The sequence below is a fragment of the Streptopelia decaocto genome (assembly GCF_964273445.1).
Source record: "Streptopelia decaocto genome assembly, chromosome: 4".
In the NCBI taxonomy this organism is placed as follows: Eukaryota; Metazoa; Chordata; class Aves; order Columbiformes; family Columbidae; genus Streptopelia; species Streptopelia decaocto.
Genome location: NC_138658.1, coordinates 12,218,406 through 12,705,992, shown reverse-complemented (window position 1 = coordinate 12,705,992; position 487,587 = coordinate 12,218,406). Strand labels below are relative to the sequence as shown.

The 487,587-nt window shown below is 39.7% G+C and overlaps 9 protein-coding genes and 1 long non-coding RNA gene across 27 annotated transcripts in view; 6 read left to right on the top strand and 4 right to left on the bottom strand.

The window, feature by feature from the left end:
• Positions 1-21,490: 21,490 nt before the first annotated feature.
• Positions 21,491-86,892, bottom strand: LOC309438817. The gene is made up of 6 exons (XR_014183870.1): positions 86,871-86,892; positions 57,803-57,900; positions 31,368-31,439; positions 29,887-29,937; positions 29,623-29,765; positions 21,491-22,566 (listed from the first exon to the last, which is right to left on the bottom strand). It is a non-coding gene; the product is annotated as an uncharacterized lncRNA (long non-coding RNA).
• LOC309438757 (uncharacterized protein) lies at positions 82,964-85,680 on the top strand (the record flags this gene model as incomplete). Its single annotated transcript, XM_082050575.1, has 4 exons — positions 82,964-83,101; positions 83,211-83,249; positions 84,727-84,846; positions 85,570-85,680. 4 exons carry the CDS (start codon positions 82,964-82,966, stop codon positions 85,678-85,680), a joined length of 408 nt encoding a protein of 135 aa, XP_081906701.1.
• Positions 86,893-93,408: 6,516 nt separating the features above from the next.
• Positions 93,409-104,136, bottom strand: ADAD1 (adenosine deaminase domain containing 1; the record flags this gene model as incomplete). Its single annotated transcript, XM_082051205.1, has 10 exons — positions 93,409-93,522; positions 94,580-94,712; positions 95,236-95,473; positions 96,869-97,095; positions 98,790-98,960; positions 99,162-99,285; positions 100,089-100,214; positions 101,322-101,489; positions 101,957-102,133; positions 103,953-104,136. The coding sequence occupies 10 exons, from the start codon at positions 104,134-104,136 to the stop codon at positions 93,409-93,411; spliced, it is 1,662 nt and encodes a 553-aa protein (XP_081907331.1).
• A 1,037-nt stretch (positions 104,137-105,173) lies between these two features.
• BLTP1 (bridge-like lipid transfer protein family member 1) lies at positions 105,174-232,368 on the bottom strand. Of its 12 annotated transcripts, XM_082050684.1 has the most exons (87): positions 232,281-232,368; positions 223,228-223,357; positions 219,444-219,560; positions 217,553-217,631; positions 216,809-216,873; positions 210,800-210,986; positions 209,530-209,611; positions 208,677-208,870; positions 204,113-204,192; positions 203,227-203,377; positions 200,679-200,835; positions 199,775-199,853; positions 198,512-198,603; positions 197,527-197,644; positions 195,488-195,643; positions 194,422-194,519; positions 193,213-193,391; positions 192,954-193,060; positions 190,674-190,882; positions 186,673-186,900; positions 185,958-186,095; positions 183,582-183,758; positions 181,069-181,197; positions 179,919-180,038; positions 177,556-177,833; positions 176,555-176,805; positions 175,773-176,031; positions 174,501-175,344; positions 173,570-173,640; positions 172,614-172,787; positions 172,180-172,300; positions 171,178-171,324; positions 170,668-170,795; positions 170,020-170,222; positions 167,730-167,927; positions 166,849-167,060; positions 166,385-166,536; positions 165,891-166,041; positions 164,288-164,440; positions 162,814-163,054; positions 161,289-161,437; positions 159,206-159,425; positions 158,142-158,300; positions 156,455-156,630; positions 155,758-155,933; positions 154,467-155,173; positions 153,014-153,253; positions 152,482-152,575; positions 150,698-150,748; positions 147,011-147,217; positions 146,643-146,881; positions 145,807-146,051; positions 144,259-144,364; positions 141,180-141,277; positions 140,627-140,812; positions 139,500-139,668; positions 138,772-138,983; positions 136,706-136,904; positions 136,078-136,137; positions 134,640-134,866; positions 133,933-134,133; positions 133,600-133,730; positions 132,038-132,161; positions 131,011-131,120; positions 129,418-129,505; positions 128,812-128,874; positions 126,912-127,156; positions 126,061-126,276; positions 124,580-124,760; positions 123,242-123,434; positions 120,808-120,969; positions 120,552-120,691; positions 119,299-119,500; positions 118,691-118,894; positions 118,403-118,582; positions 116,960-117,097; positions 116,336-116,593; positions 114,992-115,142; positions 114,567-114,724; positions 113,866-114,058; positions 113,467-113,684; positions 112,578-112,829; positions 111,821-112,024; positions 110,204-110,398; positions 109,125-109,259; positions 106,844-107,009; positions 105,174-105,930 (listed from the first exon to the last, which is right to left on the bottom strand). In XM_082050684.1, exons 2-87 carry the CDS (start codon positions 223,322-223,324, stop codon positions 105,714-105,716), a joined length of 15,267 nt encoding a protein of 5,088 aa, XP_081906810.1. In that variant the 5' UTR covers positions 223,325-223,357; positions 232,281-232,368; the 3' UTR covers positions 105,174-105,713. The 12 variants fall into 12 exon arrangements, with proteins under 12 accessions (XP_081906810.1, XP_081906807.1, XP_081906811.1 ...); XM_082050681.1 differs by lacking the exon at positions 133,933-134,133 and having other exon boundaries at positions 116,336-116,596; XM_082050685.1 differs by lacking the exon at positions 133,933-134,133.
• A 35,686-nt stretch (positions 232,369-268,054) lies between these two features.
• On the top strand, positions 268,055-310,131 carry TRPC3 (transient receptor potential cation channel subfamily C member 3). Of its 3 annotated transcripts, XM_082050670.1 has the most exons (13): positions 268,055-268,611; positions 278,181-278,952; positions 288,913-289,098; positions 295,637-295,801; positions 298,536-298,752; positions 300,335-300,568; positions 301,931-302,195; positions 302,364-302,559; positions 304,351-304,560; positions 305,390-305,473; positions 306,493-306,568; positions 308,715-308,750; positions 309,183-309,319. In XM_082050670.1, exons 1-12 carry the CDS (start codon positions 268,385-268,387, stop codon positions 308,723-308,725), a joined length of 2,643 nt encoding a protein of 880 aa, XP_081906796.1. In that variant the 5' UTR covers positions 268,055-268,384; the 3' UTR covers positions 308,726-308,750; positions 309,183-309,319. The 3 variants fall into 3 exon arrangements, with proteins under 3 accessions (XP_081906796.1, XP_081906795.1, XP_081906797.1); XM_082050669.1 differs by lacking the exon at positions 308,715-308,750 and having other exon boundaries at positions 268,056-268,611; positions 309,183-310,131; XM_082050671.1 differs by lacking the exons at positions 295,637-295,801; positions 308,715-308,750 and having other exon boundaries at positions 268,056-268,611; positions 309,183-310,131.
• Positions 310,132-310,426: 295 nt separating this feature from the next.
• Positions 310,427-331,400, top strand: BBS7 (Bardet-Biedl syndrome 7). Its single transcript, XM_082050801.1, has 19 exons — positions 310,427-310,515; positions 310,943-311,008; positions 312,708-312,770; positions 313,555-313,730; positions 314,317-314,503; positions 315,190-315,262; positions 316,215-316,331; positions 317,625-317,755; positions 318,644-318,728; positions 320,418-320,520; positions 321,084-321,276; positions 322,745-322,819; positions 323,852-323,917; positions 326,147-326,286; positions 327,225-327,389; positions 327,665-327,774; positions 327,887-327,990; positions 329,459-329,582; positions 330,544-331,400. Exons 1-19 carry the CDS (start codon positions 310,480-310,482, stop codon positions 330,678-330,680), a joined length of 2,151 nt encoding a protein of 716 aa, XP_081906927.1. The 5' UTR covers positions 310,427-310,479; the 3' UTR covers positions 330,681-331,400.
• A 393-nt stretch (positions 331,401-331,793) lies between these two features.
• Positions 331,794-339,419, top strand: CCNA2 (cyclin A2). 2 transcript variants are annotated; one of them, XM_082051090.1, is made up of 8 exons: positions 331,794-332,084; positions 332,205-332,421; positions 333,714-333,829; positions 334,185-334,408; positions 334,966-335,170; positions 336,992-337,105; positions 337,627-337,760; positions 338,202-339,419. In XM_082051090.1, the coding sequence occupies exons 1-8, from the start codon at positions 331,959-331,961 to the stop codon at positions 338,251-338,253; spliced, it is 1,188 nt and encodes a 395-aa protein (XP_081907216.1). In that variant the 5' UTR covers positions 331,794-331,958; the 3' UTR covers positions 338,254-339,419. The 2 variants fall into 2 exon arrangements, with proteins under 2 accessions (XP_081907216.1, XP_081907217.1); XM_082051091.1 differs by having other exon boundaries at positions 331,794-332,421.
• Positions 339,420-340,850: 1,431 nt separating this feature from the next.
• Positions 340,851-347,948, bottom strand: EXOSC9 (exosome component 9). The gene is made up of 12 exons (XM_082051089.1): positions 347,789-347,948; positions 347,528-347,622; positions 346,112-346,231; positions 345,898-346,000; positions 345,361-345,498; positions 344,805-344,887; positions 344,345-344,477; positions 343,826-343,914; positions 343,492-343,638; positions 342,906-343,123; positions 342,463-342,541; positions 340,851-341,966 (listed from the first exon to the last, which is right to left on the bottom strand). Exons 1-12 carry the CDS (start codon positions 347,852-347,854, stop codon positions 341,885-341,887), a joined length of 1,353 nt encoding a protein of 450 aa, XP_081907215.1. The 5' UTR covers positions 347,855-347,948; the 3' UTR covers positions 340,851-341,884.
• A 25,216-nt stretch (positions 347,949-373,164) lies between these two features.
• ANXA5 (annexin A5) lies at positions 373,165-401,478 on the top strand. Of its 4 annotated transcripts, XM_082051088.1 has the most exons (14): positions 373,165-373,180; positions 375,253-375,333; positions 379,278-379,321; positions 385,801-385,885; positions 387,044-387,138; positions 387,958-388,071; positions 390,472-390,562; positions 391,522-391,601; positions 392,057-392,113; positions 395,057-395,150; positions 396,894-396,989; positions 397,521-397,579; positions 399,683-399,805; positions 400,927-401,478. In XM_082051088.1, the coding sequence occupies exons 3-14, from the start codon at positions 379,313-379,315 to the stop codon at positions 400,987-400,989; spliced, it is 966 nt and encodes a 321-aa protein (XP_081907214.1). In that variant the 5' UTR covers positions 373,165-373,180; positions 375,253-375,333; positions 379,278-379,312; the 3' UTR covers positions 400,990-401,478. The 4 variants fall into 4 exon arrangements, with proteins under 4 accessions (XP_081907214.1, XP_081907211.1, XP_081907212.1 ...); XM_082051085.1 differs by lacking the exon at positions 373,165-373,180 and having other exon boundaries at positions 375,247-375,333; positions 379,253-379,321; XM_082051086.1 differs by lacking the exons at positions 373,165-373,180; positions 375,253-375,333 and adding an exon at positions 378,965-379,168.
• A 75,278-nt stretch (positions 401,479-476,756) lies between these two features.
• QRFPR (pyroglutamylated RFamide peptide receptor) overlaps positions 476,757-487,587 on the top strand; it is a 16,249-nt gene continuing 5,418 nt past the window's right edge. Inside the window, exons 1-4 of the mRNA XM_082050594.1 lie at positions 476,757-477,322; positions 485,215-485,373; positions 485,913-485,974; positions 486,779-487,014. Of these exons, the coding sequence (XP_081906720.1) occupies positions 476,983-477,322; positions 485,215-485,373; positions 485,913-485,974; positions 486,779-487,014 (797 nt within the window). The 5' untranslated portion in view covers positions 476,757-476,982. The remainder of the gene's footprint in view (positions 477,323-485,214; positions 485,374-485,912; positions 485,975-486,778; positions 487,015-487,587) is intronic.

Sequence of the window (487,587 nt, the reverse complement as noted above, 5' to 3'; positions counted from 1 at the left end):
CTTTGTCGGTTAAAAACTAAATTCTGAAGGAGACATGAATTAATTTTTACCTTTAGCTGAAGAACAGCACAACAGAGGCTTGTTTCAAGTCGCAAACGAGAGGCATACACCACAGAGAGAAGGAACCAGTTCCTCCAAGTCTTAGAGTAAAAACTGGGACACAGGGAAGTGCTGGAGGAAGAAAGGAGGGAACCACCATGGTCACTTGAGCAAGTCCTGAATCCAAATCCCTTCCTACACTCAAAACTGCCTGGCACAAAGGTATACATCATCTTTACAGGATGTGTTGCACAACTTGGTCGCAGGTTGCTGTTTGTTTTATGTGGCTGTGGAAATGCATCTGAGAGTTTATTTTTGGCAGGTACACAGATAAAAGGTATCAAGTGAGTCTTACATAAGTAAAAAAAGAAATTCTGCTCTCCCCCACCTGCTCCGCCTCACTTGAGGGAGTTTGACTCACGATTTTCCAACTTTTGGAGACTTGTAAAGGCTTTTCTCACAGTGCAAGCCACAGCCACAGCCTTAAAAAGGTGAGTAGAAGGGACATAAACACAGCAGCAGTGTGCAGAAAGGAGTTGTAAAGCTGTCAGGGAATTTCTTAACTTTGAACACAGCACTTTGAACTCAGAACAAGCTTTTACCAGCATTTGTTTCGGACCAAGGTAGAAGTTGATTTATTTATTTGATTTCTAGCATTTAAAACCTTCAAAAGTCATCTGGTCTAACCACCCTGCAATGAGCAGGGACATCTTCAACTAGACCACATTGCTGAGAGCCCTGTCCAGCCTGGCTTTGAATGTGTAATCTACCAGCCTTATGTGCAGCCTGTTCCAGTGTTTCACCACCCTTGTCGTAAAGAGTTCCTCCCTAATATCTAGCCATAATCTCCCCTCTTGTAGTTTAAAACCATTACCCCTTATCCTATCACTCCAGGCCCCCACCCCAAAGCAACACACCCCCCAAAAAATATGCCTCTTCTTCCCCCCAAAAACAAACCCCTTACTTTTTTCTTTAGAACAATTCACTCCAAAGCAAGCATATGGCTTCCAGGAAAAATATTCCCTAAAAATGATACCAGGTTTTCTCAGCAAGTCTTTGACTATTAACCCCTCTTCATTGCATGTGATATGAGCCCTCAGCAGCACATCTTTCATTTCATGCAAGTTTCAGGAATTTTGAAGGGAAACATTGCCAATTTGAATTTAGAGGAATTTAAGTCTACTTTACCAAGTAGGTAAGTTAGGTCAGTAGCTGGCGTCTTCTCAGTTTCTATCTTGTTGTACCAAACTCCTTTATTTTCTTTTTATGTCGTCTTTTCCAGTGCTATACCATGCATTTCTTTTAGCAATCTTTGCCTTGATAAAGCAACTGTCTTCTGGTTTCTGCAAAACTTCATTCCAGTAATGTGTGCTTATGACCTGTGTATGTTTTTAATCTTAAACCATCCTTAAAACTTACGTTACTATCCTGATGAATGCATTGCTCTTTTCTTTCTGATCTGGCTTCTTCGGCAAAGGTTATATATGGTTGGTCAGATACGTAGTAAACAAATGTTACCGTCAGTTTCAGATCACTTCTGAGAAAGAGAAGCCCCCACAAGCCAACAGATGTTCTAATACACAGGCAGAACTGGCAGGCTAATTTTTTTGTTTGTTTGTTTGAATTTTAAGAAGCCTCTTTGCAGATCTGCTTGCTTCCTATACTGAAGAAATGCAGAACCGCAGATATGGACTGCTGTCTTCAGACCAGTGACAGAAGCAAATGGTTTATTTATTTTTTTTCCCTTGCACAGTTTTCATTTCAGTAGTGACATTTGCATTTTTATGGATGAGTAATTTGGAGGGAGAATGCACACTAAAAAGGTAAGACTACAGAATGGTGTCTGTTTAGCTTTGGGAAGACTCTAGCTCTTGTTTAACCTGATGTTACTGCTATGCATTTCTAAGGGTAGAATCTGGATCTGCTGAAGGGCAGATCTTTCTGCATAACTCCATGTGCAGAGAAGTGTATTGTGGATTAAGAGTGATGAGTCTCCATATAGTTTATCCATTTTTATTCTTAATTTTCTAGGTTGCCAAAAGAGGGGAAAGAAGATCTTATGCTGGGGAAAGATCTTACGCGTCGGGGAAAGGGACCTGGGGGTCCTGGGGGACAGCAGGATGACCATGAGCCAGCACTGTGCCCTTGTGGCCAGGAAGGCCAATGGTATCCTGGGGTGTATGAGAAGGGGGGTGGTTAGTAGGTCAAGAGAGGTTCTCCTTCCCCTCTACTCTGCCCTGGTGAGACCACATCTGGAATATTGTGTCCAGTTCTAGGCGCCTCAGTTCCAGAAGGACAGGGAACTGCTGGAGAGAGTCCAGCGCAGGGCAACAAAGATGGTTAAGGGTTAGTTTGCTCCCTTATGAGGAAAGGCTGAGGGAGCTGGGTCTCTTTAGCTTGGAGAAGAGGAGACTGAGGGGTGACCTCATTAATGTTTACAGATATATAAAGGGTGAGTGTCATGAGGATGGAGCCAGGCTCTTCTCGGTGACAACCAATGATAAGACAAGGGGCAATGGGTTCAAACTGGAACACAAGAGGTTCCACTTAAATTTGAGAAGAAACTTCTTCTCAGTGAGGGTGACAGACACTGGAACAGGCTGCCCAGGGGGGTTGTGGAGTCTCCTACTCTGGAGATATTAAAAACTCGCCTGGACACCTTCCTGTGCAACCTCATCTGGGTGTTCCTGCTCCGGCAGGGGGATTGGACTGGATGATCTTTTGAGGTCCCTCCAATCCCTGACATTCTGTGATTCTGTGATTACTTCTTCTAACTATTGAACTGCTAGGATATATAGGCAGACTTTGCCTAGCATGGCAATTCTTTCTGCTTATTTCTGATAGGAAAAACAGTATATAGACTCCTGCAAGTCTTTCTTTTTCTACTGTAACTTTGTCCAGATGAAATATTAGACAATGCTCTGACTCTCACGTGCCCTTTCAGTAAAGCATTTTCCCCTTCATTATTCACCAGAAAAGGATTCTATTTGGGAAACTGCAAGGTTGTACCTAAAGATGCATATCAAAATTAAGGACCCCTTCCTTAGTCAACCGTGACCAAGCATTCAGTGCGTGCACTGAGTCTTCTAGCACACCTCCACAGCCACTCATTTCACAGATGCTACTCCTTCTGGGGAGAGCTACACCTTCTGCTCTTGGTTTGCCTTGGTTTACCTCTGAAAAAAATAAGCGTTGTTAGCTGGAGCTGACTAACTCAAAGTGAAATCCTAGCACAGATAAGGCATGGTTTAGTTTTCCTATAAGCTAACACCCAGAATTAGGGTATTTGGGGTGGTGTATTTATAATAACCATGATAGAACCAAATGATTCTATGGTATTTTCATGCTTCATGACTCCTGATTGATATAAATACGCAGCCAGACTCTGTGCACCATCAAACAGTAGAAATACTCAGCCAAAACCCATCTGACATCCTGAGCTGCCCACACAATTCCCCTGAGTGTGCAAAGCACCCGGGACCCGTATGCCAGACATTAAGCACGAACCCTCTCTCAAATCTTAGCACCCCACTGCAGCTGACACGAGGAAATCTGCTTTGGCTCATCTGAAGTAACGCTAAAATAAAACCAGACAGCTGATTCTTTGGCTGCAGACACGCTAACATAAATCACTGAAAAATCTGAGGGCAACCTCAATGCACACAGTGGCTGTGGCCGGCAGCTGTCTCTCCAAACACTGTGGTGTGCCACGAATCCCCCCTTCTCCGCTGCCCTGCTGCAGACCTGCACTGCCGCGTATTTATCCTCCCCAGCCCTGCTTGCCCCGGGACAAAACCACCCTGACTCATCTCCAGCTGCTTTTGCAGCTCATCGATTGCCACTGGGCAATTCCGCTACTGCTTAGAAAGAGCATCCTATGATACGATAGTCGAAGCAAAGGCAAACGGCCGCCCTGTACGTGCCTGAATATTTCTGCGTGATGCAGTACTCCCTAAAGGGCAAATTTTTCCATTTCTAAGAACAAGAATTCTGCTCTTGTTCTAGGTCACTTGTGGAACCACACAGATAAGAGATCTTACCAAAATGTCACTAATGATAAAGTCTGGAGTTTTCAAAACTGTGTTTCTGAAGGTGGGCACTTTATCTAGGTGTCTAAATGAAGAGGGCAATATTCATACCCAATTTCCATGACTTACTTTTGAAAGCACTGGCCCAATTATACGTGGATATTCAAAAGCTAAGCAGGGTGCTCTGGGTGTTGCACCAGGGCAAGGAAAAGCACAGTGGTCAGTTTAAACACCAGTTTGCTGAACAGGATGGGACCAGCCACACCACGCCGTGCACCACAAACATGACTGTTTTCTGACTGACTGTGACTGCACAGCACTGAGCCACCTAATTCACATCTGCCAGTGCAAAGTAGCCAGCTCACAGGCTGGAAACCTCACTTTGGCTTCTATCCCACAACATGCCTCTTTGCTCCCTGCTCCACTGCCTTTTTTGTGGCAGCTGAACTGCTTGCAAATAAGAAGGCCTAACATGCACAATGTACCACATTCAACAGAAGCTTTTGCAAAATGTAGGGCTGGTCGTTGGCTGCCCCGTAGCTTGTGAGCTTGGCACCTGAATGGTGCTTTCCCACAATCTCCTCTGAAGCCATATCTGGGGGAAAATTCAACAGTCTCTATTTTCAGTAGCCGGTTGGTAAAATAATTGCTTTTGGCTGAAAAAAATAAATATCACTGACCCATAATCAAAATATAGTTTGGTTTTTAAACAACACTTTAGCTTCAAGGCCATTGAGTCCATCTCAGACCACGCTGAGATGGTAGTCGTGCTGTGTCTTGACATGCAGGGGGGGAAGAACACAGACTTGTTTCCGCTTTTCTCTGTTCTCACCTGAATGACGGGATCAAGGTTAAACAACCACAGACAGAAGGAAAAAAGATCACTGAGCAGAAGTGGAAATGTGAAATACGTCAAATAATTTTTTCTTTTTTGCTGTCAGAGGTGCTCAGAAGTTGTGGCCAATGAGGCAAGAACAGACAGGCAGTCTGCAGAACGGGAGATTTCTGACGGTGAAGTCCTGTTGGGGTTTTTTGGGACAGTTACATACAAAACACCAAAGGAATGCCTCCGAACTACTATCCCCACCTACAGTGTTTCTTTTCCTTTACATTTACGGTAACAAAGTTTAGGCAATAGTTTGTTTTTTTCAGTTCCCACTTACTATTCATTGTGAAACTTGGTAAGATTGGCCATGTTATAATGGTTCTCCACAAGTATGTGGATAAAGACATTTTTCTTCAACAGTTTTTTGCTGTATTTATGAACCTACCCCATTGTTTGGGTCATTCCTTAGGACATATAACACGACCGGCATTGGTCTGGCATAAACCTTCCTCAATCCTGCTAATTTTTATTACTGTGTATATAAACCATATGCAAGTGTTTTCTGATACTTTGCCCAACTGCTTAAACACAGAGTACCAAAACTAACTGCAGAAATTTTAATCACTGCTACAGCAAGTGACTCCAGGCATGATTTGGAGCAATGGGCAGATCTCTAAGAACAAATACTGGAGTAAAACTCCACGTAATACAAACAGCAGCGGCACGGCAAACCACAAAGATCAAGTTACAAATTTGAGTACTCCAAAGTTCTTAGTTAAAGTAATTAGTCCGAAATCAAAGGTTCTACCCTAAGCGTGGATTATGTGTGCAAAGGAAAGGGATTCACTTGGTTATACAATCATAAAATAATTTTGGATGGAAGAGCCCTGTTATGCTACAGAACAAGGAGCCTTTCTAATCTGCACGGTCAGTGCTGCTACTCCTTCTACTTGGTAAGTATAAAATTCTTTATTTTAGGTTATCTAGGCCTTAAATTCACAGAAACACAAATTTAAATTAACTTCACATTCGTTGACATTAAGTAGCTTTGTTTAATTCAATTGAGAAGTCCATGAAATATCTGAGCCCTAGTCTGCTTAGTGAAACTTGACCTTCTACTATGCAAACCCAGGAAAAAACCCTCTTCTGCCATTTCCAGTTGCAGAAATAACACCCAAGAAAACACTTCAGGAAGAAAAAAGTTGCAGTAGATAGATAAATACCATTTTAAAGGCAATCATGAATAAGAACCTTTGATGTCTGTCAACTTTTTCACTACCTGAGAACTACCTGCTGCTGGAAAACTCTCAGGTGGCTGAACACTGCTTTCATAGGCAAGTTTGTCTTTGCCCATAATTAAGGCCAAATTTTAAAATCACCTGTCTATATACTGAGGAGCAAATTTTATCCTCAGAAATTCAAACTTGTGAGCAAATCAGGGTTAGAATAAAAATACACCGCTATTCATGTATGGGATTGCAAAATGTAAGCCAAAACAGTAGAAGTGATAGAAGGTCAGCCTAAATGTTTATATTTCACTTCATTAAAACAAGGTATCTTTAAATCCCTCATTGTGCTGCCTTGTTCATAACATTTGTTTTTAAACACTGCTTTATTGCCATTCACATGCTTAATATTCTTGATGGTAGTCACAGCACTCGGGTCCAGTCATATCTTATTCATAATTTGATGTTAAAGGGGTACATTTCTAAAAAGACACCACCTGGGCACCCATAAAAGGATGTGCAAATGTCCCCATGTTCCCTTTTGCCACAAAGCAGCACAAGTTTGCACAATGACGTCTGCATTTTTCAAACACTGACAGTGAACAAATGGACACGAGCATGTGCCCAGGCTTGAGCATCTGTGACCACAAACCCCAGCGGGGTTTCTGAAAGTGCAGGGTTTGACATTGGTAAACAGAGAGTCGTTTACTAGCAGTCTCTGGATATTCCCAGGTTTCCTGTCACTGAGGAAAGGGGCACCAACATGCACATGAGGAACTGCTAGCACCCTGGCAGAAACTGCAGTACTCGTCTTGCTGTAGCTGTGATGATTCATGGGTACAAGTGAATCCAGGTTTGTAAAGGGAAACTGTACCTTGTCAGCCTGACCAAGGCTGGGTGGGAGCCTCAATCAAATCTGCCCCAATTTCTTTTCAGGCTGAATAATTACTGCTGCTCTTGCCAGTTTTGAACTCACTGCAACTCCCTTCTGGCAGTAAATTCCCCAGAACAAAGCACAACAGTTCTCTCTTGTGTCTGACAAATCTCATACACCACTTTTGCTGCCCTACGGTGTAGTAAATAAATCTCAAGTTTGCTGTCTGAGCTCATCTTAGCATCTTTTTGCTGGGCTCTGTTGCCCGCCGTTGAGAAGGCATGCTATCAACTAGCAGTGCTTTGAAAAAATCAGTCCACCAGTAGCAGAAACATTTGGCTCAGACCACCACTAAGTACCGGCACAGCAGACAAGACGTACAAAATTGCTTGGAAAATTCAAGTTTGAAAATGTGGCTGCAGTATTTTGAGAATGGTCATAGCTGATACTAAGATTCAATATCAGCAACTACCCAAACAGTTTCCACTTTATCTGGAAGCAATTTATGTCCTTTGCAAGCTGACCATGCTCTAAGCAATGCTCACAACTAAAATTCACTGTCTTCCACATAAGCCTTGCAAAAGCATTTGGCCAACCATTACATTCTGAAATGGAACTGAGACTCCTATTTCTGCACTGGAGATACAGTCATTTACTGGTGTGACAATTCACAGATTTAGAATACAGCAAAGGCATGAAAAATACATTTCTTATTTTCTCCCTGTGATATTTTCAGCTTGAAATTCAGTAATGGATGATGGATTTTCATTTTTCCACCCATGGAGATGACTACCCTTAGTACACTAGGAAGAATGCCTTTGAAAAGCATATTCCTCAGAACAAAGCATACTACTTATCTCATATGAAATAATTTCTAAATAAATCATAAACTAATAATTTATACCGCTCTTGCTGCCTTACAGTAAATTTCGTTGATAGGTACATCAAAAATAGCTCTAATAAAGTGTGTAGATTGTGAACATTAGGTTAAGAGGCAGTCTGGTTGGCAATCCTAACCAAGTCTAGCTGGGGAAACTGCCAACATGTACAGTTGACGTGCGCCTGCAGATCTCTTTGTACATGGCCACTGCTGTTGTGCCTCTGCCAACAGGGAAAGTGTCCTGCCAGCAGTGCTTCTGGCCACACTCAGCACTGATTCCTCTTCATATTTTCCCCTCCCACCACCTTCACAAGCATTAATCAAACGTCATTCATGAAAAGCTTTCACCACGCGGCAGTTTGATTTCTGCTCCAGACAGCCCTCAGCAAGGAAGAGTCAAAGAGCTGGGCCATCTGACCTCATGTGCCCTCTTCAATTCACAGCACGTATGCCAGCACTGCCATAAATATCACACCTCCTACATGTGGCAGTCTTCACTTTGCTAACTTTTGTCACCCTCTCTCTCACGCGTCCTCCCGCAGCCACCCGGCGCGCCACTGACCTGCAGGAGCCAGGGGCTCGGAGCCCAGCCTGCAGGACCCGTGCCACCGGGGTGCCGAGGGGGTCGGGAGGGACCGTGCCGCTTCTCACGTCTTTCACTCTCATCTGTGTAGCAATGGTTGGTAACTTCACAATCTTTTTTTGGAATAATTGTGAAAAAATCCTGTTAGGGAAATGCAAAACAATGAGGGTGTAAATACTTCACATAAAATTTTCATTTCTATCCAGTGCTATTTGTTGTGAGTTTAAGGAATTTCCCTTACCCTCCCTGACCACTCCCCAAAATGCACCCAGTCCCCCAAACAGCTGCTGAGTCTCCAGGGTGCCCCTGCAAGTAATGCACACAGCTTCACTTCCATCCAAGCTGTTTTGTGGTCCTCCTCTTTGGGGATGGTGCGATAACACTGAAGTAGACAGAAAGCTCATGTGAACAACATACATTTTCACATAGATTACAAAATACTCATCCCGCTCACCATATGGAGATGCAAACACAAACTTCATACTGAGCCAGACTTTTGGTCTGATTTGACAAACAGGGTCAGGAATTTTGGTGTAGGTAGGGGGATCGCTGTCCATCAAAGCCCCACGGCCCACCACATCCAGGCGTGCTCACCGAGGAACCGTATTACAGAGGCAGCCGAGGCAGCCGCAGCGTTTGCCCAGCCCAAGGGAACTGCCAGGCTGGATCCAGCCTGATGGGGCTGAAAAGCAGCCCAGCGCCCAGCCGAGGGGGCACTGCTGGCTCTCCGTGTGGGGCACAGCCTCTGCGCCCCAAGGAATGCCCTGCAGGCATCACCGTCCCCCAGTACACAGGTTTTCTTTTTCTCCATTTAGTTTAACTATAGATGATATTATCGGTGTGTCTAATTGTTCTGAATCTCATGAATGTCTTGCCCTTGGTGATACCAAGGCAAAAACTTCAACAGCTTGATTATCTGCTGCATTAAAAAGCACTAGTTTTAATTTAAGTGTGCAGTATTTTTCTTACCTTTCCTGTTATGTTTTACTATATTTTTACTTAAATATTCCAAAATACTCTATAGTCTGAAATTAAGATATGATCCACATTCTTCATTACATAAAGCAAAAATAGCCTTCAAATGTACCAACAAAATAAAATCATCTCCCGGAATGAATCAATAAAACCACCAGACCATTTTCAAGTAAAATGACACCACATTGCCAGAATGACAAGCACAGAATTGCCTCATAGATAATAAACCAGACTGAATTTGAGAAACCTCATATAGACTTTCTACAGTGAATCATCTTTTATCATCTTTTTTTTTCTTTTTTTTTTTTTTTTTTCTAGCTGGATGTTGAAGAAAGAGTGATTCACCCCATTCTGAAATTGTTTTTTGTTTCAATACAATACAACTTTGTTCTCTTCTTTGTTCTTTTGAGCAATGTTGGAAGCACAGAATAATAACCAGTTAAACCAGTCCCAACAGAAGAGAAAAACAAGTCTGGGGACAGGAAGAGGCATTTTCCACCTGAGAAAGGAAGGAGCGGAGAACCAATAAGGCAGAGTTGTATGAAAAAGTCTTTCTCAAGGCAAAGAAAATTCATGTTCTTAAACCAGAAACAAATATTTCGAAGGGAGAGAAGGAAATGGTGAGTGTTAGGTGAAAAGAAGAAACTGAGATCCATGGGCTTTAAAGCCAGTGAGGCAATGGGGAGCTGTTCCTTAGCCAGCAGGGGAGTGCAGGGCTTGTGACCTGGACATGCCAGTTTTGTCACAGCCACTGGCTGGTGACATGTCAGACGCGCCGAGGTGGCAGGAGCTGGGGCGAGTGGGAGGAAGGGGAGGATGAGGACGCAGCAATACCATGCTGCAGGAACACCAAGTGCTGACGTGCTCACAGGGACAAAGTGAATGTGAATGTAAAGTCAAAGCCAAGGAGGAAACAGATGCTAAAATTACAAGTAATAAGAGGGATGTCAGGTTTGGGAGTGTATCTCTTGCCCCAAACAGGGAAGCCTGGCTTTGAGACTCCTAGCAAGGAAGCGGAAATAAAACCACAAGTTTTCTTGTTCAGCCAGACAGAGTGACTGCGGGTAGTCGCTAGCTGTGACTAGTGCCATAGAGTCTTACCAGTGCTGAGAAGGTGCAGGTCCTGTGCCTTGCAGCAGGAGGTACATGCTAGGCACTGAAGTCACTTACTTATGTACCTCTTGCCTATAAATTTAGGAGAAAAATATTGCTTGTACATATAGTCCTCAGAGTCTTGGGCAAACTAACTTACTTGATGAAGTCATCCCAGGAAAACTGTTTGCCAGGAAGGATTGGAAGGAGGATAAGAGGATGGCTTGGCAGTCCCATTGCAGCAGCTGTTCCCAGAGGTGCAGATACCCAGTGGTGGCTCCCAGAGGTGCAGCTCCATGGAGAAGGCAGGACCAGCAGGCAGGGAGGTGGGCTGGTGCAGATGCCCAGTGTGCCCAGCCAGGAGCAAGCAGGTGGTCCTGGCCAGAAGCAGCCTGTGGGAACAGCATGGGGGGAGCTGGCTAGCAGTGGTGGTGCAGCTCCCTGCTGCTGGGCCCTTGACTGCATCCTGTGCTCTGCAGCTGCCTGGGACCTGGGCCCACCTTTGGCTGCTGGCCTGCAAGTCTGACCAAGGAGCTGAAATCCTGAAGGACCTCTTTGGTCATTTAACACGGGGCTCAGCTCCTATGGGCAGCTGTCTCCTACAAGTGTGCTCCTGAGTCATGATGCTGTTCTATCCACAAAGGATACTGGACTCTGCTTCACCCCTCTGGTGCCACCCTTTCTTCTCCAAGACACCTACTGTAACCGCATCTTCAGCCCTTTGAACTGCAGTTTGAGGTTACTTGAGCATTAGAGATCCTTTATCAATCTCAAACCATTGGGTGGTGTTCTTCTCTCAGCTGGTGAGACCCATGTTCATGACCACGAGAGACATGATCTCAATTACATGGCTCCCCAGCAAACAATTGCCACGTCACATAACCCAGAGAAGCACGTTTACTGCTCGGTGCAGCAGGTAAAGATGACAGAGTGCCCCAGTGTTGCTAGGGTAATGGTAAGAGAGCAAAGAGCAAGACGGAGAGAAGTCTTCATCATATAACTGAGAGCAGAAAGAAACGGAGGAAATCCAGGGGAATGGGGGCAAGAAGAAAATTATGGGAAGAGATGAGCAGAGACACATCCCAAAAAAGAGATCACAATATCTCTTCTTTCTACCAGAAAAGTCCCTTTAAATCTAACATATAGCTCATTTCTTTCTCTATAGCCATTTATAAGGTGATCACTTTAATACCTGAGTACCTTGCAGGCCTTGGGGAGTGGGGGCAGAGGAGAGGTGTACAGGAGCCTTCATTTAATCTGTTAGTACTAACACACGGTAGTATGTTCCTGCACCTCCTGGATGGCTGAACGCTCTGCTTCCCACTTTAGATTGTCTGCTCTTGCCACTTATTACAAATAAACACATGAAAAATATAGAAAGTATGGATGTGGGGAAAACAAAGCGACCTCTCTGGTCCTGTCATGTCATGTCCCAAGTATTTCCAGTGATGTATCCTTTTCCTAAACAGGCATAGCAGCATGAAAACTACTTATGTGGGACTTAGTATTTCGTTTTTTTGCCTCACATGTAAGCAACAAACTTAACAATAGGAGGAGCCTGGAGAATGGCTCTGATGTCATACAGAGCTTTCTATGCTCCTCATCAAACCTCTCAATCTACAAACTCCTGCCAAAATTGTCCAGCAAACCATTAATATATACTGCATTCAGGCATCATTTGTACAGTGATTGTTCAGCTTTCCAACGAGGTACCAGAGGATTATTTAACCAGCAGAGGGTCATCCTTTGTAGTACAGTACTGCCCAAAGGATTACTGTAGCTCATATACTTTCAGCCCTGCTTATTCTACAGTACAGCACAGTGGAAAGTTAGGGTTATAATTTCATCAGTACCAGAGTAAAGGGCTGGAAAGGAGGCTGAAGGCTCCTTTCCATGTCCTAAACTCGGAGCACTACATTTAGGTCTGGTCTACAGTCACGTAAAAGACTGCCTCTATTAGCAGTAATGCTGGGGATCTTCTGTAATTTTTTTCACTTAAAGCTCTTCACAGAGGAAGAGAAGTTCCTTCCCCTCTGACAGCTCAGGGAAGAGAGGAATGGCACAAAAGGCTTGCCCTATGTGACTGAGTGGCCTCATGAGACGCTCAGGCATAAACCACCAATTACTGTAAGCAGCCTGCACAAGATTTACCTGCTACTGATTCTCCATTATTTTTAAACTTCTTGCTGCTCATTTATTTCTCTGTGTGTGACCTACTAGGATTGCCTATTGACCTGCTCAGTATTGCACTATATGTGGAATATATGGAGAAAGCAGTTTGGGTGAAGGATGATATTTGATGCTGCTGTCCTCCACACTGAGTCACATCAAATAGAACATCTGAAACCTTTAGCGTAAACAACTCTCCTTAGCTCCCCACTGCCCTCACAGGCAGTTGTGCAGCACATAAGCAATAACATCAGTGAGGAACAAACCACTATTCAGATCACAGGCACTTGAAAGGTAAAGGTTTCAAGTTATTTGCTTCCCTCTTAGATAATGGTCTATCAAAATATAAACCACCCCACCCTGGTTTCAAAACATAAACATGCAGTGCTAAGGTGGGGTTAACCAAGGGCATTCTGTCCCTGCTGTTTTTTAAGAAACATTAATATTGAACTTTATTCAAGCAACAGCAGTTAAGCAAAACAACATATATCAGACACACCTCAAAGAAAATCTTCTTGCTGTCCACGTACAATATCAACTATTTTGCGTATGACACAAAGGGCATATCCCTACTATCCATATGTGTTTTAGAAGCATCAAGTTGCACGATGATGAATGTGACTACTGAAATGGTCCTGCTGCTGGTATTCCAGTCTGCCTTTACTGTGGGCAGACACTCAAGTGTCTCTCATGGCTTACCTGGAGGGAAGCAGGTGAGATTGCACAAGGGTTCGGATTCAGCCTGGTGTGGGTCCCTGTGGGGAAGCCCTGCTGCACCCTTGTGTGTAGCTAGCATGCGCGCTGGAGCTCTCAAGTATGTGGGGTTGAGGGCAGCTTCCCTGTGCACCAAGTCTTTTTATTTCTAAAAGGCATCTGAGCTTACCCTGCATTGCTGTACACACTCTGAAGAAGCAAAGAAACAAAAAGGAGAGATATTTTTTAAAGTTTGATGTGAAATATCCTCAATTTACTCAGATTTCTAAAGCAAGTAAAGTATTTTTCCATGTAAGACACTGCTTGCCATAGAAACAGTCTCCAGAATGAAACTCACTCATTAGCTTGTGCAAGCTAAGTTAGAGAATGGCAGCCTCCTGGCAACTTATCTTAATTCCTAAATAAATCCATTGAATGCTTCCCCTGAGCCTCACATCTCTCTAAATCTCAGCCTTTGCAGGAAGGACTATGCATATATTTTATATTTTGTAAAAAGACTGCACAGATCTTGAATTGAAAGACTTCAAGGCATTTAATTATTTAGAAATAAGAAGTAACACGATAGCTTGTGTTTTAGGTTACTTCCTACTGTATCCTCTTGATAAAATGAAGGCTATACACCTTCACAATTTTCCATTTACACGGAATTGCACCAGTTTAATCAAATTGAAACATAAGGTACTGTTATGGTCCCTGTACCTTCAGATTTCCTTACTGATAACCCACATACTATCCGTTAACCCATTGCATCATTCAGAAGAATAAACAACCTGGGCTCAGCATACAGGAAGCTGAACAAAAAGGAAATAGAAAATATTAGTTTTCATATATATATATATCTATTTTGACCTCTGCGCAGTTGAGACTGACATATTTTCACAGATTGATGTTATCCTTCAGAAGAGCCTGTTATGTTCACTATGGAGGCTAAAAGCATTTCTTGTTTTCCAAGTCTGAGCTTTTTTCATTTAAACCACTGTTACCTTACTCCCACTGAACTAAAGGTTGGATCTGGTGGTTAATAAGGATAGCAAAAGTCAGACTTCCCATTCTCTTGTAACGAGCCACCCAGAATCATTCAGGCTACAAGCACCATGAACACGCATTTTTTCCAAGCATCTTTCTTTAGGTTCAGCAAGATTCATATGCTTCCCTATTCAGCAAGTCCTCTTTTCACAGGGGAAGTTGGGAAGTTACTTGCTTTAACAGTGGTGCGATGATTGTGAACAAAGCTTACAAGGCTGAAATCAGTGCAATACAAATTGCCTTTTTATTAATTGGGAAAGCATGGTGTCATCATAAGGTACTCAAAATGCTTCTGACAGCAGAGAGCTGGCATGATCTGGGTGTTTGCTGACCCCACATAACCATACCTCGTACTTCTGCCCTGCTGCTGTGAGAAGGGAACGTAGTGACGTTTTCGTTTTAAAGCCAATAACAAACCCCCCCATGATACTAGAAGCCAAAATAAGCCATTTGCCAACTCTGTTCTTTATAATATTTTTCCCCTCAGCTAACTTGGAAAATATGATTTTTTCCTTTTTTCCTCTTTTTTTTTTTTTTTTTTTAATGATTTTCTGGGGCCTAAGGCAGGTATTGTTAATTTGAAATTTAATTAGGCAATACAACTCCAAATACATTGTCTTTACCATTGTACCACAATAGCTCGTTATTCGACACACACACAAATTATTATAGTTGTATAAGACTTCATAATGTAGAATACTCCTTTCACTTTCTCAATATTTTGCCAGACTTCTTTATGCTGGGAACTCTTTTCTTAGTAATTTCACTAAAAATCTAAGAAATGGGATATCCAGGTTATTTCTAAAGCTGCTTTTGAAATGCATACTGCATCTTAAGCAAACCTTCTTGCATATATATGAATAACTTTGGGTTAAGTACAGGCTGTTTTGTTGTAAACATAATTTTATTCATTATATTAAAGACTAAAGTTTTCAGTTACTCTTATTAACCTTTAGTGGGTTTGAATGACATTCTTTGGTCCATCAGTTATTTCAGGGCTGCTTATGAAATCTGTCACTGATTTTTGTTAAAGTTACTGCAATAAAAGAATGTAACCAACAGATTTGTTCTGAAATTCTTTTAAAGATTACCCATCAATAAATCCACACAGGCAGAAGATTATTTCTGGGGGTATTTTGGTGGCTTTAGGTTATTCCTTCTGTACAGCTTTAGAATAAGGGAGTAAGTACTTGCACTTTGTACACCTTCTCCCCTTTTCTGATGAAACAGTTTTTTCCTCAGCTCTAAGATACTTGCCACTTGAGCATGATGCTAAATGGAAACACTGTCATCTGCAAACAAAACATATAGATAATTAAATATTGCTCACCATAGCCTTGGACAGGAGATACCGATTTTAAAGTTGTTATTGCATTCTGCCATTTCACTGTAACCTACTGGTGTAAGTCAGCTACCTAAAGTGCTGAGAGACAGCACAAAAATAAAGCAGCAGCTGAATTCACAAGTGTAGGAAGTTTTCACCTTCTGTCTCCCAGCAGAGGATCTACATGATTATTTTCTGGGGATGTTAAGTGTACTTACATTGCTGACACTATTCACAAGTCCACTAGAGAGCAGCTATGCCTCACATTTAACTGAACTGGCAGGGGAAAGGGGGGGGTGTTAATTATATTCTCTGACATTTATTACACTTAACTCAATGACTAATCAGACCTGAAAAGCTTTCTCAGTACTAGACTGAGAAGCGATGGAGGTGTGGATTCTGGCTGCTCTGATTCATAACCAGTGCAATAACCTCTCTTTTAACAGTGGTCTTGTTCACGCACATTGTTCTTAGAGAAATCTTGGCTCATATTTTAGTTTGGGCTATTCCATTTAAACTGAAGAAATGCAGGGCTGAGTTACAGGCTTTTTCTTAAACAAGCCTTGAGTGTCCCATGGTGTGAGCTCCCTTGAATTTCTTCAGAAAGAGGAATTCAGATTTTTTGGAAGAGGTCCAGAGCATCGGTCAGCCAAAGGACCGCCAGGGCCTGACCTGGCCTTTTCAGTCAGTGCGTAAAATGGGAACTGACAAATAGCCAACTAAGGCTTTTTTACCCTGTTTCCACCACACGCAAAAAAGTGCTGTGTTGGTCTATAGAACTAGTAAGGCATAGCAGTCCACATCAACCCATATTAGACCATCTTCCACTAACTTATGGAAGATGTTAAGTAACACTGAAGAATAATTTACACTAATGAGAAAACAAAGTATTGTATAAAATATAATTGTATACAAAGAAGACAATTTATAATATAAAGGATTGGCTTCTCCTGACCATTCTCTTAACCTTATAAAGAGGTTGCACTTGTATTTTTTAAAACAGAAAGGAACAAGTTAAATATAAAGACACTGTTTAATTCAAAAAGCCTCACTATTTATCTTTCTGTGAGAGAAAAAAAAAATAAAGGAAACTACTACCTCTAATAGCAGTTGGTAAATCCAGATTCCCTAGCCTGGTCTGGCAAGTCAAAGAAAATTGCTCTGGCCCTGTTAGAAGCAGACAAATGTTAAGATAGAAAGGACATCACCCCATCTCCAGTCCCCAGACCTAACCAGATCCGCACTGGCCAGCTCTTCCCTGAGCTACACGAAGCTTTTACAGATATTCCACAGCTCCTCACAGTCAATCACACTTAGTCACCCAAGTATGTCACCAAATGCATTAGAGTACAGACTGACAGCAGGACATATGCAAGTAAAGGCACTGCAAGGGAAGATGACGCTAAAATCTAAGAAAGCACAGAGAATGACTACTAAATGTTAGACTGATTGCCTAAAACAGGGCGAGCATCTGATTTTTTTATTCTCTGGAAGACGTATGAAGTGCCACACACAGATTGCAATTACTGAGATGGTCAAGCAAAAAAAAGCTCACCTCCGGTTGAACATTCTGCATCAAACTATGAAAAAATATCTTCCACCTTTTAAAACTATTTCAAATAAAACAAAATTTCAGAATGAAACATCATAAACGGAGAACCAAAATGCTTATATGAAAGTGTCAACATGAAATATTTTGATATTTCTAATTATTTATTAGACAGAAATTGGACAAACTTAAAACACAATATGATGAAGAACAGAGCTAAAAGAGAAAATTCATGCAGTTAAATCCTTAAAAGCATTGAACTAGATCTAGCAATAGAGCAGAAAAAAAGACAGCTCAGAGAACGAGTGAGGAGAGTTTCCATGGCATTTATGATTATACCAGAAGGTAAAACTATTTAATCTCTGCTCAATTTAAAGGCAATTTAAAGTGAAGTGAACAGTGCCACTTCTCTCAGAAAAAAACAGCATGGTCAACACAGAAAGGCAGAGAGCACTGGCAAAAAGAAAGCCAAGAAAAAAGCTACAGAGTCTATTGCTTCTCTGCAATACTCAGTATTTTTCACAGCACCCTTCAAAATAATGTTCTTTGACCTTTTCCTGCAGATCCACCACAAACTGTGATTTGAAACAGCCTCCTTTGATCTCCGGTTATTGTTTTGGAAATCACATCTTTGTCTCCTTTTGTCTTCAGGCCGTTTCTGACATTCTAACAGAAGCAAAGAATTTTCCTGTTCTCAGCTTTAGTGTTTCCATTTCCCTTCATGTTGTCACCCGCTGTGCAGCAATATGAAGTATAATTATTTTGCAGCCTCTGTACTCCAATCAGCATCTCCTGACACGTGGCGTCATGAGGATGGAGCCAGGCTCTTCTCGGTGACTGCCAACGATAGGACAAGGGGCAATGGGTACAACCTGGAACACAGGAGGTTCCACTTAAATACAAGAAGAAACTTCTTCTCAGGGTGACAGACACTGGAACAGGCTGCCCAGGGGGGTTGTGGAGTCTCCTTCGCTGGAGATATTCAAAACCCACCTGGACACATTCCTGTATAACCTCATGTAGGTGTTCCTGCTCTGGCAGGGGCATTGGACTAGATGATCTTTCGAGGTCCCTTCCAATGCCTAATATTCTGTGATTCTGTGTACATGATCTTAGAATAGTTTGTGATGGAAGGGATCTTCAAAGGTCACCTATCCAACCCCCCTGCAGTGAGCAGGGACATCTTCAGCTAGATTAGGATGCTCAGAGCCCTGTCCAGCCTGGCCTCAAATGTTTCCAGGGATGGGGCATCTACCACCTCTCTATGGACACAACTACTCCAGGAGATCAAGGTGCTGTGGCTTTAGCCCTGGTACATGTGCATTCTTTGACCAGCCCAAAGGGCAAGTAAAATGCTCTTAACGTTTCATTTTGCCTGCTGTTGGGCTACAAGCACGTAAGCAGTAGCCAGCAGTGGCTCAGCTGATGGCAGGGGAAGGTCTGGTTTGAAGGCACAGCAAGGTACCTGCAGTGTCTGTGCCCAGACTGCCAAGCACTCCCCAGGATAAGCACCACCATGAGGTCTGGTCCAGCCTAACAACTCCCTGCTGCCACAACACACGTTTTCAGCTGGATGACTTAACCTGTCCCCTGAGAGGCAAACACCAAAGCTGGTGAATGATTGGTGCTGGAAGGAGAGGAAAAAAACGGACATCCTGTGACTTTTTAGCTAGCCCTTCAACATCCAGGGCTCAAGTCTGCAGAAGGGGAGATTTAAGGAGCTGCTTTTGCTCCTCAGCACCCTAGATGTGACCATCCTGGGAGGGAGAAGGGGTGTCTGGTGCAGAGGTACAGCACTGATGCTTCGCTGCCTATCCCTGGTCTGCAACAGGCAAGTAGATTAGGAGGAAGGCAGGCCCAGAGAGACAACTGGAGATGTAGTGGCTAAGAAACCACCTAAAAACGTCACCAACCAGGGATCTGAAGAACTGTAGTCTTAGTTACACAGAAAAAGATACAACATAGGCACAGACCAAAAAAAAAAGAGTTCTTCCTTGGTTATCTGTATATCCCACACTTGCAGTGATTACGAGGGAAAAGTGATTTTCAAAAGCCTCCATTGATCTGGACTAGCATCTTAAATGCCTCCTTGTTTTTCGCTCATTTTCCCAGAAGTTAGTTGAGAGAAACTGCACTGTCTGCTCAAGGAATGGAGTATCAAATGTTGAGTCTGCAAGAAGAACATAAGTAACAGGCAAGAAAAATGTAATTGTCCACAAGAGTATCTTAATAAAGTAGTTTTACTGTTTTCTTATATATTTGCCTACAGATGCAGTTACCATGGTTATTGGGTATGTTTTCTGGAAGGAAAACACAAGCAGGATAAGACACCTTAATTTTCCAATGTTGGAGTAACAGCTTGGGGGTTTTTGTGTGTGTGTGTAGTGTGGTGCTTTTTTGCTTTTTTCTTTTGTTGAGAAGGAGCAAAGGAACAACTCTTCTGTCAGGACCAATGAGACAGTTGCAAGGAGTTAAAATCTCTGGTCTTCTATTGATGTTTCGATATAGCAACTAGTGAAATTTATTAAGATGAATCTTAAGAGTCATCCCTCCGAAATTAATCGGTAGCGGGTAATCACACTTTCAATCTTTGCGCATGCAGAAGTCTTTGACTAATGTTTTCAGATGATTTTTGTACTCCCACAAATGCACTGAGTAGTCATTTTCACACAAGTACTTATTTTATTTAAATTTTAGCAAGAAACTTTGTTTTGTACCTTGAGTGTTCTTTTTCTTCTCCTTTTTTCCTGTTCAGAGGTCTTTGCTCATTTCTATAGGTTCACTTAGAGAGGATGGTGTACGTGCTTCTGGGAACTTGCCTGCCAGAGGCAAAAGTTGTTGTTGGTGAAAACTCAGAGGTCTGGGCAGTCATAGGAACAGGATTTGCCAACACCAGGGGCTCAGATATGCTGTATTGCCACAGCCTGGCTTTCTGGGGATTATGGTAGGTACTCACCAGGGGAAGGAAAGGCAATGCAGTGGGTCCATGACTCTTCTGGTCAGACATGGATGCCTTTCTGCAAGAACTATACAGCACAGAGCAGCCAAGAAATTTCCTCTCTGCTCCTTCCAACTCCAGCTGTGCATACCTGCTATGTTCACTGCTCCAACATCAGTACATTTCACTTTTCAACAAATGGAACCAGTTCACTGAATGTAGCATAAAACTCAACTATGAAAGAAAAAAACATTTAACTGATCTAGTGTTCAATCACGTTTTTCTGTGATTGCAACTGCTTCTGCTGCAGCTCCTTCTTTGTCCTGCCTTTAAAGTAGAGTCATTAGTCTTGGATTTACCTTGCATGTCAACTTATTCATTTGTTTAAACCACCTGAAAGAGTACAAATACTGCTGGCTACCCTAAATGGTACCAGTACCATGGTTTACTCTAAATTACCTTACTTAGTTGTTTGTGGTTCTTTGATTTATTTATTAATCAAACTCTCTCTTGGAAGATTTTTATTTTATAATGTCTATGTCATTCTCCAGTTAATTTCTCTATTTGTCTCCACACTTGAGAAATGTGTTCACCCCACCTCTAACTCCCTTTATTTAATTTTAATTTCCTTCTTAGACCTTAATCATAATCAAGAATATCTTGATTCTTCTTCCTTTTTGAGGTCAAAACAGGCTCGCGGTACCTCTTAAAACATTTCCATTATTGTTTCCACTGAATGCAAGGAAAATATGTTGACTTCATTAAAAAAAAATAAAATTGAACCAGAGATAATTTTCATAAATTAGATGTACAGATTTCACAGCTCAGTAACAAGGATGTCAAATGTGTCCAGCTTATACAGCCTCCTACACAGAAACCACAATGTTTCAACGATAAGTCACTGAAACCACAGCATTCAGCTTTTTATCCAAGGCTACCTTTACCAAATGGGTGCTGCTGCTTCAGTGTGATGACTGATCACACAATAATTTTTCCAAGGTTCGCTTAAGGTGCTGACCTGTGAAAAAAAATGAAACTCATTATGCAAAGCAACTATGCCATATAGCTTTTCAAATCTGCATGTATGCGCATATAAAAGATAGATATGTAGGCACAGGCACACGCATTCATATCTCTTATATATGTCTAGTCATATATGAAGACAGAAACAGACACAACTGAAAAAATTAGACCAAGAAAAACTGTTTTTTATAAAGTTAAAGTTAGATCTGTTAAGGACAACACGAGATAGTCACCTCAGACCATTACATAACCTGCTGTGAAAAATTCAATAGCAGATTTAAGTGTAAAGTCACAACAAAGTGCATGATATTCACAAAGTAATTCATATTTTAGAAACAGTGTTAGTATTCCTATTTAAGATAATTCTATACTGGTACAGTTAAATCCACATCAGAAATTTTATTGGTATAACTGCCTGAAAAAACCCAACAAATCTTGCCCAAGTTAAACTATTATACCCGCAAGAGTTTTAAATGCGGACCAAGCTGCAAAGTTAAGATTTCCCTAAATCTTCTTCCTTAACATGATTGTGTCAGAAACAGCATTTCAGGCACTGCTAAAGCGCTGGATGCTGTTTGCACTGGCACCAAATTGCTGTTCCTGGAATGAAGTTGCTGAGTGATACCCACCGCCCCCCCCCCAGCCTTGGGTGTGAAGTAGTTACTTGTTGCGTAGGTGATCGACAGTTTTTATCAGTAGCAAAGCCTGTAGAAGAAGAGTTTGACTTCTTGTGACTCACTGCTGTTTGCAAACCTGTCAGTTGTGCTAAGGAGGAAGTAGAGTTGATAGTGAAATGATTCCAGTCAAGACAAAGTATATCTTTGAAAGCGGAAGTTTTTAACCTGGATCATTTCAATGACCCAAGCTACTATAACAGAGGCTCCTCAGACTGCAGTAAACTGTGACACAGAGATACAGCGGAATGGCAATGACCTGAAGTAGAAAGTTCTTTAAATGGCTTTGCTGCTGAAGAAAGCACTTGCACTACTACATCCTGAGATCTGCAGAGGTGGCTTCTGTCTCAGCCTTCCCTTTCATTATGCGGCAGGACACGAGAGCCTCTTCTCTGCTGCAGAAGCTGAAGGACAAGCAACATGTGACAGCTGATCCACTGGTTTGCAGTACATGCAGTGGCAGCGCACAGCAGAAGCTGAGGAGTTGGTCTGTGAGCAGGTACGTGGAGTCACTCCGAGGGGAGAAAGACCACATCGTCCAGCGTGATGTCACGCTGCTCCTCTGTCCTCACTATTTCGTGCTGTGCCAAAGAGGTATCCCAGCATGGTACGACATGATGCTGCTCCTGGGAGACAAAAAAAAAAAAAAAAAAAAAAAAAAAAAAAAAAAAAAAAAAAAGGCAGGAGAACAATGTGAATGAGTTTATAGAACTTGAAACCAACACTACCATTAAAAAAATAGTTCTAGTAGAAACTGTATATGCACACAAACATATATACACATATGACATGAGAAAGGAATTTTTTACTATGAGTGTGGTGAAACACTGGCCCAGGTTGCCCAGAGAGGTGGTAGATGCCCCATCCCTGGAGGCATTCAAGGCCAGCCTGGACGGGGCCCTGAGCAACCGGATCTAGCTGAAGATGTCCCTGCTCATTGCAGGGGGGTTGGACTAGATGACCTTTGAAGGTGCCTTCCAACCCAAACTACTCTATGATTCTATGAAGGAGGGTACAATTCGTAATATTTTGGTAGTACATGAGAAACAGAAAGCGAAACTAGTTAGAAATAAAAGTGGTATTCAGTCATCTGCTTCTACCAATATACACTAAAAAGTAAAGCATAATAAAAAGTGAAAAACAATTGAATTTGAAGATAACTTTATGTAGAATGTCTTTGTAAAGAAGGTAAAAATCAGGGTAGATTTGCTGGAGGAGAGAAAAGGGACCATAGCCTCTCACTAGCTGCACTGTGCATTTTGCTCTAGACTATGCAAGAGGGGAACAACTGTACTGCTGCAGAGATCCCACACCAGCCTTGCCAAACCCTGACAGTGACTTCCAGAAGAATCTATAACATAAAACCTTTAATTTTTACACTGAAACACCATCTGTGACGCCAAGCCGATCACCATGCAATGCATGTCAGGATATAGGAAGGCCCAACTGCCAGTGGAATAGTTATGTATGCAGTGCATTCCCACAGGCTGCAATGGACTCCACACCAGACCTGTCCATCTTTAGACTAAAATGTTTTGGGGTTTATGTGTTTTATGCTATTGATCTTGTAGCATAGAACTAGCTCTCTTCTGAATTCTTTTCATTAACATTAGCAAATGAAGAAAGGCAGCAGTCTGCATTGTGCCACTCTGCTTCTGCCATTCACTGCCTAACATATATTCATTTTTCTTTCTGAACATTTTGAATAAATGTAACATTTACTGTTGGGTTTCAGTACTACCACATCGCTGCTTTTCACAACATAGGCCATAGTATCTCTTGGTGGAGTTGTCAGGAAACATGTATTACAAATAGAGAACAGTTCTGCCATAGGAAGATTGCGCACTGCTGCGCTGTGCTTCCCAAGGAGACCTGAAGATCGGCAGTGCAATGCCAGCAGGCACTAGAGCTACAGGAGAAAAGTCAGCGTTGGAACACTGACTGTTCTTGCTTATTGCCCCCACCTCTCCCTGCCTGTGGCTTTCAGATGAACAACTACTTTCTGCTCTCAAATTGTGAACTGTGGTAGCCTGACTTCCTGTCAACAGCTGCCTTGTCTTCTGAAGGTGGCTGTCCTTTAGTAGTGGGTAAAGATTATGAGTAGTACTGTAAATAAGAATGAAGTTGCCCTATAAAAGCTGGAATGCAGCTCAGGCATAGAAGCTCTAAGCTCTTATCATTACAAAGATCAAACTGGTAAGACCTCATACAGGAGTTTTTAGCTGAAATGTGAAAGGAACTATATGACATGGATGCCTGCAATGGCAAAAGACCAGACTTGGTGACCCAGCAAAATTTCTTCCATCCTACATGTGGAGAAAGTTCAGCCAGGAGGTGTAAAGCTGCTCCAGCATGAAAGGAAAGGACATTTTTAGGTAATTAAATATAATTAATTATATGTAATTAAATGTAATTTTAAACATTTATAAATGTTTATACAATCCTAAAATTACATTTGTCCCTTTGAAGGCAACTGTGAGGCTGATGAGGCTCCCAGTGAAAATGAGTTTGACACCCCTGTTCTACATGCTTGGGGAATTTCTTGCTCAAGAGTTTAGTCTGGCTGGGCAAAACCAGAACAGGAGGCTGACTCTGTTCTTTTAGCATTCAGAAGGAAGAAGAGATGGGATACAGCACAGAGACGTTTTAATTTGACATGCCAATACTGAACAGACTCCTAAAATTTAGTTAATAACCTAGCCAGATTAGCACTTGTCATACTCCTTGTTATCCAGCAACTGGGAATTGTCATCAATGTTGTATTCAAGGTAATTACCCATATATGATAGAAGAATCTTCTGTAATAAAAGCACCCCTTTGATCTTCAGTACATTCTGTTAGGACAGAAATTCACAATCTCCTGTGAAAACTGCTCCATTTATTCCTCTAATTCCTTCATTTACTGTATGGAATCTTTTTATTAGCCAATGTCAGACCCACTTCAGTATGGATTAGAAATTGGCTGTAAGTTAACTCTGGAGGAACATTACGGAGAATGTAAATGGTTTTACAGTGTTGTATGAAGTCTGATAAATTTTTAGTGTCTATGTCAGCACATTCAAAGTTGTATTTACTCTGATTTTTATAGCAAATATGAGTTAAGAGCAGATTTTTTCCCAGGTTTGACTTTCCCTTTTTAAAACAAGGTTAAAAGACAGAACAATTATACAAAAGCTTATAACAAGAAAGTAAGATTCGAAGAGGGTAGAATGGGCTTGGAAAGCTGTCAGAAATATTTTAAACACTAGTTTTCCTGAATCTGGTACACAGGAGTCTTCTTATTAGTCTCCCATTTTCCAGCATAACTCTCTCCCCCTTGCTTTCATACAATCCCCCCAAGTCGCAGGTAGTATATGCATGAAATTTCACGTACATCAGTTATAAAAATTCTTTGAAAGCAGCCCTGTACATTACAGGCTCTTTTGGCTGAGCCATAGCAATGACTAAGCTATGGGAAAAGCCTCCATTCAGTTACACTGTAAAGGAAAATGTGGGTGGGGGAACTGGGCTTTCAGGGTCAAAGTCATTCAGCACTTGGGTGGCACTGTCGCAAAGAGGAAAGAGGAGGACTCGGCCTCGCGATGGGAGGTTTTTCAGATTTCCACTCCACAGCCGTCACTCTGGGGCTGGGCAGGCAGCGGTGTGAGAGAGAGTGTCATCATTTGACTCAGCATGTTCCTACGCCACAAAAGAAGTGACGTATATAAAAAGCGTGTTGCTCGTTTTTATCTGATAAAAGGGATATCAAGGAGTTTTCTCCACTGCCTAGACATAAAGGAAGTTCTTTGTCCTTATATTTCACTTTCTGACAGTATGCCTTTCTTCAAGCAATTATTGTGACCTCATAGCCTCTAACACAAAACAGAAGTCTCTAGACTTTTAGAGACATGATACGCAACCACTCAGTATCACATTGTTAAATACCTATTGTTTAGCTTCTAATTACTCCACCAACTTTAAAACTGATTTTAGATATAATAGACGTAATTTAGAAATATCTTAGAGCCATTTCACCTTTCATGGATTTGGTGGATTTGCCTCCACCAAATCCATGAATTATCCTGCTGGACCAGCAAATGAATAAAATCTGCTGCATTTATGTGGGGCTTCTGGTAGAACATGACAATGCTTCACTTAGTACAATACGTACTGCCCAAATGTTCTCTAACATTATTGCACAACCATTCTTTCACACGGTAGGTTTCACTTCAAAACATGCAGCGGTCTTCACTGCAATCAGCCTTTCACATAAAGAACTTTTTAATTTCATCTAATATCATAAACTGCCTTTAGCAGTGCAGTGCTGCACAGGCAGGTTTGTTTTGTTAGGACCGGGGCCAGCACACAGGACCTGCCAGCCATCAGCAGGGCTCTCCCTTTGGACTCAGTTTACAAGATCGTTAAGTAAACCTAAAGAGCCGAATATAACAGCTTTGCTTAAATGTGAAGCTTGTGATGACTCAAACTCCTCAAAATAGTGCTCATCAGGCTTGAGCTTTGGTCAGTGGATTTAAAGCTGCCTTTGTCTGCCATTATAATTCCTTTCTTTCCTAAAGCAACAGGATGTCAGGACTGTCCAGGCTAGTCACGTGCTAAGCCTCACAATGAGCTCACTCTTCTGTTACTTGATCTCCAGAAACAGCACTGTTTTATGACCTGGTCACTGCATTAGATCTGTAATTATTACCAGTTTCTGAAAAAAACCCATAAAATTAAAATGGTTGTTAGCTACACACGTATAATTCTACTATGGAGTTGTAGGGTCTCATTATGTGTCGCTGTACAGAGCAGAACCAGTATCTGAAAATTACTCCCAGAGACACAACTATCATCTCTAGAATGCAGGTACGCATACTCTGGTACAGCAAATCACTAAGGACAAAAATGCAATGTTAGTCTATAATAGTGAAGCATTTCTAGTTGATATGATAAAATGTTAAAGCCACTGTCTAATGTGTCTGTACAATGACAGGAACCAATGCCCTCTATGTTGCCCCTCCAAGCCCTGTGTTTCTGAAAATACATGGACAGTCATATTGCACATTAACTGAAGTTCCTGAGTGGTCCTGGAGTTGTCAGGTCAACACAAACAATCTGCAGTGATATCTCTGCATGAATAACTGCCAACCATCTAATGAGGACACAGCTAACAGAGTCATACTCTGCAACCAAGCAGAAAGCTTCCAACCCTTCAACCACATAAAGATGCATAAAAGAAAGGCTAACAGGGTTAGCACAATCACCTACAGCAACGGGGCTCGAAGGAGCTTCCCCCAAAAATTCACAGTTGAAACACTGACAATAAAAAGCGGAAGCAGACATTATCAGCAGCCTGCTCCTTGACTATCAATACTGCCAACAGCACAGTCAAAAACTGGATTGAGATGACAATGCATGTTCGTTCAAGTCACTAGTCAACAATCTACAGAGAAGACGAAGGTTCCACTATGGTGAAGAGGAGCAGAGCTAAGTACCCTCTTCATGTAAAGAACACCACTATCAGAAATAATGTCTCCATCCTCTCAGCAGCCTCGCAGAGGTGTTCAACAGTGGTTTAAAAAAAAAAAAAAAACAACAATATTGCAAAGCTTCACACTAATGGGATGGGAGGAAGTCAGGGACAAAATATCCTGCTGTTTTCCATTCATGAACCTTAGCTATAAATTAACACAATTTCTGAATAAAATCTGTTGAGATGGTCCCTACTTCACAGTACAGCCGAGCTGCTTATCTAAAATTATTTCAAGACATGTCCATCAAAAGAAATTAATAAAAAAAAAATGATCGCACTACTTTTTCTTCAAGAAATTACATTTTAGACTGTGTGGTAGAAGGTTTTCTTTTCCTTTCAGTTCTCATCTTTCAGGATTTCTGTTTGATCAGGTGTGATCAGCTATCCCTTTCACCAGGAGAGATTTAGTGCCTGCACACATGAGAGCAGGAGTGCATTATGTATATCTATGCATACACCTATAAAATCTCTTCCTTTAAGCTATCCAATTTCTGAAAGACTAAAAAAGGCTTAAGTGCAAAAACAGCATACAGTAAATAATCACTTGTATACAGAAAACAAACACACTTGAGTATGCCAGATAGAGCTCTTATCAGCTTAAATGTTCATTTTGAAATGAACAATGAGAAAGAAGTGACCCAACTTGACCGCCCAGATTCACCCACCAGACAGAAACATACAGATGCTTTTTATATAATGTCAGCATATTTCACAGACCAGCATTCTAGATAAAGGTGACACCAAACTTAAGTCCAAACACTGTGTAGATTTGTAAAGCATTTCCAAAGCAACCTGAATTCTTCAGACTTCCAGAGTCAAAGATTTAATCTGAAAGACACTTGAGCATCTTTTTATTCAGCAAAGTGAAGGTGTGCAAGTGATTTTAACTGCCCTCTACTAATTCCACAGAGGAACCTTTTAATGGTGATACCACATTGTTGATAACCGTTTGTTAATAATACATATAAGAGCCAAACCATTTATTAATGACAATACATATGAGCCACTTAAAGTATTTTTTTTTCTTTCCTCCTCCCTGTGATGAAATATTAGGAACAGTGATTTTGAAATCAACTGATTCCTAGAGTTGGCACTGCAGTCAGTCTCTAGTGCCTGCAGAGCACCTTACTGAGAACACTGCAGCTCAGGGAGTGACAGGATCTGCACCTGGGCTGAAGGCAACTAACACAAAAAAAGGAGTATATTCAAGATGAGTACCTTTAAATACCTTTAAATTCAGTGACAGCCATTTAGAAAGAAGGCCACTGTGGAAGTCCCATAAAAGAAGAATCCTTCCCAGCATTTGCTGGAAAAAAAAATCCCTCCGCTAATACAATTCTTTTAAATATTAAATAAATCTTCTCAAAAGCAACACATATACTTAATTACAACAGGTATGAATTTTGAAGGAAATTATGAAAGTCTGCCTTATTTCTTGATTCAGATAATTCTGCTGGTTTTACTTGGGCTTTACAATTTTTAAAGTACGCACTTTTATTTGGATTTCACACAAAACAAACGCACTCCTACGTTCTCAAGAGAACTCTCAGGTCTCAGTATCACATCTCATTTGAAGGAGTTGCATTAAATTGCAAAACTAACCTTAAGCCTAGCTGCTGCAGAATGCAGCTGAATATGTTTAGCAGCCATAATCACTGGACCACCACCACAAAGTGGTAACATTCCTCAGAACTCACCAGGATTTAAACCCTGACCTTTCCGTATTGCTCCCATTTGTAGAATGAGCATGATACAGGGATCCACCTCTCCCCGGGCAACGCACCTCTCTACAACCACACTTTCATCCTCCAGTGGACATAATCTCTCTGACACTCCTAAAATATTTGGTACTGGTTCCAAGTAAATGTAAAATAAACTTCAGATGGCTTAAATGCTAAGATGAGCTTTTACTCACAGCTATTGCAGAAACCAAGCTAAGAATGTAAAAGCAGCAGTTCAGACATCAGGAGAACTAGCTAACAAACATCCCTTGGAGTCATAAAGTAAGTAGGATGAATACATTTAGGTTTTGAAAAGAAGCCCTGTCATATTTCTCCAGCACAGTACAGAAGAACTTTGGATGGACTGAAGAGATTCATTGCTGTAAGAGACAAGAAAAAAGAAATGCAGAATCTTTGTTTACCTAGGTCTGTGGTTTCTAAGTACCTACTTTTTACTACGTTCATGTCTTGACTCAAAGTGAAAATGGGAATTCACCATTTTCTCTTTTTTTCCTGTCCAATGTGCAGATGGGGCATATTTCGTTCGCTCCATCAATCCCTGCCCCCTACGCACAAACTCGTATACATGCACCTAGCCAGTGGAAAAGAAAAAAAGGTTACTCATTAATCCATTCTACAAAGCTTTCCAAACTGAAATGGGTGGGTTTTACATCTCCAGGAAGGATCAATATATAGGTAGGTACATAGCATACCTCAGTACAGCTCGAAGTGAAGTGTTCATCTTGGATAGCACAACTTTGCTCCTGTCATATTTTAAAACAAAACTCATCAGTATGGAGAGGATGATTATTTTCTGTATGCTTTTCTTCTGCTCCAGTATGGCACTGACTGCAGCTCCACACAAAATAACAAAATACAAACAACTTTTAAAGACAATTCAACGGTTAGAACCCATAGTGAAAGATAAGGTAAGCAAAGTATTTGCCATAATATTAAAGTTATTTTTAAGCATTATGTACTGCTTAGAATATATCTTGGGAGGGATATAACTTTCAAATGTTTAACTTTTCTAACTTAGATTTGTTTTATTGTAGGATGTCGAATTGCTGCATACACCAGAAAACCCTGTGGTGAGGCTGCTTTAACCTTTCTTTCTAATTGTATGAATTTGATTTTGTACTGGTTTATCCCATTGCCAAATGGCAGATGACTTCTTTTTCACATCTCTGACCTACCACTCTTAATGCAAGCTAGATTTAAAAAGAAAGTACTTTGATAGAAGTTCCTTTTTTCTGGATTTTTAGTGGCAGAACTGTTTATACGATGTAATCTTAATAACTATCTTGCTATCGTGTGTGTATTCCAACACACCCACAGATTCAAATTTGTATGTATTCTGTTTACTCAAGAAACGGTGCTAAGAGTGGGGATTGACACAAGCTCTAGCTGAGCAGTGGTGCTCTTGGGGATGCAGGTTTTGGGAGTGGAAGTGCCTGTGGCTGCCCGGAGCTGCAGCAGCACTGGGAACACCCCCGAGCCAAACCCCAGGAGACCCCCTTTCCCTCCACTGAAGCTAAAAGCCAAGTGTGACACTGTAAGACCACGTTACGTGGTGCTTCCTCTCATAGGGGATCACACTGGTTTGTCTGAGACTATTCGTGTGCAAGGGTTGTGCTAGCAGTGGGAACACAGAACTGCATTTTGCAAGTATTCTCTTTGGATTTTAACTAGTTAAAATCACAAGAACAGGTCCCTGTTAATCCCCTTTTAATACAGACATTTATTCATACATTATTTAATGCTGATATTTTGTGTTCCAAGCTCAGGAATTTCTTACCTGTAGTAAATTACTCTAGAGTCACAGAAAGTGTGTGCATACTCGAAAGTGACAGGATGCAGGATTTACTGTGAAATTAAATGCTAACAGTAATAACAACACGTCTGAAAAGCTTACAAAGTAAATGCATCCTGCTTTCTTTTGATAATCTCCAACATGCAACAAAGCTCTAGAGCTAGTCATGGCTAATCTAAAGTTATACTTCTGTTACCAGTTGTCTTAAATTTACCCATAATGTTGATTTCTTAGCCCTTCAGAAAGCAAATAATTTTGATCAATGTATAAAAACGATCATTATGCATAGCTTTTTGAAAAATGCTGAAAGTGTAAAGCTACTGACTCAGGACTGTAAACTTTCTTGCAAAACAACGACAAGAAGAAAGGAAGACAACTCACCCCATTTCACACAGGTTTTGTTAGCCTCCTCCTAAGCTTCGCAGTTGGGTGCATTTTTTAATTCCCAAAAACCTATAGAATCATGACCACAACAGATACGGTCCATCTCATTGCTAGAAACAACTGCAGTGCAAAAACCTAATGCACCCTAACTAATTGCTGGTGGTTTTTTTTTTATTAACACGCTTTCTAACTTGTGGTGTCAAAGTGAAAAGGAGGAGATGATTAGCTGTCATTTCACTGCAGTGTTTGCCACTACCTCTGAAACAAAGCAAATACAACTAGTGACTAATCGCTTAATCAGTTTGCATTTTGTTTTTTTCAAAAAACATGGTCACCTCAGGAAGGAAGACAACAGTTCATGTGCAGCTTAGGGCTTTACAATCTTATTCTGGGAGGTCCCAACTATCTTTGCTGAAAACTAGAGAAGATAGAGAATTCACATATTTACAAGGTACAAAGTTAATATAGGTTCAGCCTCTGATGAAAAGCTGAAAAATATTTCTGTGCTAATAGTAATTATCACCAGCAAACACAGTAACAAACTTCTCATCCTGCAGGGTGAAATTTACATTTACTGAATTGTCCAAATAATAAAATATGAATGACAGTGTGCCAAAGCTGTGCTCAGGGTGACTAGGTGCAATTACATCCAAATGAAACAGGATTTAATGAAAAGTCTTTCATGTAACTGTATTTCAAATATCAAAATACTGCTTCTATGACAATCTGCTTATGCCAGATTTACATTTGGCTTTGAATATTCAGGAAGAAGACTACCTTTTATAACATTCAAAATTCAGTGGTTTATCACTATTTTGTTTTACTTCCTTGAGCTTCCTGTGAGTGGACTGAATGTTAGCCTCAATTCAATCCCACACACTTTTCTCATACATTTATTAATGAAATATCTTAAAAAAAAAAGAAAAAAAAAAAGGAGGTGAGAAGTTTAAAAGCTCTGAGGATATTAACTCCAGGGAAAACCTGCTCAGGCTGAAAAAGTAATCTTAAGGCTGAACTCATTCAAGACCAGAGGGAAAACAAGGTCTATTGCTGCCGATTGACACCGCAGCTGAAGCCAGTGGCACAACGCTGATTTACATCGGATCAGCATCTAACTCCACTGAACACTAATTCAGGAAGTGAAGGCTTTTCAGGCTAATCTGTAAAGTTAGTTTGAGTCAGATGCAGAGTATTGCTGCAAATTGCCTCTCATACAAGTGTTTTACATGTTTGCCCAGGCGCCCTTAGACATCACCAGTGGTCTACGGTTTTAAACGCAGCTTCATCAAACTGCTTAACCCATCACAGCGTATCAAACCCCACAATCCCTGTGCTCCTCTGACTGTTGGCCTGCCTACAGCTAACTGCTAACTCAGCAAAAACAAAACAGACAAAAAAAGGCAGCATGCATGAGAAATGCTGGTTTCTCAGCACAGGCAGAAAATGTTTTCAGTTTCAGCTGGAAAACTGATCTTTTCAAAAACTAGTGTTTTTTTTCCAGTAAGCAAGACTGGTTACGGTAAGAAGCCTGAAACAAACATAAATGTGTGGTTTTTTAGGAAAATAAAATGTTACATCTAACCAATATAAAATGTTGCTATTAAAATTTGCTGTAAGCAACATATATGAAAGTTGCCTTGTCCGTGCCAAAACAGCAAACTGCAGCAGCATCTAATAAACCAGATGAGATTCAGCATCAATAGCAGTTGGTATGCAAAACAGGGATGATGGCTTTGGAGCCTGTCTAAATGTGCATCATCAGCACTTCTAAATGTTTCCTTCTTTGGAAAACAGCAAGCAAGTTAGAAACTGGCTTCAGTAAACACTGCTGTTCTTTCTCTGCTGACTACAGGTTAGTTTTGGTGATATTTTCCATGGTTGCATGCCTAGGAAAGGAAAACAGCCACTGTGCAGGAAAGGAGATTCCGTAGCGCTTGTAGGCTTTCTGTTCACACCAGTAAAATCAGTTGCATCATGAAAGAAAAAAGGCAGGTTGCTCTAATTCCAGATAAGCTGCAGCAAATTCATGCCATCAGAATGGATGGCTTCTTTTTCAAGTTAGATACAAATGCTTACTGGTCTTGACTTGGGTCTAATGTGCACCTGAACTTGAAGCAATGTGGTAAGACAATACAAGTCAAGGAGCCTGGCTCCTTATCCTGCCTCTCATCCTCAAATCTTCTTTTCCCTTTAGTAAGGTAACTAACTTACTTCATCACCTTCATTTCCCATGCTACCAAGAGAGAACTGTTAAATAATATTTGAAAATATGCAGTTCTATGTCAATTCTAAGTATAATTATTAAGAAGGTAATATTAGAAACGGCGAATAAAAAGGCAGGAAAAAAGTGTATTCCCACATATTGCATTAAGGAACAGTCCACAGTGATATTAGTTGTTGTTGGTTTTTTTTGAAAAAAGAAAATACTCATTTTTATGCTTGTGAAAACCTGCTACATATAACACGATCTAGTAGCATTTTCTACCAATTGCTGTCACAATTAGTACTGAAGTGGACACTTTAGGCATTTATGACAAAATCCTTGAGTATTTATCAAAGAACAGGTAAAGATTAAATATCTCTGGCATATCTAGAAATAACTTAAAACAAAAAACAAGAATACACTTGGATCTTCTCAATTAATATCCTGCACCCTTCATTTTCACATGGACCTCAAACCAACACGTGGGAAAAAATTGTGCAACATTCATTTAAAACCTGTTGCTTCTTTTCCTGCTCTAGGACGAATGCCTGTTCACTGCTGTGACCTGCTTCCAGAAGGGCACACTGAAATTACAACCAAAAAGCAGCCAAGAAAATTCTACATTCACCCAAACCATTAAAGCCTTGAAGAGATTCACCTTCAACCACTCTGGAGAGGTAGGATTACCTCACAATGCTCATAATGATGATCATTGCTCCTTATTTTCTATAGCAGATGCCACCTGCAATGGTGGAATTGCAGAAAGCAAACTTACTAGGAAAACTGATGTGTCTTTCATTATTTTGGAAATTAAAAATGTCCAATTTTCAGCACTTCTGGGAAAGGCATTCACTCTGATCCTATCAGTCAATTGCATATATGCACTTGGCAACCACACCATGTCCTGGACAAGAGGACAGGGATTATTGTAAAATGTGTGAACGAAAGGTGTCATTACTACATTATTTCCCTTTCTGAAATAACCCATGTCTCAGCTTTTCCAGGCTTCAATTTCCACCCTCTTGGTTTTTCAGTAAAAAGTCTTATATTATTATTTATGATTCTGATGTGCTGTTTAGAAGTGGTGTGATTTTCTTTATCTTCCAGCAGTGTGAGTCTTCATGTGAATCGTATGAGAAAAAAACCCCTCAAGAGTTTTTGAAGAGCTTTAAAACATTAGTCCAAAAGGTAATCAGAGTTGATTCCTCTTGGGTGCTTTTTGACATTTTGCAAACAATTACAGATATCATTATTTGATACTCTTTCTAACAATGTATTGTTTTCACAGTTATTCAAGGACTAATAGAGGACACACCAGACCTGAAGCCTACAGAAAATCTACTATTTAAAGCAGACACTATGTTATTTAAGAGAACATAAAAAATGTAAATATTTTGCATTGCTACTATGCTGTGTGTGTGGTAAGTGAAATCTTCTCCCAAAATATTGAGTCCTATTTGGATGGCCATTCATAAGGTGAATGCTGTTTTGAAAGTGACCCTAGACTCAACTCACTGTGAAAATTGAATTGTAATTTCATAAAAACATGTTCTTTTAAGGGACTTAACTATCACCTTCTGCTGAACTGGAAATCCATGAGATGGCTACTCTCAGGTTTTTTTTTGCTTTGATCTTAAGTGAATCTCATACAGAGATGTCCGAGACTTTCTAAAGAAAACAAAACAAAACAAAACCAGAGGCTTTGAAGCCACAAAAGGTGTCTACTTGAACTGATTTACTTATCTGCAATAATACCACACACAGAGTTTTATTTAGAAGTTCTTAGACTGTATCTTAGCTAACTATGAAAAAAATACCCTGCATTGAACTCTCTTATAGATACTGGAAAAACATTTACAAATCATACCGTGTGGCATGGGTCTGACCTGTGTCCATGTTGAAGCTACTGGCACATTTGCCCTGGGTTTCGATAGGGAGAGGAATAGCTCACATGCCCTAAATGAAGTGATAGGATTCTGTGGGGAAAAACATATTTCAGACAACAGACGTCCACCTAGAGTCCCTCCAATTAACATGATCAATACAGCAGAGGCATGACTGGCTGGTGAGACCAGCCACTGCCAAGTAATTGATGATTGTTTGGAGTGAAGCAGCTCAAATGCATATTGCTCTTTCTCAGAAGACAATACTTTACACTTATATTCATGTACCATTAACACTATTCCTTCTCTCTGCTCTTGATTCATTCTAGCGGTTTAAGTTTTAATTGCATTTTTTGCTTTAAAAACTGACAATTTTTTTGTTATGTGGAAACCTGCCTGTACAGCTTCTAAATCCTGAACATGTATGTAGAACTATGGCCAGAGATACCACTGAAACTTTAAAATAAAAGTGAGTATCACAGCACTTAAAACTAGTTTTTAGCAGCTTAATTATATACCACCATATTCTGTTTAAGGTGATTCTGTACCACTAGACTCTTCCATCTTAGAAGTAGCTGTTAATTTACCCACAAACAGATGCTAGCCTCATACAAGGAAACTGATTTTGGAAGAGACTATAAAGCCTTCCAGTAAAAATGAACTTTTCATCTAATTTTCTCTCTACCTAGTAGAAATGCAGTATAGAGAGGAAACTGGAAAACTACATCTAGTGTTATGATGGAAAATGACAGGCTTAGTTACCTCCAAAAACAATGAGGTAGCATTGAAAATATTTCCATTCCTACCAATGTCAGCCTAAAGGAAAACTAATACAAGAAGCTTTTTGCCTCCACATTTTCACTGTCTTGAAATGGGAACCTCTTCAAAAACATATGTCAGAGGAAGAAAGGAACTTCAAGGCAACAACAAACCAAGTTTCCACAATGAAGAACCCTTGTTTCTGGTGATGACCATTTTGATTTAGAATTTTTCTCTCTTCAAAAACCGCTTCTACTCTGACTAACGTTCTCTCTCATACCTCAATGTTTCCACATTACTGCATGAGAATTACTGTTCTAAACATGAGCTACCACTCACATTAAGTAACAAAGCTACTGAGTTTAAATGGCATTCTGCACCTTTTATCCCCATTTCTCTGACTTTGCTGCACATTAAGTCCCTTAACCACCAACTGATAAGCAATATGCAAAGCTGCTGCAACTGCAATGGATTGAAATTTACAGAAGTAGAGAAAGTCAGGGTAGAACTTAATTTCAGATTTAGATAAAAAAAACTGGGAACATATTAAAGCAAGTCCTGCAATCGCAGAGTACCTGCTGATGTTTCCAAACGTTACATTTTTACAGAATAGTTTAATTGAATGCCTTTATCATGAACTAAGGACTTTTTCTGGCAAGTCCCAGAAGGCTAACCAATAAAACAGTGCTTTTTAATCACTTTCATTGAATATTTGCATGTGGAGAGTTTTGGGGAAAGAGCTTTGTTTTTGTACAAAGAAGAAACTATCTGTTTTTTGATTTGTAAATGTCTTTTCCAGTAATTTGCTAAATGCATTCAAATCAATAGTCTAAAAGAATCTGTTAAAACTCTTGTGCAAATGAAATGTGATGAGCGTGCCCTAACAAAGAGAACATAGTGCATTACATACGGGCTGTTTCAAAATTATAGACCCAACTTAATAATAATGCTTTGAAACTGGGTCCAACTTTTTGAAATACCCTGTATTTATTAGTAATCATTATAAAACATTGAGAAGCAACTTTTGTACCTGGGATGGATATTTTATAACAGAAAAGCAATTTCCTGCCAGAATGTGATAAGCTAACTAGTTACTACTGCCTACTCTGGAACAATTTCTGGGTTTTGTACAGGAGGCAGCAGGTAGTGCAGTAAGTAATGTAGCTATTTCTGTTTATTGACTTGCTCCACTGTTTTTAAACTATGGATCTTATCACAGCAAGCATAGTGCTAAAGGTTTGTTGTTGTTTTAAATGTAATATACTCTTTTGTTAATTGAGGCTATTTCTTGTACCTGCAGAACAACTTAAGTCAAAATGTTCAACAATATGATTCAAAAAACTAATGAGAAACTGTAACAAATGTAACTTAGAGGGTTAATTGTTCTCAGATCTTGGAGAAAACTGTATTTATTGGACAATACAACCCATATACGTATGGGGAGAACTAGTCACAAAATTATCGCAGCTGATTTTAGTTACCACCACACTTCTGGGCAGTGTCAGCACAATCACTGTGGGCAACTTTGTACACTTCAAATCTACTTTGACTTAGATGACACTGAGGCCTTGTGCTAACTTTTCGATTTGTCAGAGTTATGAAAAGCTAAGTGTATTAGATGAATCCCAAATGAAGAACAGGAAATCAGTGGACAGACCAGCCTTCAAGAAGACATCATCTTGTTCTTCAGCACCGTTCTCAGAAAAAAAACAGAAGATGTCCCAGGAGGAACTTGTGACCCTAGGAAGGACTAGTAATCACAATTCAAGATGTGTACACAATCTTGACTTGTAAAATGCACTCTCTTTGTACTAACTGCCCTCTCTGCAGAAACAACCTATGTTTCATTAAGTGAGTACACAGAGCAAGCCATAAAAGCTCATTACCTCCCAGGGAGGTTTTACAGTGTATTTATGATTTTGGTCATAAGTGCCATTTGCAGGCACTTCAAGATGTGTTTTAGCATGGTATATATGACTCTGTATAATTATTTACTTTTCCTGAGAAGATTCTTTATTTTTATAGCAACTGACTCATCTAATTTAATTATTTATTGCATTTTTGAGAATGGAATGTTCATACTAAGGACTATATGGTCTGATTTATTTATATGCCTGTGGTATTAAATAATTTCTGCTAATATGATTTTCTCTTGTTCTTTTCTTTAAAAACTTCTGACCGTTCCTATCCTGACAGTGGCCCATAAGATCCCTCAGTGAACTTCATTCTTTGCTAAACTACATTATCATAGATTTTGCCAGATCAGATCAGGGCCATGGCACACAAAGTTCATCTTCCCCCTTATGTAATGAACAGATGGTAGTTCAAGAGAAAGACAAGACATTCTTATTACACCTTACACATAAAGTCTCTACTGCTACAGGGTTATCTTCCAGGGGAGTAAGATGTTCAGCCTACAGGTGGCTTACGCATGCCCATTTACCTTAAATTTACTGATTAGCACCCGTTCAGATTGTACTATTAGCAGTGTCAAAACAGCCACGCTTACAGTAAACATTATTTTAATTTACTAACTTAAAATTAATGATTGAGTGCTCTTCTATAACTGTTAAGAAAGGAACATTTATTTTTTTAGTGTTCCCATCTCATTTGAATTTTTTTTCCCCAAAATTGGCTTTTCAGGCTAAATTCCTTTTAGCAAACTCACAGCAGGTCAGATCACGTCACCTAGATTTCTTTAGACTGAAACGAACAAAAATCAAGTAACTTCATGTTTTGAGTCTACACAGAATAAAGTCAAACACCTGAAAACGTAACTCTAGAAGTAACGACTATGCAGTCTGTTTTTCACTCTTCACTCATCTTACTTTTCTCTTGCTTTGATTTATCAATCCTTTTTCTCATGACAATTTGTTCTCAAAAACATGAGTATTTTTAGCAATTACAGTTTACAAGGGTAGCTACATTTTATCTTTTATAAAAATTCCCTTTTGCTAATATGTAAAAAAAAATGACTTTGTTCCAACAAACAAGCACAAAACTCTAACAAAAACAAAGCCTAAACAGCTGAACATCCATTCCTTCCCTTTTTATCTGTTCATAAAACATTGACTCAAACAGTATCTCTTTCCATTATGTTTCCTGTCATCACACATCTGCATTTGTTGGGTCTGATTTACTTTAAAAAAAAAAATCCTTCAAAAATAAATAAAAACAAAGAGGAAGTGTCATAAAACATTGAGAAACCTCAGGCATAAACTGCTTGTACAGCCAGGGCAACAGAGGTGGATGTGCAGGACAATGCTGCTGTGATCTCTCTCCCAGCAGACAAGAGTCCTGCTCTGCCCAGTAGTTACTGTCCTTATTTTCCAAAGAAGAGCCAGCAGACTGACAGCCACATGGCTGGATGTGCCAGTTGCCTTGTGTTGGCTCCCAAACAGTTCAGTGGTGTCAGACACCTGGATGTGCAGCCTAGATCACCTTGTCAAAGTGTTCAGAGGGAAGAGGAAAAGGATAGGATCTAATCCAAGCCATCCTCCCCGTCTTTGCACACAAGAAGCCAGTGGGTGCAAGGTACACTGGGATTCACTCAGAGTTATATATCAGTCAAAGCTGAGCCATTGTGTCCACTCAACAAAGAGAAGTAGACACACACAGGACCAACTCATCCCACTTCAAACTAGGTATGTAATATGGGTGACTAGAAAATGCATAGGGAATAGTTCACACTCAGATAACTACCTATTTAATACCTGTTATTAGACAAGACGAATCTCACTCAGACTACCTAGGATTTAGATGCAAGTCAAAATGTTCAGAATACTTTCTGTGTCTGATGCAGTGTCTCCAGGCGCATATTTGCTCTTTCTTGGTATAACTTATTTAATTTTGCACATACAGACTGCTTTTATTGCTAACTTCCATTGCTCAGTATTTCTACCTACAGCTACAATCACATCAGAAAATACAGGAAAGTACAGGAAACAGAACATTTCGAGTTAGACTTTGCTCTTAAAATCTAAGGAAACTGAAAAATAAATACAGATCAAATATGTAAGTATGATTTCAGAAATATTTTTAGTGGCTGATCTAACAGTGTCTCTGCTATGTAGATTGATAGCATGTAAGTATCTTGACACCACATTGTGGGAAGCAAACAGAACCTGAAGCCCTGTGGCCAGGCTCCTTTGTCAGCTACTCAACTCTGCTTAGAAGTCAAGACACAACTTTGCCCACACTGACCTAGATAATCCGTGCACCAACACTGCTGTGCAGATGTAAAAGAACTCCCATTCAGAGTTGGAGCATCTCAAATATGTTGGTTTGTACTGCACAGAAATACTATGGTCTTTCTCTCCATAAGGCGGGGATTTTTTTGTTTGTTGTTTTTGTAAACTCCCTGCATATTGTCTCAACAGTTGTGGGGGAGGGAAATAAAACAAACCTGCCCTACAATGCTCTTGCTTTGCACTTGTGCTGATGATCCATGTTGTAAAAAGGTTAAAGGTGAAAATTTCCTATTCAAACATCATCTTTGTCCACACTGATGATCTGAACTGCTCTACTGCCACCTGTTGATAATTGTAGGGAAATTTAAGACAGTTCCAGATAAAAAATAGATAAACTGAAAGAATCATTCTCATTACAGTATGCTTTGAGATACACTACAGAGATAATAATTATTTACTTCCCATTTAGTTTTCTATTTTTCTGCTTACACACCTGAAGACTCCCCAATATTCTTTTCTTATCCAATTGTTACTGCTGTAACAACATTAAGTGTATGTTTAAAAAACCCAGACAGAGGGCAAATGAAAAATTACTCAAAATTTTTCTAGGTTTCAGAGATGCTAAGAATCCAAAAGACAGGGCATTATTCATACAGGATAATTTGTCTGTTTCTCATGGAAGCTCAGTTTCTCTGTTCTTACATCTGGCTTTTCTACCATTTAGGTATCACAGAACCCCAACCCTTCAGCATCTTTCTTGCATACCTTTTCCACCACTCCTGAACAGAGCAAAGTACCAGCGACAATTACAGAGCATGAAGGGTTTATACAGTGGGAAAAACCTCTGAAGGCACTAGAGAGGACGACAACTGAAAGTATGGCAATATGGAGTCACTCAGAAAATTTGAAAGTTAGTTTAAAATAAAGACAAACTACCTCAAACCATGAACAATACACACAGGTCAAAGCATACTACCTATATACAGATATTCTGAGGCTAAGTTTAAAGTCTTTCTGTTTTCTTTTGGATGAGAGTATCTTCAATGGGTTTAATACAGTTTCGCTTGTGTACCTTGACTTCATATCACTAGTTGACCTATTTTTCCAGAGAATCACCTTCAAAACAGAATCAGATCAAACCTGGCTGACAGGTCATGCCTCTTGGTGGTATCCTTATATTGGCTTGTAGCCTCCCAAAATAAAGAAATTCTCAGTGAAGCTGACAAAGATAAGAGCTACTTGCAGTATGGTCCTTGGGCAGTAGCGCTCCCAGGTAAAACGAATTACCTGAGAAAATCTTTAATAATTACCTCCAAAATTTTTTAGAGTCAACAATGCTTGTGATAAAGATTAAAGATGCTGTGGCAAGAGAATACAGATGCAGTCCTCAAAACTCATTGCTGGTGCCAACTTGCCAACAGATAACAATTCATCTGTACATAGTCAACTGAGATAATGCAGAACATCTCTCTCTATTGCCTGTATATTAAGACAATCCTGCTAGGTCAGGGACTTGATAAGGTATGCAGTGAACACATTCCCTCTTCTTACTCCTGTCATTAGAAGGGAATCAGATTTCTACTTCCAAATGTACAGAAACACCAAATATTCACTATACCCTGCCTTTAGACACCTTGCCATCTTTATGTCTAGCAACATTCCCTGTGATTGCTTGCTCAAGTACAGTAGCATAGTGATATTTTCTGTTCTCTGTTCTTAATTCCTAATATTTAACTTGCTCTTCTGACTGCTCCTGAGCCACAAATTGATAATTTTGTGCCAGTATCACGTTACCCAAAAGTGTAATTCATGTGTGGTCATGTCCAGCTTGGAGCTCACTGTTTTACATGTAAAGTTGGGATTTCCCATGCACAGACACATAGACATGACTGTAGCTCTATCAACACTGAATTTCACCATTCTTTTGCCCAGTCAGTCTTGCAGAGTTTTTCCAGAATGTCTTGTGCTCTGCCCTTGTCCTCACTGCCCTATCATCAGCAAACTTCCCAAGGTAATCCCTATTACAACAATAGCATTACAATCAGTTCTGTCTGCTGTTTGTTATCTTTCAACCAATTATTTTCCCATTCAATGACCCTCCTTTTAAGTCTATTGATGTCTGGAGTTATTACCCTCCAGGACTTTGTAAGTTTTGGAAATCCACACGACTATGGAAATCAAATCACCTTTATCCATATGACTGTTAACCCCTCCAAAGATTTGCAAAAAGTTTTAAAAGCAGGATTTGTCTTTCCAAAAGCCACCGTGACTCTTCTTAAGCAGATTACATTTACTCAGGTAGCCACTAATTCATTTATTTATTCACTTCCAAACTGAGCCTTTTAGTTTCTTCTACCTAAATAATTAGCTTACCTTTGATAATCTTACCCTTTTTCACCAGTCCTTTCATATTTGATCATCATGTTACACACTCTTGGAGCATTTCTTGCTCCTATGTTTAAAAGAAGATTTAATATTATTTTTTGCTAGATGTTAACTCAAAGATCTTTTTAGCCCACCTTTTATTTATTAATTTTTTTACATTATATATTTGTCTATTTATGATCCTATTTTCTTCATTTGAATATATCACCAGTTTTCTGAAGGATGTCAATAGCACGCTAGCTTCATTAGCTTTTCCTTTCCCCTTGTAAGTGGCTGCACAAATCAATGCTGTTTGTTTCCCTTCATTAATTGTCCAACAACCTATCATGATTTCTCCTGCCCCTTTTAGGTTCTTCGTAAAGAGCTTTCTCATTTTTATCTCTCATTTTTATTTTTAAACTTCTCTCTCTGCTATTTCCTGTCCCCTCTCCATGCCAATCCTTGATTCTCCATCTTTCTTCTTCCCATTCTTCCCATTTCCTACATGTTCTCCAACTCCAATTCACCTCCTTCCTTCTGTTATGCTTTCTTCATTTCTGTTTTCAAGATTTTTCAGATACGTGGTGCATCAACATCAGTTGTACAATTGATTTAAAATTGAAAAACAGTTGAACAAAACTTCATAAGGTCCACTGAATATTAGCATTAAACTCCTTATTCACCTCAGCTGCTGTTTATCAATAGCTATAAATTCACACAAGAAAAAAATATGACTCATGAACTCAGGGCAGCCTCTATGCTGAATAGCAAAAGATCAGCCACAGGAGAACATCCTTACAAAAAGAAAGTCACAAATATTTTCATTTTTAAGCCAAAGAAGTGAGAGGATAACTCACAGCTCAGATATAACGGAAGGCACAGAATGTTTCATATCAAGCTTATCACAACAGATCAGGCAAATGGTTTAACACTGTGACAGAGCAGCCCCCCACATCCTGCCTTGAAACTAATGCAGAGACAGTTAATGAAAAAGGGGTCAAGGCCAGAGCCAGTTTATATTCAGACAGAGAGTGAATGGAAGACAGTACCTACAGGGAATGAAATACAGAAAAATATATGAGGTTGGCACACCAACTTTAGCATTTCATCAAATCGAGAAACAACTCCAAGTCTGTAATTGCCTTTATGGATAGCAAGTAAACACACCAATGTAAAGACCAGATTGTAGCACGAGAGGGCAGCAGGCAACAGAGAAAGGAAAACAGATCTTGTCCTCCTCCTCTTCCCTGCCCCTCACCAGCTTTTTAAAAAAAATAATTTCACCAACTGTCAAGTGTAGGGAAATAATTTTTGAATAGATAACTTAACTAAAAAGAGGTACAATGCTCCCATTTCTGAGTAAGAAGTAATGATCAAGCTGACTTTCTGAATACAAACTAAGACACTTTAGGGTCCAGTGAACTTAAAAGGAAAATCCTACATTTACCTAACAGTGGCCCATACTCCATGAAACAGATCTGATCAGGCCTGAAGATAACTTTTTGACTAACAGGATAAAGCCTGCACAGACATTATTTATTCTGATAGGTTAAAAACATGGACACGGCAGAATGTTAGAAAAAAGTGAAAATATTATTTTACGCATCAGGTATTTATAAAGCAGCCTACCACTGTGTCTGAAGACCTCACAAATAATTCATCTCATCAGTATTATTATTATTCCCTGTTTTACCACTGGGGAACTCAGGCTTTCCCAAAGCTTTAGAAGAATTCTCTATCAGAGACATATAATGAAGCAAAATGATGTTAATGACTCCAGTCTAATACCATTACCAGGCACGTTAGAAGACATGTAGGTGTGACTCCCAGCACGCATGCACCCATCCTCCTAACGGCTCACATAGCATCTCATGAATGCTTTTCACAAGGGCACGAGACACCCTCCTGTTGAGACAACGTGCACTTGCTCTTGGTGAGGCCTTTTTAAAATTCAGATGGAATATATGGTATCTGTAAGGAAGGGGGAAATTTCTACAATATGTTGCTCCCTGGCATACATACACACTCTCTCTTCAAGGCTGCTTATGAAATGGAGTAAATCAAGTCAATACAGCAAGAAACACCTGGCTGGTATGTTAAAAACAACATCAAGAAAACTGAAGGCCCTTTGCCTGGGTTCTGTGAGCAAAGAACACACAGGAAACCTAAAACACCCCTCACAATTTACTCTGCCACTCAAACCTATTCTTGGTAAGAGTGGATATTTTTGCAATGTGGTGGGGGTGATTTTTTAATAAGAGCTCATTTTGTGGAAAACGGGTATTTTTAAGCAAAAAAATATTGACGTCAAGCTCACTTAAACTGAAAACAGGCCTACCTACACACCTACCTACAAAGTTTTAAAAGTTTGCTGATGGGTCCATGTTCTAGCCTGAAGAATCCATGTTATTGCAAGCTTCTCAGCTAAATGAAGCACACTAATCACAAAATGGCAAAAGCTGTTCATACTTTGGAATCTACTAATGAAAGCTCAGAACATCAATGCCACACTATAGCATAAGGAGAATTATCACTTGGAAACAAACATGCATATAAATCAGGAATAAGAACAGAAAACTTAACAGGCTCTTTGCTATGCCTGGAAGAATCTATACTTCCCTTCTAGAAGTTTCTAACACAGTTTTTCTCTGATGGCAATTATGAGTGCCAGCACAAAGAAAGGGCTAATTTTTGCAAAGAAACAGAGCTTGCTCACAGCACCGAGCTCAGAGGATAAGGCAAGGAACCGATGGGAGGGAAATGGTGGGAGGTCTCCCTCAGAGCCATCACTAAGTGTGCTCTCTGAGGAGCCAGGTCCTGCAGTGGGCACTCTTCCCATGGCACAGAGTGCTGCTCCTCTTCTGGCCACAGAGCACTTGGCACATTCCTGAAATACCAACCTAGTACCTGCAGCTGAATGACACTTCCTAACATGCCTTGTTGGCTTACTGCCTCCCTTCTTGGTGGACACATCATTTTTGCTTGAACTCTCAGTCTCCTGAGGTGTCCCATGTTCTGTTAGGTGCTACACTCTACTCCCCATGTAGTTTTTCCAGTCCCTGCCTTTACAATAATATTTTTAGACGAACGTACACGTCTGGTGAGACTAGCTTCAGAAATTCTTACTCTTCTCCCCATGCTCATCCACTCTTTCAACTCCCTCAATCTCAACCCTTCACTATTATCTTAGCTGGGCAAGTGTAGCTGCAACTGCTCTTCAAATCTGAAAAGATTCAGGTTAAAAAAAACAGATTTGGCCCCCCCAGCAAAAATATTTTGGAGGATTCTTTTTTCTTTTGACCGATTCTTTCCATTATATTATTTATACTATGTCCCTACAAAGAGCTGAACAAATACCAAGTAACAACTTGATCTGCCGGTAATAATTGTTTTTATGGCACTGAAAAACACAGTACTGGGTACATACAGCCTCAAGCTCCTTTTTCACCTGTGTTTCACTGGGGCAGGGCTGGCTTAAACTACTCCCACTTCTGCCCACTTCTGGGGGAGGGCAAGGAGGCAAATTATATTTGATCTGGGTCAGTTCTCTGATCCAGACACATGTACTGCACAATCACATGAACTTGCATGGCATCATGGACTAGCACAACAGCAGAAGCAGCCAGAAAATGGGAACAAGAATCCAGCATCAGGAGAAATATGAGCCCAGTCAGCTCAAGGAGTCCCAACTCTGGTGAGATCATTGCCCCGGCCCAACACCCATGGCACCTACACCAGGCTGGGCTGCTCACTGCAGTACTCAGCACAAACACAGGCAAGAACCTCACCTGGATTTAGTAATGATTAACCAATAGCTGCCTTTAAAACATGTCATCCTTAAGCATGAATGTTCTGCGCCTTAATAAGACTTTCCTTAAAAAGATGTTGTACAAGGCAAACTCAGAAGGGGGTGGGCTGGGAATTTTTCAGTGAAATGTTTTTCCACTGGAGGGTGACAGCTTGTTGAAATTGAAACTTTTCTTTGCAACTTTCACTGAAACAGTCTGACAAAACTTTAGACAAATAACATTTCTCAGGTCCAGGATGGAATTTCTATTAAAAACAAGAGCATGTGCACAACAGCAGAGCAGACAGTATGCGTCTGGGATGGGCATTCACTGCAGTTGCTGCAGTTGGGGTCCAATCCCCACTCTGCTTGTTTGGGTTCTGCATTTGGACATGCTCCACCAAGATGCTAGAGGAGGTGCCTACTCAACAGGCTACTGGCTGCTCTGGATCAGCCTCTCTCTTCCTTGAGTGTTTTTTATCAAAATAGTCGAAAATTTCCAATATAATTTCCCTGTGACACAGGAAAAAAAAAAAAGGTCAACATTGAAAAAAAATACACTTCTGCGAGATAAGAAAATACTTTCTAGCTAGTTCTATCTGGTTCTCACAAGATTTGTCTCAGTGTTTGAGACAATTCTCTGGCAAATTTCCCAGTCTGACACATATACCTTATTTACCCTTTAAGTGAAATCCAGTGGGCAGAACAGTGATGAATGTCAGATGAAGAGCAGCAGAGGTATATACAAACAGTAAATCCCTTTATCAAACAGAAGAAACTGTAGGTTGAAAAGTCAATGGGAGAACAAAAATGGATAATCTATTTTAAAACTTCTCCCGCTATGAAAGTTTCTGTATGAGTACTGATCCATCAATAACCCATTTCACAATCAAAAGCACTCAAGGTGTTTTCCCAGACCCCACTGATCTCCTTATTTTCCACTAAGACAACTAATTCACTTCAGTCAAATTGCTCTGCACCAACAGTCAGCTATCAGCAGTCACATGACTTTGGATAATTCATGCTCAGTTTTCAAGCTAAAGGAGTGATGATTTGTTCTTTGAAATATAAGATAAACATATTTTAAGCTCTGTAAGTTTAAGACAGATATGTAGCTCCATATACTTGTAACATAAAATTTTATAATTGTCATTCACCATAAGCTATGATTAAAATTGTGGTTCTTTCTGTTGTTCTATTTGAATATTGCTCATATATTAAAAATTATCCAGACATATGTGAACAACTAACATATTACAGTCTACATAGATGCAGCATCCCCATGCCTTGATTCTATTAACCCTAGGGATGGAGAATTACAAAAAAATTCATGCGACTATGTCATATTTCACTTATCACAGGCACATTTTTTACTGCCTGTTCAAAAGGTAATACTGAACTGGTAAGAACATCTCAAACTGATATGACTACATCGCTAAATAAACAGGAAAAAACCCAAACCAAACCACAAAAGACAACCAATGAATATACAGTGAAAAATAAACTTGATGTTTAGCATTAGATTGCTGAAGTTGACAGTATTTTCCTCATTGTATAGCCAACATTATTTCAAAACCAGCACTTTCCCGTTAAGCACTCTCACCAAGCCTACAATGTCTACAAATGCTGGTACATAGTAATCTGCTCGTTTATTTTAAGACTTAGTGCAAAAAGTTTACATTCATGTTTTTGCAATTATTTCTAACAGATGTTTTTGAGATATCTCTCTCTAAGCTGGCTGTCTGGGGATGTGAGATTTTATAGGGCTAAAGCGAAGTATTGTTACAGGGGAATTTACAAAACAGCACAGTGTTGACCTAGTTCAATTCTACCCTCTGAATCCTATTGGAACAACAGTTGCAGAAGTAGCAATTCAGTGCTAATTACCAACTTTATTTTTTGCATCCTTCTGACATTATGGAGTTTTTGCAGTTCCAGATTCCCCTTTTCACCACATCCAAGTCAATGGACACAGATAACCAACAAAAAATTGGTCATGTTGATACGTTCTCACACGTAACATTAAAATGAATCACAGTGAATAGATCTCAGACTTTCTATATCCAAACTCATACCAGATGTGGCCACTTTTTTATTATCATTTGCACAGATTTAACAAATTTTAGCTGATTTTCAAACATGGAACATCAGCTTCCCTGTTACTCTATCCTTATCTCTTGTTTTGAACTGTAAGGCTTTCAATCCCTACCTATCATGCAAGATTTAAATTGAAAGGATAGGTCCTCACTGGCAAAATAGAAGCACCACAGTCAACACCTCTCAAAAAGCAAGTCTTAGTGGTGTTAGAAGTAGAGCAAACTGGCTGACTTCACCCAGCAAGAGAACACTGCTGAGGCCTGCCTATGGCAGCTACATTTGTTTCTGCCCTGAAAACTAATGAACACAGGAGGAGGCCCTGAGCAAGCCAAGGAAAACACCAGATGGAGATGATGCTCATGCTCTTGTTATCTCCTCGCTACTGCTGTGTCAAGGACTTAGTGAGGCAGGTTCAGAATATAATCCAGTGGGATATGGTGTTTCAATGAATTGCATTCTCCACAGAAGCAGCCTCCACAGGTATACACAATCAGACACCACTTTTGGTCTCTGCAGACTACAAGAGAGGCTGAATATCATGAGGGAGCTGTGCTGGCTGTGTATGTCCTGCCTTGGCAGTTAAGGGAACAGTACCGCACTGGCATAATGTGGCATTCTGTTCCTTTGCGGGTGGGAAGTGGAGAAGGACTGCTGTCTTATCATAAATCTCAATTTTTCACATGTCATTTGCCACTGTCATAATGAACTCAACTCACAGACTCTTAAAAACTAGCAATATGATTTAGTCACTTCCAGAAATAGCTAGTTCTCTGCTGGTAAGACCATCTCATGTAATACCGTTAACTAAAGCCTCTGGAAAGACTATTACAAAATTATCAACTTTATTATCTCTGGAAGTAACCAAGACATGGGTCTTGGATGCTTTTACCAGGAAAAGGTCATATCCAAAACCCTTGCACTCAGTAGAGGCGAGAGAACAAATTAGTTCTACATCGACTGCTCCTTTGTAACGTCCAACTTAGTAAAGGGAGGCTTACCTGATTGCAATTGCTCTTGTGCATGTCTCTAGCCTGAAGACTGCACCAGCTTACCTCCCCATGAAAGAAAGGTAAGATGTCTCACTGCCTGATGGTAGCTTGTTTCTGTCAACAGCCACGGTTGCAGTGTTCAGAATATACAAATTCTTAGGTTCAGGAGTTTCTTAGGTTTTAGTAAACGCAGACAGCTTGACAGACTGCTATCCCGCTATAAATGTAGTGCATGTTTCTTGACTCCTGTAAGCTAATAAAAAACAAGAAAACAAGCATATTATGACTTCAAATTCAAATTATTTCAAATTTATGATTTTAAATTCCACAATTTCAAACTTCCCTGCCTGGTACTATGACCTCATTACCATTCTGGCCTCAAGCAACCGTGACTTTTTATTCTGCCTAACTATGGTTAAAAGTCTAACCAGGCAATGAGCCACTAAGATAAAGTAAAATACAAAGCTGAGCAAGTAGCCCCTCAGCAGGAGATCACAGCAAGAATACGGTTATTTAGGAAGTTCTTCTGGTTAATGACAGATGCTGTCTCCTGTGATCTCAGGCTGAAGTGCTGCAAGTGTGCTGCACACCAGACTTTGCAGGGACCCTTTGCTGACTTTCCCATTCAGCTAAAGCAGCCCCCTGAAATCTCAATGGCAGGTACATTTACACTGCTGCTTTACACTGCCCTCCCCACACCTGCCTCAGGGTGTTTCTTCTGTTTCCATTTGCTTCTTCCACTCTCAGCAGAAAGCAGCTTCCTCACGTTAACTCTCTGACAGTCTAACTCTCTCAACCCATTTCCACACTACTGTTTCTGGCCTTCCAAACTCCTACAATATCTGGCCATTTAGCACAAAAGAGAAAAGAACAGCAGCAGATTCGTGAATTGGCAGGTGCATTCCAGTGTAAGTACTGTGACTGCCTTGTAGCAGCCTGCAGTCTTATGCATACCTCCTCCTGTGTTTTGGAGATGTCAAAACCTGTTACAACACATAGCATGGAGAACTATATGGAATCTGGTACCACGTTTTTCCTCATTTGGGGGCACTGGAGTCAATCCTTGTGTTCCTCCCGTAAATTCACTTAGAAAATATTTAAAAAAATAATTGTGACATATATTAGATGACTGAAATAAACACAGAGTGGCCATTACTTCTTTGCTGTGGAGCAGTCATGGGACACGATTATGCCAGACCAGGGGCAATGTCAACTGCCTCCGCTGAAAGCACATGGGTATGACCCCCATGAGAACTGCAGGTGCTCCATGCCTTAAGAGAACATACAGACTACATCTCGTACATGAGATACACCCATATGCATCAGCCAGACCAGGAGGCACCAGCAGATGGTGCCCCAGAGCAGATACTGTATCACCTCCTGGTGTTTGCTGAGCACCACACCCCAGCTCAATCTTAGCAGAAATGGCTTCCTCTGCACAGCTCGCTGCACAGTGCTCTTACTATTCAGTGTCCCGGAAAGTCAGGAGCAGATAATTTCAGTTTCCATAATTATCAATTTCCAAAGTACCAACTCAATTTAAAAAATACTTTTATTAAAACAATTAATCACAGGAAAAGCTTGCAAACAGCAAAGCTCCTTTACAAGAAATCCTTCAGAGAATATGACTAATGTACCTGTACTTTTAAAATATAATAAACATTGAGTCAAGGCCTACTCATTTTCTTACTCTGATTTTTTTCTTTTGTTGTTTTTTTCTTTACAATCTTTAAATCATTTTCTGAATGGAAAAAACAGCTTGGTTTCTGAACAGAAGTAAAAGTCCTTTCACTTCTACTTAGAATTCAGGATTCTCACAAGCACTGCAGTGCTAGGGGCCCCATGAACCCCACAGTCTACAGCAGAAAGAGAAATACACTGAAAGAGTTTTCAGTGCACTGACTGCATGGTATATTTGGAGTGCTACCAAATCCAACAGTTTGTTCTTGCTATGTATTTTTTTCCCCCTAGCTGCCTCTGTTGATTTGCAGAGAACATCCAGACACTTATGGATTTCAAATGAATGTTTGGACCTTTGTGTGTATATATTGGCAAAGGGCGAACTACTTGTAATGTCATTTCCAGCTTGTGTGTATGCACAGGAACTGGCCTGTGAGCTTCTAATCACAGATATAATGAGAGTTACCTGAAGGATATTTTGCTGTGTTTTAAAATGTTTAATAATATTACTCTCCACTGCCTCAACATTTCAGGCATTCCATGCTATTGTACAAACAATGAATTGCATAGAAACAGGATAGCAAAAGTGTATTAACATGAAAAAGAACTCAAACACTACTGATTGTCAACTTCTTTCTTGCACAGACATGCTATATTTTCTGAGAACGGTCAGATTCACTGAATAATAACAGTCCACCTCATCTCCCCATCATCTCCTAGGGGCTGTCACAGTCCATCAGTATTTCAGACCTGCAGGCATCCCTCCAAATCTTTTTTCCCCACTGCTTTTGCACCATTTCCTCTTCCAGTCTCAGCTGCTGTCTCTCAACCCCCAGTACCTGAGTCTGCTCTCCTCTGCAGCCAGCGCTGGCATCTGCATGTCCATCAAGCTCAAGAAACACCACAAGTAGCATATGAATAGCTTATTTTTCAACTCAGTGGCCGCCAAAAAAGTTGAATACAACTTTTTACTGATGCTAAGCCTTTTCTGGAGAGAGAGAAGAACTGCAAAGAAATATTAAAAAAAAAAAAATCTTTAGGAGCTGAAAAGGTTCAGTTCTGTATTATAGGCTACTTAAAAATACTACATAAGAATAATGTAAATTTAAAGATGAATAATTCAGTATTTTTCTAAACATTGCTCAGAATCTCACAACCATGTGTGTCCTCTTTCTTTTTCTAGAATTCACCCACATAGGGTAAAAATTTCTCTATTAACATAATAATGAAATAATATAATACTTCACACTGGCCTTATTTTTGGAAGGGGCAGACCCAATTCTTCCTTGCCCTTTCAAATGCAGATGAGCACAGACATCCCAAAGGTATTAGTCATCCAGCAGGACCAAGAAATTACACATACACTTCATGCAGCAACTATGTTTTTGTAGCACATGAGCCCTGTTCAGATGAATTCTGAAGCTATAACTACCTATAAATAACTGAACTATCAAAACAGGGTCATATAATAGAAATGCCAGGTAAATTCAACTATAGTAACTAGAAACATTGTTCACTTGAGCAACTTTAAGTCTTCCTCCCAGAACCTACACGTTGAAAAGAATAATCATTCCCATTCCATGTACAATTAAGACATAGACAGTTTACACAAGCTGTATTAGGCTACACAGCAGGTCAAATGGCAAAACTGGCAAAAAAATCCAGGTGTCCTGACCTTCGTGTTTTGTTACCAAATCTTCCCATTCCAAATTCCCATGTGTTTACTGCCATGTTGTTCCAGTTTCACTCACTCAATATTAAAAGTACCTGACACTCCCCTCCATAAAAGCTGCCAAAGTGAATATTCTTAAAGAATTTCCCAACAGCTTGCTATTTATAGAAAGTCATAGAATCATAGAATCATTTCAGCTGGAAGAGACCCTCAGGATCATTGAGTCCAACTATAACCCAACTCTAGCACTAAACCATGTCCCTAAGAACCTTGTCTAAACACCTTTTAAACACCACCAGGGATGGTGACTCCACCACTGCCCTGGGCAGCCTGTTCCAATGCCTGACAACCCTTTCCGTAAAGAATTTTTTCCTAATATCCAATCTGAACCTACCCTGGCACAACTTGAGGGCATTTCCTCTATCACTTGTTACTTCGCAGGAGAGACCAACCCCCTCCATGCTACAACCTCCTTTCAGGTAGTTGTAGACAGGGATAAGGTCTCCCCTCAGCCTCCTTTTCTCCAGGCTGAACAGCCCCAGTTCCCTCAGCTGCTCCTCATCAGACTTGTGCTCCAGACCCCTCACCAGCTTCACTGCCCTCCTGTGCACTAGTATTTCAATGCTCTTCTTATGAAGAAGAGCCCAAAACTGGACACAAGTCGATGACAAAGACTGAACAAGTAATTTGCTTCCACATAAATGACAAAACAGCACCTCACAGATACAGCAACATACACTACCTCAAAGACTACTGCCATCTTACTGATTTTTCTGCTGGCATTTCAGAAACTCATTTCACCTCTCTCAAATTCTACACATGGAACACAGGAAAACTGCTATGAATTTTCTTTGCAAAATGCATTAAGAGGTACCAATTAGCGCTGCTATGAAAGAATTGGGTATTATTACACAACATCAAGAACAAGAACCTATGAGAATCTACCTGTGCAATACAAACATCAGATAATATTCGTGTTGCACTCAGCAAAGAGTAAACACACCTGCAGTGGCTAAACTGACTAAACTACAGGGCCACAGTACCGCTTGATTTCCCCCCCACCATTATCTGTTTGGTAAACATGCAGAAAGATTATTTCTCTTCACTTTTGGTTTTAATATTAAATTTGATAAGTTCCTCATAAATAAAATAATAACCCCCAGGGAAAAATGAGTGGGAAACTTAACATGTGCGCGTCTATAGAGTTATTAATGATGCTTACGGTAACATTTCTTTTTAATATTTATGCTTCCTGTTTAACATCGGAAATTTGTCTCCCCCAGAGCTTGGTTTCACTCTTCATCTTTTTCCTAGGCATTTAAATGGAACCTTTTCACATTTTTGTTTAGACATGCATAGCTAAGATTTAGCTAAGATTTTTGGAGGCACAGTAAAAACAGTGCTCTATATTTCATAAAATATACAAGATATTTCATAAAATATACAATGTCTCATAAAATATTCCTCCCATTTCTCTAAATGTAGAATCTAAATGCATAGGTTTTCATAGATCCCAGACCATTATACTTCAGGCAGTAACTGAAGAATTAAGTCTGGCAGAGACATTTAACAAAGGGTTTTCCCCTTTCCTTCTCTAGGTACTAAGCATGTGTACAACAGTTAGAAGCAATCAATTACACAATCCCTGTGTATAATGTCAACTCTCAATGAATCAACAGGATTTGAAAAACAGTACCTTGCAAGGAAAATGCATCATTTTGCTTGCTCTAACCTTTGGATTGTTGTGGGGTTTTTTTTTCTCTTTTTAAACTATATGGACTCTCTCATAGAGCAGTTAATGAAAAACAGTTTAGTAGCCATGAGTAAACTAGTGCCACACAAGCAACACAGTAACCACTTGTAAAATTTTACATGGATAAAGAAACCAGTGTTTGGGAAAAATCATTAAGCCATATAATAGAAAATGCTATGAAAGCAATGCTATTAATACAAGACCTAGGTTTGGAAGGTAGCAGCATTGCATCTCTAGCCAATACTCCCTGGATGAGGTACTAAGTTCTCAGTTTGAAAAAGAGCTGATGGTCTGAAGATGGATATGTGCAATTGGTTGAGGTACAGTGTGAGTGGCCTCAGTGCACACAAACGTGCAGCATATTCGGCACAGAGTTATTCCGCATATAGGTGAAACTGCACAAGTACTCCTCGTAGTCAAAAATTGTCTCGCTCTCAAGATAATGCTGCTCAGAAAGAGGTTTGGTAGCCAGACTAGAAAACCCACCTTCTTCTCTTCCCCCTTCACTGCAAGTCTCAGGGCATTTCCTTGAAAAAGATGGTGCAGACTTCATACTGCCAAGCTTCCAAGCAGAGCCACGATGAGTCCAAGAGAAAGCCAGGGGGAGAGAGACAGAGACCAGCAACAGACCCTCAAATCTCCAACCCTTATGGTAAAAGCAGTGATTTCAAATATGAGCTGTCACTGTAAACAGCATTCTGAGATACAATGCTCATTTTTTTCACCCCTTACCTATTATAATACTCTTCATTAAAATATCACATACTCTCCCTTTTGTTTTATGAACTGGAATTTGACCTTGACAGATACATCCCTGATTCCTACTTTAAAAAACCGTTTATAGTATTTGTGGTGGTTTGGCCCTGGCTGGATGCCAGGCGCTCACTGAAGCTGCTCTATCACTGCCTCTCCTCAGCTGGATGTAGCAGAGAAAAATATAATTAAAGGCTCATGAGTCGAGGCAAGGACAGGGAGAGATCCCTCACCAGTTCCCATCCTGGGCAAAAGAGACTTAACCTGGGGGAAAATTAATTTATTACCAATCAAAATCAAGAGTAGGGTAATGAGAAATAAAACCAATTTTTAAAACACCTTCCTCCCACCCCTCCCTTCTTCACAGGCTCAGCTTCATTCCTGATTTTCTCCACCTCCTCTACCACAACAGTGCAGAGAGACAGGCAACATGAGTTGTGGTCAGCTCATCACTCATTGTCTCACACTCTTCCCCTGCTCCAGCATGGGGTCCCTCCCACAGGACAGTCCTCCATGAACTTCTCCAACTCCCCTTCCCACAGGCTGCAGTTCTTCACAAATTGCTCCAGCATGGGTCCCTTGCAGGGGTGCAACCGTTCAGGGACAGACTGCTCCAGTGTGGATCCTCCATGCAGTCACACATCCTGCCAGGAGCCTGCTCCAGCATGGGTTTCCTATGGGGTCACAGTTTCTTCCCTGCTGTGGGGTCCTCCCCAGGGTGCAGGTGGGTATCTGCCCCACCATGGACAGTTGCAGTGGGTCAGCCAGTCTCACCATGGTCTACATCATGGGCTGCAGGGGAATCTCCGCTCCAGTGCCTGGAGCACCCCCTTCCCCTCCTTCTCTGACCTTGGTGTGTGCAGAGTTGTTCCTCTTACTTCTCTCTGGCTGCTGCTGCTGTTGTGCAGGAACATTTTCCTCTTCTCGAATAAGTTATCCCAGAGGTGCAACCACCACTGCTGATGGGCTCAGTCTTGGCCAGTGGCAGGTCTGTCTTGGAGCTGGCTGGCACTGGCTCTATTGGACATGGGGGAAGTTTCTAGCAGCTTCTCACAGAAGCCAACCCTGTAGTCCCCCTGCTCCCAAAACCTCATAACACAAACCCAACACAGAGTTATGCAAACCTCTACACATTACCCTGGAAGATCACTGCTCAATTGTTAAAGCACTAAGGTGGTGCAACCAGGATAATCAACTGCATCTTAGAGGCTGGTGTCTAAAATAGATTTTTACTGTGGCAATCCACAAGTGAAATGTAATAAAGCAACAAAATTACTTTAGGAACAGAGATATCTACTGGAGATAAGGAGTTGGGTTTTTTTGTTTGTGGTTTTTTGTTTGTTTTCCAGAACTATATGTTATCCTTCCTATTATCATTACGCCAAAGTACATTACATTATCACCAATTTCAGTGGGAAAAAAATACTAGAGCCCAAACCAGGAGATATTTATAAGATATCAAAATGAAGTACATCAAAATGAAGTAATTCATCAATGCAAAGCATTTCTTGGTTTCTGTGAGATCAGGATTAGCACTGGATTATTCAGAAGTAGGCATAAAGTTCCTGCAGAATGTAGTGGTGAAATTTCAATCTCATTTACTCATGAAGAAAATTAAAGCAGGAGTCAGCAACTTCCCCAGGTAACAAGGGAGGCAGCGTCATAGCTAGAATGACAACATGGGAGTCTCTAAACCACATCCCTGCTTAAGGTCATACTTCCCCTCACCAGGTAATCCCACGAAAACCTCTCAGGACCGGACATAAAGGAAGAAATTAATATACAGTCATCTAGGAGAACAGGAAGAATTAGACTATATGCCCAACAAAAAAGGCAGGAGAAGAAAAACCCTGAATTACCACAAGCAAGGATATACCATACACCATAGGGGGAAACCCCTATGTTCTACATATGAATCACCTTTGTTAATAAAGAATTTCTAACCCAAACCACAAAAAGTATTCTGTATTCATCCTAACTTTTTTAATTAGAAGGATAGAAAATGGGGTCAAATTACTACGGCTTCTTGCACTGTAAGAGAAATCTGTCTGGATCACACAGACTTTGTACATTAAGTTTGCAAGATACTAGGAGATCTATTTTAGCATGGGAAGATACCTTAGCATTCAGAATAATAAGTATTCACAATGAAAAAAAAAGATTTAGACCATTTTCTTTGTGCTTAAGATAGTTGTTTGGTGTAAAATAAATGAGGAAAATAAAACAAAAAATACCAAACAGAAATAAGCAAACCAAACCACCACCCAAAACCCCTTAATTGTACTAGAGCTACCAACATTACCTGAATCAGAAGCCCTGGAATGAGAAGCCCTCCCATTTGCTTGTTTCTTGTCTCACATTTGGTGGTGAAGCCACAGGAACCGTCACTCCCTCTGGTCCCTACATGCCAACATCATTTAAGTTATTGTGTATCTGCAAGACGAAGGTATCCCTCAAGACTCTGAAACTGTTTTATATAATAATGCTTATGAACACAGTTGCAGAGAAAACCTGCAATGCAATGCACCATGACCAGTCAGGCTAGCCACCACCTGTCATGGTACTGCCTAGGACTCAACGTGATCCAAACTTCTTGCATTACCACTGTTCTGTGCATTATCAGCTAGAATTTCTCAACATACCAGGTTTCCTCCATGAATCTGGTGATGCGGTCAAAGTCTAGGTTTAAACAGCAGAAAGGCAGTGAACTCTTTTTAAATTTTGAAGCCTTAACCAGTATTTTCAAAAGAGTGACATTTTTCGCTTGGGGATTAAAAAAAAAAAGTCTACCATGACCTTTTGTAACTTCTGTATAGATGCCACATAGTGCTTCAGAAAAACACACTGAAGACTACATATCTCTCTTACTACTCTATTTTCTACAGCAGTTGAGTCCCATTTCACATAGAGCAGAAGCACAATTGTTCCAACATGACCATCCCTTTTGATGTTTTTAGCAGCAATTGCAGTAAGAATTTTTCAGGTACAGTATTAGGACAAATCCTAAAACTCAGTGGATCATTTTCACACCTCCTACGAACCAATGGATTCTCAAATTAAAGAAGTCAGACAATCCTTGTTAGGATTCTAAGAAGTGACACCTTCCCAAGAACTCCCCTTCTTCCTTCCACCCCATATGCTTCGTGCTTCTACTTCTTTGTGTTAGGTAACAGTCGGTCAGTGTGATTCCTCAGTAAATTTTCTCATTTTCTTGACTGCTCAGTATTTTTAAGAGATTTTAATGTCTAATATTATTGGGTAGTGTCGGCTCCCTTTTTCAAAGGGTATAATGACCTGCTCCTGCCATCAGGGGAAGTAATTTCAGCCATGAAGTGTTTTACTGACTCAGAACACAAAAATTCAAACCATCTCACCAGAACACGAAGAAAATAACCCACAAATACATAGAATTCTAATAGCTACTATTTTCAGATGTGTGTGCTAACAATGGATAAGTCTTACATTCTATATATATAACCAATTACAGTATCATGGCAAGATCAGGAAGAACGATCAGCATTAAATCTTTTTAAACAAGCAAGAAACAATATTTGATAGTAATTTCATGTTAAAATATGAAAAAAATTATCACACTACACCAAAGATAATCACAAAAATCTTTTGAATAGATGCTTCACAGAGGTAATGTTTTATATCCTTCTGGAAATGTGAGGAGTTTTCCCTGGGGCACTCAAAAGCTGATCAAAGCCTCCGATTTTGGACAGAAAGCTTATTACCAGAAATGGCTTCTGTAAAGTAGGGATTATGAGTCAGTAGAAGAAGTCTGCTACTTCATTTTAGTATTTTGCTCAAATCTTTACATTTCAATTTACGAATAAATGGCTTGTGCAGACCGCTCTGTTCATTAAAGACTGAAAAAAGAAGAGTGATTTCCAGTAAAAAGTATGTTTTATAGAAATTCATCATAAAAGTAATAGCAAATAATGACAATATTGCATGTTCACTTCTCTTCCTCTAGCCTCAGTCTGAAACAAATGCACTGAAAAGTCCTTTATCATTACCACGATAAAGCATGGTAGCAGTTTCATTCATTGAGCATCTAAGGTATAACTATCTCTACATGAAATCCTGAGGTGTCCAGACTATACACATTCTATTTGTATTTGCAATACTAATGGACTACATCATCAGATTAAAGTCCTTCACTTTTTCCTTTTCCACAGGTGGAATGTGCATTTATGTTATCTGTTTTCATGGGGTTTTTTTTTGGTCATCCCCTTTCTCCTCTCCCACCTCAGTTTCTCTTCTATTGCAGCATTGCCTTTCAGACCTTAACATTTGGATGTAAATGTCAGGTCCATTCCATTGACAGCTCGTCCCATAGACAAACGCATGATTAGGTGATTACAGTCTAGTAAGCTATAGTCATTTTTGTACTTGTTTCAGTGACTGATATTCTCTGTGGTTAAAAAGGGAACTTTTCACTGATCACACATGCACTGTTCCCCACTTTATCTCATGGAAGCCAGCCTTTTGCAGGTGCTGTACTACTGATATGCTAACACTGAAGAGCAAATCCAAAAGATGTTTTTGTTAAAAGCTTTACAACTGAATAGACACAAAATGACATGTTCAAGGGCCTCTCTGCTTCTATTGATTTATATCAAAACCTTTATGTTACTAAAATTTTTAAACTTGGATCTTAACAGGGCGTGGGGACGAAATGCTTACTCTCTCACACACTTGGTTATGGAATATATGACTGAAGTTGCTATGATGCATTTGCCACCAATAAATCACTGTCAATCTTTCCTTCAGCAAGATATGGAAAGTAAAAAGTACAGTAATTTGAATAATGGTGGGAAGACCAATACCCAAGCAAATTTCTCCACCACTTTTGCCTCCACTGCCAAATTTGTCAATAAGAAAGACTGGAGACCAACTGAGAACACGGCACTAAAACTTCAGCTTTGTTTTCCACAATGAAGTCTACTGACCTTTATATCTAGCTACTGAAGCAGGGAATGACCCAAAATAAGTCTACACTTCAGGTAGAGCTTGTATTGCATTTAAACTCTTACTTTGTGGTTTAATAGACTTCTCATGTTCTATCAAGATTGCAAAAATAGAGTGTGAAGAGAATAAACTCTAATCAGATCACTGTGGTCCTTTCAGAAACCTCTAACTACATGATCAAGTTTCAATTTCCTGCACTTTTCATTACTGATGAGCGAAAGTAAATAGCAATATACAGATATAATGAGGTTAACAGACCAAATGATTTTATAGTATTTGGATAGAATAGCCCACTTTCCTCAGATGATAATCCATTGCTTCAGAAGAGTTCAGTTTCTCTTGTGAAAATCAGTCATGTTCTTTCTGCTACTATGCCATTCACTCTTGCCTCTCTGAAAATTGCTTGCAGAGCTGCAGAAATGCAAGCAGATCTTTCCCAAACTCCATAAAACTTACACGTACAAGACTTAACACCTGAACCCTACTGAACACAAGTATTCTAGGAATTATTATTACCCGTCATTATTTATGAGCATGTTCAATGTAATACAACAGTTGCTTCTCTCCTTCTGTGTTTATAAACTTAAGACAATGGATCCAGATTTCACTGGTCATGTCTGAGCATTATCATAACATGAATAACAAAACAATAGTGCATGCTTTTAAAAAGAAAGCATGTTCTAGATCTTCAAATTGCAAGCAAGATGTGAAACACTTGCCAGGTTAAGTAGTCTCTGCCAGTTTGGAGTCTAATACTTCCAGTCTCCTAACTGGCCTTGGTAACTGGTACCTTGCTCCCCCATACCAACACAAATCTTGGTAAAACTTGCTTCTACCAAGATCCACCATTTCTTTCAGGGCATTTTATGATGTTCTTAAGGCATTAAAGAGAAGAATTACACTACAGTGGAAGAATTACACTATTCTTTCTGATTTCTCCATTTAGATAAGAGATATGGGCATGAGCTGATATGGGTGCTATACTATCGTCCAGATCACAACCTAGCTAGAATGCACAGCATCTCCTTTCCAGCCCACACAACTGCATTTCCTTTCTGAGAAAACCAAGGTACAGGAGGAAAGGTGACGCACATTTGAGTCTTGCATGGGTATGGGGTCATGACGTGGATGAGGCAGACATGCAGATCTAGGGGCATGTGCTCTTTTAAAATTACCATAGGACTTTAATTATGAAATATGGGGTTACTATACTACGATGTGTAATTTTTATTTTCTGTTGAGGTAACTATTTCATTGTAGTTTTTCAGACACTCTCTCCTTTCCCCAGATGGAGAAGCATGCACAGCATGTCCTAGATACTGCTATCCTGAGTAGATGCATCATTTGGTAAAAGCCTTCTTTTAGGCATTTGTGTCTATGAGGACACCGCCCAACCTACTCCTCCAGCTCAGCCCCAAAGCCCTCCCCTTTGCACACTCGTTATTTCATTGCAGAGAAGAGTACAGAATGACTCCAACACCACTGTGGAACTCACTTCTGTGAATCAATCAGCTTCTCCAATGACTGATTAGCAAATACTCTTACCTTCCCCAAAACCGCACAGTAACAACTGTTCAAACATGTAACAGAACAAACTCATCCTTCAGGCTGTGTCAAGCCGTACATGTGAGCCCAAACTCCTGTTATCCCAAGGGCTTTACAAACAGAAGAAAATGAGTACTCCTAATCTAGAAAGCAAGTCAGAAATTAAATTAAGAAAGCTAGAGAAATAGTAATAGTAAAGGACTTTCGGAGGCCTTCCAACAGTCTTAAGATAAAGTAAGGCTTTTACCCTAAGTCAAAAAGACATCAAGGAAAATGGCCATAAGTGTAGAACCATGTCTACAGCTAAAAGTGATCACAGAGCGGGATCAGACTGCTTATATAAGATTCTAAAACTGAGATCTGCCCAGAAAGAATTTAACAGGTTAGCTATACTCTGGTCACATTTACGAAAATACAGCTATATACACAGAATTAGAAAAAAAAAGGGTTCTTCATTGAAGGGGGGGGTTCATTCAGCCTTAAGTTTGTGATGGGTATGGCAATTTCCCTCTGCAGGCAAAAAGTAACTTTGCTGCTTCACAACAGCATCTGAAACTTTATTCCTGATAGGCTACCCATCTGATCACGTTTTAGCATCCAAAAAACCCCATAAAAATTTCCTTATTAAGATTCTATTCTTCCTACTAAATTCACAACAACTACATCACTATTTCATTTACTGTATTCCATGACTGATTTTAAATTTATTGTACTAAAAATACTTATTCCTTTCCTTTCCTTGAAACTGATTCCTTGAGTTCTCCTGATTCCCACCTCATGTCTAGAGGTCAACAATCACATTTGGGTGGCAAAATCCAAGCGTTTCTCCACACTAAGGAGAACTAGAACATCATCTTGCCCTTGTCTGGATTGCTAAGTCTTAAGTAACACAAAGTGGGGCTGCACAGCAGACCTGAAGGAGATGTGCCCTCAATTTCAGCCTTCTCTTTTTCATGCCTATATTGTCTTGACTGTTAAGTCATTAAACAAATGAAGAGATCCGTACAGAAGATGCTGTATTTATTTTTTCACCCCAATAATCAGAAACCTTTTTTTTTTTTTCCCCAAGTCTGTGCTGTCTAGCAACATTTGCTTTGAAAATAATGCTAACAGACCACAGCAATGTAGAATACATAGAGAAAAGAGGAACTACAGACATTATTTGCCTTGGACTCAGACTCCAGATATCCATAGCTATCCAAAAGTATTCTTCATACTATACTGTGCGGGATCACAGCACACATACCTGGAAAGAAAAACATTTCCATGTCATTGCAAACACACAAAGCAGTTTTGATTGTGAGGTGATAATATGTACATTATCTGATTCACATCAACTGTTCTGTAAGAAAGGATATGCAAAATTATGCAAAATTTATGCCACATTAAATCCAATACACCTTCAGAACTTCACACAGGCAGGTGAACAAAAACTGGATGTGAGGACTCTGGTGAACAGTCTGTCCCCTTCCATCAGTTTGTCTAACAGAACACAGCGCTCTCTACTCTTTCAACATCAAGATTGTCACAGCTATAAGATAACTATGACATTTTATCTGGTGTTTGATTCAGCAGTATTTGCTTTCTTCAACTCCTATCACTAATATGAGTCAAACAGTACCATGTCGTTGGGAACAACTGAACAGAGGTGATTTAAGATTCACTAATTCAATGGAATTTGAATGGGGAAGATTTAACTGGTATCCTATCGGAAATGCACAATGCAGTGGTCCCCAATCAGTCAGCCTACATGTGAGAAATACTCCAGAATGGAAGTCATACAAGAAGCAGAAAAGCTATTTCTGCTAGCTAGCTTCTGCCAGTAGCTCAGAAACAGCTGGGTGAAATTTCAGCTTCTGTATCATCACATTGTAAAGAGATGCTTATCTCAAAAGGCTTATCCATCCATTTAGAAAACAAAAAACAAAAAAATCAAAACAAACAAACAAAACCACCACCACAACAACAACAAAAACAAAACCAACAACTTTAGTCATTATGGCCCAAGTAGAATGTCTCAGAAATAACCCTCTGGCCTACTGCATATACTGCTTCATATTGCAAGGGTATAAAGTGTTTAGTGTTATCTAAAAAAGGCACAGTGCTAATACTTACACTATTGAGATCTCGAGCAGTATAAAAATTTAGCTCTGATCACTATACCAATGACCTTATGCCAAACCGATTTTGTGATTTTTCTGTACATACAGAAACAAAACACTTGTGTCAAGCTTTCAGTTTTTAAATGAACCGGATGCTGAACTGATGCAACTAATAGGAGCAAATGTAAAAACTGTGATCTAGATAGGGAAACATGTTTATAATAGTAAAAAAATGTAGCAGACACATATGAAATTCTGCCTGTCTATCACGGCATTTGTGTTAGGACCAAACATGGCTTTGCTCCATCTGTGTTAGTAATGAAATGATTTTCAACATGAGCAAAAGGGAAAGAACCAGGAACATTCCTTAGCACTGAATCAGCCACTGACACCCACAGAGGATTTTCCTAGCAAAAGATATTTTTACTTTGGTTTTATGTTCAAATTCAAGTTGTGCCAGGTCACTGGTATGGAAATTTGCCCTTGTAATCGCTATTAAATTTGCATTTGTATTCATTATTTCTGTAGTCTATCACTTAAAACTCCCACTCTTCAGACAAACAAATTGCAACTTTTAGTTGCAGGGTTTTTGTTTTGAAAGTTGATAATTAATCTACCTTGACAACACGAAGGCATTACACTAATTTCACATGTTGTCTTTGGGACAAAATGGACATACTTACAAGGCAGAATTTTACACACCATTTAACCTAAGCGAAAAAGAAACCACAGCCTCCTCATTTGATCCAGCTGCAAATCATCCATAACAACTCTCTTTCAAAGAGGTCTCCTAAGGCTAACATTTTGTTTGACTTGACCAACAGAGGGTGGCTATGGAAGATACTTCTTCAATACAGTCTCTAAGCCACTTAGGATTTGTGGCTTAAGAGCTTCTTGAACAAAAGGCAGCATCTTTGTTTTTAAAGGAATAAAAATACTACTGGAGCTATAAACTTGTCTAAGGGTTTTCTGAAGCTTTGTAAGATTCTGGTACACACAATATCCTGTAGCAAGGAGCTCCTCTGCTTAACTACAATGAGATGATACAAAGAAACCTTCATTTGGAACCGAGTATCTCAGCTTGTTTCACTGTTCATTCTTCAACTAAAGAAATATTCCCTTTTTGTCCTCTGTCAGCTCGCTGAGTTTATAGGCCTCTAATATCTTTCATCGTTCACATGTCTTCAGCTTGAAGAGTCTGAGTCTACTTCACTGTGTCTCACATTTTCATTCCACTGGTCAACTGTAACCAGACCCACACACACTATGGAAGATACGGGTGCATCTCAGATCTACACAGCAAAGTTTTGTTCTCCTTTCCTAGTAGTACCTACCATTCTGCTTTTTGATTAATGTCAGGTATTGAGGTGAGATTTGAACTGAACCACTCTAATGACAAGACAGACTTCCTAAGTGGTACCAGCTATATTTTCCCATGTAAGATGAGGACAGTTTTTCAAAACTTCCTTAGTTTTGGGCCTCTAAGACTTAGTTCTAAGTTATTTTAATAAGGGACTTTCTGTTGACTATGAGCTGAAGTCTTACTTGACATCCCCAGCTGGCATCTAAACTACCCTCTATATTCATATAATCAGCTTAGCTAGATGCAGTGGGCAAATGATAGCTTACTTCTATCTACACAGAGTAGCTGGAAGGCTCAACAAAGTAGCTTCCTCAGCAACGATCTCATTAATCCTCAAAGCGGTCAATACGTATCTTCACTAATGACCTGGACAATGGGCAAAGAGTGCATGCTCAGCATGTTTGCTAAGAATACAAAATGGGGAGGAACGGCTGACAGACAAGACGGCTGTGCTGCCTGCTATTCAGAGGGACCTTGTCAGGCTGGGGATATTTGCCAACAAGAACCTTATGAAGTTCAATAAGGGTAAATGCAAAGTCCTGAATGTGGGGAGGAATAACCCTCCCCACAGCAAAAAAGGCTCGTAGAACCTTATAAAGGTATATGAATACCTGATTTGCAGAGGGGAACAAGTAAAGATGATGGACCCAGACTCTTCACAGTGGCGCCCAGTAACAGGCCAAGAGGCAACTGGCACAAACTGAAATACAGCAAATTCCAGTTAAACAGAACATTTTTAAAACTGTATTTTATTTGAAACATCAAGAGTGGTCAGATACCAGAACAGCCTGTCCAGAAGGGCTGTGGAGTTTCTATCCTTGGAGACAGCTCAAAACCTGACTAGGCATGGCCCTGAGCAACTTGCTCCAGTTGATGGTACCATGAGCAGGGGGTGGGACCACACAGTCTCCAGAGGTGCCTTCCAACCCCAACCACTATGTGAAAATAAAACCTACTCTAATATCTAGCTCCCACTTAGTCACCTGCCCCTTCCTCCCACGTCACAAAGCACCTGAGGTGTGAAGATTATATTCAAGAGCAGAGCACTTCCTTCCACTCCAGAAGCTGTAAGTGAAGTCATTTGTTGAATATTTAACAGGCAAGGAAAATGAGCAAAAGCATGAAGAAATGTTATTTTTCACTCGCATAGAGCTACTGCATAGACTTATCTTCATCATGGCAAATGAAATAAGAATATGCAAAATCCTTTCCTAGGAAGCCTTCAACTTCGTTAGGGGCTCAAAATGCATTTGATATTTATTACTATTTCATCATTTTGTTCCTCTAAGAATTAATTTCAGATGCATAAACAGAGAAATACAACACTGTCAAGCATTTTGAGACACTGGATGATACAGACTTAGAGATCAATTTCTTCCCTGGCAAACACCATACTTAGCCACTACTGTTACATTAAAAAAAAACCCAAGAAGAAAAATGGCACACACAGAACAGTCTATGCTTGTAAAGCCTTCCACACTTTAGACTTTGAAAGCACAGCAGGAACAAGTAACCACCTATCTTTTGAATTTCTGAACACCTCTCCAAATGCAGGTGCATATACCCAATTCTTAGCATTCAGAAGAAGGGGTTCATATACCATTTGCCTCTTACCAGATAAACATCCTCACTCACTAACTATTCCTCCTCACGAAAAAGGAGGGTCTGGTTGAAGCAGTAAAGGTTGAGGGCTGCCTTGGTTGCAGCGACCATGAAATGGTGGAGTTCAGGATCTTGTGTGGCAGGAGCAGAAGAGCAAGCAGAATTGTGACCCTGGACTTCAGCAGGGAAAACTTTGGCCTTTTCAGGCAATCGCTAGGGGAAATCCCATTGGCAAGGCTGCTTGAAGGTAAAGGGGCCCAAGATAGTTGGTTAGTGTTCAGGGATTGCTTCTACCAGGCTCAAGATCAGAGCATCCCAACACGTAGGAAGTCAAGGAAGGGAGCCAGGAGACCTGTGTGGTTAAACAGGGAGCTGCTGGGTATGCTCAAGTGGAAGAGGAGAGTTTACACATCACGGAAGGAGGGACTGGCCACTTGGGAAGAATATAAGGCTGCTGTCAGAGGATGTAGGGAGCCAACTAGGAAAGCTAAGGCCTCCTTGGAATTAAACGTGGCAAGAGGGGTCAAGGACAACAGAAAAGAGCTTTTTCAAATATGTGGCAGATAAAACTAACACCAGAGGCAATGTAGGCCCACTGATGAACGAGGTGGGTGCCCTGGTGACAGAAGATACAGAGAAGGCAGAGTTATTGAATGCCTACTTTGTCTACTCTGCTAGAAGCTGTCCTGAGGAGCCCCGTACCACTGAGGCCCCAGAGGAAGTCAAGGAAAATGGAGGGGTTTGCCTCAGTTGATGAGGACTGGGTTAGGGAGCAATTAGGCCATCTGGACATCCATAAATCCATGGGTCCAGATGGGATGCACCCACGGGTGTTGAGGGAGCTGGCTGAGGTCATTGCTGGACCGCTCTCTATCATCTTTGCCAAGTCTTGGGAAACGGGAGAGGTGCCTGAGGATTGGAGGAAAGCAAATGTCACTCCAGTCTTCAAAAAGGGCAAGAAGGAGGACCTGGGTAACTATCACCAGTCAGCCTCACCTCCATCCCTGGGAAAGTGATGGAACAACTTATCCTTGGTGCCATCTGAAGGCATATCAAGGACAAGAGGGTCATTAGGGGCAGTCAACATGGCTTCACCAAGGGAAGTCGTGCTTGACCAACCTCATTGACTTTTATGAGGAGATAACAAGATGGATGGATGATGGCAGAGCGGTGGATGTGGTCCACCTTGACTTCAGTAAAGCATTTGACACAGTCTCCCACAGCATCCTCACAGCTAAACTGAGGAAGTGTGGTTTGGACTGTTGGGTAGTGAGGTGGACTGTGAACTGGCTGAAGGAAAGAAGCCAGTTGGGAGAGTTGTGGTCAACAGGGCGGAGTCTAGTTGGAGGCCTGTATCTAGTGGTGTGCCTCAGGGGTCAGTACTGGGGCCAGTATTGTTCAATATATTCATCAGTGATTTGGACGAGGGACTAGAGTGTACTATCAGCAAGTTTGCTGATGACACCAAGCTGGGAGGAGTGGCTGACACACCAGAAGGCTGTGCTGCCATCCAGAGACCTGGACAGGCTGGAGACGTGGGTGGGGAAAAATCTAATGAAATAAAACAAGGGCAAGTGTAGAGTACTGCATCTGGGTAGGAACAACCCCAGCTTCCATTATAAATTGGGCAATGACCTATTAGAGCGCAGCATAGGGGAAACGGACCTGGAGGTCATGGTGGACAGCAGGATGACCATGAGCCAGCACTGTGCCCTTGTGGTCACGAAGGCCAGTGGCATCCTGGGGTGTATTAGAAGGGGAGTGGTTAGTAGGTCAAGAGAGGTTCTCCTTCCCCTCTACTCCACCCTGGTGAGACCACACCCCGAATATTTTGTCCAGTTCTGGGCCCCTCAGTTCAAGAAGGAGGAGAGAGTCCAGCGCAGAGCAACAAAGATGATTAAGGGAGTGGAGCATTTCCCTATGAGGAAAGGCTGAGGGAGCTGGGGCTCTTTAGCTTGGAGAAGAGGAGACTGAGGGGTGACCTTATTAATGTTTACAAATACATAAAAGGTGAGTGTCACAAGGATGGAGCCAGGCTCTTCTCAGTGACAACCAACGGTAGGACAAGGGGTAATGGGTTCAAATTAGAAAACAAGAAGTTCCACTTAAATTTGAGAAGAAACTTCTCTCAGTAAGGGTAACAGAACACTGGAACAGGCTGCCCAGGAAGGTTGTGGAGTCTCCTTCTCTGGAGACATTCAAGACCCGCCTGGACACATTCCTGTGTAGCCTCATATAAGTGTTCCTGCTCCAGCAGGAGGACTGGACTAGATGATCTCAAGGTCCCTTCCCATCCCTAACATTCTGTGATTCTGTGATCTTAAAGACGAAGACCCTTCTCCTGCCATCATCCATCCACTAAAAGTAAATTTAATGGGGGTGTCCTTCTTTGAAACTTAAGAAGGGAGCAAGACCAGCCTATTCATCACCAAAAGCAATATTGCCCCTCTGCATTAAGACATAACTTACCATTGTTAGTTATGTCATTGTTATCAAAAGCCATAACGGAAAGCCACCTTAATGACAGTCTTGACAATGGTCTCATTTGTCCACAGTTCAAGTTCTGCCTAATGGCATTTACAGTGTCACAAACACTACTTAGTTGCCTTAAACAGACCAGAAAAATGAGCAAGAATATACCTTTCAGACACCAAGACAATATTAAGTCCTTAGAGATCACAAACACCAGGCTCAGACTTAAAAATAAAATTTAAAAAAAATTCTCTTTATGACTATTACATACATCATCCAACAAGAGCAGTGAAAATGGAATTCCTTTTACCTCTAAATGTGGAAAAAAGTTGAGAAGACATCACCTTTTCAGATATTTTTTCATTACAAAAATTCCTAAAATTAGATATTAAGAAACTAGACTCATTGTCACACTTCTTTACACAGAATGACAGATTACTTAAGATGATAAATAAAATCTACACTATTCTCTCTAAACAGCAGTTGTCACATTTTTTGCTATAGAAAACACCCAACTAATTCTACAGAGTCCACCTAACTCTTTCTGGAGTTATCCTAACTCCAAGCAAAACCTTTCAGTAACTGTGACAAACACAGCAAAAAAAGTTAAGAAATGCTATCTGCCTCAACTTACATTGTAAATCGCTATAACAAGTGTTGCTTACCACTGAAGGATGCAAGATTTGTGAAATAGTACAGGCAAGAGAATCACATATTTTTCATGCGTAGCTAGATAAAGTCTTCATTCTAAAAAGATGTCGCTTTCAGGTTTTGACTTGTATTCAAAGATGACTGAAAGAAGAAAGCACACCACCCCACACAATTCTTTCAGGAGTATATGGATGAGAACTAAAGTAAGATCAACACCCAAGTTGATCTTAGCACTACAATGAAAGCAAATCCTAAAACTACAGAGAGAAAATGTGTTTGTGTGATGCCTTAAGAAATCAAGAATATGAGAGATAAACATTCGGTATAAACCCCATATTTAGCAATGACAGATTATAGGCAAATTTTGAATTATACGATAAAGGTAAATTCCAATTGTTAAAACCTGTTTGCTTTAAAGTACCACTGTGTGCTGAGAGTTGCAGAAGCTTCACCAAAGAAAGCAAGATAGCATGTGAAAGAAAAAAGCAAGAGATGGCCTCTAATCTGACAATTTCCAATTATAAACAAAATTTTAGAGTTACAGTGAAATATCAATGTCAACTCAGTGTGCAGCCTATGTTAGAGAAGCAAATCTCATGTCAGGAGCTATAAACATAGTAACACAAAACAAATCAGAAAATAATGTCATGCAACTGTATTAAACAAAAAAAAACCACAACAAAACCAAAAACCAACAAAAAAAAAAGAAAAATATCAGTTGTAATCCTCTCATGTACAAAGGAGAATAGCAGAACTTCAAAGGGCTCAAGGAATGGCAACAAGAACAGGCAAATGTCTGTTGCTCTGTACAACAAACAGCACAGGAAAGACAGTCTAGAAAAGACATAATTCTTGTAGACAAAGTTCCACATAATTTTGAGTGTCACAGCACAGACAGACTGGAATACTCACTGCCTCTTCCAGCACAAGGACTGAAAGGTAGCAACATCAAATAAACCTAACAGAAATCATGATGAAAACAAAGCAAACTCACAATGCCAGGTTTGTGGAACTTGCTAACCGTTTATGCTGTGGATGCTAAGAGTTTGCATCGTTCAAGGCAGTGCCTGAAGAAATATTAAGGATTAGTTAGTACAAAGGAAGCACTTCTGACTGAATGGTTCCTCTGAGCTGAGAAAAACTGGCATTTGGGAAAGTACTCAGGAGTACCATATGCCCCAAGATTCTGATTGCGGCCACCTTTTGCAGAAGGAACTAAATTAAGTGGACTCTTCAGCTGATGAAGGATGAGTCCAGAATTTAAGGAAAGTAAACTGTTATTCTCCTTCCAATATTATTTAGACTATTTCAAAACAAATCCTTTGTATATTCAAAAGAACTCCACTAAATTCCACAGGGTCTCCACAGACAAAAAGGCTGGCTAACATGGACAGAGTGAAAGGAAGACAGTCTCTGATCAAACACTTCTGCGCTAATGCTTGCAATATTCAACCAGGAATGCAGTATCTACAGAAGTACAGGAATATAATTGTGGGTGCAGGTATGAGAGTAGACAAAACAAGCACATGTGGGGAAGCTCCTGCCCCTCCCCAGCAAATCCCACACAACCAATCAAGTGGGAGAAGTGAGCAAAAAGAAAATGGAATCAAGAAACTGAACTTTAAGAGAACGAGAAAAGACTGAGGGAGCTGGGTCTCTTTAGTTTGGAGGAGACTGGGGGGTAACCTCATTAATGTTTATAAAGGGTGAGTGTCACGAGGATGGAGCCAGGCTCTTCTTGGTGACAACCAGTGACAGGACAAGGGGCAATGGGTGCAAACTGGAACACAGGAGGTTCTACTTAAATATGAGAAGAAACTTCTTCACAGTGAGGGTGACAGACACTGGAACAGGCTGCCCAGGGAGGCTGTGGAGTCTCCTACTCTGGAGACATTCAAAACCCGCCTGGACACCTTCCTGTGTAACCTCATCTGGGTGTTCCTGCTCCAGCAGGGGGATTGGACTAGATGATCTTTTAAGGTCCCTTCCAATCCCTAACATTTTGTGCTTGTCATAAAAATGTGTATATACAATTTTGAGCCTTCATCACTGCCAGCCAGCGTTGAGGTTGTACCTCAATAGCTTTTGTCACTATCTAGTGAAGAATCTAGGCCATCTGCTTAGCATGTGCATTATCATAACATTCAGTAAGGTAAAACAATATTCTTCGCTTGTGGTTTGTTAACATCCTGTATTGTTATAATCTGACACTGGCCTTTTGACCTAGTAGGGCAATTTTAACTTTCATTTTACTGCACATTTCTTAAATCCAGAGACTGAGAATAGTTTGGCAACAACCTGGTTTGCCAGTGTATATACACCAACTTCTTTCCCACTGCAAAACAGTAACATTGAAAACCAGAAATCCTTTACCTTCAAGCTTTTTCTCAAATAGCTAAAATGAGAAATAAAAAACAAACAAAGAAAACAATAATACTTGATTGTGTCAAATAACTTCAGAATTGAAACACACAGCCTGTCTCTGTTAAAACCTGTTTATAAACCCTGAGCAACAGAAACACACACAGGATTCCCCCTGTGGTGGATTCTCAAATTGAGAAAGACTTGATATAGAAAACTTCATATTCAGTCCCCTATAACACAGTGTATGATGGGAGGAAAAAAAAAAGGTGAGTTTTTTTGTGTTTTAATGAACATTCTGAAGTTAACGGCACTGTAATTATCCTGAGACAAGATAGCACTGCCTTAACAGCCAACATTTATTCAACACACTGTATACTGAATGAAGGTGGGTTTTTTTCATTACAGTTTATATTATAAATCAACACACTCGAGTAACCGTACCTCAAGACAAAGAACAGAGCACAAGAACCAAGTCTCCATCCTAGTGTTACTCTCATTAAATGACACTGCATCAGAACATGGCAGGCACCCAGTGTGTCAAGAGACATACATGAAGGAGAGCCTACACACCATCTAGACATCCTAGAGGGACCATAGGAACAGTTAAAACATTCAGAGAAAAAGTACAGGTTGTAAAATGGACAAGACGTTCTTCTGAGAATTTCCCAGGTCTTAACCTATGCAAGCGGAAAGGCTGAGAAGCTGGAAAGAGCAGCACCAGCCAAAGCAATAGTATCAGGCTACTACATCTTCTCAATTTCAAACTGTGACCACATGGCTGAAAATCTATTATAGTTGTGAATCCATCTGTAAAAGCCAGTTGGTGCTTGCACTTTAAGAGCCCAAAGCTTCCCATTCTGGTCCTTGTTCCTCTTGCCAATATCTAATCTGCCTTTACTTATTGCTACAAAACCAGGCTCAAGTCCATCCCTCTACCATACTCCAAGCTCACCACTTACTATAGAAAAAAAGCAATCTGGGCAAAGACACTCAGTCTGCAGCTCAGGTAAAATCCTCTGAAAAAGCACATGGGACCTAAATCTAGCTACTACAGTACCAGAACCTTCAACTGCTAGCAAGTTTTTTAAAGGTACGGATGACTTACTTTCTCACAAAGTAATGGGTCAAAGACTGGTCCTATTTGGGTAAGATGTGAATTCATCTGCCATTTAATTGTACTTCCAGGACATGGGAGGGGCTGTGGAGAGAATGGGGTAATTATGACATCTTCAATTTATAGATCAGAAAGTATTTTGCTATGTTCATCTGTTCCAACCTGTCTGGTTTTGCACATGCTTAGTGACAGCAGTCACCAGCATTGGATAAAGGCATATGAATTTCTACTTCAAGAACTACTATTACAGCTTTTCCTAGTTGTTTAGTTCTGTTACACAGCTAACAAGCAGCATGTAAGAATAGAACTGTGAGCTTTAAATCATCCAGTGTCTCAAGATAAAATGCAGTAATTGTATATTTCAGCACAGTGTCTTAAAATTTCTCTAGTGCATCTCGAAAGTAGCCTGTGATATGTTCCTAAGTATTTGAAAGAGAAACCAAGGTCAGAGTTTGCATGGCAGTGGCAAATCTCTCAACAGGTTTTCATGCGGAGTTGCTTCCTGGCTATCACGTAAGGATTTCTTAAAATTTTCACACCACTCACCACACAGTACAGCGACAACCCAATAAGACACCACAGATGAGTTCTGCCCTGAAAACACAAAAGTATTTACTGCCTTTTGAAAGAGAAGTATGGAAGAAAGCAACCTCATCTCTTACTCCACAGTATCCCTAGTCTTTAATTGACCTCCCCCATTCCCCACCAAAAACAAGTCTTGTTCTAATTTGAGCTACCTAGAACGTTTGCCAGATCTCAGTTTCCTTACAGCCACAACAAGGCACCTCTTTGTCTTAGGCCCACCAGGATGATTACACTGGTGGTCAAACAGCTTATGTATCACCGATGCTTACTCCTAAAGGCAACACACCTAGAACACCGTGTGAGTATTTTAATGAATTTTGGTATACATTACAACAACAAGTAATTATACAGTAACTTCAGAAAGAATCTCTGCAAAATACCAGAGGGTTCATGACACTTTCACTCTGTAGCTCCTTCCCATCACACTGCACCAGTAATAGTTAACCCATGGTGACACCGCTCAAGAACAATGCTCTGATTTGATCGCCTCTCTTGAGAATCCCTTCAATTTGCTTTCCTTTTTCTTAAGCAGATAGAGAAATATCCAACATCTAAGTCCAGAACACATACTTTTTCCTGGAAATCATAAAGGATAAGAACCTGAAGGACCTGCTCAGTTTTCCACCCATACGCCAACAAAATCAGTGGGCCAGACTCACAGAATTGTGTCTCATCAGCAGTGCGTTCGTAATGGTCTCTACAGCTCTTCACCTAAAAAGAAGTGTGAAACAAAACTAGCATAGGTTAACACTTGTATTATTTTGTGGGTTTACTGGAAACACTTTTAGCACGTTTGGTGCATGTTCAACTAAGAGGAAAAAGGTAACTGAAGTTTTGATACTGGAAGCACTTACTGTGGAAGCAGCTTCACAAAATCCATTTGGATACAAAAGGAAAAAACAAAGAGGCTTATCATCCTTGTAAATGTATGCTGGACCTACCCAAGATAGATTATACCTACACAGAAAGAAGCCATTCAAGTTCACCCAGAAATCTTACAAAAACTAAACTATTTCCTCTGTAAAAACAGCACATCATTTTAACCTGTATTACATCCAGTCCTAATCCTTACCCTTTATCAATCAACTCTACTTCACATTATGCTGTAACTCACAGTAATTCATTTTCTCTTTCAGATTTGCAATCACCCCAAATTTCACCATAAAACAAAACCACTGACTCTGAAGTTCACAACCTCTGTGAATTTACTTCCTGAAAATGTGAAGTTTTAAAAGAATTTCAGTTGCTCTTCTTCAGACGTAATGAAGAAGCTCTTCTTATAATGCCCTAACTGCATTATATATACCATGGCCAACAATTAAAGGAAAAAAGTTAGGGATAGTTAACATTTAGCACATACTGCTACCTGACTTTTTAGCCATTTCAGATTCTTGTTCTAATAGAATTCTGTAGTAACTTCTATACAAATAATTATGACTGTATAAGAAGTGAACTTCTTCAAGTGCTAATGCTCACATATACTTCAGAGATAAAATGATGCATCTCTGACATATACACATTTTTGCATGTTTTGCATGTTTGATCACCACAAGAGATGCCTACTACAAATATTCCAAGACCTCTACAGGCTGCAAATGACTGACCACTACTGAACCTAATGGTGCAGCTGTTTTTCCACCCACTCTGCAGTCCTCCCATCCAAACCACACCTCTACAATCTTGAAAGGATGTCATCATCAACACCACTTGCTCAAGCTGACATAGGGAACATTCACTTCTCCTTCTTTGTTCACAGAACCCAACATTGCATTGCAGAAGGCAACAAGGCTGGTAAAGCAGAAGGTGCCCTTCAGTAAATCTGTACTGACCCGCAGCCAATCACCTCCTTGTCCTTCAAGTCCCCAAAAACTTGCTCTCTAATTTACCCAGGGATTATGGTGACACTGACCAGCCTCTAGCTCTTCAGATCCTTCCCCTCATCCTTTGTTTTTCTCATTGCTCTTGCTTTTTACTAGTCAGTGGAGATATACAATCACCATGATCTTTGGTTGTATTTCACATACCAACAGAAATGAATAATCAAAACACACTGCTGTCAACAATAAATCTGATAATAGTGAGTATGTCAAATGCTCTACATTGGGTGAAAGTTGCTTTGAGAAATTCAGTTAGAGATGGTCCTTAATGTTTCAAGGAAGAATCAGTATCTACAGCATTTAAGAGGTATATGGTACAATGATGACTTGCATTGAAAAAAAATGAACTGAGCAGACGTGCGGCAAGACACCACTTCTATAAAATGAAAATCAGGCTACACGGCTGGGCACAAGGCAGATTCACGACTGTCTAAATATAGAGGGGAGAGACCTATCCTATGAGATCTCACTACGCTGTTAGGAACCATGCCCTTAGCCGATGCTAACTATGGTGATGGGAAACACCAAGGTTCCCATAAGTCTTTCACCCCATACCCCAACTAAACCCACACCTATTAAACAAGTACAAACAAGACTTTTAGAAGGATAGAAACTCACGTTCCAGACAGTTCCTAAGGAAAGATTAAAATTACTTTTCCCAAGGACAAGCTAGTTCGTAATTATTAAAACTACTTTTTTGAAATTGCTTACTCTTAATGTTGGTCCTTTCAGTGAAAAAGTACTAAAAAAACAGGTTTTGTGAAGGGATTCCCAATCATTGCCTATTCTGAGATCATTTTAGTTAAACGTCTAAAACCAAAATACTTTCTTTAAAAAAAACCCACTGACATTCTTACGGGAAAAATTCATTCTAAGAATTACTCACTTTGGTTTTTTTTTTTCAGCACTTTCTCCTGAAACACTGGGTACTTGCCCTAATCAGGGACAATAGTCAGCTAGTTAAAACCACTGTTCTAATCCAATATGGCAACTCCTTGCTTCCATTTTACCTTTTGCTTCATTTGTTCTTGTCACACAAGCCAAGCAAATCATACCTTCCCGCATCATCCTTTACCATTGCAGTGAAGAAGATACCACATATATTGGTGAATCAGCAAAATTCATGCTATAATCCTGTGAGAAGCAAGAAAGGAAAACCATTTAAAGCTTTCTCCTGCTTTTTCTTAACTTTCCTTATAAACACAAGTATCAGTTCATCCCTAACTTTAAATACCAATATGTTATGGAATCCATTGCCTTTATCTGAAAACTGTTCTACTTGTAGTATCTATTAAAAATGTAGTGCAAAATGGAGACAGTTTGCTGGCTCTAACTCAGGTATCTCCATGGTTGTTCTCGCTCAACAGAAAATACAGCACTCACCTATTCAATAGGTTAGAGATTTTGAGTTTTAGGATCACAGGGGCTTTGAAAGAAGGTGCTGCATTTTACAGGGTGTACTGACCTCACACAGTTTGGTGCTGTTTCTTTTTTTTTTTATTTAAAGTTTGTATTCTTTTGTTATTAGCCTGTCATGGTTCATTCAGTGATGGACTCGTGATGGTTCGTTTACCTTGATCCTGAAACGCAAAATTAAGGCAACCAAAATGCCAACGGGTTATAAATTCAATCAAACGGTGCTACTTCATTATTTTGCCTGTAAAGCGGCACGTGATAGAGAAAGTAGAGAAAACGGGAAAGAAAGAGAAAAGGGGGAAAGCAGGTTGGTTACCACCAAGTGTCCAAAGGTGTCCCTATGGTCCCAGGTCCCGAACAGCATCCTGCCGGTCCTCCATTGTGATCCATGATCCTTTGGTGGGGAGATCTCAATGGTGTCCATTTGGGAGTCATCTTTTATGCTTCTTCACCCCCCCTTGCTCCCACTGTTTGAGGCCAATCTCCACCTTTGTTTCACAATCCAGGCTTAACTGCGCAGGCTCAAAAAATCTCCGCTCTGCGTGCCAGGACCCATCTGCGCCTGTGGTTCAGGGGTCTCTTTCTGGTCCATTGGGTGGCCTCAGGACCACTGGCGAGCTTCTGGGCATGCTCTTCTTCACTGGCCATTGTTTCAGGGAGGAGGTGGGGAGCAGGTGTGACAGAGGTAGCAGGTGAGAATCCATCTTCTGGATGGCAGTTATTGTCCCCAGGTTGGGGAGACCCATATAACAATCCCTTTTAGGAGGCGGGGGCTAGTTTGGCTAGGCAGCAGGCGAAGTCCATACAGCAGCCATTGTTACCAGTAGCCCCCCGGGTCGGAGAGACCTGTGCAACACAATTCTTCTCCTCAGGCCTCTCTCCAAATCACTGTCATTCTGTTCTTAATGGCAATGTTCAGGCAGATACTGCTCTTTGGACCAACTCCTACATAACCTAACACCTTTAATAAAATGAATTTTACATTTGAATACAGGCAGAATCATGAACCTCTGCTACTGCTTGACTGAACAAAAAGACTGAGAGAAGGCTGAAGAAGGAAAGATGTGGCTATCTCCTTCTGATGGCTTAAAATCAAACGATAAAAAACTGCTACTCAACCCTTTATTCAAAACTTCACTTCAAAAATCTTTACATAAGTCTCTCTACTGATGTGGGAAGAATACTAAAGGCTTACTTTCTACAGGTTATTACCTATAAATTTTGAGATCTCAAACAGAAGACAACCTCTACTATTCAAAATCCTTTAAAACAGACCTAGAACACAGCTAGAAAGAGTTAAATCAACAGATCATGATCACAAATTGATGGTTATCACCTTCATCAGACATATGAACTCCACTATGGTTCCTATGACTCTACTGACAGTAATCTTGTCAAAGCATGCTTGTACAGTAGGAGTCTGAAAATCACCTGCACATGAACTGAAGTGCACCAAACAAGACATTCACAGTGAGTTTAGCTGAATACCACTTTGATCTGGTGATGGAGAAAGCAGGCAAGCACCTTGATGAACAAGATTCTTAATACCTCAATGAAACCAAAACTTCTCTCCAAAATTAACCAGTCATCAGGTTTGCAAGGGGAGGGGAGGGTGAAAGATGCAATCTTTCAGTTCAGAAAGACACAATAAGAACCTAAATTGAGAGGAGTCAGATCCTATGTAAAAACTTTTCCAGTCTTTGAAGTTGTACAGATCAGTTTAGTCAGTGTGTGTCATCTACTTTTACTCATTTTCTAACAGAGAAAATGATCCCTTATTCTTTATATTAGGCATAAGTCCTACAAAACCAATAAACAGTGCACTAAAACCACAGCAAGACACAAACATTCTTCTCCCTTATCCACAAATACTGTTTTCCTTTAATACATTTGCTTTACTGCTAACTAATCTTCCTTAAAAATTTAGGCAAGGCTTTTAAAGCATTCCATAAAGCTTTTCTGATATGGTGCATTTTACAGTGTTTTTCTTATAATGTTGTTTTAGTGTAACAATATTTTATTTAGAACAAAAATACAGAAATCAACCAACCTTTCATAATTGTGCATTGAAATCAAAACCAAATCAAAACTAAAACCCCACAGATGACATGGTCACCAGTACCTGCTCTCAGTACTTTTTAAGGGTAGGATTTTGGGGGCTCAGCATTGGCAGCACTATCGTATCCTGTGTGATTCCAAGGCAACATAAAGGAGTAATTTCGGTTCCTGTGGTGAAGTTGGGAGAGCTATCTTAATCAGCGCACCTCTGAATAAAACCCAATGTAACTCCTCATCTAGTAAAAAACCACAAGCTCAGACTGAATGCAATTACTGAAGCCTGACAAGTGCAAGAAGTCCAACACCATACAGAGAGATATATTACTGTATTTAAAAGTTATAGCACATCAGCAGATTCTCATGTGAAAAAGCCATCCATCTCTGACAGTATATGAGCCCCTGAGCAGACACTGAACTACTGGTTTGTTATAATCTGATAAACAGCACTTAGGTGAAAAATACACAAGTAAGAAAAACTTAATTAAAAAAAAAAAAAAAGGACAAAGAAGTTCCAGACACATCTACTGAAACACGACAGTACCACAGGGAATTGTCGGGGGGCTTATACCATCATGACAACATACCAGTCACAAAGAAGGCCGCTGTACAGCTGACCTATAGTCTTAGTAGTACCATGACCATGAATGTTCTGCCTGTGTCCCTGCAGATGCAATTTTTTCTACTACTTGTGGTCAGATTCAGCTTCTTTCTACTACTTGTGGTTAGATTTGGTTTGTCTTCCATGTACACATTGAAGAGAGAACAGCCTATAAGAGTAGTCTAACTACTTTGGAAATTGCTTAGCTAGCATAGTGAAGACTAAATTTTAAGCAGGACAGACTCCTAAAACCTAAGGTGTAATGCAAACATAAAGTTATGTGTTAACAATAACAGAGTTTGTGCTGTTTCTGGGTTTTTCAATACACTCCAAGCCATCTCCTCCCAAATCCAATAAAAATGGTCAAAATAAGATCTGTCGCCTTCTCCCACTGGACCACAAACCCTGCAGCAAAATGTTACAGGAAAATTAATCACTCAAACTACTGTGTACAATTTATTAAACACTGCATATTCAAACTTCAACCCTTGCTGCCTTGAAATGCAAGCCTCTTTTATTCTTTAAAAAACATTACCAGATAAAGATCTGACTCCAATTACACCTAAACTACAACTAAAATCATCGTTTTGCACACTATGACGTAAAAACAACTTAGGAAACTGTTTTTAAAAGCCCTATGGTCAAAGATGCGTGGGAGCTAGTTACCCAAACAGTGTTAGTTCTTTAGCAGATCTTGCTAAAAATTGGATAGAATGCTCAGGCTTTATCTTTTTTTTAAGTTCTCCACGATTTGCAAAAGAAAGCAATAGTCCAGTGCTGGCTGTGTTGTATTTTAAGCACTGATGCAAAAAAAAAACCCCAGTGCTCCAGCACAAAGGAAGTGCTTAGAGCAACCTCTAACCTAAACTGTGCTACAAACTACTCCAGAAAGGTGTCAGATTCAGAATCTCAAAGTCAGTGCTTCCACATCTATTTCCATGTAATATTTTGTAAAGAGGAGAGAAATCTCCACAATATTATTGAGCCAATGTAGCAAAGACTGAATAGCACTGAAAACAGTAAACAGTTATTCCAATTTCATTACAAACAAAAACACGTCTTGTGCTCACTATTATTTCTGTTTATACAGTCAAAACACATCAACTTAAACCGAACAACTAAAAAACTTGCATAAAATGATCTAACTTTATAAGCACCCTGGAGAAAAGCTGAGAACGCAGCGTTCAGCAGTTCACCTTTGCAGTCATAACTCATTTGAAACTGTTTACTATCAATAATAACTACAAGACAAAAGATATAGTGCCAGAAGACATCTCAAACTGCGCAAATACTACATATTGCAAGTTACAATAGCTACTTGGGGCTTCCGTATGACTATACACATTAAATACCTGTACTTATTTCAAAAGCAGGAAATGAATACTAAGCTCTCCAGCAGCTGGGATCATGCTGCTAATTAACACCAGTTTAATGGTTAGTGGACAGACTCTAATAAGACAAATTATAATAATGGACTGTATTTAATCCAAGCAGAAGTGTATCCTAACCAACTCTGAACCCATTCACTCTCCCTCAGATTACATGATCAGAACCTGTAAATTTCCACATGCAGTTTTACATGCAGTGGCGGCTGGAGCAGTTACCCACCCAGTCTTGCTCATTCTGAATGCTACAAAACTTCAACCCACAATAGCATGCAAACCCAGAATTTATTCCACACAGTTTCAGCAGCTGAATTCACTAAGCAAAAGAATCGTTTCATATAATGTTAGAGACTTCTGGGCAGTAGGGGGAGTATTTAGCTCAGAACTATACTCGGAATTAAGAAAACTTTCGAATTTTAAACTCTGCACATAGCATTCCAAAGATATCAGTCAACAGACCTCTGAACCAGAAAAGAACAACAATTCAGCAATATCATGCAAGTTCAGCATCAAATGACTGCTTACTCTCAACTTCAGTACTGTGATACACACCACAAAATGCAGTGGGTTAGGTATCAGTGAGAAAAATCTGTAAATACTTTAAAAAGCAGTGTATTTTCATTATAAGCTGGAGAAAAGTGAAAGGTGCACACAAGGAAAAAAGAACAGCATTAAGACATACAGTAATAGAAAAATGGTTTAACATCCCAAAACAAAGAATCCTGCCCTTTTTTTTAATAAACATTTTAAATTTGATGGTATAAAGACTGACTCACGCACCTCAGCTTACATTAACTGGCTGTGTAAAAGATGACAGGTAAAACCACCTTCAGACAGGAAGCCAAGTTTCTTCCTGTTGTTTCATCAACAATTACTAAAATGAGAATGCTTCTTTCTTCTTCAAAAATGCCACAGAATTTGTGGAAGGATAAATACATACAGATAAACAAACAAAATGGTTAAACGATACATCTTTAGAACAACATTTTGTGTGGCAGTAGCATATTCTATGGGGGAGTGGGACAGCGCATGAGGGAAAAAGTGTTTCATGCAAAGAGACTGTCAAAAGTGAGTGTGGGCTTCTCTTACCCCAGTGAATGTAGGTAAAATCCCTCTTGCTTTATAAAAATTCCAAAGTGTCATCAGGGGAGGAAAAACAAAAGTAATGAGTCTTGCCATACAGGTAGAACATATGAAAAAATGTGTAATAAAACCTCTTTTACATGACGCCCCCATCTTTTTCCCACCCCCCAGAAAAAGAGTATAAATACACTAAACAGCTTAATGACAACTTATCAGCTCTCATCATATATCACCACTCAAATACTAGCATACAGATAATCAGAACACTGACATGATGTGCAAAGTACTGATCTTCAGCTGTATTTCAGCTGTGATGCTTATGACCACTGCTTATGGAGCACCTCTAGCAACAGAAAAACAACAACTTCTTGAAGTTTTAATAAAAGATTTAAAACTCCTGGAAAAAAGCAAGAATGTAAGTGGATTATTTTATTTTATTATAAGTTCCTTTTCTATTTTTTTTCTATGTATTTTTTCAGAAAAAAAAATTAATAACTTTTTCTCCCCCTATTCTACAGAAGATTCATCTTGATCTTTACACACCAAATGAGAAACAGGTGAGTTTAAATTTTCTGTTTACAGAAGGATTTCTATGGTATGGCTACTTTATGTTATTGAGTTACACCAAAGTAACTGGCTTATTAGAAGGGCAGATATAAAATACAAATCTGAATAGCCTGAATTCAGCCTAGGGAGTTTGGTTCTTAAAAGACACTTCTACTTTTGATTTGTGTTTTCAAACATTAACAGGGTAATACACAATTTTGCCTAATTGTTCTGTGCAATATGTAACACAAAATGAATTCTCCCTATTGATCCTGCTTAATACATGGTTGAATTAACATAAAAATGTTCCATGAATCATTTAAACATTGAGAATGAAGTTAGACTTAGAAATAGATTAATTAAAGCAATCTATATGAAATTGCCCATATATTATCTAAACTAGATGCAGAACCACTAGTAGGTTCTGTTTAAGAATTTATAAGTGTTCTATATTCCACCAATGATGAAATTCAGTTATGCTCTATCTAGCTCTTTTCAGGAATAAAACTTTACCAAGCCATTCTGGATATATTAGCTGTATATTCATGTTTTATGGTATTTAGTTAATATCTAAGACTTAGTTCCACAAGAATACTATTGATTGCATCTTTCTAAAAATTGCATACCAGAGTGCAGCTAGCATTCTATGTACACCTTTACCACAGACTATTCATCATTGACAGGTCGCTGATCAGTATTACTTTGCTTTTTAATTCAGCGCACAAGTATATCAACAAACAAGAGCATCAAGTTATTTAGTACTTGAAAGTAGTTAAAAGTCTTTACACAACTTATCTGTCAACTACTTTAAACCTCCAATTAAGTTTTTAATCCAGAAGAATTCTCACTTAACAGTCATCTTGTCTCAGTAAAGATTTAAAGTCAGATTCTGCAACCACTTCCTTATCTGAGTCATTTTTCTCATATGCTGGCAACATCAAGACATAACTACCTCAGAGCTCCTGTACTCAAATGCAAATGTATGAGGCTGATTAATAACATTGTCACTGAGTGCCTGAAATAGCTTGTGAGAGTGATGCGTAAAGTTATTTATCATATTCAAAAGCCAGATCAGCTGTAGACATTAGACGAAGCAACCAAAGTGCAGCAACTGAATATAGCTCTGAGAAGGCCACTGTAAAACTGACAGAGGCTTTGACTATTAACCCTTTCGCTAAGGCATGATTGGCACATGGTAACTGGGACTAATGCCTGCTTTAGGAGCCAATACTACAGCTTCTGTTCTCAAGAGATATTCCCACATTTTGAAAATGTTCATTATTCACGTTTCAAAAGCCACAATTTACCACAGAACTAAGGCCACGTATAACATCTTACAGTACAAGGGGAACGAATGAAATATAGGTTATAGAAAAAAAACAGTCTCATGGCTGATAAAAGGATAAAAACAATGGGCAATCAAGGTTTTTAAAAACTGAATAAATTGTTTTCAGTAAACAAGTCGTAATGATTTTCTGACTGTTCTAGGAGTGCAGCTGGCACACTCTACAATGTTACCTGACAGAAATGGGCACCCTGGAAAATGAAATTGAAGCTGAGGACTTGCAAAATCTTCGAAATATCAAAATGAATCTCCAGAGTCTCAGGGTAGGCAATCGTTTTACCCAGTTAAAAAAAAAAAGTTTTAGTGTTAGTGAAAGACAATGCCAGGATCAGTGGTTTTGTGCTTCAAAGTCTATGTGTTATCATCCCTTAAGAAGATGAGGTTATATACAGAAATATCATAACATTAAACTATGTGACAACATCTATTTGCATGATCAGCCTGCACAGTAAAATATATTTGATCCCTTCTAGTTATACAAGTCAACATTTTAAAAAATACTACATTTATTTTCTTTACTAAATCATGCAAGGCATCTCACGCTGACAAAAACTTGCTTTTAGGAGCATAGTAATGATTTGTGCAAGCAATGGCTTTGAAAACTGTGCCATAAATTTATGAATGTAAAGGAATCAACAATAAATTAATACACCTTGATATGTTACATAAACAATAGCTTAGAGATCCTTTACTCATTTTAGAAATCCTCTTCAGGCTAGAGATTAAGATTTGCCTCTGCTGCAGTATTTATCATAGAGAGTGAAAGCATTTATCTTGTAGTATTTTTACATTTACAAAACACTTTTTATAAGCAGCTGCTTCATCATGTCATCTCTTAACACTTACCAACCAAAAGCATCAAACCCCCACGAAGGGTTCTTTTTTCTTAAAAAAAAAAAAACTTAACATACAGAAGTTGATGTATTATTGCTAAAACTAGCTGGCAACAGAGTTGTCACCAATCAAAACAAATACCTGTATTGCAGGACCTGACTCCCCAAGGAACTGGATGCAAGATCTGTGAAGCTCATGACAAGAAGAGGTTTCCTGCATTTCACCAAGAACTGAACAACTTTCTGATATCTATGCTAAAATAATCAGATCACCATTTTTATTTTTACTGCTCCATTATTTATTTAAATATTTAATTATGACTAATTTATACATTTTGCCCTGTGGCTTACCAGCTTGCTGTCCATTTTGGGACCACTGTATGTTCTTAGCCTGGGTGATAAGACAGTCTGTTCTAAGATCACATTTGATCCTTTCTGTAAGCCCTACGGGCTCAAAATGTATGTTGGAAAACTAATTAATTCTCACTTTGTCAATAAACTTAGAGAGACAACTATTTATTGAAAGAACTATTAAAAGTTACTTGTAGATGATATTTAATAAATTTTGATAAAATATAAAAATTCATGTCCAGAGTCTTCTTTGTTAAATCATACTGGGTTTATCTATGGTAACTTACTAATCTGCTTTTTTTAAAAACCTGATTGAAAACAAAACCCAAAATCACTTGCCAGTATACAAACATACAGGTAACCAGACTCAAAACAAGAGACCTGCAGACAACCTTTTTAAAGGAATATAAAATACCAGTTTATGCTGGCATCCAGCACAAGGTCCACAACTAATAGTACCAAGTTGTTTCACCCCATCAAGAAACTCAAAACCCTGAACTTTTTTGGTGAGTTGCCCTACTTAGCTACATGGGCTTTCTGCTATATTTTTTTACAGGATGCTTTTTTCTTCTTGTTGTAAGCAAAATAGGTAGTTCTCAAAAATCTTCAGAGACAAGAAACATTATGAAAACAATAACACCTGATGTAATAACTATGCAGGTAACTGAGGTATCAGTGTCCCAGAACACTTACATAACCAACTCTTTCCAGCAACAACCAATATAATACTAACAATTAATGTATAAATCCTTAAGAACATGTACTGCCTTAACTATTCACAATGAGCTTACTTCAAATGGAGTAAGTCACATTGCATTGTAAGTTTTATGCAGAAGGAAACTACTAAGAGCATCTTTTACAATCCAAACCCCACCACTGAAGGCCAACAATGCAAGCTGTAATTGATGAAAGTAAGCACACTAGAGCAGTTATCAGCCTATCATTTAGTCTTTGATGTGTTTTGCTGGTGGGTGTGGTATGGAGTATTTGAAGCTATACTTAAACACCAACTAACAATGGAAAAACCAGCCGTTTTCTTGAACGCTGTGAAGAGAAAATAAGTGTTAATGATAGCTTTCTGCCAAAACTGGGAAAATACTTACAGCGCTGGTATCTGTTGCTCTACTTATCTTCTCTTCCCACAGTGAAGGAGTGCACTGTCCCCACCCACAAGAACTCAAAAAAGCAAATACTGTCAGTCATCCCCACCACAAAGAGATCAGCTCCACCCTCTTCACAAATCAGATGCCTTCCAAATCACAGTCTGCAATAACAGTAAGACCTAAGCACAGAATGACCTGGAAGATGATAAAACAGACAAGAAATTTATTCATAAAAATTTGCTCTACTTTGTCAGTCTTTGTAGAATAATGCTTCTCTTTACATACATTCCTTCTACATTCCTTATTCCTTGATAAATTCTTTAAAGCAGCATGCAAAAAGAATTTTAAAAATTCTCCTTTAAACAAAGACAATATTTAAAGACATAGTAAGCACTGAGCCTATGAGAAAAGTCAGAACGATTAGCCTTAAAAAATCCCATAAGAATGTAAGACTGACGCAAATGACTTGACTACTACTGCCAATTCTAGAGGAATTTTAGTGTGCAGAATCTTGCAAAACCACCCATAGCTTAGTTTCCACATTAATAAAACCAAATAATGCTGAAATTGCCCAGCAGTGACACTAACCTGCAGAGTCAAATCCAGAGATGTCCTTGAACACCTGCTGGACGCCCTATCAGTCTGTGTCTGATTAGCGTGGGAAGCTGGTATAAGGGGGGGGGGGCTGACTTCCACTCTAATGCTGAGTAGTAGGCACGGAATGGAAACAGAGTTACAGTATACAGTAAATATACACAGTCTACATGGTTTAAGACTAATAATTAATAGAATTACAGTTGTAAAAACATACTAAATAATGTAATTGCAACCCAGTTTCAACAATGTGGCTTTAGACTATCCATTACTCCATTCAGTTTTTTCACTGGGTTACTTAATAAACGTAACCTTTTGAATCAGTTGCATCTAAAGCCTCTAATCTACAGCAGATAGCTGCACCCTGAAGTAACAGCATCACGCATAACAAAGAATCGTAGAATACCAGGCTGGAAGGGACATCAAGGATCCAACCTTTCTTGGCAAAATCAGAATCTAGACAAGATGGCCCAGCATCCTGTCCAGCTGAATCTTAAAAGCATCCAATGTTGGAGAATCCAACACTTCCCTGGGCAGCTTATTCTAATGGCTGATTGTTCTCATTGTGAAGTTTCCTTCTTGTCCAATCGGAATCTCCCCAGGAGTAACTTGGAGCCCATTATGCCTGCCTCTTCCATGTGACTCCTTTTTTATAAGACTCCATCTTCTTTGTAGCCACCCTGTCAATACTGGAGCACGGTGACAAGGTCTCCCCTTAGCCTTCTTTTCTCAACACTGAGCAAGCCCAGTTCTCTCAGCTTTTCCTCATACGGCAGCTTCTCAGTCCTTTGATCATCTTTGTGGCCCTTCTCTGGACTCTCTCCAGCCTGCCACATTTTTTTGCATAGTGGGGGCCAAAACTGAACACAGTATTCCAGGTGTGGCCTGACATGAACTGAGGTAAGTGGGATACTGACTTCTCTGTCTCTGCTGGTGATGCCCTTGCTAATGCAGCCCAGCATCCTGTTGGCTTTCTATGCTGCAACAGCACACTGGTAACTCACACTGAGCTTGTTGTCCACCAGGACCCCCAGCTCCCTTTCCACAGAGCTGCCCCACAGCCAGTTAGATCCCAGCCTGTGCTGCGCTCCTGGGTTATGTTCTCCCAGGCACAAGACGTTGCACTTGCTCTTGCTGAACTTCATAAGGTTAGCCCACTCTTCCAGCCTATCCAGGTCTTCCTGCAGGTGGCTCTCCTTTCCCAGGTGTCCACTTCCCTACTCAGTTTGGTATCATCAGCAAACTTCATCAGGGTACACTTGATCCCATCATCCAAATCACTTATATTAAGAAGTGCTGGGCCCAATATCAGTCCCTGGGAGACCTCACTTGTGACAGGTTGCCAGTTCGAAACAGAGCCATTTGCCCTTACCCTCTAGGTGCAGCCTTTCAGCCAACTCCCCACACACCACACCGATCACTTGTCTAGACCATAATGCATCTGTTTCCCCAGGAGCACGCTATGGGAATGCATGTCAAAACCTTTGCAGAAGTCCAGGTAGACAACGTCCACCACTCGCCCCACATCAACCAAGCATGTTACTTCACTGTAGAAGGTGATCATGTCTGTCAAGCACTGTTTGCCTTGGTGGATCTGCACTAGCTTTTCCTCAAGCACATGCTTCATTTTACTTGTGACAAGCCCCAGGAGGATTCATTCCCAGGATTCATCCCCCATAGCTTTCCCAGGGACTGATGTCAGACTGATGGGTCTATAATTTCCTGGATCCTCCTTTAAGCCATTCTTGTAGATGGGGGTGATATCAGCCTTCCTTCAGTCTTCTGTGACCTCCTCAATCTCCAGTACTTCTCAAAGATTGTGGAGAACAGCCTCACAATGTCATCACCCAGCTCTCTCAACACCCTTCGTAGTGGCTTTGCAAACAAATTCCAGTATCAGGCCACACACGTTTGTCTGCATTGCTGCCCCAGCTCTCAGCAGTCACAAAGCGGGTACAGGAACAGTTTTCGTTGAACATAGTTAATAGATAAGGCTTCCTTTACCATTTGCTAAAGCATGAGAAACCTCAACTCTGAAGATCTGGTAAAACCTACCTCAGGATCAATCCATGCAGTTGGACATCCCAAGCAGAATAACCAAGACCTTTTCTAAGTCCCTAAACAGTAAGCACTCAATAAGATAGAAACTCTCAAGTACTTCAGAAATCAAGAAAAGATGGTAAAGAGACACTTCCCCATGCAATCATATGAGGCCATGGCTCACGAACGATTTCATAAAACAGATGCAGTGACATGCACTTGTGGCATACATGTGAAAATATATACATGCTTTGGGCCTGTGCAAACCGCTCTGGAACTGGGCTGCAATATTCTGACACAGCTGCAGGTTTACAGTCATGGAAAACAAAAGCTTTGGCTATGCTGGCACCAGTTTTGGGGACTGCCGTGTCACTTTTGTACCACAATTGTCCTCTGCTGTGGATTTTCAAAATGTTTGCTGGCTCATTCCCTGTCTGGCATCTCCAACAAGTGCTTCAAGACACCTTTTTACAGAAGTACCTGTTTTACTATGAAGTTTGCTGATACACTGAGGCAGCTGCAGGAGGAAGTTGCTTGTGTTGCTCATGCTTATAGTCACAGGGCCTTTCAGATTCCAATCAACATTTTAAGTTCATACGTCAGTTTCAGCCACACATAACTGTATGTTTCCTAAAAAGCATGCAAGATGTTTGCAAAGCATTGTGCACAGCAGTAGATAATAAAAGTTAATTGTGTCACATTAATAAAATGCATGCTGGAGAAGCATTTAAACACACTCTTGCCCTCCTCTAGAAAATCTAAGGCAAGGTGTAGTGTAAAAAAACCTTGGAATTAAGTATTGCTACTTCGACACTACACCTGCTCACTACACTTCTCTGGGCAAAGAGGTTTTCAGACTGCCATGACATATCACATGATAAGTATAGACAACATTGAGTTTAACACAAAAGTGAAAAGCCTAGGTTAAATAAAATACACTGTCAGCAGAACTGAATACGATAGCTCTGAAGACAGTGACAGAAATCAATTTACATTTGTTCATAAAATCTATAGAAAAAACACACAATGGACTTCTCACTAAAACCTGTACACTTACAAAATACCAACTGGATCATTATTAATATGGAATGTAACTTTTATCAAGTTCTAGTCAATGAATAATCTAGTTTCATTTGATGGAACTAGAAGTGTACTTCCCCACCCATTTTGTGATACTATCACTGTATTCCACTTCGTAGCCATTTAACATTTTGTTAAAAAAACAAAGAGAACATCTGAAGTTTTAAAAATATTGCTAAAAATTTTACATACACCAAAAACACTCTGCATGTATTTTTGTCTGTTAAATTTGCAACTAATTACAGGTAGATTTACATACTTCAATAGTAGCTACAGGACTGACTCCTGCATTTGCCCAAGCTTTAAAATAAATCTCTAAAGAAAAAGGATATTCTTTTGAAAGCACCTAAAAAAGCATAGTAAGGTGAACTTCACGGTATGTACCTTTTCCCGTAAGTTGGAAAAAAACCTCAACAGAATCTCATACACTCCTACTTATGAAAACCAATTTGAGTTCTTGCTTGATATCTAATTTTAATACCAATATAAAACGTATGCAACATGTGACGAGGCGTGGCACAAGCTGGACATGTGACATGCATTATGATGTGTTGTATGTTACATGTAAGACACATGAAAAAGTGATACATCGTGTAGCATTTGACATATATGTGGTGTGTTAGACATGACATGGCTGTTATCATGTGACATGTAATGACATGTAATGACATGTAATATGCATGTGACAGTCATATGACATGAGTTACATGTATGTGACGTATTCCATGTAACATGACCTATACCATGCAACATGTGACATCTCATGTACAATGTGATGTGTGTGATATTTTGTGACATGTGAATGACATGGACATGTATGCCGCAAGTGCATGTCACAGGTGACATGTGTACCTGTTGGTAATACAGCTTCAGTGTCATTACTGGAACCGCAGCACTCTGGCTTCTCTCAAGCTTGTAGAATTGTACATTTTGGAATTACTGAAGCAGCTGAGGAAAAACATGGCCAAAATACCTACATGTTTACATTTACTAGCTCAGTGCATTCTGCATATGTTTTAATTCAACCAAAGCAAAATCCAGATACAAGAACTGGATCCAAGCTGTTGTCATCAACTTGTTTCTCAAGGATACAGCTATCATGCACATCACATCTTTTTCACAACAGAACCTCTCTCCTCTTAGGAGAGAATCTAAACTTCATAGATATCTTGGTTTGCTGCTGATTAATAAAATGTCTGAAGTATAAAAAAACAATCCAAAACATTTCTCAGTTGTATGTATTTAAGGCTTTTAGGTAAATTACGGGAAACATCTTAGTGATGATGTCTCAACGAAAGTGTAAAGCAATACAGAAAGATGGTCCAGTAGAGTATAAAAAAGCTAACACACGGTCAAGAAAATTTCTTGTTTAATATTCCTGAAAAACAGCAACACTATGCTCTAAGCCTGGAATACAATGGCCACTCTCGAGCATTCTTGGAAAAGAAATATTACAGGGAGCAAATATTCTGTGGAGTATGTGCCACAAAAAGACAAAAAAAAACCACCACTCCCCCCCAGGTTACAAGACAGTAACAGAAAACTAAATAGCAGAATTGCAAAAAAAGGTCAAGGACAGAGTAATAACAAGTTAGTGAATTTCAACCACTTGAAAAGCAACAGATCACCTACTGCAAAGACTCCATGTACTTGTTAGAAAAATGGATTAACAATAAGAAGCTGAAACACCACCACAACCGTATACTATTACTGATGTATGAAAACATTCCATAACAGATTCCTACACTTGTAGGATATAAAAAGATCCAGTAACATAATGAAAGCGTACTACCTAGCTGCTATACACTAACATTTCAGAATACCACACAGAACCCAAGTATTGTATTCAACAACATCCCTATAAACATCATTATAATGTCAACATATTCAACATTTTCTTACCATAACTCACAAGGAAGAAACTGTCCTCTCCATAGGCAGCATTTTCCAGATTATTATGTATGCAGAGAATTTTGCAAGGACTTGTCATCACAGTGATAAAGTAGTCTGTGGGTGGAGAAGTCCAACTAACCTGCAAGTACTAACATCCAATGGTTTTTGGGGTAGCCAGCAAAAGGTGAAGGAACCTGATTTCTGGTAACTTCTGTACTATGTCACACTATGTTGTTATTCACAACTTTGATGCCTTTAAAATGCCTTAAGTCCACTACCAAAAACAGTGATTGTCACAAAAAGCTTGAGTAACATCTTGGTAATTTGAAGTTTCACATTTGCACGTGCAGATTTTTTTTTTTTTTACCTTTCTACCATAAACAATACGTAGTAAGCTACAAGTCATATAGCAAAAAACACAAACCAAAAGTCTTAAAATGACTAGCAAAGGATGCCAACAGATAAAGGATAGATTGCCAATTTTTGTTTCTGAAAGTGGTTCTCACATTGGTATACTACTTTTTAATTTAAATAAATTAAAACACTTACTGATTTTTCTTTTTTTCTTAAAGACAGTTGTAAAAAAGGCAGGGAAAAAGAAACCATCAACAGAGTAATCCTGAATCTAAAAGGAAAAAAACATGTTAATAAGTCCACGAGGACCAGAGAAGAAGTGGCATTGAGTGGCAAAACAAAACAGATTTGCAAAGTTGATACTTCTACCTATAAGGAAACAGAGGATTTTTTCCTTTGGAAAAGCCTAAACAGTTACAGATGATTTAACAACTGCATTTAAATTTATAAGCAGCAGCTCTGGAATGCTTTTCTTGCTGCAAATATAAACCCTATGGTTAAACATTTCACTAATCAGAATTATGTTTTACTGAAAGGAAGCCATCCAAACCAACTTCACATACAATCTGTCTCACAGTCAGTCAGTGAACTGTTCGGTATATGAAGACTTCACAATCCAGGATCCATAGCTGTGTTGCTCTAAGTAGTTTTGCAGCAACGTTTTAGCTTCGTGGTACAATTCAGATCGAGTCTAAAAAAAAAAAAAAAAAAAAAAAAAAGAAAAAAAGATCTTGAAACATGTCAAGAATGATGGTTACAGAGATGTGTGTTTCTCACCACCAGCACATAACATGCACAAGCACAAACCTTGTAGGGTAAGCATTACAGACTCTATAAACATTCTCTTTTTGCATGCTTGGGCATTTATTGAGATGGAAGAATTATGTTAAACATTCATTTTTTCAGCATCTTTTCAATTCCAATGGTATCTTTACTCAGAAAAGAAACATTCAATATCATTGAATGCAAATCTAAATGCATAGTGAAGAGTCCATTAACAAGCCACTTTTATTTTAAAGTAGATTTTGAATCATTAAAAAAAAGGTCTCTTGCATGTTCTGACAGGAGGGGAGGAAGGCGGGGGGAAGAAATGTACTTCATTGAAGCTTAAGTTTCACATAATTTTGGAAATATACCTCTTGAACACAGGAGAGAAAAAACCTGCAAGAGTATAGAGAAGTAAGATGTGCCTATGTATTTCCAAATATGGACAGGAGTGAGTAAACAGTGTTTAGAGCAATCAGGTAATTTCTCTGGATTGTTATACTACAAAAGAAAGCCAAAGACCTGATGTTCTCTTCTGATAAATGATTCCTACTTTCCTACTCCTCGGTGACATAAGAATCCTCCCATAGGACTACAATGTGATAGAAAACATCTATAGGAACCAAATATGAAAAGACTGAAAATGACCTAACAAAAAGACTGAAAATGACCTAACAAAAAACTCCAACCTTTTAAATATGAAACTATCTTATATGAAGAAAACGGCCAGCAGCTTCCACATGCTGAGACAAGACACAGAAGACTTTGACAGATAAAGTTTCAAGATTAATTCAGCAGATTATTTTTTACTTGAAAACATCAATTTCAGATGTTCTCAAGCAAAGATTATAGGCAATATAGGACATTCAGCTCTTCATGTAAAGTTTTCAGCAAACTACAAAATCACCCCAGCTACAAAACCAGCTTTGAGAGTAGCCATTAAGAGACTCCTTACTGAAATTCCAGCCCCTGTTAGCACTTACCTTAGCTTCGTGGTATGTTACAACTTGAAGCAAATCATCTCGCTCTGCTTCCTTAGCAAGCAATCTGAAACGACTAAACATTGCTGCCTTGCAAAGGCGACTTGCCATGTAAGCGCCACTTTTGAATGGTGAACTACAGTCAGAATGAAAAAAGCGTAATAAAGCTCAGTAACAAATACATTACAGGTACACTGATCATATCCTTACAGGATTTTTCCCCCTCCAATGCTTTCTGAATATGATAATAAGATTCTACCTCCACTTTCAACAAGCAAAGCTAATACAAGTCAGCAGCTGTGATAATTTAAACAAGTAAATCAAAAACAGTTTTTAAACTTGAATTCATCTGAACTTGGATGCCAACTGGTTTTATGTATTGTGAAAACTAAATCATTCACTACAACATACAATGGAATAGAGATACCTTAATTTAAAGAACTGTTTAATTTCATATATTGGCATCTCACTGTAAAATTACAGCATCTCTAAAACTACATCTAATCACAGGACGCCTTCATCTAGCACAGGAGAGAATGTCTCTAATTCAGGCAATACTGTGGCCTCCCTGCACAGCTTACAAAATCAGTACTTCAATGAACCGGCACAGAACAATAAGGCTCACCCTTATTTCCAATACAATAAAGAAAAATGCTAACCTTTCAGTTGTTTTTCCATTTAACGCATCCACAACCTCCAACGACGCATCTGACAACGACCAGTTCAAACTGAGATACCTCTGTTTAAAGTCTCTTTGAATTGAGTGTGCAGCTTTCACCAAGTAAGTGTGAGATCTGTTGACCAGATAAGGCATTGGAAGCTTTGATGTAAGTGCATCATCAACGCGCTGTTTTATAGCTATTTCTAGCCCTCTTGTATCCTGGCAATTTCCACTTCCTATTAATCAAAACAACATCAGTCACATGTAAGTACATCTAATTAAAAAAAAAGTTAAGAATGCAGATGTTTCCGTTGGTCTACATTATATCCATTTTTCTACACAAAACTGGTATTTGGAAAAATCTGTTCCAATATTCAGTATGCAAGAACAAAAACAATTTCAAAATTTTTTCTCCAGAGGCATAATTATTTTCACGGGATACCTCCTTTTTGGAACAATTATTCATCACCAACTCTACATTCCTTACAGAAGACACCATTAAAATAGAAGCTGCAGCGTAAATGTCCATCTTCCACATCAGAAAACACACTAGGGAGTTTGCCAACATAACTCCATATCCAACAGAATTTCTGACTGCCTACTAAACAAACATACTTTGGGTTCATAGCATCTCAAGGAATGGTCATTAATTTCTATTAAATAGAAGGGAAATACATTGCAGATTATTATGTTTACTTAAGTGAGCATAATAGGAAGTTTTTCTATCACTTTTAAGTAGAAGTGCCTAAACTTCCCTAGAAGTAACACGCGTTCATTCACCAAGTCTTGCAAGATCTTTTGGAGCACTTCAAAAAACCTTGTTCTGTGGTAGAAGAGGAGAAGCTGCTACAGCATCAAGGTCTGGGGAACTCAGACATCTATGTACTAAGTTTCATAATACAAATACTGAGAGGAAGAAACGCCTGAAAACCTTCAGAATGATAACCACTAATTTAATTCCACCCCACAAATAAAAGCTACTGAAATGAGTTCTGATAACAGCATGGTCTTCCTGACTGCCACAAAATCCTGAGAATTCATTACACCCTTGGTAATCCCCATTCCTCAACAAAACATGTATTTGCATTAACCCGAACAAGGGCAGATGGGCAGCAGGGCACAGACAGGACAAAACCAAAGACTTTCCAACAGAGCTGGTAAGATACCCAAGGTTGAGACTGTGTGACCTGACATTTTCAGTTAAATACTGGCAAGGTTTTTCTACCACTGGTCATTTCTACAGTTAAGTGACTAACATGATCACCTTAAGGTCACCCTATTTGACTGAATACACAGCATTTGTCACACTTGGTATTTTCTCAACATTTAAAATTCAACTTGTTATAAAACAACACTGAATTTCTTGTTACTCTAATATGTCATAAAGGGAGGGCAAGCTAAAAAAAAACCCCACAATGATAAAGAGCAAGCCTAACTGTGTTTTAAATTAGGGCATTTCAAGGATGAGTGGAAAAAAAAAACTACACACTTAGTATCTCTTCAGAAAAATCCTGTAATTCTTCAAAGAACCAATCTTGGCTTAGTCATGCTTTACAAAATCTAATCAAACTGGAACACGAAAATATTAAAAAAAAAACAAACAAAACCCCAGAAATTTGTATTAAGCTTACCTACAAGAATATTGTTGATATAAACTGGTTCAATGAAGTGGCTCAGCAACGCTCCCTGAAGACCAACCACTTCCCATTTTGTTAATTTATCACTAGCTGACATACTGGTTGTTGTAACAGTTTTAGGTGGACAACAAACACTTAGGTAAATCTTGCCTTCTATAGCAACGTGAAGACTCAGGTCTTCGTTAGTTTCATAAGCAGATGGAGATTGTGGATTGAGATGTCTAGAGTAAGACAAGAAAAATTAATTTCAGTGAGAACATACTCCAATCAGAAATTACTGTAAAGTGGTATCTAATACTGTTTCTCAGAGCAATTATCACTAGAACTGGGCCTTACATTATGTTCAAGATATGTAAATTTTAGGAACACCACGTTCAGCTGCTCAAGAGTCTAGAATACTGAAATCAGTATTCAAATAAGAAACAGAAATTCAACCTAATCTTAGCCATCAGTTGTGCTAATATTAGAAAAGATCAGCATACGCTGGAAACAAGGTATCACTTTTTGTCTACTTACACTATGACAGAAGTTACCTGGAGCCTGCTCATCTTGTGAAAATGCAGCTGCAAGGTTATCTCCTGTAAAAGGTAACCTACTCTGCTGTTGTCCAAAATATTTAAAGCAAGCAGATGCAACACATTAGGGAGACAAAACAGTGATTGTTGTGAAGCAAAACATAGTTTTCCCCCTTAACCAAAAAGGGATAAGAAGTGCAAGTCTGAAATTTTGAGCTAACCCTCCCCAATTTTAGCATAACTTACAATGTTATGATCAAAGGTGCTTTTGCTTTACTACATTATTATACAGCAAACATTTAATTTCAGCTTAAGTAACATACTGCCATCTGTTAGTAAGTGGCCATATTTTGCTACTCAATGGATCACTGGAAGCAGCTCCCTTCTAAAAACTATATATTGAAATAACTTCATACATAACCAAAACTGCTGTATTAGAAGAAAATATTTCCAGAGCTCAAGAGAGCACAGACATTGACCAGAAAGGACTAAAAGCACGAGTGAAAGTGCTGAATCTGATCCATCAACCATTACAGAGCTGCTTACAAACTGCACGCAGTCTTATCAACTATTTGCCTGGAAGAGGAAGCTATGACACTGAAGTAATCTAAACCCTGCCGCAATTCTAACAGGAGGGACTCCCCTAGTCAGCACAATTTGCAATGAACTGGCTGTGACCTCCAGTTCACAAGGCTGCCTTCCAACCACCACAAATGCAGTACGAAAGCAGCTAGTGGTCTTGTAAATATGAAGGAGTTACGACTGCATGACTTCCACGGACATTATTCCACCCCACCACTACAACAGAAACAGAAAACCTTTATTCATAAAGACTTGGTAAACCCATGACTGCTGCTGTTAAGTGTCAAAACTATAAAAAAAACACCTTCAGAGATTTAATAAAAGTTAGAAAGATAAGCATAGCAAGTATATTTGTTCCATCGAGCTTCTCTCATTACCTTTTTTCTACAAAGCAGAGCAGGAGCCTATTATTTCAATCTAAAGCTTTTATACGCTAGTCCTGTGGCGCAAAGGATGACTTCACATCATCACACGCACTTGCTTAGTGGTTAAATTAATAATTTATTAATATTTTAATAGTATCTCTGGAGGTGTGCTAACAGGCAAGCAGACATAATAATAAACAATAATAAACAAAGCATCATCCTGAAGGTATAAGCCACATAAGTTTTTTGTTGTGTTGAGCTGTATCTCATATACTTACCACTACCACTCCGTACATTAATGCTTCCAAAACATTTAAAAAAAAAAAAAATCAGAATACCCCTTCCACCTTAAAAATGTGTAACACTGCATATTTTCCACACTCATAACACGTTTGTCACTGCAATCAAATTAATCTTCCTCTACTACATATGTGAAAATCCCACGGTACTTACATCTGTGATTTTAACTGAGCAGCTCCTTTTGGCAGCTGATTCATGTAGAGAAAAATAGTTGTGTTTTGCTTTAGGGTAAGCAGCTTTGAGCCTGGTGCTGGGCAAAATATGGACTTCTCTGTCCTCACTGGATTTTCACTATAGAACAGCATAAGGTGTCTATAAAAATACCTAAAAGAAAGTGTAAGTGTGAAAAATACTACTTTATTTACAAATACATGGACCTTCACATTTAATTCACGTGATTTAAAAATAATCCAGAAGGTACTAACTATAAAACGTAAATGCACTTACATTTCCATTTGCCAAAGTATAAAACTGAGCAGAACTGGCTGCAAGAGAACTGGTAACTACTTGTACACACATTCTCACCTAACTAGAGAACGCCTTGCAATAACAATGGCATGGCTGTCATGCAAAACTCTTCCACAGGGCTGAATGCACCGGCTGTAATTACATTCTCCTGTTCCTAGAGCTACAACTTCGTGCTGTCCACCTGAAAAGAAAAACATTTATTTTTATGTGATTGTGGCAGGTTAACCTTGTCTGGCTGCCAGGTGCCCATCAAGCTGCTCTCTCACATCCCTCCCTCCCCTCCAGCTGCACAGGGGAAAAAATAAAATGAAAAAATGCCATAGGTCAAGGTAAGGACAGGGACATCACTTGCTGTTTACCATCATATGCAAAACAGACTGAACATGGGGAAGATTAATTTAATTTATTGCCAATTAAAAATAAAGTAGCATAGTGAGAAACAAAATCAAAACCAAAACCACCTTCCCCACAAGCTCAACTTAATTCCTGACTCTTCTACCTCCTCTCCTCCCTATCACTTTGTCTCTGCCAGTCCTTCCTCCTCACACTCTTCCCCTGCCCCAGCACGGGGTCCCTCTCCCAGGACAGTCCTCCACAAATTCTCCAATGCGAGTTCTTCCCATGGGCTGCAGTCCATTGCACAGAGTGCAGCCCTTCAGGGACAGACTGCTCCACCGTGGGTCCCCCATACCGTCACAGGTCCTGCCAGGAGCCTGCTCTTGTGTGGGTTCTCCATGGGTTGCAGCTTCCTTCAGGGCATATTCACCTTCTCAGGCCTATACTGGTCTATACTCCTTTATGAGACAGCACAAAGAAATGCTTATGGATGTCTTGAAAAATTGCACGACTGTAGCACAACGACACATATGACAGAGCCATCAGAACACGGTTTGTCAAAGGAAGAGATCTACCCTGTACCTTTATTCACTGGACCAGAAATGCAGGTTTCCCACTCCCCAGTCCTCAGAATCAAAACAGACTTGCCTTTTTCAATGATGAAGGCAGCCAGGGAACTGCCACAACTTTGGTACTCCGGATATTCGGTGGTCAGGCTGTTAAATACTTCTTCAACCATTTGTGAAAGTTTTTGATATATAAGCTGTCTTCCTTCTAAATGAAACAATAAAAGCCAGCAAGACAGAAATTTGCAAGGGCAAATAAAATAGGCACTATCAACAACTTGCCAAATCATAAATCTAAATGTATGGTAAAAGCACTACTATCAATACACACTTTTGAGATTCTGAAGATTATGAGGATGAACATGAATAAATAAAGGACAAGAATCCCTAAACACTTTATGCTTTTATTATTCATAATAAATCAGGGATACAGATCAAGTTTGATCACCTACTGGATTTTCAGCTATTTTCAAGCATTTCAAGTAAGGACAGAAATACTGTTTCTATTTCTGCCACTGATTCACCACTTAAATTCAAGCAATTTTTGTAGGTTGTCTCAATTTGTAGAACTGATGGTCAATTTCCTACTTTAGTGACACTGATTTTTACAGTGTTCTTTAAAAAGATGTGTAAAATAACAGTAACTTCACAGAGATCACTAAATGTACTAAAAGAATTTAAAAAAAAAAAAAGGAAAAGAAAAAAGGGGCAAGCATTTTTTGAGTAATTTGAATCAATAGGGAAAACCAAGACTATTCCTTACCAAAACGGATCCTTGAAACGTAAAGAGAGTTTGTTGCAGTTTGGGGCTCAGCAGGAGTACAGGCAGGATCTAAGAATTTAACAAAATTTCAAACCAGGACAGACATTCCAAATTTAAAAACATGGATCTCACACTATTTCCAGCAAGTTAAAAGTTTCTAATTCTCTAAAAGAAGATAAACATTATGGTAACTGAATTCTTTTGACAGTAGTAACTCAGTGTTTAAGACTTTTAATTACAAAAATTCAAAACAACTTTGGTTACCACTGTTACCTAGTGAGTAGCAAATCAAGTGCAACAGCAACAAACACATTAATTCCTTCAGTATTCTCTGCTCTGTGCTACAAACTGATGCAACTTCTAATACACAAAATACAAAGGAAAAAACAGTTTCAGAACCACACAGCAAATAGCTCTGCCCAAAGGATTCAAGAAAACTGACAGAGACCCTGATGCAGAAGCATTTAATAACAAAACTACACTGAGATTTTACACATGAAGCCTTTAAGCAAACCTTTTCAAGTTCTAATTAGGTGTTGCTACAATATTTACCTGACTTCTCAGAAGCCTCTGCCCCTGTATGCTCCAAGTTAAGTAGCTCATCAAGAGCCAGTTTAGCTGCATTTAATTTAGATTCCTTCTTGTTTTTTCCCAGGCCAGCCTTGTAGCTAACACCATCTAACACAGCACAAAATGTAAAATAAGGCCTTATGACATCACCTTTAAAGGAGGAAAAAAAGCAGACACAATTAGTAAAATTATTTTAAGGTGCTTTTGTCCATAGCTTTATGTGCTCATTTTCATTCCAAGGACACGTACAAGATAAGAAGACAATTTTAGCAACATACAACTCAAATGTTTCACCTCCACAAGAATTTTGGTGCTTTTCACAAAGTTCTAGTAGCAGCCAGAATTTTATACAACTTATCTGATCAAATTCTCTAGTAATTAATTATGATACACTGTCGTGTAGATAATAAAACAGCAGCCAAAAAGCAACCTATGTGGAGGGTAGTGCAATTAACAGTAAAAAAACCCCTTTTATTAATGCCATCAATACTAACTGCAGAAATTCAAATAATCTCAAGAATAAGTATATTTTATTTAATGCCATCAATAGTAACTGCAGAAATTCAAATAATCTCAAGAATAAGTATATTTTATTTCAGAAAAGAAGCAGCATTTACCTGCCACACTAGTTTCTTTCAATTCAAGTTGTACATGGTGCATTTGTGCAAACTGATGCAAGGCAGATACTGGGTTTATTACTCCCTGTTTGTATCTTCTAATGAAATCAACTAGGTCTTGCTTTGGAGGAAGTGCTAATAACGGGGGTGCATGGGCTGCTTTCAAAAGTAAAGGCTCTGAAACAAAATTAAGAAAAACACTGAAGACACTGAGAATTTAATCTGTTGACAATAAATGCTTTCTATATGCTTCTTAGAGGAACAAAAATCAAAAACATTTACTCTAGAGCACTATTGCTCTGTGTTGGATCCTACATTAAGAATACTAGCAATTCTGAAATTGCTAGTACCTTCTCTTTTTAAAACACCAAAGCTTTTGAGTACTAAGTCCATTAACCTCTCAATATAGACAGATATTACATGTAAATACAACATACGTTCCCCCTTCCCTCACACTCAAATGAAAGCTGCTGACAGCAGATGCAGAACAATGAAGCATGTGGTTCTTCACACAAAACTACAAAGCAGTGGAACTCCCTGTCATAAGGCACTATAGAAGTTTTATCAACTACACACATTATTCAAAAAACAGATAACTCATTCAAAGAAAAGGAAACTCACCCACAAAGAGCTGCTGAACAGAGACAGTACCACTGGCTGTGGTGGCCAGGACAGAACAGGGGGAGAGCTGCACTGCACACCCACCCTGACCCTGCAGGTTCCCCTGACTTTTGGAATCAGGACAGGGGGTGCGTGGATATTTCATCTGTCCTAGCACGGAGTCCTTATGCTCTTCAGAGGGCAACTGGAAGCAAGTTAGTCAAGTCATAAGAGAATTCTATGAATCCCAAGTAGTAGTCGGGTGGCAAACCCACACTTCTGAGTTTCATTCAAAAGACAAACACTTCCAAGAAGTACACTACATCTGGGCAGCTGCCCTTGACTTGGAGGTCTCCTACAGAATAACCAGTTAACGTTTCCTTCAGGATCTACTGTGAAAGATTGGTGTGTTTGTTCAGATTTAAGATAAAAAAAATGAAATCTTTTTCCTTGAATGAACTCCAGGACAGATGGAATCTTCAGTTCCAGGGTTGCCACATACTCAGACACAAGTGCGTCCCAGACAAGAAGCAGCAAAATAAGCTGTTATTTCCAAGTCTCACAAATACGTGCCTATACCTTAACACAACTATTCACAGTATCACAGTATGTCTGGGATTGGAAGGGACCTCAAAAGATCATCCAGTCCAATCCCCCTGCTGGAGCAGGAACGCCTAGGTGAGGTCGCACAGGAACATGTCCAGGCGGGTTCTGAATGTCTCCAGAGAAGGAGACTCCACAGCCCCCCTGGGCAGCCTGTTCCAGTGTCTGTCACCCTCACTGAGAAGAAGTTTCTTCTCAAATTTAAGTGGAACCTCTTGTGTTCCAGCTTGATCCCATTACCCCTTGTCCTATCATTGTTTGCCACCAAGAAGAGCCTGGCTCCATCCTCATGGCACTCACCCCTTATATACTTATAAACATTAATAAGGTCACCCCTCAGTCTCCTCTTCTCCAAACTAAAGAGACCCAGCTTCCTCAGCCTTTTTTCCAAGAAACAGAATTTAAAATACATCCTGGGACAACTAGAACTGCAGTTAAAACTTTTCTCCATGATCTCTACGAAAATCAACACCGCAGTACATATCCTACACTTTGTCAACCTCTACAGCACTTCTAATATATACAACTTAGAGTTTATCATTATGAAATGCTGCAGACTATATAGCCCATCCTATAACAGATCTCTTATGCTAACAGACAGACTTTCAGTGTGAAGGAACATAGGGAGAAACAAGTTCAAGCAGACACTAAAGAAATAATTTAAAAAATACAGCAATAAGGAAAAGCAGAGGCTTGCAACCTTTCAAAAAACAAAACAAAACAAAAGTTACTTTCACAAGCATTAACAGTGACTTTTAAAGGCTAATCCCAGTGTATAAACTGAAAACTATACCTCGATTTTGTATGACCTCTGGTGCACCGTGCCTCCCAGGTGGAAGTTTTGGCCTTACAGCCACAGACTGAGAAGGCTTCCTTAAAGGTGGCCCCTTAGGAGCCCCAGCTAGCGAAGTCTTCTTATGTATGGGGTCAAAAGTGGGTGTTCCAGCACTCTGAAACCAGCCATTGCTGTTAGCCATTTTTGATCAACCTAGGCAAGTTCAACAGTAAAGTCAGGAGGCGTTAGAGGCACACTGCAAACTCCAGTTATGCCATTTCACAAAAGCGTCAGGAACAACCCACATTCTGCTTCCCTACGTCCTGGTGCAGAACTGAGACACAGCACCATCCCCATCCCTTTCCCAACCGGCACCAGGAGTTTCAAAGGCACGGACCCAGTTAGTTAAACACCTTCCCCCACGCTTCACGCCGAGGCTTCATGCAGCGCCGCGCCTTGCAAACGGCTCCCAAGACAAGCCAGTCCCGAAACAAACACCACAGCACGAGAGCCGATCCCCCTCAGATTCCCAGGACAAGCTGGAATGGAACACCCTGGTACCTGCTGTCCTCTCCTAATCGCTCTCCCGCAGGAAAACCCACACCCGCCGGGCTGTGTCGTCGGGCTGCAGGCGGTGCCGCGGCGTTCGCACCTGAGGGGAAGGTGGAGCCCCCCTGAGGTAAAAGGCGGGAGGAAGTGCGAGGGCGGTGGGGGAGCGCAGCCGCACCAGCTGCCGTCCGCAGGGGTGGGGGCCTGGGGGCCGCGCAGACACCGCCCGGCGCCTCGCCAAGCCGAGTTTCCACCGGCCCTCTCACCGCTGGCGTTCGGAAAGCGCAGGCGCGTCGGCCAAGCGTCTCCATTTTGTGAAGGGGAGGATCCCTGCCTGCCGCCCGCCACGTGCGCCGAGGCGCGAGGACGCCCTTGTGGGTGAGGGCGGGCGCGAGCCTCCTTGTGGCGCAGCAACGGCCGCGACTCGCGGCCCCCGCGGGCTTCCCGTGCGGAGCGACCCGGGGCGGTGCCGCAGCCGCCAGCGGCGGAGCCGCGCCCTGACCCACTTGCGGCAGGAGCGCCCGGGGAGCGGCGCCCGGGAACCGCCGCCCCCGCCCCGCGGCCGCTCGAACGTTCGAGGCTGCAGGCGGGCGCAGCGCGCGCTGCCTTCTTCCGGCTTCCCCGGGGAAGGCCACCTACCCCCCCCCCGCCCCGAGTTACCTCACTGAGTAAATAAGACTCGATGCAAAGTTACACTTAAAACACTTTTTTTTTTTTTCTTTAATCAAGGAAGTTGAACAAAAAAAGCCCTGTACAGTAGTTAAATTTTATTACAAATGTAATAAACTTAATGGTTTTTAGCACTAAGGCAAATCACAGTTTCATAAGTTATATATATATATAATTTACACAAGTCTACAATTGACAAATCAATTACCAGTCACATCAACGAGGGGTGTGTTATGGCAAATAAAGTTTATGAAAATTCACAGTTAATCTGCAAGTATTTTAAAGATGCAGGAATCATATTGCACATAATAAACCAGTGGACGCTGAGGAGCAGATTTACAGTGTTCAGCTGTTCCTTCACAGAATATACATTGGTCATCACCATGCAGTAACTTCAAATACAGATTGGTATCATGTACCACGGTAAACAGTTACTCACAATGTAAGTTTATTTAAATGGAGTAGCAAAAAGCTGTTAGGTTTCTCTTTAAACCATATTTAAACTCTTTAATAAAACACTCCGATAAAATCAAACGGAATTATGTTTGTCACATTATACTCTTAGTATTCTTCTTTGTCCTTTCCTTTCTTCTCCTTTTCATCCTGTAGTGCAGTACCGAGTTTCTTTATAAGGACTGACAGAACTTTGTCCAAAGGATCCATGACACCGCGCTGCAGCCACTTGGGAATGGTGGTCCTTGCGTGGTGGAAGCCCAGCTTCTGAAGGATGTAGTCAACACCAACAGGATCTATTTTTCTCCCAGTCCAGGATATTAATCTAAAAAATAATAAGGAGGGGACTCAATCTTAAATATGTAGGTATAGCAACTGGCATTTGTATAAACAAACATCCCTTTTTACCATTATTGCTTCTGAACAACATCAGTCCAACAGGCATCGTTTCTGACTTAATTTATACAGATGAACTGAATGTGAACAAAGGCACATCCTCTCAAAGGAGGAGGGTGCTCAAGGAGGCAAAACCAGACTGGGCTGCTTCTAGATCATGTTTCAATCAATTTGTTATTACTGCTAACAAAAATTGCCAACTGTCAGGATTTGTTTGGCCTGGGCTGATGTGTTGTTTTGATATGTGAATGAAAACACAGGTGCTCCAGCAGTGTCAACAGAGGTTAAAAAAACAGGGCAAGCCTGACACTGATTAAAAGTATATCCTGAGAGCACTGAGTAAGTAGCTTCTATACACACTGTTCTTTAGTGGTAAGTTTAAACTGCCATATAGCAACCAGCACATAGTGCTTTATTATTTAAAGAAGAAACTAAAACTGGAATGCTGAAAAAAAGAAAATGCCAGATGAAAAACTGTCTGGCAGAAGGTGAATAGGCTGTTGCAAGAGAGTGAAATACAGTAATCTGTGGTCTTCAATGAGTTTAATTTTACTGTAGCCTGATTTTGAAGAGCCTCCAACAATATCTTTCATCTGCAAAGTTCTAATCTAGAAGTTAACTGGTGTAACAGATAACTGCATTATCCAGCTTCTGTCATGTCCTGTGGTAGGTGTCTTTGCTAGCAGCACTAATAACCAACAACCAATCTGTCACAGCATCCACGTGACTGATCCTCACTGTAGCTGAAAAGCATCGACTTAGAAACACTTGTGGTTTGAAGGACAGTACCCACAGATCAAATGCATGGACAAAGAGATGGCAGGTAAGAGCCTGCTTGTTACCTAAGCGTGGGTTCCAGATGCCAAGTATTGCACATGAATTCTCTCCAGTCGACTGTAGTGTAAGTTATGCTTTCCTCTGCTTCTTTGTCAGCAGAGCTGTCCTCAAGAACGCCAGCTGAGTTTTTCTGCCCTGGACGAGCAGCCAAAACGCGAGGAGGAAAAATTGCTACAAAATGGAGAGAAATATTCCTACATCAGTCAGTCATGAGCATCACACTTGGATAATCGTTGTACATATTATAAAGAAATACAAGCACAAATCTCAAAAAAAAGAGAGAACCACCTTGTGTTTCAGTTTTACAGAATTTTTGGCAAACAGTTTTGGTTTGAACACTGTGCTAGTAAAAAATATCCTATGAAAACTGTAATAGATGCTGGATAACACTGCCAAGTAGGATTCTTCCTTCTCTCTGCCAGCCCAAAGCATCCATATACAGGGGCTTGCTTTCAAATCCATCACAGCATTCAACAAAGTGTATCACATTCCATAAGCACAGTTCAGACATCCTCTTAGTATAGAATATTTTTGTAGATGGACGGAGTAGTGTATGAGGAGCAGGATGGTGGGGGAATAGTTAAGTTCAATTTTTATCCAAAAGCCTGAAAGAAACCTGCAATCAGCTCTTACTTGAAAAGTAACAGCAACTCTTTCTCTTCCAAACAACGTATTGTATAAAATAAAAAGAAATCTGTGAATTTGGATTGAATTTTGATTGTTTTTAAGATAACCTAAAACCAAATTTCTTTACAAAGTTCCACCAAAAATAGTTATCTTCTCCTTTTGTTAGTTTCTGCATTGTTGGACATTTTACTCTGAAGTGCTTTTAGGAAAATGAGCACTTCTAGCATGGTTACACACAATTATACACAAACAGATTTTGATACAGTTAGTTAAAAATTAACTTTTAAAATATAGAATTTAATGTGTTCTATATCATTTCAGCATTACATTTATATACCACACCATGTTACATCACATGAATAAATGTTAAATTTTCTATACAGTTCAGTAACAAATGCAGACTAATACGCATAACACTGAATTTCACACACACCAGAAAAATAAAACATGTGGCTTTCACTGTGGTGGTAACTCTTTGTTTACATGTACGTTACCATGTTACATTACTCTTGTGGCAGCCTTTAAAGAACAAAGTACAGAAACGGGAGTCTTTGCTGTGGCAAAATTTGGAGAAATCTTAATTTAAGATCAGAAGTTGTAAAACTTCAAATAAACAGCTTTTAATTCACTGATGACATCTAAGATAATTATATGATACTTATATTAAATGTAATAATCATAGATTTTGGCTAACACCTACAGTGACATCATGATATTTTTCAAGTCTTAAAGTGACTTAGTAGGTTTTAGATACTGGTGGCAATAATTACTTGTAAATCATTGCAGCCACTAGATGATGACCTTCCCTTCAACGTGCAGGGTGACCACAGTGCACAGTCACTCATCCAGCACTGCACTGTTCATTCACCTTAAGTCTGCAACAACAAAAATCCCTGTGTTTGGTGCATTTCACATACATATATCAAATTCACTTGTTTTTAATTTGCTCTTCTTAGCAAAGACCACATTTTGCTTAAGAATGCATGCACCCAATTTGAATGCTGCTGCTGAACACAGTCCCATAGCAAAGTAAAGCGTTCTGAAGTCAGAAAAATGCACGTTTTGGAAGAAACTCCATTGATGAAAGGACTGCAATAAGAGTAATGCAGCTTCCTAAAAAAACCCTTTCATCTGCATATGCCATCTTACAGAAAGAAAAACTAAACACTAGGTGTCATAATAGGAGCAAGATTACGACTCAGTAACTAGTGCAAGCTCATCAGTAGTGGGTAGGGAACAGAAACCCAGGAGCAGGTCTGTTCTTGGCAGCACATCGGTGCCCTGTCAGAGGTGACTTGACTGTTTTGGAACAACCCACTGTACCTGTAGCAAAGCGCCACACAGATACTAGTGCAGCTCCCTGCACAGCACTGGCGTGTCCATAGTGACACAATGAGGTTTCTGTGCCTGTATGTAACTGCTCTGCTCCCAGTCCTACAGGAGCTGCACTAAAATCAGCTCAAGTATTTCCCAAAACAAGTTGCACTTTTTGAGAAGTTCCAAAATACCTCTTGGCTTTCAGTCTAAAGCAACCAGGAAAAAAACTTCACTTATCACTGATTTAACAACTCTTTATTAAAAAGTATGCAGGTATTTCCTATCAAATATCTGACACCTGTGGACTGTCAGACAAGTGTTACCTCATAAACAACAGCTTACCTTTTTCTTTTTCTTTTAGATAAGCAGACACCAAGTCATGCAGAAACATAATCAATTCAGCATCCATAGTTACACAAATGTGGTCCGTAAATTCAGTTACTACACTGCATTCCACCTTTGGTTTAACACTTGTATCTACAGTCAGATAAAAACAGTATTAATGCACTTCTAAGCACATACTGCAATACATAAAAGCACACAGAATTTTAATACAAATTATATGAAAATTACATCCCTGTTACTGAACGAGACACCCAAAAGAGAGGAAGGACTAGATGACTATTGAAGGTCCCTTCCAACCCAAACTACTCTATGATTCTACAATTCTGTGACCACAATTAGCATGTATGTAGCAGCCTCAGCATTTTTTAAGTTTTCCCATCTAAGTAACTTCTGATATTTTTATTTTTATTTTTTTAAATATTTTTTTGGAAATAAAGACATACTGTCATGTAGCACCTTGATGGTCCTGTACATCAACGGTCAACCTAGAGCCGTATCACTAGCTTTTGCTATACTCTTAATGCGTGATTTTAGTACGAAAAGCTGATAGCAGATTTTGCTAGTTTGGCTCTAAAAAACCAAGGTTGTCTTATCTAGCAGCATTATCTAGGATCAGGTATGGAGTAAAACCACAGCTTAGCAAAATTAAGTTCTCATTCTCTTATACCTTCAGATGTCTCATTTCCCACCAGTTCCCAATGCACCCTGAAGATGACATTTTGAGAACAAGACGAGAAAATTTAGGTTCCTAGATCATATTCCCTTTTCCACAACAGCCCTTCTCTTTTTATTACGATTAAGAAAACTATCCCCCCCCAAAAAAACCCCACAGCTGACCTAGCTGCCATGTTCATATTAATTTATCTTAGTAAGATTTTTCTATGGTGACTAGACTAGATCTTCACTCTCCCATCAGAATTCCCTTTGCATTTTATTATGAAACGGTATCCTTTCTTGAAGAGCTAGAGTAATTTTCAGATTAAATCCATTTATTTATCAGCAGTGTCTTTGTATTTAACTCCTCATTTGTAAGAAACAGCTTTGGATCAAGAAAAAACAAATTATGTTTACTGCACCTTGTAGTGAAGGCTCTTGGGGTTCCTGAACATGAATAGATTTAAAATCCAGCTGCATCCTTGGCAATGCAAAGATGGTTTCAGTTTCATGGTTGTAACTGGAGCCTCCTCTGAAGCCACTTAGTAAGCTTGAGCTTTTCATTGTTGTGCTGCTCTCCGGGTTATTGGCATCGACGTTTCGAAGCAGGTTTAACTCTACAGGAACAACAGGAAATTCCCGATTCAGTAATAGTTATTAAAAAAAAGGTTCTTTCAGCACAGAGGGTGACAGATTTTCACAAAATTGAATAGTGGCAATTTCATACACTGAAATACATCTCATAATAAGAAGGAGGAAATAGATCTTGGCACCATAACATCTAAGCACTTCTAATAATCTTTGTCAGTTTTTTGGAAGCTTTAAAACAAGATTTTATTCATCTGACCACCCTATCACAACTCTGAGCTTTCAGCTAAGCAAAATATAGACTGCATGGGCTCAAAGCATGCTCTGTGTTTGAAAACATGCTAGTACTTAAATGAAAATAAATGTAATTGGATACCATTAATATCTACATTCACCAAGGCAACGTTGCTGTCAGAAATCACTGTTGACCAGGAATCCAGCTTTGTCACAAGACTTTTAACACACATGCAACAACATCATTTGAATCAATTTTGGTTGTTAAAATTGTGACAGGACAAGAGGTTAAGAAAGGTTACTATTTCCCTGTGTATGATTATTAAGATTATCTCCTTTATCCTGCTCCCAACTGCAAATGTTTTTGCTTATAAACCTAAATGCTCCAGATGGAGCAGAACAGGACTACATAAAAACACGTAACAGACAGCACCTCTATTTGTGAACTTCAACCACTACATCCTGTTGTGTCTTTCAAAAGTAATAAATATTAGTATAGTACACCAATAATTTGAAAATATTTTTTCAATAAACTATCATCTGCTCATTTCTCAGTATATGCCATGTTCTGCTATTCACCCTTTCACAGAAATTCTGTTGACATCACCTACTGATTCTAGAGGTTGTGAATGAAATAGCAGCAGCTATATTTTAAGGTTTAACATTATCTTGAAAGCTTTATTTTCCAACTACCAGTGATTTAAAGATCTGATTCAAAATGCCTAAAAGCAGCTGAAGGTTGAAAAGCTTTAGGTAGATGAGTAATTTTCAAGTGTCTGTCATAAGCAGTAAGAACCTACAACATATTCCTAATTCAACTTAACCCCTAAATCTTTCGTATACTGTGAAATTACTGAATGTATCCTCGTGTTGTTATACAAATCACAATTGGACAACTATGTGAAACAAGGAAATATACTCAAAGAGGAAAAGACTAGCACTATAGAACTACTGCAATGCCCGATATATACGTCCTATAAGATAACAGAACATTTTGGCTTTACTGCACAATTAGTTCAGTAACACTTGGAGCTGCTCAGCACATTGCTGTGCTTCATTCCACAGTTTACCGCAAGATTCTCAAAAAGCAGCAACTTCCATCATCTCAAATTCCCTTGTCCCTGTAGCCCATTTGAAATGTAGCAGCTTTTAAACAGCACAATCTGCACCGCCCGGCAAGCAGACTGATCCCAAAACTTAATGGACATGACTCCGACCTTCGTTCCTGGTGGCTGTAACGTAATTGAACCACTCCTTCACGCTGGCAACTCCATGAGGGGGGTTTTCATGGCGGCGCCGGGTTATCTTTGTGATGGTTGCCATCGGGCTCTCGAGGGCTCCACACGGTTTGGTGACCATAGTGTTATGGCCCAAATGGAAGTCCAGGGTTTGTACAATATACGTGGAGTGTTCACTAATACCTGCATGGAAGGTGTGGGTGGGGTGTGGGGCGAGAGAGAAAAGAAAAATGGGAAAAGCAGGTTCGTATGGGTAGTAGGATTTCTTCTCTCACTCTTCTCTCTTCACATAGGTTTTAACATGAATAATTAGCAACCCGGTGGCATTAAAAACTGGTATAAAGCTTGAAAACACCAGAAAAATTAAATCCTCAGTGGCTACAAACAGTAAAAACATCAAGATGAAGAAAAATCTAAGTGACAGAACCATCAAAATTCATCGTATAGAAAAAAAAGGACCGCATATACACAGACATACAATTAACAACACAGACGGTCCACTTTGTAGGCGTATTATCAAGGACCTGTCTAGTATATCTGAAAAGGCACATTGCATTATTCCACAGATTAAAGAAATGGTGGTAAAGATTGAGAGGGAACAGATTATTATTTTACGTAAGTGGTACACTGATTTAGACTTCAAAGAAAATAGGTTTTTCTTTGATTTCTTATGTATCAGCACATTCTCAAATTCATTTAAAGGAATTTAGAGGTATAAGGAAATGGTTTAAATTACCATCTTCCCAAACTTTCTGGGCTTCTGTCCAAAACGCAATATTGGGTTCTTCAAGGTGAAATAAGGCCCAAGATTTTGAGCGGAAATTAGGCCCATGAAAACAAGCCAGCGTCATGTGGTTTCCATGCAGGCTCATGGATCCTCCAAACTGCATTCCATCTTCTGGCAATGGCATCTGGAATAAGGATATATGGCACCCAGACACCACCTTCAGAACTCCTGGCCAATGGCGATGATGGGCTGCATCCAACACTAAAAAGTAAACACGCAAAAGCAAGAAGAAACTTTAGGAAAGAGAAAGAAAATTGCTGTCATATTTGTATTGCTAATAAAACATACTATTATGAGTGATATTTTCTAATCTATTTAGTTGATGCTGTTTCATCCTTGTGATCTAAGGTCGTTGTAGCTTATGAGCACCTGAACAAACATACTTGGAAATCAATGAGTCATTGTGTTCAGACAAATTATGGTTTCAGCTCATGATTAACAGAAAGTAAGAACAGCATCACACTTCCACCGCTATGCAAAGTAGAAACATTTTTTATGAAATAGACTTCAAAACAGACTTTGAAAACTATTTCAAATTGATTGAAATAGTTTGAAAACTGCTAAAAAGATTTTTATTTTTTTTTAAACAAAAATACATATTTTAAACTAAAACCTGAAAATAACATTTGAGTTCATAATTGTACACCAGGTACAGCAAGGTACTTGAGACATTTCCATTCTTCATGAAAGGTTATTGCCAGACCAAATTTACAGGAAAAATATACTGAAGTAACAATTTCAAGTCAAATAGATATACCTGCATGCACAAAGTTGCTCAGATGAACCTTTGCAATTAAGACACCCTACTTGGAAATACACTATATTTTGTACCACTTACATTGCTCATGTGAGCTTCTCTCTAAGTTGTTGGCCATTGTCTTGGGAGGGAGATAAGGAACAGGTCCCCAGGTGGACAAAGCTCGCTTGCTTGTATCAAACTGCTGTGTGAAGAACTCCTGGAGCTTCATTCCTATTTTTATTAGGTCTGGTGTAGTCGATCGTGAAATCATCACTTGGAAGATATCCCATTTCAAGTCCCCATGGACAAATATCTCACTAGACATTAGAAAGAGCAAAAATATAAACAGTTAATCTGCTTCCTTCTGACAATAAAAATGAACCCTTTGCTTTTTAGCAGACGCTTACATTTTTGGTTAGCAATTCTGGAGAGAAACAATATAGACAGAATTTGACCTTATCAAACATTATAGATTTTAAACACAGGAGGCAGTATTACCTTTTATCAGACATGCTCGAGTCCAGTGCATTATACAGGTTAATTTTCCATTCATCCTGTAGTTTAAGATCAGCATTACTGAAGATTCCCATTAGGATACTGGACCCCATGTAGTCAACACGTGCCTCAGTAGAACCCATGGTAATTTGAATTTTATGACTGGGCTGTTGGTTTGGGTGTTCAGAAATATGAGCTGAAATAGAACAAAAGCAACACAGAAATACAGCATTAAAGATACGAAACTCAGCTTTTCCAGGGTTTTTCACCCTTATGCCATCCATGGTGATGCAGTGGTTTCTTCCAGATGCATGGGGAGGTCATGACACTGCTGTAGAGCCAGAACACCCAGCCTCTTTTCCAAAGCCAGTTCTGCATTTTCCAGGCCACACACACTTGTGAAATTCTAGGAGGAGCTGAAATGCTCTAAGATCTTTTCATTTGCCATCTGTCCAGAGAGCTGAAGGGGGCCGGAGGGTTGCACAGCTAGCTAGTGTAATTTTAGAGCAACCCTGAGACTGAATCAGCCCCTGAGCAGAAGACCGTCCCTTCAGTCCAAAGTGTGCTTCAGTCAGCATGCACAAATAAGAATCCAAAGTCTTTATATACTAGCAGGTTCACAAAGCAGGGTAGTGTGTATATTCTTTAGGTTTTCACATTTATTATCTGGAGCACATATGAATACAGGCAGCTTTGCAACTTACCGACCATCTCCAGGGTATTAACATCAATGGTACCTCCAACAACTCCCCCTCTGGAGTCCAGCTGGGACCTTCCCAAGCCAACAGACATGCTGATTTCCCGATCTCTGCTGCTACCCACAGACAGACGACCCTGGCTTTTCAAACCACTGGTAGTCCACCTAGAACAGAGGAGAAAATGGATCACAATTTCCCAGGCTGTCGAAAGAGAAACTAAAAATTATTTACAGAAAGCAGTAAATAATGTGGATTAAGCACATGTGACTTTAGGATTAAGCATCTACCAGCATTCATAGTTCACAACTGAAAAAGTTAGGATTTTAAAGCTAGAAGACAACAGGCCATTAACAGTCTGTGGCGAAATTTGTGTCTTTGGCCCCCAAATCCCACTGTTGCTTAAAACATGCTTGATCTTGTTTTATACTTACGTAGTATTGCCCATTACATTGCTCATATTCATTTGAACGTTTAATTGTTTTAGGTTCATGGCAAATACAACCAGTGTTTCCCATGGTGTTCCTTGCTGGCTTCCAGCTTTATTTGACTTATTGAATGGAGTTGATGTTTTTGAGAGAGTATCTAAACAAAAAAGTACACAAATAATTAGATTATTCCCTATGCTAAGAAAATCTGACAGAGTGCATACATTGTGCATATTACAAAAGAACAGACTAACACCATATTTAACGAGCACCATAAAACTACGAGTGAGAATAAATGAGAATTAGAGAATTTGTAGTATGCGTCACTTTAGTTGTCATCACAACTGACTCATTTCATACATCTATTTTTATTTTTATTTAGTCTTTATTTTTAAATTTTTATTTTATGCATCTATTGCACATTTTAACCACTATCTTTAAGAGAAAAGATTTTTAATTTGCAGTCAGTTGTGCAAGAGCATATTTTAAATTCTTTAACTCTTTAAATATACCAGTGTACTCAGAACATGAATTATCAGTATGTGAATATTCAGGCAGCAGTTATTTGCACAAGTGCCAAGTCAGTATTTCAAGTATCAGGGTTTTCCTTGTTCTTCTCACAAAAATCCTGGCAATACTCTTTAAAAGGTTGTGCAAAATTGCATTTCCTATGAACAAGCCACTCTACCAGCCATTGATCCTTCTCCAGTTGTGTGCTAAAAACTGTTCATATACAACATCTTGCTTTCTTGCTATACAGACAAAATACCTGTCCTTTCTTTTGTCACAGGTATTTTTCCTAGAGTAAAATAAGCACCATGATTAAAAATCTCCTGTCTATATCTCACGCTATAAATATTCCACACAGCCAGTGCTACGTTACTGTAAGATACAATACAACATTTGTAGTAAAAGAAAGTAGAAGTTACTTTATTTCTTATGTAGAAACTCCCCTTATTTAGACCTCTTAGTCTGAGTCTCAGATGAAATGAAATAACTGACCTCACCTGTGAGCTGTGATATTGATCCTCTGCTAAGAGGTAATTGCTTGGATGAGGACAGAGGGCCAAGAAGATGACAACACAATCAAATTAAGATGGAGAACTCATCTAACCCCAGCTAAACAACTCCTGCTCTAGTAAAAGAAACAGCAATTTTATAAAAAGTAACAAACTACATTTTGATTTATCCATTTCAGACATTTTCCTTTCTCTAAGCTATTGATTCTCTACTCCCAGGCACAGCGGAAAATAATGCTTTAAAGCTGCTTTTTGCAAAGCAGTAAAACATACTGTTTTTCACACAACTGATGAAAATACTTTAAAAAGCTAAAGTAATCATTACACTAACCTCTCTGAGGCACTGAAGAGTCAGACACGCTCCTGGATCTTGTAACAGCTGGAGACTTTAAGCTGTGGGATGCCGTCCCAGGTGACATACTGCTGCTGGCATTGTGCTCGCTGAACACATTCGGCGACTGTGCCATGTGTGTGAATGAAGCGGACTGGCTGGGCTGCTCCCACGTCCTGCAGTACGCTTTCCGGGAGGATTCCGGAGAAAGATGCTGGCTTACCCCTTCAATTGAATCTGGTGTTCCAGGACCAGATGCTACTGGAAGAAAAAGCAGCACATTAAAGGCAAAAAAACTATTTCATTTATGTGCAACAGTATCCTCCCATATACTAAGAGGTATTTGGAGAATGTTCAAATGTATTTCTTTTGTCATAATTAAAGGTTTTCTGCTGTCTTGATTAATATAAGCTCTTTAAATAATTCAGTGACCTACTTTAGAAACTTTCAATTTCTTCTTTCTAGGATTTTCTGTTAAACTTAGAGCAACTGCATACAGAGTAAATTATAACACATTTATATCCAATCACATATGTAATAATACACAGGTAATAAATGTTTATAAAATTCCTACTATAATCCCTTGTACAAAAAGGTTTTTCATTATAAGAAACAGTATCTTACCTGGCAGATTTATTGTTTGATCACCTAGGAAAAGCCGTCTAGCAATGCTTCTCCTGTACCAAGCTCTTGGGAAGGCTAGAATCTCACTGAGTCGCCGCATATCGTATTTAAAAGAAGCAGATCCTATATCACAGACAGCTGAAAAAGAAAAGCATATACACACAACTGTAAACTCTCAGTAGTGACAGGTTTTGGTAACTGTTCCATACAGTCCAATACTTCTTTACCCAGCAGTTTAGTCTGTGCTGTAATGAAAAAGTGGTTATTAAAACCTGCAGTTTTGCTGAGGTGTTACTATTTCTCCAAATCCAATATTAGATACAAACACGTTTCATAAAGACAAGATGGAACCTAAAAATATCACTGATGTTGGGACCTACTTGTGTTGTATGTGCCTCAGACTCCTCATCTGAAGGCTTTAATAGCAGATTAATTACAACCATTCCGCAAACAATTCTAGTCAAAGACAGTAGTCTGCCATGCATAAAGCTAATGTATACTAACTATGGGATTTTATACCTGAAGAAAATATACATTGTACCCTGAGGTGGAAAATAACCACTCTCTTTTGCATGCTAAAACCATGTAATAAAGTTGACATACTAATTTTATGACTAAAAAATGACATAAAATCATTTCCTTCTGATAACACCTGCCAGAAACACCTGCCATACAACTCAAATGACACGCAGCTTAAACCTGAATAAGCACAAACAATTTAGGCTTTCTCTCTATTGTGGGTTGGTCCCAAATAACAGCCAGATGCCCAATGAGCTGCTCACTTCCCCCTCCTGTGGGAGAGGGAGAAAACACAAGGCAGGTGAGGAGACTTGTGGACTGAGGCAGCAACAATTTAGCAGGGAAAGCGTAAGACGTGCATCCATGTGATGGAAGATAAAAACCAACCACCTATTCACTCCTCACTGGCATGCAGATGTTTAGCTATTTGCTGGAAAGTGGGGCCTTAGCACACCTAACAGTTGCTTGGAAAGACAAATGCTGTAACCACCAACATCCCCCTTTCCTCGAGCTTTTATTATTGAGCACAACATCATATGCCATGGAGTATCCCTTCGATCCATCTGGGTCAGCTGTCCTGGCTGCATCCCCTCCCAGGCAGAACAAGTACAATCTCAACATATTCAAGGGTCAGATTAGGTCACTCAGACTGATGTCAGAGATGCGTTTGAGCAAGCCCATTTAGTTACATTAAATGAAACGGGAGGCTAAAAAGATGCATCTGCAAATAGGTACTCCAAGTATCATTAAAATTTAATGTATCAATCCCTACTTCACTCAAAAAGAGCAAAAAATTTACTAGACACTACAAGGAGATGGCTCTTTTATAACATCTACAAAAGCTGCAAGAGTAAAGTCTATCGCTGGAACAGCAGTTCTCTAATTAGCTGAATGGGTGAGATTAAAATGAAATATAGCATTTACCAGATATGTTTATCAATGTGGTATCTATTTTGCTCGTAGCTTTGCTTGCAGACTGACTCTCAAAAAAGGAAGAACCTCCTGTGCGCCTTATTCGGGACAGGCTGACCTTCACAAACTCAAGGTTTATGCTCAAAGAATCCTTCCGGCCAGTGACTGAAGTTGGTTCCTCATCCACGTTACCTACAAACAGAAAGGAGAAAGTTGAATCTTCTGTGACCTTTTCAAATCTTCAGTTCGAAAAACCATGTCAAACTTGAACAACGCTCATTACAGCAATAGTTCTTGTACCTAAGGCTCCTGATCCAGGAGTTAGAACGGTAACTGCAGATTTTTGTTTGCCAGCTCCATATGGATGGAACACGTAAAGGGAAAAGTCGGACATGCAGGCAGTGAAGCTCAGGCCTGAAGAGCTGCTACTGGATGTGGTCAAGTCTGACTGGCTGCTGCTGTGCCGCGTTCTGCCCAGAGGGCTGCCTAGGCCAGGGGATGAACCTGAAGACAAGGGTTTTTTTGCAAAAGTTAGTTTTAGTATGAAAGCATTTTCAAACATGAAATAATACTGCCTGTTAACAGCAACATTATACAGACCAAATGCACATCAAATTAAGCTGTTGTAGCAGCAGTGCAGCTTAAATATTCTACATATTGATGCTAGCCTTTTATAGCAGATAACTGAACTCACTTAACCAATGCAAGAAAAACTCCAATATACTCTTATCTGTGCAAGCTTTTAAAGGAAACTGGTACAACATGAAGAAATCCTACTGAACTCACCAATACATAAACATCTAGCGTTAAGGTGTGTAAAAGCTGATCTTCTGCTCTAATTTTAGGCAACAGAATATTACATTTACGCAACAAACTATATACAGTATGAACATTCATACACATATTACCTGGTACTCCAGATTTACTAACTGAATTCTTTGAGCCACTGTGTGACATACTGCTAGTAACCAGCACATTTTCTGATGGGTATGTTGTACTTAATGTTTCCAGTTCTCCTCGGTTTGAAGAGAAAACAAGATCCAGGGAAGGCAGCTTCAGCATACATTCAACTCTGGATACTGGCAAGCAGCTGAACTTGATTTGAGAGGGCTGAAACACAGAAAGAAAATAAAGCACTCAGTGAAGGAATACGAAATACTAAAAACATCCCAAATTTGACTTGTTGGGTGCTATGTATTTTTTTTTTTAAATCTAAGCAAAATTACAGCCTTTTCAGACAGGCTTTAAAATTAGTAAGAAAACTGTATACAAGTTCATACAGATAAATTGATTTCAGGGAATCCCTTCAACACCAGGGCTGTTATTCGGGCTGTTTTTTAGCAAAGTTAAATATAGGAGCCCTGGATGCAGCAGAGGACACATATGTCCCTCTCTTCCACCTCCCCAAGTCAATTCACAGCTTTGCTCATCTCATGTGAGAACTGTACAGAATCACTTGACTCTTGAGCTGATGCTGAAAGACTTGGCTTCCCTCAACAGTCTTGGCCAGTTGAGTTTGCAGTAAAAGCCGAGCAAGGCTACAGATTGTTGTGGTTAATTTTCACAGGTATAAAAGTGCATCTGTTAGAATATGTTGTTCAGCTTGGGAACATAATCAAATTTATACAAGGAAGAATGTTGTTTGAGCAAAGTATAAATATATAATAGCAACATTCAGTTCAAGGTCAAGTGCTGTGAATCACTCTGTGGTAACACTTTTCTCTCTGATGTATAAAAGCCCAGACACAGGAAATATTAAGCAGTATGAATAATGCCTTGTAGATGATAACTGCATATTCCTACATTTTTCCATATAAACTGAGAAAATAATTAATTATTATTTTTGGTTTGTAATGGTACCTATAAAAAATGGATGTAAATGTTAATTTTGAAAGACATTTTCAAGAAAAGTCCAAAAGAGATCAGGAAGATGTAGCGTTTAAAAATGCTCATAACTTTCATGACTTCTCAAAAGAGCTCTCAAAATTGGACTACGATTTCAGAACTTCTGTTGAAATAAAACCTATTTTATTGTAGTGATCTCAGAAAGATCACTTGAAAATATTTTTAGTTTTTAAAAAGCAAACTTCAAAGCATGGATTGTCTCAAAAACTGTGGCTGAAGTTGCTTAACTACACTGAATGTTGAATTAAAACCTCACCTGAACTCGTACATAAACCACCACATCTACAGGGAAGGATGAATACGCTGACGTTGAGGACGATACTAATGATGTTGTGGACTCTTCTAAGGGATCTTGTATGTCAAACTGTCCCATGTCTTCATCCTGTGAACTAACAGCTTTTAACAAGTACAAGAACTCATTAGAAAGTGGAATTTAAAGGGAACAGCAGCTCAATGCCACCAGAAGACAAACAAGAAAAAGCATAGAGTACCAAAAAACAGAGACAACTTACCTGTGTAATTCCTTTCAATGGGTGTAATTGGAATGGTTTCGAGAGCTTTCTCTAGAAAGTCCAGTAGGCACGGGCTGATCACCATTTCCTCTGGCAATGACTGGAGCGCAACCCATGCATATAGTTTAGCCGTTTTCACTCCACCGCTTCCTTTCCCTTTGGCTGCAACATTTAAAAGACAGATTTTTCTAATGAAATACACCACTCGACAGTAACTGATAAATTTTAGAAGATACTTCATAACTAACAGCAGTTTCCTTTAGTTCTCTGTATCATCATCTGAAAAGGCGTTAGTCAGACCAGTCAGAAAAAATTAAGACACAAGTTTTCACTAAGAAAACTGTGCAAAAGTGACTACTAGTCTGTCATGCTTGACTGAAATTCCATTGCACATGTTCTTGACCAAACACCCTTATGTCATTGTCACCACCTTGCTTTTTAAAAACTAGTGCTGAAATCAGACATACACAATTCTCCAAATACACAATGCAAAGTAACCACAGCTGGCTGGAAATGAAAGTGGAATTAGTAAAAATAAATACATGAGCCTGGAAAGAACGTCACTTTAAACTGAGAAAACACATAAAGAGATTAAAACTCCAAATGGCAAATTCTACCACATTTATGCAAATAACTGAAGATTCCAACCGTTGTTTATAGAGGGTTAGAGCTAGCCAGAGTATAAACTAATAAAAAGATTGTTGTCTTCTAAATCTGTGAAAGAGCCCTTGGATCTACGCTTACCAAAATATAAATATGCACAAAAGCTATTAGAACCAGCTTAACTACTGTCTCTATGAAATACAGCTATTAGAAGGAATAGAGATAAATGAAGATATTGATTTTAAATTATCCGAGAAAAACAGAAACATTAACTAAATTACTAAGATGGAGCTTAAAAATCCTTTATTTGCTAAAAAAAAAAACCCCATACAAAACAAACATTTAATTTTCATGCTATGCAAACTATTCTCTATACTGCCTCTGACTAGATTGTCCTCCCTTGCTCATACTGGAGACCAAACACCAGTAGGTAATGTGGTTTCCATTCCAGAGGAAAAGTAAACCAGAAAAGTAACATAAATAACAATAAATATGTTTCAAAACAACCCAGAACTAATAAATGTTTACAAAAATACAGTGCATAAAGAAATAAAGTAATTGCAATCCCTACTTTTGGGAGACATATCATCATACAAGTGCAATTTCTTTAAGACCACAAAATGTAGAGCTCAGAGAGATAAAACCAAGACTCAGTAGCTGGATATAAAATGGTAAAAATTCAAAGGCAAAGACTGGAAAGAAGATAAGTAAATACAGAACAGAACTGAAGAGAAGTAGGATAAACCAAGATTACACAACATTCAGTATCAGAAAGAGGATGGACACTTAAAGGAGGAAGAGCTAATGGTTCAACAGCATGGGTATCTAAGGAAGGTGTCCCTGTTTCACTGTTCTCTCCCAGCATCACAGCTGGTTTTATTAAAAAACAACCAAAACAACAACAACAACAACCCCCAAACAACACCACAAACCCACAAATCACACACACACAAAAAAACAAACAACAAAAACCAAACACAAACCCTAAAACCAAACACACAACAACAACCAAACAAAATAACAACAACAAATCCAACCACCAAAACTTTCTTTAGTTATTCATTTTCGCTGCTCATCAAATTTTGACAAAATTTTGGCTTTGTTTTTAAAGTGATATTCTAATGCCACAGGAGAGAAGAGTGAAAGTCTCTGAAGCTGGAGGTGCAATCTACATACCTCTAGATCTGACATGATGTAACCAAGGACTCCTGCTTGAAAACAGGAATCATTGGAGATAGAACAAAACTTTAAGTATTGGAACTTGAGTTGTTCCAAATCATGGTTATTTAAGGGCCTGCAACAGCTGAGGACACTTATCTGGTATTCAGTTAATAAAATATATCTGAACAGCTGCTCAGTACTACAAGAAATAATTCCAGAAAGCAAAATTTTACGCCTAACTTATGTGGCAGAAGGCACTAGAAAGTTGAAAGTATTCTTCAAATGTGGTAGGATTAATCTGATTTTTTTTTTCTTCAATTATGAAGAATAAATCAAGCAGCATTCCGTTCATACATATACTTAAACTTTGCTTTCCAGTAATAAAGCATTACTTTGTTAAATGAGAACAGGGAAAAGGCAGTGACTGTCCATCAATTGGATATGGTGACTATGGCAGAATTATTACTGAGACTGGTTTGGCTGGTTTGATTCTAAAAATGTAACTTCATGAACTGCACTTGTGCTTCTGCGATCAGGTTTCTGCAGCCCAAGTTCAGAGTCGATAAATACTGCGCTTCAGGTAATATGCAGACAGATCTAAAGCTAGTAGATTATGTGAAGCAAAGATACATATGCATGGCAGTTTTAGAAAGTTATTGCCTATAAGTACCTGATGGGATGGGTGGGGGTTGGGGAGGAAGTAAGGTGTTAGTCTTGCTGTGGATAGTGCTAGATAAAGGAGGAGATGTGGCAGTGTCTTTCATACCATACAGCTTGGACTCTTTGGAAAGGGTTCTTGGCAAAGAGGATCCTCGAGAAGTATTTGGTGACTCAGTCTTTAAAGTCTTTGAGTTGTAGTGCAACTGCAAAGCAAAGAAAGAAGAGTTTACTTCATACAAGTAGTTCAATTTCTATACAGCAGTTTGGTGTCACTCCTTCCCTTCTTTTTGTTTGCTTTATTTACAAAAATATCATTATAAGATATCTTACATTCCAATTCACATTCTACAGATAAAGTCAGCGCATGTAAAGATCTGAAAACTATGTACAAAAAATAGAAAAATTAATAAACCTTTAAAAATATCAAGGAAACACAGAGAAAAAGAGGAAACAAACTATTAAGGAACAATGCCTAAAACTTGCTCCGTTATATCGTACACAACCTGTGTCACCAACTATTTGTTCCTATTCCCACAGCTTGGTTTCTTACTGCATGTGGAACTTTTCCACTACTAAACAACTGCATACAGAAAGTTGCATTAAAATTAAAAATAATAAAATATTCCAAGAGTTCAGACCTCCTGTATGTACATAATAATATGCTACCATGAAAATACAGAACAAAAGCTGTAGAGAATGTTTAGTTATTCTAAATTTGACGACAAGCAGTGGGCAGGACCCGAGGCAGAACTCATCCCTGAAGATAGATGGACACATACAGAGAGAACATTGTCATAGTAAGTTTTTACACCCAGACTCTTCTATAACAAGCAACACAGAAGACACAGTGAGAGCTTCATATGCTAGTGGGCCAACTACTAAGCTCCCCTTCCCAAGAATTACAAACAGTGAAGCAAACTTCCTTTATTTAAAAACCTCATACAAAATAAATTACCCGTCAGAGAAAAAAATATCCAAACCAAATGTCTGATTTTGGACACCAAAGTGTTATTGGAACATATTTCTTTTCATTATGTAAGATCACCTACACTGTTTGTTAGGGAGTGCCATGTGGCATAGCTGGTTTTGATGGTACATACAAGCTTTTGGGTGTCTCTGTCCCACCCCTCCGGAAAATGAGGGTAAAAGCATCTATCAGTTTTCAGTGTAGCATTACAGAAATCATTATTCGTGTTCTAGCAGTATCTACATAACCGAAAAAAAAGATTTTGCTGAGGTACTCTGTATATATGAACTTGTATATACTGTAACAATGTATTTGCTTAGAAATCATATTCGGGCAGAGAAAGAGCAAGTGTTTCCCAGCTGAGTTATACATTCCTTTTACCTTTACATCCACCCCAGGAATATAAAACACCGTTGTTTCCACGTCACTAGGTTTTGTCTGTAGAGATGATGGCACTTTCTTCCCAGCAAGTAAGTGAGTAGTAGATGCATAATTAGTTTGAAATTTCTTCTTTTTTGAAGGAGACTCTTGATCCAAACTTCTGGAACTCCGATCATAACTCCTAAAATAAATACACTGTATGTTATGAAAACAAGCTTAATACTCATATTAATAAGAGTATATTTTCTATTATTAAAAAAATCAGGCGTGTCTAAAACAAATTTGTAGTATCAACTATATAAGAAAGCATTTAAATCCCTGCTTTATTCTGTACTTTCTGTGACCTCTACTCCCTTTCTGTCTGCTCACTTGGTTTTGCCATTTTCATGATGTGATTATTTCAGACAGTGAAATCCACAAAATTTTATGTCATTAGAGAAAAACTTTCTGATGCTCTTTACTCTTATGGTCAAGTTCATCTACATTACCCAGCATGATCTGTGAAAACTCCTTGATATGCAGAAAATACTTATCAATTTTCCTTCTCTGCTATAAAGCCTGTTTTCATATAAATTCTTAAGAGATTCTTTATCCTTTTGCACCAATTCTTAGAAAAAAAGTGTCTTGGAAAGACAGAAAAACTGCTTTCTAATTACAGATCTATGTACAACTCTTAGTGAGAAAAAGTATTCCTCGTTTGTTCCTTTTTCTTACAATTAAGAGTTAAGTAAATCTCATTTCCTTATACTAATTAAGATTTATCTTTGACAAGCAAGTTTCTTAATATTCACCATGTTATTAATAACATCAAATTTTAAGAAGTAAAGCTGCCATTACAGCACCAATCACATACGTATGAAAACAGGAGAGAATTTAATAACTGAAAATGAGATCAAACTTTATTAAGATCAGAAGTAAAGCACTTCTGCTACCTCAGATAATTAAACATATGTGTTTTACTAAGAAACATAATATCATTATGCTTTTACACTCAGAAAACAATGGGAGGCCTCAGAGATCATAAGAATACACAACAGTAGCCCCATTATTAGTCAAAACAATATGTGGATTCACTAAATTGTAAAGTTACTTCTTTGGAGGCTGAAAAAAAATAACCAAGTGCTTGAAAAGCCTAAGATTTTGATGAAAGTAAAGTATGATTTAAAAAAATAAAACCAGAAGAGAGGCATATGCAGATTCAAGCTCAACACACACAACACAATTCACCATGCCATACTCAGCCATAACAACTGTGATTTACGGTGATTCTATGTAGTGATAATTGCTACGAATAAAGTGATGAGAGCAAACTAATCTATACAACCACGCTTTTCAAAGAGGTCAGTGCTTAAGAATCATTAATTGTTGTACATATGGTCATAAATTACATGATGGAAATATCAGATGTACTAAACAGCTATGGCACAATACAGTATTCATACCTTGATCTTCATAAGGCAACTAAGTAAAATGTTTCTTACCGCCGTAAACTAATGTCATCATGTTCTTGCTGAAGCATGGTAGGGTGCAGGACACACTTCCCACAATCAATTTCGACCCTGATGTCAAGTTCAAAGTCAATATTTCTCTCTGTGGTTGTGCCAGTCACGCTTCTGTTGGTCGGCGTGGTTGGCCAGCGCTCGGTGAAGAGTTGGTGGACGGCAGCAAAGCCAGTTGCCTTCTTGCGAGAGCTGCTCCTGCTCGGGCACAATGGGGAGTATCTGTTAGCGTGACATGCACCTCAACAGATGGTAAGAGGCATCCTTAGACTACATCTGTGCTCAGTATATAACATTTTAAGGCTTTTTTCCAGGAAAGTTCTTATTTGCTATACAGCTATACAGTGATCCATCTTCCATTAACACATCTTTTCATTTTATCGGCTTAGTTCTTTGTAGTACCCTTTCTTAAATTCTTAAACAAGAAATGAAAAAATACATTCAATAATTTTCTGATTTATAAATATTTACATCATTATGTGCACTTTATAGAGGTCTAATCACTAGATAAAACTGAAAGGTATGCTGTATTTGAACAAATCTGTCATTTAGTCCCACTAAAACCTGCCCTATGCCTCAAAAAGTCACTTTCCAAGTTCTTTTGTTCTGTTACAAGGTCTGAAATTTCTAAGAGTTGCCCCTTTGTAAATAACAGATCAGAAGTCCTCCTTCCCTCAGACTCACCTCTGCCAAACACAACCTCCCCTGCCTTCCACATACACACTGCAAGCAAAATTCAGTCCTCCATCACTAACAGATTTTGTAGCTTTAAAGTCAATATTTCAAATGTACTTTTTTTAATCTCTGTGTTCTTCTTTAGGAGCATTACTTACTGTGGTTTCCTATAAAAATAGGTCTTCTCTCTTTCATGGTCATCCTCCTTCTCAGAGTCCTCACTGCTTGAAGATAAGCTGTCATCCCGACGGCCTTCTTCAGGCTGGAAGGGAATGCCGGGTGAGAAGACTACCGGAGTTTTGGGTGAACCGAATACCGAGCATGAGCCTTCACTAGTAGATGAGTAATGGGAGGGACCATCAATAGTTACAGACAAAAGGTCCATTTCTGTCTCCTCTGGAAACTGATTATAAAAAGACAAAAAGAGATTACATTTCCACAGATTTCCTTTCCATCAAGAATGCATTCAATAGCTCTGGAAATTAAAAAGCAAGAGTGCTGTGAGAATCTCTTACTCCCAAGTTCCCCATAATAGAAATTGCAAGATGGATTATGAAAAAGAAAGAAATGAAAACTTGGTGGGGAGACATTTGCCATTGCCTAGTGATTGAGCTCAATCTGTTAGCTGCAGATGTATCATGCTCTGACTGATTCAGACGATCAGAAGGAATGGAAACATTTCATTTAAACTTTAAAAAATATTTTGGAAGAAAAGAACAAGAGACAGGAAAAATCATCATGACCCTTGCAGAGGCCCCAGGAGGGTTAGTGCGGCGTGCATGCAGGATGCTAACGCAGAATGTACGGGCCTGGGCTGCGCTCTTGGCCAAACGTGCTTTAACACAAATCCAACTGCAGGCCGAATTTCCACAACAGGCCTCCTGTTTCTCACGTAAAGCACGCCACGAGCACCACATAACCAATTTTGGAACATGAACTTCTCTAACATGAATGAAATGTGAAAAGTATCTACAAGGGTTAGTCTAACACTAGCACTACCTACGCAGCGTTACTAGAGAGCTACATGGTCGTCATCTGCAAACTCAAAGTAGAGCTCTGCTGAACTTCAGAATGGGCATTATACTGTCAGTAATATCATGATTTTTTAATATTAAACATTTGATACATCTAAGCGCTTGAAAGCATTTTGCTGTGCCAACAAAACTTAAGCTAACTGGACTTATATAACAACAAAAAAAAAGGTAGGACAGCTTTTAAATGTGAACATATGTAAATGTGTGAAGTACATTTCTATGTCTCGTTTCCATCTATCAGAAATAAGAATTTATTTCCTAGGAGTGTGAGGCAAGTTGGAAGGTAAAAAAAGGTACACTACTATCTCTCAAGGCTGTTTTTTGTTTGGTTTTGCTCTTGTTGGTTTGCTTGGGGTTTTTTATTGGTTTGTGTTTGGGTTTTGCTTTGTGTTTTGGTTGTTTTCTTTTGTTTTCCTAAGGAAAAAAAAAGTCTTTACTATTTTCCCTCTGTCTTTCTTTGAAAGCAGTTAGAAAAAATCCACCATTTGTTCTCTGGGTATAAAGTTTTGGCATATTCCTTACTCAGTATTATTTGAAAATCTCTTGTTCTATATGAAATACAGGAATTCCCCCAGAAATGAAGTGTCTGAAGATGTCCTCCCACCTCAGCAATTATTTTGTACTGCTGTAGATGCCTGCACTCTTGGAACACAATGTAACGCATGAAGACACCTCTGCACACACACCAAAATCCTTTTGTAAAGCACATTCTCAAGTCTAGACTTATGTCACTTCACATCAGCCTTGATTAGAGCCTCCATAAATATACAAATGAAATTTCAGTAACTTATTTAACAACAACTACTAAGTTTTACGTCTACATAAGGGTGTAGAAACACTATGCAAAGTTCATCCATAACCAATTGTGCTGTTCTGCTTAATGTGCACATTTACATCTAAATATTTTCAAATTTGATATACATTCTGTTTAGCTGAGTGCAGAAGAGATGAAGCACTGAAAAGCAGCTCCCTGTGAGATCAATTAGTTCTCTGGCAAAGAATACTTGTTTCTTCTCAGAAATACCTGAAAATACCCTTCCCCTGGACAGACGGATTGTTGTGCAATCCCCAAAGCTGTTTTATTCAACTTAATTAGAAATAAAAACAAATATAAATTAAAACAATTACAATAATCTCAGCCATGCAAAAACAACATAATAGGAACATTTTAAAAATGAGGAAACATAGCAACAAACAAAACCAAAGATTCAACTATCTGTTTCAAACACAGAGAAGGGATACAGCAAACTGACTAATACCCATTTCCAAACTCTAAATATATTATAACATAAAAAGCACTAGATGATTTTTTGCACACTTCTGATAAAAATTCCAAAATGATTGTGTTACTCCTGTACGTGTCAGCCTTTAAACAAAATTACCATTTTCAAATATTTCCCTAATGTTTCGATTTCTGTGTTAAGAAACCAAAACACATCTCTCTCCTATCAAAACAAATCTATCTTCTAAAACTACATCCATAATTTGATGCATACACACACACAAACGCATGGAAGGACACACAAAAACCACACAAGCAATTCTGGTCTGCCTAGGTATATCCATCTCATGAATTTGTGACCAAATGGTAAAGGAAATATAATTATATGGTATATAAAGTAATTCTTACAGAATCCTGTATGTTGAAAGTTACTCTTGGCCCAGGAGATGCAGCATCTACACGAATATCTGGGAGATCTTCACTGTCTAGCCGAGAGCTACAGGCAAAACCAAAAGACAACAGTTTGTTGAGTTTTACTATAGGATTTTATGTTCACGCAAACATTTAACTACACAAACAGAAGGCAATAAAATAGTACAGCCAGTACTTAGAATTTTTTTACAAAAGAAATTATCAAATCATAATGGAAGCACTTAGTGTTCACAAAAAGGAAAAAGGAGTGGGATAAAGTAAGAGAAGGAAGCTACACATTAGTTTACCAATAGTCTATTGCTAGCCAATCTCTGCTTATTTCTTTATGTAAGTTTTTCAGTCCTGAGCCAACATGCAGAAATTACAGAAAAATAAGATATTCCTGATCTACCACATGGGACACAAAGCAAGTTGGCAGATTATGTATTCTCTGATGCAACTGAAATTAATTATTTGGCCTTATAGTATATGCAAACTGCTTTTCATTCACAACCAAAGTACTCATGAAGTTTTTCAAAACCTTGTGTTCCTTATAGTGCAACAGAAAAGCCCCAGTATCTTTTCCATACAACTTCTGGTTCTCTTCAGATAACTTTGTGAAAAGGTAAAATGAAAGTGCTTTTCCTCTGACAGATCTTATACTAGTACCTTCCTGCCTTCAATGCTTCCTCTGCTTTAATTATCAAGAATGTAATCGATTTAGAAGATAGATTCCTTTTCAAGGGCACCTTGAAAAATTAGAGTACTTACAAAGCTATTTTTTTGCTGGAATATCTGCTGTCTGATATTTTCATATCTGGATTATTTATATATTTACATTAACTTCTACAGAGGTATTCAAATTTGAAGCAAATTTCTATTAAGAATTTATATTCTCATAGAAAAAAGTCCAAAGAAAGCTAACAATCCTCTCCACCTTTTTTATTTTAATATCTTTTCTATTTAGTACATAATAATGCAGCACATTTTTAGTTCCAAACTTCTAACGTTTTAACTGGATCTACAGGAGCAATAGACTCAAACACATATGTTATATAACCAAAGCAAATACTTTACTAGAAGGCATCATTGTACAACTACAGTTTGCCCAGCAGCCATTAGATGATGAAAGAAAACTAATACACACAAATAAAGGTGAAGATAATAAAAGAAAATTATCATTCACCAAAAAAAAAATAATAATCTCCCTTCTCATTACAACAGCTCTTTGTTAAGGCAGATGATTGCAAATCAAGTGGAGAAATCAAAATGATTACACTATGCCATTTTTCCCTATGTATGTTTCTTCAGTTTGTCTTGAAAGCAAGATTCTATAAAAATCTCTAAGTTGCTGTCAAAGTCGAAACTTCTCTTCACTTGACATACTACTAAGTTTGTCAAAAAAGAAGTTTCAAAAAAAGATGAAAGGTTACGTTTTAGAACATGCCTGTCTTCCAAAATGATCTCCTCCTACCTGGTGCCACCATATAGCTGCTGCCTAAACTAAAAGAACAGCCCAAGTCCAATGTTTCCTCTGTTATGTATACTGCTGTTGAAGCTGTCACAGACCTCAAATCCCCAGCAGCTTACCTTGTCCTGTCCATTCTCTTCAGAGGTGGCCTTCCTGATGCTGAAATAGTCTTGGATCGGCTATAGCTGGGTTTGTAGCTGAGGCCCCATTTGTCTTTCAAGGAGGCAGCCTAAAATGATATTGAAATGCAACACTGAGAACACAGAAGAACTCTGGCAAGTTAAAATACTATTTGTCGCTGGATACTTGTGCACTTTTCACACCTGCTGTAACTGGCAAAGTCCTGTTGCCAGGAGAAAAGTATACCCAGAGCTAATAATCCAAGCGCTTTGACGTGCATCCTTCCCAGCTACCACTACAGTAGCAGAAGAACATGAGCTAAAATGAGAACAAGAGAGCTGCAAATAGATTACTATTTGAAACATCTTTTCTTCTTATTAATGAAGCATCGTACTTGGAGCTCATGCACTAGGACACACTGAAAATAATGTTTTGCCAGGTTTATCAGGGTCTGGGACAAAAGCCACAAACGTTTGTGGATTGCCAGCAACAGTGCTTGGGTTTTGTCCAGTTTCTTGTTTTAGTGTCCATCCTTAGTAGCTTGTTTTTATTTTTACATTACCTAACTCTGCAGCTATACTGTTTATTCATAAATAGAACACACATACAGAAAGCACACATGCCAGGTAGAACACAATAGGTATCTATCATTTGCCCGGGCAGTTAACAAGCTTGCCTCTGCACCTGCATTCGTAAGTCCTGTAAGGGATCATTTTAAAATCTGCTAAGAGCACGGAATAAACAACACATCTTCAAATACACATCTTCTGACTGTTTCTTGAGAGTGTGCAAATAAACCCATTTACATTATAGTATTTGCAGAATTTTAATTTTCCTATCACCATTATTAAAAGGGAGAAAAACCTTTCCCTGCCTCTTCCTACAGGTAAAGTTCTTGCTGAACTATTTGATATTTTTAACCTTCCTTTTCCATTACTAACATTTTATTTGCTTTAATCAGCCTGCAGGAAAGAAATATATAATGCAAGTGCTATCATATTTTTAAATTAACTTAATACTGCTCACCCTCATACTGGATCTACGTAGCTTTTTACGAACGTCTCGGCGGATATCATTCACAGCCACCGACTCCAGTTGCTGATAGCGCTGAATTTCTTGATTTATAGTTCCCTCACTTGCACCTAATTTTCTGGGGAGAGAAAAATCATAGTTGAGTTATCTTACAAATAGATGACATTATTTTCAGCACTTCAAAATCTGTGTTGCAATGATGTTCTGCTTTGCCTGGCAATTATCCTTTTTTCCTTCAGTAGTTACTTATGAGCAGTGCCAAACACAGCTGCAGAAGATTTCTTCTTGTTTCATGATACAACTTTCTGTCATGTATAATATTTTGTCCTTAAGAGGACTCTCTGCTTTTAAGGTTTCTGTGTGAGCTAGCAGAGCAGACAGAGGATGTGGAACAAACGAGCGTGCAAGGAGACCCCCCCAAAGAACAGTGCTAATGTGATGCTAAGGTGGACAATAAGAATGGCTGTGAAGCAACTCTCTTGTTCCAAAAAGCCCTAGATGTAACAACTAGATTCAGGACCTCCTATACACTTTCAATCACATAATGGCTGTTTAATTAATAACAAACATAACAAGTAAATCCCCAGCAGAATGAAGAAAAATCTTTCTGCTCTAACAGTCCAAAGCCCTGTTAGAGCAGTGACAGCTTTCTGTACCAGATCACCTTCTGCAGATAACACACACCGCCAAACAATTTAGAAAACTCTGTAAAGTAACTGCTATTTTGAAAGAATCACAGGTTACTGAAGCATTCATATACCAAGAAAAGGCAGGCACAAAATACAATTTTCATTCTTAAACTTGTATTAGAGGAAATATTTAACCTAAAATTCAAAGTTCAGATACAATTGCCCTCTGAATGCCGACAGCAATTTTCTTCCAAGTACAAGCAGTGAAATGCATCTCCTCTTCACTCTTTAACATGTAATTACCAAGCTCTGTACTCCCATTCCAGACAGATCCGTGCCTCAGGGAATAAGAAAAAAATGAAACCCAAAAAAACACAACTGCAGAAATTTTTAAATAAAAATCACAGAAGTAGCTCAGACGAAATTGATGAAATTTGAAATAATTCATTCTTCAGAGTTTTCTCAAGAACAGCATGTGAGATTTAATTTTAAAATATCACCTACAAGATGCAAAAATGTTATACTTAAATATTCTTCTTCTATCAGTGAATGAGACTAAGCTTATTACAGTTACAAGGTAATACATTTTGTTAAAGTAATCATGATGATAATAAGATGAAACTACAATTTTGGATCAATAGAAAACTGATTACAATCAGCCATCTTAATGCAGAACCAGAAGGAATACAGACTAATTTGACACTTGGGGAAGAACTTGAGAAATGTGAGAGAGAACGTGCATATATAATTTTTTTCTTAGGGAATCCAAAAGGACTATTTTTTTTTTTTTTTTTTTTTTTAATTAAAAAAAAACCAATTGCCACTTGACCATCAAAATGCCATGAGATATGTGGTAAGAACAGAAAACAAGTCAGCTTGCAGATTGTTATTCCAAAACTGTGTGAGTGAAAGCAAAGTCCAACTTACTTTAAGTCATCAATAACTTTAGCTTGCTCATTGAGTTCTCTAATATCGACTAAACGTTTCACAAATTTTCTTCCTCGCTGTTCTCCAGTTTGGATACTGGAAGCTCCCTGCCGTCGGTGATCAACAATCTCCTATTTAAAATAAACACTGAATTAATGCCCTCAAAAATTGGACATTAGTATGATTTAACAACAGACAAAGTGAATTTGACACCTTAGAATCTGGACTAGTGCATGCAAAAGAATCAGTTTAATCTCAAAAGGCACCTGATTGGATTTTTTCTGGTGATCCACACCCCATCATTCAGTTACACACACTGTAACTACTACATACATGTCCCCATGAGCAGGATCTGCCTGCTTTCACATGTGATCTGCTAGATTGAAGAGAATCACACTTCGCTGACCCCAACAGATATTCTACAGGAACAGAGTATCGATGGTTTGGGGGGCTCAAGCCCAGCAGGTGATTTACAATCCGCTGCCCAAACGTTAGCTTGTGTGCATCTCCACATAATGAACCTCCACCTGATTTCTAAACAACAAACAGGAACGTTAGTGTTCTGGGATAACATATTCACTGTTGGCAGGCAAGAGACATTTGAGATAGCCATTAAAGAACATCTGTTAAAACACTTCTATGCGAAATTAAAAAGCAAGGTCAGCAGCATATTGGGTAGAATTACCAAAAAATAATTTTTTCTAATTTGTTCACGTTAGTAACTTACTTTCCTGTTAAGAAAACCTATCTACAGCCACAGCTTTTCCAATTCACATTCCTGAAGTTACGTACTGTGTCTCCATGTTTTCAAATCCAGATCAATATTTCCAAGTAACACCAGTAAAAATACGATCTGTGATTTTGTGCCTTTGAAATAGGGAGTTAGAAAACTAACACACAAATGTTTCGTATTTGCAACCTGAGTTACATGAGCTATAAGGAGTAGCATGCTGGACTCAAGGCTATGATCTCTCCATTTGACTGAAAACTTCATCATGCCTTTTCCAATCAGTAGCACTTATTTTGTTTGTTTCACATACCGCATGTATAGTGGGAGACATTGTGTCAACTTCATCCTCATCTGAAAGGTCGGCTATGTTGACAGAGTTGAGGTCAGCAATATCATCAATATCTTCTTCGCCTGTCAACGTGGTGAGGGTGTTGCCTAAAGCATTCAGCCTTTTCCCAATGTTTGGATCCATGTGGACATCAATACCACACATCTTCCACAACACATTCAGTGTCCAGGTTCCAGCACTACTACTTTCTGTATTTTAAAGAAAAAAAAGTTTGAACAGTTTTTCCTCTTTTAAAAAAAATTCCCGATAGTGAATTTTGTGTTATTAGCCAAGACGATGCTTATCCATTACAAGAACTGTCTTGAAGAAAACATATTCCACAACTGAAATGATTGCTGAAGTACTTCACAGCTATGTAGTATTTCTTCAACAAGTGATGTACACAGACAAACCTAATGAAAATACATTTCCTTCAGCCAACCTGAAGAGAGCATCTTCCACTTCAGTTCTTACAATTGCAGCCAAGTACACTATTCCAGAACAGGATATCTAACAGCAAGAAATCTAAAGGATGCCCATCTGTATGTAAAAATGCTGACTTATTTACAGTTTCAAGTCTTCAGTAAAGAAGCTGGAAAATATTATGATATATGCATATGTGCCTGCTGAATATCATACCTTAGGATTCTTCTAAGGATTGCTACCTTTCGGCATCAAAATACAGAATATGCTTTAAGCAGAACACCACAAGTTATCGTTTTTCCTTCTGAATTGATTCATCCTGTTTTTCTCCATTCAAAATTCCATCTGAGGTAGAGTTTTAATGGTTGCAGCATGTGTTTCATTTTTATGTCTCCCCAGCACAAAAAAGCAAGTGGGTGACAATAAGCAAAAACTACGGGGACAGGAGACACCGCAGATGCAACACTTGGGCAAAGAGATGAGAAGAAGCAAACAGCATGTATGATGACCAAGACAGAGAGTGCCAGGTATTTTTGAGGAGAATTTCCAAACAACTCAGCAGGAGAGACTGGGAAGAGAGTGATTTGGGGAAGAACAGGAGCCATCTCTGGAAGTGGAGAGGGAGGAGCAGGAGCTCAGGATGCAGTCTCAGCATTAGAAGGACTGGAAGATTTAGCAGCCTCAAGGATGGGAAGCACTAGGACACCATTGCTGTTACAAAGGACTATTCTCCAACCAAGGAACAAACATATCTACACTGTGTGTTTTCCTGCATCTAAAAATCTAAAACCAGTGTTGCTGATGTGACTCAAAACTTGGAATAGCTTGAAAAGATAGCGCAGATAAAAACATGGAAGAGTTTTACCAGAAAAACAAAACAAACAAACAAAAAACAAACCACAAATTAAGTTACAACACAGCTATCAAAGGATTTAATTTTCATCTTTTATGACCACTTTCTTTATATAGGAACTGATGTATTTAAAAAGTGCATTACCTGCTGCAGCCTGTCCTGTTGTCCTAGAACATACTTCATATGTACCGTCTGGCACAACACCTATATGAAGCATATGAAGCACATACACTGATTAGGCAGAGAGTCCAAGTTACTGTATACCAGCCCTTCCACATTCCATGTCAGTCTCTTGCCCTCCACAATTAAAGCATGAGTTGTGTTTGACAGGAGGTTTAGTTTTAATTCCCACTGAATGACTTTTCTTATTTAGTAAAGTGAATTTACTTGGTAACATTCAAGTTTATATCAACTTAAAATTCCATATAAATTCTAGAATCTTCACCATAATGAAAGATATAGATATATAAAAATGAAAATAATTTATATTAAACTATTAAAAATGATCTAAAAGAAATGCATCCAACTCTTCCAACATCTCTCAGACAGAGCTTAAATGCTTACAATGGGACATACAGCAATAATATTAATAATAAAGGAAAGCAACAAAGGAATATAACCTTTTAGATCTGTATTATTTTGCTTTCAAAAGGCCAAGGTGTTTGCTTTAGCTTTCTGGGCAAACTTCAGCAGTTTTAAAAGTCATAGGAAAGGGTAAAAATGCTTTTATATCTGAAATACTGTTGTCCAGTATGAAATCACACCCACTTACATGCATTCATGACTAGATCTCCTCTTATTTCTGGTTTCCAGTCATCCCAACTTGTCTCAAAACCATCAGCAAAGCGGATACAGAAGTTTTTAAAATGACCTTTGCTAACTAAGGACTCTGAGGAGCAGGCAGTGATTAATGTGCTTTCAATAGTCAGGACTAAAGCAGAGCCAGTGTCAAGATCTGCACTGTGGTTAGACTGGAAAATAAAATCACAGAGAGAATTTACTAGTCATTGCAATGTCCAAGTGATATTGCGCATGCCTTAAATGCTGTTTATCTTTCCCTACTAGAAAACTGATCTCCTTCTCATATTTTCTTGTATTTTTCCTTCTTTGCAGAAAGTTTCAAAACAATCACATCTGTCTGTACAATGTCTTGCATTGTTGTCTTCTAGCAAATGCAACACCTACATTGTAAGTATATTAGATTCAAGCCCATCTGGTAAAGGGAAGAAAATCCATATTTGATCAAGGACTAGATGATCAAGCGCTATAAACCATATGACCCTGTGAGCACAGAACACAAGCCCAGGATCAATTCTTTTTTCCAAGGAGGGCTGTACATGAGTTGATAGTACAATGACAAAAAGTGCTATTCTATAACAGCTTAAGACTTCATAAGCCAGAATGTATTTTTCGTAAGTTACTATAGTTTGTTACATGTAAGAGCACAAAACTAAATCTGGTTTGTCCATAGCTGCCAGGTAGAAGACTCACAATCAAAATATTATGTTGTTATGACTTCTAGGTTTTGCCTCATTACTCCTTTACATTTCTATGTATTATGACTATTTCCTTCTATACCACTAAAATGGTCCATTCCTGTTCTGGAATTATTCCCCATTAAGAATACTCCCACTTCAACATACAAAGAGTCTCTGAATCCAAGGTTTTCTTTCAAAGCCATCTAACATTATCTATCCTAAAAATGCTCTATTGCTTCACGTGTTTTTAAACTCTGCCCACTGAAAATGTAGTATTTTCAATTTTATACTTAAAGAGGTACAGATCATATCATCACCTTATATATGAAGCAACAGGCATCATAGCAGTCATTTCTAAGAATGGAAGAACAGGAGGAATACAAGTCTGCACAGAATTGTTTCTTAGCTGATGATAAACACTGAGATTTTCAAGAAAGCTACGTCCACTGATTCTGCTGCCTCCCTCTCTATATGAAGAAACTATCAATACGTTCAGCTAAATGTCACGTTGAACACGTTGGATCATGCTGCACTGGATGTCAAGAAGCTCAGGATGCTGCACAGCCAGTGGAATTGGAGCTGCACAGCCACAAAGCATTAACCTGCAAACGCATTACTGAGCCAGTCAACATTAAACTCGAGTGGAAGGGATTCCAGAAACACAATGCAAGTTTTCTTACAGAACCAGTTGCATTAACACACTGCACCACGTGGGTGTTACATTAATGCAGAAACTAGTTAACTGCACATTAAAGAACACGTCATTCTGTGTAACTGATTAGACTTACCCTGTACTACAGTGATATACTTATGGTTCATGACTGCATTTTAAATCTCTTTCTTTAACCCAGTCCGAGTCCCTAAATAGAAGTATTTTTTGAAAACATACACATATATCTCTATATCTTTCTCAAAGTTATTCATGCCCTCATTTCTTGTTTTGATTAAATAAATTAAAAAAGGAACATACGTTAAAGCCAAGAGTTTTCAGAGTTTTTCTGTCTATACTCATATGAAAAATACAGGATTAACTGGAATTTGTGCTGGAAACTTGCAAGAAAATATGTTCCGTCTTAAACATTTCCAAGGACTTTCCAAAGTGCTGAGCTCATGTGGTGTAAACAAGAATCCATTGTGTTTCCCCAAAACACACGCATCAGCTGAAACCTGCATAGCTTAGTCCTTCTATCAAGAAGAACATTTCTATTACAAGCAATGTCACTCGTGCAGTTATCGGCATCCTATGACTTCTGTGTTGGTGTGATGAAAAATTACATTTACGGACATAAAGGTCATGTACCACATACGAATGGACATTTCAACAGACCTACAGTCATGCTGCTTCAGACATTTTGATTACCTGAGGTGTGTTTGTGATGGGCAGGCAAATGCCTAAGTCATTGACAGTCAGCTGAAGAAAGAGGGTCCCAAAAGCCTGTGCAGAGGTTTGCTGGATTCCAGGCAACATATCTACTACTTCTTTTGTAGCCATATGAATATCTTTATGTAAAGCCATTCTCTGTTCATTCCAGTTGTCATACGCAGCCTTGTAGTTCAGCCAAAACAGCACAGCTTTTTGAAGAAACCAGAAATGCTTAATTGAAATCAATATACATACAAAAAAACCCTTCACATTCACAAGCTATTTTTTTCATTTTTTACAGTTTCTCCATTACTTTAAGACAGTGCATGTACAACAATGGACACGAACAAACATTCAGGATGTAATAAAGAGGTTCATGCTGCAAAGGAGAAGCAGCACAAAGCCAATCATTTAGCATCAAAGTTGGCACATTAAAATACAGAAAACAATGCTGTTCTCACCATTATTCATTGATAGAGACTTAACAAAAGCAACTTCTCCAAACTGCCTGAAAACTAATCACCTCAGCGAACTGAGTTTTTTACATTAGGAATTATTAACTTGTTGGCATGAAGTAGATGTATATTTCTCAGCTAACTTATTTTAGATAACATTCTGATTTGACATGAAATATACTGTATCTTGAACAATCAAGCCTCACTGAAAAAAAAATACATAGCTTCCTCAGTATGAAAACAAATTTGTAACAATTGTCTCTTCAGTACCTCTATCAAAGGCCACAGGCTGAGCAAAAACAATTGGTCTGTTCAAAGTAATGAGCACAGCTTCTCTGTCTGATGAGCCACTGATTTCCTCTCGAAGAGCATTTCTTAATCCAATTCTTGTCTTAAAATAGGCAACTTGATGGAAGTCTGAGCCAGCTTCTTCATAAACCTTCACATGTTCCAAAAAATGGGGTTTGCAGCAGGGAAGAGTTTAGAACAGGGAAAAACAAAATTACTGCATTTGACAAAATGTAAAATTACAAGAAGAGGTCTCCTTTCCCCTTTTTCTCCTCTAACCAAAGCTCCTTCGAGCATATTACATTTCCTTACATTAAATTCCAATTGTAGTGTTATTTTCCTTATTTATAATAATTTTTTAACTAAAGTAAGTATTTACATATCGAGATGCTCTCTTGTGAAGGTACATTTCTAGATTAAGATTTATATTTGTTTGTTTCTAGGCATCACAAAATATTTTCCTATCATAAAATTAGTGATTCCAGGTAACAGTGGGTTTAAGAATCCAAGAGATACAACTGTCAAACTGAGACAAAGTAGGTCAGAAGGTCTAGCCAAGTCTGGATCTTGTCTGATTTATTATTTCATTCATGTACCCTAAAATAATCGCAATGTCAATTAAAATTTTGAATTTTACTCAGTAGCAAGGCCACTACTGTTGCAAAGGGATAAATTCTAAGACAATAATAGCATAAAAAAAAATGCCCATACTTGAGTCCTTCCATGTTTAATGCATGTCCACTGGCCTTCATAATGAACATTTGCTAATTCTTATGAAAAAAAATCATCTTCGGTCCCTTCTGGACTCAAGTGCAAAAATTTATTTTGAGTGACTATTTAACAAAATACGAGCGCATATTCATGAAGGAAGTTGCCAGAAGCGTGTGCTGCAGAATGCTTAAACTTTTACAACAATAAAACTGGGAAAAAAACCCAAAACAACCAAAAAGCTTTTAAAAAACCCAAACAAAAAACCACCATTCTCCGCAGCTGCTCCACGGCCAAATCCAAAAAAAACCTATGTGATACAGTCTCTTGACTTGGTTATGTATTTTTTAGTCACAATGTATTAAGTCAGAACACCCCAGGCAAAGATGTTGAGCACTAACCTGATGTTTAACAATCTGTCCTAGTGCCAGATTTAAATCCACCTGGCACTTCCCAAACAGTTTGAGGTAGCTGCTACTTCCAGGCATTGCTTTGGTTTGCAGTCTGTTTGAGAGCTCAAGTTCTATCAATCCAGTTTCAAATCTCACAGCTCGCATTGAGGGAGTTGTAGCTGTCACCTGAATCCCCTGATGAATACGGAAGGTACAAAGTTATTAGGATCTGGCTCAGAGACATAAAGAGAAAGGGGATAAAACAAACAAAACCAACCAAACCAAAACACACACACACACCAAACACAAAAAAACCCCCAACACACAAAGGAAACAAACCCAAACCCAAACCTAACTTTTCACTATGTAGCAAAAAAAGAAGGCATTATTGTTTTTCACAATGCAATGTCACTAAGCTGTTTTAAAAGATCACAGGAACCAAACTTAAGGTTGGGTCCTTTTCTTCATGCAGAGTATTCCCAACTCAGTAAGCTTTGTGGTAAAAACCCAAAAGCCATTAATAGCATCTAGGACCACTGTTTTGTCATCACAAACTTATCACCTTAAACTGCAGGCTCAATGAATAAAGAAGAATTTTTGGTTTTTCTCCATCAGTTGTGCCATCATGTTCATTCCAAAGAGGTATTGGCTGCTCCCCTCCTGTACACATTAAAGGGACACATTCAGAGTTGTAACAAAGAAAACATTTTAAAGCAAATAGACATTTAAAAAGTGTCAGTGAATTAAGCCTCATTCTAGACAGTGTTAAAGATTTATAAACACAAATTCGGGTTGAAGATGGAAGACATGGGTGCAGCTTCAGCTTGTTACACATAGTTAATAACCCTCTACTAAGAACCAAGGCAGAGACAGGTTCCCCTGTCCTGGGAAACCTTCCACAGGAGGGCGCAAAGCCTCAAGAAGTAACACCTCATCTTCAAAAAGGTATTTTGTCTTCTGCACCAATGTATCTTGTAATTATCTGACAAAAAAAACCATGAACACTTGACCCAATACAGTGCAAATTGCATGAAAAAAGGAATTGAAATGATATCACTATTTTTCCATGACAGGAGAAAAAAGTATTCTACGGTTACTTTATATTTGCGTTTACTTCCTCGTCCTGGCACATTTCATCCTAAATTACATATCCCCATAGGCCCTAACCTGACGGAGCAACCCTGTCTTAAATTCTCCTTGAGCTATGATCTATATTGAATCTTAGTTTATAGGAAGGGCTTGCTGCTGGAAAAGGATAAGCCAGTAATTCTCTCCATATATACCAACTCTTCTAATTAAAGCTATTTGATGGTAAGAATAGGCAGTTAAAATCATGGATTAAAAAAAACCCTCCAAACAAAACAATGAACAACCACACCCATAAGTTTTCTAGAACATGATTTTTTTTAATTTGGGTGTTTTTCTTCTCCCAATAGTCTTAATAATCTCCTCTTCTTTTTGTTGTTTTGTGGGGTTTTGTCCGTTCGTTTTTGTGGTTTGGTTTTGTTCCCCCCTCCTCCCCCAAATAGCCTTAACTAGGATCATGTAAATCTACTATGGTAACCTAAAGTTTCTGAGCAAGATGACTAACTAATCTTTCATATATTCTCCATATGCATATGAGAGGCTATTTGTGCAATAACATTACTTCATCAAGTTTGTAAAACATTTCCCAGCTAAAAAAAAAAAGCATTACTACTTTAAAATCAAATTTCTCTATCTACCCTTTTACTTAAGTGAGAATAATTTTCTTGAATGAAACTAAATTAGAAGCTGGATTCGAATCTTTAACCAGTGCAAAAAGTGCTATGAGTCTGAAAGCAAACACCAGCTGTCTTTAAATCAACACTGCCCTCAGCTTGCAGATGGGATTAGTATGAACTGCTCTGTTCATTAACTAGCTTTTAATCTGTGCAACTTTGCCCTAAGTAATTGGTACTTACCCAGTTTTTATATAAGGATAACATGCAATCAATATTTTAGTGCAACAGAAACCATAATTAGAAAAAACATTTTAGTTTATTACAGTAACTGGAATTTTCAGGACATGTAAATCCCTTTGCTACAAGCCAGAAGGACAAAAACTGTTCTTTCCCCCATCACTCTGCATTCAGCACCCAGACCTGTGGATTGCTGCACCTCACCACGTTCCCACTGAATTACCGCAATCTGGAAGGCAGTAATCACATTTGAAAAACCATTAGGCTGCTACTTGCAATAGAAATTTATAGTCTGGAAAAGCAAAGAACCAGCAATGGTAATAAATCACTCACATAAAAAAAAAAAAAGAGGAGATGCCGAAATCTAGAAACTGGGAAATGTTGTAGAAGAAATCTAATACAGATTTCCTGTTTTAGCACCTTATGCTCCTCTATAAAAATTGTTCTAATAGAATAATGACAGCTGTTGAAGGTTTATGCTTCCCCTAAGTGTTCTCTTCTTACTCGATGCTAACGTATTTTGCCTGGAACAAACATCAGGCAGAGATTCTGACATTTTCTATTTTCTTCATTGCATCTCCTAACTCCCTTCAGGGCATGTCATCCAGACCTGAACATTTATGTATGTTTCTCTGGGTCTGTATGCATGAATACATATACAATATCCACAATAAATTTAAAAAAAACCCACAAAACAACTACCAAGTGATAACTAAATTGTCAAACAAAACTTCCAGTGCTTACATTTCCCCTCAAAGTAGTCACATATCAGAAAAAACAGTATAATATTGTACTATTTTCCAGTCTGTGGGGTAATAGAACTTGTTTGCTGAAGTTTAATACCACTGCATGGCACAATATATCAGCTTCTTGGTTTGCTTTTGGTTCTTAAACACAAAGTCTCTAACACCAAAAACTAGTGAGTGGATCTATTTTTAAACACTGACAAACTGTGATCCAGTTGGACCAAGTTTTTTATTTAAGAAAAGAAATGGTTTGTAACTTTGGCTTTCTACTCCAATAGATGAACACACAATTCAGTAAGCAATTTCCATTGCAAACTGAAAAAAGAGACAGCACTAAGTGATTTTGCAACTGTTCTCTAATTGAGTTTTTAATTATAACGCTATTTTTCTTCTTAAAAAAAAATGAGAACAGAAACCAGCCTAAATGACAGAAACAAACTCGTCATCTCTGTAGTATACAGCGTTACACACAAAACAATCTGATGAACAGCCAAATGCCTTTTTCATACATTACCTGCAAAGAATTGAAGAGCTAGGAATCAGGAGACACTAACAAATACAAGTATTAGCACTATTTTCTCTGTACACAACTAGTTGCCTTAGAAAGAATCTGCTGACTTTATTTTACAAAATGCAGTATAATGATCTGCAATTTACAGGTGAACAAGTGAATACACAAGATAACCAGCCAAGGTCACATCATAGACGGACACACTCATGTCCACAATAACAAATCTATTCCACTTCCCAATAAATCATCTCATTTCTGAAAGAGCTACACAAATTTCCAGAGCTTCTGTTATTACTTCGAACTGCAGCCCTGTATTGCTGGAGTGCTAGATGTGAAGTGATGGTGTCTGTGAAATAAAGAGCTGATCCAGAGAACGGTACAATGCTGCCATCCAACCAGGCTTAAAGATCTTTCTTAAAGTTGGTTTTAAGAGTTTCTGCTTACCTGAAACCTTCTGTATGACTTCATTTACTTCCTTCATGAACACTTTCTGCACAAATACTAAATGATTTAAAAGATCAGTTGTGAGATTATGTTCAAACGAACCAACCTGCAGAAACAGAAAATTTTAAAATAAGACTTTAAAATAACTATTATACCTATGCTTTCAAAACAATGCATTTTTACTTTTTAGGTATATCTTTTCAAGTCAAATCATACTGTTATTGGCATAAAAAAAACATTAAATACTTTTGTCTGCAATTTTTCTGCTGTGAATGTCTATCAGAAAACTGAGGAATAAACACTATTATATGAAAAAGTTTATTCTCGTGCTTAAGTTTAGCTTAAACAATAAAATGCAGGACTTGATTAAGGTTCACAGAATTATGTGAAATGCTACTTAATTCCAGGTAGTATATCATTATCAGTACAAACTACAAATGAGCTGTCAACCTCTAAGAGTGGATTATTAGTGTAGACGAACAAGTTTACCAATATCTTCAATGGTAAACTTACTGTATGTCCAATCTGATCTTGAAGAATATTCCTAAGGAACTGGAGTCTGCCTAAGATGGTTTAAACTTGCTATTAAGAATTCCTTAATAAAATTAAAATAGAGGTATTTTCTAAAACTACTTGGACTCGGCTTTTGCCTTTGCTAACCAGCCTCTCCCTTTTGTTTTACATGCTGAACAAATTCAGAGATCCTCAAGTCTTTCTTCAGCCACAAAATAACTCAAATGGGTTGAACAAAGAGCAGCACCTAATTAAACTTCTCCCATAAACACGCAACATCAGAAGTCTCAATTACAAACATGCTCGACTATTTTTCTAACTCAAGAAGCACAGCCAGTAGAAAAGCCATGCTTTTCCCCACCAGATAGGTTTCTTCTAAGCAGCATCGCTTTTCTCTCCATGAAAAGTAACTGTGGAAATTAATTGGTACACAAATAGAACTAGTGAGTAGAACATTGTGTCAAACGGAAAATTGCAGATCATTTAACTAAGGTTATCCATAGTTACTCCTATCTATGAAGCTGTCTAATCATGACAAAATAAAGCAGTTCCAATACATTGGTTTTAAATTTTTCAGGGTTGGTTTTTCTGTTAGTTGGTTTTTGTTAGTTTTTTGTTTGTGTGGTTTATGTTTTTGTTTTTCAAAATAGACAATATCACCTGAAGCCTTGGCATAAGATTTCAGCTTAAAACTGCACTTTATTTGAATCATCAGTATAATATACTTTAGCCTGCTTCACTGATGAGAAATATTGTGATTAAAAAAAAAAGTTAAACGTACCTTCCCTATTTACTTGCACAAAATAACACTCAAAATCCTCTGATACAGTGGTCTTGACTGCCTAATATGTTGGCTGCTCATCAAACTAAGGACTGAGAAATCTCTTTTTCAGTGTCACAATTACAAATGGTATATTTGGATCAACCTGTAAACTGGAGAGTTCTGGAGTACGCAGATTATTAAAATGATACGAATATGCACAGAAACATGGAAATAACAAGATATCAAAGATGACTACCATCTTCAACACCTACTTCAGCCACACAACGTAAGTAGTTCCCCTGCAGGTAATAGCCTTGCTTAGCAGGTAGTTCATCTATGCTCCATATTTGGTCTGAGTAAGTATCATGTTCTTCCATGATATATTTGCCTGACATAGTGACAGGAGGAAGGTTCAGACTTGCTGAAGGAGGAATGGTTGACATATCAGTGGCAGAGACTTTGGAAGTGAAGCGCAATCTGTGACTTGGAAGCTCAAAATTAAACCTAGTTTGGGCACCTGTAAAAGGAAGATGAAGAAAGAAAAGGTATGAAATGGCAAGAGAGATTTTTATTTACCCTTAAAACTAAGAACACTTTTTGAATTAGAAAGAAAAACTGTCTTTAAAATGTTACTAAAGCACGCAGACCTCTAGAGCTATAAATATCCACACACATTATTCTGGGTTTTCTTAGTTTTTAAAGAAAATGAAGAGTTCACTGTAATCAGATGGAGCAGTGAGTCCTACAAACCACCTCATCTGTACTGAGGCCCTGTAAGAAAGAGCATTCTCAAGTAGCCTTACAAATGAGAATTTAATCAAGGATCATAAACTGATTTTAGCAGTCGGAGGGAAGCCTTATGGGAGGAAGCCTATATACAAATGCACACATCTTCATCTGCTCTTATTCTGCCTCTGGCAATTGTGTATAACAGCAATAATGTAAATCCTCTATATGGCCCAATCTGATCGAAGTCCACATTAAAAAAAATGAAGCCAACAGCAACAGATTCAAAGCTGTAGCTGTAATTCAACAGAAATACCAAGTTCTCTTCTAGCAAGGCCAAACTAAAAGCCATAATGTTTTCAAAGTTTCAGAGAACCGTTACCTGTCATCCCATGACTCCTCATTCTTCCCATCTTATATTCCGCCTTGAGAGAGGGCAAGAGCGCTGCTCCAATAGCTATACCATCTATCATGGCACTGAATTTAAGAACTATAGGCTTCTTTTCTAAGCCTTCTGGCAGCTGTGGAAATTCATTTGTTTCAACAGGTGTTTGATTAATACTTGTTGGAGTCTTTTCAGAGGGCAAAGGAGTCGCAACATCTTCTTTGGTAGGTTGGGGCCTATTTACCAAGACAAAGATTGGAAAACACTTTTTGTTATTCTAACACAACATATAACCAGCGAAACTCTCCCACAAAGCAGCACGAGCCCATAAACAGATGGCAACCAGCGGCACAAATGGCACTTACGCGGTGGATGGTTGCCTAATGAGATCCGAGATCTGCTTGGAGAGCTGGTGCGAGCTGCGCACCATCATGCTGTGCAGCGTGGCGGGATGCTGGGGAATGTTGATGCTGATGGCTCCAACTTTGACCACAGCAGCGTTGTTTGTTTTCAGCCCTCTCTGGGCGCTATACAGGGCCTGGGATTTGGCAATGCTGCATTTCACCACAGTTCTAATAGAAAGGGAAACAGGATTTATTCACACGCCTTTCAAAACAGTCACAGTTTTATGTTATAATGGGGTTTTAAGTGTTAGCCAAATCTTCAAGTATTCATATGTTATTTTGTTTATAACCTACATACACATTCCTTTCTCTTTCACTTTACACACACAGATGCACTACATGCCACAAAAAACTACACTAAATTTAAGAGAACTACAAGTCATGCATTGCAAAAATACCTGTTAAATTGTTATTCTTGCATAATGTAAGATCATCTGAGTTGATAACACACCAGACTGCACGTACACAGACAAATTTTCACATACAGAAACAAATAAGAGGCTTCCATTTCAAGTCCTTTTCAGGAATAATCTTGAATCATCCTTTTCATAAGACAACTTAGTAAAATCTGATTTTAGCATCCAAAAAGGTCAATGGGGAAAATACTCACTTTGCAATAAATAAACAGCAAGTGATAAATGGGTTTGTGAACTAATACTGATGCCTAATTGACACATACTATTCCAAAATATGAAGTCTAAACTTTATTTTAATATTAAGGAAGATATGGGTTACATAGGTTATCCAAGATAAAAATACAGCTGCACAAAGATGACAGATTTTGATGCTGGAATTAAATTTTGGCATATCAGAATTCACTAAGCTTCTATTAAAAAAGATACATGGGGTAACATAATGATGTTTCTCATTTAAAGTCAATTATTGGAGGGTTACCCAATGGAAGTCTGTTATGTAGCCAGCACAGAATATTACAGCCTCAAAGACATACACTTGTGAAGATGCAGTACATTAGCTAAAATGTCTGAAAAACAGACTCTACAAAATTGCAACATTCAAAGAAAGTTTCTCAAAGACTAAATTTTAAGGAGCAGAACTAAAATACTTTTTGTATCATCACTGGAATTGCTCAGCAGACAGTTTATTTCATGGTAAAAGCTACAATAGTCTATGAATTCTACTCCCTAAGTAATGTTTCTTCTACAAAGCCCTAATACAGGCCTCATTATTCTAATGTTAAAATATCAGCTAGCCCAACAAATCCCAGGTGTGGAAATGAAAAAAAGACACAATCCTTTTGCTTGTAATGAAGAAATACACAACAGAGCAATACAACCACAGGCCTATCAACAGCAGATCAATGTATGGAAGCTTTAGAACCATTTTCAGATTTTCACAGCTACATAAGAGCTACTAGCAAGCTAAAGCAGGTATGGATTAACTTTTTACGGTAGACTGTCAAGTAGATACGATTTCTAAATATTTGAAGAACTTACACAAATGTGAAGGAGGCAACAAATCTTAATTCCCAAGTATTTTTCAGAAAAACATTATACAAATAAACATTACTTAAGAAACTGGTAGACTTATTTTAATCCACCTCTCTAAAAGAAAAACATGATTATTTCTCTGTCGATGTTTGCTGATTTCCTACTCAAATTTTCTCTTCCTGCTACCATTTAGACTGAACTATTCTGAAGCCAATCACAAACACATTTTTTCCCCCATCTATAACACAAAATAGGCTATTCAAGCATCACAAGAACAACTTCCAGTTTAAGGGAAGATGCAAGATCTTCCTGACCTGCACCAGACAGTTTAGTCTTAACCTATCTTTGTTTAGAAGTTCAAAGTAAATGTAATTGGAGTTAAAGTCTGTACTGAATTTAGAATCAATTCTGAACATGTGAATTCATACCATTTTAAGCACTTTACTAAAAAAACCCAAAACAACAACTTATACCAATATAGCTATCACATGAAAATCAGATGGGAAGGAACCTCTTCAGTCTGGACCTCCCAAGATTTCAGCAAGATTAACTGTGCTCCTCTGCCAAAGGCATTCCCATACTTCATGCAATCTATTAATTTCACTGTTATTTGTCTGGTCTACAAAACACCTGCTTCCATGATGGAAGTGGATGGTGTGGCTATACATATATTTGGAATGAGTATTGCACATTATATATCTGCAGTTTGCTTACTTATGGTGATATGCCTACAACAGATTTGGTTAAATATTATTAAAATCATTAATCAATATTTAAGTTATATACCTGCAGTGAATTTGGAATTAACTCTATGTTCTTGCACCAGTTCCATAAATAATCACTCTCTAGACAAACTTGTGAACAAAGGCTTTGTGCCACTACAGAACTGCCTACGAGGCCATTGCTCAACCTAACAGATTACTGGGAATGTTAGAAAGAAGGGGGGAAAAAAAGGTCAGCAGGAGGCCCGCAGCAAACACAGGAACTAGCACCCTGAGTCACATGAAAATTCAGTCAGTAGCAGATACTTGGGGTGTAAATAATATGTGCCTTGCCTTCAGCCATCAGAGGTTTACTTTTTGAGCCAAAGGCTGTGTTGTATTCATGACTCACTAACAGGCCTGCCCGACGGGGATTTGTCCAGTCTTTTTAGACATTTATACTCCTGTTGATCACATCATATGCCAATGAATTCAACTGCTCAGTGATACACTATGCAAAAAGTACTTGCTTTTGCTGGTTTAATCTTGCTACCAGGCAGAAAGGAAGAAAAAAAATGAATAACTGCTTATCTATTTTCTCTAGCATTTGCAGTGTTACAGTCCGTCACCTCTCCTTCCAGAGCAACCATCTATAATGACATTTTAAAGTTAATCCTATATTATCACAACACTAAATACACACAAACACTGTAACAAACAGCAGTTGCACTAAATCTTCCTAAAAGATAAGCACCGGCAGTCTAAAGCAACAAAAGAAACAGGTGCTTCTGGGTTGCCCAGGGTACCGCTTCCCACCTTGCCCACTACTCCGGTGAGACCATCTGGGCTTTAGCGTCAGTTAAGTAAGAAAGCAACTAGAGAGCAAACATCGCATCTTTTGTGAGAGACAAGACCTGCATTGGCACATACAATCTGGGGACATGGAAGGGGTCACCTTCATTAGCAGCAGACGCAGAGACATAGTTTTCAGGAACATATTTTGTGTTAGCATATCCTGGTGAGCATGCCTAATAATTAATTAAACCCAGCACAGAGGTAACTGAAGACAAAAGGAACGGTGCTCTTCATGCTGAAACCACAACAGGTACTATCACTCCAAGCACAGCAATTCCTTACCAAGCTAAATGCAAATCTAATCTGTCTGCTCCTTTACATTTATCAGCATGATTTCACCTCCTTAAAATAAGCGTAAAAGCAGAACTAAGGAATTCAACAGCCTGTGAAACCATTCTAGCATTACAGTAGTGACCCTACAATGCAGTATCTGCCTGTAAAGCTAGATTGCTAATACATTTACAAGGGCTTTTTTTGACAGATATTTAGCAGGCTACATTAAAAGTATATCCAGGTAATATCAGACATTAAACTGAAATGTATTCAAGCAACATCTGCCTACACAATAACACACAGTAGGAATGCAGCATTAGCTACATAACAAAGTTAATTGCAAGACTATTAAACATAATAATATGACATACAGAAACTCTTGTTTGGCTGTGCTTGTAGGAGATGTAGGAAAATCCTCCAGTCTACAGATGAAGATTGAAGAGAAAGCAAGAAAAACAAAAAGCAAATAAAGAATAAACATTCATGCAAAATTAGTCAGTTAATTACTTGTAACCCACAATATGACACGTACTTTTAAATTTACCAGGTTGAAGATTTTGGGTTTGCTAGAGTTTGTTGTTTGCCATTGCAGTTAAGATTTATCATTACTTCCCCCCTTTCCTTTTGTACCATCCCTATGTGGAAGCTCAGTAAAATTATGGCATGAAACAGACAAAAAACCTCAGCTGCCTTCAGAAACTCTGCACGGCTGTCAGATTAGAACTCTGTCTTTCTGAAATATGCTTATCAGAAGCAATTTTCCTGAGGACATTAATAAAATTCTTTATGTTTTAGTATCTATAGAGCATCTTCCAAACTAAGCAGGAGATAAAAGAAGAAAGAGACTCAAGTCACATTATTAAGCCCCTTTACTACAACATTAATATTTTAAAACCAAATCACATACTGCGGATTACGCAGCTAACGCTCAAACTTCATGAGGGTGACCTACATTAATTAATTAATGGCCTCAAGTTGCTCCAGAGGAAGTTTAGATTGGATATTAGCAAAAATTTCTTCATGGAAAGAGTTGTCAGATATTGGAACAAGCTGCCCAGAGAAGTGGTGGAGTCACCATCCCTGGAGGGGTTTAAAAGACACGTAGATGATGCTCTTAGGGACATGGTTTAGTGCCAGAGGTACATTAATGGTTGGACTTGATGACCTTGAGGGTCTCTTCCAACCAAAATGATTCTAGGTTTTTATTACAAAGAATTGTAGTTCAACTATTGTCTAGCAACTTAATTAAAAAGTTCATCTAGAAACAAACAAAAAAAAGCATGCCTTTTTTGAGCCTCCGAACCTGGCAAAAAAAACCCCAACCATGTGGATGCCGAGCAAATGATTCCAGATGTTCATGCACAAAACATGATTCTCCCCCCACACCCCCACCGGTTGTGTGAATTTATATATATAAAGGGTGGAGAATGGATATTAGAACTGTAAAAATAACACAAAGAATCATGCAGCGTGGGAGTTCAAAAATATACTTATTAAAGAAACAATACAGATCTTAAATGGGAATAATCATCATCAGTAGGTTAAATACTCCCCAAAAATCTTGTATGGTTTAGTGGAACCTATAAGTTTCAAAAAGCAATTAGAAGCATAATAGAAAGAATACACATGGTATAATAAAGTTTCTGTGTGTACACCGCATGGAATAAAATTAGTGCAGAAAGCTCTGCTTTTATTTCTTTCTTTTTCCAGAAGGATCTGTCACCATTTGGCACATTTTTTCAGTCAGGTCACTTACCCATTTACACTGTGATCCTACAATCACTTCTGAACCTACTAATATCTTTTACTGGAAACAGAAAGGAACAGGAGTGTATGTAACCATGCCTAAGACTTGTGCAATTGGGTGCCCTATACTGAAACCTACTAATACATTCACCATGTTCCTTCTCAGCTGACTCAGATGTGCCTCTCACAGATCAGCCTTCTGTCAATGGGCACACACAATCAGCTTTATGAGCCAAACTCAAGGCCAATTCTGCCGCAGCTGCACGGTTGCCACCAAACTCTATGACTCCGCGGACTGATTCTGCATAAAACATACTTTCTCCATGTTAACCTTCATACTGTTACTGTCACACAATGTCACCACTTCTACACACTTGAACAATTTTTTATTTTCAGGCTTCATACTTACTGGATATTTGGGGTAATTCCCTCCAGCAGGACGATATTGACGCCCCCTATGTGGGCAGTGGCACACGTCTCGGTCATCTTTTGATGTAGTACATCTTGAAGAAAAAAGATACTTAAGAGCATTTCATTCAGTAAAATACTTCCAGTCATGCCTACTGCTTTCAAAAATATAGCAGCAATAAAATATTTGAAAAAGTACAGTTTTAGTAGTCACATTAAGTAATACCGAAATTAAATTGTGACATGAAGAAAGCTTTTGAAAATGGAAGGAATTACCATCTTCTAAAAGAATTTTCTTCATGGTGCTTTCTGCAAAAAACAACCTTTAAAAATCACTCAGCATTATAACAGTACTTTTTAAAAGAACTTGTTGAATGTTATACTATCCACACACAGACATAATGTACATCTGTTTACACACAAAACATATTAAACATGCACATACTTATACATTAGTGCATAGGTATGCACACACATAAACACATAAAGCTGCCACTGAACTTAATCACAGAGCACATTTTAGTTTATCCCACCTTTCATTTTTTCTTTCAGGGTGAAACTGCCGTGGATTCTCTTCAGTTCCGACTCCATGGTGAGCCCCCCGATGTCAGCCTCCAGGTGGGTTCGGTTCACCATGCCGATTCCAAACACGATGAGAGTGACGTGCTGGGGCTCCGAAGTCACCAGGCTGCGCTTCCTCTGCGCGTCTCTGCCGTTCTCCTGCTCGTTCTCAAACACCACTCTACAAGCAGGGTCGGTCGGGCTTCGAACACCTACAAAAATACAAAGGAGGTACTTAAGGGTATTTTACAAAAATTCCTTGGCATACCTGATTTGGATTTGTATTTAAAACCCAGGATCACATATCTTGCACATCAGGCGAACTCTTTAGGCAAATTATTTGGGCTTCGCTTATACTACTCTAATAACATTGCAACTGAACCAAATCCAAGACACAATGGGGACAATAACGAGTGATGTGATTTAATTATTATTCATAGATATATTCTTCTGTACTTCATATAAATATTCATATTTATGTGATTTTATTGTTATACAATGAAAATCCTCTGACAGTTTCCAATTGTTCTATTTCTTTTTTGATCATGTCACATCCAAAGATTCTTATAAGTCAGTTTTGGATGAGCAAGTTTTCCTTTTCAACATTAAGAACATAAACACAATATAAGAAAATTTACGTTTTCTGAAAATATCACAGCTGTGGATATGATATTCTGTAGATGAAAGATATCATCCTCTGTTTAACAGAGCTCTCATTTAACACTTTCTCAGTTTTTCATTCTTTAGTTAAAAAAAAGTCCCCAAAAATATGCTTAACTAGTAACTATATAATTCCCTGCATACTTACAACAACCTAAACTCACAAACAAAATAATGATGCTAAGTCAGCTCTCGAGTATCTTCTGCTTTGCTAAAACACATCAGAAACAGAGAGAAAAGATTACCTTAGATCTCATAGCTTTGGATGACACTATGGCTCAAACACCTGTAATTGCTGGAATCTACCAAAACTAATATTTCACCATTTTCTTATGTATTTCTACAGATGGTAATACACAGCATTTCCACGAGCCTCTTAAAAACAAAACAGCATCTAGGCAGGAACAAGCTCAATCTACTCTGTACACAATTATTCAGAAAAGTTTTTAACAGCCTCCACGCCCAGTCAAATTCAGATTAACAGCACTGTGCAAGAATATAAAGAGACTGAATTCAAAACTAATCAACTAACATTTATTTGCCTAAGTCTAGCATTGAAAGAATCAAAACAACTTGGAAGTTTTTCTTCTTTGTACACCATCTTGGCAAACTAATTACAAGCCCCCTCCATCCTCACCACTTGTCACTCTGATCCATGTTAGATGAGGTGGGCAACTTTTAAAAAACACCTTATGATCAAGCTTTAGAAGAATACGCTTCAGCAAAAGCACACACTCAATTATTTGGATTAATGGACTAGTTTACCTGTTGGCCCAAAAGTTTCGGAAGACTTTTCTAAAATCCCGGTTGGATCAGAAATGAGCGAATAGAAGTTCAACAGTTTATACATATTTTGCCAGCACTCAGCAGAAGGTTCACTCTGTTCTGACACAGTAATAGAGTCAGAGTCATCCATATGAATAGTCATGTGGTCAACTACATCTTTTGAACCCTTCCTGGACACTTTAGAAGTTCTTCTTTCTGACCTCCCCAAGGAATTCTTGTTTCGAGACTCTTTTTTGTTGTTCTCATTGTTCGTTCGTTTGTTCTTGGTGTTGTTCACTCTGTTACCTCCATTAAGACTCCCCCGAGAGCTTCGGCTGAAATCAGAAGAGCGGAAGTCTCTGTGTTTACGGGTTTTAAAAGTCGGTGTTGGAGAGGCTGACCCAGCTGTGTACCTGCTGAGCTTGATGTCCGTCTGCGTGGCTTTGATATCATCGATCATCGTACTGAACTGATGAATAAGACGAACCAGTGCCATATCCACATGCTGGCTTATGGACTGGCAAGATATTGTAAAATTACAGTGAAAAGTATTATAATAGCGTTTATTCAAGTCATGAAAAGAAAGGGCATTGGTGGAGTTATGAGGTGTGCACATGGACTTCTCCATGACAACAGCACTAATACTGAAAGTTTCCAACATCAAAGCTGGTTTGAATTCAAGAGGAGGAAGATTGACAGCTCCTTGCCTAAGGAAATAAAAGCTACAAGTTACTACTTCATTTCTTTTTATGTCTAGCATGGAGTCAAACACTTTTTACACAGTAATACACCTGATTTACTGAATCCAACATTTTATTTCCCTTAGGTCTCAATATCAAAATGAACTCTTATACTTTCATACTGCATGCTACTAACATAGTACTCATTCAGTTCTATGCAAACTTTGTTTAGTATGCAGTCTTCCCATCACAACCTAAAGCATGGCCTGAGGGGTGGCAGAATTCAGCATTTGCTCTGAAGGTAACCTCATTTACAGGATCAATTACAAAACAGCATTTAAGAGCCTCTCAGATTTCTCCCACTATTCCCACCAGCTCTCCCTTCCCCAATCTCCCATTTTCAAAAGAAGCAGAAGTTCAAATACTTAGTTTCCAAACCATTCCATAGGAAGATTAAAAAAAGTATTCTAACAGGAAAATAGACAAGATTAAAAGAATACAGGACTGCTCCTTATTCTATGAAAGTTCCTTGGAATTTTGTGTCTTCACATGAAAAACCTAATTGCTGTTCTTTAACCAATATACATATTTCCAAATATCTCATAACCTACCTTCGAGCTCGCTTGCTTTTCCTTTCCTTTGCTGTATCTGAATCAACAATATCTGCTCTTAGGCAGTCCAGGGTTCCTGAGAAGGAAAGGTACTCTCCAAAGTACATCCTGTAGCAGAGCGGCATCGCGTCCTGAGACTGAATTCCCGTGTAACTTAGAAGAGGTTTGAAAACAACCTACAAAACAAAACCCACCGGATTTACTTCTTGTCCAGCTTCTTTCTGTATTCTTGCTCCATCATTTGTTGATTTACAATCAGCTACATAAAATAGAACACTTTAAAGTTTTATTGATAGTGCTGTAAAACAGAAAGGAAGGGGAAGATTCAAAGGATAAGAAGACTGACTACACAGCAAGGTAACATTGAATGTTTAGCTATGAAAGCAATGTTTCTGCATGTTACCCCAACAAAAAGGACTCTGCAGGACTAGGGTACTCTTATATATGCTCCAATATGTTCTTTGAAGTTATAAACCAATGCTTTATTAATCACCATTCATAAAGCTTGTTGCAGGACAGCTCAGAGGTTTCTTCAGCCTTTTGTCTTTGCATAGGAATGCATAAGAAACATGTAGAAAAACCAGGTAATGTTTTCATCATGGTCAGATATGTTTGGTTTTGATTTTGTTTTTTCTTTTTAAAGTAGTAACTAGTTTCTCCCCATAGAACTCCAAATACGTCAGCAAGCCCCACCTACCTGTGCATCTGCTAGCTGGACAGCAGGAAACCCCTGGTTACCCTCTTCCACACCTGCAATGTCATCCTGACTGGTGCTGTGCTGCGAGTGTGTGCCATCCAGGGTGTTCTGGTCACTAGACAAAACTGTGTTGAAGTCTGAAGCAGAAGGTATTGTAGGAAGATTGGGAGCCACACCTAAAAAATAAATACTCATGGAACACTAACACCACAGCAAATTTGAACACCATCAAGTCTGTAACCTCACAAAAGTGGCATTCGGGATAAAGAAACAGTCTGATAGTGCTGAAATGGGTAATAGAGATAGCCCAACTCATATCTGGAAAGGCCTTCTGTCTGTATTGTATTCTACAGGATATTAACACAGGTTTAAATTGAAATAGTTTATATAGGCTGAGCAGCCTACACCATCAACAAAAAGCAAAGATTATCCCCAGATGCAGATACTTGCTTTTAGCTTTCTATGTCCTATAAGCCTCCATGTTTTACTAGTCTCAATACAAGACCCACTAATTAGGTCTCTATACATCAGTCTGTAGCCAAACATGCTCTTCATAAAAATGCCCATGGACAGCCACTGCCCCGCAGTTGTTCTATTCACCAACAATCAGACATGCAGCACAAGGGCAGAGTGATGCTGAACTGTCTGCATTTTGAGCCCGGACTGGACTCAGCCTCCCCGAGACCAAGTTCCTCTGACAATGGAAATTAAGCGTGATTCTTCAGAACTCGAGCTTACAGCATTTAAGAGAGCCACAACTACATGCACCCACAGAAACTTCATTTGAATAGATCTGTGTGGGAGTTAAAAATCTTGAAGTAATTTCAGGAATGTGAGCTTGTGAATAAACTATTATAGTTTGGGTAGGAAAAGATACAGCTTTTTCTGAAAACAAAATTGAAACCTATACTACTACCCTGTGATTCTTTTTGCAGCGAAATACATTCCAGTTTACAGTTTACCAATTAAGCAGTACATACAGCATAAAAATGTTTTGTAGGATCAAATTATTTGTTCAATACTAAAAAAAGTAAAAACAACTTACTATTGCCCAAGATTAATATCTAATGGTTGAAAGACTGTTAATAAAAGAAACATTCAAATTTAGTTTTAGTGAAAATGAAAATTAAGATACACATATTTGAGGATTATGAACAAGAATAATAAACAAGCTGCCATAAATTGTTAAATATCTGCCTCTTTATTACACTTAAGTCTTTCCCTTTCACCAGCTGACCACTTACCCTCCCTGAGGAATGTTACTCTCAAAATACATGTTTATGTTTAGCTTCAAAACTGATCTGAGAAAGAGCAAGGACTCCAGTGTACAGAATCTTCATTACAAAACCAGCATATGTAAATGAGAGATTAAAAATAACTAACAAAATCGAAGGAACTCTGTAACTGAGGATGATTTTTGGCTAAGCTTTTGGCAGCTTCACATGGTTTTGTAAGCTGCACTTACAGTTCCAAATGTACAAAAAAAGCTAAATTTTTGAGGGCAGGGTGAAGAAAATGAAAACAACATTTTTGCTTTAATCACATTTGTTCATTTTCCAGTTTGCTGAAAAGTTCCCCAAGTATTAAAGTATTTATGTCCGTTGAACTTAAGTCACTTGATGAGAAAGTAAACACCGGAACAGCCGACCCAAAATAATCTCTTAAATTCAGCTGTAATTAGCAATACCTGTTGGAAGACTATTGTGTCCAGATTTGGTGGCTGGACTTTCTTGTACTACGCTTCCTCTGTTGCCCACAGCATTTGACATCCAGTTATAGAAACTCACAGAAGATGGTTCAGACAGCAAAGGATGTTCAGATAACATGTCTGTGGCCACAGTATTTCCTATACAGATAAAACAGAAGCTTTAGCGTTTGTATCAAAGTTCCCAAAAACCAGGAACATAGCATAATTTTACTGACAATACACATTTACTATTAAAATAAGCCTAATCCTTAAAGTTTATTCCAGTAAATTCTGTGGCAAACAGCACTACAGATGCTACCGCAGAAGTAATACTAGGAGACTAACGGATGTTGCACTACAAATGTCTTTGCATTTATTCATCTCTACCATTAATTAGAAAAAGGAGTCATTAAGAAACCAAAATACCTTTTTTTCTGAATAATAGTTCATCCCCTGACAGCAAAGGAGAGAGGTTTTAGAGAAACCACAGTACAAACTTCTCTATTTTTCTTTATATAAATTATAAAAATTCACTCTGAACAATAACATGGAACATAAAAATGTCAATGTATGTATTTCAAACTTCTACAAAACATGTTTGTTCAAAAGACCATTACTAAAAATCTGCAAATTATTATACACACACTAAGTTACTGTAACATTAGTTTCAGTCCACTTTTTGACCTACTTACAAGGTCAAGAAAAAAATGACAAATACAGAACGTTCACCTAATTTCCTTATTAATTGAAAAATATTAACTTAAGTAATTATGTACTATACTCAAAAAGTAATAAGGCTAAGTAAAAGCATAATATTTTATTTATTTTGTTAGTTATCATTTCTTTCCCCAACTTGATGTACTCACTGCAGTGAGTATTATAGGAAATGGTATAGTGTAGCAATGTCTAGGAACTGCTGTCAAAAACTAGGATTATTATCTGGGGGAAAAATGGCGGAGGTAGGTTCTTAAACAGAAATAACTCAAAGTGAAAATATAGTACCTTTTCCAAATAAATTAAAATAAAATCAATCCTCCCTTCAGCTTACTTATGCTACATCATACCTGTTCTTGTTAAAGAACTACTTTTAACTGCAGTTGTACTTCTTTGAGGCGTCCCTTCCAAAAGATTGTGCAGGCTAGGAAAGCTCCCAGTAAGATAGCTGAGCAGACTCTCCTTTCTCGGACTTTCTTTGACTGCCATTCCAGAACGGCCAACGTGTACTGGTGAATCTGTAGCTGTATCTCCACTAGTGTAACTTAAGGAATGATACGGATGTATACCCTTGTGAAGAAAACAAAGAAACTAATGAAGTACTGTATAAAGTGCAAAAGGAAGCAATATTTACTCTGAACATGAGACTGGAACATAAGAACTACCAAAATCTAATTCCTGCAAACTTTTGGACCAGTAGCACTTCATTTGGGGCAGGTTATACACCATGCAGGTATTGTGCATAAAGATGGTATTGAATTCTCAAGTATTGAAATAATTCCACATGTAAAAACAGTTTTAAAAGCTAAACAAGTAACAAATGGAGCTGCAGATGTGTAGAATTATCTAAAGCAAATTTGCAGAAGGAACAGTACATAGCACTGAATGTAAGCCTCATTTGTATTTGGTCTTCAACTGAAGACCAAATCCCTTCCATCCCTAGCATAAGCGAAGTGCAGCCTCTGGGGAAGGCAAAGAATGAAAGCTGGGGACATCCGGCACCAGGAGGAAGGCTCCTGGTCCACCTAAAGGCTTACAAAATGAAACAGGTTCTCTGCCCTCAAAATTGAACAAGAGCCAGATGCGCTTTCAAGCAAAGCATCTGTGCCACTTAACCCTAAAGCATGCAAGACCACCAGGAGGGAGCAGTAAGCAATAGTACTGGGCAACCGTCTGCTACAGGGGACAAACGCACCAGTATACGCTAGGATCCAATAAGCTGGAAAGCAGCTAGGCAGAAACGGACATGGAGATCCTGGCAGACACCAAAGTTGAATGTGAGGCAGCAAGGCGTCCTTGCCCAGCTGTCCAGCTTGGGCTGCATTAGGCAGTAAGTTGCCAGCAGGTCAAGGAACGGGATCCTACCCCCTACTCAGCACTGGTGAGGCCACACCTGGAGTACTGCGTCCTGCTTGCAGGCTCCCCAGTACTGAAGAGAAATACTGGAGAGAGCTCAATGAAGGGCAACTAAGATGATTAAGGGACAGGAGCATCTCTCCAATGACAAAAGGCTGAGAAAGCTGGGACTGTTCAGCCTGGAGAAGAGAAGGTTCAGGGGGATCTTATTTATGCCTATAAATACTTGAAGGGAAGATGCAAAGAAGATTAAACCAGGCCCTTTTCAGTTATGCCAACTGATCGGGCAAGAGGCAATGGGCACAAATCAAAACACAGGAGGTTCCCTCTCAACATCAGGGAACACATTTTTCCTGTGAAGGTGACTGAGCACTGGCACAGGTTGCCCAGGGAGGCTGTGGAGTCTCCATCCTTGGAGATGTTCATAAGCCACCTGGACACAACCCTGGGCCACTGGCTGTAGGTGGTCCTGGTTGAGCAGGGGGGCTGGACAAGATGACCTCCAGACATCCCTTCCAACCTCAAGCACTCTGTGAAAAAACATAGCTGAAAAGGAATTGGTACAAGCCATCAAGCTGCCTAACAGAAGACATACAGAAGACAAAAAAAACCCCAGACACAAACAAACAAAAGAACCCCACACCACACTCTCAAAAAACTACAAATATACACAGATTTTTTCTGTTCAGAAAGTAGAGAGAAGAATGAAATCTTGTAGTTTTCTAAAAAGCTTGTGGAATCAAACAACCCCACATGCTATGTCAATCTTAGATTTTGTATAACGATAGTTAAATCCTCTAGATGAGAAACCAGAAAAGTTAAAGAACGTCCTTAAAAGATACATAGATATATTGTCTTTAGGCTTGGCTCTGAAGCTCACTGGCAAGAAGACACATCAAGAACACACACAGAATATACACCAGCTGATCACGCATCGATTTATAGGATAAGGAGCATACTTTCCATGTGTTAGTTACTTTTTAGATAAGTATTTATTCATCTGCAGCCTACAGAATTGCTTCTAAACAGGCCAGCTACAAACCACTTTCCCCATCACGCACGGTGCTAGAAACTTACCTTTATCTTCAGCACAGAATCGCTGTGCGTGTGAGTCTTGGATAGTTTCCTCATGATCTCAGCACCAGTTACCGGCCCAGAGGAGCCACCAGCAGGGGGAGGGCGATTGGCTGTTCCTTCTAAGAGCATGGTGTGCTCACTGACGGTAGCTGGAACCAAGCAAACCATTTTTCTCATTTGTATATACATGTGAGGAACCACGATTATCTATTGTTAGGTACATTATCTATTATTAGGTACATTTATTTACAAGGAGTCATGGAGTTCCAAATTCTGACACACACCTACACACAGCTGTCTGTGGAATTCAAGGGAATTTTAAGACAAATAAGAAAACCTCAGACATGTGCCTAATGGAATTTATGTAATAATCCAGGTACAAATCCTTTTGTCCTTCTAATGTCATAGAACTGTTGCTCTGAGCTACAAATCCAATAGGAAGTTGCCAAATTTCACTTTCTTTTGCTAACTCTGGCATGGCTGATCATTTTTTTGAATTAAGATGCTTATATTTGCATGACTTAGATCTATAAGCACATCTATACAAGGCAGCAAAACTGCCACTTCCAAAATTCTTGGCAAAAACCAGAAGAATATACACAGAGGGGGGGGGGAAAAACAAACAACTTAATGACTGTAATAGTCTGTTTCTGCTCAACCAAAGCAGATATTTTAAAGAAGGAGGAAAAATGTCCATCACACCGTATGATTATATACAAGTTTCAGACACAAACATCTTTGGTTTTGCTGTCTTTAAGCTGATAACTGCTACCTGGCTTTTAACCCAAAGCAGGTTCTCCTCCTGACTCTTTAAAATTATTTTTTCCTCAGTGTTGCATAATTCTTACTTGAGAGAAGAAAAACATAAACATTCTAAGTCTGAAGACAGTACATAGATGGTACAAACAAAAAAATAGTCAACTCAAGGCAGCAAAAAGAGCGCTCCAACAACATGTATTTATTTATGCCCTTCCTTTCTGTGGTTCTTAAGTCAGCTTTGTATCAAATACAAACCTAATTCAGCTGCTTCTGTTAAACTGGCCATGTGTAAGCTGGCAACAGAAATCTACCATGTACGAAGTAGTAAAAATGAGAAGGAAAAATAAAATGTCTTCACAAAGAACAAATAAGAAGGTAGGTTTGAAACTATTCTTGGGAGAGCTCATAGAATTTCATGTTACAACTCTTAACTAAGGTCAGAAGCCACACAACATAATCCTATTCGCAAGCTAAAAAATAATTAAGTTTATGTATTTCGTCCAGTACATAACAATACAAAGTATGTGAAGAAATACAAGCCTCCTGTTTCGTTTTCCCCCAAACAACTATTAAAATTATTATAATACTGTAATTATAATTGGCAGCAGCAGCTTGAAAATGAAGATGATTCTAAAAAAGAAGCTTGATGATTTAAAACGAAGAATTATAATGTATTCAAGCATTAAAACTACAAAAGATACAAAAGCTCTGAGAGGACCTACTTATCCCTATGAATGTATAGGGACACAGAAGAAGAGAAAAATACCTGCATCAAATTCAAACTCTGCTCCATCAGCACTGGTGTCGCTCTGAAGTCCCCCTCCGTTGTCTAACCCGAGCCCATCCTCGTGCTCGTGGCAGGCGTTTGGCTGCCACTTCAGTGGCTGGGCTGGCCTGTGCAAGCTGACTCCTTTAAAGGCTGGGGTCACCACAATGAACTTCATCCACTGCCTTGCCAAAGCAACCAGACCTTTCTTTAAGGTTACTAGGGCAGGAAGGCCATCGCTCTTAAAGAAAAACAAAAATTAAAATCGCGTATCTCAGCGTTTTAAAGTAAACTGGGAAAAAAAACCCAGTCAGAACTCAACTCTTTGTGCTCAAGAGGCTTATGACAGAACCATGCTCGCACCACACGACGTCTGTTCAGATATAAGAAGCCACAGCACTAACAGATAAAGCTTCATTGAACACAGTAAATACATTCATTTACATTTACATGACCTGAGAATCGTGCCCAAGAGGCCAACAATGAACAACAGGAAACAGATTTACTAAATATGAACATAAATGTACTTCAGTAGTCATAAGGCTCTGAATTATGGACTAAAATTCACAACAGCACTAGACTGACTATAGAAACAGAACTGAAATTTTAAAAAGTGTGGGTTTTTTTTCATTGTTGGTAAGCAGTACTTTAAAAACATAAATTTGAGACAAAAAATAGGGATTGTTTTGATTACATCACTGAACTGTGCTAAAGAAAAAAACAAGGTGCTGCTCATTTTGACCACAAATCAAGCAGTGCTATTTCTGCCACAAGCCAACCTATTTCTGATCACGGGGCTCTCAGCTCAATGTGGTGAAAAACGTATCCTTTAAGTCTGACAGCTGTGGAACTGGATTAGGATAATGACACAAAATCAGGAACAAACACTCCTCCTTATGCCTAATATGTTTGTTCAAACAATTATTTACCATTACGATCCAGGCATTTACATTCTGAAGCCAGCAAAAACAAATTAGATTTTTAAGCCTTAAAGTTTCTACAATTCTAGCTTTTTTCTTAAACTGTCTGCATTATTTAAGTGTTTCTAAAGGACATGGAAACTCGTTCTAATGAGAGAATTTGGAATAAGCTGATCAGTGCAGGCATTTGCATTAATAATTAAGATTTATTCAATTTTAAAACTACAGATGCGAATTTTTACCACTTTGCTGTTATCTTTAAGAAAAATGAAACTGGATAAAAAGGCCATTAACAATTGTAAAGACATATCTTTTTCTTCTATGATTTCTTACGTATTTACTGCCAAAATAGCCCAACAAAAAATATGCTTATACACAGGCCACAACAAAACCAGCATATCTCAAAGAAAATGAAACTAGAGAAGCCATATCTACTTGGGTCATATTTTCTTGTTTGTTAACTTTCCTTAAACTGTTACCTAATTTAAGACATTAAAATTGGTACATCTGAAACTAAGACACTGAGCTATTTCCATTTTTACAGGGTAACTCACCATGGTAGCATCCTCAATAATGGAGTAATTTGCTTGATGAAGGTAATGGTGCAATATATTACACAGTAAACAAGAAGGATTTTCTTGCAAGAAACGAGCCACTTTGGTAAGCCTGTTGTACTTGCTTCTCAGAGGAAAGTGCACGCTTTTATTCTAGATTAAAAACAATTAAACGATTAAAACAATTTTCCACATATGAACACAACTTGCAAATAGAACACGCACATGAACTACAAGATTTCATCTATGGTACCACAAAATTCTAACCCCATTTTGAACTTCTGCAAAGATCTGCTACATGGATACCTACCTTATTTTAAGAGGTGGTATGTGAAAAAGTCATATTTCATTATTATTTATTTATACGAAGTAATAAAACGAAAGACTGGATTCAAATCCCAGGCTTTGCAAAGTCTTCTAGACTAATAGACAGATAAGTGCAGATAGCCAAGATTTGAAAAGAAACTATTTCCAGTTAAAGAAAAGACACTTTTCTAATGTGTTTCAATGCTAGAAAAAGGGTAGAAAAAGAAATAGGAAGGGAGGTGGCAATAAGAGACTGGTGCAAAGGATGATTCTTTGAGTACAGCAGAAGACTAGCCTGACACTAAGCTCAGTCTTATGATGCCAGACAGGATCTCACCAATGGGTATCACCTCAAATTCTTCCCACTAGATGGTGCCAAGTAAACAAACAGCAGAAGACTGCCTACACACAAGAAAGTTCCGTAGCAGATCACAGTAACACCTGATTTGTCATACAAACCGTCTGTTTTGCACTTCTCTCTAAACTGTTTCACCCTCACTATGCTTGTCCTCCCTTCCTGGAGAAAAGGAGGCTGAGGGGAGACCTTACCACTGTCTACAAATACCTGAAAGGAGATTGTAGCATGGAGGGTCTTGGTTTCTTCTAAGTAGCAAGTGACAGAACGAGGGGAAACGGCCTCAAGTTGCACCAGGGGAGGTTTGGATTGGATATTAGGAAAAAATTCTTCACGGAAAGGGTTGTCAGGCATTGGAACAGGCTGCCCAGGGATGGGGTGGAGTCACCATCCCTGGAGTGGTTTAAAAGGTGTTTAGACGAGGTTCTTAGGGACAAGGTTTAGTGCTAGGGTTAGGTTAGGGTTGGACTCGATGATCCTGAGGGTCTCTTCCAGCTGAAGTGATTCTATGATTCCTCTAACAAGCAGATCCAATAAACACAATGAATCAATACATTGCAGCAGCACATAAGTTCACATTTTCTCCCAAAAGATACCATGAATATTTCATAATTTAACACACTTCCATATTGCATAAAATATACTGGATGCTACAGCCATATTTCTTACTTTCAACTGGCAGAACCTCTAGTTATGTTACTTGGAGATGCACTTCTGTCAGAAGCACAAGACTTTTCCACTAGAATTTTTTTCCACTGAAATTTAGATTCCATACAAAAAGCACAAGTGGTGAGTTTTTGTGACCACTTCTGGAACTAAAGGGTCATAAGAGGTGCTACAAATTCATCAGTGAAAACAATATCCAGAACCCACAACAGCTATATATTACATATTGCACTGCTCTGTTCTGATATGCCTATTGATTTTATAAAGGTCATTTACCTCTAAAGCTTCTGTCATAATGCAACCCATAACAGCACAGATTCGCAGGGTTCCTTCAGTTTCTAACTTATTTAATGACGATTTCACTTGATCAATGGGAACAAGCCAGGCACCAACTGCAGGTGTTGCGGTACTCAAGAGGTTCAGCTGCCTATTGAGAAAAATAAAAAGAATTACGTATTCACATTCTGCAGCAGCAATTAGTACAATTTTTGAATGCTATTATGAATGACATTCAAACAGGTAGAATATAACAGAAAAATGTCTTTTCTTTTAATCATATCCAACTAAAAAATTTCTAGCAATATTTCCATATAATGAGAACGATCAAAAATTGAAGCAAAAGTTACTGCAACATACATAAAATCCAAAATTCTCATTTTCAGAGAAGCTTCCAAAAATATTGGAATTACATTCAGAATCTACCAAATACAACTGTAATTTAGCAAAGCAAAATTGTCACCTTCATTCTTTGAAATCAGGTAAAATTATACCTTGAAAATATATGGGCTGGAGAACGCACATTGGTAGGGGCAGCAAAACTAAACCAAATTTCTTTGATTGTTAACTTCATGCTGCAAGAGTCAGGGGGAGGAGGCATCAAGGGTATATCTTTTTTCAGGTCATCAGATTCAACCCCTTCGTCCTTAAAAAAGGAAACAAAGCCAAAAGTGAAATTGTTTTCCAAAGTGATTACACTGAAAGGCACTAACATATCATACGGTGCACTGTTCAAAAGAAATGGTTTAATATGCATTTAGGCGAAGAAGAAAATAACCTAATTCTGCTCACCATCTCTCCCAAGACAATACCAAGAGACCTTGCAGAAAGCTGCAAGTTTAGTGTGCAAGCGGACACGATTAATTCATTTGGCACAATTGTCAATTTGATTATTAATTCTTATCACTTTAAAAAAGAACAACCCAAGACCGATCATGTCAACACAGTGCGCACATACCTGCTCATCTGAAACCGAGTTTCCATTAATATCTGAGGAGGGACTTATTCTGTCACAAGGAAGATTGTCGTCAGACACATCGGTATTATAACCACTACCAGTTGGAGAATCGGAAGAGTTATTTGATGCAAGCAATCCACCTCTCTCTGTAGCACTTGATTTACCCATGACTCCAAATGTGTTATACAATACTGCTCCAGATTGTCTTCCCCCTATAAAAACACACACACCAACACCGTAAATGTTTGCAACATGTCAATTTGTGTAACTTGTGTCCCATAAAAAAGATCTGCTCTTAAGAGGAGAAATGCATATGATTATGGTTAAACAAGATAAATTGTTGTGTAAAATGGTAATGTATCACTACAATTTTTATTCCACAATTTAACAGCTAGTTGTAGAGCTTCCGTTAGTTTGTTCCAACTAGATGAAGACTACTCATGTGAAAATGTTTTTAAACATTCCCCACAAAGAACAACTTGGATGACAGGAAATACCTGTATACTGTTTCCTTTTCTTTTTGAAACTAGCTTTCCCCAGCCAAAGCAAAACTCTAGCCCTTATATGCAGACATCTACTGTGAGTACGATTGCAAGGTCAGGATTTAAGTGATCAGTGAAAGCACCAATTTTTACCTTCGCTTTAAGTTCGGAAACTGCTGAAACCAGTTTATATGGAATTATTTCATACACGAGTGGCACTGAGTACTAAAAGCTCCTTTATTACATTATCTATTATGTGATACAGTTTATTTATACTAGACGTGTACTATTTAGTATCACCTATATTCCGTAACTTCTAGTCAAATAATTGCTAAATTAGAAGACCTAACAACAGAATAGTTAACAGTTTCATAAAATAAAGCCTACTTAAAGCCTTACCTTTTATAGTTAAATTTTCAATTCCACACTCGAACATTATCCATCCCCACTTCTCTTGACTAGGACCAATTCGAGTTACATCTGGAACAGCTTGTTGATCTGTTTCATCCACAAAAGCAAATTCATCCAGCTCTTCCAAAGTAAAAAGAACTTTTGATTTCCCAAAAGGAATAGCTGTTATTGCACAAGTTCCAATATCTGCGAGAAAAAAAACCCACATATTTACCACTTGGTTACAAAATGAAAAGAACTTTCCATCTCCAAATACTTCTCTGACGTTTCTGTAAACACTGTTGTTTTGGGAGTGTTGCCTCTCTAGTATCCCTCAAACAGGACAGGGGGAAAATGGAAGTAAGATCAATAAAAAAAGAAGCAAATAAGGAAGATGAAAAGCCTTCCTCCTGGTCTGTTAAGATGGGCAGTGTAGTTTTTAAGTTTGGAAAAACAAGGATTGAGCAACACAAAGTTAAAGCTTCAAGACATTCCCAATCCTAAGACATTTGCCTTCATCTTTTTGTCGATTTGTGGTTCCAAATACAAGTACAAACAAGGTCTTCAGATTTCTATCTGAAACTGGCAATTGGCCTGAATCCCTAAGGTTTAACAGCAACAAATGACAGTGACACTGAAAGTATTATTGGATAATCTGTTTTGGTAGAAATGTATCTGGTGTTAACTATAGCTTACTTGAAAGTTATTTAGAAATAAAGTTCTAATTTCATTTTAAAGTCTGCTGCTTGGTGTTGATGTGTGTTGAAGCGTGTTGATGTCTATGTTGGGAGAATGTAAAGTGCCAGGTCCCACTAACTCCTAAGAAAATATAGACCCAAGCAGTTTTTAATTAATTACAATCTTTGCTGTCTAAGATCCAGGAGGGGACTATGGCCCCTTGATTTCTTTCATGTTAGGATGTAGCTTCAATATAAATCCTTTCTTCTAGTGACATTTCTGAAGGAATATTCTAAATAATTTTATACCTATTGCCTATTAACTCACACACAGAGCTAAATGTCACATATCTGGGGAAAAGAACTACACTAAATCATTTCATATCCCTTTTCAATCCTCCCTCTCTGCCTCCAAATTATAACTGCAATCACTTTTGAAGAGTATGTGAAATGCTAAGTTACCTAGGAAATAAATTTCTCAAACCTTTCAAATAGAAGATGATGGGTTTTGCTGGTTAGAATTCAAAAATTAACTGGCCTTCTTGAACATCTGCAGCATACCCAACACAGGACACTACAGCTACGATGCTATCCATAAATAAGTAAAAAAGGAATTAACCATTTTAGTGTTCTCTTACTGCTTTTGTTTTGCTCCAATGCCATTTGCTCACTCAACTTTGCACAGGGTTTTTGTTTGTTGTTTTGGGTTTTTTTGTGGTTGGTTTGTTTGGGGTTTTTTTTGGTCGTTGGTGGTGGGGTTTGCTTTTGTGTTTCAGTGTGGTTTTGTTAGTTTGGTTTTTGTTTGTGTGGGAGTTTTCTGGATGTTTTTGTTTTGTTGTTTCTCTTTTGTTTTTAGATTCTGTAGTTTTTAATCCTACTTGTTTCACAGAGCACTTCCTCATGTCCTAAAGATTCCTATTCTTTGTAGTACAGAGTAAAACACAGCACTAACTGGTATAGATTCCATCAAAATTCCATCGATTTTAACAAAAACTGCATCTACTTTTGGTCATCTTAAGCTTTTCCAGAATCAGGAGTTATAGTAGCTGAATTTAATTCATAACCTCCTGAAGGAATTTCCATCACACAAACAAGAAACAATTGAGTAGATTTCATTTTCAGTTTTATAGTCGCTACAGTTAGAAACCTACAGCTTGTCATGCTGAAATTGTCAGTACAACAGGTATGTTATACCTATCTTGAAATTGTTAGAAAGTAGTAAGACAGCAAATAAGCATTTCCCTCATCAGATGACAAAAAATGGTAGCTGAGAAGAGATCAACTGGGAAGAAGGGAGCCCAGGCCTGAAATTTTCCCAGTGCTTGTCAATCTTTACAATACAACCCATTCACCACGCAAACTGCTTTCAAGTTAGTCTTGATTATTTTCACTCTGTCTGCATTTAAATGTAGCACTTCAGTAGAACAACAGAAAATAATTGGGAGTAACTGTCCTAAACTTCTTTTTAGAGTATCTGCAAAATCTCCAGGTTCAAGTGTCTTTTTATCTGTGTTGATTAAAAAAAAAAAAAGGAAGATAACCAAACCACAAGACCAAAGCAAACTATAACCACCTGCTTCTATGAAAAGTGACATTTCCACAATTTAAAAAACCAGGCTTACCTGTGGTATCAAGGCCTCTAAGTTGTCCATGAACACGATGGATGTTCAGTTTAGCAGCAATTTCTTTTCCTTTTTCTGCTCCGGCATTGGATCGCAGAGAGCCAGAAGACTGGGGCTGCATTTTACTGGTTTGCATGTAGCGATCAAATGTGACAGAATTCCTCCCTGTTTCTGCAGTGTTTGGAGTCTCCTCAACTATACCCCTTGAATATAAGGGAGAAAAAACCCGATCAAATCTCAGAGACATTTCATTTGATTTTTACCCATTTAAATTGTTAAGTGACATTGGCACAGCAGTATTAAAGAAGAATTCTTTGTAAGACAGAAGACAGACAAACTTCGGCAGAAAAATACTGAAAAGTTTAATTTTATCCTGCATGACATTTAAGCAAAAAGGAGTTAAAACTAAGCTTCCAAAATTATTCCAGAAGGGTTCCTCCATTTCTTAAAGAAACTGCAATTCTAATTAGATATTATATATAACTTTTTATAAACCAGAGAAGACACATTTTATTGCTTAACCATGACAACTCTTTCAAATACTTTCCAGAACTGCAAAGGTATGGTTCAAAGAAATGGCTATCGCTGTAGGTCTTTTGACTGCCATAACAAGAAAGAGCCACTAATAGTGATATGCATTATTCTTACCTATTCATACGAACTTGCGTAGCAATTCTATCAAAACACAAAGCTACTAGTGAAACGTGAGTCACGGTTTTCCCAGAAGAAACCCCTGGCGATTCATCAACAGATGCTTGTAGTAAACACAGGTTCACCTGTATTTAAAATTTCCCCAAATAGTAAAGAAATTTAGAAAAACATGTTACATTAAGTGCACACAACTATTTTCTGATACAATCTTGTCTTATAATTATCAGTACAATGCAAAAAAAAAAAAGATAAAACCATCACACCTAGAGGATGTAAAAACATAAAGACATTGCAGTCAGTTATCCCTACAGTGGTTGTTATTTAACTTGCACACCTACCAAAATCAAATTGAGCAGCTCCAAAACACACTATCCTGTCAAAAACTTCAGTTATCTATCACAAAAACACTTAAGCTTCAGTTCAGCTTTTGGGGAACTGATGGGGATGCAAAATAAGGGTAATTTGTGAGGCACTTGTCTACTAATAAGCTAAACAAAAAATTGTTACCTTTGGTACAGTAACATTGGCCTGAAGACCTTTAATTGTCACATTATCTTGCTTAAGTGAGAGATTGGTCTGTGCTGGTCCCTGGTTTGTTGTTCCTGTAGTGGTAGTGTCTATTTTCATTCCTCTAATATCCTGCTTTGAAGATAACTTAGAGGGAGGAAACAAGTGTTAGCTCTTAATAATTTATTCTCAGTGAAACTCAGAGCTGCTAAGTTAAAGAGTAACAGGATAGTTTATTAGCACAGAAGCAGCAAGAGATCCTTACTTCATTGAAAGCACAATACCATGATTTCTAAAACAAGGACTGTAGCACTTAGAGATCAGGTAGGTTTAGATCCAAAAGGGCAGCAGTGTGTGCAATAAACTGTCTAATGACCAGATTTCAGCTGAAAGTTTGAGTTATACAGAACAACTTATCATGAAGCAAATAATCATTGTCTGTAACACTGTGAAGTTTAAGAAATCATGAAATACAGATATGTTCATTAGCTCGGACAGGAAGAACTCCTAATTCTGCAGAATACCACACAGTTATTTCAAGCTAAATTGGTTTTTTTAAGGTATCAGATGAACTGCAAAGAAAACACATGCACTTTCATAGCTCTGTTTGGATTTCCTCTACCTCACAGAAACTATCTCCCTAACTACTGTAAAATAGTAACTTATGTAATGCTGATATGAATATAATACATAAGAATATGAGTTTATAGTAATTTCTAAGCACAGAACATATGATCTCATGCAAACTATTGTAGATACTGACTAGACTGTCCAAAGCAGAAAAGCTTCAATCACATAGGAGAGATTTCTGGTCACTGAAAGACAGTATGTAACAGGTCATTATAAAAAATGCACACACATTAAGCACAGGATGGAAATAAAGATGTATTCCAAATTAACATCTGATTTAGTTACTAGATCTCAAAACACTAAATTTTTTTATGTCAAATATATAAAACAATATTCTTTCAAATCTTTGTGCATTTTTCTTCCCTTTCTTACATTTTCTGAGAAGCTTGTTTTGCTGTTCTGTACAGCATCCCGCAGAACTTTGCAGTGCAGATCATCAACGATTGCTGCTGGGTGTCGAGAGCTTGCACAATGCACCATCGCTTCTATATACCTGTGAGAGGAAACAAGCCCACAACAGACCATTTAAACTCCCAGTTTCACATGACACGCCATCACTAATGTTTAATTAACACTACAGAGAGAAAAATTAAGCATTGAGAGACACAAAGGGCACTTCCCAGGTCAGCGTGACATTCTTCTAGTTTCTCCATAAGAAATGCAGAATTACATTCAATGGTTACAAAGCCCGCCTCTTCCATCAATAACATTATTCAATTATTTAACCTATACCATTGCTGAACAACACAGCTTTGATTTTAGACAATTTGTAGCTAAATCAACACTGCGGTAGTAAAATTAATTACCTGTCCAGTGCCTCTGCTACAAGAGGAGTCAGAACTACATCTACAGTTCCTTTTACTTCTACTATTGCCGTTGTCCGTGTCTGGAAGACTGGGTGATCCAACGTCCACTCTTCTGTTATTGTTTCATCATCTGTATTTTCTCCAGACTTCTTTTCCAAAGGAGTATAAGGCGTACTAAATGAGTCAAATACAAGTCAAATAATCTAGCTTTGTAAAAGAAATACAAAGACATCCTGCTATCATTCTAATTCTCAATAAAATGTGCATAAAGGCAGGTTTCTTCTACTGCTTCGAAAGCACACAAATATAATCCCAGAGCAAGGCCCTGCCCTGGGTTCAAGTTCAGCTTTTGCAATGCAATGATGGACACTTACCATAAGCACCTCTCAGATTAATTTAAATTAAGCTGCAAATTGCAATCTTAAAAATGTACAAGTGGAAGCATTTAATTCTTTCACTGTATTTTCTTTTTGACCAACCCCAAACATTTTATAATAGAATACTCTATTCTAAAATTTCTAAAATAGTTCCGTACCAAAAGCTACTGCTATGAAGCAAATTTTGGAAGGGCTAGCAAGAGCCAAAATATTTAATAGGAGCATCAGGAAAATCCTACTCTTAAAAAAATATGCTAAATAATGTTATGCAGCTATATAGATACATGGAAAGACTGAACAAAACCTTGGAGGAGATGCTATAGAGTCTACAACTAGATCAATCACATAACCTAACTTGAAAATGTTTGAAGGCTGGGATGCAGGATGTGCTTACTCTGCTCTTATTGTTCCTGAGTGTCCATTCCCACGGTTACTGTGGGAGATAGAGCTCTGTGCTAGATGGACCTGGGGTCTCAACCAACACTTACATACATATGTTACCTTCTCATTATACACCAACACCAAAATTAAATAAATTAAATTATTAACAACTTAAATACATTTATACTTTCAACTTACTTAGATGTTGATCCTGTAAGCTGCATGCCTCTGTCCAGTAACGAATTAGCTGTGAGACCCTGTTTAACAATCTGAGATAAAAGTACAAAGAAATTTATTGCATTCCATTTATATATGAAAAAAAAAACCCAAGGAATTTTCAAATGAAGATTCTCCTTACAGAATTTTTTCTTAAAAGAATATGCAGATTCTCCAATATAGTTTACAAAAACTCCTAGGGTTTTTTGGATTTTTTTAAATAACTTGACAGATTAGATTACAAGGTTTTTTACATAGATAGTGACTAATTGCTTAAAAAAAAAAAACCCTTGAAATACTAATCTACAAAAGTCTTGCATGAACACAAAGTTTTGCTGGGAAGTGGTAATAAATTAAATTCCAGAACTTAGATATCTATTTTCTATCAAGTCATTTCCATTTTTTTTTTCCATATATTTCATTTCAGTTCCTTCCTTAAGCACGTATGCTCAGACCACATGCATCACAGGGGAAAAATAAAAAGCCCAAACATCTGCAAAAAATTCCCTAAATCTACGACTTTCAACTTTACTTCAAAGCAAAACATTTACTGCCTCGCTTATCCTTTATCAGTATTAAATGTACTGCTACTGAAGTTCTATGTAATATTTTAAAGAAAATTCACATACATATCATTCAGCTGCATATCATTCAACAGGCAGCATTTAAAGTGCAATAACGACAATTCAGAACACACATCTTATCCAGATTTCTAGAGCCATCTTTTCTTTTCCACAACCTCCCAGCCACACAGCCCATGATTTCAAGTCAGAAATATAAAGTATTCCTTAACTAAAAGCAAAGAAGTTTCAAGTTTCTCATGGCTTTATTTACACTGCAGATGTATTAAGCAATTTTAACTCGTTTTGAATTATTTTTCCTTTCTCTGCTCCTTCTTCCTGCATTTCCATACCTTAAAAGTTGGGACAGAAAGTTGTTCAAAAGATGACGAACTTTCTTCACTCGTTGGTGTGTCAAGGTCTAAAGGGCGATGTAGTGAGGATTTTGAAGTTCTTTTGTTAGTTGGATGCTTTACAGACCAGTTGATCACCTGGAACTGTGTAAGATAGTTTTGGTAACATGCCATTACAGGCTGCTGGGAGGTTATTTGCTCACTTTCCACAGTCTTATCAGATTCCATGACATACATGTTCTCAACATGCTCATCATCTCCTCCCAGAGCTGAAACAAATGAAGCTTGTGAAGGATGAGTCTTAATTGGCAATGTTTTAACATCTTGACTAATGTCTCCATGGACTGTGCTTGTCAAGGGCCCTTCTACACTGTGATAAATAGACCCTCTACTATATTCAATTTTCTGAGCTTGTTTTTTTCTCTTCTTCCTTCCTGGATAGGTTCCTGGACCTTCATCGCTACTTATTGGCTCAAACTCTTCTGCTGCAGAAAAATAAGCTTCACTATCAGCCATTGACATACTGGAATCCATTGAGCGATACTGGTGAAACGAGTTTGAATCCGCAGATGGAGTATACGGGAAAGAACCAAAGCTCCTCCTCTGCTTTGGGGAGTCCAAGACATTCTCATCACTGCGAGACACGTCGCTGCTGAACTGCACGCCCACTGCCACAGGCTGCTTGTCGCCGTAGAAAGCTGCCGTGAGGCTCTTGGTGCTCCCGAGGCGGGTGGAGCACACGGACGCCTGCCGTTTGAGTGGAGACCGCAGCGGAGACTGACCAACAGGCCTTTCCTGGTTGCCAGGGGATGCAGGGCCACCCTCCGCACCATCAACTGCAACACTGTGAACACAAATTAAAGGTTCATTTGCTTATTTTATCATGAATGCTCCTCTTTTTTACATTATAGGAGCTGTCAAATGCTTCAGTGATTCTGTGACTTTCTATTAGCATAGCAATTATTTTCATCACGTTGATTACATATGAAACTCTGCCACTTGTTAGTTCACTTGTCTACATACAGAGGGTGTATAAATGAACCGTGATGGCAAGTGCTGTTGTCTTGCATATTGGATTTTTCTACCCAGATCAGGTAATCATCTCCTAACAGAGATCCAAATTTGCATTCAAATTAGGAAATGCAATTCAGTAGTACCATTAAAAAAAAAAAAAAAAACCATTACCTTATAAATCACTAAATATAAGGGTTATTTCTGTCATGACACGTTCAAGAGTTGAATCATACTTCTATCTGGACAGAGAGTACTAACCTTCCATGGCCATCTTCCCTTTTTGCACCAGACAAGAACTCCTTCTGTCCCAAGTGATCCTCGGTAGTTGACGACGGGCTGTCCTTCTCACCTGCAAGCAAGGGGAGCGCAGCACTAGAACTGCTCGTTTCCTCCGAAGATGATGAGGAGCTATGGGAGCGCAACGGCACTTGCAGGCTTAGATGTTGTGCTTTTCTTTCTATTTCAATACCCATGGATCTGCAATCCCAATCTTTTCGTTTTACTCCATTTGCTTTACCTAGAATCAGAAACAGGAAAAAAAACCTGAACATCTGATAATACAACTGCAATGGTCTCCTCCCTGCCCACTGAAATAGTAATCCTTATTAAATAAAAGCCCTAGTTTTCCAATGCATACATATTCCAGTACCTTGTACTAACAAAAACGAATCGAGTCACAGCAGAGAAAAATCACATTGTCTCGGCAGACTGCTTTCTATGTAAGTAAAACAGATGCAAGTCAAATAACGTTTTACCCAGAAGGGAGTTGCATTATAATATAATTTTATATTAACTTCATATTATATTTATTAATATATTAATCCTTTATATTATTATATTTTTATTGTATGAAAGCCTGCTCACTACTGTCAAGCTACTGTCTGCTCTTGGAAGGGCACATGCCACTACAGGACCAATGCCACAAGAACACAACAAGTACTCATTAACCAGAATCAGAAAGACCATAAATACTAATCTGTAGTTAAGAAGTTACACTTTTGGGCAAGAGAGAGTAAAATTACAGTGTAATGCGTTCTCACCATCCAAAATTTTGGGAATCTCCTTCGTAATTATCCATTCTCCCGGCTGCAGTAAAGATTGTCCATAAAACATATCAGATTCTGCACTTGTACTTGAGAAAGCAGAGCTGCTTGAAGGTGTGAGTTCCTCAAGCTTGAAAAAATCTAGTCCTGTTAATGTGCCCCCGAAGAATCGACAACCACCAAGACAGCCACACTTGTTCTTGCTTCTCTTATTCCTCAGAGTATCATCAGGCCACAAAAACCACAATCTATACAAAGGCAGAAGAAGAGAAAACAACACAAAAACATGACATCAGCCTTAGTATATTTAAACTTAGTGAAAACAAGGTCAAAAGATATCCCTCTCTCATACGTGAGCTCCTATTTCACTCAGCATGAAATAAGTAAGATTTGTATCTGCAACACAGACGTGAGCCATAAAATCAAGAATTAGCTCCAGAAAGGAGCAAATTGCAAGTGTATATGTGGTGCTCAGGCACAGATTATGTCCACCTGCCACAACACAGGCTCATACCAACAGCATATTCTCTCAGCACAGAGGCAAGCACGACTAACACACTCCACACTGGTCTATGTTGCTTATGCCAGAGGCAACTGCTCTCTGGGGAGATGCACAAATCACAGTTGCAACACGCATCATGTTCACAGCTGCTCATCAGCTTGCTCACAACCCTTTAAGGCCTGTTTTCTGCCCAGCTTGAGAACAAAGGACAAATCCCCTCCTCTCCCTGATCTTCATTTTGGGCGATAAGGGAAGGCAGAGGGAAAAGTAAGTTTTTCCAAAAATCATACAATTTTATGTAATCCAAACACTTTCAAACCACCAACCCCATAGCTACGCATTCAATATACTTTAAAAAGTGACTATAAATTGTAATCTATGTAAACAACAACAAAAACCAAACCAAACCAAACAACAAAGTTCCATCTTTAGATGAATGTATTAACTTAGATCCTCCCCAAAATTCAAATGCACTTCCTTCAATCATCTCTCTTACCTCTTCGTTCGGTTATCATGAGTCTCTAAGAAATGTCTCTGCACTTCATGTTTAGAAGGATGATCAGCGGCTAAAGCAATGTCAGCAGTGATGAGACCCAAGTTGACAGAGCCAGCTTCCAGCCAATACGCTCTCCTTAAGATTGGCTGAAGACCAGTTCTGCAATTGTTCACCTGCTCAACATACTGTCTCAGTTGGAAGTCTTGAATGGCAGCACTTACGCCTTCTCCAACAGACTGGTTGTGGAGGTTGCAGTTTGCAATACGTACGGCACCCATCTGAAAACACGATTTAAAACATGAACTGATTAGGCATGAGCAAAACAAAGAAGTAGCAGACTTAAACCAGTTAACGCATCACCTACTACATTCCAGAAAGCTCTCAGTAAATTCTTCTCTCCAAAAAATGACAGTAAACCAGCTTTATATGCAGCATGCGCACCCATGCAAAAGAAGGCCAGCACAGAAATTAGTTTCAGACAGTTTTTCAATAACAAAATTAAAATCTCTAATTCAGAGCCTCCTTTTGTAACAGGATCAAAAGAGAAAACACAGCTTTGGACAGATGTTATAAGGAATGTCTAAAAAAATTAAATCTTCACTGTCTTCTAAAAAAAACCAAGAAATCTGAAACTTTCTAAATCATAGATACATTATTTGATATTATATATATCATTGTATGCCCTTAGACTAAAATATTCATTATATCCTTTGAATACAAAGCTCTATTAACTCTACAATTAATCAACACCTCAGTGAGACAACCATGTTCAACACTGCCCAAGTCAAGAAATTCCAACTCCTAAACCTTAACTGAGATCCAAATATATTGTGTTATAGTAGCCCTTCTACCATCACACTCTAGTAGTTCTGCTGAAGCAAACAGGAGGCTGCTCCTCCCCCATGAAAAGCAGAATCCCAGCAGGAGCGAAGCCTCTCCACAGAGGAACCAGCACTTCTTGCTTTACCCCCACACTTGGCTGTGGGAACTGGTCACTGTGCAACTACCCCACCTGCCCGTACAGTATCAATTCTCCCCAACACTGGTGTACGGCAATAAAAGGTGACGTAGCCCTGCCACAAATTATTAGTCTTCAAATAATCTGAAGACGCTGGACCAAGTTTCCTGCATAGCTTGACTCCACTCCAAAAAGTCACCATGAAATACCTGAAATTTCACAACAGGTTTTCAAACTTTTCGCAGGGAAAAGGAGAAAAGCTAAAAAAGAACCTGGCCATGAAAGAGCTGCCCACAGGGTTAATATTAAATTATTACTTCTTGTCTCTGTCACAGACTATAAAGGAGTACTGAAAACCTTTTTTAAAATGCAAATGAAACACATTCAGGATATAATTTTCCGGAGTGGTTCAGGTTATTAAGCTTCCTTTGAAAATACTACCATTCATATTTATGCCTGAAAACACAGTTAATATTTGTGCTGATGCTTTGTAATATTGGACTCAAAATAATTTTGAGACTCAAATGCATTTTTTTTTACTGCCACAAGGTAGGAAGCCATGCAAATGACAAGATACCATGTCATTAAAAAAGTGTCTAAAATAATAACCACTTTCTTTCAGTTGGATTCTTGCTCATAATGTGAAGCTGTCCCCAAAATGTTACATGTTAAGCTTACCTTTAAAAACCAAATTTATTAACGGTCAGCTCAACTACTAGTCACACCAGCATAACACTTTTCTCCTTTTCTGTTGTTATCATAACTCAGTTGTCTGTCTCTTAACTTACATTTTGCTACACTGACTAAATTATCCTAGTTTTCTCCTGTATGATAGGATAACAGAGAGAACATCAGCTCTTCTCAGCACACCCTTTTTTTTGAACAGAGGACACATGATGCAGTACTCTACATTCAGCCAGGCATGACACTAATGCTTCTTCCATCTCTACCAAAGATACATCTTAATTCAAACAGCTGTATCACATAAAACCATCATGAGTTATCACGCACTGACTTGTACACAATCCATCTCAATCACTTTCAGCTGCCGAGTTACTAATTTATAGGACAAGCTCTTATTAGCTCTCAGGTACAGACACATTTATGTTGCCCAGTGGGTTTTTTTATTTTTACTCCAGTCCTGTAGCTTCCACTCTTATTTTGGCAGACAACCATTGATTCTTACCATTTTCCAAGATCATTAATGAAATTACTAAGCTGAAGCCAAAGTGATGTACTCCTGGCACAGTACAAGGCAACATTTTATCATTTAAAGTTTCAGCAATTCTGCTTAGTCCATTGCATGTAAGCAACCAGTAAATTCAAATAGCTATTCTATCAAAAATTACAAAGAACTCTATTGACAAAAAACTATTTCAGTTGCAGTTAAGAGAAATATTTTTACCTTTATATTGGTGGCACAGCCATGTTCTACCACATACAGATCTGCTCCATCCATGGCTAAGCGTGTCATAGTGTACTTTAAATCATCAGACGTTGGGCATGGCCCAGGGACACAGTTCATCTGAAGAAAAAGAGATTTTAACCTACATTTAGGAGCCTTAGCTTAATTTGTGCTTATCCTTTTATTTACGTTCTGTTTAACAGAGGCCTAAAACTAGAGCAATGAAAAGGGACTTATTCTGTAATATCAATATAAGCATAAGGGGTGATTGTGTGTTGAGGTTTGTCTTCACTAGTTCATATTTAATTCTTCTGTCCAGCATCATCAGGCAACCAACGCAGTTGGATGTCCTGGCTTCTACCAGCAAAAGGCAAATCAAGTGTCACAACAGAGAACATCACAACAACTGGAACAAAACAAGGACAATGTCAAAAGATTATATCCAGGAATTATACTCAAAATATGGCAATCCTCCTTTGGTCTTCATGTGATCACACACATGCACACCAAGAGACAAGCACCAAAAGCAGAATCCACAGTGACATGATGGGTAATTAAGAGTCCCATGTTGTGTTGTTGTTGTGGAGGGGGTTGTTGTTTGGTTTGGTTTTGTTTGTTGGGTTTTTTGTTATAATTTGGTTTGGTTTGTTTGCTTTTGGTTTTGGGGAGGTGCGTGTTTGTTGTAAAAAAAGAAAAATATCAGAAAGAATCCATGGAAGCTATAAGTTGTCAGCTTAAGTCTCCCATCAAAGCACTGTTTCAACAAAAGAGGAAGGATATGGGATGAAAAAGTACCATGGAAATGTGCCAAGAGAACAAAGGCAAGTATGAGTTTTATCTCTTAAGGGACACTGGAGTGTGGCCTCTGGCTCTTAACTGTCATAGCAGATCCAGGAAACTAGGCATGACTCCTGCAGATAATGTTTCTTTAAATAATTCAAAGAGCACCAAAAAAATATTGTGCACATCCACAGGTAAATCTAGAGATAATTGCTTTTATTTCTAAAACATAATTAACTATAATTTATCAAAGGGAACATCCAATCTGACTACATACTCCACGTGGCTTGATACCTTTAAGACTGGATTTCTAAAATGTTCCAAAGAACCTGTGCAATACAGCAAGCAATTAAGATGGATGAAAGGTTACCTTAGAGTCACAAAACCGTCGATCAATTCCATGCTGGCATATTATTACAGATTTTGGCCTTTCCAGTTCAAATTCCCGGCACACCACATGAAACACAAAGGTCTGCCCCCATTCCAGAAGACACGCAAGCTGTAGGCAAATAACAGCACATTGTCTAATAGGAAGTATGTAAAATGAAGTTTAACTCTTCAACAGAGTACTGAAAGAACATCACCAGAGGCTGGGAGGTGAGCAGGAGTGAAAACAGAAGACCCCACCATAACATTCTGGTTGCATTATCTTGCTTACACATGAACTATCTCCGGTTACTCAAGACTGATTTTTATTTTTGTGTGTGTCACAACATGCAAGTCTCTGTAGTATTCATGGGTAATCCTGTGACATTAAACGATTTCCTGAATTATTCCTAATATAAGGAAGCAGCTTCTGCTAATACTGTCAACTGAGAACTTCATTGTAAAGACAAAGATCCCTCTATTTTACCTCAAAAAACACCTCAAAATACTTTATCACCATTCATAATTTAAATGTCAGCCTTCCTGCTACATAAGTAACAAAGTTCAATTAGAAAGCATAGGAGGAAACTGGCAAAACAGAACAGTGCTGAATCCCGCCGGACCTTGTAATTAGCCTATTGTTGATTTAATTCTTTTATATAGTTAGCTTATTCATAAAGGAAATGATTCATGACTGTCTGTCTCTATTATGAGAGGGAAATGGGTTTTCTTTGGCTAGCCAAAGGAAAGAACACTTAAAAATCAGCAGTAATTGAACTGGAATTTAATATAGCTATGACTGTCTTGCACAAAATTTCTCTTCCTCCCTTTAGTGTTGTCCCTTCACAAATTCTTGCAATACATCACACTATGGGAGGAAAAAAGCTAATGACCCTGAAACAGTGAATTCAAGTTCTGGTCCATAGCAGTGCTGACAACAAAAAAATAAATTAAAAATCCTGTATGGAACATACAGTGGAGAATGGCATTGTAGAGGAAAGAAATCCTTAAGTTGCATCAAGTATTTCGAAGCGTTCTCTAACATTAGAATACTTTTTGAAACAACTAGGTTTAATTTTGAAGCACAGAGCAGTAAGGTAAACACCATAGCCTATCTAAATCAGTAGTAGCATTTTGGGAAATACCACCACCAAAGTCCCTGTTTGTAGCATGAAAATGTATTTGGAGTCTATTCTTCAGATTTACTGAAGTTGCCTGTATGCCTTATTTTGACTTTGTTTGCTGCAGAAGTTTCCTAATGAGATAAGTGTTTAATCCTAGAAAATAAAGCCAGCTTTTAGAGGAATAAGAGGATGTAGAAGTGTCTTAAGAAAAGTAAATAATAAATAAATAAGCCAAAGAGTAACAGCTAAACAGAATTTATGTATTTTTTTCATGTCTCAGAATACAATGACAAAGCAACCTTTTTTAAATATCTGGCAGCCCACGCCAGAAATAAATCAAAGTGATTTGCCTACTGTATGCTTGGAGCCATTATTATATCTGGAAAAATAAAGCAATATATATGGTAAAACCCAAAGGAGTCAGTGCTAAGACTGACCTAAGAGAATCCAACACTGTGAAAGCAAAGTACGTTCCAGTAGGACCAAGCATCAGAATTTATGCAGCGAGCAGCATGACTGAGCTACCAGCTACTCTCCCGCCCATACTTCACTCCCACAAATGATCTCATTTGTCTCCTACTTTAAAACATGGCTTTGTCCATAGCTTTCTATGGAAAGCCAGAACTTTATCCAGAAGCTAATTCCCTTCCAGATGCTCAACTTGACACCCTCATTACTGGCAGCATCCCTTCATGCAGATGCCTGTATATATCCAAGAACCTTACATTCAAGGAATGCCAAATTGCCTTTCAGACTGCAATCACAAGCAGATGCTACTTGTCCTTCCCAGAGAGTTAACCAGCAGGGGTAACAAACTTGCATCCCCAGAATTCAGCATCATAAAAGTAACCCCAGAGGAAGTCACAGGCAACTAAGTCATCTCATACTTAAACCTTTTGAGTAGCTCTTCCTTCCTCTTCTTCATCATGTTACCTATTTTATGACTGAAGGTATCCCAAAACAACTGCTCTGTTTACAGAGATGCATTATTTACCTTGCGATTAAACCACTTAAAGGGCATGTAGATACCCTTTCTAATCAGTATTAAGGTGCATTAACATACATAGATGCAACATACATGTTTACATGTAGTGACAAGAGTATTCACTACTGATTTGTTAGTGCATTGTTACTGTCATGTATACAAATTCTTATATAACAGTAGCCATACTGTTAGACTTAGATTTAAGATTAATATCAAATTCAGCTCATTCAGCATCTCCCATCCATTCAATGAAATTCTTAGATTTTCAGACTATAAAATTATGGTTAGTTAAGATAAAGATGCATCGAAATCCAGCTGAGATCATGTGCTTTCCAAAATCTGCGCTACACTAGTTTTACAATAAAGGAGAAAGGTAATGCTTCAAAGCGAATGGTTTCTAAATGGTACCTGTGGTGCCGTAACTTTAGCTGTAAGACTTCCAGCCTGTACATCTATCAGCCACGCATACTCCAAAGTGTCACTTCCAAGGGGCAGACCTTCCGCTGAAAACATGGCGTGAGCACGCAGCTGCAGACCCGACAGGCTGATGTGACCCTCTCGAAGAACTTCATCCACCGCAGGTCGCTGTTAAAGACAAGTACGTTAAAAGCTAACATTTGCAATAGAAAGTGCAACACATCAATAGAAAGTGCAAAAGCTGTTTAGTCAGAGGTACTTCATACACATTCATCTTCACCTCTAAAATCCTGTTGACTTTTGTATAGCTATACAGTCCCAGGACTTCTCCGCATTACTCAAGCAACAACTTAGATGCAAATCTTAGCAAGGGGGAGAGCGGAGTTTATCTAACCCAAGCTTGTTTTCATTTTTAGCAACCATCAAAAGCCTTCGCTTAGTGAACCTCACACAGTGACATCTAGATGCCACCTGTCAAATATTACTGCAATAAAGTATAAACAAAAAATGGAAAACAATGTTTAACAATGCAAGTGATCAAGAGGTTAAAAAACACGACTTATGAATGTTTACTACTATGAGAAAGCTGACACATTATTAAAAAAAAAAAGGTTATCAGAGGCTGTCATCTAAGTTGTACTTAACACCAAAGTATTTCTTGGCTACCTAAACCAAAGCTACTTGTTTGCAGATATGAAAATTCAGTTGTAATACTTTTCAAAATAATTACTCTACCAGCCAGAGAAGAAACTGAAAAGATAAACCAGGACAGGCATACCCTAGAAGCTTGTGACTGCATATAGGTAAACTGTGGATTAAAGCCAGAACTCAACAGCAAAACTTATCTTTTATTATTTTTTTTCAACTTTCATTGTGCCTGGCTTGTCTTCCACTGTCAGCAAAGCCTTTGGAGTTGCTTAATGAAGAAGAAACATGCCCTTCTCTTTCGATACCACTAGCAATCTATGTCTTGATTCAGAAGCTATTTCAAAACGTGAAGATAAAACAATTGGAATGGAAAACATGAAGCAATGATATTTGCCCAACTCGGTAAGGAACAATTCCTGTTCCATATACAACCTTCACATTTTAAGGCTGAATCATGGAGTATCAAACAGCATTTTTGAGATACGTGATGTCAACAAAGGGTCCATTTTTTTTTTTTTAACCAAAATATAAATGTTCCCAGTATTAAACGTCAAAAATAAACACAAAGTGAAATAGCAGGCAATAGTAACACACATAACTGATAACAAATTTCTTCACCATATTTTTAAAAACATGCCACCCTGGATGTCTATCACTCCAACCAACAGAAATTCCCAGGCAGAAGTCTTATTAGTCAGAGTTAATGTTTCTGAATTAAAATAAATCCAACCAAAAAGAATATATAGACCCTAAGGCAAACAATCTAACCAGAGCATTACTAAGATTTTTCAGTATTCTACCTGTTTAAAGTAATGCAGTAATGCTTGTAGATCTTCTATTACCATTACATTCTACACTGCCAGTCAATTACACATTCCAGACTGTAAATTTAACTTCAAGAAAGGTCAAGGCCCATCCCTGCCTATACTCAATTTCCGACCTTCTTCAAAACAGCAAGTGCATCTATAAAGAACAGCAAGAATGGCAACCAAACCAAGACAGCTCTCATCTCAATACAGAAAATGTGAGGAGAAACTATGGAGCGAACCCATTTTTTTGACAGCAGGAACTGCAGGCAAGAAAATTTTGTTCATGGAAGGACAATTTCATTTAAGTGTCCTGCACTATCAGCTAAACACTCAAACCCAAGGCAGGAGCAGGAACAAAATGCAAAGAAATAAGCTGCAAGCTGAGATCTGTCATAGCCAAAATCTGCCTGGTACAGCACAGTTCACTGGCTGCTGAAGAGCAGTACTGTATATATTGAGCTGCGAGCAACTCCATTCTTCATGGTCCCTCATTTCTAGCTAGGAACTGATTTTGCTTTTACTTGGTTAAAATAATTTTGCCTTTTTTATTCAATATTCCTACCTGATCTTTGTAAGTCTGACACTGAACGACACAAACCCAAACCAATTTATATCTATCTATATCAAAAAACAAGCCTCTGTTTCCGAGAGAACTTTCTCCAAAAATATTTTAAGCAAAATTAAGAAAATACATTTTTTCTTTTTGCGCATTTCACCAAAACAAAAACTGGAGAGATATAAAGATTTAAAATAACATGCATCACAATTTTCTTTAATATCTCTTATGGTTCATAAGCCCTAGTAAACTTGTATGTGTACAACAAGAAAGTTCCTATTAAAAAAATTCCGTTTTAAGATCATAACAAATTCCACAATACACACACACAAACACACAAACCCAGCTTCCTACCTGATAGTTGTCATTCAGAAACAAATTCACTGGAGACAGTACAAGTTGAAGCATTGTTTCTCTGAATCCTTTCTTCATCTCAAAACACAACCTTTCCAAGAAAGCTGTAGGGCACTCGGGACCATCTGGACTGCAATGCTGAAACAAACGTTAAAAACATCCATTTCACAAACTGAAAACACAAAACATGGTTGAAATTTTTAAGATTACAAGCAAACCTGTAAGCAGCAAGTATGCTAATTTTCCTCCCAGTGGATATGCGAAAAGAATACTTCACAACTTCAAAAACCTTTCAACAATTACATAAACAGCAATTCAAACTCATTTGGATGAACCCAGTTTTTTTATCTGCATTCTTACTTGAATTCCCCGGGATTTCTCAGAATGCAGCTGCACAGAGCAGGACGCACCATTAGAGGAAAGTTTTGCTCATTAGCAGAGAAATCATAACAGTCAATCAAAAATATTATCACAAAAATCAAGTTGATTGCATAAAATCATAAAAAAATTTATCCAGTTCTGCCCCCCAGAGAAGTAAAATAAACCATGTCTCAAATTGGTTTAGATACCCAGAATTTTAGTAGAGTATATACACACTTCAGTCAACACCACCCTAACTTAATATTCCAGGCAGGTAAATTTAACTTCAGTTTATGAAACTGGAAAAAAACCACAAAACATTAAGCAAAATATCTGAAGATTCTAAAGTACTTACCACTGGTAATCGCCCATGCACTTTGTACAAATTAACAAGCACAGTGATATCCCATGGACGTAGAGTAAGAGGGTGAACTGGCTTGACTGCACTTTCGTTTTCCTTTTTGTCATTTTCCACTCCAACAGCTGTCCATCCAGAGCTTGAAGATGTTGACAGGGATAAAACAGGGCTTGAAATAACTTCTTCAAAATCAGTGTACATGTCATCTTCTCCAAAATAGTTTTCCTGGGAAGAAGAATTATTTGCTATAAGCACATGGAAAACAAATAAAGAACACACAGGCAATGTAATCACACACAAATCCAACCTTTTTCTGTTAGTCCTGTGTAAAATAAACAGTATAGCTACAACCTATAGCTGAAGAAACATACACAGTTTTATTTTATGAAAGAGGGATACCTTCAGTAAGGAAATTGAGGCCATGTGCTTCGGAGGAAAAGAAGGGGTTCTCAGTAGTTCTGAAAGTACCGGTACTCTAGATACATGCAATACAAATAACTGTTCTGAAGCAGTGCTACTGACATTTTAAAACAGATTTTCTGCTTTTAAATAACTTTGAGAGTCAAAACACAAAACACATCCTGCGGGAAGTCACTCTCATCCATCCTATTCAAACTTGTTATTACCAAATTTCAAAGTCTTAAAGTATGCTTCTAAATACTAGTTCAGAAACATTTTCCCCTTGGGTCTCAAACTCACTTCGTTCCTAAGCCAATCCCCCTCAATTATCCAAGACCAAAGTAATTTTGCCAAATTCTACTGGGAAGCAGAAAATCCACCAGTAACTAAAAATCAACTTCCTATGTCAAGGCCAAGTGCCGGGTCCTGCACTTGGGTCACAACAGCCCCAGGCAGCGCTACAGGCTTGGGGAAGAGTGGCTGGAAAGTGTGTAAAGTGCCTGGTGGAAAAGGACCTGGGGGTGTTGGTTGACAGCAGCTGAACATGAGACAGCAGTAGGTCCAGGTGGCCAAAAGTCCAACAGCATCCTGGCTTATATCAGGAATAGTGTGGCCAGCAGGACTAGGGAAGTGAGTGTGCCACTGTACTAGGTGCTGGTGAGGCCCCACCTGGAATCCTGAGTTCACTTTTGGGCCCCTCGTCATAAGAAAGACACTGAGGTGCCAGAGAGAGTTCAGAGGAGGTGCCGAAGCTGGTGAGGGTCCTGCAGCACAAGTCTGATGAGGAGCAGCTGAGGGAACTGGGGCTGTTCAGCCTGGAGAAAAGGAGGCTGAGGGGAGACCTGATCGCTGCCTATAACTACCTGAAAAGAGGTTGTAGCATGGAGAGGGCTGGTCTCTTCTCCCAAGTAGCAAGTGACAGGATGAGAGGAAATGGCCGCAAGTTGCACCATAGGTGGTTTAGATTGGATATTAGGAAAATTTATTCCCGGAAAAGGTTGTGAAGCGCTGGAATGGAACAGGCTGCTCACGGAAGTGGTTGAGTCACAATCCCTGGAGGTGTTTAAAAGATGTGTAACTGAGGCTCTTAGGGACATGGTTTAATGCCAGAGTTAGGTTATAGCTGGACTCAATGATCCTGAGGGTCTCTTCCACCCAAAATGATTCTATGATTCTAAGATTTGAGTGCATCAGAATCAGATTTCTGACAATATGCCACCCCCCCAAAAAGGTCAGACCTATATAAAAGTAAAATTAATGAATGAATCAAGTCTCTCAGGAAAAACTTTCAGGATGATGCAGTTTGCATTTTCTTGCTAATTCAGTATGTGGGAAGTGTTGGGCATTAAGCATTCTCTGGAGGTTTCTGACCAAAGAGGTTGTAACAGACAGAAAAATTGCTTCCTCATTCATTTTTATAAAGTAATTCAGTCCTACAGCTTCTCAACAGAAGCTGTAGCTGTTCCAACTACTCCAAACTGCACTGGTGATTTGTGAAAACAAATGAGTATTAGACTGAAGATCAAACTGAAAAAGATTTGGATTTTATGATGTTTCTTGCTCCTTTCCTTTCTGTGCCTTGTTTGCTTCTAAAACTTCTCTGTTCTTTTCTAAACACAAGTCTGCAGCGCAAGCAAGCCACGCAGAAGCTGACAATAGAAAAAAAAGAAAGCAACTGCAAGTTATGCATGAAAAAGGTCTGCAGAAAAGGCAGGCTGGTTCTTGGCCTTGAAATAATGACTCCTGTGGACATGTAGTTTTACCACCTTACCCTGAGCCTCCAAAGTATACTTTGTGTTAGTGCACACGGACTAAGCGCTGCTCCATGGACAAACTGAAAAAACCTCAAGAGTTCAGCAAAGCGAATCTGTTTTGCTTTCAAATAAAGGTTGATGTCAGAATATAGACCTTGAAGTATTTTTTTATAAAGCAGACCCAGCAGAGGGTGCTAAGAACTCCATTAACTTACGCCTGGCACCTTCTGCTGGGGATGCAAGTACCTACAAATCATTCATTCATTCCCAGCAAGTTCTTCAGTAAGAAAGTGGCGCTACACGGACAAACTACCTCCCAAGAACAGAAAGCTTAACAAAACTGTATGAATGATGCAGGTCCAGAAATATCTTGCATGTATTAAAAAAGGTCAATGAAAACAAACTGAAAATAATTCAACCACAAGTCAGGAAAAGAAGCATTAAAAAAACACTTTAGAAATCTATTAAGATACACTGCCAGCACAGCTGGACAAAGAAATGTAAACAGAGTCACAGAAATTCTAAAAACAACAATAAATATGCATTTTCAGAAACACGCTATTCATCTAAATTTTCTCTTAAGATTTAGAAGATAAAAGCTGTATTCAAACTGAGAAATCTGCACCTAAAATAATTCAATCATTATTGAATCAAGGGATCTAATGTAGCATTGTTTACATATCCCTCCAGATGCAAAGAACCCTGAAGAAGTGCTGCTTTGCTCAGAAAGACAGAACCATTTCATGAATTTATGGACTCCAAAGTAGCTCAAAACACAATTCAAACATGTGTGCATTTCCTCTATATCAGAATAAACAAACTCTTCAAGATGCAATACTGGCCTAATTTTAATCCTATTTACTTTAGTGGCAACATGAAAAAATAATGAGCATATTTGCAAGTCCTATACTCTACAAAAACTTAGTATTTTCTGTTATTCACTGCATATATGCAATGCCTGGTATAAATTCTTAAAAATGACTGTTTCAGTATGAGTCCTAATACTGATCACCTGTCCCAGAAAATATCTCGTCCTCTGACTCAAAACAAAAGCCTCCAGAAGCATTTCCTTAGCCTAAATCTGCATAGGCTGAAACAGACCTTTAATAACAAACAAACAAAAACCAACCAAAACCCAGGCATAGAAGTGGTACGTTCAATTGCCTCTGCTTTTGTCACAACAAGGCAAGGTGAGGGACATGTGAAGAAATTAAACTGCTTCTAGACACCCTGAAGATCAGTAATGGAATAGGACACAAGATAAGCAACACAAACATTTTAAAGCATAACAGATCAACATCAAGAAAAGGATGAAAAATGGTTCTTCAAGATTGATTGAGGTAGCTTTCTAAATTAAATTTATTCTCATATTCCTCCCCTACCCCCTGCACGATCCTAAAAAAAAAAAAACTATTAGAACACTCTGCAGACCTTAAAATGCACTGAAAGCATGGGTTCTAATACATCTTTGCAAAAACTGGTTGTTAATATAAATTCTAGTCATAATCATGTAATTTTTTTTTGTATTTTTTTACTACTGCAAAGTCAAAGAAGAAATTTTCTGCACATGAAGTCCAGATCACATACTATTCCTTGAAAGGAAAATTATGCTGATATGGGCCTACATATATATATATTTTAACACTTCTCATGAGCCTGTGTCAACTGAGTTCATCCCAGCTATGCCACATCACCAAACTAAATTATTTCAAACTAGTACTTACAAAAGGTTTTAATTTAAATTCAAATGTTCTGCAAAATCCCAATATTCTGTTCCAGATGAATTATTCCACTTTCCTCCCTGTGCTCATCCATACATTTTATGAGCTGCGTTCCTATGCCTACCTTTATAGACAGAAAGGCTTTGAGCAGGGGTCCATACAGGGTGATTTGGGAATCTGGGGAAAGTTCCAGCTCCACATGGAGCTTGTCCGGAGGCAGCTCGGAGGGGTCAAGGGGAAGGCGCGTTGAAGCTGTAGGAGACGAAATCACGCTCTCGGCTGTTTTCTGTGATGGTCTCAGCACAGATAACATCGTTTCTTCCATTTCTGACACTTTGGAGCAAATTAAACAAGAAAACATATTTTGATTACAAGTTAGGCTTCTGATGGACAAAATTCTCTAAATATGAATATGTATTAAATATAAAACTTTTTGCTGTTTTCTAATTTGGATTGCAGAATTATGTTAATGTGTTTATGCTACAGAACTGGTTTCTTATATCTAGTAACTATGGGAAGTCAGGAATATATAGAATATTTTAGTCAACATTAAATACACAAGAGAAAAACAATATTTCAAGTTCTGGAAAAACAAAACAAAATACCAAACATATTTATTTATCTTGGTTTTCAAGTTAAACAAAAGCATGCTTTCATTTCAGTGTAGCGGATTTCCCACAACCACATAGCTATTGCAGAATAAACAAAAGGGAATAAACAGGAACACTGCAAAAGTTATATTAAAAACCTATTCTGAAGCAGTAACTCTGTAGGCCAAAATTTCCTCTCAAACAACTCGATGACTCTAGTCACAAAACAGGCTGGAAATTCAAATCTTATTTCCTATCCCTTCTTTTTATTTGGAGTTTGGGAGAAGAAAGTGCTTTTTTTAAGAGAGGAAAGGCAATGAGAAAGAAGTGAACTGAAGTGCTTTGGCGATGTGAAGCAACTGCTGGGAAGGAAAGAACTCTATGGAAAATCACATAAAATTCATGTTCCACATGGAGTACGATTTCAGGTGCCTGTTTAACTGGAAGAACAGGCAGAGACAGAACTACAGTGAATACACACCTGTGGCCAGCAAGCCTTCGAGGCTTTAATAACTTATCATTATTGTCTACAATGCTTGTTCAGAGCTTGCATTATATTACGAGTTATAAATTAGCTATATGCCACTAGCAAGATGGCCACTTTTTTGGAAGCTCTATCTCTTGTTATGCAACATATTTGCTTCTCAGAGACTGGGAGAATTCTATAGATTAACTCAAAAGAAAATACCGATGCTGCTACTGTAACAAACACATTGTGTCAGCATCACAGATGAGAAGTGAGCTTGACTACGCTAAATAATTTATTGAAGGAAGCTGCAGATGAAATTACCTGTGTATGTACAAACTTTCAAATCCACATTTAATAGCTGTGATTACAAGTAAATCTTCTCAAATTTGAAGTATGCAAATTTCACACAAGCTGACAGGATCTCACAAGAGCACGTAACGAACATCTGCAAGATGAATCTTACTTTTTTTGCTTCATCCTCTAAAATCTGAGGTATTTTAGACTGGAGTTGTTGGAGCTCAAAACCTAAAAGCCCTATCCAGCATGTCTCACAACACCCGCTGATTGAGGCCCATTCAAATTAGCCCTCATTATTCTTCTAATATACCTCTTTCATCAGTTCTGCTTCTACTATCTCAACCTGACAAACTTTTATGTAACCTCATAGCTTCTTCCACACCTCCCTCTGTGCTTAAAATAGCCTTTCGTCTTTGCATTTAACTATTTTGCAACTTTTTTGCAAACACATACTTACAGATCATTCCTTATTTAAAAGTATTGTTTAGACCATTAAAATTCTTATTCAGAAACTAGTGTTAGACTGGTCAGTCTAACACTTGTATCTGACAGCCACAGTTCACTTCGACAGCTACAATGCAATCTCAGAGTTTCATATCCATAAAGGTAAGACAATGCTATTATATCTCATGCTTATACGGTGTATTTAAACATTTAAATCACAAACATCCAAAGGAAAAGAGCTTAGAAAGGCTAAGGAACATGATTCTATCAAAAAAATTGTACTTCATCTTTAATATACCAAGTGATATTTTATGTTACACAGCAACCCATTGAAGAGATCCACTTTGTTAAGGACAAGGAGAAATTAACTATAGACAGTATCTTCCCTTTACAAAGTGAACTGGGACACTTCCTGGTATTTTTCAATACCAGGTGCTGTCTGTTTTCAAATCAAACCAACTATAATCTAAAGATCAGCATTCTCCCATGGGCATAGTTGTTCAGTTTAAAATTCATTTCTGCAAATTTAAGCAGCTCAATTCAATAAAGTCACCGTAGTTCCTGAAATAAAGCACGCTAACCAGAAAAAGGTAATGACACTTACAGGATTGTTTTAACTGCTCATCTGCCTTTTGAGGATAAATTGGGTGCCACGAGTAGTCAATCGTAAACACAACGCTCGGGACTGTCCAGCATTCAACCCATCCAGCCCTTTCAAAAAGAAAGATCATACTTTTATTTCAAGCACAATAGTTTCATTAAATATTTTCCATTAACATATGGGGTTGCTTTCCTCACAAACAAAATAAGTAAATATGAAGAGCTGATATAAAGCCATAAATATCTACCACAATAAAACTTACTCTTCTTGAGTAATGTTCCTCCATTTGGGTTTGCCCGTTTTCTGACCACTTTGGCACTCAGCAGAAATACAAGACTCAGGACTTATTTTGTTAGGCTGACAATCCTTCACCAACATAAAAAGGGAATATTTACTAGGATGACAATCTGGCAGATACAAATGAAGATCAACATCTTCTCCCTAAAAATCAAACATCAGTAACAGAAAAGTTGATTTATATTCACTTTATACATAATTCTCATGCTATTCACATGTTCATATGTGACATCATCTTCACTTTACAGGCAAAGTGAGGCAAGAAATGTCAGTTTTCACATGTGGTCACTGCCCACAACTCCCACCAATTCCTACTACAACCCCAAGAGCTCTCTAGTTCTGAACAGTTACAAGTCCAGTAACTTGCACAAAATACACCATAGCAAGCTGTAAAACACAGAGACATGGCTTTTAGTGATCCCTGTTCTTCTGTTGCTAAAGTCATGCTGCAAATGTGACTGGCCCAAGGCTACCCTACATCTCAACTAAACCACACTTAAACAAACAAGCAAACCAACCTAGATAAAATGTTGCATTTTTTTGCTGTCAAATTATACAAAATTACCAACATCACGACCAACTGTTTTTTTTATTTTTAGTACCAGTAGATTGCTTCTATTTTAGGGAAGACAAACCAAAAAGTACAGCCTTTCAGAGAATTAGCTGTGGCTATTAAAACACGTCACGATCACTGTTTATGCAACAGAAGCTCTTAAAAATGTGGAAGGTGGTTTTCCAAATGGTTTGGAGGTACTCACTCCAGAATTTCATTTTTATCTTTGAAAATACATTAGACTTTCATGTTTTGTAAATAAATCAAAACAGACTTCCAAGTGATAAAATACATACATAGACACACATTCTAAGTATATATAGTAAATATACATACTGAATCTGTGTATATATGTACGTATGAAGCATACGTGCACATATATTTTTAAAATATATTTTTATTTGTGTATATATAAATTAAAACAGCCTCTGACTGGATGCTTCATATAAGCAACAGAAACTATTTACTTCTGAGTTACTTAAAGAAAAATGCTATAAACTGGAAGTGAAAGATTTTTTTCTTTCAGAAAGGAGTTTATTCAAAATTTCCCAACTAAAGAAGAAAAGGTAGGAAAACTATCTCACATTTAGAAGACAAAAGGGGTAAGGGGGAAGAACTTACCCTTAAAGAGAATCGAGTATTGCACGTGGTTGGAACAAAGTCAGTGAAAGGCAAAGAGAAAACAATATTCAGTGTTTCTCCACAAGCTGCTAGATAAACTGGGAGAGAATAGGAAAAACAAAAATATCTGTCAAAATTACACCTTATTTTGGTCTTAGGCACATTATCAAACATACAGGTAAAAATAATAAAAATATATTGAAGAACTCACGACATAGAAGAGTGCCATTGTTAACTCCTGTGTATTTTGAGTACATGATATTAACTTATTCTGAAAGTAATTACTTTCCGCAACTTGTCCTTTATTGAAAGACACTGTATTTAGCACAATGAAATTGCAAGCAAACAAAATTGGCTGTGATTAATATCTTATAACTTTCTTTATTGCTTCATACATAACTTTTTGGACAAGAAAATACATAAAGTTCCGCAGGCTTCTAGTAAAGTAGTGAGCCTTACTTTTAACTAGAACACAAATTCTTGATTTCTCATCCACCATCCTCGATGTTGAAATTATAAGATTCTACTACAGCACAGACTACTGAAACACATATAAACCAAACTGCACATTAAACAAAGTTTTAGTTTTCTGAAATGTACCTCTTAGTTTTACCTAGAATTAGAAGTGTTATAGAACAAGAAGGAGGCATTTCTAGTTATATGGAGTTCAAGTGGTATTTTTCCAACAGTACTTAAAAGATTTATTCCCAAGTGAATGTTTTCAGGTAGCTTACTGAATATATGGCAACACCCCCACAGCTGCTCTGTGCAAACCATTGTAGTAATTTAAAGATTCAAGGGGTCCTGAAAAATGAATGCCAAAATATGATCTAGAACTGCAGTCCCCCCAGCAAAGCTATGCATTTGTACAAAATGTTTGCACTTATAACAGTTTCAAGATGGTTTATGCATATCAACAGTAGCAAAATGGGTAGTTATCATGGAATACACACTTTTCTAGTAAAAAATTTATAATTCTTATATTCCTGCTACATTAATTCCTTATGTTGTAGATTTTTTTTTTTTGGTACTTTGTACTCTCCTTCCAAATAAAAAGTGATCTCACCATTTTCTTGTTGTTTGGTGGAACAGTCAATCCAGTTGTGTTGATTTGCTGCCCAAATCATTTCAAATTGATGAAACATGACTTTGAAGTTCCACATATAAGGAACAAATGAAAAAATATCAGGTGCGCTGTCACTGGACCAGTCTTGGATCAAATCTAAAAGCATGTGAAATAATAAAGGACAAGTCAGTAGCAATCAAGTGAGAGATTTCCTTTTTTACATTTTTGGCTCCTCATAAATTGTAAATCTTAACCATTTGCTGCTTTACAGAAAAAGCAAAACAAGGAGAACAATATACAGTAGCCATTTGTGCTGGATTGACTCAAAACAGGTTCATTTTCTTTGTGCAGTTAGAAACCTTTCTTTTTCATAGCTAGCATCGTCATTATTTGGACTTAGTTTGAGAACAAGAGACAAAAGCACAATGTTTTCAATTGCTCTTTTCTGAGAGCCATGGACACTCTGAGCGCTCTGCCCACAGGTCTGAGGTATGAAGGAAGAGGGGCACGGATGGGGCCGAGCTTGACTGACATCCAGACTGATCAGTAAGAGATTTCCATCCCATCAGTGTCATGCTAATTATTTAAAGAAAGTTGGGACCTTCCAGTCTCTCTCTCTCTCTTTCAGGCACTTTCTCTTGTGTGTGTTGGTTTTGTTTTTTTTTTTTTTACTTCACTCTTTTTTGTCTAAACAGGGAGAGTTTTTGGTTCAGGACATTTAGTTCAGCTTTTTGCCATTTTGCAGAGGCCTCTGAGCCCTTCTACCTTTTTCCTTTTTTTCCCCTCTTTTCAGGACCGGGGTGTAACTTCCTGGGACTGGCTTCTCAGCATGTTCATAAGGAATTGCCCTGAGTATCTTTTATTTCTATTTTACATACATACATACATACATACATATATATATATGTAAATATATATATATATCTATTTACTAGTAGTGTATTAGTATTTTGTTATTTTATTAAACTGTGTTTATCTCAATCCAAGTTTCTCCCTTCCCTTTCGATTCTCTCGGGGAGGGGGTGAGTAAGCGGCTATCGTGGTTGTATTACTAGCTCAGGTTAAACTACAACACCATTTCTCAGGCCGATGTTCCACAAATACTTGCTCCGAATCCATCTCCCATTTCTCACCTGCTTCTTAAGTTAGAAAGCTATAGGTTTGAGTCTTCTAGTTAGTTCCGTTCAACAGCAAAGTTTTAAATTGACCTAAAAGCACTGGACTACCAAATGTTTCCTTTGTTTTTCCCATTCTGATACTCTGAACGTGTACACAAGTAGTATTTTTTTAACAAAGCAAACCAGTGTTGCTGTAGAAGCCCGTCTGCTCTGAGCAGACTGGCAGGCAATGCTGTGAACGGCCGCACTGTATATAGATCAGGGCTCCAGCCTCACTAGGAGGATAACTTCATTAGCGCCGCACTGTGCCGGCACAAATTAATCCTTCCTCCCAGCAGGGCTAATCAGCACAGGCAGTGCCACACTGACAGGGCTATATTCTTTCTATTAGTGCAGCTGGAACGTTCAGCAACACTTTGGTGATGCTGTATCACACTGCACTGCCTTGTGTGCATATTCTTCCTCACAGCCAAAATCCTATGGAGCAAAATTACTTTCTCTCGTCATCTGTCAGCCACAAGGACATGACCGAAAGCCTAAGTAGTTGAAAGTCAGTCAGCCAAACAAGTGAGAGGTATCAGAAAAAAATCAATAGCCTAGGTGACAAACATTAAACAAATCATTAGGTCTGATAAAAAGAAATTAATCTGAAATTTAAGATCACTTTTAACATAACTGCACATCAAGTTTAGTTTAGATGTTAAAAATTATTTGGTATCTCTACTCAAATATGAGAATATCATGTACTTTGACACTTGCAGGCAACAGAAAACATCAGGAACTTTGTCCTCAGAAACAATTTGTTGTCCTAAACATGTGAAATGACAGCACCTGACCTTGTACACCTTTGCATAATTTGAAAATAAATTGTAAAGAAAGAATATTTAATTTGATATGTAATTTATTTAGTAAAGAAGTTACCTGTAAAGAAGCTTTTCTGGGCAAAGATAAAATGATAGGTTGCTTTATAAACCTCAAGTTCACATTGCCACGTCTGGGGCATGTTCCATATCCGGGGATAGCTGGCATTAATATGAAACTGTGAACAAGATATTAAAGCATCAGATTTACTTGAAAAGATGACAATGCTTGACCCTGTAGCTCAGCAGTTTTCACATATGTACTCTGCTGAATAATTAAAACTGTTTTCCTGCTGGGATGAACAGAAGGCCTCTCTAGTTCCTTAATAATTTAATATCTCTCTGTGTTTGAAGGTCAAGTGTTAGTCTATTCATTTATTTGGAAAGGTACACTATGAACTTCTGATACATTTGTTGCAGTAGATGTACTAAGCACTTTATAAACATAAATCTTCATTGAAAGCATCACTTTTCACAATATAGTAAAAATAAAATCCCTTAGAATATAATATTTTCAAACACTGATAGGATGTTCAAAAATCAAACATAAAAGCATGACTCTAATAAGGTCATTTAAAAATTAGTGAGAAAGGTAATGTAAAGAAGTGAAAGACTAGGCAAAAAAAATAAAAAGCAATACAATATCTGTCTCAAGTAGTTAAAGCACCTTGAAGTACTTAAAAGTACTTTGCACACACATAGCACAGCACAGCTAGTGAGTGTAATAATTTATTAAGTTAAAGCCTATATGAACACATCACTACATAGTAAACAAGGCAAGACTTTAAGTGGTACTCCAATCCCTCCACTGCTTTCAATACACACATAACTTGGTATATGAATTACAGACGTCAAAGTTACACATGTGCACAATTATCTCTGCATATACAAGTTGCTTACATATTAAGGACTTGCAAAATAGATTCAAAAGGCAAACTTCTGTATTGTTTAGGAACCTAAAGAACAGCTCCACAGACAAATAATTATGTTCTTTATTAAAAAATGCTCTAGAGACTGAAGCTTTGTGCCCATTAATACAAACTTACAGCTAGCATTTCTGCTTCTAAGAGAGTTCGGTACTGCATACTGCTGGTGGCATCAACATGTAAAAGCTGCCCTTTAATTGTCGGTGAATAGCCTAGCAGACAAAAGATATAACACATAATCATTCAGACATAGGAGTTATATAAAGATTTAGGTAATTATCACCAGTGATTTAAGCAGTCCACTAACAATCAAAAAATATCATGATGGAAATTAGAATCATAGAGTATCTCAAGTTGGAAGGGGCCCGTAAGGGTGGAGTCCAACTACCTGCTCCTCGTAGGACCACCTAAAACTAAACCCTATGACTAAGAGTGTCGAATTCTGGCAGGTTTAGTGCCGTGACCAGTTCCCCATGGAGCTGGTTCCAGCAACTACACTATTAGTCAGTAGGACACTAATTCGCTCCTCTGTTATTTGTCAATGAAGAGCTTACTTAACATGTTCTGCCTTCATGTAGGAGGGACGACAAAAGTCTCCTTGCTGGGTTTGGAAATGCTCAGGTTCTGGAGATCTTGGTTTAATTCTAGAATCATCTTGATTGGAAGAGACCTTTAAGGTCACTAAGTCCAATCATAACCCAACCCTGGCACTAAACCATGTCCCTAAGAGCCTCATCTATACATCTTGGAAACACTTCCAGGGATGGCGACTCCACAAACTTACTGAGGGTGCACTCAATCCTCTTGATTGACAGGATAAAACTAAAATAACGCAGAATAAAACTAAAATATGCAGAATAAAACTAAAATATGATAGAAAGAATCAAGAGAGCACAATTTAGGAAAATATTTCAAACCAGCCAACAAGATGAGTAAATGCAAAGAACATACCCATAACTTTACATTTATCTCAACTTCACTTTGAATTTCGGGGCTTGTTTTGTTTAAATGCACTAGCAAATTAGTTTTCATAACACATTTCTCAGCATGATTCAACTACTACACTAATCCTAAAGATGTCTTCCTTCTTTGAGTTGACAACGTGTATTTAATTTGCTTCAGTACACACAGAGTTAAATGATACACTGTCTAGTAGTTAAAGAATTTGTGTTTCCTCATGCAAGCAAAACATGGAGGTAACTAAATAGGTACATGCTTTAATATCTTTCAATGAAATGTACATGGAAATAGTTTTTGTTCCTTTATATCAGAATATAGCTCTCATAGTCACAAAAGAAAAACAACACATTCACACACATAGGAAGCAAGATAACTCTTCAGGAAAAACATAGGGAAAACAAATTAAATTTAGCCTTCACTCACCATTTTCACCTACTGTCATGGGAATATTTATTTCCAAATATGATCCTGCACCAACATTAACATGTACAGCATTAGTTTCCTATATTGCAAGAAAGGGGAAAAAAAGCACAGATATTATCTCTAGGCCAGCCGCAACAACCAAGGTACTTCATGTCTCTGGCTATCATTATCCATGCCTGGATTAGGGCACCCAACAACTGAAATATTTCTTGCCTTTCAGAAAAATTATTCATTAACTATGTATGTGCAATGATACCAAATAACACCATTTTGAGGCTGAGCAAATGGTGACTTAGGTTCACTAATAGAAAAGCACATGATATTCTGGTACAAGGCCTGAGAGGGTGATGAATATATATTTCTAACACTTTCTAATCATTTCCTAACACTTTCTAATCCTTTCAGTCACAGAGAAAAAAATAAAACGGGTATACAATGAAGTCACATTATACCCCATTTATAAGAGTAGCAGGGGAAAGAAATATCCAAACCCCTACACATACACATCTTTTGTTCCTCCCAGTATTATTCCTCCAATAATATTAGCTATTCATCCAATATCAGAAGAAATTCTCTCTTCATCATGGTGAGCTTTATCATAACAGGAGATTGCACAAGAAATACCCAGCTCTTGTATTCTCAAGACTGTGGGAGTTGGCAGGGCTTAAGATGTAGCTTTAAGGCTTAAAAGAAACTTAAAATAGCCAATAAATAATAATGCCTCTCAGCCAATATTTCTCTCTGAAGGATTTGCCCATAATTATGAAATATTAAAAAAAAAACCTCCCAGCTTTTAAAACCATAGTTCCATAATAAACTGAGACAAGTACAAACATGCACAACCAAAAGCACAGCGTAATCACGGTAGATAAGTTATTTTTCTAGATAAGTTTTCATTATTTACCCTATTTTTGGTAAAAAGCAAATCAATTGTGGCATCTGCAATAATATTCATCCGCAGTTCAAAAGCAAGGATCTGTCTGGGTTTCCCAGGCTGAGCAATTTCTGAGACTTTCATAACTTGGTAGTCTGGTGGGAAGAAAAACTTCCACAAGCAATCCCTGGTGAGGGGGAAAAAAAATAAGCATTGCTTATATTGAAGAAGAAATATATATATATAGGGTTTTTTTAAAATACATATTTATGCATCTGTTTCACTTAATTATTTTCCACTTAGCTGAGTCTTTGGATAATCACTGGATGTAATAAGAAATAATATTTGTTTAAAAAGTCTTCATGAGGGGAGCCTTCCAACTCATTACTGAAATCTCCTAAAGTTTCTATGATAAGAAGTGACTTTTGGATAAAAGCCATAAAGGGACAGACTGTAAATTATTCAGCACAAAAATATTCTAATTCAGATGGCAAACAAGAGTATTTTTCTTCACATTCCTAATCTTTGGTTTACAAATCTGCTACAAAAACACAGTAGGAAGTAATCTGTTTATGCTTCAGTTTGTGCATAAATAATTTATGTAATGCCCAGACATAAACAAAATACAAAACTTTAGGATCGCAGAAGAAGAGTAAAATGAAGCCTACATTTTTGCAGACTCATATCTGAACATGCAACTACATGAAAGGAAAGACAGCAATGGAGCACAGACGGCGCAGCTTGCATAGTATTCAAGGGGGTGGAAGTCACAGCGGTAGCAGTTTCCTGCACCCAGCACCTGACTAATATAGCAGCTTAAAAGTTTAAAACCACCAAACCCACAGAAAAAAATCAAAAAGAAAAAAGGCAACAACAATAAAAACCCCACAAACACACTGTCAAAATCCTGTGGAAACCCAAGATTTTATTGTATGGCATATTAAAGATTACTGTTTGTAGAAGCCCTTATATGAACTGAGAGTACGAAGTCCACATAACTCCTACAGATCTGCGCTTTTAGAATATTCAGGTACTTTCCAAAAGTGCCTTTCTATCCAAGACATGATGCAAAAGGGTTCCCAGGCAGATACCTATGAATCCTATGCACTGTTTAGGCACCAGACTGCCTTTTGTCTAGCTAGTCAAAATTACAAAAAAGCATACCATCATAGAGCTAGCTTTCTTGGTAGCATTACAAATATCATTAATGATTCACTGACTTCATACTGCTAACACTGTTCCAGAATTTCGCATTTCCTCTTAAATTCCCTAAGACACTGTTATATCTCATGACTACTCTTTGGTCTGCCATCCTAAGAGAAAGAATCATAATAATTTCACAGGAGAATTAATAGAGGCCAAGAAAGGAATCCATCTGTAATTAAGAGGGAAAAAAGGAAAGCACTTATTATGTCACTTTTACTTAATAGTCCTTGACTCTCTAAACAAACCTATTGTCTCCATCAGAAATATTCATGCACAAAAAGCAGAGGGCTAAGTGAAGAACAGTAGTATGTATCTGGCCTAAGATTTTGTGACTAAAATATCTAGATAATTAGTAGGTTGAGGGAGGTTCTCCTTCCCCTCTACTCTGCCCTGGTGAGACCACATCTGGAATATTGTGTCCAGTTCTGGGCCCCTCAGTTCAAGAAGGACAGGGAACTGCTGGAGAGGGTCCAATGTAGGGCAACAAAGATGATGAAGGGAGTGGAGCATCTCCCTTATGAGGAAAGGCTGAGGGAGCTGGGTCTCTTTAGCTTGGAGGAGGCTGAGGGGTGACCTCATTCATGTTTATAAATATGTAAAGGGTGAGTGTCAGGAGGATGGAGCCAGGCTCTTCTCGGTGACAACCAACAGTAGGACAAGGGGCAATGGGTACAAACTGGAACACAGGAGGTTCCACTTAAATATGAGAAGAAACTTCTCAAGGAGTGTGACAGAGCCCTGGAACAGGCTGCCCAGGGAGATCGTGGAGTCTCCTTTTCTGGAGACATTCAAAACCCGCCTGGACACATTCCTGTGTAACCTCATCTGGGTGTTCCTGCTCTGGCAGGGGGATTGGACTAGATGATCTTTTGAGGTCCCTCCAAATCCCTAACATTCTGTGATTCTGTAATAATAAATATTTTGGAGATCACATCCAGTAGTTGATTCTTCTAAGCAAGGATAAATTATTCCCCATCATCATTTTCATAGCCAGATGTGTACTGCCATAAAATTTTTTCATCAATATGCAATGTCTTCCCATCCATGAGATAATAGGAGCATGACAAGCCTGAAGGCAGTCAATTCAAAGGTTAAACCCTTCGGTATATAACACTCAATAAATAGTAAAACTACTTTATTAACAAAAAATAGTAACATAATTAACAATAGAACAGCCACTGAGTGACCCTAACTTTGGAAAGCCAACGAGATAAACAATGATTTTGCTAATCCTAAACCACTGTGGCAGGACTCATCTTTTTGGACTGCCTAGTTTTCCCCATACAATTTAGTCTGAGCAAAGTCTTAGAATGTATTCTCAATAATAACAGATATTAAGCATTAAAACTAAAGATGTAAACCATGAGGATACCTCTGCCTATCAGCCCAAGGCCCATAGTTGAAGTCTGTTCCTTTTCCACAAACGATGTCCAAACCCCAACATGGTGGCAGATCCTGTAATTTGCTGTCTTCATTATTTGCTTCTCCATCATTACTTTCCTCTGTCTCCTCTGGTACAAGACCTATATTACATAATATAATAAACAGATTATTAAAGGAAGCTGCTTCAAATTAGCATGAAAAATGTTTGCTAAGCCCAAGACAGAGTGTTCTGATGTGAATCTTATTTGAGACCACTGTAGTACGTAAATATCAAGCCACAATTCAATGCAGACTCCCAGGGGAAGGGCAAGAATATAACCAAAAATCCCCAAGACTTTCTGAAGCGCTGCTCACTGATGTGCGTGAAATGCTGACATACACAGCAGTTTTCTCTCTGAAGTACGCTTTTTACCAATACAGGTTTTTATGCATCCACGTTCAGTTCCTAATCCTACTTACAAAACAAGTTTTGAAACAAATAAGATTACATTAAAAGCATTTCCACAGACAAGGCAAATAAATAAAAGGGAAGACTTGCTACACTAGACCCACAGCTACCAGCAAAAATTCAAGCAGTCATTCAGCCAACAATCCAAAATTGCTACCTATTCCACACCAGTATATATACATCATTATTGAATGTGTTACCTTTGTTCAAGATTCAGGCAATACTTTGAGTGGAGTTGGAGAAAAAGCTTTTGCAAACCAAAAAACTCCAGCAAAGTAGCTGGTAATAAAATGTGCAGGATTTAAAGTGAAAAAGACAGACACCGCAATATTCAGAAATCTAGCATCAACTAGCAAGTTTGACAAGTAAATAGACAAATAGCCTTTAAATCCATTAAAATTTTATCTTTCTATTTAACTGAAGGTACCTGGTTCATCCATATAGTAATAGATATCAACATCGTTGGACTGCATTACAACAAAACCTTCACCCATCAGCCTCGGTGGCCTGTAATGGAAAAAAGTGCAAAAATAAAGATTAAAGAGCAATGCACTGAGATTAATCCTTATGAATTCAAATAATTTTTAATGCAACATATAAAGCAAAATGGAAAAGATTGCACAGGTCAGGCTCACTTGTAGCTTCTAAGTGGTACATCTCATCAATAAAACCGGTATCTTTACCAAGCAAGCCAACAGTGGCATTGGTGTGTATGTGGTACTTGACCAGGAAGATATTGTGGGAAAGACTCAAACATGATGCAATCCCACCACATCAGCTTCATGCACCTGTGCTGCTCTCACCAACAGCCTGAGCACCGGCTGCCCACAGGAAGCCCAGGCTGCCCACAGGAACCCCAGGCTGCCCACAGGAAGCCCAGGCTGCCTTCGCCACCAGGCATCAGTCTTGTCGCATTACCAGAAGGGTGGATGGAACAGATGGAAGTGCTCAGCCCACACCACAGTCTGCTGAACGCAGCTGTTTGTAAGTTAAATTTGAAGTGCAGCTTACCACTTCAGTTTCTTTCCCTCCCTATTATGTCGCGATTCCTGGTCCATGTGCTACCTCAGACTAAATGAGCATCTCAAAATAAACACTATGAATACTCAAGTCTACCTGGTCTCAAGTCTCCCATCAAAATGGCAGCTGTTACATTCCTAGGCTACATCTACCCTGATTTGCAAAAAATACGTGATCATTATGTTATTATTATTTGTATTATATAAAGTAACTTGAAGGTTTAGTTAACTCAAGCATGAAGTTACCAGGTTCCACTACACAAAGACATTTCTCAGGTATTGCAATCCACAACCAATTACCGAAGTTTTACTTTCCATATTTCTTTCCATCAGGAGCTCCTTTCTCCTTGTCCTATATTGTTCTTTCACACACTAATTGTTTTCTTACTGAAATAGCACTCTAAACCAAAGGGACAAGACATCTTCAGTAATTAGACCATTAGGGGTTTTTTTTTAAGAAAAAAAAAAAGAAGAATTTTTTTTTTTTTTTAAAAAAAGGCTGTTCTTCCTTAACATTTCTCTCTTAACATATAAAGGACCTAAGTGATAAAACCAATACACAAAGCACTTCTCATAACACTGTTATATTGGTGTATTACAATCCCTTTCTTACACTGTTACCACACATTAATTAACATAATGTTACATTTTATAGTAGTAATAATATTATAATGTGAAAATTCTATTTTTACTGCAAAAGAGGTTTTCCTCACTTTTCAGCCACTTTTATAAGTTGTCACTTCTTAACAAGAAAAGAAGATGCCAATATCAGAAATACATGGTCTAAGAGTGTGATCTGTTAGAAGCACTTTGCCCATTTTACCAAAGGTCATTTCAAACACAGGAAAGCTTAGAAAATATGGAAGAGAGCAGATGCAGGGCACATGTACTGCCAGAAGTTCTCCAAAAGTAACAGAGGAAGAACCTTAAAATCAATTTTACTTCAATAGTAATGACAGCACTGAAAGAGGAAATACTTTCTATTCACTCCTAATTTTCCAATTATTTATTTTTTCTGCCCAAAATTGAATTGCACCCCACAATGAGATGCAAATAGTGCAAGAAGAGAAAATGTTTAGCAGTTCAGGAATGGAAGTGGGAAGGAAAGTATGTAGAGATATATGAATGGTGTTTTATGGGAAGAGCTCAGTTTATTCTGCCCACAGCCCACAACAGGCACACGTGGGTCAGTACGACTGGAAAGCACAGCTACAAACTTCAGCCTCTCCAGCTGAGCAGAACAGCAACTCAGGGAAGCCACCCCCTTTGTAATGCAAGAGGGGAAGCTCGCAACATAACCAGCTGCAAAACTTAAGAGCCTGACAGTCACTTGACATCCAACACAATCTTTTGCTACTATCTGACTGTACCTTCAGTGGGGCACGTTCTGTCAAGCAAAGGCTGGGTTTCACCACGAAGCTCAGGCAGCCACAGCACGAGGTGGCCTGTGACACCAAACTGTACTGACTGCTGCTCTGTTCTGTGAAATACAGAATACTACAGCCCTTTCACATGAACCGTGTTTCTCTGTCTGACAGCATGGAGTGCATAGGTCTTGAAACACTGTATGCAGATTTACCTAAGCCCCCAGAAATACACTGGAGAAACTACATTATTGTTTTAATAAAAATTACTGCCGAGTATGAATACACAGCGTTTACCTACACTGACTGCACACTTTAGAATAAAACTTTAAAAAAAAAAAAAATTTAAATAGAATTACAAAGAGGTTAGAGCTAAGCCTTCTTCAAGATGGACAATTTGACTTAACTTCACAGCCTAACAGAAACTGTCAGCTGTAGGAAAGCAAAATGTATCTACAGGAAAAGCTTTACGAGCTGATAGAACGGCCAAATCCTACTGTTAAGCACCCACTGCCCTGTCACCCTCATCACCTTCACCATACTCCACTTTCTGGAGAAAAGCCATGAGGTCTTACACTAAATGGAAAGGGAGGCAGAGGAAAAAATCAAAACCGAAACAACACACATGTGATAGCCATACATCTTCCTCAGTCCTTTTCCTCCAACACTTTTAACATACATCTTTACCATGCATGCATATTCCATTAAACGCTCCTCTTTCTTGCACTTGTTCTGATGTCTCCAAACTCATTACACTTGTACAAAACTTCTTGCTTGTTCAGTGTGTTTTTTTGCCTCAAAGAGGAAAATTCTCATCTGTATCATCCTGTCTTGTCACAAGTTTTTTTATTCCCTTTTTAAGAAGATGACGAAAATATATAGCAGATGACTGAAGTGACTTATAGTTTTACATTATCAAGGCATCACAAGCCATAGCAAACAACTATGTGAGGTCGGCTAACCCACCCTCAGCAGGAACAGTTACACCTTGCCAGACGTAGCTGATGGAGGTGCTGGAACCCTAGAAACCACACACAGGACATTTGCAAAACCAAATTAGATAGTAGCAATGAATGATAATGAGATTACCATCATTATCTAAAAGTGTTTCCTATTATCTAACCTAAACTTCCACTTCAAGCTGCTGACTTAGTCACTGCTCTCCAATCTCATTCTGTTTTGATCTGGTTTTGCTAGCGTATTTTTTTTTTCCTTGGCCTGTGGAGAATTTGCAAAAAGTGATGGAGGCATGGAGGTGTCTGTATGACAGTTTCTAAGGTGGGTTTTTGATGTCTGTATCGATTAGCCAATCGTACAAATTTCATCAAATCACTGAGCTGTTTTTGTATGAGTATAACCCGCAGGAATTTCTGAAAGTTCAGACACCCAGCTTAATTTTTAAGCCAAGGAAGCATAAGAGGGCAGGCTTTAAAGATTCAAACATCCCCAGTTTACAGTGAACTGGGTCATTTGTTGAATTCACCCAGTGAATTAAGGCACATGTTCTTTGCAGAGATGCCATCCTTCAGCCAGCAGGAGCTGTAGGGCTGGTAACAGCATAAAAAGAAAAGACTAAGCGGAAGCAGGAGAAAAAGCTAATAGCTTGAGTATCTTAATCCTATTCTGTTTTAATCTTGTTTGTTTTCAATATTAGTTGGAGAAGTTTCCTCTGTCGTCATGTTGGTAGAGTAAGATTCTGTACACTTCCACAGAATGTTATTTGAAAACATAAAGGCACATTATAGATGGCAGCATTTGGCTGATACAAAGCCAATTAAGGTACAATCAAATGATGTACATCTTATTTCCAAACACTATAATTCATGTTCTGAATGTTGTTGCTTAGGGGGAATCTAAAATAGGTATAATTATTTTACATTAACTCATAAAAACAACTGTCCAAGGACAGTATACATTATTTATTTTTTGTTGAACAAATAACACCTGTGAAAGACTGAAATTTAGCAGTTTTGTCCAAATTATCTGTTGAATATATAATGTATGCACATAAATGTCTTGCTGGTTAAAGTGCAATAAAACAAGAATCCTAGTGTTGAAATCACTTCATGCAAGCATCCTTTCTTTTGTTTGACTTATTACCATTCCATTTTCTAAAGCTGCATATCCTCACTTATGTGGAATACATAGTAATAAAAGCATCTGCAATCTGTCTTGAAAAGACAATGTGATTTCTGCTACAGCAAGTATTGTGCAGCTTTTGCCCATTTAAAAAAAAGTATTTTCCAAACCACATATGAATGAACTCTACAGAAATCAACACCTCAAACCTTACATTTATCCTAGAAATTCAGTGCTGTCAAAGCCTGCATACAGCTATAGTACCTGAATGAAGGAAAACAGAAGTTGAATGCAGGATGTTAATCAGAGCAGAACACACAAAAATAATCTACAATGAGATAGAACATCAGTACTTTTCTCCATAAATAAAATGGTTTCAAAGATACGACATTTGAAATGTTCAGAGTAGTAAAAATGCCAACTATCTAAACACACTAAGAAAAGTCACAGAAACATAACCAACATTCTTTTCTTCATTTTCTTGAAGAGTAACATAATATAGGAGGAAAAAAAAAGAAAAAGTACTTACTCATCATTTTGAAGACCAACATATCTTGGGCTTGGAACCAGCATGACTCTAACATTTTCCAGTTTTCCTTTCACAATGTGCATAAACTGATCAAGGTGGCTTGAAGGTGGTTTTGTGGTATATGTCAAAAAAGCATCATCGAAGTTAATACAAAGTGTTTGTGGCTGATAATGATTCCCAAAAGCCAGGCGACCCTAAATCAAAAATAAAACACAATTATTCATTATGCACTGATTTTATATATATGTGTGTGTGTGTGTGTGTGTATGTATATCTAATTTACCTATAATAATGCAGTTTAACCATCTATATGCAAATAAAGACCATGGACAACAATCCTGACAATAATCTGTACATATCTAAAAATACAACGTTGTACATTTAAGTCTCATATTCTATCACCTGAATAACAGTCTTCCTGGTTTTTGGGGGAGACAACATTAACTTTTAAGCAAGATGTCCAAATGTTTTTATTAAAAAGATGTAAAGAAGAAAAAAAAAAACAAAACTAAACAAAAAAATACAACACCACCACCACCAAAAAAAACCCCTCCCAAAAACCCAACACACCACACATTGCATAACACCCATTATCCAGCTTAATTACTTGGTGATAGTCTTGAAATCATTACAAGTTTAAAACTACAAGTATTTCCCAAAACAGAGAACACGGCCATATTGCCATCAGCACCAGCAGGATTTGTGACTGTGTCGGGGGAGTGCTGGTGGTGACTTTTTTAAAGCACGACAGAGAACAAAAACGCAAAAAGTATGTGTAAGTAAAGCGAATGGCAAGCCTGATTTTTAAGTATATACTGCTACATATTTTCATCATCAGGGTCTTTTCACTTACCGTGCTCACATTGACTTTAATGACAGGAATAAGTGATCTCCATGAAGAGGAAGGGTCTTGAGATTCTGTTTTTACTTTATCACTATGGGAAAAAATGGTTTTTATTATTTTTGTCTTTTCTGCAGAAGAACTAACCAACCTTTTCTTCTAGGGGTCTTCAGTACAGCTCTCGGGGACACTCCTTCCCACCAGGTACCTCCCATAAGGGCCCTGCTAGCCATCTACTGCAGACTCCTCCAGAGCCTGGAAGAGCAGCGGGAAGCACAGGCAGTTACACCTTGAGTGCCGGTGCGGGGAACTGACACAGGTAGGAAACAAGCGTGCCACGTTTAACACAGCAATAGTTAAATAAATCTTCCTACAGGGAACTCAGTCTGTTCTAAATATTCCTAAACCAATGTTTTTAGGTCTTTGGTGTGGGATTTTTCATTTCCCAAGAGATGTCCTCCTGAAAAGCAGAAGTCCTTCCTGCGCTTGTCAATAAGGGCGTAAATGAAAACATGAAGACACTGGCTTGGAGGAGCAGCCTCTACCCAAACTTGGGATGGCCACAGCATCCTGCAGCTTCCCACTGCGTAATGTGGTAACACATACTGGCCTGGCCAGCAGCAGTGGAAAGAGACAAGTCTCAGGGATCTCTGCTCCTGCCAATAAATCACTCTGGTGTGGTCCTGTCCCAAGAGAAACTTATTATCAAACAGCCAACACCACTGTACATAATCTATGTAGAACTCCCTGTACACCTGCACCATGTTTCTTAGGGTACCTCAAAAAGAGGAATAAAATAAGAAGGTTTGTGTAGCTATACACAAACACACATCCCTAAAAATTTCACTTGTGAAAACAGCTTGATTTTAAAGCTCAAAAACCAGTAAGTCCTCTCAACATCATATAGATAGTCACACTTTGTATATTCAATGCCTTGAGCAGCTATTACTTCTACTCAGCATAACATTATTATTCTGCAAGCATAATCCTCTTCAACACATCCTCCCTTTCCACAGTGTGCTTCAAATGGATTTTTCAACCTGTCTCTAATCATTAAACAAGGGATGTTCAGTTTGCTTGGTTGTGATTTTAATTATTATAGTAGGAAGTCTGAGGGAAGGAAAAAGATTCAGAGTGTCAGGCTTGTCAGGGCAATTTCTCTCTCAGCTCTTGCTTCAACCACTTGGCCTCCAGAGCATATGTTAACAAAACATTACCCAATTAGTTCAGCACTTTGCAGAACAAAGCATCAAAAAAAATAGTGAAATGAATAATAATTTACCTTTCAAGATTGCTATGTGTTCTTTGCCTCCCATTTACTTGTGCTTTTTCATCATCTTTCTTTGCTGGAATTATTGTAGGATCCAAGCCAAATAACTCTTGAAGTTGTCCATAAAGCTCGGAACGGTTGTACACGTGAAATTCAAAGTCATTCACCATAATATACAGTCGTGTTTCTGCCTTTGGATCTAAACAAATAGTAGGAAAAGAGTTTCTAATTATAATCGAAAATTCCCTTGCAATATTTGCATTTTTTTCAAATATGCAGATTTTGCAAAGTCAATCTACACACTAGTGAACAGCTGCTGAAGTACAAATTAAAAAGCAGTAAAAACAAAATAAATTACACCCTTCCAAGCAAATCAGTAAAACTTGGCAAATAAGACAGGTGCATACAACATACAAAAGCTAAAAGGCATTTCACCCTTAGGTCACAATCCAAAAATAAATCCAGACAGGAGGTGCACAAAATGGTAAATGAGGTTTATTCAGTCGTATATAAAAACAAGCAAACAAAAATCCCTCCCGATGCACAGCACAGAAGCCTCAGTGCCAACTTCTGTTCTTTAGCACAGATATCAGTACTTGAGACCAATTCAGTCTCAAAAATCAAATGGTTTTCTAGCCAAACTCTGTGGTACAGCAGGCCTAAAATGTAAAAAAAGCTCTCTTTTATGGAGAAACAGAAAACATTAATATGCAGAACTAACAAGAAGCATAATCACTTTGCACAAGTGGTCAACATCTGCACAAATTTAAATTTTAACTGTAATGTCAGCTTGACTCTCTGATACTTAAAAACTAGTTTAACATCTGCTGATTGCATACAGAGTTGTTTGTGACATCCTTTGACATACTTTTGCCTTAGATAGTATGACCTAATTATGTACTTAATGTGAGGAAAAAGCTCACATAATTTCCCCCTAATTACCCAGTTGAAAGAGTGCCCATTACACATTCACCCAAGAGACCTGAGCTGCTCCAAAATATGATCTGGACTTTCTATGTCAATCAGACTTTAGGAAGCTGAAGCATCAACGGTTATTACAGCAGTCCCCAATCTGTAACTCAGGGGGTACGAACTGAAGGCAACATTTCCCAGGGGCACAAGAAATTAAGTCAGAGCGAACATTGATGCTGATTTGGTCAGGGTCTGGAAAAGAAATGCAGCTGCCCAAGAGCCAAATGGTAGAGACACGTGCATTATTAAATGCATCCTCTTTGCTAAAAAACTCATCTGTCCCCCAATATGATGCATATATACAGCACTCTGTCCCAACAGAAGCAACTCGACTTTTATCCCTCACACGTAAATTACCAGCAATTTCCAAATAATTATAAAAAAGTAAATGTCAGTGATTTCTGGAGACTCACTATACATTATAGTTTTCTTGAACAGGAGACAGAGAGAAAGGTTAATGAGCCAGTTTCAGTTCCTTTCTGTTTTCATAAAAGCGCTATCAAATCCGTTTGTTGGTAATGTTAGCTTGCATCAGTAAGATATAGGCAAAGGATGACATGGACAGAGGCTGGGATACACAACTGTTCACCTGGGAGATCTCAATATCATTAAGAACACAAATAAACAAAATTTTTCAATTCCTGGAGGCAAGCATTAGACTTCATTAACTAAATTAAATTATATGTAGCAATTCCTTTCTTTAAAGGGGATTTAAAGAGCCAATTATCTCTTTTTCCTAAAAACAAAAAGAAGATGCAGCCTCTACACATCTATTTTGTTACCTAAGACACTTTTGGAAAGAAAAAAAAAAAAGGCAATGAAAAAGAGACAAACACATCCGGATGTCATACAGTTAAATGAATAAAAAAAAAAAAAAAAAAGGAAAGTGATGTAAAAGTAACTACCAGATTGATCATAAAATACTGAAGTTTTATGAACATCTGTTGGAATCAAGGTGACTAATGTAGCCAAGGTTTTGACATTTGCCTCTACAGAGTTGGATCAAGGTGTATTGTTTATTTATTATTTATTTAAATGCTTGTATCACAACTACCCAAACAATTCAACATAAATATGCCCACTATATAAAACCTAACAGGAAGGTGAAGCAAGTCACTCCTGACAATAAAAAGTGGAGCAATTTTTTCTAAAAACATAATTTTACTGTGGCACCCAAGCCAAGACACCTGGGTGTGCCTGGTTCACAACATAATCCTCCAACTTTTGTTCCTAAACACTTTCACTTCCCAAGTATGCACAAAACCTACTCTCAGGCCCCAGTATGGTTCAACTGATGGCAGTAAGACATTCCACATACCTGACTTTTTTCTATTAAGTTCTTTGAACATTGGTATGACTTGCTTATTACAAACATTGTGCCATGATGAAAAGCAGATTGCACTTGCTAGGGTTGAACTGAGGAACTTTTAAAAAAACACAGCAAGTAATGCAACTTTACTACAGGTTATCAGTAATCACTATCCAACCTTTTTGTAGTTCAAACCTTCTCTTGTGCAAGGAACTCCGATTAAGTCCTATCACTTTAAAGGCTTATTAATGCCTCAATGAAAAGAAGTGAGCAACTCTTCCTAATTCAAATCACTATATTGAGCAGCGTCTCATATTTATCTGCACAATGCCTACGCTCCTGCCACTGTTGAGTTGGTACTTGCAAAGCAACAGCTGTACAAGCTCAGTGGGAATACACGAGTCTGCGCTACATTCAGTAGGTTCCTTCAGGAGATGGAGACTTGTACAAGCTTCATACACATTTGAACAGAGAAGGATAAGTTTTAGGAAATTTAAGATGTCCCCATGCTGAAGTTCAGCTCCTTGCATACTACTGTAATAGTGCTTAACATTGATAATCTTACCACTGAAAATTAGATTATCAATAATCACCAAAAAGGTGATATCAAGGACACCTGAAATGACCTGAAAGGGAGTTCCCTTATTAAGGCCTCCAAGTATTTCCAGATCCTTCACTTGCCTTCCCTTTGTGCACAAAACCCCTCCTCTAATACTCTAAATATCTCTCAGAAAAAAACTGAATGAGGTCACATTATTTCTACACTAACATGATTTTAAGTTTATCAGCACTATGAAAACCAAAATCCCATTCCTGTCATATTTCACATTATTGTTAGGAACATCCTGCACTTCAGTTACAGAACTGAAGAACAAAAAAAACCCAACAAACAAACAAACACTCCAAAACTAAAAGTTATAACTAAGTCTTCATAATATCTATTTTTTTCCAAGCAGAAATATTAAAATATTTAAGGCTTATGTTTTTATAAGAATCTGGTGCAGTTTTTAAATGGTTAATAGCCCAGATTCAGTCTATTTGATTTTCTATAGGAAAAAATTTAGCTCTGTTTTTTTTGGTTTTTGTTTATGAAGAATATGAAACAAAGGTATCCATCACTCATATCTAACTACAATGGCTTTCCAACCATTCTGTGTGACACCTGCAAGGGAGTAATCCTTGAACAAACCAGAAATCTTTAAGATGCAGTTTACCATCACCCTTCGCAATCTGGTCAGGTACAGGTGATCAAGCATTAAAAAGTATTGGGAAGAATATACTACAACCGACTAAAAACCATTGAAGATTTTATTTTTCCTTGAAGGATAAAAATGAAAGCATCTCAGCTAAATAACCAAAACACAAAGTGAGTACGGTTCTTTTCCCTAGGAAAAAAGACTTATTATTTAAGACAAGATTTTATTCACGTTGCTTTCTTGTCAGACCTATACACCTCTGACCTCTTTAGATACTTGGATTATTTGTCCACTAACTATGCAGTCTTAAATACCAGTAGCAATGGTTAATGCTTTGCAATATTGCCAAGCAAAAATACCACCAAAGACAGAGCTATTTTGATTGCATTAAGTTCAATTTATCTTTTCACTCTATAAGCCACTAGAGAAATATGTTTTAACTAGCAGATGAAGAAAACTCTCTCAAAACCTGTTGAACAATGACCTGTGCTTGGAAGAATCTAATTAACTCTAGGACTAGGTTCCACCTTTTCCATTAGTCTTGAATCATGTCCTATCACCTTACAGGCTTATTAACGCCTCAACAAAAAGAAGTGAGCAACTCCTCCTACTTCAAATCACTATACTAAACAGCGTCTCATATTTACTTGTGTAATGCATACGCTCCTATCACTGTTGAGTTGGTGCTGACAAAACAACAGCTGTACAAGCTCGCTGACAAGTCTAAGAGGCTTCACACCAGAGTCCAATTCCAACAGGGAGACAGGAAAAAAAAGCCCTCCAAAAACCCTCTTGATTAGTGCCCTCCTCAGCCGTAGGCAGTTGCCATTTCTGGACATCGTCGAATTAGCAATGGAGCTGTGACACTTCAAAAGTGTTAAAAAAGAGGCAGGACCTGAGACTCATTCAGCAAGATTCTAATCCTATACATGACTAAGCACACATCATGTGGCTACTTATGTTTTCTCACGGTGTTTTCTGCAGATACGATTTATCTCTTGCATCCAATGTTAATCATCCTTCTTCAGTCATAGATAAGGAAGAAAAATAAATGAATTTTTCACGCTTCCCCATTTCTTTGACCACAAATGTCATCAAGATACAGGGTTATCAAATACTAAAGAACATCCCCCACCATAACACTTTTGCTAAAATACTGAGAGCACAACACTAAAACTCGAAAAATAAAATAACTTCCAGAACATAAGAAGTCTCTTTCATAGTTATAAATTTCAATATAGGGTTACTTCTGTTTAGAATACAGCTAATGAAGGTTGCTATTATAGAATCATAAAATCATTTTGGGTGGAAGAAGCCCTCAAGATTGGCAAGTCCAACCATTAACCTAACTCTGGCACTAAACCATGTCTCTAAGAGCCTAAGAGTTACGTATCTTTTAAACACCTTCAGGGATGGTGACTCTACCACTTCCCTGGGCAGCCTGTCCTAATGCCTGACAGCCCTTTCCGTGAAGAATTTTTTCCTAATATCCAACCTGAACCTCCCCTGGCACAACCTGAGGCCATTTCCTCTTCTCCTATCACTTGTTACTCAGGAGAAGAGACCAACCCCCTTCATGCTACAACCTCCTTTCAGGTAGTTGTAGACAGGGATAAGGTCTCCCCTCAGCCTCCTTTTCTCCAGGCTGAACAGCCCCAGTTCCCTCAGCTGCTCCTCACCAGACTTGTGCTGCAGGACCCTCATCAGCTTCGTCACCTCCTCTAAACTCTCTCTGGTACCTCAATGTCTTTCTTATGACGAGAGGCCCAAAACTGAACTCAGGATTCCAGGTGCTGTCTCACCAGTGCTGAGTACAGTGGCACAATCGCTTCTCTAGTCCTGCTGGCCACACTGTTCCTGATACAAGCCAGGATGCTGTTGGACTTTTTGGCCACCTGGACCCACTGCTGGCTCATGTTCAGCTGCTGTCAACCAACACCCCGAGGTCCTTTTCCTCCAGGCAGCTTTCCAGCCACTCTTCCCCAAGCCTGTAGCGCTGCCTGGGGTTGTTGTGACCCAAGTGCAGGACCCGGCACTTGGCTTTGTTAAACATCATACAACTGGCCTCAGCCCAACAATCCAGCTGGTCCAGATCCCTCTGTATGGCCTTCCTACCCTCCAGCAGATCAACGCTCCTACCCAACCTGGTGTCATCTGCAAACTCACTGAGGGTGCACTCAACCCCCTTGTCCCAATCACTGATAAAGAGATTAAACAGAACTGTCCCCAACACAGAGCCCTGGGGAACACCACTTGCGACTGGTCACCAGCTGGATTTGACTCCATTCAACACAATTAGGGTTAATGGTTTGTCTTAAGAAGGGTTCAGCCCCTGATAATGAATCCTGTATTTATTTTATTGCTTTCTTCTAGTCTACTAATACAGACCAGCCAGTCAAATAACCCATACCTTCTGATGACTCGGTGTACTTCAGGTACATATTAACTAATCAATGACATGCATGCAATTGTGCAAAGGAAGTATTTTTCCGTAAGCTACTTGTAAACTTAATTTAAACTTGGAAACCTTTTTGAGAGACATACCGTGCTGTTTCTGCTTAGGGTTGTACATCTTCCACCAGCGAAATATGATAAATCCGTCTTGAATTCTAAATCAAATAAATTAGATAAAACACAAATTAAGCATGATAATCCAAAATCCTTTGTGCAGCTGCATGACATGCTGCCTTATGTCCTGCAGAGATCTGCATTTGCAGCAGTTTACAAGCAATATTAAAGCACAAAACATATAGTATAATATTATACAACTACTGCATTAAGGGAAAACTTGTATAAAATCCAGTATCCGTTGTCTTCTCAAGGCTTTCCAATTTTAACAGTAAGAATCAAAATTACAAACTCTTTGCTAGTGTGTATTTCACAAAATTATTCTTAATTCCAGACAAGAAATGCAAACTACTTGGCCAAAATGAATCTTCCAGACATAAGAGTGGGAGTGTGAAGGATTGGAAGACACTAATTAAAAATAGTTCTACTTCAAACCCTAAAGCGTTTTCCTTTACAAATATTAAGGAGAAATAGAATCTTATTCAGTACTCGCTTTCACTTGATAACACTCAAACAGCAAACGAGTTAACACAAGTATCTAACTAAATAATACCGTAAAAAGACTCAGATTATAAATATATTTACTTATAAATATATTTACTTATAAATATATTTATTACTGTTTAGTAAGACAGTATTTTGATATGTGTTATTTAGACATATACAATTACTGTATTTGATATTGCTATTTAAAACAGTGACTCCCTTGGAAATCTGTACCTGATAGACATGTCTTCTGTGATGAAATAGATTTCGCGAACCATGACTTTCCCAGACAGCACAGAGAACGAAAAGGAACCTAGTGTGAAAGAAAGTGTTCATAGGACATCAGCCTAAAAATGTCGACGCTTTATTTTCTGAATAGGAATAATATTCAGTTATCTGAAATGTGTTTACTGGGTGTGTTGAGTTTCTGCCCTTTGAAAACACACTGACTTTCAGAGAAGGTAAGTCAGAGATTCAGAACATACAAGACAAAAAGTGCACAGCTCTAAAAGATGCTGGGTTTGGCACCAGCCAAATGTACAACCAATCTTCTGAGAAACACTAGTCACCCAACAACATTCAGGTGCCTTGTGAAGCTTGTGAAGAGAGTTAGGAAAGCTATTTTGAACACTTGTAGTATCCACATTGCATGCAAGATGTTAATTAGAAAAATAAAGATCCTGACAGAAGAATTTTTCAAATTTTAAATGGCTATCAAGTTTTCAGTCCAATTATTATGACAAATTGTGTTCACCACAGGAGAATCAATAAGCATCAAAAGACCACCAGGGAATGCAATAGCCCGTTTTTCCTAATGCTTTTCACCTTACTCACAGAGAGTTAAGTAAACTATCATTTGTTTAAAAAAAAAAAAAATTAAAATAAGAATATATTGAAGCCAAGCTGTAAATCATGGGATTTAATTAATGCTATGGTCTTCTTACTGATTAAGTTTACAAATAACACCATATATTTGGCCAGCTATGTCCAGCTGTCTTAATAGTAATTTCACAGAGAAATTTTAATAAAAGCCTATCGAGTATAGTGGCCAATAAATATTTCATCTATATTGCTGTTCAAAAAGCTGGATTTGAAAACAGTTTGGATTACAGTTCTTAAACTCTTGAGGCCGTAAGCAAGTTATCACAGCGGTCTCTTTGGAAGGTGGGTGTGAGTGGGGCTTTTTTGTTTTAAGTTCTCACAATATTTATGATCAATTGTTGCAGAAAAAGTCCAGAACTCAAGTCATTGTCATTCTGGCAAGCAGAAAGAGGAAGAGATGGAAGAATAAATGAAAGAAAACAAAAGGTAAAACCAGAGTGAGGTCGTGCGATACAGCCCTTTGTGACTCAGCATCAGATATTCTTGTAATGTGGGTGAGAGCCCAAGTGATTTGTACTGACCTGTTTTATCCCAAAATGTTTTTTATATATCTATATAAAAGTTAATGGATTCTGATCCAAATGTTCTAGCCAGTATAAATTTTACATATCACAGTTCCAGTGTAGATTAACATTAGTTTTTCTGACAGCTTATTTAGAAAGCAAGGACGCTGCTTTAACAAGGAACTGAGGCTTGAGGCTCCACCGTGCCCCTCTGTGCCCACTCCAGCAGGTGTCACTCACCCTTCAGACACCACATCACCAGCCCCAAAGGTGCGGGGAGTGGGACACTGCACCCCCTAACACCAAGTTATACAGCAAATTCAGAAGCAGCTCAGGCAGGTTCCATGGGGGACTCGAATCAATCTTAGCCTTTTACAACACTAACCATTATGATTACAGGGCTTTGAAAAAGGGGTAAAGGAAAATGTACGGATTTTAAGTACCCAAAGTGTACAGACTAAACAGAAAAATGTAAACAACTTAAAAATCAAAAAAACCTGTCAAGGGAACTTCAGCAGAAAATGAGAGACTTCAGTGCTAAAGGCGGTATTTTTCTACCTATGCCAAGAATCCTTCCCTAAACCACGGTATTGATTTTTTTTTTCTTCTTAAATTAAACCCATGCTGATCATTTTCAAATTACTATAACAAAGGAACACTTTGATTTTACTTCAAGTTTTTAGCAATTTGAGGTATAATAAAAAACAGTAAATAGGGGCATTACCGTAACCATAACTTACCAATATGGATGTAGCCATGTTTATATAATCTGTTAAGAACCAATGTTAAAATGAGTCCAATGTTCCGGGAATTATAATAAGTTAGGTAGATAATCCATCCACAAGACAATATTGTCGCTGTTGAAAGATTAACATGAATTAAAATATTTTACAGTATGCTGACCTAGATAAAAGCCTTACCTATTAAGACCATAAAGCACAATAACGTTCTTCCTACTCTCCAAAACAATTTTTAATAGATGGGACATTTTAACGGATGTTTTCAGAGAGATGGTGCGAGAAGGGTGTGAAGAGATGAGGCAAAAAAGAAGGGGAAATGGGAAGTTCAGAAAACTACAGATTCTTCACTGTTCTTCCATTCCCCAATATTTTTACAAATGTCTTCCTAAGGACCTGCAAAAGGCACCACAAATTTCATTGCATCCCTTATCATCCAAGAAGTTAAATTTCATAGATTAAATTATTACATGCATTATCCTACACAGTTATTTATTTCAAAACACCCTAAAAAAACCACACAATTACAAAAAACATACTATATTCCTTCTCCATACCGTGAAATGTAACTTAAATTTCTAGTCTTTCCTATCTTGGCACAGGAAGCAACATTATCACATCTGAAACAATTTCCTAAGTTGCTGTATCCTGAGAGAAATGTTCTAGTCCTTGGGTTACCAGAAACCTGTCAATGGTTCAAGAGGTAATTTGATAGGAAAAAAAAAAAGAAAGAGCAATCCAATGAGAAACATGTTAACAAAAAAAAAAATTAGGTCTGCTAATCCCCAAAGTAATTTTTTACTTTAGTTGACTATGAGCTAGTAACCTATTTCTAGCTACAAGGGTTCTCAAAGCTTCCAGAAGGACAAACCCAAAAGGAATAGAACTGCCAAGGAATGGACTAGTTCTAACTCACTTTACTAATAATTACCAATACTTACTTTACTAATAATTACAAATCTAGTTCATCTAAAGCACAGTAAGAAAGAAAGCAATTTTTGTATTCGAGGTATCTCTACTCATTATACTAACTGAACCTTGTAACAGAAGTTTTTCATTTATGTATACATGTCCTACTCAAAACTTCAGATTTATTGTGCCTTTTATGGGAAAGCTGAAGTGCAGAAAGGCATTTTGATATGGCATCTTCACTCTGCAGAAAGTTCAGATGATTACTTAAAAAAAACCAAAAACAACCTGTCCTTTTACTGCCCCTTAATTGTTTTGCAGTGGGACGCTTCATTGCTTTGTAACAACACCTGTGCTTTGTTGAAAGACCAGGGAAGGTAGAAGAGAAAGACTCTCATAACTTTGCCTTTTTCTTACTGGAAAAATGAATGCAGTGTGGCCAAAATTAAAGCAGCTCATACACTCGGGCAGATAAGCTGCTTGACACATGAAACATGAACAAGGCAGGGACAGTGAAAGCCACACTCCAGGAAAGACACTGCTCTTGGCATTTGGTGAAGGCTCCAAGGAGAGTGCTCACCTCCCCTGGCCTTCGGTGAGTAAGCTACTCACTGCTGGTCCTCTGTCCATGTAGGGAGAAAGGTGGAATGACTCACACTCAAAGGCTCTCATTCCAGTAATAAAACTTAGTTTGAGATTAACGTTCAAATAGACACTTAACTTTGAGATACCTAAAGCCAAGAAGCTACCTTCTTAAGGTGTATACTGACAAAAATCAGCAAATATAGTTGCCAGACACTATGGTCCTAATCTGTTGCCTTTACCACCAGTTCCAACTCTGACACAAATTGCAGCCTCTTATTTTCCCTCACCAAATTTAGTCTCCACTATTAAGTGACTGATGCCATGAACTCTATTCCTTGATTTTAAAAGCCTCTTCACTGAAAAACATTCTGGAAATTACATTTGGAACATTTTACTGCATGTGTTTTAGAAATTATTCTAGAATTGAGCAGCAACTCTCTTGAGGAGCATGTTCATTCTAGAATTCATCATCTCTTTTACTGGGATCCATATTTAGCTGTTTCAAGATTCAGGAGAAGAAACTGTTGACATCTTTTTTTGTTTTCTCATAACAGGATGCCGTGGGTCAGCAGATGAAAGCAAAGGAGGAATGGCTGGTTGAAACTACGTCAGTTAATAAACATTACTTTAATATGTCTCTAACCAAGCCTCATAACAGGAGGCTACCCAACTTTTTCTGTTTCTGCCGTTGTTTCTAGAATACCAGGTGGTTTCTTACTACTGAAGAGATTAGCGTTTCCCCAAAACTGTGTTACTGCACATAGGTCAATCTGCCCTTAGAAAAAGGGGATGGATTATATTATCATATTTCTTGAAGTCCCACCAACCCTTCTGTGAAAGAGAAATTTGTAAGTTTAATAGGCAAATAAGAAAGCTAAGTAAACTTTTGGTTTAAATCACAGTTGTTAGATGTAGTTGCTTATATCCTACATACTTTCCAAGTAGAATTACTAACAGTTTGCTCTAGGAATTCAACGCAAAGAGGGACAACCAGAGAGAGAAAATTCTGCAGACTGCTGTTTGACACTTCTATTCTTTGGCAAAAGACATGAACATCTGTAAATCTCAAGTCAAAGCTTCTGAAGACAAATTCTTCAGATGTGTTCTGCACCCGTTCCACATTTTACCATGGGCAACTATCAGCATGGCAACTTCTCTTATATTCATCTTGACTACACTTAGACTTTGAAGGTGAACAGGAGCTTTCCATGTCAACATATTAGAAGTGCAATAAATAATATTCAGAAAGCACCCTCGGCTAATATACCTATGTCTTTTTCATTTTAGTTTGGCCTACTAAAAAATAATTCAAATACAACAGGGGTGCAGACTCATTTTCACCAGGGGGCACATCAGCCTCACGGTTGTCTTCATTTTAGGACTGAGTGAAAATGAGTCTGACACCCCTGCAATACATCAATAGCCACCAGACATGCTTTAACTTCCCAGCTGTCAAAAAATAAAGTTTTTTTTCCTATGCTCCCCCTGACTCCAGGTCCAAAAACCAAGGCCAAAAAGCAGGTATGATCTACCTTTAGAAAAGTCCAAATTCATCACATACTTCTAACACTCTCATCTAGACCTGAATACAACTTTACTTCTATTTTGCAGTCCCTGACTCACTTGTTCATAGATTCAAAAAATAAAAGTAACTACACATAAATATAAACAATAGCACTAGTGTTGTAAAAAAAAAATAGCATACCTACATCAGGCACATTTACAAAAACAGTCTACAACTGAGTACGCAATGGTTTGGCTTAAAGGTTTATTGTGGCACACAATTTAGTCTTGAAGTTATGCATTAAACACAATAGTGTCTATATCACTATTCAAACTATATAATATTAAATGGCAGATATGCCCATATTGGTATAATGAAGTTACTGAATCTGCCTGTCACATGCTACAATGCTAGACCTTTGTTATGGCATTACAATTAATCACCAGCTTACTCTAGTGTTTGAAAAAAATTATTTCACGGAGAGAAATTCTCATTGCGCTCTTATTTTGCAGAGTAGCAGTTGTAGAGCATTGTCCTTTGCATACTGGACTTATCTCCCATGTGCTGCAGCACAATTAGTATCGGAAACGGTTCATACTTTTTCTTTCTGAATTACTTAAGCAGTATTGCCAAACCTCATTAAATAGCTGTATGACAAATCAAAATCTGTTTTAACGCTGTGATGTCGTTTGGTAAGAAATTCCGTATTGGCATGTCAGTACTTAGGGCTGCACACTCAAAAGTAAACACACACAAAAATTTAACCAAAACAGAATAGATTCACCTTACCTACTAACAGCCAAACAACATTGGAGTCATGTTCTGTTAGGAAGTCTTCCAACTGTGTGATACTTGGGACAAAACTATCATTTTTTCTTTGATCCATTGCTAAATTGTTTTTGCACCAGCACCTATAGAACTGAAAGAAAAAAAAAAAAAAAAGGAAAAAAAAATGAGTAAAAAGCATAATATAGTCTGGAGAAAACTGAGTATGTACCATGCTAAGCAATTTTTAACAGTCTGCTTCACACAAATATGGGTTTACTTGTTTGATTCCTTCAGTAACATCTTCAAGATTGTCAACTACCCTTTATTCTGCTTTAGAGTTCCAGAAACACTTCCACTCATCTCTGCTGAAACAGAGTTTCCAGGCACATGCCTCCCTAAAACAATACTCAGATTAACAGAATGCCAGAATACACTCTCCAAATTTAGTAGCCTGAAGGCCCCATACAGCATATAATAGCAAATAAATTTAGAAAACTGCTGTACCATAGCAGTAGGTCAAAAGGCAACGGAACATACAATTAAAAATTAGTCTGTATTAAGCTTTCTGACATTCAAACAGGTAATATGAAACAATATGAGAGCAGACCCCTGTCCCCTGAAGAAGGAAAGACCAAAGAGGACACTTCGAGGAGCTATGGAAAATTCCTATAACTTCCTAATCCACTGTGTTCATTAATTCTCTTGCTTAAGGGTGGATTTGCACCATCTTATAAAAAGTGACTACAGAGTGTTTCTGTTATAGAGAGCAGAAAACCAGTCCTTCTGAGCTTACACACTTATTCAAACTATCCACAAATCATCTTGCAACTGGGTTATATATTAAGTGTGACTAACAGGGAGTAGCTCAACTCAGTAACATCTGTAATTACACTAGAGTATTTTACTTGCATTAGTTTCATTTGAAGTCTTCTCCCTTGGATGTTATCTGTCAAGCCTTCTTAGGGGAAGATAAGCATTAATTCTGCCTTTTAAAATTTTTTTTCCTTTTAAATACCTTCCAGCTCCTGACAGCCTGTCTTCCTGTCAGCATTCAACCCTCAAAAAAAAGTAAAATTCAGTAGACTTTATTTCCTTTCTTTATGAAGTCTCCAGTGCTCCCCTTCAAGAGCTACAGAACATAAAACCTTAGTTTTTGAGCAGCGTTAACGTCTTTGGAATAGTCAGTATTTAGAAGTGTTTGCAAGAAAACTAACAATTTATCCAGTTTTTCTTGTAATATTCATATGATCTCTCACTCTTATAAGTTGAAAACAAAACGTGGAAGAAATTGGAAAAACACCCTGCCTTTAAATGCACTTGTTTCTCCCCTGCATTTGGGTAAATACTGTACCTTGAAACAAGAGCATGTGTTTTGAACTAAAATACAAGTAGAGTCACAAGAATAAGTGCTAGCAGTTTGTTTCCTGCCTCTTTTATAAAAGGGAATAAAATGAGGAGGAAAGAAGAAACAAACAAACAGCAAGAAAAACCCAAAACACCCGACCTTGCTTCCAGTAGTCCTGATAAATAAGCCACTAAATTAGCTCCCTTACAAAGAGAAATAATAAGCACTACACACACTTCTTAAAAACAAGCTCTTGTTTTAGAATGGACGTTACAACAGCAAATTAAATCACATAATGGCACTGTGATTTGTTTTAAGACACTCACAGTACCTTAATCAAAACCCCACGTGCCAACTTGTGTTATGAAGTAGACGATGCCTCTGCCGGCAGCCTCAAAGAGCCCTTCACCCAGAAATGACAGGGTAACTCGGGAAATGAAAATCAACGCTTTTCAGTATAAAGGAAAAAATAACCTGGTTTTCCCTTTCTTACCAAGAGACAACAGGGTCAGTCTTTTGTGATCAAGACCACTATGGAAACATTGTGAATTGATAAGGACTGTCTATCACCTTAATAAACACCACCACTATTTAATCTCTCAAGAAAGTAACCTGTGGCTTTTTCCTAAGAAATTATCACCCATTGTTATGAGACAGTACATTAAATATCTTTATGCTCTAAATAAGATTGTGGCAAGACAACTCAGAGACCACAAGTAATTGGACCCTGATAGTTACTTATTTAAATAAAGACCACATTCATAATTTTTTGTCACCACTATGCATAAGCATAAACTCCATATCCTTGGAAGGTTTCTGGAATATATATGCTATTTGCATGCAAATAAACTCAGGAATCTCCCATCAGTCATCATGTGTCAACACATATTTTGTAGCTCCACAGCTGGTCCTTTAACACCCTGCCCCACTGATGGGCACCCTTTGCCCTGGATTGAGACACCCAAGGAAGATGATGGCAATAAAAGTATAACCATCCAGAAACAGGCAGCAGCACCACCTGCACTAGATGTGGGCTCTCAGTATGTGTCTTAAAGGACGCAGGTGCTCAAGTCATTTAGACTATGAAGCAATTTTGGCCATATGAATTAGTGTAATAGAACGGGGATGTATGTAGAGACTGTCATGGCTTTGCTAAAAACAAGTTTCTCATTTAGTGAATTTGCTTGTCAGCTGAAGCCTCCTTATTAAATGCACTCTTCTGAAAGTTAGACACATGTTTTGGTAGACATAGCAATGGTATGCAAGGTCATTGATAGTGATGCATCTCACAAGATGTGCAAGCAGGAGGTGAACAAAAACTGACCAACCAAGTATCCGATCCCATTCAGGTGATACTTCATATAAAAGTGGGAGATCACGAGGATCTCGTCCCTTTTGCTTATGGCCGACATTAGGAGAGGACCCTGCGAGTCGTTCCTGCGAACTGAGGCCTAGTGACAGACTGAATCCAGCTCCGGTTGGCTGCATAGTCCAGTCCAGGACTTCGAGTGCCGGCCCCACATCTGCCGGAGCAGTTGCCGGGACTTTCAAGATCGGTTGTGTATATTTTGTATTATTTTCTCTTTTTTATTGGTAGCATCAGTAAAACATTTTTAATTTTTCCAACTCTCTTCTCTCTGCCCTTCTTTCCCTCCCAATCGCCTGTCTTTAGTAGGAAGGGGGGAGAAGGAGGGGTTAAAAATACATCAGCCACATTTTTATTGTCACCTTGCAATCAAACCTCAACAAGACTTAAGTAGTACACACTGTTTATGATGTCCTTGGGCATTGATATGACACAGAGGATGGAGAGGCAGGATCTGCATCATCATGATTGTCAAGAAGAAGAGACGCAGACTTCCCAGCACAAATATTAGCTACTTTCAGTAACAACCATTTCTTTCTGCTGACAGTCCTGCATCTGTCTGCCTTCATCTTCCATGCTGTACCCATACATTTAAACCGTGTGTTACCTCTAATGCCGCCTGCAGTCATCCATCCTCTGTTACACTTATTCCTATGGCCAAAAATCACTTTGCCATCAGACAAAACATTAACTGTTGCACTCTCCAGGATCACTGATCCACTGCGTGATGAGCCTGCAATTTACATTCATAGTGCTCCTGTATTGTTGTGAAGTACCAGTACACTTTCCAAGTTTATGGGACTACTCTTGGAAGGATGAGACCCAAGTCAGAGTGGGAAACTGACTCTTACCCTGCTAATACAAGAAAGAAAACATACCAAAGAGGAAGAGAAACCCAGAACTTCATGTATACCTCTCCGTGCTTATTTATTGTACAGGGTGTTTCAAGAAGATGGACATAACTTCAAAGATATAGTGGTTTCAAATAGGGTCCATCTTCTTGAAACACCCTGAATTTTCTCAAGGTCTCTACTGTTTTGTGATTATGAGCTCCGTTAATATGCCAGAATACAGTCCAAAACCATAAGAGGTGTTTTGGTTTATTTGCCTTTTCTCTGCCTTTCTTATTTACTGCATACCATGTTAAAACATACAAAATGCATTAGCTTTTCCCTGGAAGGAAAACAGGAGGAGAAACACCCAACTATGAGGCACTGAAGTGACAGAATCACGATAGTCGTATTTAGAATATCTTCACAACAGTCCTTAAAGGAGTTACGTACTCTTCTTTCTGAAAATGAGATATCTGGAACAAGGAGAGATAAAAGCCAAATCCTTTATTTATGATGTCCAAACTGAGATACTTGGGGCCTGCTTTTCAGGTTGTGCATGTTTATAGCACTTAGCGTGTTCTAAGTAGACAGCAGACTGGCTTGAAAACGTGAGGGTTCGATATTGCTGTAGATTTCCTCCTCCTGGGTAGGCAGGCTTTCTTTACAGCAGAAACACACACTTAACAGACACTTCAAAAATGGGCTTTAATTATTTGTGTCACATTATTAATCCATTTTATCAGTACCAAAATGATGCAAGTGATGCTTTAGGCCTGCGAGGATGCAGCTCATTGCTAGCCCATTTCCAGGATTCCAAACTCTAACCCAGTTTTCACAGCAAAATATTCTATCCCTAAAAAGCCAGATACTCAAAAGCAGCTGCCTAAGGTCTTTATAAACACTTTTCAATCACTTCAAATAGGGAAACTAGTTTTAACCTCAGCCTGACATGTTAACATATAACACCAAGAACAAACCTCTGCTTGAACAAAGCCATTAAAGATGTACAGAAAGCACGCATATATTAAACAGCTGACTAAAACAAACAAACGAAACAAAACACCACCAAAAAACAATGACACAGAAGCCTGGTCATCCGGCTCTTGGTCATCAGAGAGCAGTTACTTGTCAGAGACAGCTGCAGCTAAGGGAACAAAAACCCACCTGTAAAAGGTCTGTCCTGTACCTATAGTTGAGGATGAAAGCAACAGATATCTTATTCAGTTCCCAAAAGCATTAGGGTAATAAAGGTCTTGAACTGTACAAGAAAATGAGAAATAAAAAGATATGACTATCACATCCTTTGAAATAATCTCTAGCTTACCTTGTAGAAACAGCTAAATAAAACTGATGGGGGAAAAAAAACTAGCATTTCATAATATTGAAAAGAAACACTTCTATAGGGTTATGCAGCAGGTAGGGAAATAATGGATGCTGTCAATCCCCTTATTATTACTAGAATTCATGGGGGGAACATTAACTGGCAGTTTAAATTTGTCAGACATATTCCTCAGATCTTCACAGAAACGAAGCATTCACCAAATATTTGTTAATTGATATTAACAGAGGTTAACAACGATTCTGAGGATACTCCACTACTGAATTCTACAGCAATTACAAGACAGCAGAGTTACAATTACACCCAAAATGACTGATTAAACAACAGGAGGTAAATCTCCTAGCCTAAATAAATGAACACAGATAATACACATGGATGCTCCCCATCTCCAGTAACAGACACATATCCATGACATAGAGAAAAGAAATGGCATATTTACATCCTACTCCCTCACTATGTTTCTGTCAAGGGATCTCCAGTGCTACGAAACTGGAGCTTTGGATAATGAAATGCTACTAGGAAGGAGTCTCACAAACATAAACATGACTCCACTGAATTTTCCTCTGAAGGAATTGTGACACTGTCAGCACCCAGATGCACTTTAGGCACATTTCACAAATAAACAAAACGAAACAAACCTGTCAATCTTTCCATCTTTCCCAAAACACTCCAACTAGGTTCAAAGACTTAAAACCCATCCCAGCACAGCTTAAGAAGCTCAGCTATTCTTTCATCAGCAAGCAAGGAAAAGAGGAAGGAAGGGAAGTTGTTCAAAAAAAACATATGCAAAAAATTAAGATAAGTGACAGCACCCATACAGCAATTCTGCCATTTGACAAGTTGCCCTGGCTTCATACTTTATACTCAATTAGAGATTAGCAGTTCTTTTTTTTCAAGAAAAGAACTAAGATTCAGGTCTGTTTTCTCCCCGTTCTACTAGTGCTTGTGGTAACAATAACAGTAAACTGTAAACAAACTAAACTACTGGTATAATTATACTAATGAAGTCTTGCTACAACCTCCAGCGGAAACAGTTGAACTAAAAACAGAATACAGAAGAGTCACTCCCAGTTAAACCAGTGTGTGGACAGCCTTAGTTAAATATAATTTGCACTACAGTAGCTTACATTAGTAAATAACACATTTACTTAAAAATTAATTAAGAGAAAATTAAAATACATTAAAAGGAGATGTAAAATACAAAACAAAAATTATTCTTAGAGTAGCCTACCTGATGAGATTCATTTTACCTAACAGAGAAACAGAAACCACTGGAGATGCAACTACAGTTAAAAAAATAAAAAAAATAAATAAAATAAAATAAAATAAAATAAAATAAAATAAAATAAAATAAAATAAAATAAAATAAAATAAAATAAAATAAAATAAAATAAAATAAAATAAAATAAAATAAAATAAAATAAAATAAAATAAACCCAAACAACTTAACACCCTTCCAAGAGCAGTGAGAAAAAACAGAAAAAAATCTACAAAAAAAGGGAAATGGAAAATTATTTGCAACAGAAATCTACTAAATCAGTGTCCAAGACAACAGAAGTTTTATTTGTTATTTTTAGTCTTACAGGACATGAGTTTTAATACATAAGAAATTAAAGACAAACTCACGCTATGGCAACGAGCACAGTTCTCCTTGCATCACTCAACTGCTCATCTAGGAATGCCTAATTTAAATTTGGATTATTTTTTAATTTAGTTTTATTTTTTTTAAACAAAAAAATATATTGTTTAACCTTGCCTTTCATACTTGTTCGAGGGAGAAGGTTGTTTTCCTGCTTCTATTGCCAGCTTTTGATGCTGAAGAAGGAAAAAAAAAAAAGGACAAAGCCAAAAAAACCTCACACAACAGAACCTAAAGGCTCATAACAGTAGGAATAAATAAGAAATTCCTTTATGCACACTCCTCTATTTAGAAATAAAATATTGTTTTGGGGGCTGCTCTCAACAGCAAGGCAATGACCTTTCCCCCTTTTTTTTTAATTTGACTACAGCATTGTACCTCTGAAATACTCTATGAAAATGAGTCTTCTACACCTCACTTATTAATTTTTCCAGAAGTACTTACTCTAAATTTCTCCTCTGACATATCACCACAATTTGGGGAAAGGGAAAAATCTGGCATACATCAAACTAAAACTCAAGTCTTGTGGCTACACATACCATCATCCTTAAGTAAACTACAAACAGGCCTTTATTCTGCCCCAGTCTGCAGTCAACCCAAAGATTTTGGCACAGCAACAAGTGCTGTAAGAAGTTACATAAGAAGATAAGAAGAACTAGGAGAAGGTGGTATATCTCAACACCACTGTAAGCACAGGATAACTCTGCACACTGCAAATGAACAGCAGTAAACTCTTGCCTATTTCCCACAGGATAAAACTACACAAAAGGACCATCACCAAAGTGCAGCTGATAGACAGTGCACAGGCTGAAGCTTCCTAAGAGCCTGCCCAAAAGGCCTGAGTTACCTCAGTGTACAAGGATGAGAATTTCCCCCATAGAAGCCCTAGATGTACATGTACCACCATCCAATCAGCCAGCGATAATTCACCATAACCAGAATCTACTGTTTATGATTGCTGTCAAACTGTGCAAATTCAGGCCATGATCCTAAACAATCATCCCCGAACAGCCACTTTTAGAGACAAATGTCTAATCGGACCTTAAACACACTTTTTACCAACGTTCGTTTGAACAACCTGTTAGCATACTTTGACAAGCCAGTTTTTCTTCTCAGTTGCCAAAATTTCTGGGTCGATTGTTTATCTGGCCATTATGTTTTGCACACAAAAACTGCGAAAAAAGACTGCACGGGTATGCAGTATGAAAAAAGGCAGAAAAGTAGAAATAACTAATTATGTTACACAAGATAAGAACTCCCAAAGCCACAATCATCATTTTCATATTAAAGCTGATATAATTATATGTACAGATACATCTGTTGCAGCAAACTACCAACTTTGGAAGTTTTCACAAAGTTTAGTGAAGGGTTCTGTTGGGATGTGTCTTAAGATATGAAACAAATCCAGACAGATTATGACTGGGATATTGGTTATATGCTAATCTTTGAAACACACATCCGACATATTAACATGTTAAAGCATGTTATATTCACAGAATGGCAGAATGTCAGGGATTGAAAGGGACCTCAAAAGACCATCTAGTCCAATCCTCCCTGCCAGAGCAGGAACACCTGGATGAGGTTACACAGGAAGGCATCCAGGCCTCCAGAGGAGGCTCCACAACCCCCCTGGGCAGCCTGTTCCAGTGTTCTGTTACCCTCACTGTGAAGAAGTTTCCTCTCATACTTAAGTGGAACCTCTTGTGTTCCAGTTTGCACCCATTACCCCTTGTCTTACCATTGGTTGTCACTGAGAAGAGCCTGGCTCCATCCTCGTGACACTCACCCTTTATATACTTACAAACCATATTTAAAATTGACAATATGAAGTGTGATGATGTTATCACTGCAGCCTGAAACGTATCAAAAAGCAGGTGCATTTTGTGTCAAGTCAGCGTGTGTGCTTGTGTGTCAAACCCCGCAGGCCCGCACGCACGGGCAGGGATCGCCTCCCAGGCGCCGGGAAAGCCAGAGTGAAACTTTCCTCACGGGCCAAGCAGAACTGAGGCGCCTGAGCTGCCGACACTGACCCGACGCCCGCCCCGCGCGGCCTTCGCCTACAGAAGCCACACGCGAAAGGAAACACAGGCACCCGTGAAAGCGGAGGGGCTTCCTCCGGCAGCGCGCCCGCGGAAAGCGACGGGGCGGCGGGAAAGGGGCGCAGAGCTGGGGAAGGAAGGGGCGCAGGCCGGGGGAGGGAAGGAGCGCACGGTGCGACCGGCAGCGCGCGGGGCGCCCCACACACCTCCCGCAAACGCGGAGGCCGGCGCCGCCCCCGCGCGCTGCCGGTCACTGGCTCCTCGCGGGGCGGGGGCGGCTCGCGCCCCTCGCATCACCCTCACGGCGCGCGGCGCGGCCTGGCAGGGGCAGCGACAGCGGCCGGGCTGACCCCCCCCGCCCCGCACCAGCCTCCGCCTTCAGCATAAGGCGGCCCCGCACCGGGCCCAGCCCGCGGGCAACGTGATCACGCCTCCGCCCCGCCCGCCCCGGGCACCGAGGGGCGGCTGGGCAGAGCGGCGAGCCCGCCCCCGCCCGGCGCCCCCCGCACTTACGCCATTGCCCTCCGCGGCGGTTCCACCACGGACCCGGAAGTGGCGGCGGTAGCGGCCGTGCCCTCCCGCACCTCACGGCGAACGCCGGGCCGCCCCGCCCACACCGCCGCCAGCCCGCAGCGGCGCCGGAGCCAATCGCGAGGCGCCGCCGGCTCCCGGGACCAATGGAAAGGGCGGTGGTTCCCCGAGGGGGCGGGAAGAAAGGGTGCGTGCCTCCAATCGCGAGAGGCGGCGCCGGGTGTGTGAGTGTGTGGGGGCGGGGCGAGGAGGGGGTGTGCTCCGCGCATGCGCGGGCGGGTCCCCATCTGGCCGAGCGCGGCTGCCAGATGTGCAGGGCGGGGCCGTGCCGGTGTTCTCTTGCCGTGCCCGTGTCTGTAGCTGAACATCGCTGTTAAAATGTGATCGTTTCCGTGGATCCCGCAGAGACGGAGCTGTCCGCGGCCGCCACAGCCAGGTCTGACGCGTCCCGTCCCGAGCGGCCCCGGCTCCGGTTCGGCCTCCGGTTATCCGGCACGGACCGACTGTGCCTGACAGTCCGCGGCACACACCGCTCTCCCGTTTGCTCACAGTTTGATCATCCCTTAACTGAGAGGCACTGAAGCGTTTTGTTTGCCGAGCTGCTGTGTGATCCCGTGTTCTGGCTGTTCATTTTTCTCATTTGCTGCCTCCAAAGCAGGTGGACAAAACTCACCCCCAAAAGCCAGGCAGGTAAAAAGTTGATTTTCAGGCGTCTTTGAACACACTCGTGGCCATGACTTGACTGTCAGATGTGCTAAAACATGATGAACACTTAGATTGATTTGAAATTATCCAGGCCTGCACCCTACAGCAAGTCCGTCAAACTCATTTTCACCAGGAGCCACATCAGCCTCGCAGTTGCCTTCAAAGGGCCAAATGCAATTTTAGGACTGTATAATATTTATGTGTAACATACATGAGTGTATAACAGATGAGTTTGACACCTGCACCCTACAGACTTAAGAAGCATATTGGAGGAAACAAAACCATGGGGTGTGCATGCCTGTGTGTGCACCTCCTTCCGTGTCTGCATGCTGCTCGCACGCTGTCAAAACAGGTGCTGAGCTCCACATTCCTTCGAAGCCCCCAGTGCTGCAGAGGCTGCGGCATGATGTGGGAACAGCAGGATGTGCATTTCCAGCTATACAGCCTTGGACAGGTTATATAGAAGTATGTTTTTTATGAGTGTAAGGAGTGATAGCCCAGGCCAGTGAGAATATCTCGGGCCAGAAAACCATCCCTGTATGTATCACAGTATCACAGTATCACAGTATCACAGTATGTCTGGGATTGGAAGGGACCTCAAAAGATCATCTAGTCCAATCCCCCTGCTGGAGCAGGAACGCCCAGGTGAGGTCACACAGGAACATGTCCAGGCGGGTTTTGAATGTCTCCAGAGAAGGAGACTCCACAACCCCCCGGGCAGTCTGTTCCAGTGCTCTGTCACCCTTACTGAGAAGAAGTTTTTTCTCAAATTTAAGTGGAACCTCTTGTGTTCCAGCTTGATCCCGTTACCCCTTGTCCTATCATTGTTTGCCACCGAGAAGAGCCTGGCTCCATCCTCATGGCACTCACCCTTTATATATTTATAAACATTAATAAGGTCCCCCCTCAGTCTCCTCTTCTCCCAACTAAAGAGACCCAGCTCCCTCAGCCTTTCTTCATAAGGGAGGTGCTCCACTCCCTTAATCATCTTCGTTGCCCTACGCTGGACCCTCTCCAGCATGATGTGTGAGTGTTGGGCCTGGGCGCCTGAATGAGTGAGTCGGAATGCCACCTGCAAGATATGCCTAGGAACGTGACTGAAAACAGTCACAACATGAGTGTGGTGTGTTTGGGATAACATTTTCTGAAAAAACATCCTGAACCTCTTGGTCCAGCCCTGTATCTGTAAACCTATAAATTGAGAATGGTTAATAAAGATCAGCTCAGCCTGGCCCAGCTCTGCTCAGCTCTGCCTGGATCAGCTCTTGCTGCTAACAAGAACTCTGTGTCTGTGCATCTGTCTGCGTCTGTATGTGTCGTTCCTCATCGCCGCGTGAGGTGCCTCCCCCAGCTCAGCCGGCAGCAGGGCAAGGGCCACCCAGCCTTTGGCACCAGCATTAGAGGGCTGGTTGTACGGACTCCCTAAGCCAAGGATCCTGCTCTCGCTGGCCTGACAGTGAGACCTGCCTGTGGGCTGTGTGGATTCACCGGAGCCAAAGTGAAACTGAGTCTGGATGAGGAGATGGGTTGTGGCTCCTCTCTACAGGCCACGTGTTCTTGCCTCCTGCCCCACGTTGGCCCAAGCAGACTGCACGGCTTTCCCTGCAGAGATAGTTCTCATCCAGATCAGCAGAGCGAGCTGATCCCGGTCGCTGCACAAAGGCACGGATGCCCCTGGGCAGCTGTCATGAGCTCTTAAACTGACACAGAAGGGCACCAGCAGGATTATCCCTCAAACAGCATCGTGATCTTGCAGCACGACAAAGCAGAGGTGAACCACCGCCCTGGCTGCACCGGGCGCCCTGAGCAGCACAGCCGGGCAGTGCCGGGCTCAGAGCAGCTCCAGGCACCCTCCGCACAGCAGATGAGCTACCATCAAAGCGGGTGTTATCTAATGAGGGTTATCCTTCGTGTGTTTTTATTACATTCTCATCATACTAAGCATACTAAGAAAAATATTGTTCAAATATTTTTGGTTTTCAATATTAAAGACCCCCTTTCCCACCTAATTCCCTCCTGTTGCTAGAGCCACATACTGCAGCAATGCTCTGACCCGCTGCACGGAGGGGATGGATGGATATTCAAGGTCTCAGGAGGCTCTTCCAAATGTTTTTATCCACATGGTGCCTGAAGGCTTTAATGAGGACCATGCAGCTAAGTCACATGAAGAAATTTTAGCTCAAAACTAGCACTAGAGTTTGGGGAAGGTGCGCCTTTGTGTGGTGTAAGAGATGGAAAGAAAAGCTTTAATGCTGATACAGGCCTGGCTAGAAAACTCACATATGGAGATAACACAAGGAAAAATATTTACCCCTCTACTACTTTGAACCTATTTGTTTCACAAAGGGCACTAATATTTACCTTCTCTGTAAAAGAAACCTGCACTTTCTTCTCAAGAAAATATTTTTATGTTTGAAAAGGCCGAACTAGATTTATTTTTAAACTCTATCAATTGCATGGCAGAATATGTCCCAGAGCAACTAAAATAAGGCAGGCAGAGAAATGGTTTCTGTTCTTAGTGTAATAACACAATTTAAAGTGACCAGGATTGAAATATGAAAGCTGGGGAAAGTGAAATTCTGGGTCTTATCACAGTTCCAGTGGTGGGGGAGAAATGCAGAGGCTTTGAGCCTATTTGTAGAACAGATAAAATCAAGAACTTAAGTTATTCCATGCAATATTTTTAAATAAGGGCCAGTTTAAGTTCAACATGTCACTGTGTTTATATAAAAAATTAGTACGCATGCATATTTACAGCATACAATCTAACAGCGTGCTTCGTTTTGTCTTATGATGGCTAGTGGCACTGCTGTTTTAAATATCTTTGGTCCCTTTGCAGCAATAATAAGAATTATTTCCAGAACGGATAACAAAGAGCAATTTTAGCAATTAGCGGCAGCAGTCTTATTTTGTGTTTAGATTTGTATATGTTCTGTTTTCAGATCACTCTTTCTTTACACCTGAGGCTTTAACGTGGTTTGCCACCATCATCTTACTCAGTCAAAACAAACTGGGTCTTTGCAAGCTCTCACCAAAGCGTGGGACCTCGCACATGGACGACCCCAGCAGGTCGCTGCATCGCAGCCTGAAGCCGTGGAAAGCCCTGGGTGCTGGGCTTTTCTTTTTAGGTGGGCCCTTACTGAAGTTTCTGTGCAGTTCCTTGGAGTCAGGCGTGCTGCATGGGTGCGACACGGAACAGAGCTGGTGGCTGCCGTAGGTTAGCGCTGACATGATGTTTGTGAATTCTCACAGCACCCCTGCCTGATTGCCTGCTGCTTTTTTGAAGATCGCATTTTTTGGGATGTTTGTCTGGGTTGCTGCTTTCCATCACCAGTTTCATTCCTTCCATTGCCTTCCATGACCTTTTGGGGGAGTGTCCACAAATTAGCTCCCGGTATTTGTCTCCTGCTTTCTTTTCCTTCTTTCTCTCTTTTCCTAAAGGAATTTTCCCTTCATTTTCTTTGCTGGATTGCCTCTTTCAGCTCTTACTTCTGTACACTGATGCCAGGCAATAAAATATATTGGACATTTGAAATTCATTTGTAGAAATTGCTTTTAAAAGGGCACATAAATAATCAAAGCTTAGAGATATGTTATCCACATAAACAAAACCACTCAGCTAACAAGAGAAAGGAGTTCATTAATCACCTTTGCATTCTGTAATGAAGTAAATTATTCAGACACATCAAGCCGTTCTCAAGGTGTATTGGGCTTAACAGATGACACATAAATCAGTGTAATATGATTCAATACCTTAAAAGTAGAGCAAAACAATGACTGTAATACTTAGATTCAAATTTCAGGGCAGGGGTAGCTAAGTCAAGAGGTTCTTTTCGTCTCATCCATGCTCTAACATATTGGAGGCTCATTTGCTTTTCCAGGGGAAACAGGCGGCTTCTGATGGTGTCGCGTACAGGCACACAGCACAAATGGCCCTGGCTTGAATGGTGTCCCTGGGGTATAACTTTTCAAGCTTGTCCAAATTTTTCTCATGGTCCAGAAAACAGAGAATCATTCCTGCTTAATTCCTTGCAGTGTGTGATGTTGCATCTGTAGCTATCAACATGGGAATTGAAAAGAGATTTTATAAATGTTGTCTTGTCATATAACTTGCAAGTTAAGGAAAATTATAATCCTGTCCTCTATGCTTTAACTTATTTTATATCAGGTGACATTCCCATTTGCCTCAGAATGTTTATTTTTATGCCTAAAACTCCAAGTCTTTCTTTGTAAGGAAAGAGGAGTTGCTGAGTAAAAACACCATCTTTAAATTATTTATAACTCCTCTGTTTTGTAGTGGAAGAAGCTTATCTGAACATTGTTTTAAAAGCTCCCAAGTCTTTTAATTCATATGTTTCATCTTTGCTTGATGCCATCCAAGGGTCAAAGTTAAGGTAACATTGAGGTCACCAGAATTTATTTATACGGGACTAGAAGCTGCTGGGTACATGACACTACTTAACAAAAGCAAAAATGTGACTGCGGACATTCATACTCATTTCTTGGCCTTATACTATTTACCTTGTTAGGGCACCTGGATACTTCTGGCATTTTCCAGGGGAATGGAGCGGTCACTGCTCCAGCTGACATTACCTGGAAACTCACGGGCAAGACCCCTCTGAGAATCAGGTGTCGGCTCCTCCTTCAGTAACGTGGCCTCCCTTACCAGCAATTACTTTCTTCTTGCAATTAAGCCAGCAACTTCTTACTAAACTGCCATATACCATCACTTAAGTAGCAAGGTTCTTGTTTCTCTTTCAGCCCACTATTCCCAGCAATGTCCTTTCGCAGTGACCCAGGACTCCCTCCCCAGGCAGTGTGAGAGTGGGGAACCAGCAGGGAACCAGCAGGGAACCAGCAGGGAATCAGCCGCAGATGTGACCGCAGAGTCTTCCCTTCCTTCTGCCACTCCTGTCCTCACCCCCATCTTCCATCATCACGCTCCATCTGCACTCCCAAAAGCAATCAGGCTCCCACAACAAACAGACCCCCTGACAGTGCCAGTAAGCAGAATCAGGCATTCACCATCGCAGAGTTAGAAGCTGATTCACCGGCATCGGTTACTTTATGAGACAATTCATTTAATCAGAAAACCGTAAAGAGCCCCTTCAGTCTTTATCAGATTGAAAAGTCTTCGGCCGGCAATCCTCTTGCAGGGAGCTCTCTTACAATACTGTCGGGAAATTGTTCTCCTGATGCTGTGCTCGTCATCACAGGAGCCTGCGAAGCGCAGACACGGGCGACTCGCACGTGAGGCTGTGCTGTGGCTGCTGCGCACCAAGAGCAGCATGGTAACCACCTCAAAACTTAAAATATTGCCCTCGTTCTCCGAGCTCTAAGGAAATGATCACAAACAAATGGAAAAAAGTATGTTGCTACTGCCCTGTATATTATGAAACTAAATTCTGTTTTCAGTTGCGCTTCAGTGAGTGCTTTGAAGTTGCTGGAGCTGAGAGTGTATAAACTCAGGTAGTGGTTTGTTACCCTTTCTTTAAATAATGTAAGTGTTTACTATAGGAGCTCACTCTAAATTACATTAAAACAAACACTGAGCTTAGACATAAGTAAATATAAATAGTCCTTATCCAAAATATTTGTGACACGACAAAAACTCACTATAACATAAGCTGGTAGTCAGCAGCTCATGGGTCAGAAACACCCACGTCCTTTAGCTTGGTGGCAAAATCTTAAACTCTTTGCTTCTTTTCACCTGAGGATAAAATCACTGACATTCTATTCAGAAAACAAACAAATATTAATAATTTGTATTGAATACATAATTTGCCAGATCTGGACATCACTTATTACCAATTACAGAATTAATTTATTCCATACTTGACCTTTCAGTACTCACAGTGTCTTCTTTGCTTCCAAAGGTGCCTTAACCAAGGAGCTTCATTGAAGGTTGTGAGTCATTCAATGGAAGTTATCTGTCCCATGGTGTGCCCAAAAACTGATTTCCAGACAGGGTCCTCCTGAGCTGGAAGAAGCCCTCCTTGCTCTGAGAGTAGCTTTTTGGTGTCTGGATCTGTGCACTGAGATCTTATGTGGATATAGGAAAAATGTAGAAGGATCAAGCTATTCTTCATTAAATCCCTAAATAAAATCTAAAGGAAAATGTAATTTACCCTACATACAGGCTATGCTGTTATATTCCTCTGAACTAGACAATATAGCTTTCACTATGATCAGCAATCAGAATGGTGTATGAAAATTACTAACAAAACATCTTCATTTTTATTTTAGTTTCTTCAATCATTTTTATAAACTTTTTCTTCTGATGTGATTAATAAGTGTGATTGTAAACCAACACCGATAATAAAATCTGTATAACAGGTCATGTTTAGCCAAATTCACAGAAAAGATCTCATGCATCTCATTCAGAACTCTCGTGTGCAGATTATGCTGTGAGGAAATAGGCATCAAACTATGTAAAATGAATGCTGATTTCAGCAAGTGCAGGGTTTACCTTGTTGAAGCCAAAAGCTTTTACCAACAGCTTGTTAAAATTAAGCTATAAAAACTGCATTCAGACAGCACTAAAATTCTATTTCCATGAAAAATTGTTACTTTTCGTTTCAGAAAATGACAGGTAAAAACAAGCAAACAGGTAGGGATCCCATGATTTCCCATCACTGCATCTTAGCAATTATTAAAATACACCTGAGTGCTCTTATGTTGCACCTGGGCAGGTTTTTCACGAAATAGTTCACCTAATAGTTTAAAAGCCTACCTTTCTCCCCTGTCCTGCACATCACTTGTTAGATGTGCACATGTGAAGCTCAATTGTGTTACTGCTTCCTTTCTTGGAATTTTTGTTATGGATTATGACTTCCTTACTATGAAGGAAATTGTTGCTATTAAGGAAGTTCTTGCTGTTATTATGATCCCAGAGATTTCCTTTAGCCTGTTGTGCTTTCCTACAATCTGTTCACTCAACCCATTGAGAACCTGTGCCTGGCTTCAAGTGCGTATTTGGGAGCCCCTCAAGACCCCGGGCATCCTCCCTGCTCCCTCATGTGGCCTCAGTGCCACCACGTGCACCACAGGGAACAGTGTTATACAGCACTGCGGAATTACATCTCAACTCTTTCTCCTCTTTTGTTTTTTCTGTCTAATTACATCGTTGATTTATAGTGGATTTTACTGAGTGCCTATAACCCTATAAATAATTGTCGGTTGGGGAACTACAAGCAGTTATGTCTATTCCTTCAGCGTCCATGTCTTATAGCTCTAGAGCATCACTTTATTAACAACACGTTACATTTTATGGTGTCCTGCTGGTAATAAATGTCATCAGATGATAGGTTAGCTTTAGTTTTCATTCTTAAATTTATCTTATTTTTAGTTATTCCTGCTCTCAGAAGAAGTGCATTGTACTGAAACACACTATTAGAAGACATTTTCTGCTAGATGTATAGGCAAATTGTATAAACTTTTTGTTTAAGCAATCTAAAATCTCTTCTGAACATACAATGAGAAGTATTTACCAGGCAAAATTTCTTTTTTAAACTGAAGACCCCATTCCTGGCACTACTAGTTATGTAGAAGAATGAACTGGCACACTGCATGTGGGTGTAATACTCCATTGCCAGAGAAAGAGGTGAAAGCACAGTCTTTTTGGCGGTTCATTGCTATTTTTAACTTTAATTTCCTTTGTAATTATTTCCTTTCCTGGATTAATAAATATGCAGTAGCCCGTTATACAAATCTCATCTATCCCATGTTTACAAATAATTCTGGCTTAGATTCTGTGTTCTTCACACTTCAAAAATTCCCACAGACTTGAAGTTTGGGTGTATAAAGACATAGGCAGGATACCACCCCACGCTTAATACCAGCTCTGTGCAATAAGCCTTTTGTAGCGACAAATATCCACCTACATTGCCTTTACCCTCCTCCAGTGTTTTTGTTGGAGAAGCTACTTTTCACTTGCTGTCTCAGTGGTTACTGTGTAGTACAATAATACCAAGACTTTGTGGGGGTTTATTCCTTTCATTACTTGTTCGTTTTTTGGTTTAAAAAAAAAGGGGGGGGGGGAGGAATCCAACAGTGAATTCTCTGTGCTCAAACATAACATGGATTTTAAGGGGTGACATAATTGTGCAAGTGCAGGTTTTAGGAAAATGATTTAAAGGTGAAAGGAGATAAAGAGGGAAATCATACACATGCTGGAAGGAGGAAAAAAGGTATCTATGTAAAGACAATAATCATGGCACAGAAAAACAGACCCAAGGCTCCCAAAATCAGGTTCCCAAGGCTCATGGAGAACCATTTAACACCGGAGACAGTAGATCTGTGTAACAAATTATTGCACAATGCAACTTATCCATGTTCAGTGCTTGAAATTCCTGTGCCCTGTGTGGCCCAGGGCTTTGGAAGTTGCCTAGGAGAAACTCTGACACATTATACATCTATAGTGTCAGCTGGTTCCAGTTTTTTTGGGAGAGGTGCTTGTGTGGTACCCCGGTGAGGCCACAGAGGTGACCACGCTCAACTAGAGCAGCGCCTGCTCCTGTCAGCAGGTGAGGCGCCTGCTGTAATAGGCATATTTCAGGTCTTCTGAGCATCTTCCAGGATCAAACGGAAAAAATATAGGCGGAGCATTGACAAAGTGTCTTAATTCACCGTGGATACCTCCACATGTAAAGGCAATGGTGTCACACTGGGAAGATGCTGCAGCTTACAAAAAGCCTTAGCCTGGATGCTTCTCTGCCTCCTGGAAATGCTCCCCCAGGGTGGCAGAGCTTCTTAACTTCAAGCCTTACAACATTTAAGGACGAGCAAGGTGACTTCAAAAATGTCATTAAAATAACAAGCAGCATTAGAAATAGATGAGGAACCATTTCAAGACGTACTGTGTTCAGTGAATTAATCAATGAGGAGTCAGGAGTGGCTGTGGACCCCTCTGGACTGACCCATGGAGAGGTCCAAGCCCTCGCCTCAGAGACTGACCCAGCAGTACAGAGCAGCACATGCGAGTCTTGGTCCTCTTCTCAGTGAAATTACTGAAGGTTTTGACCATGATATCAATGGAGGCAGGGTGCATTCCCTTAATATTCTCCAGAGGCCCAAACGAAATATTCCTGACACATTTGCAGTGTAATCAGCACTATCTCCCTTAGCCTGTGTAGTTCACAAAGCAGAATGAATAAATATATTAGTTTTAATAAAATATTATTATTAAAACTGGCCAGTGGTAACAGCAATAATCTGAATGTCTTTGCTAATATGCAGATCATAACCTTAGCGTCAGATGATTTTATCCAATAAATACTTCACAAATTATATTTACAAGCAACAAGTAATTTATAAGCAAGTCATTTCTCATATTTGCATTTGATAAACTATGTAGCTTTTATAAACTGCTTGTATTCTGACTGTACAGTTCTGCTTTTTGCCACTGCGCAAGACTAAGTTGGTTTTTGCCTTCAAAAAATCATCTGTCTGCAATTGTTCTTTCTCGTGTGTAGCTGGAAAATGATAGCTCAACATTTTCTGTTTGAACACTGTGTCCTCTCTGTCTACCTGAAGGTCCTAAGCCATCCTTGAACAGTTATCACCAGCAAATATCCTTGAACTAAGGGGGAAAGATTTAAACTGTTGGCATTAAAACCACGACACTGATAACCGCTTCTGTGCTGTTCCGTAAGCTGTTATCTCAAATGCTGGATGCTGTTTCTGGCAGCGGTGAAAATGGCTTTACCCCTGTTATGGCAGCAGGTGAAGGGGAACCTCTCTGACCACAAGCTCATTGCCCAGGGCTGGAAGGACATAAAGCAAAGTCTGTCTGAAAACCTGCTTGAATTGGACTCTCTCCAGCAGCTCCAACATTCCCCAGTGTCTGAACCCAGCACAGCACTAAGCCGGGTAGTTTGTGAGGGGTGTGTGTCTGTGAGTTGTTTTCTCTCACCTGTGTTCAGGCCTTCTTCTTTCTCAAGTATTCTTCAGAAACATTTGTGAATTCTCATGAACACATCTACCTGTAACACATGAGAGTAAATCACGTTATTTTCTCCAGCTAGATTTTCTTTGTGCTTTAGACAATACCACATTGTGCCTAATGTGACAGCAATGTGACAAATATTAACAGATTCTTCCTAAAACACCAAATAGTTAGCTAAGGAAATACAACCTTTTACTATTTTGTGAGTCAAGAAAACAAATCTAGGCTTTTCAGACAAATGCCAACACACACCAAATTTGCCAGGAGTCCAAATGGTAGAAAAGCTGTTCGAAAATCTACAGCTACATTTCCTAACCACAGTAGGATGCACAGTAAGTTACTAAAGCAAATTTCCCTTAGAGATGCTACCAGAAGGCAAGATGTGACAGAAGTTTTAGGAAACGCTGAAAGTTTTTAGATTTTTGCTTTGAAGCATTTTTACAGAGTTTACATTTTATTATTATTAAATTTACATTTACAGGGGACAAAGAAGGAGAGAAACTGAAAATCGGACTTATTATGGAAACTGTTTGCAGTATTGACTGCAATGTAAACATCTCTGCTCTCACCAGATTTTGCAAGTATGACTTAAAATTCCTTAAGGAACTGGGTGTCTCGTAAATTGACAGTATTCCTTTGACTTCGACCATAATGGTCATTGCTTTTGCAGACTTAGCAAAAAGGAGAACTGCGTATGTTAGCACTAGCATTTCCAAAAGCAAACCCCACAAGTAACCTTACAAAGCAGCAGCTCATACAAGTCAGGAAAAGCAGGAGCAAATGTTCAGGTAGTTTACTGCTCCCTTAAGCAGCTCCTCCAGAGATACCAGACACGCAGGAGCTTTCTGACAAAGAGCAGGTGCCTGGATTTGGGCTCAGAACAAAAAATCCAACCTGTACTCTAAACTGTCAAAATGCATTTGCTACTGCTGGGAGAAGTCTTATTGATTTCATGGATTCTTTACGATAAGTATGATAAGTGTGTAGCTATGCTTTTTGCACAACTTGGTATATAAAAAGTTATATTCTTAATTAAGTTTTTATATGTATGCACATGCATAGTTTTAGATCTATACTTAGTTTCTGTGTATATATACATAGCTTGCGTTCACATGGATACATATAAGAAAATTATTTCACAACGCACAGCTAAAAAGGAACAAAGAAAAAGCCCAAAGCCTGATAATCCTTGGCCCCTTAACAAACTCAAAGAACCCACATTTCCACAAAAAAAGCAAACCCCACTCTGTTTTGGCCTACTGCACTGTATGTGCCAGCTTAGTCCTTCAATCTAGAATGAACATCTGTGTCAGTCCAGAGTCAGCGCTGGCTGGCAGGGAGCAGCCCTGTCCAAGCTCTAAATCAAGTGGTGTCCTCTAGATGTATTTCTCTTTGTCACTGTCATCCACAGACACATCCTCTGAACACAAATAGCCCAACAGTGATGCAGGTGGATTTTGAGCAGGGTGCATCATTCAAGCACCAAGATGGCTTTTGACTGGCCAAACCCCTAGAGTTGCCACTCTTTTAAATAAGCTTTTTTTAATACTTTGTATTTATTCCTGATACATACCAAAGCCCACTGAAATCAATGAGGATAGGCTCTGACAGGGCTCTGATGACAATGACAGAAATTACGGATTTGGCATAACTATCTGCAATCATATAACCCGCCTGAAGGCTGATTTTACTTTTTTTTAATATTTGTTCTCAATTTTCTTCATGATTCCTTCTTTGCCACTTGCTGCTACACCTCTCACCATCCCCTCTCTACCTCCAGAGCCCTGGGCATCCTTGGTCAGATGCAAGGTCTGGAGATGGAGGAGGTTGATGCTGACATACTGGAAAAAGGCAGGGAGAGCAAGGGATGAGGAGATAGCGCACACCAGCAGAGCAGTGAGCTGCTGATGTGGTGATCTGGCATCCCTTCCAGGGGTGCACCTCCTGCAGAACTGAGAGACAAGATGAGAAGAGTGATGATGGGGGCAGGGATCTTGGGAAGGGCTGGGAAGCTGCATGCTGGACATTAGCCAGCTGGGTTGTTGATCTGTCTGCTAAACAAACAATCCCAGCCTGGGACCTTGACATGGCCTTTTGGTGGCATTACCAGTCTTACTGCTCTCAAGACACACTTGCTTCAATGTGGGTCTGCCTGGGAGTTAGAGGTGATGTCTCCTCTGCCAAGCTGGTGCATGTGGTGAAAACTCCCAGCTCTGACCTACCAGTCATGACTGAGGACCCCCCATCAGTGTGTAGGTTCACCTCTGAGCAAAATACCCATTTCCTTCCCAGAAAGGCTGTGCCTGGTATGCAACTGGGATGAGGTGAGAGCACTGTCACGGAGGCACCCCGAGGTTAGTTTAAGGGACAACAGGGTCCAAAACAACTTTCACTAAACCAGTGAGAAACAGGGTCTTAGCACTATAGCTGTACTTTTTTCCTTCTAACCTGGCCTCTTCCTTCTGATTGTATCTTGTAGGTTCATATTGTTTTCTTTGCCATCTACAAAAGAAAAAAGCACATGCAGATTCCCTCATTTGCTGTACCCCAGAAGCTGTGAATTTGCTGGCCTTTTAAAAAATGCATCTGTTAGTTGTTGCAAGTTCAGAAAAAATAAAAACTACAGCAATGTAAGAAGAAAAACATTGTTGTAAACTTCTCATAAGTTAATTACCAGTTAAAATTTAAAATCAGAAAGAAGGAGGCCAAATAATCTATTGTTCTTATTGAACCACATATGAAGACTGAACATTATTATGATACGAAAGGAAAGGATTTGTCATCATTACTGTAATGTTTTCGGGAAGGAGGTTAGATAGGAGCCTTAGCATCATTAGGGGTTTTTATCTAAAGATTTCCTGCCTGAAGTAATTGTTCTGAAGAAGTAAACACAGAGAGATTATGTCATTAATTCTCCTTAATTAACTACTGTGGTAGGTGTTGTTCTGTAGGCTCATTTGAATAATTCTAACAAAATGTCATTTTATTTATTTATTTATTAGCAAGTGCTTTGCAAAACTGTGACCAAATAATATCCTTTGTGTTCACTGTATTGCTACTGGCTTAGTTCTTTGAAATCAAAGGAGGCAGCTGCCTATGTGATTTACTACCAGCACACTCAAGAAAGTAACGCAGACACAGCAAACATGGTTACAAATAGTTCTGTGGGGTTTTTTTTTCATTTTATTGTGTAACATTCATTGCTAAGCACAAGTTTCTGGTCAACTCAGAGGCATATCCATACACTCCTGTACTGTGTAGTCTCTACAAAGTATTTATAACGGATCACCTCCTCAAAAACTGTCAGTATGCATGATTTAGTTATTTTAAATACTCTTCCTGTTCTCTGTTCTTTAACGTAATTCCCGTTGGAAACCACCATCTCCCATTCTGCAAGAAGCAGATTGAAATCAACACCTATATTAAGAACATCCAACAGTTCTTATCAGAAGAATCCATTTTCAACTGTTTATAATTCTATTAAATTGGAACTGCTAACATAGCCTAGGTGTAAGGTTAATGGGGTTCTTCGCTGTGAAAATTTCATTTTGCAGCTTCCCAGAGTGGAACACTGAGAAAATGTTGTTTGGTATTTTAAAAAATAAATAAAATAAATAAATAAAATTTCTTCTTCTTCTTTGAAAAGTCCTGGTTGTCTTCCCCATCCTGTGGCCGAAGGGTTTAAATTTCTCCAGGAATTATTCTCTGCGTCATAGGTGGGGCTTCAGCTTTCCATACAGAAACTGAGCTAAATTTCCTTGAGTTTTAAGGTTGCACAAAGGCTGTTGCTAAGGACACATTACAAAGCTGGAAGGGTTGCATGCTGTCACCACAGAGCACCTGAACGTCCTCCATCTGCCCCAAGGCTGCCCTGGCAGGGGGACACACCTCCCCTCGCACCCTGCAGCACCTACAGTGGGGGTCCCAGAAAGCACCCCAATTCACAACCCAGGCTCTTCCCTGCTTCTCGGGGTAAAAACCAGAGTAAGGCTGCCTGATGGAACACATGGGTCACAGCACCTGCATACAGGGGGGCTGGGCTGAAGCTGGGCTGGTACCTTAGAGCAGGGGTGTCAAACTCATTTTCACCATGGGCCACATCACCTTCACGGTTGCCTTCAAAGGGCCGAATGTAATTTTAGGACTGTATAAATATAGGAGAGCTTCACTGGTACTTCCTGACTTTGCAGCCTGCACTTGTTCTTCTGAGAGTTTGTCCACACTGTGCACACAGCCACGCTTGTTCTTTCTGACCTCCCATTGCTCAAAATACTGAAGCAGAATAACGGATTGGTTTCCTCAACATTTGGAATATGTGTATTTTCAACTCTTGTGGGAGACTATAGAGAAATTTCAGTAGGTACTCTTCCTATGAGCAAATCAGGCAAACAGTACTTTGATCTTTGTATTTTTATCTGGTAGTAAAAGATTCTGATTTTAAATGCAATTTTAAAGAGTTTTCCCTAAGAGATTTTTTCCTCAAGTTCCTTAGTAAGATGTTTCTCTAAAGGAATCTCATGAGAACTTTTTATCTGTTCTTGTATGGCTGGCATGGTCTATTAGAAATTTATTTTAAACGTATTTTCCTGAGTGGAGATGCATTCTAGCAGCTCTTGGTTGTGCAAGTAACACTCTGTCACCAATCGTGTGATTACAGAATTTGGGGTGGTCACAACTAGAGAAAATGACAAACGCTAGAAGGCACAGATTGCTGATGTCCATGAAACTCGTCTGCCCCAACCAACTGCACCCCAAAAAGCTTTCCCCTTAAAAGACAAGAACATTTGACAGAGTTCTTTCTGTACCCTCAGAGGCTCATTGTGCTGCAGAGGCAGTCCTGCACAAGGCAGATCAGCATCTGTACTTCCTGCTGCATTCTTTGTTTTTGTGGCATTAATACTTTGCAGTATTACCTGACAATTTACCTTTCTCGGCTTCCTCTGCACACTGTGAGATCTGGGGATTTTGCAGGATCTCTCAGTCTCCATTTGCTGATCTGGTTTTCAGTACATTTGTTTGCTTTTGGCATGATTAATCTCTGGTCAATTAACTAAACACACTTTGTTTCCTAACTTTAGCATAGGACCTGATTCTCTAGCAATGTCTTTACCCTTCTTTTATTGCAGAACAGTATAAGACTATCTTTACTGACTTTATTATGATATTACTTCCCAACTGTAACTCTCAGCAAGACTTGGAAGCATAGAAAGTGAGGGCAAACTACCATTTGCTTTCTCACAGCATTCTCACAATGGAATTGCTGGTGGGGAATCTGTAATGCCAATAATTTTTCAAATCTTTCCATCTCCTTCAAAACCTTCATTGAATGTTTTTTCACTTCCCACACTTACATATGCAGAAAACTGGGTAAAATTTTCTGAAGGAAATAAAATAATGGCCCAGAGTGAAGGCTGAAGCCACAGCAGCCGTATGCGTGCTGGTATGGCGGTGGGACGCAGCCAGCACCCCCTCTGCCATTTGCCCTCCTGTGTCCTGTGTCCTGCGACTGTGTCACCCTGCACTGCTCTGTTAGCAGGGACACTGTGGGCGAGACTTGAGTGGGGCCAGCAAAAGAAGCTGTAGAGCAAAAGCTTCTTCGTCCCTCCCTTGTGAAGACTATAAGCCCCTGTGCTTGTATTTGCCTGTTTCTTTCTTCCCAAAGGCACGTTAGAGAAAAAGAAGCATCTGTGCCTGTTTCTTTCTGAATGACAAGCAATCCTTCCTATTATCTGGTTAGTGCTTGCTACTGTCCAAATTACTTTAAAAAAAACCAGGAAATTTATTATTTTAGTATTCTACAGTGTTGAATACCTCAGACAACATACCTGCTTAACTGTTGGGACAACTACTCTGGACGGCTGCATCTGTGGGCATGTGGAAGACAGTAATGGTGGTTCTGAGCAAGTATGTTCTTAAGATAGAACCCGCTGCTTGTGCATTTTCTTGGGATTATGTTTGCAGGAGCCAAAGTACTACAGGTCCCTGTTCTCTCTTTGGAAAAATACAATGCACCGTTTGAGGTGTTTTGTTAATAGCATCCAAGCACGCAGGTAGGACGTAGCTCCCCTCCCACAATACAAAAATACATGAATGATTAAGAAAAGGTCTAGAATTCAGGGGATTATTCTCCCTGTGACTTAAGCCTGAGGAGGATCATTATCACCAGCCAGCAGAGGATCTATAAATAACCCATGGATCTGAGTTTAAAGCATTAGTTTAGCCTCTCAGTGGAAATTCAGTGAATTCTCTAAGTGTGGTTGGAGGCAAATATTATCTTAGAGCAACTTATTGTTTTACTTCACAGTGGCAAGGAAATAAGCATTTCTTATTATCAGGACGCCTGACATTATTTCAGCCCGTCACTAAGACTCATGGCAGAACAGGAAGAAAGAATGAGGCAAAGCTGCAATTCCCCAGCAAGCACTTTTTCTTAGAAATGGGGAGGAGGGGACGTATTAATTGTGAAAAGCCTGACTAATAGCTCTGGAAATGGATTGTCTGCACCTCCACGGGCAGGTAGAGCAGAAGCAGCAGTGCTGCAGCCAGCCTGGCTGGTGCAGGACTGGGATCTGAGCAGACTACTAGGTAGTTTTGCATGGAGGATTAAACAACCATTAGGTGGTAACAACTTTTTGTCACTAATGTCTTCACCCACACTGGAGGAGGTGACAGCCCTCATACGCCTCCGTCTTTCTGTGCATCTCTCTATCATGGCAGCCAGACTCCTCTTCCACTCCAGATTCTGAAGAAATGCTGTTTTAATAGAAGTTTATTTTATATGTTTCTACAAAGGGTGTGTATATATTCTATCCGGCCAAGTACTTTGCATCTCCTTCAGCTAGCTGGTTAGCATATAATGTGTTTGCAAACTTTATCAGATGGTAAAGTCATACTGTTAATCTTAGTTTGTGCGTTAAACCCCATGCCTGGTAAGATGGTCCTTACATCTTTAGTGAAAAAATGTTTCATGCCTGCCAATGAAAATATACGGTATTTTTCTGGCTAAAACAGTGTTATTGCCTCCAAAACTGTTGATATGCAAAGGCAAAGCAGTCAGTCCAATACCAAGCTGTGAGAACTGTGATCATTTAAAAATAGTGCTTGAATAGACTAGATCTTCTATTCTTACCAATTCAATGATTATTTATTATTAATGGCTACAAAATTTGTTTAATTGTTCTTAAGAACACTTACAACCTCTCTGTTTATATTATCTGTCTAGAGACTGAAGCAGCCTGATACTTCCCTTCCTTACAAGATGAGTTGCAGACAAGAGGTAACTTGGAAAAAAAAACCTAAAACTTTGAAATAGAGGGTTTTTTTACATGTTACAGCTGCATCACCATACTTGGATAATAGAAGTATAATAGTCCATCCAGTGTGAATGTAGTTATGTGTGTACCAACCTATGGAAATATGGGCAAGTGGATAAGCACTACCAGTGCAAGCTACCTGTGGGGAATCTGTTCTTGAAGCCTCTGACTTCAGAAGACTGTAAAGTTAAGGTGCCATGGCTGCATTCAAACTAGATCAGAATGGTTTCAGTGAAAACTCCATTTTCAATCTACACATTGTACAATGAGATTCAAAAAATAAGGGGAAGAGGAAGGAAATAAGTTGGCAAAAGCCAGCCATTGTCAGGGCCCTGAGTGCACCAAGAGAATCTGCAACTTCTTACACCCCTCGGAGGCACCTGGCTGCCTGTCAGCACAGGTGGGTGAGAAAGGCCAGCTCTGAGATGCCATCATCATTGACCTCATTAATGTTTATTAATATACAAAGGATGAGTGTCATGAGGATGGAGCCAGGCTCTTCTCAGTGACAACCAATGATAGGACAAGGGGTAATGGGTGCAAACTGGAGCACAAGAGGTTCCACTTGAATATGAGAAGAAACTTCTTCTCAGCAAGGGTGACAGACACTGGAACAGGCTGCCCAGGGGGTTGTGGAGTCTCCTACTCCGGAGACATTCAAAACCCACCTGAACACCTTCCTGTGTAACCTCATCTGGGTGTTCCTACTCCGGCAGGGGGATTGGACCAGATGATCTTTCGAGGTCCCTTTCAATCCCCGACATTCTGTGATTCCGATGTAGTGCTGGGTCAAACTCAGGAGGGAGAGAGCTGTGGGAGAGAGTCACATAAGGGCTTCCCCCTTCACTTGGCAGGTGCATTTTTATGGTCAAGGTCTCCATCTTCAGCCCGTGCCTAAGCTATATCATAGGTATGCCTGTGCCCAACCTTCTGCTTGGCTGATGTTGACCTTCACCTGCTGAATTGACTTCCCGGCTTGATCTTGGACCTGTCCCATCACCATGGGCTTGCCTGGCAATCACTGACCTGTGGCTGACCCTGAGGGGTGTAACCAGACCTGCCCTGCCTTGGGGGAGTCCGGGACACTGCACCCAAGTCAGTGAGGCCACTGTCCCTGCTTGGTTTGTTGTCACCCTGTAGTTTCTGCCTCACCGTCCCTTCCTGCTGCTCCATATCACCTCTTAATATTCCCCAGAGACAGGTGAGGAGAACAGGACTGGAGCTTTGACAATGGAACAAATTATGAAGTTCTCACTTTGTATTTATCCAGAGGGCAATAGGCGGATTAAATCAGCCAGTGTGGACTTCTACAATACAGGTCAAGTCTGGCTCTTCTATTTTATAGATGGAATACCCAGCCTAATGGATAGAGGTTAACTTGTAAGTATGACATAACTTAAATTAAGACTGTTAATACAGTTTGATTTAATATCTATCTATAGATACATATATAGATATATATAGATATAACATGAGTGTTATTCTCAAATGGAAATTAAGAAATACTTGGTGAAATGATATTTTTGTTAGGTAAATGTTGAAAGCTCACACTCAAAATAGTTTCAAAGTTGTCTCTTGACTGTGTCAGACCTGGATGTGAGCTTATTGAATGTTTTAATTAACATCGTAATAGGGATAGAGAGTGCTTTCACTTAACACTCTTTCCAAAAGAAAACCAGCAATTGTTCTAGGAGATATCAACAGAAATTTAGTATGTAGGTGAGATACTCTGTCCTTGGAACTGAATATGGTCTAATTTGGAACACAGTGCTTCTGTATTTGAATACCAATCTCAATCCCAAAAAGGATTAGGATAAATTGGAGAGGTGAACAAGTGGTGAGAGGGTTAGTAAATAAGGCCCATAAAGTAGAGTTGAAAAAATGGATTTTTTCTGCATTGGAAGCAAAGATGTAGAGAAAGATGGGTGACATTAAATGTGTAAAAAATTGTCATAAAAGTATGGTAACCAGTGGTTAGTCTCCATGACATCAATAACAGAATAAGTATTAATCTATTTTCTTTATGGCAAGGGAAAAAAACATCTTAAATATTAGAAACAACTTTCTAACTACATTTTAGCACTAAAAGAGATTATTTACAGAATATGTGGAATCTACATGGCTGAACATGCCTAAGAACAGGCTATACGAATATCTGTGAGAGTCACTATACTTGATGGCAGAGAATGGCTGGGATTATATGTAGTCCTACATTTCTAAGGTTTCTGAGACCTCTATTGTAGCAAAGTAGATCTTCATTTAAATATGGTATCCTACAATCAACCCCTGCTACACTATATTATTACCTTGAATTGGTCAGTGAATAGTTTCCTAGGTAAGAAAGTTCAATGCATAATTTATAAGCTATTTTGTACACTAGTAATGGAGATATATTAACATGCATTTTCCGCAATTTGACTAAGAAACTCTCATCGCATTTGGCCAAAATTTGACCTCACTGTCTAAAAAGGCAGGAGGGAAAATACATTTAAAAAGCAGCCAGCCCTAAGTGGAGCAAACTGTACATATTCAGCATTTTGTAATCTGAAAGACCAGTTGTATTTACTGTTATTGCAATCACAATACAAAAACGTATTCTCAGAAGCATTCCCTGGAACAGAGCAGTGGCTGTTAGTACAGCAGCAAGATGGCCAATCCAAATTCAGGGCAAAAGGAGCTGGGCAATGACCCAAATATATTTTCCTGAGCTGTGAATTACTGAATGAGAAATGAACATTTTAGTTGTTTGAGACCAGCTCTCAGAGAGAATGTTTTATTTTCCTTATCCCCAGCTTGTCCTGGTTTTAAATGTATGTCAAAGTTATTCTTTATCCTTGAAAATTAATGAAAATAATTTAATTTATCATGCAGAGATAATGATGTATGCATATTTTATATCAACTATTTTTTTTTTTTTTGCTTTTTGCCAATGCTATACTTAAAAGCCCCTAAAACTAATGTTTTTGTACTAATAAAAAGGAGAGCCCTTGAGACCTCATATTCCCTGTCTGCACAGAACTACACAGATGACGGCAAGCTTCTCATGAATTCTGCAACCTGAAAGCTGTAGTAAACCTTAGGTGTACCCATGTTCTGGCAGACAGGAGGCATTTGCAGGCATATGCAGCATCAAGGGATATAACTCCATTTACCTATACAGTCCAAAGAAACACATTCAGAGAGCAGAGGCATCAGGCCCAGCAATTAGAGAAGCAATCTCTTCAAGCAACTGTCTCAGTTTATTAGGCACAATCATCTTTCTTATTCCCACTTTCATCAGCAGGGTTTGCAGAAATGACATAAGTTTGTGCTCAAGATGTAATTGCTGTGAAAAGCTACCACTTTCCTCATCATTTTCCACCTCTCCCAAAATCTTGCATGTCCTGTGACAGGGAAGTTGCTATTTGTGACAGCTTATGCCTTTTCATTGGCTTCTCTGGCTGCTGTAAAGAGAAATGATACCTGCTCTTTACAGCAGCCTGATATGATTGCTCTTGAAAGCATTTCAAGCCTTTTTTGCTGTGGAGGAGATGATCTGACCCTAAAATTTTTATGAACTTAGAATTTGCTTAACATTTTGGGTAGTGGGTACACTGCGGCAATTATTTATGTTCTTTAAGCTTTTTTAAAAAACAAAGCATGTTGCCATGCATACATTAAACATCTGTATGTATGACAACATGACCGTTCCCAAGCGAATACTTGCCCAAGGCTGAAAGGCCTAAAATGAAAACACTTTTAAGAAGTACAAAAGTCAGATATACTCAGGTCTCCTGTTTGTACTTTACTTACAGGCCTGCAAGTGATTGTCTTGTAAGCAATGTCCCCTCATCATCTTCATGTCACTCCTTGCAAGTGAAGCTCTTTGGACAAATGTGGCATTACCAGGATGGAGGAAGATAAACCCTGTGAGCTTTGAATAGAAAGGAGAAGTGGCTTTGTACTTGAGACCGGGTAGGAAGCTAGGGAAAAGATGAGCATTAAAATCCAAAATGATTCCTTCTTGCCAGGGAAAGAGAAAAATAAAAGGTAAGGAATTTAGTTCCTGAAGTGAAAGTAAGAGAAAGTCACTATTCATTTCAGTAATTCCATATTTAGCAGAGCATTTTACTTCAAAGTCAATCATCAGCAAATGCAGCTATGATCCCTTTTCAGTATGCATGTCCTACAACAGGCAAGTACATAGGAATTAGTTTTGTGCAGAAACAGATTTTTAATAGGCTTTAAAAGAGATCTCCTGCTCCAGATTTCTCCAGAGAAAAGTAAAACATACCCCTTTAGCACCTGGAGTGAGATTAAATCTTGTCCATTACACACGACTGTCTCGCAATTAAGCAAAGCTGTGTTTTGTTATCCCTATAAACTCTTGTTTATCTTATGTAAACACCGAGGACAGAAGCACTTTCTTAATAAAAAATGGCATTTTGAAGCTAAAATCATTGGAGTGGCTCCACATGCTGCGATGTTCAGATGAAATCTGAATCAGGGCAATTTTCTTCTGCCCATCTAAATCCCATCCAGCTACATTATCGCTGCACCTCTGAACAGCAACAGAATGGTAACTAGTAGTCTAGACCGAGGGTTTTAGATGTCCAGAAAGGAGAGAACGTGTTTGAAAATCTTTTTAGTTTTCAAATACATTGTATAATTTAACTGCAAATGGCCAACATCTTTCTGGATCTTTCACTATCAAATTTATCAATTTATCAAAAGTGATAAATTCCTTGCCAGGACTTGCCATTATGCTGTTGAGCTTTTATCTGAAGCCGACAGGTACCCTGCTCAGATGCCAATGTTGAACCAGATGCCATCGGCATTTTCCTGACTTTTATGTCCGAAGATGGTAATCTCATATACCATCTCTTGGATATACATTTCTTCCTCACAGACTCTACTTATGTTTTCCTTGCTTCTTTCTCCCAAGGAAGCGTCCAAGTCTGACAGGAGTCGGAATAATCTTATGCTAACCTTCTTGGTATCTAAAAACCAGCTTCCAGCAATGGATTCTAGTAATCTTGAAATGCTTCATATGTCTCTAATATGCCTGCGATAATACAGAAAACTTAGATAAAGCTGCAAAAGCAAAATTTCTGTTGTTCTATTCCATATGATTTAACAATAGCATCATTGGTAGTAGTTGTTTCTTCTTCACTTCTGAGAGCCTTTAACCTCTTCATCTCCATGTTTGTAAATTCTTCTTTCAATAACCCACGAATTCAGTTTGACAAAATAATAATTACCAAACTTGATTGCTAAAAATTAAAACATGATTGGCAATGAATTAGAAGAGAAACAAAGTGTTTGGAAAGTGAGCTCTGGACGCATATAATTGCCTCAGAATTCAGTTCTGGCTTTGATTCTGTCCCTATTTCAAGGTTTTAAAATATGATTTGTTAGCAAAAAGGACCGAGGTACAATCATAAATTGAGTGCTAGCAGTTATAAATGACCTCAGTTAGTTCAGTTATGACATCACATAAAATCCATGCTAAAATTCATGACCCTGGCACTTCTGCGTTTCACGTAATTCTAGAATTCTCCCATCTCCATTTTGTTGCCAATGTAAAATTCTATCTTCTGTCAGAGCAAGGATTTGCAATTCTTTTCAGAGTTTCTCCTTCCTGATTACAATGCGCCACCTGACTTTAGGGACCAAATATAGACGGCTAAATTGGAAAGCTCTTGTTACATTCCCTAACATGGGCATTTAGAATGACTGTTTGGAGGAGCTGCTCTTTTCCTCCATTGATATATAAAGAACCTAAGAAGACAGACTTAATCCATTACTTAAATTAGATACCTGAAGTCAGGCAGTGGGATAGTCTCCTCTTCTACTATGCTCACTGCAGAATGTCCACCAAAGCTCTGAACTAATTTAATAATTATGATGTAAATGATTTGGAGGTAGATGGATTTTAAAGGCTCTTTGCAGTTATTACTGCAACAGTTCTGTATCTTGTGCCCTGAAAAATGCCATGTGAAATCAGCTGTAATGGTGCTGTGTTACTGCGTGTAGCTGTTAGCCCATGATGATGGCGTTCAGCAGGGGACTGGCCATGGAAGATGCGTTATTTGGACAAAGAGATAAGGTTTAACAACAGCTTTCTAACAAAGGATGACTGAGGAGCAGGTAAAACACCAAACTATTTTCAAGACAGGTCCCAGCAAATTTAGGGAGAGGATTTTGTAGCACGAACTGGCAGCCAGGTAACCACAACAGATGCCCTGCCTGGCCCTTTCTCTAAGTATGTGGACCTACCGCAAAGAAGACAGTGGAGAATGATGTAATTCTGAGATATTTATCTATTCCAGCCCTGCCTTTGCCCGTAAAAAGGTTTAAATGGTTTTTATTTCTTAATTTTGGGTTAATTCTCATAAGAGGCTCTATGACTGTAAGATAACTACGTTTGTGGTGTTATACTTGCTGAAAGATAATAAAAACAGTGATCTCTGAAATGTCCCTCTGGTTTCCCGAGACTATTCCCTTCATTTTAACTACAAGTACTTCTTATGTCATAAGACCATGGCATTTCTCAGCTGCACAAATCTTAACACCTTACTTGCTTATTTACATGGCAATTTAGAAAAACAACCTCCTCTCACGTGATCTGGTTCTAGCAAAACAAGCTAGAGATGTGACATATAAAATAATTCCCCAACATCGCTTTTCCATTTTAGATTTCAGAACAGCTCTTCTTCTTCTCACTCAGCTTCATAATAAATTATTGTCATTCTGAGGTCATCTGTAAATCAGAGTGCAGCACTTAAAGCTTCAGGCTACATAAAATTAATAAATTTTAACAGAAATCGGGCAACTTGTAGTTTTTCAATATAGGGAAGCTCAGAAGAACATATACATTTCCTTTTAATACCAAATTTGTGTTTGGAACAATGCCCTCTGCCAGTCAGTTTTAATAGGAACACGGGATCTGCCATGCTCCATTAAGCCAATGATCCATCAAGTCCAATATTCTCCCCTCTGCTTGGCAAATGCAAGATGCTTCAAAGGACGGCAAACTGCCCGTTGTGCACTTGGCCATTTTCCAATTTGAATAGTCCATTCTATTCTTCATGTCAGGTCCTTGTCCCATACAGTTGCAAATGTTAAAGTAATCAAGTGACATGAATGACCCAATGTACCATTTTAATAATATTTAAGGTTATGTTTATGCTCTGCTCTGGTCTGTTGCTCTTGAACAGTCAATTTGGTTTGTGTACAACACTCTTCACATTCGTTCTCATTATATCTCCTATTTCTACTCCAATTCAGCAGCTAAGCAAACGGACAGTATTGACAAATCCTCACAATTTTGCACCAGTATTAAAAAAATCAGTTACGATTTTAAGGAGACATTTCTATGAAAAAGCTATTTGGTAGAGTAAACCAGTATGCATCAATCAGAGCATTACAATAGTGATCCACTGAAGTTTCTTCATTTGAATTATATTCTATTGCAGCACAGGAGTATTTTTTAATTTCTGAGGTGAGAAAAGTTTCTAATTAAAATCTTAACACTTTGCAGTTTTGACCCGTGCCTAACCAACGCTAATAAATCATTGACTAAGGGACATGTTGTGTTCTTAGATACTAGAAAACATAGGAAGAAATTAATTCTTTCTTTTTTTATGTAACTTGCTTATTTCTTTATCACCCTCTGGGCATAACATTTTTCTTTTCTTGTTCTCAGCTGTTTGCATTCAGGATTTCATTTACCGGTTTTGGGCCTGGGAGATATTTTGCAGTGTTCTCACCTTTTTTTCCTCTCACCGTCGTGCACCTTGATTATAATTTAGGAATCACCCTCCTGCATGAAGACTGTCTTATATTCTGGGCAATGCACAGGGGTCAGAAGGCAGAGCAATAGGAGAGGACTTTGGCAAGTGGCACATTTTATAGATCTATTTGGAGTCTAAGATTATATTATATGGTCTGTACTGTTATGCTTCAAGGCCCTGCAGCAGAGGAAAGCAGACTCTATGAGACAGTGACTGTATATCCATATAAGAAGCAGAAGCAAAAAACTTTCAAGATAAGCATGTGAAAAGAAATGATAAATGGATACTATAAAATGCAGAGTTTTCTTTACTCGTGCAGGCCAGTTTGGGTAGAGTTTCTCTTTTCAGCACTGCATGGCAGAGAATATCTGAGGGATCTGATATCCTTAGGGGACCATAGGAGACAACAAATATAAGAACGTAACAGTAGGTGGGAGAGAAAGGTAGAGGAAACAAAAGGAAGAAAAAATATATACAAAACACAGAGTGGCTGAGGGGGCAGAAGAGAGCAATCAGAACTTTGTTGGAAGTCTCCTATAGTAAAACAATATACCAAATATAGCAAGAATGGATCAAAAATCCCCCGGTAACGTTCTCTTGACATCTTCTCCCCAGTCTCAGACAGAATCCATGGCAATGACAGGTGTTCTCTGCCAGGGCTTTGCTGCTGAGCTGGCTCCAAATGCCTCAGTGAGAACCAGTCACAGTTGTTGCTCCAATGGGTAGGGATGGCAGCTCAGGGGACAAGAGGCAAGATGGGCAAAGTAAAGGAATGTGAGTAGGAAACTCCTATGGGAACAGCAAGCTTTGTGTGCCTTGGTACACATTTTACACTTATTTTTCTTCATGAGGTGAAGAGTTGGGTTCAACCTCTCAGTGTCTCATGTGGATCTTGCAGTTCCTGCAGAAGTCAAGGACATCCTAGCGCTTTTCATCTGGATTTTATGTGTAGTTTCCACAAAACTGGATGCTGATTATTTAACTGGCTAAGCATAATCAGATAATGGGGAATTTAATAGGGTGACAGGGAGCCACTGTTTAGGAAAGGGTCTAGCAGTTCTTTCATCAGCTAATGAGCTTCTTGTATTAACTGTGGTGGTGTCACAGGGAGAAAAGGAAGAAAATACCGATACACTCATGCTTGCTTCCTTCCATTCCATCTCAATAACTACCTCATTTCTGTGGTGATGTCTTCTTTGAAGATTATAGAAACAAACTGTTTCCCTCTCCCCAAAATCTTTTTCATTTTCTCCTATCTCCTGTATTTTGGACAAGTCAGTGTATCATTGTTGGCCTTTTTAGAACTTCGCTTGTCTTCACAATAATTATCACCCTCCCCTCTTTATAATGGAAAAGTATATAATTTTGGTGTCTTTTATCTGATACAAGGATCTCCATTACAAATCGTCAAGAAGAACGAACAGAGAAGTCAAGATACATTTCTGTCATTCCTGTATGACTGACACAGTTTCTATCATATAGTCATATACTCACGTGCAATCAAACCTTTCCATTTCTGATTGTCATACAGAATGGGTAACATAAGAGATTCACTCTTGCTAAAAGGTTTGCTGAAATTATACTTAAGTAATGCTAAGCACTATCTGAATAGGAAAATGGACTGTCCAAAAGTGGACAAAGCTAATAGACTGTTAGAAAGTGAAAGTGCCTTGGCTGTTCAGAAATTAAAGGATTCCCCTTTGATGGCTTATGATACAATTTCAAAAACAGAAAGCTTGAGTGTATGAGGCTTTTGAAATTTTTGTACGTGATACTGTAGGTTAATTATTTTTTGTCGATTACATATGTAAAAGAGATTTTGTTAATTTCAGAATCCAATTTTGGACACATTTTTGTTTTTGCAATTTTAAAAAATACTCCTGTCTTCTAACATGCTGTTCTTACACAAGGGATGTGTATTTAGATGTGTGTATTTGACAAGCCCTTGAATAATCTTTGGATGTCTTCAAAGGAATTCCATGGATTTCACACGATGCCCACATCAAAATCCACAATATGCGGAATCCTAATCTTCCAAAATCTCTGACTTGCCAGGCATATATTTCTGCCAACAGCTGTTTCATCTGATAAGGAAAATCTTTGTATCACTTTTCCCTTATAGACTAATTCTGATGCTCAGTATTCCAATTTTTCAGTGTTTATGTCTTACTAATAAGATGAACTTTTATTTCAGCTCTCTATTGGCATCAAATCCTTGTTAGCTGAATCTAGAAGCTGGAGTGGTGGGCAGGAATTCCTAGAGCAAGACTTAATTGCTGTAGTAGTAATGTAATGAAAAATATTGAAAGAGATGGAAATACCTCTATTATGGGTACATAAGTGCTTTCTGCATGAAAGACATTTCCTTATGTCTGTCTGTCATACTATTGACAAATAGTTTGCCTTCTACAGCTCTTTTGCTGAATAAGCATCTCTGGTCTCATTTTCTGAGTTTTAATGGAAAGAGTAGTTGCTGTTTACTCCTAAAAAACAGAACATGAGTGTTTTAAAAATTAATGCAACGTATGGGGGTCTCCAGAGATTTACTTTTCCACCTTAATCTGCCTGAGGTACCAGTCCAGCTGGGTCTGGCTGCGTTCTGAAGCCCTGGGAAAATTGATTCCAGCTTTTCATGAACACAGGTTTTTATTAAAAGCCAGATCTGAAATTCAAACTCCACTGAAACTGATTGTGACATTTCCATTGACCTCATCCCACCAAAAAAAAAAAAAAAAAGAAAAAGAAAAAAGACAACATCCTTATAGGTTTTTGCTTTATAAATAATTCCTTAAGTCAGAAAGTGAAGTCCTGAGAATGCTAATGGGGGAAATCTGACCTCCGCACCTCTGTGTCAGCACTTGGTCACACATGCTGGGGTGCCACAGGTACTGTGGAAAGACAGCAGTGCTGAGGGTCTTTAACCTTACTTTCACCTCTAAAACCACCTTCCTCCCCAAAACGCTTTCAAACTGAACGGAACAAAGACTTGTTACTGACAACAGTAGAGTTATTCTAATTTTCATGGCAAAGGTTATCACATATTTACTATATTTCAGATAGGCTTTAGGAAATAATTTATAACCACTGTCATGTCTCCCTTTTTCCACATTTTCCCACTTTTCCTGTCAGTCACTTTGAAGATTGTTACCAGTAAGTGTAATCTCTTCTCACAGAAACATCCTGCTTCTGTTTTTTATTTTCTGTTATTGAGCACCTCTCAACTGCTAGAAACTTTTGCATTCCTCACCCCTTTTTCTTAAAAGTGGCTTTTTTTACATACAAGCCAAAAGAACTGTAACAAATATATATATATATATATATAGGTTTTCTGGTTGGTTGTTTTTGGGTTTTGAGGTTTTTTTTTTGTTTGTAACACAGAATATGTATATGTGAACCCTAGCCTGGTAGGACACCTGAATTTGGCAGGAGTTAAAGCTGTTGTGTGCTACACAAAAGCAGGCTGTTATTATATTGTGACTGCTTTAATCAGACAAGTATGTAGCTTCACTCTGTCTCTTATATTGATTCTGACTAATTATTAATGAACGTCTCTGAGTGCATCTTCTTTCAGAGATAAGATGTGGCCCCTTCGTAAGAAGTTTATTACCAAGAGGCTTAAGACTAATCCACCAGTTGCCAATACCCTGATCACTTGAGAATGATGATATTCAAAGTGCTCATTGTTTCACTGTGCACTGAATGGCAAAACATTTAAAGGGTAAGAATTATTTGGTAGAGCTGGAAACATGATTCTTGCCATACCAGATACTGCACCACTCGTTCATTTGGCCACAAATGACTCGGGGGCTCTGCAGGAGGGTGTACTCCCATTCACAACATAGCTGCACTACTTAGCAGGATCTTCTTTTAATACACTCCCTTTGTAGTTGCCCACTCCTCCAATACAGCAAAGAAGAGGTTTTGGATGACCCACAGAGTTGCTGTCACTCAAATATTAATAGTTAGAACTGTGGTTGAGTGTTATCACCTATTCCACTGCAGCCCCTGGAAGGAAGGATTATATTTTTAATCCACACTGTACACCATGGTATTTGCTCCTCTTCCAACAGGAGGAATTTAATGCTTTGAGGTATGGCAAGTAGTTTGTACCAGATGGTATTTATCCAAGGGTTCTGATGCGATTTAAGAAAATTAGACTCTGAACTATGACAGAATCAGGTAATCTTTCAGTCAAAACCGCCAGACATCCTGGACAATAGAGCTTTGAAGGGTGAAAACCAGGATGAAGGATTTTCTCCTCCTCCGGGAGCCATGCTTGTCACCCAGATTCATCTTTTATAATGGTAAGCTGCTGTTTAAATTTCTTTCTGCTAAGGTATCATGAGGGAGAATGTGTCCACAAATTAAAATATATTACAACATCAATTCATAAAACAATGTGAAAAATCCACTTGTTTCTGGGTTGAAAAATCTATGTGAACTGTTTTACTTCATTACATGACCTATTTGTGTCTTGCCATTATTTTTATTATGTCCCACTTCCCCTAGTCTGATCCCCCCCAGTGACTCAATTCCTGCTCCCCCAATTACAGAAAGATCGAACCGTGTCCATATATATTCAAACTTCATTACTTGCAGAGGGCTAAAATCATTGCTAACTTGCTAAAATAAGAGATACTCTGTACTCCACATATCCATTGCAACTCTCAGTCTCATTAGTTGAAAAACTGAATAGATGCATGTGATAAATGTTTCTGTCAACCAGCGAGGGGACAGTAGGGTGCATTGCATTCATCCACCCATATTTGAAGCACTGTCAAAAAGAAAACTTAGTTGTTAAAGATGTTGTCTTGTAACAATAAATCTACTTATCACATGGTTGCCAGCACACAGCAACAGGCTAAGATTCATGTTTACATTTTCAGGGAGTATTGACTGAGACAGGGAAACTAATTTAAGGAGGAAAATCCAGTCTTATACATAAGTTATTAGTAAAGCAAAACTTATGAAAGTATAATTTTTAAAGTTTATAAGCTACACAGAGTCCCCATGGCAGTGTACAGATAAGGGAATTGATTCTGTAGTCCCTTTCCTAGTATTACAGCACTTCTGTTAACTTCTAATTTCCACTGGTGTGAGTGAAAATGGAGGAGTAAAGCTTACTTGGCATAGGTTCAGGATCCAGTCTGATTTGTTTAAAGACCTATTTGGTTTGTCTTAGAAAAAAGGAAATAACAGGTGCAAATATGTAAGTGTACACACAGTTGCCACTTAATGCAAAAAAAAAAAAAAAGAAAAAGAAAAAAGAAGAGTATTTGTCCATTTTGTCTAGATAGACATTTTGCAGACCTTTGAAAATGTAGCTAATATCTATCTAATGGTTTTATTGGCAGTGGACTTCATCAGCCTTTTAATATCATAAAGTAGACCACATAATGCAACTGCAACACACAGCTCTGAGGACCTGGTTTCCAGTATGTGATTTGACTGTATTTTATACCCACTCACTTTGCATGGGCCTGAGTGGCTGCACAGTGTGCATGAAATTACAGGCTCAAGTCTCAGGAATTTCTCTTTTCATCTCTTTTAAAAGCCTTAAACCATAATATTAGTTCTGAAGCTGAGATCTGCTTACAGATCAGTGACATCACATCACTCTTTTTTCTTCATGCTGATTAACCTGTTTAGACTTTCATACAAGTCCTTGATGTAGGAGCTAAATGTCCTTGAAAACACTGGGTTCTTGGCAAGTAGGCAAATTCCCAGTATGAGGCAAAGAAGGCCAATTTTGCTTTCATTACGCTGTTGCTATTCCCACCAACTTCCCAATTTTCATGAAAGTAGTACACAGACACGTTAGAGAAGGGTTTAGTGTACTGCACGACCTGGATTCTATTTCTAGCATTACCATGAGTGTCTTTTTGCCTCTTTTCACCCGTCACTTCAAGCAAATAAAAACCAGTCTTGTCTCTCTCGAGAAGATACTCTGACTTTTTTATAAAGCTGGAAAATAATAATTTAGCATAATCATATGGCATACAAGGTTTTTCTGCAAGGGAAATTGTTACTAGAAGTTTCTTGGATCTTGCTGATTCTTAAATCTAAATCACTTAGTTTGAACAAGAAGGTCTTAGTGTCAACAATCCAATTTCCAGCAAGCAGGTTAGATGTAATTTTAAATTAACACTGTTGAAATGCACCTCTTAGAAAAACCCTGGTAAGAGAAAACCCCCGAACATATTCATTAAATGATCGTTTTCCCCATCACTTGTCGCAGTCTCACTGATTTGCATACCCACTCAGGTGCCTCACAGATCTGGAAGGTATTATTGCTATGCTAGTTCAGTCCAAGCAACTGAATGTATTTCCTGATATTTTTGTATACTGAATGCCAGCGCTGCCATCTGTATTCATGTTTCAGATCTTTACTCCATTCATTTGCCTAACTTAAAGAAGCTGAAAAAAACAGGAAAGATGAATATGGAACTCATGTTTTGGACAATATTTTAAGGATATTTATTGCTGTGAGTTCTTTAGACAGCTTATTTCAATTTAGAAAAGCTATTTTTGATTACTCCCAGTTGAAGAACACTGCCAATAGAAATTCTGAAAACTGAATCGTGTATTTCTCATAATTTCGAGGACAGAAAAATTCCACTAGAGAGTAGCTGATCCATATAAACAAACCCCTGTTCCAGTCTAATTCCACCCTGTCTCGATCAAGCCAGTCTGGTGAAAAGAAAGAGGGATTGTATACTGGCTGCAATTCCAACTTGAACATGAAACGCTTATGGCATTAAATCCATAGCCTAAAAAACAAGAGTGTGAAGAATAATGTAGCATCTGCACTAATATAATACAATATCTGCTATGTTTCACTATTTGCTGTAAATCTTTCAGGCTTTTCTGTTCAGTCTCTGTCCTCACAGTAGTATACCTTTCTTTATTTCACTCCCATCTAAGCAACTTCCAGGCAGCAGTTTTCTAAATTAAAATGACATCACTTCAAAACCCTATAAATTCAAGTCAGTGTTCACAAAATGTACTAGATTGGCAGCCTTTGACTGTAAAGTCTTTAACCAGCTGGAACAACAGAAGCCACAAGGTTCCCTGTATTGCTTTGCTTGGTATTTCAAATCTACTCCTTTTTCACCCGCTTCCTGCAGTTTGGCTATGTTAACACCTATCTGACGCTTTGATAACATTAAACATTTTTGAGAAGAATAATGATTTTTGAACATTGGCATTATTTACATTACTAATGTTTTAAAAAATGTGTAAAATGACTCACAAACAAAAATCCCTTTTTGACGACATTCCTCCATGCCCAGAATTTTGAAGGTGAAATGTCATTACTATTAGGTTTCTTGCTTGTGAATGGCAGTGATGGCTGAAGTCTAATCAGACAAGGATTGTCAAATCCCTCTTCTGATATTGTGTTCTGGTACTTACAACTGTGGTAATTTTTCTATATGTAATTTTATTTTGACTGAGATTGTCTCCCTGCAGGTTTCAGCTGGAAATACAAAATGTTTCTAAGACTGTAACCACACAAACTGTATTTGAGATGTGTAATGGATTCTCTTGTTGCCATCCTGGCTGTTTTTCAGGTGTGATCTCCTTCAAACACACAAAGGGAAAACATTCTCTACTATTATTGTGCTGGCAAGTTCAAATGCAAGAAAGTCCAGGCCAAAATTGACCAGAAAGCAAGCAAAGCAGGAAGGGCAAGATGAAGACGAGCACTTAATCTAAATGCACATTAGCAACCGTGTATTTCAGCTTGGGGGCTTTGTAACAGTATGATGAGAAAGAGAAAAGGATTTGGTCAGTTTTTCTTACATTATCCCTTTCTTTTAGTATCAAGAAGGAATGCTCGCTTTAATGAAAAATTTGACTGGCATTTTAGCATAGGCAGTGAGGGGAATCAGATTTGTCAGAAATCCATGTTTCTGGGGTATTGTGTAGTAGAAAAAGTGGCCTCCTACACAGTGCTTATAGTGCTATACCATGACCTTAATAGGTTTTTTTGCCACTGTCTTACATGGCGTTCTCGGAAGCAAACTACAGAAACAGTGTAGGTGAAAGTTCTATGGCACGGAATATATGCTGTAACATATAGTATTGGAATTACTTGGAGACATATCATCATTTTACCCCTCAAAATGGAGGGATGCATCAAGAAGGCTTCTGCAAGGATGACTTCCAAGCCAAGTATTATTAATGACTTGGGTAACCGAATACACAGGAGTCATTTATTGTAGCAACAACAAACCAATCTCTATTTAGACAATACTAAAATCATTAAAAACACAGCCCATGACCTTGATAGGTGGAAGCCTTGCCCTAAGCATACATTTGTAAAGCGAGAACATTTCTCATCCACTTTCAGCTGTTTTGGTCTCAAGGGCAATTCTAGAGGCAATTGAAAGTCCATTCCCATAGCCCAGCATAATAACAGAAGGAATACAACATGGGTGGTATCATTTTTCAAGTCAAAGGGCCCCTGCAAGAATACAAAGTTTGATGTGAACAGATTGTTGCATGGCTATCCTCTAAACATGTAACACTGATACAGTAGGTATAATTAGGTTAGACACCTAGACTGTCCTAAATGAATAACCTCAAGTACTTCCAAGTTACAGTAGCTACCCAATATATTATTTTCTTAGAGAGCAAAATTTACTCTACCATGTACGTAATTCCAGTGAAGCTCAGTGGGTTTTTGCACGTGATGAAAGACATAAAAAACCACTTCCCTAAATAGTTCAAGATGCTAACTAATTAAACTGATGAAAACAAAACCCAGCTCTTTTGTCTAAGCTGTAGCTGAGTAAATTATCTCTGTGAAACTCTTGGTTGGCTTTTCCTGTGCTTCATGAGTATGAATTTAGTACGCATGGAAAACAACAAATGCAAAAAGCATGGCTGATGATGAAAACAGTGTGAGGTAGTGAACACTTTATACTAAGATATTACTTAATGATGCTCAGCAGTGAGAATTTTATATAAGCAGTCATAGTTGGATTGAAAGTCCACTTTCTCTGGAGTAATTGGATAACTTACATGAATTTCAGTTTCAGTAGGACCTGCATTTTCAAACAGATTCATGTGAATTTATACTGACAGCCACATAATGCTTCAAAAAAGTTTAAAGCAAGAGAAAAAGGGCACCTTAACAGTATGCGGACAAAGGACTAGCTTTACTGTATATACAATCAACGCGTGCAGTCTCTGTGTACCTACTGCTCTGCACGCTCTGCCTCCATTTAATGGCCTTGCGGTTTTGTGATAGAAACATTTTCTCTATGCATAATGCACCGAAAACCTCATAATAAGAGGTAATACATCTCTGTACACCAGTAATATTTGTGACTGTTATCTATAGAGTATAATTAGCTTTGATTATATGCAACAAGTGTCTTAGCATCCTCCCACTGTTTTTTCACTTTAACACCATGCAAAACTAAACCAGTCGAGTCTGAGGCAGAGACGTCTAGAACGCTTTGGAAGTCTTGACTCGCTTTTATAATCGGTAAGCCAGTCTTTTCACCTGCACATTTTTACCTCAACTGTTCCCCGTGTAGGGCTGGATATTTCTCAGAATTAAGACCGAGCTTCATGCGGATTTGACCGGGCTATGCAGCTCTTTTGTGCTTGGGCCCTTTTGGAGAAAACTACCCTGCCCATGGCAGCCCGTGCTCTCAAACCCGCCCCGGTTTCCCTCGGAGGCCACCGCTGGAAGGGCTCGGTGCCGTCTTTACAGGGACCGTCCACCAGCGGGGACCTCCTGAGGGCTCTATCTCAGCGGCGACACCGGCACCCGACCCCCGCCCGCCGGGAGCAGTTTTACCTCAGCCGCGGCCCGGGAGGGGCTGCACTTGTAACGCCTCCCCCTGCCGCCCCCCCGGGCTGAGGCGGCCGCTGGGCGGGCGGGAGGAGCGGGGGCGTTCCTGATTTTGGCAGGTCGGACAGGCGTCCCCTCCTCTCCGGAGTGCCCGCTGCGGTAGGCGGCTGCTCCTCTCCGCCGCGGCTGCCCCCCCGTGCCTCAGTAACGATGCTGCCCTAGCGAGGGAGGATGACAGGGAGCGGAGAGGGGCAGAGCCGCCGGGAGCCCTGTCTCTTGCTCGCTTCCCCGCTCGCCGGCACTTCCCGGCTCTCGCTGCCGGGCTGCGCATCGCGCCGCCTTCCTGACGGGCGGCAGGAGGAGAGGGCGGAGGGGCGGCGGTGGTTGTATGGTGAGGGTTTCGTCCCCTCCAGGTGCTCCGTCCCCCGCCGGGCAGGGCTTTCCTCCTCCTGCCTCCTTCCCCGCCGCACACGCTGCCGGACGAGGCCGGCGGGGAGCGGGAGCAGCCGCCGCCACCACCGCCTGAGGAGCCCCTGACCATGTCGAGCAAGAGCAGGAAAAGCAAGGAGCAGGGGAGAGTGACCTTCCCCCCGCAGCAGGAGGAGGATGAGGAGGAGGGGGCAGAGGAAGAGGAGCAGCAGCGCCGGCGCCGCGGCTGGAGAGGCGTCAATGGGGGACCGGAGCCCCCTCCGCCGCCCCAAAGAGCCGTTAAAACCCTCCGGGAGCCCTACGGCTACTACCCGCCCCCCCCTTTTTCCAGCACCATGTAAGTCGGGCCCAGGGGTGGGTTAGGAGGGTGCTGGCCGGCAACTTCCCGGGAGGAGACGCGGGGGCCGGCCGCCGTGTCCCCGCCAAGTTGTGTCGCTGGGCTCCGGGAAGCGGCTGCGGAACGGCCCGGGCCCCGCGGCGGGAGCGCAGTCCGCCCGGCCTGCCAGCGAACGGGCGGCACCGGCGCAGCGGGAGGGAAACGCGCCCGGTTTGTGATGCTCGAGGTGCGGAGACTTCGCAGACTGTGCCTTGAGGGAACAGTCCGGTCGCTACCCGCCCCCGGCCCTCCGCTCCCTCCTCCCCAGCCCCTCGGCTTTGCTCCTTCAGGGCGAGGCGGGGGCAGCGCGTAGCAGAAGGCAGGCAGGTGCTGGGGCGGGGAGCAGGTGCAGCCGCAGCTCCGGAGGAGCGGGCTGTGCTGGGGCAGGGCTGGGAGGCACCCGCGGTCGGGCATCTGTTTGTTGCCAGAGTTGCCTTTGACGTTGGCGCGAAACCTTGCAGAAAGGACGGCGCAGGCCTGCCTTGCGGCAGAACCGCTGGGCTGCCCTCCCTTCTATCCGCGGGGAGCGGGGCTGTGCCCGTGCGGCCGCCCTCCCGGGCTCCGTTCCCCGGGGCGGGCGGGCACACCCGCCGGGGCCCGTTCGGCCGGCGGCGCGGCCCGCTTCTGCAGCGCCCCCTGGCGGCCGCGCCGCGGGCCGGCCCGCGCTCCCGGCGCAGCGGGCACAGGCGGGGGCTGCGCGCCCGCGGACCCGCAGCGCATCTCCCGTGCTGCCCCCTGCCCTGCTGCTCCCCGCCCTCTGCTGCCTTTGGCTTTGTGATTACGGGAGCTTACCTCTCCTCCTGGCTTTATTTTTTTCTTTTAAATTCCTTTCCCAAAGCCAAACACTTTACAAAACTTAATGCGCCTTTTAGGAACAGTTTTGAGAAGAATAGGTCCACTAATAGTGTGATGAGCACATTTGTTTTATGGTGACATTGTGTGTTATATAGTCAACTTCATGGTGTTTTTCCTGACTACTAGTGTAGCTGCCGAGAAAACCTAATTATTGACTCAACTAAGGTTTAGACAACCCATTGCACACTTTCGTAGTAGCTGTGCTAATGCATCCCTTTCACATTTTTTTTAATTCTAGGCTGTGATGAAACCAGACTCCCCACAGAAATCTAGGACACCTCTGTAGAAAAATCCGAGTTCTTGAGATGCATCTTATCCCAGTTTAATGTTGTCTTCAGAAATCAGTTTGTTGGATTTTAAGATGCAATCATATATATAAATACTGACCATGACTAGACTTACTGCAAGAGAAAAAAAATCAGTTTTACTAAGAGGAATGTTAACTTTATTTTCTGTGACTCACAAAATGTAGGTTGTCCATGAATTATTCACTTATTTTTATAACATGCTGCAGTTTAGATAGACTTACCTCTGAGGATTACTTGTGTTTTTTACACTTTCAGGACAATATATAGTTCTTAATTAAATATTTTAATTACCAGTTCACAAACACTTCAGTTTGAGTTTTACATAATATATTCAGCCTTTATAGAAGAAGCCCTAGTTAAAATTACCCTAGAGACAACTGTAAAGTACAGAAATAATTGTAGTATTGCTTAGAATGGGGTAACAACAAATAAAAGTGGTTTTTACCTTCCCAGTGCAGAAGATCTTCACAAATACCCTTTACCCTGCAATCCAGACTTCAAGTGAAGGAGTCTTTCACATGTCTTCAGCTGTCGGAAAGTTAGTTGCCCTTAAGTTGTTGATCTAGACTCCCTCTGTAGTTGATGGGATGAGAGAGGAAATAGCAATGGGCAAGCCAGTGTAGTCATTTATCTTCTTCCTCGAGGTGCCTGTCGTCTCCATTCAACATAAAAAGAGCCTAGAGGATCAGTTTAAACTCGGACACTTTATTTTTAGACAGTACTGTATGAGCTATGAGCCATAACTTTCTGAATCTCTTTTAGGTTAGTGTCCTCCTATATATGTTGGCGTATTCCTTTCTTTAAGAAATGGGTTATTATGCCACCAGGAACGAAAGCTGGAGTCCAGTTTGCACAGATATAGGCATTTGAGCCTGGAGTGTGAGCTCCGTCTGTTGGAATTGCTTCCCAGTATGTAATTCTTGTGATCCTGTCCTGGGAGTCTATCACAGCAGTGACTGCAAGTCGCTGCCTGGTGGACTCAAAAAAAGGCTGACATTAATCAATGTAACAGGAGTATATTGAACTGACATGGCATAGGGGCAAAAGAGCTACAACTACCATTTTCCCTATTATGCGCCCATGGTTGTCCTTGGTGTAACAGTAGGATTTTTCTTCTGGAGTAATGTTTTGTGTTTTGGTGATAATGCCTAAGATCATAGCATATGGTAATGAAATAAATATGAGTATCAGTTTGCTTATAATGAGCTCAGACTGACACACGTAAGGCTTTAGTATGCACAAAATGAATGTGAGAATCCTTGACTAGAAGTTTTTGTAGTATAATTATTCAGTACTGACAAACAGTGCAAGGAAAGAGAGGCAGGAAGATGTGGATTAGTTTGCACAAGAAGGTTCACTTAGTTGGTATTTGGAATATCTTAGCTCTGAAAGCTGTAACCTGTGCAAGGTACCTGTCAATGAACAGCTGGCTCCCTCCTGTGCCAAATATTGCTGGAAAAAGTAATTAACCTCAGGTTCCTACTAAGACTGCAGACTGGATGTAATACTTGTTTCACAAGGGACTATATGTCCCAGTGAGAAAAACGTGGACAAAACCTGTAAATTAAATGTAGTAGTCACTGGGTGCCTGATTTCCTGAGTCTCTCTGAAAATCATGGCTCAGTTTCCTGTGTGAAATGACAGAACACAAATAACAGACTGAGTGGAAAAGAGGCCTTAAAATTCTTCTTTGATGTAGCCCTCTAAACTTGTCTGTTTCCTGATGTTTGCCTTTTTCTCTGTGTGCATAGCTGCACTCCTGTCATTAAAATATAGCCCTTTTCTTTTTTCCCCCACAGTAATTCAGATTGGTGTTTTCTGTTGAGGAGTTAATGAAGAGTAATGATAGAAAAAAGCTTGTCATAGTTTGTGGGGTAAGGGGGGGAGGGAACAAACTAAGTGTGTGTACTCCTCCTCCTGGTATCTCAGTGTGTTTTGTTCCATTTTTTGACTAACTCTTTTCAGTTTGGAGCCAGAACTTCTGTGAGCTGGCATGAGGGCATTTTGGATGATGGATTATGTCATTTCAGACCAGTGGGAGACTTTAGACCTGAGTGGGATCTTGCAGCTGGCCTGATTTATGTTCTGCTGTTCAGCTGAATTAGCCTCCCTCTTCTGGAAAGCCTAGGCAGTGGTCCACGGAAGGGAGAAGGAAGCTCTCATTTAATACATTTTAGATTTGGTGCAGGGATTCCCAAATTCTGTGGAACACGCGCAAGCTTCCATGCAAACATATATGAACGTGACAATATTTTTACTGCTGAAGAAACAAATTTACCAACAGCCTCTTCTGGCACATGGCTGAAGCGGAGCTTGGAGGGATGGCAGAGCCTTCATTTGGGAGAGGCGGTGAGGCTGGCGTATTGCCCCACTGACACCGCCTGTGACCGCGCATGGAGCCAGGAGCTGTGGCCCCATGTGGAACAACGCGGCCTTTTCCTGCGATGGTAGCAAAGCAAATATTTGAGATCGTTTAATTTGAGTGACCTCAGGGGTCATGAGCTCAAATGCTGGTCATGAGTACGTGCATGTCTGAGCACTTACTTTTAGGAGTAAGGGAATTATCATTCTTTGATTTTAACTGGGACCTCAGAGGTTAGTTTTGGCTGAACAAGAGGCGCAATTGGCATCTTCCGCATGGCAGACTCTGGTGGAGTTTCTTTTAAATGTGCGTGCACGTCGCTGTTCCCGTGATGTGCTTATCTGATCTGTCTATAATCACTGGACTGCGTTTCCTTTTCAGGGCTAGAATAGAATCAAGATCGCTAATGTTGTACTGCAGTTTAGCAGTGGGGTGAACTGCCTGTAAATTGTTGATGCCACCTTTTATTGCATTTAATAGTTATGGGAGAATAACAGCCTCTTCTTCAGTACAAATGATAGCAAATTGTTCTACACATCTGGCAAGGCTCAGAACGAAACCTCTTCTTCTCCAACTTCTCTTTCTTTTTCTTTTTCTTTTTTTTTTTTTTTAATAGCTTATGCAGTTTTCAGTGTTAAAAAACAGACTTAGAAACAAGATTAAAAATCTTCTGAATTTCTGCTGATGAGGTAATGAACAGCAGAACACAAGGAATTCTCAGGTCAACTGTTTGTCCCATGTTTCTGTCCTGCTACAATTAGAAAGTTTGAACATTAAAAGGGATGGTTAGAATAACAGAGTAGAAATCTGTAACTGAAATAATCTGTGGAAGAAGCAGAGGAATCGTAATAGTTACTCCAGTCCTTTGCAGTTGTTGTGCTGCTCAAATTTCTATCTTTGTGCATAGCAGTAACTGTCTGGGCAACAATATGATGCAATATAAGGTCATAGTAAATGTGTTACATACAAAATGCAAGAGTTGAGTGGCCATTGCTTGTCTAGTGGAAAATTTTTTAAAATAGTTTTTATTACACATAAGAAGGTCATACGTTTCAGATCAAAACATTTAAGGTAAACATAAACATGTTATAATGTAGGATAGGTTTTTGTGTCTTACAACATTAGCCGGTATGTAATGAACCAGTTGGTTGTTCAGAGTCTATACAACATGGCTCTATCTGAAAGCTTGTGGTACTCACCATTAGGGAAAGGTCTTGAAAGGTGTTCTCCTTCAGGAGCTGTGGCCTCACTAGTGTGAGAGTTCTGCTGCAAAGCTGCAATGGATTTGTCCTGCTTGCGTATTGTTCAACAAGGGGCTGACATGTCTTGGTTAATTGTTAATCATCTTGTAGTGAGTTATGTTCATTTAAGGCTGCCACTGAAGTTATTGAGAGGTTCCCTAGTAGGAAGCAATGAACTAGACTTAAGCTGGCAAATGACTAATGGTAGCAGTATGGTTATGGAAATAAAACTTGTAACTTAAGACCATCCTTGTTTTATGCTGATGAATGAATGATGCTGAAGCTTGGTGTACAGTTTCTGAAGTTCCTCCTGGCCAGTGAAGCTTTTCAGTTCCTCAGAACAGCTGCCTAACTGGTGTGTGCTTGGGGCCAAGTGAAACATGTCCAGATGTGGTGGAACTGGTGTACCTCAGTGAACATGACTGCTCTTCTCCAGTTTCATCCTTAGTTGTGCTGGGCAGCACACAGAAGCCTGAGGCTTTACAGACTCCTTGGCCATTTTTCTGCTGTGAAATGTAAAAGATAATTGTGGAAAAAATGGAGGGGCTCGGCTGCTTCTTCATATCAGAAAAAGGGGACTGAATTCTGTCCTCTTGCCTTCCTGCCACATACCAAGTAGTATAAATATGCAACCTGTGTAGTAGGAGTAGAACTTGCTTAACGTTATGGCGTATCTTTGCTGAAGAATAAACATAAAATAATCGGGCATTTTTCATGCTCGCTGTTCTTCTGAAGTTTTTGCCATGTGTTCTACAGGTAGTTTATTTTTTGTGTTCTTGCAACTATTATGAACAGTTGGGAAGAGTAGCATCACAATTTCTATTTCTCCTTCCCTCTTTTGATGTTAGTTGTCAGCTCCTCGCAGAGGCAAGGTTGAGAATATGAACTTTAAAGGCTTTAGGAAATAGAACACAAATAATTAATGCCTACTTAGTTCTATTTTTTGTTGTATTTTTAAGCCAGCTTAATGATATTTAGAGATGTGACTTGAGATTTTGTTGCTTTGATTACTGCAGTTGGCAAGTATTACATATAAAATGTGCTGAAAACAGTTAAATAGTTAAAACTAAAATTTTAACCATTTTCTTCATGCTTTGGGATAGCTTAAAGTATTAGATGTAAGAACAGGAGAGCAGAAAACGGTATAGGAGGTCTTGTACCTGATGCCTCTTGCATGCAATACTCTGACCAGAGCTGCACTGGCTTCAAGGTCTTTGAATTTGCTGAGGGAAGGGGGGAAGAAGAGAGGAGGGAGGTGTGAATGAACTGAACAGTCTTCTGGTTGTGTGGTGCTGGTGGAGATTTTTTTGCTTTGCATTTTTTCAGGAGGTCTTGACAACACTTTAATCATTAAAATACAAAGCAACTTTCATCCTTGTTTTGAGAAGATATTGCAGTCACTTCGAATAAATAATTTCGGTCATAAGATTTATAGCTGAGGAAACCTTCCTTGTTGGGAAGATATTCTAATGCAACACCATTGGAAGGATATATCTGTTTTTACAGAAGTCAGATGAATCACCTTGGTCAGACAGTGGGTTTTGGAACAAAAATAGATAAAACTGAAAATAAGTGTCATATTTCAAAATAGGCTGAAAAATTTCTTTGAATATATAGAGGCAAATGTGTTGTTACCTATCTCATAAAAGATGAATGAGATTCAGGGTGGCAGTTTAGAGTCATCTTAAATCAAGAAGTCAGCATGACTCAATCTGCTCTGTCTTTTTTACTTTTTAAAAAATCGACATACTTTTTTCTTTATGAACTACAGTAAACAATTACATGTCCATAGCTGTATGTTTTTAGATGTGGAAGAAGAATAGAAACATAATAGTGTGGCAGACTATAAGATCTTGTTGAAAAGGTAACTATGAAAATACAATATTCCCAGGTTTACTTCTGATTTTGTTGGGGAATAAGGTAGTAGCATAGTATAGCTGTTTACCATGTGTACTCTGGGCTGAAATCTTTGTCTGAGTGCTCCCAAATGTGAAATATGCCAGAGGTTTAAGACACTAAATCAGTTGTTTGACAGTCACAAATCCTCTCTGTTATGCAGCCTTTGTCATAGGCTTAAAGAAGGTGTTACAGAAGTGAAGAAGAATGGATCTGCCGTGTTTGACAAAGCGATTTTGGCACATATTTTGAGAAGTTAGCATTGCTTACACTGCAGTGCAGCCCAGATAATTTCTGGTAGTCCAGAAACACCAGCCACACATGAAAATGTAGAAAGATGAAATGCTTCATCCCAGGAGAGGCCTGCCCTTGTTAATGAGTATTACAATCTCTTTACTTGGTCTGCAATGGAACTGCCCATTTGTATTAACTGAAATGTTCAGAGTATGGACTAGCTTTCATGATATTTGTAGCTGTGATAAAGTGATTAAGATTTTATGTTTTGCTGCATTTATTACAACTGATGCAGATAGCTGGAAGTCTATACATATTCTTATAACCTGAATGGGATTAGTTATGCCCAATGAAAACTGTTAGGGTTGCCATTGCTGCATATGGGGAAATCCAGTGATGTCAAAGGCATATTTTGTGCAGTGGTAATACAGCTAAGCTCATTGTTGAAAGGTCATACAAAAAATAAAAAGGACTGCATTTAGGAGAATGTTACTCTGGTTGTGGATTGAAACCTGCAGCAATTAGGATATGCAGCTTTTGAAGTTGCCCATGCAGGCTCCTCTGTGTTCACTTTAATGTGTAGCCTTTGTGTGCGTGTGCCATTTTTCCCTCAGTTCTGCTCTTTCACAGACTGACAGGGTTTGCTTAAAAAGGGCTATTTGATATTTTGCTTTGCCCTGAGCATTCATTATGTGGACCCACATCTCTCCTAATGCACATTACCTGGCTTTTGCACTGAGGGTAGAAGGATTAATGTCCTCTTGAGTTTTTCTGTCTGGCCTTTTACTCTTGTATCTGACTTTTCCACCGAGGTGCATTAATTACTTTTCACAATGATCATGTAAAGTGGGAGCCAAATGTTCTTTTTTTTTTTATATAGATGAGAAACAGAGGCACGTAGTACTTAAGAAACAAATTTTAAATTTATAAAGCCTGTTTGTCTCTATGTAGCATATATATAGTGCTATATGTATTCAAAGCACAGCCTCTATTGACTCATATATTATCAGCTGCACTGATGCCTCTGTGCCCATCAAATCAGCTGGAGTGATCTCTAGCCCTCGAGCTAATGGTTTAACTGATAGCAGCTGGAGGCTGTCTTTCTCAATATTGAGCTGGACTAGAAAGGAAAGGGAGATTGCTGATAGGTTTCAGATTTATTTGCAGATGGTAGTGAAGGAAGGTTGTGGTATCCTGAGTACCTTTCCTGAATACCTTTGGCCTGTGCTCTGGCAGGCGTTAGTGCTTCTGTTCTTGCCCCAGCTGTGACCACTTTGGCCTGATCCCGTCATTCTGTTACTTCAGACCTTGCCAGGCAGTTGTTTCCCGTTGCTGTTTTCTCTGGCTAGGTAGCATTTGCTCTTCAACCCTTCATCCTAAGTCCATTTTCTTTGCAGCTCCTAATCTCACTGCTCTGAACCTCCTCTCCCCTCTCTAGTTTCCGTATCTAGCAAGATCCGGCTCAACATCTGATCTGTCTGTTCTCTCAGTCTACTCCTGTTTACTCCCTGCTGCTCTCAGCCAGTATCTGCACTGGTTCATAATTTCAGTCTCTGTGTTGTCTGAATTAGCTTGCTCACTTTTCTCCTTTTTCTCCCTCTTTCTGCTTTTGCTAGCAGTTTTTGAGGGGAGTTCACAGCTTCTCCAGTTAGTTCTCAGTTCCCTTTCCTAAACAATCTCACTTTCCTCTCTCCAGGGCAGCCTGCTATCCCAGTTTTCATTTTCATTCCGTAGCTCTTTGACTTTCCTGTTTTTCTTGATTGCATTACAAGAATGTATGAGGCCTTTTACAAAGATACATAGTCATGTAATGATGTTAGATTCCTTCTTACCCTTCCTCTCCTGGAATGGTAGATGGATAACAGAAATAGGCCCAACATAACCCACAGCACTGCGGAAGTGCAGCTGGAATGATTGCTGATCCCAGTCTACACTGGGTCATGGCCAGTGCCTGGAATCTGTGAGTGGTTTAGTTACTAGTATCCAGAAAGTCTGTTGAACATGTATGAACTCTTGTTTTTTAAATGCTTTTATTTTGGCCAAATTGACTCGTGAGTAGAATCTTCCATATTCAGCTAACATTTCTAGTAGTAAACAGTAGAAAGCATGAGATCAGGCTTCATTGTGTGTTGCTTGGCAAAACATCAGGAAGAAAAACTTGTTTTCACCTTTTGTTTATGTGAACTACAATGTGGTAAGCATAACTATTGCCTTCCTTAAACCATCAGCTGGAATGACTATGGGGGGTAGTGTTAATTATTACTGGAAGTAGTATAGTAGATGTGTTTTAATTTTTTATATTTATATATATATATATATATATATATATATATATATATATATACTGAAGTGAGTTGGGAGGGATTTCTAAAGAGAAGTTATGTCTTACAGTAAGAAAAAAAAAAAACCAACAAAACCAAACAATACTACTTTTGTCCATGCTAGCAGAACCTGCAAGTGCCTTTAGATTGCAGACAAGCAAATATGAAGGCAGAAAGATCACAGCAAAGAATGCTTCTTGTCAATAGATGGACAAGAGACAAAATAAGCAATTATTTTTGCAGCTGCAGGAGAGGTGGAAGCTACAAATAACCAACGCCATGAAATGCCATTATGTTTTTGTTTTCTCATTAGGTACATTGAAGAAAGTCCTTCTCTGAGACGTATGACTATGATGAGGGAGAAGGGAAGGCGACAGGCCATTCGAGGCCCGGCGTTCATGTTCAACAACAGGGGCACTAGTCTTACCGCTGAAGAAGAGCGCTTTCTGGATGCAGCCGAGTACGGGAACATACCTGTGGTGCGCAAAATGCTGGAGGAGTCAAAAACACTGAATGTCAACTGTGTTGACTACATGGGCCAAAACGCCTTGCAGCTTGCTGTAGGGAATGAACATTTGGAGGTGACAGAACTTCTGTTAAAAAAAGAGAACTTGGCACGGATTGGAGATGCCCTGCTGCTTGCAATCAGCAAGGGCTACATTAGGATAGTGGAAGCAATTTTGAATCATCCTGGGTTTTCAGTAAATAAGCGACTGACTCTGAGCCCTTGTGAGCAGGAGCTCCAGGATGATGATTTTTATTCTTATGACGAAGACGGTACCCGCTTTTCTCCAGATATCACTCCCATAATTTTAGCTGCCCACTGCCAAAAATACGAAGTCGTGCACATGCTGTTGATGAAAGGAGCAAGGATAGAAAGACCTCATGATTATTTCTGCAAATGTAATGATTGTACAGAGAAGCAAAAGCATGATTCTTTCAGCCACTCTAGGTCAAGAATAAATGCATACAAAGGACTGGCTAGCCCGGCTTATCTGTCCCTCTCCAGTGAAGATCCGGTACTTACTGCTCTAGAACTCAGCAATGAACTTGCCAAGTTGGCCAACATTGAAAAAGAATTCAAGGTAATGGTGTTGTGGTGTGTCTTTCTGTCTTTGTTGTAGTTTTAAGGTTGCTTCTACTTCGTGATATCTTTAGATGCTTGAAGTTATTTTCTGTGTCTTTACTTTTCAACTGCAAACGCTTTTATGATTTTTTTTCTCTTTTGTTCGTGATTTTGAGTTTTCAATACACAAGCCTTTTAAAAAAGAACTTTTAATGAAATGAAATTGCTTTTGCACCTAGTGTGTATGGAGAAAATTGGAAAAAGGGGCAGTGTGTATTCTGATAACCTCACAGCAGACAGAAAACAGTTTTTTTTTCTGTAGCAGGCAAAGATGAATTTTAGTTACAAATGTTGGGCAGAAGCATTACACTTTACTTGAGCATACTGCAGCATTGACTTTATTCCCTCTTTCTTATTCATGATCATTTTGAGTTATGTGTTCAAATTAAGAATGCTGGAAGTGGGGTTTTTTGATGCATGTTTTGGAAATGTCACTCATTCAAAACCAGCTGTTAGACTGATTACAGATGTCGGTCTTTCTACCTGTTTTTGAGCCGTATTTGGTTTAGTATGTCGGTGCCCTGACTTTTCTGGATATTTCAGCTTCTCCATCAGACAATTAATGACTTAGGGAGCTGTTGCCCGGTGTTGTGGTTGGTGTTTGGTTTTGTGTGCTTTATTCTTTTTTTCCCAGTTCTATTGAAAAACAAAAAAACAAACCTCAGGAGACTGAATGTGATAAGAAAAACTCACCTTGGGGAATGACAGATTGTCCTCAGTGAGTGGTGGTATTAACAGCATTTTACCTAGTGGTAGCAAAAAATTTAATGGGGCTCTGCAGGGTCTGTGTTGGGTACCACTTGTTTAATATCTTTGTAAATGATCTGAGGCAAAATATGCATTAACCCTTTCAAACAACAGCAAGCATTGCCAACACTGTGGAGTACTCAGAAGAAATATACAACATCCTGGAGGAAAATAAACAGAAATTAATGAAGCTAATTTTACCAGGAGAGGAAGAAACAGTTTTAAACTCCTGAGAAACTGTAGCTTCAGATGTAGCTGAGTAAAGATAAAGTTTTAATGCTGAGAAGGATTCCTGTGTTATACCATGTACTGATAAAGTGTAAGGCAGCTTAAACCTTGACTCTCCCTCCTTTGCTGAAGAAACCCCCTTGTACCGTGTTGTGTAATACAGCAAATGGATTGAGTACTTCCTTAATGTATTAATATATATTCAGAAGTGTAGGAAAAATTATAGATTTTTCTTTTTTCTATGCTGAAAAAATACTGAACTGGTAAAGCCCTTTGTAAATATAAAATGGAAGAACTGAAGATTTTTGTAATATACGCAGAGCCTGTTGGCTTATGTGCTTCACACAATGAATTACAGTTATGTACCTCATTTAGAGACCATTATAGAAGGTTAAATCTCTGAGTATAACTCAGTCCTGTTTATCATCAATTTCTTTTCAACTGGGCCAATGACCTGAGAGCCACAAGGTCTTCAGATTGTGTGCCCGAGACGGAGATTCATGGGTTTCTTGAATAACATTTTGGTGATTGTGCTTCCATCTTTATGATATTGCATACAAATTTTGTTAATGTACCCGTGTTCAGAAACACTGGTGTGTTTAGGGACTCAATTCAAGTGCCATGCAACCCCCTAGGAACTCAAGAATGCCATTTCTGCCACCAAAAGTTACATAAGGCAAGCTGGATCATGATTTTGTAAAGGGAGGATGTAGGTGATTAGAACAGAATAGAGAAATTTCAGTAAAAAAGATGTAAAACTCATGGGAAGCTCCTGTATCATAGGTACTAATACCACAAATACAAATCTTGTCGGGAAACAAGTAGCTTGAAATTCTGGAGGAGAAAAGGCAATGTTTTTTGGTGTGACTTCTCATTTCAAACCAGAACTTAAAAGAAACCCATCAGTTTTAAAAATATTAGAATTGTTGCAGAATAAAAAAATATTCTGGGTTTCAATTTTTTTTTCTTTATTTTTAAATTTTTTTTCAACTGTTTATTCTCTGTTTCTTGATATTTTGAAATGCCTAAGAAACCAAGAAAGGCACTATTTGCACAGATTTCACTATTTGAGGGTAGCACTTACATGGCTGCTACCCTTGACAGGTGTAAAAGATAATTCAGTTTTGGCACCTACAGTAGAAATTGTTCCTGGCTTGTGGCTAGCATGGAAATTAATTAAAATCAAAACATTCCAGTGAAATAATTATTCTCCTTATTGACCTCATATCTATCTATCTTCCTTCTGTTTCTTATGCGTCCCAGGGTGCTCTTTCTGTCTCTACCAGGCCTGGCAGGAGAGCTGCTTGTTCTCCTCTGGCATCAACAGTTGGCTGCCCTTCCTGGGCAGAAGGGGTGGGAGAAAAGGGAAGGAGGGAGGGGGAAAAAGAAGAGGCAAGGAATTTTTCTACCATTTTTCACCATTAAACCAAGTTCAGGAAGGACTGAAATTGCACGGCTGATGAGAAAATTGGGTTTCCCCCTGGGGCTGTGGGCAGGTGTGATGGGGCTGTTTGTGGCATGAATTAAATATGAGGTGCTGCCCTGAGAGCTGGAGAGGCAGATCGAGGAGAAAACCAGCAGCGCTTGTGTCTTATAGAGGTCCATTGTGAGAGCTTGCCACATTTGATGTAAGTCCAATTTATATCTGTCTGTTCAGTGCTTTTTCTGTAGGTACGTCATCCAAATGTCTTTTGCTAACAACTATGTGCTGTGTCATGTCTCAGAGGAGAAGGCTTCTACTCCAACATTCACACTCCATATGAGGGAGAATGACTGGTAGACTTCTGGTGCGCTTTCCTTTAGGGTTATCACTGGAAATGCTTAAGTATTCCAATCAAATTCATTCCATAGCACAACACTGAGCAGAATTGTTTCACGGTAAAGAAAAATGCAAAAAATCATTTGTCTCCCACAGAAAACGGACAAATGTTTTTGAAGGGACTTTTGATTACATTCATGATTTATTCTTACTATCTATGTTACATTAAAACCCATAGCATTTCCTGTGTATGCTTGCAGCAATGCATTTACTTGATGTGGAGCAGTCACACAGAAAATACCTTTCTATGTGATTTTTCCAACAGAGAAAGAATACAGGATGGACCTGTTTAAAAACACCTGAGGGCAAAGCTTCCTAGAAAATGCTTGCTAAATTTGAACCTTACATCCTTTGCATATGCAGAGTCCAGTCCACCGCTATCACTTATGATTTGCACTAACAAATTCTGATGTTCAAGTGCAAATCAGAGTCTGCACAAGTGTATTAGAAATGTGGGAAGGTGGCTTAGGACATTCACTCATGACGGTCAGCCCCCCATGAACATTAAAAAGCCTTATTAATTGCGCTGATTGTTGTTTTTTAATTTTCCCTTGAGAAGTGAGGAGAAAGGATTCAAAGAAACCAGTGAACCCTCATTTTTTTTGCAAGATATGAGACACATAGCCAGAAACAAGTACTGAAAAGAGTAAAAAAAGATGGGGAAACTGGAGCCCAAAAGACCATTTTATTCTACTACTTTTCTCCTCGAGCTTCCTTACTTCTTACACCTTTATGAAGTCCCTGTTGCAAGCTCCTATTTCTCCTTTTACTCTTCATCTCTTTTACTGTAGTTGCTTCTTGACACTGTTACCCCTTTTTGTTCTTTGCATCCACTTGTCTTCTTCCCCTCTTTTCTTCTATTCACTTCCCTCTTTGTATTTCCTTTTTTCCTGTCTCTCTTCTAAGTGCTCACCTGATTTTCTTTACTTTTTTTTTATTCTCTGTTTTCTTCATTGCATTTTCTAATCCCAGCAAAGCATGGCTGGCATCTCTAAACATGCTGGTGACTCCTCTTTAGATCTGAAAACCAGCTGAGAAACAGCAGAGATAATCAGTGCATGGTTCTCAAAGCAGCAAGACATCATTTTAGTGGCCGGAATAGCAGCATATCATCCCTGTGGCCAGGGCAGGAGCTACAGTATTTCTCTTGCTTCCTTGGTGATCCTGGTGTCCATTCCAGGGGTTGACAGCAGGATTGCAGATAAATCAGAAATTTCAGTTTGGTTTTTCTGAGTCAAGACTGCTACTAAATAATAAAAAAAGCCCTTCACTGTTCCATGCCTGCTGCTATCACACCGAATTTCAGCCTCTTAAAGCAGCTGATGAAATTTTCTCCTGTCAGGTTTTTAGGGGTGTTTTATATTCAGTAGAGATAATTAGAAAGAAAGAAGCACTGTGGATGAAGTTCTGTGTCTAAGATGCAAAACCAGAATTTTGCTTCACTCTGGACTTCTTTACCAATTTGGATGTTTATAAGGGCTTTTATAAAAAATATTCCTGCTCAGAAAGTGTTTTCGAAGTGTATTGAAGAGCAGTGTATTGGAGAGCAGTCAGACAGAAAGGGACCTGGGGGTACTAATTGACAGGAAGCTCAACATGAGCCATCAGTGTGCCCAGGTGGCCAAGAAGGCCAATGGTATCCTGTCCTGTATCAAAAATAGCGTGGTCAGCAGGACAAGGGCAGTGATCCTTCCCCTGTACTCTGCATTGGTGAGGCCACACCTGGAGTATTGTGTTCAGTTCTGGGCCCCTCAGTTCAGGAAAGACATTGAAGTGCTGGAGCGAGTCCAGAGAAGAGCAACAAGACTGGTGAAGGGACTTGAGCATAAGACCTATGGGGAGAGGCTGAGGGAGCTGGGGTTGTTTAGTCTAGAGAAGAGGAGGCTTAGAGGTGACCTCATCACTCTCTATAACTACCTGAAGGGAAGTTATAGCCAGGTGGGGATTGGTCTCTTCTCCCAGGCAGTCAGCAATAGGACAAGGGGGCATGGGCTTAAACTCTGCCAGGGGAAATTTAGGCTGGATATTAGAAAGAAATTCTTTACAGAGAGAGTGGTCAGGCATTGGAATGGCCTGCCCAGGGAGGTGGTGGACTCGCCGTCCCTGGAGGTTTTTAAACTGAGATTGGACATGGCACTTAGTGCCATGATCTAATAAACGGACTAGAGTTGGACCAAGGGTTGGACTCGATGATCTCTGAGGTCTTTTCCAACCCAGTCGATTCTGTGATTCTGTGAATCAGCTAGTTAATTACTTTGTTGAAAAGAATAAGCCTCACTAAGTCAGAGCAAGCTATGGAGTGTTGTTCTACCGTCACCTGTCTTTATGAGTGGTTAGAGACCTCTGAGCTGTTACAGCTCTGTACCCAACAGACTGGCCAGGGAAGCTCGAACTGGAACTGTATCTTGTCTTAAGGTAAAAAAGTGTTCATTACTATAGTTGGAGAATCGCGTTTTCCAGTCCCAGTAGCAACAGAAAATACAATAAAAATATTCCCAATTATTGTTTTCTTGTTCTTCTATTTTCAGCAGACCCTGGCCCACTGGGTTACTAAAGTTAATTGATATTTGTGGAGTCTCCTTCTCTGGAGACATTCAAAACTCACCTGGACACCTTCCTGTGTAACCTCATCTAAGTGTTCTTGCTCAGGCAGGGGAATTGGACTGGATGAGCTTTTGAGGTCCCTTCCAATCCCTGACATTCTGTGATTCTGTGATATTTACCCTCTTCCCTGAGAACTTTTAAACTGTTACTGCACAGTGACAGGAGAATTTCTAGCAGTCAGAACAGCTGATGGAACTTCTCTTTGGAGTCACTGTAGGAAAAAAAAAACCAAAAAACAAACCAAAAAACCAGGACAAAGTAGCTAAAAAGCCACGCGATAGTCTCTGTATACCAGCTCTCAACTAAATACTGTCCTGCGTAAGCAGCTCAGTTCTCTCAATGGAAATTGTGCTAGCTGGTACCATGTTGGAATTTGGTCCATCAGAGTAAGAATCAAGAAGATCATAGTCCTGCTTTAGGTGGGATAAATCCCTGTTCCCAGTTCTGCTAAAAGCTCCTTCTCAAACCAACGGAAGATGTGGATGTGTGTCTAAAAGTGGAGTCTGTCACTGTTCCAAGTAAATTTACATAGTGTTATCTCAGCTGAACTAACAAAGAGTGTTCAAGCTTGATTTATGTTTAGGTCCAAATTTAAAAGGACAGGGCCCAGATCCATAATCGTTAGTAAAATTATGTGCTTTATTTGCATATACAGTTCCTGCAGTTACATATGCAAACTGACTATGTATGTGATCTCGAAACAGCCGTTTAATATGTATTACTCGCCATGCATCTATGATTGCATGTGCAGTGTGTGAACTGGTTATGCAGTTGTGCATAGGCACAAACTGTGGTGCTTACAGGAATATAGCTCTCATACGATAGAAAACGTACACGTTTTGACTACACGTAGTTGCTCAGTAATAAATTTTCTTTGGAATAATGAAAATCTTATGGGTAAAATCAACTGAAGGGTTTTCTTCATATGCTTCATTCTTTTCACACAGATTGATATGTTATTTGTAGAAGTTTTAGATGAACTCAGAGGGCAGTTCTCTAATGTTATGAGTGAAAACAGAGTACGGAGAGTTGGACAGGCTGAGATCCATCCACTGGTGTGTGCCAGGGTCTTCTGAAACTGCTCCTGGACACAGTTCTGCAATTCCAGTTATCATCAGTCATCCATTATGTACCAGGGTCTGCTATGGTATTTGCGAAATGCAGAATACAGGCTGATATTTTTGATGTTACACAGACATCTTTATAACGTTTTCTTTTTTTGAGAGAGAGATTATTTAAGATGATACAGCTAGTAAAACCAGCTGAGTTAGGCTGTGAATTAATTGAAGAAGCACTTTGTTGATCAAGGAAGCAGCGTCCCTGTATTATGAGGAAAAACAGGCGAAGAACCGCGGTATATAAGCAGGCCAATTGGAGCCGTACCCTCTTTGGGATTCCCCTGAAGAGCAGCTTCACGTTAACAAATGGGCGACTTGCACAGTGTGTAGCTGAGCTTTTCAAACATGGATCTGGATGCTTCACACAGGGAGCTCTGGTAGCCCTGTTGAGGACAGGGAGGAGATGAGTGATCTGATGGCTTCACTTGCTCTCAGTGTTTTCTCAAGAGTAAACAGAGGTGTATGTGGGTGACTGAGACTACAGATTCTGGTTTCTGCTATTCACACAACACCCTAGAGGTAGAAGATTGAGAATTAGGTCCCATGTTTACAATGTGGGTAATGTAAAGCAATCAAATAGACTAAGAGAAATTTGATTTGCTAATGCGTAAGTAAAAACCTGGAGAGGAAAATCTGACAAATTTTCCTAATATAAGATTCAAAGCCTCAGTCAGATATTAACAACACACGTACTGGTTCTCAGTTCTCATAACAACATTTCTAAGGAACATAGCATGTATTTAATCCTTATATTTGACAAATAAAACTTAATCCATCATATCCTTAATCTGTTCTGGCAATAAGGATAACTTAAGGTCTATATACCTGTCAAGAAACGTGTAGCACTTTTAATTTTTCAGCAGAAATGTGGGTGACTCTTGTGCAGTAGGCACATGCAAAGCAATCTGTCCTTGGGGGACCATCAGCGCTATTCACAGTGTATTTGTCAGGGTGCCAGTTACCACAGTGTGAGCTGTGAGGGCAGAATCTTTGCACCCTCTGCCAGGATCAGTCAGCAGCAATGACACTTGTGGGGAGGAGAGAACAGCAAAATGAAACAATCTGTACTCTATTGAATAGCAGTCTTCATGTGATACTACTGCAATCACAGTTTGTCCCCCTTTTGCCAAATTAAGGTGGTTTTACACCACTTTGCTGTTTGTAGGCAATATTTTGCAATTGTAACTGCCTGTGAAAATGTATTCTTCTTGCTTAGTTTCTGCTATGTTAACTGATCTTTTGAACTGTGTATGTAACTATAGCAAAAATTTACTTGAATGTTTCTGTTTTATGAACCTGATGCTGGGCTGTACTTGTACTTGCCTGTGTGAAAGACTTGGTTATGGCTTAAACACAAGGAAACCAAATTAGATTGTCCTGACTTTTAGATTCAAAGTTGTTCAGAAGTGACTTCTTGGTAATATAACATTATTACATGTCTGTTTTATTATAAGGAAAAACAGAATGGTTAAATGGTAAAGAAAATGGAGTGAACCTTTAGCAAGAGCAACTGTTCTTATCTCCTAACTATTAGAAGTCCACTATTTCTCCTTCTGTTTCTTCACAGTTAGCAAAGGAATGAGAAAAGACATTGTAAGTCCCCATAACTGGACAGCCTGTGTTCATTCACACAAGGACAAAATTTGGATTGTGATGTGTCATAAAGGATTTGAATAATACAAAACCATCCAAACTAAACTTTATTAAACCTTAATGAGATGTCACTTTTCAGCATAAGATAGCTAGAAATAATATTAAAACAAAGACTCATTTTTATTTTAAAGTTACAAGTGCCTGGAAATTCAGGTGAGAATGAATGTAGCTTCTCTTTTATCTATATAGTACTACTGCTGAAGTCGGTGGAGTTAGTGTATCCTCCCGTGTGCTGCAAGTAGAAGATTTACAGCTACTTTATAGTGCTAAAGAAAAATTGATGACCAATCTTATTCCTGTTGAACTAACATTATATTGTGTCTGATGATTATAATGTTTTTTGCTCAACCATTTCGGTAGCCACCATTTCGGTAGCCGCCTTTCTTTAGCTGTAGTGAAATGTGTAAGCAACTTTTGCTTGAAATGGGAAATTTAAGGGTCAGTGTTCAAGTTCTCACAGATGCATAATAATTCTGTTGTAAAAACAATCTAAAATAGCCTTATATCCTGTTGGTTCACTGACAACTGAATTAATTTGTTGTCTATGACCAAAGGAAATAACTGGGTCCTATTTAGGTCTATGATTAGGACTGTTTCCAAGTCTGTATCTGGGAGGTCAGTCTTCCATAATAACGCAGTTCCTAGGAGTATTTGTTTGTCTCCAGTAGTTATTTCATTTTGATTCATATCTGAATCAGAACTATGGGATTGATAGCTGATTCCTGCAATTTTCCTGTGCAGCTTCTTCTGCCAAAATAATTTGAAACTACTAATTTGAAATTACTGCAAGTTTCTCTATCTCATTTTATAGATGCTAGGTTAAAAATGTAACAAAACTAGCAGTAAGGGAGGGAAAAGTTACATAGGAAAGGGGGAAAAAGTGAGGTTTTCAAGAAAAAGAATAGTAATTAAATGAGAAAATGATGAGGGCAGAAGCAGTAAGTAAGCGTTTTTGAGAATGCAGGAACCACAAAGGAAAAATCTATACTGCCCAAAAGTGCTGTTAAAAAGGCAGTGTCTGAAGATGAACAGTAACCACACAAAAACAGAGAGACAGAGGAGTCTGATTGGTCTTTGTGGTGGTGGGGCAGGGATGAAGGAAAGTGGTGGAGTAATTGAAAAAGAAGGCTGTGCTGTTTTCCATTGGGTACTGAAACACTCGATACAACAGGGTAAAAGAGGCAGATTCTGACAAGTTTCCTCTTCCAATTGTAGCTTTATGTGAGGAAAGCAAAGGCTGCATCTCAGATAAAGATGTCCTAGAAATCTGAGAGGACATCAGATATATACATTGTACATCAGAGTAAAGAGTAAACAGCCATTTTCCCAGTGTAGAAAGAGCAGACATATACTCATAGCTTGGGAGGTAACCCTGTAAGCACTATTTCATTAATTGTCTGTGAAGTATTTGCAAGGGTGAGGTTTGTGTTTTAAGAGTTCCAGCTGATTTGTGCAATTCTTATTTGTCCATTCAGCTTCCCCTTGCAGCCCATTTGCGTTATTTTCATCGTGCTATTATGTAGTGTTTCCATACCCTGGTAAACAGCTGTCATCGTCTGCTCAAGTGGCCGCCTCATATCAGAGAAGAAATGATTCCGCTATACAAGAAGTTTGTAATGTCTGATATGCTCCTACCTTGACATAGTGTTTAAAAGTCAAACACTGTTAATTTTTAGCAACTTGTACATGTTCTTTATTCCTTGCTGTTCACATTCATCATGGGCCATTTTCTCTAACCCTTCTGTTTCAGAATGACTACCGCAAGCTGTCTATGCAGTGCAAGGATTTCGTGGTTGGTGTTCTTGATCTCTGCCGAGACTCAGAAGAAGTGGAGGCCATTCTGAATGGGGATTTGAATTCTGAGCCAGTCGAAGCGCAGAGACACAGGGCATCGCTGAGCCGTGTGAAGCTGGCCATTAAGTATGAAGTCAAAAAGGTAACTCCCCGTGGCCAGCGCTTTCAGACAGTGTAATAAGAATGCAGTGTTATCTAGTTTACTCCACAGGTGTTATGAATTGGTGGTCAGATGCATTACTGAGGGATAGTGTGTGTAATCAGGATTCTCACAAGGCAGAAGCTGGCAGAAGGGGATTATGATGGAGTTTCATTTAATCTGCTGAGAATTGGCAGGAGATTTTAGTGACATAAATCAGCTGTGTTAGCAGGGTGTCGTGGTTTAGCCCAAATTAGCAATACAACCACGATAGCCGCTCGCTCACCCGCTTCCCCCTGCCCTGCAACAGGGGAGAGAATCAAAAGGAAAGGAAGAAACTTGGATTGAGATAAACACAGTTTAATAAAAATGTATTTGTAATTAATAAAAAATAAAAATACTAATACACTACTAGTAAATATATATATAAAATAGAAATAAAAGATACTCAAGGCAGTTCTTCACAAACTCTGTCCACAACTGAGCAGCCAGTCCCAGCAAGCCACACCTGGTCCTGAAGCCGATTGCAGAGAGAGAGAAAGAGGAAAAAGGCAGAAAAGCCCAGAGGCCTCTGCAAAATGGTAAAAGGCCAGGCTACATGTCCTGACCAAAACTTTCCCAGCTACCCTCAAAGAGAGAGAGAGATAGCGAAAGAGGAGAGCAAGAAACCAGAAGGCCCCACTCTTAAATCTGGAGTATGACGGTAATGGGATGGAATACTCTCATTGATCAGTCTGGATGTCAGTCAGGCTCTGCCCCCCTATCTCAGTGTCTCACACCTGTGGGCAGAGTGCTCAGAATGTCCTTGATCAGAGCAATTAAAAACATGAGCTCTGTGCTGGGCTGTTATCTGCTTGTTCTCAGACTAAGTCCAAATAGTGAGCATGCTAGCTATGAAAAAGAAAGGTTTCTAACTTCACAAAGAAAATGAGCCCATTTTCAGTTAAACCACCACACAGGGTTATACACAATTGGTTAGATTGTTCTGATTAAGCAAAAAAAAAAGCTTTCAGTGGAGCCGTGTTTTCTCCCTGTTGAAAGTAAGGATGTGTCTTCCTGCCATTCTGTGTGATAATACCTAATCCAAAGAGAAGGCTGTATTTGTGAAAGTGTTGGTTTCAGCCAATGAAGAGAGCGGGTTTGTTTTTTATTTCCTTTTGTTACCGTTGTTTTCTGTGCACCAAACTCAGCCTCTTCTCTTGCAAGAGATTAATTATTTGTACATAAACTTGAAAGTTTTGGCTCCAGTTCCTGACAAATACAGTTCATAGTGTACAAGACTAATGATTTTGGTGGAAGGAAATAAACAGATGGTGTAGAGTTGTTACCGTATTCATACATGTGCTGTTCCATGTAAATGGCCATGCCAGAGGGCATGACAAGGATCAAGCCACGAAATGTCTCTGCCATGGTGGTCCTTAGATGCTCGGATTGGCTCCATTACCATTGTGGAAGATTATAGCAACATTCTGACTGTAGAACAGATTCAGATGAGGGAACTCCACACGAGGTGCTTTCAACTCTATCACCGTAGGAAGAGGACAAGGACGTGGCTTATGTCTTATCTTTCAGTATTTCTAGCTGCGCTTCTGGGTCAGCTACATTAAGGTCAGTTCACTGTACAGCCAAATAGAATTGCAGTTCCATGAAATGGTTAATGAGCCGTATGCCCTTTGCAGAGCGAGGAAACACGAGAAAAAGCATATGACAAGTGAATAAATGTGCTCAGAAGTTTACTGGTAGGGAAATGCAGTTTTTAATTCTATTAGTAGTTAAACGCTTGCACTTAATACCCTGGACACTGCATTAAGGAGCAGCACATCCTGTAAACAGGATTTTGAAGCTAAGGTTCAGACTGACACTGCAGCCCCAACAGTGAAGGTCTAAAGGAATTAAACCCAAGAAAATGAGTTAGAACAAGTAGTCTTGCTTTGTGTGCTGAATTGCTGCTGTGGTAGTGCTTTTTGTATTGTCTTAACTCTGTCTTTAGATTGCCAACAATATTTTACAGAAGTTACTGACATTGGGCCAAGTTCTGCAGTTCTTGCTGAGATAAAAATCAGAATGGAATTTCTGAGTGAAATCAATAAGAGTTTGAGTAAAATCACAGGATTTAATTTTCAGACACTGTAGTCTCTAATTGATAGGTAACAAAGAAGATTCAAAATTCTCTTTGTATATTGTATGTTTGTTTATCAGAGTATGCCAAGATCTGTTTCTGCTGTGTCTAAACTCAGTCATTAGGGTGTTAGGAGTGAATAACATTATAATTGCTCATAGCCATACAGAAAAGTAATTACATACTGATGCCTTGGTTCATGGTCATGAAACTGAATGCAACCGAACTGTTACAGTCAGTCATGCCAGGAAAAGCAGCTAAATTAAAATTGGGATTTTTATTTATTTTTTTTTAGTGGCCACATACCATCCTTATGCATCTTTGTTGTTCACTGGGGTTTAGATTTCATCCTAAAATATTAGATAACTGTGATAATAAGATCAACAAATGTAACGAAAAGTAAGAAACTGCATGGAAGGTAGGATGAGAGAAGAGAAATGCGAAAGCAACAAAGTGTAGGATGATGTGATTGGTATGTGAAATATGATGTGAACTACTGTCCTTGAAGGAGATGAAGCTGGGGGAGACAGATAAACAAGAAAAAAACCCCAGAAAACCACAAACCTGAGAAGAGGTTTCAGTTGCTGAAAATAACAACAATGAAATAATAAATTCAGAGATTTCAGCAGAGCCAGAGAAGGATGAATTTCAGAGCTTTTATGGATGGGAGAGATGACAGAAGTTGCTCTGAGGACTTGGAAGTGGTGCATATTGTACAGTTGCCAACAGTAAATAAGTTACTGAGACCTTCTCAAGAGCCCTTAAACTTACTGCCAGAGAAGAACTTGCCAGAACCATTGGCATCTTATTCACTAACTCCTTCCTTTTCTGGGGAAAATTATAGCACAGGCAGATCTCCTCTCAGGGTCAGATCGAAGTGTTGATAGGGCAGGAGGAATGAACCAGCACACAGCTCTGGATGGATGCGAGAGGGCACTGGGCTGGTTCCCAGCCCTAGGCCAGCTCCCTTTAAGCTCCTTTCCTGGTTCTTCCCATTCTCTCTGTTAATAGGAGGAATGCAGTGGGTGGTTTTTTTTCCCATTTCCTCTTCCCTACAGTTTTATGCCTGCTCTTAAAAAAAGAAGTCTTAGTAATTTGAAGTAATTATTTACTTTCCTGTCTTTGCCCACAGTCAATCTGCTGTAGGATTTGTCCCTTGGTGTCCTGAGTTGACAATGAAATTTGTCTTAGCGAAAGAAGAGACTGCAGGCATGTGTCAGAACGTACAAACACCCCCAAAACAGTCTATTGTTTTTCAAATGGGCCAAGCTGGCAGTTTTTTAATGGTGCATAAGCTTCAAAGGTGACAGCCTAGTAAAAAGAAGACAAACATAGTTCAAGTTGACATTGATTTCTTAAAGACTTTAAAAATGTTTTTGTTTCTTACAGTTGGCCATTCTACCATAGGTACAAACTGCATTAGTATGTGGTCTACCTGGTTAATGAATCATACACCTAAACACTTTGGGACTTTTGTTTTAGAACAAAGCAGATTAAAATATGAAGGTTGCTTCACTTTTTAAAGTCTATGCAACAGCTTCGGATTCTTCCCTCTGAGAGTTTTAAGGTTGCCCATTTTCATTGCCAATGATTTTATTTGAATTTTTTGTATGAAGTTTGCCTTATTGGACTACTGTATGTACTTTTTAATGAGATTTGGAATATAAATGGAGTTTTGCAGGAAGGACCTGGCAAACAACACTGTATCTAGTACATTATGATCTCAACAGAGTACAAAGGGTAATAAAATGGATATCCAAGGCTTACAGTTTGGTTTTGTTGGTGGTTTTGTTTTGTTTTGCTTGGTTTGGGTTTATGTGTTTTGTTTGTTTGCTTTGGTTTTTAATTATTATTTTATTTTATTTTTACATATAAGCAACTTGGATCAAATCTCACTCTTAATCCAACACAGAGTTATCGGAGTTGTCAGAATGATTTTCAAACCCTTTTTGTGAAACTGCCCAGCATTCTTTACTCAGATGTACTAGTAACTGTCAACCAATTTGACAAGAATGTTATCTGATTTCTTTGAACTGCTGTGATAACTAGGATCTGTACCCTTGTGCTTAACTGATGTCCTGCATGCTCTTGTGATGTGACAGTCGCACAGCACATGGTAAATAGTCATAGTGATAATGATGAGTATGATGACACTTTAGAAATGGACTTAACCAGAAATGTAGATATAATGGGCAAGGAACAAACGGAGCAACACATACTCACCCTTCAACAAACTCAGTCAGATTTTAGTAAAATAAAACTTAAAGCTTATCTAAACAAACGCAGTTGTTGGCCTCAGCTTGTTTTATCGTTCCATAATTAATTTGGGAATCATTCCCTTTCTTTGTGAACACACTGAAATCTTACTGAAACTAGGAAAATAACATTTGCATGTGTTTGCTGCATAGGAGAAAGTTGGAAGTTGACTTTTTAAAAAAATTTATTTTAAGTGGGTACCAGATCCTTAATATCTGTTAGTTTAGTCTCTAAATACTTCAATCTGTCCCCTCTTTCAATTTTGGGATGCTTAGGGAAGAATCTGTGGAAGTTAGGGATGAATGCAGCGTGTATAAAAGGCTCAGGAAAGCACGTTTATGTCATAGTAACTGTCTGAGAAGCTGAGCGTTTGTCATAAGCCTGTGTTTTCAACTTGTTTGTCTTTTCATGGCTAGATCCTGATAAATTCACTTGAATGCCCTATTTCTTTGTCTTGATGTTTGTCTGGCTTGCCTTTTTTTTTTTTTTTTTTTCTTTTTTAGGAGGGGAGAGGGAGTGTTTGATTGTTTTTTCCCCTATTTTCAAGGACTTGGTTACAAAAATTCTCGATTATGTGTCATCTCTGCTTACTTAAGGTCAGGTGAAATTTTTCCATTGACTAGAGTGGGCGTCAGAGTGAGGTCAAAAGAGAGTCAGTGTATTTGAAAATAGTCTTTCATGTGACCGTGTCTGGGTACAAGGAAAGTAAGTAACAAAATTTAGATGTAGGGTTGAACATTCAAAAAATGGCCCAACATTCATTAGCTTGAAATTCAGTAGCTGTGTATGATCAGACTATAGGCAATCAGGATATTCTTGCTTAAATGCCTGATTGTTAGCTTATAACATTAAATGCTCAGATTTGAAAATACCAGCTCATTTCTTCAGGGACTATATATTTGTACACATTACCTCTTACGTTTTCCCCTATTACGTTTGATATCTTTTAGCCCTTCTGCTATACAAATAAATGAGCAAATACTTGATAAATAATAATGTAAACTGATCAGCAAAGATAAAAGTAATATCTCATAAAAGAATCAATTAAAAATGAAATTAACTTGCTCAGGAATTACTGAAATGTTACACTTCAGATCTTGTTTGATCAATGTGTTGTTAAGCTGTTAATAGCTTATTAAAACACAAGGAATAGCATAAAGCTGTGTAGTGATAACAATCCATACATTCAGGATCCTTTAAGATTTTTGAATAGTGAAAAAGAAAAAGTTATTTTTGAAAACTGTCACATTTGAGGATTTAATACTTTTCAGCTGAGATAGTATCAAAAGCATATGAACTTAGAGAAAATACAAAACTGTACGGCAAAATGTGTTCTATTACAGAGTCCTTAGAGGATCGTCAAAAAACATAAGAAAATCTTTTCATGTGGTTCACAAAAAGAATTTCCTTGTATTACTGAATGGTAAGAGTGGGGTTTTTTTTCCACAAAACATAAAAATGTGTTTGTAGGAAGTGGCTTCTGGTTATTTTTCAAATCTCAAGTACATCTAAGTAGAGGTGATACCTCTCACCACTGATGCTAATAACAGAGAAGAAACCCTTTCAATGTTTGTCTCTGTGTCTTCTGGTGTGTTTTAAAATTCTGTGCTGCGCTTTTGCTTAATTCATTTCTTGCCTCAGTATGTTTTAGACTGAAAACGTATAGATGGTTAAGGATGTATTTGAAACCTTTGTTAAAGAAGCAAATCAAATGGCAATGATATTTGAGGAGGTCTCTCGCACCTGAAGGTGCGAGAAGGGGAGAAGCTAATGGTGAATTGTGGTTAGACCAGAATTTTCAGTCTCTGCAGAAATTCTGCGTGTGCCTTGGATCAACCTGATTTGCAGAGAAATTGTTGGAAGCTGGAGCTGAGGTTCAACTCTGACAGGATCCATTTGGGGATATGAAGCCATTCTAATGATGCTTAAAAGGCTTCCATGATTGATGGCTGTCCACGTGTGCAACCCTGTCCCTAAAGTTCTTGTTAATTCAACTTAGCAGTTTCTTCTTTATTTATTAACTTTTAAAATAAAGAGAAAAAAGCATGTTTCTTAAGGTCTAAGTGAATACTGGACAGTGGAGGTTTGCTGATCGTGTGTGTAGCAGTCGTGTAACTCTTCTTATAAATTATAATATGCCTTGGTTTTCTTTCTTTTTCTTTACAGTTTGTGGCCCATCCAAACTGTCAGCAACAGCTACTGACAATCTGGTATGAAAATCTCTCAGGATTACGGGAGCAGACCATAGCTATCAAGTGTCTGGTTGTGCTGGTTGTGGCATTGGGCCTTCCATTTCTAGCCATTGGTTACTGGATTGCACCATGTAGCAGGGTACTGACTTTTATCAACTGCATATATTGTACTGTTCTGGGAACTGGTTTTCAATTTCTAGCATTCAAAATGCAGTATTATACCTCTAATTCTGCTGATTCCAAATTTTAACTAATTAATGATATTTTAGTCATCTCTAGTCATGAGCCAAAATATACTATTTGTTTTATTTTCACTGTAAAGAGGGGACCACAGTGATGGAGTATGAAAATAAATTCTTACATTTGAAAAGAGCTTGCCTTTTTTTTCCCCCCTTTTTAATTTATGTAGATTGCACTCACCTCACAATCTCTGCTATGTAATTGTATTCGTGTTGTATTTGTGTTAGTAACATGGATTTTTTTGGGAGTCACCACTTGGGTTCTGTAATAGGTCTCCTCTGGTGGCATCTTAAGATCTGATGCTGTTCCCATATAAACCATTAGCAGAACATCTGTTGGTTTTACTGATGCAGAACTTAATCTTAAGTAAAATATTTGTTATGGCTGCCCTAAGAGGTCTGTTTACCAGGTGAGCCAAAGAACAGAAATCAAATTAAGTGAAGTATTCCAACCATGTGGTAGGGTGTATTCGTAAAAGAGTTCAACTGTAAACCCTTACCTTTTTTAAATTATATGAAAATATTCAGGTGCTTCCAGCTTTCCTGATGATCTCACAATGAAAATAACAGCAGTTTCTTTGAAGTCCTTACAGTCTGTAGCATGTGAATTGTCTGCAAATGAAGCGTATTGATGGATCTTGGGTAAATGAGAAGAAAGAAGATTTCTTTGTAACATTAAGTTTAAAAAAAAAAAAATTAAGTCAATTTACTTCTGTGCTGAATGTGGTATTTAAATTTTATTTCCCTAACAAGCGTAAAGCAAAGAAATAGGAGTTTCAATCATTTATATTTTGCTTTGGTAGTTCACTTCAAAAAGGATAAGAGTTTGCTCATCCCCTATATATTTCAAGGGAACCTGGTGGTTCCTCTGGGTTAAATATTTATTTAGTTTAAAGATAAAACTTTATGAAAATACTATAATTGTTACTCTCACTATTCTCTGAAATGTCACTTTCTTTGATTATCTGTAGTAAAGATATTCCTCACTCACAGCTCCATATCATAGAGACTTATTAATATATATTTTAGCTAGTGTCTAGTATGGAAAAGTGACATTTGTCATTGAGCTTTAATTCCCAGTACAAGAAACACTGACAATTTTCCTAGTGCCCATGTCAAATAAAAGCACTGTACATTCAGATCAGTTGTTTGATACCATAATTTTAAAATGCTTTCTAAAGGCTGGGAGCAGGAAGGAAACCTGTGATTGTTTGCACAGGCAGCAAATGCTGTTTAGTGTGTGCTGATCTGCTTAGTTCATAGTAGCTGACCCCAGTTTCAGGCAAATCATTCCTTGAAATGAGAAAGTTACCTCCTGTCTGCTGAACTTGTTTTTTTCTTCTTATATGATACTGCTGATAATGCAGCAATTCACAGGGGACTTGGGAATATTGCATAATACGGGTAATGTATGTGACGGTGTATCACATTAAAGCTGTGTATTAACGTTACTAAAGATGGGGCATTATGTGTAGAGCCGTACATTTTCTGTAGTACTGAAGGAGACAGGAGACCTTTGGCCCTAGGAGGGATGCAGCAGCTGAGGCAGGTGAGCACCCTCCTGCTCACCCCTTGCTCACAGACAAGCACTGTCCCGCTCGGGCCGCAGACAGGGGCTGTATTCCAGCAGTACTGCTCCTTCCACAGGGAAACAGGCAAGGGCAAGCAAACCTCCATGTGCATTCCCTGCAAACTGCTGGGACACCTGAATCCTTGCTGACACCTGCATCCTTAAATACGGGGTGGGGAGCTGCAGCAGCACTGGCAACGTGAGACTCACTGCCGAAATAAAGGATACTGGTGGTATCGCTGTAGCTCGGCACTTCTGATGCAGGAATAAGGCTAGTACTGGTGGGATCACAGACTCTTCTTTTTCATACAGTAACAGGCCCATTGCTCTTTCCAGTGTGGTTTGCTGGAGGCAACTGTCCTCTCTTCTGGTGGAGGAGGACTTGCCTCTGCTGTTGCTGATTTGTCCATCTAACTAGGTACAGATGTAAATGCAATCAGCTGAGTTCATTTGAAAATAGTAATATTTCTGATATTGACCTTGCTCTGTTGTAATGGAATGGTCATCATTTTTAGTAGACACGGTTTATTTATTTGGCACTTTTAGCTCTGGATAGATGTTCTGTGGATGGAATACGGTAGTCAGAGATGAGAAGATGATTCTGTAATTTTTTCTATAGCTAGATTTTAGTCACAGACAAGCTAAGAGTACTCTCTCGTTCATAGGCAAAGCATTTAGCTACTTGGAGGTTTTATTTGTTTATTTATTTTCTGGGTTCTTGCTCCCACCCCCCCAATTGGTATCTGTGGCCATTAGATCATGCTCCTTCTGGCCACTGCACTATATATTGTTAATTCCTTGGAATTTTTCCCCTCAAACATTGCCACCTAGAGTTTATGGAGTAACATGTACACTCACAGATACTCCCATGGAGCTGCCGTTGGGACACTTTTATCTGAAACAGTAAAGTGTTAACAGTTCAGTGCACTTGGAAGAGTATCCATTAAAAATGATGTTTCAGACTGTCCTGAGCAATGAGTGCCCATTTAAGCTTCTGAAATACCTGACAAAAGAGTGTGTTTCTTTGAGAAAGCTGAGTGACTGCTTTCGTTCTGCCTTTGCAGCTTGGAAGAATTCTTCGAAGCCCATTTATGAAATTTGTGGCACATGCAGCATCCTTCATTATTTTCCTAGGCCTGCTGGTGTTCAATGCTTCAGACAGATTTGAAGGTATAACGACGCTACCGAATGTGACTGTTACTGATTACCCTAAGCAGATCTTTAGGGTGAAGACTACCCAGTTCACCTGGACAGAAATGCTGATCATGGTGTGGGTACTTGGTAGGTATATTGCCCCTTCATCTCTTTGTCAAGCGTTTTCCTGCAGATAGAAATTCCAAAAGAGAAGAGAGAAACACAGGTCCCAAACCTTAGCTCCAGCTGCTGCACAGTTAGAATAAACCCTTAGGGCAGATAGCAGTACATTAGCACTGGTGAGAACATCAGAGCATCTCTGTGCTGTGCCCTCTTGCAGCATGGGGTAACATTTTGTTTGTTGGTTTGCTGCACTGTTTGGTAATTCCGGCATTTGTAACAGGAGCACAGGTTTGCTGAAGAGAACAACAGAGAAATTATGTTTTACTGAAGTGGTTTTCTTAAATAGGATCAGGAAGCCTATGCTGCAGAACATGCTGGAAGGTCAGGAGTTTCTGCTGCTCGGTGTTAATGCACTTCAGTGCTTGTGTAGCATTGCTGCTTAGGTCGCATTTGTGGAGAGGACAGTTCCTGCCAGTATCAAAGGGCTAATGAGTCAGTTCTCATTACTCTTTTTTTTTTTTTTTTCCTCACAAAACCTGATCAGCCCTCAGCCTGTTTGAAACTGTTTATGGCAGAAAACGCTATTTTCTGGCATTTCAGCAAAGTCAGGTGCTTTATGTAGCAAAATGTCAGCCACATGATAATGTAGCGTTCTCAGTTTTTACAGGCTGCAGGAGAGAGAGAGGGTGTTACTGTGGTTGCTACATCAAAGTGCCCCTCTCTGCCTTTTGAGACTCCCCTGTCTCCTGGATTAAGCCCGGCTTTACCTTGAGCTATGTTAGGGTAGGAAGATGCACATCTCTTGTGTGCTGCCTTTTGGTAGTCCCAGCACACTCATGGGAAGCAGCCTCTTTATTTGACAGGTGGCAAGGACTGCAGTTTTGGTGGTCTCTAGGACTCCGTCACTGTGCTAGATTTCTTGGGCACTCAAGAGAAAAGCAGCCTCAAGCCAGTCCAGTGCATGTCCTGTGCATTTAGTTGGGGTGACAGCAATGCCCACTCTCAATTATCCCGCCAGGTAATTCAGCTGCATCTCTAAGTTCTGATGAGGCTGTGATCTGAATTAACTCTGTGTAAATTAATTTCTGAGGAGAAGTTCAAGTAAGAAAACTGAATTACACATAGCCAAACTCCACTTCCTACGCTGAACAGCATCTTTTTCTGTAAAGTGGAGAACTGGTATTTTAATTATGTCATTTATATTTGGTCATCTGTATAGTTGGGTAGTTATGCTCCTCTGTAAAAATTAATACTTCTGATTCAGAAACGTTTTATGAATGTAAATGGTAGGGAAATAAGAGGAGTTTGTTTTCCACATTGAGCATTATTCCTTCTTTAGAAGCACAGCATGCTGTTGTGTTTCTAGGCCATAACACTTTCACTGCAAAGTTGTGTCTCTACACTTCCCTTTTGGAGATGTCTGATCTTTATCTCCACATATAAATTAATATCTTGCCATTTGATCAACTCTGTTGAAATGAAGAGAGCCTTACTTAAGGTGTACAATGGCTCCATGACTCTGTTTTCATTAAATAGGAAAAATGCAGAGAGTTTAAATGAAAATAGTTTGGTCAACATTGCTGTGTTTTTTCATTTCTTGTTGCAGGTATGATGTGGTCAGAATGCAAAGAGCTGTGGCTGGAAGGACCCAGGGAATATATTTTGCAGTTATGGAATGTTTTGGATTTTGGTATGCTGTCCATTTTCATTGCTGCTTTCACAGCGAGGCTTCTGGCATTCCTGCAGGCCACAAAAGCACAACAGTACGTGGACAACTACATTGAGGAGAGTGATCTCTCTGAGGTCACACTTCCTCCAGAAATAGAATATTTTACTTATGGTGAGTTAAACTTTTCTGCAACACAGACCTGAACTTAGAAAAACTGGTAGGATGCACTGACATTTCAAAGCCTTAATCTGAATATTTGCATGTGTTTGTGTTCATAGCATTTTCTAACCATTTCTGCCTCAATATTTTTGTTTCTGTGCTATATAAACAGTAGTTGTTATGATGCCGATTTGACAAATAAGTTTGCCAATGTATTAAAACCAAACAAAAGGTGTAAGGACAAAATCAGTTTAAATGTAGCTATCCATAATTTTGTTGTAACTGTTTATCCTAGAGCTAAATTTGACCATCTTGACTTTAAACATTTGCAAGCTTTATTTTATTCTTGACTTAGTGCACAACAGATAAAATTTTGATGAGATTTTTTTTTTGCTGGTTGGTTCAGTTGTTCAATACAGTCATTCGTATTCCTGAAGATCTATCAGCAATTCCTGCTGAAGGAAGGATGCTGGACCAAGTAAAGATCTGCTCAGATAGAGCAAAAGTACTAAATAGTTATTGCAGTGCAGAAGTTGTAATTAAAGATGTGATGAATCTCTGTTTGCAACACCAGCAAAGGCTGTGTTTGCTTCTGATGGTTTATTACAGCATATTCATTACGAATTTCAATATATTATAATAGCAGACTTGGGTTTGTTATTTACATTAATTGATATATAATCAATCTGAATTTGTATGTATGTAAATACACATTTAGGAACACATGGTCTTTTGATATCAAACACATTCTAATTCAGTGGGATTTTACTAAGATGGTGCATTAATTCACATAATAAACAATGTATGGATTTATATATAACTCAGTTATTTCTGTGCATACTGTGGGTAGAAACCATGATTCTACTTCCATTGGGGTAAATGGCAAAAATCTTTGACTTCGATGGGGACTAGGATATATCCTGAACTTGTACCAATGGCAAAAACTTGGTGTGATTAATAAATGAAGTTGTTCATCGATCAACGTTGTTAACTTCACATCAATAAAATGCAAAATATAAATAAATTTCTGGCTTTAGCATAGTGCTTATAAAGACAGCTAATAATACAGTTGTGCTAAGAAAAGCAATAAGGAATTAGTTATTGTTATATACTTAAGATTAAAGTGCAAAATGTAGAAGAAAATGTCATGTTTCTTCAAGTATAGTTTTTCTTCTAGAAAAAGGTAGTGTAATTTACATTCTTCATTAGTGACTTAAAGGAAATAGGAATAGAGTAGCAGCTACTAGACCCTCCAAATATTTGTCACAACTAAATTCAGACACATTCATGGAAAATGCCATCAAGATTTATTTTCTGAACATAGTGATGAATGAGTAATTCCTTATATTTACCCCTGTATTTCGTATTTTCCAGCTAGAGATAAGTGGCTCCCATCTGATCCCCAGATCATCTCTGAAGGCCTTTATGCAATTGCTGTCGTTCTTAGCTTTTCTCGGATTGCATATATCCTGCCTGCAAATGAGAGTTTTGGGCCCTTGCAGATTTCCCTTGGGAGGACTGTTAAGGACATCTTCAAGTTTATGGTCCTTTTTATTATGGTATTTCTTGCATTTATGATTGGGATGTTCATACTATATTCCTACTACCTTGGAGCTAAACTGAACCCAGCCTTTACAACGTAAGTATGAAGTTACGTTTAAGTAAGTTTGTTGTTTTGATCAGTGCTCCACAAACCTGGTTCATAGACAAATTATTTGAGATTGCTTATCACTTACTGTAAGCACAACTCAGATATTTATTTGTGTAGTTACTAATACTGTCTTCCTCTTCTTTTCTTTTCCTGCAGAGTGGAAGAAAGTTTCAAGACCTTATTTTGGTCAATATTTGGCTTGTCTGAAGTAACATCTGTTGTCCTCAAATATGATCATAAGTTCATAGAGAACATTGGTTATGTTCTCTATGGCATATACAATGTAACGATGGTGGTAGTTCTGCTCAACATGCTGATTGCCATGATCAACAGTTCATATCAAGAAATTGAGGTGGGGCTCTGTTCTTAAGTTGTTTTCTTTTGTAATGTTGAAAAAGGGAAGAGTTATTAGGAATTATTTAAACGAGCTCATCTTGATACACAAAAGTACAGTGAAGAGGTTCTCTCATTAAAGGAGATAACAAAAAATACCGTGTTCCTAGGAATGACTTCGTCTAAAAGGCAGCCAACTTGCAGAACCTTACAGGATCTGAACAAGTAGTTCATCTTATGCCATGTATACGCATCTAAGGAGATGTCATCCATCCAGTAATCTTAACATCTAATGTAATATTCAAATGAAGACTGCTGTGAAGTAGAAAACAAAGTTAATGGGTGTAACATTTTAGACATGCGTGGTTCATTCCCAGTTTCCTTAATGTAGTGCATTTCAGTCTTCGGATCATTAGGATATGGTTTAAAAGGATTTGTGACCTGTTCCTTCATGGAAATCTGTTTTATCATTCCAATCTTCAAACTTTTTAACTAGATGTGCAGGAGTAGACACTTATGTCCATGTATCACTGCTGTGCATCTTTTATTACATTTACATGTCTTTGTATGTGGAGTACGATGCAGGTGCTTATGTTCAAGATTGTTGTGGCTGAGTCACACTTCACAATGCTTACAAGATTTCTTTGTAAAATGTGCTTTTTTCCACTTTAGGTGCAATATTAAAACTTGATTCTAGGTTTGCTGCACTTTGCCATATGCTCTGAAAACATAATGGCAATAGTTCTCAAAATCTGCCAAATGGCTCAATTGAATGAATACTTGAATGTTACCCAAAGTTATTGGCTGCATTGCTTATTAAAAGAAACAGGTTTTATTTGTCATCATAATGAAATTCAAAGTATCTTCATTTTTAAAGATAATTAATTGGAATGTTTAGCATCCAACTGCAATAACAAATTCAGAAAAATAAAAGTAGATAAGATACTTGGGTTTTAAAAATAAATCCCAAGTTGCCAAAATGAAAGTAAAAGTATATTTCTGCTGCCAGTTTTCCAGACCATAAGTTCTGATAATATTCAAAGAGTACTACATTGACATAGATGGGGTTGCACACCCCCACTAGCACCAAAGAAAAAAAGGTAATATTATCTAAGACATAGTATGCAAATGGATGTACTATTCCTGGCATTTTCAGTAACTTCTGGGAAGTGTCAGTGAATTCAGCAGGAGAAGACTATTTATAGTAAACTTTTCACCTTTGGGGTCAACCAAGTCCAGCCTTGGAATACTTCAGTAATAATGTATCAGGACAAAATCAGTTTGTCAGTTTTTAATGCGATTTTTTTCATGACAATGAAGCTTGTAGTTTCTGTACTCCGTTATAAATCAGAGTTACTTTCCATGGTTATGTAAAAAGCCACGAGTACTACAATTTTAAAGTGTGTCTGCCTCAAAGTTAATACTTCATCACTTGTGTGAGTACCAAACTCATGTGACCACTTTCATGAAAGAAACAAGACTTCAAAAAACCAAGAAGTTTTGCTTTAAATAGCAAGGAGTTTATATGTTGGCTTTTACTTAGTGCAAAAATAACACTTGTTTAAATGGTTCACATGATTTAGCTGAGTGTTGTTAACGAGATGTTGCCATGAAGAGACAGCTGAAATTTAGTTAAAATAGACTTGATAAAGTGGTTGCATTTTTGCAGAACTGTTGGGAGCCTAACTAGCAAGCAAATAGCATTTTATATAAAAGTAGAAAGGGTAGATATTTAAAAGAGGCTTCATTTGGAAGAAGTTTTGCGTTTCATAAAAACACAGCATATATTTATTTTTATATCTTAACACAGGATGACAGTGATGTAGAGTGGAAGTTCGCTCGTTCTAAACTTTGGTTATCATATTTTGATGATGGAAAAACGTTACCTCCACCATTCAGTCTTGTACCAAGCCCCAAATCTTTTTTCTATTTCATCATGAGGATCATTAACTTTTCTAAGTGCAGGAGGAGACGGCTACAGAAGGACATTGAAATGGGAATAGGCAATTCCAAATCTAGGGTAGGTACTAACATTTTTCATTGCAGTGAAGAATGATATGTCCATTCCAGTATTCTGCTTAAGTTTTAGGGTGTAATTGGTGCTCCTGGTGATAGTACAATAATTAGACGAGCATTTATATTTGTAGATCTGTATTTCAGATTGCCTAAATGTACTGCATAATACAAAAAGGAAAAGCAATACATTTTCTTAGGACAACAAGGTCTAATGACTGGAAAAACACAGCTAAAACAAAAATAACCGAGTATTCATAGGTGCAAATAATTCCCACAAGGAATGACCTAAATATGGAATAAAGGTGCTTTCAGCTTCCATTAGACAGATGTTTAGTTCAGGGTTACAAAACAGGGCAGGAGGGTTAAGGAGAGAAAACTTTTCCTTTCACTGTGACAGGTAGTGTGGTCAAGATGATATTCACTTCCTATTGTCAAAATCTATATTCTCAGCAGAAGACAACAGGAAAGAGGGGGGATTGGTAATGACAATCTTCAGTACTTACATGACACTAAATTGGACTATCTAAATGTTCTTCACAAATAGCAATGTAATGCAGTGTCACAACACCCTTGTGAGAATTAAGTAACAATTCCCCTTGTTTTACTGTTGGCAAACTGAGGCACAGACAGGTTAATGAGGATGTATGTGGCTTTTATTTTTATAAGCCAGGCTCAAGGCCCTGTATTACAAAGTCTGAAGGCAAACCTTTGAAAATTATTCTTATTTGTTTTACTGTAAATTATCAGAAATGTCAAGTCCAGTCATCTTGAAAAATGGATCTGAATTCTGTGAATTCCATAATGTATTTTAATTTTGTCTTATTTCTTCCTAGTTAAACCTCTTCACTCAGTCGAACTCCAGAGTTTTTGAATCACACAGTTTTAACAGCATTCTCAATCAGCCAACACGCTATCAGGTAAGTGCATACATTGGTCACTGTTTTGCGTGATAGAACTATGTGAAGGTACTGGCAGAATGTTGTGTTTCCAAGTACATTTTGCCTTCACCAGATAAAGGAAACCTTCTGTAGAAATCAAGCTCCAGGATGCTGCTGCTAAAATGAGAGTTATTGTTCATGCCCCGTTATAGGAAGCATTTCAAAAACTAGCCCATACAAAACTTGGGTTTTCCCTTGATACCCCAGTTTGGAAAGTGTCAGAAGCAAAGATCTGAAACTGTTTGAGGAAGGGATTTGAAAGCCTTGAGCTGACTAGGTTAGCATTACTTTGCCTTCCTTTCTTCTCATCTGAGATGTGACATTTTGACATTTCAGCAGATGGAAATGTTCCTTTCTGGTAAAAGGAGTCTGTCAGATATTACCTTCCTGTCTTCTTTCCAGCTCAGAAATAAAAGAATAAATAGAAGCTGTTGTTCCCCTAGTGAAAATGTTGAAAGTACGTAATCCACCTTTGCAAATTCTATTAGACAAGCTACATTAAATTAGGTATGGTAACACAGTACAAGAATATTAGTACATACTAGAAACCCTGGCAGTTACAGTGTGAAACCATGGATATAATTTCAATGAATACTTTTACAGCTGACATTGAGCAGTCATACTGTAAAATCCCTAGCTTGCTTGCTTCCTTCCTTCTTCAAACGCTTTCACATATGAATTGAGTTTAGCAAGGGTAGACCTACTCTGAAGCTACTTAAAGCCTAAATTAGTGTGTTTAGATGTTTTCCCCTGTTGTCCTGTTCCCTACAAAAAGTTGCGGTGCCCTGTAAATAGGAGGTAATTGGATGAGAAAGGTGCTTTATTGTAGTGATGAATCTCAGCATGCCACCAAAGCAAGCTGGTATGAGGCAACTGCTTAATCTGGGACTGCTCATTTTTTCAGTTACACAGGTGTGTGGGAGAGAGTTAAGAAAGAAAAGCAAATAGAGTTCAATTATATGTGCTCACCTGATTATATAACTGTTTTAATCTGGCAGCAAATAATGAAAAGACTGATAAAACGCTACGTTCTGAAAGCACAAGTGGACAAAGAAAATGATGAAGTAAATGAAGGTAAGAAAGAGACTCCATTTGCAAAATTCGGACACAATTTTTGTCATGTTGTATTAGGAACTGGTATTACAGTGATGTATTAGAGCTACAGGTAAAGAGAGGGTTTATTTCTACTTCAAAAGTGCTGAACTTCGAGAGGTAGAAGTGGAAGCACACCTGTGACAACCAAAATGGGCAAGTAGGGCCTAGGTAGAACTGAGAAATATTAGGGGCCCCATTTTACAGGGGGAGAACTGGGGCACAGACATGATGTACCAACAGTTACAGACGAAATTTGTGAGGAAGCCACTAACTGTATTCACACTTCCAGAGTCCCAGTCAGAGCTGCAGGACATCTTTCTATCTTTCATTCAGCTGAATGCACAGTTTACTACTCCACACCATGAACTACTTGTATTCTGCTCCTTCATAAAGCTATGTGAAATATTCATCTGTGAAGCTGCACATCATTAAAAAAACCCTACATAGAGTTAACTGCATGGTGAGGGAAAAGAGAACTATAGCCACTCTTTTAGTGTGTAACCAAAGATCTTTTGAGAAAGGATGGATCTGAGCGTGGTGTCTGCTGGCAGTGCAGAGTCTCGCAAACTTCCCTGGTAGCGGTGAGGAGTGCACATTCCATGTGCACACCTTGACTCCCCATTGGGATGAGACTAAGGTGCGTGTTGTCCTTCTTCCTCCAGCCTTCCAGGAATGAAACACAGGCCTGCAGGCCAAAAAAGGAACTCTTGAGTACTGGCTAGATCTCCAAATAAAATAATTGGGGTGTGTGCAGCACGGAGTATATTTCTTCTGCACTCCAGTTAAAGATTATCAGGCAGTAGACTGATGTCCCTTCCAGGGCTGTCACTGCCCTTGGAAATGTAACACCTCAGCAACAGTTTTGTTCCCTGTAGGCCGGAGGTTATAACCTTCATGGCTCAGCCAGTAAGAAATGTGTGACTGCCACCAGCAAAACATACCTGCTTAGCGTAAGTTGTTGTGGTCTGGGGTAGTTTAATTGATTTTGGCCCAAGCCACTCTGCTGGGAGCCTTGTGCTCGCCAGCTGGTGTGCAGTGGTGAACAACTTGAGATCACAACAGCTTTTACTGGCCTGGAAGCGTCAGATGAATGTGCATATACGATGTGAGGGGCCCTGAATGGGCTGCTCTCTCAGCTAAAGCAGCACAGCTTTTGTTTTGCTCAGGAGTTACCCTCTGCTTACCTGTAACTCTCTGCAGTGAGAAGCAGGGAGCAGAAGAGAAATTGGGATATAAATTTAATCCCACTCTGTGCCTTCAGAAGGCAGCGTTGTGCATTGCCCGTTATCCCGACTCTTCCCCATCCTATGTGGCTGTGCGGAGCTGAGCTCATGAGTGACAGAAGCAGAGAAGCTCCTAAAGGTGCCATCCTCTTAGTGTGCCCCTTGTGCCCCTCTCCAGAATTCCCGTTGCATTCCTCCTCTTCCTCTGTGATAGGAGAAATCGCCCAGCTAGTGAGTGATGAGAAGACTCCTCTCTGAGAACAGGGCCAGGGGCATACCTCTGCCCTGTTCCCTGATGCTTCTGTGGTGTTGGCATATGCGTTTAGAAAGCAAAACAGTGCAGAAGAGTGGTGGTTCACGGACATAATGATTCTTGCTTTCTCAACAATTTCTGTAGAGGCAAGTCCACTTCAGGCGAGTCACCTAACCCCTGAACCTTTACACAATAGGGTAGTGCCTTTTGTATCGTGCCCATTCACTGGTACCTCAGGTGTAGATCCAGCCTTTGAAGATGCAATTTCTAAGTCTGCTATATTTTAAATAGAAAAGCTCTGCATTCTTATGTACTGCAGCTGTTTTAAACATAAGTGTAGGGATTTTTCCCTGTTTTGCATCTCTAGAGAATTACAGGTAATCTTTCTTTTATTTCATATGTAACAAATAATTTCCTGCAGTGCATACTGTGTAAAAATTCAAATGCCTCACAATTGCTGGAAGAATAGTGTTTGAATATTTTTTAAAGCTTCTGCTCTTGAACTGAATATCCTATAATGAAAAACACATTGTTGCTTGTTACAAGCCTGGTCTTGACAATTGCTTTAATTTAAATGTGGTTTTTTTTTTTTTAACTTGTGTCAAATTGTAACATGATTTTAAATTGGTTGACTTTTTCTGATTCAAAGGATGTTGGTAAGGAAGAGGAGAGAGACTCAGAAGCTGTGAGTTTTGCCAGCTCTGCCACACTTTTCCTGTGTGATCTTGGCACACCACTTCAGAAAAAACTCTCTTTGCCTTTTCTCTCTAAAAGGAGGGTACTAATACTTACCAGCTGTTCAGCAGTGTTGCTGTGATTAATTCATTAACCCATGGAGAGGGCTTTTTGAGTCTTTGTTCTGTAAACACGTGAAGCACAACACTAGAGTGGCCTAGACTATTAAATACCTTTGGTACTATGTAGGCGTTGACACGCACCCACATCTCCCTGAGAGTGAAGAAGAGGGAAAGCTCCTGTCCCATCCCTGGACCTGCTCTCATGAGCATTTCAGATAAGCAGGAAATAATCGGAAATATGCACTGATGTCACTTAGCAGAACGGTATTTAGTGAATGTTAAATTTTGCTAACAAGTATTTCTTTTGATGATTAATACAGGTGAATTAAAGGAAATCAAGCAGGATATCTCCAGTCTTCGCTATGAACTTTTGGAAGATAAGTCCCAAGCAACAGAAGAGTTAGCGATTTTAATACATAAACTCAGTGAGAAACTAAATCCTAATATGTTGAGATGTGAATGATTCAACAAAGGAACCGTGGCTTTGACTACAGCACAACTATTTATTGGCAATAATATTTCAGTATCTTATACTTGAAAAATGTATGGTAGATTTTTAGCACTAAATATCTTCATGTACAGCTTCTCTGGAACTTAGTCTTAGGAAATTTTATTAACTCACCACGAAAGGGTTGCTCTCTTCATTTTAATTGTCTAAAAGCAAGAACTATCTCATTTTTTTTGCATTTATGCATTAAAAAGGTACAATGGTATGAATTACTGATATTTTAATAGGTTTATGAGTATATATTGAGAATTCTTTGCACTAAATTTGCAAGAAAAAGAATTAAAATAACAGATACAGTGTAGTACTCTGTTCCTTGCAGCAACTGGGTACAAATAGGACTTTTCATAATACAATAAATCAACTAGAGATCAGTGGAGGATTACTTGAAATCTTTGTTCTTTATTAGTGATGCTAGTACTGTGTATAAGCTGAGAACTCATGGTATGATACCACAGAATTAACGAAAATCAGGTAAGTGTGAATGTAACTGTAGTAGCACTGTTTAACATGTATGTATATACACGTACTCACAGCTACCCTTTCTTAATTCAAAATACTTACTTTCAAGAATAAGGACTAGAAATTTTTTTTAAAACCGACTTTGGAAGGTAACGTGAACTCACTCCAAAGCTCCTCTTTGTGTGGTAGAAATGATTTTTTTAAAAACTCTGACTCGGTGCAGGGCAGGTCTTTTGTTACACTGTTCTAAATGATGCCTCTGCTGCTTAATTGTTAAATAAAATATTCGTACTTTACTGATACCCCACGGCGTCCCGCTAGTTCGGCACCAGCCGCTGGATTACCCAGCGGTACCCCCGGGGGACCGGGTCCCTCCCGCTTCTGGCGCCCACCTGTGGCCGGACGAGCCCCGTTCTCCCCCTCGGCTCCTTCACCCGGGCCGGGTGGGCGGCCCGGCCAGCACCGCCTCTCGCTTCCGCCCTCACCTCTTCCCCGCCCCACTACTCTGTCCAATCGCGGCGCTCGGTTGCCTCGGCCCCGCCCCCTCGCCGTCAGACCTAGCCAATGGGAAGGCAGCTCTGGCCGCCGGCGGAGGTTGCCGCGGTAACGGGGCTGTGGGGTCGGCGCGAGCTGCGCTGCCCGCCGGGGCCATGGAGCTCAGCCTGGCTCGCGTCGACTACCTGCAGGTGGGCCTGGGCGGTACCGCGGCGCCGTTACCCGGGGGAGCGGGGGGGACCGGCGGCGACTGCGGGCGGTGAGGGGTGGCGCGGCCCGCCGGGCAGGAGGCCGGCCGGTGAGGGGCGGCGGAGTCCATGCGAAGGCCGGAGGAGGGTCCTGGTGCTCCCGGCGGCGGAGCTGGGACGGAAAGCGCTTCCCGGCGGGCCCAGCAGGCGTCTGGCTTCGGGCCCGGGGCGGACGAGCTGCCCCCGCGGCCCGGGGGTGCGTGGGGCTCGGCCGGTGGGGGCAAGCGGCCGGTTTGAGCTGCGGCGCGGTAGCTGAGGTGTGGGTGCGGGTGCCCCAGAGCCCCTCGGCGGGGCTGAGCCCCCCGTCCCTGGGGCGCGGGGTCGCCGGCGGGCCCCGGCGTGCCCTGTCGAACGCGGTGTCTCCGCACAGGTGGGAGTGACGGCTCAGAAGACCATGAGGCTGCTTCCCGCCTCGGGCCGGAGAGCGACGCAGAAGGTCGGTGGGCTCTGCACGGAACTTGTGTCCCGGTGTGGTGTGAACTGTGGGTGTGGGACTGATCTGTTGAGTTGCTTTAGTTGGTGTGTCATAGGGAAAAACTTTGCAACCAAAGTTTTTCGAAAAGCTTTGAAAAAATAGAAAAAAAAAAGAGTCTGAATTTGTTTCTGGAAAGCTTTCCGAACCAATAAGGGATTTTCAAAACTGAAGGCTTTGTTGAAACCACAAGGATGTTCTCGAGGGATTGACCACACGGACTCCTGGTGCGGGTGAACCAAGAGACCCTTTATTTCACAGAATCACACAGAATCACAGAATCGACTGGGTTGGAAAAGACCTCAGAGATCATCGAGTCCAACCCTTGGTCCAACTCTAGTCCATTTATTAGATCATGGCACTAAGTGCCATGTCCAATCTCAGTTTAAAAACCTCCAGGGACGGTGAATCCACCACCTCCCTGGGCAGGCCATTCCAATGCCTGATCACTCTCTCCGTAAAGAATTTCTTTCTAATATCCAGCCTAAATTTCCCCTGGCAGCGTTTAAGCCCATGCCCCCTTGTCCTATTGCTGACTGCCTGGGAGAAGAGACCAATCCCCACCTGGCTAGAACTTCCCTTCAGGTAGTTATAGAGAGTGATGAGGTCACCTCTAAGCCTCCTCTTCTCTAGACTAAACAACCCCAGCTCCCTCAGCCTCTCCCCATAGGTCTTATGCTCAAGTCCCTTCACCAGTCTTGTTGCTCTTCTTTGGACTCGCTCCAGCACTTCAATGTCTTTCCTGAACTGAGGGGCCCAGAACTGAACACAATACTCCAGGGGTGGCCTCACCAATGCAGAGTACAGGGGAAGGATCACTTCCCTTGTCCTGCTGACCACGCTATTTTTGATACAGGACAGGATACCATTGGCCTTTTTGGCCACCTGGGCACGCTGATGGCTCATGTTGAGCTTCCTGTCAATTAGTACCCCCAGGTCCCTTTCTGTCTGAACATTTCTGCAACATTAGTAGCTGTTGTACACACGTTTAACTTTCTGTTTTAATTGGCTTATGCTAGCTGTTCATGTGCTTAAAGTTATATTGCGATTGGTTTACTTAATTTTGCACGTGATCTGGCAGTTTGGCTAACACATTGTAAATATCTTTTCTTGTACAAAAACATTCTGTTTTCTCATTCTGTCTTGGTCAAGGTCGTTCCAGTAACTCAAGATGACTGTCTGTAAGATATTTCACATGTTCTTGCATATTTCTCTGTTTTGCTACCACTAATACAGGTGGAACGTTTATTTTTTTAGTTTTCCTTATAATAAGTTCAAGCTAAGGAAACTCAGTTAGGAAAACTCATTAGAAACAGTTTAGTTTTTTGTTTTGATAGTAAATTCTCAGTATGCAAATACAATTCTTTGCCAAATAATCCTTTCTGGAGTGTTCCAGCTGACAGTGGCTGACATTTACAAGTAGAAGCCAAAAAAGGACTGTAAATGCTGTCACTTCACCTGTTGTTCTTAAGCTTTAGTGTCCTGTCTGTAGCGGTTTATCTGGCTTTTGAAGTATATTCCTGTACAGCTATGTAAATCAAGTACTGCAGAATTTAAAAGTACTTAAATACAGAAAAATATGATCAATATAAGGAAAGTATTATTTTAAAAATATGTATAGAATGTATGTAATAGAAAATAATGATGTGTTATACTTTTGAAGGTAGTTGTTGGAGATCAAGATGGGGTCATTACATGTTTTGGCATAAAAAAAGGGGAAGCTGTGGTAAGTGGAAATGTTCAGTTTAAAGCTTTATTTTTTATGTGTTCTTCCTGATGAAGTTTGAAAGTCTGCTTTTATTGACATGGGAAATCAGATACCTGTGGAAGCTCTCAAGGTGGAGCTGTGGACTGACAGCCATCTGTGATCAGGGCTTGCTGACTTCATGTGTGGACAAGCGCATAGAGTCAGACACTAGTGTATACAATCACAAAAAAGGTCAATTTGACACCTTTTTGGTTTGCAGTTTAGTTAGGCTTAAGTCTCTACACATACTCAGTTACTGTGACTGGTCAAAAACTTGCAGTGATTCTCTAAGTCAGTCACCTGAAATGATTTTGACAAATTGCTTTCTATGAGCCCAGACTTATGCACAACTTAATAAAAATTTATCCTTTTATTCTTTTTTTCCTGTTGGTGAGGTTCATAGCCAGCTCATAAGAACTCTATAGCAATACAAATCTATGTAGTTGTCTGGAATAAGAATGCAACATGTAAGAGGGAGAGAGTATGTATGTTTTAATTTTACAGCTACCAATAGTGCTGAAATTTTTCTATGGATGAATAACACTGTAATAATAAAGTCTTAGTTTATTATATTTTACAGCATTTTGTATTTAGTGACTTAAAAATGCTTAACTTCTTTGTGATACTGAAAAGTACAGATAAATTTTTGTCTGTGTATAACCCCTGGTATCCTTAGTTCCGTAAGAACTAAGTTAAAGAGCAGTGTTAAAAGACTACCACAAATATAATATCGTGATGATGAAAATTGTTGTTCTATTCACAGCCGGTGTTCAAGACACTGCCAGGCCAAAAAATTGCAAGATTGGAGCTGGGAGGAGCTCTTAATACACCACAAGAGAAAATTTTTGTGGCTATAGGATCAGAAGTTAGAGGTTTCACAAAAAGAGGGAAGCAATTTCTTTCATTTGAAACTAACCTCACTGAAAGCATCAAAGCTATGTATGTATAATATTTTGCATTTGTTCCATATTCATAGCAGATTGTTAATGATTTTTCTGAAATAATTTTTTGCTGTATTGTGTGCACGTAGGTAACACTAAGTGTCAGCCCAGCTTTAGCTTGTGCCGTGACATGTGGAAAGGAGCTTAGAAAATCCTGGTGAAGTTGAGGAGGTGTAGGGAATTTGGGGAGGGTCTGAAGGCGCTTGCATCCCTGCAAGTGCAGCTGAGCAGAGCGGGGGTCACTGCTGCGGTGTCTCATGTCTCTGTAGCAGAGCAGGATCATGGTGTAAGATGTTGCCTTACATCAACTGACTTGAGAAGAATGAGTGTCATCAAAATATATTAATGACATTTCTGTGAAGATATTCTTAGGATGCGAAGACAACATAGGAAATTTGAGAGCTATAGAGAGCACGTGGTTAGAGCATTTTTAAGAAACATTTTCTTAAAACAGCTGGAACAGCTCGCAGGGTACAGTAATGCCTCAAATCTACACGCAGTGCTGCATGCATGTAGTAGGGCTAAAAGACCATCGCAGCTACTATGCTGGGAAAATGCTACAGGACATGTTTTCTTTTTCCCAGGCATATTTCAGGAGCAGATCTCTTCCTCTGTGCAAGCTATATCTATAACCATTACTGCGACTGCAAAGACCAGCACTACTTCCTATCAGGAGATAAAATCAATGATGTTCTCTGCCTTCCTGTAGATAAAGTGAATTGCATTACACCGGTACTTGCATGTCAGGATAGAGTCCTCAGAGTTTTACAGGTTAAACTACTTGCTTAATTATGTTTTATGAATTTATGCCTTAGAATTGGACTAATTCTTTAGGGAATCAGCATATCAGCATGACTTAAATATTATAAGGATAAGCATGGATCTCAGTTGGCAGTGTTACTGTCTATAATGCTGGTACTTTTATTTTTAAAGGAAAATAATGATTATAAACTTGCAAAATGAGGTTTAATAAAACAACTATAAATAGGCTTTGGAATTCATAGATGGAGGTAGATAACAAATTGGTCTCTTCTGACTAAAAGTGCCCACCTAAGGGCATTAAATGTATAAGTCTATCAGTTTGAAATTCTTGCTCTCACAAATTACTGTTGTGACAAGTCCGAGTGATATTAAGTGGTTTAACTAAATTGTCAGACAAATTCACAGATTATTTTTAATAATAACACATTTTAAGAATTCTATATTTTATTTATATAAACTTTACTCTGTCTTGGCTTAGAAATGTTTCTTCCATAGGTATTGGGAATTTGTATAAGTGAAGCATATCAGTTATTTTAATCCATAATTATTTTGTGATGATGTTTGTGGGGCTATTTGTTTTGGTTTTGTAGGTTGTTTTTTTTGTTTCATTTTCAGGTTTGGTTGTTTGGTCTTCGGTTGTGTTTTTTTCTTTGTTTGTGTCAAAACTTATTCAAGGTATTTCTCTTTGTCTTTAGGGATCTGATTTACTGTATGAAGTAGAAGTTCCTGGACCACCTACTGTTCTTGCTTTAAACAGTGGAAATGGGGGTAACAAGATTTTGAATATACACATAACTAAATAATGTTATTCTACTGTATTTTTTTACTATTTTATTGCTTATATTTGTTAATTACATTTTGCCTTGATTTTTAAGCTGATGTTAAAAATGCAGCAGGAAACTGACTCTGTGAAGTCATTTTTTATATACAAATAAATGCATACGACATACGACTGTTTCGGACAGTTCTAAGTGATATTCACATTTCATTGAAAGCCTTTTACAATAGCAGTGAGATGTAAGGTGGTCTCATTTTACAAAGAGGAACTGGACTTTTGGGGTCCTTGCCCAGTTCTTGGGTTTGGGCTTCTCTTACACATGGATTTTTCCATAACTAGAATCACTGGTTGCATCTGTCCATGGATGGATGAGAATATTGAGTAGAGTTCACATAAACCAAGACTGTGGAAGGATCAAGCTTAAAATAGTTAGATCATCCATTTTGCTAATCTGTGCTAACCTAATAGAAATCCCTTTAGTGTGTTAATCTGGTGCTTAATTTAGTTTCAGTTAGACTGTGTGACAACGACATTCAGAGCTGGTTTGGAAAAGTTGTTTTTACTTGCTTAAGTCTTGGCACAACATTTTCTATTGGATGTTTGTTCTGAATGAATCTCTTCATTTCTCATCTGTAAAGGTGATTTAATAGCCTATCTTGGCTGAAATTTAAAGTAGTGGATTATGAATGGCTTTTTGGCAGAACTCTAGTGCAGGGGGGCATTCACACACAGCAGAGTATTACCTGTGAAGAAATTAACAGAACAGGTGCAGTTTTACATGTATTTGTTTTTATTTTTAAAGCCTGACAGTTCTGTTACACAACATTAATGTTAGTGCCTTATTTTTCCCTTGGGCTGGGGAGTGTAACTACATGATATTTTCAAGTGTTTGAAATGGATGCACTTGCTTTTATCAATTCTAAATTCAATTTATGCATTTAGGTGATTCTGGAGAAGAAATTGTGTTTGGAACTTCTGATGGTAAACTGGGTCTTGTCCAGATTACTGGTTCCAAGCCTATACCTAAGTGGGAAATTGGAAATGAAAAAAAGCGAGGAGGTATGTGTCTCAGTCTCTCACTCTTTAGTCTTCCAGCGTAGCTGAGGCTTTATTACCAGTATAATTATCAGGAAGTCTTATTTGTAGATACTTTGGAGGCATGTTGTAGCTGTGTGATATTAATATCAGTAAGCTCTCTTTCATTCTTTTCATCTTCTTATAAATTATTCTAATCAGTTTGGTTTGCTTTGGGTTTTCTGTGTATACTGTTTCCAGTACTTAAGTATACTTCTGTTTTTACCATATTTTTAAGGTGCCATTTGTAAAACCATGTTGATTCAAACATGGTCACAAGGTTTTTATTGTTTTGGTGGCTATTTCTAAATGCAAATACACTTGCAAGATTTTTCAGATGTTCAGTGGTCTTAAAGTCCCAGGATAGCATCTTCCCTGAGAGGCCTTTAATTTTAATCCAGATTTTTGTTGAAGATGGAGTAAGACTTTCATTAAAGCTCCACAATGAGATTTAACTGGTCAGAGCACGGCACAGTACTTTCCCTGGTTTAGCCTTGGTTTGCTGCTTCTGCAGCATTCATTAGCCCTTCTTCGTTTGTACAGAAGACCAGGAACAGTATGTTTATTATTTAGTTTAATGATCTCATAAAAGCTATTGCTAAATTATTTTCTTAAAAGGCTTCGTAGCATGTGCTTTCTCTTCATATGAAATATGAAAGGCTTGTAACAGTTAAATTCCATCTTGTTTTTCATATTAATTCTACAAACTCTGGGTGCTTTTTCCTTCTTCCAGACCCTAACTCTCTGTTCCCCGTGAGTTAGTAGTGGTTTATCCGCTAACATGTTGCATAGCAGTGCAAACACAGTCCAGGTCCAGCATGAGTCAGAACCCTCTTTCTGTCACCTTACCCAGAATTCACAGTATGTTTGAAAATAACTTAAAGTCAACTATAGGAATCAAAGAACGCTTTCCTCTTCAGCTTGTAACGTTACAGTGGTGTGGACGGGCATAGTTCATCTGGGAGAGTGTTTGAGGAGGGAGGTTCAACCCTTCCAAAGTGAGCTATGGGAACATCAGAAGGGGTCTCTGGGTGCTTTTCACCAAGGGAACCGTGCTGGTTTTGATTTGGAATTGATTGCTGCAAAACCCACTGTACAACCATGAACCTCAGGCACAGGTGAGGAACTTCAGCCCTCTAGTGGACTCATCCAGATACAGCGTTAATAAAACCTTAGAAGCTGACCAAGGATCGCTTTCTATGTCATTTAGTGTGGCCTGTATATTATTGTGTCATAAACAAAGATGAAGTAAATGGTTTTGTTTTATTTTTTCATTAGGTATCTTATGTATTGATAGTTTTGACATTACGGGAGATGGAGTTAAAGAATTACTCATTGGACGAGATGATGGAGTACTAGAAATCTATAGTTTTGAGAGTGCAGATGATCCTGTCCTTCGATATGATCATGTAAGCCCCCATTCATCATACTCTTCTTTGCTGGAAAAACGAATTTTAAAAAGTTCTGTGTTTCAAAACATGACTTATTTATAAGACCATTACTGCTAAAACACGTGTGGCGAGGTATAGTTCGGTCTTTTGTGTGTATAGGTGTTGCTGTCGTTTGTCTGTGTTTGGGGTTTTTTTGGCTTTGTGTCTTTTTTTTTTTAGGGGTGGGGTGATGTGGGGTGTGTGTGTGGAGGGAATTGTGGTAGTTGGTTGGTTTGCTTGTTTTTGTTTACTTTCTCTGCTCTGTAATGTCCACAGTATGAACTTCAAAGCAGTGCCCTAATACTTAAGAGCCAGAAAGGGAAATGGTCCCAATCTGAGCAAAAACCAAAGTGGTGCTTAGGGGACGTTAAAGCTCTGGCTCTGTTAACTACTGAAGTTTCTCGTGAGTGAAATTTAATAAATGCTTCTCACTCTGTCAAAAAACAGTCCCATATTGTTTATAGTCTGTGTTGACTGAAAGTGCTCAGGACTTTATAGAGCATAATTACCTCAGTTAGGAATTGTTAAAATAGGGATCTGATCCCTAGTGAATATTTTACCCTTTGGTCAGATCCCTAATTCCTGCTGGAACAATGTTGTACATTTGTGTGTTGCTTTAAACTGCCTTTTAGTGTCTCTGTTATGCACAGTAGAACTCGAATACATTTGTTAAAACAGCTCAGTTTATCTGTGAAAGTCATCAGCCAGCTTAACTCTTTTGTGGGTCTAGATATTGTGCACCTACGTAGATATTTTGTGATGCAGCTAAAGGAGGAGTGAAACACCTAAAATCCCCACGAAAAAACCCCAAAACTTCTTAAATGAGTGCAGTGATATTTCCCTCTGCTTGAATGTATTTATTTGAAGGCTTTATCTGAGAGCATTGCATCAATCCAGGGTGGCTGTGTAGGAAAAGACGGGTATGATGAAATTTTAGCATCCACGTACTCAGGTAAGCTTCATATCATTTACTCAATAAATGTTGCATATGGTGATGATAAATATGAAGCAGGCTATATTGTTAGCGAAGCCCACACCTCTTAACATTTTGTCCTGATTGGAACCAGGATAATGTTTTGTTGAAAGGATCTGTTCTAATTTAATATTTAAAGTTCAAAAAATGTTTCCTACACTGAAACTATATTATAAATTTTGATATAATGTGTTCTGCTGTGTAACACAGTGGCTGGTTATTCACAAGTGTAGATGACTGTCTGTGATGAAATAATGAATGTGGTAGGTCTGAATTAATGACTGATTTTTTTTTTTAATGAACAACATTGATAGACCTGCTTATCCTTTTAATTTTTTTTCTTTTCAGTTTTTGATATCATTTCCTTCCTTTTCCGCTTCATAGGGCTCTAAATGGGTTTTAGAAGAAAACAAAACTTCCCCATGTGAGGCGTCTCAGCAGCCTCCCTGTGGGATCCGAGCTCTTGGCGTCACTATCACCAAGGCCACGATAAACATTCTGTGGGTGTTAACTGCAGGGAGCCAAAACGTTCTTCATTCCCCGTCTTCAGTTGTCTTCAATACTAAAAAATTAGCCTACTGAGACCACTTGTATTCAAAAGCACGTATTCTGGCAAGATACAGTTCTCAGCCAGTTATTAAGAAATAATGGTGTTCAAGTATCTATTTTAAATCATCTTTGGATGATTAAAATGTTTTTGTATTGTTTTTGAATAGTTTTGGTCTGACAGGTTGCAGCAATGCTGTGGCTGGAGTCCTTTGTGGCTTCTTTTAGTGCCTCTGTGAATATTGTAAAGATCCACGGATCACAGAATAAAGCAAAAACCAAAACCCTGTATTCACCTGTGAATTTTCATGTGCAGTGGCTGCAGCCCAGCACATTTTGACAGTTGAGGAAAAATAGTGCTTAGAGCAGTAAAGGTTACACTTGAAGCTTGGCAGTGGACAACTTACATGGTGGTTTTTTGTTTGGTTGGCTTTATTTTTCAAAATTCATGCTTTGTTATTAGGCTTTCTTGGTATTTGGAGTGGATAGCTGAGGAATGTGAAAGATTGTGGACAGGTCAGCTTCTATGGTGCATGTTACAATAATGCTGCCTTACTGTTTGCGTGTGTTAGATGAGGTAACTAGAACTATAAACACCCATTCAAGTCTGCATATCATTCCTGGGGTGTCAGGATATAATCAGTTAGTATTTGCTTTTATAAGTAAATGTAGTTAAGAAAGCAAAACTACTTTTTTTTTCACTTTAACTGGCAGCATTCAATCTCAAAACACACTGTGCAACATACAGTTTGCTATAAACACATTGCATGGCTTTGTTTTGTTTTGTTTTCAGCTATAGTACTGCAGATTATTCAAGGTTTTGTCAGAGAAACAGAGGTGAGAAAAAATGTAAACACTTGGTTAAACGGTGCCACAGAGGCATTTATTGCTTGAAGTACTAAATGAAAAAGAGTAAGTAGTGTTTTTCAATCTGTTAGTTAAGAATGAAACCCATAAAAATCATACTCAGTGTCTACATTAATCCTTCAAAAAAAGGATTAAATTAAGTCTTGATTCTATCTACCCAGTACCTGGAACAAGCATCATTCCACACATACAAAAGCTGAATGTAGACTTTTCTTTATAGCTTATGAGGAATATAAACTTCATCTATTGGTTTAGGCTGGCTGACAGGACTGACTACAGAACCTGTCCATAGAGAAGGTGGATCAGCTGAAGAACTAAAATTAAGTCAAGAAATGCAGAGCAAGATTTCGTCCTTAAGGTAATTGCACTAGAAAGAAATTTAAATGGAAGAATTGAAACGTTAAAAGCTGAAATGTTTTCTTTCCTTCCTATCTCACTGGATTTTCTGTATCGTTAATGTATCTAGAAGTAGAATCAAGCCTTTTCGAAGTAGAATCAAGCCTTTTCAAAGTAGAAATGAATAGCAGCCTCATTTCACAGCCTCTTTCTATCTTGACTGTACATGATGATGTCTTAATGCCTTTTCTTCAGTATCAGCAAGATAAGATTCCTGTGCTGCTTATAGCTTCTAAATGGCATATAATTAAAAATGCATTATACTCTTGAAGGAAAATTTTGTCCTTTCCTGTGATTCATAGAAATCTCTTTTGGCAAAGTGCAGTAGAATCTATGTTTTCATGTTCTATAGTTTATATTTCGTCTTGGTTGTGTATGTGGAAGGGGGATCAGCCGTCACTTATGGTGGGAAAATGGTGGACAGAAGATAAACATGATTGCCTTGCAAGCTTAATATACTTAATTTCTAGGGTAGCTTTTATAGATTTTTTTAAAAAGACATTATATGTGGTTTCCCTTTTCTAGGAATGAATTGGAACACTTACAGATTAAAGTACTTCAGGAACGTGAAAAATACCAGCAGTCTTCTCAGTCCAGTACTGCTGTTTCATCAGTACCTGCGTTTAGTGTGAATGATAAGTTTACATTAAATAAGGATGATGCCAGCTACAGCCTCATCCTGGAGGTGCAGACAGCTATAGATATTGTCCTGGTACAGGTGAGTGTAGTTTTGTTCTTGTTGGCTTTCTTGATCTGTAAATAAAACATTCAGAGACTTTCCAGTTTAAAAAGCCAAATTATAGTACCTTAAATACATGGGGTTTTAAATGTCTGAATTGTTACAAGAGGAACCCGAAGCGTATAGCATTGCAGGGTTGAAGTAACTTGTAAATACTTCTTCAGAAACAAATACATCTTAAACCTTTATTGAACAGAGCAATGTTATGCTACCAAAATAGACTAAAATGCCTACTGGACTAGCGGGTTTCTACGTAACTTTTATGTTTGCTTTTGCATGTCCCTCCATATTTAAACAGCAATTAACTCAGTAAATCTTAAATTAGGTGCAGATTCTCACTTGCCAGTTAAGTGCCATCTAGTGGAAAATTAATTGTAGAATGGTGTGGGCCACCTGTGCACTTTCAATGTGGAAGAGCATCTGATTTGTATGCAGTTGGTGATAAATACTCGTGCCAAGCAGAGCAACCTTAATTAGTTATTCCTTCTACTGCATCAGCTGAAATTAATGTTCAAATATCTTTGGTACTCAGAAAGAGTAGTGGTACTTAATCAGCTCCTTTTGAGATATGCATGGGGAGAAAAATTAGGCAAGGAGGGATTTGTTAGGTGAATTTGCCATAACAAATGGGAGAGAACTACTGCAGGATTCCATTATTTGCTTCTTAATAAAAATCTTAGTTTTATTGAGGATGTTATTAGAGCAATGCTAAGCTACAGTTAATTTGCAGCTCTATAGTATCTGCAGTTCCCATTGCTCAGTGAGGAATAATCAAATTGTTTCATCTAGGCCAGAACTTAATGTGGAGTTTAGAACTTACGGCTTTTTCTTTAAAGAAATATAAAGCCATGTCTGGTATTCCTGTGCTGTCAGAAGATGATAAAAGTGGTTTTAAAATCTTATTTTAGGAAGCATGTTACATATTTATCGATGTTTCCTGACACAAGTAATTAATCATTCTAATACCCTTTAATCTCATTTCCCAAACAGTGTTAGATTTAATTTTAATTCCAGTGAAAACACATGTAGATAAGAAGTGATTCATGTCAGAGATGTTCTTGTAAGTAAAAGGAACATTAATAATTATCTGATATGATTCTTGGTTTCCCGAATGAATATTGTAAACCTCCTATGAAAACACTGAAACGCTTGAGTCATTAATATACTTCATACGTGTTTGAAAGAGAGTTACTAAGAGAGTTACTCGTTGTTGTCAGCCAGCCACGCGGGAGCTCAGGACTCCGTAAGGGAGTAAGAGAAAGATCATGGTGTTACTCTGGGATTAAACGCTAAGCAGTGAGGTGTGTGTCTTTTGGGTTTTGCCTCTTGGATAAAGTGATCGTTGCTTCTCCCTTATTAAAGTAATTGAAGACAGTTAGAGGATAAATGCATCAGAAGCTACTGAGGAACTTTATTCTTTATTTTTCCTTCCTCGTATGTGCTGCAGAGTGATGTCCCGTTAGACTTGCTGGATGTGGATAAAAATTCTGCTGTTGTTAGTTTTAGCAGCTGTGACTCTGAGGTGAGTGAAAAAAGGGTGATATTTATAGAGATTACATGATGAAAGCTCTTAATATTGTATATTAAAATAGAATTTGGATGTATATATTTATAATTTTAAATATAGTGAGTTAAACTACTCATTTGGTCATTTTGGAGAGCTTAGCTTCATCACAGATAGTGCGGAATTTGGAGTTAGTGGCAAGTATTGACACAGGGCAACGCTAAATATGTGCCAAAGGATCCAGGAACAACTGCTCTTGTGCTTTTTCCTGCACGATCAGGAGTGTGAAAGACCCGTTCAGTATTGCTCCCTTCTCTGGATTTGCCAGTCACACATGTATTTACGTCAAACTAATTTAAGTGAGGAACATTCTTTTTCTGTGTCTCTTAAAAATCACTTCAGGATGTAAAAATTCTGCTGTGTGGGGAGTCATATGTTTAAGTGCATTTTTTTTATATGATAATTATAAACTTAACCACTTACAGAATTACTAATGATGCTTCAGGCTGGAGGGAAAATCCAGAAACTATCTTAGCGTTGTGAAAATCTTCTGTTAAGTCTTTCATTGTAATGATCCACTAAGTATTTTAGATTAAAGGACTAAATTTGCACATCATTGGTCTACAGTGGAGTTTTCAGAAATGAACATTTTTTATTGTTATTTTTATTTTATTAGTTTTTCAGTGTGTTTTCTTACCTATCTTGCCTTAGCTTTTGGATGCTGGAATAACAGTGCAGATGAGTGGGGCAGGTTTACAGATGCGTTCTTGAGATGAAAAACGGCTATCTGTATAATTTTTATGGTGATATTAAAGACTATAAGAGGCTTCGGTTGATTTTTCCTTATATAGGGAAGTTTTTAAAATGCTATCATCATGAAAATTAATTGAAGTATTCAAGGAAACCAAAGATTACTTTTTGCATTTATCTTTTGTAGAATAGCTGTACATAAATAGCAAAAACTTTCCTGTATATATCTTCAGTTAAAACAGCCTAGTAGAACATTTGTGAATCCACAGACCTGTTTTGCATTTTTTTGTCTGTTTACAGCCAAATAGCAACTTTCTTCTTGCAACTTATCGATGCCAAGCAAATACTACGAGACTTGAGCTTAAGGTAAAATGCTCCAAAATCTTTTCCATAATAAATTCATGCTTAGAAATGGAGAGATCTCTACCTCGACTGACTGCTTAACCTGAGCAAATGATCATTCCTCTTCCTAATGCTGGTTGTTTCCTGAGAACCATCTAGTCTGGGGCTTGTGTTCATTTATATTTGTCTGTAGGGTTTCTAAAGTTTTCTGGGGTCCTTCTGGAGTGTCTGTCAGATGAAAGCAGTGGGGAAATCACAGATTGTGAAAATGCTTGAAAAATACTTGTGTGGAACTTGAAGTGACAAGAGGTGTGGGAAGGAAATCTTTGGCACGGTTTGTCCTTGGAAGTGTTGGAGGGAATTTATGCCAGGAAGCAACCAGGGAATATAGACTGGATTTGTATTTTGGAGAGGAAGCAGATCTGGTCATTCCATGCTTACGGGGGTCTTTCGGGTTTCTTTTTAATGATCCACCAGATTCACACATTTTCTGGCCACCACTGGGGGAAATAATGAAGGAAATAATGATTAGGAAAACCCTCATGACTATGGAAAACCAACATGACTATGCTGGGGCTTCTGTCTTTTTCTCTCCTGACCAGTCTGTGGGTATCGTTCCGTGCACATCCTACTGTCCCCTCTCAAGCTCCAACCCCATCAAAACTCCCATTAAAGAGAACGGGAATCATAAAACCCCACATAGATGTGCATAGGCTCTGGGTTTTCTCTTTATGTAGTCACCTAACACTGCAGCCTCCTAATGTGATACATGTTAATTTATGTAAAACTCTCACTCAAAAGATTATTATTAGAAATTTAAGCCTGCATAAGATGCATCAAATGTGAGTAAGTTTGGGCTTGTTATCTTTTTTTGGTGACGTCGCAGTAATGGACCTTGTGTGCAGAACTAAGACTTGTTTCCCGGGTCCTCTTCTTAAGAAAGGTGATTAGTGTGCCTGTTGATTCTGAGCAGGTCACTTCATCTCCCTGTGCCTCAGTTCTCTTATTTGAATTTAGGGGTATGACCCTGGCCACCGTTACTATTGAGAATACTTGGTAAAGAGTAAATAACGAAAGAAAACAAATCCTATGCATTCATGATACACAAAAAGAAGGTTTCTTTTACTCTCCCACTAATAAAATTATAAACTTGCTGTTGTGTGTCATCAAAACCCTGTACTGTCACTCTTGCATTTGGATCCTGATGTGATGGATTTGATCTGCAGAGGTTCTGCTGCCGCCTCACTGCAGTATCTTGAGGATCTCCGGTGATTTACACCTGCCGCATGGAGTTCGTTCTTTTTTTGTATTTCACCTATGCACACGCAAAGGATAGAACTTCTAAGTCTTGGTGATTTTATTTCCAAAGGAGTTCTTTACTAACTTTTTATTGAAAATGTTGAAGTGGGTGTCTTCCTGCAAAACGCTGCTTTTTGACTCCTGAGACCCTATAAATTATGGGATGTAATCAAAGTTATAAAGCAGACCAGTACTTGAACTCCAGTCTGCTCTTCTGCTCGTATGAAGCTGTTTCAGTAGCTGTTCTGCCAACTTTCCTGGCTGTGCTGTCAGTGGGACACACTCTTGTTTCTTGTCAGTTCTGTGTAACTGGCAGGTGACAGAGGGTTTAGTGCAGCCTATGGAAATGATCTCAGCACAGAGGTGACTGATGCGTTGCTGTGTCCACAGAGGTGTGGGGAGTGCACGCTGTGTCCTGGATGTGTTTGTGCATCCTGCTTGTTGGGTGTGCTGAGAACTGGACTTAAATCTGGCTTGTGTTCCAAAAATAGCTCAGGAAGAACTTCCATTGTTACAAAGAAATGAATAATTGTTTTGAAATTTTGTTTATTCTTTTAAATTCTTTGATGCCAGCTGCTACTGAATATATTGTTTTTGTCATAATAATATAAAAAGACAAGTAATAGGACCAGTGAAGAATGAGAATCAAGTTACAGACTTTTTATTTCAACTAATCAGAAAGTAAGTTAGTGGGTTTTATTTCCTCGATATTTCATTCATCTAATGTAGCAGCACTTCATTGGACGCTACTACATCTAGTTTTAAAACATTCTTGATCCGGTCTATTTATCTGCACTATCAAGTAAATATAGTACTCTAAGTATTCTTGAAGTACTGCAGAAAATCTACAGTTTTTCTTTAATATGTTTTGAAGGTCAAATATCCACCAATTTCCAAATTGTGGTTGATTTAATCTTTTATTCTTGTTTGTGGGTTCTACTTTTATTTCTGCAGGTTCGATCAATCGAAGGACAGTATGGGACGCTTCAAGCATACGTAACACCAAGAATTCAACCAAAAACCTGCCAAGTTCATCAATATCAAATTAAACCACTTTCACTACATCAGAGAACTCATTCTATTGACCATGACAGGTATTTGCAAAGAAAAATCAGTGCCTTTTTCTCTTGAAAAACTCACACAATCCAGTTGAAACAATGTTTACTCTATAAACTTATGTGTGTAATTCCTAACTTACAAGTTTGAGCAGCCTGTAGTTCCATTTTATCAGTTTTCATCAGTTTTATCAGTTAGAAAATGCAGATTTAGCAGTTATTTTTCATTTTACTGGCATGGGTTATAGGGCAGCCCCATGTGTGGGAAGAGCTGAGGGTGTGGTAGAAAGGAAACTCTCCTGTGTTAGCAACCACAGTCTTTAGTTTCAGTCTCCGTCTGCCCTCCACCCTTTAAATGTAACTCTTTCCCATAGCTAATTTGCCCCCAAAACGGAGCCGAGACTTTTTTTTGCCCTCCCCTTTCTCTCTGTTTGGACCCTACTATTTTATGCAATTTAGATTTGATTTTCCCTACCCCCAATTAACATCTCGTGTTGCCACCGAGGTGCTGCTTGTTCTAAAACAAAACTGAAGCATCGCTACCAAATGCTTTTACTTGATGTGCAAACATATTCCATTGTGCCTCATTCTTGATAAAAGTGACAGGTCTGTGATTTACAGCATGGGAGACTGTTGAGGCTCAGTTGTTGTGTTGTCAGTTATTTACATTAGTTTCAGGTTTAACAACTTGAAAAGGGACATGTCAGAAACTTCCAACTAGTTTCTTATCCAGTTCTGACATGCCTCCTATGAGATAAAATTTGCATGTACGCATAGCTTTTTGTCTTGAAATACAGAAAAGCAGATGTAATCAGCAATACATAACTACTTATCAAGATACCTGCGTTTCTACAGCATGTTGGTTAAAAGGAAATAATCGTGTAACCAACTTTTTTCATAAGGATAACCAGTGCACTGACAGTGCCCTTTATAACGATTAACCACATTTTTTTTTTTTAAATTTCATAATGTCACAGGCCCATGAATACACTGATGCTCAAAGGCCAGTTCAGTTTTGCTGAAATTCACTCCTGGGTTGTGTTTTGCTTGCCTGAAGTGCCTGAAAAGACTCCTGCTGGAGAGAGTATCACCTTTTATTTTCACAACACCTTCCTGGGTACACAGCTTGAAAGTACTTACAGGTAAAATACAGTTGCTAAAGCGCAACGTGACTATGCTGGGGTGTCTGTCTTTTTCATTCCTGACCACTCTGTGGGTATCATTTCATGCACATCCTACTGTTCCCTCTCAAGCTCCAACCCCGTCAAAACTCCCATTAAAGAGAACAGGAATCTTTCTTAAAAAGGATTGTTAAACATTACCAGGGGTGATCACTATCCAGTAGTGATGCAATCCATAGCTTGAATGGAGTTTTTCTTGAGGCTGGTCCAAAACCCGCTTTTCTCTTCCTTTATAGAAAAGGTGAGGGATGTTTTAAGTCTGACAACATTTCTACAATATCTATCCTAAAAGATGTGCTTTCCAAAGAGGCTACTAAAAGGAAGATTAATCTCAACATATCATATGGTAAAACCTTTTTTCTCTGTCGTGTTCTTCTTGACTTAATTTTATATTTTTATAAATGGAATAGGTATTATTCATTTTCTTGTTTGGTTTTTTTTTTTTGACTCCCTACTAGATGTAAATGAAGAATCTGTGAGGCACACATTAAAGCTTATCCACCCCAAATTAGAGTATCAGCAGCTGTTGGCCAAGAAAGTTCACTTAATAGATGCTTTAAGAGTAAGTACCTGAACTCCCATGGAAGAATTTTTATTGGGGATTATGTTGTCAGATACCAAGCTGTATGGCTCAAGTCAGATGCGTTTCATAGTGGTACCTGTTCGTTTCTATTCCACGGACATGTATTTTAATTAAATAGGAGACAGACTTTAAAGTAAAATTCCCATTTGCCTATGGAACTAATGGATGTCATGTAGGATTACTGACTAAATCAGACAGTAGAATGCAGCCAGCTCTATCATGTAATGGTCTCTTTTTGCCTGCTGTTATTTTCCAGTTCCTTCTTTGTCTCTTTCCACTATTAAAAGTTTTATAGATCTGGGGATGATCATCCATGCCAGATGAAACTTCCTTGCTTTGGAATTTCATTCCAGTGTGTCATAATTTCTGAATTATCTGTTTATTAATATTTTGCTTAACGGTTAGTTTTCAGGAGGTACCTGTTAGGCAACTTGTCTCAGTTCATGAACTTTTCCAACAACCAGGATTTTATCATCAGAAACTTGCTATCATCTCTTTTGGTGTATTTTTTTGAGGCAGAGGGGAGATGAAAATGAACATCTGATTCACTCTTGTCCTTTGGAATCAAATAGTAGTTGTCAGAACTCTACTTAGATAAAAATTAACTACCAATGAACACAGTGTGTATCTTTATTATCCCTAAAAGTATTTTACTTGGGTTTGATTTCACAGACTGGTGAGGTAGGGAATAATAGAGAACTTATTCTTAATGCGTGTTATGTTTGTACAGTAATAATGATGTTGCACATCTTGGAGAAAGTGTTTAGTTCTTGTTCTAGGCTTTTTTTTTTGGCAGCAAATCTCCTTTAACAAGTTTTTGTCACTCATTATTTGGATAATATGTTATTCATAGGCAGTAAAATAATCTGGCAATTGATGAAATCTGTTGTTCCAGCAGACACACACTGCATAAAATAACTACTTTTCATCTAGAAAATAACAGTCTCTCTGTGGAGAAAAAAAGATCTATACTACTGCCCATCTTAAATTGGTCTGATGGCAGACTGGGACATTTTAGAAGAGGCCTTTAATAGTTTCTTCTGTCACAAATGGGGTGATAGTTCCAGAGTTTACTATTATCTTCAGACTTTTAGCATGTGCAATACTTTCTAGGAACGAACTTACTCTAACAAGGAAGGCATGGTGAAGGCTTCGAGCCTTGTTTAGGGGCTGGGCTGTGGAGTGACCCTGTTCTGGTGGTGCTGAGGGCTGGAAGCTGTAATACACAGGATTTTGAGAATCTAGTCCATGAATTGACAAGTAACATCCGGCGTTTCGCTAGAAGACTGGAAAACGAGGCACTTTGAAAATAACTCTTGCTAGTTTAGAAGGGGATTGTCTTGTCTCTGAAGTACTTTCTCCTGCCAGACCCAAGCTTCACTTCTTACTTTTATGCTCTTATAATACTTAACTCTTCTTAATTCTAACGATTTAAAATGTCTTTGAGGAATTACAAGTTCATGAAGGAAACGTGGACTTCTTGCTACCAAAATACCGCAGCATTCTGGAAGAGGCAGATCAGCTGCTTGAGGAATACAAGAAACAACCTGCACATCTCGAGAGACTTTATGGTTTGTTGATCAATTCAATGTTTTGTTTAAATGCAAATTAATGTCCAGAGAGCACCCTGGACATGCCTGTCATAGTTACGAAGTCAGTAGGGGGTATGCTAGGGTAGCTTCAGGACAACGATAGGTATATAAGTATATATATATGTCTGTCTGGTCATACAGCCAAGGTTGCATATTTACATTATGATTTTGATTATAGAGATCTGAAGGTTAAAGGTGTGACAGTAAAACCTCGTGCATACTGAAAACAGCTTGTGTGCTACTACAGACTTGGAGTGACTCTCTAAAGGTTCTCAAGAATTGTTCACCTGAGAACTTCTAAAATTGATTTGGCATCACAAGCATTATCACTGAGAAGGAAAATACCATGATTATTTGCAAGTGACTTCTCTGCTTTTTGTTTAATAGACAGCTTTTTATATTCTGATTTTTGTCTTTATGGACACGATTAAGGATCATGTTCAAATTCAGGATGGCATTCAAGAATGTATCCAAGTTCAATGAGTGATTAAGTTCTGAGTGGTTAAGCTCTGCAAAACATCAGAAAAATGCACGTGGGGTGGGAAGGGAGACTCTGAGGAAATGATCGAAGTTAGTGAAGGAAGTTCTGTAACCTCTGGTGTTCCCTGTGCAACTTTCAGCTCGGAGAATCACTGCTGGGCACCAGCTGTAATAAGTCTCAGTGTATACAGCGTAGGCAGAGTCCTCATCACCCGTCCTGTGCTGGTTCCTCTTGAGAGAGGACATTTCAAGGCAGAAATACACACGTGGGAATGAAGCTGGAATCAGGGCTGTTCTAACAGTGTTTTTTCATTTATTTAAAAGTAAATTGTTGTTTAAAAAGAGTCTTGTATGTAAACCCGAAGTCAGCTAGAATAGTTGGTACATAACAAGTTAAAAGTAGAGACACCTCATAATGAAAACAAGGCCAATACTAAATCCTGGGATTTTACCTTTGCAGGTATGATCACAGATCTCTTCATAGATAAATTTAAGTTTAAAGGCACCAATGTGAAAACAAAAGTTCCCCTTCTTCTGGAAATTCTGGATGGCTGTGATCAAGATGGACTAATCGCTTTTTTTGAGTCTGCAGCCTGACAAGGAAAAAGCAAAGTAATTTTTCTTTTTCTTTTATCTTTCCTCTCTCCCCTTTCCTTTACCCTTTCCCTTTTCCCCTTTCCTTTTCTTATCAAGGTTGTTCAATATCAAGTCCAAAAGACACATTTTAAGAAAAACACTATTTTAATCTTTTGCTGTACTGCCAGCTCTTTTTATTCATATTTATTAAGATACTGAGTACAGTAGTCAATTTTAGTTCATATAAGCTGTTACTTGTGTTAAATCGGTGAGGTTTCTATATACACAATGTTCTTCATAGCTGAAGAAAACCTCAGTATAAATACCAAATACCTGTTAAAGGCTACATGCACTAGTCTTTGTTGTGTCATTGTAAAAATGTATGAAGACACTTATCAGAGACTTAACCGGGTTTAGGAGAAAATCAGGTGTTAAACTATGCAGAACTCTGCTCTTGGGTGCGCTGGAAAGCGGTACCAGGTGCTCACGGGGCTGGGGGAGAACTATATGTGGATTTTAAACTAAAGACGGCTACTTTGAAAGCTACAAATTAACTCTTGTAGAGAGAGCGTATGGCATTAAACTTCCTCTGTGCTTCTCATGTGCTTGCGTTCTTAATTTCGTATCTCCCGGTCTTTAGCATCTTCCATCTCGTTTTTATTTAAAGTTAAAAGACATTAACCACCTTGTGGATATAGACATTTGTTCATAAGTGAAGTAAAAAGGAATAACTTGCTCCATTAAAAGGAAAGGCACGTATGAAAAGTTGCTTTTCCCGCGGGAGCGGGCAGGGCCGCTTCCCTCCGTGCAGGCCCCAGCAGCGGGGAGGCAGCCGCGGGCCCTGCGCCCCGGCTTTGTTCGGCCGGGCCGAGCAGCTCTGCCCCGGCCCGGTAAGGCCGGTTCCCGGTTCCCGCCCCCTCCTCTCGCCCCGGGTCCGGGCGGCGCCCCCGCCCCGCGCCTTTCCCGCCGCCGCGCTCCGGAGGGCGCCGCCCGTCGAGCCCCGCCCCCTGTCTCCAGGCCCCGCCCAGCGCCTCGCAGAGCGCTCTTCGCCGCCTCCGCTTTGGCCTCTGCCGCCGCCCGTAGGCCGCGTGACGCGCCGCGGCGCCGCGCCTTCTTATTGGCCCATTCAATAGTCGCGGGCTACTTGAACGCCCAGAGCGGCGCGAGAGTCGGCGGCCGCGGGACGGCGGCACGAGACGCGCCCATCCCCCGCCCGGCGGCGCCCCCGCTCCGCCGCCTCCCGGCCCGTCCTGCGCTCCCGTCGCCTCCCGCGCTGCGGCGGCGCCCCCGGCCGCGGCCATGCTGGCGGAGCAAGAGAACCAGGAGAACGTGCCCCCGGGCGGCAAAGCGCCGCCGCCCGCCGGCACCCGCGTGGCGCTGGGGCTGCTGCGGGGCGCCCAGCAGCGGCCCGGGCTCCCGGCGCAGGTGAGCGGGCGCGCCCCGGAGGTGGGGGGGAGGCCACGCCGGGGTGGCGGGAGCTGTCAGGGCGGCTGTCAGCGGCCGGGCCGGGCGCCCGGCGGCACTGACGGGCCGCTGTCCCCGCAGGCGGCGCGGAGCGGCTGCGAGGGCCATGGCGCGGCGGGGCGGGCGGCCGGCGGGCAGCAGCCCTTCACCATCCATGTGGACGAGCCGGACGGGGAGCGGCGGCGCGGCCCGGCGCTGCGCAAGGACGAGGAGGCGCTGGGGCTGCGAGCGGCCGTCTGCGCCATGGGAGACCGGCGGCCCCTGGCCCCCCTGGGCAACGCCATGGACGTGAGCTTCGGTACGTGATCCCCCCGCCCCGGTACCCCTTGCCCGGGGCTCGGCCGGTGCCGTGTCCCGCCAGCCGGGCTGCACCCCGGGACACCCGCCCGCTGCGGGGCAGCGCTGCCGCGGGATCTCGGTGCGCCCCTTGGGCCTCGTCCCGCCGGGCAGCGCCCCGGTGTGCCCGGCCCTTCCCCGGGGCAGCGCCCCGGTGTGCCCGGCCCTTCCCCGGGGCAGCGCCCCGGTGTGCCCGGCCCTTCCCCGGGGCAGCGCCCCGGTGTGCCCGGCCCTTCCCCGGGGCAGCGCCCCGGTGTGCCCGGCCCTTCCCCGGGGCAGCGCCCCGGTGTGCCCGGCCCTTCCCCGGGGCAGCGCCCCGGTGTGCCCGGCCCTTCCCCGGGGCAGCGCCGAGCCGAGCTGTTATTTATGGGGACACTTCCAGAGCAAACTGGAAGAGGGCTGCAGACCTCGAGGCTGTTTGGTGTGTAAACTGGCTTGGTTTGACTCGGAAGGTGACTTTTGAGTCGCTGAAACCGATTTGGTCCCCTTGAGCCGGCCTTTATGTACAATACAACAGCTTTTGAATCCAGCTGAGCTCTCAGTTGTTGAGCCTCTATGCATCCATCCCCTGCTCTTTGTGGGCAGTTTTATGCTTTTAACCTGAACTGTTGGCAACTCATGAGAGAAAGCAGATTACAGACCACAGCCCTTTTTAAAGCCTCACCCTTCGCTACCACTGTGGACTTAAAAGGGGATTTTACCCAAGCAGATCCTAGGACTGCACAGACTTTTCTCCCAGGTAACCCTGTACTGGTGCAAGTGTTCTGAGTTCTTCCCAGTACATAAAAAGTGGGAGCTGTCAGATCCGTCTTCTGTAACACGTGCAGGAATATCTGAGGGCTGATTTCATCATGGCCCACTTCTGTAGTCCCCAAAAAGCTCTGCTACTCCAGCTCTATGTTAAGCCACAATAGCTAAGCTTACAGGATTAACAACTATGTAACAAGGTAACCCAGGACACACTGAGCACTGCACAGCTGCAAGAGAGTTTTCCATCCCTTCATTTTTAGGGGGAAGTAGAGAAAGGGACATGGGGAAACTTCCTTGTTGCACTAACATTTTGGCTTCCCTAGAGTCTCCTCAACACCTAGTTTGGTTGAGTGGTAGTCTGTGCTTCCTGCCTGCCAAGGAGGCAAGAGGCTGAGCAGACCTGGGGATCCACCATCCACATACTACAGAAGAGGGTGGCTCACTGCACCGCAAGGGAGTGGCCTGACTCTGCCAATTTTAACATGGTTATTGTCTTCTGCTTAGATTCTCCGAGTATTATGGACATTTCATTAACCTCAGAAGCAGAAGAGAGAAAACCAAATGTTAATAACGTTCCAGACTATATCAGCGATATCCATACGTACCTTAGGGAAATGGAGGTGAGCTGCTATTGTTTCCATACAGTTTATGAGGGGGAAATTTGGGGTTGAGAAATGCATCTAAACATTATTCAACTACTACAGGGACTAAAGTAAAGCTTGTTAGAAATAGAGGAATAATATGCTCTGTTCACTGCTGTGAACACAAGACTGTTTTTTTTTTTGTGATAAAGTTGACTGTACCAAGTGCTGAACACAAGCTTGAAAGCAAGATCATGGAAATATAATTTACTGGTCCTAGACTTACTACTGTTTATTTCTGATCTGTTTAAACTGTGGTAAACGGAGTTTAAATAGCTGCCCCCTTCCAGGCACTTAGTCCAAACTCAATTTTATCTGTAATCTAAACCTACAGGTGAAATGCAAGCCTAAAGTGGGTTACATGAAGAAGCAACCTGACATCACTAACAGCATGCGGGCTATTCTTGTGGACTGGCTGGTGGAAGTTGGAGAAGAATACAAATTACAGAATGAAACCCTGCACTTAGCTGTAAATTACATTGATAGGTTTCTTTCCTCAATGTCTGTTTTGAGAGGAAAACTTCAGCTTGTGGGCACTGCGGCTATGCTGCTTGCATCGTAAGTGAAATTGCTTAATTTAAAATTCTACTTGTTGGTCTCTTACGGATGGAAATCTTGTGGCTATCACATTTTTGTTGCCCATAGTCAGATTGGCTCAGGAGGGTTTCACACTGGAAGAAAAAGCAGGAGTTACCCACGTAAAACCTTGGCAGTCTGTATGAAACTCTGAAAGCAAGGCTCTATGCTGTCTTTGTAGACTGACTGATGTGAGGGTTCATTACTTCTAGCTGCAGCAGGCTTCTAAACAGTATTTGAGGGAGTATGCACAAGGCATGTGAAAACAACAGTTTTACTTGCACCAAGTATTAGTTCAGTGGGTTCTGCTGGAATTCCAGTAACTTTAAGCCCCAAAGTGCTAAAATATCATGCTGTTGTAGGTCTGTAATTTTAAATTCTGCTGATTCAAGAGCTACTGAACCAAGTGCATCAAGTTGCTCAGTAACACTGACCACCTGCTTCCCAAGTCAGAATCTAAATTAGGCTTTCATTTAAGTGTTTCTGGTATCTGGTTCTCTAGTCCCCAGTTATTTTCTTATAACTATTTCTCCTGGCAGAAAGTTTGAAGAAATCTACCCTCCTGAAGTAGCAGAGTTTGTCTACATCACAGATGACACCTATACCAAGAAGCAAGTTCTAAGGATGGAGCACTTAATTTTGAAGGTTTTGTCTTTTGACTTGGCAGCTCCAACAATCAACCAGTTCCTCACTCAGTATTTCCTACATCAGCAGACAAGCGCTAAAGTGGAGAGCTTATCAATGGTAAGTAAGAATTACTAGCTTGTCCCCTGTAACTAGAGAGTTATATTACAAGTTCTTGTTTGCTGTCTCCAGTAGAAAAATGCTGAAGGATTCTTCAGTCCAGGCTTCCCTGCCTCCTCCTATTTTTAAATGTTTAGTCTCTCTGTGAGAGTTCTGGAGAGCGCCTTCGGTACGCCGTGTGCTCCTCCAGAGCGGCCACGCCACTGGAGACAAACACTCTTGTTGTCACTTAGTGTTTGAGATACTCCATTACTGTCACAGGCTGGCGCCTGCCCTGGTGCAAGCACGGACGCTTACTCAAAGCAGGCGGAGATTGATGATTTTTAGTTCAGAGTTTGTTTCACTGCTAGATGTTGTCCTCTTTCTTATCTATAACTGCCAGACCTATCCACCCATTTGGTTAAAAGGACTTTTTATTTTGTTTTCCCCTCAACAAGCAGTGAGCTCTAAATCCAGAGGCTAATTTCTAAAGCAGAACACAGATAATGTTTCAACTAAAGTTATACTAAATCCTGACTGTATGGCAGGTACAAAAGTTCCTAAATGGACACCTTAGTCTCATTGTGCAAAGGTCATATCCAACTACACTCTTCCCTCTAGATCCTGTATACCTCTAAATGTAGGAGTAGTTACATTTATACAGTCCTAAAATTACATTTGGCCCTTTCAAGGTGTCACCATTTAGTGCAGGCCGACAATAACTGTGGCAGATGCTCTCTATTAACCCCCCACCCTCTCCACTAAGAAAAGGGCATAGGAGGAAAAGGGAGAAAGACTTGCAAGTTGGAAAAAGTTAAAAATGCTTTACTAATGCTACTAATAAAATAGAGAAAATAATACAAAATATCCAAAACCAATCTTGAATTTCCTGGGTTAGTGCAGTTGCCCAGCAGAGCAGCAGCTGCGGGGCAGGCACCTGGAAGTCCTGGGCTGGACTCTCCAGCAAACCAGAACTGGACTCAGGGATGCAGGGTCTGGAACAAGACCTTGGATCGTGGGAACAACAAGCAGGGTCCTCCTCAGATGCCGACCATGGTCAAAGAGAGTGGGACCCTTGTGATCTCTCACTTTACGGGGTGTATGACATGTATGGGATGGAATACTCGGTCAATTTTAGTCACCTGTTCTGTCTGCCCCTCCTTGCAAATACCTCCTCCTCACTGATGGGACGTGCAAAATTTATCAGTAACCTTGGCTGCCATACTAATAAATCTAAACCTGGGCCTCTTCTGCATTCCATTGCTACTGTTATCAGCTCCTGCCTGCAAAAACATACAGCCAAATTCAGAAAAGTGCAGTTACTTAGAAGAACTTAGCTGAAAGAAAAATTCATTAAAAGAGAAACTGGTCTTGTTTTTAACAAAACCAGGACAGAAGGCAACCGTGAGGCTGATGTGTGCCCTGGTGAAAATGTGTTTGACACCCCTGCTCTAAATATGTGTTGGAAAAGCATGCGTGGGAACACTGTTTGGCAGTAGCTAACAGCAGATGCTAAAAATGAAAGATAATTTTGGGGTATGTTCCTCATGTTTTTTTGCTGTTTAGGGACTCAATCACGGGTAGTGATTTACTGTGTCAGCTCCCACTTTTTTTCTGTGTCACTGTCTGGTGTACTGATCAGTGTCAATCTTGTCTTGAACAGAGCATCAGTGTTAATTGAATAAATCTGTAGACCATCTCAGTAAGTGGAAACCAGTAAAAGCTGTTGCTCCAACTGATGGCAGGATTGGAAACTTAAATTAGGTTTCTAGTGGAACTGTTAAATGCTCTTCTACTTTCATTTGGAAGCAGGTGATTCCCTTTCTTTTGTCTCCCTCGCAGTACCTTGGGGAGCTCAGTCTAATTGATGCTGATCCTTACCTGAAATACTTGCCATCAGTTATTGCTGCTGCAGCATTTCACCTAGCAGACTACACAATCACTGGACAAACTTGGGTATGTAGCACCAAAACTTGAGCCTTCGTGCACTTTTATAGAGGTTGAGTGTATTTGTGTGCAGTTCTGAAATGCTGGGGCCTGGGCTGTGGGAATCGCAGCCCCTCTGTCTCTCATGGCTGTTAATTAGGGATTGCTCTCTATAGTATTTGCAAAAAAGGGGGGGGGGAACACCTTTTGTTGTAAGGAAGACGCATCTACTGATGCACTCTGTCTGGTGATCCTGCTCAGAGCTGTGAGCAGCTTCCTTGTAATAAGGAAGTAGGCAGAAAGCCTAAGCACTGGCTGCAATGAATACTTGTTTAGAATATAGCAGTTTTCAGGATTACTGTAAATCTGTGTGATGTGCTAAAATCTGAACAGTGAGGAATAAACTACTTTGTGCTTGAGCTAATGAAACTCTGCCAACCTATTAGGACAACAGAGTTTGAACAGGAAGCTAAGACCTCCACCAGTGGTTGCCAGCATAACCAAACGGAAATGTACAAATATCCCTTTGGCTTTTTCCTTGTCTTCCTCAGCCTGAATCCCTGTGCAAAGTGACAGGCTATACCCTTGAACACATCAAGCCTTGCCTCATGGACCTACACAGGACCTACCTCAAAGCAGCACAACACACACAACAGTCCATAAGGGAAAAGTACAAGAGTACCAAGTGAGTATCTCTGGAGATGTGTGACAAGCTGTTATGCCTGAGTTGTTGTACCACATATTTGCTTAATGGGGTGGGCGGTGTCTTGAGAGGAGTCTTCAGTCAGACTCAACTCACCAAATCTGCCATGTAAGCCAAATGGTGTCAAGACTCCCAAGATTTTTGCACACTGCTTTGCTGAGCAATATTTCATATTCAGCACCAGGCCTGCTATCGCTGCCTGAACCAACGGGTAGAAACTGAAGGAATTTTCTTGACATTTCTGCAGCTGGTACGCACAATACCTAGTGCTCTTTAAAATCCATGGCAGCTGGCAAGCTTCAGATTGTTTTCCTGCAGGCTGTGCATTGTGAGAAATGTGCTTTGCTGCAGTATGTATGCTGCCCTTCATGGCAAAGAGCACTTGAGCAAGATGACATCCCACATCTTTCTTTCTCTCTCTAGGTACCATGGAGTATCGCTTATTGAACCACCAGAGACACTAAACTTATTGTAATAATCAAGAGACTGATCTTTTTAAAAGATGTATATTACAAGAAAATGATGTACAGTTTTAAACATGGTTCAAAATTCTAGATGTGATCACTCAGAATATTAATACAGGGTTTGATGAGCTTAATTATGGAGTTAGTTTTATGTGGTTTTAATGTAAATCTTTTGTACATGCAATCTTGTCAAAATATTTAGCTGGGTTTTATAAAAATGTTCTCTTCAAGCACAGAATTAACCATGCAGACCAAGTGATGTCTGAGACTGTTTATCTAATTATAGACTAAACGTTAATATTAGCAGTGCATTATTATAGTAGGGCTTTTTTCCTCCTTCCAAGAGTGACTTGGACTCCACAACAGTATTTGTAGCATTTTTGTACTGTCTAGTTTAAACAGAGAGACTTAGCATAGATCTGAAAAGTGGCTCAATGGCTATAACACTGGGAGAAACTCTACAGCTCTGAGGAGAACACTTTGCTGGTACTGACTCTTGGGAGGCTCTTTAGGGAGTGCCTGTTACTGGCAGCCTGGATTGCTATGTCATGTAGTACCAGATCTCCATCAGGTTAAATGCTCTGCTGGTGAGACCGCATGGCTACAACTGGTATACCAGTCCATACTTCTAGTATGTAGAAAATGGTCTTGCTATAGGTATTTTCTAGTTGAAGTGTAAAACTGGTACTAATTTAAGCCCAGGGTGTTCCCACTGATGCATTAGCTGTCCTGAAAGCCCATTGATGCTCACTAAAAAAACAACAGCTACCAACCTGGTTACCCAGTACCTGTCTAGGGACACTGGAGGGATTAAACTGCAGGAGGGTGAACTGCTGCTCTGTGCTCTCAAGAGCGAGGAACATCTCGTGCAGGTGCATGATGTGCAGAATAGCACTAGTTCTGTATGTCCCTCTCGCTTGGAAAGGGTTCTTCTGTGGCACACAGCAAACATAGACTAAACTGGTTGTCTTTTTCCTTAGTTCTAGAACTGTTACTTGAGCAAATTAGCACATTATCAGCATTAGAGTGAGTGGATGCTTACATTCAACCTGTATAAATGGAGTGATGCTGCCCTGTACCTGCTGTTCTTTGCATGTAAAGCAGCGAATGCATGGAAGTGGATTTAATTGAGTTATATCCAGGTTGGCTAATAAAAACTTTTTACATCTGCTGTTAATGGTCTTGCCAATACCTTAAAAACACGGAGGGGTAGTACTACCATGCATTCATTTCTAAAGCTTTTTGGTAAGGGCTACCCTGTGAAACCTGTGCCACTTTAGCTTGAAGTTGATTCAACACTGTCTGGTTATCTGGACACCTAGCAGGTAGTGTATAAATTCTTCACAGATGTGGAGCAGCTGCTGTTATGGTGTGGGCTATTTAAAATAAATTTTGTAAAAGTCTGCCAAGCTGACAAGCAACTATTATAGTGCTATGAGACAATTCACACATCTTGACGCAGTAACTAAAAACCTGCTCTGTAGTCTGAGCCTTCTGTGAACCAACTGACAAAGCTGATCAAGCAGTGGTGCCTTATCCAGTCAAGATGAAAGTGTGCAGCACAGGCTACTGCTTTTATTGGCCGAACTGAGCTTTTTTTAAGATGCACTTTGACTTTTATATGTGTTCTAATGTCTAATGAAGTACTGTATTTCATTGGTCTACCATGTTCTCCAATAGCCTTTGTTTAGCTTAATTTCAGGAGCTTGCCACTGAAAAGCTGAAACTAGTTGGGGAAAAAACTGCAGTGTCTATCATGTCTGGTGCTTAGCATTGGAAAGGCTCCAACCTCCCAGGAGAGGGAGCTGGTATATACAGGAGCGTGTTTGCTGGATGCAACATCAGTTTGTAACTTTGGAAAGGCAACTTAAGGTGCTGACCGGCAATAATTCTTTGAAGACACAGAGCACAGTGCTGAGAAACTGCGTTCTGCCTTCCCCTTGTTTACTGTGACATATACTGGAACCTTTCAAGATAACTGAGAAATACCAACACTGGAAGAGGAATGAATTCAAGGAAGCTCATCAATTGTTTTTCCCAGAAAAGATCAAGCCCACAGTACCACTTCAGTGGTTTATAGTATCAATTTACTGCTTAATGAAATGTCTTTTTGCCTTATTTTCAATGGGAGTTGTTCAGTTACTGTTCCTAGAGCCCAGATAAAAATCCTCCCTTTCTTCCCGAGCTTTGCTTTCAATATACTTGATAAGACTTCCTGTGTAGCATAAAAAGAATGCTTCAGTCATGGGCTGGTATCTCTGCCCAGGATGACTGTGTCCCTCAAGGCCAGCTCTTGCTGGAAACAGCACCATCTCTTTCCATCTTCTCATTTCCTGAAGTCAGTATGGGATTATTCTAGGTCTTGCTACTCAGTCTTGAATAAAATAACCCAGGTTGTACTGTACTACTGTTTTGCCTATCCAGTTTAACTTCTAGCCTTTCAAAATAAAGCCTTTAAGGAGTACAGGGTAGGAGATGTCATGTTTGAAGAGAAAGCGCAGTGCAAAGAATACTGTTCTTTTTTTCTTGAAGAAGTTTAAGGTCTTGTTGGACTGCAGAAGTAAGAAGAAACTGAATCTTCTTTCTCATACTCCTGACAGTGACTTTGGGCTGGAAGAACTGACACTAAGAAATTGCCCTGGTTTAGCTCCTGGAGGAATGGGGCTTTCAGTGTTTGTCCTTTTCTGAAAGGGCACAACTTGATTAAAGCTTGCTCTGGCTGTGAGCAATTCTGTTTAAAAAAATTAATATTAAATTTTAAACTGGGTTTGGGGAATGTATTATCTGCAACAGTCATTTATCTCCTGTTCACATTTCATGAAATACTAACGTCACATGTAAAATAGTCCTCCTTCGCTCTTGTAAATATGTGCCTGTTTCCACTTTGTTCTTAAGCAAAGCAGCCAGGCCAGGTATTTTGGAAACCTCATCTGTTTTGCCCAATTCTAGATTCAGAACATAATTCATTGAAAATGGCTCAAGAAGCATTCCTATCTGTTGCATGTAATAATTAATTAAACTTTTAAAAAAACTCCAGTGCTGAAGTATGAGTTGGTTTTCTATGGAAGTTTTACAGAAGTCCTGTACTATTTTGTTAAGTACGTGCATTTCTGTTCATTTTTACACAGCGCCATTTCAGTGAAAGGTACAGTGTGGAGTGACCAGAGCAAGGTCTTAGCCACAGCACACCACTTTCCCCTGCAAGGAACATTCCAAGGGATTAGACCCTTCCCAGGTGTGGTAATAGCTATTTTAACTAAAAAGCAGCTTTTCCTGGCATTAAACTTGAGCCATAGTTCCTTCTACCCATCAAACTCTGACTGTACAGAGCTCACTTCAGTAATTGCAGAGGCTGTTTTGTTATGAAAACCATGTATCTTACCTCTGCAATTTAAATAGTATAACTTGAGTCAGTTCAAGTTGAACTAATGAGGTTGCTGCTGCAGCTGGATGGTAACCACAGAATTTCACTTACATGCAAAGTTTTTTTTATTTAAAGCTGTTACGATAGTTTTTAAAAATGTACATAAAAGCAGGACCAGATATAGGGTAGGAGGAGATAAAATTATCTACAAAAATAAGTTCAGTAATGACAGACCAAATTATGTATTATACAGCATTTGTGAAGGAGAGATGGTGGCTTTAATAAGCAGCTCTCTTCTTTCTCCTCCTCTTGTTAAATGCTTTCTTACTTGTATTTTCTTGTTTCGAGTTGGTCTGTGTTCTGTGAGCAAATACAACATTTGTATCAAAGAAATGTACTGAGCAGTTTTATTTCAAAAGAACACAGGCTGATCATCCATAACAGGGTAACCATCCACTGTGCTCAGCACAAAGTTAGTTTCTAGAAAATGTAATAAATACGAGGGTTTCTACAGTTAGAGTTGGAATACAACAACACATCTCACTTCTTGGAGATAAAATTGAAGATTAGCTGTAGTCTGATGTAGAATCTCTGCAGCAGCTGATTCACACCTGCTTTTATGCCTTCACTCACTCTGGAATGACTAAGATCAGTATATCTATAACCATCTCAGACAGCTGCAGGCCAGCCAGGATGACTGGCCTCCTAGGACAGGAGCAAACTAATCCAGATTTAAACCTACTCACTCAGCTGTCTACGTAGCCCCTTGATCAAGTGAGACCTTTCTTGGCCCTACCAGAACCCTGAAACCACTCCTTACAACTCCTTTCCCCTCTTAATTTCACATTATGGTTACCTTGTTTTCTTTGGTACTTCCTGTGGTTCCAGAATGACAACTTCTTCCTCTTCACTGTCAGACAATACAATAGGTTCATCTAAAAACAAACAAACAAAAAAAAAACAAAAACAAAGAAACCATAAACCCACAACCTGGTGATCACTTCTGTACAAACGACTTTTGTAACTAACAACCACAGCATTTTTAAAGACACATTCAAAGTGGCAGCTGCTTAATTTGACAAGTGCTTAAGCTGGAGCCTCCCGTATCCTAGACATCAAGGTTTCTTTTGAAGAAAACAGAAGAGTCCAGGTGAAAGGAAAGTAGCAAGTGAGCATAACTCAAGTGGAAAGTGGCTACAATGATGGTTCTTCTCTCACTAAGAATCTCTCAAATTTAAATTCTAGACTGCTAATGAAGTGATGTTATAAGCATATCTGATATCAAAGATAAGTACTTACCCTTCTTACTTTCCTTCACTGCACTTGTATCCTCAGTCTCCCTCATTGTACTTGTATCCTCAGTTTCCATTTTCTGACACTCCAAGGCAGTAGCCTCACTTTCACCTTCCTCTTCTGCTGCGTCTTCCCTCTCAGATTCTTCAAGGTCTCCCCAGGAGTTCTCTATTCCTTCCCCAATTTGGGCTGTCCCAGGAGCGTGCAATATTGGTGTGGAAAAACTCACGCAGTTAAGAAAAATCTCTGTCTTTTCTGGTAAACTCTTTGTATTCTGAAAGCATAACAGTTGGATTTTACGCTGTATCTTTCCTCCCCAGGGAAGAACATCCTTGAAGGGGAGTTGAGAGAGAGTACTTCTCCAGATATTGTAACAATCAGTCACTTCAGACCTCAGTTTTGCACTTCATGCTAGGAATTAAGTTACCTAAAAGCAGTTAGAACCAAACCCAGTATGATGTCACTGTTTCCTCTGAAAGCTGTAAGGCCCCCTAAGCTGTGGGGAACCTTGGATGTGTGTTTAGTTTCTAGCCATGCTAATGCAGGGGGTGAGAAGCCTGTTTTTCCCTGAGTAGTTCTATAGAAAGGATACACTTCTGAAGGCGGCTCAGCTTTAGCAATGATTTCTTCTGCTTGTTCCTCCACCTTGTCAGTATCAACAGCAGTGCTCTCCATTTTGAAGGCAGTGATCTTTTGGTTCGGTATAGATTCTGCAAAGCCAAACTTCCCACCTTCTTTCCTAGTCATTCAGTGACAGACAGTATTTCAGGAGGTTTCATACTTTAAAATGCTTTCTCTTTTCAAGTTCAAATATACAATAAAACATACACAGTGAAAACAATTTGCTGTTCAAACTAAAGGCTGACATTAATTTTTAGTAAGTTTCTTAAAAAGACCCATTTACCTTTCCTTCCCAAAACACTCACCTAACTTTCTGGTCATTCTCCAAGGCTTTTTGAATTAGTTCTGTTATTTCTGCAACCTTAACAGCTGTTATTTTACTGCATCTCAGAACCTGTTTGTTATATATACAACAACAGTTTACAATCACCAAAGCAATATGTTTTTAACTAAAAATGTAGAACACCATAAGAGTCACAAACATGTAAAATACAATATGGCATCTTAGTATGAGGGCCTGGGTACACTACAAGTTGATGCAACAAGTTAATGCAACAGCCTCTAGCTATTCATCGGAGTGCAGTCTGAATTAATTGGAGAAAAAGCGTGCATCTGACCAAACAATGTTCCTTTTCTACATCTCTTCTTCAGCATGATGCACAGTAATATGCTTTTCTGCTAGGAATATAAAGACATAATCTTTTCCAATTCAATCAGACAGGTAATTGTTTTCTCAGCTTCCAAATCTTAAGGTCATTTCAGTATCAAGATTACAGCACAGGAAGTAGTTTATATATGAAAGACTGGTTAAGACAAAGATTTACCTGATCTGTTACCAGCATGATGCCTCCACTGGACTGCATGGTACAAATTTCACCATGCTTATTCATGGCAATCACAAGGAGACCATCCATTACACGCTCCTCTCGTTCACTTGGATCCACCAGTAAATAGGTCCTAGAATCAAGTTTTTACATATAAGGCAACAGTAAAGGTTTGAAGTTATTTACTACCCTTAAAGCAATTAAACAAAATAACTGGTTTATATATAGGTAATTATAGGTATCCTCCCCCCCGAAAGTTTTCTATGTCATCTGTGGAAAGCTGCTGGTTAGTTACACTGTCCACAAGCCCATAGTATCTCCCTGTGGCATCTCATGGCAGATAAAATGTTTCAAGAAATCTGCTTGTCAATACAAATATTTTTAGGACTTTTTTACGTTTAAAATAAATTCTGCAGAATTGTCTATAAGCTGTTTCTGTCAAAAGACTTCAAAATCTTACCCTTGATGGTAGAAGGCAAAACTGACACAAATGGGCATGTGGTGGATACTCAAGGGGACAGGATCACGTTCCTCCGGAGTGTACTTTGAAAAGAATTGTCCCAGAAGACCATTACTTACAAAACACATTTAATTTTAAAATTATGTACTGCAAAAAGATATGTAAAGAAATAAACAGCAAAGAAAAAAGGGCTAAGAAATGTTTAGTCATCTAAATATAAAAAAAATTATTTTTACTATTCTTGTGTAATTCTTTCTGTTTAATACCTACATAGGTAAATACTGCACATTCACCAGTCTTATGCTAGTTTGGGTCAAAATACTGTAAAATACGTATCTTTTACAATTAAAATTCCCACAAACTGAGGTTGATAAAATTCTGTAATCAGCAGGCTTCTTTACTATTCCTTCAAATATTGAATAGCAACACATTTATCCTAAAACTCCAAGCATCTTGGAGTTTATCTGCTTACATAACCATTTAATTCCCCCTTTTAGACTGAACGAAACAGCCACCTGCGATGCTATGACATTTACTATTATCTGGTACAACTTACCACAGTTACTTCCTCCCCTTGCACAGATACATCTGGCCTGCGAAAATGACACAGAGCTACAATTCCTGCAACGCTGGCAGCGTCAATAATGTTACCATCGTGATTTAACAGATGCAGGTCCAGGCGAATTTGCCAAACCTGAGAAAAAGCACACATAACTGCTTGCTAATTTGTAATGTGATTCTATACAAGCTGTTTTTCAAAATAATTTCATTTATTTAATCATAAAAAGAACCGGTATATACTCTTCAGGTCTTTGCTCAAGATGTTAAGACGAGAGATCCTGGTACATTCCAAAATACCCAGTGTGCTAGATATAAGCCCTGGTTAATACATTTGAGTATGCATGGTTTCAAATATTTCAAAAAGTCTATGCAGATACACAAGTCAAAAATACCTGTAAATCCAGAGGCATGGAACCCCACATTAATCTAAAATCAGAATTTTTAGGTTGCAAAACAAGCCAGAGACCAGCTTAAAACCAGATTATACGTATCCTTTAATTTAAAGCTAATTGAAATCAGTAGATTTTCATACCTTCTCACCAGCAACAACGCAGAGAGATTCAGTATCTACACACTTGGAATTTCTCAGGCATCGTTCTATTAGTCTGTTCACTTTCACCAGTAGCTCGGGTTGCCTGTTAAAACAAATTAACCTCATTGAATATGATTACCACTATACACTTACATGTATCAAATCAGTCACTCTTATGTCATCCTTGTTCCGTTGTTTTAAGAAAGCTACATACCTGCCAGGCTCAAAACCAGGTGCAGCCATTGGTGAGAGCTCAAAATTAAAGAAAAGTATACCTTCTGCAGGCCGATTTGGCTTGGGGGGAACAAGTTCACACGAAACTTGTGCAAGGACCCTACAAAGGTAAATAAACCAACAAGTCATGGCATTCAGCAGGAAAAAAACTACCACTAGAAACAAAATACATACTTGGAATAAACATGGATTTAGTCTTCCAGTTTGCATTTCTTACTCCTGCCAGTATCACATTCAATGTCTGTCATACATATTTAAACTCTAGTCAACTACTGAGAGAATCAAATGTAGAAATGCACAACATTCTCCTGTCTTTTAGGATTAAAACCAGACTCAAACACATAAAAATCTATAACTAAATGTTCATGTAAGTCCGTATATTCCACTTTTCTACATACAAAAAAGAGGTGTTTGTGGAAGAACACAAAATGTAATACAAACCCAGTAAATAAAGTGATGAAAAACAATAATTTTGTATTTTATAAATTATTTGTAATAGACAACCAACAAAGAAGCCCTATCTTTTCAGTCTTCCCTCCCTTCTCTGGTCCTGTTCTTGAAGTGCTATGACTTCTAGGCTTCAGCCTTTACAGTCTGTTTCGTGTGACCTCAGTGGGCTGTCACACACCCAACACTTAATGCTCCACGCTCTGTTTGCTCCCGCAGAATCACAGAATGTCAGGGATTGGAAGGGACCTCAAAAGATCATCTACTCCAATCCCCCCGCCAGAGCAGGAACACCCAGATGAGGTTACACAGGAAGGTGTCCAGGTGGGTTTTGAATGTCTGCAGAGAAGGAGACTCCACAGCCCCCTGGGCAGCCTGTCACCCTCACTGGGAAGAACTTTCTTTTCATATTTAAGTGGAACCTCCTGTGTTCCAGTTTGTACCCATTGCCCCGTGCCCTATCGTTGGTTGTCACCAAGAAGAGCCTGGCTCCATCTTCATGACACTCACCCTTTACATATTTATAAACATTAATGAGGTCACCCCTCAGTCTCCTCCAAGCTAAAGAGACCCAGCTCCCTCAGCCTTTCCTCATAAGGGAGCAAACTAACCCTTAATCATCTTTGTTGCCCTGCGCTGGACTCTCTCCAGCAGTTCCCTGTGCTTCTGGAACTGAGGGGCCCTGAACTGGACACAATATTCCAGATGTGGTCTCACCAGGGCAGAGTAGAGGGGAAGGAGAACCTCTCTCGACCTACTAAACATCTCCCTTCTAATACACCCCAGGATGCCATTGGCCTTCCTGGCCACAAGGGCACAGTGCTGGCTCATGGTCACCCTGCTGTCCCCCAGGTCCCTTTCCCCTACACCGCGCACCCCGCAGCTTCTCACAGGTGCGAGCGGCAGCGGGGCCCGCACAGCACGGCCCGCCCGCAGCCCCCAGGCTCACCTGGTTTTGCCCAGCTCCACCACGCAGCAGCCGTAGTCGGCGCCGAAGGAGATGCGCACATTCCGGTAGTCATAGCACTGCCGCCCGTCCAGCCGCTGCGGGCCCCCCACACACACACGGTTAATGCGCCACCCCCGGGCGGGGAGCGCGGCCCCGGCCTACTGCCGGGCGGCGGCGGGGGAGAGCCGCGCGGGCCCCGCCGGGGCGGGGAAGGGAATGGGGATGGGGAAGGGCCCGGGGAAGGGCTGCCCGGCCCCGCACCTTCCTCTCCTCGATGGCGCGCAGGATGAAGCGCCGCTCGCAGTTGGAGATCGGCGTCGCCTTCATGGCGGGGCCTCAGGTGCAGCGCGAGACAGCGCCGGCGCCCGTACGCGCGTCATCATAGCGCGGCGGCCGCGAGGCGGTAGGTACCAGTGCGCAGGCGCCGCGCTCCCTCCCCTGGCCCCGCCCACAGGCGGGTCCCCTCAGGGCGGGCGGTGTGAACTCGGCCGGGCTTGCGGCAGGTCCCGTGGGCGCCCGATTGTATTCGCTCGTCGTCTGATACAGCCCGCCAAGTGACGGGTACAGGGGCCTGCGTCGCCGCAGATGCAGCTTTAGCCGCCGCCCGGAGCTCCCCCGGCCAGAGCGGGGGACAAGGGCCTGAGGGCTCGTCGGCAGGGAGCCCGTGTGGGTGACAGCGCCCCCGGGTGGGCGGTTAGGGGCGCTGTGGTCCCGGCCTTTCGGCCTCTGCAGCCCCCAGAGCGCAGCTGAACCGGCCCCGCAGCCAGTGCTGTGGGCAGAAATGCGACAAAAGCTTCAGATGGGCAGAATACGCTTTCCTGTTGTTCTGAAGTGTTCCCTGTAAGTAGAACCTCAAGGCGTTTACAAGTGGCTTTCATGCTTAGTTTTAAGTTGAAAAATCTATTACTCTGCCTTCCCAACAGTGTTATCACACCCCAGACAGTTTGACTTTTCTCACACAAAATTGTTGAAATAAATTATACTTAAGCTCCAGTGCAAACTAAAAAGTGTCTCACATTTCAGAAATTTCAAGTTTGTGCAAGTGAGGACAAGTGCTGTCAGATTTTTCCATGCTGGTATTATATTTTCAGATTAAGCTAAATGAGTGTCATCACAAATTTTTAGTGTAAAAGCATTTTTATGAGATTATGAAAACACCCTCTTGTTGTTAGGAGAAAAATAAGCAAGTAGTTTTCCCAGGTGATGCTACATATGAAACAAGAAGGAAGAGAATGATTTAACACTTGCAACTTTTTTTCTAGCCACAACTATGGTAACATTTGGACTAAGATTCTGTTTTATTGCTGCTATTTGGCTGATTGGGTATTTTCCTTGGAGTATGTATGACAGTCCTCAGGTAGAAATTTTGTCTGTTTTTGCTTTTTCATTGCTTAGAGTCAGTGATAATATGCATTAGTGAAGGCTTGGGGTTAAATTCTGGCTGCTTTGCAATCACTGAGGAAATGCTTCCACTGCGATCAAGTTTACTCTATATTAGTAGCCTTAAGTCCTGCTTCCTGCGGTGCTTTGGTTGGTGCATTTTGTTACACGAATAATAAAGGTTAGCTACTAATGGCTTGTAATCACTTAAGGTTTGAAATTATTTACTAAAAGATAATTCTAATAGCTGAGCTAATTTCTGAGTTATGTGCAGTTGGGTAAACTGTTAACTAGTGTTTCTAAATCACAGAAAACCAGTATATTTTGAGTTTCATTTGTTATTACCAGACAGATATGATGTGTAAAATCGAGTTTGGGAAACACTTGCAGAGTTATTTTGTCAAACACATAAGTTGAATAACTAATAAGGCAGACTTCTGAAAGAAGCAGGATGTAGCTGTAAGCTTTGCATTTTGAATGTCTAATTTAAACTTTTTGCCCAATATATTACTGTAAGTCATTTGCTATCACACTGATACATTTAATTTATTTTACTGAAGTCTTTGTGTTGCTTTCATGGAAACTCACTAGAAATTTCAGATACTGCGGTTGCATTGAAGAAGTATTTTGTTTGCATATTCAAGTAAACCCAAGCTAAAGCCATGAATTACCTCTTTGGATACTTTTTCTTGCATCTTTTGTGTGCTATCATTCTGTATTTGGTGGTATACTTATTAGGACCCCATTTTCACCTGTGTTGTCAGTCATAGTATTTGCGGAAAGCAGGTTTGTGAAATATTTCTGTCATTTTTTAATATAAAAAGAGGTCAGAGATCTTTTTACATCTCAGTGAACAGAATTTGCTTGGTAAACACAATCCAGCAGTGTTGCGCTTTCAGCAGATAATAAGATGGCTAAAGTCTCCCATGAGGGACTTCAGCTGTTAGTTCAATGCTGCAAAGTTGCTGTGCTTGATTTAAATGAGACATCTCATTCCTCTGAATCTGAGTCCTGTGTGTATTCAAAAGTACTGATGTTAGTGGTAGGAGCAGTATTAAGTATTTTTATCTGGCACACACAGCTGAAGTGGCTAAATAGAAATTAACTAGCTACACATATATGTCTTGTTTCCAAATTCAGATTAAATGGCCATCCAAAAATCCACAAAATCAGTGAGGTTGCAGAGGTTTCACTAGAGACCTGATCTGGCAGGTGGCCAGATGATTGGTGGTGATGAGAGGCAACAAGGATAGATCCCAGTTTAAACTGCAGAATCTTGGAAAGCTGACAGCTTACAAGCAAGAAAAGATGTCTTCATGAAACATTTCATATGAAAAGTGGTGGGACATAGTGCCTTACTATGCTGTTTTGTCAGTATACAGCAAGATAGATGTAATGCACGCTGAAAGCATTGCCTTTTTTTTTTTTTTTTTTTTTTGCATTGAAAAATGCAGATGTTTATTGAATAGCAGGCAACGGCTGTACAGGCATGGTGGCACCATTTGCTGCAGGGTGACAATAAACTGCAGCAGATGCTCTCTGTTAACCTCCCCCCCACAGTAAGGAAAAGGATTAGGAGGAAAAGGGAGAGGGACTTGCAAGTTAGAAAAGATAAAAAAGCTTTACTAGTGCTATTAATAAATAGAGAAAATAATACAAAATATACAAAACCAATCTTGAATTTCCCAAAGTTGGCATCACTCCAGCGGCTGCAGGGCAGGCACCTGGAAGTCCTGGGCTGGACTCTGCAGCAAACCGGAACTGGACTCAGGGATGCAGGGTCTGGAACGAGACCTCAGATCACAGGCATGACAGGCAGGGTCCTCCTCAGATGCTGACCATGGTCAAAGAGAGCGAGACCCTTGTGATCTCCCACTTTTATAGGGTGTATGATGTACGGGATGGAATACTCAGTTGGTCAATTTTAGTCACCTGTTCTGTGTGCCCCTCCTTGCAAATACCTCCTCCTCACTGATGGGACGTGCAAAATTTATCAGTAACCTTGGCTGCCATAGTAATAAATCTAAACCTGGGCCTCTTCTGCATTCCATTGCTACTGTTATCAGCTCCTGTCTGAAAAACATGCAGCCAAATTCAGAAAAGTGCAGTTACTTAGAAGAACTTAGCTGAAAGAAAAATTCACTAAAAGAGAAACTAGTCTCTTTTTTAACAAAACCAGGACACATGGTAAGGCTAATTTTGCAAGCAGGGAAGTCTTTCTAAGAAGTTGTACCTTGCTTGATTACAGTGCAAGGGACATTGATATAAGCACTTCTCTTCAATGAATAGTCTCCATCTTTCTTGCAGTAACCCACGTTAAATCCAGTTTAGTGTACTATTTCTTTCCACCCTTTCCTCTGGTTTTATTTTGAAGGGAAAAGTACAACTTGCTGGATAAGAGGATAAGTGTAATGTTGGCAATCATTATCATGAGTAAATAGGCAATTATCCTAAAAGGTGAGTGAGACCATCTACTTTTTTTAGAAGAAAAGGACTCTGAAGACCCAACCTTTGATTTCAGATCTTTGATTCACAAGAATTTCAGGATAATTTCTTCTTATGTGCATTGGCTTAAAGGAGCGTAGACTCCTAGCTAATTGCTTGCTATCAGCTCCATTTGGAATCACTGGTATTTGCACTCCAGGTGAAGAAAATGGAACATTAGTGTTTGTAGTCAGTTCCATCATAGTTGGCAAGCAATTGAACTTAAACATTTTATAGCTTAGATGACTCTGCTAGCTTTGCAGAAGAGGGGATGGGGTTGAACTTCACATTGAATGGGACATTCTGCACTGAGTAATACAACAGTTCAGATATTGATCAGAAAAGGGCTTCCTTGAGTACTTAGCTTTCACTGTGTTATTCATTTAGCATTTTGCTTACCTTGGTAATAATAAATTAATCCATTGTACTTGATTCTCATTCAGTAGCATGGTTTTGTTATGTTGTAATTTGCAAGCTCTACAGTAGAGTGGTAATACTTAAAATCACTTAGATACTCTTAAAAAAAAGTGTTTACATTGCCTACCCATTAAGAAAGATAATTGAAATCTGAAAATAGATTTATTACTGAACAATTCATTCACATAGATTAAAATGCACTATTCTTGCAAGCTTTATAGACGCTGGAATTTTTACCCAAACTGGTTACTTAGTAGAGCAGTCGAAATGAAAATCAATTTTGTAAAGCATGGCATTTTCCTTTAAAAATAAAACCGTTTTCCATTACATTTTCTTCAGCTACTCACCACAACCATAAAAGTGTTTGTGGTGTTTGTAGGAGCCTTCTAAATAGTGTTACTCTCCATCAATTACAGAAATGTCATTTTGGGCATATGCTGAGATTTGTGCTTGAGGTTAGATTGTGAAAAATTCCCATCCCCGCTTTCCCAGTGAATGGTCACCTGCCTTGACCTGTCAGGCTGGTGTCAAAGTACCCTTTGGCATCACTCCCCTTGACAGAAGTGAGCAACTGAGTGTTTGGGCTGGTGAGGAGTTGCAGTCTTGTTTCCTAGCAAATGATCATGATAGCTTTTAAAAAAATTATTGTTATATTTGCAAAAGAAGTTTTATAACAGCTTTGATAAAACAATATTTTTAAAGGAGTCACAGTTTTGATGCTAAACCAGAACACTTTACAGTGTTGTCAGTCATGTGCATTAGGTTTTCTTGCACCAATACATATTCTGTCAGAAACATTTCCAGAAGTGCTAATTTTACCTCTATTGCTGGGGAGGCAGTTATAGTGGATTTTTGCTTCTGAGGCCGGTTGTGTTCAAGATTAATACACAGAAGTTGATAGTGAATTTCAGTAGGAGCTGGATGTGACTCCAGAGGCACCAAGTCATGTGTGGGGGTTGGAAATCAGACATCTCCCTTGATTCATGCCATCTTCTTTGCACAAAGTCTACTTGGCATATTTTGTGCCTGCACATGTACTAGGAAGGGTAAAGAATTTCATGTGCAAATTAAGGAGCCATAAAATCACAGCATGGGAAATCTGAAGCAGGCTATGTGGAAAATAAGGTCAACATAATGGGTTAATGAAATAAAAGTTGAGCAATTACTGCATATCTGTATGGTGAAAGGCAGAGTTAAAATCGTAATCAAGTAATAGAAATAGTCTTGGTGTTTGAAACCAGAAAGAAAAGGAATGAGTGTGTTACACTGCAAAGTGAATAAATGAGTGAATAAATCACAGGCACTTAGGCTAAAGCAGGAATTCTCAGAAAGAAGAACCTAATGATCTATTGTGCTCACATAGAAGCATTTCTTGGTTTGAGATGAATGGTCTGCAGGCTGAAATGCTTGAATTGGATTATCTTACTGAACTGAGCCACAAGGGAAAATCACATTTGAGGACCGAAGGAAAAAACCAAACTGCCTCAATCTCAGCATCTTGACAGCAAGCTTCCAGCAACCACATTTTGTGGCCTAATAAAAATAAATAAAAGATTGTTCTTCTCTTTTCATGGTAGCCTTAACTGGGTAGGGGAAAGGGACCTGGGGGTCCTGGTGGGCAGCAGGATGACCATGAGCCAGCACTGTGCCCTTGTGGCCAGGAAAGCCAATGGCATCCTGGGGTGTATTAGAAGGGGGTGGTTAGCAGGTCGAGAGAGGTTCTCCTTCCCCTCTGCTCTGCCCTGGTGAGACCACACCTGAAATATTGTGTCCAGTTCAGGGCCCCTCAGTTCAAGAAGGACAGGGAACTGCTGGAGAGAGTCCAGCGCGGAGCAACAAAGATGATTAAGGGAGTGGAACATCTCCCTTATGAGGAAAGGCTGAGGGAGCTGGGTCTCTTTAGCTTGGAGGAGACTGAGGGGTGACCTCATTAATGTTTATAAATATGTAAAGGGTGAGTGTCATGAGGCTCTTCTTGGTGATAACCAACGGTAGGACAAGGGGTAATGGGTTCAAACTGGAACACAGGAGGTTCCACTTAAATTTGAGAAGGAACAACTTCTCAGTGAGGGTGACAGACACTGGAACAGGCTGCCCAGGGAGATTGTGGTCTCCTTCTCTGCAGACATTCAAAACCCACCTGGACACCTTCCTGTGTAACCTCATCTGAGTGTTCCTGCTCCGGCAGGTGGATTGGACTAGGTGATCTTTTGAGGTCCCTTCCAATCCCTAACATTCTGTGATTCTGTGAAGAAGTTTCTACAGGGCACTCGGGTATCTTCATCTGGATTTCTACTGCCTATGAACTGAATCTGCCCAGCTTCGCAGGTCTAACAAACCAGTATCACACCCATTCCCAGATTCTCCAAAGCACCATCGTGACTCAGGGTGATCACTGAATTAATACATACTATTGGTTACAAACACACGAGAAAAATCTGACTGAGTGCGCAGGATTGCCAGCTGTAACCGTGTGAGAACAGCATGTCTTGATGCAAGTACAGAAACAGTGATATCACCAGCCCCAGGATAAGTGGCATAAATAATAACTAATCAAGTTAAGCCATTAAATCGGAATGACTCTCTTCAATTATTTCTTCTGCTTATTCAGCTTCCAAGTGTCTGTTAAAAAACATAAATTAATCTTCACCTCCTGGTTACTTGAAACACTGGAAGTTATAATCTTTTCCAAGTAAATATTTTTGTTGTTCTATATAGATTACCTCTTTTGAGACTAATAAATATTGATACTAAAATGCTTATTTTAATTCAGAAGACAAGTTCTAGAAAATTTATACATATGCCTCTACTGAGTAATTCTGTTCCTGTCTTTCTCTAGAGCCTTCCTGCTTCTTTATATGAGGAGTAAGGATTGAGGAAGAATGCTACCATTCCTGCTTATTTAGGTTGCATGTTACACTTTATTCTACAGACTACAAGAAACAGCCTGCAATATTTAGTTATGTGATTATAAAACATTTCAATAGTAAAAGAAGATGAACTATTTCTCTTCCCTACAGCTTTAAGAAATTTCAGAATCCTGTTTTGGTCATAAACCCCCCAAACAAACCCCCATACAATGTATATTTTTGTTGATTCAGCTGATTTAAAATACAATTTCATATTTTCAATTCTATCTTAAAACACAGTCATTGTTAAAGTGTAAAAGCATGTTTTAGATGTACCTGCTAATGTGTATGACACCCCCTCACAAGGCAGTCTATCTCTTACACAAGACCAGGCTTTTATGGCCCTTTTGATCAATATTCTGTGCATATCGAATGCAAGCATTAATCCTACCGTATTTCCCAAAGATCCTAATCCTTAATTCCTCATGAACAAATGCTGATAAGAAACGTGCGTTCTGAGTAGTTCAGTTCCTCACTAATAATACAAGATAATTATTGTGCCTGAGAGAATACAGAGCTGGGATGTATGAGCACTGGAGAATGATCAATGCCAACCTTTCCTCCTTCTGCCAGAGAATGTTTTCTACAGTATTGATGAAGAAGTCAGAATGAATTTTTGCTACTTCAAGAGAGGATGAATGATCATGTTCATAAGTTGCTTCGAATTGTTTATTGAGCATTATTATGAAGTAGTATTATAGAGGTTCAGAGGAAGATAGAAGATTTAGTATAAATGGTGATTCAATACCTAGTTATCTCCTTAGCTCAAACTTGCGCTGATAATAATGTAAGAATTTGATTGGCTTTTTGAAGCAGAATTTATGCATTTTTGATGTATTTCTTCAGGAAGTAACACACTTTCTGTGGTCCTGACAAAATATGCAATATATGCAGCAGTGCTTATGTTCATTCTCTGACATTTCAGTTCCGATGCTTATCAGTCCATGGAGGCATTGGGGATGTGACTTGGTTTGAGGTGAATCATGTGGACAGGTGATATCCAAAAAGTGCAAGTAGGGTTTTCTCTGAGGACAGCAGTAAACTGACAGCACTCCACCCCCTTTGCCTCATCTGCTCTCCTGCAGCCTCAGAGCACTGGTGGTTTGGGGGAGCAGAGAGTAGATGGAGGTTAGATGCAATAGTTTGAGAGCGTGAAATATGTCTCTTTTTTTGTCTGATTGGGGTGCCACTGTCCTGAGGGGGCCCGTGAGGCACCACAGCCATTATGCTCCTCTGTAACCTGTTCTCACGTCTGGAGGCTCATGCACTGAGCGGGGTGTTTCTGAAAGCAGGCGCAGGAGCCACCGGATCATGACAGATCTAACCCTGGTGTGTCACTTGGCTCTAAGGGTGGTGGCTCTGTTACCTGACCGACAGCCAAATGTTAGCAATACAGTCCGAGAAGGGATATCAGGTATTTTTATAGTATGTTTTTTCATCACCTTCAAAGCAAAAGTCAGGGCGAGTCCATCACAATTATATTGTTCACCAAAATGCGAGGCAAATAGCCAAAAATCTGAGTAACTTTTCTATTCCTGTGGGAATATCTGAGAAGTGGTTTTGTTCCAGTCCAGGGGATGGTTGTCAAATGTCTTAAAGGAGAGGGACATTTTTCTGAAAGCAGGGAAGTTCAGGGTGGGTGGAGGTGTGTGAAATATGAGGGGGGGCGGTAGGGAGGATGGATGCTGCCTGTGGGTACCACTATGTCGGCATTTCAGTTTGGATGGGACGCTCAGTTTCGAAGTGAGTCACCCCAGCGAGCTTCGTCTGGCGGTCACGGGTGGTCTCGGAACATCATTTCTGTACGAGAGCACTTGCACCCAGGGAGCACGGCCATGGTGCTCCTGCTCGGACCGAGGGCCCAGACCTCGCAGCCGCCGAGGTGGGTGCGTGGCAGACACGGTACCTTCCGCACCCACCGCCCCGGTGCCCTCCGGTCCTGCCCAGGCAGGGAGGTGCTACAGAGGCGGGGGCTGAAAGCAGGACTGGCTCCGTGGCCCTCCCGGCCGCAGCCCCTCCGCCCGGTGCCTCTCGCTGCCCGCCGGCCGCCCTGCCGCAGGGGAGGAGGCTTTGGGCGGCGAGAGGAGCGGCGGCTCGGCCGCCACCGGTATCAGCACCGGGCGGTCCGCGGGGAGTCGTGCCGTGCCGGGCAGCAGGCGGCATGGAGTGGGAGCTCAACCTGCTCCTCTACCTGGCGCTCTTCCTCCTCCTCTTGTTGCTGCTGCTGCTGCTGCTCTGCCTGCTCCTCCGGCAGCTGCGGGGCTCGGCGGGCAGCGCCCACGGTGCCCCTCCGCGCGGCCGCCCGCCGCCGCGGCAGCCCCGGGCTGCGTGTCGGGAGCTGTGAGCCGCCCATCGCCGCCGCCTCGGGCCGCCCCCAGGTGAGTCCGCTGCTTCTCCAGGCGGCGAGAGGCAGGGTGGGACGGGGACTGCCCCTCTTCACCGCGTCCCCTGGGAAGGCACCGGCCGGGCGCGCTCCGCGGCTCCTGCTCTGCCCACTTACACCGCTGAAGCGCTCCCTCCCCGCGGCACCGACCGCCCTTTGGGCGCCCGCTTTCCCTAGAGCGACTTCGTTTGCATCTCAAAATTCAGGTTAAATTTGACGGTGAGCTTGCCTTGCAGCTTTTACTTTGTAACAAAGTAGAAAACTCCCCTCGGGCTCTCTTTGCGGGAGACATTACTTCAACTTTACTTCTTTGGCATACATAGATCAGAATTTGACCTTGTTAAAGCATTTTTAAGTTTGGTGTTTTCCAATGCAGAAGCAGACAGTCATATTTTTAAATGACCTTTTTTTTTTGACTTTGACCACATCTAACCCAGTTTTCCTCCTTTTATTCCACAGGAGTTATTCCCACATATGATTAAAATGCTAAGTAGGCTTCACTCCCTACAGGTGGGGACAGACCAGGCAACATCTTACAGCTGATGTCTCCCTGTCCCTGATGTCCCCAGGGACCACTCTGGCCCCAGCACAGCAGCTGCTGTTCCCCAGGTGTTGCCAGGGGCCAGTGCCCACATGGTGTGGCTGGGGAGGCCTGGGGCATGGTGCTCCCTGCACTGGGCATTGGTGGGGCATAGAGGACGCAATTCAGACTCCGGAGCTTTAGGAATCTTGTGCTTGAGGCAGACAACACAGTGTTGTTTTTGATAGCTCTCTTGTACCATGGCAGCTTTCAGCGAGAGAGCTCAACCAAGTGCGAGCTCTGTGGTTGTGTATGACCTGTGCCCTGACACAAGTTTTGATCCAGTCATTTATTTCCGAGAGCCTCTCACCATTCCCACATTTAGCAGTACAAAAATCTATGAGAGGAGGATTTGGGAATGACTTGACAGTTGGAATGGCACATAGATACCTGCTGGGGCCATGAGTCAAAGGGAAGCTGCTTGGTAATGCACTACAATAGGCTTGAGGTTACTGAGCCATTGGGATGGCAACTGGCAGAGACCAAAGTGAACCACGTTGGACTTATGCAGGGGCAAGGAGGTTAAGCTCTCAAGAGAGTTTCTGCACCATGGCAGATGGTGGACATAGATTTGTTCTTCCAAGAAAGACATGTAGAGAAATTAAGGATAGATGCTAACACCTGTGCAGTAAGCTTGGCTAAAATAAAATATTTCAGAAGTACTATAGAGGTGGTGTTCCTGTTTAAATGCGTGGGGTTTGGGCTTTTTTTTAGGCCACATTAGATGGCAGCTGTTGGGACAGTTGAGCTGCAGAAGAGCAGGCAGCCATGGGGTGTATTTTACAGAGCAGAATGCTGCTAATTCAAACAAGTAGCTCTGCGTACGTGGTCTGCCTTATGCCTGCTGCACATTTCTCTATTGCAAGGCAGCGCACTGTGGAGATGAGGTCACTGTTAGAGGCCACAGCATCCATACGATATTCCAGCTCACCAGCCCTCGCTGCAGTGAATCTCCTGCTCACTGCGAACTTGGCATGGGGGAAGAACCTGTCGAGGGTGCATGGCTAACATTAAAAACAAGTGGGAAAGGCCCTCCTCCGAAGGGTATTGGCATGGCTCTGGCTCTTCTTCCCTTTGGCTGGCCCCAGCTTTCCATTACAAACTTTTGAAACTGTTACATGCTCTGTCTCTTATTTGCATCCTTATGAACCCCGTCATCTCCTATACAGCCTGTTGCAGCACACGGTCCTGCTTGCCAAGGAGCCGTAACCAGGCCACGCAGGCAGGACCAGCAGCGCTTCCCTGTGCCCAGCGTGCTCCTGTGTCGGGAGGGTTTCAGCATGCAGGGTGACGTGGTCAAATTCAGCTTGGCTAAAGGAAACTGTATCTGTCAAATCCCCGCAGAGCGTGTGCACAGGAGGGAGCCAGAGCCTCAATTCTCTCCAGTCCTGCTGTGCCTCCTCCTGGTGCCCCAATTGCCTTTCTGCATTTTGGGTGGGCTTTTTCAAAGTCAAGGGAAGATGATGAGAAAAAAGTACTGTTTAGGTTTCCTTCTTAAGACCCATCAACCTCCTATGTGTGTGGTTTTCTTATTCTTCCTCTGTGAAAATAGAGAGGATGACTTTAGCCCCATGTCACTGATTAGAAAGAAGAGTGGCTAATGGCTTTGCTCAATTAATATAAGTAGCCATAAAACTGTGAAGCATATTATAAATGAGTACAAAGAGATCACCTTTATACCCAGCTGACTTTGGAGATTAGTAGCCCTGAAGTATTTCAAATAATGTGAATGGTTGGGGCACTTTTAATAACTTGATTTGCAGAAGCGCTTTATACTTACTGTATTGAATGAAGTAGAGATAATCTAATTTGTATAATGACTCTTCACAAATGTGGCTGACAGGGCACAGCCTGAGTTACCTTATTTGGAAAATGGAAACAAAGAGGTTATTTTCCTCTGACATATATGCATTTTTACATCAATGCAATGCAATAGAAAAGGTTTGGGCAGTTACTCAGTTAAGCATTTGGAAGTCGGAGGATTATCAGCTCTTTGTTTTGTCTTGTTTTGGTACTAGTACTGAATCTAAAATGTCCTAATTGCAGAAATATTGCAGTGCAGGAATAAATACCCTAAACTTCCAATGCAAGTAAGATGATTGCTCCTTGAAAGTAATCTCCATATTTCAATGCTGTCACCTGCAGTGTAATTTGGAAGGACAACCAGGGGCGCTCTTTGATATCACACACACCAGTGCCATCAAACATGTGCACCATTCAAACTAATTTCCATTTCTTGATACAGATTTTAGGGCACAGCCGTGGAGGCAACACCTTTCCATCCAGTGGTATGGTCACAGGGCAGAAAGGTGAACAGAGCTCAAGCCCTTCTTTGCTGAGGTTATTTTTTTTTTTTTTTTTTTTTTTTCCCCAAATGGAGATTAATGATGTTGGTAGCCCCTGTCTTTTTGCTCAGAGAGGAGGGCAGGCCACCTCATGTGCAGAGAGCGCCTGTCCTACTGTCCACAGCTCTTCTGGGGAGTTTCTCAATTTCCAGTGTTCAACTTCACAACAAAAGATGTGCATCATTTTGTTTAATCAGTGTTGAGAGACAGAAGTAATCCGAAGGCTACAGAAGATTAGGCAGGTGAATCATCTTGGGAACATGTAAACAAATAAACTGGAGGGTGAGAGAAATACAAGATGTGATCATTAGTAATAAATTAATGTTGAGTCTGCAAAACAGCAAAAGTGTCCTGTGTGTTGCTGAGCTGCACAGGCACAGCTGCCATGTCCTAGGAGGGGGTAAGGTCTCTCTTCTGTTCAGCCCTAAGCTGCCAGGGCACCTCATTACTAGGCTGTTGTTGATTACCAGAGGGAATTCAGATAAGAGCAATTAAATGCCTTTGGGAAATTTATAAAGAAAGCATAAAATAGTTAAATATATATGCTTTTGTTAGCTGGCAGCTATAAGGGAATACAATCATCTGCAAATACTTGAAATATATACATACTGAGGAAGAAAATGACTTATTTAGCATAATCTATAACTAGGCATAATGACACAGACTATAGATAGGGACTAGTAGAACCAATAGCAGGAGAAAGCACTTGATGATGAGGTGTGTTAAGTGAAGACATTCTCCCAAGGAAAACACACAAAGCTCAATGATCGTATGTTGAAAACTAGACAGTGCACAAGAGCGGATATAGCTGTGCTTTTATGAAGATACAATCTTTTACAACTATGTAATCAGACCTTTTCCCATCTCTAGATTAAAAGATACAAAGGTTCAGTGGACCCAAATAGTTTCTGTCGAGACCTGCAGAATTATGCCAGGAATGTCCTATATGGGCATTTGCAAATACTCTAAAACAAATACAACAACCTATTTGTTTTTCTGGTGGTTAATTTGATATGAGTATTTTCACAGTGACAAGTAGTGTAGCTCTGCTTACAGCTGCAGCTGTGCAAGACCTGCTCAGTAGCTTTAACTTCTCAGCATTCCTGAGAAACTCTTTATTCTTTTGCTTCCCTTCAAATGTCATTGCACGTCTCAAATTTCATTTTAAAAAAACCACCTCTGTGAAGGGCTGCCAAAACTCTGACAGTCATTTAAGATATGTTTTGAGGTGCCTTGGTGTGACTTCAACCAAACAGGTTTTCCATCCAGGTGTGCTGGCACATCTGAGCTGAGCCACTTGCTCCTGTGACTGGTGTCACGCTCAGAAAACTCGGTGCTAGTTTGAGAGTCTCATCTCCTGGATTTGGGTGGTTGGATACAAATCTGTTTCCATTTTCAGAAAGCTCACTAGATCCCATCATAGAAGGGAGAAGTTTGAAAGGGAAGAAGGTAGTTAATGAAGGTCTTGCGGTTGCATCTTACTCCTTGCACAGAAAGACCTGATCCTTTTTTTTCTCAGCTGGAAAAGACTCTGAATGCACAAAGCTTTCAGTACAGAATATGATGGACCATCTGAAGTGGCCATCACAAATCCATATGTTATATATTTTCAGTGTGACTTCTAGTGAAATTCAGCAGTATATGCTTTGGGTCACTTCTCTCTGAAAATGCATGTACTTTATTTTTTTTTATTTCAGAAAAATAAACTTATTCAGAACAGAGCATGTCAATAACAATGATCTTAAAATGATATTCCACTTTTTCTATTTGTTTGTTTTTAAATAACCAAGGATAAAATGTATGCCATCAGTCTGCTTAGTTTATTACTTGTCTCTGTGTGTTTTTTAGAAATTAGTTTTGTACTCTTTTTCTGAACCTGTCTTGACAGAAACAAAAGTCTGCAAAAAGGATTAAAAGATTGAGTCCCTGGTTAGCAACCAGGGACTATCAGATGGTAAACGAATTACTTTTCTTCCAGTCCTTGTACACAAGGCTTTATTAATCTCTATGATAGTGAATGACACTTCTGTTCTTCCAAAAAGATTCGACATTGTGTTTTCAATATCTTTAAATGCTGAATTAACTGGAAGTCTACTGTACTCACCAAGGCGTACTCACACTTATTTAACACCTGGAAACTGGTGTGTGCTAGCATGCATGTCCTGCTGAACACTAAACCTCACTTTCCTTGCTGTAAATATTATTTTCCTTATGCTTATAGTTTCAAGAGCAGTTAGTGAAATACCTCCTAGCACAACCTCTTTCTCCTGATCACTGCCATGGGGTGACCAAAAGCTTGGTCTGTTCCCGTGCCAAAAAGGGATGCTCTGTTTAAGGTAAATGGATGTACAGTAAAAAGCGCTCAGTTGTCTTATGTCATTTTCAGGAGCTCAGCCGGGAGAGAGAATATGAACTGGAAAGGTTGTTAAAAGATGATAATAGCAAATGTGAGGGCTTCCTTCACTGCCTGTGTCCCACAACCTCCTTGGTGCTTTGGACAGGTCTCATCCAAGGGTCTTTCTCTCATCTTTAGGTTTTCATGACCCCAGGCTGTGTCTGACCCAGGACATGAGTGTCCCCTGTTTAGCCTTGGCCCTGTATATGCTGAAACGGTATGAATTGTTGAATTGGGGTGAGAGATGTGTGCCACATGAGCCATGCCCACTGTGCTGGGAGGCCACTTTCTTCCAGTACCTCGGCAGTCATGCAAAGGATGCTTAATGATCTTCCCAGGGTGCAGGCAGTCTTCCAAGCCACAGTGACTAAAAGCAATGAAGCTTATTTTGGTTTGTTAAACTGGAGCTGTTAGTGCAAGGCAGCGGTGGAGGCTGTATCCAAGGGAAGCTCTAGTACTAGGGCGAGACATTTCTGGTATTCACACTCTTATATTTTTTCATTTTGAACTTAGGTTTTATTTGCCCTCCTTCCAAATTAAGTGAGTCTTCACATGCCTGGGTATCCTTCATACCAGTTAATGCTACTGTGAGCTGTTTCTTTATCAGTGTTATCAAGATACCAGAATTTAATGATCAATGTGCCCAATAATATAGTACAAGTCCTAATTTTGCAATTGATACAGTACTAATATTTGTAGATAATTTTAAAGCATGTCAGCTATGTCAAAATGTTTGCACAAAGTGATCCATAACACACAATACACCAAGATAAAAAAGACAACTATAATGCTAAAAACTAATTCCATAGCTTGGCTGCAATTTGGATTGTCTAAGTGTCTTGTAGCAGCTGATGTGGGACAAGTCATTACTAGAAAGAGCGTGATGGATGTAAACTTAAAACCAGACCTGGTGCCTGCACACACATGCTGCTGTTTCTCCTGCGTGTAATTAGCAGGAAAGATTTTCAGCAATACCAGGGCAGGATGTAAAAGGAGCCGTAGAGAATTGGTTTCCTAAAGCTTTACAGAGTCTGTGAGCTGCACTGTAGCTGGTCATCTGTGCACGCCTTATTAAAATTTATGCTGCATTAAGGAGACTGTCAAGAGGCAACTTGTTGTCTTAAAGAATAGTAATGAAGTTTTCAGAGGTGTTCATTCTTTTGCAAAAGATCATCTGTCTTTGGTAGAACAGGTTTTCCTGGGGTTTTGATTGATTGCTGAAGACAAGTTTAGCTGTTCTGCTTGGGGAGAAAAGCTCACTGGTGTATACGTTTCCTCTTTTGTTTTCTCTTTCTTTGGAGTGACTGATGTACTCAAGCCAGTCCTTTATTCGTGACATGAATGCCACGTAACATCAGACATGTGATGAAAACTCAATATTGTCATGTTGAAACTGAAAAAAGCCTCCCAAAACCCAGCCCAGACCTTCATATGATGACAGTCCTGCCAGCTTACTGACCCTTGGGGATAGCCCGGGATTGCTTCTGGGAGCCATGTGGGATGCTGCTGGTCAGCCTGGTGGGAGGAGACCCTGGGGGGAGCCAGGGGGGGGGCAGGAGGTGGAGGCAAGTAGGATGAGACACAGGTGTTGCCAGTAGAGAGAGGGGAAGGGGAGGTGGCTCATTTACTTGCACGGGAGTGTAGAAGCTGAGATATTGAGAGGAGTGGGACAGCTGTCTCTTTCTAGGAGAGAGATGTGAGGACTTGGGAGGGGTCTCACAGGTCTTGCCTGCTGACCTGGGCAGCAGTGATATCTTCTGCAGTGCTTTGGTGTGTGTCTGCTGAGAGGAGCAGGTAAGGATGCAGGGAGATCCAGGAAAAGCAGGTGGCATGTAGATGTATTTTGTTATACTTGATTTCTGGTTAATAGAAGAGAGCAGAGCTCCTGTATGGTGAGGTACTGCTATGGAGTAAAGGGCAATGTGTTTGTGCTTTTCTTTGTCTGCTTCAGCCAAATGATTTATAGCAAAATAGTGAGGTTTTACAAGGCATTAGATATTGAGACCTCTCTTGCTCTTCTTTGTCAGATCTGGGCATGAGACAGACCCTGGGGGTGTGCAGGAGACTTGCTGCCTTCATCTTCAGCTCCAGACCCTCAAAGAGGCATCAGCCACCGCAAAACAGGCATGGGAAGGGAGGCCCTCAACACCTGTGTTTAGCGGGGGGACCCCAGGTCAGCCCATGGGGAGATATGCAGCACTTTCGTAGGAGTTTTGGTGTCAGTACAGAGTTTTTCTGTCTGGCTGCATGGACAGTTCAGCACCCTCCTGCCAGGGGCAGGCATGTCTTGCCTTAGCATGAGGTGCCGCCTTTTATTTAAAACTAGAGAGAAAAGAGAGCATGTCTTTGTGGTCTTTTTGTAAGCCTCTAATGAAATGATCTAGTTGAGAGTGACTTATGGTAACTTGTCAGTAGCTGAAGTAAACCACTTCTGTGTTAAAGTGCAGTTTGGTTAAATAGAAGTCTTTAAGTTTTGTAGCTCTGTTTTACTGAAGTCAGCTTTAACTGACCTGTCTGTATCTGTTGCCCTGATTCAAGTGTGAAATCCCTGGAGACTCAGCTGTCAAAAGATTATGGATATTTAGCAGAGGAGTTAGAGGTCTGCAATACATTATTGTGCAAAGAATAGGCAAAATGATGATTCATCACTGCTTTCCACCGGCCCTGCATCCCCATAACTTACTTAGACTTAGGTGATCTCAATCACCCTGCACAAGGCTGAAAAAGCTGGGAGGGAAATGTGCTGCACCTGGTCTGTGTGTGCACTGTTCCTCCTCAGCCAGCTGCCGTGCATGTTTGGCAAAACTGTGCTCCCCAAATTCCTCAGCTGGGAAATGGAGGTATAAACTGGCTCTGAGCATGCAGGCCTACCAGCAGGGGTGCAATGCAAGCCGCCGGTGAGGATCACCAGTGTGGAGCTCATGTGCCTCCCAAAACTGAGCATGGGCTGAGGTGATCCACCTCCTTGAGCCCCTTGGTGGCTGAAGCCAACATGCTGATTCCCTGGAGCCAAATCTGAACAGGCTCAGAGCTATGTCTGCATGCACTGGTATAGGCTGCCTAAATGCTGGTCAGAAACCCAAAAGACTGCCAGAAAGTGTGTTATAATACTAGGTAAACAAAGCTTGTAATTTGATTTTTGGGGAAGGTGCAGCATTTTTCCCTCTTGTCCTGTTGCTGTGTGAATGGCAGATGAGGCTGCTGAGGGGGAAAGGAGTGTTTACTGTGGCACAGGCTTGTTTTGCCACATGGGCAGTGGTTTACTAGGAGATGCGTTAGGGAAATTTGCTTAATGAACCCATGGAAGTCCCTCCCCATTTGATAGCAAGTTGCTGACTTTTACTGGTAGCACTAAGTGCCCAAACAAATTCCCTTTTCAACCTTCTCTTTCTGCTACCAGCCCCGTATGTAATGGCAGGCTCTGTGGAAAACCTGAAGGTGACAACATTTTGGAAAGTAAAAGACCTCAAGCATTAACAAGTGCTTGTGACAGAGCAAAGCTGTCTGATGTGAGAAGATGTGTAACAGACTGACCTGCTTGCTTGTCTCAGCCTGCACTTTACGAGAAACAAAGTATTAGCTGAGAGCTGTAGAAATACTTCAGCTTTTAAAGTAAATGCATAGTTCTGGAACGATGCAATGTTAATTTAAAGAGAAATTAAATTTAAAATACTATTTCTTTTTAATCTAGTATCTCCAGTTTAGTCCAGTCATTTGAGAATAGTGAATGCATGACTGGATTTCTCATTCACCATTTAAAGCCGTTTTGCTTAATGTTTTTTACAAATGTCAGATTGCAAAATGTTTGCTTGACTGAAATCTGCTTTGACAGTACAGACAGTTCGCTGTTGTGAAAATCCTTCTCTCCCCTTTCCTTCGAAGGGAGTTATTTGAATGCTAGAAAGTACTGCAGCTCTTTTCAGTGCTAGTGCAGAGGGAAAGATGAAGCACTTATGAATTGTGATGGTTTTGGTTGCAGTCTGTACTGAAGTAACCTGACTGATGTACAGGTTTACTGTTTTCTCCTCATTTGTTCATCACCACTGTAGCATTTTCTAGTATGCAGTTTCTCAGGCATGAAATCTGTTTCCTCAATGTACAACATGTAAACCAAACTTAAATGCCAAGCCTTATTATGGACTGACGACAAAAAATCGTAAACCTTGGGACCTTTTATTTTTTTCCTCTGTTAAACCTACTGCATTTGTATTGGTCCCATTTCCAGCTCAGAAATTAGCTTTCCTGTGCTAAAGACAAACTCTTGGCATGATACTATCTATCTATCAGTATGAAGCATTTTACTCAGTAATTATTATCAGTTTGATACTGAAAAGAGCAGTGTTAGCAGGGGATCTGCCGACAGCTGCTGGGAATGCTGAATAAACAAAAGTATTCTGGGATCAAATACTAGGATGTATAGGGGATAGTGTAGGTAAACAAAGCCCTTCTTTTTCCCCAACACCAGAGTTGTCTCCTTCAGCTTTCTACAAACAATGGCAAACCTATGGTATTTCTATGTGTGAACCTGTGATTCAGATGCAGCAGGATAGCATCATCAAAATCTTTTGACACCTTGGGGGGGCATGAAGGGGAAAAGGAAGCTATGAGCTGGTTTATGACAAAAACCCAAAAAGTTGAACCTGTCTGATCACCCCATGAACTCCTGGAATAAACTTTCACCGTGTGTCAGGATTTTTGAGGACTCTTATGTACTATCGCTGTTATTCCTCCCTGGTTTAGCACAGTCTCCATGTGCACCCACAGAAGAGGTTTTGAGGAGACGTCTCTCCTTGCAGCAATTCCCAGGCATTGCCACTAGATGTCCCGTTTTCTGTAAGGTTTATGCTGCTTTCAACATCACTGGTACTTTGAAATATAGGAAGGGATTTCAACAAGTCAGCATTTGTATTATTCATGTTTTCACTTCCCCTCCGAGTGTTACTGTAGCTATTCTTGAAAAAATTTCTGGTAAGAGTGGTTTAACTAAAATTCCTACAGTGGCTGAGACTGCAAATGTGGATCTGACAAAACATGGGCATCCTTCTCTGTCACTGTATTCAGCAGAATGACTTGTGATAACTTGGTTTTAAATTGCTGTATAGCAGTGCATCTATAGCAGGATGTATATCTCTAATGAAGTCCCAGTACAAAACCCAAGCTCTTTGCGCTGTAACTACTAACAGTGGGAGGTATTCAGCATAAGCTACTACTTTGAGGGTTCTTTTGATTTTAAAATAATTTTGAGGCAAAGCTATGCATGAATTGCGCTGTGTCTTGCATCTATGTGCAGGCCTGAGCAGTGCATTTGTGCCTCTCTGCAGCAGTATATGAATTATATTGTTAAATACCAGAAGCGTTCATCCAGATGGTGACATTCACCATCACCTCTGTGCAGATTATATACACTAGGGCTCCAAAACTGGGCAGGCACAATCAATACAGGTTTCTGGCCTCCAGATCCCAAAGGTCTGTTCTTGATCTTCTTGCTATAAGCCCAGGGAAGCTTGTCCGGAGAGCCTTTGTAGCGAGTACCAAAGGTGTCTTTATGGCTCTGGCCCACAGAACCGTCATGTGGGCAGAAGGGGTGCTGCTTGCTCTTAGTGACTGTGCAGATGGAGGCTGGTGTTGCTGTGAAGTTTGTGGGTTTTCTGATTTCCTCCTGTGGTTAGCTACCCATTTCCAGGACGTACGGCCGCTTGCCTTGCTTTGCTCAGCCTTGCTGCATTGCCTCTTAATGCAGACATTCAGCCAAGTGAACACTTGCAATAGAGAAAGGGAACTCCTAATTAGCCATAAATATTTATTTATTTCAGCTGAAGGAAAAAAAAGTAATTTATGTCAGCAGCTGTCTTTGGCAAATAATAAAACACTAGGAAGCAAATAAGTTAGGCATTAACAGAACAAAATGCACCTGCTCATCTTTCATAGTTGGGATGAAAAGTTTAAATGTGCTGATTTGCCTAGTGCCATTGCACAAATGTGAATGTGCCACCTTTTTCCACAGCTCATAGTGTGACTTGCCTAGCTTTATAGATGATATAATGTCTTACTAGAGAAAATCAGGGGCATTGCTCTTCAGGTTCATTCAATAATTACTGCAGTTATTTTTGATGATACTTTGTGATCTGCAACTCTAGCTATACATGGCCTCTCTTTAATGCCTGATTCTGGATAGTGTTGGACATTTCTGGCTCCTGCTGCTTTTTATTCTATACAACAGTTGTCAGGATTGTGCCCCAAGGCTTTTTTCTTTAATGAAGTTTTTGCTCGAGTCATCTTTATTGTGGCTTTTAAAATTACTGCTGTCTGAGTAATTGAACAGTCCCACTGTTCAGATTTACTAATGCCTTGCTCTGCAGGTAGTGCCTTGAAGTCAATGATGTAAGTGGCATTTCAGCACAGTGTATCAGTGGGTTGAGCATTTTATAATATAAATTCAGATGATCCTTTCTTAATACCTGCATCTGACTTTCTCACTAACTGACAAACCTAGTAAATGGTTGGAGTTCCTACAAAACACATGGAAGTGCTTTTCAAAATACCTGTCTGGTGTTTGAAGGGCAAAACTGGGGTTGTTACATAATATGGAAGAGAAGGTTCTTGCTCTTGAAGATGTTGAGTATGAGAAGCAGAAAACAAAGGGTTTACGACTAGGTTAAAACATGCAAAAAAATGCTTTGCTATGCTAATGATGGAGAAGGTGACTGAGGTACTGAGACAGGAATGGGAGAGCCAGCTAAACTACAGAATTAGTTAAAATGTAGGACTGTCATAATTTATCACCAGACTCTCCGGGATTGCTACAGATGGCTGCCCTTTCCTTTGGCTATTAATAAGTGAGAGTTAGAAGATGATCACAGTTAGAGCAACATACTTTTCCTCCTTTTGTCTTGAGCAGAGTTTGGTGATCTTTGTAAAAGAGCAGCCAGGGAACCAAAGAAGCCTTGGGGCAGCTAGGGTACCAGCATGCAGTTCGTGGGCCAAGTGCCTGCTCTGTGTTAAAATTTCTTGTTCATCTGGAAGTCTGTTATAGGAGAGCCTGCTGCTGCAGATCCTGCCTCTGCCAGTGGGACTGTAAGGGTTGGAGGGATCAGGACAGGGATTTCTTCCCTTTTCCTCAGTCTCACCAGTCCAGAGCTGGGAGATGTGCAGTTATATAGGACCAAGATTTACCAGACAGAAAAAGCCTGTGTGTCAAACTTTTAGTGCTTGTGAGCCTCAGTTTCACTTATCTCCTGCTACAAGTGCAGGCAAATACACAAGAAGATAGTGAGGTTCAGATATTTCTCTTTTTTTAGTTAGGAACATGATTTGGCTGGCTCAGTCAAGGCATCTCATTCCTTCTCAACTCCCTGTGGTCATGCATATATTTGCATGTTTGCTTTTTTGAGCAATGACCTCCAGGCTTGAAAGGTAACAGCGATTTTATTTGTAGGGTTTTGATTACCTGGGACATGAACAACCAAGTGGTGTTGCAGGCAAGCCATGAGAAGTCATTCAAACCCCTGACTGGAAATAGATGCAACAAACTCCTTTGAAATAAACAGAACTGCAGTTTGCACCAGGATGTAATTTGTTACTGTGTTCCTACACCCTAACCTGTCTCTAGTTTACCTAAAACTCTACCGTGGTTACTGCTGTTGGAAGTTGTTGGTGTGCTCAATTAATCATTCTATGCTTGAAAATGCAAATTATGGTTAAAAAAAACTCCACCAAAAGTCTCTGAGATGCAGAGGTGCTGAGGTTTTTTAGAGGAATGTTACCATGGATGTTTTTTCTGGAACTAATAGCTTATTTTAAGACAAACAGCTAGTTTAGGAAGAATAGAAATATTCTGTCATGCAGCCAGCTCTTATAAACATGATGGGAAGGAGAAGTTTAAATTACTGGCAATGTTGACTACACATACAATCTTGCAATAAGTCCATTATATTTGCTGCCTTACTTTGCTAAAACTTTGACTCCTTGAATCATATTATCACCTGGAAACCTCACCTTTCATTAAAACAAACAAAAAACTCCTGAATATCCAGCATTCATTGCTATATAGAAAGGAATTGACAACGTGATTCAGAGAATTACGAAAGAATTGCACATCACACTACTTGAAACCTAGTCCTATTTTTCAACAGGAGGGTCAGTGATCCATGGAGGAAAAAGACTTGTGCCTGGCAATGATCGAGGTGGAAACAGGAGAATAATAAGAAAAGCTATTTAAAAGTGTCTTTGATTCCTTTTTTTTTTTTTTTTTTTTTTAAGAGGAGGATTGGGATTTAGAATGTGGCAGGTGACTCAGCCTTTTGTGAGAGCAAGCAAGAGAAAGTCTATGGAACTTTGTCCTACACAGGACTACACCTAAAAGTCTCATCTTTGCGTGCCTTTGTCCATGAATAAACCTTTGAGTGACTTGCTCACCTTTTAAAGTTTCAAAATTAATTAAAGAAATGGAGCGTTTTAAATCTAGAGTGTCTGTGTCTGGGCACGGAGTAGCAGTGACTTATCAGGAGCAATTAAAACAATTGAAAACCTTACTTATGTGGTGCTGTTGTAGGTAGATTTGTCCTAGTTCAGGTGTCAAAGCATATTGTAGAAAGCAGGAAATGGGCTTTAGAGGTCTTGAGTTCATGGCTAAAAATGTTTCTTGTGTTTACAGGAGCACTAAACATCCAGTGCCAGGGGAATATACAAAAAGTTATGGAAAGAAGGAATGGAAGTAAGTTAAGTTCCAGACAAATTATTAAAGCTCCATAAGACACAAGTGCCTCCTGATAAAACCATTATCTAGGTGGCTGCACCTGGTCTGCAATTGAAGCACTCTGTTATACATGGTTTTGATTAATAGCGGCTTGGGAGATTGAGATCAACATGTTTTAGAAACCTAATGAAAGACTGAAGAGAAAACAAGTTTGTTTTGGCTTTGTTTTGTTTTGCCTTCAGACTTATTTCCTCATAATGAAACTAAAATTTTATGGGCCTGATTCTGCTCTTACTTAACAGGAGTCAAGGTTAGTGCTGCATCTTAGCCCAGCACCTTTAAAATAATTTATGGATTCTTTTTTTCTATGTCAGTGAATACGTAAACCAAGGAGGCCGTTTTCAGTGACACTGAGGCTCTTCAGCAGAGTAAAGAGAGAAAGAACAGAGCAGTACAAGTCAGTAGCTTGTGACTTGAAACCTGGGTTCAGTTACCTACCACTGTCTGTGACGTTAGGGAAACCACTGAGCCTCAACTTACCTTTATTCTCACTTGAAAATGAAGATAATAGTGCTCCTGTATCTCAAGACTGTCATGGGAATGCTAATGGTAGGTCTTTTGAGGAGAAAGAGGTCTTGTTACAGGACCCCAGTTAGAAGCACTTGGTATAACAAATGCAAGGGCCAAACTTATGGACATTATGCCGGTTGATTTCAGCAGAAGTGATTCTTATTTCTATTCTCTGCAGAGAGGGAGACTACCACTCGTGGATGATTTTTATTTTCTTCTCTCAGATTCTTCAAATTTCCATTAAGCTAGACCTCCAGCAAACAGAATAGAGTCTTTTTCTCTCTGCTTCTCTTTCCTAAGTATAACTAATGCCCTAACTGGTTAAGGGAAATATATTTTTGAACTTGCATTGATTACTCTTGATAGTTACTTAGTGTTCTCTCAGAGATTTGTGATGACTCTTACATTCTTTATGCAATGCTTAAAGTTTGTGGATTTGGGATAAGACGAGTGTTCTGCTATTATTGATGGGCTATCCCCTTGTACACCCTCACTGTGTGGAGATGTGTAGAGCACAACGCCTATGCAATCTGCCTGAGATAAAGTGTAGTGCAGAGCATCCCGAAATACAGAAATGTAATACCTAAGCACCTGGCTCTTTTTCTTTCTCTTTGTCCTTGAGGAGGAGTCCATCTCACTTGTAATCAGGGATGGCATTTCTGTTTCTCAGGAAGAACTAGAGATCAAGCCCTGTCTTAGCGTAATGCTGCAGAGCTGTCCTGGTAATCAAGATTAACATCCAGGGACTGAGGCAAGTACTTGAATCTGGCTCCAAGTGATTTATCTTTTCTTGAATTCAGATTGTTGCAGTGATACCCATATCAGATCCTTGTGATAAGTCTTTCTGTAAAGACAGTTTCAAAGAAACCTGTATCTCCTCTGAATAAAAGAAAATAAAATATTTTTCCAGTAAGATGAATTCAGCTGCCTGATGCTGTAACTGGTGTGAATGCTCTTAACTCCTATTAACCTTTTTACATTGTACTGGTGTCCCCGGAGAAATCAAGAATCTGACAGAGTGCTGCTTTGTAATGGACTGTGGGTTAGAAGTAATGAATCACTTACAGGAAGTTGTCTTTGCTGGAATATAAATCATTATTTAGTCTCCAAAGCAAGTCTCAAAGTGCTTTAAAAAAAATATATAATAAAAAAACAATCTTCTATTTTGTACTCTTACCAGGTCCTTCAGCGGCTCCCTGATGTTGGCACAGGCAGCATGGAAAGAATTTTCTAAACTTTCTGTCGGTATTAAAATCTGAACTTTATACCCTGTCTGTAAACCAGTATTGCCCTCCCTTCTGTCCAATTTTAATAGTATGATTGTTTAGCCTTTGCATTGTACTTTCCACCCACAGCACTGGAGTACAGCACAAAGCTTGCCCCGTTTGTGCCAAGAGCTGAACTGTTTCTGTGCTCATGTCAGAAAGGAGGAAATGAGGCACTGAGAAATGACCATCCATTGGCACCTGCTCTGGAACAGGACCCATTTCTTCTTGTGAGTGTTAATCAAAGCATGAGCTTGAAATTGCTCTCTTTTTTAGCCTCCCTCACCTTTGCTTCTGAGTTGTGGTTCATCAAACAATTTTGACTGTTTCACTTCCAAAGTGACATTAAAGCATGGAAAAGTGTTTAAGACTGATCTTCAGTTATAACTTCATAATGAAACTGTCTGCTCTGTGAAATTTTCCAAGCCTGAAAATCTCCTTTGGTAAGCCTATTGCACTTCAGTTCCTCGACAATAGGCTTTTAAAATATTTTACAATGGGACATTTTTTTTGAGAGAAAATATTTTAACTAGGACACTAACTGTCCTTGGGCTTTCTGTATCATATGAAAGGGGCTCTGATGTGATTACTGTGCTACAACTCTGTTAGATAAATTGAAGGACCTTTCCCTTTGCAGCAGCTCTTGGATACATATCAGAAGCAAACTTTCCTTTAATATGGGCTTTGCTCTTTGTCTTTTCTGTGATGCACTTAAAGATAGCTATGTAGTGTCACATAATAGCTCAGAAATAATATTGGTAGCAAAATGATGTACAGTGCTTTTGGGCAGGAGATGAGGACATACTGGAAGACTGTCTTGATATAGCAAACCATCCATCTTTTTATTTGTTTATTTTTAAAAAATGCAAGTCGCTGGTCTTTCTAGCAGCTTGCTCTTGACAGCAACTGCAAGAACTACTTTTGTACTAACTTTTCATCATTGAATGTTTTTGTATTGTTTCTGGAAAAAAAAACATGCAGATGCATTTTAGTGCTACAACCAGTCTTCAAAAATATTTTCTGGCCCCTTATTAGCAACTCTGTAACAAGTTAATTATGTCACATATCTAATGATTGTTCTATGCAGTCTTTGCCTCCCTTCTACAACTGTGATGACTATTGTGTAACTGTGACGTGATGGAAATTTTGGACTTTATACTGTGGTCAGTGCTCAAGGAAATTTTGCTTGCTTGTTTATTTTGAATAAATGTGTCTAGACCAGATCTGAATTTCATCTGGAAGTGAGGTTTACTGAGATCAGGCTTCTTTGGGTAGCATGTGCATACTGGTTTTGTCCTATGTAACATGCAGTCTAGGCCAAGAGGTGCAGGTTACGCTGGGGTTTGGACTTTTAAAAAGTAAAACAATATACAGAGCAATAACTTGGAAGAACAAAAGGTGGCTTTTGAAGCACTTCTTTGGGAGGCAAAAAACCCCATGTTCTCCCACAAGTAAAGAAGTGTGTGATAAATGAAGATGGTCCCCATGATACTCTTCGTTTCTTCTCTCCTGGCTCTTCCTCTGCAGGAAGATGCTTAGAACCCCTGAAGCAGGTTTTCAGCAAGCCACATGTCTCCCAGGTCCTCACCTCATCAGGAGGAAGAGAAATGCACAGCAAGCAAGCCCTGATGTGGATTAATAATCTATTTTTATTTATTTATTTATTTTTTTAATCAACAGAACACTGGAACAGGCTGCCCAGGGAGGTTGTGGAGTCTCCTTCTCTGGAGACATTCAAGACCTACCTGGACACATTCCTGTGTAGCCTCATCTAAGTGTTCCTGCTCCGGCAGGGGGATTGGACTAGATGATCTCTTGAAGTCCCTTCCAATCCCTAAGATTCTGTGATTCTGTGTAACGTGTAGCTTTTAAAATCCCTTTTCAAGATCTTAGGTCTCAGAAGTGGTAAGCTGTGACACAGCAGCACCTGCTAGTGTGTCCCCAGAGCAGAAAACCTGATCCCCAAGTGGGTGCAATCACATCTTTGCCTCCTGAGGAAGTGCAAGGTTGCTAACATAATCTATGCTTCTGAGATTACTTTGGTTTTCTGGCTGCTGAACACTTCTTGGTTGCTTAATCAAGGCACATTGAGCCTTAGTGTGATATTTCAGCTTTCTGTTTTGCTCTGTCTTTGAGACCAATGCCAGAATTTCACTCTCTATGAAAAAGACCCGTGCATTGAAGCTGACTGGGAATTGACAGGGCCCTGCTTACAAAGTCACAATGTGTGCCAGAGCTAAATACATCATTATGGCACTGCCACTCTGTTTGACATCATATTTGTTGCTTTTCATTATTCCAGGTGTTTGCAGCTCTGTGTTAAGGGAGGACTGGAAGTGCACTGTGCCTGCAGCAGCGCTGGGAAGCAGACTGTTACATCCTGGTATGATATTGCTGGTGTTTGAAGATGCAAAGGGCAGGGAGGGGCTTGGAAGGGGGGAAAGGTTGTTCTCACCTAATGTAGTTGTCTTTCCTTGTGTGAAAATTTGGCTTCATTGAAAAAAAAAAAAAAAAAAGAGAGAGACAGGTAGAAAAATATGAGAATTATACTAAAGGTAGAAGTCTTACTTGTGGGTGAACACTGCTGAATATTAGAGGAACTAAATACTATTATTAGAGGAATATAAATACTATTATTAGAGGAAGTTAAATACTTGCCCATGGTGACTCTAAAGGTCCTGCATCCGATCCTTGTGAGTCACCATCTCTAACTGTTCCAAGTCCAGTTTGTTTCTACTGAAGGCAGTCAGTACAATATGCATTTCCCTCCAGCCTGTGTTCATGTCTTCAAGTTTGTTCTGTATTTGCTGGTATCGCTATTTCTGCCTCTGCCCTTTGCATTCAAATTGATGCAAAGACTGAAATTCTATGATATTTTTTGCATGTCTGCTCTTGCCAAATGGGCTGGCAAATTTACTCTAACATTCCCACATCTGTCCTGGTCTCCTTGATCCATGAAGTTATGCAAATATTTGCTTGCTTAAACAAATATTGATGACATATTAGATTGACTAGAGTAGATTTTACCCCTGACTTCATCTATTGGCAACAAGATCACTCTGTTCTGTTCAGTTGTTTTCCTACTGTTGCATCTTGGATAATGTGTTAATATTTCAGCCCCCCTCCAGAGAAGGAAAATATTCTGTGTTCTCACATCCAAGATTCTTTTCCCTGTCTTTCACTGATTGGAAATCCAGTGGTTACATTTGACTGACTGAACATTACCTCATGTTTGGCTGAGGGTAAGACTGTGCACATAGGTTGGAATAACAAGCTATTGTGTATAAGCTACTAGAAGGCAGAAGAGAGGAAAAGAATTTCAAATACTTGAAATGGAGGAAGGTAGACTTCCTCCACAATAAATGAGAAGTGAAGTGTACAGAAACACTTACTGCAGAGCAAACACTTTGTGTTGATTCGCTCCCTAATCCACAATCTCCAACACAAAGAGAAAAATGGCATTAAAGGCATCTCTTACTACTTGAAAATTTCCTTAAATTTGAGACTTGCTATAAATTAGTAATGACAGTAAATAAGGTATGGGAAACGAAAGTCATATAATCCAGAAAAATTCATCCCGGTAAGTCAGAAGGTATGAGAAGAGGTAGGGAGAAAACAAGCTTCCCCTGTTAGTGTGCTGTCATACACGTGAAAAATTAGCAACATTTTCATTAAGCTAGCAGAAACTGTGTGTCACGTTGCGTGGTTTAAACTCTACTTGGCATTATAGGAAGCCAAGAATTGAAAGCTGTATTGCAGCGCTGGGAGGGTCTTGCTGCAGCAGCGGGGAGGAGAGCAGAGGCTGCTGGCTTTCTGAGGCAGTGCAGTTGCATTCCAGGTGCTCAGATGCTAATTGCTAAATAATTTGCTAGACAAATATAAGCCTTTTTTCAAATTACTCAACGGTTTATTTTATTTTTGAAGCTTAATAGGTACATTTGTATCAGAAAAGGCAACGTACCAATCTTTGTGTATGCTGTTTGCTATAGTAGAGATTCTCTTAACGTGTTTCAAATTGACAAGCACTATAACTTCATTAGTTTCAACACACCTTGTTAATTGTTCACATTATATTGATAGAGACTTTTTAAACTTTCATGTTACCCAATAACTTATCACACATCTGAGTCACTAACAAGGTTTGAATTCCATTTGGCTGTGCTTAACGCCTCCGTCATGTGGTGCGTGGAGCACAGTTACACCTGTACTTATGCCCCTCAGTCTGATGGATGGAATTTTGGAGTGTTTTAAAGAGCACAGATTTAGATCCCACTGCATTTTTGTGTGTGTCTTTGTGCTGTTTCTAGATGGTAAAGCTTGAAACATGAGTGCAGCATGACTTGTAACTGCTCTGGATATAATGTGTAAGGAGAAACAGACTTACTTTTGCAGAAGGAGGTGCGTGCATGTAAACAAGGTTGTGCTTAAACTAAAAGCAAACAATTTGAATATCAATGACTATTCTTGAAACCATTCCATAACCCATAATATTTTGTTAAATAGTGTTACGCTACATCTAAGCCTTTTGTGCATTTCCAAATGCATATTACGAGCAGCTCACTATTATGTGTCTTTGAGCATGTGTGGAATGACACTTAAAAGGGCTAGACTCAAATCAGACTTTAATAAGTAAATCAGGCCATTTTAGCAAACCATTTGACCCTTGGTCCTACAAAGGAAGCCAGCTGGATGGATCTTTTGTTTTTGCTGAACTGTGTTTGCACTTCTGGGGCAACAAGAAATGATGGACAAAATATTTAAATTCACATTATGATCGGCATTTATCGGTGTTTTCTGAGGTAAACACAACTTGCTTTAAGACATAAGTGACTGTAACACATTACAGTGCTCATGCAGCGAGATTATGTTCATATCTTATTTTGGCAAATACACTAAATTCCATTTGTGTTGCGGACTCTTTTCCTTCTTTCATGTGGCACACAGCTGGATTGCATTTGTATGGGTGAGAGAGCAAGTCTTTGGCTTTAGGTGAAAATGCTTATTGAATAGCTGTGCAGACTGCTTCCTCCTTCCTCTCCCAAATTGGATATGTCTTGTCTATACCTGGGTCAGTGAAATCACTCCACTGAAAGATGCTGAGAGGTAAAAAGCATCATCACCTAAAATGCTTATCTTAGAGATAGTCTAGAACCACAGCATTCTCTTCCAATGTTGTACTTATTTTGCTAACCTGGCTTACTTGGAAACTAATCTAGATCAGTGAATAAAATGCTTACTGTAAAATTCAATACAGACTTGCCCTTTAGTGATGGGATATGATCTTTTTCAGATTAATAGGAACTGGGTTTTTTTTTCCTGATTTCATCTGGAGGGGGCTTGAGCACCCATTGAAGGCTATCTGTCTGCAAATGTAATTTTTCTTTTAAAAGGTTTATGATTACTGAGACTGAGGGGTGACCTTATTAATGTTTATAAATATATAAAGGGTGAGTGCCATGAGGATGGAGCCAGGCTCTTCTCGGTGGCAAACAATGATAGGACAAGGGGTAATGGGATCAAGCTGGAACACAAGAGGTTCCACTTAAATTTGAGAAGAAACTTCTTCTCAGTGAGGGTGACAGACACTGGAACAGGCTGCCCAGGGGGGTTGTGGAGTCTCCTTCTCTGGAGACATTCAAAACCCACCTGGACATGTTCCTGTGTGACCTCACCTGGGCGTTCCTGCTCCGGCAAGGGGATTGGACTAGATGATCTTTTGAGGTCCCTTCCGATCCCAAACATATTGTGATGCTAATAAACAAAACACTAATTATCCCCTTCCATTGGCATAATGGGGGAAAAAGCAACCGCCTAAAGGAGGTGAGCCACAGGGAAGAGGATGGAAGGGAAGGCTTTCTCTTTGCTTTCCCAGCTGGCCGCCCACACTGGTCACGGACCACAGGCGCGATCCCCTAGTGGCCGGGTCCCGGTGCCCGTTCTGCGGCCAGCGGGGCAGAGCCCGGTTCGGGTGGTGCCTTCCCCGGCCCGGCTGGCAGCGCCGCAGCGCTCTGAGGCTTCGAAGCCCCGCGGCTTATGCGGAGTAAAACGGCCGCCTGCCCGGCCTCCGGGCGGCCCGGGAGAGGCGGCCGTGGCTCGTTGCCCGCCCAGGGTGGGGCCTGGCCCGGCCCCCGGGTGCGGCAGGCAGCGCTCCCCCCCTCCCATCCTACTCAGTGCTCCCTGTGGCTCTGGGCGGCGGCTGCTCGGCGGACGCGCTCGCGGTGAGGGCGCTGCCCCGCGTTGGGGCGCTGGGGGGAGGCGGGTGGCGGCCGGACCGGCGCTCACTGTCGCATCTCTCTTTGCAGACTGAATCTTTGCATCTCTCTGCAGACCCACACTCGGCTCCGGCCCGGCGGATCCCAGAGATGGCGAAGGTGAGGCGGGCACCGTGCGGACCTGCCGGCGGCCGCGGCCCCTCGGCGGGCTCGCTCCGGCCGGTCCCGGGACGTTCCCATCTTGTCTATCTCTTTACTTTTACTCCTCACTGATTTATTCTCGGTCTCCCTTAAAATAACCCATCGCCAAGGCTGGGGAGACGCGGAGGGGAGGAGGACGGGGAAAGCAGCTAATCATGTGAGGCGTGCGTCAGGCACAACTTTTTTTTTTTTTTTCCCGACAGTTTCCACTAATTTGGCCAAGTTTTCGGTACCGCGTGTTTATATTGTGCCTGGGTGGAGGCTCGTTCCACTGGAGGAGGAAGGAGAAAAAAATGCCACGGTGGCTGTGCCCCGTGGAGGCTTTGGGGTCGGTCCTCTCGTCCTCAGCATTGTCGTTTTAAAATTAGTATTTCTGGAAGACTTGCCACTGTTGCACAGCACTTTGGCTGGTATTTCTTTCCTTTGCAGCCCTTGTGTCCCTGATGTTACGTCTGAGCCCAGATGAAAGTTTGCAAAGCGGGGCAGATTCCAGAGTTTGTTTCTATAGTTGCATCAAATGCATACGTTCTGAAAAGTAAAATAAGAGCTTAATTGTTTATTTATGGGTTTTGTACCGCTGTGGCAAGTGAAAGCCATAAAGTTGTGAGTGACTTCACAAAGGCCAGGGTAATTGCACAGTAATGTAGTGGTAGTTTCATTATTTTAATGAGTGGAAAGATTAGTGGTGTTTAACACTCCTGTGAATATTTACTTGTATGCTATCTGGATTTAAAAGACAGAAAAGATGCTACTTTAAAAAAAAGGTTTTGTTTTTAATAGTATTCCACTAAATCCTTAAAGTTTTAGATTGGTTGGTTTGTTTGGTTTTTTTTTTGACAAAGAGGGGATTTTTCTTTCTTTAAACAACAAACATGGTTTGTATGACGCATCTTAAGAAAACAGGGACCATGCCAGTGCAAGGAATCTGAGTGGACAGATCTACCTGGACAGCCTTTTGTTATGGTATGTGTAGTTTTACTGATAGGCTTGAGGGTAACTTCCTTCTAGTAAAAGCATGGAAATTTGCAGTTCACTTGTGTATGGCACAGACACCCAAACTTTAAATCCTGATTTTTGTAAAATGAATATTTGATTCTTTGCTAGCATAAACTGTTTTTTTATTGTCATTATGCAGTAGAATTTTCTACTACCTGAGGTAACACTCGGGGCAGATTTAGTAACTGTGGTGGATGGTGGTAGGTTGGAATCACTGGGACGCTGGGTAGGCCTTGTCCTCCCATTTCCACATTCAGGTGGCAGCTTTCCACTGACTTCAGTAGTACTCTTTGCCTGTGTGACTGTTCTACAGTTTGTTATGCCACGAAGTAATGGTAAGAAGTGAAAACGCCTATCAATCATGAAATGTTGAGTGTCAGTTGATGGTAGTTATTTGTACAGCTAAAGATTTGGAGTTCAGAAAGGCTGCACAGCACAATGTACTAAAGTCCAGTTTAGTCTAGATAGTATCAGTGAAGAATAAAACCTTTAGGGAAGGTAGGTTATTTTTGGAGTCTTGGTCACTGAAGTATTTCTTCTTGTTCAGCTATGGGATTTTGTGTGTCCATGTCCAGGACAAAAATGTTCATTCATTTTGTGGGAAAACTCCAGCACACCATAATGTTCTGTGCAGACTGGTCTCTTCATGCCCGTGTTTATCTGTTTTCTTTGGCAGATCACTGCTGTTCTAACAAGCTGCCTTTTCTCACCCATCTCTGTGTGTAGTGGTCTTTGTTAACGCAGAGAAGCACATGGTGCGATCTCTTCCTGCTTGATGAACTACCTGCCTTGGAAATGCTGCCCTGTGTTTGCTAATTTAGAATCTGGAAAGAACGCAACAGGAATAGTTGCTGCTAGCATGCTGTGGACTGGTCTGTTTTGGTCTGCTACTCCTTATTTTTTCCCCGAATGTGAAGTTGAGACCATTTTGTGTATCCCGCTGTAAAGTGCTGGGGAAGGAGCGCTTGCTGCAGGTGAAGGTGTGGCCGCTGTAGCTGGAGTTCCTGCTCTGCTGACGTGCGCATGTGACTCGGAGCACAGGAATAGTGTTGCTAACTCCAGTAGTGCTTCAGGGCACGATGCCTCACATTCCAGAGTAGAAACGCTTTTTCATTTTTCAGAATTGAGTCCTAAGCTGCTCTTTGGCTTTGTCGAGGTTACTTGTGAGGACAGGTGCTTTGAGTGTTTTTGCAAATGTCCCTACGTTGATTCCTACATTACTGTTGCTTGCTCTTCCCCCTCTCTCCTGCCCTCTCTCTTTATTTTTCCTCCTTTATCTCTTCCATATCTTTGGAATCTCCGTAGCATACTGACTCAGAGTTCAACACAGATATTGTGTAACTCCATTTTTTGTCAGTTTAAATTTAGTGAGGCAGATGTGAATACAGTCTGCTGACCAGAGCTTATTGTTTTCATTTAAGTAGATGATCTGGAGCATTAATAAACTTAGGTGTTTTGTAAGGACAGCTTTATAGTTGTGCATTGGGATCACCTCTGTGCCTGTATGCGTCCTCTCACAACGTGATTTACGTCCTGCTGCCCTTGAAATTTTGGAAAGGATGTCACGAAACAGGGTGTATATTTCTTACATGATGTTAGTTTTAAAGCAGAGTTTGAACTGGGGTCTCTGTGCGGTCTTCAGTGGCCACAAAGGCTTTTGATTTAGCACAGTGTTGTGCTTTATTTGCAAGATGGCTGTGCTTATGTAAGAAATCTTAAGGAAAGCTTTCATTTATTCTGGCATGTGACCTTCTGGGCTCTTTTCTGTCTTCTGAAAATAGTGTACCTTCTCTGTTTGTCAACACGTGTGCTGGAAAACATTCTCCATTTCCATTCTTAGCACTCCACAATTTTCCTGTGTCATTTTGTAAACAGCTGCTTTAAAAAAAAAGTCACATACCACCTTCTTCGTTAGACACTGGTCTTTCCAGTAGCAAATTGATGAGACCCCACGTTTGTTGCTGCAGAGCAGGATCATGAAAGGGGGTGGCTCTTAATGTGCGGGAAACCCGGCTGGTAAGAACTTGCTGTGAGCGGGCAGCCGGGAAGAAGTCTGAATTGGTTCAAGGATGGTCTTTTGTTTGCTGATAGTGAATGCTTTGTGTTTAGCACTGACTAAACATAGGATCTTGTGGGTGGGAAATTTTTTATGTCCTTGGTGGGAAAAATTAAAAGGAACCTCACTAAGTGGCTATTGTTGATCTTACAGATAATGCTGTTGCCAGGATATGTGGCTGCATGACATCAAATTGTGAAACCTATTTGTCTCTTGGGAGAAGTTAACATAGCTCTGAGGTGCTGGTTAGAAACATCTCACCTGATGATATTGTGTCTTCTTGTCCTTTTGCAAACTTTTGCTAGTGCAGCATAAACAAAAATAACAGAGAACATTAATTAATTTTCTTGTTTGGAGGGTTATAAATTCTAAATCGAGATGATCTCTTTCTTTGAAGTATATATATATATATTTTTTTCCTCTACCTGTCCTCTTCATGCTGATTTTGTGCATCTCATTGGTCTCATTAGTCTCATCAGTAGGTATCTGGAAAAAAATGGAAGCCACTGTCTATTTCTAATGTATAATCACAAATTGCACTTTGTGCTACACAGGATTGCTTAACAGCGGTCAGTGTATTGGGGAATGTCGAAATAAAAGAAAGTTGGGTAGGTTTTGGGTGTTCTAATCTTGTAATATTCTTTCTGTTCAGGACTTGGCTGTTGTCCTTCTCTTTGTATTTTACTGCCCAGTGTAGGATGTTGCTATTCAGTAAGGGATCACTCCAGATTACAAGTGGATTTGTTTCAAAGACTGTTTGTGTTCTCCTTTCCATTGACGTGCTTTTAATTCTGCTGGAGGGGAAACTTAGTAACCAAAATAAAAACAGCCTAGGAGGCTGTAGTGTTATTGTGTATTTATTTGCATAAATGTCAAGGAACATTCTTAGAGATACTAAAAATATCATAATTTGTTTACCTCTAAAAGTTATGAAATTTGTAAATAAATGTTAAATAGTTGCCTTTCAGTTCACTGTTTCTCATGTTAGATCAGGATGGCGTAGCAGCTGTAATGCTGTGATCCATCTGCAAGAAACACTTTGTTTTGATAAAGTTTAAACTCTAATGTTGAAACTGTGGCTTAGTTGTCTGATAAATGAGTGTCTTGCTTTTGTCAGAAACTCTTTTGTATGTTTTGTATGTTATTTTGTTAGAAACCCCTGGTTCATAGCTCCTATTTCAGATTCTCTGTGACGGAAAGTTGACTTCAGTGCTTTGGGCAGCGATGGTGCTGTAGAACAGGTGTTTCCCCTCTCATTCTCTGGCCAAAAGGTGCCGTGTTTGGGAAGGAGGTGGCAGGTCTTCCTTCCATGGACTGAGTTTAACTGTTGCAGAGTAAATGCTGTGTGTCAGAAGGGAACACCTGGAATGCAAACTGTGCCCAGACATGGAGAAAGTCTTTTAGACTACAGCTGCACCAGGTGGACTTCAGGAACTGTTCATCAAGCTTAGTGTATGTTGATGGTTTCTGCATAATGTTTTGGAAAAGAGATTATTGAAGGATTCTTCTTAGCTAATAAAAATAAGATGGATGATGCAGAGTTAAGTATAATCTAGCATCCATTGTCTAAACCATTGTCTAAACAACACACGTTGTCACAAGACTTGAGAACTGTGAAGAGGAATTCCACTAATTCCACTTGCCTATAACAAGATAAGCAAAGGAAAACTTTAACTTTAAAAATCAGTAACTGTTTCCTCTGAGATCTATTGACCATTGGTTATTTCCAAAGGAGAATGGTGGTAGTTCTGTAATATTAGTTAAGATTATATGAAACAAAACAGCAGGAAATACCTTTTTAAATAACATGCTGGCTGGTGTAGTGATAAGGGAGGAGGAGGAAAACAGAGGCTTTTCAGTCTTTATACCAAATTAAATTCAGTTTATAAAATTGAGTTCCAAATCCTTGAGATTTGTTTTCTTGATAGCCTTTGGAACTAGCTTGGAAAATGACATTAAGTACATGATGTTGTGCCTAAATTTGACGTACTGCCTCAAAACTTGCTTGTAATGGGAAAAGCAGAACGCTTCAATAGAATTGTCGTGCCTCTGAAGCATGCTGCATATTGGAAAGCTTCTAGCAGAAAGAAGTTTGTCATTGCTATTAAACAGCATGACACTTTGTGTTATGATTTTCTGACATAGGAGAGAGGTAAACTTGAACCATTACTGCTTGTGCAGTGGGAGGGGTAGGGAGTCTCTGGCAGTAACAGACGGGCGGCCTGGGAGGCAGCGGTGCCTCAGGGCAAGTTCAGGTTAGTGCTCCCCAGCTCTTTTTTCTCTCTGCTCTTCTGGCTGACCTGTCTTGGATGAGTACATTGACTTGAAACCAAAACACTGTGTGGCTGAAATTGCTAACTCGAGGGAAAGGCTGTACTGCAGAGGCCAGATGGCTGTGCTGCCTGTGTAATAATCTGGTGCTAGTCTCAGTAAGTGTCCTGGCACTCCTTTCATGCTCTTTCTTGAGGGTGGAAAAATGCCCTGCCTGTACTGATTACTACTTTTGTACAGCGATGCTTACCGTAAATTTCCCTTCAGCTGTTAGAAAAACCTCCCTATTCCCAAAACCCAGCTGTTTCCCCTTTTGGCCATTGCTCAACTTCTATAATTTGTAAATAAACTTCTGTGCTATACATATATAGGTTCATAAACTGTCATGTATAAATAAAGCAAGAATTTTGCATAAGGATGATGAATATCCTTTTGTGTTTGACCCAAAGAGAAACTCCCTGAAGAGCAATGTTCCATAGAAACCTACTGGAATTATTTTTGTGTTTAGACAGGCTGATCTTTTATTCTTATGTTTGAACTGTTATTTATTTTTGGCTGTAAAATACTATGAGAAATGGAGCTGGATCACTTAAATAAAAAGTCGCGTATGTCAAAAGAAGCATGATGAAAAATGGACAGCCATTGCAGAGTTCAGTAGGTCTCATTTGCAAGGCAGCAGTAAAAATGAGTGAGATACTGGTTCAGAGCTCCTGCAGGTTTTTCATGACTTGGATCTTTGTGCAGCTTTTCTAGTATACATGATTTGTGCAATTATTTTCCTGAATTACTTTAGCAAATGATAATTTCTTAATCATTTTCCTGTATTCAGGTGTCACTGTTGTAAATACCAATCCTGCAAGCTACCGTTACATAAATTTACCTGAACTTAGCTGGTGTACTGCCGAGTAAAACCATAGCAGTACCTTTTGAGTGAGAGCCATGTTTAAATACACACAGACTGCTGTTTAGTCAGACAATTGCAAGAAAAATGCTGTAATCTTTTGGATTGTGGATTCAAATTTAGTCTGTACTCATGTATGGACAACTGAAAGATTCTATATCTCTGATTTCACAGTTTTTTCCCTTTCACCCCACCCCCTTTTTTCCCCTCTAGAACACCAGAGGCACCGTGACAGCCTTCTCTCCTTTTGATGCCAGAGCTGATGCAGAAGCCCTTCGCAAGGCAATGAAGGGAATGGGTAAGAACAATTTATTTTATGAAAAGGAAAGGACTCTGACTACTGCTTTGGAAACATCCTTTCTGAAATACATATATATATATATATATATATATATATATATATATATATATATACACACACTTTTTTTTTCTTTTTTTTTTTTCGTTAGCAGAGGAGGATAGGGTGTGCATCTGCTTTGTCATGGAATGAGAACCCACCAGACAGCAGAAGTCTGGGCATGTCATAGTTTTGACTGTGCTGTTCTCAAGGATGTTTATTTTTATGTTAGCATAATTGAAAATAGAAGGTGGTTGACAGGACTCATTAAAAATGGATGCTCCACTGACTTCTCTGCATGCAGGGTTTTACTGCACAGTAAGCTAGACTTGGAATTTACAGGTGAGAACTATGGAGGATTATGACAGTATAGTAGAAGCTCTGTGCTTGGAAAATGTACAACAGCCCCCTTGGTCTGAAAGTGTGTAAGCGCAGTACAGTTACTCTGAAGAAATAATTCAAGCACACAGCATAGATGTAGACTAATAAGCTTTCTGTAAACTCATGCTGTGGCTTTCTGCCCTAAAACTTCCCTGTGAGAACAAATCCTAGTTTGCTAATTTCTTTGAAATGCCTGCAGGAGGAAGCTGAAAGAAGGGAAATGTGACACACCTCAGCTTATTGACAAATTCAGTAGGGCTAGTAAGATGCTGTGCTGTCAGGGCTACTTTGCAAACTATTGTATATAAAATGCATAATAGCTCCACACTTCTGTACTCTGGAGTATTTGGGGTTACTGGTCTGGGTTTTGCTAGGAGTCAGAAGATTATTTATTCTGAAGTAAATCTCTTGGTGAGCCCAAAGGTAAGGCTTCTCTGTAGAATACAGACTGGGACTAAGTGTTATGGCAAATGCCTGGAGCGCTGGGAGCAGTGTCTGGAACAGAGTGCTGATGGAGAAAAAACAACATGTAGGTCCTCCAGCCATATTTTTGCAACAGCAGAACACCAAACCTGACAGCTCAGCTTGTGGTATGGTGACATTTGTTATTTAAATGCTTCTGCTATTTGTTAGTAGGCTGTTATTTTCAAAGAACCTTTCATTGCCTTTTGAGTTTGTGCCACTGCTATTTGTTTTTTTTAGAGCATGTTTGTAACTCTTTGTTCTTTCCAACTTCAGGGACTGACGAAGAAACTGTAATGAAGATCCTTACCAGCAGAAACAATGCTCAGCGTCAAGAAATTGCATCTGCCTTTAAAACCTTATTTGGCAGGGTGAGAACACAAAAAATAACTAGAGCTGAATGTGGCCCAAGATGGTTACTTATAAACTGTGAGGCACATTTATCACATTCCTTGTAAAAAGTTCCTTCAAAGAGCATCTAGTTTTGTTTCTGTCTCCCCATCTCCCTCATTGTTCCGTATCCTTAGTTTCTGGCTAGGTTGGAATATTCCTTTTAGATCAGCACAAAGGAGTTACTTTCTTCTTCTGTATTTTGGTCCAATATGTCTTAGATGGGTTTTTGTGCAAAAGCTCCTGTAGCTTCCTGTTAGTATGCTTCTAGTACTGACCTCATTGTCAGTATGGAAGGAGTTATCAAATATTTTGATGCAAGGTCTGCAGTGGAAGGTGATAGCAGGAAAAGAATTTTCTACAGCTAGAAAATGTGGCAGAGATAAAGCAACCCCATACCGTAGGAGAGAACAAAACCAAGTATATTGGTAGATAAAGCCATAAGTGAGTTTAAAGCAAAGACAAATTGTTTCTTTCTCCCAGTGTTGTTGGATCCTTTACTACTCTGCCTGGGTAACCTTTGTTTCAAATAGCAAGTGCAGTGAGCAACTGAGATTTAAAGAATTTCTATATTGAAAAAAAATATTATTAAAAAATCACAATATGTTTCAGGTTTTCCAAATGCCTGTGTATGCTTTTCTTCTGCCTTGTTTGGCTACATTTGTTTTGGTTCAGGTACCAATTAGAACAAAAAGAGCCCTGTTCCTTGTGCTTTTTGATGTGTCTCCAGAGTCTTCCAGCTTGTACTCTTTTAAAATGCTTGCTCCTTGTTTATTACAGCACTGTTTGTTCTGCCTTAGGATCTTGTAGATGACCTGAAATCAGAACTTACTGGCAAATTTGAAACGTTGATGGTATCTTTGATGAGACCAGCATATATTTTTGATGCTCATGCACTGAAGCATGCCATCAAGGTAAGAGGAGTGAGGGAAGTGAAGTAATGCATTATATGAAATGTTTGATGTTGTGTTTCAGAATGAGCTTTCAGTTGGTAAGGGGAATTCTAGTAGAAGTAGCTTTTTAAAATCAGGAGTGGTATGCTAACACCTGCTGTTATTTCTAATACCATAGTTTTGCATGGTTTCTTATTCATCCTAATAACTCATTAGAGATAATTTAGAAATCTAGTCTGTATGAAGTTTTAAGTGAGGTTATTTTAATGAGAAACTATGTAATTTTAGAAGAACAGAGTTGCTGTACATACAAATTAAAATGTACATAGCATAACACTCATTCCTTCTGATTTAAATATAATGAGCAGATGTGCATGATGCTTTTAAATCATTTTTGCTGCTGAAGTGCAGTGCTGAAGTCCAGTGGACACCAGATTTTTCTGCTGTGAACAACCAGGTTCTATAGCTATATACCTGTATGCACAGCTGCAAATTAGTTCAGGGCATTTCATTAAAGTGTGTTGTTTTTGTTTTGTTTTGTTTTTTTTTATTTTTTAATGTCTCACCTTGATTATTATTTAAGCTATAGAGTGTTTTGCACCTGAGGGATTACGTGGAACTCCAAAATTGATGGGCTAGCATACTTGTATAAGCTGATGTCCAGCACTAAAATTCTGAGCAGGCATTATTTGTGTTATTGAGTGTGTCCCCAGTAACACAGAGGGAAGAGTTTGCCCTGTCAGTGTTACCTTTCTAACATTTCTCTCTTTAGCTGAATGCATTTAGTGCCTTTTTGGGAAGGCCAGCTAAACAATTTACAGTTCATACATGTAGATATTTCAGTGTGTTTTCTTCCATGTGTTCCTATTTTTTTAGCTCTGTCAAACCTGTCCAATATCACCAGCCTGCGGAAATTTAGGAATTGGATGCCCCTGGATTACTCACAGAACCTATTGATTAAACTGGAGGACATTGAACTTGACTAGTGTCAGTTAGTGCTTGGTTGGGTGACACACATAAGCTCCCAAGATCATTGATGACCAACTGGTTAATATTTAGGCTTTAGTCAACTGTGCAAGCTAGTGCTTATGAACCCATGACCCAGCAAATAGTATCTCAGACAACAGAAACTTTAATCCTGGAAATTTTCTGTGATGTCTTTATATTCAGTGGGGGAAGGGGAGATGGCACCTGACAAAGAAACTGATAAAGGCCTTATTGACTAAAAGGAAAATACACATTCCCAAGCTCCTCTTATTGATTTAGGAGTCAAAGACCGACAGGGAAATGACAGAACAGATGGGTGTAGGAGGGAAAATAGCGATAGTGAAACAAGAGTCGTTTTGTTCTTGTCACTTACAACAAATGATATTGAACACAAGCTCATAGGATTTCAGAGAATGTGTATGCACAGGAGAAGATGTCGATACCAGCTGCAGTTCAGCTAAGGTGGTTAACAGCAGTGACTTCAGTACAAGATGACAACTCAGCTAAGAGCACTAAGTGTGTGCTGAAGATTGTCCTATCCATTTTCACTGGGGCTGCTACTTGAGCCACTTAGAGTTAATTTAACTGTGCCTGCCTCACTGGTTGAGTAGGCATGTTCTTGAAACAATCTGTATTTTGAAAATGATTATGTGTAACCTGGCAGATTTGTATTTTGGATATCTTTGTATGCAGTTAGTGTTCAGATTTTCCTTATAGGGAGGATTGGAAACACCATGCTGAAGCAAAAAGTACACAGTATTGTATTTCAGTGTTGCTTTGCGCAGCGACTTCTTTGGAAGTGCAATCAGCAATGGCCTGTTCTTACAGGAAAAGTAGACTCAGGCTTGTGGAAACAAGATATTGCTTTGGCTTTTGTAAATTTTATCCTCATAAAAGTGAAGAGTGCCTGTTGTGCTTGCTGTAATATGAGTGCAGCAGCTTAAACTGAGTTAGCAATTGTGTTGTAAAATGTGTGTGTTTGCAGTGGAAGAGAAGGTGGGTTTGACATAGCATAATTCACAGAAGGGTAGTGATCGTTTCTGAGTGGCTCTATGTTTATCTGTGTACTAGCTGATGAAAGACAGTATTTGAACTAGAGCTGAGATGGAAACGGTTACCCTATTTGGTTACCTTGATGTCATTGACCCTAATAGTGAAGAACTGAGGTGTATCTGGGTGTGCTGGGATATGGAAGGGCTCATCTGAATCCTGCAGCAGTGAGGCTTTAATAAGTGTTGAGTTGGTTTTGAAAACAATTAAGCTGGAACTGGAAGAAATTATTTCCCAAACCCCCACTATAAACCAGATAAGAAGAAAATAGTTTTTCTTTATTTGGTCTGAATATATAAACCGATGCCAACTTTTGATTCTCAAAGGGAATTCTTACTTTTCTTTTCTTATTCCACCAACTGATTTATACTTACACCCCTGCAGGGAGCAGGAACCAATGAGAAAGTGTTGACTGAAATTCTTGCCTCCAGAACACCTGCGGAAGTGCGGCAGATTAAACAGGTTTATCTGCAAGGTAAAGTTCAGTATAAAATAAAGTTCTGGGGTCTCTGTTCAGTTCTCTTAGTAGGATTTCAGCACATATTTCAAACAAGGTATCTCTGTGAACTGATGGATGTGTCCACTAAATGGGATTTTGTTCAGCTGTGTTGCAAAGCTTCACATTGAAAGAAACATGGAGTTTGAATTGTAAACTGAAAGTGTGTTTATTTTGGTGCTATGGCTGCGGTTTGTGGTTTGCACTTTATAGTTAGAATTAATACAAATGCATTTTTTTTTCACCCATTATTTTCACCCTTTAATTGAAAGAAGATTTTCAGTAACTGGAAAATAGAAAACTGGTATAACAAGAAGAAACAGAAGTGATTTCTTTTTGGCTTTTGCTAAGCATTCTATTCAAATGGATTTGTATTAAAGCTCGTGCAGCTTTTTGGTTGTCCACAGGAATATGTGCTTTTACCCATGATTGTGGGGTAGTTTGTTTTTTGGGTCTTTTGAGGAAGTGCTTAATCCAGCATGTTTCTTTTACCTCCATGCAGATTCCTTGTACGCAAAAAATTCTCATGTCTGCTTAAAATTTGAGGCAAATCTTAGTGTCTCCAAAGACAAAATTTACTAGTACTGGGCTCTTCTGGGATCACACTTGTACAGTTGTGAGACTGTTGCGTTTTAGCATCACTCCAGATCTATGTGCTTTCTAGTTCCTTAAAGAGCTAAATCAATACATGTCAACTGGTATTTTAAAATATTTTGAATAGTCTTCTCTTAGGTGTTAGGTGCTTTTTTTTTTTTCTTCCCTCTTTTACAATAATTTTAGGTTATAAATGAAGGCAGAATATGTCCTGCTTGTTAAAGCTATTTCTGATAAATGATTCCACAAGCTACGAGTCAAATTAATTTTTTCCTTTTCCTTGTTTTCTCCTCAAAATAGTAAGGAAGTCTGTAAGGTGGTGAATGGGTTTTTCTCTTTTGCAGAATATGAGGCCAACTTGGAGGATAAGATAACAGGAGAAACATCAGGCCATTTTCAGAGGCTGCTGGTGGTCCTGCTGCAGGTCAGTATCTCTCTGTGTGCAGGGATATATGTATGGCTTTAACTTCTGTTTTCCTGCCTGACGTACACTTGTCTTTTTCTGCCTTACTGACCTGCGGTTCTAGATAGACCTGGTGATAGGTGCAGTTGGTTCTGAAGATGAATGAATTCCCATGACATGCATGGTCGGTCTTGAACTCTGCTATGGGTCATTTCCGCATCACTGAATTGAAAAACTGTGATGTTCGTGGGTATAGCAGAACGCCTGCTGCTTGATGTTTTGAAGAGAATAGGAGAACAGAACATTTATTTTGTAAAGGCACATGCAAGCAGAGGGAAAAATAAGGTGATTTTGAAGAAGATGCATTAGGGGTTGACTTCTTGCAGTAACTCTTACAGGTTCAATACAACAGTTAAGTTGTTTTTTGATTCAACTTTTGATTCTTCAGTTTAACAACTTTTAAAATCTCTTTTTAGGCAAATAGAGATCCTGATGGCAGAGTTGATGAGGGTCTTGTTGAGCAGGATGCTCAGGTGGGTGAATGATTTTGATTTTGGGGCATTTTTACAAGTTACCTTGCAAAGAGAGTATACAGCTAGAATTCAAATGTGAGAGATAAATTGTTAATGTTCTCTGTGGGTGCTTCTTAATCAGTTTCCCCGTGCTTTTATACATTCTGGACAAAACCTGAAACATTGGGGTTAAGATTTTTGACAATTTCACATTCGGTGTAAGGCATGTCTTGTTTTGCTTGTTACTTAATAAAGTACTGAATGGAACAGCGGTTAGATCACTGGAAGAGAGGGTTAGGATTGCTGAGGCTTTGTGATTTGAGACACCCACTGTTGGAAAATTCAGAGATGTTAGTGGTTCATTCCTTAATATACAAACTTGAACTTCTTTCTAAATTCAGGCCTTACCTACCATGTGTCTTCTGAATGTTATAATGAAATGCTAATGCTGTTTGGTGAGGGATGCCTCCATAGAGGTTGAAATAGTAAAAAGAGAAAATATACCAAACATTCTGCTTTACTGTAACCAGATGGCAGTTTAAGATGCCTCCGAAGAGTTTCTAGGGACTCACATATTGCCCTTAGCGAGTGTTGTCCGTGATGTTATCACTGATCACTAAACCTGTACCCAGCACTAAATTGGCATCTGTAGTGATTTCTCTTCCTGGTTGCTATTGACTTTGTTGTTAGTTGTAGTGATAGTCAATATTTCTGCAATTGAATTACAGAACTCATTTAATGCATATTTCTTCTTGAGTATTTCAGATAACTCTGGGCTAGATGTTTTGCTCTCGTAAATAGACAGTTGAGATGAAAGAAAGGTGTCAAGGAGAAAAAGCAGAATACCAGATGAACAAAACGTTCTCCTGATAGCAGGGCAAGATGGAGAGACAGACAGGCAAAATGGATTTTACTGGCACAGGCCTGCCCTTTGTTATGTAAATTCAGAAATCATTGTTCTCCTGCTATTAAGATTAATCCTGTGGAAACTAGAGCCTTGAAAATTAGTGAGGCCAATGTTTGAATCACTAACTAGACTGCTTAATGAAACTGTGTCTGTCTTGCCTTTAACTGGGTTTACATAATTGAAGAAACCCACGAACCACATGCCTTGGCAGGTAGATAGATTCATTTTGACCTCTTTAATTGAGTTTAAACAAGCATCTAAATTTAGGAGGCACTGTACCTAAATGTAGAAAAAATCCTGGTTTTCTGAAGGGTCTCTGTGGTTTGTTGGGTACATTTGACTTGAGCTGGGACCCACACACAGATACGTTCTGTCACACTTCTCTTTATTGATATCTTTACATTCAACATCTAAGATAGCTGGAACAGATTCAGAGAACTTGCCAGGTGCAGATGGCGAGAATTGAGGTACATGACTATGCAAATGTCAGACTAATTCTGGCTTCCAAACATTTGTCTTGATTAATATTCTGGGAAGGATTTGAAACATTGGAGGGCAACCTTTTTATTCAGCAATGATTTTTTTTATTTTTTTATTTTTATTTTTTTTTTTTTTGAGTCTGTGATTACTTAACATTAACTCAAAGCAGTTTGGGGAATGAACATTCATACTACGAGACAGTATGAACATGCAGGGAACTTGCAGGACTTTTATGAGAATGCCTGGAAGTTTAACTTTTTGGAAGAGATTTTGTTAATATCACTTTTTTAAAAGTTACACAATTGATGTAAGTTTTGGGTATTGCACGGTGGAAAGGCAGGTAAAACCTTGGAGCTCACCTAAAATGCCATTCACAGCTTCTAGTTTATCTAAAGAAATACATTCCTGGAGTTTCTAAATGCTGTGCTGGGACTTCACATCTGCTACTGGGTGGAGAGTACTTGTATTCATTTGAAGAGCTTAGGATATATTATTTTGAACTAAATATCCTTGCATTGCCTTGATAGTTCCCCCCCTGCCCTTTGTACTCTGAACCATTAATGTTAAAAAAAGCATGCAGCAGTCACAAATACATTTTGAACAGGATTATGGGACAAACATAATAGGAAATTTGTAACATGCCATTCAGGTTTCACAATATGGACAGACAGATGGCCAACAGCATTGCTATGTAGCGGATTTGGTTGTGTGGATTTTTGTAGGAAATATTTGATTGCCTGAATATATATGGTAATCTGTTTGCCTGTCATCTGCTCTAATCAAGAGGGACAAAAAACCACTATATACTACAATATCTACAAACCTTTCACCTTGCATGGTGTTTAGCACATGAATAGGAAAAAGGCTTCTGAGTGTCAGGAAAAGAACTACTTTCATTTTCCGAATATTTTCTCTTTCCCATTTTCCCCCTCCTGCTGTTTATTCCAACTTTTAGAAGCTTTTTATGTTTCTTAATGCTGCTAATAGCCCAGTTATTGTTTGCATTGACGAAAGACTTACTTGAAGAGCAATGAATGTGCTAAAATGATTAAATTCTGTTACTGATCTGGTTTCATATGGCTAAGAATTTAGCAGCCCACAAATCCTGTTTCTGAGAGCTTCTAAATCCATCTTCCCCTCCTTTTGGGAAAACATCCTCCTGGGTCAAGTCAGTGTGGTTCTCCCATTGAGATGAATCATCATGAAATAAAGTTTTGCTAGTCTGATTTGAGAAAGGGACAGCGGAAAAAAAGCAATATTAAGAATGGATTTTATCTCCTGTGTTACCACTTTCAGTAAACTTTAGGTTTATGAGAGCGACTGTGTGCACAATTAATTTTAGGACCTTAAGCAATATTACTCATGTAAATACTTTCACAATTAATTTCTGAAGTTACCATTTATTTCTTTCTAAAGTCAGTTCAGTACTTGGCAATTCTATTTAATTTTTTTTTTCTCTCCAGCTATAGCTTGTTAGGAAGTTTAATGCTCTTTAGAGTAAGACAAATAGAGCTTTTCAACAGTGTGTGTGGACTCATAACAAATGCTGTTGTTTGGATCTCTTGAATTCACAACAGGTTTTGTTTAGAGCTGGGGAGCTGAAATGGGGAACAGATGAAGAAAAATTCATCACCATATTGGGAACCCGAAGCGTTTCCCATTTAAGGAGGGGTAGGTAGTATGGTTCATATATGATGACAAACTTCTGCCTGAACTCTGTGTTACCCAGTTGGTGGTAGAAAAACAATTTCTGGTACTGCATTTGTCAAGCCCAGAAATCTTTAATCATCTTCCCTCTACTTCATGCATTTAATTTTGTTTCCTGTGATTCAGTTTCCTCATAGCAGTGGTGATCCCCCACTTGAAGGAAGGTGCAGTAGATCTGATGGACAGCTGGAGTGTTTCTTTCTGGATACTTGCTTGTTGGTGTTTGTTTTTCTTTTGAAAGAGGTCATGGCAATAGAAGTGATGCTGAGAGTCTGAGTCCTCAGAAGCTGATGGAGGTCCAGCTCTGAAAAGATCAAGCCTTTTGTAGGTGCACACCTTACTGTATGTTAGTAAAGAGACAATAGCATTTTTCCCTGCTCCTTACCATTGATAAGTCCGTATTCCCAAGGTGTTGGGGCTGGAAATTGTGACTACTAAGTTTTGCTTTGTTTTTCCAGTCTTTTTGTTTTTCTTTTTGAATCTTTCGATTAATTTGGATTTTCAAAGGTAATTTGGTTTGTGATTTTACTGTTCAGTTTTTTATCATTACTTGCATTAAAGTAATCTCAGAATTTGTTTTGTTGCATCCAGCGCTTACTTAGCACAATAGAAATGTAAGATTTCATAGAAAACTCAGGTCTTATTCGTGTAACACAGATTTGAATAGACTGCCAGAAGACTAGTTTGTGTGAAGTTTATTTGATATCGTAGCCCAGTGTAGATAACATCTTAGTTTCAGGCTAAATGATAGCAGTGTTCTGGGAAAAATGCTTATCATTTCCTAAAACTTCCCCTCTTTCCCTTTCACTCTTCTTCCTGCACCCTTTAACCGAATGCATTCACAGAATCACAGAACAGCTGAGGTTGGAAGAGACCATTGCAGATCATCTTGTCCAACCCTGCTTGAGCTGGGCTATCTAGAGCAGCCTGCCCAGGACCATGTCCAGGTGGCTTTTGAACATCTCCAAAGACCCCACAACCTCCGTGGGCAAAAAAGGTTTCCTGATGTTGATACAGAGCATCCTATGCCTATTGGCTCTTGTGGTACTGGGCACTGCTGAAAAGAGCCTGGCTCCGTCTTCTTTACACCCTCCCTGCACATATTTGTACACATCTATGAGATTCCCCTTGAGCTGTCTCTTCTGCAGGCTGAACAGTCCCAGGCCTCTCTGCCTTTCCTCATAGGAGAGATGCACTGGTCCCTTAATCGTCTTAGTGGGCCTTCGCTGGACTCACTCCAGTTTCTCCGTATCTCTTTTTGTACTGGGGAGCCCAGAAGTGGAACCCACACTCCAGGTGTGGCCTCCCCAGTGCTGAGCAGAGGGGAAGGATCATCTCCCTTGACCTCTTGGCAACACTCCTAGTGCAGCCCCAGATACCATTTGCTGCATGCCACAAGGGCACATTGCTGCCTCATTTTCTATTTGATGCCCACCAGCACCCACAGCTCCTTTTCTGCAGATCTGCTGTCCAGCTGTTTGACCCCCAGTGTGTGCTGATATGTGGGGTTGTTCCTCCTCAGGTATAGGAATGTGTCGTATAGCAGGAATCTGGTGGGAAATAGATATTTAAAACAGAGGGAAGAATGAGTAGATGATAACATTGGAACTGTAGATAATGAGATATACAGATGGCATTAAGCTGTACTGAGGATACTGTGAGAAACGTGGGCTGTACATGTGACTCAGCAAACTTTCTGTTTTGCAGTGTTTGACAAATACATGACTATTTCCGGCTTTCAAATTGAAGAGACCATTGACCGTGAAACGTCTGGTGATTTGGAGAAGCTGCTTTTGGCAGTTGGTAATTACGCCTTAATAGATCTAGAACTGACCTTCTTCGTTTACTCCCAGGTTTCCTTAAATTGCAGTTGTTATAGGAAGTGACATGAAAACGTGGTTCCTTTAAAATTTAGTCACCCAGGATCTATTTCTGTATTTAGGAAATAGGCCTTTATTCTTCCTTTAATAGCTGTGTGTGGCAGGGGATGGTGGTGAGCTGCATTCTGTTTGGCCATGTGCACCTCTATCAGAAAGTGAGATGAAGCTCTGCCTTCATTTCTATTCCTGGCATCTCACTTAGGACAGTGTCACAGTAGATTTGTAACTGGGAGTAGAATTTGACTAGCAAGGTCTTTTTTCTATTAGAAATATGTGGTGCATTCTAACTGCTAGAACCCAAAGAGCTGTAGCAGAGCAACAGACTAGCTGGAAGCTGTATACTTAATTGTCCACACTGGAGGGAAAGATCCAGTAACACACACCTTGTCTTGACAGTGAAAGATTGTCCTGTATTGAATAGCAGTCAGTAATTTAATCCCTTGCCTTTTTTCAGTGAAATGCATCCGAAGCGTACCTGCCTATTTTGCTGAGACTCTGTATTATTCCATGAAGGTATGTGCATATTTTCCATACATCACTTTCTATCTCTGCTGGCTACAGTTCCTCTCCCTTTCCCTTGTTCTTCATTTCTTACTTCACTGCAAATGCCAGCAGGTTACTGTGTCACTGAGCACTTGTGAAACGTTTGGGGAATGCAGATCTAGGAGAGGATACAAATACTTCATAAGCTTTGCTTTGAATTAATTGTAAGTTTGTCAGGTGATAAATCTTTTACAGGAAACATCAGTCTCATCAGCTATTTTTGGACTTGTTACATTAGAAAATATCTGGCTAGTCCCACTGGGCACCTTCAGCTAAATAAAGACTACAGCATCTTTAGGACATAAAGATGACCAAAAACTAAACTGCAGTTTGTGCAAATTTAGTACTCTTTGTTTTGGGGATGAGTATTTACAGACTGAAGGTGTAGTTAGCTCTAAAACACATTTTAATGACTATCCATCCTGTTTTGAGAAGGAAAAGAAACTTGTCAGAGAAAAAGGAAAGATGCTTAAACAGCTACAAAAGATTCTGCAAGGGAATCCCATCAGTGACTCAGCTGTGTTGCTCTTGGCTTTGCCTTCTCTTAGATGGGAAGAGATAAGCAGAGAAATGGTATTTTTAACTCTCAGTGGCTAATATTAATTAAAACTGAGGTAGGTAGTCTGTTGTTTTCAGGCAAGTTATCATCTTCCCTGAAGAATTCCTTGCTTCCCCTTGCTGAAAAACACTGAAGTAAGTATGTCACAGATGGTTGTGTTGATGAGGTATCAGCCTAAGAATTAGTGAAAAGAGATGAAATGATAGCTTAATTTTAAAAAGGTGTTTTACTGCATCTATAGACATCAGTGTAAAATAAGGTTCAAGTGGAAGCTACAAAATATGATAACAGTATGTGGAGTTGTATGAGGAGGATTACTTTTTTCTTATTTATCTTTTTTTTTTTTTAATTTAAGAATGAGTTGGAAAACCTTTTTTTCGTGTAGGTTTTAGAATCTTAGAGTACTATTATAAGGGTCCTGATTAATATCTGCTGGTGATATCCCCAATTATATTTTTTAATATGAATAAAAATCATTAAGCACTTTTACATAAGAAAGATCTTCATCATTTGTTACTTTAGCAGAAGATTTGGTACTTCTAATTTATCAGTTTGGCATGATAAAGTTCTGCAATGCATAGAGTTTGCTTTCATGATTAGGTGGGGCAGAACCTGGCTTTTTCCAGATTCTAATGTCAAATCCTACTCAGCAACCGCTGGACTCATGGCATAACTTTTGAGCAGCTTTAGGGAATTTTTAGGTGTAATCCAAGAATATTACACCCAGTCGAAGGATTGAGTGACCCTGGACGTTAGGCTGAAGATGATCGTGGGGGCTCTGCCAAGTCCTTCCTTGAGGTGCATTAGCAGGTCAGCATGTGAAAATTTGTATTGCTTCAGCTTGTGTGGAGTCTGACTTGTCTGGGCAGGAGGGGCCAGGCCGTGAGTCTGGCACAGCCTGCCAGCACAGGAACATTTAAAGCATAAAGATGAATAAAAGAGTGGAGCATGTTTGCGTGGCTGGAAAAAAAATGTGAAGTTTGCCTTCTTGATAAACAGATGGATAATTTGTGGAATGAGTTGCTCTTCCTGTGTCATGCTGTACCATGTTAGATGCTCTCTATTAGTCACAGTTAGTATTCGTGTACCCAGTTCCAAAACTTGACTGGAATTCTGCAGCCTCAGACAACGTTGAAAGGGTGATTTGCATGGGACTGATTGTAGTGATCAGATATACTGCTGTGTAATCTTGGAACTGGATTATTTTAAATTTTTATGGGCACTCAGAGTTGAAGCCTCTGAGATGAAACATGAAATGTGTCTGACTGGATGGCAATTCATAGAACTCCAGAACATAGAGCATCTTGTGTAGTCAGTCCTCTGTCCTCCACACTGCGGTGTGAATGTCTTGTGATACTGTCCCAAATGTTCTCTGTTTTGGAGTAGAGATGTAATGCAGGAGTGTTTTGAGACACCACTTGCTTTCTTGTTGCACCTTGGTTTATATTTGTTTTGTTACAGCATCTGTCTAGGAAAAAACCTAATGTTTATAATGTTTAAACTTTTCTCTTTAGGGGGCTGGCACTGATGATGATACTCTGATCAGAGTCATGGTTTCAAGAAGTGAAATTGATCTGCTGGATATTAGACAAGAACTCAGAAAGAATTTTGCAAAATCATTGCACCAAATGATTCAGGTAAAATGACTGTTGTGTTGTCAAGGAAAGCGAGGTGACTGAAACGTCATTGTATCCCCTGTTTATTTTTATGGGAGGGGGTGGATGTGAGCAGAGCTGGACACCGCAGTGCACTCTGAGAGCTGCGGTGGCTGGTCTGCAGTTTTCTGAAGTACCACGCAGCACCATTTAAGTGGGAGACATTTGCTGTGAAAAGCTAAAGGTTTCTTTCCAGTGTTCACTAGGAAAGTAAATGTGGTCATCTGAAATTACAGTTACTCATAGACCATTTTTAGCTCCTGCTTCATTTCCTTTTTCTTGTCTGGGTTCCTTCTGATTTTCAATGCTTCGGAGAGGGTACTGGCTCCACAGACATAGTATTAGGGTCGGGAGTCTGAATTTTCATGAGGCTGAAGTTTAAATCTTGGATTGTGGTGTGGAACCTTTTGCACTATTGGAAAACATTTCACTGTGGAATCACTGTCTGAATCATAATTTCCTTTGAGTGGATGGGAAGGAACAGAGCCAGCAAGAAATCCAGAGCCAGCTGTTGCTGCAAAGTTGAAACAAAAATGCCTTTTTTTTTTTTTTCTTACAAAATTTTTGGGGGTGTTTTATTTTTAAATGCTCATTTTTGATTTTTCTGTTATAACTCCAGACACTGTCCTCTGTGAATTAGGCTGAGTGGAGTTGCTTTTGACACTGTCAGTGGTGCCCATACAGCTATCCTGTGTGATTAGTAGTCGAGCTTCCCATTAATTACAGGGAGCAGGGCTGGGGCCTTTCTAAACCATGGCGGGTGCACTTTGCGCTTTTAAACGTTGTTACTTTTGGTGCTGCTTTGGGCTTCTCCTTTGTTAGGACTCTCACTTGCAGATGAATGCATTTTAACATGGAATGGGTAGCTCAGTTCTAGTAAAGCCTTCAGAGGCTTTTTGTGTTTCTGAAAGTCTGTCTGTGTAAATACAGCTCTGCCGTTAGAGACAGAGAATTTCCTTGCGGCATTCCCGAGTGGCGAGTCATCCAAGTGGATTTCCTGTGGGTGGGACAAATGTATAATCTGTTGGAGTCCTCCTTGGCTGCTGCTTTTCTTCCCATTTCTGTGGTTGTGACTCATGGTGACTGGTCTGTTATATTAACAGAAAGATACATCTGGGGACTACAGGAAAGCACTGCTGCTCCTCTGTGGTGGAGATGATGCGTAATGGCGACATTGACATGAAGGATTTGTTGTACTCCAGCTTTGCAGCCATTTAGTTAGCATGTCTAGCTAAGTTTTTGTATCTTAATGCTTTGTGGCTGTTTGAATTTATGCTAGTATTGCATTTATTAAAAAGGAGCATATTGTTTTCCAAGCGATAGCTGGTCCCTCTTCTTCCTGACATTCCAACCTCCAGGAATTTCAAGTGCCTTCTGTAAGTATGCAAGAGTCCCCTGCATAGATGGGTGCTGAGCACAGAACCCGCTTCTTTGCAAGTGTTTTGCTGAAATAGGAAAAAATTATCATGTATTACACTAATTTGAAGATTTTTTTTTTTTGCTGTTATTCCTTACATTTCCACTGAATGTTAAGCTAGTTCTAACATTGCAAATGAAGAAAATATATCTTTGTAGGTAATATTTGAATTAATTTGCTGAACATAATACAAGCAATCATTGGAAATCTAAAGAACCAATAAATTTTTTCCCTCTCAGCACAGTTGTTTGTGGTTTTTAATGGGCAAAGATGTGTTTTTCCTTTCTTATAATTCCAGTACTTCAAACTGTTGGTATATTTTTCCTACTATTATGCAGGCTTACAAGTATATATGATGTTTTCCAGCTGTATGTCTTGATGTCTAGTTTAGTATCTGAGTGCTGTGGTTGTGCTGCTTTTCAACATAGCTGGAATTTATTGGTATTTGCTGGGCATTGCATTCTCATTTTGTGCTGCTTTGTCTCTTTCTTCTCCTCCAAAGCTGGAGGAAGGAAGGAGGGCTGTTTGCACAGTGCCAAAGTAGAGCATATATGCTGCACTTGTAGGACCAACTGAAGATTTCTGGGGTGGAAGCAGGTGAAGAAGAGATGGGAAGACAGTGATCCACACTGCAGGGATCTTGGATGAAAAGAGGGGTAGCAGCACCAGCCTCTCATCAGGTTAGCAGGGAGCAAAGCACAGTGTGAGAGAAGCACCAGTCTGATATACAGGCTGCCTTAAATTCACCTCTTTAGATCATTATTTATGACTGGCTCTGAAAATTAAATTGATGTGTGTGAAGGAGAATAAAGAGACTTCTGTTTCATGCATTAAAAGGTCTAAACGCTGTGGTTCTAAACTTAGCTTATCGTTTAGTCACAGACATCAGCTGTAGAAACTGCATTTTAAGAGTTCTGTTGAAATTGATTATTCACAGATGAGAAAGAGCTTTTAAACTTTCATATTTAATAAATGTAAAGCTTTAATTTATTGATATTATAATTCTGAATTATTATTGTCATGATATCTTGCTAATAAATACTTGGTTTCTAATGTAAAATATGAACGCTCTTTTATATGTAAATATGTTAACTAAAGCCTAATCCACTCTAAAGCCTTATTTGTTTTCCATTCTCTCTCCTTCTTGCTCATGCGCTCTCACTTTTACTCTCTTTCACTTCCCTGTTTCTTGTTGCCCAAATTTAAGACTTACAGACTTAAAACCAGCACAACTGTTTGTTTGTTTTGTGGGTTTTTGTTTGTTTGTTTGTTTGTTTGTCAATAGTTAAATGCTTTTCTCTGCTCCCCTGAACAGTTCATCGAATTCTCTGCATCATTTGCCATATCCAGGAATGGCCGTGGGTGTGGTTTTGCATCTCCACCAAAATTTAAACTGATTTAAATGGTGCTGCTGTAATCCTGCCCTCTTCTCCAGGATACGTCTTCCCACCTCTCCTACATGCTGGCACTGAAGCTTCTCCGCCCTTTTGGTGAACCAGCCCAGGGCCCTGTGCTGGCTGAATCCAACCACGCAGCTGCAGCCCAGTGCCCGCGATAACTCTCTGTGGCACTTGGTGGGGGCTGGGAACATGGGCAGGGTGGGAAGGGTTTTGTGGAGAGGGAGATGGGACTCGAGCTGGGTTGCTCTGAATTGGTGTCTGTTGTCACAGGCTGCACCTGGCATTACAAGAGCCTTCCAATATCAGCAAAAGGGTTCTTCAAATTTCTTTCTGCAGATGCAGGCCCCAATTAACAAGTTTAGTTTGCGTGTGAAGTCAAAGGTCGTGCTTGCGATGAGATTGCAGGAATCTCGTGACTGTGCCTCAGCTGTAACATTTCTTCTTCCACTTGGATCTGGCTGTGTTGGAGACTGGGGCAGAAATCAACCCTCTTACCTACAAAGAATCTATTTTAAAGCAGACTTCAAGAAATCAAGTATTGTTGGTTTTGCCTGAAGAGCCTACTCTCCCTCCTTCTTTTTGTCTCCCCCCGGCAACAGAAAAGTGTTTTAGGAGATAGTATTTTACTATGAGAAATATGTTACTGTTTTCATCATAAAGTTTTAGCGCTAATTACATATTGTGTATTGGACAAAAAAGATGACATTTACTAGCTTACTTATTTCATTCCCCCCCATTTTTTTTTTGTGGATGCATATAAACATTATTTTGTTGTATTTGGATTCATGATAAATGCTTGTTAAACTAAACTGAGCTCCATAGTTTCTTATTAGATAATCCAGCCATTTAGAGAAAATATTCTGGTTGAAGCCTTTAAATCTAAAACTAAAATATATTTAAAAAAAGATTTGTGCTGAAGCATAAAATTAATTTTAAGAATTAAACAGGATTTGGGGGCATGTATTACTGCATCACCCAATGTGTTGCTATTCATATTGTTTCTCTTTCTCTTTCTCGCTACTCTGACAGCTGGAGTTGCTGTGGGCATTTATTTACTCAAATCTGTCTTGAAAGCAGTTATTTATGAATAAGTCAATACTATGCACGAAAAGCCTAAACAACAAAAGCTTCTCCTTTTTGATGTAGTGTGCAGTATATCTGAGAGTCATAAATCAGCCAAGTACATCCAGTGGATTGATGAGTGAGCCATTACACTGCAGAGCGCACGGTAGCTTTTGGGCCCTGTGTATGTATTTCCAGCATCCTTTAGCGATGCAGCTTGATAGTGCTGAAAGCTGATGTTTCCTTCCCCTGACCCTCCAAAGAGGAATGGGCTGGGGAGTGGTGCTGGACCAGTGACAGGAATCAGACTTTTTTCCACTGCATCTTCATTTCAAGCTTGTTGAAGAGTGACTGAATATGGGAAAATGAGATTAGATGAGACCTTAACTCATTCAGATGCTGGTTTCTCTGCCAAAGCTGTTAATAGAGATGCTGACTTAGAGGATGAATCTTGTCTTGTCAGATGTATAATGAAGTGCCTCGGAAATGGTGCCTCTTCAGAGCTTGATTTTTTTTTTCTTTTCCTATTTCACTGCTGTGACTATAGCTATACAATTGTCTGTTCTTTAAAGGAATATAATACGTTATTATTCATGTAAAATCCCTGCTTCAGTGCCTAGGCCAGGCAGAACAGGCAGGCTTTTATCTTCCTCCATTTGGCATTCAAGGAGAGGTGAGCTGGCTGGTGCAGAACCTGCAGCTGCCCTGGATTCCTTTCATCACAAGTAGTAACTCTCTCCTCTGAAATTAATCCTTCCTGTGACTTGCAATTTTTAAATGAGGGGAAAAAAAATCAACCAGACTTTGAAAAGCGTATGTTAAAAATCATGTCATTGAAAAGAATCCTGCTGGAGTGGCTGCACGTGCTTCCCGAAGTCAGGGACGTGGCTGCTGGTGCTGCGTGGGAGCTGCCCTGTGAACAGGCTTGTCCTCTCTCCACAGTTTTCAATTCACTCATTTTTTTTCAAAAATGCAACCTCTAGAACAGGGATGTCAAACTCATTTTCACCGGAGGCCGCATCAGTCTCATGGTTGCCTTCATGGTTGCCTTTGAAAGCAACTGACTTCAAGGAAAATTTCCTACTGTAATCAGCAAAAAGAGCTAATTGGAAAGGCTTGTTTCTAGTCTTTTAGCGTCTGTAGCTAAAGCGCAAGAGTTCCTCTGTTCGATTCCCATTTCTCACATGGGACGGGAGTGTCACTTTTGTCCAGGGGCTGCCTGTGCATTTTGCCATGTGGGCAGCGGATGGTGCTGTTGTTCCAAGTAATGTCATGCAGACCATGGTGGTGCTCAAGATCATCTCTGTCTTTCTCAAATCACTTGCTTAATGTTTTAACTCGTACTTTTCTCAGATTGCTTTCTCTGGCTTCCTCAACCTAAAACGGGTCAGACAAGCAATTCAATTTTTTTGTTGTCATACTTTCAGAATCCTTTAATATAATCTTGTTTTCAGTAAAAAATGAGAGCGCACCGATGTGTGGGAAATGATGAACAGTATCCATTATTAGAAATAGATGCACATGACATCTTCCTTAATGTTGAACATTTACCTTCTAGAAGCCGGACATACACAATCTCTACTATTCCTCCTCAGTCACGTTATGAGAAGTTAGCAAAAAATGTTTTGTTCAACTCATGCGTTTACAACTTGTGAGTTGAGCGAAACAGATTTTGCTGTGCAGGATTATTTTATATACAGAGATTTCTAACTTCCAGTCCCTGAATTACTAACGTGTTTTAGTAAACCTGTGGCATTCTTTCATATCTTTCAAGCATATGGCTATGAACTGATAAATGACCAGGAGATGAACAGAAATTCTTATGTAATGTTCTTATACTAAAAGAGCCAGGAAGCCCTAGTAAAATTGCCAGGTAGTAAGTTTAGAAACAAAATTAAAACATGTTCACGTGACATCGATTAAATTACAGAACTGGCTGTTACATGGTACTGTGGAGACCATGACTATAAATGACACTTCTAAGACGACCAGTTAATGCAGATGTGTCCATTGGGAGGTTTTAAACCAGACACAGTGTCTAGTCCATGCTGTTCCAAGCTGCGTTTTGTGGGAGCTGGCAGTGAGCCTTGGACTCATGCTGTTTCTGATGCTCTTTCATGACAGTTGCTGCTGGCAACCAGTTATGGGATTAAATGGCCCAGGTGGCAGATTTTATTTTTTCCCCTTAATTCCTTGTCTAGCAGTTGGTTTGTGTTTCCTGTGTCCGTCTGCTGGGTCACATGGTGAAAACGCAAAATATTCCCATAAGATGTTATCCACGCAAGCAAGCCCTGCGTTTATCGTGAGGGTGTTAATTAATGCCCCATTGGAAGTGACTTTGATGAACGCCTAGATGAGCTGAAGTGATTCAGTGCAGACAACTCTGTCAGGAGCAACAGGGCAACAAAGATGATGCAGTGGAGCATCTCCCTTATGAGGAAAGGCTGAGGGAGCTGGGGCTCTTGAGCTTGGAGGAGACTGAGGGGTGACCTCATTAATGTTTACAGATATATAAAGGGTGAGTGTCATGAGGATGGAGCCAGGCTCTTCGCGGTGACAACCAATGGTAGGACAAGGGGTAATGGGTTCAAACTGGAACACAAGAGGTTCCATTTAAATTTGAGAAGAAACTTCTTCTCAGTGAGGGTGACAGACACTGGAACAGGCTGCCCAGGGGGCTGTGGAGTCTCCTTCTCTGCAGACATTCAGAACCCGCCTGGACACCTTCCTGTGTAACCTCATCTGGGTGTTCCTGCTCCGGCAGGGGGATTGGACCGGATGATCTTTTGAGGTCCCTTCCAATCCCTGACATTCTGTGATTCTGTGAGGAGCGTTGCAGGTGTGGCTGGTCCTGCTTTGGAGAGGGAAGAAGACAGGGCAGTGTTTCTCAACCTAATTGAGAATCATTGAGGGGGGGAAAAAAATCCATGAAAATGAAGGAAAGGTTTGAACATTCATCCATTTGTTACCCCTGACTCCCTCCCATTTTTTTCATTTACATGGGGGTATATGTGTGTATAGATAAATGAGATCTTTCTCACAGGTGTTTGCAGCAGATTCTTAAGCTATGTTGTGGTATCTGTAAAAGAACACTGACTGCTTGAGGGCCTTAACTCTTTTGCGGTGTGAAGGGGGACAGCAACAATCCAGTGGCCCATCTGTCACTGTGCCTGTCTCACATGAACACGTACAGTGTTTGGACAGTGACTCTCAACCCTTCAGGCTGTCTTTCCCCAAGCTCATTTGCAGGACTGAACACAGTGTTGTGGTTTTCTTACTGTTCACAAAAAATGCTAATTGTAATCTTGCTACTATTTTTTTTCAAAACTGCACTGATCTAAAAGAGGTAAGTGATGTGACTGCCTTCTCTGGGATTTCCTTTCTGGATACAGTGGGAAACACCTCAGTACTGAAGGACTTTTATTTTAAGCTGACTCCTGCTAGTTGCTGGTCTCAAAAACAGCAGATGAGGAGGAGAGTTATCCCACCCACTGTAATCTCATCCAGGACCTGCACTTGCCTGGAGCAATGCCAAGCTCTGATGGACACTAAAGTCCTGACACCAACAGAAGTGGGTCTGTTTGGTGATGGGGGTGTTGTGTTTTTTTTTTGTTTGTTTTTGTTTGGTTTTTGTTGTTGTTGTTGTTTATATTTTCTTGTTTACACATTCTGAAATGCCCACAACTCTCAGGCCAGGACACTGAACTTTCCCAGCATCCTATGGGCTGGCCTATAACAACCACACCTTGGGGTATAAATGAACAAACTACATTCAACTCAGAACTGCCGGGGGGAGCAGCCAAATTTGGTTTTGACCACGCACATGCTAAAAGCTGTAACCATTCCTCTCCAACTGTATTCCCTTCTTTCTCCATGGGCTGCTTGCTCAAGGATGCATTTACTTTTGAAGGCCTGACAGTTGAACAGTTTGGTTTTTGTACTCCCTTCTTTGAGTTTACTCCCCCAGTAACAGCAAGGGAAAGGCTGGATAGTCAGCAGCACAGAGCTTTCAAAGCCTCCTCAGGTAAGTGGCTCGTTATTTGTAAAATGAGAACATTAGACTGATAGACATGAGACTTGTAGTGTAAAGGGACTAATAACCATCTACAAAGAAGTGTCTTCTTTCAGCACTGGTTGCTTTGCCTTAGGGTATTTGTCATAATTGTTACTGGTACTACCTACAATTATCACTACAGCAGATTGGTTTAATGTAGTCAAGTTTATACTTGACCATATCGAAGTGTGCTTTTTAATTGACATTATAACCACTGTTTTGAACATATGGTCACTTCTGAAAGCGATTGTCCTCCAGTTGCAGTGTTCTAAAATTATGGTTTTGCAGTACAAAAATTGCTCCCTGGAACAATGGGTTTTGCTGTGTAACATGATCAACCTCAACAGATTCTATTTCCTGACCGAGTTCCTGCAGACTGGGACTCCCATGGTATCTCCTGGGGAGGTGTTTGGAAGGTAATTTCAGTTCCTAGTGGTGGGAAACCAATCTTTTCAAAGGTCAGGATTTACTCCGTCTCTTTGTGGTCTCAGTGGCCGATAGCTGCCCGGCAACACTGTGGCCCTGGCTGGGAGGAGGCAGGATGGGGCTGCTGGCCTGAGCATATTGGGCCAGTGGCTACTGGCACCAGCTTGCCCAGGAGGAGTGCACGGGCTTGTGTTAGTTACCTTAAATCTATGAGAATCTTGTGTGTGCTGATTGCAACGGTTTAGAAGCTTTCACAAAACCCATACTCAAGCTGTTTGACTTGTAGTCCTTGTGGATTTAAGCACCCAAGAAGAACACTGGAAGACTTGGATGTGGTTTAGGCTTTAAGACACATTGTTACAGAGTCCCACATTGGAGAGAGTAGTTAGATTGCAACATGCATTAAAGATACTGCGTTAAAAAGTCTGAGCTTCGGTCAGAGCCCTCTGGTACAGAGGCTGAGGACTCCATGGTTGACCACAACTGTAATTGACTGACAGGTTCAACAGAGTGAGATTGTCTGGGCTGTAGTTGTTACGTTTATTCAGTTTTGAAAGGACTGGATGTTCTATTCCATGGGAACTATAAACTTTGCATTCCCTGAAGTACAAATGTAGCTGGCTTTCACATAGTGGTAGAAAAGGCAACCTTGAAAATGAGTGGCTTGCCAATTTGCTATTTGGAAGTTCTTTTGTTCTTTGCTTCTCTGAAAATAGACAAGTCAAAGTAAACCTCGTGTGCAGGTTCAAAAAACAGCCATTTTTCATAAAAGGAGCTTTGAGCGTGCTTTACTGTGCACTTCTTTCACCTAACATTTCCTGGGAGATCGTGAGGTTTAGTATATAGAAAGGATGTTGATTGCCATACTCTCAGCACTCCCAGTGAGCAGCTGAATGAGCAGAGCCAATATATCACAGTATCACAGTATGTTTGGGATTGGAAGGGACCTCAAAAGATCATCTAGTCCAATCCCCCTGCTGGAGCAGGAACACCTAGGTGAGGTCGCACAGGAACATGTCCAGGCGGGTTTTGAATGTCTCCAGAGAAGGAGACTCCACAACCCCCTGGGCAGCCTGTTCCAGTGTCTGTCACCCTCACTGAGAATAAGTTTTTTCTCAAATTTAAGTGGAACCTCTTGTGTTCCAGCTTGATCCTATTACCCCTTGTTCTATCATTGTTTGCCACCAAGAAGAGCCTGGCTCCATCTTCATGGCACTCACCTTTATATATTTATAAACATTAATAAGGTCACCATAAACATTAATAAGGTCACCATATATAGCAATGGATTATCCCTCTCTGAATTCCAGACATATGGTTTGACTTTGGTCTGAGATCAGAGCAATTAGGGTATTAAGGGTGTGATGCTACTTGGAAATTATCCTGGGAAATGATGGCTTGGGGATATTTAATTCCCTCCATGACGTCTTTCTGCTCCAAGGAGGGACACAATCATTTGTTGCTGGCTTGCACAGAGAACTGGAGTGGATGAGAAGAGGTGGTTTTGATTCCATAAACATGCTGTTAGTCTTGGAGAAAGCAGCGTGGCAAAGAGGTTACGGGGAGAGAGCCACGATTAGCATTAAATTGTGTCAAGTCACAACCACTAAAAGCTGTAATGTGGGCAAGTGTCTTGAGGACAGGGTGATGGCAACAAATGAAGACTTTATGGCATTTTAAGAGCAGTTTTTGATTGTCTTTCCTTCTTGTTTGATCCTCAGATAATGAAAACCTCCCAGAACACCATGGCTGGCCTGAAAAAGTGCCTTTCAGTAGCAGCTGGAGCTAGCTTACTTATTTAATTCTCTTTATCTAGCAAGGGTTACACTAACAGAGTGTGTTATAGAAACACGTGGAAGGGAACAGGGAGAAATAACATCCATTCTGAATTGTTAATCATTCAAAAACCCTTTCCTCCAAATTTGCGCTTTCCCTGTTGCCCGCTGGGGTTTGGCATTGATTGTTTCCCAAGAAGAAACACACAATTGTTTGAACAAAAACACTTTAAAGGAGGAGCGGACAAAGAACATTTTATTGGTAACATTGTGTGTAATTACTAGAGCTTTTCATTTAATAGCTGTAGTCATAATTGCTGTAGACATGCACTGTCATCTTCACAACATGATGTAACTGAAGGAAACCTTTAAGTTACAGATAGTCAAGTTCAGAAGATATCAATCACTTCTAGGTAGATGCAGAAAAAACATGAATACTGAGAATCTACAATGAGGCTGTGTAAGTGCTTAATATCTGGTTTGGGGGGGTGTCCAGAAGTGTACCACTCCCATCTTAGCTGTCACCTTTCCCACCAAAACCCAACCAGAATTTGCAACAGAGATGTTTAGATGTTTCTTTATCCATCTGCATAACCTATGAGACAGCCTTTTGCAAAGGAAAACTGAATTTTGTCCTTTTTGTGATCATGCAAATAGAAGCAAAAGCTTTAGTATCTTGTCCAAGTTCAACACAGCAAGTCAGTGACAGTTTCCTCCTTTCTGGCATCGCGGTTCTTAAGGCAACAAAATGCTCAGAACACTATACGAATGTTAATTGACGAGACACGGGGTGGCAATATTGTGTGTGAATTGCTTATGGTTGTATGTCATGTGGGAACTCTGCTTGGAAGTACAGATGATGTGAAGTTTTGTCATCCATCGTTTTAATGGCCATGCTGTCATGTGTAGATGAAAGCTGGAAATTATACAGAAGTGTTACTTTTTCTGCGTGAAGTCCTGTTCAGGTGTTGACTCACTTTTGGTGTCAGTTCATTTGACTTCATTATGAAATGTAATTTAGTTCCTTCTGTGTAATATGCTTAATAGACCTTGATAAAACCTAATGGATATTCTACTTTATGGATCTCTGCTGTGTACAGCTGTAGAGTGATCTTAGTAGCTAAGTGTTTAATAAACACTTTAATAAAGCCTCTTCTCAGCCTCTGTGCTACTTTTTGATATTTAGCACAGAGTCACTTCTACCGATGGATAATTTTCTAAGGAAACTCTGTCCTTGTGCCAGTGCCCTATTGCCAAGACCCCTCTCTGCTGGCAAAAACATGACAAAAGCTAAGAATTTACCAAATTTGCTGTTTATTAAACACTTAGAGTTTATTAAACATCAATACTAGAAATCAGATCTTCACAGGGCACCATAAGTGTTATACAAATACTATGTATTATACAGGTATATTCTCAGATGTGGACTGCAATGGATCCCATCTAAGAATAGAATACAACCTTTTAATGGCATGAAGATTACTGAGATTGTGGGTCGGATGGGTGACTTCTAACAAGCTTGAAAAGGCCATTTGAGTAAAATCTTGGCTTCCTCCTTCAGGGTTGCAGGGTTTTCACTGTAGTGAGTCTCCCAGCCTTATCCTTCCCACCCTGGAGCCATCTCTTCTCTTCTCTTGTAGCAGTTTTCTGGGCTATATTGAGATTCAGGACCTTTCTTTCTGCCCAAAATTGCACCCTGTATTTTACTTCAATTACTGGGAGTTCAGGGACAGTACTTTGGTTTCTGCCCCATGTAGTTGTTGCAGGTCCTCATGGCTTCACTGACTGGGATCCCTCAGCATAATTCACATTTAAATGATCACACGAAATAGAAAGGTGGCTTTTCTTGAAAAGATAAATGCAGATAATCAATAAGGCCTTTCCTGGCTGATGATTGAATTGCATGTCTTTTCTATGACTTCTAATATGCAGTCACATTTTAAAGAGATTTTAGGCTGTAACGCGATGTCCTTGTTCAAATATCTGACCGTTTCCAGGACCTGCAGAGAAGAAAGAGGGAAGAAAATGAAATTATTTACTAGGTGACAGATATTTAACTTGCTCTGTGAAACTCAGCTTAATGAATAGGTACAGAGAAAAATGCAAGCGGGACTTCAGAGGATATTAAGGAAATGTGATATTGTTTTGAACGAAAATTGTTAGAAAAATGTTAGGCAGTATAGATTTTTCTAGGTTGTTGTACTAATATAAAAACAGCTGAAACAAACACTCATAAAATGAAATGCTAATGTGCTGGTACAATGCATAATAAGCAAGAATAAATCAGATTTTATGATTAAATTACATGAATTAATACAGTATTATTAAGAAACCCCCTGGAAATCAAGGACTGAGGTTTTCCTTCATAATGTAAAACAAAGACAGAACATAGTACCCTTGGGCTATTTAGTTTCTTCTTTATACCAAGGTTTAGGAAAATAACTTTTGTTTTGCAAAGTTTTAACCTGTCTCAACTTATATTCCTTAAAAAAGTTGTGGTTTTGGTTTGTTGTTGGTTTTTTTTTTTTTTTTTTTGGGGGGGGGGGTGGTTTGGTGTTTGAGGAGTATTTTTTTTCTTTCCAGAATTTAGATGGGGCAAACAGAAATCTCATGGAAACAAAACCAGAAGGCTGAGGGATATTTGTTGTTGGCTCAAATTAGTCTGAACCAGAATTTAGCTGGTGAATTAGTTGCTTAGTAGACAAGAGCAAGTTAGTTTGGATATGGCTGAACAGATGATTCTTAGACTTCTTGCCCTGATTTTATAATAACATATTAATTAATTGTTATTTTTTATTGAACAGTGAGCTCATGATTTCTGCAGGAGAAGGCTTGAAGCAATTATTTTGCACAGTAAAAACTTACTTGCAGTAATGATGTAAATGCAAAATGATATTTTATTCTGATCTTTAGCAGAGCTACTGAATGCCAGCTGATTCACAGGACTACAACTTAAGAATCCAAAAGGCTGAAAATAGAAGAATGAAACAGAAAAGCTATAAGAAAATGCCTATAAAATTGCGTATGTCATGTCTTACAGCTGAAGGCCGGCTGATTGGCATCTTGGAGCTCACTGGGACTGGAGCTCAGCTCAATGGCATGAGCCGTGTTGGGCAGGCACCGTCCCAGCAGATCAATGGGTGAGCCTGGAGTCTGATTTGACAGAGAGCTCTGTAGCTGTGCCTTTGCTTAGCACAAAGCATGAGTTCCTGTGCTGAGTAAAGAGTGAAACCTATTGATTCATTTAATGGATCTGGTGAGTTTGAGCTGGTTTCGCAAAGAACCCAAGTGATGAGAACAATATTAAAGTCTGAGGAGGTGAGCAAGGCTCCGATGCATCTACTCGTGGGGCAGGTCAGTGTGAGATCCTCAGCCCACAGCGTGGGAGCTGGTGACTGGTGGTAGGGAGCCCCAAAGACAGGGGCGCATCTGAAACCTCGCAGCATTAAGAGTCTTTGGCCCCTGAATTTGGAGCCTGGTGCCTTTTGAAGAGAAGTTAGAAAAGCATAACTTAGAGCTTGCTTGTTCAAGGAGGGAACCAAGTCTCTGTTGAAAACCAGACGAATCCCTGTTTTCAAGATTTCACATTTATATGACTCAGAACTAGTTAAAAAATTGTGTAGCAGAGGGAAAACCTTTATTCAGTTTCTTCTTTGTGCAGATGTATTAGTGTTTGTAAAGTCTGAACTCAAAAGCATCTCTCATCAGCAGTGAAGTGGATCTCACTGATTAATATGAGACTTGCCTGTTTACTGCGGAAAGCTGTATTTAGAAGTGGGAGATGGCTTCCCATAGGTAAACTGGTGCTAACAGCTTTTCAGAGCTTTGGCATATTGCCAGTATTTTCTATAAAATATTGTTTGTTAGACACAATATCAGAAGCAATTCCGATTTCTGGAACTTTAAAAAGAAAGGCACAGTTAAATGCCTCTTGTCTATGCTCCTTGCTTCTCTAATATGATCTGCCGCTGATCTGATTTTCAATTACTTTTTCAGGGATTTGGATTGCGGACCCCTATTCAATGAATTAGTTTCTCATGCAGGAGCAGGAACCTTGAAGATTTTACCTGACATGTCTTGTTTAAAATACCATTTGTGTCTGCAGTATAGTCCACACAAAAGTGTGACCAAAAGCTGCGTATTAGCCTAGCACACAGTCTGTGCTGATTTAACCCCCCTGAAAATAACAAGGGACCTGTCCTACTGGAAGATCGTATGTATATTGCAATGCTGTTGTGTTTTCTTATCCTACTGACCAAGACTCTTTCTGAAGATGTTTTTTTTTTCTGTTTTATAAAATATTAGGCATTTCCAAAGGAAGATGCAAGGGGAGTTGATGCGAGTAGACAAAGCAGCATGTATGCATGGACTAAATCCACGTTCTCCTGCCCCATTTTTTTTTTCTTGGATTTTTCTGATAACCCTCAGGTATGCTCTTACCCTCTTTGTCTTACATGTTGCCTCAGTTTTGCTGCCAAGCTGTTCTGCCTGTCCATTTATGCCTTTTTTCGTTCAGGATGAAGCCCTTAGTCAGGGAGACAGGAGTGGTGTGAAATGTTTAATGGCAGAGCCCTGGCTGTACCGCCCCACGCACACCGTGGCGTTTCAGGGCACAGTCAGCTGCCCCTGGTGTTTGCTGTGCTGGCACTGTGTTCTAATTTACTGGACTCTGTGATTTTTCAGCACTGCCAGAGATGTCCTCAGAGAACAATTCAAGTATCCAGAAGGGCTTGGGAAGTCTGACTACATTCCAGGGTTTGCCATACTTCACTGTGATGTACGAAAGAGCCTTCTGATGAAGATCGATGCTCCCCATTATGTCCAGTGGGGGATGGCATATAGAGAGCTCAGACCAGTGCCTGACACAAAGGTAATCGAACTCTACAGTGGTACACAGAACATCCCCCTGTACCAGGTGAGTGACTTCTATGGCAAGAGTCTGTCACTTGAGCGTTTATGGACATTTTTTTCTCTTCCTGAAATGACGCTGCTCTTTTCAGTCATTGATTACTTCATAACTTATGGCATTGATTTTGACCAAATGCATCTTTACAAGGATATATTCGATGCTGTTAGAGATGTACATGTGAAAGGAGTGATGTGCAAATGGATTGAAAAAGATCTGGAACAGTCTATTCTGCAGGGGGAAGAAATCTATGCTGTGCTAAACCAGCTGGTGAACCACAAGGAGAAAATCTTCCCTATCACAGTAGAGAGGAAGATGGCATATTACCTTCCCATTTCAACCAGAATCCCTTGCTTTGCCCATTTATTTGCTCTTGTAAGTCTTCAGGCAGCTTTTTCCTTTGCTCTTTTCAACTGGATCTCAACAAAAGCCTGCTCTATTGAATTTCCAGCCTGCCCCTTCAGTGTCCATACTATCTGTAAGTAGATAGCTTAATTTTTACAGGTCTACTATAGTGTTCCTTTCCCACCTGCGCAAATGACATGGATGTGGGAAGAGTGGCTGAGATACCATGGACCATGTGCTGTGAAGCTGAACTTGAATATATCTGCTGTGTGAAGGGAAGATTCATTTTCATCTGTTTCAGGCTTCTTCCACTGTCCTTTAAATCGCCTGCTACTCATTTGGTGTCGAGGGTTTTGATTGTGGGGTGACAATAAAACTGTGGCAGATGTTTTGTTAACCCCTGCTTCCCCCTTCAGCCCCTCCCTCTCCCCCCCTTCCCACTCAGGACAGGCGATCGGGAGGGAAAGAAGAACAGAGAGAAAGGAGTTGGAAAAATTAACAATGTTTTACTAATGCTACTGATAAGAATAGAAAAAATAATACAAAATATACAAAACCAATCTTGAAAGTCCCAGGGACTGCAGAGCTGGTACCTGAAGTCCTGGACTGGACTCTACAGCCAACCGGAGCTGGATTCAGTCTCTCACTAGGCCTCAGTTTGCAGGGATGACTAGCAAGGTCCTCTCCTAATGTCGGCCATAAGCAAAAGGAAAAGAAGGAAAAAGGGCCAGATCCTCGTGATCTCCCACTTCTATATGAAGTATTCACGTGAATGGGATGTTATACACAGTTGGTCAGTTCCTCGGTCACCTGTTTCTTGTTGCCCCCCTCGTGAGATGTGCATCAATTAATTATCAATAACCTCACATTCCATTGCTATGTTTACCAAAACATGTATCTGGTTCTCCAGGAAAATGCAGCTAATGTGAAAGCTTTAGCTGACAGGCGAATTCACTAAAAGAGAAACTTGTTTTTTAACAAAACCAGGACATTTGGCAAGACAAAATACACACAAGTAACAAGGTATTTTGGAAACAATAGACTGAAGTCAAGTTTCCTGTGAACTTGTACTGCTTTCCCCAGAACAAACTCCAGCTCTTCAGATTCCTGATGGCTGCACCACTGTCTCCACAATATCTTGTGTTGTCCTTCATGCTCTCATGGTACCTCTGCTGTCTTCCATCCATTAGCTGGGCAAGGGGCATTGTGTGCTCTGGTTGCTTTCAACTGTGTCGCTGCTCAGTGTGTGTGAATGCTTACGTAGATATTTTGAAATATTTAGAAATAAACCTGTGCATATTCCTGTAATGAAACAATGCAAATGAGGGAAATTCAGAATGATCATAATTTGGATGGGCAATCTATAAAGGGAAATAACAAACATATTGCTCTAAATGACAGAAACTGCACCCTAACAATAATTGCAAAATACCTGCTGACCAACAGGACTTTATTTTTATTTTTATTATTTTTATTTTTATGGTATTTCTTGAGCTGTCACTTAAACCTGACTGTATCAAGGAAGTTCCTAGGATAGCTGCAGAAGAGTTACTTGCTGTTTTTCTTCTGTGCAGGTTCCCCCCAACTCTGTGTTACGCCATGCACACTTCTCTTTTTGTTGGCATGCTGTTGGCAGTTCCTGCCTGATTTTGTAATGAATAATCTGAAACTCAATTCCAAACAGAGAAATCTGTTTCTTTGGACAGTGTGTAAAAGCAGCTCTAAAGGTGGTTCACTTTAGGTGGACAGTGTATTTTGGAATTTGCTGGCTGGCATAGAACAGGCATAAAAGGGTGAGAGCAGCAGAGGTCCTGAGGAATCTGCAGGATTTAATGCTGTTGGTCTCAGAGGATGTCACACACGCTCCCAATGTTTCACAGAGCAGTGAGCAGCCTGAGCTTCTGCTTCCATCTGCTGTGGAAAGTGCACTTTCCTTGTGCTCCTGTCCCTCGCTCAGGCTTTGGGGAGATGCTGTTCCAGTTTTGCACAAAAATAATGTTGACTAAATCCTGCAGTTCTGATAGGGTATGGCTTTCTTTGGTTCTTAATCAGCAAAAACTTATATTCATAAATTTTTTTTTATTCCCCTGGCATTTATATTCTGGTGCATAATTTTAATGAAAGATGATCTGGAACTTGTTTATTGAAGTAAAGCGGTTTTCTGGAGAGCATGTTCTCTTACACATGCCAGCTTACTGAAAATGTCATCCCAGCTGGTGTGAACGAACCGTGGCTTCAATATCCTCTTGCTACTTTAGTTGTTTCCTGTATCCAAAAATGAAGAGACTCTCAGAGCTGTGGCAGGTCTCTGTTTTTCATATGGCTTGAAATAAGACTGCAGTCAATGATTTAGTGCCAGGATTATTTTGTATGTGTGCTGGGTTTGGTTTTTGTTTCTTTGTTGAAGTGAGGATATTTCTTGAGACTTTAGAAAGTTGTGATCAAAATATTCAAATACAACTGGTTTGCCAGCACTACAGAAGGAAAGGAGGGTGGCTCTGCTCTATAGAATTAGCCACTGGAGTTTGCATCAGAGCATTCCTGAACTCATTCTGTAATTCAGTATATTACTAATTACCTGCACTTTAACCTGTATTGTAAGGAAGCACTCTAAGGCGGTCCAAATTATGGTTTTATAAAATATATATTTTTTAAAAGAACATAGAAGCGATCATTTCCTACTGAATTGAGAGTGTGATTTTACATTTCTCTAATATCAATGTAGGACTTAAACTATGACACTGTTAAAAAGAATCATCATCACCTTTGGTGATTTAATTGCTGAAATTAAAAGAAAATCAACTTCTATTTGGAATATGAAATTTTGACTAGTTGATTTGCTGCTTACTGATACAAGATGTGTAAATGCTTCTGGCTCTGGGGGGGCCTTCCTAGTCTGGGAACCTTGTTACTAAGCAGGGAGCAAATATATCTTCTCCTGATATGCCTTTGTTGTTTAGAAGACTGGATTGTAGATGTCATTAAGACAAAGATTGCTGGCAAACAGCATGGAGTCTAATGCAAATCAGGTGGTCATGAAGGAACTGATGTGTTACAAAGATTTAGCAGAGCAGAGTATAGATGAAGGACTGATTTATCAGAACAATGGGGTGAAATTAAGCCAGGTACAACATTCAGGTTGAATATTTGGGATGAATTTTTCTCCTGATGAGAACTAGAATCTCTGTAAACAGCTTCCTGGGAAGAGCTGACCCCTCGTTGCTCAGCGGTGTAAACCAAGCTGACAGATGCAGCTGGGCCTGCTGCACGTCTCAGTAGGTGACGGTTATTTATACAGGTCTAACAAGGTCTGGCATTACAATTTGTAAGCTTGGATACTCGTTATTTGATTTCATTTAAAATTCAGGGTGTGCTTGTTATACTGGTACTTGAATAATGAGCCTGTTTATAACACACAGTAAACATATTTATTAGGAAATATTGCCACTTTCAAACTCTCCTGGTAGTGATGACTGGCTATTCTACAAATTCAATTTGTCATGTGCTCAGTTAGATGTAATTTTAGAAAGCAGACTTGAACCTCAGGAACAGTTTTGCTCTATAAGGAAGTGACAGTCCTTCACAATGGGTATTTTGTGACTACCGTACTTCTATGGTTATTTGGTGATATGATAGTTACAACCCTTTAAAGGTAATACGAGGTTAGTGACCTCACTAGAGAGAGGAGAGGGATATCTTTCTTCTGTTTCTGGTTGCAGCTTTGGTCACCTTTTTGGGAAACTCACAGAATGTCAGGGATTTGGAGGGACCTCAAAAGATCATCCAGTCCAATCCCCCTGCCGGAGCAGGAACACCCAGATGAGGTTACACAGGAAGGTGTCCAGGCGGGTTTTGAATGTCTCCAGAGAAGGAGACTCCACAGCCCCACTGGGCAGCCTGTTCCAGTGTCTGTCACCCTCATTGAGAAGAAGTTTCTTCTCAAATTTAAGTGGAACCTTTTGTGTTCCAGTTTGTACCCATTACCCCTTGTCCTATCATTGGTTATCACCAAGAAGAGCCTGGCTCCATCCTCGTGACACTCAGCCTTTATATATCTGTAAACATTAATAAGGTCACCCCTCAGTCTCCTCCTCTCACTCAAGGTATGTTAAGAACAACCCAAATTTAAGTTTCACAGTTTTGAAGTTCAGCATTATGGAGTGTCATTAGCTAATATGTCTACTGATAACATTAATGTTTTGAAGCTGTTTCCCTAAAAGTGCAGGTTCATATGCCCCTTCTATTGACTTTACATTTTGGCATTCTCCCACACTTATACAGTAAAGCTCAACTCACCATCCATGCTTTAATGCTTTCAACAATATGTATTATATCAAAATTCCTTTTTCAGTTCATCTGTTCTAGACTTTTCCTTCTACTTAGGTTGCCAGTATTTTCCTCTCAAATACTGTTTCCCAGAAGTAATGTTTTCTTTTGCAGTAGCTATATCCATAGAGCCTGTACCTGGTGCAAGAATGTAAACATGTTTCAGTTCTGTAAGTTGGGATGTTTCCCCGGGGCTATAGTAATATGATTTGAGCGGCCATTAAGATGATGTGCGCTTCTGCTTCCTAATCACTGCCCAGGAGTGTCTTCGGAAGATCCAGGAATCTGTGAACAGGGCTCCCGTTGCATCTTTTACAACGTTTTGTTGAATATGTTATATTTGTTTTGTTTTACAGGAAACTGTTTATATAATCCCACTGACACTGGGATATTCCATTTTTGAGGGGGAGTGCTTAGATTTTAATTATTTGTTAGGTGAATCAGAAATAGGTGTGTTTTTAATTCAAGTTTCATGTTTAGTTTAACTCAGTGGGAATACAAGCTCACAATTAAAAAAAAAAAAATAGAGAAAGTAATTTGTTCTTTTTCCCCCAAAAGCTATACTCTGTGTACCTTTATTATTGCTTTTTTCCCCCCCCATCTCTCTCCCTTGTTTCTCCTGTTTTCTCTCTGATATTAGCTTTGACACATTTGACTTAGAAAACAGCTCATTAGTCTGTAATAATGAAGCATGTTTTGTGACTGGTGTTAGACACAGAAGCAAGGGTTAGATCTAACTTGAGCATAATTGTGTATTGGGCACCCGGTTGTGCTGCAGGGAGCGGCGGGGTGAAGCACCCCCCTCTTCTTCTTCTTAGACTTATTTGAAAACATATGAGCAAACACATTTTAGACAGAAAAGAATTAGTTGCATGGATAAGTTTGTTTTAGTAGCTTTAGTAGCTGTATAGAAGGACATAAGTAACAGGGAATCTATAGATCCTGTATAAGTTTAAAACTAGATGAGGATCCTCTATCAGTCTGTTCACATTTCCTCCTTCACACTTTGAGTGACATACTCAGATCTTATGACAAAGAAATTTGTATGACTAGATGAGGACAGGCTGTCTCTTTTATTAAACTGACATAGGATGGTTTTCTTGGCTTTGACTTCCATTCAGTTCTAATATGCATTTCACAGAGCAACTACCCTTTTTGCCACCCCTGGCTGTAAAAACTAAGCAATGATGTGCAGAGGAGGAAGGCAAATAGCCCCAGACTGCTGGCTCCCACTGGGTTGGAGTCGCCATAACATCACTTGCTGTGATTTGGCAGCCTGGACCTAGTCTGAAGTGAGCTGCAATCTTCTAGTAACTGCCTGAAAGGAATGAAAAGCTACAAACCAAAGATAATTAAAACATTCTCCTGGAAGCCATAGAAAGCTGTTCTTTAATATTCCTGCAATCGATTGACAATGGGGCTTGACCAAGGTTGTTCATGTAAAGAGATTATCCAGCCTTAGTAGGAGGTACACTGTGTGGCTTTTTGTAAATTAAGTGAAGGGTTGTTTTCTGCATGTTGCCTTTCAGATTGAGAGTGAACCTGCATCCCTACCACACAGCTTTGCTATGAGAAAGAATCTCTTGCTGAGGGTGAGTTTGGGCAAGTCACAGCACCTTTCTGCCCCTTTCAGAAAGGTTACAGAGTTTTCTGGAAGTGGGATGAGCAGTGTTTCTCTCAGTCCTTGCTAGTGTTATAGTTGGATTTGCAACCAATGCGGAGTTCAAGCTTACTAACGCCTGTTAAAGCCAAATCTGTAATGGGAAAGGGAAACGTGACACCTGCTGCATTCAGTTCAGGCTGTAGTGATGTCTCCTGTATACAGAAAGCCTGAATCTGAAATGCAGAATAGATGCCAGTGACACCCCTGAATCTCCTCTGCTTAGCTCCTCTCTACTGAGGTGCCATATACAACATGGGAAGGAGATGTGCTTCCTGGTGAGCATTTCTCAAAGGACTCAGTCTGCTTTACAGGATTTTATTAGTTGAGCCCACAGTTTGTAAGTGCTTACATTCTCCTGTAAAGTTAACGGTGTTTCATATCTGGCTACGTAAAAAACAAAATACCTCAAAGCTGCTTCTGGCATGGAATATTGTCATGGGACATTAACAATTCAGCCTCAGATGGTTTGTAGGGGAAGCAAGAAATGGAATTCACTGAGAAGAGGGAGAGAATTTAAAGCAGGGAAAATGCAATCACTGATTCAGGATGAGAATTTAACTGAGGGATGGTGAACTCTGAAAGGAGGAGGAAGGTTTAGGAGCATGGGTGATAAAGATACTTAGATAAAGAATGCAGAAAAAACAAATGAGATGTTTGCTTCCAGTAGCTACAATCTCTCAGACCTCATAGGGTATGTTCGCTGCTGCCTAGTGAATTAGGACAAGAGCTTAATTGGCAGAGAATATCTGGGTTTTGTGAGGAAAATACAAGGGATTTTGGAGCAGCCTGTCTCTAGCAGCCTGGTTTTACACTAAAGCAGGATCAGATCTGTTTTCGGAGTGAGAGACAGCTCCCGTTTCAGAGCTTTCAAATAAGAGGTAGAGGATGAAAGCAAGTTTACGCACACTTTCTTTGACTAAAGAAAGGAAGTTAATGAGTATTCATGAAAGCAGGCATGGGGTCAGATTTACCCTGGTTTCAAAATGTCTGTTTAGGTTTTGTTCTGTTGTCTCAAATAAACTCATGGTTTGCTGGAACTAATCCAAGGCCTTTTGCTCTGCTCAGTGCCATACTCCACATACAAATTAGCTTATTCTCTACATGTTCCTTCATTAGCAATGAGTTCAGTTAAACAGAAAAAAACATTGCATGCATGTTCACTTAAAGCCTCTCTTGCTCATTCTGGGGGCTGCTGAACTGGGTGGGAATCTAATTGCTCAGCATCTGTTAGGATGTGACTGACACAGGGCAGGATCTGCTCCACAGCCTGCAGTTCTGAAGTCTGTTCTTTTTTGAATTATTGAAGGCTTGGATGTGCCGGCTCCCTTGGGGGGCAGCGGTTGTGCTTGCCGGGTGTCAGGAGCGGGGCTGGGTGAGGACCGGCACCGGTGCTGCCCCGAGCGCCCTGTGGAGAGCTGGGAACCGCTGCGCCCAGACGCTCTGCCTCCCGTAGCTGAAATTGCCTGTGCATACAGGCTTCATGGTTTGTGCCTCACATATTGCTGCCTCAGTGGCCAATTAGTCATCTCCTTGTACTTTGTGCTGTGATTTACACTTCTGCAGCGTGGCTGTAAAATATTTCAGCTCTTCACTGTGTGCAGTTGTGCATCGTAAATAATTGTACAAGGTCTAAAGTAGTGGAGAACTGGGACAAAATGTGTGCCATTCCTCTTGCAATGCTGGTGCTACAGTTTTAGTTATATAATCCTGAAGTAAAAGTTCATTTAAGATGAATGCAGTAACAATACTTTTCAACTCTATCATATTAAATCTGTGATAATTAACACGGAGTTTGATGCTTGTAGTCTTCATCTGAATTTAATCCGCACACTTACGTCTCTGCTTTGTTTTCTTTGTTTCTTGCATGTCTAGTGAAACATGATGGAAAAATAAATCAGTGGAGCAGATTCGATACTAACTTTTACTGTTGTAAAAAAAAAAAGGCAAAATATTTTATGGAACTTTTCAATCTTAGAAAAAGCTTCATATAACCTCATCTTGTCTAAATTATGTTGAAATGGCCATTTTCTATTTTATTGTTTGTATGCAATAAATGTCAACCATTTTAAATGATTTTGTTTCCACTTCTGTAAAACATTTTTTTTTTCTGCACTAGTGAAATGAAATACATTTGCAGTTCTGAATTCAAATAGTAGATCAGTAGTTTCAAAAAATGTTTGAGTTTTTTCTTTGTTGTTTGTTTTGGGGTGGCCTTTGTTTGTTTGTTTTGGCTGCTCTTGTTGACATATTCATTCAGAGCAACAACAGAAAATCACTGTTGGAATTCCCCATATAGCAGAAGATCCAGGTCTTTAAACATCTCAAGGACTTATTATTAAACCTCTCAATTGAAACTCTCGGATTATTATAGGTACCAATTGTAAAGATCACCTTTGATGGTAGTGTATATATTTTTTAAATGGATAACGGGGATCTTCTCAGGCACATTTTAACTGAAATTCGTTTGGAAGCATTTACATAAAGGACATGGATAATGACCAGCTATTTGCTAATAGCCAAAGACAGGTTAGCAGGTGCTTTGGCGGGGAATGCCAGTGAAACACAGAGCAGCGGGGGCTCCTCTCACGGCAGAGCAGGTGCTCATGTTCCTTTTCTGATTTTAGCTTTGATCTTGTGGCTGTTTTCATCTTTGCTCTAGACTACAGAGGAGGGCTGTATTTACTTAAAGTATATTTCATAGTATACCACATAAAATCTGATGATTACCTGATATGTGTACAGGGTCCACAGTCTATTTACTGATCTACCATTCAAATGATACTTGCGTTGTTTTATTTGATAATTCTGGTAAAGCTGAGGATTATACCAATGAAAAATTGGAGCTCGAAAGCAGTGCAATTTGTGTTCTAGTTATTACTTACTTCACAATGGTATTAAACGTGTATTTTTCTTATTGCAGGTAGCAGAGTGGTTGCTGGAAAGTGTTCTTCTAGAGTAGTAATGCCTCTCCCTTGGTCATGAATATCTCTAGAAAGTCAAAGAAGGACACAGATCCTCCTCATTCATCCCTATAAATATAGATATCCTGTTCCCATTCCTAGGAGAGGCGTGTTTATTGAAAGCAGGGACTAAGCAGGTTGTTCCATTTTGGTTTTGATGAGTGGTCTGTCTGGAAGTCTGGCTCTTCCTGTCTTGGTACCCAAGGATCAAAGAGCATCCTTGGAGCCCGGCGGGAGCAGAGGAAATGTTTCTCCCTTCCTCCCTCATGTTACCAGCAGCCAGGGCTGGGCAGTGACTTTGGGGTCAGTCTGGGGTCTCTGGGCTCCCTGTGCCACCTCAGCCCTGCTGTGTCCTGTCGGGCTGGCTCGGCGGGACACCTGCGGCTGCTGGCGGTGGCCCTGACAGACAACCCTGTGGGGCAGCCAGCTGGAACGTGGGACGTTCACCCATCCTTCAGTTTTGTTCTCCATATGCAAAGGTCTTTATTTCTTACTATTTCTGATCTTTATTCTCTTTTCTCCCTTTTCTCCCAATTATTTTATTCCCATTAGAATATTTTATTTGGAAAAGCTATAGCCACACATGAAAGCTGAAGAGTCTGACCTACTAATTCTCCATCATTTTGCATCCTGTCATCATTTATATTTGCAAAATGTGCCAGTAGGATGATACCTAATACATATGTAGTGAGCTGTACAATTTTGGTAATAAGTATACATACGTGATGTGCAAGGAATAAAAAAATTGAGCCTGTGCTGAGAACCTAAAAGCTTTAATGTATTCTGTGCTTTTTTCTTATAGCAAGTTTAACCTTTGCCGTCAGTGACATCCAAGAATTGTAGCTGAATTTAAGAGCAGTAGGTTGGAATGCTTAGTATAACCAGAGCTCCAATAGTAATTCTAAATGTCACTCTGTAAATATTTAACTAGATATTTAATGGTTGAGGTTAACACTATCAAGAAGCCAATTTCTCTGCTAGTACTGTTAGTATCTAATCTTATATTAGATGAGTCTCTTCTGTACCTCATGCATGTTCTGTGTTAGAAATTTAAAATGTACCCTTTTCTCTCCCTTAGCTTTTATAATTTAACACAAGCAGTGTGTTCTTTTCACTAGTGTTAGTTTTTTATAGGAAAATTAAGTACTGTATTTAGCAGGAAAACATTTTGCTGGTTACATGTTTCCGAGCGAGAAATGGTTACTTGTGGCAGTGTGATAGGTAGGGTAATGCATATGGTGTGGGAATTTGTAGGAACAGAGGCTGAGCAGACTCCTTGCAGAAGTGGATGGTTGCACGTGAGACTCGGGACGATGGCTTTTCATTTGCTGATTATTAGCTTTCAGCTTACAGGTTTCTCTTTTTCCCCTCTGGTGTGGTTCTGTAATTAAGATGCGCAGGAGGCTGATGTTAATAGCTTTATTTCCCTTTGTTTACCCCATGGGTGGCTGCTTTAGTCTCGATTTACATTTTGCATAATTAACTCTGACCTTTAAGGACACCGAACAGACTATTTGCTCAAGCTTCAGGATGCTGGTTTTCAGGAGATGCTCCCTGTGCGCTTTGCCAGCATGGAGCTAATGTTACCGGTAGAGAAGCAGCAGAGCTTGCCTGGGATCTCAGCTCCGTGAGGCATTCAGCGGGGCTGAGGGTGTAGGTTTGGGGGTTAGAGTAGGGCTATGTAATAAGAACTAAAGAGCTATATTTATTGTTCATTTTCTAATCCTGCAAGACTAGGACGAGGATGATCCTGGTCACCCAGCCATCAGATGCTGCTGTTGCAAGCTGCCAGCTTTGTGTAAGGCTGTCTCTTGTGTCAGGGCTAGTGTTAAGCCTTGGAACACAAGGGATTGAAAAGCCTGGTTTATTCCCATGGCAGTTGCACATTCCCCCTTTCCCCTTGCCTTTTCTTCGATGTGGAAGGTGCATGCACATCCCCCTCTTCCCCAACACATCCCCTTACCCTCCTGCAATGAAGCAGTTAATAGCTCCTTTTGTTTAACCCTCTGTGAGTTAGCTAGGAGAGGGGAAGAGGCGCTGAGAAGTCGGGAAGTTTCTGGGTGCCCATAGCCAGAGTCGGGGTGCAGAGAAGCCGAGGAGCTTCTGGAATGCCCACAGCCAGATTTGACAAGACTATAAAAATGGGGTTCCCGCTGAGGATTCCCTTTGTGTGTGTCCTCTTGGAGCTGTGGGCCAAATGCAGCTGAGAGACCCTCTCCTTAGACCAGAATGCCATCTAAGGTAACCTCCCGGGACTGGGGCTGCCTCACCTCCGCGTGTGGGTGAGTGATAACTTAATAATTCCTCACTGGACTAGTGAGTGTATTTTCCTTAATAATTCATTGCTGCTTGGGTGAGTATTTTCCTCACTAGACAAGTGAGTGTATTTTCCAGGAGTCAGGATGGCTCTGGCATTGTTTTTCGTGAGCCACATGTATGCACACTGTGGATCTCCATTAATCTTATTTGCTGTACCCCAATAATTTCCTCAACTGCTATCCGAACCTGTCTTTTATGTTACCGCAGTGCTAACTGATTGTATAAACCCCATTTCTAATTGGTTGTTTTTCCGGACTTTCCCAAACAGAATAAAAGTCTGTTTTGGACCTTGATTGTCTGCCTAAAACTAATTTCGGGGTCTGTCCATGACAATTCCTTATTTCTGGCCTGTGAGAGGTTGTGATCAGCAGTAAGACAGGGAAAGTAATACCAGTTATGCAGACATATAGGTAAGGCTTGGATGCACATGGCTGTAGGATTAAAGCTGGTGTTAAGTGGCTGAAAAACTGCATTCGCTGTTGGGTCTGGGAGGTTGGTAGGACTAGGATGATGGCTGAGTGGGCAGTAGTGATTTATTATTGAAGCTGGATGTTTTTGTTCACTGGAGTGTCAGAGCCAGAACTTGTGTAGAGTTCCAGCTGGTGTTAATCAAGGCTGTGGCTCATGGATGACTCTGGGGATTGGCCAAGTGTCCTGAGGGGCGCAGAGCTGAGACTCGTGTTTGCAGACCCTTGTGTGCAGCCCCAGGAACGTCAAAGAACTGTGTACATTTTACTGGTTGTCCTTTTATATAGACCACACCAGCAACGTCACGGGTGTAAAATGCTCATTGGCTTGCACAAAATAAAACCTGTATCAGATGAATTATATTGTATCTCGATTCTGTGTGCTTGTGGGAGAGGAATTCCATAGAGCAAAGCTTTACAGAGAAATATTTTCATTTTAAACTGACACGAATTTTAGTTTAATTTCATAAGTGATCTACCTCTCCTTCACTAATAAAAAAGTTTCATAAAATGCCTGGGGAAAAAAATTATTGTAGATAAATAGGACCTGTCCTACAGTGAGGCCTGTGCAGCTGAGACCAAGGGTTATCGCATTGATGAAAGTAATACAATTTCTCTCTTTCTCAAGGTTTTATTTCATATTTTTTTACCTGTTTCCTGGTGGCTCAAATAAAAGTGTCTTAAAGGCTTAATAAAAATCAGTTTTACTAGTGTAGTCTTGGGAAACAAATAAGATTTAAGTCCTAACAGTTCCTAAAATGAAGCTGAAGATGAGAGACATGTTTAGCTGCAGTGAAAGTGTCAAAAATGTAGGATTTTAACTTGGGCTTTGTCCAGCACTCTCTGCACTTTACAATGATAATCAGTTTTCAGTACTGTTCAAGAGCTATTGGGCTAAACGTCGTCCTTCAGCTTTCTGTTGAAATACATTGGATATTTGATATGGTAATAAATTATTGTAAGTGAAGAGAATAAAGGTAGAAAATAAAACATTAAGGGTTGTTTTTTGTCTAGGAAGGCTAGTAAATATGCCTGTGGTTTACCCCTGTGATAGCTGGTAGAAATACCACGCATTTAAATCCTGCCAAAGAGATTTTGCTGTGCTATAATACAGGGAATTTGCTATCCTGCTTTCAGGCTTTCACTGTGGGAGCGGTGAAACCTGCTGCTGTCAGGGCTGGTATCTGCAATTCCAATCAAAGGGAGTTGAAATTATCTCTCACTCCAATGAGGTGGCTTTGTAATTTCCTGACTGACACTTAAAAAGCTATTTATTTCTAAAATACAGCATAGCAGAAGAGGTAAACTCATGTAACATGAATTGAAATTCTGAGTGTCACATAGACATAAATGAGAATAAATTTCTTGGTGTTCTGAAACAGCTAATTGGTATTTTTGGAAGGTGTTTCTACACTGATTGGAATGTTTAAATCGAAACCTTATAATTAGGATGGTTTTGTCTTTTGTGCTAGATCACTCTTTAGCTTTGCAGCCTATCTGTTACTGAAAGACAGCTCTCCCACATCTGGAGTTTGCAGTATATTAATACTAGCTCTTTGGGTAGGAAACTTTTTCTCTGTACCTTATCTAAGAAGAACAATTCTTCCTCATTTCATGTCTATGTTCAAGAACATGTGACTGAAAAGTCATCCTGGGTCATGAAGTCCTGTTCCTGGCTGTCATAGCCACCACACCATACAACTGCATATGTAAATGTATTGTGCTCCATCTCAAAAGTAGTTAGCTTGTCTCGATTGCCTCTGTCCTGGCTGTCCCAGGACCTCATTGCTGTACTGATTGGGGACCTCTGAATTTTAGGTTTAAAATCAACCAGTGTTCCTATTTCTTGGGCCAGTGTTGTCATTCAGTCTGTGCAGCCCTTATTCCCCACGGTATTTCATGTCAGCATCTTTGTGGGAAGCAGTCACGTCCTGCGTCCCACTCTAGTTTACGAGGCTGATTGCACAACTGTAATCAAGCTCTGGTTCTCTTCTTGGGGAGATGGCTGCTCTGCTTCCCAGTCCTTTTTGTCACTTCCTGCTTGGGTTCACATTCTTCAGTGTGGATGACCAGAACTGCAGAGTGACAGCTCTGAAAGCACAATGAAAAAAAATTGCCTTTAATTTCTAAGATTTTTGGTGAATTGACACTGCTTAAGAAAGTTTCCATATCCCTCACCCTCTATAGGCAGTTTAGGCACCAAGTCTGTTGCCAAAGTGTATTAATTACCACAGCTGCAGTACCATAAGAGCTTGATAGTAAGCAATCCGCATTACATCTCTGACTTCCAAACTTTGACTTACTATGCAAGTAAAGTGGATGAAAGTTGGCACAATGTCAAATTTAGGTGCTTGTACCAGGTTGCTGCTTATAGCTTATGGAGCAATGTGCTTGATGTGTTTCCCAGCCCAATACTACATTAGTATTTGAATTACTGAAAGTGATGAGGGAACAGATGGAGCCAATGTTAAATCAGTGACCTCGTGTTTGGAGCTGCCCCATTAGAGCCAGCCTGAAAACACCCAGCAAAGCCAGCTGCCCAGGAGCAGTGGAGAATGGGAAAGAATTATGATATTTCCTCTTTCTGTCTTGTCTGTCTTGTCTGACTTTTCTGTCTGTCTTTCTGTCTTTCTTTATTTTTTTTCCCCTTCCCTGTCACTTTCTCTTGGGTTAACTTGGTAATTTAGTTGACCTTACCTGACAACAGTTGTCTTTCAGCAGCCATTTATATATATGCACATAATGGTACTTTAGGGAATTAGATCACCTCTCTTCATTGAATTAGTGAAGGGGCAGAAACAGATGGAAGCTCTCACATGTATTTAGATACTTGCTCTGAGATGTATTTTGTGAAAGGAGTGTTTATAAATTAAGCCTGACAATTTGTGTGCCAGGGTTTGGAATATACCCTCCTGACAACATTTTATATTGTTGCCAGAGGTTTGTAAGCTGCTGAAGAAAAATGCATATGTCATGGGAAATAGATGCGTGGCTTGTTGATAAAGACATCCTAGAATTTGAACAAAGTTTACTTGTTGCTGGTTGCTGAGGGAGGGGATGGTCTTTCCACTTCGGATGAGAGTGGTGAAGGGCCAGCAACTGGACCAGAAAAGGCTGTCCCAGGTAAGTGTAAGATATATTTGTATAATCAGTAAGCTTTCAAATTGCAGTTGTAGCCATTAAACCAGATAGCATAGCTTTTCTTAAAATTAAGTTGAATGCATGATTTTATCTCTTGCTTGCCAGATAGACCTGAGTTCTTGTTCCCTTGGAATTCCTCTTTTCAGAAATATTATTTGGGTTTTCAGTCATGTCCTTTGCAGAAGTTGTGGTGTTTGAGGAAAGGCATGATTTGGCCTTTCCACGCTATTCAAATGGCAACTCAAGATCTTGCTGCAGGTCCCGAGAAAGACTGTAGCTGTTCACAGACTTGTTCCAAGTGCTGTTTTTATAATCCTGTAATGCTGCCAGGGTAGCCCGTAGGGACCCAGCTCAGCTGTGGGTCATTTCCACAGAGCCATGTCTGGACACATCCACCCCATCCACCTGATCAAAGCAGAAGATGATGATAGTAATTTCCTAATTAAATCAGAATTCATTTTCTAATGCTAGAATGTGGTGGGATGAACTGTTGTGATGTAATCCAAGTGATTTATCTTGAAGTTACGGTCACCGTGTCTGAGGGGCAGTGGATGTGTGGTTGCCCGAGGTCAGCTCAGGCCACCCACCGCTGAGTGTCGTCATTAACACTCAAGCAGATTGCACATATTTGCTTGGCCAAACCTCTACTTAATATGCTGGTAGTTAACATTAGAATTGTTTATATCTTGACTTATAACCCCATATGAAAAACCTCCTCTGATACTACAATGATACTCCCCTCTTCACAAACGCATTTTCTCTGCAAGTCATATCTGAGATCTGAGATAAACCAGTTTCAGTTGTACAGCAGTGAGACTTTTCTTTTACATTTTCACCTATAAATACAAAAAATGTCACATAGTTTTGCTAGGGCTAGAAAAAGAGTTTTCTTTCAAAGAGGAGTGTTTCCGATTTCTCAGCAGTACACAGGATCTTCTCATAGCCTGGTGTAGGCCCAGAATACGTGATAGTAATAGTAATTTATTTGTGAATGGGAAAGTACTGAAGCTATCTCTGAAAGGATTTCATCAGTATAAACAACAACGAAACAACAAACAAACAAAACCCAAAACCAGTCAAACAAAACAAAACCAACAACCACCAAAAAAATCCCAACAAACTGTGAATGCAACCCACCCACCAAAACAAAACCAGCCTCAAAAATCCCTTAGTATAATGATTGCACAACTAGATAAATGGTAAGTAGGACACTTCTGTAGGCAAATAATTTTGGAGAACAACAAAAAGAAAGTTTTAAGTAGCTTTATGCATTTTATACTGACTTTCTACCTGACTTACTGCAAAAGTATCACTGAAATTCATTTTGGGATGATGTCCTAACTCCCTCAGAGGTAAAATGACTGAGTAAACTCTTGCTTCTCAAACTGTGTTGCTTCATGCTCCTGTGTGTTTTGTTGTATGGCGACGTCAGGATGACTCACAAGAAGTAAAGAAGATAAAACTGATTGAATTGGACTGATTCACAAAGACAAGTTCAGTTCCTTTTATAGCAACAGAATGCAGTTGCTATGTGATAAAGAAGAATACATATTGAAGTAACATAAATTCATTACAGGTACTTCTTGTGTAGTAAGTCATTTATATAATTCCATAAAATTTCAAACATAGGATCATTCAGAATAATAAGGAAAAAGAGATGAAAACATGGTGATGGGTGATTATGTACACTCCAGTTTCCTCTGGGAAAGGATGTCTGAAATGGATATTAAAAAGTATAAATCTTTATCGGTTGACAATCATGTGCTTGTAAAGTGCTAAAGTAATTTTTCTGACAGTGATATTTGGAAATAGCTAATGAAGAGAACTGTGTCCAAGAGCACTGAGATGCAAACAGAGCTGTCTCAGTTCCAGTTCAGTGGAAACATTTCTTCAAACAGAACTATCTAGCTGTATATTACTGCCAAATTATATGATGCATTGTAATGAGCTCTTTAGTCATGAGAACGAACTGTTCTCCAGAAGGCTTTAGTGATACCTAACAACTGTCCAAGCGCCTTGCATGCTTTGATCCGTTATACCTTCATTTGGGTTCACTTGTACTTCTCTTGCTACAGCTCAGAATATCAGGCCATTTTTTTCTTACTAAAGCATAACCAATTTTTTCCTTCCTGTTTTTTATAAAACTGAACTGATAGGAATAGTAGGCTGGATAGGAAAAAGAAGTAGTAAATGACAGAAAGGAATATGAATTTAAATTTAGGAAAATTTCTAGGAAGTAGGTCTCAGAAAGCAGGATTTTGATGTGGTTTTGACAAAGGATGTCTGTGTTCACTGCCTGGGAGAAGCATGCCATACACTATGCAGCCAGGTTCCTACAGAAAAGCAATCTCGGTATCTGCTTCTGCACTGTGTTTCCCTCAAAGACGGGATGTGGGAACTGGTTGGTATTTGTCTACCTGGGCCTTGAGTGGCAGGGGCTCATAGTTTTTGACATATTCACATGTATCTGCTACTCATACCTAGGCTGTGGATTTGTATTTCACTTTTGATTTCTATTGTGAGAACTGGGAAATTACTCATCTCTTTCTTTAGTGTCAGTCTACAAATTTACTAAGTTTTTCGGGTTTGGGTAAAGTTGCTGGGTTTTTTGGGTATTTTGTTTGTTTGTTTTTACCTTGGAGATGCAAATTTTAAAACACTCCTATAGTTTTCTACTCCCACAGCAGTTATGGGCCAATGACTTTAGTGAGAGCAGAAACAGCCTGTAGTAATGGAAAGGAATGACACATTTATCCTCTGAAAACTGCTTTTGGTAGCTGGATTTCAGTGAGCAGCCAGACCGCTCTCTTTACAGGGTTTATTTTGATGTTGAACCAGATAATTATACTTTTTATTGGCCTCTGTTTAATTTATCAACTCAATACCTTTCTGTTTATCAGAAATATGAAGAGAGATACAGGTGCCCCGTTTCTTGGTGACTGTTGACAGCACAGGAGTAACGCTGGGGCCAGGAAGATGCGACTTTGATGCAAGCAAAAAGATAATTGTTGCTCTCTGGAAGTGAAGACCATACCTACAGCTGTAAGCATCTCCACCACTATATTAGAAAATCTGTGTAGGCAGAGCAATGTCCTTGCTTTAAGCAGTATAGAACCAACACTAGAAATAAGCCTTGCAAGAGACCTGACATTTCCAGCTATGAAGCCTGATGTCCCCAGTAGCTTGTACACCTATTCCGCTTCAGCATTCTTTTATACTTTTTTTTTCATAAAATACATATATCCTTGTGTGTTACCCATGTGCAGTCAATGAAAATCATAGACAGAAAAAACATCCTTGAATCCTGTCAAAAATCTACTTGCCCATTTTACAATTGGGGTGAGAAGCAGCTGTTTAAGGAAGCCAACAGTGTTATGCCAAGAACTTAGTGCTCTTTGCTGAGATGGAAACTGCTGTTGACAGCACAGTCACTGACACAGCCAGTACTTGTAATTTTTATTACAAACTTATGTCCTCATTCTGATCATCCTTATGTCAATTTTGCATAAACTTCACTTAAATTAATTCTAATTTATACAGTTCTATGTAATCTATTTGATGCTTTTCTTAAACTGTATTGAGAAACTTAAGGCACTTCAGATCTGAACTGCCTAATCTCTGCATTGCAATTGAATTATTTTTCATGATTTTTATTATATCAGCTCAGCTACAGGACATACATTATTATAATAACTTAAAAAAACTGTTTTTGAGCTCATGCATGAAAATAATTTAGCTTGGTGTAAATATTTGATGAACATTTTCTGATGCTCTTTATTTCTACTAGAAGCAATATTCAGCATACATCACTGGGGAAAGAGTGGTCTAGGAGCAGCCCCCAGCAGAATCTTCTGTTGTGTAAAGCTGTGTTCCAGGTGAGATTTGGAAATCTAGATGAGGAACCATCTCTCAGAAGTTACTGTTAATTTGTATTTTTCTTGGACTTCTGCTTCTGGCAACTTATACGTTTTAAAAAAGATTTTTTTTTTTTTTAATATTTCTTAACAGAATAAATGTAATGACAGTTGTAAAAATAATGCTGTTGATTGAATACTAATTTTGAAGTATGAAGAAAATGATTGAATTTTCTAGATCAAATTTTTATTAAAGCTCTAGTTTTATAATTCATCTGGAATGCTTAAATCCGTTTCTCCATGCATTGAAAGTAATTGTAGGTAATCCTTTGGGCTAACACAACTAGCATTTTCCATCTTCAATGTTTTTGCTGATATATCATTTAAAAAAAACCCCATAAACTTGAACTGTACAAGAGATAATGAACACAACTGTTCAGATGATCCAGTATATTGTACAAGCTACCATAAAACTTTATTATCAGGTTGTGTTCTTTCATGTGGTCATTTAAGAAGTCAAAATAAGGTATGAAGAACTGAGCGTTGTGAGAATGTTTCTACCTTTCAAATATTGTTGTGATGTTTATTAGTGGCACTGAACCCCTTCTGAGAACATCCCTATGTCTTTAACTTGTGTGTACATTCTCTGACAATACAGTGCTATCCCAGAGCAAAGGCTTTTGTGATGGGCTGGAAAAGAGACCAATGTTATCTTTAGCCTGATATTTTCAGATGAAGACTTTGCAAAGCTTGCACTGTGTTTGTCAGAGCATAAAGAGGTATCTAAATGCTAAGCCAGCACTGTGGTCTTTCTAGACCAGGGGTGTCAAACTCATTTTCACCGGGAGACACATCAGCCTCACGGTTGCCTTCAAAGGGCCGAATGTCATTTTTGGACTGTGTAAATGTAACATTCGGCCCTTTGAAGGCAACCACGAGGCTGATGTGGCCCCAGGTGAAAATGAGTCTGACACTCTGGGTCTAGAGTTTATTTAGAATTTAAACTACTTTGTGTTTGACCACAGCTGGTCACTGTTTCAGCTTTACAATGCACAAGGAAAGCAAGGGGACGTTGATCAAAAAGCTCATACGTAACAGATTATTATTATGGTTGGCTTATTATGCCTGGGTGATCTTATCCTGCCTGAGTTTCCCTTCTCATGTAAATCAATGTACAAGAATTTGCTGTATTTACTTGAAGGTTTTTTGTTAGAATGCTTCCAGAGAAATTAATCCTGTGAATGCCTGTAGACTTACAAACAGTTGTGCTGCTTTGAAGAGAAGATCTGCATAGATTCTTATTCCAGGACACAGACATTACACATTAACTCATTAACTTATATTTCCACTGTCTTTAGATCTTCATAGGTAGCAACAGCAAACATGGATGTAGTCAAATTTGTTACTGGCTGTTGAGTATTATCCCTTGCAAATTGTATCACCTGCCTTTCAAATTATTAGAGCCAACCCAGTTGAGGTAGAAACCAGTGGTAAGGAGCAGAGGTGGGCACCTATTAGAGCCAACCCAGTTGAGGTAGAAACCAGTGGTAAGGAGCAGAGGTGGGCACCTATTAGAGCCAACCCAGTTGAGGTAGAAACCAGTGGTAAGGAGCAGGGGTGGGCACCAATGGGCTGTAAGGGGTCCTGGTGACAGTAGTGCTCACAGCCCCAGCTATGCAAGCGGGCTGGGTTGCATTCAATGGTGAGGGCTTTGGAACAGCAGCTGTAGAGCATTGTGACTGATGAAACCAAAGCATCAAGGATGTATTGGCAGATGGGAACAATTAGTTACTCTTTTAAAGCCTGTCAGGTGTAAAGGCTTCCACGTGTCTTTTACAAAGATCACGTCTGGTTTACCTTTTTCATTGTTAGTGCAGAATGAATTTTAGTTATCTTGAATTGTAGTATGTAGAATGCAGATAAGATAAAAAGCAGTCTCAGCCTTCTAATTCACTTTCTGTTTTTCCTTTTAATTGTTGTTTTTTTTTTTTTTTTTTCAGTTATTGAATGGATGGGAAAACTTATGTCTGGAAAATTCAAACCCATGTGACATGACAAAGCAGAACAAAATCCTGCTCAGAGAAACACACAAAATGAATGAGGTGAATCTTGAGAAATTACTGAAATACATTTTTTTTGTTTAACTATGTTCAGAAATCCCTGGGAATATACTTGAAATTTATAGCCTGTCTACAACTGTTCTGCTGTAGTGTTTTCAGTTAGAAGAACTTGTGATTCACAACACCTTACAATTTCATGCAAGAAACATTTGTTAGCTTTCTTATTTTCAGTAAAACTTTCAAAACATCACAAAATTTCTTAGCTTGCTTCCTTTAATGAGCTTAATACCAAGCTGCATGGCCGTTACTCCTGAACTGCAAGTATGTATGCATACTACCCCTTACAACGTAACATTTGAGACAGTAACACACTCCTAAATGAAGAGAACAGTTTTGGGGCCTGTTTTTATTAATCTAGAGAAAAGCTATTAATGGTCCTGTGGAGAAAAATATCTAGGGAAAGAAAATCAATGACTGAAAGACAGTGTTGAGACTTTCAGGCACCGCAAAGTACTAACTCCTGTAAAAATCTTAAGTTTTCATTTGATAATAAATTGGATTTCAGCTTCCCATGGTTAGAAAATGATAAATTGATGGCTGAAGCAGGAGCCAAAGTGCAAGGTAAGATCTACCATGATACAAATATATGTATCTCCATTTCCTTAGGTTAATTTAATTGGTACAGTCTTAATGGTTCCTATAAAGCCATGTGGACATGCTTATTACACACTATAAAATGCAGCTATTTCTGATTCCTTTATTTCCTGAGAGATGATACTACAACACCACAGCCAGCAGGCAAAGACTTTGTTTCTTGTACATCACATTGTCATGTGGAGTATCCGAACGCTGGCATTAACCACCCACTGAAATGTTTAGCTTTAATTGCATTGACAACTTAACACGCTGAAACTTGGAGCAGTGCTGGATGTTAAACATTACCTGCCCGGCACTTCACTTGCTGAAGCTGATGTAGCCCAGGGCAGCAACAGAGTTAATGTCATGAAGGGATGTACAGTTAACTGTTTTGTGGATGGTGCTGGGACACTACGTATCTGCTGCAGTGCAGTCTCCCCTTGGGGTTCACATTCTGCGTCAGCAAGAGAAAAATTGGATCCTCATAGATTTTTAGATTATACCTTAGCTAAAGAAAAATATCTTTTTATATTTACCATGGCTACCAGCAGTGTTAGCAGCTTCGGTAAATGGTGTGAGATAAAGAGGTAAAGAATGATAGGAACAACAAGTAAAGCCACAGGGTAAGTGTATGCTTCTGGCTTAGTTTGCAAAGCGAATTGATGTATGTCTTTATAGAAAACAATCTGGATAATGAGCAGGACTATGGGCAGGTAGAGTGACAAGGATAAGCAGAATTAGGTGGGAAATGACCTTACGAATGATGAAAGATTCTCCAAGTGAAGACAGGGAAGACTCTTATAGCTTGGGGTTACTATGCAGCATGAAATCTAGGTTGGCAAACAAATGGTTGAAGACCCAAAGATGAAGTACTGCTGGGGCAAAGTGACAACAACACACCTCAGAAATACTGAAATCCGATCAGCAAAGAGCAAAATTGTAAAGGTTTTTTGAAGGTTTAGGGCATTTGTGGTCTGCGAGATCAGACCGGAAAATTCAGAAAAGCAGGTTTTCAGACAAACCTGTTTGTTTGTTTTTTGTTGTTGTTGGAAACACTGTAATCATCTCCTTCAAACCAGCTTTCTGCTTGTGGGAGAAAGAAGGAACTATAGAAGAGCAGCATGCTGAGTGCAAAAGGAGTTAAGTTTCTCTTTACCTCCTAAAGGTACCACATCTTGATTTGATGATAGCAAAGTCTGTTGCATGACTGCACCAAGGACCATGGAGGGAAAAGAAAGGAGGAAAAATAATGAAAAATAAGATGCTTCATGGGAAATATTCAGATGATTGATACCTAGCCTATGAATCTGAAAGCATTAGCTGCCTTCTGCCAAATAACAATGAATGATGAGCTTTGTTTTGTCTTTAAAAGAGGATGGAATTTGAATTCCATTCAAAGTTTAGGACTAGGTTCATTTTTCAGTATTTCCTTTAATTAGTATTGGATGAACTGACCCAAAACGGACAAAAAGCTATCAACAACCCAAGATCAAGTGTATGCATAAAACTTTCAAAGTACAGCCCTGCAAAATGGCACGCATTTCAAAATGATAGTTAAAATAGGTTGTCTTCCTTTCTTGTTGAGCCAGACGCACAGAAAAAAATATGGGTAGCTACAGCAGCAGACTGCTGGCACCTCGGCAGGGTGCTGCACTAGCTTTACATGAGCTGGCAGCTTGGCTGTGCTGGCACAGAGCTCAGTGAGGGTTAATCTGTTCATTGCTGCAGTCAATCTGCTTCTGGTTCCCATGTTAAAGTCAGCTTGGAGATCTTTACACCATGGCACAGACTGCAGCATAGCTGTTTGTTTCCAAGACATGTTAATAAATCTTTCCGCCTTTTATAGCCAATGGAGCTGTGACATTGGCCTGGGGTCTGTTTCTCCAGGTGCAGCATCAACCAGATTATGGACTTCGTTGTTTTTAAGTCTGTGTGAAAGCTCAGAAGGATGGAAAATAGCATGGTGCTTGTTCTTCAGCTTCACTTGTGCTGTTTCCAGGCGGAAAAAGTGCCTTTTGTCATTAAACCAGAGCAGCCAAAGTAAAGTGAAGGTTCTTGGATCGAGTTGCTTTGGAATCAAACTGCATTTTCAGTATGGAATGTGGCATGTCACTTCAGAAATTGATTCCAATGATAAATGTGTTGACTGATCTGAAAAAGGCAATCTAGAGAGCTTGGCTGTGAGGAGCAAAAGTTTGCACTGCCTGAACTTTGCTTTACTTTCTTAGTCCAGTGGAATCCCAGGTGCAGGGAAGGTGGTGAGATGACAGGAGGAATGTGTCTAATTTAGTGATAGCACATGTCTGGGAATGGGGTCCATCTGGCTATTAATTCCAACTGACCAGCACATATTTGGATATTGTCACTACTTACCTGGTTGTTGAGCCACTGTAGCTCTGGTCACAGCCCCAAGAAAACAATTTCAGATTGGCTGGTGACTTGTCAAACATGCTGTGTCTCCAGATGGAGGAAAAACAAGGTCTGTATTTGTTAATAAATGCAAGCTATGCAAATAAGAGACAATTGAATGAAACTGTAAGTGACCAGTATCCTGTGCTCTGGGTGCTCCAAGGAACAGGAGAAACCTACGTATAGTACAGCTTAGAATGTAAAGCTGAGCTTGGACTTCTGTGGTTTCCTGATTTGTCAGCCATCAAAAACTTCAGCTTCCATATTGACACAAATATTTTCACATTTACTTACCTTGCAGTTGTGTAGTCTCGTGCCTTATTATGACACATACTCTAGGTGGAATAAATATGGGGCAGGGCAAGTTGTTAGCAGAGGACTAACAGCAGGCAAATGTGCTAACAGTTGCAGAAAAAAAAATGCTGGGTCTTATTTTACAGTTTGTACTTGTTTTCAACAGTCTGTCAGTATCTGGACAGCTCAAATGGAACTACTGAGGCTCAGCAGTGCTCAGTAAACCAGGATTACAGGATTGGGTTTGCAAACAACATACTTGGCTTTTTTATTTACTTGGTTTGGCTGCATCCCATGAGAGTTCTCCCATTGCAGTCACTATGAAAGCTGATCTGTGGAGGGTAAAGAAACAAATATACCTTGTGGTGTAGCCTTGTTCAATGAATGACAGGTATTTAGTTGTCAAACCAGCAGATCAGAAACAACCTACTTCTGTATCTTAATGACTTGAAAATGTCTATTTGAAACTGCCTTTGAACAATTATAGGCTCTTACTTTTGATATAAAAGAGAGAGATTTGAATAAGAGTTAGCATTATTTGTAACATTACATTTAGCTTGGGAAAAGGTGACAAACAAAAGGTGACATCTTACAAAACGTTCCTTTCAAATGCAAACTGCCTGGAACTGTCTCATCTCTGTGATTCAGCCTCCCCACGATTTACATACACTGATACTGACTCAGTTGTACAGACTAGAAACCAAAGCATATTTAGAGGAAAAATTATTCAAGGCAAACTGGTTGAATTATTTGCTTTTCTTCACCTTTATGCTTTTCAAGCATGGGGAGAAAAAGTTTATTTTAAACTGAAAAAGTTGTTAGTCATTGCAGCTGATGGAAGAAAAGGAAAGAAAAACCCAACACTTAGCTTGAGGTTTTAATTACTTTCCCTCATTGTTACTGACCTATTCTAGCTATCAGGTAGTATGCAAATTTTTACAGGCACGTAGTTTCCTTCCTGATTACTGTATGTTCTGATGAGCCCAACTTTCCACATTCCAGTGAAGGAGTCTCTCCTGTTCTGGGCACTTTTAGGGGTATTTATCCTTGTCCTTGTGGCTTGTATGGCTGCCCCTATACTACAATGCATGTTTCTTGGGGGATAGTGGGGTCTAGAGAGATTAGAGGCTTCCAACTTCCGAAATTTTTTTCCACATGTATACAGCTATCTATCTGTCTTTATGTCTTCTATTTTACTTTTCAATGACCTTCTCCTTTGTCTGGGAGAAAAACAAACAAACCAACCACAAAAAGCAATGCTAGGATTAATGTTAAGTCAATTGTTTTGTTTTAAGCTGACTACTACAAAATGGCTCATTAGGTAATGGCCCTTTTTATAACCTTTTCAAGGATCACTTTGATGGAGCGTATTGAAACGTTTGTTTAACATATAGAGCCTGCATTAGGGTATGATTCCCAGACCATCTGACTTGAGATTCTGAATCTGACCCACCCTTACTTGGGCTCCATAGTTTCTCATACCTCTTGCAATGAGACTGGAGATTTGCTACTTTGCTTTCAGATGTTTTTTCTCTTTAACTGTATAGATTGCTATGGTATATGTTTGGCATCTGTGGTAGTGACCTTGATGCTGATTATCCTCGCTATACTTTTCCCCTGCTCCGTCCCTTCTCCCCAAGCTGGCATAGTCATACAGTCTTGCTTTGGTTTTCCTTCTGAGAAGCTGATAGAGTTGTGTGCTTTCTTGCAAGCCCTACAGCTGGGCCCGTACTTCACTTGGATGTAGGACTGCCTGGGGTGTCTCTCTGGCAGCAGATCCTTGGCCTCGTTTATGAGTCCCTGTTTAGGCATGAAGGTGCTGGCAACAAGTTCCAGTTTGGTTGATTGATCTGTCTGTTGAGGACTTGTTCACAGTCAGATGGGATACTCATGTTGCCTGTCTGCTGCTGGCCAGCGTTGCCAAGTGGTGCCGTTAGACATCTGCTGCTCTGCACCTCAGAAGTAGAGAGATGACAGATAAAACTGTGGATCTATTTGTCCTGATTTTGAATTTTGTGAAGGTTCTTTGCTGTTGCCTTGGTAATATAAATGCCCTAAAAGGTGGAAAGTAGTGCTCTAAGACCTCATCTTTTGTGGATGGACTTCCTAGGTGATGTGGGACTGGCACACAGCCAGCACTCTTCCCCAAGTCCACTGTTGGGAGAGTAGCCAGGCTTTAATGTCCTGGAAATGCTCTCTTCCGTCTCACGCTGCCAAGAGAAGCCTGCTAATGTTTCTTTTATTTTGTGGGATTCCCAAGGCTGAGTACAGCCCAGTCTCCGGGAGTATTGTGAGTCCTTAAATCATTGCGGGCCATGCCTGAGTCTATTTCTGGCTGTGCACAGAACGAGGTTATATGAGTTAGCTCCAACTTAAAAATCACTTTGTGACCAAAAGCTTTCTCTGTTCTGTCACTGCCATTTTCAATTGATTGCTGAACATCTGTGAGATAACCTTGAGAGAAATTTGTGTAAATACAAAGATTCTTGACAAACTGCTCTTAGGTGAAATAAACAAGTAAGGTTTCTTTGAGATGAGAAGCATCTTCAGGAGATGCTTTTCTTATTTTTAAACAATGGGTCTCGTTGTCAGTGCAAAGCTAATTTCTCAAAATAAATGCTCGTTTATCTTTCAACAATTACTATAATTGCATTTTACCAGTGAAGCATTTTTCAAGCTAGGGAGTTATAAAATGAGGCAGCAGTTTCGTAGATGGAATAAGAGAGAACAAACATAAAAGTTGAAATGACAAAACACTAGAGAGAGAAATTCTTATAATTCAATGTTGGTTTAGTTCTGGAGAAGCGAAAATCTCACTGCTGTTGAGTAATAATGTACAAACAAAAGCCTTGAAAACTTAAATTCTGAATTCCTAATCTGATTACGCGTAGGAGGGTGGATTTGAATGCAGGTGTTCCTTGGTATGGAAATGTCTGACTTTTCTAGGAATAAGATATAATACATGGTGATAGCTGTTGATATTTAGTCATCTTTTATTTATTCATAGATCCTCAGAGGACACTAAGCAGAGAGGGTACCAGACATATGTGGGAGAATAATAAGCTCAGGATTTAAAATTATCTTGACAAACTGGAGGTATAGCCTGAAAAGAATAAAACTTCATCAACAGGTACAAATGAAAGCGACTGTGCTTAGGAATAACAGTAGCGTGAGGTGAGCTGGCTGGGTAGCATTTGTACAGAAAAGGAGGACAATTTCATGGAAAAACTGTAAAAAGAAAAATCCTGTTGGAGGATGTAAATGAGACATTCAGCCTGGGAGGGAGGTGAAAGAATTCTTCTGTGTTATTAAGGCTTTTCCTAGAGTATCAGGCATAAAGTCCTAGAGCGTTTGGGTACCAAAATCCAAGAAAACTGTGTACAAATTGCAGAATGTGTAGAGAGAGGAAAAAATAGTTGTTGGAAGTGTAGAAACATGACCTGTGAGGGAAGAGGAAGCAAAACAATGTCCTTTAGCTTGAAGCGAGAGGATTGAGAGGATCCATCCTTTGCATGTATTTACAGACTGTTGCAGGGTGGAAGGGAACAGTGTGTTCTGCCTGACTGCTATTGGCAAAGCAAGAATAAACAGGCTTAAACTGAAGAAAATTCAAAGGGCTCGCTAAGACTTTTCAAAGGTAAGGATACTGAAATGCTAATGTAGATTGGAAAGACTGAAATTGTGAAAGTCTGTCAGACTCTGCAGTTTTTAAGAACAGGCTGCAGAAATGCATATAAAAAAATAAGTACAGCTGGTCTTGCCACAGGGCACAGAAAAGTGACCCTTTCCAAGATCACCATTTGGCCCCAGAGCATGGTGTTTTTTCTTACTGTCTGTGCAACTTTCCTGTGTATTAGGCAACAACATAACAGACAACCTGTGCCTTTCCACTCCAGATTACATTATAGGGAGGGCCAAAATCAATGGTGTTTGTGAGAAATTTACGGCGAAGGCAGAGCAAAGCAAGTAGCTCTTGAACATGAGCTCTGTTCCCCGTAGCTGCCTGGTGGTTTGTTTAGATTTTCTCATCTAACACAGTAACCAGACTGGTCAAGAGGAGAACAAGGAGGCTGGACTATGCTGTATAGGTGGCAGAATTTACGGTCACTAGCTACAGAATAATCTTTCTAGAGTCACATATACACATTGTTGCTCCACTCCCCCAAATCTGCTATTTTTTCCACCTCATTGCGTTTGTCAGTTCTATCTACTTACAGATGAAGAATCTAGAAATGCTTAATTGCTTGTGATGTCAGAAACCATGCATCTCAAATGGCTTTCTTCATTTAAAATAAAATGGAGATAGCTGTGTATTAAAAAATAAGTTTTAAATGCAGGATGTGAATAACCCATGGTAGGAGCAAACTTAAAAGTGGTTAAAAATCACTTTGTACCAGGGCAAACATTATGTTCTGTCAGCTTTTCTGTTAATACAACTTGAACTTTGCATTTGAACTGAATGTTTTAAAGCTACATCATGTTTCTGTGCTGCTGATTTGAGAAGTAATATTTGAGGAGTAAAACAACTAAACGCATAGAGTGTGATGGATTTTGTGCTCTGCCTGCTCTGTGCTGGCGTGTGCTTGCAAGTCTGTTGTAGGAAAGAAGGCTATATGCTCCAAGAGATCTGAAGCTTCCTTAAATCAAGTGTAATGGCTACTGCTGTTTTTGAAGTTTTACGCCTTGCTAAAATGCCATTTATCTCCTCTATACCTACCTACCTACCTACCTATTAGGTGAGCTCCATTTAGTGTTTTATTAGATTACTGCCTTTTGGAAGGTACTTTCTGGTGGTAAGATTAATTTATTATGAATATTTGCTGGAATAAACAAATCTATTGGGCTGTGCATTCCATTTGATGGATAAAGTACCTAATTCTTCAGATTTTTGGTGTAAGAGATTTTCTTTTGCTACTTTTTTTTTTTTTTTTGTAAGCTGAACAGTATTTTTAATTTTTCTGTGGAGACTCTGATCTCCTGAAGATCTGTGTAAAACTGTCAATCACATTCTATATTTAAAATTTACTGTGAAATAAGTAAATGGCTATAAAATGTATACAATAATTGTTGGACAAGCTATTCACTGATATAACAGAATCAGTTGCTAATGTTTCCCCATTTGGATGTATTTGGTTATGTGATAAAGAATACACTATATCTTTCATATTTTCCTAGTTACTTGCATTGCAAATTCATAAAAGTACAAAGAAACAAGATGTAAAAGCAGAATCATGACTACATGGGCTTCACAGCTTGCCAGGAGGGATGTATGAAATTGAAGCCGTCTTTTCACTCTGAAGTTGGCCCAGACCCCGCAAATTGTGCCCTAGAAGGTGAAAGATTGTGTGTGGAGGTTTGTTTCCTTATTGGATTCCACTAGGTTGAGGGAAACAAGGAATCAGCTGAGGAGTGCCTGTTGTAGGAGAAATACAGAGCTGAGATAAATAAAGCCAAGGCTTGGAAGGAAGAAATAGTAGGAACACTATCTGATTATCTCCAAGCATGTTGAATCTCAGAACAGTTTGCCTCACATCAGAAAACATCTCCTTTGCAAATAAACATTTGTGAGAACCATCTGCTCATTTGACCATGACTTCTTTCAGTGAAATAGTTTGAGAAAAAGATAAGGAAATCAGGTAGGGAGTAGTTCTGTAATTACTAGTAGGAAGCAGGCTATATCGAATTAACTTGGTTTTTGATTCTAAATTTGTTTGTGCCAGGAGTTCTCTCAACATAAAAAGGAAAGGAAGGCAATCATTTTCAAAGCCTCCCATTTGGTTGTGAAGCTTGAAAAGAAAGTTAAAAAGAAGCGGCTTGGAACAGGTGAGGAGGCCAGCTATTCAGGGACAGGAATAAGCTGAAGATGAAAGGATTAACTTTGACTTTCTTCTGCAAGTCAGTGGGAAAATTGTTACAAGTTTTTGACTTGCCAAAACCAGTCTCAATTGTACTGAAGTAAAGCCTTCATCTTTAAACACCTGATGAAATCATGAGTTTAAGGTGAGCTGAATCTCTACACATAAGGACACCTTCCACCTCCATCACTATGCACTCTCTAGTCCTGTTTCATTAGACTTGCATAAAGTTCCCTCATCCTTTTTTTCTAGTAGTTCTGTTGCTCTAAGCAGCATACAGGACTTCAGAAGGCTTGAGTTTCCTTCTCCCCCAGCGCTCTGTAGAATGCCTTCTGGCTAACATCTGGGTTTTTTTGTGCTCACAGAATCTCATTTAAAATCTGTTTCTTCATAAAGGTGATGCTTTCACAAAGGAAATGGTTTCAGACTCAGTTGAGAACCAAACCAGCTGACTTTAAACATGAGAATCTCACCCCAGTTGCAACTTTAATTTTGACTTATTTTTAGAATAAAATTTAATTGAAACTTCTTCTGAAGTTCTAAATTGTGCAGAAAATTTCCTCCCCATCTACAAATCTTCTGTTATTCTCAATACAAAACAAAGTAGGTACAGTGCAGTATTATGAAAGATGATTTTTCAAGATACTCTTAAATCAGAAGTGAAAGTCTCTGAAATCATGAATGTGAAGCTGTCAAGAAGCTTTTAGTCAAATATTACAAACCAAGGCAATTGAGTAACTTCAAATAAGCACCTACGCTTGACAGCATTTATTTTTCTGGATCTTTTTTTTTCAGATGGAACTCCCAATTGGTTTCCAGTTTTCTTTAGAAAAGGATTTGGAACCTGAATAAGCCTTACACACACCCTGCCTGGTTGGAATTAGAAATTTGTTGAATTTTCATGTTTACCTGGAAAACATCTTAATCTTCTCATGGGGTTTGTGCTTCTGGTTCTTAGACTTTCAGGATGATGACTCTATCTTCATGAAATATTTTCCATTTGATACTGGAACTTATTATGCAAACAAATCCCATCGCCAGTTGCTCAGTTTTTATATTCCCACTTCTCAAAGTTTCCTCTGTCTTCAGTGATACTGTACAGCATTCCAACTTTTCCTTCAGAAGGAAAGATCTGAAAAAAGATGAAAAGAAGAATTTATAGTCTTTCAGACATAAACCAAACTCTGCGTAAGAGAATCAACATTTTCCTCACTGACAAGCTGCATATCATTGTTACTGTTTATAATTTTTGTGTCTTGGATATCATTCTTCTCTCCTGATATTACAAGATACCAACTTCAGTAGAGTTAAGCTAACAGAGGAGCAGATTTCTTATCACCTTTCTCTGAGAAGTGCCTCACCTCGATCCCCATGAGCCATATTTTCCCAAGTCCCCTACACCTTTCTTCCTTTGTCTCTTCAATGATACTCAGGACTACCTGGTTAGGTCAGGGAAAAGTTAACTGTTGTGTGTCGTGCACGTCTCCTTTTATGGAAGGAATACTGCCAAGGCTCCATCATCCTCGTGCTTCCTCAGGTATCTCCAAAAGCAGCTACTGCATGTGGCACTGAATCTTTAGCAAGCCTGACTTGTCTGCAGTTATTTCAAAACAAAACAAATGAATGCAGGTTCCTGGGACTGATATGCCACTGAAAGCTCCTGGAGGCTGTGGGCAGGGTCAGGCCTCCCATGCGCATCCACGAGGATGGAGCCAGGCTCTTCTCAGTGACAACCAATGGTAAGACAAGGGGTAATGGGTTCAAACTGGAACACAAGAGGTTCCACTTAAATTTGAGAAGAAACTTCTTCTCAGTGAGGGTGACAGAGTACTGGAACAAGCTGCCCAGGGAGGCTGTGGAGTCTCCTACTCCGGAGACATTCAAAGCTCACCTGGACACCTTCCTGTGTAACCTCATCTGGGTGTTCCTGCTCCGGCAGGGGGATTGGACTAGATGGTCCCTTCCAATCCCTGACATTCTGTGATTCTGTGACTTGTGAATGACATGATGTCCCCTCCTTTTCCGACCCCAAGATCAGTATTTTTCAAGAGTTTGTGGGTGGGTTTCATGCGTTCTAGTTTGTGAAGCTCCACAATTGCTGGCATCACACTTCTACAGTGTGATTTACCCGGTGAAGAATGGCTGGAAAGTGTATTTCACAGGTTGCTCTTCTAGGTTTTTCTTTTGATGGGGTCAGGAATAAAAACCTTTTATGGCTTTTAGAAGGCACCAATGGCAAGGGCTGTTCAGAAGGTTATTCCACTTCCTCCAAGCAACATGAGTAATACAAAGCAGTTGATGGTGGACCTAGAAGGGGAGTACCGCTGCCTGATTTTAAATTCGTAAATGACATCCAAGACTCTGAAGAAGCTAAACTTGAAGTAAAAAAAAAAAAAAACAACCTCTTTAAATACAGCAAAAGAAACTATTTTATGTTTTTATTATTGTACTGTCTTCTACACTCTTTTTATTCCTCAGAAATGGAAAAAGCTTGAAAAACTAATTCAATAACTCCCTCAGTATAACCTTCTGATCATGTAATGTAAAGTGCTGTGAGAGCTGGACAATAAATGACCTAATAGTTCATTTAAGACTCTTCTAACCTATGCAGAAATTTAATGTCATATCTTGAAGTGTGGGTCAAAATGCATAGAGAAGGAATGAAGAACAGAGAGTGTCGACGCTTTCAATGATATTTTTCTTTGTATTGATCAGAGCTGTGGTCTTTACAATTTTGGAGTCAACCTCTATGAGAAACGTGTCACCTTTTTTGGTTCAATTTTTTTTGGTTTCAAGACTACAAGGCTTTTATGCTGAAGGTGTTACTGTGAAACATTACACTGTGCTTAAAAGGGCAACTTAGTCAATGTCTACCTTTATGTATTTAGAAAAAAAGTGTGCCTCATACAGCAGTGTCGAGGGTTTTGATTGCGGGGTGACAATAAAACTGTGGCAGATGTATTGTTAACCCCCTCTCCCCCCGCTTCCCCCTTTTGCCCCTCCCTCTCCCCCCTTCCCACTAAGGACAGGCGATTGGGAGGGAAAGGAGGACAGAGAGAAGGGAGTTGGAAAAATTAAAAATGTTTTACTAATGCTACTGATAAGAATAGAGAAAATAATACAAAATATACAAAACCAATCTTGAAAGTCTCAGCAACTGCAGAGCCAGCACCTGAAGTCCTGGATTAGACTCTGCAGCCAACCGGAGCTGGATGCAGTCTCTCACTAGGCCTCAGTTCGCAGGGATGAATAGCAAGGTCCTTTCCTAATGTCGGCCATAAACAAAAGGAAAAAAGGGCCAGATCCTCGTGATCTCCCACTTCTATATGAAGTATTCACGTGAATGGGATGTTATACTCCGTTGGTCAGTTTCTTGGTCACCTGTTTCCCGTTGGCCCTCTCATGAGAGGTGCATCAATTTGTTATCATAACTTCACATTCCATTGCTATGTTTACCAAAACATGTATCTGGTTTTCCAGGAAAATGCAGCTAATATAAAAGCTTTAGCTGACAGGCAAATTCACTAAAAGAGAAACTTTTTTAACAAAACCAGGACAAGCAGCAAATACACTATAAATAGCTTTTTGAAGCATTTTGACTTAGTTCCTTCTTGCACTTTCTCAATGGTATTTTTTATCTCTGACAGTTGTGTCTGTGGGACTATATATGTGCCACTGAAAATACAAGTTGAAGAAAATGAACAAAGCTGTCCCATTGAGAGAAAGCCTCACAAATCAGGGTCTTTCTTGCCAGCAGTGACAGAGAGGGAAAGCCCTATTGAGTATGGTTGCTGGGCAAATATGAAAACTGTCACTTATAAATTTTGGGATGATAATTACTGATTTGCACAGTGGTACTGCCTGAAGAATTAGGTACCGAGGTGGGAGGAGATGGAAAGGTGGTTGAAAGCTGCGGCTCTTCTTCTTGAGAGCAGTAGTTCACACCTCAAATTGTTATTAACGGGTTCCTGCTAGTGCGTTTTTTAATTTGGATTTAATACTAAACAAAACATCTGTGCAAAAGCCCTGAGAGCCACTTTGGCAGTAATTAGATTTGCAATTGCTTTACAGCAGCGTGAAGACAAATGTAGCAATAAATACAGTCTGCCAGCCAGCACCAGGGAAAACACTGATTTACCCCAGCAGACAAAAACAGAAGAATTCCACTGAAGACTTCAATTTCCTTAGCTGCCCAGGCACAAACATTCAGCATTTTCCAAAGACCTTGGCCAGAGGTTGGTGTTGTTTCTGGAAAGTTACCTGCAGTGGATTATTTCAGGTGAGGGGAGTGTGCCCAACGTTTCTGAGGCTCTCAGACAAGCCTCTGTCTGCTCACTCTCAAGATCTCTACTGAGTGTCATTACAGCTGAGGCAGTAGGTAATTGGGAAAGAAATAGCACAGCAGGCTGTATATCCTCTGAAAACACCCTGAGTGCTGTGCAGAGGCAAAAAAGGGTCTTGTATTTTGTACTGTGTTGTCTGCTTCTGGTGAGTCTCCCTGTTTTGTTATATATGGTGGTGTTGTCTTTGCTGAAGCCAAGCAACTAATTGCCATCACATGCTCTTATTGCCACCATCTATCAATGTGTGAAAAGGGATATGGCTTTCTAGGCCTGTGAGCTCATTATGTTTTACAAACAAAGGAGAGACTCCAAAGACATAGAAGTAGCTCAAATCACAGAAATGTGAATAGTTAGTATTTTCTTTCTATAAAGAAAAATAATGATCATTGGCAGGAAAAAAAATAATTTGCATTCTTAAAAATAATAGTATGAGGAAATTTTTTCTAGCAAAAGGGGAAATAAGTACTTCTAAGATAAATATTATTTAAATTTTCACAGTAATTTTTCTATTAGTTTTCCTGACAATTCAATGGGATCCCTAGTTTATATGCAAGTGGGCTACTTAAGTTAAGCATGGTTTATTTACATGAACTGGGATATAGACGGGTGAATTGTTTTAAAATATAGAAAGCTTAAAAATATATAAATATTTTTTTACAATGTAAGACATCTTGGAGTTTCTTATAAGGTAAGGATCTCGTAGTCCTGAAGTAAATGAGGGAGCAGAGAGCATATGGTAACTGTGCATGTGCTCATTGCTGAAGGCAAATATGAGGTAGTTGAATTACCTCAGCCCTCAATAAAGGAAGCAAAGATATTCTGTGTGACCTTGTAGCTGCTGAAGGCTGGGAGTGAGTATGCATGATGCTTGTGCTCATTTGGAAACAATAGCAAGGAAGAAAATTTAAAGAACAGATCACTAGGGAATCCTATAAGCAGCTGTCTGTCTTGGGCATGCATGCACCAGTGCAGGAAAAGGCAGATCTGGGTGTGACGGGGTGAAACTTTTCGGCTGGTGTGAGGAGTAACAGTTTCTCTTAAATCAGGATACTGTGTTTTGCTGACAGAAAAAAATCACAGGATTGCATTTATATGTTGCTCTATGGATCAGGTAGGGTGTGAGGTAAATCATGCCTTATGCTGGGTTAAGGCCATTAACAAAGCATTTCCAATGTAGTTTGGGAAAATTAAAAATTATACCTTGAGGGACTAGTCCATATTTGTGATGCCCTTGAGAAACTATGGATGGTCATAAAACAGTGCTGGTTAGATTTATAAATATTAAACCAAATGTTAGTATGATTTCAATTGGAGTTGGCACATAAGCTGCACTTCTTAAAAAACCAAAATATCAGCTGATAATTCAGTAAATAAGTATTGAGTTTCACGACTGTTGTTTTAACATGCATGTATTTAAACCTGTCCTCTTATTTCAGCGGAAAGTAGCTCTGCTTTCAATGCAGTAGCTGTGTTCATGTTTTACTTGCAAATCCCAACAGTTTTCATGAAAACTGGAAATAGAATATGTGATTAAATCTGGTAATTGGAGTTGCATTCACTGACTGCCCACTCTTCACTTTGGTCACTGTGGTTCTGTATTAAGACAAATTATTTTGACAGATCTGTCATAGCTAGGAACGCTTCATTCCTTGGCCATGAGTGGTACAGAATCTGTTTTACTGCCTTCCTCTGGTGCAGCGGGGCTGATCTCAACTTGAAGTGGGGCACGAGACTCCTACGGGCCAGTCCTTTGAAGTGGCACAAAGGATGCTTTTTCTGGTCTTTGCCTGACATTTTTGCTTCCACGCATATGTTCATCCTTGAGTAGACTGAGTTGCACACAGAAATTAATTTTCCCAGCAGAGACCTCACAGGTTTCTACCTTTCTCTGAAGCCTGTGGAGCAGTTCTCTTGCTGGGGCTGTCAAGGCTTATGTCACTCAATCACTTCCCCACTACTGTTGCTATCTCGGGAATAACAGTCTTTTTTTTTCTGTCTGTGAAACAGATGCCTCCTGATAACCGCGGTACATGAGACTAAATTCTCCAGGCTTTGTAAAAGAGAGTTAGAGGGAAAAGCAAAGGCTGTGGAAGTTGCATTTCTTGCCTTTGAATCTGTGAATGGATATGCCTAGAACAGAAAAATGGAGCAGAAAAGATTTTAAAAGCCTTTTTTCAAAGGCAGCTAGTGCACTTATGCTGAACACTCCCCCTCCCACCCACCCCAGGAAGGTTTTCCATATCCTGGAGCCCACCCATACAGCCTCTGACCCCCTGCAGTCCCTGTGGAGGGTGCATGGCTGCACCCGGGGGAGCTGTCACCCGCCCCGGCTGTGACTGAGCATTATGCACCAATGGACTCTGTTACGTCCTGAGAAAGGAGTGGTCCATGTCTCATCTCAGACCTGCTGACAGCTGCTGAGTCGGCCTTGTGCTGCTTGTGCAATGGCATCCCCTGATGGAGAAATGCCACTTCCTATTGAGTGCAAGTTGTACAAAGCAGGTGGTAATTAGTGGAAGAAAGCAATTAGAAATGAATGTTCACATGAATTTTTCTGAAGTTGCATTTGTTTTGCTCTCGCTATTTTTTTTCAGTTGTTGGTTATTTTCTATACCTTGATAATGCTGTACATCTCCTTTATGGTATGATGAATAAGTGTAATTTAACTTTCAAAGGAACTTGCATGTGGGCTCTATTGAACACCCATAAATAAGATGTTCTTATAAGCTTTAAGAATAATGTTCTCCAAGAGTAGTGCTAATATTCCCTCTTAAAAGCTTTTTAATGAAATCAAATTCTTAAATAATCTCTCCATTTAAGGAACAAGTGATTCCACTCCCCCCATTTTTTCCTTTGATGAAAACTTTTTTATTTTTTGTGCAAAAAAGATGAATGACTAAGAGTACCTCTATTTGTTTCCATTTTCTTTTCTTTTGGTCCATGATTTCCTTTTCCTTGCTGTTCTTAAACCTTTCCTCTTGTTGTTCTCACTTTCCTTTCTTGGTCTCCACAGTGGTTTTCCAATTCTACCCACTGTCATTTTTTTTTTTTCCTCCCTGAAGACTTTTAAGCATTGGAAAGGTATCTGGATAAATATAGATGTACTTCTAGGGGTACTGAGTTATAATAATGGTGAAAAAACATTGGCTATCGTTAGGACTGTGTTTGATTAAGGCCTTTTGAATGTGTCTTGGGATGCTTACAGTAACGTTAACAAAAAAAGTGACTCAGAAGAATCTTTACAATAAACCCAGAAGAGATCTACAAGCTACCAGAGAGACTGAGAGGAGAGGATTAGGGATGGAGAGAGGCCATTAATTATATTGGTACCAATGCTGGTACATGATAAGTGTTTAATGGGCTTGGACAACATGGTGCTCTGCAGGGCAAAATAGGACTGGACAGCCATGACACTCCCAGACCTTGGCTCCTTGGGGCCAGTTCAAGCTGGACAGGGTTTATTTTTGCAATTATGAAAATGTACGCTGTTTATGACCCTTATTTTCCACCTGCTTTTATTTGTGGTGTGTTGCTGTATAAGGCTGTTGCAGGTGTCAACTGTCTGACAAGACTGGTCTGATGCTTTTAATACTCTAGTGGACACACTGACATGCTCACCTAGATAAAGGGCATTTGCCGATAGGAATGTAGCTGAGACAGAGATCAAGGGATATTGAAATGGATAGCATGTGGTTATGTTGTAAATCTGAAGTTGTGTAGTGACTGAGGAAGGTAAAACTTTTAAAAAGAGTTTATAGCCTTTTTTCTAGGCCCATGAATCTGAGAAAGACAGCAAATCCAATGCCACAGTTTATTATAAATCCCTTGCTCAAAAATGCATTAGATGGTTGTGTGCTGATATGCAACACAGTTTCTACACTGATCCTATGAACAGAGTACCATCACTACTTAATGCTACATGCCAGGTTCATAATCTGTAATACTTTTGTATATGCTTGGTACTTAATTTCTTAATTTTACTTTCATGAAACAACATGTAGAAAAAGGCCAACTATGTAAATAACTTCATATGTGTTTAAAAACTTTATTATGCTCCCATCCCACTTAATGAGATTGGAAATTTTACATCCATTTAGAATTTTCTCTCACCTGCTGGGCACACTCCGGACAGCTCAAAGCAATTCTCCTCTTCCAGAGGCAAGGAGTAATGCAACATTGCTGTCACTGAAGCATTTTCAGAACTATTAAAATTCCCAGAAATTCTGAGAATGAAAATGCTATCCAAAGCTAAAATGTCATTCAAGATGTTGAAACTAATTGCAAAGCATTATCTGACCAGACAGGAACCTGTCTTTAAGGGAATCTTGGACTTTCTCCGGTGTCTTTTTTTCCATAATTGCTTTCAAGAGACAAAGTAGGGATGTCTTTGTAACCTGTGCCGTATGTGGAAGCGGTGCCTAGTGTGTTTTTTGGAAACTTGTAGTTGGAAGTAAGATAAAGGTGAATCCCTGGCTTACTAATTAGATAAGATGGATAAAAATAGAAAGAAGAAATAGGTGCATAGGACTGATGTGGTTAATAGTGAATGAATGAATCTCAGGATTTTCACAGATTTTAGAAATGTTCAGATTTTTTTGCTGAGGTAACAGAAAATTACAAAGTATTTTTTAACATGCACGTAAATAAAGTAGGCTGAGATCCAATGGGGCCTGAAGTGTTAACATGCTTTTTTTTACTTCTTTGGAAACAAACAAAACCTAACAAAACTAAGTATTATATTGAAATCATAACATTAGTGCTCACGACTGAACTTTATATGAACTTTCTATGTTGTTTGTGATGGCCCTGCAAGCTGAAGCCAACAGACAGCATGAAAATGAAATGGGTCACTGATATTTGTTTCTTTTGGTGAGAATGTGTTTGTGTAACTGCAGGCAGTTTTTTCTGTTGCCTTTGTAGGTAACAGTAGTGGAGTAGTTAGAACCAGTTCTATACAAAACTTTGCAAGTGTTGCATCTAGTCTGAAATTGACAAGCTAAAACATATCCAGTTTTATTCACCTGTATGTTCTTAAATACAGATGGAATTTTGACTGCTGCCATCTGGGGCCAAAGCAATTTTATATTTCTGATGGTTTGTAAGGATGTATATATAGTCACGCCAGACAAACAGAAGAAATCTTGAGGTTTGCCTTGATCTGACAAGTTGTATTACATAAGCTTATTAGAGCTATTACACTTGTTATTTTCTGATTGAATTCGTGTAAGATGATTGTTTCCCATTCAGCTTCTGCTGACTGTGTCAAATATTAAAACAAAGTCTTTAGGATAGAGCTTTCCATAAAATGACATAGTACAGTAGAATTTCAACAGATTCTAATTTAAGCAAGAGACAGATTTTCTTCTCATACTTATCGCCAGAAGTGTGTTATCTCAGTCTACTGGAGTGAAGGTGGAATGACCCCCTGCTTGCTAGAAGGGAGCATCCACTAGTAAGTCAGAATTGGTTGAGTATAGTGCTTTTAATTAACAGTAACTTTTTTTAACTTTTCCATGAAGGGTGCGTATCAACAGAACAAGCCTTCTGTCTTTCTCATTCCACAGGACAAGGGTTTGTGGTCCTAACAGCACAAAGGAAAATGACAGGAACTGATTCAGGAGAAGTTGCAGCAGCAGAAAGGGATCGAAGTGAATGGCCAGCACTGCCTCTCCAGGTGAAACAGACCACACACAGCAGTTTTGCTGAAAGTTTTTTAAACAGGTGAAGGAGAAGTTCCATGGTAGCCTCTGAGTTTGTTAAAAGGTAGAAGCTAGATGTCCTTGTGCTCAAGGCTGGGCTTTGAGAGGTCAGCTCTTACTCTGCAGTTAATTTCTGTTGGTTTTGACTCCAAAGTGGGACTTTTGTGCCAAATATTTCTGTGGAGTCTTTAGCTGCCAATATAAAGTATTGCCAAAACCTTCCATATGGCTGATGCTTATAAAATACATTTTCAATTGCTGTGTCTCCCAGTGGATGTTTAAAGCTTCAGTTCCTGACAATGCACCTGGAATATCAACAATTTGAGGATCTGCAGGCCAGTTCAGAAGTGTTTCTCTTGGTGTCTTTCTGTAGGAAACATTATCTCCCTAATCCAGAACAGATTTATTTTCAGTGGAGGCCACATAGTTATCCTTATTAATTCTGAACTCATCAGATGACATATAACTCATCTTCTGCTCTCAGTACGATGTCAGATCATGTCTTCAAAATTGGATCTCAGCTCAGCCAGGTCCTAACTCTTATGTGCTCCCCCAGTGCTGTGGGATTCACCGCCTGAAGTTAACACATCAGCTTAACTGCAATACGTAGGTACTTCTAAATATCATCTATAAAACCCAACATGGTGCTTAATTAAAAGTGTCAAAGAGAAGGTGAGATCTAGGTACTGAAGGAAAATACCAAGCTGGAAAAGGAGTCCTCTCCAGGTAGCGTTACTGCCTGGACCCTGGTACTGCCATGAAGCGTCTAAGCCAATTCTGTGACAGCAAATGGTATTTACCTTGTTGTTCTTCATCCCACATTCACTGACAGAGTGTTGCTATCTGAGCAGTTCCATCTTCATGTACAGGACTGGAAGTAAATGCTGCCAAAAGCATGGATGGCCACATTTCTGTCTGGGAACGGTTCCCACTAACAGGTGCTCAGAGGGCAGGTGTCTGAGCTCAGCAACCTGTCTGTAACATCACAACTGCTGGGTGAGTAAGATCTCCATGATTTCATGGACGGTTTTAAGATGGCTTTATAATCTCATTGTGCAGACTTGAAGAAGGAAATTAATCACAGAAGGCATTACTTGTAGCCATTCTACAGCAACATTTCTGAGAAGTAAAACTGACTTTATAGAAAGCCCAGTGACATTTCTTGTCTCTGCTCACCGATGCAAGTATTAGTGTGTTGGTAGAGAGGGCTGGTGTTACTCTGAGGGATAAATACAAAAGATAAGTGACTTACGTCCAGCTAGATACATCTGATGAAGTGCAGATATGCTCAGAGAGACCATTTTTATGTCCCATAACTCTGCTGAAGTAAAGGACCTGCTTTTGAAATGAATTTGAGGAGAAGGAAACTGCAAGTACTCACAAGAAATCAAATAGTTTGTACTTGGGGATTTTTTTGGCAGTGTGTTGAGTTGTAAACATCTTTATAGTTATTTGTTTGATTATAGTAAGTAGATAATATTATGCAGCTAAATAGAGACACTGGTAAAATTTTCTACTTCTTTCCTTTATTTATTTATTTATTTATTTATTTTGGTATATGTTTTCACCAGTTTGTTTTCATCTGTGTTGTGTTTTCCCCCCATTTATCAGAAATTTATTTTTTTGAGATGCAGGACAGGCTGTTATTTGTAATAAGGTTGAAAGCTTTCTGAAAATCTGAGGTTGGTCTTTCCAGATATTTCAAGTTTGCATATTCTTTCCAAGGCTAACCTATCTGTGGCTGCACTGAAACTATCTGTGTGGGCTGTGGCTGAGGTGTGCGTCTCTGGGGAGGTGGGGACCTTGCCTGTTCTTCTCCAACTCTGTGTTGGGATTCAGCAGTTCTTGCCAAGAAACCAGTGTGATACTTTGAAGTCCTCTCAAAATGTGAGGCAGGATTACCTCTGTGATGTTCTCTACATATGGGTTTGCCTGTTGTGCCTCAGCTAGTGATCAATTCAATCATCAGGCAGAAATTCCAAGCATCAGTCACCAGACAGAAATTTCTGGCAAGCTTCCTCTGTTTCCAGAACAAAAAAACATAAACGAGTGTGAATTAAGAAATATCTCTGTTTGAGACTTTCTCTTCCCCCTTCCAGTCACAGGCACTTCCTTGAACAACCTGCCACTTGTGCATCCAAGTGCTTTTAGTCTGCTCGAAAGTCAGGAGGGAGAAACAGGCCAAAGTTTGTGTCAAAGCAGAGGTAACTAGGATTCAGCCCTTCAACTTAGCACACACTAATATTTTCTGAAAAATGTAGTAATATTGCTAGAACACTAATGAAGCTTATTATAGTGCTAATATATTAGGTAAATCCAACAATTTACAGAGATTAAGTCGTTAATAATTTTCTTGTATAACAACTCACACTTCAATAGTTTCAGCATGAAAGTATTAAACTATCTTGACACTTACTACTTTCTCATATCTAATATATTTACCTGTTTTGGTATAAACATTTAATTTGGGGAAAACAAATTATAAAGTTATTATGGATATTGGATTAAATTGTGAGTGACAGAGTTAAAGTAGATTTTAGATGAGGTATATATATCTGTGTAGAACAGACTAGTTTTTCATGAAGAAATAAAAGATCTGATATGTCAGACAAAATACATTATTCATACTGAGGAATGAAATAGAAAATGAATATGTATTGTTAAATCCTTAGAAGTCAGGGAAGCCTAATTTAAGTCTTCATGTTACCTCTGTTTTCTTTTGAGAGTATGATTGCAGTTTTTTTCTCCTTTGGAGGAAAGAGAACGAAAATTAGCAGTTTATTTTAAGAATCTCAAAGCTCTTTCTAGAGCAGGCTGCCCCAAGAAAACTTCCACGCTTTATTTCAGGAACTGTTCTTTTACAACAGCTGTTTTCCCTCTGACCAGTGGTACAGAGCAGCAGAACCCAAGTGGTACAAAGTTTCATCCCCAGAGCCTCGTTCCTCTCCATCACCTGAACTGTTCTGTGGGCCTTCCACTTTTTTAAGCTTCACTTTTTCTCTCAGAGTGCAATTTTCCTGACACACACTTCCTAAAAGTAGCAAATTTTCATTTTAAATGTATTCTGCATTTTCTTTTTAAGTATTGCCATGTGACAACCCGACACCTGCTTTTAATGACATTCTTCTGTAAAAGGTTTGCCCATATTACTCTTCAGCTTTTTTCCTCCTACTGTTTTAGCTGTTGGAGTCGTGAAAAAAAGTCTCTTTTTAAAAAGTAAGGTAGCCTTTCTAAACTTCCTTTGCTCTTGTAATAGATTTAACTATTTTTGCCTAACAGTTCAAAACTTATTCAGTCCAGTGAACTAGGAGAATATTGAAAACTTCAACCACAGTTATGCAAACATAATGCTGTAAGGTTTGTTCCTGCTCTTGCCATGATAAACTGTGCTGGCAAGTGAAAATGTGAGGAGTTACTACTTCCAGAAAGTATGATAATGGTAATTCATGACACTGTTCTCTTTCCTTTCTCTTTTTTCAATCTTCATCTCTCCTGGTGGTGATCATTCCTCTCACTTTCTAAAAAGCATTGAAGATACCTTATTTCCTTTGTTCTTCTGTCTCTGTCTGACAAAGTAATGTTTAGATTATTTTTTTATGGGAGGGCTTTTGCAGCAGAGGTTTGCTACACTGAGGTTCCAGTAGGGGAGGATGCTACTCCTGGAGGTGAATGCAGCAGTTATTAAGCAGCCCAAAACCGGGGACTGCACCTCGCTGGGCTTTGAGATTAGTGATTTAAATGTGGGCAGATTTTTCCTCTTGTATGTTTTCTGTTGCCAAACCCTGAGCAGGCTCAGGTACTGCCTCCCTGCCAAACTGTCATGAGAAACATTTCAGATTAAGTAGCATATCAACCCTACAACATAAAGCAGCAGGCATGACACTACTCATTCCCATGAGCCTTGTGAGCTGGTGGCCAGTGTGGTGAAAATGTGTCCCCTTCAGCTGCTCAGGCAGCTGGGAAGGGATCCTGTCACAGGAAAAGCTGAATTTCATCTTGTGTAAATTGGCTCTGGCTGCTTTGGCTGCTGGTCTTTGACAGATACCAGCCAGTTCTGGCAGGATGTGTTCCAGGTGACCCATTTCTGAGGAGCATCTCTAACAATGTAAACTGTGGTTGTATTTAGTCTTGCAAGCATTTTTAGTAATTCCTGCACACTTTCTGTGTATGCAAGGCTGAATACATGCTGTTAGTATGTTGGAGATTTATCTGGAAGCTGTAGATTCCCTGCTTATCACACTGAATGAAATGAAGGTGCCTACCTACTTAAATGGAATCCATGCACTCTTGTGATTATTGTATTTTTAGAGTTGTAAATATCCAGCTGACCTAAGTAAGCAATAACTAATACTAGGTATTTAGTTGATAATTGTAACTGTTGTGTTGAGTTTGTTGTTTTGGTTTGGTTGGTTGGTTTGTGGGTTTTTATTTTTGTTTTGTTTTGTTTTGTATTTTTATAATATACACCTAAAGAGATGTGGGGGTAATATGAGAAAAGAAATCTTTCAGTGAAGGACAGAATAACAACAAGAAGTAGTTCTGGCAGCCAGTTGCTGTTGGGATCATAAAAGCAAATGCTGCACATCCATTAAACACAACAAGAAACCTATTTTCTGTGGAAATAATTTCAACTAAAAGCAAACCCAGGAATGCCTGCAAAAATCGCTATTATTGATTTATCTTTGTTAGCTTCTTATCAGAAGTTGGGAAGTTAGAGAAGAAAGAGATATTGCCTCAAGGATTTGACTACTACTGAGACTTTCAGGATCAGTGAAGTCTCCTTCCCTACATGACTGCTGCAAGCCACACTAAACACTTGCACTTTTCATTAAGTTGCTTCTGATGGTGAATAGGGAGTGATTGTCTCTTCAGACAAGTGCTGTGTACATGTCTGCTCTCTAATTTATTCTGAGCTGCCTTTCCTTAGTAAAAAGAATAATTTGAATTTTGGAAGGAATGATATGAGACTAAAAAAATTAATATTTAAAACCCAAGTTTTCCCAGTTTCCTGGCAGAAATGGCATCTGCACATATACAAATTTCAGGTTAGAAGCTCAATGAATTTGCTGTGCATCTATGGACGAAGACACAGAAACTCATATTCTTTTCTCATCTCCCACTCCTGACATTGCTGATTGTAATTGCAAGACGTTTTGAATTCCTGATGAATTTCTTGCTAGGCACAGATGATCGAATAGCCTGATCCTTCCCGTATGTTCTGCTCTGTAAGAATCCTCCTTGCTTGGACCTGATAGCGATCATCCATGCATTTGTCACCTCCAGTTGCATTACTGAATCTCTATAGGAAAAATGATGCCTGTTGTCCACTGGTAGCAAACAAAATTGCCTGACTCTTTCAATACTTGGTCTTCCAAGAACACATTGCTGCCTTATTCATAGTCCTGCATTATGTCCTGACCTGCTTCCAATGCCAGGTTAAGATCTTAGTCATAACCTTTAACAAAATTATAATCTTGAGACCAGGCTAATTAAAATGAAAGCAAATTCAAGTTACAAGCCTACTCAATGTCTGCGTGCCTTGAAGGGTGAAGGCTACAAACCCCATAAATGAAGGATACGAGACTATCATTTCACAAGGTAATGGCATTAGCCAAGAAGCCAAAGTCCTGTCTGGTATTTTAAATCTCTGTGCTTTGGTTCTAGCAGGTGAAGGGTTATTTCTGAAGTGCACCATTTCAGTGGTAGGTTTTCTACTATGAACCTACAAGCCATTGCACTGGGTCAAATGAGAGAATGGTAAACTTTGCAAGCGGGGTATAGGAGGAAAAATCAATAACTTCTTATGCCAGGTTTGCCACCAAACCAGCTTGCTTCCTGAGTTACATCCTGAAGGCTGAAAACAAAGTTGTCTTGAGTTGCATGTCAACAAATGTTACCAAATCTTCCTGATACATAAAACAGAAATGCTGGTGGGTTTTTTTTGTTTGGGTTTTTTTTTGTTGGTTGTGGGGTTTGTTTTTGTTTTTCCCTTTTAAGCTTGAGTGCTTGCCAAGATATCTCTCCAAAACCCACAGTTATATGGATGGTAACTTAGGCAGAATTTTGAGAAGCATTGGAAACTTGTGCATAAATTTGCTACTCCTGTTGGTTTTGCCCCCAAAGGTGCCTGGATATTCTTGAGTTGGCTTGGAAGATAAGTTGATGTTGCAATGGTTACATGGCACTGGAAAGTAGGTTGTGTACCTGGACCACACATAAATGAGCTATATCTTACAGTTGTACTGTGAATTCCATTCAAAACTGGATGTTCTAAGTGTTATTTTTTTTATTTAACAAGTTCACCAAGAACTTAGGAAACAAATTGCATGACATTTCCAAGGCTGGTTGGGAAACATTGTTAAAACTGACCAGTCCAATCACTGTGTGTTACCTACAGTCCTATGCAAAAACTTCAACTGAGAATGAAATCAGCCTGGTATTAAAAATTAATAATGAACTGTAGTAAAAAGGTAGCATATACTGAAATTTTCCAAATCTCAGTTTTGGGAAGAATATTCACTGTTAGGTACACTGTGTTACATCAACCGGATAGCCCACATGACAAGGAAGGCTAAGCTTGCGTGCTGTGGACTGCCTATGAGAGATCCGGAAAAGGACAATAGAAAACTAATTGCTTTTCACCTACTTATGTATACCAGATTCCCGAAGTGTTAGAGTTCTTCCAGAAAATGTTTAGGGTTTTCTCATTCCTGAAGGGTTAAAAGCTGCACTGTGGTGAGAACCAAGCAAAACGTTTGTGATTTAAGTGACAGGAATAAAAGGACAAAAAGGGATACTCGGCCAGCCTACCACTTGCTGTTTGACATGCTGTTTATTTATGTTTTATACCTCAGCTAAATGAGTCATGGCTTTAAGTAAGAGAACAGCAGCAGTGATAAATGACAGATGTGAGGTTTTCCACAGCACCATGTTTCCTAAAAATAACCAGCAAAACAATGCCTGAGAGAGAAGCTGATAGGTCTTTTCAAACACCTTTAGAACCCTTGAGTAAGTGAGCAACTGGTTTAAGCTGGGAAACTAATGTGGACCAGGAGCAGGGCAAACAGGGACTGCTTTTTCCCAGAACATTTCTTAGGTATTCAGTTGCCCTGTGTGTTTCAGGCTTTCAGCTTTTGTCTATAACAATGTTTCCAGCGAACTATATTAAAATTGAAAAGAGTTCCAATTAAAGGCTTTGTGAGATCTTGAAAGAAGGCAAGAAAAAAAAAATACATGTTAGTTAACATTTTTCTGCAGGTCTTTTCTATAGCAGTATATCTGATGAGGAAAGGTAATCTCTGGAGTTAGCAGACTTTTTTAAATCTAAGAAAAGATGGATATGCCCTTCTCAAATGAAATCTCAAAATCTGACAGTTTTAAAGTCTCTAGTGTTATCCAATGTTAAATGCTGAGTGTCTAGTTATTGTGGTACATATTTTGCCTCTGAATTAAAACAAAAAATAATAAAATCTTCTGGAAGATAATTATTTTTTTCATTGAAATGATAAGGTCCTAACACAAAGAAGGTTTCCTTATTAAAACCAATCTGAACATAGATAACTGCAGTCATTGTTGTTCCCTGATGTTATATCTGGGACTGCAGCCAGTAGTTTTTTCTGGATGTGGGAGAAATGAGAAACCTCAAATCTTAGGAAAACTTCTGTAGAGCTTTACTGAGAAGAAGTTATATGCTTGCCTCACTTGTGTCCCCAATGCCTCCAGAACATTGGTGAAGATTTCAAGGGGACTCTATGACACTCATTTCCTGGCATCATCCTGAAGGATCCTATTAGGCAGCTTTGAACAAACTCAGGCTGGAAACCAGCTGTGCTTTGGAAGCAATTAGCAAGAGGTCACATTAGCTTACATTTGGTGCTACATTAGTATGACTATGTGTCTTTTGAGCTGGCTTGCTTGCGACTGGCTCCCAGGATACACAGAACTTGCTTGTGTCTCCCCACAATGGGCAGATAGGTTCATCAAACTGTTCAAATTCAGTTTGAAAAGGATGATGATCTTCCGGCTTGAAAACAAAATGTTAGGCTACCTCTGGACTGGATGTGACTTGGAATCTGAATTTGCCATCTCTCATCTTGGGATCCCTGTGAGTGGTACGCCCAAGCCCCTGGGCTGTTCTGGCCTGGCCTTGCCTGTGGTGCCTGACTGCACCTCTGCTCAGCAGCATGCTTGGCTGCTTTCTTGTGGCCATGGCTCCTGCAGTGCCTTGAGCTTGTGGCACGACTGTGCTCCTAGGGGCTTGCCAACCTCTAGCTGATGGCAATGGATGGGATTGCTAATGACACTGTGAAATACCGGGTAATTCAAGTCTCACTGTTCCATGTGTCTTCTGCCCATGGTCCAAGCCATTGCTGGATAAATTAGTCTAATCTTAAAGTCATAAAGCTGTATTTGTGTACATGGACCTTAAGTAACTCCCAAAAGATAATTAGAACTTCTTTTCAGCCACAAGAAAGGACATAGTTCCCCACTTATGGTCTAGCTATTTATCTTGAATTAAAAGGGATTGATGAGTGGTCAAACAGGCTCCCATTTTTGTTGTATGCTTTTAAGTATTGATTATAGATTTAATTTGCTTGAGCGTGTGTATGAAAATGCAGAAACATTTAGAGAAAAAAAAATAACAAAATGAGTTTTCCTGGATTCCAGTGCATGTGCATGCAGGACTATCTTTCTCTTTATCTGCTTTCTTTCTGTCCTGGGGAATATACAGGGTCAAACCCAAGCTTGTCCAAGGCTGTTAAACAAATGAAGCTTATCTAGCAAACTTTTTGCACTACCTGGGATGAAGTGCTTAAAATTCAATTGTTTTAACTTTTTAGGATTTAGGAAAGAGAGCTGTAACTTGTGTTCAGGCATAAGACATTCTGATTTACTGGAATTTTTGGAAAAATGTCTTTGCCAATTTCAGCTAAATTCTTCATTTAACAAATAAAGAACTGGAACTATGCATGGTGTTACAGTCAAAACACTCTTTGAAAAAATGCAAAGTTCTCTGCTACTGATTCCTTAATAAGATGAATATTTTCTGAATGTTTGTTTTCATATAAAATGTTCTAAATCATATAAAAAGTTCATGGTGAGCAGTGTACAACATAATGACAGGTGTGAAATATTAAATGGCAAAGCTTTGATTCATAGCTCTATTTTCTTGTCTCCATTACATTCAGGAAAAAACTACTTCGATTCATTTCACAGTGATTTCTTTGTAAACCACTCATAGTTGCACAAACCAAAATCTACAGTGGCCCTGAATACATTTTTCAATGTGAAGAATTTGTTGTGCTCAAAATGATTGTTGATACTAACACCATTTAAAAAACAGATCATTCCATTGCACTTCAGTTAATTTAAGGTGCCCAGGATTTCTGACAAAATTTAATCTTTAATGCCCAGATTTGTTCCAGAAAACAAAACTCCTGCTTTTTTGCCTTTTTTTTTTTTTTTTTTTTTTTTTTTTTAAGGAACTTGCTTTTTCCCACTTTCTTGGCCTTTTGTATTCTTGGCTTACACTGAGAAAGCTGCTTTTGTGTGTCAAGGCTTTGAGGCTGGCTTTGTCAAGTGTTGTAGAAGTGCATGTTGTACTAGCATACAAAGATGTAAATCTCTTCAGGCTCTCAAAAGAGTCGAAAGCAATGGCAACTGAACACCTAGCTGTTTCTGCACATCTCATTTCTCTTAGGGTAGTTTAGGTGCCTCTAAAAGCTTTCTGTAGCATAACACCAGCTGAGTGCATAAAATTATCAAAAAATCTTTTTGTTGTTTAAGCCTTAGGCTGAAATTCTGTAACTGCCAATGAAAATCATACATATCTTTTTTCTAGTCAGTTATGGCATTTGGTTATTTAATAATATTTTTATTTCATTTGGAACTGGATCCACTTTTAACCTATTATCCAAAAGCAAGGTGTAACCTAGTGCTCAGGTGGTGCTAGAAGGGGGAAATAAACCCATTTTTTGCCCACCTGGGCTGTGAGACTGAGACTCTCCACTCCTGTCCTTTCCCCTCATTCTTATTCTTGCCACTGCTTTTCCCAGCCCATTGACCACCTCATTGGTCTGAGGTGACTGTGACAAATAGTACCTATTCCTCTTCCATACCTGCTGCCTAAAGGAGGCAATAGTGGTAGCCCTCTCTTTTTCATGTCTGGACAGCCTTTCTTTTTCTGCCCCCTTGATTCATAACCCTTAAGATGTTAACAAAATCTTGTTTGGAGATTAATGTGTATTCTACAGATTAATGTTTAGGCTTGCAGAATGTGTTCAGACAAATTTTGGCTCCTATTTCATTGCCTGGCAATGACGTGTGTGTGCTGACATTGTATGCTGTGACACTTGGATCATAGCGATAAATTAACTAAAACTAAATTAGCCAACCTGTCACAGAAATGATCATAACCTTTAATAAGGTTCAAAACAACTCCCAGACCCTTAAAAGCACAAAATTATATTGCTTCTGTATACTGTTGATCCTGTTGTTTTCAATATGCATTCAGTTAAATGGCCTAAATCAATTTAGTCACATGGATTAAACCTTGGAATCTGCCTGTACCTTGAAATCTGTGTTTTGCAGATATATCCCCTTCTGTAAATTTATTTTTTGGGAACAGCAGGTGGTAATATGAATAGAAGCAGCAGCGATGTGCTAGCATGAGCCTTTTACTGTGTAACACGTTTTGTTACCCTTTCTAGCTGGAGTTATGCAAAACATTAAGAAGGAAGAATAATAATGTAGTATTCTAATTGAAAGAAAGAAATTACTCATTCAGAGCAAGCTGTTCTAATTTAGAATAATGTGAAATTAATCACACCTAACTAAATCATGGTGCAATAGCATCTTAACACGGTCACCAGTCACAAACAGTATTAAAGAACGCTTAAAAGATACACGGGTTATAGCCAAAGAGCCTATTTATCATTCACATGAGCTGCACGTTGCCTGTGCCTGACCATATTAAGGGCCCTGTGATTTATCCCTACTTGAATACTGCGTGGATTTTTTTTAAGGTAGAGTGGTGCACAGGGGATTTAATAAACTGATTTTTTATTCTTTTCTGAAATATTGTGATTATCTTTACATCAGAAAACTGCTGGCAATCAGACCAAATATCTAGGCGACAGAATGTGTTTTGATGTAATAAAACCTTCTGGAGTTCAGAGGGACTTATCCAGCTGCTATTGAAATAATGGTAAAGTAACAAACAGATAAAAAAGGGCAGGGTTAGATGTTTACTGAGATTTTTGTAAGTGGTGGTGTACACTGCCTTTTACTGAGACTAGTACTTGTTAGGTGATCAGATAGTTTTTGAAAATGTAGTCTATGGCTTTCATAGAAGTGTGATTGTTTTAATTACCTTCTCAGAGAAAGCACAGATTAATCACAGTAGGGGGAGACTCATATGAAAACCAGCCTGACAGTCCACAAAAAGGATAAGAAATATTTTACCTGCAGATGAGCAGTCTTCACCTCACTCTGTGGATTTGCTCTGAAAGCTCTTCTGTGGAAAGGAACGATGGGGCCAAGCAATACTATCAAATTTTGTTAATACTTTTATGTTGAACTCCCCTAGTTATTTCTGTTGCAGTCTATCTTTCCAAGGTTTCCTGTTCTACCCATCAGCTATTTTCCCCAAGTAGGTTCTCATCAATACTGTCTTGCATTTGAAGTGGTTGCTTCTTGCTTTGTAAAACATTTGTAACTTGTAAAGGATTTTTAAAGGATTGCAAATACTAATCTTATATAGAAATTTTCACCAAATAGAAGTGAATATGACATCTTTTGTTTAATTGTTACTGTGGGCATTTTGTCCAACAGGAGTTATAATTTTCAAGTGTTTTTGCAAGACAAAGGTAAAAAGGGAGTCATTCCATTGCTTTGCTTCAGAGTATGGGATATTCAGCATTTAAAGCTTGTAAAAGGTCAGAAGACATATTAACTATTTTTTCCACTATCTTTTGAGAAAGTGAAAGCCATTATACAGGATGCAGCACCTATAAAGCATGAAATCTGCTGTCCTAAAGAAAAATATGGATCATTGCAATGTTCTATGACAAGTGAATTGTGCTGAACTCTTTCTGGGAATAATAAAATTGTTGCCTACCCATGGATGGGCATGGGTGGCCTGTTTCCTACTGTCCAGTGTTAGTGTGGCATGGCATTTGGTAACAATTCCTAATATCAGAGCACAAAAGGCAAGGATAATCTGCCAGTTACTGAACCTTGCTGCAGACCTCAAGCTCTTGTGGTGAGCTGAGTATATGTACTGCAGTATGTCCTCCTGTAAGACAGAAGCTGTTGGCTTGAACTTTTAAGTGAGAAGTAATGGAAAAGCTATCTTGAATCTGAGGTGCATTATCATCCATTCAGTCCTCCCGTATCAAGAATGGGACAGACTCCCTTCCCTCTCTGGAAATTATTGAATTATGGAGAGTAGAGTCTTGTTTTACTCTCTTCCAGGTGAAACAGTGGAAATATTTCTGTTTGCAGGTGGCTTTCACCAACTGATTTGCCCAGAGAGGGCAGATTCATTGGAAGGGTTACTTACAGACAGCAATTTCCAGTATTTATTTTCTGGTACCCAGTATGAGTTGATTTCTGCAGGCTGAGCTCTACAAACTGTATTTAGTATTGCTTCCATCAGCTATGCTGATACTTAACAGTAGCAAGGCGAAGCACTGAGGGAGAGAAAATATATGTGTTAGTAGTTTTTCCTTGCCCATTGCTGGTGGTAGGGTTTGTGCTGCAAAGGATGTATCACATGGAAGAGAAAGCAGATTTTAAGTCAGCACTCTTGCTGAAGCTAACAGAGAACAGGTATTCCAGTTTTCACTCTGTGCATCTTCTGAAATGTGTGGAATTCATGGTTGCTGCAGTAACAAGAAAAATAATCAAAGTGTGAAAGACAGGTTACAAGATCACTTAGACCTCTGGCTTTTTAAAATTAAGCCCCTGAGATCCTCTTTGATAACCTGAGGTGACTCAACAAGAAAGACAATTGCTATCTATTTTTCCAGTTTCAGTTGCTAGCACTTGGCCACATGTATCTGGAGTGAACCAAGTAAGATTTCCTCTCAAGCTGGTGTATGTGTATTTTTGAGGACTCAGACCTGTGGAAGAGTTTTGGTGGACTTTGGCTTTCTTGCATAGCTCAAACAGCTGGAGGCAGGATTGGCATGAAAATCCAAGTATTTGAGCTTGAAATAACGTGGCTGAAGCATTTTTGCAGTGCAGTTGGAGTTAATTTGGAACGGCTTGCAACTTCCACGGAGTATCCCTACGGGTTTAATAGATGTTCATTAGTGGTGGGCTAGACCACAAGCTGGCTTGTTTTCTACAGTGAAGTGATTGAAAGTTTTCACCCCCAAAACATCAGCAACTGAGACACAATTGTGCTCTTACAAGCTGAATGATGTTTGATGCCAGGGCTGGTACCAAAACCACCACTGTGTTTCATAATAAGAAGGAAAGCAAGCAAAGGTGATGATGAAATATCAGCCTCTTTGATGCTTGACTTAACTGAGTGTTGACTGGTGTTAAGACTGAGGTCAGTGCTGATAAGGTTGCCATATGATGATTGATATCAATGCCTATATTAGCACTGAATCTTCTCAGCATAGCAGCTGCCTGTATGGTCAATGGGTCATTATCTCACACTAATTTGTCTATTAATAGGGTTTTAGAACTTATTATTTTGGGACTGAGTTTGTTTCTTAAGGAAGAGCCAGGCACTGGACCATCAGCCACATATGTTACTTGTAGTTCCTCACAAAGAACTCAGGCAACTCGAACTCCTGTGCACCACATTGGCAGCTGTCTGTTAAGGAAGATTAGTGTATGTGCCTGACCACCGATGCACCTTTGTGAGGCTGCAGAGGCTGTTTCATACTCTGACTCCAGGCACTGTTTAGAGTTTCCGTGAACTATTTCTCCTTCATGTCTATCATCCAACTGTGTTTATTAGAATTTGTTTTATGGCTTTTAGTAATTATCTAATGATGACTACTACAAATGCAAAGCACAAGAAAATGGACCTAGTTTCCGAAAAGCTTTTCAAAAGATGATTGGTGAATCAGTAAGTTTTCACTTGGAAAAAAGTTAGGACCCTAGGATCTTGATTACAGAAGTGTAATGAGATCGTTTCACTATTTAAAGTACATATTCTAACATAAATTTCTCTTTCAGAAATAATTTAGGATGACATAACTGCATACTTGATATATAGAACTGTAGCATTACATTCCTTAGGAACAAACTTTCCCTGAGATGTATTTGATACTTCAAAATTAGTGACTGAAGTTTTGTCAGATAGTCATTATAGGTCACTTACTTGAAAATATCAAATTAATGATTATAAATGGAAACCTCCACATATAAAAGTATTTTACTAATATTCAATGCACTAAATCATGACTGTAACTTAAATTGCAAAAGTTAATGACAGTTGTCATAAAAAACTTCATCCAAAATGGTGCAGCTTCCCTTGTCAATCCCTGTAGCAGCATATTCTGCATTTCCCTTGAGAGGTTTAGATCCAAAGATTCCCTCAGTTTTTACTTGACATCTAGGACAGAATATTTTGTTTTGTGATAAATGGCTTTTTATTTGAGAAGGAAAAGAGAGAAGATACTGTAGTATAGGCATTTAATACAATGCTTTGCAAATGACAAGGCTGAACACCAGTAAAAACAGAAAGAAAGAAAATGAGAATTGGACTATCAGGATATGGAATTACTTTTGTAATTTATTTTTTAAATTAAAATGTGGAAAGTACCTTGTCTGCTGTTAGATGAAGTATTCATTCTGGTGCAAGCTGAATAGAGGGCTAACAGCTAAAAACTGTGCAAGGTAATAGGTCTTTTACAATTAGACAAGGCTTCATGTGATGGTCAACCGAAGTCTTAAAAAAGATACAAAAATGATGACTTAAAGTGAAAGAACTAGCAAGAGGTTTTCAGGATTTCTGATATATTTGAGGTTGACCAAACAGGACATGAAGGCTACAAGGAGGGAGGATGTTTGCATGATGATGCTGTCCCCATTGTTTCCCAATGTTTATTACAATTAATCTAAGGACAACAGAAATAGATTTGTGACTGGCCACGGTGAAAACTGTTTATTGAGAAATTTGTGACTATTTCCAATGAATGGCACTGGGGCAGTGTTTAAACTTGATATTGAATTAGAAGATGAGGAAGTTTAATTTTACATTGAGGGAAACTGTAGCAGTTTACAACTGGCAGCAAAAAGTAGCTGGTTTTCTGTATATGTGAATAAAAAAGAATACTGATTAGAGTTGTCACTGGAAAGAGAAAAGATTTAGAGATGGATTAATTGCTATCAGCACAAGCACATGGAAGGAACCTACAACCCTAATCAATATATGGCCTAGCATTTTGGCATGTATATGAATGATACTTCACTCATGAACATAATAGCTACTTATTTTTTAGCTTAAACCCACTCTTAAAATAACAATTTTTTAAAACCCAGGCTTTTTAAAGTTGTGAAGCTGTTGACTGTGGGGTTTTTTTGTTCGTTTGTTTGCTCCCTCCCCCCCCGGCCCCCGCTTTTTTTTTTTTTTTTTTTCATTTGGATGACAAGAGAGAATAGGGGAAGAAAGGAAAAAGAGTACAAGAAAACAAATCTATTTAAATAGTTTTCTTTGAGCGCTCTTCTTGCTGCAGCTTAGTTTTGATTCCACAAGTTCCTCACTAAACATTTCTAGATGACAAAAGCCAGGAGAAGACAAAGTATCTAAAAGAGTAAGTCTTAGCCCAGAGCAGACTTTATTGGAAAGGTATTCATTTGGGATAGGAAGAAAAGCCAGGAAGGAGCCCAAGGGAAGATTGTCAGAAAGTGGGGTGAAGAGTAAATGGAGGTGTCACATGTGTTGGTATTAGAAATGTGTTCTTTTGAGGGAAGGGATCAATTTCTCAGGGTGATTTTAAAAGCTTCTTGCCCAATGAACCAATTTCTGTACCAGCTGTACAATTTGAGCATCTGAGAATGCAGAGGATAGAAATGGTAAAGCAAGTAATGTCAAAATAGCTTTAGCAACAAAATAATAGTTTGGGTCAATAAGAATTGCGCTGGGGTGGGCTGCTACTGTTTCCATAAGATGTAAAGTTAGTCTCCAAGTTAATTCTTCAAGGTGTTACAGTTGCATGGGGCCATGGTGAATTGTTGGTGTATCTGCAGTCCTTAGCAGAGGGTGGAGGGGAGTTGTGCCAGGCATGCAGCAGCTGCCCGTGTTGTGGAGACATGGGCTGTGCAGCACACCACAGTCATAGGCATGGGTGGATCTGCGGTTCCTCCTCAGAGACAGTGAGGTCAGGCTTCCACAACTTAAGCAAAGGGACTCTCTCCTGCATGAATTAATTATCACTTAATTGCTGTATCATATATAACTAGCAAGCTGTCTGGGGCTGTAAGGTTAGTCTCTCTCACATATTCATGAACACAGCATACATTATCATCACTAACGGACGAGTCTGGGTTATAAAACTAAGTGACAATTGCTAAATCTAGAGGTGTACACGAACCCAGCCCTGGAGACCTAAGGGTCCACAAGAATAAAGATTTTCAGCCAGCGTTGTTTATCAGCAGGGTCACACAGTATGAGACAAAACATTTTGGAGTTAGCCCACACTTCAGGTTAATGTAATTTATTTTCTATTCAACCACACCAACATACTTTGCAACTTTGTGCAATGCTATTTTAGATATTAATGTTTTTCTTGAGAAATACTTTGGATTTCTTGATAAATTTTGTGGAAGCTCCCTGTCATCACCAGTGATGGAAAGTAGGAGCATGCAGGAAGATGAGACAACAGCCAGAAGTAGGTATACAGTGATAAGACCAGCCTTCAGCTGTCTCCTTAGTTACCGACTAAGATTCTAGTCCAATTAGTGGTGAGTTTTCCCTTATCTAAGAGAATTTATTATTTGTTTGCCTAAATATATAAAAGTATGTAAAACTAAAGATAAGGATTTAGCCTCAGTGCTCTCCCCAATCATATGTTCACAATAAACAGAAAATGCTTTAGCTAAATGTGTTTCAGATGCTGCATTGACAATTTTAATAGCTACGTTATTTTTTACTTAACCTAAAATTACCTAATGATGGTGGTAAGCTGTTCCATTCCTTTGAAGAATGATCCTAAAAGCTGCAGTACTAATATGGATTAGAGGTGAGTGTATCTCCAATGTATCTACTAAAGGATCCAAGGCTAATAAAGTTTACTAGGCATTAACTGCAGTGGCTATTTAAAAGCTCGTAACGTGGATCTGAAAGGAAGTATCTCTTCCAAAGTCTTTGGGAATCTCAAGGGAGTCAAAGAAGAGGAGGAAAGGGATTCTTTCTGTTAGTAGTTTTGTAATCTATTTCTTTTGCCTGTACTAGCAATATAAGTACAGATTTGGAAGGAATAAAGTTTGTTTTAAAATTTCTGTTTTAGGATTACACAACAAGTATTTGCTTTCACAATGTTCAAAGTGTGTGATGATCACAGTTTTTACAAACTTCAAGCCCAGTTTACAACACTTATGCAAAATCATGTATGCAAATTATTTGGTTTTGGCTTTGTTTCGCAGCAGCCATCTTATTGCTTGCTATTAAAAGGGACAAAATAGCTTCTTTTATCTTTGTAAGAGAAAAGGCTACCACCTGTGCACAAACTAACTGTCAGGATTTTTCAGTATGCAGAAAATTCACTGTCACACGGATGAATCATCTAGGCAAAAAAAAAAATAGCATACAGTAGCATGAATAAATTAGTGGTTTTGACAGTGTGCAATCTGGTACAACTCGTATTTCACCACTTTTCACGTTTATCAGTCTGTAGGTTTGTGACAAAATAATATATAATTTATTTGAAGTTGAAGTAAAATTTCCGGCAAACCCATGACTTGATCTTTGTTAAAGTTGCAAGGGGGTTTCACTGGCCTTCTCAATACAGAGGTAAAATATTTCCAGCCATTTAATTAGCAAGAAGCTTATTTTTTTCAGTTAAGAATAACTAAAAATGCTCTGTTTCTGCATAGTCAGGTATGTGTTGGAATACTTTTTCTTTTTCCAAACTGTGTTTTATGGTTGTAAACACACCAGCCTCACAGATCATAATTGGAGGAACAGAAAAGTGCCTTCTAATTTATTATTTTCTGTAAAGGCGTGTACAGGCTAATAATGGTCCTTATTTTACAGAAGACTACAGCTTCTCAAATTCAGAACAGAAATTAATTTGTTAAGTGTCATAAAGATTGTGATGGCATGACCTTTGCCCATTGATGTAAATAGCAAAACTGCACAGACTTCAGTGGAAACACAAGTGGAATTGGAGGTAGATGATAAAAGGTACAGAAAATCTCAACTAAAAACCAAAAAAGTCAGGCAGGAGAATAATATTATATATGTGTGTATATGTATATATATATATATACTCAAGTGAGGTAGCAGTGAAGTTGCCTAACTCTACAAAATATGAAAGCAAATTAAGGAAAAAAGGGCTGTGTATAGAACAGCCTTCTGTTAAGAACCAAGGCAGGACTGCCTTCTTAACCATGCACAGCCTCTCTTTACAGTTCTTGAGAAAACACGTTTACATGACAGGTCATTTTTTACTGAAGAGCTGAATGACAGTGGGGAGAGCCAGAGCAGCCCCACATTTCTTTGCTTTGTTGACTTCAGGAAGCAGCGGGAGCCAGCAGCTGCTACTGGGTGCAGGGTAAGGCAGAACACTAGCTGCCTGCCCTGAAAAGTAAGCAGCACTTTTCCCTACCTACCAATCATTTGTAGCCCAGGGAAGCAGAGAAGTCATTTCAGTAATTTCAGCAGGCTTTACATGAGGTCACCTATTGTAACTCAGCCCTTTTTACTCCAAATATAATTTCATTCAGGTCAAGGAGCTGGGTAACACAGTTAGTAGTGATTTGCCATATCACTTGTATGATGTCCATGCTCATATTGCTTCAGCCAAGAGGATCAATAATGCTCATACAGAATGGAAATTTCTTTAAATCCTACATTTATCTTCTCCATGTGAGTAAATGTTATCTGTAAAAGTACCTGCGTCATGTATTTGCATGCAAGAACCAGCTAAATCTGCAGCTGATGTCATGACACACTTCCATAGCCTACAGCTTCAAGATTTGTTTATATTTTGTAGACTAACCATTCAGATGTTTTTCATTTTTAGTGTTGTTTTATTACTTGCAATGAGCAATTGTAACAATAAAATAAGGATCGATGCAAAACAATGTCCATATCAACCATAAAAATGGATTATTTGCAGTATTTAGGTGAGAGATTATTCTTGTTTGTTTATGAAGTTCTTGATACACTCGGATGGTTTTGCAATGAATAACACAACAGTGCAGCCTGTGATGACAGAATGGCTTTCTCCATATTTGGTCCTTCATTATTTATAATAGGAATGAAATCTGTTAAAATGAATCCAGTTTGTTTGTTAACAGAAGAGCTTCTAAATGAGGTTTCTGTTATCCACCCAAGGGAGAAGAAGAAGAGAAGGAAAAAAAAAAAAAAAAAGAGGTATAGGAAAGAGTGTATTACTAGAGTACATGAAGGTGTCTTTAGGCTACACCTGGTGTATTTAGTGTACAATTCAAGGGAAGGTGCTGGGAAAATTGAACCCAGAAGTCTGAGTGCTCTATGGAGCATAAGTTCAGCAGGATCATTGCAGGACTAAAAGAACAAGCTTTTCTGGCCAGGGCATGCCTCAGAGAAGGTAAAAGGGCTGCCTGAATGTTGGGAACTAAGTCAGTCTAATGAGCACTTGTTTTCCAAAACAAGGCTTAGAAAGCCTGTCAGAAAGGGAGCCTGATTACATTGATCTCAATAGGAAAATGCAGGGCCATACCACACCAAGGAAGGGTGACAGGACCCTTTCAAGATGGGGTAATAAAGAGAATTCTAATTCCTTGCCATTGAGCTATATCTTAAAAGAGGGTCGTCATAGCATTTCAAGGACTGACTTGTGCAGATTGGAGTATATATATAACAGCTCAGGTACAGGAACTGCTTTCGTTGATTTCCACTTAACGCAAATATTTTGTTTCAAATATCATACAAGGTATCTCCTATTGAGAACATTAACTTTGCTGAGAACCACTTGCTGGTGAATTCTTCCATACCGAATTTTCCTTGGCAAGCCTGCAAAATAACACCTAATAAATAGATGGCTTCTGCTAGACATTTCTTCATTCTGTTTTATACTTCTCTGGTACAGGTAAGGACAGGTACCCAGGCAAGGAGCACTCTTTCTGTAGAAAAGATAATTTTGCAGCATTCTCCCAGATGATGTTATTTCCTTACGTCTGTGTCCACAGCTATTGCTGTGAGGAGGGGGAATTCTTGCCAGAACGGTTTTCTATATTGTTATTGCCTTCTCTGGATCCCTTTCAATTTAAAATAAGTTGTTGCTGTGTTATCATATAGTACAACAGGGTCATACCTGTGCTAGTGAGAAAGCTGTACTGTGCTATTTAAAATAGGTTGGAAGACAAATCAGCGCATATTTTCAACTTTATCCGTTATCACTCTTTATCTGTTATTACTCTTGTTATTATCCACATGTAAACTGCTGTGGCATTTTCTCTACTCCTGTTGCAGCCAGCTCGCTAAGCACACCTTGTGAGCCTATGTAACCTTACCTAAGTAGCCTAGCCTGCTAGAGTGAGTGCGTTTTTGAGCAGAGGGATGGGATTCTGTTAAACCTCCTCCAGCAAGTGTTGGTTATATTCCCTCAGAGAGGGGTATCTTGATGAGGGTCCTGTGAGCACAGTGGCCAAAAATTTGGAAAAGTACTTCTCAGGTTGAGCTTTGGCTCAGCATCACGTGAGGGCCTGCTGTGGCACTGGTGCAGAGGGGGCTGAAGGGGGAAATACTATTCCCTTTGCTGCCTTTTCCTGGCTGGGCACGGACACACTGGGTGCATCAGGAGCCCAGCCTCAGGCAGAAAGCCACGCACCTACTGTGCAAGCTCTTTTATTTCACAGAATCACAAAATGTTAGGGATTGGAAGGGACCTCGAAAGATCATCTAGTCCAATCCCCCTGCCGGAGCAGGAACATCTAGATGAGGTGTGTCCAGGCAGGTTTTGAATATCTCCAGAGAAGGAGACTCCACAACCTCCCTGGGCAGCCTGTTCCAGTGTCTGTCACCCTCAGGGTCTGATCCCAGCCTGACACGAGGTTGGCTGGGCAGTTTCAGCTCTCACCTTGGGCATTCCCAGCCGCCGGGCACGACGCTCAGCGGCCGCGGGATGGCGGAGGGGATGGTGTCGGAGGGGATGGTGTCGGAGGGGATGGTGTCGGAGGGGATGGTGTCGGAGGGCGCCGCCGGGAGTCCGCCCGCCCCGGAGCACAAAACCGTTTAACGGTTGTCCCGCTCCGCAACAGCGGGCGCGTTAGCAGCGTGCGCGAGGAGCGGGGACGAGGCGGCCTCGCGCTGCGCTCTGATTGGCTGCCGCCCCGCCCGGGGGCCAGCTGGCCGCTGCGCTCGGCGGAGGCTGCGGGCGCCGCCGTGAAGTTTGCGGGCGGGCGGGGCTGGTGGCGCTGCCGCTGCCCCATCCCCGGCGGGCTGCTCACGGCCCTGCGCGCCCCTGCACCTTCTTCCCCGTGGTGGGCTTCGCCCCGCGCCCGGTCGGAGCAAGGCGGTCCGGCGATGGCGGGGCGCGGGCGGCGGCGCTGAAAGGTGAGCGGGGCGGGCGGCACCATGCCGTCTTTGAACATCACCCCGGAGCAATTCGCGCAGCTCCTGAGGGACAACAACGTGACGCGGGAGCAGTTCATCGCACTCTACGGGCTGCAGCCGCTGGTGTACATCCCGGAGCTGCCGCGGCGCACGAAGGTGGCCTTCGTCCTCATCTGCGTGCTCATCTTCGCCCTGGCGCTCTTCGGCAACTGCCTGGTGCTCTACGTGGTGACCCGCAGCAAAGCCATGAGGACCGTCACCAACATCTTCATCTGCTCCCTGGCGCTGAGCGACCTCCTCATCGCCTTCTTCTGCGTCCCCTTCACCATGCTGCAGAACATCTCCTCCAACTGGCTCGGCGGTGGGTACCGGGGCCGGGGCGGGCAGTCCCGGGTCGTTACGGGCTCGGCGACCGCCGGGGGAGGTTGGGAGAACGGGCGGTGAGGCGCAGCGGTGGAGCTGCGCTTGTGGACGTGGAGCCACTAGGAACGTCCGCCCCCTCTCGTGAGGGACCCCCGGGCTGTCGGTGTTCCCCGCCGTGAGCCCCGGACAGCCTCGGCCGTTGGGGCCGGTCCTGCGCTGCGCTCCGCGCTCCTACAGCGCTTAAACTCTACGGTGGAAACTTGGAACGCCTGCTCTCTCTAGAGCCGCTGGTCGCGTTCGGAGTTTTTTTATCTCAGGACTGAAGCGTTCTCTGCAGGTGTGTAGTTCAGTAACCTCAGCCTGCCGTCAGCTGCTTTTCCGCACGGTTAAATGACTTTATACCACTCCCTCGGGTGATGTTCAACCTAGGGCACTTTCATGCTTGTATTCGTTAGAAGTTGCAGTATGTGTGTGTGTGTGTGAGAAGCTGTATGTTGTGTGGTGCTGAAGAGATAGTCTTGCAGTACTGTCTCTTTTGTGTTGTTTTTTTTTTTTTTTTTCCTCGAAGTAATGAAATCTGTCTGGCAAGTGGAAGAGCGTTCAATCTTTATTCAGTCCATCCGACAGCAGTCCACTCAGACTCAGACCTCCTTAATCTTTCATGAGGGGATAAAAATGTATCATCAGAGAATTAAGGGAGTCAGAGAACATGCAGGATTTATGTTGAAATGATGCATTATTTTAAAGGTATGCTCATATCTTGGGAATTATGTTGTATTCCTTTTGGAGACCTTTGGGCAAGGCCTCCCTGATGCCTAGAAAGAACTATTATTTCTTTCTTTTTTCTGCATCTCAGTTCCAAAGTAGTAACGTAGCAAAAAGTCAAAGGTGAAGTAACACTAGAAATCGTGTTTCTCTTCCTTTTCTTGGTCTGAAAACAATGTTTAACAGGCTTAAGTGGAAAAATAAAAGGGACGGTTTTGCAGCAAGTAGCAGACAACATCTTCTACAACCATAAATTGAAATATTTTTCAGAATACTTCGGTATGAACAGAAAGGATGTTCATAAAGTGACACCATCATGTTTCAATATCCAAAGTTTTCTGTGCTTCTGTTGTTGGGAGACAGTGAAGGTTACATTCACAGCATGGAGATTTGATACATCTTGTGGATTAGAATGCAGGATGGAAATTGACAGGTCAGAAGAGACTTGAAAAGCACCTGGATACCTAACCCAATGAAAATTTGGCTTCATTTTTTGTCTGAAAAACAGGACCTCCCTGGGAGAAGTTATGAATACAAAACTCTAGGAGCTACTGATAATAAGGACAACTGTTTCATTTTCTTATGATCTGTCTTTTGGGGAGAGTAACCACTACTTTAAGACAACACAGATGTTGAACCCCAGAACTAATAAGGATTTGTAAATAAAAAAATATAGAATAAATTGATAGCTATACTGTTGTGCCTTCCTTTTGACTGTGGTAGTTCCAGTTCTCCTTGCTCAAAGAATACAGCAGAAAGTTCCTGGTGGCATCAAGAGAAACCACGTAAATGGATGAGAACTGGATAACTTTCCCTAAAGATAAGAGGTGTGATTCTTCTTACTTGTAAGGAAGACCCTGGTCTGTCAGTTTGACCACACATCTGACCAGAATCAACTGAAAGTTATGTGGGATGAATGCTCCACCTGAGGTGAATTACAGGAGATATGGCACAGACATGTGGAACAGTATGGGGAGACTATGTTTTTGCTTACCTTCTCTTACTGAGGATGCTTGACAAAAATCTACAAGTACTGAGCGTGAAAGGTCTAGCATAGTTGCAACAAACATCTTCACATATTTAGTAGTTGAATACTTTAAAGTACATTGTTTTGTGTGTTTTACTGTACTTTTTGTCTGCCCTCATTGCTATGGTCTTCAGTACAAGCAGATCCATAGGTCCCATTGACTTTGATGGCAGTCTTTATGGTTCTGGTAAGATAATTAGCTTTAACTAACACAGTATCAAGAGGACATAGTAAGTAACATAATTGATGTATGTTACCCTTCACTGTTGGGGGTGTGTGTGTGTGTACAGTAAAATTCAGAAAAACAAATGAGAAGTAAATTGATGGTATCCCAATGGTATATGATTCCTGAGACTTATGCTGTGAAGCATTAATTGTGATTACAGGTATACTCAAAACAGAACCTTCCAGTCTGGGAGGAGTCTTTTCCTTGCTAGCTCTGCTGATTTAATTTTCTGTTTGCCTTTGATTTTGTAGTCTGAAAAAGTTTATTCTTATACACCTTAATGCAACATCTCTGAGCAGTGCAAGCTCCAAATCTGTTAAGAAAAAGGTGATTTGACTATGTAACATATCCTTATTGGAAAGTGATGTACCCTGAGATGTTTGATGCCAGAAATACCTTTGTGTTTTGGAGCACTTAGTCACTTTGTCTTGATTTAGCTGCACTTGCATCACTAAAACAAGCATCTGTACTAGGAGATGTGAACTGAGATGTGTATGATTTGAACTTGTCTTTGATTCGGAACAGCCATAGTTTCAGAGTAGATGTTATCTCTTAAGATATTATGGGATGCTATCAGAAAGGATTAATTACCATTTTGGACCCTCTAAAGTGAAGGATGAAACACTTTTACCCCAAAAGGTTCCAAGTGTGCATAGTTTAGAATGAGACTCCAAGGAAAATGTTGATAGCTGGTGATGTAAAGTAACTTAAATTGTGCATGGTAAAGTGCCTTCTGTAATAGATAGTATTTGTCAAAATTCTTTAGAAACTGAAGATTTCTCACATTTGCAGCAGTACACTTATCAGAACTTGATTAATTTCTGACAGAACTGGGAAAAACTAGAGTACTGGCATGACTTTTTCCACAGTATATTCATTAATATGTTTTAACTTCACCTGCAGTTTAGCAACTTCAGTTTCAAGGAAGTGGACTCCACCTCGCACCATTAAATAAAGTACAGGCTATTCGAGGTGCATGGTCTAATTGCATGTACTCATCCCATATTATACCGTTTTACCTCAGCTGCTGGAGTTGACCATAAATGGACTTAAGCTACCACAGGTAGCACTATCCAGTGCTACACTCATACCTTTTTCTGGGCACATGTATATATAATGTTCTTTATCCTCTATAGGTAACACATGAGAGACTTGTGCATCATGGATAGCAAACTACTAAGAACACAAAATGCCTTTATTACCTAGAATGGATATAAAAAAATTTATTGCCCAAGTATAAAAGACCTTTAAGGATATAATCTGTATGATGATGATGACATCAGAGAATGGCTTTAGGATTTTGCCTTTGTTATCCTGATAAAAGAGAATCTGATTTTTAAGTGGGGAACGAAATGGCTAAATTATACATAGAGGCAAAACATCTGACAACGGAGGCATGAAGAATTGTTTAAAGGAATACCATTTATATCTGCAGACTTCTGAATGTGTTATCATTGGGGAAAACTAATCATTGCTTGAATAAACGATGCAGTTTTCAGCAGTGCATGAGGAGTACTTTTGGGAGCATCTTAGCATCTTGAAAAGTAGAAGCAATTACTTATTTTCATTCCAAATAATCCTCTGCAAATTATTTTCTTTCCCCATTGGAAATAATATTAAATGCTACAGTGCTGTCTTCACTAACAATTTGTTGGAAGTGTTTGCTAAAAGACTTACATCATAGAAACTTGAAGATTTTGATACATATTTAAGACATTAGGTAATGTATATTTTAAAATATTAAAAAAGGCACATGTTTCTCTACTGGGGAAATGTAAGTGGAAAATGAACAGGCAAAAGAGGAGATACATTTTCAGCAAGTCTTTCCAATAAAAGAACCTGGTTTTAAACAGCCTTTAGAAAGTATTTGAAAAATATTTATCAGTTTATTTCTGATTTAGACATATTAGATGCCTAAAACTACTTCATAGATTGCAAAGAAACTGAAAAAAAATCATCTATTCTGATACATTCAGCATAGCCACAGGAAACGGAAGAGATGAATCAGAATCTGAGAAACAAACTAAAGTTTTCTCAATGCCTAGTTTTAGCACAAGAAGACTTCAGTGTTGGGTTCCTATCAGAATGTTTACTGTATTGGAGCAGTGTTTGTCTCTGCATTTGGAGTAGTTACGTAGTTGTTACATATTTTGCGCAGTGTAGTATAAAAATGCCCTGGGTGTTCTCAAAGACGTGGAATAAGTCTACCTGTGTCCTCTGCATTGGGGAGCAGAAAGTGGCAGCCTTTTTCCCTGAGCTCCATGTATCTAGAGCATGAGTTTGGCTCTTTTGACATCCATTAATGACCCCGAGTAGGTGATGGTCACACAAATTTTGGAGTCTGACTCAAGAATTTAAACTCCAATTTAAGTGAGGATCTAGTTAGACTTTTCATTTGAATCAAACTAGTAAACATTGTTTTCAAGAGTAAGCCAGTGATTGCATTAATCCTGGATTTTGATCATTATGTCTTGATTCTGATTTAGGGGCAAGGAAAATGCCTTTTGTTCTGAAAAAGACTGGTTAACTCAAGGCTGGGATGCATACAAGCAGATAATAGAAGAGTTTCTGTTTTGAAGTCACTCACTTTTTAATCTTGTATGTTGTATTTACCAAGTGATCAATCATTTTGAAGCCTGAGAGAAGAAATCTAGTTTGGGTCAATTAACAGTAATACACAGGAGAAAAGAGTAGTCCATGTAGACTGACTTATCTTCTGAGAGTGAGTGACTACAACTGGGATAGCAGAGATATGACGTTGCTGTGTCAGTGGGCTTTAGCTGCCAAATCCTGCTGGAACTGTATGTTCTGCCTGCTTTTTTTTTTGCCTGCTTTGATTGCGCTTCTCTTCATTGAAAGAAGAGGCAAATAATTATCTTGATTCGCTTACAATGATTTAAAGGCTGTATGGATTTAAGATAAGGAGTTAGTAATGACAGAAAAAGATGGTCAGCTTGGAAAAAGTGAATGATCAAGCTTCTCAAATTCCTTCTCTTGAAGATGGCTTTAGTAATTAATGATTCAAATCAGCAGCTAAGAAGCATTGCTTTATATAAATTGTAATGTTTAGAATCTGCATTTCATAGCTATTTTTCTACAAAGAGTTTGCATCTTGACAGTAACTAAAAATATGAGGCATCTGTTTAATTAAATGTAGTTCTTTTACAAAGTAGGAAACTACTTTTGATAAGTAAGAGGATATTTAGAATGTATGCATGTTTTAAATTTTTTTTCCTTAGGGAAACTTAATCACTATTTTCTTATGTAATTTATTATATGGTTGTCATTTACTAACTATTGTGAAGTTGTTGGCTAGTAGTTGCAGTGTAACTGAAATGCAGGAGGACAACATTATTTTCAGCAGTTTCCTGTAGACAGTGACTGTACTGTTCAAATTGATGTATCTCTCAGATTTATTTGAAGCAAGTAGATCTCATCCTTTCTTACCTAATTTTTAATTCATAGATTTGAAGAAGAGTGCATACTTCTCTGCTTCGTTATTGTTTTTCACCTTTGAAAGACAAATAGCTCTAATTGCTTTTTTCCATCTCACAGTCGACTTCTTCTGATTATTACAATTTAGGGTGTTCTTTTCTTGACAGCAGCTGTAGGTTTATGTTTATGATTGATATATCTCAATACAGCTTTTAAACATTGTTCCTAAAAGTTTGTCTTAAGCCATATTTGCTTTCTCAGCATTATTTCAGTGCTATTGAACCAGGAAACACTTCACATTCCCTTCCTTCCCCCATTAAAATGAAGTGACTTTCTTTGGCAAATGCTCCCTTTAACCAAATGCTGATTAGCTTAATAACTCAAAAAACACTATAAGGAGTGAGATTTTAACAATCTTGATTGAAACTCACTTAAGTGGGCTTTTTGTTTCTTGCTTTTGTATGTTACTCTTTCAGTAATTGTCATCTATTTAGGATGCAAAATTATGCCTTGAAGAGTTAATAAATTAATAACAAAATAAAGCCATTCAAGTGCCTTTATCGTAAAGATAAAAAGCAAATCCATTCTTATTTTCAGATTGGTTGGGAGATATGGAATTTCATTGTATTCTTAATCCAATATTGATTTATTATAGGTAAGTGTATCATGACAAGTACATAGTACCTGATACAAATGACTAAAGTTGCTAGCAGCTGTTAGTGAATGGAAAGAAGACTTGAATAATAATAGCTGTTAAACCTTATTTTCTCTAAACCATGTTCTCAACAGTTACTTTTTTATCAGCTTGGTTAGAAAAAAGGAATAAAATAGTATAATCCTTTTAAGTCTTCTGTTACTCCATGATATATCTGAACATAAAAGTGGAAACTAGCTTGACATGTTTTTAATGTATCAGTGTTTCACACAGCTGTTTTTTTACCTGTCTCAGTCTTATTTTATTTTCAATGTTTAAACTATGTTCTAGTAGCATATTTCCCCGCCTCCCCCCAGAATTAATATGTCTTCCTTATAGTAAAAATAGGGTTTTTTCCTCAGTTTTTCCAGAATGAGCTTACAGCTAGCAGGCACTTGAGGTTGCATCAGTTTCTTCTTGCTGCAGGTGAAGCTTTTTTACACAAGGCAGTTAAATGTTAAATGAAATGTGCATGCATTATTGGATCAGGAACTGGACTTCACTATCTGTTTCCCAAGAGCTCCTTGAAAGCCTGGCCTAGTGGACAGAAGTTTCCCTGTTCCTTGTTCCCTTCATGGAGGGTAGGATTAATTTTTGAAAGTTTCCTGTTATTTTCTTTTGGTTTTCTATGTTTCTATGTTTTTTCCCCCTCAGGGTGTCTATGACATCTTAAGGGTTTACTTACAATTGAATAATTGAATCGGATATTCTTTTGCTGTGTTGAGTCTATGGACTATACCTAGGTAAAGTATAATTAATGATAAGTAAGGGAAAAAATCCCAGCCATTGCTGAAGTGAATAGTGGATACTGAACTGTAAGGATGTGAGGAGACTGTCAGAATGCAGACATACGAAATTATTTTAGGGTCGAAAATGTGGTCAGAAAATGAGTAAATGACAATTAGGTTGGGAAAGGCACTAACAAGATTTTTGAGAAAGAGTAATTTAAACTACAGTTTCTAAGAGGGTTGGGACTTGAGGATGAGTAGTGGAGAATACATATTCGATTCTTAACATATTAGTCACTTCTGGGAAGCTATAGCAGCAATGAAATCTGCAGATCTGTGCTAGCTGTGCATAAATACTGTAAGTACCTATACATCTGTGGAAATGCAGGCAGGAAATTGCCTCTAATTTGCACACAGTCATTAACAGAATGTGTTAATCAGGAAAGAGGGAGACTTGGAGAATGGAAAGATGATGAAGATATTGAATTTTTCCGCTTATGCCAGGCCTCTTGGAGGACTCCTATTGATGTCATTTGTCAGAATGATGCTTTAAGTGCCCAAGTGTACGAATAGAGTGGTATTTTAAATGAGCAGAGGAATGTGTTTGCAACAGCAGAAGAGGTAAACTTTTAAACAGTTAACATGAAGACCTTCATAAAACTGGAGCATAATCTGCCAAGGTAAAAACGGTAATAAGTATCCCTGTAACTTGGCACTTTTGGAACTAGATGATGGAAGTCTGGGTGAAAAGTGAAATAGGAATAAGTCTCAGACTGATATAGACCAACAAGTATGTCCTTAGAAGTCTTGGTTTTGCAGATGTAGTGTGTGCGACAGAAGAATGACTATCAAAGCTACATTTGATTAGTAGCTTAAATAGGTGACTTAGCAGTTTAGCTGTTAAAATAGATTGAATAATAGTAATTTGTTCTTGCACAATAGCACTTTAGTAAAGAAGTCTATTTTGTTTTCATGAGCTACAACAGTTGCATACCTTATTTTCTGACTATTGCAGGTGCCTTTGCTTGCAAGATGGTACCATTTGTTCAATCCACTGCTATTGTAACAGAGATTCTTACAATGACCTGCATTGCTGTGGAAAGACACCAGGGAATTGTGCATCCACTAAAAATGAAATGGCAGTACACCAATAAAAGAGCTTTCACCATGCTAGGTAAGATTTTAGGTATCTCTAGTAATGGTGTGTATAGAGAAATAATCATCAATGTAGACCTGACAGAACAAAAGGCACTGATATGACCAGTGATTCAGAGGGAGAGTTAATGATAAGCCTCGTAATGTTTATAAAATAGTGCCTCTGTGTATAGTAGTTACTAACCAAACCCCTCATTTTCTCAAACAAGACTCTGATAAACCTTTGCCAGGTTGCTAAAGGAATGTCACAGCTGTAAATGGTCCTTCCATTGTTATATGAAGACAATATATAATACATAGTGTTGCTCATGCAAATTAAGTTGCTTTTACGTGTGCATACCAATAAACGAAGGTAACTTGAAAGAAAAGAAACTGATAACAAAAGAGCATGCTGTTATTGATGTGAATGTTGACTGATGTATGCCTCATATACAAAACTTTGTTTTTTATTCAAATTGTCTACTTTGCCTGACTTTTTAAAGATGAAGCTGTTAAACAGTTCATACCAGAACTTATGCTGCTTATTGCACAAAGTATTAAAAATGTGTTTGTTTACAGGTGTAGTCTGGTTGCTGGCAGTTATTGTTGGATCACCCATGTGGCATGTGCAACGTCTTGAGGTACGTTAGGTGAAACGGAAATTCATGTTTTAAACTCAGTCCTTGCTGGACCTTTTTGTGCCTTTAGTAATGAGACTGAATAAACTCCAGAGAAATGGGAGTGGGATAAGAGAAGTGAAGCATTTCGGTTGTGTGTGCCAGCATGAGAAAGGCTAAGGATTAGGACTTCCATGCACTGGAAGACTGACTACCAGCAGCAGCTAGTCATGTTTACCCTCCCCAGTTATGTCAAAGAGCACTCATTGCACCTCTGACTTTCACTGTGGCTTACACTTGGTTTATAGGTGCACTGGCACACAGCAGCGTAGGGCTTAGATTAGTGTTTCAGGATGCCGTAGTGTTTTCTGAGATTTTGAATGGTGTCTAGTTTAAAATCTAATTAGCTGCCCATTATAGTTTAAGCAGTTACTGTATGCTTTTGGAGAGGAAAAAAAAAAAAAAAGCTTGTCAGAATCTACTGCTTAGTGAATTTTAATGTTAACAAATATTTTTTTTAAGTGAATAATATGTGAGGCTTCTGTATAACCATCTTGCAAAATACATAGCCATGGTCTCCTTTGAAAATCCTAATTAAAAAAAAAAAGGTTTTGAGGAGGAATGCAAATCAGAGCATTTCTTGACCTCTCTTTGTCAACTTGGATCACCCAGCACTTGATATGGAAAATGCTTGGAAGAATTTTGTCACTTGGATAAGTCCCTCTGAGTTTTGGTTGTTGTATTAAGAGCAAAGAATATTTGGCTGTGCTTGGTTTTTACACTTGGAGTAAACACTGTATTGACTCATATCCTTTATACTTGTTACAGGTTAAATACGACTTTCTATATGAAAAAGTCTATGTTTGTTGCTTAGAAGAATGGACCAGTCCAATTTATCAGAAGATTTATACAACCTTTATTCTTGTTATACTCTTTCTTCTTCCATTGATGTTGATGCTTTTTTTGTACACTAAAATTGGTTATGAACTCTGGATTAAGAAAAGGGTAGGAGATGCTTCAGTTCTTCAGACCATTCATGGGAATGAAATGTCTAAAATATCAAGGTGTGTAAAGTAAAATATAATTGGAACTTTGACTTCTGTAAAGCATTTTTTTTCCTGGCAGTTCTTGAAAAACAGTGTAAAAGAAAAAAAAAAAATCTATTCTTATCCTTTGGGAAGTCTACAAACATGGGCCAGATTTTTAAAGCTAGCTAGTTATTTAACACTTAGATATCCAATTTAAGGCCACTGAAACAAGTTGTTTTCTTCAAAGTATATTGTAGCCACACTTTGGAACTCAAGCCCTTTCCGTAAAGCTCATATTATACATTGTGAAATGTTTGTTTTTGAAAAATGTAGACCATGAGTTAGAAGATGACTTAGGGAAAATGCTGCTACATTATTTCTCTATGTTCTATGGAAAGTTCCACCTATAATTCTGAGACTGTGCACACTGCTTTATGGTCCTATTATAAGTTAAAAAAAATATGAATTAGTTTAAAAACCACTTTGGTACAGTTTATATAGCTTCTGAACAGTTTTGAGTGTTCTAAGATAGGTTTGTGTTAGACTATCCAGATGGTAACTCTCTGAAAAGTTATAAAAATCAGCAATTATGTATTTTGCTATTTAGCA

Excerpts from the sequence above, each read along its gene's own strand:
- BLTP1 (XM_082050684.1), bottom strand. The coding sequence starts at position 223,324 with ATGGATCAAAGAAAAAATGATAGTTTTGTCCCAAGTATCACACAGTTG. Across the intron at positions 147,218-150,697 it reads ACAGCCAAACAAGAGTTTCT|AACTGTGGTGAAATGCAGCA; the intron begins GTATGTCATATT and ends CCTTTCTATTAG. Across the intron at positions 133,731-133,932 it reads GATCCTGCTCATGGGGACAT|GAGATTGTTGATCACCGACG; the intron begins GTATGTAGTAGT and ends TATTTTAAATAG.
- TRPC3 (XM_082050669.1), top strand. The coding sequence starts at position 268,385 with ATGTCGAGCAAGAGCAGGAAAAGCAAGGAGCAGGGGAGAGTGACCTTC. Across the intron at positions 278,953-288,912 it reads ACATTGAAAAAGAATTCAAG|AATGACTACCGCAAGCTGTC; the intron begins GTAATGGTGTTG and ends CTTCTGTTTCAG. Across the intron at positions 300,569-301,930 it reads AATAGAATATTTTACTTATG|CTAGAGATAAGTGGCTCCCA; the intron begins GTGAGTTAAACT and ends CGTATTTTCCAG.
- BBS7 (XM_082050801.1), top strand. The coding sequence starts at position 310,480 with ATGGAGCTCAGCCTGGCTCGCGTCGACTACCTGCAG. Across the intron at positions 312,771-313,554 it reads TAAAAAAAGGGGAAGCTGTG|CCGGTGTTCAAGACACTGCC; the intron begins GTAAGTGGAAAT and ends TTCTATTCACAG. Across the intron at positions 326,287-327,224 it reads CATTCTATTGACCATGACAG|GCCCATGAATACACTGATGC; the intron begins GTATTTGCAAAG and ends ATAATGTCACAG.
- CCNA2 (XM_082051091.1), top strand. The coding sequence starts at position 331,959 with ATGCTGGCGGAGCAAGAGAACCAGGAGAACGTGCCCCCGGGCGGCAAA. Across the intron at positions 332,422-333,713 it reads CGCCATGGACGTGAGCTTCG|ATTCTCCGAGTATTATGGAC; the intron begins GTACGTGATCCC and ends TCTTCTGCTTAG. Across the intron at positions 333,830-334,184 it reads CGTACCTTAGGGAAATGGAG|GTGAAATGCAAGCCTAAAGT; the intron begins GTGAGCTGCTAT and ends CTAAACCTACAG.
- EXOSC9 (XM_082051089.1), bottom strand. The coding sequence starts at position 347,854 with ATGAAGGCGACGCCGATCTCCAACTGCGAGCGGCGCTTCATCCTGCGC. Across the intron at positions 344,478-344,804 it reads TTTGCCTTCTACCATCAAGG|GACCTATTTACTGGTGGATC; the intron begins GTAAGATTTTGA and ends ACTTGATTCTAG. Across the intron at positions 343,915-344,344 it reads TCATGCTGGTAACAGATCAG|GTTCTGAGATGCAGTAAAAT; the intron begins GTAAATCTTTGT and ends TATAACAAACAG.
- ANXA5 (XM_082051088.1), top strand. Across the intron at positions 385,886-387,043 it reads CAAGGCAATGAAGGGAATGG|GGACTGACGAAGAAACTGTA; the intron begins GTAAGAACAATT and ends TTCCAACTTCAG. Across the intron at positions 388,072-390,471 it reads CACTGAAGCATGCCATCAAG|GGAGCAGGAACCAATGAGAA; the intron begins GTAAGAGGAGTG and ends ACACCCCTGCAG.